At 42.7% G+C, this 531,944-nt stretch overlaps 4 protein-coding genes and 1 pseudogene across 8 annotated transcripts in view; 1 reads left to right on the top strand and 4 right to left on the bottom strand.

Moving 5' to 3' along the window:
• Positions 1-33,752: 33,752 nt before the first annotated feature.
• Positions 33,753-36,227, bottom strand: LOC129697177 (U5 small nuclear ribonucleoprotein 40 kDa protein-like; annotated as a pseudogene).
• A 165,478-nt stretch (positions 36,228-201,705) lies between these two features.
• Positions 201,706-226,501, bottom strand: hadhb (hydroxyacyl-CoA dehydrogenase trifunctional multienzyme complex subunit beta). Its single transcript, XM_055635486.1, has 16 exons — positions 226,290-226,501; positions 224,881-224,957; positions 222,522-222,563; positions 222,306-222,402; positions 221,200-221,244; positions 221,002-221,101; positions 218,927-219,014; positions 218,444-218,631; positions 216,093-216,273; positions 209,345-209,466; positions 207,770-207,849; positions 207,499-207,546; positions 207,331-207,418; positions 206,613-206,687; positions 203,495-203,659; positions 201,706-202,054 (listed from the first exon to the last, which is right to left on the bottom strand). Exons 2-16 carry the CDS (start codon positions 224,945-224,947, stop codon positions 202,016-202,018), a joined length of 1,425 nt encoding a protein of 474 aa, XP_055491461.1. The 5' UTR covers positions 224,948-224,957; positions 226,290-226,501; the 3' UTR covers positions 201,706-202,015.
• Positions 226,502-226,664: 163 nt separating this feature from the next.
• On the top strand, positions 226,665-287,092 carry LOC129697175 (trifunctional enzyme subunit alpha, mitochondrial-like). Of its 2 annotated transcripts, none has more exons than XM_055635485.1 (20): positions 226,665-226,883; positions 236,460-236,501; positions 243,225-243,295; positions 246,208-246,341; positions 246,823-246,961; positions 247,744-247,863; positions 252,750-252,852; positions 255,550-255,672; positions 262,712-262,830; positions 264,919-264,975; positions 265,658-265,767; positions 266,998-267,132; positions 267,406-267,577; positions 267,665-267,751; positions 269,615-269,755; positions 274,995-275,063; positions 280,375-280,570; positions 281,865-281,979; positions 285,688-285,833; positions 286,777-287,092. In XM_055635485.1, the coding sequence occupies exons 1-20, from the start codon at positions 226,814-226,816 to the stop codon at positions 286,920-286,922; spliced, it is 2,295 nt and encodes a 764-aa protein (XP_055491460.1). In that variant the 5' UTR covers positions 226,665-226,813; the 3' UTR covers positions 286,923-287,092. The 2 variants fall into 2 exon arrangements, with proteins under 2 accessions (XP_055491460.1, XP_055491459.1); XM_055635484.1 differs by having other exon boundaries at positions 226,665-226,955.
• An 11,873-nt stretch (positions 287,093-298,965) lies between these two features.
• On the bottom strand, positions 298,966-463,635 carry gareml (GRB2 associated, regulator of MAPK1-like). 4 transcript variants are annotated; one of them, XM_055635482.1, is made up of 6 exons: positions 453,525-454,820; positions 407,782-407,922; positions 338,125-338,255; positions 326,425-327,639; positions 304,778-304,947; positions 298,967-301,075 (listed from the first exon to the last, which is right to left on the bottom strand). In XM_055635482.1, exons 3-6 carry the CDS (start codon positions 338,149-338,151, stop codon positions 300,064-300,066), a joined length of 2,424 nt encoding a protein of 807 aa, XP_055491457.1. In that variant the 5' UTR covers positions 338,152-338,255; positions 407,782-407,922; positions 453,525-454,820; the 3' UTR covers positions 298,967-300,063. The 4 variants fall into 4 exon arrangements, with proteins under 4 accessions (XP_055491458.1, XP_055491457.1, XP_055491454.1 ...); XM_055635479.1 differs by lacking the exon at positions 453,525-454,820 and adding an exon at positions 463,363-463,635 and having other exon boundaries at positions 298,969-301,075; XM_055635480.1 differs by lacking the exon at positions 453,525-454,820 and adding an exon at positions 463,363-463,635 and having other exon boundaries at positions 298,969-301,075; positions 326,452-327,639.
• A 38,749-nt stretch (positions 463,636-502,384) lies between these two features.
• Positions 502,385-531,944, bottom strand: part of rab10 (RAB10, member RAS oncogene family) — a 44,612-nt gene continuing 15,052 nt past the window's right edge. The window contains exons 2-6 of the mRNA XM_055635478.1: positions 522,056-522,116; positions 515,030-515,168; positions 509,600-509,689; positions 505,631-505,732; positions 502,385-504,057 (exon numbers count right to left, since the gene is read on the bottom strand). Coding sequence (XP_055491453.1) covers positions 503,974-504,057; positions 505,631-505,732; positions 509,600-509,689; positions 515,030-515,168; positions 522,056-522,116 — 476 coding nt within the window. The 3' untranslated portion in view covers positions 502,385-503,973. The remainder of the gene's footprint in view (positions 504,058-505,630; positions 505,733-509,599; positions 509,690-515,029; positions 515,169-522,055; positions 522,117-531,944) is intronic.

Raw genomic sequence — 531,944 nt, 5'->3', positions numbered from 1 at the left:
TCCTGGTGATCTTGTGTTATGTCTTTTTCGTTTATTGTGCGGGCGAAAACCGTAATTCCCGCTGTTAGGACTTTCAGAACTTTCTGTAGTTTCAAGTCCCTGGCTCTGATTGAGGCTCCGACATGTTTTCAAATACACTGGTTGACACTGGGAACATTCAGTGATTTGCAGTTCCCTGGTGGTAAGTGTCTTGCTGTGGTGTCCAATAATGCCTGTCCTTATAGCTGGTTGAATGACAAGTAGTTGATACTTGCAGCTATTTTAGGTTCCAGGTTTTGGCCAGTTTGGTCGGGTTGAATAAACTGGGACACCATATCCAATAGGTTTTCTTGCACCCCATGCACACTAGGGGTATGTTCTGCACACCCCTCTTCAGGGTCAGCCCAGAATTGACCCCCTGTACTCCCCTCTGATGAGGGAGAAACACTGTGCAGCCCTACAAGAGGTACTGCTGTAGGACTTACTAGCTGCCCACTGTGACTAGTCTCCATCTCCCGGAGCCTGTCACTTTGGAGTATTTGCTCCAACAGCCGCTCCAACTGGCTCCAATGCTCTCGGGCACTGGCCACTCGTGGCTGCTCCTGTCCTCAAGCCGCTCCAACCGGCTCCAATGCTCTCGGGCACTGGCCACTTGCGGCTGCTCCTGAAGCCGCTCCAACCAGCCCCAATGCTCACGGGCACTGGCCGCTCGCGGCTGCTCCAGTTCCTGCAGCCGCTCCAACCGGCTCCAATGCTCACAGGCACTGGCCGCTCGCGGCTGTTCTTGTTCGCCGCTCCCAGCCGCTCCAACCGGCTCAAATGCTCTCGGGCACTGGCCACTTGCGGCTGCTCCTGAAGCCGCTCCAACCGGCCCCAATGCTCACGGGCACTGGCCGCTCGCGGCTATTCAGAGTCGGACTCATCGGAGTCAACGACTCTGTTAGTTTTTTGCTTCGCTCTACCGCCCGGCCATGGCAGGTGCGGGAGCGAAGTTGGGCACAGCTGTTCCCATTACGGGAGATTGGCGTGCCGTTGGCTGCTGCTGCTGGCTGCCCGCAACTCCGCGGTTCTCCCCCGCCAGCTTTTTCGCAGCCTTCGTGGATCTGGTCCATGTCTCCACCTGTAAGGTAAGTGGAAGGAACGCAGAGTCTCCTTACCTGCTGTTCCCGGCTTTCAAATTCTGCCACTAAGGGGAACGTCGCTCCCCCTGCTGTGACTCGTTGCAATGCATAAAGCGATATGACACGCATGCATCCTGGCGGGGTTCTTCACGTAGTCACTCACGTGACTCCGAAGTAAAATATGAGGTCAACCACTTTGGACCTAATAGGTATAAAACAAAATACTTTTTAATGGCAAATAGATTTAAAAAGTGGTGGGATGAGAGGCCTGTCCTATGATGTGAAAATGAGTGAATGAAGAAGTACTGTTCTATACATCTGAGTGTTTAAATGTGCATCTCATTGTGACATACAATATTCAGGAAGAATTTGAGAGGGCACATGTCAAGCGAGGATTGGCCATTTCACATTGAGGAAATGTTCTTTCTTCACGCAGAATGTAATAAATATTTGAATTTTTTTAATCTAAGAGAGCTATGGATGTACAATTGTTGAGTGTGTTTAAAGCCGAGTGATAGATTTTCGGGCACATAGGAAAGCAGAGGACATGGGGACTGCAAAACAGACTGGGACATAGAATGAGCCAGTGATTTATTAGCTAGCGGATCAGGCTTAAATGGCCATAGGCCTTCTGCAGCTCCTGTTCCTAGCGTTTTTAATGAAACAATGGAGATAGAAAAAGATTTAGGGATTCTTACGGATTACCCATGAATATAGCATGGGCAGGCACAGAAAATAATCAAAAGAGTAAAAAAGAATGTCAATCCTTATCAATGAATGACTATAATATGAGATTATAAATCATACGGCAATATACAGAGCTCTGGTTAGATCTCCATTGCTTAATCCTGACAACAGTTCCAGACACCACTTATGAAGCAATACATGTCTTTGATGATTTATTACAACAACAAATAAACTTCAAAAGTTAAGTTTGAACAAAAACTATAACACAAATGAGACATATTCCATGGAATTAAATTATAGATTTTTCTTCATCAAGATTCAGAAATTGGCCTTTGATATTTAGGTAATTGCAAACTCTAAAGGTCTGATGCTGCATTACCAGACAATTGGTTAAACTGTCAAGATTCAATTTGAGAAGTATTGATACCTTTCCTTAATAATGTTATCACATTCACAATATAATTTTACCAAGCAGAACCTGAGACACTGGATCGTCCAGAACACAGAAGAAGTGTTTTTAAAAAAGGAAGGTGACTAAGACCACCCTGGCTGATGTTTGGAGCTGAAATCCTGCATCAAGACTGGAATCAGAGAGTGGGACCTTGCCTGGCTATCCTGATGCAGAGTTTTGACCCAATTCATCAACCATTCCTTTCCCCTCACAGATGGTATTTTGCCCGCTAACGTCATCTAGCAGTTTGCTTTCTCCTCCAGTTTCTAGTATCTATAGTCTCTTGTGTCTCTAAGGCTACGCTGCGCTGGTACTGAGCTACAATTTCAGTCACATCAAAATGATAACTTTATTTGCTATTCTCCATATGTCAGATGTATCTGGCCATTTTCCTGTTAGTGCTCTCTCGCCTCCTGAATTCGAACCTGAGGAATTGCAGTATCACTGAGGGTAACACTGAGGACATTTCACCTGATATCCCTACAAAATGGTCATGAACCTTCTTCTTTAAATTTTTCAGACAAATTGGTTGAGGTTTTCCCCCATTATTGGTTATTTGGAAATTTGGAAATTGACCACTTCACCTTGACAATAATGTTCACCTTAACAAAAGGAATATTCTTGTCAGGAAGCTAGTCATGAACTAGTTTGGCCTTCAACATCATAATATTGAATCTCATCTTTAATGTTTTGGATCTTAACCTTCGGGCCTCCATCTGGATAGATGCATGGATAGGACAGGTTTGGAGGGATATAGACCAAGCGCGGGCAAGTGGGACTATTGTAGCTGGGACATTTTTGGCCAGTGTGAAGGAGTTGGGCCGAAGGGCCTGTTTCCACACTGTATCACTCTAGGACTCTATGACTCCGCAACAAGCTTCTGAAGCAGCAGAACTCAATTAGAATTGGTGATATAATTTCCTCCACCTTGACCCTCAAAACTGACCGGAACTTCCGGGAACTTCACGGAAACCTTGGGTGGGGCGCAAGGTCTCCAGAGGTTTCCGTTCTGGTTTCCAAAGTGGGAAAGGGGCATAAGTCTTCATGGTGGGGAAATTAATCATACCTTACATAGGGTTTTGACACATTCAGTGGAATTTGTTACCAAAACACAAGGAATAAAGCAGTAATGGCATTAGTATGAGCCAGATGTTAAAAAAATCGGGAAAAGTAAGTAGTTCATGCAAATGAAATTATGAAATAAAAAAGGACACTGTAAATATTGATGTTTGTGAATATAATGCCATGAAAAGTAGTTCCAAGTTTTATTTTAGTTCTGGGATTTTTAATATGATAAAATAATTTGTTGAATAATCCACAATAAGGGCTAATAAGAAGTTGCTCAAGTCTGCAACAGAAAGACCAAGTAGCGGTAATGCCACTGATTATTCCCCATAGCAATAAATAACTTCAATTTTGATGATCCAGTGAGAAGTGAAGACTGTTTTAAACACATCCCCCAAAACTTGGCAAGCTAATAATGTAATGTAAGTATTGTTTTTATTAATGTGATTTTTTTTTAAAGAGGCTTACATTCTTTTCTCTTGACCCCCTTGTTTGTAAATTAGTATACATATATATCTTAACTGTGAAATCTGTATTCATTACAAACTATATTAAAACATGCAATAAGTGGGATCTTAATATTTTAGTTTAGTTACAACCTTCATTTTATTTTTACCAAATTCCTTTTCTTATTTGCATTTGATGGTCCAATGTCCTGAATTCCTCTGATGTTCCATCATGAATCCAGCTGAGCCCCAAAGCAGACAGAGTGACTTTGGGTGACTACTGAAAGGTATTTTCTGATGGAAAGAAAACAATTATAGATGTTTTTTAAAGTTAATAACATTTTTTAAATATTTGTATTTAACAGTTAAAAATCCAATCTATATCCCTTCAATCATTTGGAACTGTTGCAAGAAATTCAAGAAATGTGAAATATTACATTGTGAAATGTGAAATATTGTTTGAGATATTTAAAAATGAATGTATTGACTCTTAATTGAAAAAATGAGAAAATAATGCAAAAATATTATCAGCAGTAGACAAGATTAATTCCAAATAACACATTAAATTCTAAAAGCTTTTTATAAGTATGCAAAAAAGGGAATGATTAGCAAACATAATTGAGATTTCCCTAAAAAGAACTTTTAATTGAAAATACAGAAATGACTAAGGAAATAATTTGTGGGAAAAGTCACAAGAAAATATCCAGAAATATTGAGAAAACCAAGGGTCAAGAGAGGTGGAACTTAAAGAAATTAGTGTTGGTAAAAAAACAATATTAGAGAATTTAAAGAGACTAAAATCCAACGTTCCCTGGACTTGAAACCATGCTTTAAGGGTTGCCAACAGAAAAAGGGATGCTAAGAGTTTGATCTTCCAAAATTGCCAATGTTCTAAAAGGTCTCCAGATATTGGAAAACAGAAAATGTTTAATAAAAGAGTGAGGCAGAGAGAAAAGAGAGCAATATTGTAGATCTGAAGCTGAAATCTATATTTAAATGATATGGTACCTACTGGTGGACAGAAAACATTCCTATAAGTTAAGACTTGGTGACTGTCGCTATAATTTCTATAGAAAACCACTGACGTTTAACCATGTAAACTGATGCCCCGAACTTACATGCCTCACCCATCATCAAGAGCTTGAAAAATGAAATCATTACAGACGTTTCCAACAACTATCTTTTTCCAGCAGGTGTGAATAAGTAGACTATTAACTTTATCACTTGTCAAGTACTGCTGTCCAATTTTAATGCAGTGCAATGAGAAATTGACAAGAGTATCACTTCAAAATGTAAAGCAATTTGACTTGCTGAATTTAAAAGGTTACAGATAAACATAACAAAGATTTTTTGAAACTACAACATCATGCCTTCTATATGCAGCTCATGTCCCCTTATGACAATAAGAGTTTCACATGACAATTTGCCACAGTTCCATCACAATTTATGTGGTAAATATCAAATGCAATTACAACACTATTTTAACTTAATTATCCACATGCAATTTACTTTTGATTTTAATAATGAGAATGATTGGACTTCCAAGTATAACGATTAGGCACAATCACAACTTTAGTTATATGCAATCTTCTGGTAGAAGATTACCAAAAGTCCAAAATCAGGAGCTAATCCAAATACTCCATGATTTTTCCCTCATTGATTTCCTCCATCATATTTGGGAGTGATGATTACATCTGCACTAGAACTGTGGTTACATACTTTTCTTTAGGATACATTTTGGCCTGGAAATTTCCAATATTCCAGACCAAAATGTACATTAAAGAAAAAAATATTTCTTATTATATAAAGTCTAAAAAATAATTACAATGTCTGTGCACATGCGGTGAAACCCAGAAAAGCAGAAATAGCTGCCTGTGATGGCCTGCCAGTTCCACAGTGGGCTGTTGGGTGGGGGTCCACTGATATCATTGTTAACAAAACAATAATGACTGCATCTTTGAATTGACACAAAGGTCCACTTTTTACACATTATTCTTGAAGCAAAAGTCACTAAAGGTGTTACATCCTACTGAATAAAATATAAAACTTTCTAAAGGCATAATAAGACAATGCCCAATAAATGTAATAACAAAGAATAACATTTGCAGAAGCAATGCAATAACATTTCAATCAAAACTGTGATTGTTGGGGAATATTGGTGATTCAATGAAAGGCTCAAAGTCTGAAAAATTTCCTTTGGTTTTTCCATGTATCTCATCTGCAAAAGTACAGAGGTGCCAAACATATTCAGTTGTGTTCAACTAGATGTCCAAATGCCACTTCAAAAATATATCCGATTTTTTTCCAAAGAAGAAAAAAAGACCAGTCACCCATTGATTCATTGTTGGGTAACCCATTCTGTCCCATTTCCATGTTCTTTTTTGGTAGCTTAAACATTATATTCCCTCATGTGCCTAACCAATTCATTTCTATTCTATTTACTTCTGCTTGTGACTGTATAATGATTTGTCGTGCTAAAAGCTGAAAATACTGTTGTTAATAATCCTTTTTACCTCACATTTGGATTCTCCTAGTGGCAGCATGCTGTAAAGGTTGTAACTTTGTTTGCTCCCTTAACTTTTAACTTCTTGCTTACCACTCTTTCAATGTTACTTGATTTCAAGGCATGGTCTAAGCTTTCTTAAAGTGTTGATAACACTTTTATACGTTTAAATTGTGTAAAGGATGGAGACAAGAGGGAAAAGAGCTTCTCCAAGGAGGAGCATGGGAAGGATGCAGCTTCTGATTGGTATCTTAGAAGCAACATCGAAAATGAACGATGAAATGAAAAATGAAATGAAAACAAGATTTTGCAGTTTGGAAGAAATGACGAAAGGAATTTCTCGCAAATTGAAGGAAGTTCAAGACAAGCTACAAGATGGGTCTCCATTTATAGATTATTTGAAGGGGTAGATTGGACCAGCGCAGAGGCCGGACTGAAGCCTGAACCCAGGACTAGATGATAGTTATGTTCTCTGACCTACGGACCTATCTCCTAAGTTGTATTATTGATAGTTTATCCTATTTTTCTAATTTATTTATTTCTTTATTTATTTTTCCTATCTATAAATATAAATAAATAATTAGAGGCAATGTTAATATGTAACCGATAAAGGAGGATCCCAGCTACTTTGGTAACTGGGTCCCTGGAAACCTGGATATTTAATATGTAACCATTAAACAAAGTCTGTACTGGTTTGGACTATGATATGCAGATGCCTCTAATAAAAATTGATTATATTAAAAAAAAGATGAATCTCATGAACAGAAGGAACAAATTGATAGCTTGCGAACCTTGGCCCAGGAAAGAGATTTGAAGATTGAAAAACTGGAATGGAAAATGAATGAAAATACTCGGGCACCCCAGCAACACAAGATTAAAAATATGGATCTGGAAAACAGAAGCCATCGACTGAATTTGCAAATTGTTGGTTTGCTTGAAGGTTAAGAAGGGGATAATGTTATAAAATATGATTCTACAATGATAAAGGAGACTTTCAACACCGAGCACTATGAAAATCTTCCAATTTTCGATAACGCACACAGGATCGGGAAGAAATCTGGTCTCCAAGATAAACCGAGACATTTGATCGTTCGGTTTCACTTCTTGCAGATGAAGGAGAATACCCTCCAAGCAGCAAAAAAGTTGGGCATGGTTGAATATGAAGGATACAAGTTTCAGTTTGTTCCTGATTACAGTCGTGAGCTTTTGGAATGGAGAAAGTCTTTCCATAATGTAATGTCTGAGTTGTTTAAGAAACAGTTGCACCCCACCTTGCTTTATCCAGCTAGACTGCATATACAACTCTTTAATGGTAACAAACGATTTTTTAACAATCCTCAAGACGCTTCCAGCTTTCTGGAGGCTTATGGGGGTGAAGCCACGTCGGGGAGCTACTGATAGTTGATTAAGTTACAATATGAGAATTATTGTTCCTATTTTGTCAATATATCGTTTTGGAAATGGTTAAGAATTCCTTCGATGGGCATTTTAAAAATAGAAAAGCTAACAAAGAAGATCTTAAAAGTTAATATATAATACCATTACATTAAATTAACAGTATCTTAGAGAAGGTAAAAGTTGTTGTTTGATACCATCATACTAAAATTCAAAAAAAGTAATTAAAGAACAACTCATCCATGATGGTATCAAACAACAACTTTTACCTTCTCTAAGATACTGTACGCAATACTCCAGGTGTGGTCTCACCAAGACCCTGTACAACTGCAGTAGAACCTCCCTGCTCCTATACTCAAATCCTTTTGTTATGAAAGCCAACATGCCATTCGCTTTCTTTACTGCCTGCTGCACCTGCATGCCTACCTTCAATAACTGGTGTACCATGACACCCAGGTCTCGCTGCATCTCCCCCTTTCCCAATCGGCCACCATTTAGATAATAGTCTGCTTCCCCGTTTTTGCCACCAAAATGGATAACCTCACATTTATCCACATTATACTGCATCTGCCAAACATTTGCCCACTCACCCAGCCTATCCAAGTCGCCTTGCAGTCTCCTAGCATCCTCCTCACAGCTAACACTGCCCCCCAGCTTAGTGTCATCTGCAAACTTGGAGATATTGCCTTCAATCCCCTCATCCAGATCATTAATATATATTGTAAATAGCTGGGGTCCCAGCACTGAGCCTTGCGGTACCCCACTAGTCACTGCCTGCCATTGTGAAAAGGACCTGTTTACTCCTACTCTTTGCTTCCTGTTTGCCAGCCAGTTCTCTATCCACATCAATACTGAACCCCCAATGCCGTGTGCTTTAAGTTTGTATACTAATCTCTTATGTGGGACTTGTCGAAAGCCTTCTGGAAGTCCAGATACACCACATCCACTGGTTCTCCCCTATCCACGCTACTAGTTACATCCTCGAAAAATTCAGTAAGATTCGTCAGACATCATTTACCTTTCATAAATCCATGCTGACTTTGTCCAATGAATTCACCACTTTCCAAATGTGCTGTTATCCCATCTTTAATAACTAACTCCAGAATTTTCCCCACCACCGCTGTTAGACTAACTGGTCTGTAATTCCCCGTTTTCTCTCTCCCTCCCTTTTTAAAAAGAGTGGTTACATTAGCTACCCTCCAGTCCTCGGGAACTACTCCAGAATCTAAAGAGTTTTGAAAAATTATCACTAATGCATCCATTATTTCTGCGGCTACTTCCTTAAATACTCTGGGATGCACCTTCTCTGGCCCTGGGGATTTATCGGCCTTTAATCCATTCAATTTACCTAACACCACTTCCCGGCTAACCTGGATTTCACTCAGTTCCTCCATCTCATTTAACCCCTGGTCCCCTGCTATTTCCGGCACATTATTTATGTCTTCCTTAGTGAAGACAGAACCAAAGTAGTTATTCAATTGGTCTGCCATGTCCTTGTTCCCCATGATCAATTCACCTGTTTCTGACTGCATGGGACCTACATTGGTTTTAACTAATCTTTTCCTCTTCACATATCTATAAAATCTTTTGCAGTCAGTTTTTATGTTCCCTGCCAGTTTTCTTTAATAATCTATTTTCCCTTTCCTAATTAAGCCTTTTGTTCTCCTCTGCTGGACTCTGAATTCCTCTCAGTCCTCTGGTAGGCTGCTTTTTCTGGCTAATTTGTACGCTTCATCTTTTGTTTTGATACTATCCCTGATTTCCCTTGTTATCCACGGATGCACTACCTTCCCTGATTTATTCTTTTGCCAAACTGGGATGAACAATTGTTGTAGTTCATCCATGCAGTTTTTAAATGCCTTCCATTGCATATCCACCGTCAACCCTTTAAGAATCAATTGCCAGTCTATCTTGGCCAATTCACGTCTCATAACATAAGCATCTCATAAGCATCTATTTCTTTAACTTAAAAAAGATCCTACTGAAGTGACATCATATAGACCTCTTAAATGTAGATTCCAAAATTATTTTCAAAATATTAGCTATGAGATTGGAAAATATTTTACCACAAATTATTTCTGAAAATCAGACAGGTTTTATTAAAAAGTGTTACTCATAATTTAATGTTAGGAGATTATTTAATATTGTATATACAGCGTCAAATAAAACTTCAGAATGTGTCATTTCACTTGATGCTGAGAAGGCGTTTGGTTGAATAGAATGGGAATACTTATTAAATACACTTGAAAAATTGGTCCAAAATGTATTTCTTGGATCAAGCTGATATAGCATAAACCTCAGGCTTCTGTACTTACCAATAATCGGAGATCCCCTTTTTTCAGGCTCTTTCGAGGTACTAGACAGGGCTGTCCTTTAAGTCCTTTACTGTTTGATATCGCTTTGGAACCTTTGGCCACCGCTATTAGGGAATCCCCTAATATTTTTGGTATTGTCCGTGGGAATAAGACACATAAGCTATCTCTTTATGCAGATGATCTGTTATTATTCATCTCTAACCCTGAGAAATCTATTCCGGCAATAGTAGCACTACCTAATCAATTGTAGTTTTTCTGGTTATAAACTAAATCTTAGTAAAAGTGAGCTTTATCCATTAAACAATCTAGTTTCGAATTATGGGCAGTTTCCATTTAGATTGACTACCGAATGTTTTACTTATTTAGGCATTAAGATTACCAAGAAACACAAGGATTTATTTAAAGTCAATTTTACACTTCTAATTGACCATATCAAACAACAGTTCATTAAATGGTCACCAATGTCCTTATCTTTAATAGGTCGAATCAAGAGTCAAGAGAGTCAAGAGTCAATTTAATTGTCATTTGGACCCCTGGAGGTCCAAACGAAATGCCGTTTCTGCAGCCATACATTACACACAAATAGACCCCAGACACAACATAATTACATTTAACATAAACATCCATCACATAGCTGTGATGGAAGGCCAAATAAACTTATCTCTCCACTGCACTCTCCCCCCCCCCCCCGATGTCAGAGTCAAAGTCATAGCCCCCGGCTGGCGATGGCGATTGTCCCGCGGCCATTAAAGCCACGCCGGGTGGTGCGAGGTCGCACACCGGGTTCTTGATGTTGGAGCCCCCGGCGTGCGCTCGCAGAGTCCGCGGCCATTCCAGCCGCGCGGGGCAGTGATGTCAGGCCCCGCTCCAGGAGCTCTTCGACCCCGCAACTCGGGCGGGAGAAGTCGCCGTTGCAGGAGCCCCGAAAAGCGGTCTCCCTCCAGGGAGCCGTGGGCTCCCGGTGCCGTCGTCCACAGACCTGCCGTTGGAGCCTCCGACTCTCTGGTAGCAGCAGCAGCAGCAGCAGCAGCAGCAGCGCTCCTCCACCGCTCCACCCGCTCCGGACTCGGCCAGCTCTGCGACGGCAACGGTGAGTCAACACCTGAGTCCCCGGCTTCTTCCTGTTGGAGGCCGCTCCTCGTTGCGGCCTCAACGACACCTGAGACCCGACGAGAAAAGGTCGGGTCTCCAGTGCAGGGAGAGATTCAAAAAGTTTCCCACCCCACCCCCGCCCCCCACCGCCCCCCCACACACACACCCCAACATAAAATAACAAAAACTACATAAAAACACAGACAAAAAATAATAAAAACGCGGACAGGCTGCAGAGGCCGCTGCTGGCCAGAGCCGCGCCGCCTACCGGATTGTCTCCTCACAACCCAGCTGTAAGTGGTGATTAAACATAAAAATGCTATTAAAATGTTTACCTTACCTAAATTTTTGTATTTATTTCAGCCAATACCAATTTTTATTGGATAGGTATATGGACGGGAAAGGAATGGAGGGTTCTTGGTTCTTGTTTTCTTGGTCCTCCAAAATATTCTAAATGGAATTTAAACTGGAAGTGGTGAAGGGAGGGCTTAAGCCAGAAAGGGTTATGGGAAGAAAGAGCTACTTTAAATTTAGTTGCATCTAGTTGGGTAACTATAGTAGGGTGGAGATTATTCCATGCTTTAATTGTGTGGGGGAAGAACGAATTGCTGTACACATCTGTCTTGGTAGCTGGGATCACATATTGGATTGAATGCCCTCGTCTGCTCCTAATTGGTTTGGGTTTGGTGTAGGTCTTGTAGTCTATGTCGAGCTGACCATTTAACCTTTTGTAAAAACAGGTCAAACGGTGAGCTTCACGTCTGTCTTGGAGAGGTTATGGTCTGAGCGCAGGTAGATGTGACTAGGTGAGAGTAAGTGTTCGGCATGGACTAGAAGGGACGAGATAGCCTGTTTCCGTGCTGTAATTGTTATATGGTTATATGGTTATAAATCTTTCGTTGATATTATTGACTCCAAAATGTCTTCATATATATGGCAGAATAAAAATTCCAGACTAAGTAAAAAATACTTAGAGAAATCAAAAAAAGACAGTGCTTTGGCACTGCCGAACCTTAGATTCTACTATTGGGCAGTTAATGCTTGATATCTAACGTTTTGGACAAAAGATTTAGAAGATACCCAATGCCCAGGATGGATAAATCTTGAACGTGATTCTATGCAAGGGCTATCAATTGGCTTCTATTCTAAGGGCCTTGTTACCTTTTACAATTACGAGATTGAATAAATATACGACTAACCCAATAATAAGACATACACTCCGAATATGTTTTCAATTTTGTAAGTTTTTTGGATTGAATGATTTTATCTTATCGAGTCCTATCATATCTAATTCTTTCTGCCAAACTTCTAGTATTGATCATGCCTTTTTGTTATGGAAGAGGAAGGGATTAGTAGCTTTTCGTGATTTATTTTTGGATGGTTGTTTTATGTCTTGTTTTATGTCTCTAATAAATATAATCTACCTAACTCACATTTCCTTAGATATTTACAAATTAGACATTTTTTGAGGGCTACTGTATCCTTTTTTCCGTTACTACATCAAACTGAAATCATGGAAAAAAAATCACATTTGAACCCTTATCAGAAGGGCTTAATAACGACTATTTATGAGTTGATTTTGAGATTAAAAAAAGATACATTTGATAAAATTAAGAATGACTGGGAAAGAGAACTCCAAATTTCTCTATCTATAGAGAAATGGGAGAGGATTCTTCAATTAGTTAATACTTCCTCAATGTGTGCAAGACACGCTCTGATACAATTCAAGGTGTTTCACAGAGCTCATATGTCAAAAGATAAGTTAGCTCGTTTTTATGGTCATATAAATCCTACCTGTGACAGATATAACTCTGAAGTGGCCTCACTGACCCATATGTTTTGGTCCTGCCCACTTTTGGAAAAATATTGGAAACAAGAACCTCATCCAATTACTGCATTTTTTGGGCTACCAATGTTAGATTCTATTCATCTGTCCCATTCCACCCATCGGCTGATTGCTTTTACCACATTAATTGCCAGAAGATCTATTTTATTTAAATGGAAAGACTCTAATCCTCCGACCACACTCCATTGGTACTCTGAAACGATATCATGTTTAAATTTAGAAAAAATTAGGAGTGACATTGTTGTACCCTTGGTTAAATTTGATGGGACTTGGGGAAGATTTATTCAACATTTTCATACGACATAAATTGCTCCCTCTCCAACTGTTATAATAATTCTTTTACCTTTATACGGTGGAACGAACTTGACGACAAACAGGGACTTAAATTGTTGAAATTCTTTGCAGCCCAGATTCTGTTTTGCTTTTCTTTTAGTTTCGGGGGGTTTTGTTTTTTTGTTTTTTCTCTTTTTGGTTTTATATATATAAGCTCTTTTAAAACACTTAACTATATTTACATAGAGACCGGGAGGTCTATATTCAATGTGTATTTTGACACTGGACTCATATTAGGTTATACCTGTTATTAATGTAACCCTGATCCCTATGTATCAATATCATTGTTTTGTTTATCATTATTTTTTTGTTGTCTTGTTTTTGCTTTTGAAAAAAAACGAATAAAAAGATTTTAAAAGAAAAAATATATATATATACTGTATATATATAAAATAATCCTTTTTTACCTCACATTCGGTTATTTTCAGTATACTTTCCCACTATGACCTACCTGCTTCCCTCTGCAGGCTCCCCAGTCACAACGAGCATGAAGGAAAGGCTTGTCATTGAACAAACTGTATGAAGCCAAATCCACAGTATAAAAGGCCTCTTATTAAACTGTTAAACTTAACATCAAATGACAATTGCCTTTTCAGTTTTGCCTCTGAGACTCTTGCAGAGGCTAAAAAAACCCAATCTCCTAGGCTTTTGTGTTGTTCTTTTACTATTTGAGTTCTTCCTGATACCTGATCACCCTTTTAAACAGCAAACACCTCGTTTGAACATGCGCACATCCCATTACGAACCTAATTTATATTGTTCAGTATATATGAGATTATTGAAATATTGGGAGGGTTTGTCCAGCTCAACTGTCAAGCCTGTCCCATGTTTATAATGGCTGAAGAATCATGTCTAGACACTCTCCTGCCCTATAACCAGGCAATATCTTGATTACGTTTCCAGGGTCATCTCTCCATGAGCTCAGTTGCAGCAATTTTATTTCATTCTTTCTTTGCAAGTCAATTGCTTGAGGCTAAGGATCGAATCATAGCTCACCATTTCTTTATATCTTTCTGAAGAAAACTAAATCCAGTATTTGAGGGACATGCTGACAAGTGCTTGGTACATTCTTACATTACATCTGTTTATTTTTATTCAGTAGACCTAAAATATAATGAAGCATTCTATTCACTTGGGCTTGGGGCTGTGGAATGATTTTACGACCTAAATGCTGAAATTACTAGTGTTACTAATCCTATTCTACCTCATATTTGGTTATTTTCAGAGTATACTTTTCACAACTTTGATTTCTCCAAATATGTAATTGATACATTAAAGATCACGCTGTGGAATTTTTTCTCATTGGTCCCTTCACCATAAGGTTCCTAAATCATTTAACATGTTGGCTAATTAAATAAATGACTGCATACAACTTATGATGCTGGTGCAAATTGTGTCCAGGTCACCCCTACCCCAGAAGAGATCCCAGTGGTCTATAAAGATAAATCCTTGCTCCCTGCACCAGCTCCCCAGCCACACATTCAGATCCCATATCTCCCTGTTCCTGCCCTCACTAGCACGAGATACTGGAAGCAATCCAGAGACCCTAGAAGTCCTGTTTTTCAGTGTTTATCCTAACTCTCTAAACCCACATTGCAGAACCTCTTTCCTCTTCACCCCAGAGTTGTTTGTGCCCACATGTACAACTGCTGCCGGCTGTTCACCTTCCCTCTCTAGGATGTTCTGAATTTGGTTTGTGATATGTTGAACCTTGGCACCAGGGAGGCAACAGACCATCCTCGAGTCTCACCTGCCGCCACAGAATCTCCGGTCTGCACCTCGGGCAATGGAGTCACCCACCACTATAGCTCTGCCCGAGGCATCTCACATCCTGGATTTGAAACGATTCCTGTATAAAAAAAACTTTACTTTCGCTTTCACTTTATCTATCTGGACAATTTATTGTGCAGTGGTTGAAATGCTCTGTACTCAAAATTCTACATTTTATTTATTTCCAGAAATTCTTCTTTCACCTCCCCAACACACCCCTATCATTACAGACTCTCCCTATTCGGATGAAATATCCTTTATTTGCTTTTATCTCTGTCTCACAAGGGTTCTATTTCAATCTCGCTGATAGCCATATCACTTTTTTTTCTATTGCCACTGCCTTATCTGGCCTAGATTTGCTGCCAGCACTTAGCATTAGAGTGCTGCGGGGTGCAATAGACCTAAATTATTAGAAAACGGAAATAAAATAAACTATAATTAGTGTGAGCTGAGTATTTGTTGCAAGGGATTACAATATCAGTTTGCAAGTCTGATGCAAACTGATAAGCTCAAGATAATCAGAAGGTATGTAAAACATAAGTACTGTATGCGTTTGATTTTAATCCGTAAAAACTTTTGAAATCGGTGAAGTACCATCTACTCAAATTGCTGTCAACCCTGGTATAACACGAGAATTAAAACCAACTGTAAATGTGTTATCCATAATACAACAAACATAAGCCAAGAGAAAATGCAATGGTTCCAAGGGAGCGACTGACATTTTGAGGTCATTCTCCAAAGCTACAATCTTAATGTGTCCCTATTGATAGAATATTCCATTAGAAGTCACTTCTGATTTCTGAAATCAAACTCTATTTGAATGAACACAGCCAACAACTCGTTGTATTTTTGATGACTATGAACAATAGATGAGGCTGAGGATAAATTAAGGACTGCATAAAACCACAGGGTTTTTTCCACAGGCACTTAACCTAATATTGTACTATTGTTTCGTGGTTGCATTGAAGAATATGTTCTTCTTTTCCAGGGTGGAAACATGCAGCCATGAAAGAATGGAAACATGAATAATAGTGTTTATTGCTGAGCTAAAAATGTTGAATGGAAATGTATTGGATAAGAATTACAGAATAGTTTCCAAATTAAAAGATCTTCATGGGTTTGATGAGACTCAGTGGGAGTTGCCTGAACAGACAGATACATAACAGGCCTGTTATATACTGTTGCCTGCATTTTATGTACCTAGTAACATGATAAAGAAAGACTCTATAAACTGCATGAATGATCTAGATTATACAAATCTAATTCTGTGTACCTCCCATTAACTAAACCAATGTTACTATGATCCAGGAATTGGCTATTGTGAAGTACACAATATCGCATCTCTAAAGTAAGAAATTCAAATATATTTTAGTACTAAATATTGAAGTTGATTAATACTGTGTTGAGTGTGGTACTGTTAGATGGATGTGATTAATTGTCAGGTAATCATTCATAGCCAGGATGTATTGAATGCAAAAGGCAGGCCAGAAGCTGACCATGTGGAGTGCTGCAAGGAATAAATGCAGAAATTGATGAGATGGAGAATGGATATTTTTCACTCTCAGCATTCGAATGGTAAACTGGCTGAGTATATTGCAAAACAGTTATAGAATCTGTTGAAGAATGCTGGAAAAATCGAAGATAGACAAAATGCTGGAGAAACTCAGCATCTATGGAGAGAAGGAATAGGCAACGTTTCGGTTTGAGACCCTTCTTCAGACTGATGTCGGGGGGCGGGAAAAAGAAAGGAAGAAACAGTGCGCTTGTGGGAGAGATCGGAAGGGGACGGGAAGGAGGGAGAAAGCAAGGACTACCTGAAATTGGAGAAGTCAATGTTCATACCGTTGGTGTGTAAACTACCCAAGCGAAATATGAGGTGCTGTTCCTCCAATTTATGCTGGGCCTCACTCTGGCAATGGCGGAGGCCCAGGACAGAAAGGTTGGATTCGGAATGGGAGGGGGAGTTGAAGTGCTGAGCAACCGGGAGATCAGGTTGGTTATTGCGAACTGAGTGGAGGTGTTGGGCGAAGCGACCACCAAGCCTAAGCTTGGTCTCACCGATGTAGAGAAGTTGACACCTGGAACATCGGATGCAGTAGATGAGGTTGGAGGAGATGCAGATGAACTTCTGCCCCACCTGAAAGACAGCTTGGGTCCTTGGATGGAGTCGAGGGGGGAGGTAAAACGACAAGTGTAGCATTTCCTGCATATGCAAGGAAATGTACCAGGGGAGGGGGTGGTTTGGGTGGGAAGTTGACCAGGGAGATACGGAGGGAGTGGTCTCTGCGGAAAGTAGAAAGGGGAGGAGATGTGGCCAGTGGTGGGATCCTGTTGGTGGCAAAAATGTCAGAGAATTATATGTTGTATGCGACAGCTGGTAGGGTGGAAGGTGAGAAATAGACAATAGACAATAGGTGCAGGAGCAGGCCATTTGGCCCTTCGAGCTAGCACCGCCATTCAATGTGATCATGGCTAATCATCCCCAATCAGTACCCCGTTCCTGCCTTCTCCCCATATCCCCTGACTCCGCTATTTTTAAGAGCCTTATCTAGCTCTCTCTTAAAAGCATCCAGAGAACCTGCCTCCACCGCCCTCTGAGGCAGAGAATTCCACAGACTCACCACTCTCTGTGAGAAAAAGTGTTTCCTCGTCTCCGTTTGAAATGGCTTACTCCTTGTTCTTAAACTGTGCCCCCTGGTTCTGGACTCCCCCAACATCGGGAACATGTTTCCAGCCTCTAGTGTGTCCAAGCCCTTAACAACCTTATATGTTTCAAAGAGATACCCTCTCATCCTTCTAAACTCCAGAGTGTACAAGCCCAGCTGCTCCATTCTCTCAGCATATGACAGTTCCATCATCCCGGGAATTAACCTTGTAAACCTATGCTGCCCTCCCTCAATAGCAAGAATGTCCTTCCTCAAATTAGGGGACCAAAACTGCACACGATACTCCAGGTGTTGTCTCATTAGGGCTCTGTACAACTGCAGAACTCCTTTTTTCGATTCCTCTTGTTATAAAGGCCAACATGCCATTCGCTTTCTTCACTGCCTGCTCTTCCTGCATGTTTACTTTCATAGGAAAAGGGGGACTGTCCTTGTTATGAGCAGGGGGATGGGGAGTGAGTGAGGAGCTGCGAGATATAAAGACCCTAGTGAGAGCCTCATCTATAATAAAAGAGGGGAACCCCGTTCCCTAAAGAATGAGGACATCTCCGATGCCCTGATCTGGAATACCTCATTCTGGGTGCAGATGTGGCGTACACGGAGGAATTGGGAATAGGGGATAGAGTCCTGACAGAAAGCAGGGTGGGAAAAAATGTAGTCCAGATAGCCATGGGAGTCAGTGGGTTTGTAGTAGATGTTGGTCAGTAGTCTGTTACTTGCGATGGAGATGGTCAGGTCTAGAAACAGTAGGGAGATGTCGGAAATGGTCCAGGTGAATTTGAGTGCCGGATGGATATTAGTGGTGAAATGGATGAAGCCAGTGTGTTCTGCATGGGTGCAGGAGGTGGCACCAATACAGTCGTCAATGTAGCGGAGGTAGAGTTCGGGGATAGGGCCACGGTACGCCTCGAACAAGGATTGTTCTACGTACCCTACAAAGAGGCAGGCATAGCTGGGGCCCATAGCTACACCTTGGATTTGAAGAAAATGGGAGTCAAAAATTGTGAATGACTGAATAACACAATCTGAAATCTAAGATCATCTTTAATCAGTATTCAAACTATAGCGGTACAGCAGGTTGTTAGTTGCTAGAACATCATGACCGCTTCCAAGACTGAGCAGTACAGGAAGTGGGTGTTAATACAAATCGTACAGTAGGGTGGGGTTAGTGATGCTATTCTACTATGATTGGTTATCATGCATAAACCAATCTACAAAAAATGTTTTTGAGGGTAAGGACCAGCTCCACTAGGCGGAGGAGAGTATTAGTAGATGGGGATTGGTTGGTTCTGTGGTCGTGGGAGAAACAGAGGGCTTTAAGACCCTCCTGGTGGAGGATGGAGGTGTAGAGTGACTGGACATCCATAGTGAAGAGGAGGGTGGGGGCCTGGAAAACAGTCCTAAAGGAGACGAAGGGCGTGAAGAGTGTCTTGGACATAGGTAGGGAGGGATTTGACCAGGGGGGATAGGATGGAGTCGAGGTATGTGGAAATAAGTTTGGTGGAACATGAACAGGCAGAAGCAATGTGTCTGCCAAGATATTTGTGGATTTTAGGGAGAAGATAAAATCGGGCTGTGCGGGACTGGGGAATGATGAGGTTGGAGGCCTGGGAGGACAGGGAGCCAGAAGTGATGAAGCCAGTGATGGTGCTTGAGATAATGGCCTGGTGCTCGTCATGGTCCAAGGATAAGTAGGAGGAGGTGTCTGAGAGTTGGCGCCTGGCCGGTAGAGGTCAGCGTGCCAGACTACCACGGCACCTCCCTTGTCGGCAGGTTTAATCACCCAGTCAGGGTCGGTGCAGAGTGAGTGGAGGGCTGTACGTTCAGTGGGGCAGAGGTTAGAGTGAGAAAGAGGAGTGGAAAAGTTGAGGCGGTTGATGGCCCGCCGGCAATTTAAAATGAACTGGTGTAAAGCAGGTAGATGGCCATGAGAGGGAGTCCTAGGGGAGGGGGTCCGTTGGAGACGGGAGAAGCGGTTATCACTAGTGGGTAATGACCTTCCCATGGAAAACAGCTTGGATGCGGAGGCGACGGAAGAAGAGCTCCACATCGTGGCAGACACGGAACTCATTGAGGTGGGGAACAAAAGTGAGGCCTCTGCTGAGGACAGACCATTCAGTATCAGAGAGGGGGACGTCAGGGGGGGATGGTGAGCACATGGCAAGGATGGGTTTTGAGGCTGGAGGAAGGCAGGTGAGTGGACGGAGGTTGAGGCGCTGTCTAGCAGGGGGGAGGGGGGTGGTCAGGGATTAGGGAGGTATGAAGACTATAGTGTGGGTGTGGGGGAGCTGGGGTCACATGGTACAAGGGGGAAGGGGAAGACCCAGTGGAACGCCCACCGAGGTTCCCCGAGTGGGGGGGGGGGGGGGGCACTAGGACCCAGCACAGTCAAACCATGTGGTGTGAGAGTCTGCAGCGTGGAGACTTGAGACCCGGTGCTGAGCCTGGGACTCAGCTAAGGCGACGGATGTGGCCTACTGGAGGGCGGTGGAGTGGCGAGGGTCGGGAGAGTCACTGGTGGAGGCCCGCGGGGAGTGGAGTCCGGGTCAACGGGCGAAGCGTCGGAAGTCCCGGTCAGCGGATGGCCGGGGAGGCAGCGAGGGTCGGTTGAGAATCTGGATCATCTTCCAATAATCCTTAACGTACTTGGTTCAAAATCCATGTACCTTCCACACCCAGGTGCACCATCCATGGTCATATTCTTCTTCTCTGTGCCTTCTCTCTGGAATTTCCTGTACTCGCAGGTAGCTTCCACACCTCCAATCTTCTTGACACCCGCATTCTCAACCAGGCTTTCAGACACCTTTCTTGGCTGTTGTGCCACTTGTGAGTCAAGTAGAATAAGTCAGCAAGGAATCAATTGTTCTTTATCAATATCATCTCTCTTATTCCCCCATTCTATCAGTACCAATGTCATCTCACTGCTTCTACCACAAATGGAAATCTCACTCTCCAATCATCTAGGTAGGATAAACATGGTCACTGTCTCACAAATCGTTTTCTTAATCACAAAACAAAATTAACAAGGTACACCATTCGTCATTTTGACAACTGCAGGAAGTGAAGAGCAGTCACAAGGCAGGTTATACTGAGTGCTGAGCAGTAACAGGATTAGCTGTAATGATAATGTGACACACTGTCGATCAGTCTACCGCATGAAATAGTCTGATAATCAACCATCTCATTGTATTTTTCTCTCGGAGCTGTGAATATTAACAACAAACTGTGTAGTGCCTGATAAGACACCTGGCTTCCACAAAGTCTCCATCCAGTGTTTTGTAGCAAAAGAGAATTCTCACGTTTTCAGTAGATTCAATTATTTCCTGTAATGGGTAATTCTGTACAGTCAGATAGCATGCAGTCAAAAATATTTTAAAAGTTTTAAATGCAGTGAAAAACTATAAAAGGAAAATAATTTCCCCACATCCTGCAACAATACCAGTAGATATAGCAATTGCTTCCACAGACAATTTCCACAGTGGAGATGAATCGTGAGAGCCACGGTGATAAAGGTCACAAACCGAAGCAATACTACCAATCCTTAAACCAGTAATAGTTGTTAAGCAGAAAAACGGGCAGATAAATTTTAATGTGTTGAAAGAAACCTTGGCATACTGAAGATGTTTAACTGCTTTAACAATTCTGAAGGTAGACACAAAATGCTGGAGTAACTTAGCGGGACAGGCAGCATCTCTGGAGAGAAGGAACGGGTGACATTTCAGGTCGAGACCCTTCTTCAGACCTTAACAATTCTGGAGATATACTACAATAAACTATGAAGATCTATTAAATCTTTACAGTATCCTGTGAATTGCTTAACTTACCCTGTCACATCACAGTTCTATTTGCCAATTCCTCACGAGCAGATGTTAGCGAGGTTCTTTCTTTTTCTGTTCCTCCTTTAATTCAGATAGATTTAAGACCAATCCTCACAATGTGTGAGAGGGAAGATAAGGGAATGATCAAATATGTAGTTGAGTGATCCTCCACCAATTTAGGATTGCAAAATAATGGAATAAGAGTCAAATGCCAAGAGTGTTTAATTTTCATATGTAGCGGCAATTTTTACTTCAACATAACAGGCCCATGAATGCAATAACACACAAATAAATATACAATCATCAAAAATACCATAAATTAATAATCAGTAATAACTAGGTAACCAGACCATAATAATGCAAAACCAAAGTCTGTAATGCAACCAAAACAAAGTAGACCACACTTGCTGTGGTAGTGGTTCATGTTCTGAAGTGTTCAAGAACCTGATGGTTTCTGGGAAGAAATTATTCATGAAGCTGGAAGTCAAATTTCTCAGTCTCCTTTATCTTCTTTACAATCATAGTAGTGAGATGGGAGTGTCGCCAAGGTAGTGTGAATCTTTGATTAAAGTCGCTGCATTTTTGGAGGCAGCACCTCCTGCACATCCCTTCGATAACGGGAAGGTCAGTACCTGTGATGGACCAGGCAATGTCTACCACTCTCCGCAGCCTCCTTCGTTCCTGGGTGTTCAATTTCTGACGCAACCAGTTAGTGGGCTCTCTACAGTACAAAAGTAGAATTTTGTTAGAGTATTCAGTGACGTACCAAATCTCCTCAATCTTTCAATGTAGAGACATTCTTTGTAATTGCACCAATGTGTTGGGCTCAGGACAAATCCTCAGAGATATGCTTGTTCAGGAACTGTCAGGAGCACTCCTGTGGTTGTTGACTCCCTCCACTGATGTCGATGAAGTCAGGTCCATGTATCCCTGACCTTCCCCTCCTGAAATCAGCAATCAGCTCTTCGGTCTTGTTAATGTTGAGAACAAGATTGTTGTTCTGGCACCATTTCATTAAATTGTCAATCTCCCTCCTACACTCTGCCTCAGCATTCCCATAATTCGTTCTGCAACGGTGGTTTTGCCAGCGAATGTAAAGATGGCGTTGGAGCCGTGTCCAGCTGCACAGTCATGAGTATAGAGTGCATAGAGCAAGGGACTGAGCACACAGCCTTGAGGTGCTACTGTGTTGATGGTTATTGAAGAAGAGGTGTTGTTGCCAATTCAGATTGATTGTGGTCTGCCAAAGAGGAAGCCGAGGATCCAATTGCATAGGGATAAGCAGAGACCCAGTTCTCTAATTTTTATGATAAGTTTAAACGGATGGCTTTGAACGCCGAGCTGTTGCCAATGAACAACAGCCTGATGTATATGTTTTTATTGTCCAAGTGGTCTACTAGAGAGTGGAGAGCCAGCGAGATCACATCCTCTGCTGATCTGTTGTGGTGTTAAGCAAATTGTAGGGGGTCAAAGTACTTACTGCAGCAGGAGTGAATATGTATCCAAACCAACCTCTCAAAGCACTTTGTCACTATGAACTTTGGTGCCTCTGGTCAGTAGTCATTGAGACGTGTCATCCTACTCTTCTCAGGCACTATTATTACATGTCCTTTTAAAGCAGGTGTGGACCTCAGACCTTAGTAACCTGAGGTTGAAATAAGCAAAGACTTCAGCCAATTGGTCCACACAGGTTTTAAGAAGCTGGTCAGTTACACCATTGGGGTTGGTTGCTTTCTGAGAGTTTACCCTTCTGAACAATCTCCTGACATTGGCCTGGGTAACAGATTAAAATATCATCAGGTCTGTGCGGGCCAAAGAAGGTAGATCGATATTCTCCTTTTGAAGTGAGTTTAGCAAGCATTCAGCTCAGCCTGGAGTGATGGATCACTGTCGCGAGCTACCACGTGGTTTCGCCTTACAGGAAGAGATGGTGTGCAAGCCCTGCCACAGCTGTTGAACTGATCCATCTGTTTAGATCAAAACTGCCTCTTCATTTTCCTGATGGCCTTATCGATGTTGTGCTTGGACTTCTCAGCTGACGCTTTATCACCAGACTTGGCAATAAAGTGCATTTCAAACATCTATAATTGATGTCAAATGATTCATTAAAAATAAACTATTTCAACCATTAGGATAATAGACAATAGACAATAGGTGCAGGAGTAGGCCATTCGGCCCTTCGAGCCAGCACCGCCATTCAATGTGATCATGGCTGATCATCCCCAATCAGTACCCCATTCCTGCCTTTTCCCCATATCCCCTGACTCCGCTATTTTTAAGAGCTCTATTTAGCTCTCTCTTGAAAGCATCCAGAGAACCTGCCTCCACCGCCCTCTGAGGCAGAGAATTCCACAGACTCACCACTCTCTGTGAGAAAAAGTGTTTCCTCATCTCCATTCTAAATGGCTTACTCCTTATTCTTAAATTGTGGCCCCTGGTTCTGGACTCCCCCAACATCGGGAACATGTTTCCTGCCTCTAACGTGTCCAAGCCCTTAACAATCTTATATATTTCAATGAGATTGCCTCTCATCCTTCTAAACTCCAGAGTGTACAAGCCCAGCTGTTCCATTCTCTCAGCATACGACAGTCCTGCCATCCCGGGAATTAACCTTGTAAACCTACGATGCACTCCCTCAATAGCAAGAATGTCCATCCTCAAATTAGGGGACCAAAACTGCGCACTATACTGCAGGTGTGGTCTCACTAGGGCTCTGTACAACTGCAGAAGGACCTCTTTGCTTCTATATTCGATTCCTCGTGTTATAAAGGCCAACATGCCATTCGCTTTCTTCACTGCCTGCTCTTCCTGCATGTTTACTTTCATAAAATAATGTACAAGGACCCACAGATCCCGTTGTATTTCGCCTTTTCCCAACTTGATGCCATTTAGATAGGATGAATAATGTTCCAAATTCTGATAAGTCTTGCATTATAAGAGCTTCAAAAAATTTCAAATAAATTAGGCAAAAATGAGGCTGTTCAACACTTAAGTTTTCCACACATAAAAGTAACTAAATGAAAATAAGATCTGGTGCCATTTCTAGAAGGACAATTTGATTTCCAATTTCATTCCTACTGCAACTGACTTTGTTCCAATGTCATATGCCAACTCTTGATTTTCAATTCTTACAAAGCAAATAAAATAAATTCCAATGTATAAATCCAAGAAACCAATTAAGATTATGAAATCCAATCTAATAAGAATATTAATTTATTCAGCCATCCTGATCCTTAATTATTGGTCTATATTGAAGGTTTTCTTTCAGTTACATGATGCCTTTGGACTGCCAATGTTTTTGCAGCTATTTGTCACTGTAGCGGCAGATTTTTATATCGATTACTCCCTCCAGCCGCTAAGTGGACTACATGGTTAAGGGGAATGTCTTTATAAGCATGCAAGCTCACCGTCAGAGACCTTCAGAGCTTCTTCACAGATAAATCTTCCAAAACACAGTCTTCTGATGAATAAATTTGTTATTGTTGATGAAAAACAATAAGATACATCCAAACTTCTTCCGACTCGTTACTATAATCTTCATCGAACTCCAGCTTATCGCTTTAAACGTTAGAAAACTCCCCGTGTCTCCATTACACTTCGTATGGTCAAAGGGTAAACCTTCTCCATGCTGGTCCGGAAACTAAACTAAAAACTAAGCTTCTGTGCAAGAAACTTAGCTCCAAACACGCCCTAAAATACGTCAAAAATCCCACCCACAATATAACGGGCAGTCTAAAATTTAAAGACACATGCCATCATTAAAGACACACAAAACAAGCCAAATGGCCACTACAGTCACCTTTTATGGCCGGAAGCATTTTATGAACAGACAAATTGGTTTAGATTTCTCTTTTTTAACATTTTTAACATTTCAATTAGTTTTTAGTTTAGTTTAGTTTAGTTTAGAGATACATCATGGAAACAGTCCCTTCGACCCACAAGGTCCGCGACTACCAGCGATCCCCACATATTAACACTATCCTACACACACGAGGGACAATTTTTACATTTATACAAAGCCAATCAACCTACAAACCTCTACGGCTTTGGAGAGTGGGAGGAAACCGAAGATCTCGAAGAAAACCCACGAGGTCACAAGGAAAGCAGACATACTCCGTACAGACAGCACCCATAGTTGGGATGGAAACCTCGTCTCTGGTGCTGAAAGTGCTGTAAGGTAGCAACTCTACCGCTGCGCCATCGTGCCGCCCTTTGTTAATAGTTTTTGAATGTCAAAAATATTCTAAATATTTGACAGGTAAAGACAAAGCTTTGTAAATCTGTTGCACAAGGTAACTGATTGCCATTTACTAATTTTAAATCAAAGCTTAATAGATTTATGTGTAGGAAAAAACTGTAGTTGCTGGTTTACACTGAAAATAGACACAACATGCTGGAGTAATTCAATGGGTCAGGAAGCATCTCTGGAGCAAAAGGAATAGGTGACGCTTTGAGTCTGAATAAGGGTTTCAAACCAAAATGCCACCTATTTCTTTTCTTCAATGATGCTGCCTGCCCCCACTGAGTTGCTCCAGCATTTTGGATCTATCTTAATGGATTTATGTTCACCAAAGCTGTTAAAGGTGATGAGGAAAAGGCTAGTATGCAGAGTTCAGTCATATATGACTGAAAAAGTTCAATCGTTTAAATATTCTTGATTTTTCTTAACAATCTATGTTCACACTTCTTTATTAGTGCATGTTTGTGTGGGTGTGGGAGGAGAAAAGCTGTTCTGCTTCAAAATGACTCCCGCTGCCAGAGAATCACAGAGCAGCTTTAACTGGAGTGATAAATTGCTAGCTAATGCTGTACTGCATTGACAGTGCAAAACCTGCTTTGCAGAATACACTAAAGATAAACACTATTAAAAAGTGATGGAAGAGCTAATGCGAAGGGTTAACATAATGTTGACCTTTTGTGATCATTATGCAGAAATGAAACAACTGATGTGGAAGGACTTTGACGACACCTTCTTCCACTTGCCTCTTGCAAGGATGCCATTCCTCACTCGCAATTTTTGAGGCTTTCGGATTTTGGCCTCCTCCGTAGCCAGAGTGTGGCCACACACACACTGGAAGAACATCACCTGGTATTTCATTTGGGTAGTTTACAATCCAACATTATTAACATTGAATTCACTCATTTCAAGTAATTCCGCTCCCCATCCCCCTCTTTCTCCTGATCCCCCCCATTCTGGTGAGAAAACATTTCTCCCACCATCTCCCACTCTGCTCCTTTCCCCTCCTCTGTACGCTCATTCTCTCACCCACCTTTTCCAACTTTCCCCCGCACTCTATCAGTCTGAAGAAAGATCCAACAGAAATGTTGTCCACTCCTTCAACAAATGCTGCTTCACCCACTGAGTTCCTCCAGTACTTTGTTTTGTGATGCATAAGAATGGCTGAATCCAATGCCTGCACATTGTGCAATGAGAGGTTTCATGAAATCATGAACTTGGGTAGAGAGTCATCCTTCATAAATATCCAGGCCAAGGAGATTATGCGAGTGGCTGTATCAAGAAACGGAAATAAAATTGTGAATAATAGCACCTTGCTGCATAGATTATGATAATTCGGTACAATGAGCCTCATCTAACTCTTTGTCAGAATATCTTGTGGATGAACTTGTTCTTTATAGGGAGTCATGTCACCTATGATGAATCCAAAGTACTGGAGTAACATAGCAGGTCAGGCAGCATCTCTGGAGGACACAGACAGGCAAAGTTTCGGGTTGGGACCCTTCTACAGTCTGAAGAAGGGGTCCCGACCCAAAATATCATCAATCCATGTGTTCCAGAGATACTGCCTGACCCACTAAATTAGTCCAGCAGTGAGTGTTCTACACAAGATTTCAACATCTGCAGTTCCTTTTGTTAATTTTGAATTAAAGGTGTTCTCATTCAATTAAAGGTGTTCTCATTCAAATTCAATTCAATTCAATTCAATTCAACTTTATTGTCATTGCACAAATACGAGTACAGGTACAACAAAATGCAGTTTAGCGTCTGGTCATAGTGCAAGATAGTAGAAATAAAAATACTGGTTAACAATGTGTGGACTGTGGATGAATTAAACTGGTACATAGGCAAATAAATGCAAATAAATGTATACAAATGGGAGAGTCTAAAGATAGCTAGCGACGGGACTCTGAGTTCAGCAGTGTAATGGTGTTATTGAAAAAGCTGTTCTTCAGCCTGCTTGTGCGAGACCTGAGGCTCCTGTACCGCCTCCCTGATGGGAGGAGGGCAAATAGTCCATGGTTAGGGTGAGAGGGGTCCTTGATGATTTTCTCAGCCCGTCTCAGACACCGTTTTCGGTGGAGGGCATCCATGGCAGGGAGCGGGGCACCGATGATGTGCTGAGCGGTTTTCACCACCCGTTGCAGTGCCTTCCTGTCAGCTGTGGTGCAACTGCTGTACCATACCGTGAAGCAGGTGGTCAGGATGCTTTCGATGGTACAACGGTAGAAGTTGGACAGGATCTGGGGGGACAGGTGAGCTTTCTTAAGCCTCATCAGAAAGTAAAGGCGCTGCTGCACCTTTTTGATCAGTTTGGTGGTATTGAGGGACCAGGACAGATGCTCTGAGATGTGTACCCAGAGGAATTTGTAGTTGGAGACGCGCTCCACCTCAGTCCCGTTTATGTGGATGGGGGTATGTCTGCCACCTCTGGTCTTCCTGAAGTCAACAATGATTTCCTTCGTCTTCTTAGAGTTGAGGACGAGGTTATTATTGGTACACCAGGCTGCCAGGTTCTGGACCTCCTCCCTATAGGCTGATTCATTGTTGTCGCTGATTAGTCCTACCACCGTGGTGTCATCGGCAAATTTTATGATGGCGTTGGAGCCATACTTAGGGACGCAGTCATGGGTGAGGAGGGAGTAGAGGAGAGGGCTGAGCACACAGCCCTGTGGCACGCCGGTGTTCAGTGTTAGAGTGGAGGAGGTGAGGTTGTTGATCCTAACAGACTGTGGTCTGTTGGTGAGGAAATCCAGTGTCCAATTGCAGAGGGAGGTGGTGATGCCAAGTCCGCTGAGTTTGGTGATCAAGCTGGCGGGAATGACAGTATTAAATGCGGAGCTGAAGTCGATGAACAACAACCTGATGTAGGAGTTGTTGTTGTCCAGGTGGGTCAGGGCAGAGTGTAGGGCCGCCGATATGTAGAGCTGTTGGGCCGGTAGGCAAACTGATGGGGGTCCAGTGTGGGGGGAGGCTGGCTTTGAGGTGAGCCAAGATCAGCCGCTCAAAGCACTTCGCACTAGAGATTAAGGATTGTAGCTCAGAAAAAATTTAACATAAGTACCACATTTCTGTCATCAAACTTATTTGGATGTCTTAGTCCCTCAACACCTCCAAGCTGATCAAAAAGGCGCAGCAGCGCCTTTACTTCCTGAGGAGGCTCAAGAAAGCTCACCTGTCCCCCCAGGAAGATTGTTCCCGATGTTGGGGAAGTCCAGGACAAGGGGTCACAGCTTAAGGATAAGGGGGAAATCCTTTAAAACCGAGATGAGGAGAACTTTTTTCACACAGAGAGTGGTGAATCTCTGGAACTCTCTGCCACAGAGGGTAGTTGAGGCCAGTTCATTGGCTATATTTAAGAGGGAGTTAGATGTGGCCCTTGTGGCCAAGGGGATCCGAGGGTATGGAGAGAAAGCAGGGACGGGATACTGAGTTGGATGATCAGCCATGATCATATTAAATGGCGGTGCAGGCTCGAAGGGCCGAATGGCCTACTCCTGCACCTAATTTCTATGTTTCTATGTTTCTATGTTTCTATCCTGACCAACTTTTACCGCTGTACCATCGAAAGCATCCTGACCACCTGCTTCACGGTATGGTACAGCAGTTGCACCGTAGCGGACAGGAAGGCACTACAACGGGTGGTGAAAACCGCGCAGTACATCATCGGTGCCCCGCTCCCTGCCATGGATGCCCTCCACCGAAAACGGTGTCTGAGACGGGCCAGGAAGATCATTAAAGACCCCTCCCACCCCAACCATGGACTGTTTGCCCTCCTCCCATCAGGGAGGCGGTACAGGAGCCTCAGGTCTCGTACCAGTAGGATGAGGAACAGCTTCTACAATAATACCATCACATTGCTGAACTCGGAGTCCCGCCGATAGATTTCTCCAGTCTCTCCGTCCACATTGTTCGATTATTGTTTGATTATTCTGTATTTTTATTTTTATTTCTATATTGCACTATACTACGGACTGACGCTAAACTGCATTTCGTTGTACCCATACTCGTATTTGTGCAATGACATTAAAGTTGAATTGAATTGAATTGAATTGTGACTAATCACTGTGATTTTTCAAATTGCACCACTATATATTACAGCTGTCACAGCACCTGGATTAACAAGATCTAGTTGACACAAACTGAAAGCACAAAACAATCTCCCACTTTAACTGCATCTGCCTTGTAAAGCTGATAAATACAGCAACTGCAAGCTATAATTAAGGTATTTATCTCCATTACTAATTATAATTTTTAAGTAATATTTATAACAAAGAGCAAATTAATCCCATTAAAAAATGAGCAATACTCCACATCAATCCAGACACATCCTCTGTGAAATATACTTCAGCTTCAGCTGCTGTCCTGCCAATGTCTATTTATATTTCCCCAGATTTCAATTGTACTTGCATAAAGTCAGAATTCATGCATCGAGCAGAGATTCCTCTCCAATACTCACCACTTGCTGCTGGCCTATTATTGCCCATCTGGTGACAGTCATCTGATTTATGTTTTGCTCATTACATTGTCAGGAATTTTTTTTTGGTGAGGAGTTAGGAATGGGAGCAGGGTGAGAAGCAGTTTCCTTAAGTGCTGTCTCATTTTATTACCTCCAGAATTTCATATTTCTTCTCCAAGCTGGTAATATGGATAAGTATGGTACATGCTTTTGTATTTATTTCAATGCCTGTAAATACGTTTTGTCTATGACATCTTATGTGCTTGACTTCATTTTCATTAAGAGTAGCACCTGAGGTGCGGCTCTCCAAGGCTGCACCTCTTATCATACATTTTAATATTTAAATCACCTTAATTGGCATGCCCTGACTGTTCTACAATTACAAAATCTAACCCATGACATATCATAGTTAAACTGCAATGAGTAACTTCTAATGGGAAGCTTTGACTGCATGGCAAATTAAATTCCTCGTATGTTGCAAAACATACTTGGCTAATAAAAAATGATTATGATTATGACTATGATTATAAGGGCTTTAAATAATCAAAATGACCCATTCTTAATGAACTGTCAAAAATAGGCTTAAATATATTTTGATACTCATTAAATTTAACGTTTTTGCTGAGGGGAAGAACCTAGTCCGGAATTATATGGTGCATGCTTCCAAGCTTCTGTACTTTTTGCCCGATGGGAGTCTGGAGCAGAAGGAATGGCCGAGATTGGAGAGCTCTCTGATTATGTTGGCTGCTTTCAAAGTAACAGGCAAAAGGCATGTTGGCCTTCTTAGCCAGAGGATCTGAGTATAGGAGCAAGGAGGTCCTACTGCAGCATTACAGAGCCCTGGTGAGACCACACCTGGAGTATTGTGTGCAGTTTTGGTCTCCGAATTTGAGGAAGGACATTCTTGCTGTTGAGAGAGTTCCGGGATGTTGGGACTAACTTATGATGCAAGAATGGATCGACTGGGCTTATATTCACTGGTGCAGTCTTTGTGGAGTTTCCATATTCTCTCTATGGCCATATGGACTTCCTCCATGTGCTCTGGTTTCCTCCCAAATACTAAAGGCATATGCATTGGTAGGATAAGGGGCAACTGTAAATTGACCTTGATGAATAGGTGAGTGGTAGAATCTGAGGAGAAATGATGAGAATATGAGTAGAATGAAAAAAAAGTAAATTTAATGTAGGATTAGTGCAAACAGCTGGTTCATGGTTGGCACAGATGAGGTGGCTCGAAGGGCCTATTTCCAATGTGTGTGCCTCTGCCTGACTCCTCGCAGAAGAGGAGGCATCAATACAGCCCATTTAGTCTAAAAAGGCACAACAGAGGATGTACTTCTTGCGGCAGCAGAGGAAGCACAATCTGCCACAGGCTATGATGGTCCAATTCTATACGGCCATCGTAGAGTCTGTCCTCACCTTCTCCATCATGGTCTGGTTTGGCCCAGCCACCAAGCACGACATCCGGAGACTGCAGCGAATCGTTCGATCAGCTGAGAAGGTTATTGGCTACAACCTTCCCTCCATTGACGAACTGTACACTGCATGGGCCAGGAAGCGAGCGGGTAAGAACATCTTTGACCTCTCTCACCCTGGCCACAAACTCCTTGAATCACTTGGAAGGTGATTCCTGGAAGGTGATTCCGGACTGTCAAAGCTGCCACAGCCAGACATAAAAACAGCTTTTTACCCCACGAGTAATAGGGGTAAATAACCAAAAATCGGTAGCCTCCTTTTGTTCTGGTAGTATATTTAATTCACATGTTTAATCGATAATGTTTTATTATTAATGTTTAATGTTTTATGTGTCATTCCTAACTGCCACTGTATGTCATGTTATCACTTGCGGGCAGAGCACCAAGGCAAATTCCTTGTATGTGAATATACTTGGTTAATAAACATATTCATTGGTTCATTCATCATTCATTCGGATCATTAAAATCAAAAGAAATTGCAAATTCTGAAAATCTGAAAGAAACACTTCCAGGCAGAGTCCCAAGTAAGAGAAGCCCAGTTAGTTTCAGGTAACGAACCCCTCCATTAGAAATTTTCTGATGACTCTTCTGATAAGTTAACTCCATTTCTCCTTCAATTATACCTCTTCTACTGAGTATTTCCAGCATTTCCTGCTTTATTTCATTTAGATCAATGTTGATCTCCATCTTTGCTTCATGTTTACAAAAAAAGCTGTCTATCTTAAACATTCCCAGCAATTTGGTGAAGGTATTTCAGATATATTCTACTTTTTGTGTGGAAAAAACTACTTCCTGGTTTTATTTCTGAGGTTAGCTTTGGAGTAAGATTATTTCTCATTGTTTTTGTTTCCCTACCAGAGAAACTAACTTCATTTGTTTGTATCCTACTGAATCTTACTTATTGTTCAAAGATCCCAATTTGATCATACCTGTTGCTGCTTTACTCAGGAAAATACATACCGAGTCTTCCCAATGTAATCTTCTAAGTCCCAATATCATCCATCCCATACTTATCCATGCACAACATATCCTCCTGCGCTATAGAATCAGAGCTTTACACAATTGAAATATTATTTCCTCATTTTAGGGCACCAGCCGTTTTTAAATAAAGATCAACACTACATTAGCCATTTTTTGCTTTTTGTACACGAATGCTAATGACTCGTGTACCTAGAATCAAAAATCTTAGCTCCTCTAAAATATCTGGCTCATAACTAATTTGCACTGTAAATTCCATGCAGTTTATGTTAAGAAAAAACAGCTATGTGTTCATTTATAATATAAGAGAGATAGGGAGAGGGAGCAACAGAGAATGAAATTGATACAAGATTAACAGAACACAAAGGGAGAACCTGAAACAAAGAGAGGGAGAAGGGAAAATAAGGAGTGTCGTAATGGTGAGAAAAAGAGAATGAGATCCTTAGTGTAGGTGAGACAATTAAATGTTCTGTCCATTAAGAGAGTAAAATATAAAGGTGCAGATCATTTGTTTTTTTGCAAAGAAATATACCGCATTGAGATCTTGATATTGACATTTCTGTATATTTGCTTTTTAATTTACTAGATTTTGAAGCAGTGTTAGGCTTTTTTTCAAATTCCAATTTTTCAAAGTGTAGTATGTATTCATATATTAAACACAGTGTTTGATTGATAGTTGTCGTGAAAGAGAATTTCATAATCCTTAAATGACGTTGCAACAATATTTCTGTACTGCAAATATAACTGGGTCTCTCCAAGATTATATAGAATTTTAGTTGATCTAAATTATATTTTTATTTCTATGTAGTTATCAACCGAGACAGAAGTTGTACATTCTTCCACAGTGCCTGTTCCAGTGTTGATTTAGATTTCTGCAAGATGCCTATTAAGCAGCAGTGTCCCTATTCACAGGATGTTTCTTTTCCTGGGATTTAAAATTTCTGGCAAAGCTTGAACGTCCTCTCATAATTCTTTCACAGCACAGTTTAATGTCCTTACTCAGAACATTTACAACATGGCCTTTGAGTGAGACATTTATTACTGGGAAATGACCTTCCATATTAAACATGCACTTCTCATTATTTTGATGAGGAACTCTCGACTTTACCTTTTTGATGACCGGTCCTCCTCTAACCAGTGTTCACGTTTGTATTTGATGGGAAATTGTTCAAACTAAGGGGAAGCATTTCCCAACCATTTCACTGATGCATCAATTAACTCAAGATGTCACATTTTACTTGGGCAATATTTCACTCTAAAGCTCTTTGTTGTGAAAATGACCAGAAGTACATGTTCTATAAGCTAGCACCAAGAGGGAATCATGCAAGACAAAGTAATCTTCCTGTTGTCGCGAGGAACATGTTTAGTTTTCTCAAAAGCTGCAATTCTATAATATCTTTCCAAATTCACATCAACAAACATTTGGGGATCTTTTATTGGAGCAGTATAACACAAGACGTCCCAACACAGTTACAGTAGTGTTAACAAGCTACATTTGTCACTGAGGCACTTTAGAAGAAATAAGGGCAGATTTAATCAAAGCATTGGTAAAAATGGTAACATTTAAAATAATTATTTGAAAAGAAAGGAGAGGCAGAGGGCAAAAGTACTTTGGTGCCAACATTTCAGTGGTTAGGCACTCAGCAGTTAAAACACACAACTTGCAATAAATGTAGCATTCCAAATTCAAAACCTGCATATTATCTAATGGTTTAATGATGCCATCCTTTTGAATGCATCACCATATAAGATTATTTTACGACTTAAAGGAAGAAATATGCCTTAGATGACAGCTATTAGTGTGGAAAGATATCAGTGGAAGCATGATTATTTTTTATAAGATGTCCACGAGATCCCCAGAGCCCTTTAAGAAAAGGGTTTACCAATAATTTATTAAACGGCATGGATCTGTGGGTATCTGGCATCTATTTCTGGTCTCAGCTGGTAATAACCAGACCCCAACCAGGCATAGCTGTTGTAGTACTTTATTAGGCTTAGTACACTACTGGGGGAAGGAGTAAAATGCACTGTGTTTTCCATTACTAACCACCATTCCGTCATCCAAATTAGTCCTTCAATGTTACAGTGATCATGGGAATTTTAATATTCAGACTGGGAAAATAAGGGATTTATAGAGTGCCTAGGCCATGTCGGAGGATGTTGATTACCTGGATTTTCAGAAGGCCTTCGATAAGGTGCCACATGTGAGGCTGCTAAAGAAGATGAATGGCAGAAGGCAAAGAGTGGGGATAAATGGGGCTTTTTCTAGTTGTCTGCCAATGACTGGTGCAGTTCCACTGGGGTCGTTGCTGGGGTTGCTACTCTTCACGTTGTATATCAATGATTGGATGAGGGGATTGAAAGCTTTGTGGCCCAGTGCTCTCAGCGTGGACTGGCGCATAAAGCAATACACAGCGCTACAGACTTGGTGCGCAAACCAATACACACAGTACTACCGGTTTGGTGCGCAAAGTTTTAAACCGAGAACTGCCGGCTTAACGCGTGGGGATTTAAACAAAGCGCTGTCGGCTGCAGCGCTATGGTTTCTAAATATAGCGCTACCGGCCACAGTCGTACGGGGTATAAATATAGCGCTTTGGGTTACAGACTGTTCGGGCAAAATTCTCGTGTAATATTCCACCCCTCGAACAGTCTGGTTACCGTCACATCCGGCCCGCAGGCGTTATCTCATAACATCCGGCCCACAGGCCACACGGTCGTGATGCCAATCTGCACATACGTCGTAATGTTATTGCCAATGGTCAGTCCCCAGTGCACCACTGTTGTCCACCAGCCTCCAAACATCCTGAAAGGCCACCATCCTCCCGGCTTCCTGGATGTGGTCAGCGAGGTTGGTGATGTTCTCTTTTATCCGACTCGGGGTCAAACCAGTCACCGAGTCTGTATGACCACGCATGATAAAAATTAACTTGTTTTGTCAGAGGTCCCAAACCTTATGTCGTCATCAATACCACCAGAGATAATCTGATCACTAGTGTCATTAAACGCTGTTGCCAGTACTTGGTATGTGTTTTGAAACGTATGAATTGAAGCCTTCTTCCAAATGTCCCATAGCTTCACTGTTTCATCGTTGCTTCCTGTACAGACCAACTGTGGCCCCGTCGGGCTGGATAACATGAATTCACAAAGCATGTGTCACCTTTTAGTCTCTTGATTCTTTCACCCGTTTCACTGTCCCACACTGCTGCAGTTTTGTCTGTTGATGCTGTAAAAAGCATGTTGCCATCTGTGTTATAATGCAATTCCATCACTGCTCCACTGTGACCTTCCAATGTAGCATAATTATCGCAGTCGCCAAATTCATTCCCAAACAATACGAGTCGATCAAATCCTGCAGATGCCAGTGTTGATCCATTCCAGTGAAGTTTACAACAATAAACATCCCTCTTGTGACCCATTAAAAGCATTAAAGGCACTTAAAGACTCAAGGTTCTTGGTCCCCACTCAGGGCTTGAAATTAATGGTTTCCCAGTTGCCAATGACCACCTAAAGTCACGCCGGGCAACCGAAAAGCCATGTCATTTTACCCGGCTTGGCCCCCCCTCTACATCTCTCTGTCTGTCACTCTCCGTCTCCGCCGCCATCCGTGTCCGCTCTCCGGCCGCTCCTCATCCGCCGGCACGGAGGGCCACCTTGCTCATGCACGCTGCCACGACCAGCACATCATCGGCTGCCCTGCACATGCGCACTGCCACAGCCTGCACATCCTCACCCTGCACATGCAGACGGCCACGGCCTGCACATCCTCCCCCTGCGCATGCGGACAGCCACAACCACTGGTCAGCGCCGGGCACTTTCTCCCTCCCTTGGCATTGTGGGAGATCTGGCCGCCATTGCTGTCCAGTCGCCGCCTCGCCACAACCGCTGAAACCCAGCACAGAATCACTCCCTGGAGCTGGAGTAACTCCCTCGAGTAACTCTTGCTTCTTGGTTTCCTGGTCCTCCAAAAATATTCCAAATGGAATTTAAATTGGAGGTGGTGGAGGTTGGACTTAAGCAAAAAACTATGGTGGGGTGAAGAATATTCCATGCTTTAATTGTGCGGGGGAACTCCATGTAGCAGCCAGCATCTCTGAATAGAAGAAACTGGGTGACGTTTCAGGTAGAGACCCTTCTTCAGATTCCCTGTGGTTTTAGTGTTTTTAGTTTAATTTAAAGATACAGCACGGAAACAGGCCCTTCGGCCCACCGATTCCATGCCAACCATGTGTGTGTGGAGGGTGTGCGTGTGGAGGGTGCATGTGTGTGTGTGTGTGTGTGTGTGTGTGTGTGTGTGTGTGTGTGTGTGTGTGTGTGTGTGTGTGTGTGTGTGTGTGTGTGTGTGTGACGTCGCAGGCCACCACCCCACCCCCCCCCGCAATCGAGCTTAGAGGGGACAGGACCCAACGGGTCCCACTTGGTCTAGTAATTTCTAAAAATAACTGAAAATATGTTCAGTCCAGTCCAACATGAGACATCAGAACAATGATTTAAAAAGAGCTGAAAGGTGACCGGGCAGATATTGGAAGCATTTCCAGACACTGAAGCAGGAAGGAACAGGTTACTGATAAACTGGGAAGAAGGTAAAATCTTTATCCCCTACCTCTCCAAGTGGAAGCATGGGACAACCATTATAAGAACCACCTACACAGGCCCATCAAATGGACAGAGGTGTGGGGAGGGAGAGGGGTTTAAGGTGGAATTTCAAGGCAGTTGAAGGCATTTACCAGCAACTACACAAAGCTGTGAATGGGCAGGGGGAGATCACTAACTTGATGGGCTTAGGGCTGGGGAGACTGAGGACTAATACTAGGAGGCGAAAAAAAGATCAATAGCCAGAGTATGTTACTGGAATAGCATTCCATTCCATGTTGCTGAAGCATTATGGCCAGAACTAACATTTAGACAAAGTAAATTAATCAGAGAGAGATAACCCAAGTTTGTAAAAGATATGCCAGATCAGATCAGTTAGGATAACTTTTATCAAAGGAGCTATATAAGGGAATGTATGCCGAGTCTGTTCACATGGAGTTCCAGACACAATTTCATAAAGTTTATGATAAGAGACAGTTAACAAAAACAAGAGCATCTTGTGCTGGAGGAAAACTATTTGTTTCCCCGAGGAATTGATTGGAAGATAGGAGGCAGAGAACAGGAAGAATTATGAAGAGTGACAGCTGTGGTTTAGTTGGCAGAATTCTCACCTCTGAGTCAGAGAGTTGTGAGTTCACATCCCATTCCGGAAATGTGAGCTCAGAGACATCAAAATGACTTCCCAGGGATTACTGTACCGTCAGGGGACTTGCAGATGGGATGGCAAACTAAAGTCCCAAGTGGACAAAAAGATTCCATCACATGATTTTGAAGTGTAACATAGGAGTCATAACCATTATATATTTCTCAATCAACATCGCCAAAACGGATTATTTGGCTGTTTCTACACTGTCATTTGTGCAAGTCTGCTGCATACATGGATTGTCATGTTTTCTAAATGACAGCAGTGACTAAACTTCGAAAGCAGTTCATATACAATAATGAGCTTTGAGACATGGAGAACATAAGAACACAAGAAAATCGGAGCAGGAATAGACCACACAGCCCTCTAAGTTTTCCCCTGCCTTTCACCATGATGATGGTTGATCTATACTGGCCTCAACTCCTCCTTTCTCTGACTGCCCCCATTAACTGGGTATCATTCTGAGGATGGGGCATATCACTATGAACAAGCCTGTACCATATGATATTAACCCTAACCCCAAACTTCATCCACCCTCTACTTCCTACCTTCCAACAAAATCCAAAAAGCCTAGTATGAATAATGAATAGATATCCGGCCCTTGTTACAACTCAGCAGTGATGGATTCATGCTAAAGAGATGTCATGTCATATTCTTTTTGCACAAATTGAAATATTTGCTTCATTTAGGGTTTCCTTCCTATGCACAGCCCATACTGTTTCTTAGTAGCATTTGTGCAGACCCAGCATGCATTTTGCTATCAATTTCATCCTCGCATATCCACCAGGCCTTGAACTATGCAAACAGAAGCCCATGTTCACAAGTTATAACATGCAAGTTTTGTGTGGTATGATTTTTAATTAATAAATTATATTTTATAATTCAACATAGTCGAGCTTTAGAAAGATGATCCCTTCATGACTGAATTTGGAGATGCAAGGATGATGCAAGAATACACTTTGTAATGCAAAAAAACAATGAAGGGCAGAGTATGGTGTCAGTGCCAGCATCATTTGTGTGAAGACTGATTCATTGTCCAAGATGACATTTGGATGAGGTAAAGGAGGTGGTCAAAAATAGATATTTGGGCAATCTAGAGATGTTGATACGGATTGAAGACTAAGTCATTGGCTGCAGTACTCCAGATGACGACAGCTAGAACATAAAACATAGAACAGCACTGCACAGAAACAGGCACTTTGGCCCACAATGTCGATGTTGACATGCTTGCAGTTCCACAGAGTGAGATAATGGAAGTGGAGAATAATGCATTTGGCCAAGTTAAAGTGCAGACCAGAAGGAGTTGCATTAATGGAAACATCCTTCACCAAATTAGAAAAGGCCAAAATGGCAGCATTGCACTTAAAGTGAAGGAACACTGATATTCAATTGCACATAGCAAGAACCTACATTAATGGCACAAGTGAATATTCTGATTTTATCAGGATTGGTTTGATACATAAATTATTTCCAGGACACCAAAATAACTTCCTTGATTTGGATCACATTCTTAGAAAATTAGTTATATTTATATTTTGTTATATTTTGTTTAGTTACATTTTGCAGTCGTGAATTAAGTAATTCAAATTGGTTGTTCTTTGATTATTTAGATTATTTTTCTGATCTGTATGCCATTTTGTTTCCTAAATTTTAAAGCTTCTTCCTAAAACCACAGACAACATTGAATATCTGCTTCAGTGTCATTACAATTTAAAAAAATCAGGTCTTTGCAAATCACATTCATTTATAATCTGAATTAAACTTCCAATCATGATGCCACAGCAGGGCTGAATATATCGTATGTTTGTTCTCAATCTGGATAAAAAGCAAAAACAAAACATGGAGTGTCAGTGTGAATTTGAGAAGACTTACTTCAGTTGCTTGATAGAATGTCACAGTATAAAACTCTCCACAATTAGCCATAAATTATCACTCTCATAAATATAACTATCATGGGACCTTGAAATGGCACGTTGATACAGAAGAGAATGATTCCCAGAGATTTAATCCAAAGCATGTTGATAAATCATCATGTTGTGCGCAGATTGCATTATAATTACCCTGGGAATGCTCTATGCTGACAAGAAAAAGATTGAAAAACATTTAAGTCACCAGTAGCAACGCGTCTTATCCTCATAACCAGATAAAGCTGCACGCCAACCTCCACCTCTTCCTCCCCCACTAAAGACAAGGAAAATAATTACTAAACAGCCATATTTTAAAATGTGAGAAACTGGGTTTTCTAGTGCTTGATTTAAGTGTAATGTTTCAAATGCATATTGTGCATTATTTCATGATGGAGAACTATTACACAAGTATAACAATTGTCCGTTAGTCATTCATCAGAATTCAGTTTGACCTTCTGCTGCTTTGTTGTTTACAGCAAGCAGATTGATGACACCGGACTAAAACTGTTCAGCAACATTTAAAAATCATGCAGAAAGCAACACTTCGAAACGTTCGCAAAATAATATCTGCAAATCGTCATCAAATCACCAGTTTTGTGTAATACCAATTACTAGTTTTGTGCAATAATATGTATATGCTGTGGCTTCAGGGATGATTCTAGGTATGGCAGTGACCACACCAACACTCACAGTAGGTGAACGTATGTGGTATGTTTTATTTACTGTGAAAAGAAAGCCCATGACTGCTTGTGAGCACTGTGCCTCATCGTTAGGGCACATGTCCAGTGGCTCTGGCGATTTTGTGCTTGTTCCGGCAGCTCAGACCTGGTCTTGAAGGTGAGGGTGAGGCAAGCTCAGGCTTCTCACTGCAGTTCACCCTTGCCTCGAGAGGAGGCGCTGACGGTTTCAGGGTTATCCCGGCTGCTCAGCTTTGGGGCTTGAAGATGCAGCCCTGACAGTTTCTGGTTTATCCTGGTGACTCAGTCTTTGCCAGTGTATGTGGGCACAGTCCCTCATTGTCTGTGGGCCGGAAGAGACATTGGCATCTCAGGCTTACCCCAGCCACTCAGTCTTAGCCTCAGTAGAGACACTGGTTATTTGGGGCTTCTTCTCAGTAGCCCAGTCTTGACAACATGGTGGTGCTTGTGGTCTCAAGTTTTTCCCATTGGCTCAATCGACCCATGGTTAATGATGGCATGGGGGGGGAGAACGATGGAGGACCTGGTGTGGGGGAACCCCTGGGGGAGGGGGGTGAGAGGGATGGGAGGGTGAAGGAACAAAGGAGGGGCCAGCGTACGTTATAACTTTGTCAGCGCCATAGGTGGCCGCTATTTGTATACCTTGGGTCTGCAAGCAAAGAATCTCACTCGGCCTCGTCACATGTGACAATAAAGTATTCCATTTCATTCCAATCTTTCTCAAACCTGTGACAGGGGAATACAGCTGGCAGGGAGGCGTCACACTTTCTCTCCCTTCCTCTCTTTCCCATCATTTTTATTTTCTCTTTCCTGCTTCTTTTCTCTCCTGCTTATTCTCACAACCACTTCCTTCCTCCCCACTGGCTGGAATGCCTGGGTTTAATGAAGAGTTGGCTGACGAGGTTCAGGTGGCCAATCCTATGTCTGCTAATTGGGCCCAGTTGCTACCAATGATGCTGAGAATTGGCCTATCTGCCTGTGATTGGGATCAGAGTGGCATCTGAGGCAGGGAGCGGTGTCACAAAGCCAACCGATAACATTGAGAGACAATCTATTTGCTAAGTATATTCTGAACTGATTGACCAATGGACTGCAGAAATTAAAAGCTGTCCAGCAGATGGACCTCTTGTTGATGAGAAACCCGAAAAGATGAAGCATTTATGATGTGCATTGGAATTATCTCGAACACGCATCCTCTGATGAAGGAGACAAATTTCACTATCATAAACATAACCATCACAGTGATGTAGTCTGTATAGTATATTAAAGGTTTTTTGTAAAATAATAACATAGAACATAGAAAGTACAGAAGAGGAACGAGTCCTTCGGCCCATAGTATTCATGTTGAATATGCCAAGCTAAACTAATCTCCTCTGCCTGCACATGATCCATATTCCTGCATTCCCTGTATATACGTGTGCCTATTTAAGTGCATCTTAAATGCCACTATCATATCGGCCTCCACAACCACCCTTGGAAATGCGTTCCAAGCACCCAGTACTGTTTGCGTTCCACAATTGCTCCACACATTTCCTTTAAATTTTGCCAATTTCACATAGCTATTTCCTCTACTCTTTGACATTTCCATCCTGAGAAAAAGTTCTGACTGTCTACCCTATCTATGCCTTTCATAATTTGAAAAATACTTCTACCAGGTCTCCCCCTAGATTCAGATGCTTCAGAGAAAACAATCCAAGTTTGTCCAACCTCTCTATTTTATCCTCTTGATGCCTGTCTGTTCATAATGCAATTATATTCCATGCATCTCTGCCTTTCTCTCCCTCAAAATCCCATCTCCCTGCTCGCTACTCCCGCTATGTAAACTCTTCGACTGCCAGTAAGTTCTCTGAGGCTCTCATAGCCGCCCCCGACATCTGCACCATCGAGGTGTCTCCCCTCCATCTCAGCACTGACAAACTAATTTCTTTATTCAATACCACTTGCTCTTCCATCCTGGATTCTGTTGCTGCTCTTAAAATGAAAAAGCCTAAAGGCTGGCCGTGGCTCAATGACACCACCAGAGCCCTAACAAGAGAATGCAGAAAATCAGAACGGAAGTACAAATCTGTTTTCAAATTTCCTTTGAACTTCTGAGAAACAATCTTCTCAAATACCAGGAAGCAGTAAAGTCTGCAAGAACACAATACTTTTCCGACCTTATTTCCAAAAACGCCCATAACTCCAAGGTTCTTTTTAGTACCATTACCTCTATCATATGTCCTGCCCCCAGCACCAGCTTAGCTGGGTCCCCTGCTAAGTGCGAGGAATTTAATACATTTTTCACCAGCAAAGTTAAGAACATCAGATCGAACATTTCCCCTCCCATCCGTGACCTAGCTGTCTCATTGGTCTGTTCTTCAAAATTAGACTGTTTCCAACCTGTTACTCTACCCTCCTTTGTAAAGCTGGTCACCACCATGAAACCTGCTACCTGCCCCCTCGACGTTGTCCCCTCTGCCCTTCTAAAGGATGTCATTACAATAGCCGATCCCACCATCCTCGCCATCATCAACAGTTCTCTGGTCACTGGCACTGTACCTACCTGCTTCAAGCACACGGTGGTTCAGCCCCTCCTGAAAAAACCTAACCTCGACCGCACCTTGCCAAGCAACTACAGACCCATTTCAAAACTGCCTTTCCTTTCAAAAGCCCTTGAAAAGGTAATTTTAAGTCAACTTATGCCTTACCTTCACCAAAATACTTTCTTTGAAACTTTCCAATCAGGTTTCAGGGCCCAAAACAGCACAGAGTCTGCCTTGTTGAAGGTACATAATGACCTACTGCTCACCGTTGACTCCGACGACTGTGCAATCCTGCTCCTTCTCGACCTCAGCATAGCATTTGATACAGTCGACCACACCATCCTAATTGACCATCTCCGGTATGGGGTTGGTATTGATGGCACTGCCCTGAGCTGGTTCGTCTCCTACCTCAAAGATAGGAGTTTCTCAACAAACATAGGCAGCTCTTTCTCCTCCCCAGCTAGCCTTTGCTGCGGGGTTCCACAAGGCTCCATCCTAGGCCCCATACTCTAGTCCCTGTATATGCTCCTCTTAGGCCGTCATTCAAAGGCATGGCATTTCCTTCCACAGCTATGCAGATGATACACAACTCTATCTCCCCCTGAAGCCCAACAAACGATCTAATCTACTCAGCCTTATCCACTGCCTCGAGGATATAAAGTGTTGGATGACCCAGAACTTCCTCCAACTAAACGATAGTAAGTCTGAGGTCATCCTACTCGGCCCCTCGGACTCAATCAAAACGATAGCAGGCAGCCTTGGAAGCCTTACCCCACTACTCAAACCTCACGTCAAAAACCTTGGCGTGATATTTGACTCCGCGTTGAAATTTGACAAACAAGTCAATGCAATGGTGCAAGCTAGCTTCTTCCTGCTTCGGACGATAGCTAAAATAAAACAATTCCTCCAATCTGACGATCGCAAAAAGATCATTCTGTGGCGGCTCCTAAGGGTCGTGCCATCATACTGCCGAACCCCTCGGCACAGGACTGGTGCAGTCCGGAGGCGGCCCTCAGCCGGAGGGTTTAAAAGGCAGGGGTTTGGGTGCCATCTTCCTCTGGTTTCGTCTTCCCTTCAACCGGTGCTTCTCAAATAATAAAGGTGCTTCTCAAAACACTGGACTTCGTGCCTCCTTTCGAGACCCACGTACCACAATCCACTCATTTATCCCCTCCTGCCTTGATTACTGCAACTCCCTTTACACTGGCATCAGCCAATCATCCCTGTCCCGCCGGCAATTGGTCCAAAACGCCGCAGCGAGACGCCTGACGGGCACCCGAAAAAGGGACCACATCACCCCGATTCTGACCTATCTCCACTGGCTCCACTATCTCCATAGAGGAGCAAAGAGGTCCTTCTGCAGTTGTACAGACCCCTAGTGAGACCACACCTGGAGAATTGTGTGCAGTTTTGGTCCCCTAATTTGAAGAAGGACATTCTTGCTATTGAGGGAGTGCAGCGTAGGTTTACAAGATTAATTCCCGGGATGGCGGGACTGTCATATGCTGAGAGAATGGAGCAGCTGGGCTTGTACACTCTGGAGTTTAGAAGGATGAGAGAGGATCTCTTTGAAACATATAAGATTGTTAAGGGCTTGGACATACTAGAGGCAGGAAACATGTTCCCGATGTTGGGGGAGTCCAGAACCAGGGGCCACAGTTTAAGAATAAGGAGTAAGCCATTTAGAACGGAGACGAGGAAACAATTTTTTTCACAGAGAGTGGTAAATCTGTGGAATTCTCTGCCTCAAGAGGGCGGTGGAGGCCGGTTCTCTGGATGTTTTCAAGAGAGAGCTAGATAGGGCTCTTAAAAATAGCGGAGTCAGGGGATATGGGGAGAAGGCAGGAATGGGGTACTGATTGGGGATGATCAGGCACGATCACATTGAATGGCGGTGCTGGCTCGAAGGGCCGAATGGCCTGCTCCGGCACCAATAGTCTATTGTCTATTGGCTCCCTGTGCGGTTCTGAATCAATTTCAAGCTCCTTCTTTATGCATACAAAGGCTAGCCCCCACCTACATCAAAAATCTGCTTCCCACCATACCACCTCCAGGTCCCTCAGATTGGCCAACTTGGGGTTACAGACCATCCTGCGGTCTAGGCATAAGCTCAGGGGCGACCGTGCTTTTGCGGTTGCAGCTCCTAGACTGTGGAACAGCATCCCTCCTCCCATCAGAACTGCCCCCTCCATCGACTATTTTAAGTCGAGACTTAAAGCTTATTTCTACTCTCAAGCCTTTCTTGAGGTCCTCTGAGGGAGTGCTGTATGTATGTATCCATGTATGTAATGTTGATCTATGTACCACTGTTTGTAGCACGTTAGTACCTGCACCAATGTAAAGCACTTTGGTCAACGAGAATTGTTTATAAATGTGCTATAGAAATAAAATTGACTTGACTTGACTTGACTGTAATCCAGGCAGCATTCTGGTAAACCTCATCTTCACACACTCCAATGCCTCTATGTCCTTCTGTAATGGAATGACCAGAAATGCACATGATATTCCAAGTACAGTCTAACTAAAGACTTATGGCTGTATCGTGACTTCCTGGCATTTAAAAAATATATTTATTTTTTATTTTTTATTAGAAGTAAGTACAGTAATGTGGCACCAAGGTGCCGGATATATATTGGCATGTTACATTTTATGTACAGCTTCATTTTTTTTAAATAATAAAAGAGAGAAAAAATATAATAAAAAATAGAAAAATGTGTGATGTTTGGTGTGTGAAAAGGAAGGAGGAAAGAGAGAAAGTGAGGAAAAAAAGAGAGAAAAAAAAGGAGAGAAAGAGAATGAGTAAAAAGTAGGAGATTGTAGGAGATAGATAGGTAAATCAACTAATGAGCGGATTCATTGTGGAGATAAGTATTCTCATTGGAGAAATCTATCTGTTTATTTTTGGTCACCACCTACTACATGTAAACATGCATTTATTATTGAAACTCTGTTTGATAGCCCAGAACAGTCTGGAATGTAATAAGACTGAACATGTACAGCTGACAGTAAATAGAGATCAGAATGCTTTAATTGCAGAATGCAGATTTGGAACTGTAATTTGTTTTACAAAGTACCACTACAATGTTTTGGCATGGCTACTGTCAATCAAAAGCGAAATATGAAGTAGTTCAGTTCAGCTGCAAGGCAGAAGCTTTGTGTATTTGGCCAGTTGTAAATTCAGGTTCTGGAACAATGAATTTAGTTGAAAGCTGAAGCAGAAATCTCTGTCCTAATCTGAATGTAAACAGGTCAGATTTGCTAAAGTTCAACATGAAGGCAAACACACATATTCTTGGAACTGCAGTTTCTTTGAGAACCCTGAAGATCAGACATGGATGACTCGAAGATAGAATTACAGTAAAGGAAAAGCTTCACAAAGTACCTTCTGAGATTACCTTGATACTTGAATGAATTCAACATATTGGCCAAATCTTTAATTCCTTGATAATGAATGGAAATATGCACTTCAAAACATCTGTAACACATCCAATTGCAAAAATATTCAGGGAACCAAATTACTACTGCGTAATGAGTATAAATCAACAGATAAAATGCAGCAATTACTTGCTGCTTGGTAAATCTAAACATATGAGGTCAATGGGCTACAGGAATTAAATCCATCCAAAAGACTGACTTCTTTCTGAAGAAATCTGAAAAAATGAAACAATTACTACTTGTGCACCTGGCAAAGGTCTAATCTCAGAAACTATAGTTTATTTTATTGCCCCTCCAGCAGTCATGTTCTAATGTTGAAATGTATAATATATCAAGTCTCTGCAGTAATCAAGTCGAAGATTTATTTATCAGGTGCAAAGATGTAAGATGATTTCTGATATGCACTAAACTAATGGGAGTGAATTTCTTTAGAATACAACAGTAACATTCTGATCAGGGAGGCGAATAAAATTCCATGTATAGAAATGTAAAAGGCTTCAAATCAGGCTTAAACGGTATGGGAAAGGATTCCTATTATTTAAACAAAAGTAATGTATATGATAATGAAAGAGGTCAGGGCCCTAACAATAAATTGGATTGGTTTCAAAAATCCCCTGTGACCTTCAGTAATCCAAGTCCAATGTTCAGATGCTTTAAAAAGTCAATATTGAAATTATAAAGCAATCTTGCAACTTTATAAGTCAATTTTGCACCACAAACTAAATGCTTTCCTTAGTTCTGGTCACAGTAACACAAAAGAGAAATAAAAATAATTTTAAAGATATATAGATAATGTCGTATTCATCCCAGGCTTTATTGGTATGCCTATATCCTGTTACCAACTGTGGGCGTGTTCTGTCCGCAATCAGAGTTTGATTTTTATCAAGCTAGCAAATTTGGGTGAACTATGTGTCAGTAAATGGCACACAAAATTAAAACAATATTTAAAATTAAACTCGCACAGATACGGAAGAGGGCTCAAACCAGATAAGATTCTGTAACTTTGTTCTAGAAAGTCCAAGCAAATGTTCTCAGCATATTGAACAGGATTTAGGCCTTAATCTACATAAGCAAAACAAGTTTATTTCATTCGCTGGACATTGTTGTACACAAATTGAATGGCAAAATATCTTATTATAAAACAGCAACAAATATATTTCACTGACATCCTCGTAGTTGTGAAAGGTATCATCTCATGCGACTCAAGGTTCAGAAAGCTGTTATAAATGGAAAATAGACCTGACAGATATGTGAAAGGATCTTCTATCACCACTTCTCTGCTAATGAGATATTTCCCATGTTTTCCTGGTTTCCTGTTGAAACATGATTGCTTATCATCAAGATTACAAGTCAATCCACCACGATAACCCTGGATTGTGCTTGAAATAATTCTATTGATCTCAGTCTGAACAATCAAAAGACAGAAATTGAAACTCTGTAAGCCATTGGTTGAGTATAAATTTCAATAAACTTGAGAGACATGGACATATAGAAATATACAGGCTAAATGTAAATTATAAAACCTAGGCTCCTGGACACAATTATCAGGAAACAAGTATAGCATGTTACCTGACAAGATGATTGGCACAAATAATGATACTCAGGTGTACACAGCTACCACTGAGAGCCACCCTCTTGACTGTGCTACAGAATAGGTACTCCAGATACTAATAACTAAATATGGAGAATAAAATATTTAAAAAATATATATATAATTATGCCTAAGGCATTAAATACACCACAGCTCTTGAATATCTCAACTACAGTGTATGTCCAGATTGCCCATGGCATATGATATCATTTGAACTATACTGATACTGTTGACAGATGATTTAAAAGGCCTGTCAAAGTAATGGCCAAAGTATTTCTGCCTTTTGCTTTGGTGTGATTTTCAGAGTGATGGTTATCCAGAGATGTTAATCTCTTTGTACAGAACTATCACTAGAATCTGCCTGGGGTTCCCATGTAATCAATCTCCTGCCTTTGACAATAGTAGCGGGTAGTTCAAAATTATTACAGTTTCTAAAATCCCTCAGCTGCAGCCAAGTCTAAGCATCAGCATGTGTTAATCGTTCCCAAGCTGCAACACTTAAATGGCAGTAAAAAAATGTGCCAATCTGTACTTACATTTATGACTTTTCATATTCTATGGTTTTACTTACACTTGTTCCCTAAGGCCCTTTTCTCAAAATAAGACTTAGTAAGTAATAAACTATATACTTTGGATCCACTTTGGTCCAATTTCTTTCAGTTTGCGCAGTAACTCTGTGGGATAATGGGGAGGGATGTGCCCTGATGGACCACTCCACCATTCTCTGCAGCTTCTTGCTTTCCTGTACATGGGAATTGCCGTACCAAGACATGATGCCAATGGATACTTTCTACCTCTGTAGAGTTTACCAAAACCAGATGCTCCTTTCTCACACATAGCAAATAGCGTGAAAAAAATAATAGGAATCAAATAATTTAATGACCTCTTTTTATTCGTTACTTTTTATCCCATCTAATTTCTCTACTGCATACTTCTTTCCTGCGATATTGCATTCAATATAAATGCAAAATACCTTATAGTAAATAATACATCGATCATACCACTTGCCAAAAATAGAAATTCACTCACATTTCCTCAAACTAACCTTTTAATATTTACTAGACCAAGTGCAGACTCGTTGGGTCTGTTCCCCCAACACGCGGTTGCGAGGGGAGGGGGCAGCCTGAGTCACACACACACATACTAACCACCCCTCACACACACACTAAGCACCCCCATTGATATTATATTAATATTATTAATTCACTCCTTTTAACCCATGCCCTGCCTTATCCACTCGCACATAGCCCCCAATTTGCAGGCACGGAGGGGGAGACGGAAGCACAGAGAGGGAGACGGAAGCACAAAGAGACACACGGAGGCACAAAGAGACACACGGAGGCACAAAGAGAGGCACAGAGAGGGACACGCAAGCACAGAGAGAGACACGGAGGCACAGACAGGGACACGGAGGCACACAGAGAGGGACACGGAGGCACAGAGAGGGACACGGAGGCACAGAGAGGGACACGGAGGCACAAAGAGGGACACGGAGGCACAAAGAGGGACACGGAGGCACAGAGAGGGACACGGAGGCACAGAGAGGGACACGGAGGCACAGAGAGGGGGACGGATGTACAGAGAGGGACACGGATGGACAGAGAGAGGGACACGGATGTACAGACAGGGGCACAGAGAGGGACATGGAGGCACACAGGTAGAGGCCACACAGAGAGGCATACACAGAGAGGGACACAGAGGCATAAGGAGAGAGGCATACACACACAGCATCTGGCATCCTGTGCTCACCTCTTGTGGGATGTTCACAGCAATACGAACTTTTTATAACTATGTGGCTCCCACTGTTCGGACGAATCATTGCAATGATCATTATGCAAGGTTGTAGGGTCCACAAGGGGCATCTAGGCTGCATGGGACCAAACCTGAGGCTCGCTGCACAAAACACCCTGTTGGTCTTTTGACATATGACACAATTTGTGTCAAAATTCTAAAAATATTTTTAATACATCTATATAATTAAAAGTCTAATCTTGACCACTTCCTGTCTGCTCTGTGTATTGATTTTTAAAAAAAAACGCTATCATATATTGCTATGATTTTTGGCCATCTTAGTCACAGTCCTCCGCTGAGCAGACCCCGTGGATTTTTCCCATCGATGAAAAAAAAAAAGTTGTTAGTGTTTAAAAACCTTGAGATCCTCTCGCCTGTCAATCACCGTGATTGAGGTAACGCCCCTTCTGGGAGGAGGAGGACAATAAAATCCCAGATGCCTGGGCATGACTCTCGAGGGAGAGGTCATGACTCATTCTAAGCTGCGAATCAACTGAACTGTGAGTCTGCAATGTACTTGTAATAAATGATTTGTTAGCCCTTAATGACAATGCCATGAGTTGTTTGGGCTGCTGCCCTGCCTGTGCTTGAGACTGCAATGCTTTATTAGATCCGACAGTGTTTGGAACGAATAAATACTGTATTAGGTCTGACTGTGTTTGGTTAAAAAGTCCCGCACATTTCATGACTTCCGCTTAGTGGACAGGTGATTGCGTAATTTTCGGTGAGTGCAGAGGTCGGACTGATTGCGTAATTTCTGGTAAGTGCAGAGGTCACGCTGATTGCCGAAGTGCCGCTGACTGCGGAAGCCCCAAAGTGGAGAGGTCGCACTCAGCTGTGTGAGTATTCAAGAAAGTTTACTGCCATATATTTGTGTGTGAGTGTGTGTGTGTATGTGTGTGTGTGAGTGAGTAAGTGTGTGAGTGTGTATGTATGTGTGTGTGTGTGTGTGTGTGTGTGTGTGTGTGTGTGTGTGTGTGTGTGTGTGTGTGTGTGTGTGTGTGTGTGTGTGTGTGTGTGTGTGTGTGTGTGGGTGTGTGTGTGTGTGTGTGTGTGTGTGTGTGTGTGTCCCACTGTGTGTGTGTGTGTGTGTGTGTGTCTGTCTGTGTGTGTGTGTGTGTGTGTGTGTGTGTGTGTGTGTGTGTGTGTGTGTGTGTGTGTGTGTGTGTGTGTGTGTGTGTGTGTGTGTGTGTGTGTGTGTGTGTGTGTGTGTGTGTGTGTGTGTGTGTGTGTGTGTGTGTGGTCTCAGTGACCGAGTTGCCAGCCCAGAAATCCATTCAGCTCACAATGTCCATACTAGCCCTTTGCAAACTAGTCCCTTCGGCCCATAACACAATGCTAGCGCTCCAGAAAGCTCCCCCACCCCCCACTGGCCAGCAATATTGGAATTGGTGGAGAGGTGGAATATTGCGTTGGGGGACCAGCCCTCCTGTGTGAAGCTGGGACCCAACGGGTCCCACTTAGTCTAGTTACATTTAAAACATTGAACTTAAGTTACATTTAAAACATTGAACTTAAAACATTAACATCACTTTTAAAAAGTTAAAAAGTTCACCTTCAGACCCCATTAATGTAAGTTCCATGACTCCATTTAAATGATGGGCTTGCTGCATCTATTGCATAATGTTGTGCAGTGTTAAGGGACTCGGTTAACAATGTTTCTGGCCTGTCACCTCAATGTCCTACTAAGAGTCCCTGGACTCAATGGTGAGGAGCGAGATACAGCAGGAAATTTGATACACTGGTATCTGATCTCCATCATATTCCAAACTTCTATGCTGTATTGTACAGACACAGAAATCTGGAAAAAGTTGACATATACCAGGGCTGCCAACATTGGGTGAGAGTTGGGAGTGAGAAATTTGCGAGGAACATTTGCACATTTTTCAGCTTGAAATTGTGCAATATGGTGCATACTGTAGCAAGTCTTATAACTTACATTTGAATGCAATATATATGCTTTAAATTGGATTGGAGCGTTTTTGAAAGGGGGGAGGCTGTGCGATCACTGATCACTGGCCTTGGGGGTACCCGGTGAGGGAGTAGAGCAACCAAATGGGGAGAGGGTGTGGAAGAAGGTTTTTTTTTAAATTTGATGTATTAAAATCATGTCTTAGTGCACTGTAGAAGTATGATTTCAATGTTTTTTGTATGAAGTATTTTTAAGAGGTAACTTTTTAAGGGGTAACTTTATCCACACAAAGGGTGATGGGTGTATGGAACAAGCTGCCAGAGGAGGTAGTTGAGGCAGGGACCATCCCAACATTTAAGAAAAAGTTAGACTGATACATGGATAGGACAGGTTTGGAGGTATGGACCAAAAGCAGATAGCGTAGCTGGGACATGTTGGCGGGTGTGGGCAAGTTGCGCCAAAGGGCCTGTTTTCACACTGTATCACTCTATGACTACATTATACCTCCACCATGCAGGAATGCTTCAAAATCAAGTGATCGAGTTTTATTGCCATATACTCAAGCATAGAAACATAGAAAATAGGTGCAGGAATAGGCCATTCGGCCCTTCGAACCAGCACTGCCATTCAATATGATCATGGCTATTCATCTAAAATCAGTACCTCTTTCCTGTTTTTTCCCCATATGCACCTATTTTCTATGTTTCTATGCTTGAGTATATGGCAAGGGATTTTTTCCCCATATCCCTTGATGTCGTTAGCCCCAAGAACTAAATGCAACTCTCTCTTGAAAACATCCAGTGAATTGGCCTGCACTGCCTTCTGTGGTAGAGAATTCCACAGATTCACAACTCTCTGCGTGAAGAAAGTTTGTCCTCATCTCAGTCCTAACTGGCCCCCCCTTTATTCTTAAACTGTGACCCATGGTTCTGAACGCCCCCAACATCGGGAACATTTTTCCTGCAGTTACAGTAAGTGAAAATCTAGCAGGCAAGCAGGATGCTTTCTCCAACCACACCCATTTGAAGTCCACTATCGTCCACCGTTTCTACCCAGTGCTTGGTACTTACTTCCAGCAGCCACTGGTTGTCCTCCAGGATGCACCGAGCCGCAGCCTGATCCATGCCTGTCACCTGGGCAAATTCGACACAAAGACTCTCTCTCTCTCTCTCTCTCTCCTCTCTCTTCCGCTCTCTCTCCTCTCAACCCCTCTCTCTCTCCCCCTCTCTCTCCCCTCCCCCTCTCTTTCCCCCCCCTTTCCTCTCTCTCTCTCTCTGTCTCTTCTCTCTCCCCCTCTCTCCCCCTCTCTCCCCCTCTCTCACTCTCTCCCCTCCCCTCCCTCCCCCCTCCCACTCTTCTCTCCCCCCCTCTCTTTGTCCCGTCTCTCCTTCTCTCCCCCTCCCCCCCCCCTTTCTCTTCCCCTCTCTCTTGCCTCTCTTCCCCTCTCCTCTCTCTCTCCCCTCTCCCTCTCTCTCCCCCTCTCTCTCCCGCCTCCCTCCCCCCTCCCCATCTCCCCCCTCTCTCTCTCTCTCTCTTTCTCGCTCTCTCTCTCCCTCTCCCCCCTCTCTCTCTCTCCCCCTCTTTCTCTCCCTCCCTCTCTTTCTCCCCTCTCTCTCTCCTCTCCACACACTCTCCCCTCTCTTCTTCCCCCCTCTCTCCTCCTCTCTTCCCATTTCTCCCTCCTACCTCACTCTTCCCCTTGCCCTCTCCCCCCTCTCTTTCTCCTCTCCCTATCTCTTTTTCTTTGCCCCCTATCTCTCTCTTTCCCCCGTTTCTCTCTTTCCCCCTCTCTTCCATTCTCTCCTACCCTTTCCTCCCTCTCCACCCCTCTCTCTCTTCGCTCTTTCTTCACTCTCACCCCTCTCTCACTTCCCCCCTCTCCCACCTGACTCTTCCCCTACCTCTATCTCCCCTCTCTCTCCCCCCTCCCTCTCCCTCTTCTCTCTCTCCATTCACTCCCCCTTGTCTCTCCCCTCTCTCTCTCCTCTCACCCCCCCTCTCTCCCCACCCTCCCCCCCTGTCTCCTTCCCCCCTCTCTCTCTCTCCACCTCCCTTTGAGAGTCTGTCCCTTCGACAGAGACTCTCGCGGCAGCAGCAGCGGCGCATCGCTTCCGACGCCTCTGCGGCCCGGGACCCTCGCACTGTCCGGAGCGCTCCATGGCCAGAGCTGCAGCGAGCGACACAGCGGCCCCGGCAAACACTCGTCCGTGCCGGCTCCCCGCATCTGTTCCGGCCGCTGGTTCTGCTCCCATCCCTCCCGCAGCCCCTGCTCTCCAACACCCGCGGACCATGCAGTTTATCCGAGTTTTGAAATTTTCGTTGATCACAAAATTTCTCACCACTGAGCGTGAGAAATTTCTGATGAGCGTGAGGGCATGAGAGTTGCATGAGGGCGCGAGTCTCACGCTCAAAGCGTGAGAGTTGGCAGCCCTGCATATACACTGCAATGAAAGGACTGCTGGCCATTCAAAAGTAAAATTCAGCTGTTTAAAACCACTATTTTCCAAATGCCCACACTGAACCGTACTCTTCTTGCTTTCATTTCATTACCCAGGTCCAGATTTAGTACCACCTTTTCCACCAATGGAGATGGAAGCATATAAATCTTAACAGTTCTTATGTGTATATTTCAGATTCATGCTGCATCCACTTCCGCTTGAACTGCCTCTTAACTCCAACCTTTCTGCAAAAATAATGATTGTTACAACATAGGCCAATATAATCTGTGCAGTTTTACATTATATCAAATGATAGGCAGTAGTTTGCGATCAATGTACTTCTAATCACCATAAAAAGACCTCAAACTGAGAACTCTAATCAGATTTACTCCGCAGTGATTGTGGATTTTGTACACCACAGATGTTAACTGCATGAGATAATGGAACTCAATCAACATCTCACTGGATTCTGATCATTTAACTCCTACATTTTATTAAAATTCATATGTTTACTAAAATGGCACTACTTATAGCAAGACTATAATATGCACACACGTAGAGACTACATTAAATGATTTTTGGCAAGAAATTTAAAGCAGACCACTTACAGCAACAAATTATCACACAGGAGCAGTGCAAAAAATTCCTCAGGGATCTATTCCAAGTAATTACCTATTGCAGCATGGGCTATTTAATAAGGTTGAAAATATCCATTTCCTTATCTTGGAATTGAAAGCAGCCTGACACTGCACTTAAACTATTAACATTGTTTTCTTTCCAGTTTTAGCAATGAGCTAATGAGATTCCCCACTGGGCTTTAAGTGTTTAATTTCCTTGAAATAGCCTATTGAGAAAGATTATGGTTGGCAGATGATGACCACATCTGGAACAGTGCTGCAATAAGGCGCTGTTGGTAGCTGCTGTTTGAATCAACTGTACATTTGTCTCCAGCCTCACTCTATAATTTTTAGACGCAGGAAGGAAATAACTTCAGTTAACGGTCACAGATTAATCCTGATGGATTATTTTGTAAGGTATTTTTCAGGTCCATTAACAGTGGCCTTTAGGTTCAACAGAGTTCAGTTCAAAGCACAAGTGTGTTGGCACATGTACCTGAACCACAGGCCTTCTCGGAGCATTTCCAGAGAACAAGTTAGTAAAGGGGGAGGAGGGGATCTGAGGTGCAAACTGGTTCCAGTGAGTCTCTGCCTCCTTTCCTTTCACTGTGAGATGTTGCAACAGGTTGATTGATTGCTGTTAGGAAAATGTTTCCTGTGAAATTAATTTATTTTTTTGTTTCTTTGTACAGAGGCCAGGCTTTGAGAGAAGGTCAAAACTAGGGCAGACTGGCAAATGGAAATCGCACTACATTACTCTTCCACAAGCTGAGTAGGCCCCAAGGAATGTTTGCACCTTGTGGACTTTAGGGGAATAAAGCAAATACTGATTTAAACTAAAATGAAAACTGAAAATGTTGGAAACTCGTACAGGTCAAGCAGAATCTGTGGAAAGTGATGCAGTTAATGTTTCAGATCTAATACCTTATATCAGAAGTGGAAAATGGTGAAAGCATGTTATTTTTTAATTTCATGGAGGGGACAGGATGGAAAGTTTTCATGGCACGATTTATTGTATCTGTATGTTTAGGTTTAGGGGAGCGGGGGGAGGGGGGGTGGCGCCGTGAGGGAGGGGTGTGAACAATGGACAATAGGGGGGGATAAAGGACAATGGGGACCCGGCGTGGGGGAACTGTGGGGTATTTTGCTCCGTAACTTTGTCAGTTAGGGGGCAGCTATTTGGGGCAAGGGGGGGGGCTAGTCACGGGGGTGTTCCTATCAAATGTGGAATTCAGAAGGATAACATATGGAAAGAAGCTGCTTCCGATCGAACTTTGTCAGTGTTTTCGTAGGTGGCAGCTATCTGTATACTTCGTTTGCATGGGCAGGGAGAAGGGGTCAGGGGTGGGGTCTTTTGAAATAGTTGGCAGACTCATGAAATTGTAGATGTGGAGGAGAAGTGGAAAATGGGACAATTTCTCTGATGGAACTGCCAATAACCCGGCCACAAAAATGCTGGAGAAAGTAAATAAGGCCAGGCTTCAGACCTTCAACAGTATGTTTTCTAAGGTGCTTCTGAGAAGTTTGTGAACTTGTGGTTCAGTGGAAGCTGTAAATTCTGTGGTTGCAAGAAGCTATTGAGTATACGGGTGTGCGTGCAATGCTGATTGGGGGCAGAATAGTCTCACCTGCTTCCTGAGTCAATCTACATGGGGAGCATAGACGGAGTAGAGATTAAGGACAATGTATCTGTGGGGGAACCATGAAGTATTTGTATACACATATGGGTGTGACAATGTATTCTATTCCTATCCTATTCCTTGTGGATGGACCATTCAGAAGTCTGATAACATATGGAAAGAAGCTGCTCCTGAGTCGGGTGGTGCGTGTTTTCAAGCTTCTGTACCTTCTGTTGCAATGGAGCAGGGAGAAGAATGAATGGTCAGGGTGGGACAAGTCTTTGATTATGTTGGCTGCTTTTCTGAGACATCATGAAATATAGATGGAGTCAGTGGAGGGTAATCTGGTCTGTATAATGGACTGGGCCACATCTACAACTCTCTGAAATTTCTTGTGGTCTTGGGCAGAGCTGTTTCCAAACCAAGCTGTGATATAACCTGACAGGTTACACAAAAATGCTGGAGAAACTCAGCGGGTGCAGCAGCATCTATGGAGCGAAGGAAATAGGCAACGTTTCAGGCCAAAATCCTTCTTCAGACCTGACAGTATGTTTTCTAAGGTGCTTCTGAAGAAGTTTGTAGGAGTAATTGCAGACATGCCAAATTACCTCGGTCTCCTCAGGAAGAAGAGGGATTGGTGTGTCTTCTTGGCTGTTGCATCAACATGGTTGGTCTACGACAGATCATTGGTAATATTAATGCTGGGGATCTTGAAGCTCTCAACCGTTTCCACTTTCGCCCCATTGATGCTGATTGGGGCATGTTCCCCACAATGCTTCTCCACCATGCTTCCTGAAGTCAATAACTAGTTCCTTTGTCTTGCTGACATTGAGGGAGAGTTATTATTCTTATACTATGTCGCTAGGTTCTCTACCTAATTCCTGTAATCATTGCTTGTGATTCAGCCGACCACAGTGGTGTCATCTGCAAACATTTTAGATGGAATTAGACCCGGATTTGGCAGTACAGTCGTGAGTGTATAGGGGTCTGAGAACCCATCCTTGTGGGTCACCAGTTTTAAGAATTATTGTGGAGAAGATATCCTCACTAAATGAGGTCTGTGAGTCAGAAACTCCAGGATGTAGTAGCAGAGGGCGGTGCTGATTATTAGATATAGGACTTTGGAGCTGAGTTTGGATGGGGTTATGGTGTTGAAGGCAGAGTTTTAGACGGAACATAGGAGTATAACATAAGAATCCTTGTTGTCTAGGTGTTGAAGAATCCTATCTTTTCAACAAACATAGTATATTACTTAGTTCACAAATCAAAAAGGAAAGTGCTGTGACATTATTATCCATTGAATAATCCTGTATATACAACACCGCTTAATAGAAACAGAAAAACATGTGCAGAGGTAGACCATTCAGCACTTCGAGCCAGCACCACCATTCAATATGATCATGGCTGATCAACCAAAATCAGTACCCTGTTCCTGCTTTCTCCCCATATCCCTTGATTCCATTAGCCCTAAGAGCTAAATTTAACTCTCTTGAAAATATCCATTGAATTGGCCTCCATTGCCTTCCGTGGCAGAGAATTCCAAAGACTTCACAACTCTCAGGGCAAAAAGGGTTTTCTTCATCTCAGTCCTAAATAGCCACCCCTTATTCTTAAACTGTGACCCCTGGTTCTGGGCTCCCCCAACCTCGGGAACATTTTTCCTGTATCTAGCCTGTCCAATACCTTAAGCAATCCATTAATGCACCCTAACCTGGCAGAACACGCCTGCAGGCTCACAGCACATGGCAAATCCATGCACTCCCACCCTGCCAGTCTCCCAAACATCCGGGGAATGCCTGTTCCCACCGACCAGAACACACCTGCAGTGCAGAATGCACTCCCACCCTGCCAGTCTCCCAAACATCCGGGGAATGCCTGATCCCACCGACCAGAACACACCTGCAGTGCAGAATGTGCCTCACAAGCAAACTTTGGAAACTTTTTTGATGTTATTACATGAAGAAAATAAAACTTCATTCAGAAATGTTGAAGTAAAGCGAACAAATATTTGAATAAGTTGCAATCATGCTCAAACCCAGTGGTCACAATTCACATAGCTACACTTATTTTTGCAAGCCAGTAGGACTGATCACACTGCAAGCCTCATTTCCATGGCAACCCATGGAGTAGAATGACCTGAGAATGGCAACTAGACATCAGGATTTGGATCCAGAGGACCTCATCCGACCGTTTAAAAAAAACTTAAAGCTCTAGGAATCAATTAAAAAAAGGATTAAGTGAAATTTAATAAAATTAAATTACAAACATCTTAATCAAGGTCAGTGATTCCATTCAAATGAGACTACATGCCATAAAGGTGTGAGGCTGGATAGGAAGACATTCAGCCCCTCAGCTTGGGTGTTTATGGTCTGCCTCTTGGACTGCTGAGTATGTAGTCAGCTACACCAACATCTGACATCCTGGGTGTCCACTACTTATGCATGGATTTCACTGTCAGCACTCAGGACCGAGAGGACCGATCCGCATGCAACAACAAGTCAGTGATTCTCTACAGAACTACGAGCTGAAAATTGGCATGTTCTAGTCCAGTGACTCCTCAAAGTCTTTCAGAATAAACATTCGGACTGGTCAAGACATAGCTTTTCAATTTTCACTCAGTCAAGTTGGCACATCATTGATCAAATTTTCTTTTTCTTGTGTTAGTTTTAATTTAGCATTGTCATCTCAGCAAGATTGACCTGGAGTTTCTCAATAGGTAAAGGTCAATGTCCTGCACACTACTATGAGCAAGATATGAAAAAAAAAATCAGACGCAACATAAGAAATAAAGTTCATATTTTCTCTTTTCATTATTTTTGTTGACTGAGAGCATGGTATTGTGCTTCAGATGGAAACTCCAAGGATCCTTAAACACAATTTCCAAACAGTTGAGTTATCACTGGAAGTACTGGTTAGGAAAGTAATGAAATGGCTATTCAGTCAATAAAATGCATGTTGCGCTGCCCCTGAGTATTGAGAAGAATTGCCACAGGACAATCATTAAACTTTTTTATGAAGCAGATGTTTTCAGCTTATTTTCTGCTCTATACAATAAACCCACCTCTTCCCAGTACACAGCAGTTGTGCTTTATTTCATCCGGAAGTGGCGGCGCTGGTGAACGGCTGCGGCTCGCCTGCAGTCCGTTTGTTTTTACTTTTTTGTGTTGTTTTTTTTCGTTTTGTCTAGTTAAGTTTTTGGTTTTTAGGTTGTGTTTATGTGGGGGGGATGGGGGGTTGAAACGGGGCTTGCTGTCTCTCCGGGGGGGGGAATGTGACTTTTTTGTCGTATCCCCCTTCTCTGCCTCCGTCTGCGCTGAGGCCTAATGGCGGAGCTGGCGACCTCGAGACTCCGGAGGCAGCCAGTCAGGACTTGCCCTGGGCTCGCTCCCGTGAGGGCGGCCCAGCTCGGGGCTGGAACGGCGCTCCCGTGAGGGGCTGTGACGCTCCCGTGAGGGCGGCCTGGCGAGGGGCTGAGACTCTCCCGTGAGGGGCTGTGGCGCTCCCGTCGGAGCATCCCAGCTCAAGGGAGGAACGGCACTCACGTGAGGGCGATCCGGCTAGGGGCTGGAACGGTGCTCCGGTGGCTGGGACGGCGTTCAGGCGGCTATGACCTGAGTCCGGGGTTCAGCCGCGGGCCGGTGGCTGCGTCCGCTGGACTGGAGGGCAGCAGCTTCGAACACCCCGGGCCGCGTTGTTTGAGCCGGCCTGTTTGCGGGGTTCGTTGAGCCGCGGGACTGTTTGTGCCATCGCCCGGTGGGGAATCGCCTCAGCACAGAGGGAGAAGAGGAGGGAAGAGACTGCAGCCCTAATATTTTTGCCTCCATCACAGTGAGGAGGTGCTTGGAGGATACACTGTGGTGGATGTTAATTTGTGTTTAGTGTTGTTTATTATTGTATTATTGCATGTATGACTGCAGGCACGAAATTTCGTTCAGACCATAAGGTCTGAATGACAATAAAGGAATTCAATTCAATTCAATTCAAAATGGATGAGACCCCGATTGCAGTCATCAGGACAATGGACAGAAGGGACAGAGGTTTAGGGGTAACATGAGGGGGAACTTCTTTACTCAGAGAGTGGTAGCGGTGTGGAATGAGCTTCCAGTGGAAGTGGTGGAGGCAGGTTCGATTTTATCATTTAAAAATAAATTGGATAGGTATATGGACGGGAAAGAAATGGAATGTTATGGTCTGAGTGCGGGTAGATGGGACTAGGGGAGAATAAGTGTTCGGCATGTACTAGAAGGGCCGAGATGGCCTGTTTCCGTGCTGTAATTGTTATATGGTTATATGGTTATATGGACAACCTTTTCAAAGTTGTTGTTGGGGTATAATCTGAATGTGTAATAGATTTGCCATATCATACACAGCACTCTAATCCACTCATATATTTTATCCTTCTGAAGACATTCTCAAAAGATAAATTAATAGCGTGGCTTTAATCTGTAGTAGGTACAAAATTAAGTGCAAATAAAATGTCAATCCTATTAATTGTGGAGCAATATAGAATATCCGATCTGTTTGGATAGCATGCAAAACAAAGCTATTCACTCTACCTTAGTACATGTGACAATAATAAACAGAACCCTAAGTCTATACCTAAATCTAATAGCAGGTCATCCTTATATTGGAAACCTCAGGGTTTATAACAAGGGGCGGAAGCCCTTCAATTAATATATCATGTAGATGGAATTGTTTTCTGGACAAAAATAAATATTGAAAAGGAGGGCAATAAGCCCCTGCCCAAACACATGAAAAGCAATCTTGTTAATAGAAATAGGAGCAGACAGTATATGTGCCTTGGAAAAACAAAGCACTGCAGTTGCTGTTTCAAAAATAGGACTCAAAGTGCAGTAACTCAGCTTGCTACTTCAGTCAGACTGAAGGGGGGGAGAGAAAGCTGGAAGATAAGGGGGGCAAAACAAAGTCATGTAGGACAATCAAACGTACCACTTAACAAGCTAATAAACATCTTACAACATCTTATCATCCTGGCCTATTAGAAATTGTTATTAGATTAAAAACTTAGAACCCGTAATTGGAGATAAGAACAATACAATACAATACAATTTATTTGTCATTTGGACCCCGTTGAGGTCCAAACGAAATGTCGTTTCTGCAGCCATACATTACAAAACGAAAAAGACCCAAGACACAACACAATTTACACATACATCCATCACATCGCTGTGATGGAAGGCAAAAAAAAAAACTTATCTCTCCACTGCACTCTCCCCTCCCCCCCGATGTCAGAGTCAAAGTCAAAGCCTCCGGCGGGCGATGGTGATTGTCCCTCGGCCATTAAAGCCACGCCGGGTGATGCAAGGTCGCGCACCGGGTCTTGGTGTTAGAGCCCCGGCGGGCGCTCGCAAAGTCCCGCGGCCATTCCAAGCCGCGCGGGGCGATGGTAAGTACCCACTCCAGGTGCTCTTCAACCCCGCAACTCGAGCGGGAGAAGCCGCCACTGCGGAAGCCCCGAAAAGCGGTCTCCCACTAGGGACCCGCGGGCTTCCGTTGTTGCCGTCCGCCAGACCCGCGGTTGTAGCCTCCAAATCTCCGGGGGTCGGGTCGCAGCAGCTCTCCACCACAGCTTCACCCGCTCCGGACTCGGCCAGCTCCGCGACGGTGAGTAGGACCGCAGCTCCGCAACTGGAGCCCCAGGTCGTCCCTGTTGGAGGCCGCTCCACGTTGCAGCCCCAACGACAACGGAGACCCGACAAGAAAAGGTCAGGTCTCCCGTGCAGGGGAAAGATTTTAAAGTTACCCCCCCCCACCCACACCCCCCCCCCCCCCCCCCCCACATACCCCGACAAAAAAAATAAAAAAAAACTACACAGAAACGAGACAAAAATAATAACAGAAGGCTAGTCCCAATATAATTGCTCTGTAAAACTTGCTGTGGCATAGCAACTTTGATACATTTCTGGTTATGCATTTCTTTGTGCAAAAAGGTCCCGAGTTAGCACATCCAATCGACGTTACATAAGACTTTTAACATTTAAACATACATACAAGACAGATTGGACCTCTGGAAATTTCATCTAAAAATAGAAATTATTTTCAGACAGTGCAGATCCAGAATAGTACTGCATATGGAGCAAAAGCAAACGCAAAGGGAGAAGCTCCAACGTCAAGTGTGCGTAACTGGAACAATAATATATTCAACAAAAAGCTCTACCATTGTTGCACTGGGGATCCTTCAGCACCAATTTGTCAGCCCAGAGGAACAAAGGTTAACTGTGTGCTGAGCTAAGCAACATGCTTACTCAGCACATAGTACAAAGCAAATGCATTCCTGAAAACGACTTCATTTTAGAAAATTTCATACAAAAAATAATTATATAAAGATGCTAATGTGTTTATTAACAAGGTTCAGCTTAACACTTTCTAACAGAGATAGGGAAAGAAAGCACCAAGACAGACTTTGTTAACATCATTTGTAATTATTTGTGGCATTAAGATGAAGCACAAGAAGCGCAGTTAAACTGAGGCCATGAGAACATAAGGACAAATTAAATGTTTAATCTTCTATGAAAATCAAAAATCTATAGATGCGCCAAATCGGGAATAAAACAGAAAATACAGGAATCACTCAGCAGGTCAGAAAGCATTTGTGGAAAGATAAACCGGACTAATGTTTCAGGTAATATTTTTGTGAGAACTGAGAAAGAGGAAAAACAAATAACTTGTAGAGAAGGGGGGAGGAATGAATGGTATAAATGGATTATCTCTGATACTGAGAGCAGAGTTTTTCCCAGGATATGCTGCAGAGGTCATCAGTTTTATTGATTAACTAGACCAAGTGCAGACCCGTTGGGTCTGCTCCCCCAACGCAGCCGTTCCCTACCCGTAGCCCCCACGGGAGACGTGGTCCTCCAACTCAAGCGGCTCAGGAATCAGCAGTGCGGCTGTTTTTAAATGGCGTCTTTGAGGCAAGATGTGGGTGCCAGCAGCCGTTATGGTCGCTGGCCAGCAGGAGGCGACAAAATGAGTGAGTGGGGGGGGGGGCAGAAGGATTTGATTAAAAATGTGTACACAAACACGACAAAAATTAATGAGGAGTGGATACTTGGAATGAAAAGTGAAATCTCTACCGAAATGGAAAAAATCAGGGCGTTTGTGGGTCGGGTGTTGTCGTGGCAACGAATCAAAGGCTAGCAGCCACAAGTCAGAAACACACACAGCCACACAGCCAGACACACACACAGTTTTATATATATAATAGATAGATAGAGAGATAGAGAGATAGATAGAGATAGAGATAGAGATAGAGATAGAGAGATAGATAGAGATAGAGATAGAGATAGAGATAGAGATAGAGATAGAGATAGAGATAGAGGCAGTTAGAGAGAAAGGTAATGAATAAAAGCAATGAAATGAGGGCATTTAGTGATGAGAACCAGGCAAAGGGATGTAACTACCACATGCACTACCATGGTCTGCTTCACTTAGAATAACGGATAATTTATAGTACAGGTCACCGACCGATTTTCCGGCACCCTTGGTTCCAGGATTCTATCCGGATAAAAGGAGATGCTGGACCACCAGTTGCCAGAAAATCGGTGATGGACCTGTATAGTTATTGTTGTTGTTGTTGAATTAGATATGTCCATAAAACCGCAGCAAGTAAGAATTTCACTGTTTCGTTCATATCTTGTACGTATGACAAATAAACATTCTTGCTATCTAGATTAATATTTGTCAAAGTTGGAAAGATGATGAAGAAATTAAACTATTGTTTGAGAGGAGTCAACGAATGGGGCTTGACATGGGAGTCAAGATGAGAAGGCATTGCTAAGCACAGAGCTGGATGGTGTTCAACAATGAGTGCTTGATTATTGGCAAACGTTTCTATGCTGTTTCTCTTTATAAATTTATGACTAATACCCAGTGAATCTACAACTTCAACACAAGTAACGGCAGCAACATTGCAGCTGTACACAGTCAATGCAGAAACCAGTGACTTGGAGAAACTTTTAAACATGTTTAATCGGTTTATTTGTATTGAAAAACAGATAAGCAGTTTAGTTCATTGAATACCAATTATGAACGGCAGTTGTTATGTTAAAGAAATCATCCCTTTAACTAATATCAAGTTGTAAATAGGGTCAAAATATAAAGCAAACCATGTATCAAGAAACGTGTATTGGGATGTGGTTTAAGTCCAGCGCAAAATGCTAAACAAAAAAATGACCACAACATGTCAAGGAATAGACATTTGACAGATGCCTCTTCTGAGGTGTAAGCTTATTGAGGTCAAGAGGCTCAGACCAGAGCTAATGAAGTATTACATATAAACAAGCTAATAATGTGCAGACATCAACATGAAACTATATCTGATAGAATAATCTACCTCAAGAGTTGTCAGAGAAGAGGAAATGCAATTATTGCTTGTGATGTAACAAACAGTGATTGAAGATAAACAGAGTGTGGTGTGGCACTCTCAGCTGTTGATTTCATGCTAGGATGTGATGTATAAAAGGACGTGATTGTTACTTGTGGCAAATGGCCTCTGGAGTACTTGAGTGATTGACTTCCCATCAGTATTAATTCAAGACCTCTTGAGATTTGACCAAAACACCTTGCATTGCATATGGGTGCAAAATACTTCAGAGCTCATTTGTCTCATCTGACTAGCTGCTCTCTGGGTTGAAAGAATATTTTGTTAAATGTTCCTGTGCCAGGAGAAGAAGAGTTTTTGAACTCTTTTGGGCAGCACAGCTGTGGAGCAGGTAAAACCACTGCTTCACAACACCAGTTGGGTACAATCCTGACCTTGGATGCTCTCTGTTTGAGTTTACATGTTCTCTCTCTCACGGCATGGGTTTCTTCCGGTTGCTCCAGTCACCTCTCACATCTAAAGACTTGAGGTTTGGTAGGTTAATTGGCTGCTGTAAATTACCTAAATGTGTAGGCAAGTGTTGAAATCTGCGGGAAATTGATGATAATGTAGGAGAAGTAAAATGGGATTGGTGCAGAATTGGTGTGAATGAGTGCTTGATGGCTGGCAAGGACTTGGGCTGCAGGGCTTATGGCGGTGCTGTACCATGTGTATGTGTAAACACATATACGTGTTACACGAGGAACTCACATATTTGTCTAAGCTTCATGTAACAAAGAACCCTTCGTAGACAGTTTAATGTAGCTGGAACAGGCATCTCTTGGAGTGGGCGGAGTCTTTCTGGATCAGGCTTGATTATATCATTTCCAACCCAATAACCAAGAATATTAATTGATGACACTGATGTTATTGACTGCCTCATTTAATGTTAGATTTTTAGAATGGACAACTTCTAAAAACAATTGTACATTTTTGTCATGTTCAGCTTGGTCTTTTCCTGCAATAGTTATATTATCAAGATAAGGGAAAGTATCTTTAAGGTTTTCCTGTTCAACAAGTATGGCCATTGATGGATACCGTTGTAGCTGCATGAGACAAGCTCTGAGGAAATGCAGCTGTAATTGCACATAAAGAAGGCATATATATGGCAGCAGTCACACTTTAAGTAGTTGCTTTGGACTTGTCCACTCTAGAATAATGTTCCTTCTTGCCACAACTATTACAAGTTGCCTCTCGAGCAGGACATATCTCTTTCATATACATGGCAGCAGTCACACTTTTAGTAGTTGCTTTGGACTTGCATACTCTAGAATAATATCCCTTCTTGCCACAACTATTACAAGTTGCCTCTCGAGCAGGATATATCTCTCTATTATGAATATTACCCCCACAAAAGTAACACTTCCTTTTTAAATAAGCATATGCTGCAGCAAGGGCACATTTATCAGTAGAAATTGTTTCAGCTTTCGCCAGCCCGAGACCCTGCACATGCGCACACTCTGGAAAGGCCCCACACATGCGCACACTTCACTGACTATCCATAATCAGCCCTTGCCCATCCAAATGCCTGTATATCCTATCCCTCTGAATACTCTCCAGTAACTTACCAACTACAGATTTTAAGTTCACCGGCCTATAGTTCCCAAGATTTTCCTTGCAGCCCTTCTTGAAGAGGTACAATATTTGTCTTCTGGCATCTCTCCTGTATTTAGGATGACTCATAAATTTCAAACAGGGCTCCCGCAATTTCCTCTCTAGTTTCCCCCAATGTCCCCGGCTATATCAGATCCGGCCCTGAAGATTGGTCTACCTTCAAACAAGACAGTAACTACAGTACTTCTTCAACAGTAACCCTGACTGCTCTCAAGACACTTCTAATGACTGTTCCAATGTCCTCCGTCCCACTGCCTTCCTCCTCGGTACCATGCTTTGCTTTGCCCTTCACTCTAACGGGGAAGTACACATCATGAGCTTTCTTCAGCACACTTTTAAAAATATACCACTTAGCCAATGTTCTTTTCCCCTCAAATAACCTCCTCCAGTCAACTTGAGCGAGACCCACACTACAATCTCCTCACCCACCCCCCCCCTTCCCCCCCCAGTCTGTATCCCAATCCCCCCCCTCACCCCCACCCCTCCTCCCCACCCACACACTCCCCTCCCCCACAAACCCCCCCTCCCACACCCCCTCCTGCTCCTCCCTTAACCAGGTTTCAGTCATGGCTACAACTTCCCAATCGCTTGTACCTATCCCTGCCCTAAGCTCATCTGCCTTACCCATCAAGCCCCTAACATTAAAATATGTGCAGTTTAAACCAACCCTTCTTCCTCGCTCTCCAGCTTTATTCGGTCCATTAACCTTTCCCACCACTCTCCATACCAACTTCTAGCCTCTGTCCTGCAAGGGATCCCACCCCCCTGCCAATCTGGTTTAAACCCAACTGTCATCCAACTGCTGCTCCAGTTCCCCAACACATTGTTCACTTGGACTCTTGAGCCAAAGACTCACACTTTACTCACCAAGGCACTTCACCTCAACACGGCCACTCCTCTACATCTGCACTTCTTTATCTGTTACCTAATCAACTACTTTAAGGCTAATTTGTAAATTACTAGTAACCTGGGCCTTTGGCGGTCTTTTTAAATCTTCTTTCTCTCTGACTCACCTACTTCCAGCCAATACTTGCTCTCACTGTTTCTGGCTGCTACTTCTCTCCGGCCTTCCCTGGCCAAGAATTTCAACACAAACAATAACAGCGTAGTTAAGGATACTTGTTAGAAACTGTAAATGTAAATTATAGTAGAAAAATATCATATTTACTATTGTTCTTATGACTGGCTCGCCTTGCTCCTTCCTGATTAATATACTTGACTTTTATGCAAAAAATTCCTTCACATTTATCAAGCCAACTATTATGTATATAAGTCCAACAAGACTAGTAGCTAGAGATGGTTGGTCAGTTGAGAATAAAATGGATTGAAGTAGAGGATCAGTTCCAGTCCGGCAAGGATTTAATGTCTGTGTTACAAACAATATCATTAACAGGCAAGGCTTAAATTGAAATATATTGCTTTTCCTTCTTTGTTGCTGAGTCAATATCCTGGTGCTTTCTATCCAATAGCACTGTGGAAGAACCTTTGCTGCACAGACTGTAGCACACGTGCAGCCTCACCACACCTTCCAGTCTAATTGTAGCAAACCAGCATAGAAAAGTTTGAATTCCTTTAAACCTGAAAAATATGAAAATGTCAGTGTAAATTCAAATTTAAAAGTACTTTTATTAAATTTTAAAATTCACAAGAATTGCATCTGATGCATAGTAGTCATGCCTCACAGTCAGCCCTCATTGGCTCAACTTCCAGGTCCTCACCTCAGAGAGTAATTAAATATCCTGTTGCAATTATCATTTGTGAGCTGGTACCGATTTATTCTTTTTACTATAATTTTCAATTAAATTTGCTCAATTTCTCCCAAGTGTAAATCATTTTAGCCTCTCTCATTTGTCTACATCCAGTTTAATTATTTTCTTTTTTATTGTGTCCGTTTTCTAGGTCTGCACAAAACTTGAGAGTCTTTAGTTTACAACAGAAGTCTTTAATATTTCAATATTTCACTCAATGCTGGCAGCAAGACTAGTCACAATGGCTGCACGCATACTGTCTGCCCACAGGTTAAACTATATACAAGATATCTCCCTTTGTCCTGTGCAGCACCGCTTGCTGGCTGCACGGGAGGAGCAACGGGTCCTCCCACCCCACACAGTCCACCAAACATCACACTCCCCCTTTTCAGTTTGAACGCCTCTATTCCTGAATGAGTCGCCTTGGGGGAATACCACGATTGCAACATGTCGATCGACGAAGGACCACAGGCAGATCGGCGGGGAGTTCGTCTGGCGGAACTTCGTCAAAGTCAGGCACTCCAGTGTCCACACGATTCGGCAATGGGGTATCCGACTGCTTGGTTCTGGTCAGTTTCTGAGCAGTCTTCGCTGAACGAACGCGGCTTCTTAATTGGTCATCATGCCGTTTGCATTGTCCTTCTTGTCCTTGGACAGTGTACATTTTGGTTCCAATGTGAGCCATGATCCTGCCAGCGCACCATTTGCTTTCCTTGGCCGTATAATTGAGGTAATATACGTAGTCGCTAAGTCGAATACTGAATTATTCGACCTTGGACATCTCTTGCAGCGGACATTTTTGAATGGCACGGTAAACACTACCTAGTCCTAGTCGACTCCTACTCCAACTGGTTCGAACTCGACTTATTGCCCACCATCACATCCGACATGGTTATACAAAAGCTTCAGAGACATTTTTCTATATTTGGCGCACCAGTTCGTCTGCAAACTGACAACGGAGACAATTCACCAGCCACTCATTTAAACACTTTGCCAGATGTTGGAACTTTCACAAGCAGCACTGAATACCCCCAATCCAACAACCTCGCTGTGCTCATATAGTTGGCGACTGTCCTTGCGGAGATGGGGAAATCGACGATGACCCGTGTGGTTAGCACGTTCATGTCCACCTCAATTTCCATAATTGCCTCCTCTTTATCGAACGTCAGGTCGGATCGAATCGGTAGATGAGACAGTGCATCGGCATTGGAATGCTCAGCAGACTGTCGGTAAATGATGTGGTAATCATATCCCATCATGATCAGAGCCCAACATTGTAGACGCAGAAACGTCATAACAGGCAAACTTTTCTCCGGACTGAAAATAGTCAGCTGCAGCTTGTGGTCGGTGATGAGCAGGAAATGTCGCCCACTCAAATATTGGTGGAACATCCGGACAGCAAACACGATCGCCAGTGCTTCTTTGTCCACTTGGCTGTAGATTTTCTCGCCGGTCGTCAGCGTTTTTTGGATGCGAACGCGATTGGTTTTTCCTTGCCGTTCGACGCTGTTTGTGAGATCACAGCTCCAAGACCATACGGCGATGCATTGGTGGCCAGCGAGATCGGCTTTGAAGGATCATAGTGGACCAAACGCGTCTTCTGGGCAACATCTCCTTCAACCTGGTGAATGCATGGTCACACTCTTTGGACCAATACCATTCGTCGTCCTGTTTTCGCAGGTTGTTCAATGGTGCGTACAAAGTCGAAAGTGCCGGTGTGAACTTGCCACAGTAGTTCACCTTGCCCATGAAGCTTTCAAGCTGCTTCACATTTTCGGGCGTCGGCAATTTCACAATGGCGTCCACTCTTTCTTCCGATGGCTTTAGACCACTTGCCGAGATCACATGTCCGAGATATGTGACCTGTTGTCGGAAAAATGTGCACTTGTCCATGCACAACTTCATGCCGTAGTTGTTCAGTGCCTCTGCCTCTGCCCGGCCGGTCACAATTATTGAATTGAATTGAATACCTTTATTGTCATTTCGTGCCTGCAGTCATACATACAATCATACAATAATAAACAACACTAAACACAAATTAACATCCACCACAGTGTATCCTCCAAGCACCTCCTTACTGTGGTGGAGGCAAAAATCTTAGGGCTGCAGTCTCTTCCCTCCTCTTCTCCCTCTGCTCAGAGGCGATTCCACACCGGGCGATGGCGTAACAGTCCCGCGGCTCACCGAACCCCGCAAACGGGCCGACTAAAACACCGCGGCCCGGGGTGGTCAAAGCTGCCGCCCTCCAGTCCAACGGACGCAGCCGCTGGCCCGCGGCTGAACCCAGGACTCAGGTCATAGCAGCCAGAACGCCGTCCCAGCCGCCGGAGCACTGTTCCAGCCCCACGTGAGTGCCGTTCCTCCCTCGAACTGTGCCGCTCCGACGGGAGCGCCATTCCACCTTGAGCTGGGCCGTTCTGTCGGGAGCGCCGTTCCAGCCCCGAGCTGGGCCGCCCTCACGGGAGCGAGCCCAGGGCGAGTCCTGACAGGCTGCCTCCGGAGTCTCGAGATCGCCAGCTCCGCCATTGGGCCTCAGCGCAGACGGAGGCAGAGAAGGGGGATACGACAATAAAGTTGCATTCCCCCGAAGGGAGAGACAGCAAGCCCTGTTTCAACCCCCCATCCCCCCACATAAACACAACCTAAAAACCAAAAACTTAACTGGACAAAATGAAAAAAAACAACACAAAAAAGTAAAAACAAACGGACTGCAGGCAAGCCGCAGCCGTTCACCAGCGCCGCCACTTCCGGAATCCAGGTATGCCATCCAGGTAGGCGGCTGTGTGCGGAATCCCAGCAACCAGATTGTCGACAAGTTTCTGGAAGATGGCCGGCGCTGGTGCCGGTCAAAAAGACAATCAGTTGTATCTGAACATTCCCTTAACAGCTTCCATCTCATAGCTGATAATTGACAGTAGACTGATTTGGCTCCAATTAGTTGAATGGATTTGTCCTGCTTTTTACGGACTGTGCAACTTTATAGATTGTCAGGTTAATGTCAAATTTGTGACTATTCTGGAACAACTGGTCTAATGGTGAGGCTATTTCCAGAGCAATAGCCTTTGGTGTTTAAACTAGAATGCTGTTTGAACATTTGTTTCATCCAAGGCCATGAGCTATGTCTTGATATTAATTGGAGTATATTAAATTGGGTGAATGCATTTGCTGTTTTAGAGGGGACCTCATAAGAAAGTTGAGATGGCACTGGGAGACAAACGTACTGGAGAAACTCAGCAGGTGCAGCAGCATCTATGGAGCGAAGGAAATAGGCAATGTTGAGATGGCACTTCTGACCGAACATCGTTGGGGATACTTCTGCTTTGCCTTTCTTAAATGCTCAATTGTTGCAAATGGGGATTCTTGTGGAGTCTCTTCCTCCTGTTATTAGTTTAATTGATTGCCACCATTTACAACAACCTGTGGCAGGTTTGCAGACATAAATTTGATTAATTGGTAATGGGATTGCCCAGCTCTGTCCATATTATACTGCATTTTTGATCATTCTCCTTTCCAAGCAGTCTGAGCACATCACACCAGCTCCTCCCTCATGTAATCTCACACCGTATATTCATTTTACACCTGATAAATGACTTGGGCAAGCAACTAGCAATCTTCCAGTTTGTCTCCCAGCAATGTGCAGTAAATAAATACTTGAACATTCTTAACAGTGGACAGTATCTCCGAGCACATTTGTAAAGACTTCACCACTTCAATAAAAATGTTGCATACAAGACTGTATTCATTAACAATATGATACAATTTATGTATTTTTTGGCTGAAATCATTTCTAAAATCATGCTTCATGATCCTCTATTTACATTTGCCAAAAATGATAATGTTGGCATGTGGCATAAGCCAACTTGCACTGACGTGGGTTATATTTGCCTTCAGGTTTAGAAAACTGGGTGGACGGCAATAATTAAAATTTTAACATGTTAGCAGAATTTAGTGTTCCAGTTAAACAGCAATTTTTTTGACTGAAGACTCCAGAGAGTTAAAATTAGAGGTGAACCATTCAGAAGTGAAACCAGGAATCTCTTTAGACAGAAAATATTCAAAAAAGTGTAGCGATCGTTCCAGAAAAGAGTTTGCGGGTTGGATCTGGTAATGAATCTTAACATATTTGCTATAAAGGGTCGCGCTTGAATCTCCCAAAGTTGGGGAAAGTTTTTCCTCCTGTCAGTACTTAGCATAAGCCAGCAGATGCCAACAACAGGGGGTTTAGGACCCTGCAGACACTGTCCAGTTAATCTCCCACTTCTACACCGGGACTTATGCTGTGAAACGGAATTATAGTGCGGAATTATAATTATGATTATATAATTATAGTATAATGCAATCTTTTTTCCTTTATGTTCCCCTGAACCTGTAGAAACAAGGAACTACAGAAGCTAGTAAATACACAAAGGGACAAAAGATGCTGCAGTAACACAGCGGGTCAGACAGCCTGACTGAAGAACATGGATAGGTGACATTTTGGTTCGAGACCCTTAATGCCACCATATTGCGTGACAGAAAAAATTGCGAACTTCTGTATTTACACAAAGAATGAAAAGCTCCCCATACTAAATGCTTTTACTACTTTAGCCGAAATGTGTCTTAAGGAATCTGAATAATAAATGCAGTTTAAACTTGTAAACTAAACTGAAGATCTACATCATTCTCATGCAAAAATCTAGCACATCTTTTGCATCTAGATAGTTCATGAATAATTGTGTTTTTCATTGTTCATCTTCCACAAGAGGACAATTAGCATTAAATTTGCCTAAAGCATTAAGTTAGTGCTCAGGACCTTGAAACCATGTTCCTCGCAAAACAATTCAGAGTTTGCTGGCCTTATCTTTATTTAAGGTTGTTCCTGTTTGAGAATAATCATCACAAAATATGCTATCTACTTGATGAGAAACAGCCATTGGAAGTTATTTTAACTGCAATAAAACAAGAGGCAATTGGTAAAGTTACAGATGAAAACAGTGGATTATGGTGAAAGGAACTATTTTGTGTATGGGGATAAGCACCCCATGTAATTATCCATGCTGCTTGGTTTCTGCATCAGACTCGATCTCCAAGGATAACTTCCTGTATACAAGTGTGCCCTACACTGAATAACCTTGGAAAACCACTTCCGAATATGAGAGATGAATATACCCAACAGAGGCAAGGGCATGTCATTGAGGGTGACAGGAAATAATGCATTAATGGGAGTGGGGGAGTGCAATAGGTGGCCACTCTCGCACAGCTTTTATTCATTTTCATTAAAAAAAATGTTTAACAGGATCTCATGACCTGTAGCAGTCTGCTGGTTTACATGTTGTCTGCGTGAGACCCACCGTGGATCCAAAATGCTGTGTTTAATGATCAGCAAAGGAGGTTTTGAAGATTTTATTGTGGAGGATCCCATGAATCATGGCAATGCTGCAATGAGGTCTAGCAATCTATTCTCTTGGGCTGGTGGTTTGATTATTGTGGTCGGAACTGTGTAATTATACTGGGACTGTGGTCATACACAAATCCTAGCAGTGCAGGAAACAAATATTTGTGACCATTCTTCACAGAGTTTCATGGCTGCTGTTCTCATTCCATTGCAGCAACCCTCTGTGATATTAATCCTGTTTGGATGATGAGGAACCTCTCTCCCCCATATAAATGACTGTAAAAAAAATCAATAAAATGTGTGCAAGTCCCTCCTTTGGGCAAGAACCTTGCAGCCCCCGCCCCCTGGAATTGTCCATCATTACCCGGAAAATCTAATAGTTAATCTGCATTATATAACCCTATGCATTAAATATATATTCAGCACTGCAAGAGAATTTCTAAAAAATAATCAAAATAAACTATTCAAAACATATTTTGCATGACAGTGTTTCATGAAGCACAGTTCCATTTGTGTTCCATTTGTGTCACATTCAATATTAGCTAATGAGGCCCCTTAAGCAAAACTAATAAAGGAATGAGACCTTCCTCTTTAAAAAAACTTCAACGACCTAGATGGAAATAGTAATTGTTAAATCTACAGAGAACGTGAGATGAAAGGAAACAGAACTTTGTCAGAAGTAATTATTTTGTTTTCAGCTGCTACTTACCAATATTAGAGGAGCCTCAAAGTCTGAGTTGTGTGACCTGCCACATCTGCTGTGAAACCAAATGTTGCAGTAATACTGGACGAGTGAGCTGGACTGACTTAGTCAAGAGAAACAAACACACATTGTACCACCGTCACCACTGCCCACACCTCACCCCGGCCCACAAACACGTCCCACAAATGAAACTATAGCCCTAGGGACTGAAATCATTTTTTGTGCTGATTAATAATTGAAACTGGAATGGTACAAATCCAAGAGGAGAAATTGTCATCCAAGTTCAGTTGTTTAACTGTGTGCCAAGAAATGTTGGTGCTGAAAGCTTGACTAATATCTCATGTAAGACATGCAAGGGTCCAAGTGATCCAGAGAACTAAACCATCTGTCTTATTTAATGACATCTACTTTTGGAAAACAGTCAGATTTAAGTCTGGAGATGAGTAATTAATGTTAGCTGTCAGTGCTGCCTGGTAAGGGTCACAGCTGATGGGAATTTTGACAGTCGCAGTCTGTTCCCCATAGAACAAGATCTCGTAGCACAAAATATTCCAAATTAACCAATCTTACCTTTCAGCAAACCTAAGATGGACATATGAAGAATAAATATCAATTCTTACTTAACAGAATTGGCTAAATTGAATTCATTCAAGCAGCGCTTGATGATAACTGTTTACTACTATCACCTATTGACCCTGAGCAGTAAAATTATTTTTTTATGTTACATAAATTATTGACTACATGTACACCAAATCCTGCCAATGCCCAAAACAAGCTGACAAAACAGTCATGAGGCTAATGGTGCTTGACTTATTAATGTACAAGATGTTCAGGCAGATACACATTTAAACACAGAAGTTGAGAAATTGCAGACAATGATATGCCATTCTACTGCTAGACAGGAAAATTACATCCCCTTGTAATTAAAATGCATTGAATTATGTTAAATTCCTGGACAGACTGTGCTGCCACATTATATTATATCAATTAATTTCAAGGCTAATTACAATTTGCACAATATAATAATATCTTCAGCTTTGAAACTTAACCCTTACAAACATGCAGTCTCACGCCTTCAGATTTTCAGTTCTTCAGTTTAGAGACAGTGCGGAAACCGGCCCTTCAGCCCACCGAGTCCTCATCGACCAGCGATCCCCGTACATCGACTCTATCCTACATACACTAGGGACAGTTTACAATTTAACCAAACCAATTAACCTCCAAACCTGTATGTCTATGGAGTGTGGGAGGATAAATTTTACTTGCTGGCAATTAAAAAATTTAAGATGATTTACTGATTTGTTCAAGAAGGATCTGCAAATTGAAGGTAGACAAAAATGCTGGAGAAACTCAGCGGGTGAGGCAGCATGTATGGAGCGAAGGATACAGGCAGCATTTCGGGTCGAGACCCTTCTTCAGACTGATGTGAGGGTGGGGGGGGGGGGGGGCGGAGGAAGAAAGGAAGAGGTGGAGCCAGAGGGCTGAGCACTTCAACTCCCCCTCCCATTTTGAATCTGACCTTTCTGTCCTGGGCCTCCTCCATGACCAGAGTGAGGACCACCGTAAAATGGAGGAGCAGGACCTCATATTTTGTTTGGGCAGTTTGAACTCCAACGGTATGAACATTGACCTCTCTAATTTCAGGTAGTCCTTACTTTCTCCTCCCTTTCTCAGCTCTCCCTCAGCCCTCTGGCTCCACCTCTTCCTTTCTTCCCCCCCCCCCCCCCCCCCCCCACCCCCACATAGTCTGAAGAAGGGTTTTGACCCCAAAACATTGCCTATTTCCATCGCTCCATAGATGCATCCCACACCCACTGAGTTTCTCCAGCATTTTTGTCTACCTACTAATTTTGTTCAGCCTCCTTTACCGCTCTATATCCAAACTCTCATCAGTATAATTCAACTCCTCAATCATGATATTGTCCATTTCACAATCCTTCAATCTGACTGATGAATTACTTCTTGTCCTGTATATTCAACTAATTTACTCTGGAGAAAATGCTGCACAATTCCATCGTCAAATTCTGGCAAATTTTTAGGGAAACTGCAATGCCAGTCATTTAAGATAACTCTTGAGCAAATAATATGGCCATGTATGTAAAATTGACAATGTATTTAATTTCAAATGGTTTAGTGAATGCTTCTAGTAAAATTCTCAATCCCTTCACTAATAGAATTTTCAGCCTATGTATATTTCAATATGTAATAACAGCACTCTAATGCAAACGGTGATTTTAAAATATCCAACTTATTATGCTTACAATTAAATTGATCTCATCATCTAGCACTACATATATTTCATTCCAATATTTTTCTAACATTATTGAATGTTCTGGAGTGTTCTTAGCTTTTATAATTGTTTTGATTTCTGACACTTACTGTAGTTTGCTTTATAAGTGAGAAAGGAAAAATCTGCGGAATTGATTGTAAAACCGTATTAGTCAACAATTCCTTTGAAGTGAGAAGCGTAAGGACTACCAGGCCTTCTTCCTATAAGAGCTCTGGAATATCTCCCTTTGGATATGTTTCCAGCCTCCAGACATTCCCTAAATGCTCAACAAAGTAACTCAAAGCTTTCCATTCAGATTCATGCTTCTGATCTTAAATCTTTTTTAAAGACAAGCCAATCCCCAAAAGAAACATTACACTTGCAAAGTCAACACCTTTTCACTCTTACAGGCCAGAATATTACCAGTTTTACTGATAAATCGAAGAACAAAATCAGCAGGTAAGCTTATGACTATCCTTAGTTAATTTTTAGTTATCTGAGGAAAAAATACAATTAAATCTGATAAATATATCTAATTTTGCAAATTTACAATGAAAAATTATATTTTGGTTTCTAACATAATCATTACAATTTGGTTTTCAAATGTAATCTAATTTGAGAAAATGTTGATCAATGTCAAAATATAATTTGGATGTTAATATTAAAACTAAAGCATCTGAAACATCTTTGGATATACATTCAATCTACATTCAGTACATTCTATACTGATTTATCAGAACATATCCAAGTCAATCAAATGCCATTACATTTAGCACTGATGGCCATATGTGATAAAACAAGATTCACACTTACAAAAATTCACAATTCTAACTCATACATGTGGTCAATTTCGGATGGATATTAATGTCTGCGGACGTTCAACACAGTATAAATTTGCACCACCAAGCAGGAAAAAGAAAGTAATTGTATTCATTAGGTTACAAAATTTATTCAAAACTGAAGATAGAAAGACTCAAAAGGAATGATTTGGAGGCAAAACAGCTTCTCTTGCTCAAGTTTTCCAGGTGCTGTTGATGTGTATGTTGCCAGTCACTGAAGGATTCCATTGACATTGCAACAAAACAAAGAGTACTATTGAGAGAGTAGAGTCAAGAGTCGATAACAGTTTTGAAAAATGGTCTCTTTCCAAAATATTATCCAGCCTTTCCTTTTCAAATGCATGTTAACATGTTGCACACATTAATAATGTTGTTGAAATATAAACCTTATCTTTAGCAGAACACTCTTTGTGGTCAACAATTTACAGGGTTTAACACAAGCATGTTCTATTCATGCCCTAACATATCCAAGTAATTCTGAGAAGAACACACAAAACAAATGGAAAGTTAAATAATCGAGGTCAATGAGTGGAATACAAACAATGATTGCCCAATTAAAACTATGTATGCATCAGATCCCATGGTGAAGCCAGTTTTTTGTTATTTAGTAAGTGTTGTGGTGGGAAGCAGTGCTTTTCAGCTCTTGTAAAGATGGATTAAAGGACCTCCCTGTTCCATGTCTATCCTGTGATTAGCTATTGTAGGTTAACCACCTTTTGTAAAAATTATCAAAACATCTTTAATAAGTGAAAATGGGTTTTTGATCTTCTCCCTTCCACACTGGACCCTGAACTCTTGAAACACACTGAATTTTTGAAGGGAAACTACACATTTTAAAGTTCACGTGTTTCCACCAGGGCTGCCAACTCCCACGCTTTGAGCGTGACACTCACGCATTTCAGCCAATTTTCACACCCTCACGCTGAAGACAGAAATCTCACGCTGAGAGGCTGTCTTCAGTCCCTGCACAGCAAAGATCTTTGCCGCACAGTTTGTCTCAGGTTTGCGCCACATGACAGCGATCTGCACGGATTGGGGAAGCGCGTCGGTCCCGGGCAGCGGGTGTCAGCGCTTTTGTGCTCTGTCTGCGAGCCCTGCGCTTCCGGCTGCCGCGGCAACCTCGCTCCCTCCCTCCCTCCTGCCCTTCAACTCACACGGCAGCGCCAGGGCCGCCAATCCACGCTGCACCGTGCCCGCCAGACTCCCCATTGGGCCACCGGGGAAAGAGAGGGAGGGGAGGGAGAGAGAGAGAAAGAGGGAGGAGGCAAGGAGAGACAGGGGAGGGGATGTAGTAGGGAATGGGATGGAGGAGAAAAAGAGGGAGAGGAAAGAGGGGAGGGAATGGGAGGATGGAGGGGGGGAAGGAAGGGTGTGTGTGTCTGTTTCCCTGGGTGTGTCTCCCTGAGGTCTGTGTCATCCCTGTGTGTGAGGGGTGTGTGTGACTCCCTGAGAGGGTGGTGTGTGTGGTGTGTGTGTGTGTGTGTCTGTTTGTGTGTGTGTGTGTCCCTGTGTGTGTGTGTGTGTGTGTGTGTGTGTGTGTGTGTGTGTGTGTGTGTGTGTCCCTGTGTGTGTGTGTGTGTGTGTGTGTGTGTGTGTGTCTGTCCCTGTGTGTGTGTGTGTGTGTGTGTGTGTGTGTGTGTGTGTCTGTGTGTGTGTGTGTGTGTGTCTCCCTGTGTGTGTGTGTGTGTGTGTGTGTGTGTGTGTGTGTGTGTGTGTGTGTGTGTGTGTGTGTGTGTGTGTGTGTGTGTGTGTGTGTGTGTGTGTGTGTGTGTGTGTGTGTGTTCCTTTGTGTATGTGTCTCCCTGTGCGTCTGTTGTCACATCCTGGCCTTAGACAGGGTTGCCAAGTCACGCATTTCAGCCAATTCTCACGCTGATGACAGAATTCTCACGCTGTCTTCAGTTCCTGCACAGTGTGTCTTTTTGCGCCATATCACAGCGATCTGTGCGGTCTGGGGAAGAGCGTCAGTTGGGGGCTGTGAGTGACGTCGCATCTCTTCTCTTCTCTTCATTCTTGGTTGGATGTGCAGCCGCCAACAACATGAAGCAGCCAGAGATAAAACTAACCAGGTGAATCGGTTGTAAAACATGGGGAGGACCACAATGAGGCCAAACATCTAGGACAGGGTTCGGCAACCTACGGCACACGGGCTGAATCCGGCCCGTAACCCGAAAAACCACGTTTATTTTCAATTTGTTTTCGCAGGGTTGGGGCAGGCGAGCCGACCTGAGAACTGCAGACAGTCCCTGGGACGCGAGCTGATCTGGGAACGGCAGCCAGTCCCTGGACACGCAGAATGCCAACTTGATCATTATGGACAAATTGGGCCAGCCACGTACATGTTGTATAACTCTGACTCTATGAAGATCTGAATGGGCTTAGAATGACCATTTAAGCAAAATTGCCCCCAATTTCCCCATTTTGATTCTTGAGATTAATATCCCTTTGCTCTGTTAACAGCGTTAAAGTACTTATGAGGTCGAGTCAGGAGAGGGAACATGTTATTTCTTTTTAGTTTACTTTAATTTGTTAGTTGATTGTTTGTTGAGTGCCATCATTTCTGAAATGGTCTTAAAGTAACTTAACTGTTATAAAGCAGTAATAAGTGATTTTTGTCCAAACAATTGGAACTTGCATAAAATGTTTGCATTATTAGCAGGACTGCCAACTCTCACGCATTGAGTGTGAGACTCACGCATTTCACAAAATTCTCATGCTCTCACGCTGATCACAAAATTTCTCACGCTCAAATATCTGCGGGTGCTGAAAGTTCAAAATAAAGCAAAAATTGTTTTAGAGGTGAGTAAAAACCATGAGGGGAATATCAGGTGAATGCATAGTCTTTTTCCCAGGATATGTGATTCAAGCACTAGTTACATTGGTTTAAAGCAGGGCTATCAAACTACCAGCACCAACCCCCTCCCCTTTCCTCCCTGAGGCACGGCACACACCTCCCACCCTCACCTCCGGCGGCTCTATGTCCGTCGACCGCTCTGTCCAAAATGGAGTTTTAACCCCAACCCGGAGCCAGGAGCGGACCGGGTGAGTGCCGCCTCCGGAGCCTACTATACGAGGGGGAACACCCCCTCCCACACCCTCCCCCCCTCGGTCGCTACGGTCCCTCGCAATTTCTCACTCTCAACCCTCACTCAATGTTGGCAGCCCTGTTCCACTTTTCAGAATATTATCTGCTTATTGCAAGAGTAATGTGGACAAGCCTTTCTTACTCTACGTCAGGATTGAGCAATTACACAAAGTTGTGCTCAGGAAATGAAATTTGCTCAAATCGGTGCAGCTGTTTTGAAAAATTCAAGGCCTTCTGTGGAGAACTTTCAAGTTACACAGTGCAGTTTGCCACTAGTGGTCGTGACGTCCCCTAGTGGCCTGCACTTGATAGTGTTCCTCTTCCAGCTTTGAATGAGGTAACTGCTAAACATGAAACCGCAGCTCCTAAATTACAGAACATATGCTCTTAATGCTTTTTTCCTTTCCTTCTGATGAATTCAGTAACAGATTAACCATTCTGAAAATGAAAGCCACACTGGTGAAATACAAGTTAATGAATGAATTGAAATAAATGGGAAACATGTCAATCAAATAGTACAAATGAATATTTTATCCAGCAGCAATTTTCTGCCCACACTTTTGTTTAACGGATTATTACAGAGTATCTGCCACTTCCGAAGCACTGAATAAATTATCACTATTAAAATAAATGGTTTTACCACCTAGTGAATGTTTATCGATGACGTTTCTGCTGTGATTTAAAATACTGCATCCTAATGCATGCTCCTCATCAAGTCCTGGTACTGAAGTGGTCAACAATATATATGAATATTATGCAGGCAAGCTAGCAGTGATTTTTATTTGAATGATGCACATCTGTACAAAAAAAAATGAAAATGTTACTGTGTTTGATTTAGATACTGGATAGTAGGATGTATTTTAGACCATTAATGCTTGGGTCATAGAGAAATACAGCACAAAAAACCCTTCGGCTCACCAAGTCTGCACCAACCATTGTAGGGGGCGCAGTCCTGTGCACGGCTGCCCAGCCAGCAGCTGTCTGTCTTTTCATCTTTTTATTTTTTATTTAAGTGTTTTGTTTGGAGGCCTAGACTTTTTTATGGGGGGCGGGGGGGGGGGGGGGGGGGGGGGGGGGGGGGGGGGGGGGGGGGGGGGGGGGAGGGGGGGGGGGGGGGGGGGGAAAGGGGAAACTACCTTTCAGGGTCCCTACCTGGTCGGAGAGGCAGCTTTTTTCCGGGCTGCAGCTATGACCCGTCGTCGCGGCCTACCAGCAGGCCTGGAGCGGCGTTTCCTGTCGGGGACCGCACAGAACCTCGGCTTCGGCGGCGGCACAGCGCTGGAGCGCTATCGCGGAGCGGGCGATGCCTTGCCCGGGTCGCCGCGCTGGAGCTCCGGTGAGCTGAAGATCGCTGAGAAAAACATCGCGGAGCTGCGGGACTGTGAAGCGACCAGCTGCGGGCAGCGGCGTTGAACTTTACACCGGGAGCCTGGGATCTCTAGATGGGATCGCCAGTTGTGGAGCTCCAACCGGCGCGGCCTTGTTGGCTTCGGAAGCCGCGGCCTCCAGTACGGAAGAGGCCGTTCCAGGGTTCCCAAGCCGCTGAGAGGATTCTCCCGACGCCGGAGCAACATCACCCGGCGAGAACGGCCAGGAACATCGGGCCTCCGTAGGGGCAACTGTGGAGGCCTCAATAGGCCCAACTATGGGTGAACTGGGGTTGGGGACTGGACTTTGTGCCTTCCCTCATAATGGGAACCATTGTGGGGGGATGTTCTTTATGTTTAAAACTCTTATTAATGTTATGTCTGTATTCCTTCTTTATGTGCTGCAAAATGGCAAGAAGCATTTCACTTCACTACACCTAGGTGTATGTGAATGTGACCAATACAATACTTTTGATACCTTTGAAGCACCAATTTACAGTTGTTTTATAATAATCCCATTTTATTCTCCTTAAATCACCATCAATTTCCCCCAGATTCTACTACTCAAAAAGGGCATCTATCATACCATTGCAAAAGAGGTGTGTGACGGGTATTCACTATCCAGGCCCAAATGGCTTTCAACATAGCAGCAGAAAATGACCTAGGTTCAAGAGACCTATTGTTAGCTAAGGTAAGCTTCTGTCTAAACTTTGCCCATCATCTTGACATTATCAAGGGAAACAATACTGACCATGATGACTCTAGATGTTGATGCTCCTGAGCTGAGAATTGATACAGAAAAAGAATCATAAAGTCCACAGTACCTTGTCAATATTGTAATGTTATTATAAGAAACACACGGCCCACAGTGATTTAATTAATTCATGCCATCCACTTGGCCTGGTCAATGCAGTTGCAAAACAACACATGCGGATGATATCAACCACTAAGAAAACTGCAAATGTTTGAAGACTGTGAGGGTGGTCAGGGATTACAGAGAAAATACACAAATTCCATTCTTCAGCCTCGACAGATGGCTTGTTTGTCTGCAACTCATTTGTATGGTTTTCTAGTTTTATAAGTACTGCACTTATGTTTTGGAAGTGCTTTGAAAATTATAACCTCTGTAGAATTTTCTCAGAAATAAATGTGCTTCATTTAAAAATAGAACTGTTTTTGATCTGCTTCCTGAGCTGGAAGTATCTTCTCCTTGGTTGGGTGGGGGGAACACACTATAAATAGTGTTTATTGACAGCTAAACCCATTCAGAAAAAAAATTAAATAGTTATGTAAATTAGTCTTTGAAATATAGATTGACACAGCATAATCTCTAGAAAGTGAGGGTACTAGTAGCTGCTTAAAACAGATAGATCTTAACATTTTGACCAGCTGAGTACTCAGGAAGGGGTACACTCAATAACTAACTGCACACGAGCATGGTGACCTACCTCAATGACTACCATACAGTAGCACTACACTAACCATTATGAAGTGCTTTGAGAGGTTGGTTCTAGCACCAATTAACTCCGGCCTCGGTAACGACATGGATGTGCTTCAATTCACCTATCACCACAACAAGCCAACAGCAAATGCTATCTCACTGTCTCTCCAATCTGCTCTGGACATAACAGAAACACTTACTAGAGGCTGCTATTCATTGACTACTGCTATCTGTAACACTATCATCCCGTCAAAACTCATCATCAAGTTCCAAGACCTGAGCCTCTATACCTCCCATTGAAACTGGTGAGATGTTGCACTTTGAGAGGTCAAATGTATAGGGAAACTGTACATTTAATGGGAGGATCTTTACAGCGCTGATATATAGTAAGATCTTGGAGTCCGAGTCCATAGCTCCCTGAAAGTAGCAACAGAGGTACATAGAGTGGAAAGGCGTATGATGTGCTTGCCTTCATCAGTTGGGGCATTGAGGATAAGGGTTAATGCCCCTGTCCACTTATGATAACTGAATGGAAACCTCTGGAGACTTTGCGCCCCACCCAAGGTTTCTGTGCGGTTCCTGGAGGTTTTTGTCAGTCTCCCTACCTGCTTCCACTGCCTGCAAACTCTGGCAACCACCTGCAACCTCCGGGAACCGCACGGAAACCTTGGGTGGGGCACAAAGTCTCCAGAGGTTTCCGTTCAGGTTTCCTAAGTGGGACAGGGGCATAAGAAATCATGTTAGCCGCATTTGCAGTTCTGGTTGCCCCCATTATAGGAAGAATATGGAGGCTTAGGAGAGGGTGAAGAAGAGGTTTATCAGAATGGCATCTGGATTAGAAGGTATCAGCTATCACAAGAGGTTAGATAAACATGGACATTTCCTCTGGAGCATTAGAGATTGAGAGGAGACCCAATAGAAGATTTAAAAAAAGATGATAGGCATAGATAGGATAGACAGTCAGAGTGGGCCATTTTTTTCAACACAAAGAGTGGTGAGTGCCTGGAACGTATTGCCAGGGTTGATGGTGGAAGGAGATACAATTGGGACATTTAAAAGGCTCCTAGAAACCATCTGAGAAATATACAGGGAATGGAAGGTTTGAGATTACATGCAAGCAGAAGGAATTAGTTCACATTGGTATTTGACATCACAGTCCACACAGACAATGTAGGCCAAAGGGCATGTTTCTGTGCCGTACAGTTCCATGTTCTATTCTCCTGAGTGGATGAATATAAAACTATGGAAAGTTAGGTTCAAGGTACAAAAAAGCAATTACTAAGCCAAATGTGTATAAGAAGAGCATAAGAACATATAACAAAAGGAGCAGGAGGAAGCCGCTTTGTCTCTCAAGCCTGTTCTGTCATTAATATGGCCTATCCATCCCAGGTTTCACCTCTTTTTCTATGCTAATTCCCATTGACCTGACTCCACCACTCTTTCCAAAATGTATTTACTTCCTGCTTAAGTGCCATAAATGATAAGTAATAAAGTTGTGCTGCAATTACAGAAAACTTGTGACTTAAGGCTGTAGTACCATGTAAAATGTTGGTCTTCTTTCTTAAAGAAAAGTGTACTTGCCTTGAATGCTGTGTTAAATGATTCACTTGATCAATTTCTGGGATGAGATAGTTGTTCTCTGAGAAGAGATTGAGTAGACAAGCCTATGTGCTCCTGAGTTTAGGAAAACGAGAAATGATTGATTGAAATGTCTAAGTTTGTAAAGTGCTGTACTGAGTGGATGCTTGTTTCCCCTGGCTAAAGAATCTATGACTGTTGCTCATTGCTTCAGGATAAAGAGGCAGTCATTTAGGAATGAGGTGAGTAAACATTTATTCAGGCGGGGGTTATAAATCCTTGAAATTGTCTACCCCAGAGGGCAGTGGATGCTCAGTCAAGGAGTATATTCAATACTAAGAATAATTAAGAAAACCCACTCTGTACCCGTGATTGTGTAGCTAGACACAGCTCCAATGCTATCTTTAAATGCTGCTGCACCCGCTGAGTTTCTCCAGCTTTTTTGTGTAACTTTAAATTCATCAATGTTGGACAAGGAACTAAATCGTCGGAGCACAGGAGGGAGATTAAACAATCTGTTTGGGATGTTAAAAATATACATTTCCTTTAAAATAGAATTCCTTCTCATTTTTTTTCAAATAAAACCATTGGACAGGTTGTATGAACATTCAAGGCTTGCTGTTAATTAAGTTTAAATAAAAATTAAGATCCTATTATTTCAACATTGGTAATCAGCAATACCTTTGTAGTCTTTTTCAGGGACATTATCAATTCTCATCCACTGAAAAGGACACACAAAACAAGATATACTTGTGTTTTAGAAATCAATGTAAAATCTTTGAGGGAGTATAATTGACATCAACATGGTTGTCTAATAGTTTCATCTGAAAACAAAACATAGAATTGGACAACAAAACCTTCTTATTGAAAATCTTGAAATAAGTAATCAATAACAAATAAATTATTCTGAAACTTGGCTTGTCAAAAGGAGAAAAGTAATAAAGGATGAATTTATTATGGGTGGAAATGGAAAAGGAAGGGGTAGGAATCTTACATATGCAGAAGAGGGAAAAGTGAACATTTTGATTTTGAGATGAAATTAGCCCTGGATTCCAACAGCAAAAGTAGAGTAAGAAAGTTCTATAGAGATGATTCATTTTTTATTGAGTCTGAGTTTAAGTCTGGATTACATGTGAATCAGATAAGAATAGTTCATTATTGTAAATTATATTTGTTTTGAAATATTTATGTGAAACTGTGTACTTCCAGTGTTCATCAATGCTGAAATAAACTGGATGATATGAACTAAAAGGAGTAATTCCTACTGCAGAATGTCAGTCCATTGACATATTCCTTCTGCAGAATGTCAGTCCCTTTCCTTCACAGATGCTGCCTGATCCGCTGAGTTCCTCTAGCACTTTGCTTTTTATTCAACATCTAGATCACTGTCGGGAATCATGTGAAATGCAGACCTATCTTTTCCAAGAATGTGACAGTAACAAGAAGCTGCAAATGTTGTCAGATTACATCTATAAAATAGTGGCCAATCATAACCATTGTCATAAACCCCAATAGTCATGAAGTTCTCTTACCAATGTTTACACAGAAAACTGGTTATTTCATGCAGTGGGAGCCCCCTACAAGAAACAGGACATTCAGTCAGTTCATAAGAACCTTATACCCAAGAATAACTCTTACATTCTAAATTGAAACACAAAGAACTAAATTTGCTGTCACTGAAAATGAAGAGGTTACATGATTTAAGTATTTGGACTGAAGGTACAGAATTGGATATTGTAAGTCGATAATTCACAAGATGCAAGATTGCAACAAACCCTATTGTCACAGATAAGCAGTGGAGGTAGGTGGAAAATGTTAGCTTTTAATGCTGCACCATGTAATTTATCTTAATCAAAAGTCCAAGGGACAATTAGTTAACTGGATAAGCATCTTGACGGAAAGAAAATTGACTGTTAAGTGCTGCTGAAACGCTCAAAATACCTTATGGAATTACCAAAACCAATGCTTGATCAATGTCTGAAACCAAGAGAACTGTAAAGATAATATAGATATTTGGAAACTTTCTCAATTTCTTTGATGATCACATTAGAGATTATGTTGGGTGGAGTCAGTGACAATATATTTACTAAAATGTATAATTTGAATGGAACAGTTAAAAATAAAACATTTTCTGCAAAATGTATACTGGCAGTGATCAGTAATGTCTGGAATGTGCGTTGAGTGAAATGGAAATCTCGATATATTCTGCTAAAACTTTTGCTCTAATTTTTGATTTATTATTTTGTGTTGAACATATTTTAATTTCTATTGAAAACATGATTTATGTACCCAAAATCAAATGTTGTTTTCCAACAACAAAGGTTCAAATAACCAACTTTGTGTATTTTATTTTAGCAAAGTCTTAATATAGATTCCTGAAACTAATATTTATATGGCTATAATGTCACAATGTTACATTTTTGTTCAACTTGCATACCTATACATTTTGATTATGGAAACATGACCTGAAGGCAAGTGTGCACGTCTGACTAATTTTACTTAATATTATTAAATAATTACTATAAATTCAAATTTCAAAAGGCATTAAAATCCTCAGGTCCATTAACATTGCAATTAAAATAATCGCTTGCACCTTTACTGCAGGTAAACATCACTAGTCTTTTTAAAGGTACACTGTCAAAATTAAGCTGAGAGATGACAGTCACTTAATTAGTAGAAGCAATTTTTTACTAATTAGTAAAAGCAATTTTAACAGACGGAAATGGGTGTCCTAAAGCATAGCAATTCATGGTGACTTGAGAAAATATCTATTTAAATATTGTTTCAAGCAAGCTAGTGTGTTTTCTTTAAGCCTACAACATCCTGAATTAACCTAGTAAATAAATTAAAGTAAATCTCAAATGAATGAAAATGCCAACAAAATAAAAAGTATAAAACAAGATTTCCTTTGTGAAGGTAGGCAGATGATATGTTGAGACTGTGATATCCTCAGTAACCACATCTGCAGTATATGTCTGCGCCTTATGAAAACATGGTTCTGTTTTATTGAGCTCAAAACATTTGAATGCAACAGGGAATGGAAGAGTTGCCGATATAGTCTGATGCAGAGCCAGTCACATCCCATTAGTTAGGTAGTAGACTGGAGTTCAGCACTTTTCAGGGTCAAAAGAGCATGATTGAGCCAAGTGATCCAAATATTGTGATTCAAAATGCAGTGATGCAGAAACCTCAGTCTTTGGCCTTGCCCGACATAAACTAGGTACTTCATTTCTATGCCAATATGAAAAGATAATTTTGGGAGGATAGGTAACTTGATCATGACACAATCAGTGATGGAAATAGGGGAGTATGCAGGGGTATGGCGTTCCCCTACTTATTAGTTTCCAGTTTATGTCCACTTTCTGTACAAGAAGGGAGTCAGAGACATTTATTAGCTGTCCTCATAGCTGCCAAGTAGTACGGATTGTTTCGGGCCAGGGTTCTTCTTCAATAGGATGAAACTGCATATCAAAGATACTAGAGATACTAGAGCTAATTTAATATCGTACCTATATAATATCATTTTAAACATAGAAATACCCACAACAGATGGAATTAGAAAAGATTGGGAACAAGAATTAGCTATAAAAATCTCAAAAGAGACCTGGGATAATCATTTACTACAGGTGCATAAATGTTCGATCAACGTACGACATACGCTCATCCAATTTAAAACATTACATAGATTATATTATTCAAAAACTAAATTAAATAAAATCTTCCCTAATGTTTCACCAATCTGTGATAAATGCCTATGTCAAGAAGCTACCATAGCGCACTCTTTTGTTTTTTGTACAAAAATCCAAAAATTCTGGTATGAAATATTTGATATTTTTTCAAAATTGATCAAAATAAAACTGGTACCAAAACCAGAATGGATTATCTTCGGAATATCGGAAGGTAACCCTGAATTAAACGTGTTTCAGAAGAATTTATTTAATTACGGGCTAATAATGGGAAAAAAGCTTATACTTAAATTCTGGAAAAATGTGCCGACACCAACAATAAAAATGTGGATATCAAATATGTTTGAAACATTACATCTGGAAGAGATGAGATTCCTCCTAGCAGGTAAAGCAGACCAATTCCAAAAGACGTGGTCTATGTTTCTGGACCTATTACAAGTATGAGGTGCAATAGTAATCTAAAAAAAAAAAATATATATAAATAAGCGGAATCAGGACCTGGTAACGGGAGGTAAAATAACAAAAACAGACTTGGTTGGTAGTCCCCTTTCTGCGGAGTTCAATGTTATAATAGAGCGATTGTTTCTATTTTCTCTTTCTTTCTTTTCTAGGGTCTATTTTCTCACTTTACTTCCTTCTCTAACTTCTTTCCTAAGGGACTTTCTTTTCCTTACACCCTTGCACTGCACGACTCTCTTGCACTTTCTTTACTTTCCTTACTTCTACCTTTTTCTTAAAGCTCAAAAAAAAAAAAAAATGAAGCGGTACAAAAAATGTATTAAGATATATGTGTTGTGTAGAATTGTAATTTACCGTACTTCTAATAAAAATAAAAAAAAAAAAAAAAAAAAAAAAAGATACTAGAGCAGATACTAGTATCTTTGCTGCAGATCAGGCACGATATTCTTCCGATTTAAATCGGAATTCTGATTTTATTGTTTTCCTATTTGTCAATTTTTTGTGCCCAATTATTTGGCGGCCAATCAACCGCTGTCTTGAAGGGGGTTGCATCCAATCACCGACCATCTTCCCTTACAATTCCCGTCCAATCAACAAATCCGTCTCCAAGGGCAATGTGTCCAATCACATAATGCGCTTGTCACTCGGCAGCCAATCAGACACAATCACTGATCTGCTTCCCTCACCGAAGCAAACAATTGCTGCAGCCAACAGAGAGAGGGAGAGAGAGAGAGATGCAAGAAAGCAGCTATGACATATAATACACATTAAACTGTAGTACAAATACACAATAAACAAGTTATGCATTCTTGTACTCTTACATGGGTATGACCGCACATATGACCGCACATTCAACCCCCTCCCTTCCCAACCTCAGCCTCACGGGCCTTAGTGAACCCCTAGTTCCTAAAACCCATTTCCATCACTGGACACAATGACACAGGGGATCAATTAGACAGTAGTAGGGGATAAAGAAATCAAATGTAGCAGTGATAGCAGACAATATAGTCATGGGCTAGAAACGTTGCCCTGAAGTCTAGACCCAGAGTCACAAAGATTGTGTTGCCAGGATTTAATAATATTGAAATTGGATTTGGGGGCAGATGCCCTGATAGTCGTGATCCAACTGGACACCAATTATGTAGATAAAAGCAGGAAGGAAGTTCTATTGGGGGACCCCAAAGAGTTACGGACCAAATTAAAATACAGAAATTTAAGAGGTACATTTTCAGGACTGTTATATGAGTCACGCACAAATTGTTGTAGGCTTGACCAAATCAAAGATTCTATGAATAGCATGGGCAACAGATGAGTCATTTCATAGGTTATTGGCATGAGTGCTTTGAGATGAAGAAATTATTTCATTAGGATGGAGATTGTTTAAACCAGGCTAGAACAGTGTTGAATATAGAATATAGTATAGCTGAGTATAGAAGTTGGGATGTAATGTTAAAATTGTACAAGGCATTGGTGAGGCCAATTCTGGAGTAAGGTGTACAATTTTGGTTGCCTAATTATAGGAAGGATGTCAACAAAATAGAGAGAGTACAGAGGAGATTTACTAGAATGTTGCCTGGGTTTCAGCAACTAAGTTACAGAGAAAGGTTGAACAAGTTAGGGCTTTATTCTTTGGAGCGCAGAAGGTTAAGGGGGGACTTGATAGAGGTTTTTAAAATGATGAGAGGGATAAACAGAGTTGACGTGGAAAAGCTTTTCCCACTGAGAGTAGGGAAGATTCAAACAAGGGGACATGACTTGAGAATTAAGGGACTGAAGTTTAGGGGTAACATGAGGGGGAACTTCTTTACTCAGAGAGTGGTGTAGCTGTGTGGAATGAGCTTCCAGTGAAGGTAGTGGAGGCAGGTTCGTTTTTATCATTTAAAAATAAATTGGATAGTTATATGGACGGGAAGGGAATGGAGGGTTATGGTCTGAGCGCAGGCATATGGGACTAGGGGAGATTATGTGTTCGGCACGGACTAGAAGGGTCGAGATGGCCTGTTTCCGTGCTGTAATTGTTATATGGTTATATGGTTAATAGTGTTGTGTACAGAGATAAATACCACTGATGAGGATGGAAGCGCAGGAATCAGATTCAGGTTAGTTTATTGTCATACTCCCAGATGTAATGAAATTCCTTGTTCACATGAATCTCACAGAGTAAATAGTACACATATAGTAATGATAAATACAATCATGAGTACAAAAAAGCAGAATGGTGTAAAAGTGTAGAGCAACCTAAATCTAGTGCAAATACTTAAAATATTTAAAGGAAAAGTTCAGCGGCATTGCACTAAGTATCCAGCAAAGTGAAACAGGAGAGGGTTTAATGGCAATAATGCATTTGTAAACACGGTAATAGCTTAGAAAGGAACCTATATCAGAATGGATAAAGGATTCATAATACAGAGGGTTTGCCTTCCTAGAAAAGCGTCTGTATTGTGATTTTATGTAATGCTTATTTGAGCACCTGAGATGCTCATTTAAAGAGGATGTTTCTCTCTCATATTATCTTATTGGCAATAATAAAGTGAACCACCAGCTTTGTTTGACAGATGAGGCCAATATTAGATTTGAATGATGGACTAAGCTTGTGCATTAGGAGAGAGTTTAGAAAGTTTGGATATCAGGGAAAGGAATGGGATTTGAACATTGGGTTTCCTGGGAGTAAGGTGGTGTAGAATGAAGAGCGTGATGATGCCACGCTCTGAGGCATGTGTTCACAGTCCTTGAGGCAGCTGTTCACAGTCCAACCCATTAACGTAGAGACGTTTTCTATAAATCTTATTCCCCCACAGTATTGACTAAAAATAAAAAAATGTTAAGATGTTTTGTTTCCATTGTGTTTTGTGTTTATTTTCCTCCCACATGAATTCCATAAGGTAAAATTTTATTCTGTATCTCAATTTTTTTAGTACTGTTGTATGAATATAAGGGCAATTTGTGTTACCCAAATTCCTGCAATAGAGGATCACTGTAGAGATGAACTAAAGGCACAAAGGAAAATGAAGGCATCCAAAGACCTTCAAAATAGACATTGTTGCATAATATCCAAGGTTGGAAATTAAATATTTCAGGAATGACAGACACTGCAAAGAAAGGAAATAGGCACTTCATCCTTTGTGTGGAGCTAGGAGACAACAAGGACAAAAAAACATGAGCTGGAATGGTTCACAACACTTGTCAGAATATCAACACCATTAAAAAATGAATGAACAAAATAGTAAGAAAAGGCTGCAGCAAAGATTTTACGCAATGGGCAAATTAAATTGGCAAAGTAGTTGCATTCACAAAATGCACATGGGGTGGTCAGGAACAGTACATGATGGAACCAACTAGGTTGTCTTAGACCTTTTCTTGTTCAATGTGACAGGTTTAATTAGAAAACTCGTGGTAAGAGACTCGATGAGGAAAAGTGATCACAACATAGTCAAATTTTATGTAAATTTCATGGGAATCACAGGTAAGTCAGAACTAGCGTTCTGAAATTAAATAAACCCATTAATGTGCCAATGAAGGAACAAGCAATTGGTTAAAAAAAATACATTTTTTAAAGAAATATTAATAACTATTTTAAACTTCTGCAACAAAGTGATGAAGATGCTAGCAGTAAAAATAAGTGTGGACCCCACAGAGACTATGACAGGTTACATTGCTATGGGAATGGCTGAGGCATAAAGCAATTATTTTGTTTTTAACTACAAAAGATAAATGTGACAGGAATAGAGGGCAATTGAGAGGGCAATTGAGAATTAAATAATGATGAGGAATTTGAAATCATTCTCTTGAAAGAGAAAGCACTGCAGAAATAAGGAGAAATAAACTGGAAAAATCCCTTGGACTTGAACCCTTCAGGCTGGGACATTAAAAGAGGTGGCTATAAACTGGCGGTACATTAGAGATGATTGAAGAACAGTTCAAGCTGATTGCAGAGTTGCAATGCCTTTTAAGAAAGGAGAAAAATAATAAATATTGAACTATAGACCAGCTTGCCTGAAACGTTGCTATAAACTGCTGAAAAACATCATTACGAATAAGGAAGGTAAGGTAGTTAGAAAATGATCATATGATTTGCCACAGTAAACATTATTTTATGAAGAGAACATTGGGTTTGATTATCAAAAAAGTATAAATTCTGGAAACCTGACATTTCAGCAGAGAATGATAGAAAGACAAAGCAAGTCAGGAACATCTGTGGAAAGAGAGGCAGAATTAACACTCCAAGTCAAAAATGAAGTATCCACAGATGCTGCCTAACTTGCCGAGAGGATCAGAAAATGCTGGAACATCTGACTTTTTTAAAGACTAACTAGTCGGCTGCTTAAGGGGGAAACGCGTGATCATATTTGTGCTTTCAAAAGATATTAGAAAGGATTTTCAACATAAGTAAGAGATTTCAGAGATGAATACTTAAATAACAGAAAACAAGGTAAGAATAAATGAGCCATTTTCAGGCTGACCGATGGTATTTGTGTGGCATCAAGGCACCAGCATTAGAAACATAGACATCGAAACATAGAAAATAGGTGCAGGTGTAGGTCATTCGACCCTTTGAGCCAGCACCACCATTCAATATGATCATGGCTGATAATCCAAAATCAGTACCCCTTTCCTGCTTTCTTCCCATATCCCTTGATGCCATTAGCCCTGAGCTACATCTAACTCTCTCTTGAAAACAACCAGTGAATTGGTCTCCACTGCCTTCTGTGGCAGACAATTCCACAGATTCACAACTCTCTGGGTGAAAAGGTTTTTCCTCATTTCACTCCTAAATGGCCCACCCCTAATTCTTAAACTGTGACCCCTGGTTCTGGACTCCCCCAACATTCTGCTCTCAGCTATTCAGAGTTTCCATTAAAGACAAATTAAAAGACAAAATATATTATATCCAAGTCTGCTATGAAAGCAAAGCGAGTTTACGAGGCGGAAGCAAAGATTCTGCAAAGAGTTTTTTGCCGATGCATTAGCTACAATGGGCCGAAACTCCTCACAAGCAAGCTCCATAATTAGTGTTCATTCTTCAGAATTAATCATCGCTGCAGAGGCTGTATATTCCCTGACAAGAAGAAGGTTCTTCAGCATTGTAAGGTTACACAGGAACAAGATATCAGATTTTCATTGTGTTCCTTGGCATAATTGGAAAGTAAAATTACTTTTTCAAGTTATTAAAGTCACAATCTTATTTCTCTTCTCCCTCTGTTTCCATACAACTTGATATATTGCAGATCCATGTAATCACATATTATTCACATATCTAGACATATTAAGTCAGTCTTCTTTATTTCTTCCTTCAGTAAAATCTGCAGAAAAGTAGGATCGCAGTTCACAAGGCAACTTATTGCATTATGGAGATCTGATCCTTCAAGATCCTCCAGAGAATATCCAGGAGCACAGAAATGCAATATAGCATATGTCATGAGCTTGGCGGTAGTAAATTAGGAATTTCTTTTCTTGGTTTTCATAGTGCAGACAGTAAACAAATTAACTTGTGGCTTGCCTGCTTAGCAAAACAGGAGTGCTGGCAAAAGTACTGCTTGTTATTGATGGTAAATGAATAAACTGTACTTCTGTGGCAATGATTTATTCAAAGCATGTGAGGAACAGAGGAAGTATTTTAGGAAGTCTGAAGTATCTGGAGATTTAATTTTAGGTATTTAAAACAAATGAAAGGGATAACATTTTCTGTTTCTAAATTAATTTAATGTATTTGTTCTCATTACTAAACTTGGAAGTTTAAGCTTTAAATTTAATTTCTCACAGCTCTTTTTTCCCCTTTCGGATAAAACCAATATGGTATGTATGCATGCTCTGCACATAAAATATGTCACACTCCATGTGCATAGGGGTTTCAAGGTCATGCAGGGTGTTCACACGAAATATATTCCATAAATGCCGCAAACATTTCTTTTGGGTGCAAACCAAGTAAATTATACATCCTTAAATATGCCCTTGGAGGCTTTCCCCTAAAATGTGAGAGCAGGATTTTATTAAAAACTAGACCAAGTGCAGACCCGTTGGGTCTGTTCCCCCAACGTGCGGTTGTGGGGGGGGGGCGGCATGCAGCGTCACACACACTAACTATCCCCCCCCCCCCCCGCACTCACGCTAATTACCCCCCTTGATAATATATTAATATTATTAATTTGCTCCTTTTACCCCATAACCACCCTATCTACTGCCGCATCGCCCCCAACTTGCAGTCACATTTAGAGGGGGGGGGGGTAGGGTACAGAGTGAGGGCAGAGAGAGAATGGGCAGAGACACAGAGAGAGGGGCAAGAGGGAGAGGCGGGAGGAGAGGAGGAGAAGAGGGAGGGTGGGTGAGTGGGGAAAGGCGGGGGAGGAATGGAGGAGAGAGAGAGAGGGTGAGAGTGAGGGGGAGAGGGGAGGGGGAGGAGAGGTGAGGAGCAGGGAGGGTGGAGGGAAGGGGGTAGGGGTGTGGGGAGGGGAGGGGAGGGGAGTTTAGGGGAGGGAGAGAGGTGGGGGAGGGGATGGATGGGGGAGGAGGAGGGGAGGAGAAAGAGAGGGGGGAAAGAGAGATGGAGAGGAGAGAGGAGAGGAGGGGGGGAGAGGAGAGGGGGGAGAGGGAGAGAGGGGGGAGAGGGGGGGAGGGGGAGGAGAGGAGGAGGAGGAGAGGGTGAAGGGGGGGGGGGGGGGGGAGGAGGGGGGGAGGGGGAGTGGGAGAGAGAGGGAGAGGGGGAGAGGAGAGAGGGGGAGAGAGGAGGGGGGAGAGAGGAGAGGGGGAGGGAGAGAGAGAGGGGGGGGGAGAGAGGGGGGGGGAGGGGGAGAGGGGGGAGGGGAGAGGGGGAGAGGGGAGAGAGGGGAGAGAGGAGAGGGGAGGGGAGAGGAGAGTGGGATAGAGAGAGGGGAGAGAGAGAGAGAGAGGAGGGGGGAGAGAAAGAGAGAGGGGAGAGTGAGAAGGGAGAGGAGGGGGGGGGAGAGAGAGGGGGGGGGAGGCAGGAGGCTGCTTTTTTACTTTAACCATATTTTCATTTTCAAACCACATTAAGGGTACTTACTCACAGTTGTGTGACATGTGTTGTGTTATTCACAGCTCAGAGAAACATGACCCTCTGCCTTCCTCCAGCTGGCAGATTAATTGAGGCACACCACTTCCTGGTTTTATAGTCCATCCCCCCTGCCACCAGCAGGGGCAGCAGAGAGAATGGGGAATTTTGTAAGATCATTAATATCTCTGTCATTTTTCATCGACTGGAAAAATCCTCGGCACACATACGGCGGAGGGGGCTCTGAGCGAGGTGGCCTAAAATGACGGCCGTAGGTGGCGGCGTTCTCTCGGAAATCGCAGCACAGATCGCCAAAACCGGTCAAGAACAGAGTTTTAGTAATATAGATAGATGTTATAGCTGATCCAGATTCTTCAAAACCAGCCATTGCTCATCCTGATCCTGAATGCCTTTTTTTACCTTGGTCTCCAGTGAAGCATTTGGCTTGTATCCAAGTTGGCTGAATTCATTCCTACCCTGTAACTGGCATGCTGATTGAAGGATCTTAGCTACTTGCAATTCCAGCCTAATGGTCACTGAGAAGTTGAAACTCCTGCTATTGGACTCATTAGGCACATTTAACATGCACTGCCATGGGATTGCAGTCCGATGAGTTCAGTGTTTTTGAAAGCAACATATTCACTTATTGTAATTGTCTAGACTTTGCATGGTTGAAAACCCAGGCAGAATATCTATTGCAGCTCCAATTCTGATTGCCCAACACGAATACTCTGATTCCCTCCACAATCTAACTTTAATAATGGAGAGAAACTTTCAAGGTTATTTGATTTTGTTTTCAAGAACTTTCCATGTGTGAGAAAAAGGGAATGAAAGTCAAAGGCAAGAACAAGAGTGCCATTGGGAATCCATTTCCAGCTGTGGAACTTAAGATTTAAAAAAGGGTAGAACCAAAGACTATCTTTAAAAGAGCAGGAGTGGATTTTGTATGGTAAACTGGGTCCCTCAGGGCTGCTGGAGAGTAATGGGAGTCTTGCAGAAGATATGTAATGTAGTGATGTTCTGTTTAAAAATAAACTGCCCTAATCTAAAAGGAGAGCATTGCAACCGCAGAAAGGGGCTTCCAGTGGAATTACTGTAAAACTAAGACATCTTGTATAACAGCTCAGTGATGCACAAAGTTTGATGATGCTATCAGATTTGCCTACACCAGTATACGTGGTCTCCTGCAAGCTGCTTGCAGTGTTGCCTCCCTCTCTCTGAAGCCATCTTAGAAACAAATGCTGCTGCAAACACATTTTTCATTGTACCTGTACCTTAATGTACATATGACAACAAATTGACGAATTGAAAAACTATATTTGAATTGATCACTATCTGTATCCTGGACTGTGACGTACATCCACGTTATTTTGAGAGGCAGCTATACTTGGGTATCTTCCCCAGCTGACATGCATTCCCCTCAATGAACACTTCTCCAGATTTTCAATTACTTATAACATGTTGATACCTGTATGTTACTGAATCTAAGACCAAACAAAGACTTTCTCACTGTTTAATTATCTTTTGAAAAGGGTATGATGGACTGAAACACGAGGCAGCAAGATTAGCTGCCAATGACAAATCCCCACAACACCCCACCATCACTGTTCACTAAAACAGTTTATAAAACCCTCCAAAACATCTCCAATAATGATCAATGTGATCTCCAGCCTCAACCGCCTATTCCATCCTTTCCTATACTTTAATATCTGAGAAACACATAAAACATGGAAGAGCTCACATTACAACTCAATGTTTCTATTTTACAGGAACATTCATAAATATGTCATTAGTCCAGAAGTAATGTGACGAGTTGGAGGATGTACAAGACGAACGTGCTATGGGGGAAGAAGAGTGGTAAATGTGGCTTAGTTGTGGAAAAGGTCAAAATGTTGTTCACTGGAGGACAAGGTTACAAGGTAGCTGATCAATCCCACCACATAATATCATCTGCTCCATGTGCATAAACTCTCAGCAGTATCCTTAACACGGATTGTGAAATACTTATTTACTATTCAGTATTTAAGAATATTTGTATTTTATTTTATATTATGGTGATGGGTTTGTTTGTATTGTTACGAATTGCACATAACATTTTTGTAAATAATTGATTACAATTATTGTTGGTTAATATTATTTACAAAAAAACCTCACAGCAGTCACATTTATTGCCCTTCAAAGCCACTTGGCAAATTATCTGTGGACACGTCAAATCAAATGCAGGCCTGTTTATTTTTGAACCTTCTATAGAGTGTGCATCATATCTTCATTCTTACAATCCAGCTCTTAGGATTAGTTTATAAAGCATATGTGTATGCACTTGAGAACTTGTCCAGCATAGTAGATGTGAGTTTAAATAGAATGAATGCAGTTCTCCAACAGATGTATTTACAACATTCTGACAACTCCAAAAATAAATCTGCAACACAAGCCTCGCAATGAACCTGTAAAGGCAAATTATGCTTTCTCCATTGATGTTCTAATTATTTCCAAAATGCCTGAATTAAGTCTGTAATGGGTCCCAAAATAGAATATTAAAAGTACCTTAGAGCTCTGACCCAATCACTTTGATATCATGACATCTAATGGCATCATAAATATGGTTTCAAGACACATTGGATCAAAACCACATTGTATCGAGTCCCTCAAACCAGACTTGTGAGTGAAAGAGCCCAAGTTATCTGTGCAATCTGTAGTATAACATAGCACAGGTCATTTTGGGATTTAAAACTACAAAATAAGGGCTGCTTCTGTCTCAAGAGACTTACTTTGGATCACAAACTGTAGCTAGTTCCCACAGAGCACCTGGGAGAATCTCCATATCAATTTTTAGAGAAATGTAAAAGTAAAATAATCTGAGTGTTGAAAATTAGGGAATAAAACAGAATTTCAAAATAGTATCTTTCTTTTTCTCTCCATGAGTGCTACCTAACCTGCTGGGGATTACCAGCAATTGCTGGTTTTCATTAAGTTTTAGAGGAAACCCATATACCATCCATCTCCATTAAAATTATACCTGTATTAAAGTTGCTGTGCTTGCAGAAATTAATTTTGACAAGGTTTACATGTGGCTTTAATGGAGGCAACAAGTAGGGACTGTGTAATTTGCTGAGCACAGAGAAGGCTCTATAGATGATGGCATTCTTGAGTGGGAGGAAGAAGATATAGGAAGGATTCATCCAGTGGCCAAGGAAAAATTTTCTTTAATCAGAACATCCACAAAATAGTGCCTGCAGCCAAACTGCCCAATTTATTCAATACAGACATCTACTCACCAATGTGGAAAATTACCCAGGTATGTCTTGTCCACAAAAAGGCACAAAAGTACATTCCACCCAATTACTGTCTAGTTTACTCTCGATCATCAGCAAAATGATAGAAGGTGCTGTCAACAGAGCCATCAAGTGTCACTGAACATGGTAATAAATGTCCAGGATGTGTAGGAAGGAACTGCAGATACTGATTTAAACCAAAGATAGACACAAAATGCTGGTGTAACTCAGCGGGACAGGCAGCATCTCTGGAGGGAAGAAATGGGTGACCTGAAACATCACCCATTCCTTCTCTTCAGAGATGCTGCCTGTCCCGCTGAGTTACTCCAGAATTGTATGTCTATCTTTGTAATAAATGTCCACTTGCATTTGTTACGAACATTCAGATCCAGTCTTCATCACAGCCCTTGGTTCAAGTTTGGACTAATGAACTGAATGCCAAAAGTGGAATCAAGGCAGCCTTTGGTTGAGTGCAGCATCAAAGAATCCCGGTAAAACTTGTTACTGGGCATCAGTGGGATGTCAGTCCAACATTGTCATACCTTGTAGAAAGGAAGATGGTTGTGGCTGTTGGGTTCAACCATCCCAACCCAGGAGAGTGTATCTACCCCATATTGTCTCTCAGGACAATGTTTTAGACCTGACCAACTTCAGATGCCTTATCAGTGACTTTCTTTGCAATACTGTGGGGATATTCAATTATGTTAAATCCATTCTGAACTCCTCAGTCCATACCTGCATGCAGCTTAATCTAACAACATTTGTGCATAGGCTTCTACTGTAAATGGTAAAAAATATTACTGTCACAAAAACAACGATCTCCACGAAAAGAGAGTCCAAACATCTGGTTTTGACATTTAAAGACACGGTTAGTGCTGTTTCCCTGTCACCAATATCCTGGGGGGTCACCACTGAGAAGAAACTCAACTGAAACAGAAACAATGTGTTTGTAAGGGCAGGCCCAAGGCAGAGTATTCTGCCACAACTGATACACCTCCATTTCAGGACCAATCAACCTACTACTCTAACACCCTGACCATCTCTCTAATCGGTCGCCTTCTCAGCAACCATAACCACAGAGTTGTACCACTCACAAAATGAACCAGTTACTCACCTGAAATATAGCAACAGTAACCGCAACATTTACCATGAAGAAAGATTACGACATCAGCCATATAAGGAAACCATCACCTGCAGGTCCCCTTCCAGGCCACACATCATCCTTAGTTGAAAATTAATTGCTGTACTTTCATTGTTGCTTTGTTTAAATCCTGAAACTCTCTACCCAACATCAAGATGGCACTTAAGTTAACAGGATGAAGAAGGATAACATCTTATGTGACAGTTTAGCAGCATCCACCATAACTGGAGAGTATAATGAAATGAGACACAAAATGCTGGTATCACTCAACGGGACAGTCAGCATCTCTGGAGAGGAGGAATGGTCACGTTTCGGGTCGAGACCCTTCTTTCAGTATAATGAAAGGTGGATTGCATAAGCCAGGGTGGCTTGATGGCTCTGTTGACAGCACCTTCTATCATTTTGCTGATGATCGAGAGTAAACTAGACAGTAATTGTTCCAAAAGATTATTAATTACATTATACGAAAGATTAAATGCACAATACAATACAATTTATTTGATGTCATTTGAACCTCGTTGAGGTTGGGGTTCAAACGAAATTTGGTTTCTGCAGTCATACACACAAGGAAAAGAACCAAGACACAACACAATTTACACAAACATCCATCACAGCGCATCTCCTCCTCGCTGTGATGGAAGGCAAAGACTTATCTCTCCCCTGCACTCCCCATTCTCCTCCCGATGTCAGAGTCAAAGCCCCCGGTGGGCGATGGTAAGTGTCCTGCGGTCATTAAAGCCTCGCCGGGCGATGCAAGGCCACGCTCCGGATCTTGGTATTGGAGCCCCCGGCGGGCGTTAACAAGTCCCGCAGCCATTCAAAGCCGCGCCGGGCGATGATGTAAGGCCCCGCTCCAGGTACTCTTCAACCCCGCAACTCGGGCGGGAGAAGTCGCCGTTGGAAGCCCCGAAAAGCGGTCTCCCAGCAGCGAACCGCGGGCTCCCGGTGTTACTGTTTCCCAGGTCGTTCCGGTTCCACGGAGCTCGGCCCCAACGACAACGGAGACCCGACAGAGAAAAGGTCGGGTTCTCCTTACAGGGAAAAGATTTTTAAAAGTTTCCCCACCCCACACACATAACCAGTTAAAAAATAAATAAAAACTACATTCAAACGAGACAAAAAATAATAAAACGACAGACGGATTGCAGAGGCCGCTGCGACGTGAGTCGCGCCGCCCACCCAATGGTATCCAGGAGGCAATACTCGAGTGATATCCAAAGTTGTTGAGAGTTCCAGTACTGTGATAATGTTGTAGTATTACAGAAGGATCCACTCATGGCATGGTACACACTGGAACACACTTGGCTGCTACTGAGGTCATTTAAAACAAGGGCCAGTTGGTGGAAGCTAACTACTTGTTCTGCCATCAAAAAAGGGTGCTTATTTGGTCGATGGGCACAAAAGCCTCCAATCAAATTGGATCACCAGACAAAGTAATTTGTGTGTATAATCAAATAATATTTCAAGTCATATTAATTGACATTTTAGGAATGGTTTTTGCCATGTTTGGTTAAGTAATGGATAGGTTCTTTACAGTTTTTGGCATATTCATAGTCTGCCTCTCTCCACGAACTTATCCACACCAACACCAAGATATTATTTACAGTTCTAATATTTTGACCAATACCCATGCTGCACAAGCACCAACCTTCCCAGAAATCAGCTAAACAAGCTAGGGCCCATTCACACCTCACACCAGCCTGAGATAGAAACATAGAAAATAGGTGCAGGAGTAGGCTATTCGGCCCTTCGAGCCTGCACCGCCATTCAATATGATCATGGCCGATCATCCAACTCAGTATCCCATACCTGCCTTCTCTCCATACCCCCTGATACCTTTAGCCACAAGGGCCACATCTAACTCCCTCTTAAATATAGCAAATGAACTGGCCTCAACTACCTTCTGTGACAGAGAATTCCACAGATTCACCACTCTGTGTAATAAATGATTCTCTCATCTCGGTCCTAAAAGATTTCCCCCTTAAGCTGTGACCCCTTGTTCTGGACTTCCCCAACATCGGGAACAATCTTCCTGCATCTAGCCTGTCCTACCCCTTTAGAATTTTGTAAGTTTCTATAAGATTGCCCCTCAATCTTCTAAATTCTAGCGAGTACAAGCCGAGTCCACACAGTCTTTCTTCATATGAAAGTCCTGCCATCCCAGGAATCAGTCTGGTGAACCTTCTCTGCACTCCCTCTGTGGCAAGAATTCAAAAGATGCTGGTAGCACTCAGACAGCACACAAGGAGGGAGAACCAAAGTTAATTTTTCAAGTTGATGATATATCATCTGTTCTGATGATAAGCAATTCTTCGACAGCCTTGTCATGCACTGTCTTTACAATTTATCCGGGATCTTACATTGCTCAATTCTTCTGAACCTCTTATTCTACCATTCTATTCCTTCTACCCCCTATTTGATCCTTTGAATGGCGGAACTCCCAGGCACTCCAGCCAAATTGCCTACATTGTCCATTTCCTCCTATATTTTGTTGAAATTTACATATTCAGTTAATCATCTCTCAACACTAAAAAGGTTTGGTATCCATTTCATCTTTCTGTGTCTCGGACTTTGTGTGGAATGAATTTCTAAGCTGACATTGCTCAATAAATATAAGCTTTGGAAAGAAATAGGGTTTGAGGCCACGAGATGCAATTGGGGATATACATGTTGAGTCAAATGAATCAGACATGTAGAGAACACAGCTCTCGTCAGCAGCGGCCTCTGCAGCCCGTCCGCGTTTTTATTATTTTTTTGTCTATGTTTATATGTAGTTTTTGTTATTTTTTTGTTGGGGTGTGTGTGTGGGGGGGTGGGAGGGAGGGGGCAACTTTTAAATCTCTCCCTGCTCGGGAGACCCGACCTTTTCTTGTCGGGTCTCCGTTGTCGTTGGGGCTGCAATGAGGTGCGGCCTCCAACAGAAGAAGACCGGGGACTCTGGTGCTGACTCACCTCACCGTCGTGGAGCTGGCTGAGTCCAGAGCGGGTGGAGCGGTGGCGGAGCGCTGCTGCTGCTGCTGTTGCCCGACCTCCAGAGATTCGAAGGCTGCAACTGCGGGTCTGCGGACGGCGGCACCGGGAGCCCGCGGGTCCCTGGAGGGAGACCGCTTTTCAGGGCTCCTGCAACGGCGACTTCTCCCGCCCGAGTTGCGGGGTCGAAGAGCTCCTGGAGCGGGGCCTAACATCGCCGCCCCGCGCGGCTTGGAATGGCCGTGGGACTCTGCGAGCGCACGCCGGGGGCTACAACATCATGACCCGGTGTGCGACCTCGCATCACCCGGCGTGGCTTTAATGGCCGCGGGACAATCGCCATCGACAGCTGGGGGCTTTGACTTTGACTCTGACATCGGGGGGAGGGGGGGGGGGGGGGGAGAGTGCAGTGGAGAGATAAGTTTTTTTTTGGCCTTCCATCACAGCTATGTGATGGATGTTTATGTAAAATGTAATTATGTTGTGTCTGGGGTCTATTTGTTTGTAATGTATGGCTGCAGAAACGGCATTTCGTTTGGACCTCAAGGGGTCCAAATGACAATTAAATTAACTCTTGACTCTTGACTCTCTCTTGTATAGAGGACTTTGTGAAAAACATCATGTGCTTAATCAAGTTTTAGGCAAGATTAAATTTATGAGATATAAAATAACAGTAATCACCAAGCCCAGTTTCAATTTCACCAAAGTTTTTGCATTTCACGTCCTCAACTCTCAGCATCAACTTAGACAAGACAAAAAATATATAAAACCACACCAAACAAACATTCCAAAATGGCATCATGGTCAAATTATGTTTGCGGGCAGCAACTCCAGATAGCTTTGTAGACGTGTCTGCAGAAGATACTTCTAATCTAGTCATTGAAATAATTCAGGGTTGCACGTCATTGGTCAGCCTTTGATGCAGCCTGTCTGGGAAGGGACGAGACAAGGTTAGTCTCCCTGAAGTGAATTGCGATTTCTTATTGCAAATAGTCTTCTTTTCTCCCTTTACATAAAAAAGTAAATAGCATCAAATTACATTACCTTGCGATAAAATACTTTGACTGAGTGCAACTTAAAATTATTAAAATAGAACTGAAGATGTCTGCAATTTTACTTTCATTCAGGGTTATTTTTTAATCCTATGTGCATTATAAATTTTAAAGGAACAATTAATCACCCTAGTATTTCATCGCTTTTAAAAAGACCACTGTATGAAAATGAAATATACTATCAAATCTCAGTAAGTAGTAAACCATATTGCGACTGATGCTCCGACAATTTTACTGCGGGTATGACACATTTGTTGAAATGAGTGATTCGGTTTCATGTTCAATTCCCTGGATGTTAATGCAATTGCATCACAACTGTCTTTTTTCCAACTTTTTGAGCTCAAACATAATATTACCATTCAGAAAATGTTGTCAGTTTTAGGGGAAAGAAAGATTGTGAAGAACTGTATCACCCCCCGACAGCCCCCGCCTCAAGTACAACTTCATCGGCGACTTGGTTGAGAACTCAGGTGGTTTACATCGAGAATTTGGGGAGGCGAGGAGGGAGAGTGGGGGATTGAGGGGGAGGAGCGGGTAAGGAGGGATATGAATGCAACAATACTCAAAATTACCACAAGTAAAGTAGTACTTTTAAAATAAGATTGCAATAAATTTCAATTACTCAGTTCAGAATTAGCAAGTGTTTCATGTTTTATACTCTCTGTAAAACTCTTTAGGATTTAAAGCTCTTGCACTAATAATAGCAAATGTTCATTGACATCTGACTAAGTGATATACGATGCTGTCAATCATTAGAGCAGAAAAAGTTCATTTATGATCATGCTGACAATCTGATAACATCCTAAATTATTTTATAATGAACTACAATGTTAAGGCATCTATGCTTCATTTTCTGAAGACATTTCCTGAATCACAAACATTATCTATTAATTTTTCAGTGCCATGGCCCTATGGTGTATGGCATTTCGTACTCACATCTGTCAAAAGGTCTTAAAAGATTTAATGCATCCTGAAGAAATGCCATTTTCTTTCTTGTTCTCATATTAAAAATGTAATTTTGAGAGGCCTTGTTAACTGCTTGGAGCCTCAGTAGATAGGACAGTGGGGCACAAGATCATTACAATCCTATCTATAACCTATGCTACCTTCAGTTTTAACAAAATCTTATTAAAAATTCAGAGTTTAATTGAAGAAATCTTAAGCTAGTTCAACTTTTTTTTTTAGCAACAAATAATTTGATAATAGAAATAACTGAATTCTCTCTTCAGTGTTAAACTCCCATCTCTGAGTTACTAACTTGTTCATGGGTTAAATGCAAAAACAGTACTTACTCATTCGCCATCTCAAATTTTCCCCAGAACCGAATGGAATGTTTAGTTTAGTTTATTATTGTCACATGCACTGAGATACAGTGAAATGCTTGTTTTGCATGCTATCCAATCAAATTACACTATACACAAGTACTATAGATCCTCTTCTGGAGCAGCACTCAAAGAGTTGCCACGCCTGGCACCGTCTTGCAACTTCGAAGTCTCTGAATAGTCCCATCTTGGTCACTCCACCGCTGGTCTGTGCAGCTGCCACAGGCTGCACCCGATCCACTTGTTCACCTGGCTGTTGTTAGGCCTCTCACAGTTGCTTCTGCCACCATCAGAACCATTGCAACTGTGCCTCCAGTAGCCACCGCTCACTGCTGTGCACAGGGGCCACCATGCCCCGCTCCCTGAATCGATCACAAAACGTTAGGGCGCTTTCTGAGAGTGTGAAAGATGAGTTTGTGGACCATTCATCGCCACCCACTTTCTCCTCACCTTCTATCATTGCCATCTTGGAGATGTTGTGCAATGCCATAACAATGAGCAGCCAACAGACAAAACACACTTATGGATCAGGAGTCAAATAGACCTAATTAAAGAAGGTTGACAAATCTCCTTCCCTGAAACCATCCAAATTCCAGTACTCCAAGAAAACGTTGCCACAGCTGACATATCAGTCCATTAATGATAAAGTGCTGCATTCCCAGAGATGCTGCGATTTGGTTGAGACTATTAAGATGAGGGTCAGATGTAAACAAAAACTCCCACACCTTGAGAAAGAGTTTTCAATACCTGGGCAACATTGCAACCTCAATCAATATAAGAAATGTACTTAAGCAAAACAAGGAACATACTGTAGACACATAGAAAATAGGTGCAGGAGTAGACCATTCGGCCCTTCGAGCCAGCACCATCATTCAATATGATCATGGTTGCTCATCCAAAATCAGTACCCCGTTCCTGCTTTCTCCCCATGTCCATTGATTCCGTTAGCCCCAAGAGCTATATCTAACTCTCTCTTGAAAACAGCCAGTGAATTGGCCTCCATTGTCTTCTGTGGCAGAGAACTCTACAGATTCACAACTCTCTGGATGAACTCAGCTGATCAGGCAGTATCTGTGGGGGGAAATGAACAATGTTTCAGTATGGGACCTCTCTTCAGATTGAATTGTGTCAGTCAGATAGGTTGTGTCTGAAGAAGAAACCCAACCCAACCCGAAACATCACCTGTCCATTTCCTCTACAGATGCTGCCTGGCCCTTTGACTTCCTCAAGCGGTATATTTTTTTGCTCAAGATTCCAGCATCTGCAGTCTCTACAGGGGGGGTATGGGGGGGGAGGGGGAGGTTGAGCGAGGTGTGGAGGTGGGGGGGGGGGATGGGTGTGTGGGCAGGGGGTGTGTGGGGGGAACGGGGGGTTGTGAGGGTAGGGGAGGGGATGTATATGGAAGGGGGGAGGGGTGTGTGTGTGTGGTAGCGGGAGGAGGGGAGTGTGGGGGGGGGGAGGCGGGTATGTGGGCTCAGCGGCTCCCGGCTCCGACCACACTCACTGGCGCCAGGACCCAGCTACAGACTCACTCAGCGGCTCTCGTCCTCGGCTCCTGTTGCACTCAGCGGCTCCCGGCAGAGGCTGCACTTAGCAGCTCCCAGCTCGTGGTGGTGGTCGCTGTCAACACCCGCAGACGCAGACCCGCCTGCCTGCGAACACAGCCCCCGCCCGCCCGTGAACATAGTCCCCGCCCTCCCCGCCTGCAAACACAGCCCCCCCACCCACACTCTGCTCACTCCACTCCATTAGCTTTATTCTCGCAGCCGGTGATTGACAGCGGGTGCCGGAAGGGGAACCCGCTGTCAGGAGAGAAGACCAATAACTTTTGTAATATTTCACCGATCTGAATAAAACTTGATGCACTTGCAGCACAGGGGAATGGCGAGCAAGGTGGTGAAAAATCGTAGCATTATCGGACACCGTTTTCACGCAAATTTAAAAACATCGCATACCGGAAGAGGACAAGATGAGAGTTTTATAACTATAATATAGATTACAAGCATTCTCTTGGTTTTCTTAACAAGAGAATTAATCATACAATGACAGTAAATTGATGAGTTTGAAAGATCATAGTGAATACTGTAGATGTTAAATTTATCAACTGTTCTACAAAATCCAAATTCTTGCTGCCTAGACAAATAAATGTTGTTTTATTTGTAATATTTCTTAGTAATTGTGCTGACTACTGCAGTAAAAATATTGGTTTGCTGTAAGGGTTGCTTCTCATATGGTCAGAAAGAGACGCAATTTAACTTTTCACTTCTATTTTTCTGTTCGTATCATCACAAGAAACAATGGCTCTGCTACTGTTCACTGTAAGTATCAGATATGTATGAATAAAACTTGAGTGTTAATTCTAAAACCATCCATTAATTCTAAGAATAAATTTAATGCACTTAATAAAGATGTACTTTGTTGATATCTTGAGTGACTTGGTTAATTAATTTTAATTGCTACATTGTTTCTGAAAAATCATAGTATGTGTATGAATGTTTTATAGGGGCATATATATATATATATATATATATATATATATATATATATATATATATACACCCATTATTTTCAAAAATATGAAATATGTATGAAATGCAAGGGTAGATGATAAATCGATACACAATACCTGTACTACTGATTTTTTATAACTTTCCAAAAAAACTATAGATTACTCAGAAAGATACTCCATCAGAAACCTCAGACTCAAATAGTATAACAACGTAGAGAGGACATTGTCGGGAGAAGGGTGTCAAATAAAGTTAAAGTGGATAGGATTGTGTAAAGGATGATTTGAATGAAATATTGACTGTGATCACACAGCTGCAGGAGCAGCCATCGAGGCCGATAAAGATGGCCAAGCCTTGGAATATCCACCGACTACCCAATTATGATGGTTCTTTACCTGCAGCAGACTTGGCTGCACAAACATGACAAAACAGGGTTTTTTCAAGTTCATGAAAGTGAAGAACAGGATTGGAACTGGGAAACCATTAGGAAGTTATTCGAATTGAGTGGATTGGAAGATAGGCCTATACCCATACATATTCTTAAACAAGCACTGCTGAATTGGGTTCTACTGTACATCCCACTTTTAAACACGTTTTCTCTTGCACACTCCAGAAAGTGTAATGCAAAAAATGGGAAATTTAAATAGGACAATATGAGGAAGTCCTAAAAGTTTATGTATATCTGCAGTTCTGGACTTCACATCAATGTTTAATTTTACATTATCAACATGAATAGAAAATAAATAAATGTAAATAATCCAATGAAAAGAAATAAACCTTCTCTTGAAATAATTAAGTTTAAATGCGGAAATTCAATGATTTGGTTATCTTGTAATAGATTGGATAAAGGTTAAGGGAAAATAAAGGCCAAAGATTCATGCATCATTGTTTTCTCTATTTATTCAGCAAAAATCAGAGCTACAAAATCAAATTAAGGTAGAAGCAACATATGATTTATATTACCACAAGACTGGATTTCCTATTAAAAAGAAAAAAGGTTTCAGTACGCAAGGATCATAAATAACCTGGAGTAAATTAGGTAAGAAACTTCACATCAGTCAGAACCAGGCCTACCCAGCATGCTTTGCTATGACCTGTAAAAGCTGCAAAGCAATTCACTCTTTTTTAAAGCAAAGATAAATCAACCTCCAAAGGTCTGCTGATGTCAACAATATATATTACTCATACCATGTGCTATTCAAGGAAAACTAATTTTCTATATCCTGGTAATAAACTACCTGGGGCTCTGGTCTTTCTGGCAGCCCGCCCATCACAGCCAGGGCAATGTGCCTCATTTATCTTAACAAACAGCTGATCTGGTCCTGGTTCTGGTTGATTACTGCGCAAACACCTCATCAGTGGTTATCCCGCGCAGGTCGGAGTGAGGACAACAGCACGGAGTGATCAAAGAGCATTAGCCACATTGAACCAGATGTTCCTGGGTCTGGTTGTAAGATTTGATTTTAGTGGAAGCCTGACAGCCTGCTCTACTGGTTCTCTCTAGGACCATGCCTGATCTGTCCCTAACTCCCCATAGCCTTCAATTCCCATATCTTTCAAAAATGATTATACTTTCTCAATAAATATCCCCTCAGGATCTGGCCTCCACAACCCATGTGGGTAGCGAATTCCAAAAATGCATTACCGTCTGCAAGTAGGTCAACACACCTTAGATTTTAGTAACTGCTCTCTAATCTTGCAACTTTTGCTATAGTTCAAGATTCTCACACGAGTGGAAACATCTCAACTTCTAACACTTTGTCTCCTAAGGATTTTATCTGCATAAATAAGATCACCCCTCATTCTTCTAAACTTCAAAGAATATAGAATCTAATATCCTTACCTGCTCATGATGTTTGAAAGGGTTCACCATATATTTGCAAGGTACATCTTTCCCTTCTTTGATTTACCTCCATCTCAGGAGACAGACTGCTGACTGCCGACTACAACAAACCTATCGATTCCCAGAATTATCTGGACGACACTTCTTCCCACCCTGTACTCTTGCATTGATGCTGTCCCTACTCTCAATTCCTCCGTCTCCGCCGCATCTACTCCCAAGATGAGGTTTTCCATAAAGTATAGACTGGGCAAGTGTGGTGGAGGGGGGGTGTGGGGGAGGGGGTTGTGGGCAGGGGGGGGTGGGGGAGGGGGAGGGGGGTGTGGGGGAGGGGGGGGCTGTGTGTGGAGGGGGGGGTGTGAGGGAGGGGGGGTGTGAGGGAGAGGGGGTGTGAGGGAGGGGGGTGTGAGGGAGGGGGGGGGTGTGAGGGAGAGGGGGGGTGTGAGGGGGGGGGGGTGTGTGGGGGAGGTGGGGGGTGGGGGTGTGGTGGTAGGGCAGGGTGTATATGCGGGAGGGGGGTGTATGGGGGGGGGTGTGGGTGTGGGGGGGGGTGGTGGGGGGGAGGGGTGTGTGGGGGTGGGGGAGTGTGTGAGCGAGGGGGGGGTGTATGCGCGGGAGGGGGGTGTGGGGGTAGGTGTGTGTGGGTGAGGGGGGTGGGGGAGGAGGGTGGGTGTGGGGGTAGGGGGAGGGTGTGTGTGGTGTGGGAGAGGGGAGGGATGTGTGTGGGGGGGGGGGAGGGTGTGTGGGAGTTTAGGGGAGGGGAGGGGTGGTGTGGGGGGGGGGGGTGGGTGGCTCAGCGGCTCCAACTGCACTCATCGGCTCCCGGCTCGTCGTGGTACCCGCCGCCCGCGGAACATAGCCCCCCCGCCCACACTCAGCTCCTTCAGCTCTATTCTTGCCGCTGGTGATTGACAGCGGGTGCCAGAAGGGGCGTCGCCGACCCGGCAAATGACAGACGAATAATATGTGTAATATATCACCGATCGGAATACAAACTTGATGCACTTGCAGCACAGGAGAATGGCGAGTAAGGTGGCGAAAAATTGTGGCGCTATCGGGTACCGTTTTTGCACAAATTTAAAAACAACGCAAAGAGGACAAAGATGAGAGTTTTATAAGTATATAGATATGGGAGAACAAAACAGGATTAATTAAAAGGGTTCAAGAAGGAACTGCAGATGCTGGAAAATCGAAAGTACACAAAAATGCTGGAGAAACTCAGTGGGTGCAGCAGCATCATTATTTAAAAGGGTGCTTGATGGTAGTGTATACTCAGCAGGATGCAGTGTCTGGTCTCTGAAGTTTCCTGGTCTATGATGCATAACTTAGCTTTTCAGACTCCACCTTAGGCAATGTGATAGACCACAAATGCATGCTCACAAGGAAAAGTTGGTAAAGGATTATAGCCCAAATAGTAAAATTGGAGATCAAAAATTTAAGAGGCTGTAATCTATATCCTCGCAAGAAAATCTTGAATCCAAGAAGTAAATTCCATATTAAGAATTTAAGTGAAAGTGGCAACTTTCAAAAGGAATCAAAAGTGTCATGATTGGGAATGCTTCAAAGATGTTTGGGTGCTTACAAGGTAAATGCTGGTGGTGGAGCTGGTGGATTAAGTTGAAACCAATGGAACAATTTTAACCTATTAATATAAAATGAGCAAGGATAGATGATACCCAAATGTTTGCATGGCAAGTTTCCTCATGTCTCTTGTAATGATGCGACGATAAAACACTTGATTTACAAGATTTTAATTCTAGTCACTTTATGGCGTTTTCATTTTCAGGAAATGTTGTAGACAAATTAATGGACAAAAAATTAGAAATAGATTAAAATGAATAAGTGCATTGCAATGTGCTTCCTAGAGGTTTAATAAATTTACGAATGAAGAACCAAGCAAAAGATTAGTGAAAAGTTTTGAAGAGAAGTAATTCAGGGAGGGAAATCCAGACCAGAACCTGGTGGCTAGAGGCATAGACAATGAAGGCAAGAAAATCAAGTTTGCAGCAAACTTGATGGGCGGAGGAACATTTCACAAGAGTTTTACTTTAGAGGAAGGAGATAAAATGAAATCAATGATTTACAGGAACACGGGAGGATTGAAACAAGAAGAAAATTTTTAATCTGAATCTTTGGGAAACAAAGAGGATTTTGATGCATTTGCCAAAGCAAAGGTGGCATGATGGCGCAGCTGGTAAAGCTACTGCCTCACAGCACCAGATGCAGGATCCTGATCTCTGTGGAGTTTGCACCTTCTCCCTGTGACCATGAGAGTTTCGTCCAGGTGCTCCAGTTTCCTCCCATGTTCCAAATGTGTGCAGGTTTGTAGGTCTCTAGTAAAAAAAAAATTCTGAGATTTTCGGTTTTCTCCCACACTCCAAAGACATACAGGTTTGAAGGTGAATTGGCTTGGTAAATGTAAAACTTGTCCCTAGTGGGTGTAGGAGAGGGTGTAGGGTAGTGTTAATAAAGGCGGAGATCACTTGTCGGTGCAGACTCAGTGGGCCGAAGGGCCTGTTTCCGCACTATCTCTAAACGAAACTAAATAGCCCTTAGTGTGTAGGAAGTGGATGAGAAGATGGGAAAACATGGAACTAGTGTGAGCCGAAGGGCCTGTTTTCATGCTATATCTCTATCCTAAACTACATTAGCCAAATTGCATCCTGTGCATGCTGGTAATTTTACCGACACTTACTGTAAACCATTTCATTGCTCATCTTGGATTTAGAGTCCCTGATAAATTTCCAATGGAGTTGAGCATACTGTGAGATCGATGATCTGAACGATGCTGGTGAGCACACCATACACTGAGGTCCACATGCCAAATGTATTGTCATACTATGATACAATGCTGATAAACCTAACCTCTTTGCTGTGTGTGCCTTATTTATTTTTATTGAATTCTTCATGCAGCCCAAGCTAAAAATAAACTCCATGACAATGACAAACATCTTACATCTGTTGATAAATGAGAAAGAATGAGATAGCTTTTAAATGTAATTTATCTCATCTCACAAAGGAAATTCTTGTACAAAATTAGACAGAATCTTCTGTAAACAATGCCACCTCGTTCAGCTTGGGGCCACAAGATCAGCTGCCTTTGAAAGTTTTCCTTAATGTGGAAAAAGTTACTCAAATCTATTTAAGAACCTATTGTTAGCCAGAATATAAATGATTTCCTTTAACCTTTTCTTGTAAAAGCTGCTCCAGTTTATCTGCTCTCCTACAGCATACTGGAGTAGAGGAAATATACGAAGCCACCCTACTGTAAGTTTTTATCATCCAACATTCATACTTCATAGATATATTCCTATATATTTATTATGAACAATTGATAACTAATAGATGTGATCTAACAAATAGATAATTTTAATTCTATTGTCAGAAACATCTGATAATATTTCTTAAACATTTGAAGGAGCAGGAGAAATCAATATCAAGTTGGCAAACTCTATTCAAATATATACAGATGGGTCCAGTGAGTGGTGGTCAGTGTTTCAGAGTCTGGGAAATTCTACAGAGGCTCTTGCTATGTTCAATATTCACACCTTAATTATCTAATCAGCAATGAAGGGACTTGGAAGAAAGCTAAAAATATGTTCTCAGTCTAAAGAAGATCCAAAACGTCACCTATACCTTTTCCCCAGATATGTTGCATGACCCGCTGAGTTTCTCCAGCATTTTGTGCCTATCTTCAATATGTTGCATGCCAGGCACTGGGAATATCGCTTATTCTGGCAAGATGTGGGGACTGGAGCCAACGCAGGTGTATTGAAAAATTCTCAGATACCAGACCAGGTTAGAAAACAATATTTATTCATGATTTTAAATCATTACAGAAAGTAAATGAAAATTGGACCATTCACTTGAAGGGAGCATTGAAATATTGTAAGATAAAAATTACAGGTTTGAAATATTATTCTGAAGGAACAGCAATCCACATAAATGTTTTGAGCACCAGATAGGTTGTAAAAAATGGTTACAATTTAGAACATTTAAAGTCATCTTAATCAACAGTGCTGAAATGTTTACAATGTCAAACAGCTGTTTGAGCTATTCAATAGGTCAGACTTTATTCGTGCAAGAAACAGTTTACACTTCAATGATCTTTCATTATTCTGCTCCCCGCCTCACATGTATTTCCTGACCAAATAAGTATCTCCAATATTTCTGCTTTCATCTGTGTGTAGTATTGATGTATTCAGTATGTATATTCTGCTCAACTGGGTATTTTCTTCCTTACAAGCCTCTTAAAAGTTGACGTAAAAGCAAAAGTTCCGTCTGATTGGGCAAAGATGGCAAAAGTATGTATTTTCCATGTTTAATCAGGCAAGAAAAAACATGAGCAATTCCTGTCAATTTGATATAGCAATGGGTGGCAGTACTCACACAAAATTTTAAGGAAAGGTCTCTAAAGGATACCAAGTTGTATCACCATTCACTCCGAGAAATAAAAAGTAAATAGACATTAAAACAGTTATCAATTTGCTGATCCTAAACTCCTCTATTAATCCAAATAAATGTGAGGTGATACAGGATCAATGATGGGTAGAGAACAATTGTAATCTGCTGAACAACCTGCTTAAACTGTAAGGTAGTCAAAAATGCTGGAGAAACTCAGCGGGTGAGGCAGCATCTATGGAAGGAATTTAAACTGTAAGGTCACCGAGATAACTATTATGACCTTATTGCCAATGACACTATTATTAAATTATACAATTTAAAACGTATACAAAGAGTATACTTTCCTTATAAAAAATATCCAAGTAGAAATTGTATTTTGAATTAGACTAAAAAACTGAAAAGAAGGAAGCAGTATTTATATAGTTTCCGATAAAAGGAATACTTGAGAAACCCTAAAGTGTTTGCATCTGATGAACTATTTCTAAAAAGCAGTAATTAATGCTTTGTATGCAATTTGGAAATAACTTTTCCAAAAATATGTTATAAACAAACATCAGATGATTTGTTGTAGGATCTATTTTGTGTTGTGGATTTGGGATGAAATATTAACCAGAATACCTGAAGAAATTTCTGACAGGAGCTCTTCAATGTCCATCTGAAAGGCAAATTAAAGATTTGGGTTACAACTTCACATAAAAGATAGTGGTTACAAAATTGATGTGCCATGCAATAGTATGATAGAAAATTGTGAAATCAAATGGCAACTTTGCATGTCACATTTCCAAATGGAAGTCCCTGGACAAGTCACAGCAATGTCACTTCCTGTGGAGAGCACAACAAACCTCACTGCTCCAATTCTGTGACGCACCTGTCCCACAGGCCTGGTGTGAAAGAGCAGGCCTTTATCAAGGAGTTGGAAAGGGCCTGTCATACCCAGTGCATGGCATGAAATTTGTTAATCTTGAACCACTACAGAGGATTCTAATATCTTCATCTGACAAGCAAGTCCTTTTTCCTTTGGTGTTGATTGACAGGCAGGGAAATGGGAATAAAAAGACTGCAGCAATCCTTGTGCCAAGTGCCCACTTTCAGCAGTATTAAAACCCACTGGATAGAGTTGCATTGACCCTGCTCTCATCACTTCCAAGGGCGAATCTGCTCCAAAGTGACCCGCCTGATTTAAAAGCTTCTATCAAGGCTGGAGTCATGCTTCTGAAATAGTTTGAAATAATGGTGTGGCTTCTGTGTATAATGGCTCAGAAAGGCAAGTTTCCAGGAATCTTGAGTGATTTTGATGTGGGGTGCATTAAATGTCCATTTTTAAATTAAATGTCTTGGGCGGATCATCCAAAAATATAGTACATTCCCAAAATTGCACTGAATTGTTAACCTAAATTATGTGCTCATATTTTCCAGATCATACAGAGGAGAACTTCATATGCCCTGTTGGTCTAGCCCTTGATGAGGAAACTAGTTGGTCCTATTCCCCATGACCCTGCACAGTGGTAGAGTTGCTGCCTTACACCACCTGAGACCCTGGTTTGATTCTGACTTCAGGTGCTGTCTATATGGAGTTTGTACATTCTCCCTGTGACCACGTGGATTTTCTCCAGGTGCTCCAATTTCCCCCACAATCCAAAGACATGCAGGTTTGTAGGTTAATTGACTTCTGTAAATTGTCCGTAGTGTGTAGGATAGAACTAGTGTACCGGTGATCACTGGGCGGCACTGACTTGGTAGGCCAAAGGGTTTATTTCCACGCTGTATCTCAAAATGAAACTTACACATTTTGAAAATCTTCAAATATTTTATAAATACAATTGAATTTGTCTCCACCACATTTTCAAAGTATTATATTCTTGGTCATAACTGCACACTGAAGTTTCTTGTCAAATCCATCTGGTCTTCTGTCAATTATCATAAATCGCAGTCCTCTGTTCCTAGATTCCTCGCTAATGTGAACAGTTTCCCTCTAACTAAACAGTCATGATTTTATATACTTCCACAAAAAATGTATCTTCACAAAATTCTACACTCCAACATAACACACATTGTCCTCATTGTACAAAAAGGACTTTCCATGAACATTAATATAATGCGAGCATTTTATAGACAAGGCTTCATTAATTAAGATTCCTTCTTTCTTGATTTGTTGAGACTCAATTATATCTCAAATCCTATCATTAGCTTTTAAAGGAAAAGGTGAAAACATTGAAGCAGGATGAGGTAAAGTTATTTTTCAGAACAAGGTTTAGTCTAACGCAAGTTGACAGCAAACATCTAATATCCTTGGAGATGAGAAAATAGCAGCTAAAGCAAGTTACTCAATGACAGACAATAAAGTTTTGTTGAATAAACATTTCAACACATTTTTAAGATTATTTTTGAAGGAGTAAGATAAAAAGAATGCAGGTAAGAGTTTTCCTACATTTTAAAGCATCTCCTTGGATTGTAAAAATAGCTGTTAACGGTGCTTCACAAATATTCAATGAAGTGTCTCACCAAAACGTCAGGCATGTTATACGAAAGCAGAGGAAAAGAGGATCTTTATGGGATTAAGGAGTTGGATCCATTTTCAATTCTTACATCAGATTCAAAGATACACCTATGATGCAAAAGCAGGGTCTTGGGAACAATTAAGAACATGCACACCACACATATCTCTTTGCTTCCCACCTAGTTACCAGATCCTGAGTCTAGCCAATCATACCATGTTTAAATAAACTACCGTAGGTGTGGAGTTACTCTTCAGATATAATCGGGAAACTGTTCGACCTATGACTATACTCCTGAGCCAAGGTCACCTGAACCTCAGGAGATGAGCTGCAGAATCTTTTTATTTATGTCCAATTGGAAGCAGAATTCCTAGACCTTGTCAATTCATTCATCCAAATCACAAGAGAGAATGGGGATTAAACAACACCCACCAGACCAGTGTCCTCTCTTAACTTCCCCCCACTGCATTACCATGCCCTCCAACAATAAATGTTCTCAACAAGACCCTAGAAAACAAAAACAATTTACCACATTTCAGGAGCCACTTATCTGCAAAGGAAAATGTATTTTCACATTTCCTTGCGACATACGGGGCCATTCAATTTCTCAGAACAATCCCATTGATCCCATTTGTTTCCCAGTAACTTTTTCCTCATTTGTGCCCATTAACACTGCCCTTATCCTTCCAGTGAATTTGAGTTTGGACAGTGTCTGTGGTATTTTTCCAGTGCCATAAGGTGCTGCTGTCAGGTCTTCAGCTCTAAGAAGCATTTCAGAAGGAATCACTTCTCCTCAGGAGCCCATATGTTTTCTGAAAGGTCCGAGATATTTATCCTTAAATAACCGCAATCAGCCAAAGGCTGTCCCGATGCATTGAAGGCGATCGTGAATGTCATTGTCAAGGAAAATCAGTGTACCTGTCTAAGACCTTCAGTAATCCAAGTTCAATACAAACCTCTTGTACTTTGTGCAGCATTTGCATATTCTTTCTGTGTCTGCATGATTTCCCTTACGTTCTCATTTCCTCCCACAAAAAAAGTTACGGAAGCAGTCATAAAGCATGGAAACATGCCCATGCCCAACTTTCCCATGCTGACCAAGGTGCTCCATCTACACTAGTCCTATCTGCCCACATCTGGCCCATATCCCTATACACCTTCCATGTATCTAGAATACTCTATACTCTCTAGAATTTAGGAGATTGAGAGGGGATCTTATAGAAACTTACAAAATTCTTAAGGGGTTGGACAGGCTAGCTGCAGGAAGATTGTTCCCGATGTTGGGGAAGTCCAGGACAAGGGGTCACAGATTAAGGATAAGGGGGAAATCCTTTAAAACCGAGATGAGAAGAACTTTTTTCACACAGAGAGTGGTGAATCTCTGGAACTCTCTGCCACAGAGGGTAGTTAAGGCCAGTTCATTGGCTATATTTAAGAGGGAGTTAGATGTGGCCCTTGTGGCTAAGGGGATCAGGGGGTATGGAGAGAAGGCAGGTACGGGATACTGAGTTGGATGATCAGCCATGATCATATTGAATGGCGGTGCAGGCCCGAAGGACCGAATGGCCTACTCCTGCACCTAATTTCTATGTTTCTATGTACCTGTCCAAATGTCTTTTAAATGTTGTGATAATACCTGTCTCTTCTCCGTGGATTGTCACCTTGTCGTGGTCGAGAAGCTTGTGTGGTCCTGAGATCCTGAGAGCGATGCCGTCTGGAGCTATGGTCCTAGTAGGGTCACCCATGGCAGTAAGGTCGAGGAGGAGGTCTCTGACAAAGAGCAATCCAACCAAGACCTCAACGGTGGAACAGACGGAGGCTGACTTTAGTGCAGCGTCACAACGGCTGGGAAGGCGGATGAAGGTTGCAGCAGAAAAGAGTCGCCGGTCGTCTTGGACTCCATGCCACTGGATCCTGACCCAGATCTGGCAAGGATCGTGTGGTGGCTGTCTGTACACCAGTCTCCCCCCGTTAAACAAAGTCACACACAGGCTTTCAAGTGACCGCTGATGATGAGTACCTGCCTCAACTACCTCCTCTGGCAGCTTGTTCCATAAACTCACGACCCCTTGTGAAAAAGTTGCCCCTTGGGTTCATTAAATCTTTCCCCTCTCATCTTAAACCCACGTCCCCTGGTTCTTGATTCCCCTACTCTGGGTAAATTTACCTTATCTTTTCCTCTCACGATCTTATGCATTTCAACAAGATCACCCCTCATCCTCTTGTGCTCCAGGAAAATAGTCTTGGCCTGCCCATCCTCTCCCTATAACTCAGATCCACAAGTCCTGGCAACATCCTTATGAATCTTCTCTGCATTCTTTCAGGCTTAACAATATCCTTCCTACAGCAGGGTGACCAAAACTGAACACAATACTCCAAATACAGCCTCACCATCATCTTGTACAACTGTAATGAAACATTCCAACTTATTTTCTCAATACCCTTGCGGAGCAATATACCAAAATACTTCCTGACCACCCTATCTACCTGTTACAGCATTTTCAAGGAACTATGTACCTCCACTCCTAGATCCCTGTGCTCTACCACACACCCCAGGGTTCTACCATTTACTGGGAGTGTTGTAGAGCAGAAGGATTTGGTCCTTAGGCTAATTAAATAGTACAAATTACCCCTATTGCATGTAGGTAGAAAATCAGGGGTGTTGTGAAGGGATCGATATATGTTGAAGGTAGGAGAGAACGGATTGTAGGGGAGAAGGAATTAATGAGATTGCTCTCCAAGCCAGTATACACATCAAAGACAAACTTGACAACATGTTTGGCGAAATGCATGAGGCAAGGAAATGTGCAATAAATGGGATGATTCCAAGTGGTGTGAAGGATCCTTCAAGATTGCAATATGTTTGATTAAAATTAAATATGATTAAATATTCAAGATGTTGTTTTCTTTATTAGCATTGGCATAAAATACAAGAGCAGTGATAAGGTGGAATAACCCATTCAGTTACCTCAGAGGAGGTGGTGGCAAGCTACTGCCTCGAGTCCCTTTATAATGCTGACACAAAGAACTGCAATTGCTGGAATCTCAAGCAAAACACAAAGTGCCAGAATAAACTGGATGAACAGCACCTCATTCTGTTTGAATGAATGAATGAATTAAGTTTATTGGCCAAGTATTCACATACAAGGGATTTGCCTTGGTGCTCCACCCGCAAGTAACAACATGACATAGTGACAGTTAGGAATGACACATAAAACATTAATAATAACATTATTGATTAAATGTGTGAATTAAATAAAATACCAGAGCAAAAGGAGGCTACAGATTTTTGGTTATCGAGTAGAGCTACTACTCGTGGAAAAAAGCTGTTCTAATGTCTGGCTGTGGCAGTGTCTGCCCCCCCCCCCCCCCCCCCCCCCCTCCGTCCGTCTTTCTGTGCGCATCCATTTCTCCTACTATTGCACCCATTTCCTCCTCTTCCCCATCCACCCCTTCCACCTATATCCCTCCTTTGGTTTTACATTTCATTCCTTTTCTCCATCCTTATCTGACACCCTGGGTCTCCTTATCATCTCTAGCCTTTGTCCTCTCGACTCCACCGATCTGCCAATCAACCCCCCCCCCCCTCCACCTTTCAATTTCCAGGCTTTGTCCTACCTACCGCTTCGAATTTTCTCCTCCATACTACAATCAGTGTGATAAAGGGTCCAGACCAAAAACGTCATTCCATTTCATCTGCAGATTAATCCATTTAATCCACAGATATTGCCTGACTCACTGAGTTATTCCAGCACTTTGTGTGTTTGCTCCATCGACAATGCTGTTTGGCAAGGCCTTGGAGAAGCTGGGAAGCCTGTGTGTGGGGTATCAGAAGCCAAGTCGCTCATCACGTATGACCTGCTCACATTGGTGCAGATTTTATTGATTGGTCCATGAGAATTTCTGATCAGTGGTGACCTTGGAACGTTAATTAGGTATAGTACAGGGTGTTGGGAAAGGGCAATGTTCAGGTCAGAGGTGCAGGTCGCACTCTCTCTCTTCTTGTGCTCAGCCATTGTCTGGTACTTTTGTGACAAATGCAACTTGGCACATTTGCTGAGGCATTGTGAACAGAATGGAATAACAGAAAATTAATGCAGCAACAGAAGATGGTTGGACCCTGCACTCTGCCCGAAGGAAATCCTGCAGTAATATGCTAGGGCTTGGGCGATTGACCTCTAATGTCGACAACCTCCAACATCCACTATCATTTTCTTCCTGTGAGGTCTGACTTGTTTTTCCTTGAAGGAGCACAAGATGCAGATGAAGGAGCACAAGATGCCAACCTGACAAGCTACAACACAACAGGCAGAATTTAATCTGCATTTATGAGTATAATTAAATTGATCTACAATCAGATCAGATTCACTCCACATGATAGCAAAGAGCAACTGAATTTCTGATCAGCTGAGATTAAGCAAAATGTCGTGATACCAGAATTAATAGCATATCCACGTAATCACCAAAGCTTTCTTGTTAAAAAACATGAGCGTTTTATCTTTATTTTACAATGGCTACAATTTCAAGGCAGGCTGCATATAATTGAAATAGCAGTAGTTTAGAACATATTCCTCAAAAAGAAATATAAAACATTCCAGTATTCAGAAACTATTTTCCACAGAACTGTATTAACATTGATAGAGTGCACAATTCCAAGCCATTCAAAAAGGTAAAATTGCTTTTTTTTTTTTTTAAAGTGATATAATTTATTGCAAGTAAATCCTGCTTGAGAATGAAAATGTATTAACAATTATTTCCAGTTATTAAGTGTCATTAAAACGAATATTCAAATTATACTTTTATCTTTACTAAAATAATTAAATGTCAAATTAAAATCACTGTACACACGGATAACGGCTCTTGATAGTCCCTTATATTTCCATGTAATTCACTGAAGTTTAGTATTTTAAAATAAATTATCTTTAACTTTAATTAGCTGCAAGTAAATTCCCAAATTTCGTTCTCAAATCAGAAGCTAGCATTCTTCATTAAAACTGATATTCTTCAAAAAATGTTCCAATTTAACATTCATACCTATTTTAATAAGACTAGGCAACAAACCCTTAAAGGCCTTATTGAAGAGGCAAGTGCTTATGATAGTACATTTAAGTCATTGGAGCTTATTTCGCACATGCCATCATTGATGATTTTTAGCAAAGCTCAAAAGCATTGCTAAAACGCAGAGAGCAATATTGTGCTACAAATGAGAAAATATCCAATTCATACAGTACAGTTATTAATTGAATAACTCAAAGTACAGCTTCATGAATGGCTACTATCATCTATATGCACTCCACGAGGTCAGATAGAAGATTTGCTTTTATTGCCACAACTGTGCACCAGATCAACAGATTTCCCAATAACTTCATTATATTATTTTATTGAAAGATGACATTTTTTAAAAAACATTATAAATTATATTTAACAAATCTGCACAAATGTGATTTGGGCCAAACGTGCCAAATTAGACTAGCTTAGATGGAGCATCTTGGTCGGTATGTACGAATTGGGCCCAAGGCTGTGTTTCGGTGCCGTATGACTCTATGTACTGTAGCAATCTATAGTTAAATGTGTCGCAATATATTCAGACAGATACCTGCTGCCAGTGCCATAACACTAATATGTGGAGAAACCTTATTCATACTTGGCTTTTGCAGATCTCATGGAGTCTAATTACTGATAAATACGGTCTGTCATGGATAATGAAACTCTGAACAATGGTAGGGAATTGCTTCACATAATGCAAAGAGTGGGCCCGAACAAACCCTGCCCTCGAAACAGTTGTCAAAACCTGACATTTGGCAAAAAAAGAAACCTTAGATTCTTTCAGTTGTAAGAGCTGTCACGGATTTTGAATGTTTCAGACCTGATATCCTGAACCATAAAAAATTACAAAAAACAGACCTTTGGGGGTTACCTGGGGAGAGATGTGGATGCTAACAGTGTTGATCTTTCCAAGAAAATTCTGGCCCAACACCACATTACTTCAAGTCACTAATGGATGCACATCCCCTTCTGTCAATGGTGATTTGAATGTACTGAGTATGAAATACCATCCATGCTGTAACTCTATATTCCAGTTACCTGGTCTACTTTGCATATCATTCACAGGCCATCATAAAAGTGTATCCACCCAGCTCTTTATATTCATCTAAAAAATTACATCCACTTTCAATGCCCCCAGACTCTCCCCCACCCCTGCATTCTAATTGCTTGAGAAAACAATTCATTGAAATTCTATTTTGCAGTGTTATTTTTACTCGCAAACACAGCCGCCTTTGTCAACCTGGGAAGAGGGAAATGACAGTCACAGCTAAACAGCACAGAAACAGGCCCTTCAGCCCAGCTTGTCCACGTCAACCAAGTTGTCAAACTGAGCTAGTCCCACTTGCCTGCACAGTCCCATACTCCTCCAAATCTTTCCCATCCATGTCAATGTCCAATTGTTATTTTTAAATGTCATAATTGTATCTCTCTCCATCATTTACTTTGGTGTATCCTCCTAACTGGCCTAATTATATACCCAGAGTATGGTGTTTGCAATTGTCATTTTCTTTATAGGACTGCCACTGTTGGGAGGGACACAAAATGCTGCAGTTGGTTTATTTTGCGATGTTGTTGAGCATTTAAAAAAGTAGAAGATAGGTGAAGATGGAAGGTAAGTAAAAGAATGATTCAAATGGCAACTCAAGTGAGTACCTTAAAGCCTCAACAAGAGTCTCCAAGATGCATTTTTGGACTGTGATGGGGCAGCAAAAATAGGACATCTAATAGTATTAAAATAGGTTACTGCAGCCATCAGCCTGACCTCTATATGCTCAGGAACCATCTCATGTTCTGGAACAGATATATTGTGCAAGGTCAAGTAATTAATTTAATGTACATGAAGATAGACACACAAAAATAACTCAGCGGGTCAGGCAGCATCTCTGGAGAAAAGGAATCAATGACGTTTCAGGTCGAGACCCTTCTTCAGACTGAAAGTTAGGGGAATGCCTTTCCCCCGACTCTCAGTCTGCAAAAGGGGCCTAACCCGAAACGTCATCTATTCCTCTGGGGGGGGGGGGGGGGGGGGGGGGGGGGGGGGGGGGGGAGGTACATCTCCATCTTCTCTCTTCTTATTTTTCTTTTCTTTTCTCTTGCACTTCTTTGGTAACAGGGGTCTTTTTCATGCTTTCTATTATTTTACTTCTCTTTCTTTATTCTTCTTTTTTCTCTTTTTTTTCCTTTTTTTTTAAATTTAGGTTTTAATGTTAAAAATGAAGCCGCACAATATTTGTATAACTGTTATGTCAATCACCTTATCCCTGTACAATTGTTTCTAATAAAATTAATTCAAAAAAAAAAATAACTATGGTGATGCAGCAGTATAATATTGCTAAAGAACATCAGGCAAATGAGATGATTAGCCAAATCAACTAATTTTGAAACAGTACTTTTACATTGAGGTTTATGCATCAGAGCTATAATATGCACTATCATTAAGGACATGGTGGATAGACACAAAATGCTGGAGTAACTCAGCTGGTCAGGCAGCATCTCTGAAGAAAAGGAATAGGTGATATTTTGGGCCGAGACCCTTCTTCAGATAGATTCAGGTGAGAGGGGAAACTAGATGTTAAGAAAAGATACAGAACAAATCAGAGCTGGTACTGATGACTCAGGAAAGATGGAGCCCACAATGATACATTGTTGACTGTGGAAGAGGTGCTAACAAAGGGATTAGGAACAGTGAAACTAGCAAGTCGACCAGGGTGGGGAAGGGTGGAGAGAGAGGATATGCCAGGATTACTTGACATTGGAGAATCAATATTCATACCGCTGGGTTGTAAGCTGCCCAAGCAAAATTGGTGCTGTTCCTTCAATTTGCATGTGGCCTCACTCTCACTGTGCAGGTGGCCCAGGGCAGAAAGGTCAATGTCGGAATGGGAAAGTGTTAAAATGTTTTGCAACGGGGAGATCACGTTGGCCAAGGTGGACTGAGCGTAGGTGTTCAGTGAAACGATCGCCCAGTCTGCACTTGATCTCGCTGATATATAGGAGTCCACACTGAGAGCAACAGATATAGTAGATGAAGTTGAAGGGAGTGTAACTGAACCTCTGCCTCACCCAAAAGGACTGTCAGAGTCCCTGGATGGTGTCGAGGGAGGAGGTATAGGGGCAGGTGTTGCATCTCCTGTGGTTGCAGGGGAAAGTACGTGGGGAGGGGTTGGGGGTGCGAAGGGATGAGTGAACCAGGGTGCTGCGGAGGGAACGGTCATTGCAGAAAGCGGAAAGTGGCACGGGAAAGCAGTGAAATGTGAATATCAATATGGACATTATGCCAAAGGAGTCCAAAGTTCAGGAGAATGTGTGTGTGTTTTCCTTCATGAGCCAAAAAAAAATTGAGAAATGCGATTTGTAAATTAATTTTCACTGGTTAAAACTAGTTACTAGTAAAACTAGTTACACCTCTTCAATGTGATTTTCATTGATCTTGCCATTAAACTGTAGGATATTTAATGAGGGAGAAATGAAAGCAATCAAGGGAATCTGAGCTGGGACCAGATTTCTGAGCATGAAGTGGCTTTCAAAAATGAATTAGTGAATGTATAAGAATTATACCTGTATAAGAAAATAAAATAATCTCGAAATTCTGTTTTAAAAGGATAGTGGCTTTTGATGAGGGTTTATATAATGGTTTATATCTCATGCTTAGACAATTCACACAATGTATGATCTAGATTTTCTCAATTTTGTTTTTGAATTTTTTCAGCCATTTTGATTTTTCACAGACAAATGGCAGTTCCTGATTAAATGCACCAGCCAGTAAAGATGCAATGCAGGTTTGAGATAGAAATTAATGACAATAATTCCTTACAGCAGAGAACTATTACTCTATATTACACAGTGCAGCATTGTGATTTTAAACAGTGAAGGCCAGATCCAAATTAGACGGGTGAAGAGATTCAGATATTTTTAAACAATCAGTGTTAATTATTGTACTCATAACAGATAACACATTCACAAAATGAAAGATTTTCATCTTTTTATTTAATAATAACCATTACCTACAATAATATGAACTCATATGTTGCATTATTACTATGGTTTAAAATGCAAGCCCTCCGAAGCTGCAGCACACTCAAAGTCCTCCTTCTGTCAGCTGTGATTAAATATCTCCCCCTGAGGTGCATTTCTTTTTGCTGCAAGTCAGCAGTTCTTTGATGCACATTGCACTATCATGGGAAATCAAGTGCCAAGTGTTTCTGAAACAAGTTATTAATCACCGTTTTTAATTCAATATCAGATTGCAATACCCACTTTAGATAGGGTTTAAGACAGCACTTACAGTAAGTGCTACACTTCCGGAAATTAGTTATGTTCGCAGTAGTAGAAAATCTTTGTGTGAACATATATCCAATATGTAAAGAACGCAAGAAAGATTAGCCCATCAATAAATCACAGCTAAATGCATCAATCTTAATTATCAAATTTAATGTTTGATAAATTATGAAAGACTAACTGGCAAAAATCTTTCATAACTAAAATTGTTTAAACCTAGTTGATAGCTGGGTGACACCGTACATATTGTAGTTAAAAAGTAGCTCTTTAAATTTGTTTAAATGCACCAGAGTGTTCCTATTTCTGCAACACCAAATACAAATCAGGTCTAAATCTCGGAAACTATTAGCTGTCCATCATAATTCCAATCAACCAGGCAAGCAGCCATTCCTCGCACGGGTAAAATGCAGGTCACGGCAGTATCTTCACATGTTATGAAAGAATATGCTCCCTCATAAAATGTGAGTTGTGTACTCAAAATAATCCATGCTTAAGTTCTGATCATATTGTACAAAAACATTATGTAGATGAATGACAGGAGATAGCGACTGAGAAACTCACTCACAGAAAACAATTACGATATTTATTTGACAATCTTTTCAATAGAACTCAAAGCCCATTTGGGGGGAACCAAAAAAACTTCCCCGAGTACTTTCATGGGGCAACCACATACATCGACAGGAATGTAGTGAGTTGCACAAGTCCATTTGTGCCATCTCCTCTAAACACATTCCTCTGATATTGTATATCTTCATTTCTTATGATCTAAACTCTTAGTCATCCCCAATTTTAATTGTTTCACTACTGGAAACCACACATTCACTTAGCAAGGTTTTAAATAATTTAACTCCCTCCCTGCGCCCTTGCTCTCTCCCTTTAAAATCTCCCTTTAAAATGTTCCTTATAACTCACCTTTTTGATAATTTAATGCACCTAAAACAAACAATTGTCACATGTTTGCCACTGAATTCAATTTGCAAAGCAGTGGTAAAAAATGTAATAACTTTCAAATCAGAACCGTGATACGCATTCTAAAAGTTTGTTAAAAACAAAAAAACTTATCATGGCTTTACTCAATCTGATAAAGGGAAATGGGAAATATTTTTCAGATGCATCAGTCAAAAATTATTGATACAATGCACTTTTTGAAATTTTCACATAACATAAAAACGGTCCAATAGTTCAGAAGCCCACAAGTAGTTTATTGATGCTGTTTTTGTTGTAGTGAGTATAGAAAGGTTAGCGGTGCTCAAAATTCTGACTTTGTTTCTACCTTCAAAGATTGTAAGACTTTCAACATCATCTCGAATTCGCAGTCCCAGTATTTTCTGAAGTAACGAATGACGGTGGCTCTCCTGGTCAATGCCCATTTGTTCCAACTTTCCAGCAGTGAGTCTCAATAAAACACGTCCTGTTGAGATATAAAAGCATTTACTTATAAGACCATAATAAGTAATTCAATAGATCATGGCTAAACTAATTTTCCTCACATTTTCCTGCCATCTCTCCAAAAATCTCTGTATTCATACTGATTAAAAATCTATTCATCCCAGCATGGAATATATTCCAGGATTCCAAACCATCACAGTACTTTAAGGAATCTTCCTCATCTCACTTTGAAATGGGTACCCTCTTATTCTGTAAAAACCTTGATTCTTAGAGGGGAAATATACTCTTAGCACTTATCCATCGCCCTCAGAATGTTCAATGTCTTGATAAGATTGCCTCTAATTGTTTAAATGCCAACGATGACTTCAGACCAAGAAGCATCTTAGAAGACCTTGGTTGAAATCTCCCCAATGATAATATCTTAAATATACATGAAACCAGATGTGATCTCAGTTATGCCCTTGACAGCAGCAGTAAAACCTTTCTACTTTTATACCACACCTCACCTCAAATGAAACCCAGCCATGTCGCACCAGGTTCCCATTCTCACCTAGCAAACAGCTAGCAATGGCCTGTTTCCTTTATCATTGCTTCTTTTCTGCATATCTTTCATTCATTTGTTCTATATCTCTCTACATCACTATCTATACCTCTCGTTTACCTTTCCCCTGACTTGTCTGGAGAAGGGTCCAGACCCGAAACGTCACTCATTCTTTCTCTCCGGTGATACTGCCTGTCCCGCTGAGTTACTCCAGCATTTTGTGTCAATATTCCATTAGCCATCCTGAATACCTACAACCTATTCCATCACATGCTCATGAACTTATTACTCCCCTACACTACGAGCAATTTACAGTGGCCTATTAAGCTACAGGTGCACAACCTTTTATCCGAAGATCCAAATAACGAAAACCTCCGAATAGCGACATTTTTTCGGTCCTTGAAGAAAGGCAGCAGTAGATTGTCGCTCCCTTCAGTTTCACCCCACCTACACCCCTCTGCTTCCCGGCCATGTGTGTGACCCCTTCCCTCCCCTCTCCAGCTCCCCGCTCATTGCACCGGCGCGGGGGCTTTGTACTGTCTTCACGTCGCGATGCTAGCAGCACAGTGCCAGTCACCGGAGACGTCAGGACCAACGGAACACTGACCCCCAGGCCCACTGCAAGCACGGAGATCCCAGATCAGCAACTCCAGCCCAGCCCCGTTCCAACTCCAGAGGAACACGCTCCCCGTATGGGCAGAAGCTGATGGTGTGCAAGGGGTACATCTTGTTCTTGGGGTGGCGCAGCTCGGGCTGTGGGCGAACTGCCACTTGTCGCCATAGAGGCCCATTGGCGAGCTGATTCCTCTGGAGTTGGAGGGGGAGGGGGGTATTGTGCTGTTTGATCGCCCCCTACTATTCCAGGGACAGGGAGACAGGACGTTCACCGAGGGCGGCCCGCAGAGGTGACAGCGGAACCTCTGGTCGGTCCTCGAAGAAAGGGGAACTAAATCCCCATCCATAAAAGAGAAGGTGAGAGTATATTGCGCGGGAGGGTTAATAATTGACAATATGCTGCTACCTGCCCGCTGAGTTAAAAAATTCCCACGGTAGACACGATACACAGTGTATCGTGAGTCTTGCGTGGGAACTTTTTAACTCAGCGTGCAGGCAGCAGCAGATTGTCGCTCCCTTCAGTTTCACCCCACCTACACCCCTCTGCTCCCCTGCCATGTGTGTGACCCCATCCCTCCCCTCTCCAGCTCCCCGCTCATTGCACCGGCACGGGGGCTTTGTACTGTTTTCATGTCGGCGATGGCAGCCAGCAGGCTAGTGCAGTCACCGGAGACGTCAGGACCAATTGGACGTCGACCACCAGGCCCACGGAGAACCCAGAGACCCACAGCCTGCAGCAGCCCAGCCCAGCTCCAACTACAGAGGAACCTGGGTTGCGGATGACGGGGTGCAGCTCGGGGCGTCTTAGGGGCCCATCAGGGAGCGGGTTCCTGTTGGTCCTGACGTCTCCGGCCACCTGCCATCCTCCGGGAACTGTACCGCCCTTGCAGGAGAGTGGGGTTGTTTGCAGTTGCAGAGTGAGGGGGCAAGGGCGGTACAGTTCCCAGTCTCAGCTCCAGTCCAGGGGGGTGGCCGGAGACGTCAGGACCAACGGGACAGCGACCCCCAGGCCCACTGCAAGCACGGAGATCCCAGAGACCCACAGCCAGCAGCAACTCCAGCCCAGCCCCACTCCAACTCCAGAGGAACACGTAGGGGCAGAAGCTGATGGTGTGCAAGGTGTTCTTGGGGTGGCGCAGCTCGGGCTGTGGGCAAACTGCCACTTGTCGCTGTAGCGGCCCATCGGGGAGCGGATTCCTCTGGAGTTGGAGGGGGAGGGGGGTATTGTGCTGTTTGATCGCCCCCTGCTATCCCAGGGACAGGGAGACACAGCGGCTTTTTAGACTGGTGGGCAATCACTTCCAAAGTTCTGCCCACACAGTCAGTACACCTCTCCTACACTGCATTTCATACAAACATTTATTCTGCAAGAAAAAACGACATTGAAGACTAAAACTCGCGACCGAGTAACTGCCGGGATCGAGGCGCAAACTCACGACCTTGCGGATATGAGCCGAACACTCTACCACTGAGCCAGCCATTAAAATCTACGCTGAAAAATTTCCATTCCGAAGACCGACAAATTCTGAATTACAAAAAGTGTCTGGTCCCAAGGCTTTCGGATAAAAGGTTGTGCACCTGTACTTGTAAGTCTTTGGAATGTGGGAAGAAATCTGAGCATGCAGTCACAGGAGATCATGCAAACTGCACACCAACAGCAGGATTAAAACTGGGTTGCTGGAAGAGTATGGTTGCAGTACTGTACTAACTGTGGCGAAATCATGCACCCATTTTAAATTAATCAATGTTAGAAATTTCTTAAGATTTCAACCTGACACCTCACGCCCCACCCCCCCCCCCCCCCCCCCCCCCCCCAGCCCCCCCCAGCCCCCCCCCATCAACTCCAGCCCCCACCTGATACTAATTGTAAATTATTTTTAAACGTGAATATCATTTAGATAATAATCACCAAATTCATGGTTTAATGTTGGAATTAACCAGGATTCTGAAATGTACTGGTCTTTCTTTTTTTATTTAATTGTCTATGAAAGAAACTCGAGTTTCAGTAACAAACAACAATAAACAAATAAAGTGCAAAACGCATTTTCCATTTGTGATTTAAAAAAAAAATCACACAATCTATGCTGAAGCATTTCAGAGAAAGATGATGCAATTTCAACAATGCAAGCATTGAACTTTAGACTTTAAAGAACTGAATTTTTTATAGATCATTCAGTTACAGACTGAAAGCTGAAAAACAAGTTAAATTCTGACGTGTCAACAAGACATATTATTCAGCCAAAATGCCATTTATGAGGGTCTATAATTGCTATTAGTGTCAGTTGTCAAACCCAGTTGTGATTCAGAACAGCAAAACGTATCGGGTTAAATTGCTTACCATCCTCATGGCCTTCATCTGAATGTAGTTCCTTCTTCTGAAATAGTTTATTGTCCACATAAAGCAGTACAGGTCAGACAGGGTGTTAATCAAAGATAAATATCCTTTAAGAGCTCTTCTTGCAGTGACCTTGCAAGAACCTTGTGAACATCATATGCCCTAAACACATTTGTTCTCTTCAATCAGAGCTGCACAAGTGCTTACAGAGACAGCATTCCACAGGTTTCGTCTGCACCCCTAAAGGTGCTCAAGCTAAAATGGATGATCTGCAATGTTATAAAAATCAAACGTAAACTGCAGAATGTATTATTTTAATGTGATGCACTGTGTCCCTTTAAGGCTACAATGTCAAGTTTAGTTGAGAAGATCTGACCCCCTAACTAGTTAGGGGACTCTATAGTTAGGGGGTCAGACAGGCAATTCTGTGGACGCAGTCGGGAGACCCGGATGGTAGTTTGCCTCCCTGGTGCCAGGGTCTGGGATGTGTCTGAACGTGTCCAAGATATCCTGAAATGGGAGGGAGAGGAGCCTGAGGTCGTGGTACATATAGGTACCAATGACATAGGTAGAAAAAGAGAAGAGGTCCTGAAAGGAGAATTTAGGAAGTTAGGAAGAGAGTTAAGGAAAAGGACCGCAAAGGTAACAATCTCAGGATTACTGCCTGTGCCATGCGACAGTGAGAGTAGGAATGGAGTGAGGTGGAGAATAAATGCGTGGCTGAAGGACTGGTGCAGTGGGCAGGGATTCAAGTTTCTGGATCATTGGGACCTCTTTTGGGGAAGGTGTGACCTGTGCAAAAAGGAGGGGTTGCACTTGAACCCGAGGGGGACCAATATCCTGGCGGAGAGATATGCAAACTAGAACGGTTGGGGGGAGGGACTCAAATAGAGAAAGCTAGTAGACAGTGTGTGAGGCAGGAGGCAGAGAAGGGAAGGACTCAGACCCAACATGTAGGGGGGAAAAGAAGAAAAAGATAATAAACAGAGAATAAGAGGTGGTGGGTTTCTTAAATGTGTGAGCAGATAGACAGAGGGGTGTAAAAAGAAGGTAGAAGCAATAGGTAGCAAGGTGAAAAGTAAAAGTGGCAGGCAGACAAATCCAGGGCAAAAATCAAAAAGGGCCACGTTTCAACATAATTGTATAAGGGGTAAGAGTGTTGTAAAAACAAGCCTGGAGGCGCTGTGTCTCAATGCAAGGAGCATTCATAATAACGTGGATGAAGTGAATGTGCAGAAAGCTATTAATGAATATGATATAGTTGGGACCACGGAGACATGGCTCCGGGGTGACCAAGGCTGGGAGCTGAACATCCAGGGATATTCAATATTCAGGAGGGATAGACAGAAAGGAAAAGGAGGTGGGGTAGCGTTGCTGGTTAGAGAGGAGATTAACGCAATGGAAAGGAAGGACATTAGCTTGGAGGATGTGGAATCAATATGGGTAGAGCTGCGAAACACCAAGGGGCAGAAAACACTAGTGGATGTTGTGTACAGGACACCTAACAGTAGTAGTGAAGTTGGGGACGACATCAAACAGGAAATTAGAAATGCGTGCGACAAAGGTAAAACAGTTATAATGGGTGATTTCAATCTACATATAGATTGGGTGAATCAAATTGGCAGGGGTGCTGAGGAAGAGGATTTCTTGGAATGTATGCAGGATAGTTTTATGAACCAACATGTAGAGGAACCAACGAGAAGGCTATTCTAGACTAGGTATTGAGTAATGAGGAAGGGTTAGTTAGCAGTCTTGTTGTGCGTGGCCCCTTGGGCTAGAGTGACCATAATATGGTTGGGTTCTTCATTAGGATGGATAGTGACATACTTAATTCAGAAACAAGGGTTCTAAACTTAAAGAAAGGTAACTTTGAGGGTATGAGATGTGAATTTGCCAAGATAGACTGGCAATTGATTCTTAAAGGGTTGATGGTGGATATGCAATGGAAGGCATTTAAAGACCGCATGGATGAACTACAACAATTGTTCATCCCAGTTTGGCAAAATAATAAATCAGGGTAGGTAGTGCATCCGTGGATAACAAGGGAAATCAGGGATAGTATCAAAACAAAAGATGAAGCATACAAATTAGCCAGAAAAAGCAGCCTACCAGAGGACTGGGAGAAATTCAGTCCAGCAGACGAGGACAAAGGGCTTAATTAGGAAAGGGAAAATAGATTATGAAAGAAAACTGGCAGGGAACACAAAAACTGACTGCAAAAGTTTTTATAGATGTATGACGAGAAAAAGTTTAGTTAAAACAAATGTAGGTCCCTTGCAGTCAGAAAGAGGTGAATTGATCATAGGGAACAAGGACATGGCAGACCAATTGAATAACTACTTTGCTTCTGTCTTCACTCAGGAAGACTTAAATAATCTGCCGGAAATAGCAGGGGACTGGGGTTTTACTTCGGAGTCACGTGAGTGATTCCGTGAAGAACCCAGCTCTACTGCGCATGCGGCATTACGCACAGCTGTGCAGAACGCGGCCAGCGGGAGTCGGGCAGCTCCCGCATCCAAGGACGAGAGGTAAGTACTTACCTTAATCGGGCCTTGTGGTTTTTGCTCCAGGGGGAGCAAAGTAGAGAGGCATGGTGAGCGGCCCCGTTTCGACTCCAGCGTGGAGCCGACAGTGGACGGGGAAAAGGCGCTACCCGGACCGCAAACGCTGCGGACCGCTGCAGGGAGCTGCGCTAATGCCGGTCCGCTGAACAGCTGTTTGGTAACAGCAGCGGACCGGCGGGAAGTTTTAAAAACCCGACCGGCAGCCCTGCAGACTCCTGACAAAGAGAATCGCCGCCCGGGAACCGCCACAATGCCGCCTGGAAAACGGCAGGCAGCCTCTACATACAGGTAAGAGAAAAATCTTCCCAATTCAACAGGTTCTACAGGAGCCAACTTCCTCCAAAACTGGAACAGGTTGGAGAAGGCAAAAATAAGTATGTCTGTCTCCCCAAGCCAGAGGAGGTCATGGAGTTCACCTCCAGGAATAAAGGGGCACTGGCTGAATGCCAAGGGAGCTGACACTCCTACCCCAGTGCTATTGCACTAGCCATCTCCCTTGTCGAGGGATTGATGCAACAGCGGAGTTTGAGCTATGCCTCCTCCAATTTATAGCACACCCTTTTGCTCCCTCTTTTGAGGCTAGCTAAGGAGGCCAGGGCTGGGCTGGCTTAAACGCTGGGCAGGCGGACGAGAACAGCAGTATGCCAGGGGAGCAGGATCAGGAAGAGCTACTGGGTGTCGTGGGCCACTACATGGCTCCTCCACGCGACCATCTTCCCAACAAAGCCCTGCAGGAGCAGGCCTTTCCAGAGGCAAATCCGCAGGCAGCTGGGTCAGCGGACTCGCAGACAAGCAGCGAATTCTACAGAAGGGTCAAGATGTTACCGCCTTTGCTCGTTTTTTCCACGGATTATACTCTCCCAGGATGAGACTATCCCATTGCACTACCAGGGTGCTGACGCCTAAGATGTTCCCAAATTTGGGATACTCGACTGAACAATGGTGCATATAGACCTGCCCGCAACCCCAAATATATGGGGCTATGCAAACCGCTGCTGCGGGACGAGAGGCAGCTAAACCTGTGCGCCTCATGAAGGCAGGCCATGGAACGAGCAGGACATCGCATCCAACACCCAGCTGGCAGCACCCCTCGGCATCCACCAGCGATATCAAACAAGGACTGGTGAAAGCCTGGCGACCGCTTCACATTACCCCCAAAAGTTCTTTTTAGACGGGGCCCAGAGCGGAGCCGTGGGAAGATGCGCCGCCCCACCGACAGCACCAGCATACCAGCAAACTACGCCTTCATGAAAAAACAACAAACATGGAGGTAGGTAGTCTGGTTCCTCCCAGTTTACACTAAACAAGGGTGTTCTACTAACTGCGGGGGGGGGGGGGGGGGGCATTTACACTTGTTAATAAAGCATGGGATGCTGTCACAAATAACTAAAATATACTCAACAGTATTAGAGGATAAAAACGAATTCAAATTGGGCATATTACCGCCAGTTCAGCAATGCGCCCAAAGGGCACTTTCTCCCTCTAAGAAAAGAGAAGTGAGAAGGTCAAGCTGAACTAGAAAGGCTCATTACTAAACGGATCATGGGAGTAAACATGAACCATTGGAAACTACAAAAGATGGTGAATGTAGCATCATCATTGATCTAATATCACTAAATAAATCTGTTGAGTATATATACACTTTAAGATGGAGATGGGTTTTTGTCACTGCCAGGCATCTGATCTCCCAAGGATACCTAAGGGGAGCATTGATATGGAAGATGCTAACTATCTTATACCCATACACTAGGATCATTATAGATACCTAAAAATTTTACCTGGATAATGGATATCCCGGTTAGGGCAACCATGGGAGCATAGAGCAGTCCCTATGGTCTAACTTCTGCCCTAAATCTATTATAAATATCAAACGGCCATGAAAATATTAAGAAAACAAGCATAATCATGGCATATATTGGATGATATCCTCATATTAGGGGAAACAAAGGAATTAGCTGTGGCAGCAGTTCTAGCTACGAAACAGCTCCCTAAGCTCTGAGGTTTATCCCACGCCCAGATAAACCAGTATTGAAGCGTTAACTACCAAGGATTATCTGGGCTTCAATAATAATTCCGTCCATATGACTGTTACTTTGCCTAGGTACTTGGGTCACTATAATCAAATCATGAATGAACCCACTGAAGCTATATCACAACTAAGGTGGTGGGTAGACATCTATTTGGCATAGTTTTCAGCCCTATTATCATCACCAATCCCAATTTGGTTATTAAAAAACCGATGCCAATACTTTAGGCTGGGGAGCAACTAAACTCCATATCCAGCACAGGTAACAGATGGACCAATTCACAAACATCGTTACTACACATACCGGGCATCAACTACTTGGGATTGGTGAGCGCCTATTGGGCTAAAAAACATATGCATTTCAAATGCAGCACGTACATATGTGGTTACGGATTGATAATACTATGGTGGTGGCTTATATCAACCATATGGGGAGCATAATAATCATTGTTGTGCATCAAATTGGTCAAACAAATCTGGCAATGGTGTGTCAAAAGACATTTTAACTATCAGCTGCCTATGTCCTAGGAAGCTAGAACACAGTGGGAGACACCAGGTCACGGGGTAAATTTATGATTACATTGAATAGATGTTAAACCCAAAATATCTGCTAAAGGTATTAAGCAGTTTGAAAGCCAGATATCAATTTGGTTGCACAAGAAGGAATCACCAGTAACCTATGTATGTGACTTGGGAACCAGATTAGAGGCAGCAGCGATAGATGCCTACACGCTGGAAGGGGGAATTTCTGCTTTGCCTTCCTCCCTTCTGCCTCATCAGACGGGCACTTCGGAATACAGATGGGAGTCTCCGAGATATTGAACGTGCCCGACCGGCCTACACAGCCATGGTTCCCAGTTCATCACAACACGGTGGGCGAGTCACCTATGGATTTCCCTAGTGGACCATGGTTGCTGACTCAACCCAGTATCAGGCACAAGCCACCCATGCCAGGGAAACATCAAACTCCTGGGTGCAGGGTTTGAATAGACCTTACCAGGGACTGGGATTATCCAAGGGACCACCATGTCGGCATCCCTGCGAACAGTCACTAAAAGCTAACATGGGTAAAATACTGCCACGACGCAGGGACAACATACCGAATTATTCAACCACTGACGTATTGGAGTTCCTGGAACATCTACACCATGACCAAAAGGTGAGTTACAATGCCGTAAATACAGCATGAAGCGCCTTATCTGCTTATCTAAAACAGCATGACAGCGGAGCATGGGATCCCATCCACTGAAGGTAAACTTATGAAGGGCAACTATAATATAAGCCCCAAACACCCAGGTATATACCCATGTATGGGATATTTGTGTGATATTGACATATCTCAGAGAATGGCACCAGCCAGATCCCTCAGCTTGCTTAATCTATGTTTAAAAAACGCTCATGCTTATGGCTCTCGTACACGCTCACAGAGTCCGGTCACTCCATAAACTAGACTAGATACATGGTGATTACCCCGGACGCATCACGTTCATATTTAGGTCTGGTAAAATCTAACTCGCAGGTATTTGGGACTAGGCGAGATTATGAGTTCGGCACGAACTAGTAGGGTCGAGATCGCCTGTGTTTTCCGTGCTGTAGTCGTTATATGGCTATATGGACCAGGAACGCCCAATTCACTGGTGGGGTTCCGGGCCTACCCACCAGAGTCTACGTTGAGTGTGGTGACCCATCTACTACTATATATAGACACAACACACAATCTTAGAGGGAGAGGAAAGCCTATGGGTCAACCACAGTAACCCAAGACGGGGTACGAGCCAAACCACTCCAAGGTGGCTCAAACAGGTACTGAAAGCTGCCGGAATAGATAATAATACATTTAATCCCATTCCACTAGGGCAGCATTGGTATCAGCGGCTGAACGAATGGACATCCCGGTTGACCACATTTTCAATACAGCAGGATGGTCAAGGGAACGACGTTCTGAACATTTTTTATTATAAACCGTTGATAAACCTGATTTAATTGCAGGAGAATATTACAAACTGCAATATTAATTTAAGCTCAGAGGAGCTCTTTATGTTGTTATTGTTAACAAATACCTTTCTGTTTCTTTTGAAAGCAGATCCACTGGTTGATTACGATAACACTTCCTCCCTCATAAACTTCGGCAGTGAGTGAAATAAAAACTGTTACACGGTTTGAAATCACAGACCTTTGAAGTCTTCACGGAATCACTCACGTGACTCCGAAGTAAAATAGTAGGATTAAACGAGTACTTACCAGTATGAAGTTTGATCTGTATTTTATGAGGAGTTACGGTGAGGTATTACGTGCCCGCCGCTCCCACCCTCATTATATAGATCAAACTAATAAACTGATGTCTCGTGATCTTTACTATCTTACTTCAAATATTGTGTCTATCCTGTGATTTCACACCGCTGCTTCGAAGTATGCCGCATGCGCAGTAGAGCTGGGTTCTTCACGTAATACCTCACCGTAACTCCTCATAAAATACAGATCAAACTTCATACTGGTAAGTACACGTTTAATCCTACTATTAAATGAGATGGAGGAACTGAGTGAAATCCAGGTTAGCCGGGAAGTGGGGTTAGGTAAATTGAATGGATTAAAGGCCGATAAATCCCCAGGGCCAGATAGGCTGCATCCCAGAGTACTTAAGGAAGTAGCCCTAGAAATAGCGGATGCATTAGTGATAATTTTTCAAAACTCTTTAGATTCTGGAGTAGTTCCTGAGGATTGGAGGGTAGCTAATGTAACCCCACATTTAAAAAGGGAGGAAGAGAGAAAACGGGGAATTACAGACCAGTTAGTCTAACATCGGTAGTGGGGAAACTGCTAGAGTCAGTTATTAAAGATGGGATAGCAGCACATTTGGAAAGTGGTGAAATCATTGGACAAAGTTAGCATGGATTTATGAAAGGTAAATCATGTCTGACAAATCTCATAGAATTTTTCAAGGAAGTAACTAGTAGAGTGGATAAGGGAGAACCAGTGGATGTGTTATATCTGGACTTTCAGAAGGCTTTCGACAAGGTCCCACATAAGAGATTAGTATAGAAAAACTTAAAGCACACGATATTGGGGATTCAGTATTGATGAGGATAGAGAACTGGCTGGCAAACAGGAAGCAAAGAGTAGGAGTAAACGGGTCCTTTTCAGAATGGCAGGCAGTGATTAGTGGGGTACCGCAAGGCTCAGTGGTGGGATCCCAGCTATTTACAATAGATATTAATGATTTGGACGAGGGAATAGAATGCAACATCTCCAAGTATGCGGATGACACGAAGCTGGGGGGCAGTGTTAGCTGTGAGGAGGATGCTAGGAGGCTGCAAGGTGACTTGGATAGGCTGGGTGAGTGTGCAAATGCATGGCAGATGCAGTATAATGTGGATAAATGTGAGGTTATCCACTTCGATGGCAAAAACAGGAAAGTAGACTATTATCTGAATGGTGGCCGATTAGGAAAAGGGGAGATGCAACGAGACCTGGGTGTCATGGTACACCAGTCATTGAAAGTAGGTATGCAGGTGCAGCAGGCAGTGAAGAAAACAAATGGTATGTTAGCATTCAAAGCAAAAGGATTTGAGTATAGGAGCACGGAGGTTCTACTGCAGTTGTACAGGGTCTTGGTGAGACTACACCTGCAGTATTGCATACAGTTTTGGTCTCCTAATCCGAGGAAGGACATTCTTGCCGTAGAGGAAGTACAGAGAAGGTTCACCATACTGATTCCTGGGATGTCAGGACTTTTATATGAAGAAAGACTGGATAGACTCAGCTTGTACTCGCTAGAATTTAGAGGATTGAGGAGGGAATCTTATAGAAATTTACAAAATTCTTAAGAGGTTGGACAGGCTAGATGCAGGAAGATTGTTCCCGATGTTGGGGAAGTCCAGAATAAGGGGTCGCAGTTTAAGGATAAAGGGGAAATCTTTTAGGACTGAGATGAGAAAAACATTTTTTACACAGTGGTGAATCTCTGGAATTATCTGCCACAAAATGTAGTTGAGGCCAGTTCATTGGCTATATTTAAGAGGGAGTTAGATGTGGCCAAAGGGATCAGGGGGTATGGAGAGAAGGCAGGGACAGGATATTGTGTTGGATGATCAGCCATGATCATATTGAATGGCGGTGCAGGCTCGAAGGGCCGAATGGCCTACTCCTGCACCTATTTTCTATGTTTCTATGATAAGAGGCCATTTAGCCACACTCTGTAGTTACCCCATGTTACACAAGATAATCTTTTGCAATCCCATCCTCCCCTGCCACAAATGGGTCAAGCTCTATGTCCCTGGATGTCTTACTTCCCCCAGCAGAACCTAGGCACTAATTTTCCACTCCAAAGGAAGTATTCCAGTTGGAATGAAGCGTGTGGACTGTCGTGAACTGGAGGAACAGCGCCTCGAATTCCGCTTGGGTATTTTATACCCAAACAGATTATGTCATCGAATTATACAAATTTAGATAACTAAATTACCCCCCCCCCCTCCCCCCTTCCCCCTTTCCCTATTATCCACCTTGACTCAACACCCATTTTTCCACTTCTACCGATATCCCTTCCCCTGGCTTCACAATTAATAACTCTTCTATCCTTATCTCACACCTTTGTCTTTTCATCTGTCCTTGGCCAACCATCTGCCTAAAAAAAGACCCCTCTCTCCATTATCCACCTATCAGCTGCATCAAGGTGCTCCAGATAGGGTGAGATGTCTTTACCATCACAGCAAAACTACCACACTAATACCACCTATTTTCTCCCCAAGAACAGATCCACATCCTACAATGTGGTTTCTACACAGTTGTTTGCTGCTCTAAATAGTCTGGAATTTTGTATATCCTTTATTATTAATAATTGCTCCAATGTCATAAATTTGTGCCTTAAATCTTTCTGCCTCCATACCTCCAAAATATTTCTTAAATTTCTCTCTTTGACCAAGGTTCTAATTGCAATGACATTTTTGATGAACAATGCTTACAAAATGCCCTATACTAAATAAGTGTAGGTTTATGGCGACTTACTATCTGGACAATTTGATTTCTGGCTCCTTCTTGAAAAATCATTCACTTCCCGTACTTAAAAACATCAGGTTTTTACCGATTTAAAAAAAACTTGGATTCTACTTAGTCCTCCTAATTTTCCTGCTACAAAAATATTGTTTATTTCACAGGATGTGTGGGTGTGTTTGGAGGTGGAGAGGGGGGGGGGAAAGATGGGGCATCATTAACAAAGGTGGCATTTATTACCGATTCCAAATTGCCATCAAGATGATGGCGTCATATTTAACTGGGACATTTGGAAATGAGGGATTACATTAAAATTAAGTTTAGTCTCATTTTGGAACAGAACCAGGAAATGTATTTAATTGACAAACGGTGACTTTCAATGAGCTGTAAAGGAATCTGGCCCAAGTGATACAGATTTTAGGGCAATACAGTACAAGGGTTCTGCAAAGAAGTAAAGCAGCATACGTTAAATATTCCAATTTAGTGCTTATGATGTGCTCCCTTTTAAATCAGCGAAATGAAATGCAAATTCTTGGCCAGTTTGCAGAACATATTCATTCAGTCCGAAAGGATGACCCAAAGCTTTTAGAACATAAAACAGAACAGTACAACACAAAAACAGGCTCTTCGGCCTGCAATGTCCATGCCGAACATTATGCCAATTTAAACTAACTTCCTCTGCCTGGACTTGATCCATATCCGCCCATTTATTGCATATCTGTGTACCTATCCAAAAGCCTCTTAAATAGCGTTATCACATCAGCCGCCACCACCACCCCTGTCAGATCATTCCAGCCGCCCACCACTATATGTAAAAAAACTTGTCCTGCAAATCTCCTTTAAACCCTGCTCCTCTCACCTTCAAGCCATTACTTCTAGTCCTTGACATTTCCACCCCGTGGAAAACATTCTGACTCTCTATCCTATCCATGTCTCTCATGATTTTAGATACATCCATCAGGTTTCCCCTTAGCCTCCGATGCTCCAGGGAAAAGTTTGTTCAACCCCTCCTTATATCTAATATCTTCTATTCCAGGCTGCATTCCAGTAAACTTTTTCTGCACCCGCCAACCGTCTGTCTGTCCTTTTCTTCTTTGTGTGTGTTTTGTATGTGTTAAATGTATGTTTTTTAGTGATCTTTAGCTTGTTTTATGTGGGGGATGGCGGGGGGTAACTTTTTCTAATCTCTTACCCCGATGGAGATGCGATTTTTTTCCGTATCGTATCTCCATCCGCACTGCGGCTTAACATCGTGGAGTTGGCGGCCTTTGCTGGAGATCGACCGGGAGCTCCAACGTGGGAGCCTGTGGACTTACCATCACGGAGTTCGCGATCCCTGTCAGGGGTCGTCTTTGGGGCTCCAACCATGGGAGCCCGCGGGACTTTAACAGCGCGGAGCCCGCGGTTTCTGATTAGAGGCCGACATCGGGGACTCCAAGCCGCAGGAGTTTTGACCGCTCCGACAGGGGAGTTTCGATCGCCCTGACGCGGGGGCTTCGACCGCCAGCTGCGGGGGCTTCGATCGTCCCGACATGTGACAATAAACTGACCGACCTTGAAATATCCATCCTATAATGAAGCCACCAGAATTGCATGCAATATCCAAATGCAGTCCAACCAAAACCCCAAATACACTGTGGGCCGAGGAGCTTTATCCCAGTGTTTCGTGACCCAAGTCACAGAACTACATGAAATTTTCACATATTGTGTAAAATAATTATATAAATCACCCCTGAAAATAGTCATGAACAAGACTTGCCCATTTTTTATTAAATTAGAGAAAAACCGTAAAAATTTCAGGTATTTTTAGTCCAATCAAAGCACGTTTAACAATGAGTTGTCTGCCAGTTGGCCAATCACGCGTTTTGCTCCAGGCTAGCACACAACATGGCTGAGGGGACTTCACTGATGCCTGTTTTACTGGAGATTCCGATGAAGGTTCTTTGTTGTGCAAACTTGCAGCAGGGTAATTAAATTTAGTGAGGAAAGCATTAAGAAGTCTGAAGAATGTGCAGCTAAGTGGATAGAAGTGGAAGAAAGTCTTGAAAGCAAAGTCCCTGCTGAGGTGCTGCAGTTAAACTTTGTGAATCAACTCAAACTGAAAGGTAAGATCTAAAGTCTGAATTTATGAAAATTAATCTGTATGGCCTTTAATTCATTTAATTGCATCCTGATAAATTATTATTATACCTAAATATAATATTATTATACCTATATTACTATCTGGAATATATATAGGTATAATAATATTATATTATTAGATATATATATTATATTACTAGACTGAGTGGGACCCGTTGGGTCCCAGCATCACAAAGGAGGGCTGGTCCCCCAACGCAATATTCCACTTCTCCACCAATTCCAAAATTGCTGGCCAGTGGGGGGGTTACTGGAGCGCTAGTATGTGTGTTGTGGGTCAAAGGGATTGGCTTCCAGAGGGCTAGTATGGACATTGTGGGCTGAATGGATTCTTGGGCTGGCAGCTCAGTCACTCTGGCCGGGCAGCTCAGTTACTCTGGCCGGGCAGCTCAGTCACAGGCTGTTGTGCACTGAAGGAACTGGTTTCCAGAGGGCTAGTATGGACATTGTGGACTGAATGGATTTTTGGACTTGCAGTTCACTAAGTCATGGGTGGTGGGCTGGCAGACCAGTCACTCACAGCTGGTGGTGGGAGTTCACAGTCACCCCTCTTCCCTTCTCCCCCCCCACTCTGCTCCATGCCATTCCCCTCCCCCACAAGCATTCAGTCCATCTCCCCTCAATCTCCCCCCATGCACTCTTAGTGGCTCTCCACACACACACACGCACTCACACAGACACAGATACTCAGACACTCATGCAGACACACACTCAGACACACATACAGACACTCATACACAGAGACACGGTCAAACACTCACACACATACACAGACACTCACACTCATCCACAGACACTTACATATACACAGCAACTCATACATACGCACGCAGAGACGACGCGCACACACACACTTTAGAAGCAATAGAGATACTATCTGCACGCATTTTAGAACCAATAGACATTTTTTGCAAGCTTTAGAACCAATAGACATTTTTTTGCAAGCTTTAGAACCAATAATCATTTTTTTTGCAAGCTTTAGAACCAATAGTCATTTTTTGGTAAGCTTTAGAAGCAATAGACATTTTTTTGCAAGCATTTTAGAACCAAAAAAGACACATTCTGCAAGCATTGTAGAACCAAAAGAGACACTTTTTGCAAACATTTTAGAACCAATACACACTTTTGCAAGCATTTAGAACCAATACACTTTTTGCAAACATTTAGAACCAACAGACACTTTTTGCAAGCATTTAGAACCAATAGACACTTTTTGCAAGCATTTAGAACCAATAGACACTTTTTGCAAGCTTTAGAACCAATAGACATTTTTTGCAAGCTTTAGAACCAATAGACACATTTTTTGCAGGCTTTAGAACCAATAGACATTTGTTTGCAAGCTTTAGAACCAATAGACATTTTTTTGCAAGCTTTAGAACAAATAGACATTTTTTGCAAGCTTTAGAACCAAAAGACATTTTTTGCAAGCTTTAGAACCAATAGACATTTTTTTTGCAAGCTTTAGAACCAATAGACATTTTTTGCAAGCATTAGAACCAATAGACATTTTTTGCAAGCTTTAGAACCAATAGACATTTTTTGCAAGCTTTAGAACCAATAGTCATTTTTTTGCAAGCTTTAGAACCAATAGACATTTTTTTTGTAAGCTTTAGAACCAATAGACATTTTTTGCAAGCATTTTAGAACCAAAAAAGACACATTCTGCAAGCATTGTAGAACCAAAAGAGACACTTTTTGCAAACATTTTAGAACCAATAGACACTTTTTGCAAACATTATAGAATCAATAGACACTTTTTGCAAACATTTTAGAACCAATAGACACTTTTTGCAAGCATTTAGAACCAATAGACACTTTTTGCAAGCATTTAGAACCAATAGACACTTTTTGCAAACATTTAGAACCAAAAATAGACACTTTTTGCAAGCATTTAGAACCAATAGACACTTTTTGCAAGCATTTAGAACCAATAGACACTTTTTGCAATCATTTAGAACCAATAGACACTTTTATTTGCAAGCTTTAGACCCAATAGACATTTTTTGCAAGCTTTAGAACCAATAGACTTTTTTTGCAAGCTTTAGAACCAATAGACACTTTTTTTGCAAGCTTTAGAACCAATAGACATTTTTTGCAAGCATTTTAGAACCAATAGACATTTTTTGCAAGCTTTAGAACCAATAGACATTTTTTGCAAGCATTTTAGAACCAAGTCATTTTTTGCAAGCTTTAGAACCAATAGACATTTTTGCAAGCATTTTAGAACCACTAAGAGCACTCACATTTGAGTAGACATGTGTTCAGTGTTATTCACAACTCAGAGAAACGTGACCCTCTGTTTTCCTCCATCTTGAAGAGTGAGTGAGGCACACCACTTCCTGGTTTTATAGTTCCTCCCCCCTGCAGCCAGCAGGGGCAGCAGAGGGAATGGGGAATTTTGTAAAAACATTAATATCTCTGTCATTTTTCATCAACGGGAAAAATCCTCGGCACACATGCGGCGGAGGGGGGCTCTAAGCAAGGTGGCCAAAAATGACGGCCGTAGGTGGCGGCGTTCTCTTGGAAATCGCAGCACAGACGGCCAAAAGCAGTCAAGAACAGGGATTTAGTAATATAGATTATACCTATATTACTATCTGGAACATATATAGGTATAATAATAACAATAATATATAGTTTAAATGGACTGCAACATGGAAATAGGCTGCCCATCGTGTTATATGGACATTGGCCACTAGATCTCATTCCCGATCTCATTTTCTAATTAGTTTAATTAATTAATGTGCAACTTTCGGCAATGACGAGTGATGACATCCTTCTCAATTATATTTCATCTAAATCTGTGGAAAATATCATGTAGTTTGGTGACTTGGGTCGCGAAAACCGATTTCTAGACACATTTTTGATGCTCGGCCCACAGCCTAAAATGTCCAAACTTCCTGACTCTTATACTTAATGCTCCAACCACAAACATAAGCATTCAATACGCCATCCTTACTACTCTATCTACTAGTATTGCCACTAATTACTTATTACTTTAATTCTCCATGGTAATGCATCAAACCTCCATCTTTAGCCACATCCACTGTTGCAATGAAGCTCAAAGCAAGCTTGGAGAAATTAATTAACATGTCATGGTGGTACTGGGTGAAATGGGGTGGTGAACGCGTTGTCTGGATAAAAGAAAAAGAGAGGATGAATTAAATCAGAAATACCAAAAGTGGGGAGATGGAATAATGCAAAAAAACTAAATCCATCTTTGACCGTCTTTTGAAAATGATGTTCGTTTCTACGTTGGTTTTGTGGATTCTGAGCTGGCTAGAGGCCAACATCGGGATTACAGACTTCCAGGGAAGGGGAAGGAAAGTGGGAGGGAATGTGTGGGTGGGGAAGTTTGAGAGATGCTACGTTCCTTCTACTATTTACACAGCGCTTGTGTGCTCCTGATGCAAGGCCTGCCACATTGCAACCTCAGTAGTCAATACTGAATTCAACAGGTAGCAGTTTATTCTAGTCTTGTATAACATGCCTCCAGTTTGTCATAGCCAAGCTGTAGTAAGCAGATGGTGCTTGCACAGAGTTCAAGCTCCAAGGCATCATCAATTAATTCAGTGAAACATTTGAAGGGATGGATCTTATACTCAACATCTGCAAGACAAAAGGTCATCTTTCAATCTGTCCCCAAATGCATCATACTACACTCTGAAAATAAAGATCGAGGACATGATCCTGGAAAACATCAGCCCTCAGTAATGGCAGACATCCATAATGAAATTCATCATCACCATTAGTGTCTCAGCACTGCATTTTGTCGACCTAGGAAAGAGCTTTTGAGGACCTCAGACTGGCATAAAACCTGACAGTATGAGCCCCGCATTGCTATTGGCCTCAGAGAGATGGACTCCCGAAACATACATTTTTTTCAAACCTGTAATGGGAATAGATTACCAAGCAGGCAGATGAATACATATAAAAGATATACCTCCATAAATATCCATCCCTTCATATGCCACATCGCCATGGTATTCGGGGAACCTCTGGCTCATAACCACTTAATGTAGAGAGAAGACTACTTTTGTCAAATGTACCAAAACAATGCAATTCTTACTTGCCGCAAATTGACAGATACATTAGATGCCACGACAACTACGACATATAGAAACATAGAAACATAGAAATTAGGTGCAGGAGTAGGCCATTCGGCCCTTCGAGCCTGCACCGCCATTCAATATGGTCATGGCTGATCATCCAACTCATTATCCCGTACCTGCCTTCTCTCCATACCCTCTGATCCCCTTGGCCACAAGGGCCACATCTAACTCCCTCTTAAATATAGCCAATGAACTGGCCTCAACTACCCTCTGTGGCAGAGAGTTCCAGAGATTCACCACTCTCTGTGTGAAAAAAAGTTCTCCTCATCTCGGTTTTAAAGGATTTCCCCCTTATGTGACCCCTTGTCCTGGACTTCCCCAACATCGGGAACAATCTTCCTGCATCTAGCCTGTCCAACCCCTTAAGAATTTTGTAAGTTTCTATAAGATCCCCTCTCAATCTCCTAAATTCTAGAGAGTATAAACCAAGTCTATCCAGTCTTTCTTCATATGACAGTCCTGACATCCCAGGAATGGGATATATATTCTATAAATTATTAGTTATTCTAAGTAAAATAGACCATGACAGTACTTAAACCAAAGTACAGAGTACAATCATTGTAGTGCAAAATCCATTATGGTATGGTGGTGAAGTAGGGTTGTACAAGTTGGTTCAAGAACCCAATGTTGCTGGTATTTTTTGAATTGGATGTAGCACTTCTTAGTCTCTTGAACCTTCTTCCCAGTAGTAGCAGCAACAACAGGAGAGCATAGCCAGGATGATGTGGGTCTGATAATGGGCGATCTTCTTGTGGCAGCCCTTCCCACAGATCCTTTTGATGGTGGGGAGGTCAGTACCAGTGATGGACCAGGCAAGTTTACAGACTCCTTCATCCTAAACCATTCAAATTTTCGAACCAAGGCATGATACAACCAGTCAGCATGCTCTCGACCATATATCTGTAGATGTGCAATGGAGTATTTAGCAACATTACGTATCTCCTCAAACTTCAGGCAGTGGAGGTATTAGTGAGTTTTCTTTGCAATTGCTGCATATAGGGCAGATCTGTGTACACCTAGGAACATGAAGCTGTTGACTCTCGTCACTGCTGTCCTGCCAATGCAGGCAGGTGCATGGTCCATCAGCTTCCCATTCCTGAAGTCAATAATCACCTCCTTGGTTTTGCTATTGTTGAGAACAAGATTGTTGTACTGGCACCACTCAATAAGATTATTGATTTCTTCCTGTACTCTGACTCTTTGTTACCAGTTATTCAGTGGCATCATAGCCAAACTTAAAAATGGCAGAGCTGTGCATAACTACAGAGTCGTGGGTAGAGAGAGACCAGAGAAGGGAACCAAGCAGCCAAGGCACTCCTATGCTAATGGTCAGCAAGGAGGAAGTTTTGTTGCCAATTCATATTGACTGAGGTTTGCCGATGAAATGAAGAATCCAATTACATAAGAGCATCGAAGGTGGTATTGACAACATCAAGACCATGCATTGAATGCACATATAAGCCCTGTGCAAGTGGCAGATAGGTGCAAAACTAGCCACTCCCCCACCCTTCCAGACACCTCCTGCCCTAGGTAAAAAAAAGTATGTGCTTCCCACATTCGCCTCATTCTCCACCTGTTTTTTTCTTCCTCCAGTTCTGGTATTTTAGATTTAATTTATTTTCTATTTACATGACCCAGCCATATATTTTACCAGCCTCTCTCACCCTGCATCACCAGGGTGTGCTTATTAATCTTCCCAACCTGTCGTAGATGTGCCCTTTAGCGTTCAAAATGAATAAAGAAATAAAATATAATGGTCATTCATAATTCACTAGTGACGCAAGTTGAATATGAAAAGTGTTGAAGGTGGAACCCACGGCTGTGCTACAAAATGGGCACTTAGCAAATTCCTTCATTGAAAAAAAATGTCATAATGTCCCTAGTATGTGTAGCATAGTGTTAGTGTGTGGGGATCGCTGGTTGGTACGGACTCAGTGGGCCAAAGGGCCTGTTTCCGTGCTGTATCTCTAAACTAAAAAGTAACCTAAAATGGCATTTGACAAATCATGGACTGGTAATTTAAAGCTGGCATGAATGTGTTAAAGGCAAGTTATGGTTTACTACCTGATTGAATTCATTAATAAACCAAGAGTGTTACTGTTGAAATTCTGTCCATTAAGGTTCTCAAAGGTACTTGTTGATGCTTCACATAACAGGCATTAGCAAAATTGAAACGAAAGAGGATGAAACAGGCACTCACCACAAGCAGCACTCACCACAAGCACAAATGAATAGAGAAAGGGGCAAAGAATGCAATGATAAATGTTGCATTTCCACTTGAAATAAAGTATGTAAGTGTCATACAGGAATCCACAATTCTTATATGTGATTAGCAGGATTGCATTTACACAGCCTCGAAGAGAAAGCAAGTGTAAGTGTCATACAGGAATCCACAATTCTTTCTTATACCATCCTGACTTAGCAATTATATCATGAAATGATGTAGCAATGTGATTAGCAGGATATATGTGATTAGCAGGGAAAACCGAACAAATTGGGTTTTGCAGGTACAGGTGCACACAGCCTCGAAGACCCGAAAGCAACCGGTGAGTTAGTTTGGAGGGCTCTACCAATTCTAGTCCCCTACGGTCGGAGAGACGGAGAGCGGGTCAATGCCCTGCAGTACGCCAACTCCCAGCTGGGGCTGCGGGCGGCGCCGGTTTTAGCTCCGACCCCGGCAACTCTACCCCTGTGCGAGCAACCGCCGCCCGCGGTATACCAAGCGGGCAATGCTTACCGGGTCGCTGTTTTACAGGGCGCTGAGGCCGCCTTCTCCCAACGTTCGCGGAGCTGGGACTGCGTGCGTCCGAGGTATAATGGAAAGAGCTTTTGTCGGAGCTACAACCGCGCCGCCCACAGCCGGACGGAGCCCCCAGCTCCGCGCGCCGAAACTAGGGACTAAGAATTAAAGTCTTTTTCACCCACCCACAACCACCACCACCACCACCACCACCACCACATAAAAAATCCCTCCAAACTAATGACTAACATTTATGCAATGATTTACAATGACTTTTCAAGCCGCCCGCGCTGCCTACCTAATCTACGCTAAAAATCTTCCATTCGGAAATCCGAAAATGTCCGAAATCCGACAAGTGTCTGGTCCCAAGGCTTTTGGATAAAAGGTTGTGCACCTGTACCATGAAACTGCAATAATGCAATAACTTAAAGCAAACTGTGAGGACAGAAGCAACATCTACAGGAGGGTAGGAAAAGATGGGTGAAAAGAACAAGGCAAAAATGTACAAAGTCATGTATCAATTTATATTCACAATTTGACAGGCAAAACAATAAATAAATGCCAATAACTTCTCCTCAAGAAGAAATGTGATGTGATCTACTTCAATAAAAATAATATAAAAGGCAAAATATAGTAAGTAGTACATTTAGGGTCAGAGATATCTGACGGGTGCATATATACAAATCTTTGAAGGCAAATGACAACTTGAACATACTTGCTTGCCTTTATAAATGGCAAACATTATAAATCGAGGTCTGTGTGAATAGAAACAGAGGACAATGGCAAAAAGGTATGTACATTTTTTACAAAGTGCCAGTTCAGCTCCAAATGGACAACATATTTCAGGAAGAATACAGAAAAATTCAGGCTGCAAAATCAACAGCAGCTTTTCTAAAGGAACTGAACAAATCCATCAACATAAAAAAAAAGTGTGCAACTGTGAGAGAACAACAGGAGGCTGAGACGAACTAAGTAGTTCTTTCAAATAAACCATGAAAGCAGAATATTTTATGACCTGCAGTCAAGAAACTGCAGATGCTGGAGTCTTTAACTAAACAGTGTTGAGGAACTGAACGGGTCAGGCAGAATCTGTGGAGGGAATAGACAGATTACATTTCAGGTTCGAGAACTTCTGATTGGATGACCTTCTCCTTTGCCATATACCATACCAATGCCATTTGCCATTGGATTTGATTTACTCTTAAAATCCAGTAGGCCATTCGGCCCTTCGAGCCAGCACCACCATTCAATATGATTGTTAATTTTGGTTCTTTGACCCTCTCTAGTCTGGGTCAGTAAAACACTGAATCGAATACTGGAGTCCAAATCCTACTTTATTATTCACCGTGGAGCCGGCTTTGGATCCACTCACTCGAGCCCGCAGCAGCCTCGTGCAAACAGAACAGAATGAAAGACAACCGACACGCCCCAACGAAACAATCCCCTATATATAGTGGTGGGAAACTAGCGGCAGGAAAGTACAGTGGGAGGCAACCCTTCAGCCCAATCACAGATACCGGCGGGAAAAATCACAGATACCGGCGGGAACAAGCAACCCTTTTGCCCAATCACAGATACAGAACAACCATCATTACATTGAAACAAAACAAAAACTTCTTCAAGGGTCCAGACTTGGTGGCGACAGGTGGGTCACATGATTTCCAGGAATCTCCAGCACCCGTGATGTCACCACCAGTGAAGTCAAATTTCACAGTCACTTTACATTCCCAAAGCACCCCCATTTCTGCATATTCACATGATCATGGCTGCTCATTTAAATCCTGCTTATCCCCCATATCCCCTGATTTCTTTAGCCCCAAGAGCTAAATCTAACTTTTTCCCCAATTTCTACTGTAGGCAAACATGCAACAACATACAGATGGTCCAGTGACTTTCCTGTATAGAAAGTTAGCACCTTGACATTGACCAAACTTAGTTTCCCAGAATGCCAGTGGATCGGCAGAACATCTGAAGGATCTTTTAAATCAGGTCATAGACTGAATAATCTGCAGGAAGTGTCATTCATAGAAAGACATTAAAAAAAAAGGAAATAAACATTAAAACAAAACTGAAATAAAAAATAAAGTAGTGGAGATATTCAGCAGCCCAAGCAAAATATGTACAAAGAGGAATGGAGATAATGTTTTATGGTGATAATTCCATGTCAGAATAATACAACAATGCAATTCTGTGAAAAATTACTTATCGGCTTTCTTCACAAGACTGCTGTGGTCTGGCTGACCACAGGCTTTACAAGTCAACAGGAAAGTGTTCATTACAATAAGAACCTTAGAATGTTGAGAAGCTCATGGTTCTTCCCCATCAAAACAACATGTCTATGATTTAAAGGATGAACTTAATCAAACCATTCTGAACTTTGGAGACAGATGTTACAATTGAAAGAGAGAAATTAAGTTGGCACAAATCAACTTGTCACAAGTTTGAATTTTGTATAATGAAATAAAAGGTTTTGGGGGCTAACACTGTAGCAATCGTCTCCAGATATGGGAATGAATTCTGAGACATAACCAGAGTAAGCTGCATTTGGAACCAACCATATGCGAGTGTAGTTAAACATTTGTCATTGACAACCATCTATACTAATCACATTTTCCAGCACTTGGTCTAGAACCTTCAACACAGTACAATTTCAAGTGTTCTTCGTAATAGTTCTTAAATGTTGTAATAGCACGTGCCTTCACCACTCAAGCAATCTTCCAGATTTCAATCAGCCTCAGGGAGAAAGTTTTCATCCTTAACAACTTTAAAAAAAAACATTTGGACAGGTACATGGATTCAGGTTTAGAGTGACACAAGTTTATGGGCCAAATACAGGCAGGTGGGACTAATATAGATGAGGCACATTGTTCGGTGTGGGCAAGTTGGGCCAACTGACCCATTTCCACGGTGTATGACTTTGCAACCCTGCGACTGCTTGGCATCAATAGGCTAGGCAGTGTTCAAAGACTCAGCAAAGGACCTGAATGCTTACTCCATGATTGTCATTGTCTCCATAATGAAATGTGTGGAGAAATGAGTTCCCACCAAGACTATCCGAGTGTCCAACATAACCAGAAGCCTTGGATGAACCTGGAAATCCGCAATTTAGTCTGGTGATGCAGGTCCATACACAAAGTCCTGGTACGGTGTTGCTCGGGCCATTGAGAATGCAAATAAATATGTTCAATCTAAACTGGAGGATCAGATGGACATTCAGCTTGGCAGATCATGCACTTCATCACTTCCTGGGCAAACCCAAGTAGTAGCTCATGTGACAACAAGAAATTGCCCCAGGATAAGCTCAATGCTTTCTATGCTCACTTGGAAAAGGAGACATCGCTGTCCTTTTTCAGGCCCCCACAGCTGACCGACAACAGCATAACCTCAGTCACCGAGCTGAAGGCTCCCCCCCCCCCCCTCTCCTCTCCATCCCGCACTGATCCCCATACCCGCCTCTATTCAGCCCTCACTGTGTGCTCCCCTCCTCATCTACGCCCCCCCCCCCCCCAATCTATTTATCCTACACTGATCTCCCTATCCACCTCGCATTCGGTTCTCCTGCCACTCCCCATCAATACTACACTGCTCCACCCCTTCATCCTGCACAGATCCCCCATTCAACCCTGCTGTCATCCCCCGCGCTCTCCCCTCACAATTTTACCTACTCCAACCAACACGCACTAATTCCCCTTCCACAATCCATCCATTCCGCGGCGATTGCCTTCTTAACCCCCCCCCCCCCCCCCCCCCCCCCCCCCCCAAACCTGTATATTTTGTTGTGGATAAATGATGTGGGAAGCGAGAGTGTTTCTGCACCAATAGCAATAACGACCCATGCTATGGCCATGTCATGGTAATTTCGGTCCTTCCCAGAAAACATGCTTGCAGCAATCTGTAGTGTGCATTGTTAAGCATATATGTTATCATGGTCCAGGATTTATTGACACAAGTTGATCATACGCTGAATAATCCAACCACATTTTTGTTTGGAAGTGGAAAGAAATAATAGAAATTGCAATGTGCAAAGAGTTGAGATACTGTATTATAACTTTGCTGCATGTCATTGTGGTGATTGGTGAATGTTTAGCTTGTGACTATATTTGAAGCAGAAATAATATGTGAATGCTTCATTGAGCATAATTCCGAATGGTAACTATGCACTTCATCCGAGCACATTATCGCACGCCGTCTTAAATGGCCACCTAAACTGTCATTTGGCAACCTAAAATGCTGCCACGGTTGCCCGGCTGGCAACAGGGGAAAAAATTTAAGCGAGAGCCCTGTTTAATTGTAATATTTTGCCATTTTTATACCAATTTTATACAATTTGCCCCAGGTACAAATCCAATGCTCTCAACGTGCAAAAAAATCTTGAAAAAGTTAAATATATAGCAAAGTATAATGCTTTGACTCTCTCGAACACAGAAAGACTGAACATTAGATTCCCTTTTTATTGCAAAACATCCCAGGATTTTAAAAAAATCAGTACATGGAGATCATTGCCAAAAAATTCAATTGCACAAGGCTAGCTGTATCCAAATTATGCAATTAGGGAAACAAAAATATTTCCCCCAGAGTGAAATTCCATTACTATCATTTCTATGTTGTTCAGTATCTCGCAGGAAATTTAACCCGGCATTCTCAGCATGAGTGTCAAATGTCTTTACAGGATTTAAGCACTGATGCTCACAGAATGGTATCTTTCCATTTTGGAGCATGCTGAGCAATTTGCCAAATTAGCACATCCAGACACGTATTACACAATCTGGCCTATCTAGTGCAAAAACCAAAACATTGCTCATAGGATATGCAAACAAATGATAACACTCAATTCACACCAAAGTTACAAGTAGCCCCAAAATCCTTCACCATAAGCACATACAGTGGCTTGCAAAAGTATTCATACCCCTTGAACTTTTCCACATTTTGCCACGTTACAACCGCAAACGTAAATGTATTTTATTGGGATTTTATGAGATAGACCAACACAAAGTGGTGCATAATTGTGAAGTGGAAGGAAAATGATACATTGTTTTCAAATTTTTTTACAAATATAAAACTGAAAAGTGTGGCATGCAAATGTATTCAGCCCCCCTAAGTCAATACTTTGTAGAACCACCTTTCATTGCAATTACAGTTGCAAGCCTTTTGGGGTATGTCTCTACCAGCTTTGCACATCTAGAGACTGAAATTTTTGCCCATTCTTCTTTGCAATATAGCTCAAGATGTCAGATTGGATGGAGAGCGTCTGTGAACAGCAATTTTCAAGTCTTGCCAGAGATTCTCAATTGGATTTAGGTCTGAACTTTGACTGGGCCATTCTAACACATGAATATGCTTTGATCTAAACCATTCCATTGTAGCTCTGGCTGTATGTTTAGAGTCGTTGTCTTGCTGGAAGGTGAACCTCTGCCCCAGTCTCAAGTCCTTTGCAGGCAGGTTTTCTTCCAAGATTGCCCTGTATTTGGTTCCATCCATCTTCCCATCAACTCTGACCAGCTTCCTTGTCCCTGCTGAAGAAAAGCATCCCCACAGCATGATGCTGCCACCACCATGTTTCACAGTGGGGATGGTGTGTTCAGGGTGATGTGCAGTGTTAGTTTTCCGCCACACATAGCACTTTGCATATAGGCCAAAAACTTCAATTTTGGTCTCATCTGACCAGAGCACCTTCCTCCACACGTTTGCTGTGTCCCCCACATGTCTTGTGGCAAACTGCAAACCGGACTTCTTATGGCTTTTTTTCCCAACAATGGCTTTCTTCTTGCCACACTTCCATAAAGGCCCGATTTGTGGAGTGCACGACTAATAGTTGTCCTGTGGACAGATTCTCCCACCTGAGCTGTGGATCTCTGCAGCTCCTCCAGAGTTACCATGGGCCATTTGGCTGCTTCTCTGATCAATGCTCTCCTTGCCCGGCCTGTCAGTTTAGGTGGACGGCCATGTCTTGGTAGGTTTGCAGTTGTGCCATACTCTTTCCATTTTCGGATGATGGATTGAACAGTGCTCGTGAGATGTTCAAAGCTTGGGATATGTTTTTATAACCTAACCCTGCTTTAAACTTCTCCACAACTTTATCCCTGACCTGTCTGGTGTGTTCCTTGGGCTTTGTGATGCTGTTTGTTCACTAATGTTCTCTAACAAACCTCTGAGGCCTTCACAGAACAGCTGTATTTATATTAGATTACACACAAGTGGACTCTATTTACTAATTAGGTGACTTCTGAAGGCAATTGGTTGCACTGGATTTTATTTAGGGGTATCAGAGTAAAGGGGGCTGAATACTTTTGCACGCCACACTTTTCAGTTTTTTATTTGTAAAAATTTTTAAAACGATGTATCATTTTCCTTCCACTTCACAATTATGCGCCACTTTGTGTTGGTCTATCACATAAAATCCCAATAAAATACATTTACGTTTGTGGTTGTAACGTGACAAAATGTGGAAAAGCTCAAGGGGTATAAATACTTTTGCAAGTCACTGTATCTGGTTCTTCTGCTTCATGCCAAAGCAGGGCAGATAAGCACATCATTTATATGTCTTTGATTAAAAAGGTATCTGCAGATAAGTGGAACTGAATTGCTTTACTTTATTTCCTTCTAATATTTTTTTAATTTCCAATAATTTTACTTATTTTGAATTCATACAAATTGAAGGCAATTAAGTGGAGCCATCGGGATGATCTGGGTGCGAGGTCTCGGAATGTCCGACATTTAACCATTCGTAGAAGTCTACACTGCTTCACAGGAAAAGTCTCAGGTTAAAAAAAAAATCAATTTTGCTGGTTCTTCATATCCAGAACTATGATTGCCAAGACTCAAGATAAGAGCAGACAACAAGCCAGATGCAGGATAAACCTTCTTTATAGCCAATTAATGTGCAAGTACATCAGCATCGTGAAATTCACTCTGGAGTTATGACATACTACTGCTTTCCCAAGATGAATAGCACAGAGACACATTATCCAGCCACATTCAGTGGCATATTATTTTCTATCTGCAATGTGAAGAGCAGTTTCACCTATATTATGGTAAATACAATGGAGTGTAACCTGGTAAAATGTCAGACTGCAGCATTCAAAATTGAATATTATTGCAGAGTAGAGAGGTCATTATGACCAATTCAACCAATCTGAATACTTGCTATGAAAGACGACATGTCTGAAGATGTTACGGGTTATATAAAAGCTTAAAGAAAACTGAACATATGTTTTTGCAAACTCTGCAATCTAGATGATATCCTGCAACAGAATTTACATTGACTTCTTAAATGGGTAATTTCGCACTCTCCTTTGTAATTTAGTAGAATTTAACCAACCTGCTCCTCCCAGCCAAACATCTACATCCATATTACAAAACACCACAGGATTTTGCATGGAGTCTAACAAAACTTGAACTCTTTAATATTTCTAGTCCTGTCTAACATTTTTTCAATTGAAAAAAGATCATGTTCAAACAATATATAGGTAAAACTAATCAGACACAGCATGTGTTATGGAAGAAATTTTGATTTAAAAAAAATCATGATTTTGTCATTATATGCTTAAGAGCTACTTACATGATCTCAGCAATTACAATCAATAATTATATTCTGATGAAGGGTCTCGACCTGAAACGTCATCTATTCCTTCGCTCCATAGATGCTGCCTCACCCGCTGAGTTTCTCCAGCATTTTTGTTCACCTTCGACTTTTCCAGCATTGGCAGCTCTTTCTTAAACATTATATTGCCTTGATCAGTATGGTAATTACTTAAGACTTGGAGTCTAAACTTAATTTGTGAACTCACTCTTATTAGGAAATCATTCAGAGATTTCTCCAAATTTAAGCAGTACTGTATTATCTAAATATATTGAACAAAAATTGAAACACGAACCCACAAACCTCCACAGACTCAAATTCCCACAGTTTAAACTCTGGTGCCATCTACTGTTGTAAAAGTAAAATTGCAATAGAAAGTTAAAATGCAAGAAATACAATTATTCATTTTAAAATGTCTTTGTACAGGAATGAAAATAGTTTGTTTAAATATTTACATTGCTATGATATTATTTTACTCAATTTAAAAAATCTTAAACAAAGATTCCCAATATTTCCTCTTAATTAACATAATTAAAATGAATTATCTACCAAGTAATAGATTGTTGCATGATGAACAACGCTGTGCATAATTTGGCTGTCCTTTTTCTACATAACAATGACGACAATTCAATAAACAAGTTAATGCACCGGAGATCAGTTATAGATGATACATTCTAGGTTTTAAATAGTTACAGGCTCTATTGAAGGTGGAGAAAGCAGTGAAAGGGTGGAACTATCTCTAACTCCACTATAAAATATCACCCCCACCCCCCATTCATAGTACCTCTTTTTCAGCTTGCATTACATGTACTATAATTAAATATGACCATTATGCACATGAAAATGTATTTAAAAACAAGTCCTAAGATGCTTCCCATGAGGAAGAAGAAACTGGAAGTTAAGAAAGGTAAATGTATTTGTGATTAATGGCCAGCTTTTGAGGCTAATCAAGAAGGACGTGGAAAAACATGAGAATAATACAGGCGTAAGTTACAGCACCAACAATAGAATGAAGGGATCATTCAATAGACCACGGACAGCAAGAAGACTACAGGATACATGCTCTCACTCACTGAAAGAAGTAGTTGTCTGATGGAGTGAATTTGAAATGTGGAGATTCTAAAATCAAGAAGAGTATAGCACAAACTGTGATGAAAAGGAAGTACAGCATTCATTTATACATCAAATTTTGGGTGTGATGGAAGTTCCCAAGGGTAGGAACCAAAGACCAGGGCAAGATACTCCACTCATTCAATCGGTTTTTATTCATCACATACACAATAAAGTGCAGTGAAATGAACTTGCCAGCAGCTGTACAATCAAAAAAGAATGCACAATACACAATAAAATAAAATTTAACACAAACATCCACCACAGCAGTCTTCACTCTGATGGGAGGCACAAAGTACAGTCAGTCCACCTCCATTGTTCCCCTGTGGTCGGGGCCCATAAACCTCCGCAGCTGCGAGTGGCTGGATGCACTGGCCCTCTCATCGGAAGTCCGAATCGGCGCTTCCCTAGCGGAGACCGCGGCTTCAGGATGATGTAGGCCACAGGCCGGCAGTCAGAGCTCTTCTCAGGGGATCCCCGATGAGGGATCCCGCTCCGGATGTTAATGCTTTGCCAGCTTTGTTCTCAACAAAGATCATAGAGCGGAGTTCTCAGAGCGCAGTGCCACACCGAAGGAGAACAAAATAATTGTGTTCAAATGTTGCTGTTTGACATCAATTTATGTATATACTCATCCAGAGAAGACTGCACGGGTACAATATTTCTTTGTTTTATGGGAAAATATGAGGCTAATTTCTCCTTATGATTCTGGAAAAAACATGTGCAGTCCACATCAACCTAATTATAGGTTACTAATATTAATTAGAAGCTAGTGGCAAATGTAAATGGTAATGTATATGCAATATTTATGAATGGAAATATAATTCATAAGCTGTTTACAGTCCTATTTATTTTTAATCCAACCTAAGAACAAATAAAGGTGGAAAAACAACTATCAGGTTGTTCTTGTAAGAGATGTCTCAAAATAATCAATAATCATACTTTTATTCGCCTAGTTACAATTAGTTATTGGATTTCAGTTTATAGCTGAATTGATGTAGGCATTTTTTGTCATTGTATGGATAGGATTATTATTTCTGATGAGGTAATAAGGGGGAGGGGGACTTATTGGCGTCTCTTAAGATGCTTTTTCTAATTTCCTGGTGACTAATTACATGCTTCATTTCAAGTTTGCATAACCATTTCAAATTCTACAGGGATATTAAGTTACATATAGTTTTATTTAGAGATACAGCATAGAAACAGGCCGACTGAATCCATGGAAACCACCAATCAGCCGTTCACACTAGTTCCAAGTTTTCCCACTTTCTCAATCACTCCCTTCACAGCAGGTGCTTTTTTTTTTTTTTTTTAATATATAAACAGGCCGTACAAAGCCAGACATCTTTGGAATATTTTGGATCAGAAAATTACAAGCATTAATAGACTATAAATGATTATCAAGCATTTTAATGGCCCTTTGAAAAAATTGGTTCAGAAGATTTACATATAAATAAAAATATTCTCCAATACCGTGCTAAAACAGAAGGAAACTGAATAGATTCATAGCAGAGATAGACACAAAATGCTGGAGTAACAGCGGTTCAGACAACGTCTCTGGAGAAAAGGATGTGGTAACATTTCAGGTCGAGGACTTCTCTCCAGAGATGAAGTTTGTCCTGCTGAGTTACTCCAGCTATTTGTGTCTATCTTCAGTTTAAACCAGCATCTGCAATTCCTTCCTTCACATAAGACCTGGGTTCGATCCTGACTAGGTTTGCTGTCTGTACGGAGTTTGTACCTTCTCTCTGTGGCCGCGTGGGTTTTCACCAGTTGCTTCTTTTTCCTCCCATATTTCAAATACGTGCTGAGTCCAGCACACTGATGCAATTACAAATAAAACACATCAACGCCTCTACTTCCTGAGAAGATTACGGAGATTCAAGAGAAGTTCCAGAGAGGATTCTCTTGAATTTCTACAGGTGTACAGTAAAGAGAATATTGACTGGTTGCGTCATGGCCTGGTTTAGCAACTTGAACGCCCAGGAGCGGAAAAGACTTCGAAAAGTTGTGAACACTGCCCAGTCCATCACTGGTTCTGGCTTCCCCACCATCAAAAGGATTTATCGGAGTTTGTGCCTCAAAAAGGCAGCCAGCATCATCAGAGACCCACACCATCCTGGTCACACACTCATTTTACCCCTGCCATCGGGAAGAAGGTGCAGGAGCCTGAAAACTGTAACATTCAGGTTCAGGAACAACTTCTTCCCTACAGCCATCAGGTTATTAAACACGATAACCTCAAATTATTATCATTATTATTATTAGGTCAACAGTAGACATGGTCTTCTCCCTTCGCCAGCTCCAGGAGAAGTGTAGAGAACAGCGGATGTCCCTAATGTTGCTTTCATTGACCTCACCAAGGCTTTCGACCTCGTCAGCAGAGATGACCTATTTAAGGCTCTGCCAAAGATCGGCTGCCCACCAAAATGGCAGAGCATGATAGAATCCTTCCACATCAACACAAAGGGGACAGTGCAGTTCAATGGCAGCTTCTCTGAGCCCTTCGACATCCGCAATGGCGTCAAACAAGGCTGCGTCCTCGCTCCCACACTCTTTGGGATTTTCTTCGCGCTGCTCCTGAAACATGCCTTCGGCACTGCAACAGAGGGCATCTACCTGCGTAATAGATCAGATGGCAGGCTCTTCAACCTCACCCACCTCAGAGCAAAGATAAATGTACATGACGCGCTCATCAGACATGTTGCTTGCCGATGACGCCGCAGTTGTGTCCCACACCCAGCAGGAACTACAGTCACTGATGGACCGGTTCTATCGGGCATGCAAGGACTTCGGGCTGACCATCAGCCTGAAGAAGACGAACGGCTTGGGGCAGGATACACAGGCAATGCCTATCATCACCATCGATAACTACGAACTTGATGCCGTCCATCAGTTCACGTACCTCGGCTCCACCATCACTGACAACCTCTCCTTGAACACAGAGATTTATAAGAGGATCGGGAAGGCAGCTACCACTCTCGCTTGCCTCACAACTTGAGTGTGGACCAACCCAAAGCTGACGGTGAAGACAAAGATAGCTGTCTACAACGCTTGTGTCATCAGCTTGCTGCTATACGGCAGTGAGACATGGACTACATATGCCAGGCAGGAGAGGTCTCAACACCTTCCACCTTCAAAGCATTCGCCGTATACTGGACATATCCTGGCAAGACAGTGTCCAACACTGAGATCCTGTCTCATGCTGGCCTTTTCCAGTATGTACACATTACTCAGGCAGCACAGGCTGCAGTGGCTGGGCCGAGAACCATCGGCCACCCCAGCTAACTTACAAGGATGTCTGCCTGAGAGTTATGAAGGCGCTGACATTGATGTGGAGTCCTGGGAGAGCCTTGCAGCTGACCACACGAGGTGGAGAGGTATCCTGAACCAACATCTCAAAACGGGGGAAGAGAAACTGTTGAACGCAGCAGCAGACAAGCGGCAAATTCAACAAACCAGAGATCACACACAAATGTGATCTTTGCCACAGAGACCGTCACTCCCGCATTGATCTCTTCAGCCACAAGCGACGCTGCTCCAGCTGAGGTTTGGAGCAAGCAGCCAACAACGAGGATGCATCGCCCATGATCAATCATGACCTACAACAACTATTATTATTGCAGTGTGTGTGTGTGTGTGTGTGTGTGTGTGTGTGTGTGTGTGTGTGTGTGTGTGTGTGTGTGTGTGTGTCTCTCTCTCTCTGAACGTTTTCTCTCTTTTATTATATAGTTTACAGTGTACTATGTTTACATATTCTGTTGTGCTGCAGCAAGTAAGAATTTAATTGTTCTATCTGGGACACATGACATTAAAACACTCTTGACCAAAGATCATAGAGCATAACATATATGTCACAATGACGTATATATGACGTCACAATGCACTCGCAAGGCAGGACGGGATACTCCAGGAGGGAGGGGCACTCCAGCACTCATACGGCGTTCGAGCTGGAGTGCGGAGCCCGGGGCTTGGGATGGGGCCATGACCTCCGACGCCGGACACCTAGTGACGAGGGTGGAGCCGCGGGCCCTCGCTGGAGCCGAGCCTGGTGCTCAAGCTGAAGTGAGGGCGGAGCCCGGGGCTTGGGAAGGGGTCGAGAAAGAAGCCGCCGCTAGAACCAAGGACGAGCCTGGGTCCGTGGTCAGGGATGAGACTGGAGATGAAGTCATAGCCTACACTATAGCTCAGGCAGCTGCCGAGCTGATGGCTGGAGTCTACAGCCAGGGCCAGGCCGAGTTCCAGGCCCTGCTCTACGACATGGATAGGTTCTGGGGCAGGGAATGGTAGGAGGATGAGGGAAATAAGGAGGAGGGAGATGGGGTGTGGAGTGGGGTGGTAGAGGGAGATGGGGAAGGTGTGGATGAGGGAGATGGGGAGGGGTGGTGTGGAGGAGGGAGATGGGGAGGGGTGGTGGAGGGAGATGCCCCATCCCTATCTACCCTCACTCCCACCATCTCCAAACCCCTCCCTCCACCCCCTCCATCACCCCTTCCTCTCCACCACCCCTTTAGTTTTTGTATATCTATCTAAAAGTCTGATCTTGACAGCTTCCTGTTGTTCTATATATTGATTTTAGAAAATACGCTGCAACTTGCGGCTTTAATTTTTGGCCACCTGACACACGCACGTATACACATACAAATACACGTACATGTATCGACGCGCGCACGCACACATGTACACGTAATTACGTCCTGGGTCTCTTTAGAGCAACGTTGAAGGCCTGAAGAAATCAACAAAGAATGCTTTTATAGTCATAGAGTCTTTGGAGATACAGCATGGAAACAGGCCTTTCGGCCCACTGAGTTTGCGCTGACCAGCGATTACCCCGTACACTGACTCTATCCTACACAGTAAAGTCAATTTATAATTTTACCAAAGCCAATTAACTTAAAAACTGGACGTCTTTGGAGTGTTGGAGGAAATTGGAGTACCTGAACGTAGAGACTTCGTACAGACAGCATCTGTAGTGACAATCGAACCTGGGACTCGGGTGCTGCAAAGTGCAGCTCAACCGCTATGCCACTCTGCCACAATCTCCTGGTCATTCTCAAACTAGTTTGATTTCTTTATTGTTGAGAGGGCAAGAATCCATTTCTTTATTGCAAAGATGGCAAGAATCCCTTCACATCTGAAGTGGGGTTAGGGATATGTTGAAACTGCTGGTGAAAGAAAAGTTACAAATAAAAGCACAAAGAAAGGTTACTCTGAGGGTGGTGGGTTTAAATTCACTCCAAGGGTAGGGTATATGGAATGAGCTGCCAGATGAGGAAGTTGAAGCAGGTACTATAGCAGCATTTAAGATGTTGGACAGGTACATGTATAGGAAAGGCAGGGCGGATTTACGTATAAGCTAGACAAGCTTAAGCTTAGGGTCTCGAGATCTAGGGGGGGCCTTGGCTTGCTCCACCAAGGTGTATAAAGCTTTTGACATAGTGGCATTGTTACAAACCCTACCATCGGTGGCACGGTGCTTGCGATTCCGGAGACTTTGGTGATGTGGTGGGGGGGGGGGGGGGGGGGGGGGGTTTAAAATGCAGGTGAAGTTTATGTTCATTGTGGAGAGGACCTCCTGCTCTTTGCCCACTGACTCGCACCACTCCACCGCCCTCCAGCAGCCGCTGCCTTACCTGCAGCCTGGACTCAGCACCGGGTCTGAAGTTTCCACGCTGCAGACTCCAACTCCCCTGGGTTTGACTGCACTGGGTCCTAGTGCCAGTCCCCCCAACCCTGGTAACCTCACTGGCTGTTCCACTGGATCTTTCCCCATTCCCATCAAACCCAAGTGACCCCAGCTCTTCCCCACCCACACTACAGTCCTCATGCCCCCCTACCCCGACCAGCCACCACCCCCCCACCAGACATCGCCTCAGCCTCAGACCACTCACCTGCCTTCCTCTGGCCCCAACTCCCATCCCTGCCGTGTGTTCACCATTCCCCCCGTCCTCCCCCTCTTAGATACCGAACGGTCTGTCCTCAGAAGAGGCCTCATCTTTGTCCCCCTCCGTCCCCACCTCAATGAGTTCCGCGCCCGCCACGATTTGGAGCTCTTTTTCCATCGCCTCTGCCTCACACCGTTCTTCCATGGGAAGGAGTCCTCGCCCCCATAGATGATCCCTTTTCCCATCTCCAACGGACCCCCTCCTCTTGGACCCCCCCATGGCCATTGGTACAATGAAATTTGGGGGTCACCATCCGACGTCGGAACGGGAGAACATTCCCAGCAGCTTGGACTTCTGAATCAGCCACTTCCTACCGGAGACAGTGGCTCCTGAAGTCCACAGGCTGAGCTTGGTGGAGATACACACTGGCGGCCCTCAGCATAGGGATCCCAGGGCTCCGCGATATTGAAAACAGCACGGCCCAAGGCTGGAAGCTCAGCAAACCACAGCTCCATGATGTTGTAGCAGCAGGCCCAACATTCCAGAGCTTCAAACGGCGATCCAGGTAAGGCATCGCCCGCTCCGCGGTGAATCCAATATGTATTTTAAAACCAACTGTTTAATGACAACATACAATAGGATCTAAAAGTGTCACACTGTCACTGTCGGGTAGTCATGGTCCTCTAGTCATAGGGGTGGGGGCTCACAAGTGAAATAGCTTAGGGCCTCTCTTCATCTAAATCTGGCCCTGGGGAAAGGTTTAGAGGAATATGGGCCAGGTACGGGCAAATTGGTCTAGTTTAGATGGGGCACCTTGTCGGGAGGAGTTGGACCATGGGCCTGTTTCAGCTGTATAATCTATGATTCTGAAAGCATTCTTTGTTGATTCCTTCAATATTACTCTTCTTGTGGCAACATTTCTGTTGTCAATGTCATCCTGGGGCCAGGTTGATGGACATAACAGACAGATAATGTGGAGATCAAGCTGGCAGTTATGGACACATGTTCAGGCAGAAGGGTCATGGACATTCGTATACTCAAAAGAATATACATTCCAGGAGGAGTCAGCACCTGGATTGGGAATGTTGCCACGAGGTCCTGTGCTTATCTCTCCGGTAAAAGAGAATGTGTGTATGACAAAACATTGCTCCAAGTATTTCATGAGGAGGAGCAGCTCATTTGGATTCCCTCTATGATTCTACCTCGCCAGATGGTTGCAGCTTTCCTGAATATAGCATTGAAGTTGCCCAGGACGATCAGTTTGTCACATTCTACAGACAGGATCAGATTTTTTCAGAACTCAGAGAAGTCCTTCTTGGTCCTATCCACAGGATCCAGGGTTGGGGAATGTGCACTGATACCTACAAGGAGCAGGCATAGCTAGGGCTCTTGTGCGTGCCCATAGCTACGCCTTGTATTTGGAGGAAATGGGAGGAGTCAAACTAAGTTATTGAGGGTAAGGACCAGCTCCACTAGGTGGAGGAGAGTATCAGTAGACGGGGATTGGTCAGTTCTCCGGTTGAGGAAGAAACAGAGGGCTTTGAGACCCTCCTGGTGGAGGATGGAGGTGTAGTGTGACTGGACGTCCATGGTGAAGATGAGGGAATGGGGTCCGAGAAAACGGAAGTCCTGGAGTCGATGAAGAGCGTGTGAGGTGTCTTGAACATAGGGAGGGATTTAACCAGGGGGGATAGGATGGAGTCGAGGTATATGGAAATAAGTTCGGTAGGGCACGAACAGGCAGAAACAGTTGGTCTTCTGGGACAGTCAGGTTTGTGGATTTTGGGGAGAAGGTAAAATCATGCGGGGCTGGGGAACAATGAGGTTGGAGGCTTGGGAGGGCAGGGAGCCAGAGTTGATGAAGTCAGTGATGGTGCTAGAGATAGTGGCCTGGTGTTTGTCTGTGGGGTTATGGTCCAAGGATAAGTAGGAGGAGGTGTCAGAGTTGGCGCGTGGCCTCAGCCTTGTAGAGATCAGCGTGCCAGACTACCACGGCACCTCCCTTGTTGGCGGGTTTGATCACCCAGTCTGGGTTGTTGCAGAGCGAGTGATGGGCTGTACGTTCAGGGGTGGAGAGGTTAGAGTGAGACGGGAGTAGAGAAGTTAAAAATTCTTAAAATGAATTGGCTCCATAAGTTGTCAGAAGAGCAGAATTAGGCCATTCGGCCCATTGAGTCTACTCTGCCATTCAATCATGGATGATCATGGCTTCCCTCTCAAACACCTGCCACTTTATCTCCACTCTCCCACCTATCCAAGTCCTTCTACAGATTCACCGCTTCCTCTGCACTTCCTGCCCCTCCGCCTTTCTTCGTAGCCTCTACAAAGTTAGCCATAAAGCCATCAATTCCATAATCCAAATCATCAACATAAAATGTGAAAGTACCAAACCGAACACCAATCCCTGCGGAACACCAAGTCACTGGCAAACAACCAGAGAAAATCCTGTTTATTTCCACTCTTTGCCTTCTGCCATTCAACCAATCAATCTTCTATCCATGTTAGTATGTTACCTCTAATACCATGGGCTTTCACCTTGTTTAGCAGCCTCACGTGAGACACTTTATCAAAGTCCTCGTTTTTGAGTGTTTTTTGGTGGGGGAAAACCATGAACATTATTTGGCCTTTATTGTAAAATTAACCTAAGTAGGTTTTGAAATGCATCCAACAATCCATTGTTAATGAAATACCTGAGAATATGAATGACTGCCATAATCACATGCCTAAAACAACAAGATATATGTAATTTGTACATTAGAAATTTAAGTAATCATTTATTTTTGTTTCTAACCACCTGATAACATTGTCTTTCGTGATTTGAGGTTGGTTATTTCATTTGGATCAAAGAAAAATTAAAATATTGAAATGTTCCTGATTGTGCAGTGATGCAATTAATGTTTTAGCATTTTAATTGGTACTTTGTTGCTTAATGCAGAGACGCGTTGAATGCAAATCATTTAATATATGATGGTATTGGAAGATAATTATAAAATACTTTTTTTTTGGTGTTGGAACGTTTCCATAAAATAGCTTGTATAATAATTTAAAGTAATTGAGTCACAAAAGGAGCTCATTGAAATTTTTTGTGGAGGGATATATTTTTAGCATCTGTTTTATTGCTTGTAAAACTGAACAAATGTTTTTTCAGTACTGGGATCTGAACAGAAAGTGAAGCATCATCCTGAGAGCCAACGGATGCTTGGTTTATGGTTCCAGTTAATCAGAGCGTTGGAAACATTGTAATTGCCAAAATCCATATATGTCTGTGGGTGGTAAATTTCTTGCTGGTACATTTAGCAAACTAACTGAAGCGCTAATCTGCCCCATCAAAAATTCACAGCTTTATATTAGAGCATTTCCAGTTTATCATGCACCTGGATGATCTGCATAAAAATATTTCTCGTGTGTTAAACAGTGGAAAATATATTTATGGAAAATTCTGACATGTCAGAAAAAATGGTGACGATGAATTGTGCCTTTTGGTGCCTCATTGTTGGGGAATATCACGGTCAGGGAGTTTCATGATTTTAACTCATTGATAATGGGGAAAAAATTCTGGACTTTGTAATTTCATTATTACAAGCTGCGGGTAGACTGGTCCTCTTGCAGCATCCAGTGCTGTTAGCCATTTCTGGATGTTGCATGGAATGAATCAAATTAGCTGGGAACTGTCTTTTGGTGATGGATAGGATGTGAGAAGGAAGCTGAGATCCACTGTACATCCAGCACTTATGGAATGTTTGTGGATGATTCACCATTTATTCCGTGTTTCCCAGCACTGCTGAAGTTGGATGTTCTTGGAGCCTCTACCCATCAACAGTTAACTTGCCATCATCCATTCTGGATTAGATGCCACCAAGAAACACGAAGTGCTGGAGGAACTCGACATGTTGGGCAGTGTCTGGAGGAAAAGGACAGACAATGTTTCTGTTGCGACCCTTTAGACCTGATCCCAATAGTCGTTTGTGCAGTCCCTGCACAGATGCTGCCTGACCGGCTAAGCTCCAGCACTCAGTTGTTCGACAGCAATCGACAGTCGATCCAACAATCTTTGTTCGAGACATACTGTGGCCCTATCTCCGAACTCTACTTCCGCTACATCGACGATTGCATTGGTGCTGCCTCCTGCACCCACACACAACTCACTGACTTCATCCATTTCACCACTAACTTCCATCCGGCACTCAAATACACCTGCACCATTTCCGATATTTCCCTACCATTTTCTAACTTCACTATCTCCATCGCAGGTGATAGATGATAGACAAAAGTGCTGGAGAAACTCAGCAGGTGCAGCAGCACCTATGGAGCGAAGGAAATAGGCAACGTTTCGGGCCGAAACCCTTCTTCAGACTGCAGGTGATAGACTACTGACCGACATCCATTATAAACCCACCGACTCCCATGGCTATCTGAACTACACTTTTTCCCACCCTGCTTCCTGCAAGGACTCCATCCCCTACTCCCAATTCCTCAGTCTACGCCGCATCTGGACCAAGGATAAGGTGTTCCACACCAGGGCATCAGAGATGTCCTCCTTCTTCAGGGAACGGAGGTTCCCCTCTTCTACCATAGATGAGGTTCTCACCAAGGTCTCTTCTATACCCCGCGACTACTCTCACTCCCCATCCCATCACTCATAACAATGGCAGAGTCCCCCTTGGCCTCACCTTCCACCCAACCAGCCATTGCATGCAACAAATAATCCTCCGACATTTTTGCCACCTCCAACGTGATCCCACCACTTGCCACATCTTCTCATCTCCTCCCCCAACTGCTTTCTGCAGAGACTGCACCCTCCGTAACTCCCTGGTCAATTCGTCCCTTCCCACCCGAACCACCCCCTCTCCGGGAACTTTCCCTTGCAACCGCAAGAAATGCTACACTTGTCGCTTTAGCTCCCCCCTTGACTCCATTCAAGGACCCAAGCAGTCTTTCCAGGTGCAGCAGAGGTTCACCTGCACCTCCTCCAACCTCATCTATTGCATCCACTGTTCTAGATGTCAGTTGCTCTACATCGGTGAGACCAAGCGTAGGCTTGGCGATCTCTTCGCCGAACACCTCTGCTCGGTTCGCAATAACCAAACTGATCTCCTGGTGGCTCAGCACTTCAACTCCCCCTCCCATTCCGAATCTGACCTTTCTGTCCTGGGTCTCTTCCATGGCCAGAGTGAGGACCACCGTAAATTGGAGGAGCAGCACCTCATATTTCCCTTGGGCAGTTCGCACCCCAGCGGCATAAACATTGAAGGTAGACAAAAGTGCTGGAGAAACTTTGGGCCGAAATGTTGCCTATTTCCTTCGCTCCATAGATGCTGCTGCACCCACTGAGTTTCTCCAGCACTTTTGTCTACCTTCGATTTTCCAGCATCTGCAGTTCCTTCTTGAACAGTATGAACATTGACTTCTCTAATTTCATGTAGTTCTTACTTTCTCCCCCCTTCTCAGCTCTCCCTCAGCCCTCTGGCTCCACTTCCTTTCTTCCTCCCGCCCTCTCCCCCCTCACATCAGTCTGAAGGGGGGTTTCGACCCGAAACATTGCCTATTTCCCTCGCACCATAGATGCTGCCTCACCCACTGAGTTTCTCCAGCATTTGTGCATCTTAAATATTTTTAAGAATCAACTGCCACCTTGCAAGCTTGATACACCATAACCATAGAAGAATGTGGGAATTTGGATACTGAAGGTTCGGCATGCAATGGGAAACATTTCTCAGGTCAACATCAGAAAGACAATAAAGTTTCTGAACAATGATAATGATTGTAACATAGCACATAGACCAGAATGATCGCAGTTTAACTTTTAAAGACGTAGAACTGTCATCTTAAGGGTTCAAGTTCAAGAGAGTTTATTACCACGTGTCCCTGTATAGGATAATGAAATTCTTGCTTTGCTTAAGCACACAGAAAATAGTAGGCATTTACTACAAAACAGATAATGTGTCCATATACCATAATATAAATATATACACACATGAATAAATAAACTGATAAAGTGCAAATAACAGAAAGTGGTTATAAATAATCAGTTTTGTCCAAGCCAGGTGATTGACATGTTCTAGTATCCAGGCAGGTTTTAACAAGGATTCTCATTACAACATTGCACAGAAAGATCTGCCAGAACTCCCTGCAGTTTTTGCAAAGTGGGGCATGTTTCTTCCTCTAAATAATGACCTCATCAGACAAAAGAAAACACTGGTTTGTCTCGTACAGTCCGCTCCTTAGTCAGAAACCTCGTTTTGACGGAGATTTTTATTATGTCTTGTGTGGAGTAATTTATCATGCAGGACAGGGAGTACAAATGGAATTGTAGCTGGGCTTCCACCAAAACACAAGATGTCTGGTGGTTTGGTGAACAAACAGGGTGTTCATTGGTGATTTTCGAGCAGGAACCATCTGACCTAGCGACTAGAAACAAGGAACTGCAGATGCTGGTTAATGCACAGAAGGAAACAAAGTGCTGGAGTAAATCTACAGGTCAGGCAGCATATCTGGAGAACATGGATAGTTGACCTCTTTGAGTCGGGACCCTTCTTCAGACTGAAGAAATATCTTGACCCGAAACATCACCTATCATAGGTTTAATAAGTGATAGGAGCAGAATTAGGCCAATCAGCCCATCGTCTACTCTGCCAGTTAATCATGGCTGATCCATCTCTCCCTCCTGACCCCATTCTCCTGCCTTCTCGCAATAATTCCTGACACCCGCATTAATTTTGTTCTGAGATGCTGTCCCACCTGCTGAGTCACTCTAGCACATTGTGTCCTCTTGTGTTACGTAGAGACCATTTCCCCCGCTTGGTTAGCTCTCCAACTATTCACTGAGGCCTAACTCTGCCAACAGGTCAAAGTTGGCAAATACACCACATGATATAGTCCCGAGGCTCTTGATCGGTTTAATCCTGCCCTCTGTGGTTTCAGGACATGGTTTTAATTCCCATTCTTACCACCAGTGGCCAAGATACATCCAGGTTCTCAGATTATCTCTCAAACTAGATCCCTGTCCAGCCACTTTGGTTGCAATAGGTGGGATACACTAGGTTTAGGCTTATTATTGCCATGTGTGCCGAGTTACAATGAAAAGCTTTGTTTTGCATGTTATCCAAACAGATCAGATATATTCTCAACAAGTACTATCAAGTCAAACTCAAGTACAATAGATAGAGCAAAGTGAAAAGATAATGCTCTTGTACCTACTGTTTAATGGTATGACAATAAGTCAAATACATTTCTTAAACATGCATTTACAAAACCCCTGTGGAAATTTGAAGGACCATCAAAAACCATTATATACATTTTTAACAGTGTCTGCATATAATTGAGAAATTATAGAAATGAGCACAAATACATAACAGAAAATAATCAGTTCAATTTAATTATGATGCCAAATAATGATAATTATTATGAAGTTAGAAGTAAAAATGCCTTAATTTGCATGTCTCCTTTGACTTTTATTAATTTCGACAGATGTACCATGGAAAGCATTCTATCAGGATGCATCACAGCTTGGTCTGGCAACTGCTCTGCCCAAGACTGCAAGAAAGTACAGAGAATTGTGGGCTGGATATCAAATAATGATGAGACAGAGTATAGGAAGGAGATCGAGAACCTCGTGTTCTGGTGTTGAGACACCAACCTTTCTCTCAATGTCAGCAAGATCCAGAAGATAGTGATGAACTACAGGCAGTGAAGAGGTACACATATCCCAGTTTGCATTGACGGTGCCGAAGTAGAGATGGTTGAAAACTTCAAATTCCTAGGAGTCAATATCACCAACAACTTCTCCTGGACCACCCATATTGAAGCAACAACTAAGAAAACGCACCAATGCCTCCACATCCGTGGAAGGCTTAGGAAGTTCGGCATGTCCCCTGCAACTCTCTCCAACTTCTACAGATACTCCGTAGAAAGCATTTAATCAGGATGCATTGCAGCTTGGTTTGGGAACAGCTCCATCCAAGACCACAAGAAATTGCAGCAAATTGTGGATGCAGCCCAGACCTTCCTTTTATTGATTCCAGTTATACCTCACGCTGGCTCGGCAAGGACAGCAGCATAATCGACAAGTCGCACCCAAGTCACTCCCTCTTCCATCAGGCAAAAAGGTCTAGAAATGTGTAAACGCACACCTCCAAAAACTTGGGCAATTTCCTCCCAGCTGTTATCAGGCAACTGAAACATCCTACCACAACCAGAAAGCAGTGCTGAACTACTATCTACTCTCTGGTGACCCTCGGAATATCCTTGATCAGACTTTGCCGACTTTACCTTGCACTAAACATTATTCCCTCATCATGTATCTCTACACTGTAAATAGCTTGATTGTAATCATGTTTTGTCTTTCTGCTGACTGGATAGCCTGCAACAAAAGCTCTTCACTGTACCTCGGCAGGGCTCGCAGTTAACTTTTTTTCTCTGTTGTCAGCTGGGCAACCTAGGTAGCTTTTTAGGTTGCCAAATCAAAGTGTAGGTGGTCATTTAAGATGGTTTGCATGACGCGTGCGATAATGTGCTCGGACGAAGTGCGTAGTTACCAGTCGGAATAATGTTCAATGAAGCATTCACATATTATTTCTGCTTCAAATAAAGTCACAAACTAAACATATTCACCAATCAAGACATGATATATACCACATTGACATGCAGCAAAATTATAATACAGTATCTCAACTCTTTTTACACGTTGCAATGAATGCAATTTCTATTATTTCTTTCCACTTCCAAACAAAAATGTGGTTGGATTATTCAGCGTATGATCACCCTGTGTCAATAAATCTTGGACAAGTTAGCATTTCAACTGGATTATCTCCTGACCAAATTTGTGATGTATATGACCGGCTGTAGAAGTAAATCCTGGAGAAATCCAACAAATAGTTGTGAATGTTGCTCATTAAATAACTACAGTACCTATACTCCATATTAAGAACATTGATTTGCCATTAAAATGAATTCTGTAATAACATGTCAATGGCAGCAGTGACAATCGAACACTGCGGTTTTAATGTTTCACGTGTTCACAATTTAATTAATCCATCTTTATGGATTGAAACAAATAATAACATTGGGAGTTAAAACACATTTGATAGGGATGGGGAGAGGGGGAGGCCAATGTGACAATAAACCAAACTATATTCTGTGTTGTTTCTTTTCTATTTTGCATTACCTGTTGTATGTATGGCATGATTGTACTCATGCATGATATGGTTTGCCTCGAAAGCATACAAGAGAGTTTTTCCACAGTATCTCTGTATGTTACTATAACAAATCAATATCAATTGAACATTGGCAAGGGAAGAGCAGAATCATCAAAAGAGCAATTTTGCCTCAGTAGACAGTATTCATTATAGAATTATGGACACTATAATAACATACCATTCAAGGAATGGCTCAATTTTTCAAACAGAACAAGACAAATAATTGAAACAAGGATTTTGAAAGATAACAGATATTAGTAATGAAGTTACAGCAATTTACTTCAAACTCTTACCTGAGATAGCATGCCCAATAACTGCTTCAACAAAACTGGAGCTGTGACTTGGATCATTTAGTTTAATCCACTCGCACACGTCATCCACAGTCCACAAAGAAACTGGTTTATTTGACATTTCTGCATTTTTCACTACTCGAATCTTACATTCTTCCAGTTCGAGCTGAGTCCCAGAATAATTAAGAGGCAAACACTATTGGATTAAAAAAAAAAAAAACTAAACATATCACAGTAATTAAATGAATAAATTGCTGAAATAATCAAATTACTACATTACTTCAATATCTTCCAAAAATGTTTATGGAATGTTTTGGCCACTGAATACAAGTATTTACAACAATGCAACCACAAAGTTAAAATATCACAAAAAAGTTTATTACAGTTTATTTAACCAAAGATGAAACAAATATTTTATTTCATTAGTTCACATGCAAATCTATAATGCTCATGCTTAAAATCTATAATGCCATCTTATATTTGCTATCAGTTTACTTAAAGCAAACCAACACCATTTTTAATTGATTACAATATTCAGAAAATGTTTTTTGTTTTTTAAATCAAGAATTCATGCTGTTCAAATATACGTTTGCTGTGAAAACTGAATATAATGAATGAGTGACATTTTTCAAATTATGAACATAGGGGATTAAAACTAATCATTCACCCTCCTGTCATGACCACAGCAATGTTTTTTTTTTTAGTTAATATAATAGTATACAGGCTGCTTACTCAAGCTTAGGCTACTGCATTAATCGTTTTAGAGTTTTCGAGATACAGCATAGAAACAGGCCCTCCGGCCCACCGGATCTGTGCCAAACAGCGTTCCCCGCACATTTACACTGTCCTATGCACATTAGGGACAATTTTTTTTACATTTGGCAAGCCAATTAACCTACAAAACCTGTACGTCTATGGAGTGTGGGAGGAAACTGAAGAACTCAGAGAAACACCAAACAGGTCACGGGGAGAACATACAAACACCGTACAGACAGCTTTTTTGTGTAACCTTCGATTCTCCAGCATCTGCAGTTCCCTCTTAAATACATTTAAGTCCAAGTCATTTATATATATCACAAGCAAAAGACATCCCAGCAAAGATTCCAGTAGAACTCCACTGGTCACAGACCTCCAGCCTGAATATTGTTCTTCTGCCACAACCCTCCACCTTCTGCAAGTAAGACAGTTATGAAACCATAAAACCAAAATCACTGTTAATCCTGTGCATCTTGATCTTCTGGATCAGCCGAACATGGGCGACTTTCATCACACGCCTTACTAAAATCCACATAGACCATCGAATCCTCATCGAGCACCTTCGTCACGTACTCAAAAAACTCTATCAAGTTACTAAGACAGGACCTGCCACATACAAATGGGAGTAAATCCTCTCCCTCTCCAAAGCTTCCCTACCACTGATAACAGAAGATTGAGGCGATTCAGTCTGTTGATGATAATATTGGCCAAATAAGTATGTCACAAAATGGAGGATCTCTGCATTTGCAAAGCCTTGCTTCTGTGAAAAGCTGCAAATCCATGAGGCTCATGGCTCCAGGGTGTCTGGACCCTGGGAGGAAGTCAAGCACAGGGTGATGTCCAGATGTCCCCTCAATTGTTAATATGTATGAGGGTTTTGCAGAAAGAGCTGAGCTGGGTTGCAAATGCATGATTAGGATTGGTTATAGAATGGGGTGTTGCAAAGCATTGTTAAATATGTTTGCAGAGTATTTGCGCTGTTATCTTGTGATTTGTCAAAGTATTGAGCCTTGTTCAAATTGTTTATATTACCTGGGGAAATGTTTCTTTACTTTGGTGAACAGTCTTCCAACTAGAACCTCTTATGAAAACAATGTAATGGGGTACTTTGTGATTGGGTTAAGGAACTGTCATTAAATGTATTACATGATCTTTATTTGTGATTGGCTTGTAGGGGTTTACCTCCCCCCCCCACCCCACCCCAATTAATTTGCACCACGGGTCCGCTACAGTATAAAAGAGGAGATACCACATGGATCGAGGTCGATCTTCTGGAGGTGCACTTGGGACTGTGTTGACCATCTGGAGGCGTCTATTCGCACAAAGCTGAAGGGCTTGGACGAGTAGAGACAAGATCGGACCCACGGTGTTGGTTAGGTATCGTATCGGAAATTCATTTGTGAGTGAGAATAAAGAGTTTAGTTGATCCAGTGCTTGACAGTGTTTTACTGAACTGGACTAACGGGGTAAGCTTTTGGAGCATAATTACGTTGACAAATACTCTCTTGCACTTCTAGAGGTGTACAGTAGACAGCAATTGTTGGTTGCATCACGATGTGGATCAGCAACTCGAATGCCCAGGAACAAAGGATATTATAAAAAATGGCGCATATTGCCCGGTCCATCACAAGTGCTGACCTCCCCACTGGAAGGATTTATAGGAGGTGCTGCCTCAAATGGCAGCCAGCATCACCACCATCCTGGCCATGCTCTCATTTCGCACCTGCCATCAGGAAAAAGGGATAGGAGTCTGAAATCCTTGACCTCTGGGTTCAGGAACAGCTTCTCCCCAACATCCATCATGCTATATTGAACACAACTAAATTTCAAACCGTCTTGGTTGCAATATAGAATTTGGGTTTTTGTTTTGTTGTGCACTAATATTTTTGTATTTATTGAACTTGTTTTAGAGCTTGTTTTATTATATTATCTACTGAGTACTATGTCTGCAGCCTGCAATGCTGCTGGTAAGAATTTAATTGTTCTGTTTCAGTACATACGAAACTTAAACACTCTTGACTAACCAGCCTATAATCCCTTGGATTCTCTCTACATCCCACCTGAGCCCTTCTCCAATAATGCTGAAATTTGCCTTACTCCAATTTACCACCTTCCCACAAGGTCCAGACTTACCCTTTTCAAAACAATCTTAATTTATGGTACTGTGATCACTATCCCCAAATTGATCTTCCACTGAAAACAGAATATACTCAAATACCTTGAATACCAATTGGTGGCTACTGACCTGTAATTGGTGATCATAAAGGTTCTCGGTCTTTGCCCGACATGATTTAAGAGTGTTGGTCTGGGACATCTTCACAGTCCATTACTCAGTGGTGGATGTGTAGTTCTTTAAATAAAGCAGCCAAATTCTTCAAGGATAATAGGCTGGGTAACCTATTTGCAACAATAAGCATGAATCCATTAACATCCATTATAATTTCTTAACTTTAACTTTATTTTAAATTTTCTTGGAAAAAGTTTATGTTTAGGTTTATTATTATCACACGTACTGAGATAGCTAGAAAAACATGAAAAGCTTTTCACTATCCAAACAGATCAGAGATACCATATATAAATACAATCGTCAAATTCAAGTACAATAGATAAAGTAAAGGGGAAGATACAGAATGCAGAATATAGTTCTCAGCATTGTTTTACATTATAGAGCATCAGTTCCATAAAGTCAAATGTACTGAATGAGGTTGAGGTGAATTGGACAATACCCTACCTCATATCAGAGGGGAAGCAGCCGATTCTGGCTAGTGGTGCGTGCTTGAAAGCTTCTGTACATTCTGCCGGACAGGAGCAGGGAGAAGAAGGAATGTGCAAGATGGGACAAGTCTTTGATTATGTTGGCTAAGCTCTGAGGCAGCGTGAAGCGTAGATGGAGACAATGGTGGGAAGTCTGGTCTGTGTGATGAACTGAGCTACATTTACAAATCACTACAATTTCTTGCAATCTTGGGTGGAATTGTTCTCAACCCGTAATGCAAACCGATAGTATGCCTAATATGGTACATCTGCAGAAGGCTGCAAGAGTCATTGAAGATGTGTCGAATTTTCTCAGTCACCTCAGTAAGTAGACGTTGGTGTAACTTCTTGGCTGCCACGTCATTCTAGCTGGTCCATGAGAGATCATTGGTAATATTTAACACCAAGCAACTTGAAGCTCTCAACTATTCACTTGAAGCTCTCAAGTTTGGAAAAGGATGACGTTCTCTTTGATTTTGTCATTCACATTATTTCTTCATATTTGGAAATGGATGACCAAATGCTAGGATTCTAAATCATCTTTTAAAAAAAATAATAAACTGCCTACTTAGTTGTGTCTTTTAATATACTAACCAATAAAAGGTCAGTATTACAAGAGAGAACAAGAATTGCAGTTGATTTTGATAAATTAATTTCAAATCACTTTGGATTATCTTTCCAGACATTAGTTTACTCAGTGAACGAATGTCATATTGCAATACGACACTTATCCATCCCAGAGTAACAGTGCAATTTGCACGTAGAGTTAATTCACGAGGCATTCAGCATTTATTACCTGTCAAAATTTCTTAATCTAATTGTATTCATTTCAGTCAATATCTCTGCAAATTAACAACATGCTCGGCCACAAAGTTGCTGCCATTTCCTTCTAGAACAATGTAATTATACATTCACATTATGTGCCTCAAGCACCCATTATGGTAATCAGAAGATTAAACCAGTTGTGCTTTCAACACTGTCAGTTTCAATAACAAACAATAGGCCATTTATCCCCTCAAGCCATTACAACTGCAACATACCTAATCTCCAATCTCAACTCCATTCCTTCACAAGCAACAGATCTCTGGTGTTATCCAAATCGTCAGCCAAGAATTTGTTTAAGGTACTAAAATACGTTACCTGCGCTTCTACACCAAGATAAACTTCTACACGTGTACTTTTCTTCATGATCCAAAAATGATGTAAATATGCCCACCACAAACCATCAGCTCCCCATTCCTTTCACAACAAAAGTGGCAAATCTTATGGCTAAGATTTCCCATTACGTTGCTGCAACTGTTGGGAAATGATAATCTGGGAAATGGGTAACCAGCTTTTACAGCATTATGTGTTTATTTGACAAGGCATTATATGTTTATTTGACAAGGTAAATGCAGTATCAACATCACTCTGCAGTAAGTGGTCTCATAACTTTGATCAAAATTGTGACAAATGTATTGATTCTCTCAGATTATGTGATACAAAACAAATGAGGGCACGTCTCACTTTTTTTGTTATTTCTCTTTTCATACAAACCAACACTAATTAACCATCACTTATTTATACACTCTTGTGTTGGCAATCTTACCTTTTAAATTTCCTACTTCAGGTCCATTTGACTTCAGTAGAAATAAATACCATTTAGGAGGCTTTCAGAAACCCACTGTTAAATATTCCCAATAATAAGCTTTTCCATGCATCAGTGAGATGTTTAACATCCAGCCTTTTAAAGCTTAATTGACATTTGAATATTGAAGGAAATCACAGTTCTGAAATGCAGTATTTTCACTAGAAAGCGAGTACACTGACTCGCATCTCTAATATTTCACCTTGAGAAATTACTGACAGGACACAATTTTAAACATGAATATTTTAGCACGATACATTTCAGTCACAATATTGGTGAATGAACTAAACAACAATGCAATATCAAAGTACAGAATTTTCAGCAAAGACTCTGGCCAAATGAGACAATTACAAAATGCCTCTCAGGAGTTGTAAAACATTTCATGGCACATCTCAAAGTAGAGCAAGGATTTTGTTAGTAGGTTGTGAAATGTTGTTCAACCAACACAACCTCACCCATTCCACTTGATCTCATCATTTATCATTAATAGTCATAGTCACACAGCATGGAAACAGGTTCTTCAGCCCAACTTGCCTATGCCGACTAAGAAGGCCCATCTACGCTAATCCCACCTGCCCATGTTTGGCATATATCCCTCTAAATCTTTCCTACCCGTGCATTTGTCCCAATGAATTTGAAATGCTGTTATTCAACCTGCCTCAACTTATCTCCTCTGGCAGCTCATTCCATAAGCCTAACTCCCTTTGTTTGAAAAAACAGCTCCTCAGGTTTCCATGAGAAATTTCACCTTAAACCTACGCCCTCTGGTTCTTGATTCCTCTACTCTGTGTTAAAGATTGTGCAGTCACCGTGTATATTTCCCTTCAGTATTGTTAAGTTTATTGTCACTTGGTACAGTGAAAAGCTTTTGTTACGTGCTAACCAGTTAGCAGAAAAGCCAATCCATGATTACAATCAATCCATTCAGTGTATAGATATATAAAAGAATAATGTTTAGTGCAAGGTAAAGACAGCACAGTCCAATTATGGATAGTCCGAGGGTCATGAATGAGGTAGACAGTGGTTCAACACTGCTCTCTGGTTGTGGTAGACCGATTCAGTTGCCAGATAACAGCTGGGAAGAAACTATCCCCGAATCTGGTGGTGTGCGTTTCCACACTTCTATACCTTGTGCCGAATGAGAGAGTGGCCAGGGTGCGACCTGTCCTTTGATTAGCTGCTGGCCTTGCCGAGACTGCGCGAGGTACATGGAGTCAATAGAATATGTTTGTTTGTGCAATGGTCTGGGCTTATCATCTGCAACATCTGATTATGTAACTTCATGTTTATGAAGATACACAACTCATTTCTCCAGGTCATAAAGTAATCAGACTCCATTTAGGAACAAACCCCCCCACTAGGTATTTTACTCATGTGCTGGCCCAATTATAAACAGTTCCATCCCCTCCACCCATGTTTTTATATATTATTTTTTAAGTGTGAAATTAAATATTCCTAACCTAATTCGTAGATTTGTGTTCCAACATTTATCCAAATGTTATTGAATCGCTGGCTGACGTTCCATAGCCTTGGGAAATAGTCTAGCTGAATTAAAGATGCACGAATATTTCCACAGATCCACCAATCATTCGAATATATTTTGTTACTTTACTTCGAAATTTAAAGTGAAGAAATGAAAAAATCTAAAGCTGGATAATTTTTGGATACGCGTCACGGAGCTCCAACATTTGACTTTTGAAAAGTGAAACAGGGTGCAGTGTTGCACCCCCGTCAGCGTTTGTGAAGAGTTGCCGTGAATAAATAAAAACGTTTTTGGATGGTTTATTTTCTATAGTCTGACTACTTAATGTTATGTTGCAAGCACTCTACGGTCTAGGGGGAAATGAGCTGTGTACATATAAATTTAAAAAACTGCCGTGACGGAAATTACGCTGCAAATATTAACAGAACTGCAAACATTATGCATTTGTACTTTAAACATACATCCGGGGACACACAGTCTGCATATCAAACGCTGCACCGGAACTCCGAATGATCTCCACCAACACGTACCTGGTTCTCAAGCAAACAACGATCGCCTGACGAACTCGACGAGTCGGGCAGCATCTGAGGGGTAGCAATGGACCGACGACGTTTCGGCCCGAGACTCTTCCTCGGGACTCCAGAGGGAGAGCCTCGACTCGAATCGCCGTCTGCCCATTGCCCTCTACAGGGTGCGCCTGACCCGCCGAGTTCCTCAGTACTTTGCTCAACGTCCCGGTACGTACCGTCTCCTGGGCCCCCGGGACTCGCGCTGTTACCTGTACACAGACCACACTAGGTACAGGCAACTTGTGCTGTGACCTGTACTCAGGCCACGCCAGACCGGGTACAGGCAACTTGTGCTGTGACCTGTACACAGACCACACTAGGTACAGGCAACTTGTGCTGTGACCTGTACACAGACCACACCAGGTACAGGCAACTTGTGCTGTGACCTGGATTCAGGTCACACCAGGAACAAGTAACTCAAGTAACAAGTAAATCAGGCTGTACTCGAGATTTCCAATTCTACCTATCGACTCACCTGGCCGCTTTGATCATAACTGCGTGCGCAACTCTTATATCACCAGCCTCACTTGCATCACGTTGCTCGCACGGAGCCAATCGATTTGGCTTAAAAGTATGTAAGAAGGAACTGCAGATGTTGGTTTAAACCGAAGGTATAGACAGAAAACCGGAGTAACTCAGCGGGACAGGCAGCATCTCTGGAGAGAAGGAATGGGTGACGTTTCGGGTCGAGACCCTTCTTCAGACTGGTTAGGGATAAGGGAAACGAGAGATATCGACGGTGATGTGGAGCGATAAAGAACAATGAATGAAAGACGTGCAAAAAAAAAGTAACGATGATAAAGGAACAGGCTGTTTGCAAGGCGAAAATGAGAAGCTAGTGCGACGTGTGGGGGAGGGATAGAGAGGGAATGCCGGGGCTACCTGAAGTGAGATAAGTCAATATTGATACCGCTGGGCTGTCAGCTGCCCAAGCGAAATACGAGATGCTGTTCCGTTGGACACATTGTGTGGCGCTCCTGCCGATTACGTTGGCTGAATCAGTTTGCTGTACATTTTTTTTTCTTGAAGTTTGTACGAGTGACATTTAGTAAATTTGATTTTTGTTTCACAAGGAAATGATTGGCAGAATGTTTGTTTTAATTATACAAGGATTTAAGGAAAACATATTTTAAGACATTTCTGTCGTAATTCACAGTTTCAAGAATCAAGTGCTTAATTGTCATATGACAACCAAAGAATGAGATTCTTACTTGCTGCAGCTTAACATGCCCGTAAACACACACGCACCCACACACACCCCAGCACAGCCATTCAATATGATCGTGGCTGTTCTGGCTTTTCCCCCCACATCCCTTGATTCCCTTAGCCCTAAGAGCTAAATCTAACTGTCTCTTGAAAACATCCAGCGAATTGGCCTCCACTGCCTTCTCTGGCAGAGAATTCCACAGATTTACAACTCTGGGTGAAAAGGTTTTTCCTCATCTCATTCCTAAATGGCCAACCCGTTATTCTTAAACTGTGACCCCTGGTTCTGGACTGCCCCAACATCGGGACCATTTTTCCTGCATCTACCCGGTCCAATCCTCTAGGAATTTAAAAGTTTCTATAAGATACCCTCTAATCCTTCTAAATTCCAGTGAATACAAGTCCAGTCGACCCATTCTTTCATCATACGTCAGTCCCCGCCACCCTGGGATTTACCCTGGTGAACCTATGCTGCACTCCCTCAATAGCAATAATGACCTTCCTAAAATTAGGAGACCAAACTTGCACACAATACAGGTGTGGTCTCACCAGGGCCCTGTACTGCAGTGGGACCTCCTTGCTCCAAAACTTAAATCCTCTCGTAATGAATTGGATCTCTTCACTGCCTCCTGTACCTGCTTGCTTACTTTCAATGACTGATGTACAAGCACTCCCAGGTCTCGTCGCACCTCCCCTTCTCCTAATCTGACACAATTCAGATAACAATCTCAGCAGGTGTGGCAGCATCTATGGAGCGAAGGAAATAGGCAACGTTTCGGCCCGACCCCCTTCCTCAGGTCGGTCTGAGGAAGGGTTTCAGCCCGAAACATTGCCTATTTCCTTCGCTCCATAGATGCTTCCGCACCCGCTGAGTTTCTCCAGCACTTTTGTGTACCTTCAATTTTCCAACATCTGCAGTTCCTTCTTGAGCATCAGATAACAATCTGCCTTCCTGTTCTTGCCACCAAAGTGGATAGCCTCACATTTATCCACATTATACTGCCTGCCATGCTTCTGCCCACTCACCTAACCTATCCAAGTCATTCTGCAGCCTCATGCCATCCTTCTCACAGCTCACACTGCCACCCAGCATTGTGTCATCCACAAACTTAAAGATGTTACATTTAGTTCACTCGTCTGAATCATTAATATTGTAATCAACTGGGGTCCCAGCACTGAGCCTTGCGGCACCCCACTAGTCGCTGCCTGCCATTCTGAAAAGGACCTGTTAATTCATACTCTTTGCTTCCTGGCTGCCAACCAGTTCTCTATCCATGTCAATGCCCTACCCCCAATACCATGTGCTCTAATTTTGTACACTAATCTCTTGTGTGGGACCTTGTCAAAGTCTTTTTAAAAGTACAGATACCCCACATCCACAGGCTATCCCTTGTCCATTCTACTTGTTACATCCTTAAAAAAAATTCCAAAGGATTAGTCAAGCATGATTTTCCCTTCATAAATCCTTGCTGACTTTGACCGATCCTGTCACTGCTTTCCAAATGCCCTGCTATAACTAAAGACACAGATCATAGTTGCTGAGGCCGTGAATTGTGTTCTTGTGGCCGAGCCAGATGGTTGGTGAGAAGAAGCTGTTCTTGAACCTGATGGTGATGATTTTCAGGCTTCTGTACCTTCTTCCTGATGATAGGAGTGAAATAAGTGTATGGCAAGGGTGGTGTGGGTCTTTAATGATATTAATTGTGTTTTTTTGAGGCAGTGTCTCTTATAGACCCCTTTGAATAATCTATTGAACCTCTACATATGGACAGTACAGAGCAGTTGACATGTTGATGTAGCCCGGCCTGGCCTCGAATGCCCAGGTATAACAGACTACAAGGTGGAGTGGGCAGGACCTGTGATGGACTAAGCATTGTCTACCACTGTCTGTAGTCTCCTTTATTCCTGGGCATTTGAGTTATGAACCAGGCCCTGATGCAGCCAATCAATATGCTCTCTACTTGTAAAAGTTTAATAGCGTGTACAACAACATTAAAAAAAACTCCTTAATCTTCTGAAAAAGCAGATGCATTAATGAGCTTTCATTGTGATTGTATCAATGTGCTGGACCCAGTCAGATTTTTAGAGATATGGGCACCCAGAAACTTGAAGTTGTTGACTCTCTACCATCGTCCCATCGATGAACACAGGTTTGTGGATCCCCTCCTGAAGTAAACAATCAGCTCCTTGGTTTTGCTATCGTTGAGAGCAACATTGTTGTTATGGCAACATTCAATCAGATTTTCAATCTCCCTTATTATTGTTACCCGTTATTTGTCCAACAAAGGTAGTGTGGTTGGCAAATTTAAAGATGGCGTTGAAGCTGTGCCTGGCTACATAAACATGACAGAGTACACAGACTTATGGTGCTCCTTTGTTGATGGTCAGTCAAGAGGAAGGGTTGATGCAAATTAATACTGATTGTGATCTGCTGATGAGGAAATCAATTACATTACATTATTACATTTGTTCCGGTGACCGACGTCGTAGCGGCCCCTGCAGTCCGACTGACTTTTTAAAAAAAAATTTGTCCCGTTGAGGGTATAGTTTGTAGTGGGTTTTTAAATGTGTATGTGTGGGGGCGGGTGGGGGAAACTTTTAAATCTCTTCCCTGTACGGGGACCCGACCTTTCCCTGTCGGATCTCCGTTGCCATTGGGGCCTAGCACCGTGCAGCGGCCTCCATCCGGAACGACCTGGGGGCTCAAGTCATGGAGCCGGCGGAGCTGCGGACCTACCATCGTGGAGCTGGGCAGCTTCGAAGCACGGAGAGCTGTGATGGCGCGCTGCTGCGACCCCACTCCGGTGGATGGTGACACCGGGAGCTCGCGGGTCCCCGGTGGGAGATTGCTTTATGGAGCACCACCAATGGCAACTTCTCCTGCCCGAATTGCGGGGTTGAAAGTGACCCGGAGCAGGGCCTTACACCACCCGGCACGGCTTTAAATGGCCGTGGGACTTGCTAGCGTCCGTCAGCGGCTTTGACTTTGACATCGGGAGAAGAATGAAGAGCAAGGGAGAGACAAGACTTTGCCTTCCATCACAGTGAGGAGGAGATTCACTGTGATGGATGTTTGTGTAAATTGTGTTGGTGTGTGTTGGTTCTTTTCTTGTATGACTGCAGAAACCAAATTTCGTTTGAACCTCATGTGAGGTTCAAATGACAAATAAATGGTATTGTATTGTATATTGTATTGTACATAGGGATGAATAGACACCTAGTTTTCTGAGTTTGAGAATATTTGGAGGGGCTATTGATGCTGAACAATGTGCTGTAGTTGATAAACAACAGCATGGTGTATGTGTTCTTGTTGTCCAAGTGGTCCAATGTAGGGTGGAGAGTGAGCGAGATTGCGTTCTTTGTTGATCTGATATGGCAGTAGGTGAATTATAGTGGGTGCAGGTCATTATGAAGATAGGAATTGATGTGCACCATAACCAATCTCTCAAACTACTTCATCATCATAAATATTAGTCATTGTATCCTCTCACCTTATTCTTCTTTGGCACCGGTATTATTGATGTCCAGTAAAATGGAATGCAAAACAAATACCATTGATTGACCACAAGTAATTTCTACTGATATTTGTCATAACATTTTCTGTGTGAAACTCTCCAAATTACAAACCTGATATGGCAAACAAATTACCGGCTTCCGACTAAATTTCCTGCTTCCTACTAAAAGCCAGTTTAAGATGAAGACTAGAAACAAATGAGCAGCTTTGTATTGAGAGACAATCTATTGGAGAATATGGTACTGTTTTGATACCAAGCTGGAAAGGAACGTACTGTATTATTGTTTCTCTTACTAATCCCTGCATCTATTTGTTTGACTTGTGGGCTGAACCAGAATTCTCCGAGGACAAACACCACCCAATTATCTAAAAAAAAATGTCATTTCATTCGGTCATTACCTTCACAGACAGCCGACCAAATCCAAGAAAGAAAACATTACTAACTCTTGTGATTTTAGAGTTTACAGCAAACCCTTGTTTTAATGGACCCCTTTATTACAAATTTCAGTTATAGCGGATGTTGCGGATGCTACCCCTGGTTCACAAGGTGTACCTGCGAATGTTTCACCTCCAGCTGCCGTGTGGTCCGGTTGACACAGCAATTGTTGTGACTCACGTTGTAGCCCCTGGCCAGCAGTACTTTCTTCAGGCCACTGCCAATGACAAGACGTGCTTGGTCACCGTGGGATTCTCTCCCCTCTCACCAGCTGGCACATTGTCATGTCACCTGTTACGTTGTTCATTCAGACTTTCCCCCCCCAACCCCCCCCACATCCACCGCTGCCTCCTCCTCCTACTCTACCTTGGAAGATGTCAGCGACTGTGGGGGAGAAGGAGGAGGTGGTAGCAGTGGAGGGAGGAGCGGCAGTATGACCAAAGCAACAGGAGAAGGAGGCATCTACAGAGCGGTGAGTCACAGAGTGGACAAGGTGACCAGAGGAGGATGCGGTGGATGATGGAGCGGGGTGCAGGAAGAAGTTGGAGGTAGTGCGAACTGGGCCCCAACTTCAATTTTAAACATCATTTAAGCTCCAAAGGAATGCACATGCAAAACGTCATTGAGCCTTTCGTCTTCCTCTTTACAGATGTTAATCAGTTTGGTATTTCAATCATCCTTCATGTTGCAAAACCCATTGTAGATATACATGGCAGCACTTGCATCGAATAAGAAGATTCCTTGCCAGAAAACTGTACATTGTACAATATGTCAAGTCCAACAAACGTGCCTGGTATAGCATCTCAAGAGAATACAAATTAATTTTGTAAAAGTACTAGACTAAGTGGGACCCGTTGGGCCCCAGTCACAAGGGAGGCCTGGTCCCCCAACTTAACCCATCCCCAATGCAATATTCCACCACTCACCCATTCCCCCAACGCAATATTCCACCACTCGCGCATAGCCCCTCACTGCGCAGGCACGGCTCATTTCCCCTCATCCCCGAGCACGCTCTCTCCCTCCTCTCCATGTGTGGGAGGGAAGTGGGGTGTGTGGCGGCGGGATGTGGAGGGGAGGAGGGGGTGTGTGGACAGGGAGGTGTAGGAGAGGGGGAGATGGTGGTGTTGGTGGAGGGGGGTGTGTGATGGGGATGGCGTGGCGGGGGGGGGGGAGGAATGTGGGGGGGTGTATGTTGGTGTATGTTGGCGTTGTGGGGGAAGGGGTGTGTGGGCGGGGGTGGGGGAGGGTTGTGGGGGGCGGAGGGGATGTGGGGGCGGAGGGGATGTGGGGGCGGAGGGGTTGTGGGGGTGGGCGGGCTTGGGGGGGTGTGGGAGGGGGTGTGGGCGGGGGCAGTGAGGTTGGAGAAAAGACGGGGGAAGAGCAATGGGCGAGAGGGGGGTATCGCGGGGGAGGGGGGAGGAGCCAGCGAGGGGGACCAGAGGGGTAGTGGCTGGAATTGGCAGTGCGATGGGGACTCACTGCGGGCGCTGGTCGTTCTCCGCCGGGATCAGAGTCTCCACTTTCTGTTTGGCGACATCTCCGACGCTAGGCTGGGCTGGGTCGGGTCTCGGACGCTGGGCTGTTTCGGGTCCCTCCGAAAATTGTGTCCGGTTGGAAATCCCTGCCGGCCATCCTCAGCTCCAGTAAAGACGCAATGGCGCAGGAAGGGGCGGACTGTCCCGGTGAGTGACAGGGGAAGAGACTAATTCGCGCGGTGCTGAACAGCAGGAGAAGAGATTGATCTGCGCATGTGCGGTTTTTAAGATTTTTTAAACCTCGCTAACTATTACGACACTCAACCGATTGGAGCGAAACTTGGTGCAATCGCAGCATAGGAGAACAGTGAGTGAACTGGCGAAAAACCCTAGCGCTATCGTGAACCATTTTTGAGCAAATAGAAAGACCGCACAATCCAGAATATAACAAGATCAGTTTTAGTTATGTATAGATCCTAGGAGAACAATATGATTTACAAACTTGTTCAAAAAACATTTTTCATGCAGTCACTTAGGCCTTTCCACCACGTCTTGCTTGGGAGATTGCTTTGCATGCCAGATAGTATGGGGAATTGGGGATGGGGGGGGTGCAATATGTTTTTGTGTTTGCAGTTAAGAGGGTCTACCTATTTTAAAGGCCATGTACCAGATTATCCATTGCTGGCTCTGCTGGTGGATGGTACCATAACAGGGAAGCAATGAACGGCACCATTGGAGCCCCATTGAAGAATGTTGTTGGATGCATTGAACATCTTTACAGTTAATAAATAAATTCCTAATCAAAGGTGAACACAAATCAACCTTCCTTTCATTGACTCCATTTATACCTCACACTGTCTCGACAAGGCCAGCGGTATAATCAAGGACGAGTTGCATGCTTACCATATCCTCTTCTGCCCTCTCCCATCGAGCAAAAGGTAGTGTAGTGTGAAAACGCACTCCTCCAGATTTAGGGGCAGTTTCTTCCAAGCTGTTTTCAGGCAACTGAACCATCATACCACAACTAGAAGGCAGTCCTGAATTACTATCTACCTCATTGGAGACTCGGACTATCTTTGATGCGACTTTACTGGCTTTCTGTTGAAATCTGTTGCACTAAACGTCAATCCCTTATCATGTGCCTGTGCACTGTGAATGGCTCTATTGTAATCATTGTGTTTCTGCTGACTGGTTAGCACACAACAAAAGCTTTTCACTGTACCTCAGTACACGCGACAATAAACTAAACTAAACTAAAATCAACTTCCTTCAGCAGTTTCTGCTCTTGGAACTTGAGTCCATGCATGGTTACCATGCGCAGGATCCTCATTGACCACCCAATGTTCGGCGCAATGCCAGTTTTAAAAAAAGTTAATTCTCTTAGATTTTTTTCATCTGCAGTTACTGAGAGTCCATACTTAAGTCTCTGAGCTTAAGTAACTTTCATCATTTTTTAGAGGCTACAGATTAATTGTTTCCGGGAACGATGATGCAACCAGCTCTCGTGAACTCCGGTTTGTGTTACTCCCGCCCTCTGCTTTTCTTCTTCCTGTTCATATTTCTTTAATCCCCCCTTTGTTAAACCGGGCATTAGCATATTTTCCAAGGATATGGCAATCTGTTGTCTAATCGTAGATGGTAATAAGAAAGCTTCTTCTGGAAAGAAACAATCGTGTTTGCTGATCTGAAATTTTGTAGAACTACCGGTGGGGATAGAATTAGCATGAAGAAACAGGTCTGCCAATTTACAGCGAAATGAGTGACAGATTCGACCACCTTGGGAGCTGAAATATAATAATAATAATAATAATAATATCTTTTATTGTCATTGCACATAGGTGCAACGAGATTTAGTATGCAGCTTCCATCCGATAGTCATAACTTAAACACCTAATAAAACCCCGAGAAACATGATTTATTAAAAAAAAGAACAGTAAAACAGTCTAAAGTGCAAATATGTCTGTGCTGGGTCGATGTGCATGAATACAGTTCATGTGGGGTGGGGGGAGGGCACTCAGCAGGGCCGGTTCAGAGCAGCGATAGCTCTGGGGATGAAGCTGTTCCTGAGTCTGGAGGTTCGGGCGTAGAAGGCCTTGTAACATCTGCCGGTAGGTAGGAGTTCGAACAGAATATTACATGGGTGTGAGGAGTCTTTATGGATGCTGACGGCCTTCCTGAGGCACCGTGTGTGGTAGATGCCCTCCAAGGCTGGTAGCTGTGACCCAATAATCCTCTGCGCTCTGTGGACGAAGGGCTGAAGAGCTCTCCACTCCGCCTCCGTGCAGCTGAGATACCACACAGAGATGCCATACATTAATATGCTCTCTGTGGTGCAGCGGCAGAACGTTGTCAGCAGCTGTTGGGGCAGACCAGTCTTTTTCAATGTTCTCAGGAAGAACAGTCATTGCTGTGCCTTCTTGACCAGCGCAGCGGTGTTGGTGGACCATGTGAGGTCCTCTGAAATGTGAGTGCCCAGAAACCTAAAGCTGGACACTCTCTCCACATTGTCTCCGTTGATGGAGATTGGGGCGTGTTCCCCATTATGTGACCTCCTCAAGTCGATAATCAGCTCCTTGGTCTTGGAGGTGTTTAGGGACAAGTTGTTACGTGCGCACCAGTCCGCCAGGTTGTGCACCTCAGCTCTGTATTTTGTTTCATCACCATTGGTGATCAGCCCAATCACTGTTGTGTCGTCTGCAAACTTGACGATGGTGTTGGTGTCAAATGCCGGAACACAGTTGTGTGTGAAGAGGGAGTAGAGCATGGGGCTCAGTACACAGCCCTGTGGTGTGCCGGTGCTCAGGGTGATAGTGGAGGACAGGTGCGGGCCCAGTCTCACTGCCTGCAGTCTCTCCGTCAGAAAAGTCAGGATCCAGTCGCATATCGACGAGCTGAGGCCTAGCTGGTGGAGTTTGGTGGTGAGCTTGGTGGGGATGACCATGCTGATGGCAGAGCTGTAGTCTATGAAGAGCATCCTCACGTATGTGCCCTGTCTTTCCAGGTGAGTCCGGACAGTGTGAAGAGCCAGAGAGATGGCATCCTTTGTGGTTCGATTTGCCCTGTATGCAAATTGATGTGAGTCCAGTGAGGCAGGGATGCTGGAATTGATGTGAGATAGGACCAGCCTTTCAAACCACTTCATGGGTATTGGAGTTAAGGCAACCGGACGGTAGTCATTCAGGTAGGTGACTTTGGACATTACTGGCACCGGCACTATGGTAGCCGTCTTCAGACACTTGGGGACCTTTGCCAGAGATAGAGACAGGTTAAAGAATCTCGTGAATACCTCTGCCAGCTGTACAGCACAGTCATTTAGTACCCTTCCTTGGACTCCGTCCGGGCCTGCAGCCTTGCGTGGATTGATCCTACACAGAGTACACTGTACCTCCTGAGTGCTCAGTGTTAAGACCTGTCCTTCCGCCACGGCCGGGGATGTTCCACTCCTGGTGGTATATGAGCTACCGTGAGATATAATGCGATAGTTGCGTTGCCAAGAAACCCTGTTGTGGAAAAACATGTTATAAAAACAATTGTCAGTGGGGAAAATTGGGTTAGTAATGAGTCCGTAATGAGTCGTAATGAGTCCGTATATCGCAGCAGCTCACTATGCTAGCCTTAGGTACTTGTGGCATCAGGTAAGTCGGACGTTTTTTCCAGCCCGATAAAAAATGTCCACGAGTAAAAAAAATGGTCGGGATGAAAGAAATTACAACTTTTTACTCGTAAGGAGGGCATCAAAATATTTGTGGGAATTCGTAGACATAATCGTAGGTGTTCGTGAACATAGTTGTGGAAGGTCGTAGGAGTTCGTAGATTACCACGATCTTGATTTTTTTTTTAGGTCCTTTAAACTCGGCAGAGGATTTTAATTAAAGTGGGACAGGCCCTTTAGATTTCGCTCTTAGGGCTAAAGGAATCAAGTGATATGGGGAAAAAGCAGGAACGGGGTGCTCATTTTAGATGATCAGTCATGTTCATATTGAATGGTGGTACTTGCTCGAAGGGCCGAATGGCCTACTCCTGCACCTATTTTTCTATGTTTCTATGCTTCTTTTCGCCTTGGCCACACGTAAAAACAATAAACCAATAACAAACTGAGTGACAGAAATCACGTTCCAACCAATCTGGCCTGTGTAATACGTGAAATGTTCATTCATCAATCGCATAACTGTCAATTTTGTGTGGCAGCAGAGCCATACAGGTAAAACAGGCATCTTTCATCTGTCAGGAAAGACAGGAAGGAGGAAAATAGCTTCAAGGGCATACCCATGCCGATTGAGGTGTACGGGGATAGTTTTGCTGAGCTGTATGCAAAAAATGTATTTCACTGTACCTGATAGGTACATGTGAAAATAAAGAAACCATTGACGTCCCGATTAGTTCAGAGAATGCAAGAATTTAAATAAAAGCCCAACATCTCTGATCGGTTTCAATTTCAGAGTGACGGTGGGGTTGTGGGATAGTTACAGAGTATTGTGGCTCTAGAAACCATGCCGCCAACAAACAAATGGCGATAAACAGGATTGCCAGCAGAAACAATCACGAGAGTAATTGCATATTCATGAAAACTCTCATCCAAAGCAGAGGGGTAGGGAAATCTCATTCCAAGGGTGGGCAGGGAAATTGAGATCTAGGCATATAATTATCGGACTAATTGAGGCATGAAGCCGATGGCAGAACTGCTTGTTAAAGACTACATGACAGCATTTTCAAGACCAGGAGAGCATAGAAACATAGAAACATAGAAATTAGGTGCAGGAGTAGGCCATTCGGCCCTTCGAGCCTGCACCGCCATTCAATATGATCATGGCTGATCACCCAACTCAGTATCCCGTACCTGCCTTCTCTCCATACCCCCTGATCCCCTTAGCCACAAGGGCCACATCTAACTCCCTCTTAAATATAGCCAATGAACTGGCCTCAACTACCCTCTGTGGTAGAGCGCCGATAAAAGCTCATTGACTTGAAACACCGTCAATATTTCTTCCTCTACACGTGCTGCTTGACCTGCTGAGTATTTTCATTCTTTATTTCCAAGTACTCTCAGTGCTCTAGCCATTTTAAATTCCATGAATTATTTTCTCCTTATTTTGATGTTTTTTGTCCGAATCGATTACTACATCACCCCAAATACATTACTGGTATGATTGGAATAATTGTCTGTAAAACCATTGAAACGTCCTAAGGTTTTGAAAGGCGTAATGTGGATATCGGTTTTTGCATTTGTCTACTGTTGAGGCTGTGTAAATTATGCAAATGCATAATGATGTTAATTTCTCCAAATATATAAGCTTACAAATCTTGATTGTTCATTAAGCAGATTGCTCATCCTCTTGTTGAATTTGCATGAATGAATCTGTTCTGAAAATGATCCGGAATAGAGTATAGTACAATAATGGACACATGGAATAGTTTAACAAAGAGTTGCTCAATAAATTTGGAAATAATTTATTTGTTGCTTAATAACATTTAAATGCATTATTACATATTTTAAAATCATTTCTTTGGTGCTTAATAACATTTAAATGCAGTATTACATTTTTAACAAACTGCAATTCAGTTGTATGTTCTTGTGAGTTATTTCATGTGACAATTGTTAAGTATATCTATGCAAATTAAAATGTTTAATTTAGCAGATAGTAGTGCAAGCCTGCATAATGAATGATCTTTTGTTATAAATACATTGAAACGCTATTCCACTGATTTATTCTGCCATCCTGACATTGTCCTGAAATGTGCAAAGGCAAATTCTGCACCATTTCATCAGCACATAACTATTTTTCAGAGACACAAGACTACAGATAATAGAATCTTGAGTAAAACACAGTTCTGAAGGTCCCGACACAAAATGTCACCTGTCCATTCCCCCCAAAGATGCTGCCTGACTGGTAGACTTGCTCCAGCATCTTGAGCGTTGCTCATAACCAATTTTCATGCTGGGCCTTAAATTCCAGAACCCCTGCTAACGAGTATAATTAATCAAATAGGAACTTCAAATAATTTAAATAGGATCTTCAAACACGATTTATTACTAAATTCACAGAAAGCAGAAAGTATTTAATAATGTAACTTGTAGATGAAGAAAACATCTGTGCATATGTAATGATTTATCCAACAAATTGTGGACACCATTGCTAATGGAGCCAGGTATTAAAAATGCTGAATGACAGAACAGGGTGAAGTATAACAAAGTAGATTCATTTCACTATTTGGAGAATTGAGAACAAGGATTAAAGAGATGCATTAAATGTATAAGTATCTAAACTGTGAACAGAGAATATAGAGTGTGATCGTTTGGAATAGTTCTATTTCCACTAACAAGCTTGTAGCTGAGGTAAAAACTATTACAACATTCTGGATTAGTTTAAGAGATGCATTAAATGTATAAGTATCTAAACTGTGAACAGAGAATATAGAGTGTGATCGTTTGGAATAGTTCTATTTCCACTAACAAGCTTGTAGCTGAGGTAAAAACTATTACAACATTCTGGAGTAGTTTAGAGATACTCCATGGAACAGGCCCTTTATACCGAACAACAATCATCCGTACCCTAGATGGGCTGAGGAATGGTTGATTGAATTTAATGCAGAGGAGTGTGATGTGTTGCATTTTGGGAAGTTTAACAAGGACAGGACCTACACAGTGAATGGGTTTGGTCAATTTTGGTCAACATGCTATGGGAAAGGTGTTGTCAAGTTGGAAAGGGTGCAGTGGAGATTAACGAGAATGTTGCCAAGACTCAAGGGCCTGAGCTGTAGGGAGAGGTTGCGAAGGATAAGACTTTGTTCCTTGGAGAGCAGGAGGATGAGGGGTGATCTTATAGGAGTGTACAAGACGATGAGAGGAATCGATCAGGTAAATGCTTTTGCCCAGAGTTGGGGAATCAAGAAAAAGAGGACAGGTTTAAAGTGAAAGGGGAAACATTTAATAGGAACATGAGGGTGAGGGGTAATTTTTTAATACAAAGGGTGATAGATTTATGAATGAGGAGCCGGAGAAGGTAGTTGAGACAGGTACTATTGTAACATTTAAGAAATATTTGAACAGGTACATTTTTCGGTTAGATTTGGAGAGTTATGGGCCAATCGCAGGCGTGAGACGGGTAATGTTTAGATGGGTAATGTTGGTCGGTGGGGGCTAGTTGGACCCAAGAGCCTATTTACACGCTGTATGACTCTATAAATTGCATCGAGTTGTCACTGAAGAGTTACCCATTCAATGAACAAAACAAATCATTTTATTCTATTTAAGATGAAAGACTATATTGCCCGGTGAAATTTATTTCCAATTACTGTTGAAAGTTACATTAATAATTTCCTTGGCAGAGATGTCCAAAGTCCAATAAAGCAAGTGTAGAGACACTGCGCTCGCCTCATGATCGCCACATGTTCGCTGGAGGTCTCTGGTGAGTCTCCTTCATGGTCGAGAGGAGTTCCCGCATTCTGGGAACTAGTCGCAGCCTCAGTATGGTCGCAGCAAATTTTTCACCATGTTAAATTTTCTGCGGCCAAAACTTGGTTGTCATGGAGAAAATTGATGCTTTTGTAGTCGTAGGTGCAGTGGTAGTGGGGTCGCTATGTCGTTACAGGTAGTCGAAGTAGCCGTAGGTAGTTTTAGTTAATCTCCTTTGCTGACCAGGCTTTTCCATTGGCACATTGGGGAAAAAAAAAACGTACCACGAGTTTTCATAACCAAGGAAAACCGACCGGTAATATTAAATGCCCGCCAAACTTCACAGCTGTGTATCTCTGGCTTATTAAAAGTTGTCTGGCTTCTTAAAAGTGTCTCCACTCCTTCTCTCTCCCCCCCCCCCCCCCCCCCCCCAACCCCCCCCCCCCCTGAGTCTCACGTTGCCACAAGAGGTACCCCAAGTTAAAACTCGTGATAATAACGTACGATTAACGTACGGAACTCGTGAACGCAACTTAGACTCGTGCTGTTAACGGCAGGTACTCGTGAAACCTGTCAACTCTTGCAAAAAATCAAACATGTTTAAAATTTTCCACGAGTCAATTTTACTTTTGTGGTTAAGAATTGAAACATTTTAACTCGTTGTAAGAACGGAGTGGCCCGTGCGTTTACCTTAGTGTATCGTGAGTCTACCGTGGGAACTCTTTAACTCAGCGGGCAGGCAGCAGCAGATTGTCACTCCCTTCAGTTTCCCAGCAACAATCACCTGCCATAACGTGAGAGAGATCATGCACTGTTGCAGGTCTCCTTTGCACGTCGGTGTTCCTGTCTTTCTCCACTCATTGTTGGCCCTATCTGTCACCACCCCCACCTACACCCCTCTGCTTCCCGGCCATGGGTGTGACCCCTTCCCTCCCCTCTCCAGCTCCCCGCCCATTGCACCGGCGCGGGGGCTTTGCACTGTCTTCACGTCGGCGATGCCAGCAGGTCAGTACCAGTCACCCCGGGGCAACTGCTCCCTTCAGTTTCCCAGGGGGTCTGGACGGGACTGGCGTTGGGAGGGAAAGGTGGGAGGGGGGGGATGGGTGGGTTAGGTGAGCAGGAGAGTGGGGTTGTTTGCAGTTGCAGAGGGAGGGGCAAGGGCGGTACAGTTCCCAGTCTTAGCTCCTGTCCAGGGGGGTGGCCGGAGACGTCAGGACCAACGGGACACTGATCCCCATGCCCACTGCAAGCACGGAGAACCCAGAGACCCACAGCCAACAGCAACTCCAGCCCAGCCCCGCTCCAACTCCAGAGGAACCCGCTCCCCGATGGGCCGCTACGGCGACAAGTGGCAGTTCGCCCACAGCCCGAGCTGGTGGGCCTGGGGGTCGGTGTCCGTTGGTCCTGACATCTCCGGCCACCCCCCTGGACAGGAGCTGAGACTGGGAACTGTACCGCCCTTGCCCCCTCCCTCTGCAACTGCAAACAACCCCACTCTCCTGCTCACCTAACCCACCCATCTCCCCCCCACCCACTTTCCCTCCCAACTCCAGTTCAACTTCTGTTATGATTGGATATGTTATTGCTAAAGCAAGTGAAAATTTGACTTGAGTACAATCAAATTGAGTAAAATTGAACACTGAAATCCAATAGAAGGATTCTGACTTTTCCTGTCACTCACTCACACCCCTGTTCAACTGTTAATGTAGTTGTATGGCAAGACACAGCCTATTAAGCAGGTGACACCAGCTATCACAGAAGTTCGGATATTTTCTAATGTTTTAAGCTGTATTGGTCCATTATTGTTCAGCTGATGGGAGAGAGGCTGATATTTTACATGATATAGTCAGTTATAGATATCATGCAATCACTTGGTGCAAGGCGCTCTGTGAGGCTTGCATTAAGTCTGGTTTGTGCCTCTCTAATTCTGGGTTTTCAATGAAACCTGTACCACCGATGGCCATCCTGCCAAACCAGCTGATTTTTCTGGATTTTGGAATGAAGTTTGATCAACAAATCACAACAGCCTGACAGAAATGACAGCTGTCATCTGTCATATAATAAGCACATTGCCTCAAGGCACTTTTTGATATGAAAATGTGGTGTAAAAATAGCACATGCTGAACACAATAGATATTGTCTCCAGTACTATTGGTGTGACTAGAAAAACTTCAAGTTCCCAATGTACACTCCTGGCTGAAATAGTTTGCTGCATTTGCTAAACCCATAAACACTAAAAGGTTTATTTGACAATTCGATGTGCCAGAGTAGATTTAAATAGATACGTTTTAATAGGTTTCCCAGTTCCATTACAAATAGTTAAAACAATGCACCTATGAACTACAGGCTGACAATGTCCTTGCTACATACTACATTTCACTTCCATCTACAGTTCTTTGCTCCATTCCTAGGCCATTTTTTGGGGAAAACTGACCATCTAGCTGTGCCTACAAGCAAAAACTGAAGCTGGAAGATCCAGTACAGAAACCTGTTCGGTGCTTGGCTGGGGTCATGGATGACATCCTACGTGTCTGCTTTGGGTCAGTGAACAGGTCCATATTCAGGGAATCTGCCAAATGTAATTCCAAACTATTTACAAATTCGCAGATGACACCACCGTAATGTGCCGGATATTAAATAAAGACGAGACAGAGCACAGGACAGAGATTGAGTACTTCGTAACCTGGTGCCAAGACAACAACCTTTCCCTTAACATAGACACAAAAAACTGGTTAGGTGAGGTTTCGGGTCAAGACCCCTCTTCAAACTGTGAGTCAAGGGAAAGGGAAATGATTGACATCCTGTAGATTGTGATGCAGAGAGATATAGAACAAATATAGAGATATAGAACAAATAAATGAAAGATATGCAAAAAAGTAACAATGATAAAGGAAGGCGGCCATTGTTAGCTGTGCCCTATGTGAGAACAAGTAGAAAACACACATTGCTGCGGTAGCAAGTCTGGGTTAAAATCTGGTCATAGAATCGGAGAGCAGAAGGAATCACAAAGAACGTGAGTGGCGCCACTGAGTGGCGAGAACGGATGTTGCAGAACTCTCGTCGGAGAGAGAACTTCTTCAAAGTAGGTAAACCTTGAGCAGACTGCAGTGGAGCAGATGAAATGTGTAGGAAGGAACTACTGTACATATGCTAGTTTAAACCGAAGATAGACACAAAATGCTGGAGTAACTCAGCGGGTCAGACAGCATCTCCAGAGAGAGGGAATAGGTGACATTTTGGGTCGGGACCTTCAAATTGAGTCATGGTAAAGGGAAACGAGAGATATGCAGAGAGAAAAAAACAAATGAATGAAACATATGCAAAAAAGTAATGATGATAAAGGAAAAAGGCCATTGTTAGCTGTGGTCAATGTGAGAATGACATGGCTGTGGTAGCAAGTCTGGGTTAAAAAATTGGTTGTTTAATTATGCCACCAACATAATCAAGGACCAGCCTCACCCTGGTCATTCCCTCTTCTGTCCTAATAAGTTAGCTCACAATTCTTAAAATTATAAAATGGTTAGGGCATGCGGGTGATTCATCTACTCATGTACATTTTAGCTCTCTACCGGAATAACTAATTCTCCCTATCAACACTTTCTTCATAACCTTGAAAGACAGTGAAACCTACTTCCAGAACCAAGTTCCAAACAAGCAGTGTAAATGTTTTTCTTCCAAATCACTTAAGTTCCCCCCCCTCCCTTTATTCTACAACTTTGTCCTTTCACCTTCAACCTCTCCACCCAAGGATAGCCTCCTGCCATCCATTGTGACCAGACACATTATTTTATATATTTCGATCAAACCTTCCGTCAGACTTCTCCAAAAATCATCACTGCATCTCCAATTTATTCTTGTAACTGAACGATCACATTCTATATCATTCTTAATATTTTCTAGACCTTCTCTCACACCTGCACATCATTTTTCGATGCTGCCAGAATTGAAAATCATACCCCAGTTGATGCCAGATGAGTGTTTTGTACAGGTTTAGTGACAGCAGTGTACCACCCGAGAATCATTCTTGACCACAAAACCTTTGCTTGTCCCCCTAATGATTAAATCCCATAACACTTTTGTTCACTCAGTTACCTTCTCCTTTCCTATGCAACCGAGTCAATTACAGTGCTGCACTACCTGTGGAATCAACACGAATGCCAGTCACCAAAATTAAATGAGACACAAAGTGCTGGAGTAACTCAGCGAGACAGGCCACATCTCTGAATAGAAGGAATGGGTGACATTTCGGGTCGAGACCCTTTTTCAGAATTTAATTGACCTGTTGTCAGGTGATTGGTCCTATTTTGCTTCTAGATTAAATACAGACTAGTTCACCGTTGGATTTATATAACCAGTCTAAATTGGAAGCTTTAGAAAGATATTGTTATTTTGCAAATTGAGGGATTCTGATAATGGAAGAATTAATAGTATAAGATCACCCCTCTTCCTCCTGTGCTTCAGGGAATAAAGTCCTAGCCTGCTCAACCTCTCCCTAGAGCTCCGACCCTCGAGTCCAGGCAACATCCTTGTAAATCTTCTCTGCCTCCTTTCCAACGCAACATCTTTCCTATAACATGGTGTTCAGAGCTAAACACCATATTCTAAATCCGGCCTCACTAACGTCTTATATACGGTAACTGCAACATGACCTCCCAACTTCTATACCCAATACTCTGACTGATGAAGGCCAATGTGCCAAAATGTTTTGACCACCCTATCTACTTGTGACACCAGTCTGGGAACGCTGTACCAGCACTCCTAGACCCCTCTGCTCTCCAACACCTCCCAGAGCCCCGCCATTCACTGTGCAGGTCCTGCCCATGTTAGACACCTCACATTTCTCTGTATTGAAATCCACCAACCATTCCTCAGCCCACCTGCCCAACCAATCAAGATACTGCTGCAATTTTTGACAACCATCTTCACTATCTGTGTTGGATGGAGTTCACAAAAGTTAAATCCAAGAAATATCAAGAGATATTTTCAAACTAAACTTAGTTTATCTGAACAGATGAACCAGAAAAAAAAAACACTAGTTTAGAACAAATGATGCCGCCCATAACTGGATAGACTCAGCTTATACTTGCTAGAATTTAGTAGTTGAGGGGGGATCTTATAGAAACTTACAAAATTCTTAAGGGGTTGGACAGGCTAGATGCAGGAAGATTGTTCCCGATGTTGGGGAAGTCCAGGACAAGGGGTCACAGCTTAAGGATAAGGGGGAAATCCTTTAAGACCAAGATGAGAAAAACATTTTTCACACAAAGAGTGGTGAATCTGTGGAACTCTCTGCCACAGAGGGTAGTTGAGGCCAGTTCATTGGCTATATTTAAGAGGGAGTTAGATGTGGCCCTTGTGGCTTAGGGGATCAGGGGGTATGGAGAGAAGGCAGGTACGGGATACCGAGTTGGATGATCAGCCATGATCATATTGAATGGCGGTGCAGGCTCGAAGGGCCGAATTACCTACTTCTGCACCTATTTTCCATGTATCTATTTACCTAATCATGCTATTTAGCAATTATGCTGAACTAATCAAATTGTCCATCTCACTATTTGGCACTTTCAGTTATTGAAACATTTATTTCCCCCCTATATCTGCAAACTATGAATCAATATCCGAGGAAAAAAAAAACAATTTTTTTCTTCCCCATAACTAGATGTGTTTTTAAATAAAAGAGCTTCCTTAACAATGCTTTCAAATTTTATTTTGTCATTCAAGTTTATTTTATTACATACAGGCAGCCTAGTTAAATATATTCCACCACTAATTTATAAGTGATCAACAGTGATTAATATCAAAAATTAAACCAAATATGCAATGTAGTAATGAAACCTAATGGAGCAATGGTGGGTTAGAGCAAACATCAATTTCATGTTTGCACTAAGTAGCTCTCACCCATTAAATAGAAGCTGAACAGAAGACCTTAATTTCAATAGCTTTATTGATGTGAATGTGATCAATAAGATGCCTTCTGTTGTGATGTCATTAAATTTAAGCACAGATCAATGTAGATAGTGTTGGTGTTGCGTCATAGTATATTATATAGCATAGTACCTTAGCATATTTACAACCTATGGCAAATTATTCAAGATTTACTTCACTGAAGCAATATTTGCATTGGAATGGCAGGTTTAAAAAAAAAAAGCTATCCACATCCACCTAACTATTGATAAATAAATTTATGACAATTCCTAAATTGTAAGCTGTTATTACTGCAACAATGGCAAAAACATGGTGTAAATTTTAATCCGTCTTACACATTAACACTGAAGGCCATTTAGGCCATTGGGTCTATACTGGCTCACAGCGGGGCAATCCAATTAGGTCCAATTCCTATCTATTTTCCTGTAGCCCGGCAACATATTTCCCTCATGTCCATTAATCCCTTTGATATACTGACTACAAGACCACATGTATGATGAGTTTGAGTAATTTTAAATTCAGGTATGAAGGAAATGTAATTCCATCAAAAGAAGCACCGATAATTCAACATTCAAACAGCAATCAATATTTTTGACTTCTTCCAATGCCAAATTTCCTGCTGAGTGACAAGTGTGTGATTTTGTTGCACAAGCCATGTTTGTGCAGTAGTCATAACATATTTAAAAGTATGAATTCTATTTACCCCCACAATGTCTGAATAAGAATTCAGGTTATTCATATTTACGTTAAGTGCTTACAAGAAAATCATAAATAGTCCACACACATAACAAGTTCATGGTTTATTAATGAGTAAGGCACCATTTGATATTAATGCAACTCTGTCCCTCTGCAATATCCACAAATCAACAGTAATAATCTATATTCTTAGCTGGAAGATGGACTAGCCTTGTAATGTACAGAAAGAAAGTCAAATATTAAAAGCTCTCCAAATTTCCTTATTTGAGATACAGATTCAATGGTTTAATTTTTTTTTATTGACAAATGTGGATGGTATTTTCAAAAGGAATCTGCTCAGATTAGCAGGATATTTTGGCTCTTCATTTAATTTTCTATTGCACTGATCAGAAAAGCAGATTTCATTTCTGGGGATAGGTTTCAACAATCATTCCATGACCCTGAGAAGAGAAAATGCAAGTTATCGACACTGTGAATAATTAATCCTTGTAATTAACATATTTACCAAGGAAAAATAAATTGATGATTAATCTTTCCCAGGATAATTAATCATAATCATGAAGTAATTATCAAGGCATGCAAAACAATACTCAGTTGGTCACGTAGCATTTATAAACAGTACACTAAAGACTTGCCATCAGATGTCAACTAACCCAAGGATTCCCAGACATTGATTCTACTACAAATTTCAATTGTTATTCACTGAAAATGAAGCACGATAAATATTTAAATCTGCTCTTAAATATTCTGTTTCTATCTATAAAATATTACTAGAAAGATTTAGCATATACTATTTAATGAATTTTGTAATATTTGAAGGGTCCCACCCTTTTACATCACCCATCCAAGCCCTCCAGAGATTTTCCCTGACCCGCTGATAAATGTGAGGTTATATAGATAAATGTGAGGTTATATAGATAAATGTGAGGTTATCCACTTTGGCGGCAAAAACAAGGGGGCAGATTATTATCTCAATGGGGTTAGGTTAGGTAAGGGGGAGGTACAGCGAGACCTGGGTGTCCTTGTGAAAGTTGGCGTGCAGGTACAGCAGGCAATGAAGAAAGCTAATGGAATGTAGGCCTTCATAACAAGAGGATTTCAGTATGGGAGTAAAGAGGTTCTTCTGCAGTTGTATAGGGCTCTGGTGAGACCACATCTGGAGTATTGTGTACAATTCTCTAATTTGAGGAAGGACATCCTTGTGATTGAGGCAGTGCAGCGTACGTTCACGAGATTGATCCCTGGGATGGCGAGACTGTCATATGAGGAAAGATTGAAAAGACTAGGCTTGTATTCACTGGAGTTTAGAAAGATGAGGGGACCCCTTATAGAAACATAAAATTATAAAAGGACTGGACAAGCTAGATGCAGGAAAAATGTTCCCAATGTTGGGCGAGTCCAGAACCAGGGGCCACAGTCTTAGAATAAAGGGGAGGTCATTTAAGACTGAGGTGAGAAAAAACCTTTTTCACCCAGAGAGTTGTGAATTTATGGAATTCCCTGCCACAGAGGGCAGTGGAGGCCAAATCACTGCATGGATTTAAGAGAGAGTTAGATAGAGCTCTAGGGGCTAGTGGAGTCAAGGGATATGGGGAGAAGGCAGACACGGGTTATTGATAGGGGACGATCAGCCATGATCACAATGAATGGCGGTGCTGGCTTGAAGGGCCCAATTACCTCCTCCTGCACCTAGTTTCTATGTTACTCCAGCACTTTGTGTTCTGCACTGCATTTGCAATATAGATGTTCAACAATAAAATTGTAGGAATTGTTTCCTCAGAACGTGATTTGGACTTCACAAGTTGTAGCAATAGATAAATTTTCACAAAGCTTTATAAAAAAAAAAACTTTAATTCAAATGAAAAAGATAAAAGCCAAACCTGTCCTCCAGCAGCACAAGCTGCGATCAGTGCATACTGTCCACCTCCTGCGATCAGTCTGTGAGCAGCCGTTGTAACAAGGCGACAACCGGTGGCACCAAAAGGATGTCCCAGGGATAATGAACCACCCCAACAGTTAAACTTGTCCATTTTAGGAACACCAACCTAGTTAGAGTACAGAAAGTCTCAATGTTTTATAGATTGGATACTACAAAAAATATGGTTTATTGGTTGTGTTATAACATGTGATCCACAATTGTAAGTTTCCACACTAAAAATCTAAAGAAATCTGAAGGAGTAAGACTATTGATTTCCACTAGATTTTTGTTCATAATTCAGTTTCAGTGTCCTACTCTTCCAAACATTATACTGAACATTTATCAGAGTACTAATCATGGTAAACCCTCGTTTTAACAGACCCCTTTATAATGGATTTCAATTATTGCGGATGGACTTGCCCGACATCATCCCTGCTCGCATGGCCTCCCCAGCCTCGGCTTCCGACCCCACCCCGACTTGCAAGGAGCAGTGGCAAGCCCTACTTCACCCATCGCGTGATCCTGTTAGCGTGACTGTTCTTGTGGCTCACGTTGTAGCCCCCAGGATAAAGCGCCTAGTTTTAAGGGGAAACAACACAGAGTGCTGGAATAACTCAGCAGACCGAATCAGTCTGAAGAAGGGTCTTGATGTCACCGATCCATTTTCTCCAGAGATGCTGCTCAAACCATTGAGCTACTCCAGCACTTTGTGTCCTTTTGTGTATTAACCATCATCTGCAGTTCTTTGCTTCAAGTACACTCAATAATAATCCCCAACTCAGTTAAAACGGACGATCGTCAATAACAGACACCACTCCCCTCTCCCCCTTCCCCTTATGGTCGGTCATAAAAAGAGTATAATACAGTGCCCTGCATAATGTTTGGGACAAAGACCCTTCATTTATTTATTTGCCTCTGTACATTTTGGTTTCACCATGTAGAAATTACAGCAGTGTATATACATAGTCCCCCCATTTTGGGGCACCATAATGTTTGGAACACAGCAATGTCATGCAACTAAAAGTAGTCATGTTTAGTATTTTGTAGCATATCCTTTGCATGCAATGACTGCTTGAAGACTGGGATTCATGGACATCACCAATTGCTGGGTGTCTTCTCTGGTGATGCTCTGCCAGGCCTATATTGCAGCCATCTTTAGTTTATGCTTGTTTTGTGAGCTAGTCCCCTTCAGTTTTCTCTTCACCATATAAAAAGCATGCTCAATTGGGTTCAGATCGGGTGATTGACTTGGCCACCCAATAATTGACCATTTTTTAAGCTTTGAAAAACTCCTTTGTTACTTTAGCAGTATGTTTGGGATCATTGTTTTGCTGTAGAATGAACCGCCGACCTATGTATTTGTGAGGCATTTGTTTGAACTAGAGCAGATAGAATGTGTCCATACACTTCAGAATTCATTATGCTACAACCATCAGTAGTTGTATCATCAATGAAGGTAAGTGAGCCAGTACCTTCAGGAGCCATACATGCCCAGGCCATAACACCCCCGCCACCATGTTTCACAGATGAGGTGGTATGCTTTGGATCTTGGGCAGTTCCTTCTCTCCTCCATACTTTGCTCTTGTCATCACTCCGATATAAGTTAATCTTCGTTTCGTCTGTCCACAAGACCTTATTCCAGAACTGTGGTTGCTATTTTAAGTACTTCTTGGCAAATTGTAACTTGACCATCCTATTTTTGCAGCTAACCAGTGGTTTGCACCTTGCAGTGTAGCCTCTGTATTTCTGTTTGTGATGTCTTCTGTGGACAGTGGTCATTGACAAAACCACACCTGACTCTTGAAGAGTGTTTCTGATTTGTCGGACAGGTGTTTGGGATTCTTCTTTTTTATAGAGAAAATGCTTCTGTCATCAGCTGTGGAGGTCTTCCTCGGTCTGCCAGTCCCTTTGCAACTAGTAAGCTCACGAGTTCTCTCTTTCTTCTCAACGGTGTTCAAACAGTTGATTTTGGTAAGCCTAAGGTTTGGCTGATGTATCTAACAGTTTTATTCTTGTTTCTCAGCCTCATTCTTTGACTTTCACTGGCACAACTTTGATCATCATGTTAATAAACAGGAATAAATGCTTCCAAAGGTGATGGAAAGACTGGAGGAAAGACTAGGTGTTGAGAGCTCTCTTACACCTGCATTAAGGAGGCAATTAAACACAACTGAGCAATTACAAACACCTGTGAAGCCATGTGTCCCAAACATTAGGGTACCCTGAAATGGGGGGGGGGGGGGGGGGAAACTATGTATAAACACAGCTATAATTTTTACATGGTGAAACCAAAACGTATAAAAATGACCTGTAATAAAATCTGACTGTGCACTTTAACTCCATGTGATTTTTAAAAATTACAAAACTGAAATTGTGGGGTACAGAGCCAAATATATAAATGATGGGTCTTTGGCCCAAACATTATGGACGGCACTGTATACTAATATTTATTGAACGTGGAGATATCCACTTGCAAGTAAAACAATTAGTGAAACCTCAGACATTCTTAAAGTAACATAAACCATGCCGATTTCAACATTTGAATAAGCATTTAGCTATGAAATCAAACAAATATTGATTAAAGTAATATATTAAAACAGTAATATATTGTGTAAAGTGTCTTATTCCAAAATGAATAAATATCTTGCCAATCTGTAACTACAAAGATGCCCCTTATTGTGAGCTTTTATTAAAATCTGCCCAACAATTGGTCATACGGGCAAGTCCAAAGATTAAAGTTTCAAGTCCACTTTGAGATTTGTATATACATGACATTCTTGTGCAGAACTGAGGGAGCATGGCAGCATCAGAGGATGAGATATTAAACAAATCTCCGTCAGTCCTGAAAGATACACAAAACAAATTCCTGTGGCAATATTTAAAAATAGAGGTGGCCATCCCTAATTGGTTAAAAGTTAGCCAATGCAGTAATGAGGTTTAATCTCAACTGCATTCTGAAATAGCCTAGCAAGTCACTCAGTTCATGATCAGAGTTTTGCAATTTCTGAGAATGATTAATGATTTAAAAAAAATGAAACTGTGCTAATTTGAAGAACTAAATATGTTCAATTTAAACATACCTTTGCATTTCTGCCCATATATGTTTTTGCGAACCACTCAGAATCCATAGCTTTCAAATTAGACAGGATTTGGGCCTATTATGGGCAGAAAAATAAGTTACTATACATATACTTTCATCAAATATTTATAATCAATCTGCATACTACATAGGTAGTGCACGGGTGTTATGACAATAACTTGTCTGAGAAATTTTGCAGCAAAATAACAATTATCACCCATTGTTTGTTTTCTCAAACAAGTGATTAAAAAAACTATAAAATTATGTTGAAATGCCAACACCGACGTCATAATTCAAGTGAATGTCTAAGAATTGTGACAGAATTGGATATATCTACTACAGTAAAATTACAATAAGACCAAAGCATTGGCAAATGAAAATTGGCACTTATTTCTGCACAGTCCATGCACATTTAAAACATGCTATTTTACAGGATGTTGGTTGTATGAAAGGATAGTTGAGAAATCAGTCTTCAGGGAATCAAGTTTCTTCAATTCACATTTGTATCAATTTATATAAATTCACACCCCATTTATTGAAAAAAAAAATGTTTTTAAAGTACCTGTACCAGCAGTTGCTGATAAGCATTCTGCCTATGGGTGTACATTGAAAATTAACTAGCTGTGTGTCGAAACTGTTGAATTGGTAATAACCAAAACTGGAATGGATTTTGCCACATGACTTTTCTGCAGCTTTTCATCAATAACATATAAACTTACAGCAAATGCTTCATGGAACTCAAAGACATCAATATCATCAAGGCTCAATCCAGCTTTCTCCAAAACCTTCGGAGTGGCATATGTTGGCCTAGCATTTAAAAAAAAGGCATTATGGAAAGAAATCAGCTGGAGATTAAGAAATGAAATAACTGGGAGTATTATACTTACCCAAGCAGCAACTGATCTTTTGGATCCTGGGAGACGTATACAAAGTCCCTGAAAGAAATCAAATAGTGCTATATGCTTATCAATCAATTGCACCACCGTCTTTGCAGAATTCAGTTGTTTTACACTCTTTGTTACAATTATCATTCTTTACTCTATGAGCTTCATCTGAACAAGGAATTTCATTACACTCACGTATATGACAATAAACTAATCTGACTGCGCATATTTTTGTTTTAATTCCTCACAGGTAGAAAATGAATAGCATTATTACCTTAGATAAGCCAGTGGTTTGTAGCCCATAGCCAGTGCTTTTTCTTCAGACATTAATAACACAGCTGAAGCACCATCAGTCTGAAATGAAGACCAATAAAAAATATTTATCGAATACAATCAAAGAAGTGTTTGCTGGCTCCAAGTTGATCAATCCCATCAGTCCCACAATTCCATTATTTTCTTATGGCCTTGAAAATCCATCCAATTCCCCATTGAAGACACACATTGATTCTGCCATATTTAAAGACCATAAATATTGAATAAAAATAGTATTCCCTCACTTCCTCTTGAATCTCCTGCTAAACTTTTAAATCTGTGCCCTCTGATCCTTGAATCATTTGCTAAGGGAAACTGATTATTTTTTAAACCTGAATAAACCATTTGTGATCTTGAATGCCCTTCTCAATCTTCTTTCCTCCAAGGAACAGCCCCAATTTCTTCAGTACAACCTTGCAGTTGAAATTTCTAATTCCTGGAATAATTGATTACTGGTGATATTATTTACATGACTTAACTGTAAACTAATCCCCAAGGACGTCCAAATCTTGAAACGGGAAGTATTTTGTCTCAATTTCCCAAACACATTAATTAACATAATTAAACAGTAAGAACCAAGGTTTAAATGCTGGGATGCAGACAAAAAGTACAGGCACCCCCACCCTATGTGTTTGGGTAACAGAAATTTGCCCTTGAAGAATTTACAAATCACTACACTGAAATTTGAGAGATGAAATAAAATTAGCTCTGATAGATCATGTGAAAAACAATAAAAAGCAAAATTAATTTAATTTCAACTCGCATTTCTTGATGCACATGCAGATATGCTTTGTGTTATGGAAAATCACAAGACAAACTATTTTCTAGGAATGCATTTTCCCTCTCCTACTTCCCTACCGTAAAGCAGGCGTCACCTATATTCAAAACTAATCAATACAAACATGAAGTCCAATGTTTATTGGGGGTGGAGAAGTAGAAAATCGTGCAAGGTTCAGTGGTTCTCCTGCTTAATCTAATGCAGGGGTTTCCAACCTTTTTTGTCCCGTTTACCCCCTGGCAATTTTTCTAAAGTAAATTCACCCCACCCTGTTTTGTTCAGTAATTTGAATTTACACTTCTACCATAATAAAGCAACCGACAAAGGGGAAATTTTAAAATACTGTTTTTAACAAATCCAATCAGCAAATTTACCCCCTGGGTAGGCGAAATTTACCCCCTGGTTGGAAATCCTTGATCTAATGCTAGGACCTAGCATCAGAGCAGCATAATGGCACAGGTCTGGTTGCTGTCTTACAGCACCAGAGATCGGGGTTCGACCCTAACCACGGGTGGTGTCTGTTCAGAGTTTGTAAGTTCTCTCCTTGGGTTTCCTCTGGGTGTACCAGTTTCCTCCCACATTTCAAAGACACACATTTTTTTAGGTTAATTGACTTCTGCAATTTGTCCTTAGTACGTAGGATAGAACTAGTATATAGGTAATCGCTTGTCAGTGCGGACTCTGTGGGTCAAAGAGGTTGGATCCACGCTGTACCTCTAAATTAAACTTTAGAGCCAAGTTAATAACGTAAGCAATTACCAGGAAAGAAGCATTGGCAGCAGTAATTGTTCCATGTGGTTTTATAAAGGCTGGCTTCAATTTAGACAGCTGTTCCATAGAGGATGGTCTAATTCCATTGTCTTTGGTGACAGTGTGACGGCCTGATTTGAAACAGAATACATAAATAAATAATTCTGATCTACTACAGATTGCTTATCCCTACAAAAATTATATATTTTTAATATTTCACTCTCCACAGCTGAGTATTTTCTGCACATTTTTGTTTTATATAAGATTTCCAGAGAATGCGTTATTTTACTTGAGAAAAATATTTGGTTGGAATTAAGTAGTTTATTTGGTCGATATAAATCTTTTGTGTCACATTTGTGAAACAAACAGACAAATATACTGCAAGCAAAAAAAAACAGATTACTGAGAAAACACTTGCTCTTATTTGTGACCCCTGGTAAGAAAACAAATTGTGGTTTGATTAGCTTATTGGGGCAACTTATAGTTCCTTTGAGATTACATCAAAAAGGAAGTTGGTGGTCCATGGTAGTTTCAGTCTTTTGTACAGGTCAACTTGTATTATCCGTCCTTGTTGCTTTAAAACCCGAGCATTGCAATCAAACAAACTTTGTAGCACAGCTCCAAAGTATGCACTGTGAGCAGAAAATAGGCAAGGTCGATAAATCCATGCAGTGCAAAAAGTTAAAAATGTTAAATAGATATTGGTTGTAGAAACATTATCTGAGATAGGTTTAAGTGCTATCAAATTAACTTAAAGGGTTACAATGCACAATTGAAGATCAATAGTAGGCAATACATTCTGCCATTCAGGATGATCCTTGGACTCAAATCAACATTCCTGTGCAATTCCCATTATTCATTCAATTCTACTGATTTCGGCTTTGAATAAGTCAGCATTCACAATACGCTCAAGAAGGAAGTATTACCTTAACTCAATCCTTAATGGCTGACCGTTTCCCTGCGATTATGTTTCCTAGTTCAAGACTCACCAACCAAGATCCCAGAATCTTGTGTGAAAATCTTATAAATTCCAATGAAGATTGACCATCCTACTGAACCTCTTATTACAGTAATAATTCTGCTCGGTTGTAACACCAAAGCGGAAAACTATCCTTTCTTGGGAATAGAGACTAAAGTACTTCAAGTGTGGCTTCACTAAAGTTCAGCCTAATTACAATTGTATACGCCTCGACCACTTCCTCCGATTCCAAATACTCACTGTCCTGTCACCTTTAAAGCCAAGGCTCTTAGGTTTTCTGGAAATCTTGGAAAAAATACTATCTATACCCCTCATGATGTTATGAACTTCTGCAACTGGAAATATTAAAGACTAGAGGGTATAGCTTTAAGATGAGAGGGGCAAAGTTTAAAGGAGTTTTGGTTTTACACAGAGATGGTGGGTGCCTGGAACATGCTCATAGGGGTGATTAGGGTGGTGATAGAGGCAGATACAATAGCAATATTTAAGAGGCTTTTAGATAGGCACATAGATATGCACATAATAGAGAAAAGAGGGCAAAGTATAGGACAAAGATGGATGCTGCAAATCACTATTATTATTATTAAACTTTATTTCAGACTCAAGGTCCAGACAAGGGACAATATTACATAAAATACATTGCATATAAAAACACCATAATACATATAAAATCTTAGTATATCACACAAAAGCATCATAAATTATATACAAAAAACACAATACATGATTTAAAATCCAGAATAAAAAAGAAAGATCAGTGTCCTACAACGAGACAGCGATACCAGTGTCTCCACAATTGGGATTCGTAACGTGTAGTGCTGAACCTTATGTTTGACAAGGCCACGATTACATTTTTAGAGTCATTTATCCTGCAAATGAATTTATACATATGATTTCTTAGGATAACTTCTAAAGTACGGACTCCTGCAGACACAAACATGTTACTAGCACAACACCATCTAGGTTTCCTTAGCAGTTTTCTCATGGCATCATTATAGGCCATCTTTTCTGCAAACTTGTCTTTCTGTAGTTTGACCACAGGTGCGCGGTATAGAGTGGTGTGCAATATACTCTAAACAGAGACATCTTCACCACATCTGTACACGCACCAAACTTACACAAGAGAATATTCGCCTGTACATACAGCATAAGTCGTGGTCTATAAATATCCTTATCATCTGTCATTTGTTCTGTTATAAAATGCCCAAGATATTTTACCTTATTACAGACACTAAGATTATTGTCAGTCAATTTAAAATCAGGACATTTTAGACATTTATCCCCTTTGGTTCTACAGATCATTACAGCACTCTTACAAGCATTATATTGTATTAATTATTATTATATTATATTATATTAATTATATTGTATTAATGATATATTAATATCATGTTCCACATCATACACAGAACATATAGTAAGGAGCTGCTGGAGACCAGCGCTAGATGGACTAAAGACCACAAGATCATCTGCAAACATAATATGGTTCACTAAAATATTACCAATCATGCACCCAGTATTCTAGGCTTTCAATTGTTTGGACAGATCATCAATATAAAGATTAAAAAGGACCTGGGACAAAATTCCCCCTTGTCTAACACCATTGCCAACCCAAAATGGGTCTGAGACCCTATTGCCCCATTTCATTTGCATAGTCTGGTGGGCATACCAGTAAGCCAGAATTCTCACACTGTATTTAGGCACCCCTCTTTGACTCATTTTAACAAACAGCTTCCTATGATTAACAGGATCAAAAGCTTTCGAAGCATCAATAAAGCACATAAGAATTGGATAGTTTTTGGCTCTATATTTGTATATAATCACCTTTAGGACATATATGCACAAGTCAGTGCCATGTTTAGCTTTAAAACCAAATTGTTATCTGTGGAGTTAACAAACTCATTTACTCTATCCAGCAGAATTCTTTCTTTTGACAATATGCTGGTTAAAGCTATGGGCCTGTAATTATTTAGGCTGCCTACTTTACCAGCTTTGTCCTTAATGACTGGCATTAACAGGACAGACAATATTGAGGCTGGTAACAAGCCATGAATCATAAAGCCAGTAAAACAAATAGCAAGGAGAGGAGCTATCCTCATACTCGCATACTTAAGATGTTCAGCAGAAATATGATCCAAGCCACTTGCTTTGTTGTTGGACAGCTTGTTCATGGCATGATACACCTCATGTGACAAAATCGCCATTGAGTCATTACTCTCAATATTGTCCACCCTATACAAATCACCTTGAATAAAGTACTATAATGTTATCGCCATAACTCCACAATATTAGCTGTTCTGGAGATTCCATCTACAGTGCATGGTAGAGATTTTTTGCAACTGTTAAGAGCCCTTGCGTCTTTCCAAAAATCAGCTTCTTGTACTCAAATGTGGATTCGTATCGCATTTATGGCAGGTAGACCCTGTCTGGGTCTACCTGCCATAGCCCATGATTTAGTTGCTTCACGGGCTTCAGCATGATACTCAGCTACATACTTATTCCAGCCAGCCCTGATGATATGAGTCTTATTTTTATGCTTGCAGTAGCGATTACTATATCATTATACATGGAGTGGTGGCGCCATCGAGTGTGCCCTCCGCCGCAGCCCTCACCCCGACAAGCAAGCCAGAGGCTCCTGCCGGTGCAGCTTCCAACGCTGTGCCTTCCATGCCAATGTCTCCATCCTTTGCCGCCAACGCATCCGGACCACCGCCCCAAGTCAGTTTATTTTTATTTAGCGAATGCAAAGTCCTTTAGCCAAGCAGTTGCCTCTTGATTTGCTGTATGAAGGGTGACAAGTCCTCCTTTGAATCTTTGTTGAGGGCATGCTTCAATGATGTGTTGCATTGTTTGCTGCTCTCCACAAGCACACTGTGGGGTTGGACTGCTGCCCCATTTGTGAAGGCTGGCCAAGCAGGGGCCATGTCCAGTCCTGAATCTATTCAGCGTCGTCCACTGCTTCCTTGGGAGATTGGTGCCAGGGACCGGTAGGGTGGGGTCTGACACCAGATGTTTATTTGGGACGTCCTTGGACTCCCATTCCTTTTTCCAAGCTGATTGGATGGTGAAATCAGCTGGTGGTGGATTCTTCCAAATTGGTTGTCTAGATGGAAGTCGAGCAGTGGGTGGGTTGTAGATATCCATGTGAATTGGCAGGCGAGGTGAGTTTTTGGTCTTTTGGAGCATCCATTGAGTGAGGACTACTTGCCGGATGTGTGGAGGGGCTATGTTGAATAGGACAGGGAGCCAGGGGAGTGGTGTTGAGCAGATTGTTCCTGTGATGATCCTCATTGTTGAGTTCAATTGGGTGTCCACATGGTGTGTGTGGGATGACCTGGATCAAACAGGGGCACAACATTCGGCTGAAGAAAATGCAAGGGCTAGTGCTGAAATGCGCAGTGTGGGGGCTGCTGCCAAGTCAGTGGTGCGCTCCAATGCACACACTGGAGTAGTGATCAAGGTGTGCTCCAATGCACCCACTCAGCGATCAATTTCCACTGTGATGGCACGGAAATCTTTGCTTACATCAGCCTGTAGCTGCATGACATGCTTCATAAAACAGACCTCAGCTTACAGCTGCTCCATTCTCCCAAGTAGGCTCGAAGCATCTATGTTAGTAAAAGTCACCGGCAGCAGTTCATCCAAGTAATGAGAGACAAATCTGGGAGTATTCTCCCCATACTTATTCATTACTCCAAGGCAACTTGTTAATGTTGTTGACATCTTTCTGTGTCCATTTATGGGAAACGTTCTGCTGTGTAGTGGGGCAGAGTTCAAACGGAACTTTCTTCGAGGACTCTATCCACTCAGAATCAAAAGTGTTTGCAGCCAAAAGGACGATCCCATCCTGGCTTAATGACTTAATGTTTACAGCAAGAAAGTCAAGTAGCTCATCCTCAACAATAACCTTCCCATCAAGAGTCTTGTAGATCCCAGTTACTCTAGTCCGGCTAAGAACAGGAGCAATCCCGCCATCTTCGCCTGCCGGCTGCCGACGCACTGGCTCCCTTGCCGTCTGTTGCCCGACCCCAAGCTCCACCGCCCGCTACCTGCTGCCCGGCTCCAAGCTCCGGGCCTCCGCTGCCCCCAGCTCCGGGCTCCGCTGCCCCCTGGCCCAGGTCAGGCCAGTCTCAGACCCCGGCTCATCGCCGTGCACCAGACTCGGCGTCCCCTCCGCCAGGCCTGGGCTGCGACTCTCTCCCTGCACCGGGCTGCCGTTAAGCACCAGGGTTCTCTTCCTGCAGCAGCTCCCAGATGACATTCACCCGCTCCTCGCAGGGGTAAGTTTTGAAACTCCACGGGCTCTAGCGGAGCGTCACCACCAATCTCACATCTTAGGGCTTGTTCACTATAAATAAGCCACGATTTTTCTTAACACTACAAAGATCAGCAAAGGACTGGCACAATACGCTGATTAACACCAGTAAGATGATGCTGACTTACTGAATGCAATAGTAAAGTTAGCAGCGCAGCAGCCTAATCAGGCAACTGGAATGGGAAGAACATGGAAATTAGGAATGAAGGCGAAGGATGTTGGGGAGCTTTCAGAAGAGATAGTTTAATTACTTAAAATATAGCCATGCTGGGTAAAGATCATCAACAGGAAAGTTAAATATTAACACTATAGATGTTGGCTGGCTTGTTAAAAATGTCAGGGTTCACTTGATTATCTTTGGGACAGCAAAATTGATATTCATGCAAGCATAAACATTAAAGGTCTAAAAAAAATGAGAACAGGGCTAAAGAAAAGTTATTCCCATTGAAAAGGGAATTATTTCTAATCCAATTATATTTCCTGTGTATTTGATTCTCAACACCAGAGACTAGAAACAGGACATTTTATCCAATGGTCTATGAAATAAATTAATCTAAAGCACAGTATCATAATGTTCAAATTCATCATCAGTCAGCACACTTGTTCTGACATGGGTGATCACTGGTCTGGGCAACATTATTCTTACCATCAAAAGCTAATGCATCATCAATGTGTTATCTCATTGCCCCACTGCTTGGAGAACTCGATACAAATCAGTTCTTGGACGTCCCTCCAGTGAAACAATTCAGAAATACATTACAGAAAGCACTTTGGAATTTCTGATGATTATAAAAGGAAACACATCAAATATACTTCTTTGCTGTGTTCTTTTATTTTTAGGTGTTAAATTATTATATTTTAGCATATACACAGAGTTACTTCAATAATAAATGCAATGCAAAGGGATTTTCACTTGATTCATTGTTTATCATAATTGGATATAAGGAGATTTTTTTTTATTTTTTTTTTAAGTGCTGTTCCCTGAATATGAAAACATCAAGATGACAGCCTTCATTACCACATCTAGATGTCCAAAGTACTGGTAGATAATTCTTGAACCTCTGGAATGATGGTAATGCTGCTACTTGCAAAATAAAACAGAACTGTCAGAGGTTCTGTACATACACAGGTTTCTCTTCTAAACTAGCCTCTAAACTGAGGCCAGTTCATTGGCTATATTTAAGAGGGAGTTGGATCTGGCCCTTGTGGTGAAAGGGATCAGGGGGTATGGAGAGAAGGCAGGTACAGGATACAGAGTTGAATAATCAGCCATGATCATATTGAATGGCGGTGCAGGCTCGAAGGGCCGAATGGCCTCCTCCTGCACCTATTTTCTATGTTTCTAAACCTTGGGCTCTTGAAAATAATGCTAACATAAGTATCTGCAAGAAATTTACTTACAATTAACAGTATATTGCCAGAGCATTATTTTCAGTTAAATGATTCACTACAGCACTGTCTACCTGGCACTTTGAACGGAATGACATCTTTAAGAAGCTTCTCAGTTTCCGCTTTCTTGGCCAAAGAATGGGAACGCAAAGCAAATTCATCTTGTTCTCTCCGGGATACGCCAAAAGCTGCTGCAAGTCTATCTGCGGAATGCCCCATTGATTCGCTGGTGGAGAATTCAGCTACTGCTGGAAGCTAGAGAAAGATATTAAAGTTACATTTCATACTGTCTGCCTGGTTCATAATTTGCATACGACTGTCCAATATCAACTCATAATCAATAGTTTTTACAAGAGCATGAACAATTCCAAGCATATTTTGCATGAACAATTTTCCATGACACAATATTATTGGTTGCTTTCCCAACAAATGCCTGCAGCTTCATACAGAACCATTTTCCTTAATGACAGCATTGGGTTTTTTTTGTTTATTAATATTAATTAATTATTAATAATATTGAAGTCACAAACTTCCTCACAAGTGCCTTCTAATATTTTCTCATCTGCACACCAGTGTGGGGTCCTTCAAGCAATTGAGCTAAAAACCGCCAGTTTCCTGCAATTTCACAACTGTTACCGTAAGAAAGTTGCTTATTGCACCTGCGCGTACATGTCAAGGAGTGAAGGGGTGAAGGAGATTATCAATGTGATCAATTTAAATTGAATGTCACAGTTATCCACAAGCATTCACACACTCAGTTGGTTAAACTTGGGCACGTGGCACATCTACCTGCCTGAATAATTCTGAGGACAGCCCTCGTTTATGGCTACTTATGGCTGGACCACATTAAAACAGTTTAATTCAGGAAGTTGGGGGATAGTGGATATGCTCTAGATAAGTGCTGATCCATAAGAGAAAGAACAAGGACATTGCAAGCCCAAAATATTTCTGAACAAATTTATTTAGCCAAAAATCAAAGAAAATAACTTTAAAAATTTCAACTTGGACATTCAACTTCACTATAACTAAAAACCAATGCCAAGAAATTTTAAAGCTGGTAAAACACACAGGTAATACGGCCTAATATTTCTGGAACAAATTAAGAATGCATACATAATGCTCTAAGGGCTAGCGGAATCAAGGGATATGGGGAGAAGAAGGGATTGTGGATGATCAGCCATGATCACAATGAATGGCGGTGCAAGCTCGAAGGGCCAAATGGCCTCCTCCTGCATCTACTTTCTATGTCTATGTCTATCAAAAGATCATATTATACATCAATACTTGCAGCTTTTAGTACCAATACATCTTTAGAAGTAAATGTAACTTTATATAGGTCTGTCAGCATTTTTAATAATCTCAAGGGCTGAGTCAGCAAGATTATCTTGCAACATTTATTTAAAAAATGCAGCAACAGAGTAAGTAGTTATAATACACGATACATAACATGTGATCTTATGAATTGCTGCAACAGAAATCTGTTCTTTTTCTACCATGGAATGGATTTTACTCATTGCAAATAAAGGATAACAGCACACACACAACAGTTTAAAGGCTTTTAATAACTTTCTTTCTTGACCAGGCAGAGTCACCCAAAACATGGTTCACAAATCAAAGTGTGTATTGACCAAAATGGTGTACAGGACTGCAGCACTTCAATGAGGCTCTGGTATTCTACTGCACACAAACTCCAAGACATCATCTTGCGTATAGAACAGGCCTGTTCTCCACAAGATGGTTGGGGGTAAGCTGACAAGTTTGTTAGTGAGGGGGATGGTGGAGACAATCAATTATGATGGGAAATTAAAAGGCGGTGCCTATCTATAGGGAGTTGGTATTCCAGCACTTTTTCCAATTAGAGTTGGATCCTGTAACTAACCCAAAAGCAAATCTTAATCCACTGTTTTCATTAATCTCATAGGCCCTGTATAAATTTGCAAAACTGATGTCAATTTAAACTAATTTCACTGCCCTTGATCAGAGACTTTCCCTACTCCCATGCACCAAGTGCCGACAGTCTTCTCTTCCAATTCCAAAACTTGCTCAAGCCAATCGATGGGAAAGATATATTTTGTAGTTCAGTTTGAAAATTATATGCGCAGGCTGCAGGGTGTACCAGATAAAATGACAAGTATCACTGCGATTTTACACATAAACAGCAGAACTTAAGCATTGGAGCATCATCCCATTAAGACTTGCACATCACGGCTGCACTGAGAGATGAAAGGGGGATTTAAAAAACTTTATGTACTACTATTTGTGGACATTTTAATTCTCCTATAAGGAGTAACATTGTTTCAAGGTAATTTTTTTGTCAGAAACTTGACAACAACTTAAAAGGCCAATTTACATCAATACAGATGCACTCTGAAACTTGCAATTATATTTTTGCCCACTTTACTGTCAGAAGGCATCAAATTAATACCTCAGGAGCGAAATAGTCTGGGCGGATTTTTCCAATGAGAGACAATCTTTGTCCCATTGTTTTAGCTCTCGTAAGCGAAAGCAAGGTCTTCCTCATTTTTCTGCTGTGACGAATGGGAACATCAGACATGAATTCCACACCACCTGCTATCACTGTATCACACTGGCCGGAAGCAATTTGGCCAAACCCTGCAATACAAATGGTGCATCAAAAATAAACATTGTTAAAAAGAAAGCAAAAAAAGTTTAAAAAGCTGGCCCTGAGCAGACCATGAGCTGGCCTATCTAGGCACTAAAAAGAAATCACAAGATTTATAAGAATTAAATTCAATGCTGAAGAGAGACATACAAACTCCAAACTTTTTCACTTTGTTGAGTTTATGAATAACATTAACACACAGACAACTGTCCGAAACCAAATGGTATGGCAGGTTAAAAAAACACAAAAAAACATTTATAGTTGGATTCAATAATCTTGATTTACCTGTAGTCATTGCTTGATTTGAAGAAATACAAGCCATAGTAACTGTGTGGGATGGAGTTTTCTCTGAAAATCCAGCTCCAAGTGCAGCCTGTTGAAATAACAGCAGCCATGGATAATAAACCACTCAAATAAAAAAAATTAAAAAAGTAGTATTTTGGGATTTTATGGAATATATAGGTTTGTATAGTTTACCAAAGCATAATACATATTCCTTTTTGAATCAAGATTTATTTATTTATTTGACCCACTCAACATTGTTTCTCTAAGCTGAAATGGGTTTTGACAAAATTGCACCATTTCTAATTTCACTATCCCGAACTCTGCTAGTTATCTGTCCTTACTATCTCTCGTTCACTGTTTTTCTCTCCCTTGATCACAGACCATGTTGGCAGCTAGTCCTTTGTGCAGAAAACATCTATATAAACAGCAGAATCAGTCAGATTTCAGAGCACACCATCACTGGTATCTCATCAAAACTATGATGGCTGAGTCATGGAGTTACACTGCATGGAAACAGGCCCTACAGCCCACTTTGCCATGCTGACTAGGTTGTTATTTTGGGCTAGACCCAATTACCTGCATCCTGTAATCCCTTCCTGCTCAAACGACTTTGGAAGTTGTAATTATATCTGTTTCTTTAGCATCTTCTGGCAGTTCATTCCAGTTACAGAGTACCCTCCATGTGAAAAAGTTGGCCTGAGGTCCCTCTCATATCTCTTCCTCGTAAAACTATGCCCTGCAGTTTCATATTTCTCTACCCTTGGAAAAAAAGACAGTTTTGCATTCACTTTATACATGCCCTTCAAGACCTTGTGCACCTCAATAATGTCATATCTCAGTCTCCTATACTTCCAAGAAAAACTCCCCAGCCCAAGCAGTCTTTCTCAAACTTAAGCTCACAAATCCAGGTAACATAGTAATGAATCTGCACCCATTCCAACTTAATGACATCCTTCCTATAGCTGGAAGGCTAGAACTGCACGAAATATTCCAAGCGTGTCTTCACCAATCTCTTGTAGAGCTGGATCACGATGTGTTAATTTTGTACTTTTGTAATTTTGTACTTAATCCCCCCTCCCAAAAGAGGTAAATGCCTTATTAATCTCCCCGTCCATCTATCCACGAGCAGTTGAACAGTTTAAGAAAATAAAATACTTTATAAATACTTCATAGCAGTCAATTTTTATCTAACAAGCTCCCAAAAGTGGTCACATAATATCTTAACGACATTGATCAGTAAATCTTGATAAAAGATTAGTAGGAACTAGTAGGAAAAAAATAGTGCAACAGGATTACTTGCAGTGCTCAGACATGATTTGTTATTTTATTTGAACAACTGTACTCCTGATAAGACAGCAAACTGTTAGTACTGCTCTGACGCAGCCATTTAAATTCTGGAGTGGAAATAACTCCACATTGGATTACAGGAGAATATAGTTCATTTGCAGGAATAATCTTAATAAGTCCATAAGACATAGGAGCTGAATTAGGCTAGAAACAGGAAAAAAATATTTCCGATGTTGGGGTAGTTCAGAACCAGGGGCCATAGTTTAAAAATATGGGGTGGGCCATTTAGGACTGAGATGAGGAAAAACATCTTCACCCAGAGAGTTGTGAATCTGTGAAATTCTCTGCCACAGAAGGCCGTGGAGGCCAATTAACTGGATGCATTCAAGAGAGAGTTGGATATAGCTGTTAGGGCTAACGGAATCAAGGTATATGGGGAGAAAGTAGGAACGGGGTGCTGATTCTGGATGATCAGCCATGATCATATTGAATGGTGGTGCTGGCTACAAGGGCTGAATGGCCTTCTCCTGCACGTATTTTCTATGTTTCTACAGGCTGCCTGCTTCCTCTACACTACCTCCACCTCCACCTATCTTCGTACCATCCACAAACTTGCCCACAAAATAATCTGACACAATGAATCAAAGAAAATGCACAAGGTACAAAACTTAAAAAATTGACCGCAAAGCTTTAAAAAACAACGTCCAAAGCAAAACAAAAGTGAGATGGGTCATACCAAGAACAGAGTATTAAATACAAAAATCTTAATCTATAAAACTCCCACATACCTCTCGAGCAACATTACTTGTTTTGACCTCCTGAATAACAGTACCAAATACAATGTAGTCAACATCTGTTTTTGGAATGTTGGTCCTTGTAAGTAGCCCACTATATAAAAAATAAAATGGTGTCAGTTTCTATAAGCAATCTTAAATGAAATGTATGAAGCATGTGCAGGAATTTGAAAGCTCTGTTTTCTTACTTACTGTAGTGCTGCTCTGGCCAAATCATGAGGCATCAGATCTGCATATCTATAATAACAGACATTTTTTTTTTTTTGTAAAACAAGAACTAGCATTCTACTGAAACATTCAAAACTTGAAAAATTAGTTGGCAAATATATGATTCTATTAATATTTCTGGCGAATCAGAAAATATACCATGTAAAAAATTTGTACATTTCACTATCCCTTTTTAATAAAAGCAATATATTAACATGCAATAAGATTTACTGTTAAACAAAGTATGTTCCATTTATAAGCCAATAGCAGGTGTGACTTAAAATCATCTGCTTCCATTTATTCAAGCAATAAAAAATGGAAAAATATTAATAAAGCAGTATCTGGATCTGTTCTTAACATTTCAATAAAACAATGACTTGCTAAATTGCCTGCTACCACTGTGACATTTTGTTAGTTTGACATGGTATGAAAGACATTTTGCATTAGCAGCAATTCTTTGGAAGGGACTGTAAAATGCACTGAACTCCTGATCAAAAAGCTATTTTTTGGCCCATCATGCAATGGTCATATCATCACATGTATGAGTAAAGAAAATAAATTTGAATTATTCTCTTGTTATTAATACATTCCAGCCAATATTCTATAGCAGGATATTAAAATATTGCACATAATGCTGCTTCGGTTGCCATGGCTAATCATACATTGAATAAGTACAATAAGTTAAAAAAAGCTGGTTTTGGAGCTCCACAAATCAGGCAGCATTGAAGGGAAATGGACAGACGATGTTTCGGGTCAGGACCCTTCTTTGGACTGATCATCAGTCTGAAGAAGGACCCTGATCCCAAATGTCACCTGTCCATTTCCCTCCACTTATGCTGCCTGACCCACTGAGTCTTCTACTTAGGATTGTAGCATCAGCAGTCTCTTATGTCTCCAAATACAATAAGTGCACAAACAAGGAACATTAACGCCACTTATGCTGGCGGTGTATATCTCAGAATAAATGACCAGGAGTGAAAAAGCAAAGAGGAAAAAAAGGAAATATACAAAAGATAAATTTCTTTCTTTGAAAAATATGTGAATCTGCAAATATAGTGTGTAAATTCAAATATCGCAAGTTTAATACTTACGTGGTACCAGATTGCAAAAATGGAATTCGGACACCTTCAACCAACACAACATTTTTCAACCCTGGTTTTGCGAGAGTTTTCTTACTGCTTGATTTTACTATAGGAAAGGCAAATGTAAACTTTAGTACCTCTACTTGTTGAAGGGTTGAAGTTAAGCATTGAGTCGTTAGTAAAAAATCCATGCCAAATATTAGAAAATTGATAAAGACATTGTACCTTGGGTTTGAGTATGAGAAACAGAGGTCAAAAATCGTAAATCTGGTAATATAAAAATGAAGCAGTAAGTATCTCATTTGTCATTGCAGATATCAAAAAATAAATTAATTGTATGAAATACATTTAGTACTTTAAGCAATTGAAGATTTCACAAGCACTTTAACCTAGCATCTAATTTTATAAGAATAGATCAATGTCTGTGGCTTCAGCTTCTTCAACTTCTTGGAATAAAAAACTAATCGTAATACCCAAGAGGTAATAACAGTATTGGTCTGACTAATTTTACAATGATTTCCTTAAAGTGTATACGAGTAGTATTTTTTAGAAAGAGTTTGTTTTAAAGTGAAAATGTTAAATGATAAACCAAATGCGATCTTTCTCCATCCTGCTTAAGAAAGAACTGCAGATGCTGGAAAAATCGACAGTAGACCAAAATGCTGGAGAAACTCAGCGGGTGAGGCGAAGGAATAGGCGACGTTTCGGTTCGAGAACGTTGGAAATTGCAATAACTAACCTGATCTCCCGGTAGCTCAGCACCAACTCCCCCTCCCATTCTAAATCCGACCTTTCTGTCCTGGGCCTCCTCCATGGCCAGAGTGAGTCCCACTGCAAATTGGAGGAGCAGCACCTCATATTTTGCTTGGGTAGTTTAAACCCAGCGGTATGAACATTGACTTCTCATATTTCAGGTAGTCCTTGCTTTCTCCCTCCTTCCCCATCCCAGCTTTCCACAGCCTACTGTCTCCTCCACTTCCTTTCTTTTTCCAGCCCTCCCCCCACATCAGTCTGAAGAAGGGTCTCGACCTGAAACTATGCCTATTCCTTCGCTCCATAAATGCTGCCTCACCCGCTGAGTTTCACCAGCATTTTTTGTCTAACTTGATACTTTAATGTCACGTGTACTTGGAACAGTGAAATTCGTTGTTTTGCATACAACACACAAGCATGCAAAGAGGCACCGACAACATCGCAAAAGTATCCAAAATCCCTCTCACTCTGGCCATGGAGGAGGCCCATGACAGAAAAGTCAGATTCGGAATGGGAGGGGGAGTTGAAGTGCTGAGCCACAGGGAGATCAGGTTAGTTATTGCGAACCAAGCAGAGGTATTGGGCAAAGCGATCACCAAGCATATGCTTGGTCTCACCGACGTGGAGCAGCTGACACCTAGAGCAGCGGATGCAATAGATGAGGTTGGAGGAGGTGCACGTGAACCTCTGCCACACGTGGAAAGATGGCTTGGGTCCTTGAATGGAGTCAAGGGGGGAGGTAAAGTGGCAAGTGTAGCATTTCCTGCGGATGCATGGGAAAGTGCCCGGAGAGGGGGTAGTTTGGGTGGGAAGGGACGAAATGACCAGGGAGTTACGGAAGGAGCGGTCTCTGCGGAAAGCCGACAGGGGAGGAGATGGGAAGATGTGGCCAGTGGTGGGATCCCATTGGTAGACAAAGCTGGAGTAAATCAGAGGGTGCGGCAGCATCTATGGAGCAAAGGAATAGACGACGTTTCGGGTCGAAACCCTTCTTCAGACTGATGTCGGGGTGGGGGTTGGGAAAAAGAAAGGAAGAGGCGGAGACAGTAGACTATGGGAGAGCTGGGGATGGGAGGGGAAGGAGGGAGAAAGCAAGGACTACCTGAAATTGAGAAGCCAACATTCATACCGCTGGGGTGTAACCAAGCAAAATATTAGGTGCTGTTCCTCCAATTTGCGGTGGGCCTCACTCTGGCCATGGAGGAGGCCAAGGACAGAAAGGTCGGATTCAGAATGGGAGGGGGAGTTGAAGTGCTGAGCCACCGGGAGATCAGGTTGGTTATTGCAAACTGAGTGGAGGTGTTGTGCGAAGTGATCACCAAGCCTGCACTTGGTCTCACCGAGGTTGATCATACGTTGAACAATCCAACCAGAATTTTGTTTGGAAGTGGAAAGAAATAATAGAAATTGCATTCATTGCACGTATAAAAGGAGATGAGATACTGTATTATAATTTTGCTGCATGTGATTGTGGTATATATCATGTCTTGATTGGTGAATACGTTTAGTTTGTGACTTTATTTGAAGCAGAAATAATACGTGAATGCTTCATTGACCATAATTCCGACTGGTAACTACGCACTTCGTCCGAGCACATTATCGCTCGTGTCATGCAAGCCGTCTTAAATGACCACCTAAACTGTCATTGGGCAACCTAAAAAGCTGCCTAGGTTGCCCGGCTGGCAACAGGGAAAAAAAGTTAAGCACTGCAAATGAATGCCTCAAATGTAATAAAATGATCTCAATACTCCTCAAAAACTGAGTGGCACAAAATAATAATATCCATTGCATCAAAACAAATACTTTCAATTGATATAAGATAAATACTTACTTAATTTTGCAGCCCATATACCGCCGGTGGGTGTGTTTCTAAACGTGTGCATCAACATGGAAGCCATGACTTAATTTCTATAGAAATAAAGTTTAATTAAGTAACAACTGATCACTATAGTCGACTCTACACAACGCCAATTCCCCACCACCATTCTTGTAGCAACATTTTCAACATCATGTCTACAAAACGCTCAAAGATTTATCGAGCATCGTATGAATAGCAGGATCACCACTTTGTCACTATTAATTATAATACCCTCTATAGTAAGCTAAAATTATGCGATGTTGCATTCACATCATGTAAACCATAGCCAAAAACTGATTCAGCTTTTGTTGAGTATTTTTAGAATATCTAGATTACTCTCCTAAACAATGATACTTAGCGTGATGAACAAAAAATATACAATGAAGAAGCTGACAACCTCCACATTCAAAATCCAAAGACAAAATAATTTAAAAAACTACAAAAGACGACTGAGTTGCCTGACCAATTGGCTCAAGGCTGAAATCCCCAGTGACATCACTGTAACAAATTAAACCATGGAACAATGTAATTTACATGAAGAGGTTTGCACCTTTCTTAATTAAAATTAACGCAAAAGAAAAATGACTAAAAGTGTCACCGAGAAGGTCTTGCAAGACGAGTTGAACACCAAATTTGACAGAGTTGTCAACGTACAGATTTAACTCGCACGGAACAAGGCGCAGAGAAACCCGGAGCCTACTACCATGGTTGGCAGCGAATTAATTTCACTCTGCCACCCATCATATCAATCGATGAAGACTGCAGCAAGAGGCAGGGTCGAGACCCCGGTCACTCGGCAACTCACTGCCCATTTCTATATGTGCCCCCAAACCAAATTAGTCCCGTAGTTCGAAGGTAGACAAAAATGTTGGAGAAACTCAGTGGGTGAGGCGGCATCTATGGAGCGAAGGAAATAGGCAAACGTTTCGGGTCGAGACCCTTCTTCACTCTCTCCCCTTAGGATAACTTTATTCGGGTAAAGTTTACTGGAGCGAAATTCCGACAAGACGAAGTGAAACAACATCACTCTCTATTTTTCATGATACATTTCCAGCAAGTATCTCTCCACATACATTGACAGATCTGGCCTTTTACTGTAATGTCGGATTTCCAGCATCTACACTTTTTTGCCTGTGAACTTGGCACTTCACATTCGGTGTGTCCCCCCCCCCACCACCACCCCACCACTCCACTCCACCCTGACCACCATCAACGAACTCCGCTTCCCCACCCGCCGCTTAAATTCACCGTCCCCGCAACAAGGTTTCCCCTCCCAGCAACAACACTCGCTCCATAGATGCTGCTGCACCCGCTGAGTTTCTCCAGCTTTTTTGTGTAACCTTCGATTCTCCAGCATCTGCAGTTCCCTCTTAAACACTTACCAGTGATCTCCTTATCAGCTCGGGCCTCTCGCTGTCCGGGCCCTAGTCCCCGCTCCGGCCCCTCGCTGCTGTGGTCCCCGGTGGCCGGTTCCAGCCTCTCGGTGCCGCAATCCTTCACTGCGACTCCAACCTTGGATTCGCCGCCTCCCGGGTGCTACGATCCGCAACTACGGCTCCGGCCTGAGACCTGCCGCCACTCCGGTGCCGCCTTACAATCCCCGCCTTACACCCGCTGTGGCTCCGCCTCTCTGCTGCTTCAACCCGGCGACTTTCACCCTAACAACCAAAGACAGAAGTCCTCTCCCGGCCTAACCTAAAACCCGCCCACCCTTGCATCTCGCGCACTCCCCACGCACAAAACCGCCTCGAGAGGTGGAGACAGTTGATGGTGAAATATTCCGGATTGCAAGATATCGTCATCTATCGCGTACGGTTGCCCGCAGCGGGTATTTTTGTACAGGCGGCGACTGAGATTTCCCTCCCGGTTGTCGCACAGGGCGGGGCGGGGCCCGGTCGTGCACAAGATGGCGGCGGCAGTGCGAGCGGCGATGGTGCCCCTGCGGCTCTCGGTCAACAGGCATCACCGCCTTTCAGGTACACACGGCTTCACATGTCCCTTCCCTTTGCCGCTGCGGCTCTCGGTCAACAGGCATCACCGCCTTTCAGGTACACACGGCTTCACATGTCCCTTCCCTTCGCCCCTGCAACGTTCAAGTCATCCCTCAAGCTTCGAGTGTCAGGGGCTGGAGACTCCTAAATCGTTGTTGGTGTTGATGCAGCCCGTCCACAGTCAATAAATGTCACCACAGTTTAAAAACTTTACAGGACTGAATTACTCAGTCTCTAATTAAATAACAGATCTGCTCCTCTGTCTTAATAGTCGAAAGGGAAAAAATATAAACAAATACCGGTAGTTCCTTACCTCTTTCCGAGGTATGTTTGGTGTCGAGGAGACCTAACAGTAGAGGAACAATTGTGTAGGAAGAAATTACAGATGCCGTTTTAAACCGAAGATGTATACAAACTTTTTGTGTCTATCTTAATTCTTTAGTAGAAGAAAAATTGTTACTGGGACTGTTGGCAAAGTTAAACTTGAACTGAAAATCTCTTTAACTGACATTCTGATCCAGAAAGGAACAAATAGAATGGGATACTTTAATATGATATGTTCAGGCAGAGAAGTGTTGGTCTTGGCATCATGTTCAACACAGACACTGCGGGCTGAAGGGCTGTATTGTTCTATGCAATACAATATGTTAATTCCCTATAATTCAAGTGGATGATGACAATCTGCAATTTGTAAATAAATGAACATTTAAAAACAATTGCAACTGCTGGAAACTGAAATAAAAACAGAATGCAGTTCAGTCAACGTAAGTAAGAAGGAAACAGTTTGTTTCGGAACAAATACTCAATTTTAGTTGGTGAGTTTGGAAATCTTGTTTTTAAATGGAAATATATATATTTTGCTAAAATATGTGTTAGTCTAACCTGTTTTATTCACAAACACCTAGGTTTAGCCAAACAAAATTGGATTCGATCATTCATAATTTAACAGATCTATTAAAAAAAATTAAATCATTTTTGGAAAAGTTATTTTGAGGATCTCATTTCATAGAGATTAAAGTAAATTGGTACGATAATCAGTGCAGACTTGGTAGACTGAAGGGCAATTTTTTGATCTAAGGTGTTTAAAAATCTGTTGTAAATACTGCAAGGTGTCACTATATTAATTGTGCAATCTGAGAATTTGACAGTTTTAAGTCTTAAGCATGCAACTCTTACTGTCAGGTTTCTTTTAATCATAAAGCTGACAACATTTATGTTCATGATCTGCTTCACTTTATTTACAGTTGTTATAAAATATGCATCATTAATGCTTTTGAAGGGAGCAAAGTCCTGAAATATGTGAACGATTTACTTAAGTGAAGCCATCTAAAATTATGACTAGTTTTGCAATAAATTGTCAATAAAAAGTAGTCAATGGGACATGCATACTCAATACAAAATCTTAAATATCATCAGAAGCCAATGGGGTTGATGATAAGTGTTAGGAGGTCACTTATTGTGACAGATGTGATCCATGCTCCTTCTAATCAATTCATGCTATTGAGGGAGTGCAGCGTAGGCAGGACTGACAGATGATGAAAGAATCCTGCACCTATTTTCTATGTTTCCAAACCTATATATTGCATTTCATAAGCATTTGACTATTTTATCCTCTCTAATACAGTGTCGGCAAGCTAGATCATACAACACATCTATCCAATTGTAGCGAGAGCCAACACTGAATCTTCTCCCACGACCACACCACTGTTCCAATGCTAGACACACAATGCTGGTGTAACTCAGTGGGACAGGCGGCATCTCTGGAGAGAAGGAATGGGTGACATTTTGGGTCGAGACCCTTCTTCAGACGAGTCAGGGGAAAGGGAAATGAGAGATACAGACAGTGATGTAGAGAATAGAACAAATGAATGAAAGATATGCAAAAAATTAACGATGATAAAGGAAATAAGCCATTGTTAGCCATTTGCTGGGTGAGAATGAGAACTTGGTGCGACGGGTGGGGGAGGGATGGAGAGGGAGTGTGTGCAGGGGTTACTTGCAGTTAGATAAATCAATATTCATACTACTAGGTTGTAAGCTGCCCAAGCAAAATATAAGATGCTGTTCTTCCAATTTGTGATTAGCCTCACTCTTACAATGGAGGAGGCCTCGGACAGAAAGGTCAGTTTGGGAATGGGGAATTAAAGTGTTTGGCAACCGGGAGATCAGGTAGGTTCAGGCCCAGTCTACGTTGGGTCTCGCCAATGTATAAGAGTCCACCGGATACAGTAGCTGAGGTTGGAGCAGGTGCAAGTAAACCTTTGCCTAATTGGAAAGGGCAGCGAGGGTGCCTGGACAGAGTCGAGGGAGAAGGTATAGGGACAGGTGTTGACTTTATTAACTTCACCACCAATTTCCATCCTGCACTCAAATTAACTTAGACCATTACTGACACCTCCCTCCCTTTTCTTGGTCTCACCGTCTCCAACACAAGAGATAGACTGTCGACTGATGTCTATTACAAACCCATTGAGGATAAATGGGGATACTGTGGATAGGGTGAGCTGTTTTAAATACCTGGGAGTCCACATCTCTGAGGATATGACATGGATATCACACGCTGCAGCACTCGTGAGCAAGGCAAGGCAGCGCCTTTACCACCTCAGGCAATTGAGGAAATTCAGAGTGTCTCAGAGGATCCTCCTGAGCTTCTACTCAGCGGCTGTGGAAAGCATCTTGTCCGGAAATATCACAATCTGGTTTGGGAATTGCCGAACGCACTATGGGAACTTCACTCGCCCCTCTGCAGGAACTATACATCAGGAGGTGCAACTCCAGAGCCAATAAGATCATGGGAGACCCCTTCCACCCGTGCAGCGGACTGTTCCAGTTGCTATGGTCAGGCAAATGCCTCCGTTACCATGCTGTGAGAACGGAAAGGTTGAGAAGGAGTTTCTTCCCATAGGCCATTAGGACTGTAAACTCCTATCTCACCAGGGACTAACTTTACTGTACCATTCTACAGTTTATTTTTAAATTGCTGGTTTTTTTTCCCCCCATTTTCTTTCCGCCCACAATATTTATTATGTAAAAATATATGTGATTCTGTTCCATTCTGTTTGTAGTTTGCTTGTTTGTCTGTTTTTTTGCACGTCCGCGAGCATTGCCACTTTTCATTTCACTGCGCATCTCGTATGTGTATGTGACGAATAGACTTGACTTGACTGACTTCCACAACTAGCTTCCTGCAAAGACTCTGTTCCCCTATTCCCAATTTTTCTGTCTACGCCCAAGATGAGGTGTTCCATACCAGGACATCCGAGATGTCCTCATTCTGTAGGGATCCATCATAGATGAGGCTCCGGCCTTGCCATGGGTACCTCAGAACTGAGTAGGGATTAAAGATGAATACTCCTACTAGCCAGTCCACACAGCTTCTAAGGATGGCTGGGAATCTTGTCTGGGCCAGTTGCTTTCTGTGGGTTCACACTCAGGAAGGCTGATCTAGTTTCAGCAATGGTGACCCTGGGAAGAGGCACACGAGTTTGAAAAGACAGATGTCATTGCCCCTTTGGCCTTCTGCAGAAAGCTAGCATAGAAAGTATTAAGTTTATCAGGTAGGGCCACACTATCACCAGTGATGTTGCAACCATTTAGAGTATTCAGACAGTGCCACATTCTGAATGTCTGAATTATTATACTCAAGTTTGTCCAGGTATTGTCATTTGGCATCCTTGATGCCATTTAATCAGATGGTTCCAAATTTGAGATGTGTCCAATTTGTAAATGACATATCTTGATAACATTGCATTTCTCATAACAGCTATTTAGCATTTAAATAATGTGTCCTATTAATTTAGGCATCTTGGTGAAATTCAATTGGAAAACAATTCAAGGATAATCATGCATGTAGAACTTTATCTTTCCTCAAGAAATTAAAAGCAGAGTTAATGAATTAATTTTTATTTCGCCTCCCTCACTGTTTGGGACCAGACAACTTTGACAAAATGTAGTGGTAGTTTAAATGCAGTCTTGAAAGCACAATTTGTATTGTGCTTTGTTATTCTTCCCATTCTCATTCTGAACATTAAATTCTCCTGGCTACTATTTGTTATAATTGCAAAATGTAGTGCTACTGAACAGTGCAAGTATTTTTGGTTGGTTGATGACCTAATCTGCAAACGCATTCTTGTTGGAAGTGGGACAAAGGTTATCCCTGCCCTTTTTAAGCAGAGTATGGGAAATGTTTAAAGAATCTGTGTCAAAGTTCATCGATTAAATGCAGGCGGCATCAAGCATATTTGCATTAGTCAGAGGGCAGACAATTTCAGTATTTCCAGTTGTCTACACATGCTATGTGGACCAAAGTTATCTTGTATGCTAGGACTATCATCAGAATGTGGTTATATAAAAATATTTAGAGCTGAATTCTAAACTTAAATTATGATTCATTTTGTTAAAAAAATCTGATCATGATAATTGAGCGTAGAAATAAGTTTTTAAAAAATTGTGACTTTAGGGCTACAAGATATGTCCTTGGAAATCGCTTACCATTGAAAGCTTACTTCACACTATGCTCCTCAATGCCAAGATGACTAAGAAATAACAAATGTTTTCTCTACTACTTTTATTTCACTGAACTCAGTTATTCATCTCCCTTAGTACACATGGCCTTCAGGTAAAAGGCCAAAGGGTGTTTAACTTTTTAACTTTTTATGTTGCTTTGTATTGGTTCAAGATAATGTTCTTGCACAATACAACCATTTATTTGATTCAATTTGCTTTGTAAACTGAACTTAGGACGATTATTCAGTAAAGTCATTAAATGGGGTAAAGGTCAGTCAAACCTTTAGTCGTGGCAGCACATGTTCTTCTCAAATTCACATATAACTTTCCCTTTAGTAGTCAACACACATTTCTTACAATAACATTAAATGGCTTTCTTTGTAAAATTAGCAATATTGGAACTGTTCTATCAGTTGTACCCAGGTTACGAACGCCTGATTTCTGGATACCCTTGCACATGAATAAGCTCCCATAATATTAGTAAATTCAAAGACCAATGACATTTACATGTATTAGTTCCTATGATTCTCATCATTGTCTCGGCAAAATTTTCCAAGCCCACTGGCAGGATAACTAAGCAAACTTTAGAGTGGTGTCCTCGCTGACATCTCCAGCACTGAATTGGGTACACAATATTATTCACATGCTCAACACCAGGTTCCTGAAATAGACTATCTATTCTCAGTGCTGTCGCAGGGGTCAAGGAAAGAGCGTTCACGTCATGGCCCTGTTTCCACCAATCTTTCCACCACCACGCACAAGAAGCGACAAGACAGACACCATTTTATGTCGATGCCGAGAAGTGTGTTCAGCTCTGGCTGAACAACTTCTAATCTTGTGCGTGGACTCGATAAGAAGAAGTTCTGTCGCAAGAAGGGATTATACATGGACTTGATAGCATACGTGGGAAGAAAGAAAGGATAGATTGCATCTATTTTAAAGGCCAGATAACACTTGGAAAATTGATGTTATCGGAGAGACTTGGTTGAAAGGACGATGTTTTGGGGCGGCCATTGTGAGAGTGCCCGTTGTTGAGGATGGAGTGCTGTGTTTCAGCTGTATGTACTGAGATTTTGTGTGAGGGTCTTCGGCATGGAGGCTAAGTGGTGCTTAGCTTAGTTGTACTTGGTTCTCAGTGGTTTAAAATCAAGTTCACGTGCGTTTATTGTCATGTGTCCCTGATAGGACAATGAAATTCTTGCTTTGCAGTTATCAGCAGTTATTGCAGTGATATGCTCATGCAGAATGAGACAATTGGGGAAACTTGTTTTGAAAAAGCTACGTATCTTAACTACTAAACCTGGTTCGCTTCTTAATAAACAGACACCACACAACCTGTTTGGTAGACCAGTTCAAAACTTTACTTAACATCGGCCGATGGAAGGGAGGGAGAACTCCAGTCAAGTGACCAACACAGACACTTGACTGTGCTCAGTCACCTTCCCTTAACAACAGAATTACATTGACTTAAATAGGGTTTTCTTGTCCCCTTATCACATTCCACAGACATTAGTCATGGTCAGAGGTACTGGAAAAGGTTTCCACAGAATGCATCACATCAAACCTTTTTTTTTACATGGTACAAGATATACTAAAAACATTGGCTATTTGCTTTATCTCCAAATAGACCACCCCTAGCTCTTTTCGCTGCTTCCTCTGTCATTTGGTCCCTCATAAACATAGGTCATTTGATTTCCACTTTCCTGTTTTTTTTCTCTTTGTCACTTGGTCCCTCCTAAACCATCTGTTTACAAAGATGTGACCACCTATGTCTCTCTTCCTCTATCACCTCCTCCCCCATAAACATTTGTCATTTGGTTTATGGCATCTCCCTGTGAAGATTTAACCAGCTATCTCTATAGCTTCTCCTCTGCCTGTCACTTGGGAGACAATGTTATAGGATTTATTATCTCACACACCCACAACCTAAGGCAAGCCTAACTTGACACTAAATATAAGCTGTAAGCTAGCCCAGAAACCAATTTAATATCTTCTTATATTTTTAACTAAAATTCGGCTTCATCAGTGTAATGCAAAATGATTTGCAAGTTTATCTGAAAGCCTTGGGACCAGACACTTGTCGGATTTCGGACATTTTCGGATTTCCGAATGGAAGATTTTTAGCGTAGATTAGGTAGGTAGCGCGGGCGGCTTGAAAAGTCTGGAGCGGCTGCCTCCTCCGGGGAATCATTGCATAAATGTTAGTCAGTTAGTTTGGAAGGATTTTTATGTGGTGGTGGTGGGGTGTGAGGGGGGGGGGGGTGGTGGGTGGGGTGGGGGTGAAGGGGGAAACTTTAATTCTTAGTCCCCTACCTGGTCGCCGACTCCCAAACATCGCGGAGCTGGGGGCTCCGTCCGGCGGCGGGTAGTGCCGGTTGGAGCTCCGACCCCGGCAACTCTAATGTGGCTGCGAGGCGCTCCAAATCCAGCACCACCCACGGGCGGACGCCCCAGCCCCCCAGCTCCGCGAATGTTGGGAGTCGGCGGCCACAGCGCTCCGGAGCTTACCGCACGGTGACCCGGTAAGGCATTGCCCGCTCCCCGCTGGTATCCCAGCGCTGCGATGCCACCGACTCCGAACATTCGCGGAGCTGGGGCTGCGGGCGTCTGGCCGCGGGCGGCGGTGGATTTGGAACGCCTCGCAGCCAGGGGTACAGTTGCCGGGGTCGGAGCTGCAACCGGCGCCGGACGCCCGCAGCCCCAGCTGGGAGTTGGCGGCCACAGCGCTGCGGAGCTTACTGCACGGCGACCCGGTAAGGCATTGACCGCTCCCCGCCTCTCCGACCAGGTAGGGGACTAAGAATTAAATTTTCCCCCCTTCACCCCCCCCTCCCTTCACATAAAAGCCCTCCAAACTAACTGACTAACATTTAAGCAATGATTTACAGATGTTTAAGTGTCTCCCCCGTCTCCGGGGAGGAGGCGGCCGCTACAGTAGTACAGACCTGGGTTGACCGTGGGTCGTTTCGGGTCAAGTTTGGCGCCAAACGCGAGCTTTGGTGTGCAGACGACATCCTGGAAAAAATGGCCTGTTTTCGGAGTTTTTCGGTTTCCGGAACTCCGGATAAAAGGTTGTGCACCTGTATGTTGCTGACTTGAGATGGGGTCAAGAGTGATACAGTGTGGAAACAGGCCCTTCAGCCAAACTACACTAGTCCCGCCTGCCTGCGCTTGTTCCATATCCCTCCAAACCTGTCCTATCCATCTACCTGTCTAACTATTTCTTAAATATTGGGATAGTCCCAGCCTCAACTACCTCCTCTGGCAGGTTGTTCTCTCCACCCACCACCCTTTGTGTAAAAACGTTACCCCTCAGATTCCTATTAAATCTTTTCCTCTTCACCTTGAGCCTATGTCCTCTGGTCCTCGGTTCCCCTACTCTGGGCAAGTGATTCTGTGCATCCACCCGATCTATTCCTCTCATGATTATTGTAAAGGGCCAGTCCCACTTGCTGATTTTTTTCCGGCGACTGCCGGCATCATTGACTAATGTATCAGGTCACCGAAAAATACGCGGCATGATGACGTATGACGCGGCATGATGACGTATGACATGGTGGTGATGTGGTGTGTTGGCGTATGACGCGCAGTGTTTTTTCAAGTGTCGCACCATTTTCTTTGTTGCTGCTGGATTTTGAAATGTTCAAAATCTTTTGGCAACATTGATATGACGCCGACAAAATCGCTAAGTGGTACAGGACCTTAAAGAGAGACAGGATAGGCTGAATGTTAGAGCTCTAGGGGCTAGTGGAGTCAAGGGATATGGGGAGAAGGCAGGCAGGTTATTGATAGGGGATGAATGGCGGTGTTGGCTCGAAGGGCCGAATGGCCTCCTCTTGCACCTATTTTCTATGTTTCTTTCCCTCAAACGTAGGAAGCTGAGGGGTGATTTGAGGGAAGCTGCGAAAGAGTGTTCGAGGAGGGCACTATTTCAATGTTTAAAAGACATTTAGACAGATGGATAGAAAAGGTTTAGAGGGATATGAACTAAATATTCTCACTCAAGAATCTAACCCTTCAGTCTAATTAACGGTCCTGACCCAAAACGTTGTCCTTTTATTTCATGTTGTAGGTGCCACCTGATTTGCTGAGTTCCTCCAGGAGTTTGTTTTGTGTTTTTTTTTTAAATCTTTGCTGTAAAATTAACCAAAAAGAATGAAAATTCAAAACAACTTTGGATATTGCAAGTTCCTTACCCTCCCCAAGTATTGCACTCATTTGAAATATTTAGGTATTGCAGAAGTTTGCTGGTCAAGAAGTGATTATGAAAGGACTTGTAAACAAGGATGAATGCTTTAAACTGATGTAATTACCTTATTGCCCGGGAGTGTAATCTGTCAAGCACAGGACTGATGGGTAACAGGAATATGTTGTGAACCCAAACCTGGGCAACCAAGTTTTGGACAATCCAAAGATTTCAGAGAGGAGAACAAAGAAGATCAACAAGAAAGGTTGTAATACTCGAGTCCAATGGCTACAAATGAGGATGAAGGTTATATTAGCTGCAGCAAGGCTGGAATCAGGTAATGATGTCGAGATGAGTAAACTTGGCTTATAAGTAGCTTGGATATGCTTGAAACATTATGAATATAGGCTTAAAACAAATAGGGGTCAAAAATAATATCCAGGCGACAAAGTCTAGTTGTGTTTCAAACTGTGAAGGTTGTACGTACACAAAAATGCTGGAGAAACTCAGCTGGTGCAGCAGCATCTATGGAGCAAAGGAAATAGGCAACGTTTCGGGCCAAAACCCTTCTTGGTTGTAGCTTGGGAAGGGTGATGGGAATCAAAGACCGACTTTCCTATTCCAGAAAAATAATTGAAGGAAATTTCAGCTTTTCTTAATTGAATTTTAGTCACTCCAATTATTTATTTTTAGTAGAGAGCCTGCTGTTGGAATAAAAAAGAATGGAGCTAACAAGTGGCAATTTCAAAACTTAGTTTGTTTCTAAGCAACTATATTTTGATGTATTTAATTCAAAGCAAGCCTAATTCTACCTTTCAGTTGGCTTGCCTTCAATCATCAAATTTCAATTTTCTATCTTTCTATTTTAGGTTACATCTGTCGCCGTTTCACAGTTTCTTCAATTATGATGGGCAAGTATTTTTAACAAGAATCACAGCAGCAAGCTGTATATAATCTTTGTTTTAAAGTTAATATTGAGCACATTGATTGGACACTGATATTTATGGTTAAAATATAACATGCTATAAATAAATTATTCCAAGTCAGTTTTTCCGTCTTGTGTTGTTTGGACCCTCCAGCCTATTTTTCAATGTAAAATAGCAATGATTAAGAGGAAAACATCACAATGCTTAAGCGTGCAATTAAAAAAAAAAATTGTTTTGTTTTAATAGTTTTAAATTAGATGATGAAAATTATGGAAACCGTATCTAACTTTCAACACTAATTGTTCTGGAGAAAAAAAGTATCGAAGGGTGAATTATGAATATCTGAAATTAATAATTTGGACATTTAATCTTTTAATTGGCTTTTTATTAAACGGGCCACAAATCAGATTAGCACTTCTACAGGTGTGCATTTTGGGTTGTATTGCCAAGAGCTAAAAATTGCATGCTTTACCAGTGGCATTCTTTCATGAATAGTAAGATAATAATTCATAGCATCCATTAGAGAAATTTTGCACAGACATTTAGGTGATCAACAGGTTTAAAAGATTGGGCAATTATTATGGCAAAGAATTATAGAAAACCTACAAACACTCAATCCATTACGAGTTTCATCACTTTCAAGCTTCAGTTTTTCTTTGGGTAAAGTCCAGCAAACTTGTGCTTCTTTCCCTTTCATGGAAAATAAAACTTTTTTTTGGGGTAGAAAAACTATTATTTTGCTTTAAAAAAACACATTGCAGTCTTCTTAAGAATGTTGCAGATAAAAGGTGGAACAAATGGAAAATAAATCAAGAATCTGTACACCTTAACACAAGGTTTCTGCATTTTAATATATGAGAAATTAATTTTAGTTAATTGTTACTAAGTAGTTTTACAACTTTAGTATCTTATAGATTTATTATTAATGATCTTTGTTCTCGTAGTCATACGGCGTGGGAACAGGCCCTTCGGTCCAACTTGCCACACCGATCAACATATCCCTCTACATTAGTTACACCTGCCTATGTTTGGCCCATATCACTCTAAACCTTTCTTATCCATGTACCTGTCTTTTTTTTTCTTAAACATTGCAACAATCCTAACCTCAACCACCTTCTTCTCTGGCAGCTCGGTCCATACATCCACCACCCTTTGTGTGAAAAGGTTACCCCCTCTGATTCCTATCATATCTTTTCCCCTTCACCTTAAACCCATGTCCTCTGGTCCTTGATTCCCTACTCTTGGCAAGAGATTGTGTGTCAACCAGATCTATTCCTTTCATGATTTTATACACCTCCATAAGATTATCCCTCATACTCCTGAGCTCCAAGGAATTGAGTCCCAGCCTCCTCAAACTCTCCCTGTTGTTCAGTCCCTCTAGTCCTGGCAACATCCTCGTAAGCCTTCCAACCCTTTCCAACCTGACAGCACCTTTCCTGTGACATGGTGCCCAGAACTGAACCATGTTCACCAACATCTTGCATAACTGCAACGTGACCCAACGTCTATTCTGAATACTCTAATGCCCTTTCTGACCACCCTATCTACCTGTGATGCCACCTTCAAGAAATTATGCACCTGTACTCCTAGATCTCTCTGTTCTACAACACTCTCCCAACACTCTACCATTCAATGTGTAGCTCCTGTCCATGATTGACTTTCCAAAATGCACCACCTCACAATTCTCTGTATTAAATTCCATCAACCATTCCTCAGCCCACCTGGGCAAACGATCAAGATCCTGCTGCAATTTTTGACATCCATCTTCACTATCTATAATACCACCCACTTTTGTATCATCTGCAAACTTGCTAATCTTGCCATGTACGTTCCCATTACAAATTATTAATATAGATGTCAAACAGTAATGGGGCCCAGCACCGAACTCTGAGATGCACCACTAGTCAAAGTACTCCAGTCCGAGAATAAACACAAAAAGCTGGAGTAACTCAGCGGGACAGGTAGCATCTCTGGAGAGAAGGAATTGGTGATGTTTCGGGTCGAGACCCTTCTTCAGACACAGTCTGAGAATCAACCTTGCACCGTTACCCTCTGCTTTCTTCCTTGAAGCCAAAATTCTATCCATTAAGCTATCTCTCCTTGGATCCCATGCAATCTAATCTTCCAGAGCAGCCTACCATGCAGAAGGAACCCTGTCGAATGCTTTGCTGAAGTCCATATAAACAACATCTACAACTCTGCCGTCAACGACCTTTTTGGTCACATCTTCAATAAAACTCAATCAGATTCATGAGACATGAGACACAGAGAGTGGTGAAACTCTGAATTCTCTGCCACAGAAGGTAGTTGAGGCCAGTTCATTGGCTATATTTAAGAGGGAGTTAGATGTGGCCCTTGTGGCTAAAGGGATCGGGGGTATGGAAAGAAGGCAGGTACAAGATACCGAGTTGGATGATCAGCCATGATCATATTGAATGGCGGTGCAGGCTCGAAGGGCCGAATGGCCTACTCCTGCACCTATTTTCTATGTTTCTATGACCTCCCACTTTCAAAACCATGCTGACTCTCCCTAATTATTCCTTGTCCATCTAAATGTGTATATATCCTATCCCTCAGAATACTCTGGTAACTTTCCAACTACAGATAGGCTCACTGGCCTATAGTTCCCAGCATTTTCCCTGCAGCCCTTCTTGAATAGAGGCACAACATTTGTCACCCTCCAGCCTTGCGGCACCTCTCCTGTATTTAATGACGACTTGTAAATTTCAGCCAGGGCTTCTGCAATTTCCTCTCTCGTTTCCCACAGTGTCCTTGGATATATCTTTCCATCAAAACTGATCACCAAACTCGGTAACCTGGGCATCGACCCCTCCCTCTGCAACTGGATACTGGACTTTCTAACCAACAGACCCCAGTCTGTGAGGTTAGACAAGCACACCTCTTCAACCCTCACCCTGAACACCGGCGTTCCTCAGGGCTGTGTGCTGAGCCCCCTCCTCTACTCCCTCTTCACCTATGACTGCACACCTGTACATGGTACTAACACCATCATCAAGTATGCAGATGATACAACGGTGATTGGCCTCATCAGCAACAACGATGAGCTGGCCTACAGGGAGGAGGTCCAGCACTTAGCAGCATGGTGCGCTGACAACAACCTGGCCCTTAACTCCAAGAAGACCAAGGAGCTCATTGTAGACTTCAGGAAGTCCAGAGGCGGCACGCACACCCCCATCCACATTAACGGGACGGAGGTGGAACGTGTTTCTAGCTTCAGGTTCCTGGGAGTCAACATCTCCGATGACCTCTCTTGGACCCACAATACCTCTACTCTGATCAAGAAGGCTCATCAGCGTCTCTTCTTCCTGAGGAGACTGAAGAAGGTCCATCTGTCTCCTCAGATCCTGGTGAACTTCTACCGCTGCACCATCGAGAGCATCCTTACCAACTGCATCACAGTATGGTATGGCAACTGCTCTGTCTCCGACCGGAAGGCATTGCAGAGGGTGGTGAAAATTGCCCAACGCATCACCGGTTCCACGCTCCCCTCCATTGAGTCTGTCCAAAGCAAGCGCTGTCTGCGGAGGGCGCTCAGCATCGCCAAGGACTGCTCTCACCCCAACCATGGACTGTTTACCCTCCTACCATCCGGGAGGCGCTACAGGTCTCTCCGTTGCCGAACCAGCAGGTCGAGGAACAGCTTCTTTCCGGCCGCTGTCACTCTACTAAACAACGTACCTCGGTGACTGCCAATCACCACCCCCCCCCCGGACACTTATTATTTTTTTTTTTTTATTCAAAATCGTTTGCTATGTCGCTCTTCAAGGGAGATGCTAAATGCATTTCGTTGTCTCTGTACTGTACACTGACAATGACAATTAAAATTGAATCTGAATCTGAATCTGATCCGGCCCAGGAGATTTGTCTACCTTCAGATAATTGTCAGGACGTTCAGCACCACTTCGACTGTTAGTTCGACGGTTCACTATTACATCTATAAAGAAAGACTTCGAATCTACAACTTGGAACTGAGAAATGCAAGGCAATCCTTCTTCTCTGACATCATTGCCAAAAACAATAATAATGCACGGGCCTTGTTTACTACTATCGACAGGCTAACAAACCCTCCTGTGTTAGTAGCCCCTGAACTGCTTTCCACAAGGGCCTGTAATGAATTTGCCTCCTTCTTCACCGACAAAATTCAGAAAATGAGGCAAGCAGTCAGTGCCTCCACATCAGGTGCAGGACATGTGTTGTCCATGTGTCCACTTATAATCAATTCAAATACCATGACACAATTTTATGTTATTAACCATGAAACCTTGGAGGACATTATCCAACATTTGAAATCCTCCTCCTGCTGCCTTGATATTCTACCAACAGGCCTTTTCAAAGGTGTATCAAACTGCATGACCTCAGACCTTCTACAGATTGTAAACACGTCCCTTCTCTCAGGTGTCTTCCCACAGGCCCTGCAAACTGCAGTTATCAAGCCTCTTAAAAAAGAACTTAGACACTTCACTACTGAACAATTACAGACCAATATCGAACCTCCCATTTCTCAGTAAAATCATTGAAGAAGCTGTTTTTAAGCAGCTGAGCAATTTTATGTTAATGAACAGCTGTTTTGATGTCTTCCAGTCAGGATTTAGACCACACCACAGCACTGAGACGGCTCTTGTTAAGGTCTTCAATGACATTCACTTAAACACAGACAATGGCAAAATTTCAGTCTTAGTATTACTAGATCTCAGTGCTGCATTCGACACAGTCGATCGCAGCATATTACTAGACCGTTTGGAAAACTGGGTGGGACTTTCGGGCACAGCATTAAAATGGTTTGAATCCTACTTGAAGGACAGGGACTACTTTGTGTCTATAGGTAATTACACATCTGAGCGTGCAAAAATTACATGTGGAGTTTCTCAGGCCTCCATTCTGGGGCCTCTTCTGTTTAACATCTACATGCTTCCACTGGCTCAGATCATGAAAAACATCAAAATATGTTACCATAGTTACACAGATGACACACAAATCTACATAACTATATCACCAGGAGACTATAGTCCAATACAAGCACTGAGTAGATGCATTGAGCAAATCAACGATTGGATGAACCAGAATTTTCTCCAATTGAACAAAGAAAAAACTGAAATAATTGTTTTTGGAGCCAAGGAAGAACGATTAAAAGTTAGTACCCAGCTTCAAATGGTAATGCTAAAAACAACAAACCAAGCAAGAAACGTAGGAGTAATCATGGACTCAGACCTGAACAACAGCCACATAAAAGCAGTCACAAAGTCAGCCTACTGTCACCTAAAGAATATATCAAGGATTAAAGGACTTGTGTCTCAGCAGGATTTGGAAAAACTTGTCCATGCATTTATCTTCAGCAGGCTCGACTACTGTAACAGTGTCTTTACAGGTCTCCCTAAAAAGTCGATCAGGCAGCTGCAGTTAATTCAGAACGCTGCTGCTCGAGTCCTCACTAAGACCAAAAAATTAGATCACATTACTCCAGTACTGAGGTCTTTACACTGGCTTCCTGTCTGTCAAAGAATTGATTTCAAAATACTACTGTTGGTTTACAAAGCACTGAATGGTTTAGGGCCAAAATACATTTCTGATCTTCTGCTTAGCTACGAACCACCCAGACCTCTCAGATCGTCTGGGACAGGTCTGCTCTGTATCCCCAGAGTCAGAACTAAACATGGAGAGGCAGCATTTAGTTTTTATGCACCACATATCTGGAACAAACTCCCAGAAAACTGCAGGTCTGCTGCAACTCTCAGCTCTTTTAAATCTAGACAGAAGACTTTTCTGTTTGCCGCTGCTTTTCAGTAAACAATACAATTTATTAATTACCTATACTGCACTGTAACTTCTAATCCTGCTTTAATTCTATTTTAAATATTTTATTTGATTGCTTTTAATTTTGTAATTATTTTATCTGAATAATCTAATAATCGTTTTACATCTAAATGTCATTTTATATGTGTTTCTTTCCAATGCTTTTAATGTTTTATGTAAAGCACTTTGAATTACCTTGTTGTTGAAAGGTGCTATACAAATAAAATTGCCTTGCCTTGCCTTGTTATACTGACTGCTCTCAAGACACTTCCATTGACTGCCCCAAGTTTCGCAGTCCTGCCTTTTTGCACTGCAAAAACAGAGAAGAAATACTCATTGAGGACCTTGCCCATCTCATGTGGCTCCACACATTATTGACTGCTATGTTTCCTGAGGGGTCCCACTCTCTCTAGTAACCCTTTTCCCCTTTATGTACTTATAAAATCTCTCGCGACTATCCTTACTACTATCTGCAGTAGCTATCTCTTGTTCCCTTTTTGCCCTTCTGTTCTCTCCAGTTTTACTTTTAATATATAAATACATTTTTATGATAATAATAATTAGAAATTGTATTTTGATCTCCTTTGCTAAAAGCGTAAGCCAGTCTCTTGGACTGTTGATAGGAAAGTTAACGCATTACATAGAATTTAAGTATTTACACACTCATTAAAGTGTTAGTTCATGATAATTATGGAAATCCATTGCAAGAACAGGAAATGCTGGAAATTGTTGGAGTTGTGAGGCAGTGGCTCTACGAACTGCACCACTATACTATATTACAATTAGCGGTCATTCTCCTGCGGATTTCCATGCAATTTTGAAAACTTAGGAGAGCATTGAGAATTGCTTTTTAAACTAAAAAGTTCCTGCATTTCATAATCTTTGCCCTTTTTATAGAGAGGACCCATGTCAACTGTGAAGTCAAAAGTGATGTTGCAGTTGTACGATTTAACACGCCAAACTCTAAGGTAATAATGTATTTGAGCATTCAATAATGATTTGGCTCTCTTTACGTTTATCATAAACTAGACTAAGTGGGACCAGTTGGGTCCCAGCATCACACGGGAGGGCTGGTCTCCCAACGCAATATTCCACCTCTCCACCATTTCCAATATTGCTGGCCAGTGGGGAGGTTTCTGGAGCGCTAGTATGTGTGTTGTGGGTCAAAGGGACTGGCTTCCAGAGGGCTAGTATGGACATTGTGGGCTGAATGGATTCTTGGGCTGGCAGCTCAGTCACTCTGGCCGGGCAGCTCAGTCACTCTGGCCGGGCAGCTCAGTCACTCTGGCCGGGCAGCTCAGTCACTCTGGCCGGGCAGCTGACACAGGCTGTTGTGCACTGAAGGAACTGGTTTCCAGAGGGCTAGTATGGACATTGTGGACTGAATGGATTTTTGGACTTGCAGTTCACTAAGTCATGGGTGGTGGGCTGGCACTTCAGTCACTTACAGCTGGTGGGCTGGCACTTCACTTACTCATGGCTGGTGGGCTGGCAGCCCAGTCACTCACAGCTGGTGGTGGCAGTTCACTCAATCACCCCTCTTCCCTTCTCCCCCCCACTCTGCTCCATGCCATTCCCCTCCCCACTCGCATTCAGTCAATCTCCCCTCATGCACTCTTAGTGGCTCTCCACAGACACACACACACACAGATCCTCAGACACGCAGACACACACTCAGACACACATACAGACACTCATACACAGAGACACAGTCAAACACTCACACAGACACTTACACATACACACACTCATACACAGACACTCACATACTCATCCACAGACACTTACACAGCAACTCATACATACGCACGCACAGACAGACGACGCGCACACACGCTTTAGAAGCAATAGAGATACTATCTGCAAGCATTTTAGAACCAATAGACTTTTTGCAAGCTTTAGAACCAATAGACATTTTTTTGCAAGCTTTAGAACCAATAGACATTTTTTTGCAAGCATTGTAGAACCAAAAGAGACACTTTTTGCAAACATTGTAGAACCAAAAAAAGACACATTCTGCAAACATTGTAGAACCAATACACTTTTTGCAAATATTTTAGAACGAATAGACACTTTTTGCAAGCATTTAGAACCAATAGACACTTTTTGCAAGCTTTAGTACCAATAGACACTTTTTGCAAGCTTTAGAACCAAAAAACACACATTCTGCAAGCTTTAGAACCAAAAAAGACACATTCTGCAAGCTTTAGAACCAAAAGAATAGAGACGCTTTTTGCAAGCTTTAGAACCAATAGACACTTTTTGCAAACTTTAGAACCGATAGACATTTTTTGCAAGCTTTAGAACCAATGGACATTTTTTGCAAGCTTTAGAACCAATGGACATTTTTTTGCAAGCATTAGAACCAATAGACATTTTGTGCAAGCTTTAGAACCAATAGACATTTTTTGCAAGCTTTAGAACCAATAGACATTTTCTTGCAAGCTTTAGAACCAATAGACATTTTTTTTGCAAGCTTTAGAACCAATAGACATTTTTTTTTTTTAGAACCAATAGACATTTTTTGCAAGCTTTAAAACCAATAGACATTTTTTGCAAGCTTTAGAACCAATAGACATTTTTTTGCAAGCTTTAGAACCAATAGACATTTTTGCAAGCTTTAGAACCAATAGACACTTTTTTGCAAGCTTTAGAACCAATAGACATTTTTTGCAAGATTTAGAACCAATAGACACTTTTTGCAATAGACAACATTTTAGAACCAATATACACTTTTTGCAAGCATTTTAGAACCACTAAGGGCACTCACATTTGAGTAGACGTGTTCAGTGTTATTCACAGCTCAGAGAAGCGTGACCCTCTGCCTTCCTCCATCTTGAAGAGTAAGTGAGGCACACCACTTCCTGGTTTTATAGTCCCTCCCCCCTGCCGCCAGCGGGGGCAGCAGAGAGAATGGGGAATTTTGCAAAAACATTAATCTCTGTCATTTTTCATCGACGGGAAAAATCCTCGGCACACATGCGGCGGAGGGGGGGCTCTGAGCAAGGTGGCCAAAAATGACGGCCGTAGGTGGAAGCGTTCTCTCGGAAATCGCAGCACAGACGGCCAAAAGCGGTCAAGAACAGAGATTTAGTAATATAGATGGGAGATTTTATTGAAACATACAATATCCTAAGGGTATATGACAGGATGATATTTCCACTAATGGGAGAATCTCTGATGAAGTTATGTAGTTACAAGATAAAGGGGCAGTTATGCTAATTTGGGATCTTTAGTTGCAGAGGTGAGATTACTGGAGGATTTGACAGGTTAATTTCTGAAAGATGAGGGTTATAGAGATCTGGCCCAGAAAGGAGTTGAGGCCTGGAGTGGTTGAGCAATAATCAAATTGAATAGTGGGCCATGCTTTAGGGGTCAGATGGCCTACATCTGCTCGTATTTTCTTATTTATTTCTTATTCTCAGTATCTTTGACCTGTTATTGGCAGCTTCAGTTATTTCACTCCCTTTAAAATTACTCTCTATAGCTGTATACCTCAAGCTCATTTAAGAATCCATTGCTTTGGCTAAACTCTAGGATATCGCTCCTATTATTTTTTTGTTAAATTTTTCCAACTACATTTTGAAGTAATTAGAAATTAATATATGGTAAAAGTGCATAATCATGCATTATATTAATTTTCACCTCGAGTTTTATATAGTTTTAGAGAGTGAAATTATAAGAATTTTAACCTGCTAGAATATTTTCAAAAACATAAACAAAGGGTGATAGTACACAATAGTTCAGTATTAAACTGCTGAACTTCAGTATGGAATCACCCAAAATGAAAAGTTAATAAGTGATGTTCATTGAGGTTTTATGAATAACAACATAAAGAAATGTAATGCTTTAAAATGTGTTTCCTTTTGCTTCTGTCTAGGTTAACACCCTATCTCAAAAGCTACAGTCAGAGTTTACTGAAGTGATGGATGAAGTCTGGGCAAATGATGCAGTTAGAAGTGTTGTCCTCATCTCATCAAAACCAGGATGTTTTATCGCTGGGGCTGACATTAAGTAGGTTGCAATTTTTTAATATAATTCCAGCCATTACTCAAGGAATTACTTGCAGGACTGCAGAAGAACAGTAGGGTGAGACTAATTCTTCCAAAGAGGAAGCATAGTCACAATTGGCAGTGAACTCTCCCGCATGATGTCAACTTCATTAGTTCACAGAAAGAGGTGTTGCAAGTAGACAGGGTGATGAAGAAGACTTTTGGAATACAAGCCTTTATCAGTAAGGGCTTTGAGAATAAAAGTTGGGATGTTACATCATAGATGTACAAGTATGATGCCATACTTGCAATATTATGTTCAATTTTGGTCATTCAGATTCAGATTCAATTTTAATTGTCATTGTCAGTGTACAGTACAGAGTCAACGAAATGCATCATCCAAACATTGACATTGAATCCCATGAACACCAATAAAGTTGTGTTATAGGGGGGTTACATTAACATTAAATAAAGTCATGTAAAATCTTTTTTTTTGTTTGCAGTATGATACAGGACTGTAAAACTGTTGAAGAGGCAGTTCATTTATCTCGAGAAGGGCAAAAAATGTTTGAGAAGATTGAAGAATCCACCAAACCAGTTGTAGCTGCTATCCATGGCTCTTGTCTTGGAGGTGGTCTTGAGGTATGGAATGTGTTCCGATTTTATAAACCTCCATTATTTGATAAGAATTTGTTAACGGCAATGTTGACCGAAAAACACATCTTGCAAGAACATCCCCACATCTTGTGTCTTCAGTTATCAATTATATATGCAACAGGAAAGTTCTGGAGATGAAACCTCGCCCCTATTGCCCCCCCACAATGAAAATCCCCAAGGGGGGGGGGGGGGGGGGGCGACGTCGGCGCTGACATCCCCCGCCCCCCATCCCACTCCCCCACAAGGAAAGTTCTGGAGATGGGACCTCTTCCGTATTGCACCCCCCTCCCACAATGAAATTCTCAAAGTTTTAAATGTCAATAACTTATGAAATATAAGATCAATCTGCACAAACTTTTATAAGAATGACCACGAGACAAAGGTGAGTACGGTTGTGCAAACATTTTAGCGCTATCATGTACTGTTTCGGCGTAGGTCCCGGATCACATTAAAATAGATGGATTGATAGATGATGACAGTTGTAGTAACATAGATAGATCACACACACACACACACACACACACACACACACACACACACACACACACACACACACACACACACACACACACACACACACACACACACACACACACACACACACACACACACACACACACACACACACACACACACACACACACACACACACACAATTTGTTATTAGGGCCAAATGATGGGGTGCACTATTTTTGGCCTAGTAAGCCAAAAAAACGTGAATGATTTTTAATTTGTCATTGAAACTAAATTATTGAATGTGTTTACAGGTCGCCCTTGCCTGCCATTACAGGATAGCAACAAAGGACAGAAGGACAATCCTGGGCACTCCAGAGGTCATGCTTGGTTTACTGCCAGGGGCTGGGGGCACTCAGCGATTACCAAAGATGGTAATTAATTCCAACATGTAAATTTGATTGCAGTATAAACTGAAATGACAATTCAGAGGCGCTGTCCTTTTTTGTTAAAATTCATGATGGAACAGTCAGGTATAGCTGAAGTAACTTGGAGAAAGGTTTTGATGTCGACTTGATGGGTCTATGCAGCATTATATTATAATGCATTCATTCATACTTTAGAAGATATATTGAACTCCAGAAGAAGTAATTTAAAGTTAAAGTCTAATCAGCTTTCCGAAAAAAAAGTCACACAGAACAAGTAGATTTATTTGGATTTTAAGATCTTTAAAAAACGTTTTTGCAATCTTGCAATCCATATACATTAATAAAAAATGTTGATTGTAGAAGCACTTTAATATCTATACATTAACAATATATTAGAAAAGGAAGCAAAAGACAGTTGTGGAGGAATAGCAGATCAGGTAGCATCTGTGGAGAGAATGGATAGGTGATGTTTTGGATTGGACTCTTCTTCAGACGGATTGTAGTTGGGTGGTGGGGGGGGGAGGTTGGTTCAGGCCAAAACCTGGTAAATGATAGGTGGATACAGATGGGGGGGGGGGGGGGGGGGGTTGATTGGCTGATGGGTGGACAAAGGTTGGAGTTGAAAAGGAGACAAAAAGATGTCAAATAAGGAGAGAAGAGGAGTGAAATGGAAAACCAGGAGATGTGATCTAGGTGGAAGGGGATGGGGAGGAGGCAGGAAGAGTGATAGAAATGGGTGGGTGAGGGCAGAGGAAGAAAAAGGGGGAAGGCGAGTTAATCAAAATTAGAGAAAGGTTGATATGGGAGGGGGTTAAAATGGTTAGCAACCAGGTGATTCGGAGGGTCTTGGTGAGCCGAGCGCAAAAGTTAGGCGAAACAGTAATCTAGTGGTGTGGATCAGCTTTTTCCTTTGAGAATAGGGAAGATTCAAACAAGAGGACATGACTTCAGAATTAAGGGACAGAAGTTTAGGGGGAACTTCTTTACTCAGAGGGTGGTATCGGTGTGGAATGAGCTTCCAATGGAAGTGGTGGAGGCAGGTTCGTTGGTATCATTTAAAAATAAATTGGATAGGCATATGGATGAGAAGGGAATGGAGGGTTATGGTATGAGTGCAGGCAGGTGGGTCTAAGGGAAAAAAGTTGTTCGTCACGGACCTGTAGGGCCGAGATGGCCTGTTTCCGTGCTGTAATTGTTATATGGTTATATGGTTATAGTGTATGCTTGGTTTTGCCAATGTAAAGGAGGCCAGATGTTATGTATACTGCGGTTGTTGGGGAAAGTAGTTGCGAAGGGAGTGCTATCTGCGGAAAGCATATGGGGATTGGAAGATGTGACTGTTCGTGGGATCACATTGAAGATGGTGGAAATGTCGGAAAATTATGTGTTTGATGCGGAGGCTGTGGGGTGGTGAAAGGTGAGGACCAGGGGAACGTTATCCTTGTTCTGCCTGGAGGGAGGAACCTCAGCAACCCTTCCAGCTGAGACGGAGGTTTGCATTGCACCTCTTCTAACCTTGTCTACTGCATCTGGTGTTCCTGTTGTTGTCTCCTGTACACTGGCGAGACCAAGCGTAGGCTAGCCGAACATTTGCGAAACACTTGCACTCTGTCTGCTGAGGCCTGTTGTATCTCCTCGTTGCTAACAATTTAAACTCCCATTCCCATTCTGACTTTCCTGTCCTGGGATGACAATTCCATTGCCAGCGTGCTGCCCGACCCGCTGAGTTACCTCAGCACTATGGATTTTGCTGGATTCCAACATTTGCAGTTCCTTGTATCTCCATTAGTAAAGTCATCAGGGAACAAAGGAAAACTAGTTCCTATATTTAAAAAGTACATACAAATCCAGGACTGTACATACATATTTACTTGAAGCAGAATGGATTTTTTACACAAATACATACTAGATAAAAAATTTAAAGAGGGAAAATAAGGAAAAGCTGCAAATACATTTCAGAGCGAGGTTATTGAGTTATTTGGACAAACAAATGGCTTAAATCTTTTATGACAAATACAACGTGTGCTGAAATATCTTGGGGAAATGCCAACAGTTCAGTGCCAAACATGACATTGCTTCATGTATTTATTACTAGTTCAGGATTCTTAAGGTAATGCACAAATCTGCAACTTCAGGACAATTTCTATTCTGTGATCTGACATGACATTTTATGTTGCCCGTTGGTTCAATGCACACTTGAGTAAATTCCCCACCAGAATGGTAAAACAGTAAAGTAAAATCAGCAAGGTTAAGAAAAAGAACTATCATCATCTTCCCCTCCAGAATGATTGGAAAGCAGAGACATTTTATTGAACACAGCTAACTATGATGAGACAAGACAGAATATCATGCAGTGTTCATGCTGGAGAAACTCAGCGGGTGCAGCAGCATCTATGGAGCGAAGGAAATAGGCGACGTACCATCTCTGTGATCCTTTTTGCCTTGGCGATGAACATGATCGTCAAGTCTGCTGAGCCAGAGTGCTGGGGCCCTCGGACCAAGTCAGGAATGCGCCAACCACCAATCAGAGCCTTCATGGACAACCTGACTGTCACCACTGAGTCAGTGCCAGGAAGCAGGTGGATCCTGCAGGGGTTGGAGAAGCTGATTGGATGGGCAAGGATAAGGTTTAAGCCAGGAAAATTAAGGTCACTGGTGCTGAAGAAGGGCAAAGTCATGGACGGGTTCTGCTTCAGCATCGAAGGGACACCAATCCCAGCTGTCTCCGAAAGGCCAGTGAAGAGTTTTGGCTAGGTGTTTAACAGCAGCCTGAAGGATACAGCATCTGTCCAGGTAACCTGTCAGGAGCTGGAGAGTTGGTTGAGAGCAGTGGACCGGTCGGGGCTTCCCGGCAAGTTCAAGGCATGGATTTACCAGCATGGTATCCTGCCAAGGATACTCTGGCCACTGCTTGTCTACGAAGTCCCAATATCCATCGTAGAGAGATTGCAGAGGAAAGTCAGCAGCTTTCTCAGAAGGTGGCTGGGACTGCCCAGGAGCCTTAGCAGCATCGCCCTTTACGGAAATAACACCAAGCTCCAGCTGCCCCTGAAGTCCCTGGAGGAGGAGTTTAAGGTGACTCGGGCCAGGGAGGTGATGCTGTACAGGGACTCCAGCGACCCCAAGGTGGCTCAAGCAGGGGTGGAGGTGAAAACTGGGAGGATGTAGAGAGCCGGCGAAGCCGTGCTGCAAGCAGAGTCTCGGATACGCCACAGAGTCCTGGTGGGAGCAGTGACTTGGGGAAGAGCTGGCCTGGGAATCTTCCCATCTCCCCAGTTTGACAAGGCCAAGGGGAAGGAGAGGCGCAGGCTGGTCCAGGAGGAAGTGAGGGCAGTGGTGGAGGAGGAGAGGTCTACCAGAGAAGTTGGATTGAGGCAGCAGGGGGCCTGGACAAGGTGGGAGCAGGTCATGGACCGAAAAATCACATGTACTGAGCTCTGGCAGGCTGAACCACAGCGCATCAAGTTCCTGGTCCAGGCAGTGTATGATGTCCTGCCCAGCCCATCGAACCTCTTCATCTGGGGCAAAGCGGAATCTCCAGATTGCCCGCAATGCTCAGGCAAGGGGACGTTGGAGCACATCCTGAGCTGCTGCCCAAAGGCTCTTGGACAGGGCCGGTACACATGGCGTCACGACCAGGTTCTTAAACCCATTGCAGTAGCCATCAGCATGGGAATCAGCAGCTGTCGACAAGAACGCCCCACCACCCAGATGATCACCTTCGTGAAGGCCGGAGTGCAGCTGCCAAAAACCACAGCAGCCAGGAATCTGTCAGGAATCCTGGCGACTGCGCAGAACAGGCAACTTTCCGTAGACCTGCGACTGCGCAGAACAGGCAACTTTCCGTAGACCTGGTGAAACAGCTGAAGTTCCCACAGCACATTGCCACGACCACCCTGAGGCCAGATATCCTCCTGGTCTCAGAGGCAACCAAAAACATCGTCTTGTTGGAACTGACAGTGCCGTGGGAGGACCGTATGGAGGAGGCGCACGAGAGGAAGATGGCCAAGTATGATGAGCTGGTCATAGACTGCCGTAAGCAGGGCTGGAAGTCAAGGTGTGGGAGGGGGATGCCCATCGAGGTTGGCTGCAGAGGTTTTGCAGGGCAATCGCTCTACAAAGCCTTGAGTGATCTGGGCATAAACGGAGTGGCGAGGAGAAAGGCCATCAAGAACACCGCAGAGGCAGCAGAGAAGGCCTCGAGATGGCTCTGGATCAGGAGAGGAGGTCCTTGGGGAGGAGCGAATGCCACCTGAACACAAGTCGTGGTCTGATCAACCACGGTTAGGTCGCCTGGGTGAGGGTGTCTGATGTTGAAAGACCCGAAACACCCAATGACCCCAGGTTACATCACTGATGATGTGTTCAGGAGCATCTATCGATGTATTTGTATCAATCACTCTGCGCATGACAGTGAAGTATTGGTAAAGTTTTGTTTGTTAATGAAATTGTGGATGCATGTGCATTATTATTACCAATTTGTGCTCACTTGTAGACTCGGGTTTTGTTTAATATAGACAACAACACCTAATTTTGCTGAGCATTAATGCCAAATCAAGCAAAACCAAACTGAATCAAAAATAAGAAAATAAAATGCAAGCCTTCAATGTAGGACAATCTCTAATAAATTTAACAAGGAATTCTGGAATGATTTTTAGGCCAAAAGAGGATAAGACTACAAAATATGCTCCCAGAGTGGTAAATGAAATGTATGCACTCAAGACAAAACTGAATGAACAATGAAGGACAATTGAAGTTTTTGAATGAAGGAATTACATGGCAAATGCTTGACTGGAACAAAAACTGACATAAACCATTTGGCCATATGGTTTTCTGTATTGCTTGGTGAACGTAACTGAATGTCCTAATTCCCTGCATTGGTGTATCCTCAGATTGGTGTTCCTAATGCTCTTGACACCATGTTGACTGGGAAAAATATTCGTGCTGAAAAAGCCAAGAAATTGGGTTTGGTGGACCTGTTAGTTTCTCCCCTTGGTAAGTAATTTCTAATATTTCCGAGCCATATATAGTCATATCTACCATCAAAAAATGTTTTTGTTTACCAACAACCTAAACCTTGAAACAGATCATGCTTGAATCACTTGCAATTCTCAATGATTTAGACGGCCTGTAATGGATCTACAGGCCTTTTTTCATAAGCAATTGCACAGGTGATGTCCCCAATTGGCAATTAGGTATCAAGTGATCAACACCTGAGCCCTATTCCTGCCCTATTCCTGTTGGAGCTCCGACCCCGGCAACTCTACCCCTGGCTGCGAGGCGCACCAAATCCAGCGCCGCCCGCGGCCGGATGCCCGCAGCCCCAGCTCCGCGAATGTTGGGAGTCGGCGGCCACAGCGCTCCGGAGCTTACCGCACGGCGACCCGGTAAGGCATTGCCAGCTCCCCGCTGGTATCCCAGCGCTGCGACGCCACCGACTCCCAACATTCACGGAGCTGGGGCTGCGGGCGGCCGCGGGCGGCGGTGGATTTGGAGCACCTCGCAACCAGGGGTAGAGTTGCCGGGGTCGGAGCTACAACCGGCGCCGCCCGCGGCCGGATGCCCACAGCCCCAGCGCTGCGGAGCTTACTGCACGGCGACCCGGTAAGGCATTGACCGCTACCCGCCTCTCCGACCAGGTAGGGGACTAAGAATTAAAGTTTACCCCTTCACCCCCCCTTCACATAAAAGCCCTCCAAACTAACTGACTAACATTTAAGCAATGATTTACAGACGTTTAAGTGTCTCCCCGGTCTCCGGGGAGGAGGCAGCCGCTACAGTAGTACAGACCTGCTGGGTTGACCGTGGGTCGTTTCGGGTCAAGTTTGGCGCCAAACGCGAGCTTTGGTGTGCAGACGACATCCTGGAAAAAATGGCCGGTTTTCGGAGTTTTTCGGTTTCCGCAACTCCGGATAAAAGGTTGTGCACCTGTACTACTAAAACTCTCATCTTGTCTGTGAGTGAGCATATTTGTTTGTATGCCAGCTTTTAGTGATCTGAACTACGCCAAAACTAAATACGATAGCGCTAAAAATGTTTGCACCACCTCACTCATAATTGTCTTTAGTAGTGCATCAAGTTTCGTTCAGATTGATGGTATAGTTTAAGTTATTAACATTTTTTAATTTACAAAACCCCAATTTGAGAAAAATTTCTTCCCTGTTCCTACACAGGCATGAGATTTCTCCGCGGATTTTGAAATTCGTTAAAAAAATCTAAATTTCTATAAATCTATAAATGGTTTTCTGTGAGAGCTCCGATTGGGTGAGAGGGACATCGGTCAGCAAGCAGTGGGGGGGGGGGACATGATTCAGCGCAATGATTGGTGGAGGGAGGCGTCAGTCAGAGGCGGAAGTGGGTGGGGGGGCGGGAAGCAGCCCCTGCGCAGTTGGGGGCTATGGGTGAGTGGTGAAATATTACATTGGGGGTACGGGTGAGTGGTGGAATATTGCCTTGGGGAATGGATTGAGTTGGTTGAATTGGCCTTGTGTTGAGGGAACGGGTGAGTGGTGGAATATTGCGTTGGGGGAACGGTTGCATTGGGGGACCAGGGCCTCCACTGAATCCCACCCACCCCCCCCCCCCCCCCCCCCTGCTCCTGCGGCGGCCGCCGCCGGGTGGTGGGGGAGACGATAGACAAGTTACTGTGAGGAGGAGGGAGAGAGGAGTTTGTGAGTGAGGCAGGACAGGCCGCCGCCGGTGGGGCAGGAAGGGGCGTCGCCATCCCGGCCGTGGCATTGACTGACAGGAGAAGAGATCAATCTGCGTGGCGCTGACTGAAGGAATCAGTCTTTAAGAATTTTAAACCTTGATAACTTTTACAATATACCACCAATCATAATGAAACTTGTTGTACTCGCAGCACAGGAGAAAGGTGAGTAACCTGCCGTAAAATCGTAGCGCTATCGAGTACCGTTTTTGTGCAAATAGAAAAACCCCGCAAACCGGAAGAGCACAAGATCAGAGTTTTAGTTATGTACAGATAGATAGATGTCCCGAAATGATACAGTAAAATTCTTGCTTGCTGCAGCACAACAGATATGTAAGTATGGTACTTCGTACTTCAAACCTTGTATTTCCCAATCTGTCATCCAGCGTATCCAACCCTAAGCTCAAAATATGAATGCTATGCGCCAGGACTGGGTGCCAAGTCTGGTGGTGGAGAGGTCAGTAACTCACCAAGAAGACCCTGCTGGTAGAATCTACTGATTAATTTTTACTAATTTGAATTTATGTCATTAACTGATGAGGCATTATTGCTCTAAAGACTAGCCGAATTGTGCTGAATGCCAAGATACTGATCCGCAAAGTCGGCTTAGGAAATCAGCTATGGGAACGGATCTGCCCCCTCTGGCCAGGCCAGAGTTCCAGAGCTCCGTTCCAGTTGCCGAAAAAGTGGTGACGGATCTGTACTTTCATTACTGGATAGGGAAGAAGACTGGCATAAATTTACCCGATCAAGAATCAAGAGTCTTTAATTATCACATGTACCAGCAACACAGCAATGAAAATGTTACTTGCTGTAGCTTAACAGGCCGGTAAAACACAATAAACACAGATGAAATATAATAATCAAAAATGCAATAAATGAATAACTTTAATGGACGGAGCTTTAGCCATATTCCAGTGCTGAAACATGATCATTAAAACTTAGTCTATAGTTAAATTCGCAATAAATTTTAATTTTCATAGGTCCTGGGTTGAAAAGTCCAGAAGAGAGGACAGTGGAATACTTGGAAGAAGTGGCAATTGATTGTGCCAGAGGAATAGCAAATAAACAGATCTCCCTCAAGAAGGACAAGAAAATGATGGACAGTAAGTTAGGAATCAACATATAATTTCCTGTGTAACAGTAGAATTTTGTTAATGTATTTTATGTTGCAGTAAATGATTTATGTGCAAATTCCATGCTATGTTTAACAAGTTTCGATACATTTTATCCTACACAACAAAAGATAATATATATTAGACTAAGTCGGACCTTTTGGGCCCCATCCCCCAACGGGGGACGGTGGGGGGGGGGAGAAACCGCGAATGGGCATCTTGGCCAGGCACAGGAGCAAACCGACAGAGAGATTTCCCCCCCTCCCCTGATCTGTCCGTCTCTGTCTGTCTGTCTCTCTCTGGTTTGAAGTAGAGCATGAAATCTGAAGTGAACCTGATGAGGTAGTGATGGGGAAAATGTGTAAGAAAATGTAAAAATTTAAGCATAGTGCGTAGTGTTTTGAGGAAGATACATTGAAGACCACACACACACACACACACACACACACACACACACACACACACACACACACTTGTATAGAGATGGTATTTATTTATGATGTCATGGTTATGACATTATTTATCCATAGCTGTTCACGAAGGATTAGTTGTCAAATTCAAACCATTGCAAACACTTCTATGTTGACATTAAAGTATGCTGTTTTGTGGAAGAAAACTCTTCTGGAAAGTGGCTCAGTAGTAAGTAGCTGAGCTAAATTTTATTTTTTGTTGTTAATTTAATATTTGAGTCATAATAATGGGACTACAGATTGGTATTTTTATACTATTAGATTGGAATCTAATACTACTATTAGATTATGTGAGACGAATTTAGCCAAGATCATTGTTCCTGATTATTGCTCAATGATCCCCGTTGAAAATGGTCACATGCATTTCTCAGGTTTTTACTTCATCTAAGCACCAGCTAGGACATAGTAAAATTTACAGTTATACTTTACTGCTGTTGTTAGATGTGCTGTTAATAGGCAATATATTAGATTGAGAACTGCTGTGGTATTCTTTCCCAGGATCTGAGTATTGCTGACCCATACATCATTCCTAAGTGCACTTGGGAGGCTGTCTTCTTTAACCTCTGTAGTTTATGCAAGCATAACCGCAACTCCACAATGCTGATGGGGAGGATGTTCACGTTTTTGACGATGAAGGACAGACAATATGTCCAAGATAGTATAGTCTATGACAGATTGGAAGTGATTCTGTTTCCCAGGTACTTATGACCTGTTAGGGATATTTTATATTTGAATTCAAAATAAGCTTGGAACAACATTATTATGTACTGTCAAAGATCGTTTATTTCATTTTACCCTTATTACACTACTCAACTCCATTTCTCCCTCAGCACATTTCTGGCTGAAACTGTGCCTTTGTCAGCTGTAGACATAATATTTAAAGCAATTTTGGATGGTTCTATTTGTTCCATACTCCAAATTTGAGGTAGTCAAAATCTCTGGTCTATCCCTTGCTCGAGCTGACCTACATGACTTCTTAGCTGACAGAACTTAAAAGCTTATTCCTGATTATGACCTAAAACATTATCTATCCATGATCTCCAGAGATGCTACCTAACCCTTAACTTAAGTTAACTTTTCACTTTTGAAATTGTAGAAACTGGTTAAAAATAGTGGTCTCGTGTTGAGAGAGACAATTGTCCCTATTACTTTCATAATGTATCAAGTGACATGCCGATCAAAAGACTCGAAGCCAAGGTTTAATACTAAGATAGACACAAAATGCTGGAGGAACTCAGCGGGACAGGCAGCACCTCTGGAGAGAAGGAATGAGGGACGTTTCGGGTCGAGACCCTTTTTCAGACTGAATGTTTAAGAAGAAACTGCAGATGCTGGAAAATCGAAGATAGACAAAAGTGCTGGAGAAACTCATCCGGTGAGGCAGCATCTATGGAGCGAAGGAAATAGGCAACGTTTCGTGTTGAGAACCTTCTTCAGACTGGTATCAGGGGAGAGGGCGGTACATAGATAAGGAATTGTAAGGTGTGAAAACAGGACAAATGGAATGGGGATCAAGGAAAATGTAGAATAGATCATTGTTAGTTGGGAGAGGGCAAACAGAGATAAAATGTAGTTGGAGACAATAAGACTGGTCGGTGAACTGGGAAGGGGATGGATGGAGAGAGAGGGAAAGCAAGGGTTATTTGAAGTTAGAGAAGTCATTGTTCTTACCGCTGGGGTGTAAGCTGCCCATGCAAAATATTAGGTGCTGCGGTGCTACTACTTAATCTTTACTAGCATTCAAGTTACTTAAACATCCATGCAAACCACTAACCTAATAATTTCTCAGTTGCTTCACTATTCCAGCTTATCACTTCCTGCACTAAATCATAAAACTCATGACTTGGAGTCATATAATACGTATAATGAATTGGCCAGATTCACTCTATTGAACTCCTATCTGAGCTTCGGACACGGGTCCCTCCTTCTACCAATGCTTGTTCCTGGTTTGTTACTGCTGATGTCTTTGACTGCTCTTTGTTTATCCTGTTTTTTCCTTCAACCTTCTTAAGGAAGCCTTTGTTCTAATCAAAGGCTCTCACAACCCTGGTCAATTATTTCGCTGTCACTCATCCAAAGACTGGATAAAGAAAACACCATCTTCCTTCCTTATCAGGCTAGAGAATTCTTAATTATGTTGCTTGTTCATATTTTAATTCTCACCATAGTCCCTTTGCAAAATGGCTGTTCCCAGACACCTTATCTTCTCAAGGCCACACAGCCTTGCCATGAAGTTACCTTCAGTTTTGCTCTCACCAGATGTCAATCACATGACCGTTTTCACAGTGCTCCATTGTTTTCGTGGGTCGAGGATTTCTCTCTCTCTCTAGCTAACAGCATCCTCCCAAAGCCTATCGGGATACTTGATACTCTTGCTTTTCATTTCATCTGTCCTTTTTTTTAACTTGGATGTATAATTGTGATCAAGATGAAATCTTCCCCACCGTTATTCCCCTCCCCAAACGTTTGACTCGATTTCAGTTTAGTTTATTGTCACGTGTACCACAATTATTTTTGCATCAGTGAAGCTCTGCCATAGTTGGTGTACTTTGCAAATGCAATTCCTTTCAAAACATTTGCATATTGTTGGCACAACAAGGAAAATGTGTTTTTGCCGTTATCATGGGATGTTGAAGCCACTTGTAAGGGTTGTTTTTATTGCCTGTTACCTTGTTCTCAAGAGGGTAATAAGCTGTCGCCTTGAACTACTATATATGATAAAGGTGAATTTTGACTCGACAATGATAAAAGACAGTAAGGTGTTTCCAAATGTGAGATTTGGAGGGGAACTGCTCCCTGTTCTAGATAATCGTTGTGGTTTGGAAGGGGTTCCTGGGTTATTGGACACATTGCATCCACAGAATGCTGGTGAAGGACGTAAATATGTAACAAGATTGTCTTAACTACACAATTTTTCCAGGATGATGTGGAGAGTCTCAAGCGTTTCTTGAGCTGTATCTAGCCAGGAAGTTAGCAAGTAAGTTAAGACGCTGCAGATGTGCCTTAAAGATCACGGGAAGTCTTTGAGGAATCTGTCTAGCCTTTGTAGGTTCTTTCATGTGTTCTTGAATATTGCTCAGTTATTAGCATCGGAGTTTTACCTCGCCAAATCTTTCAAACTTTAAAAAAATTATCTTCTCGTTTAATCTCTTCCCAAAGCTTATTTTTTTCAGCCATGCTTTCCATTCATTCTTTTGAGGTGCTTTATGTAGTAATGTTACAAAGTGTTGAGATTTAAAAAATCAAGTCTGCAATTTATCCCATCAGATAAAGCATAAAAAGAAGTTTAATTTGATACCTAATTCACTTTCATGTCTTCAGTATTTAAAAAAGTTATGGCCATTTTCATATTCGGAAATTAGCATCTTGTTCCCTATTGCTTTTCCATTGACTTGACTCAAAAGCTGTGATCGAGGACAGTCAAAAACCCATAACTTTCTTAAAAATTAAGAGAACTGAATTAAAATTTTAATTATTATAGATAAAGCAAAGCAAATAGTAAATACCCAACAAGAAATTCATATTCATCAGTTTCATCAAATCAATTTAATCAATTAAATTCAATTACTAGATCTAAACATCTATCTATTTCTTAAGAAATGGTTAACATTTTCAAATAGCCTAAGTGTCCAAATAACATTCACACAAGAATCCATAATATAACATGATTTTTAAAATCTCACTGTCATTAACATAGGCCAAATGGAAGGAATTTAATGTTTAATTCCCATAAATTAATCCAGAAACATCCACTCAAAATATAATCAAAATTATTGTTTTTTGCACAATACATGTGACTCAAACTGTTGTGAATATTTAGTTTAAAAATAATGATCATGGAGAGAGAATAACACAAAATATAGACAATTTAGACGGCTTATGACATGATTGTAAAAAAAAAAAAGAACATTTTAACCATCTTGCGAGTGGGTGATTCTGGAACGCGATCGATTGGAACGTTGTTCTCGCGGTGAATTTAAAGTAAACTAAAGTATCCTTTATTGTCATTCAGACTTTTCAGTCTGAATGAAATTTCATGCCTTGCAGTCATAACATAGAATAAAATAACAAAACACACAATAAACACAGATTTATCATCCACCACAGTAAGTCTACCAGGCCCTCCTCACAGTGATGGAAGGCAAAAGTCTTAAAGTCCTTGTCTCTTCCCTCCTTGTTCTCCCTCTGCGTTGAGGCGATCCAGGCTTCCGATGTTGTGCCCCGCGGGGTGATGGTAAGTACCGTGGCTGAATCTGAGCTCCGCGAATGGGCCGGTTCAAACTCTGAGCGGCCCGGGGCGGACGAAGCTGCCACCCTCCAGTCCAGCGGACGAAGCTGTTGTTACTGGAGCTCCGGGGACTCGGCACCAACCTGGGGCCTGCGAGCTCCCGACGTTGTCGTCCACTGGGCCCGCGGCCAAGTCCACTGGGCCCCGCAGCCGAGCATCCGAGGCTCCGAAGTCGGGTCGCAGCTGCCGCAACGCCACCACAGCCCCAAAGTCAGCCAGCCTCGCGTTGGTAAGTCCTGGCTCTGCCTCCGGAGCCTCAAGATTGGTCCCTGTTGGAGGTCGCCAGCTCCGCCATTAGGCCACATCGCAGACGGAGACAGAGACGGGGGATATGACATGAAAAGGTCGCGTCCCCCACAAAGGAAGAGACTAAAAACAAGTTTCTCCCACCCCCCCCCCCCACTCCCACATATACACAACTAAAATAAACTTCTGGAACCCCATGTAGGCAGGAAAGATAGTGGCGGCGCTGTTAACAGCTGCGGCTCGCCTGCAGTCCATCTGTCTTTACTTTCTTTTGTTGTTTTAAAAAAAAAAAAAAATTTAATCTTGTTTTGGCTAAGTTTTATTTTATTAGGTTGTGTTATGGGGGGGGGGGGGTGAAACATCTTTTTTTGTCTCTCCCTTCGGGGGAATGCGACTTTTGGTTGTCGTATCCCCCTTCTCTACCTCCGTCTGCGCTGAGGCCTAATGGCGGAGCTGGTGGTCTCCAACCTGCGACCGACCTCGAGGCTCCGGAGGCAGAGCCAGCCAGGACTTACCAACGCGAGGCTGGCCGTCTTCGAGCTGTGGCGGCGGTGGCCCGACTCGCTGATGCGGCGTTCCAGCTTTCGGCAGCGGCCCGGAGCTGAGACTGCGGGACTCGGAGCTGATGCAGCGGCCCAGGGCTGGGGCTGCGGGACTCGGCAGCTGTTGCAGCGGCCCGGAGCTGAGGCAGCGGGACTCGGAGCTGTTGTAGCAGCCCGGAGCTGAGGCAGCGGGACTCGGAGCTGTTGTAGCAGCTCAGAGCTGTTGCAGCGGGGCTCGGGGCTGTTGTAGCGGGGCTCGGGGCTGTTGTAGCGGGGCTCGGAGCTGTTGTAGCGGGGCTCGGAGCTGTTTCAAACGGTAGCGGGGCTCGGAGCTGTTGCAGCGGGGCTCGGGGCTGTTGCAGCGGGGCTCGGAGCTGTGGCAGCGGGGCTCGGAGCTGTGGCAGCGGGGCTCGGAGCTGTTGTAGCGGGGCTCGGAGCTGTGGCAGCGGGGCTCGGAGCTGTGGCAGCGGGGCTCGGAGCCGCTGTGGCAGCGGGGCTCGGAGCTGTGGCAGCGGGGCTCGGGGCTGTGGCAGCGGGGCTCGGGGCTGTTGTAGCGGGGCTCGGAGCTGTTGTAGCGGGGCTCGGAGCTGTGGCAGCGGGGCTCGGGGCTGTTGCAGCGGGGCTCGGGGCTGTTGCAGCGGGGCTCGGAGCTGTGGCAGCGGGGCTCGGAGCTGTGGCAGCGGGGCTCGGAGCTGTGGCAGCGGGGCTCGGAGCTGTGGCAAAGCGGGGCTCGGAGCTGTGGCAGCGGGGCTCGGAGCTGTGGCAGCGGGGCTCGGAGCTGTGGCAGCGGGGCTCGGAGATGTGGCAGCGGGGCTCGGAGCTGTGGCAGCGGGGCTCGGAGCTGTGGCAGCGGGGCTCGGAGCTGTGGCAGCGGGGCTCGGAGCTGTGGCAGCGGGGCTCGGAGCTGTGGCAGCGGGGCTCGGAGCTGTGGCAGCGGGACTCGGGCCGAAAGGTCTGAATGACAATAAAGGAATCAAATCAAATCAAAAAAAAGACACTGCCGGTTCGTAAGGGGCCCAAATAACATTTTCGCAACGTAAAATTAGATTAAAGCCATCGCAAGAAGCAAGATTATATGTAAAATAAACGACTTACTCTTTGTTTTGTCCTGTTCTTGCGACCCGTCACATTGTAGGCGTTGAGGGCGTTAGAAGTCTCATTTTATTTTAATCCAATTATTAAATTGTCCAGCGAATTTTTTAAATTAAAAAAAAAATCAGGAACGGAAGTCCAATCGATTTTTCTTCATCAGCTAGCAGCCCGAGGAAATCCGCCTCAGACTGGTGCAAAACTGCATTTTAATCCCCCCCCCCCCCCAAAGGCGCCAAAGTCGCACATACGGCCAGTGGAAGAACTGCAGCGCCGCAGAAGGTAGTTTTTGTAACATCGCTAATTTATGCTATTATCAATGTTAAATTTGTTGAGCAAATGCAGTTTCCTGAATGTCACGACATTTGTATATATTATGCAATTGTTTTTTGCAGAGATTCAGTCTTGGGCTATGAAATTCCATTTCGTCAGGGAACAGATTTACAAAATGGTAGAAAAAAAAGTGATGGCTCAGACCAAGGGCCTTTATCCTGCTCCACTGAAGATCATTGAGGTAATTATCGGACCTGTTGAGTTTACCTAAGTCATTAGTTTTTAGTTTTAGTGTTTAGAGATCCAGTGCGGAAACAGGCCCTTCGGATTCAGATTCAATTTTAATTGTCATTGTCAGTGTACAGTACAGAGACAACGAAATGCATTTAGCATCTCCCTGGAAGAGCGACATAGCAAATGATTTGAATAAATAATAATAAGTGTCCGGGGGGGGGGTGGTGATTGGCAGTCACCGAGGTACGTTGTTCAGTAGAGTGACAGCCGCCGGGAAGAAGCTGTTCCTCGACCTGCTGGTTCGGCAACGGAGAGACCTGTAGCGCCTCCCAGATGGTAGGAGGGTAAACAGTCCATGGTTGGGGTGAGAGCAGTCCTTGGCGATGCTGAGCGCCCTCCGCAGACAACGCTTGCTTTGGACAGACTCAATGGAGGGGAGCGAGGAACCGGTGATGCGTTGGGCAATTTTCACCACCCTCTGCAATGCCTTCCGGTCGGCGACAGAGCAGTTGCCATACCATACTGTGATGCAGTTGGTAAGGATGCTCTCGATGGTGCAGCGGTAGAAGTTCACCAGGATCTGAGGAGACAGATGGACCTTCTTCAGTCTCCTCAGGAAGAAGAGACGCTGGTGAGCCTTCTTGATCAGAGTTGAGGTATTGTGGGTCCAAGAGAGGTCATCGGAGATGTTGACTCCCAGGAACCTGAAGCTAGAAACACGTTCCACCTCCGTCCCGTTAATGTGGATGGGGGTGTGCGTGCCGCCTCTGGACTTCCTGAAGTCTACAATGAGTTCCTTGGTCTTCTTGGAGTTAAGGGCCAGGTTGTTGTCAGCGCACCATGCTGCTAAGTGCTGGGCCTCCTCCCTGTAGGCCAACTCATCGTTGTTGCTGATGAGGCCAATCACCGTTGTATCATCTGCATACTTGATGATGGTGTTAGTACCATGCACAGGTGTGCAGTCATAGGTGAAGAGGGAGTAGAGGAGGGGGCTCAGCACACAGCCCTGTGGAACACCGGTGTTCAGGGTGAGGGTTGAAGAGATGTGCTTGTCTAACCTAACAGACTGGGGTCTGTTGGTTAGAAAGTCCAGTATCCAGTTGCAGAGGGAGGGGTCGATGCCCAGGTTACCGAGTTTGGTGATCAGTTTTGATGATATAATGGTGTTGAATGCTGAGCTGTAATCGATGAACAGCATTCTTACGTAAGTGTCTCTGTTGTCGAGGTGGGAGAGGGCGGAGTGAAGTGCCGTTGAGATGGCATCCTCCGTACTCCTGTTCTTGCGGTAGGCAAACTGATAGGGATCCAGTGTGGGGGGTAGGCAGCTTTTGAGGTGTGCCAGGACCAGCCTCTCGAAGCACTTGGTGATGATGGGGGTAAGTGAAACTGGGCGGAAGTCGTTGAGGCTTGCCGCAGTGGAGTGTTTTGGCACTGGCACAATGGAGGTGGTTTTAAGGCAAGTGGGGACAACTGCTTGGGCAAGTGACAGGTTGAAGATGTCAGTCCAGACGTCTGTCAGCTGCGCAGCACAGGCCCTGAGCACACGCCTGGGGATGCCGTCAGGGCCAGCAGCTTTACGTGCATTCGTCCTACTCAGTGCCACGTATACGTCGTAGGGGGTGAGTGTGAGGGGTTGGTGATCGGCAGGTAGCACAGCCTTGATGGCTGTTTCTAGATTGTCCCTGTCGAAGCGGGCATAGAAGTGATTAAGCTCCTCAAGGAAGGAGGTGTCGCTGGATGTGGGGGTGGTGTTGGAGGGTCTGTAGTCCGTGATGGCCTGGATGCCTTGCCACGTGCGTCGGGGGTCGGAGTTGTTGTTGAAGTCTGTGCCGACCAGTGATCCAGGCACATTAACCCTATCCTACACACATTAGGGACAAATTACAATTACACCAAGCCAATTAACCTCCAACCTGTACATCTTTGGAGTATGGGAGGAAACAGAAGATCCCATAGAAAACCCACACAGGTCAAGGGGAGAATGTACAAACTCCATACAGACAAGCGCCCATAGTGTGGATCGAATGTAAGACAGCTAGTTACTGCTGTCCCACCTTTATTATGTGTAATTTCAAATGTTATCTTTCATATAAAGGTTGTGAGGACTGGATCAGAGCAAGGATCGGATGCTGGTTATTTGATGGAATCACAGGTGAGACATATTTTGTTTTTATGTAAAATTAGGAGATTCTGAGAAAGTAATGGTATAATGTAGCTGTCACCTCTAATTTCTATTTGAAAGATGCTGCTAATTTTGAGTATTTATAAAATTAAAACCATTGTCTAGTTTTGAAAGAAAATGATGCGTTTTCCAAACCTAATTACTACTGTATCCTGTGAAAATCCTGGTTTCAGTCTTCAGCCTAGAATGCTTTGCAAAAAATCAGTGAAAATTTGCTTCTACCCACATTATCTTTTTTTGTCATCCTTCATTACTTTTTGTCTTGTGGCACTTATTGGCTCTTTCTCTAAGTAATGTCAAATATTACTGTTGCAGCCTCAGGTTTTTCTATTATCCATATTTAAAAGTTTAAAATAGAAGTTTAAATTTAACAGTTTGAATTCTCTCATAGAGTAAACACAAGAGGTAGCTCAGTGACAGCAGCAAATGTGTTGTATGTAAACTAATGTAAATTAGGTCATGCAAGTTGCAATGTATAACTTTTTGGCCTGTCCTCACCTTATAATGCTGCAGAAGCTTGATCGACACATTCACTTTTTATTCCCGTCTATGCTTTCTTCATTTGAAGCATTTAAAAGTTTGCAATCATCCTCTTGGCAGTCAGTAAGAATTGATATTCTGTACTCAAGAAATATTCTAATTTTGTTGCCAGAAATTTGGAGAATTGGCAATGACAAACGAATCGAAAGCTCTGATTGGACTTTATCATGGTCAAGTAGAATGCAAGAAGAACAAGTTTGGAAAGCCACAGAAAGAAAGCAAGTAAGTATATTTCTTGAATAAAATTGTTTTCTGTTTGCCTTTTATTCTGGTCATACAGATTAAAAAGATTCCATAAATATGCAGTCTCTGACATATACATTTAAAGTGATGCAAGATTAATCAAGTGAGATTTTTAAAAATTGATTATGGCATTTTTCAATTAAAGACCAATGGCATGATCAAAATATTGGCAAAGAGCAAAGCTGTATTTAAAAATAGTTAATGTCATGTGTTTGGTCAGCTTCTATATTATTCACTATCAAAAAGTCTGGTTGTTTCTCTAATGTCTTCTGATAAGTTTAAAAGCTAACCTATGAACCCTCCACACTGCAAATTATCTCTCCATCCACAATCATCCTTCCCTTGACCAAGTCTTGAACATGTAGTGCCTTAATTTAACATCCCTTGTTCCCTGTTCTTTATTTGAATTACTCTTATCAGATTTCTGCCTTGCCACAATGTCAACAAAAATTAATAAGAGTCACTATGAAGTACAATGAAATTGTGATTATGATAAACCTAACCTTCTGAGATCTGTCCTCCAAAGCTGATGCAGCTCCCTCCAGCTGGGTTGTACCATTATGAATCCAATCGGAGCTAATGAATCTCTTGCAATAATTTCTTGAACAGCTCTTGGGACTTTACCTCTGTTTTCCACGCTGGTCTATCCATAGTCCCTTCCTACACCAACCACTTGATTAATTTCTTTATTATGCTGAGTTTCACTGCCTATTCACTGCCGAAACGTTGCCTATTTCCTTCGCTCCATAGATGCTGCTGCACCCGCTGAGTTTCTCCAGTACTTTTGTCTACCTTCGATTTTCCGGCATCTGCAACTCAAACCTTTCCCATCCATGCACCTGTCCAAATGTCTTTTAAATGTTATTGTATCTGCTTCGACTACTTCCTGTGGTGAAGTGTCAGTGACTTTTTAACTGGTGTTGTAATGGCATAAAGGCATTGGGCATCATCAGCAGCATATTTCCAAGTCCAGAACTAAGCAGACATGTTTTAAGTAGTCATTATTTTTGATCAACAGATTTGTATAGCATGAATTTGATGCACTTCAATGTCAATAAATAATTTGCATTACTTTTTTTCACATTGGCTAAAATACATTCTAGTGCTGCGCTCTATTTCCCAATTCCCTCGGGTAGGCTAGAGAAATATAAGATTTACACGTCTTAATAGTTTGTGATTTAATGTACTGCGATTTTTACTTTTTGACAGGAGAATTGCTGTTTTAGGTGCCGGACTAATGGGTGCTGGAATTGCACAAGTCACAATAGATAAAGACATTTCAACCATCTTAAAAGATACTACGTTGGAAGGACTTGAAAGGGGTCAACAACAAATCTACAAAGGGTACAAAGCAGTTGAACAATGTTCTTTTCTATGGAGATTTTGCATGCTCCATTCATTTAATTAATGTAGCTCTTCAAAATTTAGTATATATGCCCACTTAAATTTAAATCTGCTTTATATTGGAATGGCACATTATTAGAATATTTTAAGTTTACTTTGAGTAAAACCAGGGGATTTATACATGGGTGATATGTAGTTCACAAAATTTAATGTCTCATTGCAAACACTATGCTTGTATGTTTACAATAATTGTGACCTCTGGAATCCCAACAGACTGAATGACAAGGTAAAGAAGAAGTCTTTAACATCATTTGAGCGTGACAGAATCCAGTCAAACTTGACTAGTCAGTTAGACTATTGTCAATTTGATAAAGCAGACATGGTAATTGAAGCAGTATTCGAAGATATGAAACTCAAACACAGTGTCCTGAAGGAAGTAGAAGCTGTAAGTTTCCAAATAAAACCAATGCAAATTAATTCAAAGTATGCATATTGCTCAGTAAAATATATTGTACTGTGTTTCTTCTGACAGGTTATTTCCCCTCATTGTATCTTTGCGAGTAACACTTCTGCTCTTCCGATTTCTGAAATTGCTGCTGTCAGTAAAAGACCAGAAAAGGTAGGTTATCATTATTTGGTTGGTATATTCACTCCAAATATTAGCAAAGGCACAGGCATTTAAAAATGAAATGTTTTAAATAAAAACTAAATTGCAAACATAAGTTCATGAGGTTTACTGATATTGAAACTATTTGAATCATAACTTTTTTTAAATATCTAACTTTAAGGTTGTAAAAAGTTGCATGTATGTCATTTGGCCTTCATCAATACTTAATATTATACTTGTTGCCTTTGGTATTTTCCCAGCTAAAATGTTTAATTGCCTGAGCCTTGCCCAAGGCCAGCACAACTCCACTGACTTTAAAGTGGTAACTTCAGAACCAACCCCTCCAATCCCACAAGTTTACTGTCTCGAAGAGGACAGTAGTTCCTCTCCAAGTCTCACACTTGGAAATACCTTTTTGCCCTTTAATTGTTACCCTGTCAAAATTCATCTTCATGACATGGAGTGCAGCAGTTCAAGGCAACCGTTTCTTATTCTTCCTTGAGAACAATATAACAGTCGGTATATACCACTCAGCCATCACATCCCACTCAGCTAGTGAGTTCAAAGCACACTTTTTTTTGTCCCTTCAACTCATTAACCTTCATTCTCTGTCCAATCAACCTAGAAATTGTGCCTTCCACCACAGTGAAGAATGCTGTGGTGGATGTTTGTGTTTAATTTTATTGTGCATTGTATGTTCTTTTTTGATTGTACCGCTGCTGGCAAATTCATTGCACTGCACTTATATGTGTATGTAATGAATACAACATTGATTGATTGATTGAGAAGTGAAGTCCAAAAGTGCAACTTGCCAAGAAAGTTTTCAATTGTTTTCATTCAATACCTCCAATATCTCGGCCCCTCTGCTACTTATGTTTACCTGAATTTTATACACCAATTACATCTCTCCATGATCTGTTTTCTACTTTTAAAACAGTGATCAAATTGTACAGCATTTCCCCTATGTTATATTTATAACTACTGGATTATTTTATGTCCTTCTCTGAAACCATAATCTCAAGGCTTTTCTTAACCTGTGAAGTCCATGTGCCTATTAATGCTATATGCACTAATCTAATTGATTTTGATTAACCACTGCCTCTTATATGTGGTAAGATGTGTTTTTTTTACATCAACTTTATCAATCTAAGTTTCCCCTTTGGTCTTTTCTGAATTCAACTTTAAGATTACTCCTGTTCAGAATAATTACTGTAGTTACTTGGGTATTCAATTTTAGCAACTGATTTGGCTAAAAGGTTCTTGTTGACTGCATCCAAAATATTTCCAAGTAATAATCTACCTCCATGATATCACTGTTATGATTTACCCACCTTTCATCGAAGACCATGTTTCCAATTTGTCAAGTCTCTCTGAAAGTCTTAGCTGTTTTCTGCAGTTATATTTTGCAAATGCTCCTCAAACAGTTTATTGCATAAGCAATACAACTGTATTCAATCAACAAGTAAATTTTCAGTCAAAGAATGTGCGTGTTAACCCACATATATAAAGAGCCAAGATTACCTGACACAAAGAGCTTTGTCAAATGTTTTCTTGAAATCCAGGTAAACACATAATTTATTTTTCTATTAGGTTGGTTCATAAGAGAACTTGCATAATATGAATGTATTAAATAAATAGTCCTGCTTCCCAATAGCAGTATAGTGTCAATCATTTGTTATTACCGAACCATTCTTACACCGTGATATGAGGTTAATTGTCCATTATTGAAAAGAATTGTACACTACTTCGTTTTTTGAATGCTGTCACTATATTTCAAAAACTCTGGTTAAATGTTAAAATATAAAACGGGTGCCATCCTTTTGGGTTTACTAGTAAGAGTTTCTAAATATTTCCCCTTCATATTCTCATGCACAGGTAATTGGAATGCACTATTTCTCACCTGTGGATAAGATGCAGTTACTGGAAATCATCACCACGGATAAAACCTCAAAAGATACAACTGCAGCAGCTGTAACAGTTGGCCTTAAACAGGGAAAAGTAATCATTGTAGTTAAGGTAATTCTTGTTTCATCTGCAGCGTAAGGTTCGGTATCATCAGCTGTTTAAAATCTTAAACTATGGGGTAAGCTTATGCTCTGATATGTGGCAAATTTTTCCTTCTATGAGAATTTTTGATTTTTTAAAGGTTTTCAGTTTATGTCAGAACACGTGACAATAATAAACCAATATAATGCCAATAAAATGACGATAATTGTTATTTGGTTTGCACCCCAGATTGGTGCTTTTCTTTTTATAAAATAGGAAATAAAATACATCATTTTCAGGTGTGTCATTTATGCTTGTTAATCATTGGAAAGTGAATTCCAACCAACAAAGTGGTTTTGAAATGTAAGAAATGGTGACCAATTTGTGTTCATTGCCATAAGCAGCATTGTCTAAAAGAAGTGGTAATTTACATTTTGTTAAGTGAGGGCCAGATATTGATCATGACACCAGGGTGATCTATGAGTGCGATGTCACTCATCCACTTGGCAAGTTAAATACCCAAAAGATGACGCACAGGTTGCTCTCTTTCAGTACTGCATTGGTACGCCAGCTTGAATTTATGCTCCGAGGTGGAACCTGAACCCAATAACTTTCTCAATCGGAGGCATGGTTAACACAAATATTTTCCTGGTTTAAAAAAAAAATTGAAATATTGCAGCTTGTGTTTTGAAAACCAAACATGTTGTAAATACCCATTTGTTCAGACAGTATCGTTTTGGATCGTTGACCTTACTTATGAATTTTAAATTGAATTGAATAAATTTGATTAGCCAAATTGCAGGGATGTGCAGCAAGAAGTCAAATTTGGCAGATCAAGTAGGAAATTATATTCCATGTACTGTTTGGCTCCTGTGGTGCATGTGAGTTTAACTTATCCCTAAACTTGTTCTTTTATCATCACTATTCAATTTCATTCTAAATTATCTACATGCCAGGAAAAAAAAGACAAAATGGCACAATCTCAATGTCCATAGTTGTGATCCTTGCTGCACGTTGAAATAACTTGGGGTAATTTTGAATCTGTAAAATTAATGCCAGTTTTCCACATCAGTATTTTCTTTGTGTAAGATATTGCACTGTTTTATTTTTATTGGTCATTTTGTAAACTGGTTAGATCATAATTTTTAATGACATGACATTTATAGTAATTTAATGTAAATGTGCTTCGATTTGGGGGGGGGGATACTTTTTCAACTCGTTGTAGCAATGAATAGTTACAAGATTTATTCTTATCTCCTGAAAGGAAGAATAATTTATCGTTTAACCAATTTTACACTGAGGTTTGGACTATTAATCTATTAGGTTTGTGTCAAGTGGTTCCTGTCAACAAATGATTAATTGACAACTTTATTAAGAGAACGGAGTCAGAGAGATTTGTAATATAAGATAAATGGCCGATACTTTCAGACTGTCAGTGGAAGTGGATGTGCTAAAGTGAACATATTGTGCATTTCAAACTGATTCCTTTCACTTTGGGGAAAGTAGTTTGGACTGAATAGACATGATTGGGTCATAAATGGTGCACGTAAATCTTGCAAAAACCACCATTAGCTGTTGCGGCTTTTTATTTGTTTATCGGTTTGCATGTCTGAAGCTACTTGTTGATAATGGTTCAGCCCAGGGAAAGCTGCTTTTTGGACCTGATTGGCATGGGGCACAGGATTTCTCCCATGCCAGATGTGATTAACAATATGATGAAATTATCAATGTAACAAATAAGAAAGACGTGTAAATTACCATGTGTTCATTGTCAAAATACAATGAATTGGTTCTCTATGAATTGGCAAGTGTGACATTTTAAGTGTTTCTTTTTCCTTAAACCACTAAAGAAGGACATGCTGAATTGATTGATGATTCATGAAATCATAGTCTGTGCATGTTGCAATGGTCAAAGTGGCAGGTTTGCTAGTGCTACACGTGTGAGTTTAAACTAAATAGTGGGGTGGAGGGATTGAAAAATTGGGATTATAAAGATGCAGTTGAAGGGGAAATGAGTACAGGAAAAGTTACAAAAGACTCCCGAATTAATGGGAAGGAAAGTTCGACAAGGGATAAGAGAGTAAGGTCAGGGCAAATTGTGAGCGGGGAGGTGGATACCCAGGTCAAAGTGTTGTATATGAATGCGTGAAGTATAAGAAATAAAGTGGACGGCTCAGTTAGAAATTGGCAAGTATGATGTTGTGGGAATTACAGAGACATGGCTGCAAGAGGGCCAGGGCTGGGAACTGAATATTCAAGCACAGACAGGTGGGCATAGGGGGGTGGAGTAGCCCTGTTGGTGAGGAATGAAATTCAGTCCCTTGCAAGGGATGATATTGAAACAGGAGATGTGGAGTCAGTATGGGCAGAACTAAGGAATTGTAAGGGTAAAAAGTCCCTAATGGGACTTTTCTACAGGCTCCCAAATAGTAGTCTGGATATAGGGTGCAAGTTGAATCAGGAGTTAAAATTGGTTTGTAGTAAAGGTAATGCTGTGGTTGTTATGGGACAATTCAACATGCAGGTAGACTGGGAAAATCAGGTTGGTACTGGACCCCAAGAAAGGGAGATTGTGGATTGCCGCCGTGATGGATTCTTAGAGCAGCCTGTATTGGAGCCTACCAGGGAGAAGGCAATTCTGGATTTAGTGTTATGTAATGAACTGGATTTGATAAATGAACTTGAGGTTAAGGAGCCATTAGGAGGTAGTGACCATAATATGATCAAGTTTACAATTGGAGAGGGAAAACGGGTAATTGGAGAGGGAGAAGGGTAAATCGGAGGTGTTGTTGTTACAGTTGAATAAAGGGGACTAAGGAGCCACGAGGGAGGAGCTAGAAAGTTGACTGGAAAGATACCCCAGCAGGGATGACAGTGGAACAACAATGGTAGGTATTTCTGGGAATAATACAGAAGGTGCAGGATCAGCTCATTCCAAAGAGGACGAAAGATTCCAAGGGGAGCAATGGGCGACCGTGGCTGACAAGGGACGTCAGGGACAGTATAAAAATAAAAGAAGTACAACGTAGCAAAGATGAGCGGGAAGCAAGAGGATTGGGTAATGTTTAAAGAGCAACAGAAGATAACCAAAAAGGCAATACGGGGAGAAAAGATGAGGTACGAAGGTAAGCTAGCCAAGAATATAAAGGAGGATAGTAAAAGCTTCTTTAGGTATGTGAAGGTGAAAAAATAGTTAAGAAAAAAAGTTGGACCCTTGAAGACTGAAAAAGGTGGATTTATTATGGGGAACAAGGAAATGGCAGAGGAGTTGTACAGGTACTTTGGATCCGTCTTCACTAAGGACACAAACAATCTTCCTGATCTACTAGTGGCCAGAGGATCTGGGGTGCAGAGGAACTGAAGGAAATCCACATTAGGCAGGAAATGGTGTTGGGTATACTGATGGGACTGAAGGCTGATAAATCCCCAGGGCCTGATGGTCTGCATCCCAGGGTACTTAAGGAAGTGGCTCTAGAAATCGTGGACGCATTGGTGATAATATTCCTATTTTCTATAAATTCAGGATCAGTTCCTGTGGATTGGAGGGTAGCTAATGTTATCCCACTTTTTAAGAAATGCGTGAGAAAACAGGGAATTACAGACCAGTTAGCCTGACACCGCTGGAGTCAATTATAAAAGATAAAATAGCAGAACATATGGACAGCAGTAGCAGGATCGGACCGAGTCAGCATGGATTTGCGAAGGGGAAATCATGCTTGACTAATTTTCTGGAATGTTTTGAGGATGTAACTAGGAAAATGGACAAGGGAGGACCAGTGGATGTAGTGTACCTGGACTTTCAGAAAACATTTGATAAGGTCCCACATGGAAGATTAGTGGGCAAAATGAGGGCACATGGTATTGGGGCAGAGGTCGGACATGGATAGAAAATTGGTTTGCAAACAGGAAACAAAGAGTAGGGATTAACGTGTCCCTTTCAGAATGGTAGGCAGTGACTAGTGGGATACTGCAAGGCTCGGTGCTGGGACCGCAGCTATTTCCAATATACATCAATGATTTAGATGAAGGGATTCAAAGTAACATTAGCAAATTTGCAGATGACACAAAGCTGGGTGGCAGTGTGAACTGAGGAGGATGCAATGAGAATGCAGGGTGACTTGGACAGGTTGGCTGAGTGGGCAGATGCATGGCAGATGCAGTTTAATGTGGATAAATGTGAGGTTATCCACTTTGGTTGCAAAAACAGGAAGGCAGATTACTATCTAAATGGTTGGGTAAAGAGGAAGTACAACGGGATCTGAGGGGTCCTTGTTCATCAGTCAATGCAGGTACAGCAGGCAGTGAAGAAAGCAAATGGCATGTTGGCCTTCATAACAAGAGGAGTTGAGTATAGGAGCAAAGAGGTCCTTCTGCTGTTGTATGGGATGCTAGTGAGACCACACCTGGAGTATTGTGTGCAGTTTTGGTCCCCTAATTTGAGGAAGGACATTCTTGCTATTGAGGGAGTGCAGCGTAGGTTTGCAAGGTTAATTCCCGGGATGGCGGGACTGTCATATGCTGAGAAAATGGAGCGGTTGGGCTTGTATACTCTGGAGTTCAGAAGGATGAGAGGGGGTCTTATTGAAACATAAGATTATTAAGGGTTTGGATACGCTAGAGGCAGGAAACATGTTCCCGATGTTGGGGGAGTCCAGAACCAGGGGCCACTGTTTAAGAATAAGGGGTAAGCCATTTAAAACTGAGATGAGGAAACACTTTTTCACACAGAGTTGTGAGTCTGGAATTCTCTGCCTCAGAGCGGTGGAGACCGCTTCTCTGGATACTTTCAAGAGAGAGCTAGATAGGGCTCTTAAAGGTAGCAGAGTCAGGAACGAGGTACTGATTGTGGATGATCAGCCATGATCACATTGAATGGCGGTGCTGGCTCGGAGGGCCTACGGCCTACTCCTGCGCCTATTGTCTAGAAGTGAAACAATCTATTACCTTTTACAAGATATCACCTAGCTCCATTTTGTAATGCATAGTTTAGATTTTTTTTGTGACCTGTAAGATTGTTGAAGAACAACAAGATCAATGATCAATTATTCTGTTAATTTGAACAATGTTTTTTTATTCTTGTGCTAACCCCGACATGGGAGCTTTTCTTTTTATAAAACAGTTGAATGTTCAAAAAATAATGTGGCAAGTTTATTTTTGTTCTGAAGGAGGTTGATTACTCAAGAATATACTTTGTGTACCATTTTGTTCGAAGGGGTAGTTTTTATAAAAACATTCTTCTATAATTGAAAATTAACTTTATTTTCTTTAGGATGGCCCTGGATTTTATACAACAAGATGTCTTGCACCTACATTGGCTGAAGCACTCAGAGTCTTGCAGGTTTGTTTAGATTGTGTTGGATTCATTTAAAACTGGTGCTCTCCATAAGAGATTTTTTCGCAATTTAATATTAGTGTATTGTTAAGTTTATGACTGTACAAAAATTGTGGAGAAGACTTTTAATTAATTATTAATAATAAATGGAACTTTGTTTTAAACGTGAAATTATTCAGTTTTAACTTTCAAACTATGCACTGCCTAAGAAACACAGTACAGTTCGATTGTGGAGCAGTTAGATGAATTTATCACCATAAAAATTCTTTTGGATATAACTTACAAAGTAATGATTGTGCCAGTGGATATTTAAGACTGACAGGCAATTGATTTAAGACCAATGCAAAAATGGTTCAGTTAAGATTTTATTCTTTTTGGGTCCCCTTAAGGGTGGTATGGTGGCACAGCGGTAGAGTTGATGCCTTACAGAGCCCGAGGCCCGGGTTCGATCCCGACTAGTGGTGCTGTCTTTACGTGTTTGCACATTCTCCCCCCGAACGCATGCGTTCTCCGATTTCCTCTCACATTCCAAAGACGTACAGGTTTATAGGTAATGGGCCTGTCCCACTTGGTGATTTTTTTCGGTGACTGCCGGCGTCATATATGTGTTGCCAAAAGATTTTGAACATTTCAAAATCCAGCAGCGACAAAAAAAAATGTTTCGACACTTGAAAAAACACCGCACGTCAATACATCATCACGTCACGCCGTAAATTTTTCGGTGACATGATACGTCAGTCAATGATGTCGGCAGTCGTCGAAAAAATCGTCGTGAGACAGGCCCTTTTATTGGTTTTGGTAAAAATTGTATTTAGTGTACAGGATAGTGTGGGGATCGGTGATTGTTGCGGACTTAGCGGGCCGAAGGTCCTGTTTCTGTGCTGTATCTCTAAACTAAACTATTTGTCAGAACAGATTAGTGTCTATTAGATAAACTGCACTGATCTTGCTCATGAGCAAAGTCTAGTAGCCAGTCTGCATTTTATGGTTAATAATCAACAGCATCCAAAGCAGACCAAGGACAGCATAGTATGTATGCTGCCCACATCTGTATGTTCTGGTGATCTGAGTTCAATCCTGACCTCCAGTGCCATCTGTGAGGAATTTACACACTTTTCCTCCAACTCCACGGATTTCTATCAGATTCCTCCCACATCTCAAAGATACAAAAGTTATATGGTCACTGTTAATTTTGCCTAGTATGTAGGTGAATGATAGAATCTTATGAAAGTTGATGGTAATGTGGAGAGAAAATAATTGAATTAGGATAGGGTTAATGTAAAATGAGTACTTTATGGTCAGCAGGGACAGTAGGTGAAGGGCCTTTTTTTCATGATGTATGACTGTCTATGTGTGTCCATGTGTGGAGTGGTAATCTGGCACATTATTCGAGGGTCATTTGCACTTTGGCCTATACTCTCTAGCATGATTGTTCGACTTTCAGCAAAATGGGGATGAAAATTTGAGATGGACCATTTGCTGTCATTGAGAGCGAGTACATTGTTATAAATGGTTATATTTTTATATATTTGTATTTATTTTTTTATATTTATTTTTATATATAATGATGTTGCCAGGACTCAAAGCCTTGAGCTATAGGAATAGATTGAGCAGGCTAGGACTCTATTTCTTGGATCGCAGGAGGATAAGAGATGATCTTATAGAAGTGTGCAAAATCATGAAAGGAATAGATCGGGTAGATGTAGAAAGCCTTTCCCATAGGGTAATTGAGAACCAGGGGTCATAGGCCATAACAAGATTCTAAGGGGAGTAGGAGGCAACTGTGGCTGACAAGAGAAGTTAGGGATAGAATAAAACTAAAAGGAAAGATGTATAACACAGCAAAGAGTAGCCGGAAGCCAGAGGATTGGGAAACTTTCATAGGACAACAGAAGGAAACAAAATGGGCAATACGGGCTGAAAAGATTAAGTACGAGGGGAAGCTGGCCAGGAATATTAAGAAGGACAGTAAAAGCTTTGTTTGATATGTTAAGGATGGGTCCCTTGAAGGCAGACATGGGTGAAATTATTATAGGCAACAAGGAAATGGCAGAAGAGTTGTACAGGTACTTCGGATCTGTCTTCACTAAGGAAGACACAAACAATCTCCCAGAAGCACTGGAGAACAGAGGATCTAAGGGGGTAGAGGAACTGAAAGAAATTTTCATTAGGCGAGAAATAGTATTAATGTAGGTTAATGGGGCTGAAGGATGATAAATCCCCTGGGCCTGATGGTCTGCATCCCAGGGTCCTCAGGGAGGTGGCTCTAGAAATAGTGGACGCATTGGTGATCATTTTCCAATGTTCAATAGATTCAGGATCAGTTCCTGTGGATTGCAGGATAGCTAATGTTATCCCATTTTTCAAGAAAACGAGAGAGAAAATGGTGAATTACAGACCAGTTAGCCTGACTTTGGTGGTGGGAAAGATGCTGGAGTCAATTATTAAAGTGGTAATAATCTCTTCTTCTTCTTATCGAGTCCACACACAAGATTAGAAGTTGTTCAGCCAGAGCTGAACACACTTCTCGGCATCTGCACAATGGTGTCTGTCTTGCGCCTCTTGTGCATCTTGTGCGTGGTGGTGGAAAGATTGGTTGAAACAGGGCCGCGACGTGAACGCTCTTTCCTTCACCCCAGTGGTAATAAGGGGCATTTGGATAGCAGTAAAAGGATTGGTCCAAGTCAACATGGATTTATGAAAGGAAAATCATGCTTGACTAATCTTCTGGATTTTTTTGAGGATGTGACAAGTAAAATGGATGAAGGGGATCCAGTGGATGTAGTGTATCTAGACTTTCAGAAAGCCTTTGATATGGTCCTGCATGGGAGCCCTGTGACTAAAATTAGAGCACATGGTATTGGTGGTAGGGTGTTGACGTAGATAGACAGGAAGCAAAGAGTAGGAGTGAACGGGTCCTTTTCAGAATGGTAGGCAGTGGCGAGTGGAGTGCCGCAAGGCTCGGTGTTTGGGCCGCAACTGTTTACCATATATATTAATGATTTGGAAGAGGGAATTATGAGTAACACTAGCAAGTTTTCAGATGACACAAAGCTGGGTGGCAGTGTGAACTGTGAAGAGGATGTTATGAGGTTGCAGGGTACCCTGGACAGGTTGAGTGAGTGGGCAGGTGCAGTATAATATAGATAAATGTGAGATTATCCACTTTGGCGGCAAAAACAAGGGGGGCAGATTATTATCTCAATGGGGTTAGGTTAGGTAAGGGGGAGGTACAGCGAGACCTGGGTGTCCTTGTACACCAGTTACTGAAAGTTGGTGCAGGTACAGCAGGCAGTGAAGAAAGCTAATGGAATGTTGGCCTTCATAACAAGAGGATTTCAGCATAGGAGTAAAGAGGTTTTTCTGCAGTTGTATAGGGCTTTGGTAAGACCACATCCGGAGTATTGTGTACAGGTTTGGTCTCCTAATTTGAGGAAGGACCTCCTTGTGATTGAGGCAGTGCAGTGTAGGTTCACGAGATTGATACCTGGGATGGCGGGACTGTCATATGAGGAAAGATTGAAAAGACTAGGCTTGTATTCACTGGAGTTTGGAAGGTTGAGAGGTGATCTTGTATATCATATATATCTCACTGATATCCCCATATCTCACTGACCTCCTCTCCCCCTACCAACCCTCACGGTCCCTCAGATCCACATCAGCCGGTCTCCTCTCCATCCACAAATCCAACCTCTGCAGTTTTGGGGACAGAGCCTTCTCCAGGGCAGCTCCCAGGCTCGGAACTCCCTCCCCCAACTGATCCGCAATTCCGTGTCCCTCACCATCTTCCAGTCCCGCCTCAAGATCCATCTCTTCACCTCTGCCTATACTTAGCCCCACGTCCCCCTCCCTTTTCATCTGTGCTTGAATTGCCTCATATTGTGTTTTGAATTGAGTTCTGTCTTTAATTTGTGTACTAGTCATGTCTCTACTATTTATTTCATTCTGCTTACATGTTTTTCCTCTACTTGCTAAATTTTTGTAAGGTGTCCTTGAGACTCTTGAAAGGTGCCCATAAATAAAATGTATTATTATTATTATTATTATTATTATTATCTTATAGAAACATATAAAATTATAAAAGGACTGGACAAGCTAGATGCAGGAAAAATGTTCCCAATGTTGGGCGAGTCCAGAACCAGGGGCCACAGTCTTAGAATAAAGGGGAGGCCATTTAAGACTGAGGTGAGAAATAACTTTTTTCACCCAGAGTGTTGTGAATTTGTGGAATTCCCTGCCACAGGGGGCAGTGGAGGCCAAGTCACTAGATGGATTTAAGAGAGAGTTAAATACAGCTCTAGGGGCTAGTGGAATCAAGGGATATGGGGAGAAGGCAGGCACGGGTTATTGATTGGGGCCGATCAGCCATGATCACAATGAATGGCGGTGCTGACTCGAAGGGCCGAATGGCCTCCTCCTGCACCTATTTTCTATGTTTTTATATTTAAGGAGAGGGTGGAAAGATTTAATAGGAATCTGAGGGATAACTTCACACAAAGGGTGATGGGTGTATGGAACAAACTGCCAGAGGAAATAGTTGAGGCAGGTACTATCGCAGCATGTAAGCAACATTTACACAGAGACATGGATGTGACAGGTAGGTGAGACATGTTGGTCGATGTGGGCACGTTGAGCAGAAGGTGCTATTTCAAAGCTCTGACTCCATGACACTATATCAAGGTTAATTCAGGTAGTTTTATTACTTTTATAACATAACATATAAACAATTGAAAATATATGCTATATATTATATACTATATACCCTGCTGTAACAGTGTTCCTTGCTCTAAATGTTTACATGCATTTATTCTTAAATTAAAATATTTCTATTTAACATTTTTTATCCAAAGCCATAATTAATATTACCAAACATTAAATGTTCACAGAAAAATTAAATCCTGTGACTTTTGTTCTGTGCTGGGTGTTTCCGCTTAGGGATTGTATCAAAAAATAGGATATGTACTTGATGATGATTACATGTGACTAAATATTTAAAAAAACTGTAGCAACTAATGTCATATACAATATAATCTTATTTTAGTATTCCTAGTAACATATTTGTTCCAGCAAATAATGGAAAATTATTCAATTTAAGGTGACAAAAATTGGGGGATTTTGACGATACATTTTTCTTGAAGGCTGTTTATGGTATTTCTCTATATTAGTTGAACCAAAACTGTGTGGAACTGAATAGATGTGCCTAATATTTCCATCTGGTAAAATAATGTTATGATGCAATACAACAAATATATAGTGTGCATTAACCGTGACATTCTCTGGAATGTGCACCTGATATGCAAACCATGTACATTTCTAGGAAACTGGTGATCCAGAGAAACTGGATAGACTCACAACTGCCTTCGGGTTTCCTGTAGGCACTGCCACACTGATTGATGAGGTTGGTGTTGATGTAGCAGCGCATGTTGCAGAGGATTTGGGGAGAGTCTTTGGCTCTCGAATGGCAGGTGGAAATGTTGAAATACTAAAAACTATGGTCGAGAAGGGATTTTTAGGTAAGTGAAATCAGCTATAATACAGTGCCCTCCATAATTTGTTGGATCTTTATTCCACAGTCTGGAACAAAGACCCATCATTTATTTATTTGCCTCTGTACTCCACAATTTGAGATTTGTAATTTTAAAAAAAATCACGTGGTTAAAGTGCACATTGTCATTTTACATTTTGGTTTCACCATGTGGAAATTACAGCAGTGTTTATACATATGAGGCATTTGTTTGAATTCGAGCAGATAGGATGTGTCTGTACACTTCAGAATTCATTATGCTACTACAATCAGCAGTTGTATCATCAATGAAGATAAGTGAGCCAGTACCTTCAGCAGACATACATGCCCAGGCCATAACACCCCCACCACCGTGTTTCACATAAGAGGTGGTATGCTTTGGATAGTGGGTAGTTCCTTCTCTCCTGCTTGGTGTCTATTTAACAATTGTTTGATTCCCCTTGCACCTAACTGTGTCACAATATACAGTCAAGTTTTGGAGTTAAGGTTCTGTTTTGTATCCAGAATAAATCTGGACCTTAATATCAGCCGATTCTTTCATAATTGACCAACTGGTTTATTTTCCAGTTTTCTTTGCTGTTGCTTTTATAACAATTTTTTGCATCTATTGTTTTTGGAAGAATCTGTTAACTATATATTCATCCTTAAATATGTCACTGTCATTCCAAAGAAAATCATACTGTTCCTGACATCCTAAATTGATTCCCGTGTCCTTGCATTGATATCAATGCTCGGTTTACACTAATACTTTACTGCAAGCTATCAAATAAAGTTTTTTGCACTTTCCTTTGTTATCATTTTGCAATGTTGATCCTCTACCTTTATCGCAGCAGCTTATGATGTACTCAAATGATCAAATCATTTATTTCTATTTAAAACCTTTTGTTCATACAACAAAAATAAGTGAATTCTATCCTTTTTCTTTCCTAACAACACAATCTTTCACTGCTTATTCATGAAAAAGACTGACTACGACTCTCTTTGTACTTCTACTAGCTCTGAGAAACTCTGTTGTCAGAGCTACATCATTCCATGGTTTTCCTCTCTGTTGCCTCTTCCATTTCATGTAATCTTCTCCTTTCACACAGAAAATTATTAGATGACTTTATGAATTTATAATTAGGTTTATTATGAAGAGGAATTATTCATGTTAGATGAGTGGTATACGAAGATGCCCAATTTAAAAATTAAAAATATAAATAAAGTAGTACCATTTATGTTCATGGTTCATATATTTATTGGAAACAATGGATTCAAATCCACTTTTAATTTTGCTTTTTCAGGCCGTAAGGCTGGCAAAGGTTGCTATCTTTACCAGCCAGGTGTAAGGGCCAAAAATTTGAATCCAGGTGCTAAGGAAATAATGGAACGTTTCAAAATCCCTTCAAACCCTGAAACGTAAGTAAAATGCAAAATATTTTATGAATCCTTCAAATATATCAAAGACACCTCAATAACCTTCAATTCCATCGCCTTCTCTTTACCATGGATGTCCAGTCCCTTTACACCTCCGTCCCCCACCAGGACTCAATACCCTTGAGTTCTTCCTTGAACAGAGATCCAATCAGTTTCCCTCTGCTAACACTCTCCTCCAACTGGCGGAACTTGTCCTCGCACTTTTGACTCCTCTCTTTAATATAGGCAGTACCTCCTCTTCGGTATAGTCATGGGCACTCACATGAGCCCCAACTATACCTCCCTTTTTGTTTGTTACATCAAACAGTTTAGTATTTATTATTCTCCTTGTTCCAAATGTATATTGACACCATCCCCATCTCTCTTTCCGCTATATTAATCACTGCATCGGGGTTGCCTCCTGCACCCGTGCAGACTCGTTGATTAATTAATTTTACCACTGACTTCTACCCTGCCCTCACATTCACTTATTCTATCTCGGACATCATTTCTTGATCTCTCTGTCTCCATCATGTGGACAGAGTATTGACTGAAGATAGACACACAATGCTGGAGTAACTCAGTGGGACAGGTAGCATCTCTGGAAAGAAGGAATGGTTGACGTTTTGGGTCGAGACCCTTCTTCAAACTGAGAGTCGGGGAGAGGAACACACTTAGATAAGAAAGGGTAAGGTGTGAAAATGAGACATCAAATTGGGAGTAGGGGATAGAGTCCTTGCAGGGGGCAGGGTGGGAAGAAGTGTAGGCTAGATAGCTGTTGTAGTCAGTAGGTTTATAATAGATGTCAGTCGATAGTCTATCTCTTGTGATGGAGACGGTGAGATCAAGAAATGGGTGGGAGATGATCCAAGTGAATTTAAGTGCAGGATGGAAATTAGTAGTGAGGTTTACTACAAATCCACCGAGTTCCAGTTATCTGGACTACACTTCTTCCTACCCTGCCTCTTACAAAAATGTTTTCCTGTACTTTCTCCATCCCCATCACATCTGCTCCGAAGATGAGGCTTTCCATTCGAGAACATCCCCTTTCTTCAGTAAACATGGTTTTCCCACGCTGCCACAGATGGATCCCGCACCCAAGTCTCCTCTAGTTCTGCTCTCAGTTCCATCAGGAGACAGAACAAGGATAGAGTTCTTCTGGTCCTTATCCATCACCCCACCTGCCTTTGCATCCAATGCATAATTCTCTGACATTTCCGCCATCATCAACATGATGCCACCACAGGTAACATCTTCCCAACCCCAAACTGTTCTGCCTTCTGTAGAACCTGCTCCCTCTGCAACTCCTTGGTTCGCTCATTCCTTCCCACCAAAAACATCCCCTCTGCAAGTACTTTCCCCAATAATCGTAGGAGGTGTAATTTGTCCCTCTACCTTCTCCCTCAGCCATCCAGGGACCCCATTACACCAGATTAAATACTTCACTGGTTTTCATTTCTTCACCCCTCCCCATGACAATAGACAATAGATGCAGGAGTGTAGGCCATTTGGCCCTTCGAGCCAGCACCGCCATTCAATGTGATCATGGCTGATCATCTCCAATCAGCACCCCGTTCCTGCCTTCTCTGCTATTTTAAGAGCCCTATCTAGCTCTCTCTTGAAAACATCCAGAGAACCTGCCTCCACCGCCCTCTGAGGCAGAGAATTCCACAGACTCACCACTCTCTGAGAAAAAGTGTTTCCTCGTCTCTGTTCTAAATGGCTTACTCCTTATTCTTAAACTGCAGCCCTTGGTTCTGGGCTCCCCCAACATTGGGAACATGTTTCCTGCCTAGCGTGTCCAAGCCCTTAATAATATATATTTCAATGAGATACCCTCTCATCCTTCTAAACTCCAGAGCGTACAAGCCCAGCTGCTCCATTCTCTCAGCATATGACAGTCCCGCCATCCCAGGAATTAACCTTGTAAACCTACGCTGCACTCCCTCAATAGCAAGAATGTCCTTCCTCAAATTAGAGGACCAAAACTGCACACAATACTCCAGGTGTGGTCTCACTAGGGCTCTGTACAACTGCAAAAGGACCTCTTTGCTCCTATATTCGATTCCTCTTGTTATAAAGGCCAACATGCCATTCGCTTTCTTCACTGCCTGCTGTACCTCCATGCTTACTTTCATAGACTGATATACAAGGACCCTCAGATCCCATTGTACCACCCCTTTCCCCAACTTGACGCAAAACTGCATTTTGTTGTACTGATACTTGTATTTGTGCGATGACATTAAAGTTGAATTGAATTGAATTGAATGTAGATAGTAATCTGCCTTCCTGTTTTTGCTACCAAAGTGGATAACCTCACATTTATCCGTATTAAACTTCATATGCCTTCTCCCCCAACCTGTCCAAGTCACCCTGCATTCTGATAGCATCCTGCTCACAGCTCACACTGCCACCCAGCTTTGTGTCATCTGCAAATTTGCTAATGGCCATGTCTTGAGCTGCTGAGCCTTTTGCTCCGGAATTATCTCACAAATTTCTCAACCCCTCCACATTAAGATGCAAATTCCTCCACCCCTGCATTAAGATGCTTCTTACTCTGCTATTGTTCCCTAGTTCCAATATATTTGTCAATGCCCTGTGAAGTGCCTTAAAATAATTATGTGAATGTAAATTGTCAATAAGTGGAAGTTTAATTTGTTTAAATACAACTGGCTCTAAATACAGTTTTCATCTGTTAATTATTAGATGTAGAAACCTGCAGGTAGCCACCATGTTTTTCCTATCGCAGTAAGTTTGTCCAAGGAACAAATTGAACAGTTTCATACAATATTTGAAGTCCTAGAGCTATCCAGCACAGAAACGGGTCTTTCAGCCCACCTTGTCCAAGCAGACCAAGTGTCGTACTGGGCTAGTCCATGTGCTTGCATTGGGCTAATAGAACGCTAAGCCCTTTCCATATATCGGTTCAAATGTCTTATAGAAGTTGCAACTGTATCTGCTTCTATAGCTTCCTCCAACTGTTCATTCCAGATACGAACAACACTGTGAAAAAGTCGGTCCCTCTTAAATCTCTCACCTTAAGACTATGTTCTCTAGTTTTGAAATCATCTACCCTGGGGTAAAATACTGTTGGTGTTCAGTTTATCCATGCCCCTCATGATTCTGTGTATACCACAATAAGGTAATTCCTCCACCATCTATGGTGAAAGGTGATGCAGTATTTTTGCAAGGGCCTCCTTAATTTCCTTCCTAGTTTCTTGCAAGGTGTGGGGATTTATACACTTTAATAGTGGCAGTACTTCCTCTTTAGTAAATTGTATCTGATGTCAGACATCACAACTCCTATGCCTCAATTCCGGAGCTTACATGACGTTCTCCTCAGTAGCAACAGATGGGAAATATTCATATAAACACCTCCCCCAACTCTGACAGAAAAAAACCCCATACTGATCTTCAAGGAGACGTATTCTTTCAGTCACTTACCCCACATCAGTCCCAAATAGGAGGTTCCAGTGTTGCACCCTCTCTAATAAGGCTCTCAATTTTAATTTTCCCCTCACTATATTTCAATCCTATTTTATGGGTATCTAAATTTTTCCCCATCTTGGCGTCTGCCTCTAATTCTGGAAATATTATATATTTTCTCTCAATTTGGTATTGTCCTTAATTTCATCAGTTGGCGTCAGAGGAATCATCCTTATAGGGTCTTTATTTTGTAAAGAAGCTTACTAATTTTGTTTTTCACCGTAGTTCCACAGATGAAGATATTCAAATGCGTTTGGTGTCGAGATTTGTGAATGAGGCAGTATTGTGTCTGCAAGAAGAAATATTAAGTAATCCAATTGAAGGAGATATTGGAGCTGTTTTTGGCCTGGGGTTCCCACCGCGCCTTGGAGGTAAAGTTATTTTTTTTTCTTACATCAGACTTTTCTGGGGTAGTGTAATTTTGAAAAAAAGAATGCTGGCAATACGTGAGCTCTGGCCAACGTTGTTTTCAACTGCTCGTCAAATATTCAATTTGATATTTCAAAACATTTATTGATGACATTTTAGATTCAGCAAATGGATTTTGGTTGATATGCAAACTGTTTGATCTTTGTATTGACCATTTCCAATTTGAATAGATGATGCCATAGAGGTGTCTATAATTCTATTGGAGTGGAAGAAACAATGTGACAGCTATGGGGGAAAAAATCAGCTACTGCAAAAGACAAATAATAGGACTCATCTAAATGCAATTTTTACAACATATTAATCACATCTGAAATTAACGTTTTGTTTTAAAGAAAAAAATGAATGTTGGTTTTAACAAGCCAATTTTAACCTGACAAGTTTCCCTGGGGGATCTTTCCCACAACTCATAATTACCTGCCCTGCCAAACTACATAATTTAAGGTAAGGGGTCTGCCGGTCAATCTGAACCAGTGAGAAAGACACCATGGTACCTTCGATTTTCCAGCACCTGCAGTTCCTTCTTAAACAGAAAGACACCATCCCTCTCCTCTTCCATCCTCTCAACTGGCTACTTGGTCTTCTTCTGTAAAAAAAATATCCAATTCAGTTAAAATCATTATAGCGTAAACTTGGTTGTGTGTAAAACAAAACTCTTTAATGATGGACAAAAGGAAATCGGGGATCCACAAGATGAGGAATGCTAGATTTGAGGGTTATAAACTTGGTAAGAGTTTTAATCTATTTTTGTAAGTAAAATTAATTTCATTGTAAGTTCATGACTGATATCAGCATTTATTCTATTGAACAATAATAGCATAAAATTAAGTATCAGCCCTGATATTATTTGTATTACAACTAATTGTTATGGGATTTCATTCTCTTTAGGACCTTTCAAATTTGTAGATTCCTATGGAGCAAGCAAAATGGTTGACAAGCTGTTAAAATATGAAAATGTTTTTGGTGCTGAGTTCACACCTTGCCAGATGCTGCTGGACTATGCCAAGGATGAAAGCAAGAAATTCCGTCACTAAAAGAAGTTTCTACTTTTATTTACATAACAAAATTAAATCATTAGACATGTACATAATTGCTGAATGTGACAGCTCTAAAAAGGTTGCAATTAGGCTTCTCTTGTATACATGATCTAGTTTTATCTGAACTATTGATTTCTTTCATATTAAATGACGTGCAGTCTAAACTCGTGGATGTTTCAGTCAGTTTTGATTAGTGCCTTCAATCACAGTTTATTAGATATTACTTCTACATATTAAACACTGCTGTTCAATTTTGTACTTCATTTTAAATGTTTTTCTGTGGAGCTAGGTACATTCATAACAGATTTTGTCTATTTTTTAAAGGTAGCAATAAAGTCATTCCAATGCTATGTTTTAATAATCTAAAAAAGCACTATTGTTTTCCCCTTGGTAGCTAAATTGACAGTCATGTTTAGAAGTAACATTTTGAGATGGTAATCTCAGTTGAAGATAATTCTCTTCTCTTACTAACCAGTAATAACAGTAATATTCCAATTTGGCAAATACCATTTGAATTTAAATAAGAATGTTTAATTTATATTGAGCAGACAAGCTGCAAAAAGCTTATCCATTGTTTATTTTGAGGTGAAGTAGATATGGCAAGATCTGATCCTATCATTGAATTATAAACATTCCAAACCCAAAACGGTGGTTTAGCCTAATCATAAACCCCAGTTTTACCATGATTACAACTTTAAGAGAAAATAGCATTAATTAACATTCCCACCTTTCCTGGAAAATGTGTACTGTTATTAGTTATTGTCACGAATGCTGAGGTTTACTGATTTTTTTATTTGTTTTGTTTACATGCTACCTAATTAAATTAGATCATACTATCACACTGTACACCAGTTCAATGGGGAGTGCAAAGAGGAAAATACCAGAGTGCAGAATATAGTTTTACAGCTTTGTAGCTTTTCAGAGAAAAAGCCCAGTATCTGCAATGAAGACAAGTTTGAAGATCAGTTTAACCACTAACTTATGGGAAGACTGTTCAGTTGTCTAATAAGAGGGGAAGAAAGTCTTGCTGGCAGAAATCTGCTGGCAGAATGTACTCTCATGTTGCATTGGGACTTCTCTAAGACCAATGTGGATACCTCCCGTTGTCTCTTCTCAACCATCGATTTCAAGATTAAAGGCCGATAAATCCCCAGGGCCAGATAGGCTGCATCCCAGGGTAGTTAAGGAAGTAGCCCCAGAAATAGTGGATGCATTAGTGATAATTTTTCAAAACTCTTTAGATTCTGGAGTAGTTCCTGAGGATTGGAGGGTAGCTAATGTAACCCCACTTATTAAAAAGGGAGGGGGAGAGAAAATGGGGAATTACAGACCAGTTAGTCTAACATCGGTAGTGGAGAAATTGCTAGAGTCAGTTATTAAAGATGGGATAGCAGCACATTTGGAAAGTGGTGAAATCATAGAGCAAAGTCAGCATGGATTTATGAAAGGTAAATCATGTCTGACGAATCTTATAGAATTTTTCGAGGATGTAACTAGTAGGGTGGATAAGGGAGAACCAGTGGATGTGTTATATCTGGACTTTCAGAAGGCTTTCGACAAGGTCCCACATAAGAGATAAGTATACAAACTTAAAGCACACGGTATTGGGGGTTCAGTATTGATGTGGATAGAGAACTGGCTGGCAGACAGGATGCAAAGAGTAGGAGTAAACAGGTCCTTTTCAGGATGGCAGGCAGTGACTAGTGGGGCACCGCAAGGCTCAGTGCTGGAACCCCAGCTATTTACAATATATATTAATGATTTGGAAGAGGGAATTGAATGCAAGTTTGCAGATGACACGAAGCTGGGGGGCTGTGTTAGCTGTGAGGAGGATGCTAGGAGGCTGCAAGGTGACTTGAATAGGCTGGGTGAGTGGGCAAATGCATGGCAGATGCAGTATAATGTGGATAAATGTGAGGTTATCCACTTCGGTGGCAAAAACAGGAAAGTAGACTATTATCTGAATGGTGGCCAATTAGGAAAAGGGGAGATGCAACAAGACCTGGGTGTCATGGTACACCAGTCATTGAAAGTAGGCATGCAGGTGCAGCAGGCAGTGAAGAAAGCGAATGGTATGTAAGCATTCATAGCAAAATGATTTGAGTATAGGAGCAGGGAGGTTCTACTGCAGTTGTACAGGGTCTTGGTGAGACCACACCTGGAGTATTGCATACAGTTTTGATCTCCTAATCTGAGAAAATACATTCTTGCCATAGAGGGAGTACAGAGAAGGTTCACCTGACTGATTCCTGGGATGTCAGGACTTTCATATGAAGAAAAGCTGGATAGACTCGGCTTGTACTCGCTAGAATTTAGAAGATTGAGGGGGGATCTTATAGAAACTTACAAAATTCTTAACGGGTTGGACAGGCTAGATGCAGGAAGATTGTTCCCTATGTTGGGGAAGTCCAGAACAAGGGGTCACAGTTTAAGGATAAGGGGGAAATCTTTTGGGACCGAGATGAGAAAAACATTTTTCACACAGAGTGGTGAATCTGTGGAATTCTCTGCCACAGAAGGTAGCTGAGGCCAGTTCATTGGCTATATTTAAGAGGGAGTTAGATGTGGCCCTTGTGGCTAAAGGTATCAGGGGGTATGGAGAGAAGGCAGGGACAGAATACTGAGTTGGATGATCAGCCATGATCATATTGAATGGTGGTGCAGGCTCGAAGGGCCGAATGGCCTACTCGTGCACCTATATTCTATGTATGCAAGTCAGACTGCTTTGTTACAAAGTCTGAGAAATCCTTTTTTTGCTCAAGGCCTGCTCATTTCTGATTTTGAATTTGTCATGGACTTTCATCTTGCCTTTGATCTCCCAATGTCACACAACATCCTTCCCCATCTTGTATGAAATTTTCTCCTGAACTGCTAAAGTTACTTTCAAAACTGCTATCCTTGACTCTCCACGAAAAACCTAACATCTGAATTGGCAAATTACCATCACACCTTGAATATATTGTCATTTCCCAAATCTACACTCATCTGTCTCCAGAATACTCTCCAGCTGTGAGAGGGATTGATTTGTTTCTACTCTCATGACCATTATCTATGTCACTATCCATTTTTCTGACTGATACACCTTTGCCCCTCTATGATCTATTATGAGACCCCTACTTATTCACTTGCTATCCTTCAGCATGGAATATAGAAGAGAAAGGGCCCTTCTGTCCACGATGTTTGTGCCAAGTCAAACTAATCTCCTCTGCCTGCACGTGATCCATATCACTTTATTCCCTGCATATCCATCAGCCTATCTAAAAGCCTCTTAAATACTACTCTCATATCTGCCTTCCAGGCACCCCCACTCTGTTTAAAAAAAATAAAAACTTGCCCCATGCATATTCTTTAAACTTACCCTCTCCGACGTTAAAGCAATGCCCTCAAGTCTTCAACCTATACACCCTGGGAAAAATATGTTGTATACCCTATCCACGCCTTTCATAATTTTATAAAATGTTATCAGGTCTCCCCTCCGTCTCTGATATGCAAGAGAAAACAATCCAAATTAGTGCAATCTCTCCTTATAGCGAATACCCTCTAATTCATGCATAATAAACCTCTTCTGCACCCTCTCCAAAGCCTGCACATCCTTTCTGTAATGAGATGACCTGAACTGCGCACAATACTCCTAATCAATGTACTATAAAGCTGCAACGTGACTTACTGACTGACCCCTGTGGCCCAATTGATGAAGGTAAGCATACCATGCATCTTTACCACTCCACTTTCAGGGAATGACGGACTTGGACCCCAATATCCTGCTGTACATCATTGCTGTTCAGGATGTCGTATTAGCTGGAGACTATTCCGCTTACATTCAACATCCAAAAGTGCAACATCTCATACTTCCTCAAATTAAACTCCATCTGCCATTTCTACAGCTGAATACTTTGACAACCTTTCTCACAGTTTACAACTCCACCAATTTAGGCAGTCTAAAGAGGAAGCCTACTGCAGCTGGGATGCAGACCTCTACAGATTGGCCAAGTACAAGCTGAGAAGTGGAATCAGAGCTGCCAAAGAAAGGTACTCTGAGAAGTTGAGCAAGTTCTCAGCTAGTGATTCTTCTTCAATTTGGAAGGGCTTGCAAAAAATCACCAGCTACAAGAGGAAAGCCTCCCCTGCTCTTTGGACAATTGTCAGCTGACCAATGACCTGAATGAGTTCTACTGCAGTTTTGACAAGCAGAAACATAACTCTGGCACCCCCTCCCCAACCAACACAGCCAGACCCCAGTCTGCAAAGACTGGACCCTTCTACACCCACTCCTCCTCAATCACCATTTCACACCTACTTAAAGCACCTACTGAAAAGACTGGACCCTTTCCCACCAACCCCTCTCCAATCACCACTTAACATCCAATTACAGTCTGACTACAAAAGATTGCGGTTATGTTCACTACCGACCCCCTCCGTGCTGCACAACACCACTTCTCCATCACCTAAACGTAACTAAAACACTAATCGTGTTATCTTCTAGTTTGGCGGTCTTTCTATTGGCGCTAGTTTTCACCAGTTCACTCGCTGTTCTCCTGTGCTGCGAGTCTACAAAGTTTTGTTCCGATCGGTTGAATGTTGTAAAAGTTAGCAAGGTATAAAAACCTTAAAAACCACGCATGCGCAGATCGATCTCTTCTCCTGCCAGTCAGCGCCGCGCGGATTAGTATCTTCCCCTGTCACTCCCCGGGATGGTCCGCCCCTTCCTGCGCCATCGCGTCTTTATTGGAGCTGAGGATGGCTAGCGGAGGTTTCCAACCGGACTTTTGGAGGGACCAGGAGCAGCCCAGCCCCAAGCAGCAGCCTGGCGTCAGAGACAACGGCCCAGTGTGGGAGACCCAGCCCAGCCCAGCCCAGAGTCGGACATGTCGCCAAACAGAAAGCGGAGACCCTGATCCCGGCAGAGGAGAACAATCAGCACCCGCTGTGAGTCCCCATCACACCGCCAATTCCAGCCACTACCCCTCTGGCTTCTCCGCCGTGATGCCCCCCTCTCCCCCATGGCTCTTCCCCGTCTTTTCTCTGAGCTCACTCACCCCCACGCCCACACACCCCTCTCCCCCCCACAACTCTCCTCTGCCCCCACAACCCCCCTTCCCCCTTCCCCCAAACACCCCCTCTCCCCCAACACAACCCCCCCATGCCCCCACACACCCCTCCCCCCCCGCACACACCTCCGCCCACACACATGCACACACCCCCCTCTCCCACATTCCTCCTCCCTCTCACACCCCTCCAGCCCACATACACACCTCCCCCCACTGCACACAATCCCCCATCACACACCCCATACCCCATACCCACCCCACAACCACCCTTCCCCCCCACACCACCCTCCTCCACCCCCCCCCCCCCATCCACACACAACCCTGCTCCCCGCCCCCCGCCACACACCCCGTTTCCTTCCCCTCCCACACATGAAGAGGAGGGGGAGGGAGTGCTCAGGGATGAGGGGAAATGAGCTGCGCCTGCGCAGTAAGAGGCTATAGATGTGTGGTGGAATATTGCGTTGGGAGAATCGGTGAGTGGTGGAATATTGTGTTGGGGAACCAGGCCTCCCGTGTGACTGGGACCCAACGGGTCCCACTTAGACCAGTCAACAATAAAAATAGAGGAGGTGGAGAGGCTGTTCCGAAGCCGGACTGGACAATGTTTCCTTCTCTACTCTCAAGCTCTGTGCTGAACAACTGGCACCGGTCTACACAGACATTTACAACCAGTCCCTGCAAACCTGTACTGTCCCTGCCTGCCTCAAAGTCTCCACTATTGTCCCTGTACCCAAAAAGGCAAGGATTACTGGTATTAATGACTACAGGCCTGTCGCACTGACCTCTGAGGTCATGAAGACCCTTGAAAGACTTGTGCTGGCCAAGCTGAAAAATATCACAAACCCACTGCAGTTTGCATATCGGGCCAATAGATCTGTGGATGGCGCAGTCAACCTGGGCCTGCATTTCATCCTCCAGCACCTAGACTGCCAGTGGACCTATGCGAGGATTTTGTTTGTTGATTTTAGCTCTACATTCACACCATTGTGCCAGAGCTACTACACTCCAAACTTTCCAAGTTGACTGTGCCTGAACCCCTCTGTTGGTGGATCACAGCTTCCTGACAGACAGGAAGCAGCATGTGAGGCTGGGAAAGCACATCTCGGACCCGCAAACCTCAGCATAAGAGCACCGCAAGGCTGCGTATTCTCCCCTCTCCTCTACCAAAGACTGCACGTCCACTGACTCTTCTGTCAAGCTTCTCAAGTTTGTGGCTGACACAACCTTGATTGGACTGATCCAGGATGGGGAGGAATCTGCCAACAGACAGGAAGTGACACAGCTGACGTCCTGGTGCCATTGCAACAACCCGGAGCTCAATGTTCTTAAGACAGTGGAATTGATTGTAGCCTTTAGGAGTGCTCCCCCTCCCTACACCCCACTCATCATCAACAACACCACAGTCACATCTGTGGAGTCTTTTAAGTTCCTGGGAACCGTCATCTCCAAGGACCTTAAATGGGGGGGCCACCACAATCAAAAAGGCACAACAGAGGAAGCACAATCTGCCACAGGCAATGATGGTCCAATTCTATACGGCCATTATAGAGTCTGTTCTCACCTTCTCCATCATGGTCTGGTTTTGCTCAGCCACCAAGCACGAAATCCGGAGGATGCAACGAATCGTCCGATCAGCTGAGAAGGTTATTGGCTACAACCTTCCCTCCAATGACGAACTGTACACTGCAAGGGCCAGGAAGCGAGCGAGCAAGATCATCTCTGACCCCTCTCACCCTGGCCACAAACTCTTTGAATCACTTCCCTCTGGAAGGCGACTCTGGATCATCAAAGCTGCCACAGCCAGACATAAAAACAGCTTTTTTTCCACGAATAGTTGCTCTACTCAATAACAAAAATCTGTAGCCTCCTTTTGCTCTGGAATTTTATTTAATTAATAAGTTTAATCAATAATGTTTTATTATTAGTGTTCAATGTTATATGTTTCATTCCTAACTATCACTGTATGTCATGTCACTTGCGGGCGGAGCACCAAGGCAAATTCCTTGTATGTGAATACTTGACCAATAAACTTATTCATTCATTCATTCATCTGCAAATTTATTAACCAATCTATATACATATACATCCAACTCATTTATGTTTATCAGAAACAACAAAGGTCCTATCACAGATCTGTGGAACTCCACAGGTTACAGACTATCAGTGAGAATAACACCCACCACTATGCTGTGTCTTCTTGTAGTAGCCCAGTTGTGAATCCAAATGACATGGATATGACATCTTAATCTGAATCAGCCTACGAGGAGGGACTTTATCGAATGCCTTACTAAAATCCATGTAAAAACATCCACTGCCATAGTTTCATGAATCACCTTTGCCACCACCTCAAACCAAAACCTCACTGAAGTTCATTAGATATTACTTGCCATGTACAAGTCACGCGGCTCCCTAATTAGACCATTCTCATCTAAATGAGAGCAAATCCTATTCTGAAGAATTCTCTCCAATAGCTTCCCAACCACTGACATGAGGTTCACCGACCTATAATTTCCTCAAGTATAGCTACTTCCCTTCATAAACAAAGGAACAACATGGGCTACTCTGCAATCCTCCATCATCTCGCATGCGAATAGAGAAGATACAAAGATCTTCAAGACTTCTGCAAACTTCTCACTTGCCTTTCAATAACTGGGATAGGTCCCATCAGGCACGAGGGATTTATCCAATTTAATGCTCTTCAGGAGTTCTAACACCACCTCCTTTTTGATCTCAAACTGTCCCAGCATATATAATATTCTCTACACTGATCTCACTGTAGTCCATGCCCTTCTTCATGATGAATATAGATGCAATGTACTCATCTGCAACCTCTGACTCCATGCACATATTCCCCCTTTATTTTTGAGCAGTTCTACATTCCCTGTGGTTAGCCATTGCCGTGGATTTTTTAAACAATTATATTCCATGGCCTCTTATGATCACTTTAGTTATTTCATGCCTGCTTTATGTTCCTTAAAGACTCCATATGATTTTATCTTTCTTAACCTTATACACTTCCTTTTTGTTTATGACCACATTTACAACCTCAGATCATCCAAGGTTCCCTTACCTTGCATCCTTATCCTTCCTTCTTAATAGAACATGCTGATCCTGAACTCTGATCAGCTGGCCTTTAAATAACTCCCACATATCAGATGTGGACTTACCAAATAACATCTGCTCCAAATTTACTCTCCACAACTCCTGCCTAATAATGCTGCAATCTGCCTTACCCCCAATTTAGTACCTTCCGCCAAGGTCAAGACTTATCCTTATTCATAATTATCTATAGTGTTTATGGAGTTCTAATCACTGTTCCCTTAATACTCTTCCATTGAAACACCAGTCACCTGGCTTGTTTCTCAACACAAGGTCCAGTATTGTCCCTTCTCAAGTTGGACTATCCACATGCCATTTCAGGATACCCCCTTGGATATGCCTAACAAATTCTGCTCCATCTAATGCACTATGCATTCTACATATCTACATATCTGTTCCTCTGTTTCCCTCTAGCTATTAGGAGATTTATAGTATAATCTCATTTGAGTGCTTGCACCTATCTTATTTTTAAACCCGCCTATGCCTCAGCAGATGAATCCTCCAGTGCGTACTCTAAGTGTTAAGACGACATTCACCCCAATCAGTAGAGCAACTTCTTTTACCTCCCTCTCTATGAAGTCTGAAACATCAAAACCCTGGAAACATGCAATCACATCCCCAGATACGAGTTCAGCTTTACTCACGTGTATGCTGCAAACTTCCAGCTAATTACCTAATTTGACGAGAAACCACTTTCCACTTTATTCTTTCCTGAGTTTCATATGATCTGTAAACTTTGGAAATTTCCAACACAAATTGCACAATTGAAGTTAATTAGCATGCATAAAAAATTATACTTGAAATTTAAAATAATCTGCATCAAATTATAAATTCAAATTCAGCCAATTATTAACATATTTACCAAAATATAACAATACTGTTACAAATAGTCTAATAATATGATGTTGCCTCAAAAAAAACCTGTTGAATAGAAGAAACCTGAAGTTGCATGTGAGGAGCCAGAGGATGGTGCTGTTTCATGCTGTATTCACAAATTCATCCATTGCAATGTATACATCTGGTGCTTTGAAACGTTTGCACCATATTAGGTGCTAATTATTTAACCAGAAATATTAAAGTAAATGGTAACAAATTTAAGAAAGAGAACAGCAGGCACTGTTATATCACATTTATTGTTACCCCACTCTGCTGGCATTTTATATAGTTTAGAAACTGTTCACCATATCTTTGGTTGATTTTGTAGGTATTGCAATATTTCTTGAGTATCACGGTTTGCTAATGTAAATTTTATAAATGATCACTACACCAGATTAGTTTAGTTTAGAGATACCGCATGGAAACAGGCCCTTTGGCCCACTAAGACTGTGCCAATCAGCAATTCCCAAGCCCAGACATTTTCCAACACTCAATCTTTACCACAGTCAATTACAAACTTGTACGTCTTTGGAATGCGTGAGGAAACCGAAGACAGGGAAAACCCATGTGGAAAACATACAAACTCTGTGCAGACAGCACCTGTCGTCTGGATCGAACCCGGGTCTCTGGCGCTAAGGCAGTAACTTTACCGCTGCGCTTTCATGCCACTGCTGATGTGAATATTTAAATGTTTGACAGATCAAAGGTTGGATGTGCGCATGCAAGAGAGAGTGATAGCCTTTTAATACTCCATTTATTAACCAGGCAAAAAGATTAGTAGAAGCATTCAAAACTCAAACTCAAAAGACAAACGTTTACAAATTCTCTCTCCACTAATATAGCCCTGGCCAGCTGAATACATCCAGCATTTCCTTTGTATAAGGAATCTTATAAAGTAACTGGTAGGGCATGTCATTCGAGATGACTAACTCTAACCATGTGTACTTAATGCGGCACAGCTAGAGCCTGATATTGAGTATTCATCTCTTTGACCATCTATATACTTATAAAACTCTCATCTTGCCCTCTTGCGGTTTGCGTTGTTTTTAAATTTGCGCAAAAACAGTACCCGATAGCGCTACGATTTTGCGCCACCTTACTTGCCATTCTCCTGTGTTGCAAGTGCATCTAGTTTTGTTCCGATCGGCGAAATATTACAAAAGTTATTGATCTTCTCTTCTGTTATTCGCCGGGAAGGCGCTGCCCCTTCTGTCAATCACCGGCGGCGAGAATAAAGCTGAAGGAGCGGAGTGAGCAGAGTGGGCGGGCGGGGGCTGTGTTCGCGGGCGGGGGCTGTACTAGCGGACGGGGGGGGGGGGGGGGGGCTCTGTTCGTGGGCGGGGGGGCTATGTTTGCGGGGGGGGGGTGTGCTCTCGGGCGGTGGGGGCTGTGCTGGCGGGCATGGGGGGGGGGCTGTATTCACGGGCTGGGAGGCTATGTTTGCTGGGGAGGCTGTGCTCGTGGGCAGGCGGGGGCTGTGTCCGCGAATGGGGGCGACCACCACGACAAGCCGGGAGCTGCTGAATGAGTCCGGAGCCGGGTCCTGGTGCCGGTGAATGTGGTCTGAGCCGCTGAGCCCACACCCAAACACACCCTCCATCCTACATACACCCCCCTGCCACATACACACCCCTCCCTTCCCCCCCGCCCACAAACCCCCCTCCCCTCCACATGCCTCCCGCCCACACACCCATCCCCTCTCCTGCCCACACCGCTCCCCCAGACCCCCTCCCCACAACCCCGTCAGCTGTGCCTGCATAGTAATATCTGCATGTTCACAATGGGAACCCAATGGGCGGGAATGGCTGCGCTGCCGGAGAGCCGTGAAGAGTGGATGGGGGGGGGGGGGGGGGGGGTGTGGGGGGGATGGAGTGAGTGCATGCGGGGGGGAAGGGCAATGGGGGAGTGGGGGTGTCACAATGGGAACCCGTCAACCGCACCTGTACAGTTGGGGGCTATGCGTGAGTGGTGGAATATTGGGTTGGGAGATTCTAGTCTCATTCCACTTATTCTAGTCTCTTCTAAAATCCTTTACACAGGTCATACAGCAGGTTTCTTGTTCAGCTGTGCACAAGAAAACAAGAATCCTCTCTGTTCTCCATGGAAACTGCCAGTAGTCTGCAAATTATTTTTTCTCCCATTCTGTGCCATGTCTTCTACTAACATAGTGATCTCTAAAATGACTCTTAACTCTCACTTCTGTGGTTTCACCAAGGTGCAGTTGAAGCCCACTTCTATTGATATGTACCATATTCCTCTACCATCATGTACAGTTCAGAGGGATTCTAACCCTTAATATGGATTGACAAGACTTTTAACATAACTTCTTTTGCTAATGAGGGAAACAGCACAATGAATTTGGGCCTCTGGAGGATCCTCACCCAGTTATTCCACTCCTACATTTCAAATGTACCATTAACAGTACAGGGATGATGGCTCTACCTTATCCATTTGACTTCTTGCCTTGGGAGGATCCCGGGTGCATATCCCAGAAAATGTTGATCTATTTCTGTTCTGCAAACTCTGCTGCAAGTAAACGCAGATGGGAATAAATGGTATTCTCAGCTATTTCAGGAACAAAATCCCCTCTATTTCTTAAGGGTTTACTGTACTACTGGTTGCTCCAAAAGGTTCGGACTGGCTTTAAGCAGTGCAAAATTAGACCCTCTGCTGACAAACCAAAGCTTCAAGTGTGCATTGTTGGATGCTGGAATCAACATAATGAACATAACTGATGTTCCACAGGCAGATTACAACTCATTGAGCTCATTTGAACTACAGTCCTCATGCCTGCTTACTGCTCCTATCTAAATTAGTCCTCTGTGACTCAAACCAACGCAACTTTATCTCCAGCCACTGACAATAATTCAGTACGAAAAATAAATTGAAGGCTATAAGATATTCATCGTGATTCGTGGGAGATAAATCAGATATTAAGTATTCTCAGAAGCAAAAAAAAAGCTTATTGTGGAAATAGAAAGCATCAGACAGTAAAACAGCAACATTATGCATAGTTTGTTTTTTTGTCATGTATTATCTGTATTGGTTTGTATAGATTAAATTATGCATAAATGGGCATTTCCGTACAGTTATAGTATTATCAACCTTCATTGTTAAAAAAGAAAATTATATCAAGATGAACATCTACAAGGAGAAAATTTGCTTGTCCATAAATATACAGAAATTTCCCAAAAAATTAGTTGAAAGAACCAAAGCCATTAAACGTATAATTAATTGTCTTCCACAAATAACAGACTATACAGATTTAAGACAGTAGTGATTAGAACGATACATTTTTAGATCAAATTACTGGCTTAAACAATGTACTAAATTATAGGCGTTTGTAGTGCACTACACAGCAAAGGGCAACTGCACTTTGCCTCACAGATATGTGCCTTATTTTTTCCTCCTAACTTTCAGTAATATCTACATGCTGCACAAGATCCACTTTACCAGCTATGAACATTTTCCTGTGCTTTCTATTTTTGTTTGGTTAGGGGGTGGGTGGGGGGGGGGGGGATTATGGAATCCACACGTGCAAAAAAATAAAGGTAGGTAACACAAAAATATTTATTTAATAGAATCCCACAGTTTTATTAGTATGTTCTATAAATATTAGAAATAATTTATCCACCATTAATCTAATTCATCCTTAGTAACACAAACAGTAGTAATTAAGTGATTAAAAAATTTTAAAAACTGGAAATTGTGTTTCAACATTCCATCGTTGAAGCACTTTAAACATTTATGGAAACAGGCTGCGTTTGGATAAACTGAAGATTCCAAACTTGAAGACTATTCTAGTCCCAACAAGGCAGCATTAACTGCAGTTCTACAATAATTTAACTCTTTAACTCATATTTGCACCTAGTAAATTATGCAGTTAATACTTTTGATAATTTGAAGGGAAAGGGTAGCAAAAAGTCCAACAACGGATACTACAGTTTGATAACACATTCTTCACAGTACATAACATAAACGGCCAACAAATATATTGGATCATTTTAAACATCCGGAGGTGCTGTTCACCATGTCTTTCAAATTATTAGAAGTTTCTTCTACAAGTTAAAGAGTTAAACCTTTACCCACTTAAAAAACAAGGAATTGCCGGTAGGTTAAATCTTAGGTCTCCAGCCTTTGATAAACTGCATGATCTTTTTCATTTGAAGTTTTGTGAGTTTAAAATCATCAGACAGAATCTCCTCAGTCAGCTGAACGAAAATATTCCCATCAATGCGCTCACGAACGAAAAATGTCACCACATCCTCTGAAAGGCCAATGAATCTTAGGCATCTGGAGACTTCTTCCATAGAAAGAGTAGATAGGTCAGATGGTGGGTGCCAATACAAGTCACTACCATTTAATCTGGGCATACCCGATGTATTAGATGAAGGGAGGGAGACAGCTATCTCTGCATTACTCCGAGACGATGCTGGAGGAACTTCAATAACACCCTGGGTGAGATAGACCCTTGTTACACCACCCTCAGCACCTCTTGCAACAGTGGGAGAAAGAGACGCTGTACTTTGGATGATGATATTGTCTGAATCACAAACCTTTGGAGGCCGCGGTGGTGGGACAGGGCAAGATATGCTCTCAGACGGTTTGTACAATGAATCCTGCACGCAGTGTCGGTACTCCTGATTGTACCTCATATCTCCGGAGACTGGATCTGGAGAAGAGCTACGGCTGACAGAAAGACCAATTGAATCAAAGTGCTCTGGCGTAGCAGATGGGGACTTGTAATGATCAGAAGATTCTAACCAATCTGTTGCTGATGGACTGGGTGTGTAGGTAGAGTTGGCAAATGGGTTTAATGCTCCAAAGGGTGCAAACCGCTTCTGAGAGCTCGGTGGCTTCAATCGAGGACAACTGTAATAACTTCTGAAGGAAGTGTCTCCAGATAGTTTTGGTGTGGATCGCCCACTAATCACACTTTGAACACTATTTGAATATCCCCATGGATCCGACCAGGAAGTCTGTACATTCTGGATATTCGACGAAATATTCCCTGACAACGGACGATTGGAAGAATCTGTAGCCTTGCAGTCTCCCCAGGTGCACGGATAACAGTAAAGGGAGTACGTGTCTGGGGATGGTGAACAGCTGCCACTGCGGGTTCCAGAGCTGAAAATAGAAAGAAAGAAATGAAGCCGTGGGTGGTAATACATATTAATCTTATAAAATAACAGCAAACACTACAACTTCTCCTGTAGAGAAGGTGGATGATATTTTTAAAAAGCAATCAAAAATACCATGTTGTTGATAAGTTATCAACACAGTTGATTTTTTAAAATTTATTATTATTTTTTTAATTTATTAGAAGTACGATAGGTTATAGTAGAACAAGTCACATATATCTTATCACATTTGTTGTACCCCTTCATTTTTTGAGCTTTGAGAAAAATAGGAATAAAGAATGTAAAGAAAGTGAGAGACAGTCGTGATAGTGCGAGAAAGTGTTGGGGGAAAAAAACCGCCATTTAAGAAAGAGTTAGAGAAGAAAGTTAAGAAATAGACCCTAGAAAAGAAAGAAAAAAAAGAGAAACAATTGCTCCATTATAAAAAACCACGCAAAAAGGGATATACCAACTTCATATTTTTCATCCCCATTACCAGATCCTGGCACCATTTATTTTTTAAATTACTGTTGCACCTTATACTTGTAGTAAGTCAATAAATGCAGATCACGTCTTTTGGAAGTGAAGGTACACAAAAATGCTGGAGAAACTCAGCGGGTGCAGCAGCATCTATAGACGGGGGAAATAGGCGACGTTTTGGGCCAAAACCCTTCTTCAGACTGAAGGCGGGTGGGGGGGAGAAGGAAGGAAAAAGGGAGGAGCCCGAGGGCGGGAGGATGGGAGGAGACAGCTCGAGGGTTAAGGAAGGGGAGGAGACAGCAAGGGCTAGCAAAACTGGGAAATTCAACGTTCATGCCATCCGGACCCAAGGTCCCCAGGCGGAATATGAGGTGCTGTTCCTCCAATTTCCGGTGTTGCTCACTCTGGCAATGGAGGAGACCCAGGACAGAGAGGTCGGATCGGGAATGGGAGGGGGAGTTGAAGTGCTGAGCCACCGGGAGTTCAGGTAGGTTATTGCGGACTGAGCGGAGGTGTTCGGCGAAACGATCGCCCAACCTCCGCTTAGTCTCCCCGATGTAAATCAGCTGACATCTAGAGTAGCGGATGCAGTAGATGAGGTTGGAGGAGATACAGGTGAACCTTTGTCGCACCTGGAACGAGTGCTTGGGTCCTTGAATGGAGTCGAGGGGGGAGGTGAAGGGACAGGTGTTGCATTTCTTGCGGTTGCAACGGAAAGTGCCCGGGGAGGGGGTGGTACGGGAGGGAAGGGAAGAATTGACAAGGGAGTTGCGGAGGGAGCAGTCTTTGTGGAAGGCAGACATGGGGGGAGATGGGAAGATGTGGCGAGTGGTGGGGTCACATTGGAGGTGGCGGAAATGGCGGAGGATTATTTGTTGTATTTGCCGGCTGGTGGGGTGAAAGGTGAGGACCAGGGGGACTCTGCCCTTCTTGCGAGTGCGGGGATGGGGAGAGAGAGCAGTGTTGCGGGGTATGGATGAGACCCTGGTGCGAGCCTCATCTATAGTGGCGGAGGGGAATCCACGTTCCCTGAAGAACGAGGACATTTCCAATTGGGCTTTATCTCCAGATATCTCAACAAATCTTCACCATACCATTGATATGTTAAGGAGACTTTAAACATTTGTACCAATTGTTTGTTTATTGATGGAGAGAATTATTACAGATGCTTTAAGGTCAGCTGCTACATTTTTTCACACTAGTTAACCATAACAGTCTTTACCACATTGAAGATAGACTGCCATTTCTTGGGAAAGACTTTCCATTTATTAGCATCAGGTGGTAAATATCCCACAGTGAAAACTATGACAGTAATTGCCAAAGATTCAAAGGTCTATACGCAGCCAGAGAAATTGCTCGTCATAATAAAGCACTTATAGGAAATAATTAATGTATGTAGCAGGAAGCGCAACTGCAGAAAATACTGGTCTTAAGCATTTTAAAATTGAATTTGAATGTTAAGGAAAGCCCATTTGTCATTAAATTGGCCATCTGACCCAAATGCACTTTGCATTGTGCTAAGTGACTGTAACTTAGTACAGTGTAATAGTGTTTTATCATGAGGCATTTTCTGATTTACTACTACAATCATTTATATTGTACATAACTGAATACAAAATGTTCTTCAACAGGATAGGATTTGACATTCCAATAACTAATTCCTTCATAGATTTAAAGATGCGAATAAGATAGCCTGAGATGTTGGAATACCTTTAACTTGTGGTACATATACCAATGCTGAGATGACAGTGTCAAGGACAAAGTGCTAATAAGGCAATAATCTCACATCTGCATTGATGTTATACAGAAAAACAGCACATCCCTACTTCTAAATATGACGATTTGTTGATGGAATCTTGCTTCAACTGATAATATTATTGGACAACTGATTTATCATATGTGTGTCAGCCATTTGCCTGAACCTTTTGCTGAGTTCATGCTCATTCTCGGGGACCGTTGCTGGTTAATCATCTGTGGCAAATCCACCTTCCGTGGTTGACACAGCAGCTTCTCTGCCTGCGAGAATCCAGTACACTGGGGTCCAACTTTTCTACGTATTCTAACAGCTTTTAATCAATTCCATTTAGATTGTGCCTGACCCTAATAGCAATAAATGTCAAATAAAACAGTAAATTTAGAACAGACCCAGCATGTCCTTGTTATTACAGCTGTTTTTGGATGATTAAATGAAACTTCCCCAACAGTTCAGTACATTGGAAAATTCAACTGATCCATGAATATGAATAAACAGTGAAAATGCTAAATTATCAAATCACAAAATTATTATCCAGTAACCTACATCTTTATGTGAATCGAAACATTAAGTTATTGGAAAATACATTTCAAATATGTGGACAATAGCAAAGATAGGCTGGAAAGTAACTTAAAAAGGTTAATATACTGCCATGATAGTCTATTCATACCTGAATTATCTGCTCAACATAAATGTTCATATCTCTGCTAAGTAGTTGGAATGTCATATAACCACACCCAAGATATGTTGAGAGAGATATTTCCCAGACTGATGGGGCTTATTGTACACATGTTCTTTATGCACAAATTGTGCAGGAACCTCAGACTAGGGACGGACGATTGCTGAAATGTCAATACCTAGAAAAACCTGGACTTCAAAAGGAAATTACCAGTTTAAATAACCCTTTAATTACCGACAGTTAACCTTTCTGGCACTAAAAATAAACTATCAAAGTGTGGAGTCCCAAGTGAAAGGTTTAAAATACTGCATTTAACATTATTGTTATCCTCTCTGCAGCGGAAGTCAATTGATTAAATAGAGAAATGCCACTATAATTTATTTATTTTTACGGTTGATAGAATAGCTGCACCAAAGATGGTGACAAGCGGAAGTAAAAATTGGTGGGCAGGAAATGCATATATATGCAAGAATTGTAATAACATATGGATTGGAGATAGACTTTTATGTTAACATGTGTAGAAAGGAACTGCAGATGCTGGTTTAAACCAAAGATAGAGACAAAATGCTGGAGTAACTCAGCAAGACAGAGCATCTCTGGAGAGAAGGAATAGGTGACTTTTCGGGTCGAGACCCTTCTTACATTAACATATTTTTAAAGATGTCAGAAAAGGAAGGTTATTTGCACCTGAACAGTGATGGACTATATTACATCTTAAAAAATTAGGATTGGTCAAAGATACATAGAATCACACAACGTTTGCATTTATTATTGTTAGTGAATTGAAAGCCACTTACATGTCATGAAGGCCAGACGAGTAATAAGACAGGCTAGGGCTTGGTGAATGGGCCTGCTGGAGCTGTGCTTTTGCAAACCGAGGCGGAACGGGTGGGCTGGATGTCAGAGCACCCTTAGTACCACGTGGAGGAATAGGGGGAGCATTTAGAAGTCGACATTCCTCTTTCACCTATCAAAAGCAAAAGATGACATATTTGAGCAGCACTTTCCTACTAATGAAAATGAAAAGCCTTAGTGTGTTACTATATTTGGAACGTGCTAGGTGACACCAGATATAATGTACATCAACTGAAAGAGTACTTATGCTGCGGGTCAGTTCCTCATTCAAATATGGTAAAAGAACCCATGGATTCCATATGATATATTAAACTCATACCATTATAATTCAAACATTTTTAAAACCAAGTCGTGGATGTTGTCTATTCACGTTTCAAAATATAATTCAAATAGAGATTCCCAAACCTTTACAATATTAGTCTGAAGTGGAAATAAATGCCGCATAATGGATCATTAACATGGCTGGGAAGAGTAATAAATTCTGGCCTCAATCCATCAATGTATTCATAGGTCAGCAGTTACTGCTACTGATCTAATGTCATTTTATTAGTATTACCATCAAAGAATTAATTGTGGCTATCGAGAAGTTCATAGAACAGACAGTGTAGTCTCAATGAAACATATATTGTGTATAAAGAAACATCAGTTTCATCGTCTTAATCATGTTGGGATTATTAACTGGTGCAGGTGTTACTATATGAGATACCATTGACTAAGTATTGCTCTGTACTCATTGAATCGTTCTAAGAAAAAGCTGAGTAAGTACACAAGGGAGAAAGAAATGAAAGGATTTGTTAATAAACTGAGATTAAGATAGGAGGAGACTTAATCTCATGCATAGCATAATTACGTGCTATTTTATTCGACAATATGGCCTGTCTCCATTCTGTAAAATTCTATGCAGTAGGTGTCAGCATGGCCTAGTGCTGAGACCCAAAATACAAAATGGCATAACTGACGGTAACAACTACATTTTTCATAATAAAATCACTGTCTACATAATATTCCATTCTAAACTAGTATTGGTACCGACATGCCACATTTGTTGCACGTAATTGAATATGTGTGAAGAGTATTTATCTAGTAACTTGGACAATCATTGTTGATTTTGAATTAGAACGTAAAGATTAAGATGGACCAAAGATGGAGCCATGCCCAACAGGATGGCATGGTGGTGCAGTGGTAGAGTTGCTGCCTTACAGCGCAAGAGACCTGGGTTCGATCCTGACTAGGGGTATTGTCTTTATGGAGTTTGTACGTTCTCCCTGGGACCGCATGGGTTTTCTCCGATATCTTCGGTTTCCTCCCACACTCCAAAGACGCACAGGTTTGTAGGTTAATTGGCTTTGTATAATTGTAAATTGTTCCTGGTGTGTGTAGGATAGTGTAAGTGTGTGGTCATTGCTGGTTGGTGCGGACTCGGTGGGCCGAAGGAACTGTTCCCACGCTGTATCTCTAAACTAAACTAAATATTGCATGTTTCAATTAGATTGTCCTCATGCTTCTAATCCTTACAGAGTATGGATCAGCCTGTTTAATGTCTCCTCAAAGAATGTCATCCCAAGAATCAATCTGGTAACCATGGATTGCATTTGCTTCTGTATGGAGGTCAGACCTACATGCAATATTCCAGGTGCAGTTTCACCAATGTTGTACACAACAGCAATAAGATCTCTTTGCTCTTGAATCATCTTCTAACAAAATACAACATGATATTTGGAGACACAGCAGACTGCAATTGTTGGAATTTTGTGCAAAAAAAACTAACTGCTGGAAAACTCAGTGGATGGAAATGCACAGACAGCAGCATCAGTGGATGGAAATGGATATTTCCCTCCTTCGCCTCTCTGTTCCCTCCTCAGATGTGGAGTTCCTCCAGCAGATTGTTTTTTGCACAACAAATTACTTGCCTTCCCAACTGTTTGCAGTGCCTGCAGGTTATCTTGTACTGAGCAGTGTACCCAGGACTCTCTGAAGACCAATATTTAAAAATACACTTTCTTGCCTCAGATGGTTCAGTGTATAGTATCCCAGAGTGCAGCATTGGGCTGACAGGAATTTCTTATTTATGCAAATTTGTCAATTATGTCAACTTTGCTGAAAATAACAAATATAGCAAAGTAACATTGAAGAAAACAACTTTGAAAGGGCAAGCTGAATTGAATTAAACAAATGACAGGCAGTTGAAATTTGTGGTGGAAAAGTTCAAGACTTGAGGATGGACATCCTTGTGATTGAAGCAGTGCAGTGTAGGTTCACGAGATTGATCCCTGGGATGGCGGGACTGTCATATGAGGAAAGATTGAAAAGACTAGACTTGTATTCACTGGAGTTTAGAAGGATAAGGGGGATCTTATAGAGACATATAACATTATAAAAAGACTGGACAAGCTAGATGCAGGAAAACTGTTCCCAATGTTGGGCGAGTCCAGAACCAGGGGCTTTTGAGAAGGACATTTAAGACTGGTGAGAAAAAACGTTTTCACCCAGAGAGTTGTGAATTTATGGAATTCCCTGCCACAGAGGGCAGAGGAGGCCAAATCACTGGATGGATTTAAGAGAGAGTTAGATAGAGCTCTAGGGGATAGTGGAATCAAGGAATATGGGGAGAAGGCAGGCACGGGTTATTGATTGGGGACGATCAGCCACGATCACAGTGAATGACGGTGCTGGCTTGAAGGGCCGAATGGCCTCCTCCTGCACCTATTTTCTATGTTTCTATGTTTCCATGTTTCTAAGACACATGTGCATCTTTTATTAAAGTAAATCACTTTAGACCCCACATCCATTTCTTTGGCCAGGAATTTCCATCCTATATAACAGATACTTGCTCTCATCTTCAATGTTCTCTTTTCTCTCCTGTTGGTTTCTAACCATCTTAAATTATTTTCACCGCATATTACCAGTGCCTTCTCACTGAGTTTGACCAACTCGCTCTAAATTTGCAAGCACTCCATTTTCCCACATGCAACCTGAACATTGCTACAAATTCGCCAACAAGGGTGGTTGGCGAGCTAATCTCTATCTGGGGAAACAGATCTCTAGTTCTCAGTCACCTCCTCTGGTCTATGAACCCATGCCTAAGCTTCAAGGCAACAACTTCCAGGCATTCACAGCTTCCATTTCCAACCTCAAGCAGGCACAGACTATGTATGCTTCATTCCAAATAAAACAGCTGTGTCCTTGTTGATGCAACACTCAGACTACAGCAAAAAAAAACTGTTAGGAGAACTCAGCAGGGCGATCAGCATCTGTGTAGGCAAAATATCGGTGCACGTTTCAGGCTGACCCTGTTCCAAGACTGAGAGTGTAGTCGGGAGATGGCCAGTATATATAAGTGAGTGGGGAGGAGAAGGGGGTGAGACAGGGACTGGTAGGTGATGGGTGGAACCAGAGGAGAGGGAGGTAATGATTGGTGGTTGGAGCCGCGTAGGAGTGCTAACACTGAGGCTTGCAGGCAACAGGGGAAATAGATAAGGGTGAGATTGGGCAGAAGGAATTGGGTGGGAGAAGCAATTTAAAAAAAGTGAACAAAGGGACAGAAATACAGGGTGGACCATGTGAATTGGAACGGAACACACTGGATGGGTGCGAGTTACCTGGAATTGGAAAATTAAATATTTATACCACTGGCCACCCCTGGCAGATTACAAAGTGTGACCACTAGTTTACATTTGGTCTCACCATGGCAGCAGAGAATGGTGAGGCCAGACAGCTCAGTGTGGGATTGGGAAGGGAAATTAAAGTGATAAGCAATCAAAAGCTCAAGATGGTCATCGCAGACAGAGCACAAGAACTCCGCAAAATGCTTGTCTAGCTACACTCAGTGTCATCGATGCAGAGATGTCCACAACATGAACACCAACGGCAATAGACAAGGTTGCAGAGGTTCATGTTGATCTCTGTGTCACATGGAAGAGCTGTTTAGATCCTTGGATGGTAGTGACGAAGAAAGTGAAGGAACAAAATGAGGGAGCTGGCGAGAGAGGAGATGAAGTGACCCTCCTTCCTTGTTACAAACAAATTAACTTCTGACATCTGGTTCCCTATCCCCCTATATACCTATCCGCATGGGTTTCTGCTTTGCTTCACCTTCCCTCTCTTGTCTCCCTCACACACAGGGTCTATCTGATCCACCCATTATCTCTATCTCAACATTCTTCTCCCCTCCTTGTCCACTTGGCTCCATCTTCCTTTGTGTGGTTCCACCCATCACCTACCAGCCTCTATCTTCCCTCTCCCCCTCATTTCAAGATTCTGGTCATCTTCCTTCCACTGTCTTGACCCAAGGCATCAACCATCCCTTTGACTCCACAGATGTAGCATGATCCTCTGTGTTCTTCCAGCAGTTTATTATTTGCTCTAGATTCCAGTCTTTTATACATCTAACATTAAACCCATCCTTGATTCAAATAACAGATTTCCAGTCATTGACCATCCACAGGCTTTGTTTCCTTCCCATATATATTAAAAAATCAATTTTCCTGGCCTGCTTTCAAACAGACAAAAGGCAGTTTTAGAACTGGGTGATAAATAGGAAATATTAGAAAGAATTTACAGGTTTAGTAAGCAACCTCCAACACAGTTTCAATAAGTTGTGACACATATACAGAAAAGGTTGCAGCAACCAAGTGCCGGATCCCAATAGCAGAACATGGGTATTGAGAGAAATGGGTTAAACTGCAGTTTTCATTTGCTTTGAGGTTCTGACGGTACTAAGACTCGCAGACCTGTCAATAATACACTGCTTTCTGTTTGCAATCTGCTTTTCTTGTGTACATATTTGCCCAATCAGCTCGTGGATATGAATTACGGCCACTGACACTCTCCTCCGACCCAAACAACGTAGCTATGGGCACACGCATGTCAATAATACACTGCTTTCTGTTTGCAATCTGCTTTTCTTGTGTACATATTTGCCCAATCAGCTCGTGGATATGAATTACAGCTACGATACAGGCTGAATCAAATTTTGTTTGTAATTTGTAGGATGTAGACACAAAATGCTGGAGTAACTCAGCGGGACAGGCAGCATCTCTGGAGAGAAGGAATGGGTGACGTTTCGGGTCCAGACCCTTCTTCAGACTGATGTCACGGGAGTGGGCAGTACAGAGATAAAATGTAGTCGGAGACAGAAAGACTGGTGGGAGAACTGGGAAGGGATGGAGAAAGAGGGAATATAAGGGCTACTTGAACTTAGAGAAGTCAATGTTCATACCACTGGGGTGTAACATACCCAAGCAAAATATGAGGTGCTGTTCCTCCAATTTGAGCTGTTTGGAGGAGGCCCAGGACAGAAAAGTCAGATTGGGAATGGGAGGGGAAGTTAAAGTGCTGAGTGTAGATCAAACAGTATTGCTGATTTTGCTGCAGATGACCTGATCCATAATCCATGTCAGGATTCCCACACCACGCCACCTCGTGCATGCGGGCCGCCATGTTGTGTTTCGGTTTTAACTTACGATTCAGAGCCTACAGTACTCATCTCGATGGTCTCTGTATGCATACAAATTAAAGTGCGTTATGATATATAATGACTCTGTATCATAAGTACTTTGCACACTGAGCAACTGGGAGATCAGGTAGGTTTTGGCAGACTGAGCGGAGGTGTTCAGCGAAACGATCGCTGAGCCTGTGCTTGGTATTGCCGATATACACTGAATATACACCTGAAACAGCGGACACAGCAGATGAGGTTGGAGGAGATGCAAGTGAACCGCTGGCTCACCTGAAAAGGCTGTCAGGTTCCTTGGATGGAGTTGAGGGCGAGGTAAAGGGACAGGTGTTGCATCTCCTGTGGTTGCAGGGGAAAGTACCTGGGGAAGGGGTGGTTTGGGTGGGAAGGGATGAGTTGACCAGGGAGTTACAGAGGGAACGGTCTCTGCGTAAAGCAGAAAGGAGTGGAGATGGGAAGATGTGGCCAGTAGTGGGATCCCGTTGGAGGTGGCGAAAATGTAGGAGGATTATACGCTGTATGCGACGGCTGATGGGTGGAAGGTGAGGACAAGGGGGACTCTGTCCTTGTTACCAATGGGGGGAGTGGGAGCAAGAGAAACACTGCAGGATATCGAGGAGACTCTAGTGAGAGCCTCATCTATAATGGAAGAGGGGAACCCCCGTTCCCTAAAGAATGAGGACATCTCCAATGACCTGGTATGGTAAAACCTCATCCTAGACGCAGATGCAGTGTAGACGGAGGAATTGGGAGTAGGGGATAGAGTCTTTTATTCGTAGACGGATCATGTGCTCTGTTCACTGTGCCATCAGACACATCCCTTAGTAGGGATACACTGGCATTGAAGGGACTACAGTGCAAGCTTATTTGAATAATATTTGGGCTCAAACATGTTAAAAGGTGAGATTTAACTATACATTGATTCAATCAATTTCAAAGTTATTAGGAGGATCCAGGGTGGAGAAATAAATTGTTTCTGCAGCCTGGTTGTATGGATCTGGGGACATGAAGTAAAAAAGTCAGGTCTTTCAATGTTAGAAAGTACTTCCAGATGCCAAGTATTGGGAAATTTATAAACTCTTTCTTCAAGTGGCAGTTCATGATAAGGCAGCCATATCTTATATTACAAAAAGTCTGATCTTGACCACTTCCTGATGTTCTATATATTGATTTTAGAAATTGATTTTTGGCCATCTTACTCAGAGTCTCCCTCTGCTGTGCAGGACAAGAGGATATTTCCCATCGATGAAAAATAAAAGAGTTATTAGTGTTTAAAATGTTTTGAGATTCTCTCTCCTGAAGGCCACGCCTATTCCGGAGGGATGATAAAACCTGGAAGTGTTGAGTGCCTCAGGCAGTCTGTGCAAGATGGGGGAGCGAGGGGGTCATGTCTCTCAGTCTGAGCTATGAATAACACTGACAACATGTCTTCTAAACTGTGAGTTTTACTGACCTTGAGTGCCCTTAATGTGGTTTGAAAATGAAAATGTGGTTGTTTTGAAATAAAGCGCAGCAAATGGTTGGTGGTGGTTGGTTTGAAATAAAGCCTAGCAAATGGTTGGTGGTGGTTGGTTTGAAATATAACCCAGCAAATGGTTGGTGGTGGTTGGTTTGAAATGATTAAATGTCAAAACTTGACAATTTCCTGTTTGCACTATATATTGATTTTAGATAAAACTGTACCACTTACGGCTGTGATTTTTGGCCATCTTACTCAGTCCCCCTCCGCTCATCAGGTGCAGAGGATTCTTCCCATCAATGAAAAATAAAAGTGTTATCAGTGTTTAAAAAATGGTGAGAATCTCTCTCCTGTCAATCGTGCCATGAAGGCCACGGCCTTGCAGGTGAGAGGGGGAGGGATTATAAAACCCAGAAATGTGGGTATGGCTCAGTCTCTGCAAGATGGGGTAGGGAGACAACAGAACACACTGAATGTCTACTGAATTGTGAGTGTGGTGTTTATGTGGTGTTTTGTGTGGTTTTATGGTGGTTTCATGGTGGATTCATGGTGGCTTCACCCTGCTTGAAATCGTATGAAACTGCATTTGAATGTGGTGGCCTTGCACCCTGCTGAAATGGTATGAAACTGCATTTGAATTTGGTGGCCTTGCACCCTGCTTGAAGTGGTATGAAACTGCACTTGAATTTGGTGGCCTTGCACCCTGCTTGAAATGGAATTTCAAGAATAGCCATGAGTCAACTGTAAGCCCACCAGCCAGAGTGAGCTGCCAGCACATCATGCTTGAGTGACTGAGCTGCCACCCCAAGAATCCATTTGGCCCACAATGTCCATACTAGCCCTCTGGAAACCAGTCCATTCAGCCCACAACACCCATACAAACGCTCCAGAAAGCCCCCCCACTGGCCACCAATATTGGAATTGGTGGAGAGGTGGAATATTGCATTGGGGGACCAGCCCTCCCGTGTGAACATGGGACCCAACGGGTCCCACTTAGTCTAGCATTTTATAGAGATTGATTCACTTTATTGACTACAGGTATTAAACATGTGAAGAAAAGGCAGGCTTATGGAGGTTGGCCAGTAATTAGTCAGGACTTCCTCAAATCAGATCAGACCAAGGGGCTAAACTAACTTTCTTGTTTCCATGTTTTTCAGCCACTAAATCTCATATAATGCTTAAATTAATGTTATCTTATGCATTGCTGACGATTTCCGTAATTTGTTCCCCCCAAAAGCATCACACAAATGTTATCATTTTGAGTAAAATTTAAAAAGGTGCATTCTCTGCAATGTGCATATGTCTTGCAAGATCCTGCACATTTGTATTTAAATAACCTGCTAAAATGCCCTTTAAAATGCCATAAATCTACTGCAGGCAACTGCCAGAAAATAGTTCACGATATCAATAGGTACAATTGTACCAAATAAATGTAATGAGCAGGCTTTCAATGCTTCCGACACACTATTTTGAAGAATGATAACTTGACATTTGAGCAGAACACGAAGTTTAGTTTTTTTTTGCAGAAAAGGATTCGCAATTTGCAACATATTTTCTTTCTGACTCAGAGAGGTCATCAAAGAAATCACAATTCCAATGTCTGGACACTATTTGTACTCAATAAATTATGTTTCTTCATAATGTCCTAACATTTGGAGAGATTAAGAAATGTAGGAAAGCTTAAAAGATTATGGACACGTGGCCTTCTTCAGGGAGGTTGGAATTGCATTTCCGTTTTGTTACTGACATTAAAAACTTGCAAGAGAGACATAAATTATTTAACATGGCTAGGAAGAGAAAGCAATTTGTCAATGGCAGTGATGGTCCCACCTAACAGGAAAAAAAACAGCTGCAAGCTAAGCACTTGCCAGAAGAATGCACCCTCCATCCAGAAAATATTAACCAGTGGTCCCAAATGTACATTTTGCTAAAACTCCTAACTCTTGCATAATTCAAACAGAATTGAGTTGCATTACTGCCTGCAGGCCCTTTGATGAAAGTCTTTCTCCTAAGAAGGGATATGACTGTTTCCCTTCAAACATTTGAGGCAGAACTTCAATTACACCAAATGCTTCACGATTCCACATTTAATTTTAGAACAAGTCTATCCCCTCCAGTTAGTTGAAAAGTCATGGACAAACACATGGAAGGCATCGTACTTTGTTCCCAGATATATTCGTAACTGAACCCTGACTACTCCATCCACCTGTGGTGTGCTGACAGCGGTAATGGCCCTGTACCATGGTACGAGTTAATTCCAAAAGATCTCCCGAGTTTACAAAAAATCAAACTCATGGTAAGCACGGAGAATGAACATAGCGGGTACGTCGGAGCTCGAGGACGTCTCTTAGCGGCTCATAACGCTAACGGCAGGTACTCGGGAAGACTCACTAACGGCAGGTAAGCTCGGGAAGACTCATGAAGATTTTTCAACATGTTGAAAAATGTCCACGAGAGCCCCGAGTACCGACGAGCGGCCATTACCGTAAATCTCCGTGTTCGAATCAGGGCAAACTCGGGAGAACTCTTGGAATGAACTCGTACTGTGGGACAGGGTCATTAGTGTTATATTTCTACAGAACTTGGACAAACAGTCTTAGAATAAATGCTCACATCTTCTGAAACAATTCAGTCTTGTTTTCTGTAATCAAACTATCATTTTGGGGATATAAATAGAATAAACAGATCACTGAACTATTCTCTTAAGATTTCATTGCCAATTTGCAGACATATAGTTAAAACATAATTGAGCTGTTTGTTCCAAATAGCCAAGCTCTGGAATGGCTTCTTCAAAGTTCCCTGAAAGAGTAATGGGCTTGTCCCACTTAGGCTAATTTTAGGCGACTGTCATAGTCGTAGCAGGACGCCAAAAATCCAGCGACTGGACCCCCTTTCGACATAAAATTTGAAATAGAATCATACTTTAACAACAAAAAAATACCAGAAAAACACTACGATTCTTTGGGCGACTGAGGAGACTACTTTCGACCATGTGGCGACAGCCTAGTCGCCTGCAGTCGCCTAAAAAAACACCTAAGTGGGACAGGGGCATTAAGAAGCCGCAGGCTTGTTCCTCAAGCAATTAACCTCTGCAGGAAAGCAGAGAGGTGTAACAGTCTGTGAACACAGATGATCACCAGAGGAAATGTGGCTTCCAATAACCGGCCTGTTGAGTACAAATGACCTTTGTAGGGACAGATTAATTGATTGATTGGCTATCAATTGATTCCCTCAGAATGAAAGGGATGATTTGTTCTGATCTATGTTTCTATGTCTATATTTTCCTTTATTGGTTAAGAACATGCTCATCTATGATATGTAACCCTAGAATTGGATAATAAAAGTCACTGGTAATTATGCTTAAAGTACAATACTGTATGAATTGTGTTGAAGTCATTCTGTGGATTTGTTGTATATGTTCAATAAGCAAATAGGCAAATGAACCCGTCTCATTGGTTCACTGTAGGATGTTAAGAGTGACTGAACACCCATAACAGTAGTCTAATTACATGGCATTTGACTAGCTACAGTCTCACTTCATTGCCTGACTTTGTCAAAACTTTGTCTCACGCAAGCTGTACAGCCATCAATTAGTTTGGTAAATAAAAGAACAGACCAACATTTTCCATGCATGAGATCCTTCAATGTTGAACTAACTGCTATTTACTCTGAACTATTTAAAGTGACAGAGAAATTGCAAAGGAAAAACACCAAAACTATTATCTATCTTTACCAAGATGGTGAGTAAAAATCTAAAAACAGGCAATTTTTCCCAGTGTACTGAACTCTTTGCAGGGTGGTGTTTGAATAATAATCTGGATTCCCCTAAAAACTGCTGAAACTATAACAGGTTTCTCCATTTAACAAACCGAATGTCTCTGGAGACTCCCTGTGAAGAGCCCCTGCAACATGGTAGAAGGTGAACCATTAGTATATTTCTCCACATTACAAAGAATATACCACATGGTGGTCTTGCTAACATGTTGGTCAAGAAAAGACATCTTTTCACTTCTCCTTCATCACACTTCAGCCTTTGTTCTTTCTCACATCAATGAGCTGTATGTGTCCAGGCAGTGAAGGCAGTGCTCAACAGGTAGGGAGGGTATCAGTTACTCAGTATATGTGTAAGAAGGAACTGCAGATGCTGGTTTAAACCAAAGATAGACACAAAAAGCTGGAGTAACTCAGCGGGACAGGCAGCATCTCTGGAGACTTTTCGGGTCAAGACAGTGCCATGAATCAGTTGTAATGTCAATATTGCACATAAGTAAGAGAATACTCGAGGTGGGTTGTGCACTTGGTGACATTTTGGACTTAACTGCATGAGAGCCAGAGTTGGGCAAAGGATTATACTGGGCTTGATTCAAGTACAGAAAGGCTAATGGAAATCAGCCTGGATAACCAGGGAAATGGAGGCTCCAGTCAGAAATAACTAGGCATGGCTTAGGTATAGGCAACTAGGATCAAGTGGAGATATATAGTGGGTGGAGGAGTAAAGGGGATTGAGGAGCATCATTAAGAAGGAAATTAGGAGAACAAATGGAGAGCATAATGAGATAACTCTGGCTGATAAGATTAAGGAAAATCCAAACAGATTTTGTGAGTAAATGTGACCAAAAAATGTATCTGAACAGAGAATATGGCTCATCTGAAATCAGTGGCCATAAGATCACTCTTCAACCTCCAATCTCTCCCTTTAGCTCAGGCCCTCGAGTCTTGGCAATATCCTCATAAACCTTCTCTGCATCCTATCCAGTTTAATGAGTGTGGGGTGCAGAATCAAGCAACTGCAACATGACCTCCCAACTTCTATACTCTATACTGACTGATGAAGGCCAATGTGCCAAAAGCCTTTTTGACCACCTTATCTACCTGCGACTCGACCTTGAAGAAACCATGCACTCTGCTCTACAACATTCCCCTACCATTCATTGTGTAGGTCCTGCCCTTGTTAAACATCCCAAAATGCAACACCTCACATTTCTCTGCCTTATTCCCAGTTTGTGCAGCTTGAAAACAGCAATTTAGCACATAGAACAATACTGCGCAGGAACTGGCCCTTCGGCCCACTAAGCTAGTGCTGAACATGGTGTCAGGCTTGACTAATTTCCTCTGCATGCAATTTGATCAATATCCCTTTATTCCCTGCAGATACATGTCCATATCCAAAAGCCTCTTAAATGGCTACATCGTATCTGCAATTCACTGAACTATTTGGTGTATTTTTTTTAAGTTATGTTTTAAAACAAACCCTTACAGATTAGAATACTTGAAAGACTCAGTCAGTAGATATTCTTGGAAATCTAGGTCAGACTTTGGTCATTTAAAGTTTGTCTTCCCTTGATTGCAAAACAACATAAATTACCTTAAATGAATGAGCGCATTTCAAGAGAAGTCTCTCTATTGATGTTGCATTGAACGTAGACTAGATCTAATCCTTAGGGGATGCTTTGAAACAGCTTCCTTTATTCACACAGTGTATTCAGAACGATCAGTAGGAAAAGAAAAACAAATGAGTTTCACATTATAAGATGTGGGGGAGTTCTGCAATTCAAGCTGGGACGGCTCCAAATTCTGACACTGATAAATTATATAGTTTGTTCAAGGCTCTGTGAACAAGTCAGTGAAGGATATAATTTTCGCTGTTGGATCCATCGACAATCATGTCAAACAAAATGCTATTCGTTTAGGTTTCACAGCCTTGATAATCCAGTGGCCAATCAGATAAATATTTGCACTTAATTATGCAAAAATAGCAAAGAACTTGTCCTCTCTTTTCAAGCAGGGCTGGTTGCAGAAGAGCTCTTTGCGATTTTCTCCATCGAACCACCCCCCCTGTCCTCTCCCAGTGCTTTTGACAAATTTTCGCACCTCATAGAGCTTAGTAAGTGAGCCCTGCCAAACAGACGTGACTGGAAGCTCAAGCAAAATTATGCAAAAGCAATGTTTTTTCACAATGTGGCCTTGGGCTTGTTCATTGTAAGGCTAAACTTACTGTGGCATTCACCAGCCTCAACAATATGGTCTGTTTATCAAAAAATGCAGATTAAGTGGGTCACAAGGGCAAGGCTGAAGCTTTTTTTTGTCCAGGGTAACATGAATATGTACTTTAAAAAAAATACATTTGGAATAAAGCTATAGCAGATGAAGACTATTAAAAGTAAATGTTGGGATCTGGTGCTCTCAGTGAAAAACTAGAGATTTCACCCTATAATCTCCTTACCCCAACAAGCTGCATTTACGAAGAGTTATTAATGTGGTAAAATATCCCATTTTACTTCGGAGTCACGTGAGTGACTACGTGAAGAGCCCGCTCAGCACGCATGCGCGGCATTGCGTTCAGCAGTGCAACAGCGGCCGCATCGAGAGTCAGGCGCTCCCGCTACAGGGTAAAAGAACGGACCGTCAGGTAAGTACCCTGAGGTCGGTTTTCTTTCACAGGAGAGCCTTCTGCTTTGTTTCACAGGCAGAGAACAAAGGCTCTTGACCAAACCTGTCCCCCGCTCGACTGCAATGGAGGGGCGTTCCATCTGGGGGGGGGGGGGGGCAGCAACAGGCAGTAGGACCGCTTACCGGGCGCTCCGCCATCCCCGACACCATGCCGAGCCCAGTCCCGCTAGCGCCTGAGCAGCGGGCTGGATGTAAAACTACCGAAGAAGCGTCCAGCCAGTGGCTTCCGACTTGTCGGACGGAGACGTCTATCCACCCGCACGGGGGAGGGACAGCCGCCTGAGCCGCATAGAGCGGCTCCTGGAGCAGGAGCTCCAGCGTAACTCGCTGCGTGAGGGGCGCTCTCGCAGGGGGAGTTCAGGCACTCCCTCCACAGTGCCTTGTGCACTGGCCATCGCTTCCACCTTACCCGAGGGTAGCTTTGGTGACCAGGACTGGGCTGGTCAGGAAGAGGGGACGCTGGCTGAAGAAGTCGGGAGTATGCAAGGGGTGCAGGACCAGGAAGAGCTGCTGGGTGTGGTGGACCGTTACGTGGCAGCCCCACGTGCAGGAAGGCCATTAGAGCCTAAACTAGCGGCCAGCATCAACCACCTCTCCAACAGGCCCCTACAGGAGCAGGTGGTTAATGAGGCCTTAAAAATGTACACAGCTCCAGAAAATTGTGAGTCCCTCAAAGTGCCGGCTGTCAACAGCCAAATCTGGGGGCACGTCGGGACAAATATTCAGAACCAGGAGCTGATACTGCAGCGGATCCTCAGGCTCCTAACATCAGCCATCACATCATTGCTCGTTCTGTGGACAATACGGAGATGACCACAAACCAACAAGACACTCTCGCACTGTTATACAAACACGCAGTTCTAGATAAATAACCTCCGTAAATAAATCATAAGACCTGCCCTAAATCCAAAATTCACGGGGTTGTGCAAAACCCCAGCCACTGAGCCAGACACACTGCTCTTTGGCAAAAACCACACGAAAAAAGTAAAAGAGTATGGTGTACAATTTTGGATGCCAAAGTATAGGAAAGATGTCAACAAAATAGAGAAAGTACAGAGGAGATTTACGAGAATGTTGCCTGGGTTTCAGCACCTATGTTACATAGAAAGGTTGAACAAGATAGGTCTTTATTCTTTGGAGCGCAGAAGGTTAAGGGGGAACTTGATCGAGGTCTTTAAAATTATGAGAGGGTTAGACAGAGTTGACGTGGATAAGCTTTTTCCATTGAGAGTAGGGAAGATTCAAACAAGAGGACATGATTTGAGAATTAAGGGACAAAAGTTTAGGGGTAACATGAGGGGGAACTTCTTTACTCAGAGAGTGGTAGCTGTGTGGAAAGAATTCCAGTGGAAGTGGTGGAGGCAGGTTCGATTTTATCATTTAAAAATAAATTGGATAGGTATATGGACGGGAAAGTAATGGAGGGTTATGGTCTGAGTGCAGGTAGATGGGACTAGGTGAGATTAAGTGTTCGGTACGGACTAGAAGGGCCGAGATGGCCTGTTTCCGTGCTGTAATTGTTATATGGTTATAAAATTTGGAGACTAATGAGCCTGTCCCACAGGCGATTTTTCAGGTGATTGCCGGCGACTGTCAAGTCGTAGCAGGTCACTGAAAAACCGGCAACTGGAACAGCGACTGTCAGAGTGGAACACACCCACACACATCGCTTCCTTCACCAGCCAGTTATGCTGGCGGGGGACAGGGCAAGCAGAGGGAGCGCTGTCTGAGTGAAATTCACATGGTGCAAAGCCAATGTGATACAGACACACACCACGATGAACAGGAAGGTTGGCGCTGTAATTAAGACGGTGAAAGCACAGTGTACGGGTAGGGTCACTTAAGTCCTTTAAAAGAGGAGGGGAGAGAGGCGAGAGAGGGGGGTAGAAGGGGGAGACGAGATGGGGAGAAGGAGTGGAGACAACTTTTAAGAAGCCAGAGATACACGGCTGTGAAGCTCGGCGGACATTAACATTACCAGTCGGTTATCCTTGGTTTTGAAAACTACTGTTTACATTTTTTTTCTCCAATGAGTCAATGAAATCTACCGGTCATCACCGGCGACAACCTTCGACAACCTACAACCTCGTGGCGACCCATTACCAATGCACCTACGTCGCTAGAATTCTCGCTACTCTCCATGGCGTCAAAATTCTGGTTGGCGCTAATTTTTCAACATGGAAAAATTGAGAAGCTGAGAAGTTGCCTGAAAAATTGCCTAAGTGGGACAGGTCCATTACAAAGCTCTTTTAGCGACTACTATTCTTAAAGAAGAATAAAAAATGTAAAATCACAAGTGCTGCTGAAACAGGATAAGACTTAATTAGGCAAGTGCAGGTGATCAAGTATGCTCGACTTTGTGGGATGGGCTGATTTGTCGAGAATTCAATGTATTTACAATCAAGTTCAAGTTCAAGTGAGTTTATTGTCATGTGTCCCTGTATAGGACAATGAAATTCTTGCTTTGCTTAAGCACACACAAAATAGTAGGCATTTACTACAAAACAGATAAATGTGTCCATATACCATGATATAAATATATACACACATGAATAAATCAGGGTATTCATTCATGAAATATGACAACCAGGAATAATATGTGACTTACAATTTGTGTTATAATTCTATAACTGAGGTGAAAGGAAATAATTTAAATTAGAATAATTAAAATATTTAAAATATATGTTGAGAGTAAATGATCAAAGCTGAACTGACATTATACTTGTTCTTATAAAAATATTCTCTGAACGTGATTTGAAAATACAGTACGTTGGTCACCAGATCAGTGTTTACAAGATGCAGACCTGCTCCTGTGTTTATGCCATTCTGTGCAGCCTTTCTGTGTAGTTTGGCGCCAGAATCAGGAACCCACTTAATTGTGACATGGACAGCAGTAATTTTAAGAGAGGTTGGACATTGATTTGTGAAGAAAATCAATGGAAAGAGGTTGTAAACAGGAAAAGGTTGCCATCCTCCAGTAATAGTGCACTGATTGAAGTTTCACTGAAGCATTACTGGGTTTTTGTTAATGGCATATTCAGCAGCCACAAACTTCACTGAATTAATGTCTCAATCAGATGAAGTAAAGCAAGTTACTGCAGGTAAACACAGATTCAAATTTCTTTTTGGTAAGCTATTTACAGTGGCCACCAGCAATCAGGGACTGATTCAAAGTGTACGTGGCAAAGGGCATTCAAACAGCTAGCAGTAACAAATCAGATTTGATGTTAACGCCATGGACAGGCTTAATGACTGACATAGTCTTTCCTGGTCTTGTCAATTCGTCTCAATGATAACAAATTTAACTTTGGAACTGCTTGAGTTAGCGACAGTAATATAATGCAGAAGCCAGCCGTGAAGAAATGATAATGTAAAAGGAAGAGAAACCAAGCAAGGTGCTGGGTCTCCTGAAACAATGTATGTGCAAGATGGTGCCATCTTATGGTTTGTCAAGTCTGAATCAGATATCACGTAAGCCTGCCTCAGAATCTCTGAGATCAGTAGCACAGCTGCCAAAGGACTGGACCTCTGCTGCTGACCTTGTCAAAGTGCAGAGATATTAGATGTCATTTGGCCTTTGCCAGGTCAGTGGAACAACAGGAGGCCCATACCCCTTCTGCCTCCGCCCATTGAAGAATCTCCAGGGTGAGGTTACCAGGCTGCATATATAATCCCTGTGAGTCGGCTCCTAATGCCCCCTAACGTATACTTAACGAGTACACGGTTTTAATTTAAAGAAATAAAAATAGCAGGTTATTCAGGGTTCAAGCCTCAGTCCTGAGTCGAATAACTGAGGGAGGAAGGTCTAAAATGGGTCATACTTTCTGTCCAGATAAAGGCCTTGGGCTGCACTGTCAGTTCTTCTTCAGATAACAGAATGGTTCCTTAATTGGTGTAAACTGCCATTTACAACGTGCAGCAGCAGAGGGCACTGAGCTCAGGGGCAGAGCTGAACTTAATGTGTCAATGGGTGAGAATGTGTTCTTCAGTGACAAACTGTTTCATTCTACCACATCCAAGTGATGGGGCACTGTCATGAGATATTACTGCAGCTGAGTTAGTATACAGCCTCGGTGAGCAAGGCCCAAGGTGGCCAAGAGTCCTATTGCTGTGGAGATAGTTTTCTAATGGGGCTTCTGGCTTCTGACAATTCGAATTTGAGTTTAAGTTTATTGTCATTTAACCAACTAAGCTACAGTGAAATTTGAGTTCCCATACAGCCACACTAAGTGAAAACAACACAATAAACACATAAAATACATTTAACATAGACATTCACCACAGTGGAATCAATATTCCTCACTGTGATGGAAGGCAATAAAGTTCAGTCATCTTCCTCATTGTTCACCCGTGGTCGGGGCCTTGAACCCTCCGCACTTGCCGTTGCCGATGGTCCGATGTCCAAGCCCTCTCATCGGGATGGTCGAAACTCCGACGTCGTGACGGATCAGAACACTCCGCAGCATGGAGCTCCCGTCGGCCATTTCTTACCAGAGACCGCGGACTCCACGGTATTAAAGTTCACAGGCCCCGCGGTCAGAGCTCTTCTTCTGGCGATCCTCAGCAAAGGATCCCAAGCTCCACGATGGTAAGTCGGTGCCACATCCGTGGCTTGAAGCTCCGAGCCGGTCTTCAGGAAAGGCCGCACCACTCCACTTGTTAGGCCGCAAAGGGGGGGCGGAGATGCGACATGGAGAAAATCTCCATCGAGGTGTGACTGAACATTTTTTCCCCTATTTCCCCCCACACACATAAGCTAACCAAGAAACATTGAAAACATACTTAAAATAATAAGAACAGTAGAAAGGACACAGAGACTGTTGGCGAGACTGCTACAACGGTGGTGCCACCTGGTGGAACTGGTATAGTATGTACAGTTCTATGTACAGTAAATGGTTGCAGCCCTATGGGACATGAGTAATTAAATTTGGCCAATAAGAATACGCACCCTTAAATCCTGCACTATGTTTTCTAGTGCTTTCTCATGTGTGAAATGGGTGAAGGACCAAAAGCAATAGCAATAGATTATGAGTGATCAAAGATAATAGTAATTTGGAAAATCAGCACCCATATTTGCACCAAAACTGTGGTCCCACTGACTTGCCTGCCCATTCTGCCTCAATGCTTCCAATATTTGCACTCTCCTCAATACAATAATTGTTCACAAAGCAGGTGCAGCTTTGTCCATGCGTGAACACGCAACTCATGGAACAAATAAAATTACTGATTTTTTTTAAATCCAAATTAAACAATTACGACAATTAAAACTCATTGCCTGTGCAGGGCAATTATGTTTCCTTTAACTTTATTAAGTATCAAAATTAATTTTATTTATTGGCAAGACTTGTTTGAGAGAGAGGGCAGTTTTACAAAATAGAAGTGAAATGCGCTATGAAAAGGCAAACAACTGGAGGCCGAATGCAAACAGTGCTCAGCTGCATGAATTAGGGTGTAATCTGGGAGCTCAGGGAATCTCACCAGAGGTGATCTGGGCACCATTCATGGCAGCGGGTGGAACGCAGGCACAGTGGTGGACAAACTCGCAATGTCCAGGGACCAGGTTGGGATGGAAAGAATTGCAACAACAACAAAAAATATTTGCTATATCTTTTGGATAGCTCAAACTTTGCTCACTGCGAGGTTTGCCTCACTTTTGCCATACTTATTGCAAACCCCAATTAAAAAACATATCTTCCTGCAGAAATATCACGTATAAGTGGCTCTGAATCAGGCACATTCAAACTGGATGGACTGGTGTTTGGGCCATCACAAAATAACTTTAGAAAGGCTTCTTTGCAGAAAGTAAGGACACTTACTCACACTCTGGATTGTGCAGCTCCATATGTGCTCCTTCAACTTCCAGAGAAGATTTAAGAGGGTGTTGCTAGGACTTGAGGGCCTGAGCTATAAGGAAATATTGGCCAGGATAAGACTTTATTCCATTTGTACTTGGGTGCAGTGAAAAACATTGTTTTGCATGCTATCCAAACAGATCAGATATAAATGCAAACAAGTCAAACTCAAGAACAATAGAGAGAGGACAGGGGAAGATACAGTGCAGCACATAGTTCTCAGTATTAGTTCCATACACAAAGTTCAATGTCCACAATGGTGTAGACGTGAATTGGCTAGTAGTCTAGCTGTTGGGAAGACCATTCATAAGCCTGATAGCAGGAAGGACAAAGCTGTTCCCGACTCAGGTGGTGCGTGCTTCTGTACCCTCTGCAGGACGGGAGCAGAGAGGAGGAGGAACAACTGAGGTGGGACAAGTTTTAGATTATGTTGGCTCCTTTTCTAGGTAGAGTGAAGTGTAAATCGAGTCAATAGTGGGAAGTCTGATCTGTGTGATGGAATTGGCTCTGCAATTTGTTGTGGTCTTGGGCAGAGCTGTTCCCACACTAGGTGTGATGCAACCCCACAGTATGCTTTGTGAGGTGCATCTGTGGACGTTTCTAAGAGTCATTGAGGATATGCTGAATTTCCTCAGGTAAGAATGACAAGTACTCAGGGCTTGCTGCAGAAACATTCCTACAGTAAAGCTTTGAAATGAAGCTTGGCAGTGAGGCTGGGGAGAATGAGGACTTCAGAAAGAGAGCGGATACTCACGTAATTGTTTCTAAGTCTTAAATGAAAAGGATTTATTTCTCTGTGAGTTGTGTATCTTTGGGAATTTTTATCCAAAAGCAGTTGCGAAGCTGAGAAGTATTTTTAAGGCTGAGATAGAGTGAATTTTGGACAAAGGAAAATAATTATCTGGAAGAAAGTGGACTCAAGGCAAAAGATTAGATCAGTCACAATCTTCCCCTTTTGGGCTCGAGGATCACCAGGGTCTACTCCTTCTATTGCATCTATTGTCCTTCTAGGCCTGTTGGGTCGGCAGTGGGTGAAATGTATAATTCAGGATTGAACAGAGCATGAAAGAAATGCACAACAAGGATTTAAATAAAAAACTTAAAGCAGAAGCACCTAAGTGCAGGCATGAAGTCAGAAATGTAACACTGACAATATTGTGGTGCAGGAAACTTGAGCTTGTTGAGGACTGGCCTCCTTGCCAGTAGTATTTCACATTGGTCACATCGATCATCCACTCACTTGTTCAGGCTGAATTAGTTTAAAATATTGATTGTCTTTGATCAAAATCTGAGCTTCAAATCCCACATCCCATCTGTTATCAGAGAAGACAACTTCTATCTCCATTCTAATTTTGAGACCAAAACTCTAAAATTAGTCTTCGAATATATTGTGAAACCTTGTGTTTACAATATAGTGTTTACAATTCAGTTCCAAGTCAGCAACCATGCACAGCAACAAGTTCAACAACTCTCATTTGTTTGACCTTGATAGTTTATGTATTAAATATACTTAAACGTGAGCCAGAGTATGGAGTATGGACTCTGGGTTTAGACAATGTTGATGTTAAAAATTATAATTCCAAAATGGATGAAAGGCATGTAGGGAAAAAAGATACATTATTATTTCTGAAAAAGTATTTAAGTTTACATTCTCAAATGTCAAGGATGCGTGATGTCTAAACGCATGTCCTACAATGAATAATGACAAATAATAGCTATTTAGCGAGCTGTTAATGTGCAGGTTACTCTGCTTTTTCATGAGATTACTTTTGGAGATATTTGCACATGAGTTACTTAGAACAATTAACCGATCATAGCCACAAGGTTTACCAAATAACACCAGCTAGAATATATAAAGATGGCAGTCATTACAGATTTGTACACTGAACAAATTAGTACATTGACTAATTATGAAATTTTCCCAATTTCAAAGTCAGAAATCGAAATAACTGACATCAGTCGCAAAATAAACCTGCTAATCAATTAATTATTTGCTGATATTCTATGATTTACAGGCAGCCTGTGAACCCAACAGCCACACAGAACTTCACGTGTTAGATGCATGTACTTGGAGACAGACCTCTATCACATTTATAATCCATTCATTTTAATAGTAATAATATCCCTTATGGTTCCCCGAGTTCTAAGCCTGAAATCTGGATGTCCATTCTCAGCAGATAAAACTGCTTGGCAAATGAGAGAATCTGTAATATCTACAGCATCATGTTCACCTGATGATTCCAGGACAGGGAATTTACTGCTTGACAACTATTGGCGTGAGCCCCTTTTATTAATTGTGTGGTTACTTTTTTAATGCACCATCCCAAGTTTGCCCCTTGCTATTAAAAACATTTATTTAAAAAAAAAACTTACACTTGATCCAGTTGCTATGATACTCACAGCTTCTGATTTCGGAGGCACTGGAGGTGGACTTGGCACGCTGGAGTCTCCTCTTTGTAAAATAGCCAAATGCGATGAGAAAACAGGATCCTCGTACGAGGAGGAGGAGCAATGAGAGTAGAAAGCAATGGAGCCTTGTTGAGTTTTATTCTCAGTCTCCATCAACCTGCCATAGGAATCCTTGGAATTATCGGTGCTTTGATTGCTCCACAGCTCCTCATAGGGAATCTCTGGTTGGTCCCGAGTCCGAAAATAACTTTCTGCCCAGTCAGGAGTCATGTATTCTCCATCCACGTCAACCATGTCTGGCGGAGTCAGTAACTCATGCGGCATTATATGCTGCTCCCCGATAGAATCGCGGCAACCCTGAAAGGTCACCTCGCCATTGCTATGTAACAGGGCGCCGGTGAAAGCGCACATGGAGAGCCTCTGAAACGACTGGGTTAGTTCCTCCCGGGCATAATTCATTGAATTGGCCGAATATCCCTGCAAACAAACCCTGATTCTCCTTGGACTGGTGCAATCATCCGTAAAGTCCGTCTTGACCTCCCGGACTGCCTTGGAGTACTCGTCAGCATTGAAATGCTCCTGGCTAAATAAAGTTATTTCCTGAACCAACTTCTCGTACATGGGGTTGCCTCTTAACAGTCCTTCGGGTAGCACAAACCTGGGCATATCTGAAAGCAGCAGAAAGTGCAAGGGGATAATGTCATCCTTGCGGATGATGCAGCACAAGACCACAGTCCTCGATATGATGCTGACAAGCTTATAGCGATGCCCTTCACGGATGCAATGAAGATCATAAGAATTGCGGGGCGAACGAGAGGGAACAGTGACGTTGACTGGTAGCCGAACCTTTTCAATGATACTGCGGATTGTGTGCTCCCCTTCCTGCATTTGGATCTCAAGGGGGCTGCGAGTGCTGAACTTTCCTCGGCACTGGAAGGGAAGGCTAAGGCTCTCGTTAGTTCTGTGGTTCATGCAGATGAGGCACGGCATCTTGCCTTTCACCTGTTTGCTCAATGTGGTGCTCTTGCCCAACTTTCGCAATATCGTGTTGAAGCGGGACTTTTCTTTCACAGTCTTGGCACAGAGGATCTCAGCCTGGCCCATCAGTGTCAGCTCATCGCCAGCATGCAGCATGAAGTTATACACTTCACTGTCTTCACTGAATTCACCAGAGACCACCTGCAACAAACAATCAATATAGGCTGAATTAAACATGGAAATACCATACATCACAGTGTAATATCTGTCACACTAACAATTTATATCAATGACCTTTCAATGAAATTTAAATTATAATTATTATAATAAGGAATAAACTAGTATTGAATTTTACAATGCCCCAGCAATGGGCTTCAACCTCTGTTGTTCCACTTGGAGACCACCCTAACCTCTACTTTACAAAGAGGCTCTTGTTTCACCAGTCCACCATGCTTCTGAATATGTGAGCACACAGCTTGTTGCCTTTTGGCATCAGTCGTCTGTCTGGTTTCTCAACCAAATGAAAAGTAGATCAATGAGTTATGAGCTCAATCCATATTGCCTCAATGAATGATCCCTCAGAGTGCCGCTGTGACATTCTCCCTGCTTAGTAATGCAATGCCCTCGGCTGTGGTCTGTCTACAGTAAACGGACTGTATAACGGACCACAGCAGAGGGAGTGGTGTCCGTTATTGCAGATGACGGCTAATAGACAAATGGACACAAAATGCTGGAGTAATTCAATGGGTCAGGATCTCTGGAAAACCCTTCCTCAGATAGATTCAGCCCGCTGAGTTGCTCCAGCACTTTGTGTTGTTTCACTCCAGGAGCCGACTTTGTATTGTCAGACGAGGAGCCGATGCCGCTGGTCTGCAACAACGAGTCCTTCATAACCGGTCCATATGCTGTTGTTGTGGCTCACGTTGTAGCCCCCCGCAGGACGCACTTTGTACAGGCCGTTCACAACGACAGGACGCGCTCGGTCATCATGGAGCTCCCTCCCCTCTCGCCTGCTGTCGCTTACAAGGTGGAGTCTGTCGGCGACTCTATGGGGGAAGGAGGAGACAGCGGCAGTGGGGGGAGAAGGAGGGGGGGAGAAGGAGGGGGGGTAGAGGAGGGGGATGACTGACAGAGCGATGGGAGAAGCAGGCAGCGGTGGTCTAGTGGTGATCGAGCTGACGGCATGAAACAGTAGCACGTAAGAGGGGCTCGCTGGTGCACCTTGCGAGTTGGGAGTGGGGTCCGAAGATGGGGCTCTAAATGGCCGGAGAGATGTTGGGAGTAAAGAATGGGTCGGCAGGTCATTCCATTCACATTCAATTTACATTTTATATTTGTGTTTTTTTTAAGTTTCTGGCACTCCATGGTGCTTTACAGACACAGGAAAGGATGTAATTAGCGGGCCAGAGGTGTATTTCCGTTTCATTATCACGCGACCTCTGTTGGTCAGGACAAACGGATAATCCAGAAAGGCTCTGGAACCGAGGGTGCCGAAAAATCGGTGCTCAATCTGTACTTCAAATGGATTCGAAAAGGTTTCAATGAACTTGTCAATTCAGTGATACACAAGATTTTGAATCTGGTTCAGAAGGGTTTGGGATAACCTTAATTATACAGATTCAACATAATTTGAAACAAAAATCTACATTAATACAAATCAGTAAATAAGTAAAGTTATCAGTAAAGGTGGCAGTAATTCATTCAATTAGAGCATTTTGCATGTAGCTTGCCAGTTTATTGTGCTTCACGACATAGCATTCCATATGTTTCTCTCTACCAATTTACAGAGATTAGGCATTAAGATATACAGTACAACATAAACAGATAGTTAAGGCCAAACACATTCATCGCAAATGTAAAGGGCCCAAAGTTTAAGACACGCTTTGTGATTCATTTACTTTGTCGTCCTTATATATCTTTGGTTTTTCCAGAATTTTCTGAGGAATAATAGCAAAAAATGAATAAAATGAAATGGTCGTGACTTTTGTCTGAACAACCTCTGAAGGTGGCAAGATGGCAAGACGCGTTTTGAGTGATAATGTCATTTGAGGACAATACTTCTCAGTATATACCCCTGCTTGCTCTGTCCCACAAACTAAGATTATATGATTGCTTGTGCATTAAAGCATATATATCCCAAATCTATAACACAAGTAAAAGCTGAACGACAACTTTAATAATGCTGATAACTAAAACAAAAAAAAAGTAACTGAAAACCAGTAACCATAATTGTCTGAAAATGACAGAATAAAATAAATTGCTTTCCATTTCAAAGAACTTCAGGATACATATGTGTGTTGGGATCACATTCCATAATTTAATTGTTTTTCAACAAAATTCAGTAACTTGACAGACTCTAACAAGAAATGTTTGCAACAAGATCCAAAAGGAAACACTAACTTGATCTGATGGGTTATACTGGGTATCATTGGGGTTGGAGCCTTCAACAATGTTGCAGGACAGCATACACCATGGGTCACTCATGCAGAGCGGGGGGAAATATTATTTTCATTCACCCAGTGAAGTGAGATATGATACAAGTGGCGTGCCCAGGTAGAAAAAACAAATTATCCATGGGATAGTTGGCAAATACAGTCTCTCAATATTAATCGTTTGGGAATATAATTGGATTTAATAAAATTCTCCATCAATCTTTCCGAAGCTCCTGGCAGTGCACATTTGCAAGGCTGCAGAGGGCAGATGTACGGTAGGTACACTAGTGTTCATGTCCCTTTGTCGAGCTATCGTAATTACCCTATGCAGCTTTGAAATAAAATAAAGTGGGCAAGGCATTTTTAAAATATAGAATAGAAGATATGCAAGGAAGTATTATTCACAATGTATAAGAGGAAATATTCGGGATTTTGAACAGCTTCTTGACTAATACAATACGGTTATTAAATCGAAGCTGTCTGCTTAAAGGAGACTGAAAAGATGTTCAGTGCTCAGTCCACACATGTACACCTTTGCACCCACATACAGTGTGGCACTCTCACAAAAAACACTTACAGCTTTTTCAGCAAACAGTAACAAAGAGGTCCCCACACAGAATGGAATCTTAATGAGAAAGTGCTGTGAAGCTCTGCTGCTGTGGCTTCGCATTCAGTTGCCAGCAATCAAAAGATTCTTGTGTTGGGACGAAGGGGTGGGATGTATTCTCAAAATGGGAACCCAAAACACACCATTCTTAAATTATTCCAACAGCAAGGAAAACAATTGAAATGCTTCCAAATGTTATCTTGTCAATCTTAAAACGTTTCCATCTTCGAAACAAATGGGGAAAACTGATTCTCATCTTTTGCAAGCTTATTTCAAATGACAATAACTGTCAACAAGTAAATTTGATCAACATATGCTTGGAAATGCCTTTATTTTTTCTTAGCATTTAATTTACTTTAAAGGAAACCTTGGATATTCTGCTGCATAAAAGCAATGAAACTAAAAGTAGCCACTAGTGGTGGTAGGGATAATATTTTCACTTGCCACTCTTTAACAAAGTAATTGAATGCTCTGTGTTCTGTTTCACAGAGACATGGCTCACCCCCAGCGCCCCAGTCTCAGCGGTCCAGCCTGAAGGGTTCTCCGTCCACTGTATGGACCGCACACAGGCATCTGGGAAAGGGAGAGGAGGGGGCGTCTGCCTCATGGTCAACTCTTCGTGGTGCTCAGACGTGGCAGTCCTATCCAACTCCTGCTCTCCGCACCTCGAACACCTGGCGGTGAAGTGCCGCCCCTTCTACCTACCGAGGGAATTCTCCTCCATCATCCTGACCACGGTCTACATCCCACCCCAGGCAAACGTCCGTCTGGCACTGGAGGAGCTGCACGCCGTGGTTAACAAGCACCAGAGAGCTTACCCCGAGGCGTTTACCACCATAGCCGGGGACTTCAATAAAGCCAACCTGAAGAAATTCCTCCCTAACTTCCATCAACATGTCTCCTGCAGCACCAGAGGATCAAACACCCTTTGACCACTGCTACACGACCATCAAAGACGCCTATCGCTCTATCCCTCGCCCTCACTTTGGAAAATCCGACCATTCAGTGGTGCTGCTACTTCCTGCATACAGGCAGCAACTGAAGAGCGCACCCCCAGAGGTGAGGACTGTGCAGAGCTGGTTGGTCGGGGGGAGGCAGAGGAACAACTCCAGGACTGTTTGGAATCTGGGGACTGGGCAATGTTCAGGGATTCGGCAACAGACCTGAACGAATATACCACAGTCATCACAGACTTCATAAGAAAATGTGTGGAGGACAGCGTTCCAACAAAAACCTTCCGAGTGTTTCCTAACCAGAAGCCTTGGATGAACCATGAGATCTGCATTCTTCTGAAGACCAGATCCCAGGCATTCAGGTCTGGCGATGCAGAGGTCAATAAGAAGTCCAGATACGACCTTGGTAAGGCCATCAAAAAGGCCAAAAGGGACATCTGCTCTAAGCTGGAGGAGGAAACGGATGTTTGGAAACTGTGGCACGGCTTGAATGCCATCACCTCCTACAAGGTGAAATCAGGAGGCGGCTCAAACGACAGCGAAGCATCACTCCCTGACGAACTCAATGCGTTTTACGCACGGTTCGATAGGGAGAACACTGATGTGCCTTCCCGAGCCCCTATTCACCGTGACAGTGTCACAGTCACAGAGGCCGACGTCAGAAGATCCTTCAGGGGGGTGAATCCTCGGAAAAAGCCTGAACCTGATGGTATAACCAGTCGAGTTCTCAAGACCTGTGCAGACCAACTGGCTGGAGTTTTTACGGCCATTTTCAACCTCTCTCTTCTGAGGTCTGAGGTTCCCACCTGCTTTAAGAGGGCATCAATAATACCGGTGCCCAAGAAGAACAAGGTGACGTGCCTAAGTGACTATCGACCAGTGACACTGACCTCTGTGGTGATGAAGTGCTTTGAGAGGTTGGTTATGGTGCACATCAACTCCTACCTCGACAAGAACCTCGACCAACTACAGTTTGCATTCCGCCACAACAGGTCAACGGAAGATGCAATCTCACTAGCTCTCCACTCTGCACTGGACCACTTGGACAATAAAAACATTTACATCAGGCTGTTGTTTATAGACTACAGCTCGGTGTTTAATACCATCATCCCTTCCAAGCTGGTTACCAATCCGGGCTTACGTCCGTGCCCGGGTGGGATTAGAAAGGGAATACGCCCTGTCTGTGGGCACCCTGAGGGAGTTCCGGGACCGCTGGGCTCCGCAGGGTGTTGAATGTATCCTCAATAAGGATTGTATCATAGTTGTATAGTAGTTTAATATGGATACATGTTTGTATTGTATTTATGGTGGTGGGTTCTGGCTTGTTTTATTGTAGTGTAAATATTATTTTTTAATAATTGAATAAATTTTTTGGAAAAAAAAAAAAAAGCTGGTTACCAATCCGGCCTTACGTCCGTGCCCGGGTGGGATTAGAAAGGGAATACGCCCTGTCTGTGGGCACCCTGAGGGAGTTCCGGGACCGCTGGGCTCCGCAGGGTGTTGAATGTATCCTCAATAAGGATTGTATCATAGTTGTATAGTAGTTTATTATGGATACATGTTTGTATTGTATTATGGTGGTGGGTTCTGGCTTGTTTTATTGTAATGTAAATATTATTTTTAATAATTGAATACATTTTGTTGTAAAAAAAATAAAAAATAAAAAATAAATAAATAAAAAGCTGGTTACCAAGCTCATGGAACTGGGCCTCTGTGCATCCCTCTGCAATTGGATCCTAGACATCCTCATCCACAGACCACAGTCTGTTTGAATTGGAGGAACCACCTCATCCTCAGTAATAATTAGTACGGGAGCACCTCAAGGCTGCGTGCTCAGCCCTCTGCTTTACTCACTCTATACCGATGACTGCGTAGCCGGTCATAGTGCAAACTCCATCATCAAGTTCGCCGACGACACCACTGTGGTTGGACAAATCACAGATGGGGACGAGTCAGAGTATAGAAGTGAGATCGACTGACTGACCAAATGGTGCCAGCACAACAACCTGGCTCTCAACATCATTAAGTCCAAGGAACTGATTGTGGACTTTGGTAGAGGAAGGATGAGGACCCACAATCCTGTTTATATCAACGGGACGATGGTGGAGAGGGTCAATAACTTCAAATTCCTGGGCGTGCATATATCAGAAGATCTTTCCTGGACCCAGCACACCGATGCAATTGTAAAGAAGGCACTTCAGCGACTCTACTTCCTGAGAAGATTACGGAGATTCGGCATGTCGAAGAGGATTCTCCTAAACATCTACAGGTGCACGGTAGAGAGCATTCTGACGGGTTGCATCGTGGCCTGGTTTGGCAACTTGAACATCCAGGAAGGAAAAAGACTACAAAAAGTTGTGACCACTGCCCAGTCCATCACCGGCTTTGACCTCCCCACCGTCGAAGGGATCTATCGTAGTCGCTGCCTCAAAAAGGCAGCCAAAATCATGAAGGACCCACACCATCCTGGCCACACACTAATTTCACCACTGCCATCAGGAAGAAGGTAAAGGAGCCTGAAAACTGTAGCATCCAGGTTCAGGAACAGCTTCTTCCCCACAGCCATCAGGCTATTAAACACAACGAATAAGCTATGAGCTCTGATCTACAAAAGACTATATTATTATTTGTTATTTGCACTATATTTGTTATTTATTGAACTTTTTTGTTTTTTTCACGTTATGTACTATGTTTACATATTCTGTTGTGCCGCAGCAAGTAAGAATTTTATTGTCCCATCCGGGACATTTGACAATAATACACTCCTGACTCTTGATTATGAGGGGTAGATATATACATGTAGTAAAAATATATAAAATATATAAACAAGTAGGCAGGAACCAACCTGGAATGAGGAGAATGATTTGATTCTGAACAACCTCAGTGACCTTTTTGAAGAAAATAAAGCTCAGCAACCGGATAACAAATAAACCTGTTGTGGATAATGTGCACTTCATTCAACAAAACATCTGAATGTGCTTCACATGATGGGGGAAATGTAGCAAAGCATGTATCCTTACTGATATTTTCCATGCGTTTTGAAGGAAAAATTATCATGCAAAAATATTATGTTATTGTCAAGTGGAAGCATCTTACCAAGTGGAATATCTGTCGTTGGTACTGATTAGTGATAGACTGTGTGGGTCCTACTTGTTTTCCAGGTACAATCAATAAGCCAACGTCAGATTTTTCTTCAATCATTTCTAGTTAATTGTAATTATTTCAGTGGAGGAGAAGGAATTGTCTGGCAGTGGAGGGGACACATTAACTAGTAGGGGAAGGGAGGGGGCAGGCATGCGGTGGAGGATTGGTTATTTTTGTGCAGAGAAAGCAATAGAAAGATGTGCTGGAATGATTACGTGAAGTAGATTGGGAGGTGGCTAGTGTGGTTGCATAATGGATGCTAATACATAATGTGTATGTGGCTGAATGAATGGTGTGTCACTGTGCTGTAAATTCAATGATTTACGTGTAATCTTCAACTACTCTGCAATTTGCAAGTGTGATTTTCATCAATGATGAAAATTCAATCATTTCAATTCATGTTGACAAATGTTGCTCTCGTATTCTGGATGTGCTCCACAGAATCGTTATGGTTAATAAATGATAAGACTTCAACAGATTACAGCAGTTCACAGGTGATCTATGCTGAAACTCCAGGTCTAGTTGATGGCAGTTTCATTGCACAGAATTGATAATGAATTTGCAATGCAGAACATACCTTAGTCCTGATACAGTTGCAAATATTTTATTCAGATAAATGGGCCATGTTCTCCAATCGGCTACATCAGAACACTGCATTAATTTACAGTTGAAAAATACAGGCAAGATTGACCTATGTCCCGCAAATCCATGCTAAAACTGCCGAGCATTGGAAGAGCATATTATTTTCCCCCTTATGTTCCAAAGGTGCAAGAATGCCCCAGTCATTCCAAGGAAAAGCAGATGTTGTTAATACGCAACTAGTCAACCCGCATGTGATTGAAGCAATAGCCAAGAAGGTACGCCAATGCTATTTTCTCAGGAGACTAATTATGTTCGCATATCTCCAATGACCCTTACCAACTTCTACAGTTACACCATGGAAAGCATCCCATCTGGATGTGTCACAGCTTGCTGTGGCAATAACTTTACCCAAGAAAATACATATATTTGTGGATGTAGCTCAGTCCATCAAGCAGACAAGCCTCCCCCCTCCCCCCCATTCCTCCCATCGACTCCATCTACACTTCACACTGCTTCAGGAAAGCAATCAACATAATTGAGGACTATTTCACCACAGTCTTTCCCTCTTCTCACCTCTCCCATCAGGCAGAAGATAAAATAGCTTGAAAGCACGTACCATCAGATTCAGGAACAGCTTCTTCCCCACTATTATCAGACAACTGAATAGTCCTCCCATAAAACACAATGTAGTCCTAATCTTCCAACCTACCTTATTACTGACCTTGGACGTTTTCTCTGTAGCTCTAACACTACAAGGCTATAATACTATATACATTACTATGGTACTTTTCTCTTTGCCCTACCTGTTGTATTTGTGTATGGCTTGATGGTACTCCATTATAGCATGATTTGACTGGATAGCATGCAAACAAAGTTTTCACTGTATCTCAATACACATGACAATTAAAAAAATACAACAATAGAATTGACATGGAATTCCATCTTAAGCATTTGTAGGTGAACAGAGGGATCTGGGAATAACTGTGCACTGTTCCCTGAAAGTGGAATCTCATGTAGATAGGGTGGTAAAGAAAGCTTTTGGTGTGCTGGCCTTTATAAATCAGAGCATTGAGTATAGAAGTTGGGATGTAATGTTAAAATTGTACAAGGCATTGGTGAGGCCAATTCTGGAGTATGGTGTACAATTTTGGTCGCCTAATGATAGGATGGGTGTCAACAAAATAGAGAGAGTACAGAGGAGATTTACCAGAATGTTGCCTGGGTTTCAGCAACTAAGTTACAGAGAAAGGTTGAACAAGTTAGGGCTTTATTCTTTGGAGCGCAGAAGGTTAAGGGGGGACTTGATAGAGGTTTTTAAATTGATGAGAGGGATAGACAGAGTTGACGTGGAAAAGCTTTTCCCACTGAGAGTAGGGAAGATTCAAACAAGGGGACATGACTTGAGGAATTAAGGGACTGAAGTTTAGGGGTAACATGAGGGGGGACTTCTTTACTCAGAGAGTGGTAGCTGTGTGGAATGAGCTTCCAGTGAAGGTGGTGGAGGCAGGTTCGTTTTTATCATTTAAAAATAAATTGGATAGTTATATGGACGGGAAGGGAATGGAGGGTTATGGTCTGAGCACATGTATATGGGACTAGGGGAGATTATGTGTTCGGCACGGACTAGAAGGGTCGAGATGGCCTGTTTCAGTGCTGTAATTGTTATATGGTTATATGGTTATTTCTCCAACTTTTGTTGGGCCAGTGTGACTTTTCAGTAGAAATGTCTGATTTCCAAAAATCATAGGATATCGCTCCATCTTCCCAAATGATTTACTCTCTCTTTAGCTTAAGTGTACCTTATGGTCAGTAACCCACACCGACCAATCCATCAGAATATCTGTGACCACACTCCTCTCTGTCTCACAAATCATTGCAAGGTTTCAAGATGCCTTTTCCAGTCCCATTGGCCATGCCTTGCCAATATCAACAGTAATGACAACTAGATTAAAAGTCTGGACCAAAGGGAGAGTGCAAAAGAAAGAAGGAACTCAGTTCAACATCTTGAAGGACATGGATGCCTTTAAACTGGATCTGAAAAGGATATAAATGATGTGATCTTTAAATGTATGAGTGGCAAATCAATCCCTGTTCTGCCCGTGAGTGCAGTCACGTCATCAAAATCTATCCTCTATACAAATTCAAGGCAGATATCTTTGAAATAAATACATTCCAAAACCGAGGAGGGGATGATGGTGAATGTGGATGAGAAGGAATCTCTAAGAGCCGTGACACTGCTGTGGCAGCAAGTAACTTAAATAATCCCAGCCAAGATATCTGCATTAGGGTTCAGTGCAGGAGATGGGTGTAACCCATGGAGGACTGGTTTAAAACAGGTGAGAATTATCTTTTATTACACCACTTCTCCAGGGTGGAATTTCAACACCGACAACCATAAGCACACATTCAGAATTTTAAATCAAAGCATTGATGCTTCAAGCGAATTAGTTCTACAACTGTACGTTTTGCTCTCCACCTGTTGACCAAGTGCAGCAGTTCTATTAGTGCCTCAGAAATCAATGCCAAAACTAGGAAAGCAGCAAACTCTCAGTAAAGCACTTATGTTCCAGCCCACTTTCCTCCCTGCCTCTCCCAACACCCCCAGAAGTCACACATCTGCTCTCAGCTAATGGATGGCTTCCAGCTGTGAGTAGATGACTGTTAGCCTGGCTCTGCTACCAAGCTTCACCTTTTATGGAGTGAGAAGAAAAGGCACCTTGATTTTAAAAAATCCAGTTTCATAATGCAAAACAATTACTGGTAACACCAGTGTATTTCCAGCTTGTAATCACAACAAATGATCAGCCAGTGAAGTTGACACATTAAATCTGTGCTTTTATCATTTGCAAGGTAAAGAGCTCTCCAGTGGAAGGGCAATTCAAATCTGTCATATTCATGAGGAAACAAACACAGAATATAAACTAATAATTCTTTCTGAAAAGATAAATCTGACTGTTGCAGAACTGACCTTCACGCTGAACGTTATTGCCTCCATAACGAAAACACGATCTGGAAAAACACTCGCCACTTCCTCAACACTGTTAAAATACTGCACAGGCTCCCTGACATCTCGATCCTGCTCCAGCAATTTAAACTTCCCTAGGAATAGAACCACAAAGTTTGAGTGAAATCATGAAATCACTTTGATGAAAAATCTCACCAATAAGTTTCAATATGACAAACAAAATTGGAACAAAACTGATTTAGTAATGCAATGATAAGCAAGTCAGTTAGTTAAAATGGATTCACTCTCTTGTTTATGGATGCATTTATGTAGCCATACATGGAGGATAAATGATAGATTCTGATCCAGAACTACACTTCCCAGAAACATCATTTAAAGTGGTTGCGATTCATGCAAAACAATTCTCACCTCAAAAACACTGATCCCAAACATATACAACAAGAAGTGTTATGATAATAAAGGCCATGAAGGCAGAAGTTTCCACATGTTCAGTGGGTGATGATCTCAAATGTGAAAGGGTGGTGGATTTCCGCTTCCTGGGAATCCATATTGAGGAGGACCTGACGTGGAGCGTGAACACCTCTGCGCTGCTGAAAAAGGTCCAGCAGAGACTGCACTTCATGAGGGTGCTCAGGAAGAATAACATCAATCAGAGACTGCTGCTGTCCTTTTATCGGTGCTCCATTGAGAGCATCCTAACATACTGTGTATGCGTATGGTACACCAGCTGCACAGCGGCTCAGAGGAAAGCGCTCCAGAGGGCCATTGACAACGCCCAGAGGATTGTCGGCTGCCCTCTCCTTACCTACCTTGGAGGACTTACACAGTTCCCGCTGCATCAAAAAATCCCAGAGTATTATAAAGGACATTTCCCACCCCGGACACTCCCTGTTTGAACTGTTGCCGTCAGGCAGATGGTACAGATCTACAAGGACAAGGACAAACAGACTTAAAAACAGTTTTTACCCCACTGCTATAAAGGCACTAAATGTAGCCGCCAAGGAACGCAGGGGTGATACATACTAAGGGACTGTGGTACACTGTGAAATCGACAGAAGGATGGAGGGTTGGGTGTTTATGCGTGCTATTTTCATGATATTTATTTTAGTTGTTTATTTTTTTTAATATTTTACCTTGTATGTATCGTTAGCTTTTAGAAATGTTTGAATGGTGCACTGACTGGCTGACATTTTTAAATTTTGTTGTACATGGTTCATGTTACAATGACAATAAAGAAACTATTCTATTCTATTCAAGCAGTAACCGAAGATGAATCTTTCCCCCTTGGTTACAGATGTAAGGACTGAGATTTGTGAACATATCTTGCAAGCAAAACACTAACCCCCTCTGGATGCTAGGTCCACAACAAGAACAAAGAATCACTTTTGAAACTTGAGCTCCTGAAAGAAACAGGAGCTTCTTTTCACGACAAATTCATAGCAACGTTTTGGACCACATTTGAAATTAAGTGATTATCAAAAAGCTGTAGATGCTGAAAATCTGAAATTAAAAAAAATACAATGTGTCTTCAACCTGAAACAGCAAACTCTGTTTCCCTTTCCACAGATGCTGCCTGAGCTACCAAATCATCCACTTTCATACGACACAAACTGCTGGACAACTATCCCCAGTCCTCGCCGACATTTTCAATCTCTCACTGGCCCAGGGTGTTGTCCCCACTTGCCTCAAGACATCAACCATCGTGCCAGTGCCCAAACAGTCAGCTACAGGGAGTCTCAACGATTTCCGCCCAGTGGCACTCACCCCTGTCATTGCAAAGTGCTTTGAGCGGCTGATCTTGGCTCACCTCAAAGCCTGCCTCCCCCCCACACTGGACCCCCATCAGTTTGCCTACCGGACCAACAGGTCTACAGAGGACGCCATATCGGCGGCCCTACACTCTGCCCTGACCCACCTGGACTACAACAACTCCTACATCAGGCTGCTGTTCATTGATTTCAGCTCTGCCTTTAACATTGTCATCCCAGCCAGCTTGATCACCAAACTCAGTGGACTTGGCATCTGCACCTCCCTCTGCAACTGGACATTGGACTTCCTCACTAACAGACCATAGTCTGTTAGGGTCAATAACCTCACCTCCTCCACTATAACACTAAACACCGGAGTGCCACAGGGCTGTGTGCTCAGCCCTCTCCTCTACTCCCTCTTCACCCACGACTGCATCCCAAAGTACGGATCCAACGCCATTATTAAGTTTGCTGACGATACCACGGTAGTAGGACTGATCAGCGACAACGATGAGTCAGCCTACAGGGATGAGATCCAGCACCTGACCACCTGGTGTGCCGACAATAACCTCATCCTCAACTCCAAAAAGATGAAGGAGATTATTGTCGACTTCAGGCAGACCAGAGGAGGCAGTCATACCGCCATCCATATCAACGGGACTGAGGTGGAGCGCGTCTCCAGCTATAAATTCCTCGGAGTGCATATCTCGGAGGACTTGTCCTGGTCCCTCAACACCTCCAAGCTGATCAAAAAGGCACAGCAGCGCCTTTACTTCCTTAGGAGGCTCAAGAAAGCCCACCTGTCCCCCCAGATCCTGACCAACTTTTACCGCTGTACCATAGAGAGTATCCTGACCACCTGCTTCACGGTATGGTACAGCAGCTGCACTGCTGCGGACAGGAAAGCACTACAACGGGTGGTGAAAACCACGCAGCACATCATTGGTGCCCCGCTCCCTGCCATGGATGCCCTCCACCGAAAACGGTGTCTGAGACGGGCTGGGAAGATCATCAAAGACCCCTCACACCCCAACCATGGACTGTTTGCCCTCCTCCCATCAGGGAGGCGGTACAGGAGCCTCAGGTCACGTACCAGCAGGATGAGGAAAAGCTTCTATAACAACACAATCACACTGCTGAACTCGGAGTCCCGACGATAGATTTCTCTGGTCCCTCCGTCCCCCTTTGTTTAATCATTCTGTATTTCCTGATTATTCTGTATCTTCTCTCTTTCTATTTTTTTCTTGTTTTTTTTTCTGTTTATGTACAACTACTACGGACTGACGCAAAACTGCATTTCGTTGTACTGATACTTGTATTTGTGCGATGACATTAAAGTTGAATTGAATTGAATTGAATTGAAGTAACTGAGCGGATCTGTCAGCATCTCTGGAGAACATTGATAGGTGACGTTCGGGTCGGGACACTTCTTCAGACACCTGACCTGCTGAATTGTTCCAGCACTTTATGGTTTTTAGTAAACCACCAGTTCCTTGTATCCACATTAACTATTTTTATTTGGAATTAATTATCTTTCTCCCCATTTCCAAACCACTACCTCTACTCTCTCATCATGATTTCTCACGGTTTTTCAGGTCTCTCTATTCCCTATCCCGCCATCAGCCATGGTCATTAGGCGCTGATTCCCCCCCCCCCCAGCCAACCAAACAGATGGTAATTTGCCTTCGAGAAGACAGAAGAATTGGGTTGAGAGGGAAAGATAGATCAGTTATGATTGGATGGCGGAAAAGACTCCATGGGCCGAATGGCATTATTCTGTTCCTACAACATGAAATTACCTGGGTGGGAAACAGAACAGAAATATTAATGAGGGCTCCTCATTCTGTTTGACATGACCTCCATGTCTCGAGTTCCCCAGCTGTTTATGGCCTTCTCCACAGCCCTGCCATGAAAGACCCGCTAACGCCAGGTATACAAAATGATGTATTACAAAACTGCTTTTTTACAAAGTAATCACAGCAAGATACAGATGCCAAAATTCCTGAAACATGTGCACAGCAAGAAGGTCCCAAAGGGCATGATTTCATAAATGCAGCTGGATAGGCCAGATTTTATAACACCATAGAGGTGGGAAAGTGCAAATTCAAGTTATGGGCTAAATTATATTGCACTGCCTTTGTAAACTTGGCATTGTGCAGTGGGTACACAGTCACAATGGTAGAATATGACAAGCACTGGTATGAACCATTGCTGTGTAAGAAAGCTGCAGATTCTGGTTTAAATCGAAGGTAGACACAAAATGCTAGAGTAACTCAGCAGGTGAGGCAGCATCTCTGGAAAGAAGGAATGGGCGACGTTTCGGGTCAAGACTCTTCTTCAGACTGATGTCAGAGGAGGGGGCAGGGCAAAGATAGAATGTAGGCGGAGACAGTAAGAAGACGTGGTCGTAGTCAGAGGGAAGGAGCAATCACAGAGGGGGAGCAGTGAGGTGCCTTAAATGAACACATTGACTTTTAGCAAATTGGTTTCCTTTTAGAATAGCATTCACTGAGTTGGTCAACATGGCTGAGGATAATATGAAAACTGCAAGGGCAATGTCCTTAGCATGAGTCCCAGTAACACAGCAGAGGGATGCAGCAAAACAAATGGTTGATAGAGAGACCTCCATCCAGAAAACACCAACGAGACATAGAAGAACAAAAAAATGTGGAAATTATTTCAGATTTCCAACATCAATAACGTTTTACTTTGATTTTTGTTATAAAAATCTCCTATTGAGGTGAATGGTGAATTACACACAATTCACGGAAATATCAGGTGAAGGTATTTTTCTCCTGTATGGTCACCTTGTATTTAGATCTTTTAAGTATTAAGGTGTGTTTGGGCCGCAGAAATTCACATTAAGTTGCTGCTCGCAAGAAGTCACCAAGAAACTCTTTAATTTCTACAACAATGTGCATTTTTGTTTCAAATTTTTCATCAGTGTTTTGCAAAACTGCAGACCTGGTGTTAGTCCCAAGGCCACTCGTAGCATTTCACTGAATCACAAATTTATACTGGTCATGAGGTGTTCATTCAGTCAAAGCTCGGCAATGAGTCCCATTCCCCTGCTCGTCCCCCACATGCATGGGCACAATGAAATGATTTGGAAAAATTGCATTTTATGGGCACCTTTTGTGTCACTGTCAAGAATATTTATTCTTATAATACAGAGAAAATAAATTAAGCTCTCATCGGCCAGGGACCAGTGACATAAAGTTGCATTTGGCTATTGTGTTTAACTTCAGTGTAGAGTCAAAGAGATTAGCTCATATTTCCCCCAAGTAAGATGATCTATAAAAGACAGACTGATACAGCTGAAATGAGAGGTATGTGTTTTATCTTTTTTTTTTAACTTGTTAAAGAGTCTGTACATTTAAACTTTGTGACAGTGTAAGAAATATACTTCCATTTTAAATCTATTCTCAAGGATATTAGTGATATTATTATTTGCCTGTATTAAACATGGAAGAAAAATGAATGCTTCATTGCTTTGTATTTTTCATGTTTCTTTTACATAAAACTATTTGTTTGCTCTAAGCCTGACACTTAGTCTGATGGGATGGCTGATTTAGTCTAGTGTTCAACTAATGATTTCCTGTGATGATGTATGGGTAATCTATCATGTTACTGTCAACAATAGAAACCCTCTGAATCAGTGGAGCATTCGATCTATTAACAAGAATTGTTGGTGACGTTGAAACCAAAACATGTAGTGCCTCATACTGCCATAAACCTTCAGTCAGCCCAAAACGTAGACTAGGAATTCTTTATCAACTGCTGCACTGAGCTTTACTTACCATTACCCAGAGGAAACATGAGCTATTTTTTTAGATGTTATACTGAATCAAAAGCCAGTGGGCGAATTTAACGTTTATAATAAGAACATCCAGCACATTATTAACTTACTCTACCTAATGTGAATGGAAAAAAAGAAAATAAGTTAACATTTTCTTCACTGTTTTGTGGAAATTACTGCGAATACTGAGATCACAGTCAGTCAGAGTAGTGATAAGATCAGCAAGAAGGATATCAGTTAAACAAAGGAGAGGATGCAATGAGGCTTGCTTCTTAATCGCAGACTCAGACCTTCTAAGATTCATACATTAGGTTTAGGCTCATTATTGTCACATATACCAAGGTACAGAGAAAAGCTTTGTTTTGCATGCTATACAAAGAGATCAGATATACCATTCATGAATGCAATCAAGTCAAACTCAAGTACAATAGATAGAGTAAATGGGAAGATACAAAGTGCAGAGCTCTCAGCATTGTAGCCCATAGATAAAGTTTAATGTTCACATTAGTGTAGAGGTAAATTCAGCAGTATCCTGGTTTATGCAAAGGCATGCGATTCAGCCTGGCATTGCTGGTTAGTTTCAAAGAACCAGAGAGCAGTGCTGAACTACTATCTCTCTCTTTGGTGACCCTCAGACGATCCTTGATCGGACTTTGCTGGCTTTACCTTGCACTTAACGTTATTCCCTTATCATGTATCTATGCACTGTAAATGGCTCGATCGCAAACATGTATTGCCTTTCTGCTGACTGGATAGCGCACATCAAAAGCTTTTCACTGTACCTTGGTACAAGTGATAATAAATTAAACTAAAGACGAAAGATAGAAAGAGCTGCATGGCATGAGATGGTGCTGCTGCCCCACAGCTCCAGCGATCCAGGTTCGAATCTGACTTTTGGTCCTGTTTGTGTGGACATTGCACACTCTATCTGTGTAACAAAGAACTGCAGGTGCTGGTTTTAATCAAAGGTAGACACAAAATGCTGGAGTAACTCAGCGGGACAGGCAGCATCTCTGGAGAGAAGGAATGGGTGACGTTTACCTCTTTACCTCCCTTTACCTCCCCCCTCAACTCCATCCAAGGACCCAAACAGTCATTCCAGGTGCGACAGAGGTTCACTTGATCCTCCTCCAACCTCATTTACTGTATCCGCTGTTCCAGGTGTCAACTTCTCTACATCGGCGAGACCAAGCGCAGGCTCGGCGATCGTTTCGCTGAACACCTCCGCTCAGTCCGTCTTAACTTACCTGATCTCCCGGTTGCTCAGCACTTCAACTCCCCCTCCCATTCCCAATCTGACCTTTCTATCCTGGGCCTCCTCCATTGCCAGAGTGAGGCCCAGCGCAAATTGGAGGAACAGCACCTCATATTTCGCTTGGGTAGTTTACACCCCAGAGGTATGAACATTAACTTCTCTAACTTCAATTAGCCCTTGCTTTCCCTCTCTATCCCCTCCCCCTTCCCAATTCTCCCACCAGTCTTACTGTCTCCGACTACATTCTATCTTTGTCCCGCCCACTCCCCTGACATCTGTCTGAAGGTCTCGACCCAAAGCTTCACCCATCCCTTCTCTTTAGAGATGCTACCTATCCCACTGAGTTACTCCAGCATTTTGTGTCTACCTTGCACACTCTATCCATGACTGTGAGTTTCCCCCAGGTGCTCCAGTTCCCTCCCACTCCCCCCAAAACATGCCATTAGGTAAACTGGGAACTGTAAATTATTCTCAGTACAATGGGTAGCAGGATGATTGAGTGGAGTTGATGGGCAAGTGAGAAGGAATAGGATAGGAACAGGGAAATAACTGAGGGAATGGGAATGAGGTTGCGGCAAGCCTAAACTCGATGGGCTGAATGGCACTATGTCTAAGCCCTGTCACTTCTTATTTAACAATGCTGTGAGAGTATATTCATAGATAGCTCACAAACATTTGGAAAATTAGTGATATATTGTAATTGCTGCCCTTGCCAGAAATGCCTCATCCACAAAATAAACAGAGATAAAGCCCATCAGACCTCAATGCAGCATGCCATCAGGCAAGAGGCAAGGCCAATCATAAGTGCTTGGTTTCAAATCCAGATCCTCTGAAACTGTCCCACCTACTCCCCTTGTCTCCACCCAAAATGTCACCCATTCCTTCTCTACAGAGATACTGCCTGTCCCGCTGAGACTCCAACTTTTTGTGTCTATATTCGGATTAAACTAGCATCTGCATTTCCTCCCTACACCCCTTACACCCAAGGTAGAAACTGCAAATTCAACAGAAAATTCAAATTGATGTAGGCAAATTAAAATTGACATTATTGATTAGTTTGTATTTGTCTGTGTGTTTTGTGTTAATGGACTTCTAAAGCTGTGACAACTAAGAATTTAATTGCTCAGTTGCCAGTACATATTAAACACTCTTGAATCTTGAACTGACAAACTTTGCAGAATTCCCTTCCCACCCCAAAATGAAACGGAATCAGAAGTGAGATTTATTGCTGAAAATTAATGAACTAAGAAATAATTACCAATGTTGACATACAGCTCCTAATTGGAGACGCAAAAGGCAATGACACAAACTGCTTTAAAAAAAATATATATATTTTTACTCTTCTTAGTTCCCCTACTCTTGTAACCAAAGGTGACAAACTAATATCATTCTGTTTTGCAGTTCCCCTTTGTGTTGTTGTTTTGACAACCAAACAACATTCAAATTACAGGGGAATTGTAGTAACAAACTGAATGCAACATCATTTGAACTAATGTTGAGGTTTGAAAAATATTTTTTTTTTCAACTGATTATGAATATAAAAACTGAAAAAAAAATAGAGAAACCGCCTCACATATTTTAAAATATTATTCAGTAACTTTTGCAAGAGTTTTGCAGTCACTGGATCATAGTTTGGAGAAATGGATGCAAGGGTCATTGTGACCCATTGATGGCCTTCTGAATTTCATATTGAAAGTTTAGAAATTAGGAGCACCATTAAACAGGAGTACTGTAAGTGTCACGCCAGAGTATCGTAAACAACACCCCTCATTTAAACTCGGAAAAGATGGTTTTACAGCAGTCGATGTGAATCTTGAGCTTTGAAAATCTATCTCCTTGATGTGGTCTCACGCTGCTTGCCAGAACTCAAGATGCTGTCAGATTGGCCATTCAACTCCCAAGTACACTACACTTCTCAGAGTTCAACTAAAAACATGCCGCAGCATCAATATACAAATGCAGTATTACAAACCACTAGGGTCCATCAATATAATGGGCCACGAACAGTTAATCTTTTCAGTTGTCAAATTTAGCTTTATGTATTTAAAATACTTTCCACTGGAATCATCAAAATTAAAGGCGTTGCTCCATCCACTTTCAACAGATCAATGTCATTTTTTGCATTTGCTGAGACATTTAGGTGGTTCGCATTTTGGCATTTTAAAGATACGTTATTTATGCCGCTGGCAATCATCCTCAGCCCAGAGTTTGGTGAACACGTTGCCAGTGACTCGAATGGTTGCGAGGTACGTTTGTTGGCAGGAAAATGCTTCCTCTTAAATACTAATCAGGCAACATAGTCTTCAGACTTTGGGCATGTCGATATGAAATGTCTTCATGTGGATGTAATGAAGCACACACAACCACTCAGACATGAAAAAATGTCTTGAATAATTACCTTTGCATTGTGACAATGATTTTATATTTAGACTTCAGTGAATGGAACTGAACTATTACAGCCTCTGTTGATCTAGCACACAATGAACACTTGTGTTTGCTCAGACTTCCACTGTTTTTTTCATTAAAGCCGAAAAATTGAATTTGTTCTTATTGCAGCACCTCACGGTCTGGTCTCCTTTCTCTGCCACTCAGCACCCCCTGGCTTTTGTATCTCCATGGAAACCAATAGCTCGGAAAGAAAGCTTAGACCTATTGAATAGTTTGTTATTCTCACACATTCCCTCTGTCCACATGCACACAGACAAACCAATCAGAATGCCCAGAATCAGACCCCAAGCTCATTGCTGTGCAAAGCTGCTGAAAGTTCAGGCGGAAAAGGATTTAATCACATCCATGAGACTACTGACTGCGCATTTATTGTTCCAAGCTTCCATTCACTCCACTGCTGTTCCAATCTTTTTTATGTTAATACTTTAATTCACAGTGGTTTCCCTCTGTATCGTAATTCTTGGCCCACAAAGGTCTTTGATACAAGATGCTATTTAATCCAAACTCAGATTAGATTCTTGTTTTGTCGGCAATTTGGCAACAAATTGGAAAACTTTCAGCAACCAGCACTGGTTGTAACATTTCCACCATGTCTTTTACTGATTTATTATTTGGAAAATGTGCCTTTCCCAAGTTCTGCTCAAACTGCGTCAAGTTGTGACTGGCATAGCAACTTCACAGAAACCTGCAACTTACACCATGGTTCAAACAAATAATTCTATTCAGCAAATTGATTGCAGCACTTCTAAACATTCATTCAAATCACTCACTTGGTGATGTTGTCTCAACAGCCAATATTACTTGCAAAAAAATGCTCAAGATACACTTTAAAACAGTTGTACAGTTTCACCATCAACTAAAGACTCGTTTCACTCTTTCACAACTAATTCCGACCGCAAGTAATTTCCACCGTGAGCTACTGAGCAACAGAGCAAAGTAATGATTTCACTCTCCTTATAAGGAGGATTCATTTTGTTTTTCATTTCCCATTGCAACCTGTTATCATTCTGAATGAGTGGAAACTCATTTACACTCATTTTTTAAATAGTGATGTCAGAAATCTGGAAAATACATGAAAGTCTGAGCAATATGTTTGTCGATTAACTTGTTGAAATAGCTATACAGCAGGATCTTAACCATCAGAGAACGGTTGTGTATGCTGTTGACAATGACATTTAGACTAAGTGGGACCCATTGGATCCCAGTCACACGGGAGGCCTGGTCCCCCAATGCTACCCGTTCCCCAACGCAATATTCCACCACTCACCCGTTCCCCCAACGCAACCCGTTCCCCCAACACAATATTCCACCACTCACCCATAGCCCCTAACTGCGCAGTTGTGGCTCATTTCCCCTCATCCCCCAGCACTCCCTGGGAGGGGAGGAGGGGGAGGGGAATGGGGGAGGGTAGGGGAAGGGGGGTGGGGGTGGGGAGGAGGTGTGTGGGAGGGGGAGGGGGGTGGGGGGGGAGGTGTGGGGACGGGGTGTGGGCGGGGGAGGGGGTGTGTGGGCGGGGGAGGGGGGTGTGGGGGGAGAGAGCTTGGAGAAAAGACAGGGGAAGAGCCATGGGGGAGAGGGGGTATCACAGGGGAGGAGCCAGCGAGGGGGTCCATAGGGGAAGGGGCTGGAGCTGGGGGGCAGTGCGCCCGGCCCCACCAGCGCCCAACCCAACCAGCGCCCGGCCCTGACCCTGGCCCCACCAGCGCCCGGCCCCATTAGCACCCGGCCCCACCAGCGCCCGGCCCCGGCCAGAACAGTGCCCGGCTCCACTAGCGTTCGGCTCCATCAATTCCCCCCCCTACTCTCCCTCCTCACTTCCCAGGATCTCAAGGTTGCAGCAGTTGGCCAGGCTCTTCAGCTTAATTTGACGGAGGAGCCGGCCAATCAGTGCGGCGAAGTTTTAAAGATTTTTAAACCACGCTAACTTTTACAATATACCACCGATCGGAACAAAACTTGTTTTCACGCAAATAGAAAAAACATGCAAACCCGAAGAGCACAAGATCAGAGTTTTAGTTATAGATAGATAGATAGATAGATAGATAGACAGACAGACAGACAGACAGACAGACAGACAGACAGACAGACAGACAGACAGACAGACAGACAGACAGACAGATAGATAGATAGACAGATAGATAGATAGACAGATAGACAGATAGACAGATTTAATTTTATTCTTGATTATTTCAGCTCTTAATTATTAAATAACTCATCTGTGAGTTCCATCACACCTCATTTTTCGAAAATGCCTAGTTTTACATCTTGAGATCCAGGGAAAAGTACTGGTAACACTTTTTTGTGGCCTTACCAATGCCTCTAAAAGAACTGCCTCCTCAAGAGCAACAGACTAGATTTGTTTACACTTTAAAGTATACAGAACAGTTATTTTATAATATATTAACAATAAAAGTGATGTAACATGGTACTATGCTTCAAGCGGGCCACAATATTTGTGAACTTGCTAAGCAACAAGATGGTCGTAAAATCCAAACCCGAGTTGCGTTTACTTGATTTGTAGATTTTTCTGCAAATAAATGGATGTTTTGTTCTGTCTGAATCAGAGAAATGAAGTTAACAATATAAACACAAGAGACTAAAGGAGTTTCTAATTAAAATGTTCCTAATCCTACCTATAACCGTAACTCATTTCCATCTTACTGTAAATGGTGGTGCCAAAACACAGTGTAAAAACAGAATGTTTCACCCATATAGCCTGAATTAAGCAAACATGTCATAAATAGTCAGTTTCAGTTTCCAATGAAAGAAGCTCACTCACAGAATTTACTTTTAAGAGCCAGCAGCCTGATCAGTGGACACAGAGTAGTCTTATAATCTATGATCATTTTTCATCTACGCTTTGTCTCTCATAAGTTCTGATTTGCCATTGACAAATTACTGCAAAAGATTTGTCGATTTTCAGCTGCATGCTTGCATGTATTTAATCTATACACATTAATTCAATATTCAGTTTTCATGGCCCATTATCAAACTATTCACATGTTGTCAAACAAGGTTTCTAAAGTAGGGTCAACATTACGGACTGGCATTATTGCAATTTCTAAAGTGGTGGAGTTTACTGAATACAGAGCATTCTTGTAGGTGGTAGATTACTTTCAACCATGTGACTGCATCACGGTCGGTACTGTTATATCAAAAGAAGTAAGATTTTATTTTACAAAAGGGTGGCACAATGGTGCAGCAGTAGAGTTGCTGTCTAGCAGTGCCAGAGACCTGGGCTCAATCCTGACCATGGATGATGTCTGTACGGAGTTTGTACGTTGTCCCTGTGTACGAATGGCTTTTCTCCCACACTCCAAAGACGTACCGGTTTGTAGGTTAATTAGCTACTGTAAAATTGTAAATTGCCCGTAGTGTGCAGGAAAATGCTAGTATATGGGGTGATCATTGGTTGGTGTGGACTTGGTGGGCCAAAGCACTTGTGTCCACACTGCATCTCTAAAGTAAAGTTATGAGATATACCGTATGCTAAAAAATAGGATGCTGAGATTGGAAGGTGTTTAAACCTAAATGTATTGCAAAGTCACCAGTGGGTATTATTAGATACAGGCTATGGAGGAAAACACGTCCATGAGACTACTTTTGAAATTTGTGTTCACCGAGCATTTCATCAGGCTGCTGCTCTCAGTAAAATAAAAACCATGACTCTACTCCTATCACTGGGAAGTTAAACTGACCCTATCATTATCAATGTACTTAATGGTCTGTGGATGAAACCATACTGTTTTCGCACTGTTTCAACATCATTATTTACAGTTGGATGGACACAAGTTAAACTAATATATTGGATTAAGAAAATAACAGTTAAATAAAGGCACGGAGTCGTACAGCATGGAAACAGGCCTTTCAACAGGCTCAACTATGCCGATCATCGTACCTACCTAAACTAATCTAATTTGTCTGTGCCAGGCCCATATCCTTCTCTGCCTTTCCAATCCTTGTATCTGTCCTAGATAGACAAAAGTGCTGGAGAAACTCAGCGGGTGTGGCAGCATCTATGGAGCGAAGGAAATATGTAACGTTTCGGGCCGAAACCCTTCTTCAGACTGATCCCGTATCTGTCCAAATGTGCTTTAAGCATTGTAATTGTGCCCACTTCCACTGGCAGCTTATCCATATACACACATATATATTACCCATATATATCCATATACACACATATAGAAACATAGAAACATAGAAAATAGGTGCAGGAGTAGGCCATTCGGCCCTTCGAGCCTGCACCGCCATTCAATATGATCATGACTGATCATCCAACTCAGTATCCTGTACCTGCCCTCTCACCATACCCCCTGATCCCTTTAGCCACAAGCTAAAGGGCTAAAGCCCTTATATATATATATATATAGTACAAATGACAAATAACAAGGGATGCCAACATCAATCTCTACGATACACTACTGCCTCGCGTTTCCAATCTGAAAACTAACTGCCCATCGACTCCTTCCACAGAGCCAATTTTGTGTCCAATTTGCTCGCTGACCCTGGATGGTATGTGATCGAACCTTCTGGACCAACCCACCATGTGGGACCTTGGCAAAAGTCTTGCTAAAGTTCATGTAAAAAACATCAACAACCCTGCCCTCATCAATCCTCTGAGTCACCTTCAAATAACTTAATCAAATCTGTGAGACATTATTTTTCCATGCAGGAAGTTTTGCTGTCCTCGCCTTTCTAAATGCAGACAGATCCTGTCAGCGCCAAAATGCCTCATGTAACTTTCCCACCATGTTGTTATGTAATGTGATGTTAGGTTTACCAGTCTGGCTTGTCCTTGCAGCCCTTCTCAAATAAAGATGCAACATTAGCCACCCTCCAGTCTTCCTACCTCATCCTTGGCTTATGTACACACAACAATTACTGCCAGAGCCCCAGCAATTTCTTCCCACGCTCCGACAACGTCCTCAGTTTAGGCCCACAGCATTCATCTGTCTATGCTCCTCAAGACCACCAATACTTCTTCTTTCGGGTCATCATTGTTCTCTTCCCTGAGCTCAATATCTTTGATGACATTCTCCATGGTAAATATAGTCTCGCCAATCTCCGATGGTTCCACATATAAACAACCACATTGATCTTTGAGGGGACCAATTCCCAGCCTTTTGTACTTAATATCTATATATAACTAAAATTCTGATCTTGTTATCTTCCTGTTTGCATAGTTTTCTATTTGCGCAAAAACGGCACAAGGTAGTGCTACGATTTTTTGCCATCTTACTCACCATTCTCCGCGTCCGCTGTCACTCACCCAGCATTGAGCCTGGTTCTGAGGCTGACGGCTGTAACCTCGAGATCATGGGGATATGAGGAGGGAGATGGAGGGGGGGATTTGAGGGAGAGGAGGGGGTAGGGAGGGAGGGGAGGGAGGGAGTGGTGGAGGTGAGGAGGGAGAGTGGAGGAGGGGGAATAGAGGGCAAGGGGGGTAGTGGGGAGGTCTGGAGGGATAGTGGGTGGGATAGAGGGAGGTGAGGAGTGGGGGAGGTGTGGGATAGACAGATAGAAGGAGGGTAGGGAGGGGAGCTGATTTATGGAGGGAGGGAGAGAGGGAGTGAGTGAGTGAGTGAGTGAGTGAGTGAGTGAGTGAGTGAGTGAGTGAGGAGTGAGGAGGGAGGGAGGGAGGGAGGGAGGGAGGGAGGGAGGGAGGGAGGGGGGGAGGGTAAGGGAAAGGTGAGGGAGGGAGTGGTGATGGAGGGATTGGGGAGGGGAGGAAGAGAGGGGAAAGAAGAGGGATGAAGAGGAGGGGGAGGGAGTGCGGGAGGATAAGGCTAAATGAGCTGCACCAATGCAGTTGTGGGCTATGGGTGCGTGGTGAAATATTGCGTTGGGGGAACGGGTTGCGTTGGGGGAACAGATTGCATTGGGGGAAGGGGTGAGTGATGGAATATTACGTTGGGGAATGGGTTGCATTGGGGGAACGGATTGCATTGGGGGAATGGGTGAGCGGTGCAATATTGCGTTGGGGAACGATTGCGTTGAGGCTCCAGGCCTCCCGTGTGACAGGGATCCAACAGGTCCCACTTAGTCTAGTACAGGGGTCGGCAACCTTGTTCTGCATTGGGGCCAGGATGCATGTCTGTGAGCGGATTGCGGGCCACACATATCGCGTGTACACATGGATCCCGCCCCCATCCCGTCCCAGATGGCAGGCATCAAATCACGTGTTCACAGAAAGTAGACAAAAATGCTGGCGAAACTCAGCGGGTGAGGCAACCTCATGCAATCTTTGCATGTCTCACCCGCTGAGTTTCTCCAGCATTTTTGTCTACCTTCGATTTCTCCAGCATCTGCAGTTCTTTCTTAAACGTGTTCACAGAAGGTGCGCAGCTGTGCCGGCGGCTTTGCGCAGGTTGCGGTACAGCCAGAGCTCGGCGCTCGGCTGCAGTTGGCAGGCTGGATGATTACGGGGGAAAAAATACATGATTTTGGGTTACAGGCCACATTCGGCCCAGGGGCCGTAGGCTGCCGACCCCTGGTCTAGTACTTAATAATCTTTTCGGATTCGTCTTTATCTTATTGTCAAGGATATCTCTTATCCCCTTGAGCCTAAGTTTAGTTTATTTTTATCATGTGTATCGAGGTACAGTGAAAAGCTTTTGTCGCATGCTAATGAGTCAAACACTGTACATGATTACAATCAAGCCATCCTCAGCGTAAAGATACAGGGGAAAGGGCACAACATTTAGTGCAAAATAAAAGTCCAGTAAAGTCTGATTAAAGATAGTCCAATTGTCTCTAATGAGGTAGATGGGAGGTCAGGACCGCACTCTAACTGACGAGAGGATAGTTCTGTTGCCTGATAACAGCAGGGAAAAAACTGTCCCTGAATCTGGAGGTGTGCGTTTTCAAACTACTGTATCTCTTGCCTGATAGGAGAGGGGAGAAGAGGGTGACCGGGGTAACACTCATCCTTGATTATGCTGCTGGCCTTGCCGAGGCAGCGGGAGGTATAAATGGAGTCAATGGAAGGGCGGTTGGTTTGGGTAATGGTCTGGGCTACATCCACAATTCTCTGCTATTTCTTGCGGTCTTGGATGGAGCTGTTCCCAGACCATGCATCCCGTTGTGATGCATCCCGATGAAATGCTTGCTATGGCGCATCTGTAGAGATTTTTGAGGGTTCAGTTCAGTTGTTGGGGATATGCCAAACTCCCTAAGCCTTCTAAGGAAGTATAGGCATCGGTGTGCTTTCCTGTCCATAGCTTCAATGTGGCAGTGTACTCCATCATCACATATACGTTTCGTGGGAATCGTTGAATCACTTGATCACAGCTGCCTATAGCTGACATATCTCTCCTTTTTCAAGAATAAAACCTCAATATCCCTCATCAACAAAGATTCCCTATCAGCTTGTTCTTCACTCTAACAGGAACATGTTGGATATGAACTCCCTTTATCACTTTAAAAGCCTCCCACTTGCCAGATGTACCTTTACCTCCAACAGCCTCTCACAATCAATCTTTGCCAGTTCACGTCCAATGGCATCAAAATTAGGTCTGCACCAATGTAACACTTTGACTTGTGGACCAGTCCTATCGATTTTCATAACTTTAAAAAACCAAAAGAATTATTGTCACTCGACCCAAACTGCTCCCCCTCTGACACTACACTCATTTCCCAAAGGATTGTCAAGTGTTGTCTCATATCTGGAAGGGCCACTTAAATATTGCTTGAGAAATCTTTCCTGAACATTTAAAAAAAATCTACCCCATGTAATCCCTTGACACTCCAACAGTCCTAGTCAAGATTAGGAAAATTAAAATCACCTACTACCCCAACCCAATTTATCCCTACACCTATCTATGGCCAGCCTAGTATCTATTCCTCTAAAATACTTATTTAAAATACGTTTTGTACTTTTACCACCATTATATTTCTCAGCATCTTTGTTGGTGACATGCATCTGTTCAAATATGTGCTGAAAACAATTCTGAATGTTCATTATGATTTACTAATAATACTTGAAAATATTCCAAACATATATTATATGATGACATCGTTATATTTTTCACTTACACTTCCTCTTTCTTTAATTTAACTTGACAAAATCATTTGTGAAAGGACAAAATTAATGGCAAGAACTAATATAATCCAAAAGCATGTCATCTCCACTTTGTGGAATCTTACAAAGCTGAAATGAAGATATTAATTAAGTGTCATCTATTTTATTTAGAAATCTGCCACATTAAAGCAAGAGTAGGCCATCATGATATTTCTGTACCAACTCACTCTTCATAGAGGGACTGACGTGATATAATTATCACTGGGATTGCTTGTGTCACAGAAAACATGTAAATGTAGGATTATGTGATTAAGGCACATAATCATAACCTTAACCTTAATCAATTGAATTCTTATCTATGAAAATATACCTTGTTGACCATTAACATTGGATTCTAATATAATTAAATAATTCACAATCATTAAAAAATAAACAATTATTTGGTATTTTGTTGGTCCACATGCTTGATCAATGGTGTTTTCTCATTAATGTTTTATTATTATGAATGTTTAGTGTTTTCTGAGTCATTCGTAACTGTCACTGTATGTCATGTTGTTACTTGTGGGCAGAGCACCAAGGTAAATTCCTTGTATGTGAATACTTGGCCAATAAGCTTACTTACTTACTTACGAAAATTGACGCAGCAGTGGCGATTCGCTGAAGGAGTCTGGATCCCAAAGGAGGAAGATCGATCAGTTCAGAATCATCTCCTTGCTAAGCGTTGAAGGCAAGATTTTCTTCAGCATGGTGGCGAGGCGGCTGACCAACTTCCTCTCCAGCAATTGTTACATCGACAGCTCAGTGCTAAAGGGAAGCTTATCTAGAGTGCCGGGGTGTCTAGAGCACACGGGAGTGGTGACCCAGCTCTTCAGAGAAGCCAGGGAGAACAAGGGAGACCTGACAGTGCTCTAGCTTGACCTGGCCAACGCCTACAGCTCCATCCCGCACAAGCTGATCCAGACAGTCATGGCCAAGCATCATGTGCCGGGCCAAGTGGCAGATCTCATCCTGGACTATTACAACCAGTTCAGCATGAGAGTCTCATCAGGGTCAGTAACATCAGAGTGGCACAGACTGGAGGTTGGGATCATCACAGGCTGTACCATCTCTGTGATCCTTTTTGCCTTGGCGATGAACATGATCGTCAGGTCTGCTGAGCCAGAGTGCCGGGGCCCTCGGACCAAGTCAGGAATGCGCCAACCACCAATCAGAGCCTTCATGGACGACCTGACTGTCACCACTGAGTCAGTGCCAGGAAGCAGGTGGATCCTGCAGGGGTTGGAGAAACTGATTGGATGGGCAAGGATGAGGTTTAAGCCAGGAAAATCAAGGTCACTGGTGCTGAAGAAGGGCAAAGTCATGGACAGGTTCCGCTTCAGCATCGAAGGGACACCAATCCCAACTGTCTCCGAAAGGCCAGTGAAGAGTCTTGGCAAGGTGTTTAACAGCAGCCTGAAGGATACAGCATCTGTCCAGGCAACCTGTCAGGAGCTGGAGAGTTGGTTGAGAGCAGTGGACCGGTCGGGGCTTCCCGGCAAGTTCAAGGCATGGATTTACCAGCATGGTATCCTGCCAAGGATACTCTGGCCACTGCTTGTCTACGAAGTCCCAATATCCATCGTAGAGAGATTGGAGAGGAAAGTCAGCAGCTTTCTCAGAAGGTGGCTGGGACTGCCCAGGAGCCTTAGCAGCATCGCCCTTTACGGAAATAACACCAAGCTCCAGCTGCCCCTGAAGTCCCTGGAGGAGGAGTTTAAGGTGACTCGGGCCAGAGAGGTGATGCTGTACAGGGACTCCAGCGACCCCAAGGTGGCTCAAGCAGGGGTGGAGGTGAAAACTGGGAGGAAGTGGAGAGCCGGCGAAGCCGTGCTGCAAGCAGAGTCTCGGATACGCCACAGAGTCCTGGTGGGAGCAGTGACTCGGGGAAGAGCTGGCCTGGGAATCTTCCCATCTCCCCAGTTTGACAAGGCCAAGGGGAAGGAGAGGCGCAGGCTGGTCCAGGAGGAAGTGAGGGCAGTGGTGGAGGAGGAGAGGTCTACCAGAGCAGTTGGATTGAGGCAGCAGGGAGCCTGGACAAGGTGGGAGCAGGCCATGGACCGAAAAGTCACATGGACTGAGCTCTGGCAGGCTGAACCACAGCGCATCAAGTTCCTGGTCCAGGCAGTGTATGATGTCCTGCCCAGCCCATCGAACCTCTTCATCTGGGGCAAAGCGGAATCTCCAGATTGCCCGCAATGCTCAGGCAAGGGGACGTTGGAGCACATCCTGAGCTGCTGCCCAAAGGCTCTTGGGCAGGGCCGGTACACATGGCGTCACGACCAGGTTCTTAAACCCATTGCAGAAGCCATCAGCATGGGAATCAGCAGCTGTCGACGAGAACGCCCCACCACCCAGATGATCACATTCGTGAAGGCCGGAGTGCAGCTGCCAAAAACCACAGCAGCCAGGAATCTGTCAGGAATCCTGGCGACTGCGCAGGACTGGCAGCTTTCCATAGACCTGGTGAAACAGCTGAAGTTCCCACAGCACATTGCCACGACCGCCGTGAGGCCAGATATCCTCCTGGTCTCAGAGGCAACCAAAAACATCGTCTTGTTGGAACTGACAGTGCCGTGGGAGGACCGTCTGGAGGAGGCCCACGAGAGGAAGATGGCCAAGTATGATGAGCTGGTCATAGACTGCCGTAAGCAGTCAAGGTGTATGCCCATCGAGGTTGGCTACAGAGGTTTTGCAGGGCAATCGCTCTACAAAGACTTGAGTGCACTGAGCATCAACGGAGTGGCAAGGAGAAGGGCCATCAAGAACACCGCAGAGGCAGCGGAGAAGGCGTCGAGATGGCTCTGGATCAGGAGAGGAGGTCCATGGGGAGGAGCGAATGCCACCTGAACACAAGTCGTGGTCTGATCAACCACGGTTGGGTCGCCTGGGTGAGGGTGTCTGATGTTGAAAGACCCGAGACACCCAATGACCCCAGGTTACATCACTGATGATGTGTTCAGGAGCATCTATCGATGTATTTGTATCAACTTATTTCACAGCAGATACCTGTACACATATCAAATCAACAATTGGTGCGATTCCTTAAATAGGCTCTCTTTGTTCTAATTCTTGAGGAAGAAATTATCCTTTCAGTTTCAGACGGGTAGGATGACCCAATTTTTTGAGTATACTATTGGAAATAATTGTTCCACCAGCATGGAGGGTCAAGATGTAAAGGCTTTTTAAATCAAGATAACATATTTGCAACTTGTTTGTGTTCAACACACTCAATCCTAAAGTTTGAGAACCAACGGCAAACCCACATCAAAGCTCCTTTTTTGAGATGTTGTTGGTGTGAGTTTTCTTCTATTTGGACCCATGTTTTGCCATTCACTTGATTTCCGTAACGCCAGTTGCTTCGGCCAGTAACAATTTGTGAACTGCTTGTTCATTACTTAATGTTGACCAAATCCAAACAAAACATAACAGCAACATTTTGGAAATCATTCAAAACAACACAATTCCAACATGAGAAGTAGAATAGATGACAAAACCAGACTGGACAAGGCAGAAACCTCTTGGTTTAGAAACAGGTAAATGGCAACAAATCACTGCTCCAAAAACGACACTTTTCTATACAACATTGGTCCCATCACATTATCTACACTTGGCTTCAGTACCTGACAAGAGAAAGTGTGCTTTTAACAAGGACTATGGCTGTCAATTGGGAACATGTATGTTCTAGAAAGTAATGTTGGAGCATGGTGTGAAGACAATGAGAAGAGTTGGGAGAGATCTAGTAAGTAAGTAAGTCAACTCGCATTGACACCAAAGTGCTTTACATAAATTAGATAATAAGTTTCCATGCAAACCAGAGAAAAAGGTTAAAAAATAAAGAAAATGGACACAACACATTATAGAGGTCAACACAAACGTCCCCCCACAGCAGAATCAAAAATGTCCACTGTGAGGAAAGGCACCAGAAAGTTAAGTCCTCGTACTCTGAAACACCCGAGGTCGGGGCCCATTTGTGGCCTTGCAGCCAGTCCGATGATTTTCAGGGCCCTCTTGCCATGAAGATGGATGTCGGGTGAAACATGTCGGGTGAAACAATTCCTCAAGCGGCTAGGAAAGTCTGGAGCGGCTGCCTCCTCCCCGGAGACTGGAGACGGGAGACCGGGGCACTCGTAGCCCTCAGGCCGCGCCGGTTAGAGCTCCGACCCTGGCGAACCCGCTCCCTGGCTCCGCGGCACTCCAAATCCAGCGCCGCCCGCGGCCGGATGCCCGCAGCCCCAGCTCCGCGATGTTAGGAGTCAGCGGCCACAGCACTCCGGAGCTTACCGCACGGCGACCCGGTAAGGCATCGCCCGCTCCCTGTTGGTATCCCAGCGCTGTGCCGCCGCCGAAGCTGTAGTCCCGGCCAGTCCCGACAGGAAACGCCGCTCCATTCTCGATGGTAGGCCGCGAGGACGAGGCGCAGAAGCAGCTTGGAGGGATGCTGCCTCTCCGACCAGGTAGGTGACTAAGAATTAAAGTTTCCCCCTTCCCCACCCCCACCCACCACATAAAAGACCTCCAACTAACTAACTAACATTTTTTAACAGGACTTAAAATTAAAAAAAGGTGAAGAGACGGCGCCCACTCCTGCACAACCGCCATCTTTTCTGGAACACTCGCCTCATTTTCAGTGTGGCATGTCCTGCTTCACGGCTGTGGACTAACATTTCTCAATCATCGCTAAATATGTGTTTTCTTGTAGGATTAATGCAGTTGTAAAACATGACCTGGACTGAAAATAGGTGTCTCTAGCCAGAACACAGGGAGCAGCAGAAGACCAGAACACTGCTTTCGGACTTTGGGAACTGTGCAGCCAATGGGTTGATATGGAGGATAAGAGTATATTTACAAAATCCTCATATTCTGAGAGTTATAGCAGAAAGAGAGAGGGGAGAGGGGGAGAGAGAGGGGAGGGGAAGGGTGAGGGAGAAAGGAAGAGGTGGAGGAGGAGGGGAAGAGGAAAACGGGGAGATGGGAAGGGGTAATGGGGAAGAGAGAGAGGGAGATAGAGGGGAGAGAGAGAGGGAGAGAGAGAGAGAGAGAGAGAGGTAGCCTTCTCTCCATAGGGGAGTGAGAGGGGGAGATAGAGAGAGGAGAGAGAGAGAGAGAGGGGAGTGGGGGGGAGAGAGGGGGGAGAGGGGGGGGGGAGGGGGGGAGAGGCAGAGGGAGAGGGAGAGAGAGGGAGGTCAAACTGGTAGACTGAAGGATTGACCAATCTTTGGGAGATTTTTAGTTATGTAGCTGTACAGCAAGGAAACAGACGCTTTGGCACACCTTGTCCATGCCAAACAAGTTGCCATTTTGGGCTAGTCCCATTTACATGCACCTGCCCCATATTCCGCTAAGTCTTTTCCTATCCAGATATCTGTCCAAATGTCTTTCAAACATGGACAAAGCGCATAGGATGTCAACATCCATTAAGCACCCTTTCCAGCTTAATGGCATCTGACCGCCAACAGGCTGAACAAAACTGAACACTCTAAGCGCAGACATACCAATGTCGTGTACAACTGCAACATAACTCGATTTATGGTCATAAGTAATAGGAGCATAATTAGGCCATTCGGCCCACAAAACAGGTCTACTCCGCCATTTAATCATGGCTTGTCTATCATTCCCACCTAACCCCATTCTCTCCATAACCCTCTTCACCCATAGTAATCAAGAATTTATCTCTGCTTTAAAAATATCCAATATTTCTTGACTGATGAAAGCCAGCATACCAAAAGCTTTCTTCACTAGCCTATCTATGGTGCCATCACTTTCAGGAAACTATGTACTTGTACGGAGAGTGCATGCAGGCTGGGAAAAGGAGCAGGAAGAGGGAAGGGGGAAGAGAGCTATCAGCTGAAGGTCATCAGGATGTTGACTGAGCAGTTTTCCTCTCTGAACTTCAGCATTTCACACTGTGTGGCACCATACGTGCTTCAGTAAAGATATCCTCATTTAATGTCAGCATAAGAGCTAGGCAAGAAATGTATTCTCATGGCCGTCTTTTGTCTATCTGGCTCCTTCCAGACTGGAGCTGTAGACATTTGTAGTGCGCTGTCTACTGCCTCTGAAGTTCACTATTCAGTGTGAAGATTGCAACCTAAGGAGGCCACTTGCCCACTCGTGCCTGTTCCTTCATCTGGTGAGATCACAGTTGGTCACTGATTAAATCCACCCACCAGCCTTTGTCCCACATCTCTTTGGCGAAATGGAATCGATCTGGTCTCAACCCAAAACTTCACCTATTACTTTTCTTCAGAGATACTGCCTGAACCGCTGAGTTACTCCAGCGTTTTGTGTCTATCTTACGAACTTATCAATCTTGGATTTAAAATAAACGTGTAGCCTATCGTCAATTGGCATTTGGAGAAGAGTTCCAAACTCCCCACACTGTATATGGTCGGACTATTTCCTGACTTCAGTTGGGCCTGGCTCAAATTTTTAGACTGAGTTTCCACTTCCTGGACTCGCCAACAGTAAAAAATAGTTGCACTTTCACTGCCACACCCTGTCAAATCCCATCAATATATTGCACAAGCCAGTCAACTTGTTGCTTAACCTACAGAAGAAGTGGCTTTCTATCATCTCTCCTTGTATTTCACCCTTAGTGTCCAGGTCTACGCTGCACTCTTTCCAAAGATTGTACAGATCCACCGCCCTTAGTTCCAGAGCCTTGCTGGATTATTACCGAACCAATAGAGGTCATGTAATAATAATTTATAATCATAACGCGGGTTGTTGACCCCGCTCAAACTATTGATTTATCCAGAGAACAGGAAAGGGAAAGGCAGGAGACGCGAGAACAAGAGTCACCAGCACACAACTTAAAGTACTGCTCACTGCTGTTCAGGGACTGCTTTGCTGCACTCTCCACCTGTCACCCCCCCACCGGACCCACTCACCTCATCCAGAATTGGGCAAATCGCAGCCCCCAGGCTCATACACGCTCTCTATCAAATTCAAACGAGAAAGATGATTCCACGGACATCTTAATGACGGGGGAAGCCGGGGCAACCGCGTGTAGTGCAGCTGCGAAGAATCGTTTCCATATCGTAATATTGTACGGATTAAAGGAGGTGCCGGACCATCAGTCACCGCCGGAAAATCCGTGCTGTACCTGTATATTGTTCCTAAGATATGATGCCCAGAACTGTACTTTGTCCTTAATGTTGGTATTAACCAGTGCCTGGTACAGCTGAAAATAACTTGTTTCCCAGTCTTCAGCTTTGCTGATTATTTTTAGCACCTGTGCATGACTCCACAAGTCTCTTTGGACCTCTACACCAATTAAGTGCTCCATTCTGTGGCTTGGATATCGATGATGTTGCATTAACTGGCTCTGAAACTGCAGAGCATAAAAACCTAGTATCCCCATGCTAACTTCATTTCAATTCCTTGCCAAGAGTGGGGACCACACCTGGCTTTGCTTTGTTTGCTAAGATTTGCATTAAATCTGTGGACTTAGTTCTCAAAACTACACGTAGCAATTGTTCACAGCAGGATGAATGTCTGCTGACCACATAGATCAAATGGTTAGCATTTTCCCGTCACAGTTAATGTAGTATTTTTTAAACACTGAGGAGTGTCCTAGGGAGCAGTGCGGGCCGGATCCACCCACCGAACAACCGTGGTGCCAATGAGCAGAACGACGGCCGAAGACCACAGTCCCCGGTAGGCCCGACTCGCCCCACAGGCCTCCATGGGGACTGCAGTGAAGCCGTGCAGCGAGGCCTATCTGGGCCGATGGAGCCTCAGCGGTGGTGGCGATGGGAGCTTCAGGAGCGGTAACAGAAGACTCTGTAACATCAACGGGAGACTCGGTGGTGGTGGCGGCAGTGGGTGCCCTGGCGTTAGTGGGGGTCTCGGCAAAAAGGAGTGCCTCGTGGTGGTGGGGCCTCGTGAGGGGGGAGGGGAAGACAATGGGGACCCGGCATGGGGGGCCGTCGTGAAGAACAATGGGAAGCCGGTGTGGGGGAGGGGGACCTCCGTGAAGGATGATGGGAGAACAAAGGGGGACCCGCTGTGGGGGAGGGGGGCTCAAGATTAGAATCCTCTGCCCAGGGGATAAGTCTGTGTTTGTTTGTTTGTTCCGGTGAAGGCACTGTGCACATGGCAGCCAGCCAACAGTCGCTTGTCTTTTTCTTTTTCTTTTCAGTTTTAATTTCAAGCTTTTGTGTAACTTGTGTGTTGTGACTGTCGGCAGACCAATTTCCCTCCGGTGATGAATAAAGTTTTATTGTATTGTATCGTATCGTAAATATTTGTGATCCATTAATATGAAACCATTCTAAAAGTCCAGAGAACGTTACCACAAACTTAAGTTAAACTCTAATATATCTTGTTTATCTTCATCAGGTAGCGGCCAAAAAACCCACTTAGCAGCAGATACTAAATAATAAAAGGCAATTCCTCAGATTATGCACTGAAGCTATCATGATTATTTAATGTAATGCTTTCAAAACAAAATTAAAAAGAACTGCACCACAGAAATTGCCACAAAGTTTATTAGCAGATTTAAAGAGTTGCCTAACTATACCTATTTCAGTCTATACCGGTATATATACCAAAATATATATTTTTTAGACTCTAATATTACTAATTATATTTGGGACTATAGATCACATAGAATCACAAAAAAACACTTATGTAAACCAAAAGAGGTCGGGGGACTTTCACTTCCGAATTTTATGTATTATTACTGGGCAGTGCATATTAAAAATGTAATTTATTGGTTGGACAGTTCTACCCAACAGACAGAATGGATAAAAATGGAGAAGGAGGATTGCCATCCTTGTAATATAGGAACGATCCTCTTCTCCCCCAAAAAACTGAATAACACAATATACAAGAAGAACCCAATTATATATGGTACAATAAGAATTTGGAAACAAATAAAATTATCTTTAAAATTAAGAAATCTATCACTGTTAATGCCAATAGCGAATAACCCTTTATTTAAACCATCTCTTATTGATATGACATATAACCAATGAGAATGTCTCGGAATTAGAAGGATCGGGGATATGTACGAAACAGGAAACCTACTATCATTCCAACAATTACAACTAAAATTTAAATTGAAAAACAACCAATATTTTAAATATCTTCAGATTTGCGATTTCATGAAAAAATATATACAAGGATATCAAAAAGTAACTCCTGACGTATTGGAAGAAGCAATGAATTTTGAAGCTGACTCACAAAAATTAATATCATATTTATATGATAGTATTCTAAATATTGACCTACCATCGACAGAGGTACTTAGAGAAGAGTGGGAACGGGAACTAATGATAAAAATTACGAAGGTTAAATGGGAAAAATATTTGATATATATTCACAAATGTTCAATTAATGTAAGACATAATCTAATTCAATTTAAAATTGTACATAGATTATATTATTCAAAAACAAGATTGAACAAATTTTATCCAAATCTATCCGCCACTTGTGATAAATGTCTAGCCCAAAAGGCAACTATAAGACACTCCTTCGTTTCCTGCATAAAACTTTATAGATTTTGGAATTATATTTTTGAAATATTTACAAAATTATTCAAGACAAGAATGGAACCTAATACTGAAATTATTATATTTGGCTTAATGGAAGATGGGAATAAATTGAACACATCTCAAAATCTATTCCTTAACTATGGTTTAATAATAGCAAAAAAATGAATACTTAAATTTTGGAAGGGTACATCAATACCAACGCTTAAAATGTGGATTGCAAGTATGTTGGACACCGCTCATCTTGAGGAAATGCGAATCCTCCTAATGGCTAAATCAGACCAATTCATAACGAGTTGGTCTCCATTCGTCGTTTTTTTTGGAATCATATGGTGTAACACAATTGTAAAAAATAACTGTTTCAGGACTGGACGAGGGTTGGTCAAGATTATAAATAATGATCTCCTTTTCTTTTTTATTTTGTTTTCTTTTCTCTATTTTCTCTCTCAACTTTCTTCATTTACTCGTTTTCTTTCTTCACACACTATATATTTCACATCTTTCTATCCTTTACTATCTAACTTCTTTTTCTTATTCTAATCTTTTTTCAATGTAACAAAAAAAAAAGAAGTTGTACATAAAATGTATTATGAAAATATATATTAGGCACTTTGGTACCATATGGCTGTACTTACTTCTAATAAAATAAAAAATAAAAAAAAATAAAGAGTTGCCTAGAAAATGGGCCCAATTACACACATCATGCTGCACAAGTCATGCATAAGATTGGTTTAACGTTGCTTAGTTAGCACTGGAGATCATTTGTTGGTCACCAAACTCCCATTGGGAAGTTAGTGTGGGGACTCCTGTGCTACTTCCATTGACATGGCTGAAGTTTGTCCAGTGACAGCCACAATGTATGCAATCTTTAATCTTTCAACGTAGAACAGGGGCAAAGTCAACAAAGAGAGGAGAATTAAAGGGTCCTTAATGTGACTTCAACATTCTATCCACAGCCCTATTGTTTCATTGTTCACAATGATCATTCATCACATAGCTCAGGAATGCATTGGCAGTCAGATGTTGCAATGTCTGCCAGCCTGTACCTTGCAGTGCAATGAGCCACTTGCAGCTTGGGATCCGGCTAGATATCCAGGAGTGTGCTGTACAATGTGGGAGAGTGCATGCTCCTCATTCTCACCCACCCATTGTCCCTCCTCTCCATGTTCAGTGACAGGGTGGCTGGAAAGCCGGCACACTGCTCCCAGCGGTAACCACACAATCCCGCTTTATTCCATAAACATTGGTACAGATCATTGCGTTTGTGAAATTTCACGAATTTGTTGCGAAGATTTCAAAAGAGGTTTACCAAAATGCATAGAACATAGAACAGCATAGCACAGGAACAGACTCTTCTGCCCACAATGTCTGTTCCAAACATATTTATCTGCACATATTCCACATCATTCCATTCCCTGCATATCCATGTGCCTTTCTAAAGGTGTCTTAAATGCCAATATCTTAACTGTCACCATCTACCAAAAAGCATACCAGGCACTCACCACCCTCTGTGTAAAAAACGTCCCACACATCTCCTTTAAACTTTGCCCATCTCACCGAAATCCTATGCCCTCTAGTATTTGATATTTCCATCTTGGGGAAAAGGTTCTGACTGTCTACCCCATCTATACCCCTCATAATTATTTATCGCAATACATCGCATATAGTACTGTGCTAAAAAAATGCACTTAAAACGGACGATGATCTGCAGTTTTGAGACAACGATCCCTTCCCACTGCCATTAAACATCAAGCTATTCGCTTTTAATGATTTTAAATATTACCTGTGGGGAAACCATTATTCAATTATCAGGGCAACAAAGAGGGGATAGGAATGGACTCTTTAATCGATCAAGCAATACATTTCCCGAAAGTCCGTACATTGTGTCAGCTACTCTGATTATATTAACAGTATTAAAATAGAGCATGGAGTTAACTGGTGAAAGATAGCCCATGTGGCTCCATCCCATTCATTAGCAGTGGACAGTGACAGGGTGATTTTTGTTTTACTTTGAGAGATGAGATCATTTAACCACCGTGGCACTGTTAATGGTCTGAGTGCTGCTTACTCTGGCGGTGATGCTTCCTAATAAATAAATAATATGAAATGTGGAGATGTGTCTCTTCATCTTTGTGCCTGAAATAGACAAGTGTGGGGGGATGGGCAAGACGTCTGGTGAGCAACACTGAGGTTCGGAAGAGTCCTTTTTGCTCATTTATGAAAGGTGATGCTGAGTAATTTAATTTTCTCCATGATACATTTTCCTTTCTAACTAAATCAGCAATCTACCAAAATGGATTAACTCCTCCAAGAATGAATTTGCAAAGGTAACCAGGGAAATGGTAAGGCAATTCTGTATTTCATTGATCTGCTTTCCAGCTCATTGTCTGCTTGTCAGTCATTTGCATGCCACTGGCTGACGTGGTGCATTGTACATTGTACATTACTTTAAGTTGCTGCTCTGTCCTGCTTTGTATCAGAGCTTAAGTCTAAAGTACCTATTGAGGAAGTGATGAATGTCAGGGGAAATATGAAGAAAGCATTGACTTCCACAGCAAAGTGCACCCGGAAGCAACACCTTTCATTTATGCAACGCTTTTATTGTTATAAAACGCCCAAGAAAATGAAAAGGAGCACTAGCAAATAAAAATCGTCAACAAGCTAATTACGTTTAGGGTGCCGGAGATGACCACAAGTTTGCTTCAGGTGTTTCTTGTTAGGAATCACAGGAAAAGAGCAAAATTAGGGTGGCAAAGGTCTTCAGGAACGGAAACCGGAGCAACAAACTGCAATCCTGAAAACCGGACAACGAAACAGAATAGTCCAGGCGGTATCCATGGAGACCGAAACAAAATTGACGTTTCAGGGCACCACCTGAACCATTGAATCCATTTCCTTCTGACCTGGTATTTTCAGATTTTGGGATAGTTTGACTTCATTGCCAGCATGAAGTACAGACATTAATGAAGAAACAACAAAAGTTGTGAAGTGCAAGAAGGTAGAAACAAAAAAGTGCATAAAGCTAATGAGAGCACAAGGAAATGGAGCGGGAGCAGGCCATTCTGCCCATCGAACCTGCTCTGCCATTTGATAAGGATACAGCTGGTGTGATCATTCCCCCTTCCTCTTGATTCCTTCAACCTTCGATTTGCCTGTTGTCCAAAATTGCTCTGCAATCTAATAAATATAGTACTGGCAGATCCACAGACATAAATTCAAATCCCTGTTTTGGAATTAAAATAATTGGTCATCAGTCCATGTTTTAGAGTTACAGCATGGTACAGAGCCTTCAGCCCATCAAGTCTATGCAGACATCGATCACCAATTCACACTAGTTGTATATTATCCCACTTTACCGCTCCCTACAGAGGCCAATTAATTGATGACTACTGGATGGTTATAACATTTTAACTGGTTCATTACCATCCATAAGGTAGAAAATATACTACCGCGAAGTAAATCCAGACCCATAAATGGGGTTGCCTTTTCAATTCTCTCTCAATGTCCCCAGCAAGCCATTGATTTCAAGAGCAATTAGGGGTGGGCAATATACGCACACCTTGAACATAGGGCATGGAACAATACATGCCAAACATGATACCAGGTCAAACTAAACTCCTCTGCATGTACATGATCCATATCCCTACTTGCAAAATAAACCTGCCTCAGGCATCTTGTTTAAACTTTGCCCCTCTGACCTTCAAACTATGCCTTCTAGCCTTTGACATTTCAACCTTGGGGAAAAAGGGTCTGACGGTCTATTCTCCTCTCCAGTTCGTCAGTTCACCTCCACTCCACAGAACTACTTTCCCAGGGCTCTTTGATCTTAAGTATTAATTCTGGTTTCCTTTTCATTTCCATGCTGCATGTTTTCAGCATTGTTTTTGTCACTTCCAGCAGAAACTCAGATGATTCTCAGCTCAGTCTTAAACTTAGTAATTCCTCTCTTATTTATAATCTATATTCTGCTCCTGTTCCTATTCTTTTTTATGTTCAAGAAGGAACTGCAGATACTGGAAAATCGAAGGTAGACAAAAGTGCTGGAGAAACTCAGCGGGTGAGGCAGCATCTATGGAACGACAAGTGTAGCATCTCCTGCGGTTGCAAGGGAAAGTGCCCAGGGAAGGGGTGGTGCGGGTGGGAAGGGAGGAATTGACCAGGGATTTATGGAGGGAGCGGTCTTTGCGGAAAGCAGACATGGGGGGAGATGGGAAGATGTGGTGAGTGGAGGGGTCACGTTGGAGGTGGCGAAAATGACATAGGATTATTTGTTGTATGTGACGGCTAGTGGGGTGAAAGGTGAGGATTAGGGGGACTCTGCCCTTGTTCCAAGTGGGGGATGGGGAGAGAGAGCAGTGTTGCGGGGTATTGAAGAGACCTTAGTGAGAACCTCATCTATAGTAGGGGAGGGGAACCCCCGTTCCCTGAAGAATGAGGACATTTCCGATGCCCTGGTGTGGAACACATCATATTGGGAGCAGATGGGGCAGAGATGGAGGAATTAGGAGTAGGGGATGGAGTAATTACTGGAAGCAGGGTGGGAAGAAGTGTAGTCTAGATTACCATGGGAGTCGGTGGCTTTTAAAAACTTTATAATTGCTCACATTTATCAAGATTTACCATCTTTTGCCCCAGTCTAATTTGTGCAAAATCTCCTAATTCACTTATAATGTTTGTGCTCATTAGTTTTAGTTTTCAGTTTCAGACATTCGGCATGGAAACTATGCCCTTCAGCCCACCGAGTCCTTGCCGACCTTTGATCACATGCACACTAGTTCTGTTACCCCTTGACTTTCATCTTTCGCGATGTTATCCCACACCAACACGTCTGGGATGTGGGAGGAAACCGGAGCAAGTGGAAGAAACCTGCATGGTCACAGGGGGAACATGCAAACTCCACATAGACAGCACCTGAGGTCAGAATCGAACCTGGGTCCCTGGCGCTCTGAGACAAAAGCTCCATCAGCTATTCCACAGTTCAGCCCTGAGGCACATAAAATGTGTACCATCTGCATCCTGTGTTTATAATATACACAGATGCAACACTGGCTCCAAGGACGACTGTTGATGCCTTTGCAACGTTTCAGTGGCAGAACGAAGAGGTCACATATAATAAGGGTTTTTTTTTTACTGGAATGGAGAAATTTCACATCCCAACATGCTCAGAGAGGATGCACGCAGCAGGGAATTGAAAATAGGGAAAATACATCACACAGACCAACAGCAAACTTTGACAAATTATCTTTGCTTAGGTCATGACAAAAAAGTAGGATTCAAATGTATTTTTATGTAAGTCAGAAAGTGAATGAAATTAACCAATCTTTAAATGCTTCATTGCATTCTTTGTCTAACTAATAAGGCAAACTGATATTATTTTCATCTCAGGATAAAGCTATCCGTCAGAGCCGCACATTTTACGGCTTTCACTTGGGGATTTAGTTCGACTCTCTGTCTAAGCCTCTGTGCTGGGCTCAATCGATCTTGCATTACACTCCAGTGAGGAATGCCATGGTTACATTGATTGTTGTTTGTGCTTTGGCTACCAGACATTAGGGGGAAAATAGGTCATAGATAAATTTTAGCAGTTGGATGTAAATACAAAGAAACACCATTCCAAAATCCCTCTGAAAATCTGACCTTATTTGCTTCCTTTGCATGTTTAAAATATTTGCCAAGGAAGTTCAGTTTGCATCCTTCAATAGTATTTTACGTTAAATTACTTCAAACCCCCTTGTGTGGTGAACAAGTGTGAGTGGATGTCATAGCCAGGAGTCTATCGTAGTCATGGAAAGTAAAGGAAGTGCGTTAAGAGATGAGGGGGTCAAACGATGGAAGGTTATAGCAGGGAATGTAACAGTTCCTGCTTCTCCTGACCCACAGAGAACCATGAAAGTAATTCTTAAACATACCTTCCTGGGTATTTAATTCAGAACCTTGCAGATGTCCTATTTGTTAATGTTGCGCAACGGGGGGGAAAGTAATTGTGTTTTTTACCATCCCTACCACCCAGTTTCTGCTGGCTAGGAAAATTCAAATTGCCTAGCAAAAGCTTGTTTAGCAACCAAGTGACACAGTTCAGCTTACCACAGTTCCCATGACAATAAGAAAGGTATGACAAATATTTTTGTTAACATATTGAATAAAATATTGTGTCCTTCTGAGAAGATCGAAAGAAGCACCTTGACTAAATAGAGAAACAAGGAACTGCAGATGCTGGCTTAACAAACAAAACAAAAAATGCTGGTTACTCAAGAGGGTTAAGCAGCATCCCCAGAGAACAAGGATAGGTGTCATTTCGTGTTGGGATCCTTCTTCAGGCTGGAAGGGTCCCGACCTGAAATATCACCTATCGCATGATCTCCAGGGATGCTGCCTGACCGGCTGAGTTACTCCAGCATTTTGTGTCTTTCCTTGACTAAATAGGCATGTGGAGTATTTATAGTGATATATTTTTTTGCTTGCTAAAAGCAAGCAGCCATCAAACCAACCATTCTCATGACATCTGTAATGCGTGTGCAGGATGAGTATGTTCATCTGACCTCCAGTCCCTCTTCCACCGTGCGGTTGATTGTCAGCTGTTGCCACATTCTCCACATCCTGGCTACTGTTACCGTCTTCCTCATTGACCATCGCCTCAGACTAAAAAAGATTGTGCAACCTTGACATCTATGTTGACTCCGGGCTAAGCTCCTAACCTCAGTCCTCAACATCACCAAGATCACTTCAGTCCACACCCACCACATGTTCTGTGGGAACTCCTCTCAGCTGAGCAGCTTCCAAAGTCCTCATCCTTGTACCATGCAAAGTTTTTCACATAGATTGTCACTTCTATTATCTCGTTTACATTTTGAAGTCCGGTCTTCACCAAAAATTAGCTTTAGACTAGAGATACAGTGTGGAAACAGGCTCTCCAGCTCACTAAATCCGCGCCGACCACCAATCACCCCATACACACCAACACTATCCAACACACTAGGGACCATTTACAATGTTTTCCAAAGCCAATTAATCTACAAACCTATATGTCTTTGGAGTAAGGATGGAAACCGGAGCAAACGGAGAAAACCCACGTGGTCACAGAGAGGTCGTACAAACTCCGTGCATACAGCACTTGTAGTCAGGATCAAACCCGGTTCTCTGGTGCAGTAAAACAGCAACTATTGCGCTGTGCCACTGTGCCGACTTTAAGAATTCCCTCAAGTACTCCCAGATTAGGTTTTGTTCTTGCATCGGTTGTCACTGGCATGGCCAACTTTCTAATACCCACACATAAATGCTCCCCGAGAAGGCTTCACGATGTGTAGGAAGGAACTGCAGATGCTGGTTTACACCGAAGATGGACACAAAATGCTGGAGTAATTCAGCGGGACAGGCAGCAACTCTGGAGAGAAGGAATGGGTGACGTTTCGGGTCGAGACCCTTCTTCAGACCCGAGAGCAGCTGGAGGCACTTAGTATAACAAGTTAATTTTGTTGGAGTGATAACAAGGGCCTTCAAAACTTGGCCTGAAGAATTCTATTTACAAAAATTGGCTTCAAACTTTTTTATGCCCAATTGAGATTATTCTATCAGTTATATGTCTAGTTTGCTTCACAGGAAACAGAAAATGCTTGTTAGGTTGGTACACTTTGATAGTTTTTCTCATTAATTGCCGAGAGCTTTTGAGGATGAAGGAGTGTGCTCCCCATGATTAGGAATTAGGCAGAAAAATCAAGCGTATTTGTTTGGAGCAATTCCAAATTGAATATAAATTAGTTCAATTAGAAGCTTGTGGTGATAATGAAACATTCTTCACACAGAGGGTGGCGGGTACATGGAAAGAGCTGCCAGAGGAAGTGGTTGCGGCGAGAACAATGCCAATGTTTAAAAGACATTTAAACAAGTGAATAGTAAGATTTTGAGGGATATGGGCCAATTGCAAATAAATGTGACTAGCTCAGATAGACACCAATATGGGCAAGTTGAACATAAGAGCATGTATCTGTACGGCACCACTCTGTGACTCAATACGGAGGCAGAATCCCAAAAAACAAAATTGTTATGGAAGGAGACGCCACACACTTTGTTTCATGTCTATTTCATCTTTTAGGTTTGGTGTTGGACGTTTTAGATGCCAAAAGAAGTTTTGAAAATGTACATCTACAGACTGTAAACATATTTGCCATTCTAGAATTGGAGATATCACATGTTTTTAAATACACAATGGGTTTGCATTGTGAGTGACAGAATTAGGTTTAGGTTTATTACTGTCATGTGTACCATGGTAAGGTTTTGTACAAAAAAGCTTTGTTATGCATGCCATCCAAACAGATTAGATATACTATACATCAGTACAATCAAGTCACGGTGTCATAGTGGCGCAGCGGTAGAGTTGCTGCCACAGCGAATGTAGCGCCAGAGACCCGGGTTCGATCCTGACTACGGGTGCTGTCTGTTTGGAATTTGTACGTTATCTCCGTGACCTGCATGGGTTTTCTCCGGGATCTTCGGTTTCCTCCCACACACCAAAGACGCACAGGTTTGTAGGTTCATCGGCTTGGTAAAAGTTTAAAAAGATGTCCCTAGTGGGTTAATGTGCTAATGTGCGGGGATCGCTGGTCGGCGCGGACCCGGTGGGTCGAAAGAGCTTGTTTCCGTGCTGTATCTTTAAACTAAACTAAAGTCAGATTCAAGTATAATAGATAGAGCAAAGGGGAAGATACAGAGCGTAGAATATAATTCTCAGCATTGGTGCACTTCCATTCCATAGACACAGGCCAATGTCCACACTGAGATTGAGGTGAATCAATACCACAGCTTATGGAAGGACCATTCAGCAGCCTGGTAACAGAGGGGCGGAAGCTGTTCCTGAGACTGGTTGGCCACGCTTTCAAGCTTCTGTATCTTCTGCTGAACGGGAGCAGGGGGAAGGAGGAATTACCAGGGTTGAACAAGTCTTTGATTACGTTGGCAGCTTTTTTGAGGCTGCGTGTAGTGTAGATGGTGTCAAAGGTGAGATATCTAGTTTGTGTAATGGACTGTGTTACACCTGCAACTCACAGGCTAGAATACCTTTTTTTTAACAATCTATAGTAGACTGGTATTGAGTAGAGAGGAGGAGCAGTTGATTTATGGCTTCTTTAATTGTCTCATCTAAAACATTAATATGTGGAAGCAATTTAGGAAGTTATCAGAGTTGGCAGGCATCTAGTTGCTTTCACCAGCTGCCATGCTGCACTCTGAACCATCTGTTGACTTCCAACATGTCATTGCTGTCAGCTGATGAGACAGCTAACATTTGAAGAGCTGCTCGGTGAAGCAGAGTGTGCATTCCATCCATCTAGAGCCAGTGAACCACCTCAAGAAATATGCAGGGAGCATAATCTCTTCCTCCACAATGCCTTTTCAGAACTCACAAGCTTATGATTTGGTTGCCCACAGAAATCCCTCTCTATGGTGACATGAAAGATACAAATATAACCAATGGTATATGAAAGAAACAATCTCAGTGTCAAATAAAACTGCAACAATGTCCTGCCACTTCTCACAACTTGTTCTTGCTACAGTGCTGTACCTCACTACCAACACACTTTCTGTGGAAGTGAACCTAATCATCAGAACTAATGGGAATGTTTTCATTCAGAACCAAGGTCACCCAAGTCGCAATAGTGCAGCTGCAGCATATGGACCATACTTACATTCATAGACACAATCGTATTTATCTTTGGTTTAAACCAGCATCTGCAGTTCCTTCGTTCATACTCGCATTTGTGCCCACTCAACAGCGGAGGTCCAAAGTATTGTTGATCAGAAGCATACAAGAGATTGGTTCCCACATTCAACATTTGCAATACACAGGTTCTCTCCCAACCTTAATCACACCACACTTCCACTTACATGTTTATTATGAGACCCCGGTAAAAACATGGATAACTTTGCTTATCCATCAGTATCTCTCAGCAAGCACCAAAGATCATTTTCATCGCCGTTTTCAATGCACCACTACAGACTTTGAAGAAAAGGGTATTTGCAGATCAAGACTCAAATCTGAGACAAAACCAGTGGTATGCGGGGCAGCAGTGTTGGCTGTCCTGCAGTGAGCAGAATTAGGCCAATCAGCCTATTAAGTCTACTCTGCCATTCAATCATGGATGATCTATCTTTCCCTCGACCCCATTCTCCTTCCTTCAACCCAGTCTCCTGCTTCTAAGACCTGTACTACAGCACCCACTTCAAAGCCCTGGAAAAATATCACCAACGTAGTCTCCACAAATCCTCCAAATTCACCCATGACCACCCCAATAGGCTTGATAAGGCAGGCCCATATTAACACGTAATGTGCACAAACTAATGTCGATAGAAATAAGTGTTCTACAGAAGATTATAGTTTCTGAATTTGAGAGATAATTTGAAAATCTTTTTTAAATGTATGTAACAAACTATAGACAAATTTTGGTTTGGATTTGGAGGTTATTTTTGAAGCAGGGATATCCATGCGATGGGCACTCTTGCTTTGGGCAAGAGGTTGGTTGACCCCAGCATTGCACTGTGCTTGAGGCTAAAGGTGGATAGAGTAGGGTGGTGAGTTGGGCGAGGTTTGCTCTTTATGGTGGAGGGGTGGTGGGATGGTGAAACTTCCAAGAAGAGATTGCATGAAGGAGGGTCAAAGTCAGGCCCATGCAGGGGATGGTCATAGAGAGATGAGCATTGCAAGGGAGGAGAAGGGAGATGGTGGAGAAGTGGAGCTAGTGGTTGGGTTGGGTGGGATGTGGCTGGGACAGGCAAATGATTCATTCGGGAAGGGGACATCAGTAGTGGGGGATGAGGTGTGGGGAATTCAGTAACAATGGAGAGTTGGGGTTGGCAGTTAATTAAACAAAATTAGACATTACAATTTCTGCAGGTGGCCAGGATAGAGGGAGCCCTTGAATGCCAATCATTGCAGTGTTCTATGGTGTTCTCCCTGGTCTTGTACACACCTCCACACAGGGATCACTTAATATGTACACAAAAACAAATTACATTCTACACACATCTGGCAACGTGCGCAGACCATGTGCAATGGCTTGTGGCCTGAGGACAAAAATCTTTCTCTGATTTCTTTGTGTTCTTTATGTGTTCTTTGCCCGACTTCAGCCACCAAACTGAGACGCGGCAGTGCCAGCAAAGGGTACATCAGTTGCAGACTACACTCACAGTTTTTTAAAATCAGTATGTCTGTAATGGTGATACTTGGAATTAATTCATCCTTGGCACAAAGACATGGAAGGGAAAAAGTACTTATGGTTTGCATCCTGCACCAGCAATATTTACACTTGCTCTAAAGCCTCAAAACCAGTAACAATATTGCTGGTGCAAGGTACAGCATGTACATGAGGAAATATAAAGGAAATCATTCAGACAGCGGTGTTCATTTTTCGAATTACATACGAAAGCTGGCATTTATGACATTTTGGCTATACCATTGCATTTGACTGTCAACTCTTAAAATAAACTGGTGAAATATGACAATCTGTTATTTCTCCTCTTAGTTTGAGTCAGAAAGCATTTGATAAGGTCCCACATAGGAGATTAGTGGGCAAAATTAGGGCACATGGTATTGAGGGTAGAGTGCTGACATGGATAGAGAAGTGTTTGGCAGACAGGAAACAAAGAGTAGGGATTAGCGGGTCCCTTTCAGAATGGCAGGCAGTGACTAGTGGGGTACCGCAAGGCTCGATGCTGGGACCGCAGCTATTTAGAATATACATCAATGATTTGGATGAAGGGATTCAAAGTAATATTAGCAAATTTGCAGATGACACAAAGCTGGGTGGCAGTGTGAACTGTGAGGAGGATGCTATGAGAATGCAGGGTGACTTGGACAGGTTGGTGGAGTGAGCAGATGCATGGCAGATGAAGTTTAATGTGGATAAATGTGAGGTTATCCACTTTGATAGCAAAAACAGGAAGGCAGATTACTATCTAAATGGCATCAAGTTGGGAAAAGGTGAAGAACAGCGGGATCTGGGGGTTCTTGTACATCAGTCTATGAAAGTAAGCATGCAGGTACAGCAGGCAGTGAAGAAAGCGAATGGCATGTTGGCCTTTATAACGTCTTCCAGTCAGTGTTTCCAAAACACTGCTGAAGTGTGGAGTCCACTTCCTCTGACCAGACTTTAACTGTCCTCACAGTGGGTTTAACCCGTCTGATGAGTGGGGAGTACTTAGGGAGCAGGAACAATGAGAGGAGATCAGACTGTCCAAGGTGGGGGAATCGAATATAGGAGCAAAGAGGTCCTTCTGCAGTTGTATAGAGCCCTAGTGAGACCACACCTGGAGTATTGTGTGCAGTTTTGGTCCCCTAATTTGAGGAAGGACATTCTTGCTATTGAGGGGGTGCAGCGTAGGCTTACAAGGTTAATTCCTGGGATGGCGGGACTGTCATATGCTGAGAGAATGGAGCAGCTGGGCTTGTACACTCTGGAATTTAGAAGGATGAGAGGGCCTCTCATTGAAGAGTCACTGCTCAGCTAACCTTGAGTTCCTCTTGGTTAGATGCAGACCGTTCTATCTGCCCAGAGAATTTACCTCCACTGTTGTGACTGCAGCCTATATTCTTCCTGATGTTAATGCCAAGCTTGCAATGAAAGAGCTGCATACTGCCATTAGCAAACAACAGACTCACAACCCCGAGGCAGCCTTCATTGTTGCGGGTGACTTCAATCACTCCAACCTGAAGACTGTACTCCCCAAATTCCACCAAGATGTCCCCTTCGCCACTAGAGTAGACAAGACACTGGACAAAGTTTACACTAACATGGCTGAAGCTTACAAAGCCGTCCCCCTCCCCCACCTTGGACAGTCTGATCTCCTCTCATTGTTCCTGCTCCCTAAGTACTCCCCACTCATCAGACGGGTTAAACCCACTGTGAGGACAGTTAAAGTCTGGTCAGAGGAAGTGGACTCCACACTTCAGCAGTGTTTTGGAAACACTGACTGGAAGACGTTTGCAGCCCAGGCCACCCTTGACTCCCACACGGACATTGATTCCTACACATCCTCTGTTCTGGACTTTATAAACTCCACCATCAATAGTGTCACCTCCCTCAAACGGGTGACCATATTCCCGAATCAGAAGCCATGGATGAACAGCGAGGTCAGGCTACTGCTGAAAGCACGGGACACCGCTTTCAGGTCAGGCGATGCTCGAGCCTACAGTTCATCCAGGGCTAACCTGAAGAGGGGCATCAAGAAGGCCAAGCACTGCCATAAGCTCAGGACTGAGGAGCACTTCAACAACAACTCCGACCCCCGACGCATGTGGCAAGGCATCCAGGCCATCACGGACTATAGACCCACCAACACCACCCCCACATCCAGCGACACCTCCTTCCTTGAGGAGCTTAACCACTTCTATGGCCGCTTCGACAGGGACAATCTAGAGACAGCCATCAAGGCTGTGCCACCCTGCTGATCACCAACCCCTCACACTCACCCCCTACGACGTGTACGTGGCACTGAGTAGGACTAATGCACGTAAGGCTGCTGGCCCTGACGGCATCCTCGGGCGTGTCCTCAGGGCCTGTGCTGCGCAGCTGACAGACGTCTGGACTGACATCTTCAACCCGTCACTTGCCCAAGCAGTTGTCCCCACGTACCTTAAAACCACCTCCATCGTGCCAGTGCCAAAACACTCCACTGCGGCATGCCTCAACGACTTCCGCCCAGTTGCACTTACTCCCATCATCACCAAGTGCTTCGAGAGGCTGGTCCTGGCACACCTCAAAAGCTGCCTACCCCCCACACTGGATCCCTATCAGTTTGCCTACCGCAAGAACAGGAGTACGGAGGATGCCATCTCAACGGCACTTCACTCCGCCCTCTCCCACCTCGACAACAGAGACACTTACGTAAGAATGCTGTTCATCGATCACAGCTCAGCATTCAACACCATTATACCATCAAAACTGATCACCAAACTCGGTAACCTGGGCATCGACCCCTCCCTCTGCAACTGGATACTGGACTTTCTAACCAACAGACCCCAGTTAGGTTACACAAGCACATCTCTTCAACCCTCACCCTGAACACCGGCGTTCCACAGCGCTGTGTGCTGAGCCCCCTCCTCTACTCCCTCTTCACCTATGACTGCACACCTGTACATGGTACTAACACCATCATCAAGTATGCAGATGATACAACGGTGATTGGCCTCATCAGCAACAACGATGAGTCGGCCTATAGGGAGGAGGTCCGGCTCCTAGCAGCATGGTGCGCTGACACCAACCTGGCCCTTAACTCCAAGAAGACCAAGGAGCTCATTGTAGACTTCAGGAAGTCCAGGGGCGGCACACGCACACCCCCATCCACATTAACGGGACGGAGGTGGAACGTGTTTCCAGCTTCAGGTTCCTGGGGGTCAACATCTCCGATGACCTCTCTTGGACCCACAATACCTCAACTCTGGTTAAGAAGGCTCACCAGTGTCTCTTCTTCCTGAGGAGACTGAAGAAGGTCCATCTGTCTCCTCAAATTCTGGTGAACTTCTACCGCTGCAACATCGAGAGCATCCTTACCAACTGCATCACAGTATGGTATGGCAACTGCTCTGTCTCCAACTGGAAAGCACTGCAGAGGGTGGTGAAAATTGCCCAATGCATCACCGGTTCCTCGCTCCCCTCCATTGAGTCTGTCCAAAGCAAGCGTTGTCTGCGAAGGGCGCTCAGCATCGCCAAGGACTGCTCTCACCTCAACCATGGACTGTTTACCCTCCTACCATCCGGGAGGTGCTACAGGTCTCTCCATTGCCGGACCAGCAGGTCCAGGAACAGCTTCTTCCCTGCGGCTGTCACACTACTCAACAATGTACCTCGGTGACTGCCAATCACCCCCCCCCCCCCCCCGACACTCCTCCCACAGGAAAAACACTATGACTGTATGCATGTAAATAGATTTATTTATTGAAATCATATTTTATGTCGCTCTTCCAGGGAGATGCTAACTGCATTTTGTTGTATCTGTACTGTACACTGACAATGACAATTAAAGTTGAATCTGAATCTGAATCTGAATCTATGAATCTGAAACATATAAGATTGTTACGGGCTCAGACACGCTAGAGGCAGGAAACATGTTCCCGGTGTTGGGGGAGTCCAGAACATGGGGCCACAGTTTAAGAATAAGGAGTAAGCCATTTAGAACGGAGACGAGGAAACACTTTTTCTCACAGAGTGTGGTGAGTCTGTGGAATTCTTCATCTCAGATAGTGGTGGTGGCAGGTTCTCTGGATGCTTTTCAGAGAGAGAGCTAAATAGGGCTCTTAAAAATAGCAGAGTCAGGGGATATGGGGAGAAGGCAGGAATGGGGTACTGATTGGGGATGATCTGCCATGATCACATTGAATGGCGGTGCTGGCTCGAAGAGTCGAATGGCCTACACTCCTGCACCTATTGTCTATTGAGAGCACTGCCTTAAATAAATTGGCCGTATGGTCAATCTTCTAAACGTGTATCATATTTACTACGGTTAAGTGCACACCATTGTCGTGGCAGGTGTTTGATTCTCAATTCAGACTAATTTTTGTTTTTGAATGGGCTAATGCCATGCCTCCATTGAGGATTTCTGTCAAAAAAAGTATTGTTCATACTTTTCCCAGATGTTCTACTACTGCACCTGCATCCAGTCTGTGGTGGCATTTTGATGAATTTGTGCCAGGGTGGTGGGGAAAAAGAAGTGTTGGCAGAATTTGATTGCACAGCTTGAAATAATTTGAGTTTAGTTTGAGCTTGAGTTTAGTTTATTGCCACCGAGGTACAGTGAAAAGCTTTTATTGCGTGCTAACCAGTCAGCAGAAAGACAATACATGATTACAATCGAGCCATCCACAGTGTACAGATACACGATAAAGGGAATCACATGAATAATCTTTATTGCAGGATACAGTCCTTGAGAGCAATGACTATTGATTGGGCTTCATTACCTCAGCTTCCAGTTATGTTTAACCATAACCTCACAATGTTGTGTAGTGGGTGCCTTATAATCATTAAAACTTCCATTAATTATCAGCAACTGAAAAAAAAACCCTTGGTTTTAAAACATATGGATGTTGAAATCAGTCCTTCACCAAAACTGGTTCATGGTGGATTAGAGTGTTCAACCTTCTTCCCAGTCATCTTTTCCAAAAGACAAAGCAGTCTTGGTTTAAAGTAGGCCATCAGTGAGGCACAGTGGCACAAAGGTAGACTTGACTTTGCCAGACACCCGGGTTCTATCCTGACCTCAGGTGTTATCTGTGTGGAATTTGCACTTTCTTCCTCGGACTGTGTTGGTTTCCACTGGGTGCTCTGATTTGCTCCCACATCCCAAAGACTGCGGGTTTGTAGGTTAATTGACCCCTGCAAATTGTCCCAGCGTGTAGGGAGTGGATGAGAAAGTGGGGTAATAATGGTCAGCATAGACTCGGTGGGCCAAAGTGCCTGTTTTCATGCTGTACCTTTCAATTCAATTAGTTATATGCATACTTTCTGCTCTGGTAAAGACCAATTCCTCCCACCTCCCAATCACAATATCCTCCATACACCTACTCCCAGATTCCTATCAAAGAGTTTCAAGGTACATTTTCTAGTTCCTCCTTGATGAAATTCCTCTTTTCCCATTTTCTAGTTCCTCCTGATGAAGTTCCTCCTTTCCCATTCTTTGAATCGGATTATTGTTGGCTCTTGGTCCCAGTGCTGCAAAACTTAAGAGTAATTCACTGTCTGAACGCTTTGAGATGTTAAGGCTATTCTTCAGAAATATGACTTTGTGCTTTTTGCAATTCCATTCACCAGTGTGATGTGGACTATTTAATGGTCTTGCACTCAATGATTTCACACTTAGTATTGAGTCCTCAACCACAGTGTTTAGACTGGAATTATATTGCTCATTTAACCTTGTGGTGCTGCCAAAGCTAATTTTCATCAGCACATACTGCTGAAAGAGTGTTCTAGTTATACAAATTGAACACATCCTGTTTACAGAAGATCGGTTGTGTTCCTACTGGAAAAATTACTTGATTTGAGATCTTAAAAGTTTGGGAAGTTGTTTCAGTTGACTGAAATTGTGGTGTACTTAAGTCTGGGGTTTGAAGGAACAGAGGAGCATTCACTTTAACTTCACAAGACAATGGCCCTTTCTCAAAAACTCTTATCTTCAGAGATGTTCCCTGCCAGGGAAGGATTACAGGTGTGAGGGGTTATGGAGTGAAGGCAGGAGAATGGGGTTAGGAGGAAGAGATAGATCAGCCATGATTGAATGGCGGAGTAGACTTGATGGGCCGAATGGCCTAATTCTGCTCCTAGCACTTATGAACATGATTAACATGTTACTACTTCCTTGTATGGATGATGACATGCTATCACTTCCAAAGTAAAAGCAGAAGAAGTTAATGAAAAAAACATACAAAGATTCCATTAAGCCAAAAAGAGTGCAGAGAAAATGTACGAGGTAGCGGCCAGGACTTGAGGACCTAAGCTATTGGGAGAACTTGGCAAAGCTTGGACTTTCATCCTTGGAACACAGGAGGCAAGGGGGTGATCTTATAGAGGTGTATAAACAAGGGAAAGAGATAGGGTGAATCTCAAAGGCTTTGTCCCTGGATAAGGGAATCAAGAAATATAGGGCATGGTTATATGGTGAGGGGGGAAAAAATTAGTAGGAAAATGAGTGGCAACGTTTTACGCATAGAGGTGGCGGGTATATGGGAGAGGAAGTAGTTAAGGCAGATACAACAATAGCATTCAAAATGTTGAGGATTGTAGACAACTGCAGGCAAATAGGACTTGCTTACATACGGCTCTTGGTCAGTATGGACGAGTTGAACCAATGGACCTGTTCCATTGAATTCCTATTCGCTCCACATACTTCTCAATGTCTTTTGTGTTTAGAAATGTACCCATCTCTTTTTTAAGTATATTCAGTAACTTAGCTATGACAGCCTTCCATGGTAGTAAATTCCACAGGTTCACCATCCTCTGATCAAACAATTTTCTTCTCATTTTAGTCATAAATGTCTCGGCCAGTATCATGAGACTCTGACCCCTTAAGGTAAAGTTAGTTTAAGTTGGATAAATCCCTCTGGCACCCTTCCAATTGAGTGTGATCTCAGCGATGTGCAGTTATGGCAGTATTGGGTACACATGCTGATGGTGGTTATCTCCAAACCACACCCATTATGTCTAAACCATGTTAGATACCGATCCCAATATCAATTTCAACGGGCCAGATCGTAGAAATGGCTGGAAGCGATTTCACGGATAAAAACTGGTTCAGTTCAGGCGAGCTTGATGGTGGATTCCTGATCCCATGTCAGCACACTGCCATGTAAAGACATGAAACATGCGGGAGCCAGTATATCTGACCTCCTACTGCACAACCCTGAGGCTAGGGGTGCTCCACATTGTACAGCACTGAGGACTGAAGGCTCATCAAGCACAGCTTGGATAGAATGGATGTGGAGAGGATGTTTCCACTAGCGGGAGAGTCTAGGACCAGAGACCACAGCCTCAGAATAAAAGGACGTACCTTTAGAAAGGACATGAGGAAGAATTTATTTAGTCAGAGGGTGGTGAATCGGTGGAATACATTACCACAGAAGGCTCTGGAGGCCATCAATGGATATTTTTAAGGCAGAGATTAGTACAAGTGTCAGGGGCTATGGGGAGAAAGCAGGAGAATGGGGTAGAGAGGGGAAAGATAGATCAGCCGTGATTGGATGGCAGAGTAGATGTGATGGGCCGAATGGCCTCATTCTGCTCCTATAACTTATGAACATAACTTATGAACCCGGCTGAAGTAAATGGAGTTCACTTCAGTTGGGTAATCAGCTCATATGGAAGAGGAAGTGAAGACCAGTGACAGATTATATTTTACCTTTAATTTCAATGAACTTGCTCAAGTTAAACAAGTTTTTTGAAATGAAAGTGTTTCAAGGACTTAACGTATTTCAATGCTTCCTGAGTCTCTCTGACCCGACAGAAGCAATTTGTGATGCCTGAGATCTAGTGGCGGTTCTTGGAACAACTGCAGCAGCAGGAACCTGGGGACACTGGGGACTTCCAAGAGCCAAATGCAACCCCAGGGATCCCTCCCACACAAGCCCGATGCGAGGCACCACCCTGGGTGGGAATGGTCCACAGCACAATGTTTCACAGCAACATTTTACACAAAATATTTATTTGTGAACTAGACTAAGTGGGACCAATTCAAATACACACACACACACACACACACTCCATCTCACACACACACTCACACACAGACTGACACACACACAAACTCACACACACTGACTCACACACAGACAGACAGACACACACACCCACTCACACTCACTCACATTCAGACTCACACACACATTCACACACACTCACACACACTCACACACACACACATACACTCACACACACAGACACACACCCACACTCACATACACACTCACACTCTCACACACCATATATATGACAGTAAACTTTCTTGAATCTACTCACATGGCTGAGCATGGGGTTTCCGCAGTCAGCGGCACTTCCGCAATCAGCATGACCTCTGCACTTACTGGAAATCACACAATCAGCGCTACCTCTGCACTCACCGGAAATTACGCAATCAGCACGACCGCTCCACAAAGTGTAAGTCACGAAATGAGCGGGACTATTGGACTAAACACAGTCCTAATAAAGCATTTATTCCTTCCAAACACAGTCGGACCTAATAAAGCATTTATTCCTTCCAAACACAGTCGGACCTAATAAAGCATTGCAGTTTCAAGCACAGGCAGGGCAGCAGGCCAAACAACTCATGGTATTATCATTAAGGGCTAACAAATCATTTATTGCAAGTACATTGCAGACTCACAGTTCAGTTGATTCACAGTTTAGAATGACAGTAGTGTCCTCTCTCTTGCGATCTTGTAGAGTGACTGACTCGCATCTAGGCATCCGGGGTTTTATAGCCCTGCCCCCCCCCGGAAGCGGTGTTACTTTCATCGCAGTGATTGACTGGTGAGAGGATCAATCAGCTGATCTCAAGGTTTTTTAAACACTAATAACTTTTTTATTTTCATTGATGATAAAAATCCTCAGGGCTGGCTCAGCGGAGGGGGACTGAGATGGCCAAAAATTACAGCGAACCGGGATAGCATTTTTTCTAAAATTAATATACAGCGCAGACAGGAAGTGGTCAAGATGAGACTTTTAATTATATAGATGATGTAGAGGTCCACGCGTTGTATAAACACTCTGTTTAATAATTATCCGATACAGCCCCGTCTCTCACGCGCGCATCAAGTTAATATTTCACTACTATTACTACTGCGCTGTCGCTCATGAGCACCCGAGTTCCACTCTAACTGCCAATCCTTCGAATTCCAACTGCCGCCTTTGAATTCCAGCCGCCTAACCGCCCGCCCCACTGACTGCGTGATTGGTCACGCGAATGTTCGAGCCCGACCAATGATGGTTCGATACCAAAATGGCCCAGGCCGCCACAATGAATTCAATTACACCAACCATGGCTGCATTGCGTTAATATTTTGCGCAAGAAAACACACTTTGAGGAAAATCAAAATGAAATAATACGCTGGACTTGTTTGTTTTAAACCCATAATAATAATAATATAATAATATATTTTATTGTCATTGCACATATGTGCAAAGAGATTTGGTATGCAGCCTCCATCCAATGTCATAACTTAAACAACTAATAACATTTAGATTTAGATACCCCGAGAAACATGGTTTATAAAAAGAACAGTAAAACAGTCAAAACAGTCTAAAGTGCAAATGTGTCTGTGTCGGGTCGATGTGCGACGTGACCATCCGAGGGAGACAGTTCATGGGGGGGGGAGGGGACTCAGCAGGGCCGGTTCTGAGCAGCGATAGCTCTGGGGATGAAGCTGTTCCTGAGTCTGGAGGTTCGGGCGTAGAAGGCCTTGTAACGTCTGCCGGAAGGTAGGAGTTCGAACAGACTATTACATGGGTGTGAGAAGTCTTTGTGGATGCTGACGGCCTTCCTGAGGCACCGTGTGTAGTAGATGTCCTCCAAGGCTGGTAGCTGTGTCCCAATAATGCTCTGCGCTCTGTGGACGATGCGCTGAAGAGCTCTCCTCTCCGCCTCCGTGCAGCTGAGATACCACACAGAGATGTCATACGTTAATATGCTCTCTGTGGTGCAGAGGTAGAAGGTTGTCAGCAGCTGTTGGGGCAGACCAGTCTTTTTCAATGTTCTCAGGAAGAACAGTCGTTGCTGTGCCTTCTTGACCAGCGCAGCGGTGTTGGTGGACCATGTGAGGTCCTCTGAAATGTGAGTGCCCATAAACTTAAAGCTGGACACTCTCCACACTGTCCCGGTAGATGGAGATTGGGGCGTGTTCCCCATTATGTGACCTCCTGAAGTCGATAATCAGCTCCTTGGTCTTGGAGGTGTTTAGTGACAAGTTGTTACGTGAGCACCAGTCCGCCAGGTTCTGCACCTCCGCTCTGTATTTTGTTTCATCACCGTTGGTGATCAGCCCAATCACTGTTGAAGAGGGAGTAGAGCATGGGGCTCAGTACACAGCCCTGTGGTGTGCCAGTGCTCAGTGTGATAATGGAGGACAGGTGCGGGCCCAGTCTCACTGCCTGTGGTCTCTCCGTCAAAAAATTCAGGATCCAGTCACATATCGGCGAGCTGAGGCCTAGCTGGTGGGGTTTGGTGGTGAGTTTGGTGGGGATGACTGTGTTGAAGAGCATCCTCACGTACTGGCCTTGTCTTTCCAGGTGAGTCAAGACAGTGTGAAGAGCCAGAGAAATGGCATCCTCTGTGGATCTATTTGCCCTTTATGCAAATTGATGAGAGTCCAGTGAGGCAGGGATGCTGGATTTGATGTGGATTTCAAAGCACTTCACGGGTATTGAAGTCAGGGCAATAGTCATTCAGTTTGGTGACTTTTGACTTTTTCGGCACCGGCACTATGGTAGCCGTCTTCAGGCACTTGGGGACCTTTGCCAGAGATAGAGACAGGTTAAAGATCCTCGTGAATACCTCCGCAAGCTGTACAGCACAGTCCTTTAGTACCCTTCCTTGGGCTAGCAGCCTTGCGTGGATTGATCCTACGCAGAGGACACTGTACCTCCTGAGTGCTCAGTGTTAAGGCCTGTCCCTCCGCCATGGCCGGTGTTGTTCCACTCCTGGTGGCGTTGCCAGTTTCGAAGCGGGTAAAGAAGGTGTTTAACTCGTTGGCCAGTGTGATATCACCGTGGGGGCAGGAGGGGCTGCTCTTGTAGTCAGTGATGTCCCTGACACCCTGCCAGATGCTTCTGGTGTCCGCGGTATTGAAGTGGTCTTCCACCCTTTGCCTGTGGATGTCTTTGGCCTTTTTTATACCTTTGTTCAGGTTTGATCTGGCAGCACTGTATGCAGAAGTGTCACTGGATTTAAAGGCAATGTTGCATGCCCTTAGCACATTCTGAACCTCCTTGTTCATCCACGGTTTCTGGTTTGGGAACATCTTTAACACCGAATAATCAACCATTTAATTCCCACTGGACTAGATTATTTCAAACAATATAAAATAAATCTTATTCAAAAACAAGATGAAAAGTAATTTAATGTGAATAAGTATTCGAATTGCTTTTTGAGGTCCTCTTTCCCGCTGCTCAATGAATGACGAAATCTATACAATGTACAGATCATTCAGAAACTTGGATTACATACAAGTGGTTCATTTGCAGAATGTTTTCGTGTGTGAATCCAAACTAATACAGCTTGTCAAGCTATACACATTTGGCATCAAATCAGAACTGACCTCATTTACAAATTTCAATTTGTAAATTTTAATCCTTGTCATTTTTAACTTTAACTCTTAATCCTTGTCAATTGGATAATACATGCTTCATGAGATGTATTTCTCACTACAAAAACACCACACAGCAGAGGAGAGTGTAATCGGTGGACATCAATAGACAATACAATAGACAATAGGTGCAGGAGTAGGCCATTCGGCCCTTCGAGCCAGCACCGCCATTCAATGTGATCATGGCTGATCGTCCCCAATTAGTACCCTGTTCCTGCCTTCTCCCCATATACTCTGACTCTGCTATTTTTAAGAGCCCTTTCTAGCTCTCTCCTGATAGCATCCAGAGAACCTGCCTCCACCACTCTCTGAGGCAGAGAATTCCACAGACTCACCACTGTGAGAAAAAGCGTTTCCTCACCAAGTGGAAACCTAGATTCAGGAATATACGTTTTATTAATGTATGATCGCAAGGGCTGTTTTAAATATTAAATGCCAAGAGCAGGAACTACTGATGCATTTACCATTTTAAAAACAACAGCAAAAATGCCACAGGCATTGCGATACCTGCTCACTGCAGCATTGATTCGCTTACTGCAGCGTTGATGGAGCCTCCCACAATAATTCTGAAAGCAACTTACAACGACAAGAGTCCAATCGCATGTGTTGCTCAATGAAATATCGGTGTGATTGAGACAAGAGTGTTTAATTGTCCTAAGTACTGAAACAGAACAATTACATTCTCACTTACAGCAGCATAACATGTTTGTAAATACAGTACTGAATAGACATAATATATAGACCAAAAACAGTTATTAAATTAATTAAAAATGTAAAACAAAACAAAGCCTAAAGTCCCTAAAGTCCCTAAAGTTCCCGCTGCACCAAAAAAACCCAGAATATCATAAAGGACATCTCCCACCCCGGACACTCCCTGTTTGAACTGTTGCCGTCAGGCAGACGGTACAGATCCACAAGGACAAGGACAAATAGACTAAAAAACAGTTTTTACCCCACTGCTATAAAAGCACTAAATGTAGCCGCCAAGGAACGCAGGGGCGATACAGACTAAGGGACTGTGATAACGGTGAAATCGACAGAAGGATGGAGGGTTGGGTGTGTATGCGTGCTTTGTCTGTGATATTTATTTATTTGCTTATCTTCATTATTTTACCGTGGATGTTTCGTTAGCTTTAGAAATGTTTGAATGCTGCACTGACTGGCTGACATTTTAAATTTCGTTGTACATGGCCCATGTTACAATGACAATAAAGAAACTATTCTATATTCTATTCTATTCTATTCTATTCTAATGTAACCAAGAAAGTTTGTAGTTTGGACTTTAGTTGGAGTTTGTAGTGTTCAATAGCCTGATGGTTGTTGAGAGGTACTTGAACCTGGACGTGACAACTTCCAGACTTCCACACCTTCTTCCTGAAGGCAGGATTGAAATGAGAGCATGGCCAGGGAGATGCAGATGCTTGATGATGCTGGCTGCCTTTTTAAGGCAGTGCCTCCATTAGATCCCTCCGATGGTAGAGAGTTCAGTACCCGTGATGGACTGGGCAGTGTTCATCCCCTATGCTCCTGGACATGCAAGTTGGCGAACCAGTCAATATGTTCTACACCATGGAAGTTCAAGAGATTATTCATCAACATACTGAATCTCCTCAATCTTCTAGAAGGTGTCTCAATGAGCTGGGCCCAGGACAGATCTTCAGTGATAGGCATGTTCAGGAACTTGAAGTTAACTCTCTCCACCACTGATCCATTGATGAAGACAGGTTTGTGAATCTATGACCTTCCTCTCCTCAACTCAACAATCAACTCCTTGGTTTTACTGACGTTGAGAGCAAAGTTGTTGTTCTGGCACCATTCAATCTGACGGACGATCTCCGTCCCTCCTAACTCATCGTTACCCTTAATTTGTCCAACAAAGGTGGCATTGTCAGGGTTAAAGATGGTGTTGGAACCATATCCTGCTTCTCAGTTCTGGGTATAGAGTAAACTATCTTTGATCAGTCTGAAGAAGGGTTTCAGCCCGAAACGTTGCCTATTTCCTTCGCTCCATAGATGCTGCTGCAGCCGCTGAGTTTCTCCAGCACTTTTCTCTATCTTTGATCGGACTTCACTGGTTTTACCTTGGATTAAGCGTTATGCCCATATCAGGTATCTGTGCACTGTAAATGGCTCAATTGTAATATGTATTGTCTTTCCACTGACTGGTTAGCACACAGCAAAAGCTTTTCACTGTACCTCCATATATGTGACAATAAACTAAACTGAACTGAGTAGAGTAAGGGACTGAGCACACAGCCTTGAGGTGACCCTGTGCTGATGGTTATCAAGGAAGAAATGCTGTTGCCAAGTCATACCGACTATGTTTTGTTAATGAGGAAGTTGAGGATCCAGTTACAAAGAAATATGCAGAGACCTAGTACCCTGAGCTTGAAAACGAATTTGAGTGGATGATGGTGTTGAATGCCGAGCTGTACCTATGAACAATAGCCTATCGCATGTGTTTGTACTGTCCAAGTGGTGCAGTGAGAGCCAGGCATCATCCCCGTTGATCTATTATGGTGGTCGGCAAATTGCAGTGAATCTGGTGAAATTGATTAAACAAATCAGGGAAATAAAAGGAATCGCTAAAATGATGCCGTAGAATGGTTACATGGTGGGAAATAATATCTTGCCGCAAAGAATCTGTTGGAGGTAATCTGCAGTACGAGCAGCATCTGTAAGTGGAAAGGAATAGTCACCATTTCAGGAAACCAGGATTCGTAGGTGATCTCTTGTTGGGACAGAGGGAGAATGGTGAGGGGCAGGGGACACTCCGGGAATGGCATAAATCAAAGAGATACATCATATAATTTTCATTGCATCTTTTCATAAACTGGCTTAAAGTAATGCAGCAGGGTGTAACATTGTATCCATCATTATCTATTACATTAGACCATCCCATCTTGCATATTTACACCATGATTTCCAAATATGGTGCCCATTCTACACAACTCCCACATTTTTCTTCATTATTAGAATGGTTAAGGATAATTTTCCACTTCTACTCCAAAAATATGAGACTAAAGGAGGCTCCCAAACCGAAACATCGCCTATCCATATCCTCTAGAGATGCTGCTGACATGCTGAGTTATTCAAGAACTTTGTGTGTTTTCATGAGACTAAAGATTATACAAAATATACAAAATGGTAGGGAATTGAAGAATACAGTTGAACAGAGGGATCTGGGAATAACCGTGCATAGTTCCTTGAAGGTGGAATCTCATATAGATAGGGTGGTAAAGAAAGCTTTTGGTATACTAGCCTTTATAAATCAGAGCATTGAGTATAGAAGCTGGGATGTAATGTTAAAATTGCACAAGGCATTGGTGAGACCAAATCTGGAGTATGGGGTACAATTTTGGTCACCCAATTAGAGGAAGGATGTCAACAAAATAGATAGAGTACAGAGGAGATTTACTAGAATGTTGCCTGGGTTTCAACAACTAAGTTACAGAGATAGGTTGAATAAGTTAGGTCTTTATTCTCTGGAGCGCAGAAGGTTAAGGGGGGACTTGATAGAGGTCTTTAAAATGATGAGAGGGATAGACAGAGTTGATGTGGACAAGCTTTTCCCTTTGAGAATAGGGAAGATTCAAACAAGAGGACATGACTTCAGAATTAAGGGACAGAAGTTTAGGGTTAACATGAGGGGGAACTTCTTTACTCAGAGAGTGGTAGCGGTGTGGAATGAGCTTCTAGTGGAAGTGGTGGCGGCAGGTTCGTTGGTATCATTTAAAAATAAATTGGATAGGCATATGGATGAGAAGGGAATGGAGGATTATGGTATGAGTGCAGGCAGGTGGGACTAAGGGAAAAAAGTTGTTCGGCACGGACTTGTAGGGCCGAGATGGCCTGTTTCCGTGCTGTAATTGTTATATGGTTATATGTTTAAAATCATGTCAAACTTGGCATGAAAAACAAAACTGACTTGGGCCTGTCTCAACCTAAGATACTGACCACAACGCTATCCAGACTGCTATCTGGTTTGCTGTTGGCAGCCAAATGCAACAAAAGCAACACATGCATAGAATAGACATGACCTCAGAATTAACGGACAGAAGTTTAGGGGTAACATGAGGGGGAACTTCTTTACTCAGAGAGTGGTAGCGGTGTGGAATGAGCTTCCAGTGGAAGTGGTGGAGGCAGGTTCGTTGGTATCATTTAAAAATAAATTGGATAGGCATATGGATGAGAAGGGAATGGAGGGTTATGGTATGAGTGCAGGCAGGTGGGACTAAGGGGAAAAAAAAGTTGTTCGGCACGGACTTGTAGGGTCGAGATAGCCTGTTTCCGTGGTGTAATTGTTATATGGTTATATGGTTATAGAAGTACATTCAAACCAATGCATGAACATTTATTTTCAGGGAGGCAGCAATGGATTTCAAAGCATTCTCAAAATGTGAAACAACCAGCATTATTAAAGTCCCAGATTTCAGCTTCATGAGCTTCAACAAATCGAGATCTCAATCTCTCAGAAGGTTTTGCTTCTCAAAACTCTTCAAAGCTGCTGCTACCTCAGGAGGTCCCAAAGACATCCCAAACACCGCTCCGCTGAGGGGTTCTATCCATTGGTGGGCTGCTACTTGCATCTGCTGCATGCCTACGTTTTTCACATGGTCTGAGGGAGAACAAGGTCAGCAGGCATTCAATCCACTGGAAGACTGGTTAACACTTCTCCATACCCATTAGAAGCTTTATTTTAAACCCTCTTCACACCCACAATATTTCCAGCTTTTTAGTCACAAATTCATAATCAAAGAGCGCACAGTCTTCACGGAGTCTCAAAGCTTGAGAAAGGAATGATACAAGACTGGGGTCACCATGATTGACGGATCCCGCAAGCGAATATAAAAACAAACTGAGTAACAATGATCCTGATTCAAATATTGAAATCCTTTGAAAACTGAATCTACTGGAGACACCATTCTGGATAAGTAACCAAACAGCATGCAGAACCACTCCAGCTGAGCCAGTGACAGCAAACATTCAGTTGATTAATCTACACTCGGACACAAAATAAAATCCACATTCATCGCCATTATTCTTTGAATGACATAGTTATTACCTTCTACTGCTGCATCAAATCAATTCAACGATTCAGACATAATAAGTAGCTTTAAATTAAAGTTCTCTGACAGTAATTCAAAGCAAAATCATTTATTGAGCCTGGAATGGCTCCTCTTGCCTGATCTGTTATATATATGAAGAATCCCAAAGGGCCTAACTAACAAACAGAGCCTGTGCCAAGACACAGAAATGTGGGCATCATTATGTCAACAGCAATGAACGGCGTTAAATGTTCTGCTGTTTCTCAGGACTGAGGCTAGTTTTCTTTACAAATGCGATCATCGCTGCTGCTAACCTTGGTTCCCGTTATTATGCCACAGTTCGGTACCAGCACAAGTTATTTTATTTCTCATTTGCTTCAGTAAAAGTATCATGGTTTTAAGGCACCAAAAGTGGTGGTGGGTAGCGACCAGCTTTACGTATTGATCAGCACTAGCAGGCTTACACAACAACTTCCCAACTTCAACCTATCTCACCCTGGCAACAAGGCAATTCAACTCCAGTTCTAAAGACAAACTGCATCAATAACTGTTTCTCTTTCTTGATGCTGCCTGACTTGCTCACTGCTTCTAACATTTTTAATTTCTATTTAACTCTGAGGCCAGTTTCACAGTCCAAATTACTGCACTCTCAATTAAATCTAATGCAAGACTGTGTGGTGTGCAAGATGGAGAATGTTCCCCTGCTACCCGACTTGGAGAGATTAGGGTGATTTTCAAGGGATCACAGAATATGGAGAGTACCGCCCACGGTTGGTAAAATTACCTGAAGATTCCACTGTGGGACAAAGATACGCAGGATTAGAGAAGGCAAACAGCAAATGATTCCAGCAAGATTGCTTTGCTTTCAGGGAACAGGCACACTATCCTTAAGGTTTAAAAATGTGCTCTTATTTCTTCAGTCTGGCACTCGGGCAGCAAGTTGTTTCTCGGCAGCATGTTTCCCTTTGGCACTTCTAAATCTGCCACATGCATTGATGCCTATCCTGAGTGTTTAAGTGGCTTACTCCCAGCCATTTGGTCTGTAGATGCAGAGATGTTCTGGAAAAGATATGCAGAAGCTACAGTACAGGTGGTGGAGCAGCAACCAGCAACCAAGAGGGCAGATTGAAAGAAGCACAGTTTTCTGTTTTTAAGTAGTTTTGAGGCTGTGGGGAGATTGCAGCGCTAAGGAGAGTCAAGAACACTGTAGGATAGATTAATAGGATGAGAATTTCTATGTTAATACATTATTGAACTGGGACCCAGAACATGTCAGGGTGTGCAGAAGAAATAACTGTGGAAACAGAGGCTGAGCCTGTCAAGCCAGTGGCAATGCTCCTGTTGTTATTACTGGCACCGCTGGTTAAACATTGGGTAAATGGTTTATAGAATCCAAGCTTTCATGAGGCTTCTAAAACAGCAGCTAGAGGGCATTTTCATGAATGGGGCATTGGCAGGCTAAACTGAACTTATCCAATTGATCCATTTTCAAATCCATTCAGGAACAATGACAGAACAGACAGAATGGCAACAAAATGCAAGACTTGTCCTGCACTAAACTTTAAGCAAAGCTTTAAAAAACTGCTTTGTCTGGGGATGAATACCACAAAGAAGCATTTTTCTGAGCTATGATACTTCACACGCAGTAGTAGCAGGGCTGCCAACATTGGATGAGAGTTGGGAGTGAGAAATTTGCGAGAGACCAAGCCCGAGGGAGCATCGCGGGGGAGGGGGGTGGTGGCGGGGGCAGGAGGAGGGTGCCCCCTCCCATTGGTATGGAACATTTGCATTTTTCAGCTTGAAATTGTGCAATATGGTGCATACTGTAGCGAGTCTTATAACTTACACTTGAATGCAATATATATGCTTTAAATTGGATTGGAGCGTTTTTGAAAGGGGGGAGGCTGTGCGATCACTGATCACTGGCCTTGGGGGTACCCGGTGAGGGAGTGAAGCAACCGAATAGGGAGAAGGTGTGGAAGAAGGGTAGGAACTTTTTGAAATTTGATGTATTAAAATCATGTTTTAGTGCACTGTAGAAGTATGATTTCAATGTTTTTTTGTATGTATTTTTAAGAGATAACTTTTTAAGAGGTAACTTTATCCACACAAAGGGTGTATGGAACAAGCTGCCAGAGGAGGTAGTTGAGGCAGGGACCATCCCAACATTTAAGAAATAGTTAGACTGATACATGGATAGGACAGGTTTGGAGGTATGGACCAAAAGCAGGTAGCGTAGCTGGGACATGTTGGCGGGTATGGGCAAGTTGCGCCGAAGGGCCTGTTTTCACACTGTATCACTCTATGACTACATTATACCTCCACCATGCCTGAATGCTTCATAATCAAGTGATCGAGTTTTATTGCCATATACTCAAGCATAGAAACATAGAAAATAGGTGCAGGAATAGGCCATTCGGCCCTTCGAGCCAGCACTGCCATTCAATATGATCATGGCTATTCATCTAAAATCAGTACCTCTTTCCTGTTTTTTTTTTCCCCATATCCCTTGATGTCGTTAGCCCCAAGAACTAAATGCAACTCTCTCTTGAAAACATCCAGTGAATTGGCCTGCACTGCCTTCTGTGGCAGAGAATTCCACAGATTCACAACTCTCTACGTGAAGAAAGTTTGTCCTCATCTCAGTCCTAACTGCCCCCCCCCCTTTATTCTTAAACTGTGACCCATGGTTCTGAACGCCCCCAACATCGGGAACATTTTTCCTGCAGTTACAGTAAGTGAAAATCTAGCAGGCAAGCAGGATGCTTTCTCCAACCACCCCCATTTGAAGTCCACTACCTTCCACCGTTTCTACCCAGTGCTTGGTACTTACTTCCAGCAGCCACTGGTTGTCCACCAGGATGCACCGAGCCGCAGCCTGATCCATGCCGGTCACCTGGGCAAATTCGACACAAAGACTCTCTCTCTCTCTCTCCCCCCTCTCTCTCTCTCTCTCAACCCCCCTCTCTCTCCCCCTCTATCTCTCCCCTCCCCCTCTCTTTCCCTCTCTCTCTCTCTCCCCCTCTGTCTCTCCTCTCACCCCCTCTCTCTCCCCTGTCTCCCCCTCTCACTCTCTCCCCTTCCCTCTCTTCTCTCTCCCCCCCCTCTCTTTCCCCCTCTCTCCCCTCTCTTTCCCTCCCACCTTACTCTTGCCCCTCTCTCTTGTCCCCTCTCTCTCTCTCTCTCTCTCCCCTCTCTTTCCCTCGCTCTCTCTCCCCCCTCTCTTTCCCCTAACTCTCTATCTCCCCCTCTCTCTCCCTCTCTACTCACTCTACCCTCTCTCTTTCCCCTCTCTCCCCATCTCACTCTCTCCCCCTCTCCCCCTCTCCCTCCTCTCTCTGCCCCATTTCTCCCTCCTACCTCCTCACTCTTCCCCCTTGCCCTCTCTCCCCTCTCTCCTCCTCTCTATCTCTTTTTCTTTTGCCCCCCTATCTCTCTCTTTCCCCCGTTTCCCTCTTTCCCCCCCTCCCCCCTCTCTCCCCCTCTCCTTTACCACCCCTCTCTCTCTCCCCTTCTCCGTCTCTCTCTCTGAGTTTATCTGTCTGTCACGGTATCTCTCTGTAGCTTTCACCACTCTCTCTGTCTCTCTCTCTCTATCTCTCTCTCTCTCTCTCTCTCCATTCACTCCCCCCTGTCTCTCCCCTCTCTCTCTCCTCTCACCTTCCCCCCTCTCTCTCTCCCCCCATTGTCTCCCTGTCTCCTTCCCCTCTCTCTCTCTCCACCTCCCTTTGAGAGTCTGTCCCTTCGACACAGAGACTCTCACGGCAGCAGCCGCACAACGCTTCCAAACGCTCCGCGGCCCGGGACACTCGCACGGTCCGGAGCGCTCCATGGCCAGAGCTGCAGCGAGCAACACGCCGGCCCCGGCAAACACTCGTCCGTCCCGGCTTCCCGCATCTGTTCCGGCCGCTGGTTCTGCTCCCATCCCTCCCGCAGCCCCTGCTCTCCAACACCCGCGGACCATGCAGTTTATCCGAGTTTTGAAATTTTCGTTGATCACAACATTTCTCACCACTGAGCGTGAGAAATTTCTGATGAGCGTGAGGGCGTGAGAGTTTGCTTGAGGGCGTGAGTCTCACGCTCAAAGCGTGAGAGTTGGCAGCCCTGGTAGTAGTGAGGGAAATACTTCCATGATACTTTATTTAGATACAATAGTGGCATCTAAGAGGCTTTGAGATAGACACATGGATATGCAGAAAATGGAAATGCATAAGTACGAGCGGACAATATTGTTTATCCTGGCATCAGACATTGTGGGCTGAAGGGCCTGTTCCTGTGCTGTATTGTTCCATGTTCTATGTTTGATTTAGTCAAATCAAGTTTATACCACTAACATTTATCCTGATAAAACTAATCAAGCTTCATTTGAATTCACTTCAAATAACACATTTTCCTTGTGGATTTTTCACGTTTGCTTTCATGGCACTGAAATGTATAGAAAGATTTAAGCAAAAAATATCATTACAATCATGAAAATTTCATGACACAGAAGGAAACCATTCAAACCATCATCTCTGTGAAAGTTGAAAGGATCTCCTCAGCCCAATTCCCTCAGCAGAGGTCCATTGTCATAGCTCTTGAGGCACATGTCCAGGTGCTGTTTAAATACGACCATAACTGCCTCAGGCAATGAGTTCCAGACCCTGACTACACCTCAGATGAAAAAAATGACTCCTCTCCCATTGAACCTTTCTACTGCTATGTTTAATCCCCACTACCTAATTTTGACTCTTCACAAAGAAAGAATGAACCTTCCAACTTTCTCGATTTAAGTCCCTCATAATTTTAAACAGTTCAAATCAGTCTCACCTCAGTCTCTCCTCAGCCTCTGCTGTTCCCATGGAAACAACAACAAGTCTTTTTAATCTTTCCTTGGAACTACTATTTTCCAGGCCTAGTAGCATCCTCATCAATCTCCTCTCCAGTGCAGTCTCGTGAAACAATGATCAAAACTGTACACAGCGCTCAAACTGTGGTCTAATTAGTGCTGTTAACAATTAGGGCAAGGATGCAGTGCTTGTATTTTTTTTAATTTGGCTAAGAGTGTACCATATGCCTTTTAAACTACCTTATGCATCTGCTCTGCTATCTAAAAGTACTTTTCCTGGACAACTTGTTACTTTACATGCCTCAATATCTTACTACTTCTTAAGTAAACAAAAAGTGTTGGAGTAACTCTGCAGGTTAGGCAGCATCGGTGGAAGGAATGAATAGATGATGTTTCAGGTCAGGGCCTTTCTTCAGACTGAAGACTTACAACTTATTGTCTGGTTCTTTGTCTTGTTGCACATCCCCGGGAACATGCTCTCTAATTCCTTGGTTCAAATTCCATCTGCCATTTTCTTCCCAGCTGGGCAGACAACCTACACCTTCCTGCAGTCTGACATTTTCATCCGAATAGTCAACTACACCGCCCTTTATGTATCACCTGCCAACTCATGTAACAAGCCGCCAACAAAGAGGAAGCAGTTTGAACTTCATTGCCTTCCATCACAGTGAGGAATGTAGAATCCACTGTGGTGGATGTTTATGTTAATTTTTATGTGGCTGTTTGTCTTGTTACTTTTCACTTAGTATGGCTGTATGGTAACTCCAATTTCAATGTGCCTTAACTGGTACATGTGACAATAAACTGATCTTGAAACCTTCAACACTTCAGTTCCAATCTTTAATAAAAACTAAGTTGCGGAGAACTGAGCTGTATAGAACCCCACTGACAACAGCTTTTCAGTCATTAAAGATCCATCAACCATTACACCTTGCTTCCTGCCATTCAGCCAATGTTGAATGCAGTTTGCCACTCTCCCTTAGATTTTTACACTTGTGACCAGCCAACCATGCTGCTCTTGTCAAAAGCCTTGCTAGAAATCTATGTGGACCACAACCAAATGCTCCGTTTTCTTCAATTTTCTTGGTTCCTCTCAAATAATTTTAATCAAGCTAGTCAGACACGACCGTCCCTTAAAGATCCCTGCTCAGTGTTCTTGACAAATTTGTGCCTTTTCACAAGAACATTTACCTTGCCCCTAAGAACTGACTTCACTAAATTGCTCATCCCTACACGTAGTCTAACTGGCGTATCTTGATGCGGTAATAGCACTTCTACTTTTTAAAAAATAATGGTATCATTTTAGCTGTCCTCTAATCATCTGGTGACCAGTATGCATTGAAAATCAAAGCTCACTGCCTCTGCAATTTTCTCCCTTCTAACACAAGGCTATTAAAGATAGACAGTGTATTTCAACTGGTGCTCGCAATCTATCACACCCACTCAAACTTCTTATTGTGCAATGTTTATCCCATCTAATATTGCACACCATTACAATATCAGCACCATCACACTTTTTATGAGGACATCTGCAGATTATGCAAATGAAAGTAAGCATGCAGGGACAACAGGCAGTGAAGAAAGCAAATGGCATGTTGGCCTTCATAACAAGAGGAGGAATATAGGAGCAAAGAGGTCCTTCTGCAGTTGTACAGGGTCCTAGTGAGACCACACCTAGAGTATTGTGTGCAGTTTTGGTCCCCTAATTCCCGGGATGGCGGGACTGTCATATGCTGAGAGAATGGAGCGGCTGGGCTTGTATACTCTGGAGTTGAGAAGGATGGGAGGGGATCTTATTGAAACATGTAAGAGGATCTTATTGAAACATGTAAGATTATTAAGGGTTTGGACCAGCTAGAGGCAGGAAACACGTTCCCGATGTTGGGGGAGTCCAGCACCAGGGGCCACAGTTTAAGAATAAGGGGTAAGCCATTTAGAACAGAGATGAGGAAACACTTTTTCACACCGAGAGTTGTGAGTCTGGAATTTTCTGCCTCAGAGGGCGGTGGAGGCCGGTTCTCTGGATACTTTCAAGAGAGAGCGAGATAGGGCTCTTAAAGATAGCGGAGGCAGGGGATATGGGGAGAAGGCAAGAACGGGGCACTGATTGGGGATGATCAGCCATGATCACATTGAATGGCGGTGCTGGCTCAAAGGGCCGAATGGCCTACTCCTGCACCTATTGTCTATTATTCATTAGGAATCTTACCACATCTCTCACCTCCACACAAGCCTTGGTCTTTTAGATGTTTAGTTATAAACTGACATTTAATGTGCTTAAATATATCTTTGGAATTCCTTACTTTTCTTCTCAATAATTTTTTTCCAGGCTCTTTCTTTGTTTTGGGTGTACACCAATCCCTTTTCTAAAAAAAATCCCTCTCTTTGTTCTCTTATGACATTGTTAGGGTTTCCTTTTATCTTGCTGCTCTTTTTTATGATTGCGTTTTTCTTTGCCGCCCATCTCTTCTACGTTCACATTTGCTTCCAAGACTTTGTGTTGACTGTCATTTACTCGCTGAGCCCCATCTGAGTCAGGATGTAAAAGTGCCCATTGATAATGGGAACCTCTGTGAATAAGAAATTAAATGATCCAAAACTAAATTGGCCTGGTTATTATTTAACAGAACAAATTATCCAAGAGGGTATTAGTTACACAAGGAAGTTTCCTGGATTAGAGGGTATTAGTCACAAGGAGACGTTGGACAAACTGGGATTGTTTTTTCTAGATCAAAAGTGAATGAGGGCTGACCAGATGGAAGTATGTAAGATTGAGGTAAAATTAGGAAATCAATGCCGTTTTCCCAGGGTGAAATGTCAAATGGCATTGGTTAAAGGTGAAAGGGGAAGGGTAGTTTAAAGGAGATTTGCAAGGTAAGTTTAATTTTTAGGCAGTCTTAAATGCCTGGAAAGTGCTGCCAGGGAGGGTGGTAGAATCAGTTACAATAGCAATGTTTAGGAGACATTTAGACAGACATGAAAAGGCAGGAAATAGAGGGATATGGACCATGTGCAGCAGAGGGGATTAGTTTAGATTAGCGTGATTATCTGTGTTGAAGATCCTATTTCTGGGCTGCACAAATCTATGTTCTGTTGTTCTAGTAAGGAGCTCAACACTGAACATGTACTGCCTCTGTAGCATTCACATCTACTTGCTCAGAAAGCCACAGGATCTTGGATAGATAATATATAGAACGTCTTTTTCCTATTTTCTTCAGAAATTTCTAAGAGATAATTTCTGTTAGACTGCAACGATTCTGGCTTTTCGAAATGTTAATCTCAAAACAAAGGATTACTACTCATAGTACACTCACCATTACTTGGGAAAGTGAAATTGGACATTTATTTGTCAAAGCCTAAATCTGGGGGAAAAAAAGTCATGGAAATTCACAGTAGGAAAGGAATGCCCAATTTCCTTACAAAACATTGAAAAGAGAAAATTACTTTGTAAAGTTCTTAGTCAAGGCAGCAGTATAAATCTGTTTAAATAGATAATTTGTTCTGCATGCTTGTGGCTCCTTTTCATAGCCAGTGGTTGTTATAGATGCTACACAGAATAACTGAGCCACATCACAGTGGTTTGACAGAAATGACATTTTTGCTATTGGCAGAAGTATGCGTTGGGGAACAGTTCGGGACCAGTGATCACAATACCATTAGTTTCAATATAATTATGGAGAAGGTCAGAACTGGACCTAGGGTTGAGATTTTTGATTGGAAAAAGGCTAACTTTGATGAGATGTGAAAGGATTTAAAAGGAGTAAATTGGGACAGTTTGTTTTATGAGAAACATGTGGAAGAGAAATGGAGTACATTTAAAGGTGAAATTTTAAGAGTACAGAATCTTTATGTCCCTGTTCGGTTGAAAGGAAATAGTAAAAATTGGAAAGAGCCATGGTTTTCAAGGGAAATTGGACACGGTTTGGAAAAAGAGAGAGATTTACAATCATTATAGGCAGCATGGAGTAAATGAGGTGCTTGAGGAGTATAAAGAATGTAAAAAGAATCTTAAGAAAGAAATTAGAAAAGCTAAAAGAAGATATGAGGTTGCTTTGGCAAGTAAGGTGAAAGTAAAACCAAAGGGTTTCTACAGCCATATTAATAGCAAAAGGATAACGAGGGATAGAATTGGTCCATTAGAGAGTCAGAGTGGACAGCTATCTGCAGAGCCAAAAGAGATGGGGGAGATATTGAACAATTTATTTTCTTCGGTGTTCACCAAGGAGAAGGATATTGAATTATGTGAGGTAAGGGAAACAAGTAGAGTAGCTATGGAAACTATGAGATTCAAAGAAGAGGAAGTACTGACACTTTTGAGAAATATAAAAGTGGATAAGTCTCCAGGTCCGGACAGGATATTCCCTAGGACATTGAGGGAAGTTAGTGTAGAAATAGCCGGGGCTATGACAGAAATATTTCAAATGTCATTAGAAACCGGAATAGTACCAGAGAATTGGCGTAATGCGCATGTTGTTCCATTGTTTAAAAAGTGGTCTAAGAGTAAACCTAGCAATTATAGACCTGTTAGTTTGACGTCACTGGTGGGCAAATTAATGGAAAGGATACTTAGAGATAATATATATAAGCATCTGGATAAACACAGTCTGATTAGGAACAGTCAACATAGATTTGTGCCTGGAAGGTCATGTTTGACTAATCTTCTTGAATTTTTTGAAGAGGTTACTCGGGAAATTGATGAGGGTAAAGTAGTGGATGTTGTATATATGGACTTCAGTAAGGCCTTTGACAAGGTTCCTCATGGAAGGTTGGTTAAGAAGGTTCAATAGTTGGGTATTAATGGTAGAGTAGCAAGATGGATTCAACAGTGGCTGAATGGGAGATGACAGAGAGTAATGGTGGATGGCTGTTTGCCAGGTTGGAGGCCAGTGACGAGTGGGGTGCCACAGGGATCTGTGTTGGGTCCACTGTTGTTTGTTATGTACATCAATGATCTGGATGATGGTGTGGTAAATTGGATTAGTAAGTATGCAGATGATACTAAGATAGGTGGGGTTGTGGATAATGAAGTAGATTTTCAAAGTCTACAGAGAGATTTATGCCAGTTGGAAGAGTGGGCTAAAAGATGGCAGATGGAGTTTAATGCTGATAAGTGTGAGGTGCTACATCTTGGCAGGACAAATCAAAATAGGACGTACATGGTAAATGGTAGGGAATTGAAGAATGCAGGTGAACAGAGGGATCTGGGACTAACTGTGCACAGTTCCCTGAAAGTGGAATCTCATGTAGATAGGGTGGCAAAGAAAGCTTTTGGTGTGCTGGCCTTTATAAATCAGAGCATTGAGTATAGAAGTTGGGATGTAATGTTGAAATTGTACAAGGCATTGGTGAGGCCAATTCTGGAGTATGGTGTACAATTTTGGTCGCCTAATTATAGGAAGGATGTCAACAAAATAGAGAGAGTACAGAGGTGATTTACTAGAATGTTGCCTGGGTTTCAGCAACTAAGTTACAGAGAAAGGTTGAACAAGTTAGGGCTTTATTCTTTGGAGCGCAGAAGGTTAAGGGGGGACTTGATAGAGGTATTTAAAATGATGAGAGGGATAGACAGAGTTGAAGTGGATAAGCTTTTCCCACTGAGAGTAGGGAAGATTCAAACAAGGGGACATGACTTGAGAATTAAGGGACTTTAGGGGTAACACGAGGGGGAACTTCTTTACTCAGAGAGTGGTGGCTGTGTGGAATGAGTTTCCAGCGAAGGTGGTGGAGGCAGGTTTGTTTTTATCATTTAAAAATAAATTGGATAGTTATATGGACGAGAAAGGAATGGAGGGTTATGGTCTGAGTGCAGGTAGATGGGACTAGGGGAGAATACGTGTTCGGCACGGACTAGAAGGGTCGAGATGGCCTGTTTCCGTGCTGTAATTGTTATATGGTTATATGGCATTAGTATTGGAACAAGTTTATTGTCAAGTGTTCTGAGATACTGGGAAAATGTTTGTTTTGCGTGCTCTCCAGGCAAATCATACATATAATACTATATCATGTAGTGCATGAGAAATTAAACAAAGTGCAGAATATATAGAAACATAGAAAATAGGTGCAGGAGCAGGCCCTTCGAGCCAATCTGATCATGGCTGGTCATTCAAAATCAGTACCTCGTTCCTGCTTTTTCCCCCATATCCCTTGCTTCCGTTAGCCCCAAGATCCATATCTGACTCTCTCTTAAACATCCAGTGAATTGGCATCCACTGCCTTCTGTGGCAGAGAATTCCCCAGATTCACAACTCTCTGTGTGAAAAGATGTTTTCCTCATCTCAGTCCTAAATGGCCTATCCCTTATTCTTAAACTGCGACCCCTGGTTCTGGAGTCCCCCAACATCGGGGACCTTTTTCCTGCATCTCACCCGTCCAATCCCTTAAGAATTTTATATGCTGTCCAAACCCTTAAGAATTTTATAGTGTCACTGCTACATACAAAATGCAGCCACAAAAAGTCCAAGAACGGCAGGAGTTAGATTGGAAGATTGGGAATTGTTGCCAAACATCTGAGATGTCCATGAAACTACAGATACTGAAACCTTGAGCAAAAAGCAAAATGCTGGATGAACTTAGTGGGCTTCAACAGCATCTTTGGGACGCATGGTTAGACGACGTTTCTGGTCGAGACCCTTCTTCAGATTGATGGAGAAAAGCCGAAAAAGAAAACTGGGGGTGGGGTAAAGCCTGGCATTTGTGATCGTTAGATAAAGGTGAGGGGATGTGATTGGCTGATGGGTGGAGTAGGTGACAACGACTAAAGATGAAATGGAGACAGAAGGGTGTCATATAAAGAACAAAGCTGGTGTGGCGTAAAGCCAACGGGAGGGATTTGGATGGACTCTTTTGTTTAGCTAAGAGATAGAATATGGAAAAAGGCTCTTCCACCCACCGAGTCCGCACCAACCAGCGATCACCTCTTGCACACTGGCACTATCCTACACACTAGGGACAATTTATATTTTTGACCAAAGCCAATTAACCTACAAACCTGTACATCTTTGGAGTGTGGGGGGAAACCAGAGTACCTGGGGAAAACCCACGCAGTCACAGAGAGAACGTATAAACTGTACAGACAACACTCATAGTCAGGATCGAACCTGGGTCTCTGGCGCTTTCGGGCAGCAACCAACCGCTGCGCCACAGACTATCCCCCTCCCATGTTCGTTCCATACCCATATCACTCTCTCTGTATTTGCACATAACACATCCTCTTCTCTCCTTATTTGACATCCTTTTGTCTCCTTTTCAACTCTCATCTTTGTCATTTTCTCCACACATTGGCCAATCAATCTCATCTCTCCTATATCCACCTATCCCATGCCATGGTTTGTCCCACAACATCTCTCCTTCCTAGTATCCTCCTTCCGACCACAGCAGTCTTAGAGACCCAACCCGAAACATCATTGGTCCACCTCCACCGCCCCCCACAGATACTGCCTGGCCTGCTGAGTTCCTCCATCGCTTTCCTTTTTGTATATGGGAGGCCCATTCAAGAGTTTGATAACAGCGGGGAATAAACTATTCCTGAATCCGTTGGTATGTGCTTTTAGGCTTTTGTATCTTCTGCTCTACAGGAGAGGGGAGAAGGGAGAACAACAGGGGTGCGTGGCCTTTGATAATGTTGGCTGATTTTCCGTGGCAATGTGAAGTACAGATGTAGACAATGGGGGGGGCTACATCCACAACTCTCTGCAGTTTCTGGAGTTCTTGGGCAGAGGGGTTGCCATGCTAAACTGTGATGAATCCATAAAGACACATTTATAGAAACTGGTAGGTGTCACTGGAGACATGCTAAATTTCCTTCACCTTTCTGGGGCGGCAGAGGTGTGGGAGTGCTTCCTTGATCATTGATCAGTCATTTGGCTGGGACAAGCCGTTGATGATACTTACAGCTAGGAACTTGAAGCTCTCAACCGTCTCCTCTTCAGCACCATTGAAAGGAAATTTCACTCTTTAGGATGACATTTTTTTCAGGGACTATCACTATCTCGACCAATTGCCATTGGACTCAGAGCAACATGCTGGAATTACAATGCAATTTTTGGCAAGCAAGCTTTTCAGCTGTGGATAACATTGATTCTTATGGTCAAAGCAAAATGCAAAGAATCAAATATCTTTGACATTTCTTCACTTGTTACTTTCTTCTTGATTGTGCACCAGTGACCTTATTTTGCAAGAACCAAACATCCACTATAAACACAACACTCCCACAACTGTTTGGTGTAAAACACACTAACATTCCATGCAGGCTTCTCAATTATGTAACTCCATACAGTATGAAGCAGGACACGAAGATGCTTTATTGCACATATCAATGTCCATGTTTTTTCAAGCTATTACAGTATTTGTTAATAATTAGAATTTTGTTTGGTATAATGTTCTGAAAAATAAAGAACCTGCAGACTCATAAAATCGGAAATAAAATAGATAATGTTCAGCAGTTGTGGGAGCATCTGCAGAGAGAGTAACAGAGTTGGTGTTTCATTACACCTCAATGATTGAAATGTTAATTCTGCTCTCTCCACATTTACTTCCTGAAATATTGGTTTTCCACCATTTTGTGCTTCTAACTGCACTTTTTTCTAAAACCTTACATATGTGCACAATAGGCTTCAGAGCTGTAATAGCAGTTTCTCTGAGCCACTTTCCACCCAAAAAATGTCACTAATTTATTGAAGAATAACAACAAGTGCTTCTTGCTTCCAAAATGACACCCAACACAGGCAACTATTTGTGTGCCAGCCACAGAAGCAGATCTACAAACTCATATTACAATCGCACCGCACCCTTAAATCTCTATTCCTACAGCAACATTTCTTACTTTAACTATGATCTTTTTAAATTCCGTACTTCGACGCCCGGCACCTGCAGACATAGAAACATAGAAAATAGGTGCAGGAGTAGGCCATTCGGCCCTTCGAGCCTGCACCGCCATTCAATGTGATCATGGCTGATCATCCAACTCAGTATCCTGTACCTGCCTTCTCTCCATACCCCCTGATCCCTTTTCACAGTTTAAGGATAAGGGGGAAATCTTTTAGGACCAAGATGAGAAAAACATTTTTCACACAGAGAGTGGTGAATCTCTGGAATTCTCTGCCACAGAAGGTAGTTGAGGCCATTTCATTGGCTATATTTAAGAGGGAGTTAGATGTGGCCCTTGTGGCTAAACGGATCAGGGGGTATGGAGAGAAAGCAGGTACAGGATACTGAGTTGGATGATCAGCCATGATCATATTGAATGGCGGTGGGTACAGGCTCGATGGGCCGAATGGCCTACTCCTGCACCTGATTTCTATGTTTCTATGTTTAGCCACAAGGGCCACATCTAACTCCCTCTTAAATATAGCCAATGAACTGGCCTCAACTACCTTCTGTGGCAGAGAATTCCAGAGATTCACCACTCTCTGTGTGAAAAAGACCAACCGCTTCAACTCCTGGCGCTGCGAGAACTCGAGCAGCGAGGCCCACTGCGAATTTACCTCTTTGATGACCCTTGGACTATCCTTGATCGGACTCTGCTGGTTTACCTTGCACTAAATGTTATTCCCTTATCATGGATCTTCTACGCTGTAAATGGATCGATAGTAATGTATTGCCTTTCTGTTGACAAGTTAGCACGCAACAAAAGCTTTTCACTGTACCTCCTCACAGGCGACAATAAGCTAAACTGAAACTAACTGAGTATGCTTGTGAAATATTGTCAGGAATTTGCAAATATCATAATTTGCTTAGATCAAATATTGCATTGTCCAGCCTTAGCTTGGAGCAGAGCATTCCAAAGGTCGATATTATCCACTCGGGCGAACCAAGAATGTTTTTATGATGCAATTCATCTGCACATCACTGTTTTACTTATAATATTTGTTCATTCTTTGATAGAAAAGGCTTCAACATTATACCTGTTCCAATCAAATGCCATTGTACTACATGACACCTGGTGATGAATTCAGCAAATGAAGATTGAGTGGCTAGTGATAGAGACAGAAAGGGATGTGCCACACTTTCTTTATTTCCTGAATCACAACAAACAAAAAAAAACATTACATTTGCTGAGTAGGAAATTAATCTAAGCTCCAACAACATGATGTAAACATATTCACACACAAAAGTAGAAAGCAGCGATGTTCAAGTTGTTCACCCAATTTACCTAGGTATTGTAAAGGGATGTCGATTTTTGGTCCAATAACATAGTGGCCTTCCTCCAAGCTGTGAGCTGTCACTGTGGTCCACTGCCGACATGAGTGGATTAGGAGTAGATCGTGTTCAGTCAATCCTTCTACGTATTCTCCTGTAAAACAGAACAAGGAAAGCGTTGAGTTAAGTCATGATACAACAATTTGGATTCAATAATTAAATAGGTAGACATTTAGCAAAACTATTTAGTATCACAGACTCAGAACGAAAGGAAAAGGGAGAGAAAGGGAAACATAGGTAAGGACAGATGTCCAGGCATCCATCACAATGCTGATATAAACTGAATACAGTTTGGAATATGCCACAAACCATGGGAATACCATTAATCCATGGAATCCATTACCTCAATCCACCACCATCTCTACAAACCTCCTTCAGCCCCCATGTCTCTGCTCTTCTGAACCTGGTCTTTCTCTCTGCTCCATTTTAATGCAATACTCTCTTAAACTCAAGGATCCTCTCCTTTTCCCCTTGATACAAATTTAACCATGCTCACCACCCTCCCTAAAACCCAGCGTTTCAGTCACCACTTTCCGATCTTTCTCTACTTAATCTAGTTTATTTTTTATTGTCACATATACCTAGATACAGTGAAAAGCTTTTTGATGCATGCTGTCCAGTCAACGAAAGGACAATGCATGCTCAGTGCCCGATTTCTCCCTCCTGTCATTCAAACATGCTTTAACAAAATACATCGGTAATACATTGATCAAAGTACAAAATGCACAAATCCAATGCACAATGTGAGGAACATTCAAGCTGCTGATAAAAGCATTTTGCATAATGATTATTATTTTAATCTCTACCCTCCACCATCATGGTTCAAAATTGTGTTCGTTTCTGAAGTATTCCTGCTGAATCTTTACTGCAGTTCATGAGTTTTCTAATTCAATCCTTGGAAGGACACACGAGTCACATGCATAAGGATTATTAAACTCTGTCATCTAATCTGCCATGTCCTGGAGGAATAGATGTCGAATGCAAAAAATCTATCCTTGAATTTACTTAAATAAGAAATTCACCTTTTCTCTTCCTTTCCCCACTGGTTTCCATCTGCCCTATCGAGTTCCGCCCATCACAAATCAGACTCTATCCCAACACACTGCTATATTTACTTTTGTGGTTTCTTCTCAGTGCTGATACAGTGTCCTGACCTGAAATGTCGACAGAGCTTTTGTTTCCACAGATGCTGGTTTTTCGGTCTCAACCTGAAATGCCAACACAGAGCTTTTGCTGTCTCTGCCTACATTCCTTGTCCAGCCCCCTCTCCTGACAACAGTCTGAAGAAGGGTCTCTACCCGAAACGTTGCCAATTCCTTCTCTCCATAGATGCTGCCTCTACCATTGAGTTACTCCAGCATTTTGTCTATCTTCCAGCATTCTGTTCTTTTGGCCGCAGACTTTTGTTTCCCTCGGTGATTGAGATGCAAGGTATAGCGCTAGCCATGTGTGCAGGTGTGGTACATTCTGTAGATGGAACAAGCTGCTTAGCTGATCTTCTGTTTAAAATCACAGTGAGCCATTGTTTCAATGCTTGAAAGAGCCAAAGCTATTTGAAATGACAGAATGCAGGAATCTGTAATTTTACTGCATGATAGCTGACCTCAGGAAGCTTCAAATCAGAGATTAGGCGGCCAAGCTATGCAGGCACTGCTGAAGAACTTTACAGAAAGGAGAATAATCTCGGCCCCCAGAAATAATGACAGCATTCACATCAGGCTCCATGAGTCCTACCTCTGCAGACTCAACATATCAGCCTTGTGCCATACTTTCAATGTTATCTGATATGTCCAAAATGCTTATATTTGCCCCAATTAGAAATAATGATCAAGGTTAAAAATCCAGAAAGTGAAAAACAGGATAAAATAATACAATGTGTATTTAGATTTATTTCCCAAATTTAATCCACAATTTTACTCATGGCTCACAGGAGTCTGAAGTTTAAATCTCAATGCAAATTCTTCCCTGGTACCTCATCATACATAGTCACAAAGTGCTGGTGTAACTCAGCGGGTCAGGCAGCATCTCTGGAGAAAAGGAATAGGTGGCGTTTCGGGTCGAGACAATTCATCAGACTACATCTTCAGTGTAAATCAACATTTGCAGTACCTTCTTACATACAGCTCAACTTACTCCCAGTTCAACAATTCTCTGTACCTTTGCCATAATCAGTTATAGTAATCTACTGCAGATGTACAATGCTGCAAGAACCTTTAGTTGGTCCAACTAAGATCCTTGTTAGTGTTCTTTCAACTTCACTCACTTGGGCCAGCCCTATATTTACTTTTCTGGATCACTAGCACTCTAAGCCTCTTTATCTCTCTCCCCTACTTAAAGAAGACCATCAGAAGCACGTCCACCAAAATTATACTGAACCTGCTGAGAGCAGTCGGGCTGGCATATTTTCTACAAGTCAACAGTACTGCATTAGCCGTGGGTGGCCTTTGGGACTTGGAGCTTGTGAAAGGTGTGACACAAGCTCTAATTATTTCAGATTTCAATGAATTTAATCATTTTTAACCACAAGAAACTGCAGATGCTGAATCTTGAACAAAACACAAAGTGCAGGAGTAACCCAGCAGGTCAGGCCGAATCTGTGGAAGGAACGGACAGACAGCATTGTAGGTTGGCACTCTCCTTCAGATTCACAAATGAATTGACCAATTTCAGAGAAATAGGTATTTCAATCTTGGATCCCATGTTTCTTGCAGTTTCTTTTCTCTCCCCTCTTCTGAGTTTCAGTTCCTTTTGTTGTCTCCTCCACAGCTCCACCTGACATACCTTACATCAGTCACTGGACTTCACTACCTTCTCCAGCAGCCTGACCACCAATCACATCATTCACTCACGACTCATCTCCACAATTACAAATCTGAAGAGTAATATAGATAAAGGCGAGGAATAGCATGAATTGTGACTGAAGGCAGTTTGGATGCACAAAGGGATCTTGAAATACAAGTGCAGCAAACAGTGAAGGTTGAATAGTAATGCCATAAGAAAAGCAATCGAAGCATTTGAGGATTACTTTTGGAAAGATAGAATTGAAAAGTAAGAATTAAAAAAAAAAGTGCTGGAAACACTCAGCAGCTCAGGCAGCGGCTGCAGAAACAGAAACAGTTAACATTTCGAAGTGCCGATGGAAGGTCATCAACTCGATGAAAGATGCTCTTTGGTCGGCCCGAACCTTATTGGTCTCCCAGCAGAGTGAGATGTTCTTCAGGCAATGTTGCCGACTGGCCCACTCCAGACTGCAGGAGTACGTGCTGAGGGGCACACTGAAGCTCGGTGCAGCGAACGACAAGGCTGTGTGGGGGAGAACAACAGTCTAGAGTACTTCCACTGCTGGACATTGGGGGACGAGGTGTGGTGGAAACGCCCCTCAAATGAGGGAAGCAATATTACCCCAGGGGGCCACATGAGTGGCAAGGATTCCAGATATAAGTATGGTTTTTGGGAACACTACCAAATATAACATTACCGATTGGATGAATAGCCATGGAGAATGTCAGAGGAATTTTGCACAGTTCTTGTTGTCATGGTCAGAGTGAGGACCACCGTAAATTGGAGGAGCAGCACCTCATATTTCGCTTGGGCAGTTTACACCCCAGTGGTATGAACATTGACTTCCCTAATTTCAGGTAGTCCCTACTTTCTCCTCCCCTTCTCAGCTCTCCCTCAGCCCACCGGCTCCTCCTCTGCCTTTCTTCTTCCCGCCCCCCCCCCCCCCCCCCCCCCCCCCCCCCACCCTCATATCAGTCTGAAGAAGGGTTTCGACCCGAAACATTGCCTTTTTCCTTCGCTCCATAGCTGCTGCCTAATCCGCTTAGTTTCTCCAGCATTGTTGTCTACCTTCAATTTTCCAGCATCTGCAGTTTCTTTTTAAACATCTTGTTGCGCACAGTTTTTCATCCTGAATAAAGTTTATATTGATTTTTTTTCAAATTTCTAATCCAAGACTTTGATAGAACTTGGTTCAGTGCCCTAGAGAGTCAACAGATTTGTTGTTCCGTACCATACTGCTGTTGGGAAGAACTCACTGAATTGGCCAGGTTCCTACACAACTGTGACTGTGCTTCTGTAAAAAGCAGTGTAGTGAGAGATGTGACACTTGCAAATTATTTCCTTTTCCCACCACGATAAAGGCCTTTGTAAGACAGTGAAGGGAGAATTAACTATGCGTTCATAATTGACGTAAATCTCATTTTCCATGAAGCGGTTGACAATCATTTGGCAACAGAGGCAGAAATAAAGGGTGTGCACTTTGGGGAAACAGTCTGTCAGTCTGTCAGGAGCAGGTAAATCCTGGATTTTATCTTTGGACAAAATCCCAATCAGACTTTATAATGGACACGATTTTCCTCAAACTGAAACAACATCTTTTGAGATGCAGTAACCAGTCATTTGCTGCACATGTCCAACACCCACACTAGCTTAAGAGGCTGGTTGTCCAGCGAAACAAATGTGTAGCAGTAAAGTGAATAAACATGTTACTATCTGCCAGAAGACACAGCCAGAAATTCTCAGATGTAGCTGATAGACTATTCCAGAAGGCAAGAATGCAGAAGTGATGCGTCCCTTTTCCCACCTTATGTCCTTTTCTTTCAAAAATATACTTTTCTACAATCAGAAAATTTACAACGAAACAATGCAGAGCATTTGCTTATCTCCTTTCTTTAAGTCAGCATATATTCATTTTTTTCCCCTCAAACACACCATGGTGGAAGGACCCTGGATTCTGGCCTTTCCCTGCAGAATCTTTGCAGCAGTTATACCGTGTATCACCGTGTCCCTCAGCAAAGAGGATGGGCCAGTCTGTAATGTCCGGCTGTGGTCAATTACTTGCGCTGGAAAAATCACCACATTTTGAGGAGACCAAAGGGCGTCTTTCACTTGGTTGGTCATCTTCCAGCAGTTGGTGATGTTGACCCTGAGAACAGCCCATAGGAGACAATGTCCTTTGTAAATCAGCTCCTCAGGATGAATCTCAACCAGGACCTTGGCATCTCTTTCCAGACATTCCTGGCAAACATAACTTTTACAGGACAGGTGTCAGATTCACCTTCACCGGAGCCAGTTGGCCAGATTCACCTTCACCGGGGTTGGAACGACCCGGAGCGGGGCCGTACATCGCCCGACACGGCTTTAATGTCCGCGGGACATTCCAGCGCCCGCCGGGGGCACCAACATTGTAACATTTAGACCTGGAGCGGGGTCGTACATCGGCCCGGCGCGGCCTAAAATGGTTGTGGGACTTACCATCGCCCACCTGGGGCTTCAACATCGGGAGAAAAATGGAGAGCAGGGGAGAGAAAAGACTTTGCCTTCCATCACAGTGAGGAGAAGGTTCACTGTGATGGATGTTTGTGTGAATTAAATTGGTTGCATGCCTAGAAGGAATCGTTTTTGTTTGTATGGCTGTGTAAACAGAGTTCCGTTTGAGCCTCACTGAGGTTCAAATGACAATAAATATTGTATTGTATTGTATTGTATCTCAAAGGAAACATGCCCCAACTGTGCATGAAGAATTTGATGGGAAGGCTCCTCTCAGCTGCAGCCACGCAATTGTTGAAGAGCGGCACAAATTTGTCCATGGGCGGTACAGTGGCTCGGCGGTAGACTTGCTGCCTTGTAGCACCATAGACCTGGGTTTGATCCTGACTAAAGGTACTGTCTGTATAGAGTTTGTACATTCTCCCCGTGACTGCGTGGGTTTTAGTTTAGTTTAGTTCAGAGACACAGTGTGGATGCAGCCCTTCGGCTCACCGAGTCAGCACCGACCAAGTTCACCTGGGCACTAATTCTATCCTACATACAAGGGACAATTTTCAGAATCCTAAATATCTTCACCACGTGATGACGCTTGGTGTGTGTGTGTGTACCGACCGGGGTTTATACACATTGCCTGAAACAGCAGGGAAACAACAGATGAAAAGATTGCCCAAGCAGTGTAACACAGTCCAATGAGCATCACAGGCAGGATAGCGGGAACCAGCAGCAGCCTCTCAAGCGCACATCGCCTGACATCTGTGATGACATGACTCTTGTGCTGCGTTCAAGGACTTGAATTCCTTTCAACAGTCCTCAACAAGTAACAATGGTCATTCATACTCCTGTTGTTCATCTGCATAATGTTGCTTTACTCATGCCCTTCTGGTCATAGAGCATGCAAGTGCAGATGAATGTCTTCAAATCATTTGCAGACCACAAGCAGCCACCTGGATTTTACTGCATGGCACAATAACCAGAAGTGACACTCGATGTTTACAGTCTGATTGCGAGTTAGAATACAAACATAGAAAATAGATGCAGGAGTAGGCCATTCGGCCCTTCGAGCCTGCACCGCCATTCAATATGATCATGGCTGATCATCCAACTCAGTATCCTGTACCTGCCTTCTCTCCATACCCCCTAATCCCTTTCGCCACGAGGGCCACATCCAACTCCCTCTTAAATATAGCCAATGAACTGGCCTCAACTACCTTCTGTGGCAGAGAATTCCACAGATTCAACACGCTCTGTGTGAAAAATGTTTTTCTCATCTCGGTCCTAAAAGACTTCCCCCTTATCCTTAAACTGTGACCCGTTGTTCTGGACTTCCCCAACATCAGGAACAATCTTCCTGCATCTAGCCTTCCAACCCCTTAAGAATTTTGTAAGTTTCTATAAGATCCCCCCTCAATCTTCTAAATGACACAGGAGTGACAGCTTTTCACTGTATCTCAAGACATATGGCGATAATAACTCAATATCAATGCCAGCTGGGAGATGCAAGGGCTGAAGTGCTCTGAATGGGGCTGGAGCTCCTGAGACCCAAGTGTACAAGTGCAAAGACAGAAACCTGACTTTAACCATCTCACAAGAATATTTGAATATCCTCAGATTACACTTGACACTGAAATCACATCAAATTTTGGTTTAGAATATATTCAAACTTTACACTGTTAATGCTTACAGTTTTAAGCTGTAAATTGGACACCCTTTCAGAATTTGCATTCTGTTCAATGCAAACACAGGGACAGATAGAGCAAACTAATGCATTGCATTGCCGAATGTACTTAGTCTCAACACTCCAAGTCAAAAAGACCTTGAAGCACTGATCATTATCAACGCCTTATTATCAAGCAGAAGAGAAGAGCTTTAATAATACGACAGGCATTTAACATGCGTGAAATTGCAAACATATGTATAGCCCGCTATGCCAAGCAACTGCAGAAATCTGCAGAAATCACACAGGTAGAGTTTCTGTTTCCATGATAAGAACAACAACATTAACGCCCATCGTGATGCACACTATTTAGCCAAACTGGAGTTTTATAGATCCAAACGTTTATGCAGAAGCACTTCTAGAGTTTGACAAGCTGCAATTGGTAAACACAAAGCACTTATAAGCTTTCCGTTGCTGGAGCATCCACACTACGGCATTTCGTTTGGACCTCAAGGGGTCCAAATGACAATTAAATTGACTGTTGACTGTTGACACACTACATCTCAGCATCAGGGAAAAGAACGGACAGGTGACATTTCAGGTCAGGACCCCTCTTCAGACTGATGGAGTGGGGGGGATAAAGCTGGAAAAGAGAGGTGGGGCTGGGCAAACCCTGGGAAATGATTGGTGGACACAGGGGAGGGGGGTTTGATTGGCAAATGGATGGAGTAACTGATAAAGGACACAAAGTAATGTCAGAAAAGGAAAGAAGAGGAATTAAATGTAAAAGCCAGAGAGGGATATAGGTGGAACACTTCTGGAATTCACTGGAGAAAATGATAATGGCTATTGTCTGGGGAAAGGGGTAATCAGACCATCACCTCCTCTCTCATTGTGTAGGAAGGAATTGCAGATGCAAGTCTGAAGAAGGGTCTCGACCCAAAATGTCACCTACTCCTTCTCACCAGAGATGCTGCTTGTCCCGCTGAGTTACTTCCTGCTTATCATTGCTGTTCTGAAGTAAAGAGTTTTCCACCTACCTTCACAAGCACACTATTAAAGAACCAACACTGATGTAACTGACAGATGTCTACTGCGGGTTCTGGCAAAACAACGCGTTCTGAAATAATTCTATTTGTCAGAATGTGTAGAATATTATACTGTATTCCAGAAAACTAAGTTGCTTTTTCTTGGATATACATTTCTCATTTAAGTCCAGAGGAGAAAACATCTCCTTAGTAACAGTGAATTCTGTGTATGACGGAGGCAATTCAAGCAGGACACCCAATTGGGGATTAATACCCATATACCTCGACTCCATCCTATCCCCCCTGGTTAAATCCCCTCCCTACCTATGTTCAAGACACCTCAGACACTCTCCGTCGTCTCCGGCAATTCCGTTCTCTAGGCCCCCATCCCCTCATCTTCACCATGGACGTCCAGTCACTCTACACCTCCATCCCCCACCAGGAGGGTCTGAAAGCCCTCTGTTTCCTCCTCAACCGGAGAACCAACCAATCCCCGTCTACAGATACTCTCCTCCGCCTAGCGGAGCTGGTCCTTACCCTTAATAACTTTTCGTTTGACTCCTCCCATTTCCTCCAAATACAAGGCTAGCTATGGGCAGGCGCATGGGCCCCAGTTTTGCCTGCCTCTTTGTAGGGTACGTTGAACAATCCTTGTTCGAGACGTACCAGGGCCCCATCCCCGACCTCTACCTCCGCTACATCGACGATTGCATTAGTGCTACCTCCTGCACCCACACACAACTCACGGACTTCATCCACTTCACCACTAACTTCCATCCGGCACTCAAATACACCTGGACCATTTCCGACACTTCCCTACCATTTCTTGACCTCACTATCTCCATCACAGGGGATAGACTTCTGACCGACATCCACTGTAAACCCACTGACTTCCATGGCTATTTAGACTACACTTCCTCCCACCCTGCTTCCTGTAAGGACTCCATCCCCTACTCCCAATTCCTCCGTCTACGCCGCATCTTTTCCCAGGATAAGGTGTTCCGCACCAAGGCATTAGAAATCTCATTTTTCAGGGAATGGGGGTTCCCCTCCTCCACTATAGATGAGGCTCGCACCAGGGTCTCTTCCATACCCCGTAACACGGCTCTCTCTCCCCATCCCCCACTCGTAACAAGGGCAGAGTCCTAGTCCTCACCTTCTGCCCGTCACATACAACAAATAGTCCTCCATCATTTTCGCCACCTCCAACGTGACCCCACCACTCGCCACATCTTCCCATCTCCCCCCCGTCAGCTTTCCGCAAAGACCACTCCCGCCATAACCTCCTGGTCAATTCTTCCGTTCCCACCCGTATCACCCCCTCCCCGGGCACTTTCCCTTGCAACCGCAAGAGATGCTACACTTGCCGCTTCACGGACCCAAGCAGTCGTTCCAGGTGAGACAGAGGTTCACCTGCATCTCCTCCAACCTCATCTATTGCATCCGCTGCTCTAGATGTCAGCTGACCTACATCGGTGAGACCAAGCGTAGGCTTGGCAATCGTTTCGCCGGACACCTCCGCTCGGTCCGCATTAACCAACCTGATTCCTTGTGGCATAGTACTTCAACTCCCCCTCCCATTCCGAATCCGACCTTTCTGTCCTGGGCCTCCTCCATGGTCAGAGTGAGCACCACCGGAAATTGGAGGAGCAGCACCTCATATTCCGCTTGGGCAGTTTATACCCCAACGGCATGAACATTGACTTCTCTCATTTCCGGTAGCCCTTATTGTCTACAAGGAGAAGGAAATAGGCAACGTTTGAGGCCGAAACCTGAAGAAACGTTTCGGCCCGAAACATTGCCTATCTCCTTCGCTCCATAGATGCTGCCGCACCCGCTGAGTTTCTCCAGCACATTTGTGTACCTGGGGATTAATAATAAGCAGCTGTTTCTAAGCTGTGGTACAGAACACAGGACATTCTTCTGTGGCTCTGCAATGTCTACAAATCAGCTGAGAGACCAGATCATTGCAGGCTCACTGTTCAGGTGGATCCGAAAGGAGGAGGAGAAGTGTGAACTCAGCTGGCTGGGAAGAAGGCCCAGGGAAAGGAGAGGCTTGAAAAAATGTAGCACCTTCTCTGCTCACTGCCTTCATCCACAGCTGTCCGCCACAATACAATGTGGGAAGTGATGGGTGCATATATACAAGGGGGGGGTTATTGGAAGATGGGTCGAGTAAGTGAAAGAAAACAAAATGGTGTCAGATAAGGAGAGAAGAGGTGTGAAACGTGAACCCACAATACAATCCTGAGCCACACCAAGCGACATTCAACTCAGAACTCGCCAGCAAGCAGCAAACTGTTGTCCTGTGGGTCAGAAAGCTAACACTTAAATCCCATTCTCCACTCCACACAGCATTTGTGAAAATGCATTTCTATACATTGTATCATGAGGCACACTAGTCTCTCAATGCCTTCAATGGAGATATATCAATATCACTGTCCGTACAGTGGAGTAACTTAACGGGGCAAGCAGCATCTCTGGAAAGAGTGAAATGTGCGACATTTTGGGTCGAGACCCTTCTTCTCGACCGAAAACATCACCCATTTCTTCTCTCCAGAGATGCTGCCTGTTCCGCTGAGTTACTCCAGCATTTAATGTCCATATTCGGTATAAACCAGCATCTGCAGTTCCTTCCTACACATATCGCTGTTCTACTGTTGGGTGGAGGGCAAGTGTTGACCTCTCCCCAATTGCCCCCACTGGGTTTATTTACATCTCGATGTGGTATAAATATGATTGCCTTATGGGTACATTACCAGACTAGGAACTAGAGAGAATTAAACCCAAGTCAAGAGTTCAAAACCAACCACAGCAAATGGGAAATATAAATAAATCCTGAATAAACAGTATCATTAACATCAACTTCAAAGTCAGTGAAATGCTGCAAAAACCCATTTGGAATCACAGGCTCAGGAAGGCAGGACTCAGAGCCGCCCACCCCTCATTCAGTGATATTATAGAGTGGTCATTCTGCCAGTCGTGACCATTCAGACCAGAAGAAAGCCACCCAGCCTAGATGTTGAGGATGGTGACGGCAGTCAGGGGCGGACCACATGGGTGCCGGACGGACGCACCGTCAGGGGCGGACCACATGGGGGGGGGGGGGGGGGAGAACCCGGCCTCGCTCCCCTCCGTTGAGTCTGCCCAAAGAAAGCGCTGTCTGCGGAGGGACGCCAAGGACGTCTCACCCCAACCATGGACTGTTTACCCTCCTACCATCCGGGAGGCGCTAATCTCCGTTGCCGAACCAGCAGGTCGAGGGACAGCTTCTTTCGGGGCTACTCTTCCTTGCCGCCGCCCGCCCCTCCGGTCACTCTACTCAACAACGTACCTCGGTGACTGCCAATCACCACCCGCCCCCCGGACACTTATTATTATTTATTCAAATCGTTTGCTATGTCGCTCTTCAAGGGAGATGCTAAATGCATTTCGTTGTCTCTGTACTGTACACTGACAATGACAATTAAAATTGAATCTGAATCTGAATCTGAACAAAGGAGGACCCAGCATTAGATACTTTGTAGCTTTGATGGCGCCCATTATGTGGCAACTAGTTGCATACCTTTGGTGTGCAAAACAAAGAATATCACAGTAAAGTATCATTCATTCATTCACTCATTCATAGTCCCATTTTCCAGCACTAGATCCTTAGATCGCTGCTCTCAACTTCACATCCAGGTACTTGTTAAATGCGATGAGCGTTTCATGGTCCACCCTCCTTTCAGGCAGTGCTTCTGACCATAACCACACTCTGTGTCACCTCCTTCCAGTCTGCTGGCTATTAGTTTAAATCTATGCCCCTTGCCATGCCTCTGAAGGAAATAGGTTAGTTGGATTTAGTCTATTCAGGCCCCTCATTATTTTACACACCTTAATTAGATCTCTCCTCGGTCATCTATTTTCCAAAGAAAACAAGGCTTGATCATATAATCTTTTTCAAATTGCCTGAATTTGCCAGTGCTGGGTTACAGTCAATAACCCTGTAAATCTCTTCTGTCCTCTCTGGGGCAATCACTCCTGACCGGAATTGTGCGCAGTATTCAAGCTGTTGGATAATTAGCATTTAAAATTTGTTCCATCTTAACCTTGCTGTTCATATATTCCTTGCCTTGGCTAATGAAATAAATGCATTTTTAACCACTTTATTGACCTGCCTTGCTGCTTTTCATGGTTAGTGGATATACCCTCCACAATCACTGTTTCTGCACACTTCTCAATGTCTTTCCTCTCACTGTTTATTTCCCAGCGTTGTTGTATTTCCCCAAAGACCTCACGCCACACGTCCCCACATTGACCCACCACCTAGATTTTCCTGCATTCAAATGCTTACTTCTTCACTTCTATTTTGCAAACTCTTTAACACGTCCCCCAAATCTGTCACATTCACTAATATAAACTTCAAAAAGGTAGTGATCAAGCACCGCGCTCTGTCGAATCCCCATGCAAGCAGCTTTCTCGTCACAAAATCATCCGTCAGTAATAGAAACATAGATACATAGAAAAATAGGTGCAGGAGTGGGCCATTTGGCCCTTCGAGCCAACACCGCCATTCAATATGATCATGGCTGATCATCTAACATCAGTACCCCGTTCCTGTTTTTTCCCCATATCCCTTGAGTCCCTTAGCCCTAAGAGCTAAATCTAACTCTCTTGAAAACATCCAGTGAATTGGCCTCCACTGCCTTCTGTGGTAGAGAATTCCACAGATTCACAACTCTCTGGGTGAAAAGGTTTTTCCTCATCTTAGTCCTAAATGGCCCACCCCTTATTCTTAAACTGTGACCCCTGGTTCTGGACTCCCCCAACACCGGGAACATTTTTTCTGCATCGAGCCTGTCCAATCCTTAAAAAATGTTAAATGTTTCTATAAGATCTCCTCTCATTCTAAATTCCAGTGAATAAAGCCCAGTTGACCCATTCTTTCATCATACGTCAGTCCCGCCATCCCGGGAATTAACCTGGTGAATCTACGCTGCACTCCCTCAATAGCAATAATGTCCTTCCTCAATTTAGGAGACCAAAATTGCACACAATACTCCAGGTGCGGACTCACCAGGGCCCTGTACAACTGCAGTAGGACCTCCTTGCTCCTATACTCAAATCACACTTCAGTGGACCTGATCCTGGGCATCAGCTACACAATCCTTCCCACTCCCCATTGGCACGCAATTCAACTCCAATAAATCTAACACAACCACGAGCTCTTTGGGTTACAAACCGACAAAGATTCACATGATGCAATGTTTATGCGGAATACATTTTTCCTCAGCGAACTTGTGTCTCAGGAATGAATAGAAAATACACATGACACACCTGAGCTATCACTTAATTGCTCTCACTGGTGATATTCATCCTCAAATTGCAACACTTTCAAAATTTTGCACAACCGTTTATTTTATGCAGGCTACTTGCCCTCAGAACTCCACAATGACAACCGGAGCATGCATGTACCATTACAGGGTGTGAAAACTAATCCAGTAGTCAAAAATATCTAGGCCCAGCTCTACTCCCTTGCCTAAAACCCATAACCCTTTGCTCTCCATTTCCATTTCATATTTTTCTGCAGATCACAGCAATGAAGGAGGAAAGTCTATCCTGGCCTGGATCTCATAGGGAGCCAATGAAGGGAGGGAGAAAAATACTGGGGTGACATTTTATTTCCATTAATTATTTCCATGAATTAAATGTTTAAAAGTGTTAATACTTTTGCTATGCCTAATTGGCCCTTACCTCTGCGAAAGTAGTCTGATATTCGTAGGTGAAATGTCACCAACAATAATTGATTCTATTATTAATTGACTAATAATTGGCTCTATTAGCGGAAAGATGCAATTCTGATCGAATATTATAAGTGCCTCTGTCTTTGGAAGCAACACCGGCAATTTATTAAATCTGACTACATGCGGCACAGTGGTTGAGTTGTTGCCTCACAGCCCCAGAGACCGGGGTTCGATCCTGACCATGGGTGCACCGGTTTCCTCTCACACTCCAGAGATTACAGGTTTGTAAGTTAATCGGCTTCGGTAACATTGTAAAATTGTCCCTGTAGTGTATAAGAATAGATGGTTGGCGCGGACTCGGTGGGCCGAAGGGCCTGTTTCCGCGCTATATCTCTAAAATCTGAAGTTAGGTAATGTCTAAAGGAACTGCAGATACTGGTTAATACGCACAAAAGGACACAAAATTTTGGTGTAACTCAGCAGGTAAGTCAGATCTGGGAAGAAAAACATAAAAAGCTGGAGTAAGTCAGCGGATCAGGCAGCATCTCTGGAGAAAAAGAATAGGTGGCGATTCGAATCGGAACCCTTCTTCAGACATCCTAATCGGAATTGAGTCTGAAGATGTGTCTCGTCCCGAAACATCACCTATTTTTCTCCAGAGATACTGCTTGACTCGCTGAGTTACTCCAGCTTTTTGTGTCTGTCTTCGTTTTAAACCAGCATGTGCAGTTCACTCCTTTCCACGGGTATCTGGAGAACATTGATTGGTAGTGTTCCGGACCCTGCTTCGGAAAGGCATCGATCGCTGGTCGGCGAGGACTCCGAGCTGTATCTCTCAAAGAAGTACATGTGAAAAATTTCTCACGGACCATAAAAATGCGGGACCTTTCAGTAAAGTCCCTTTTAAAGATTATAGTTATTTTCTTGAATCTCATTAACATAACTCATGAATAAGTTGATGTCCATATGCGGATGCAAATCTTGATTTTTTTTAAATTCAATCCCACAGAAGACAATTTTTACTCACCTTCTGTCCCCTCTGTCCAGCTTCCGGGTTCACCGTTCGCAGGAGTTCCCACGGTACACGCAAGAGTCAGTACGGATATCGCATTGGCCACTACGTGCATATAATGTTGCAATATTCAACCACAAGTGTACAAGTCACTCTTGGAGAAATTCAAGCTTGTTTGAATTTTCTCCCGAGTCACCAAGTTACACGAGTACCTGCCGTTAGCGCCACGGTGCCACGGTGGTCCACGAATGCCGTACGGTTATCGCAAGAGGTTCCCACGATGTTCAACTCTGGTTAACTCTTGCGTCAAGTCGCCCCGTGAGAAAGGGGTTTAAGGATATTATATGTGAGAATAGGGTCACATCTTATTCTTCCAAACTCCAAAGACTACAGATCCAAACTGTCTTACCCCTCTTGATAGCACAATCCCAGGAATTAGCTTGGTGAATCTTCTATGGACTACCTCCAATGTTACTATACCTGTTTTTGGTTTAGGGGACCAAAACTATGCACAGTATTCCTGATGTGACCTAACCATCACCCTGTGCAATTACAAAAAAAACTCCCAACATTTAAATTCCAACCCATTTGCAAAGAAGGCTGAATTGCCGTTTCCTTTCTTTCCCACTTGTTGCACCTACTTGCTAGCCTTTTTCGGATTCATAAACAAAATACTTGGATCCTCTGTATTCAATTGATTTGCCTCTCACTATTAATATAATACTTTCCATATTAATTTATTTGACAAATGCATGGCCTCACACTTCCCCACCTTAAACTCCAATTGCCAGTCTCACTCACTCTATCTATCTATCTATCTATCTATCTATCTATCTTTCTACCTACTGTATCTGTATCCAATGGCAGCATCGCAGTATTCTTATCACAACATGCCCTTCCACCTAGTTTTGCATCTTCATTACATTTGGACACCTTACACAGTTCCTTCCTTGAGGTAATGAATGTAAATACAACTGCAGGCCAAGAACTAATCCCTGTGGTATTCCACGAGCTACCTCATTCCAGTCTGAAAAGGACCCTTTTATTCCCACTCTTTCCCAGAGGCAGCCTGTTTTCAATCGATGCTAACACACTTCCTCAAATATCTCTTGCATGCTCTCTCATCTTTATATTAGGCAGGCTAAAATACATTGCAACATGACAAGCCTTCATTGCAAACCAGATGGTTTAGTTTGCAAATATTTTAATGAACAGAATATAGTTTATCAGCTTGGTCAGATTTTCCCACATTTCAAATTCCATGGAAATAACAATAAAATAAGTGCAATAGCAGACGCAGATCTTCCTCCATGGCAGATATTCCAAGCCAACTGGCCATCTTTTCCTGATATGTGTTACAGGCATTGCTCTAGTACAAGAGAAAGTGAGAGCATAAGAGGAAGATCACCATCTGATTCTTCATCTGTGCTGTCAATTACATGTAGATGAGGGTGGGGCTGGGGTTAACACATTTATATTTAACACCATATCCCTCGTAACTTCCAGAACAAGTTTCAACTATCTTGCTCCAAACTTACTATGAATTGCCTTTGGAATTTTACTTATTACTCCCTCTTTCCCAGAGGATAACAAAGACAGAAGAGAGTCAGATGTGTCTCGATGAAGAATCCTGTATCGGAACAGTTGGATTGGTCAGACGATCCGAACCATTAATTTTCACATGTTTAAAATGAAGTCACATCCAACCCTTAGATATTCCACACTTCCACCCAAAATAAAAAGTCGTAAAGATTACATTATGTATTAGTTACATGTAATCTGCCAACTGTATCTGTGGTAATATTTGTGCCTCACAAATACACCAACCAGTTAATAATAAAAATATTAGATAACAGTGTGGAATAAAGTACATGATAGCATAAATTATTTCAACATATTGGAACATTAACTATATAGTAATGCTGGTTAAGCTTGATTATAAATCTAGCAGCCCCTGGTTATAGCATTAAAAGTCAAAGAAGCATATGGTGCATTACCCCCGGGAGTTATATTGTATATTGGGAGGCCGGAGGAACTCCCACTCAATTTCAGGGCCAATAATCTGCAGCATTTTCTGCATCTGTTTTCTCGTGGGCCCTAAAATTGCCATTCGAGACAAGTCTTGAATCCAACACAATTACAAACAATTATGTGGACTACTCATCAATGATTGCCATTAGGTTTGTTTGAATGAAACAGCTGAAAAGTTTCAGAAGCTGAATGACATGCAATTAATTTCCCTACCAGATGCACACTTTAAGTGTTAACTTTCAGACTCCACCCTTCGATAAGTGCAAGAACAACACCAACCAAGTGAAAGAGTCCCAAGTGTTAAATGGATTCTCCTTTGCTGCAGTCAAAACAATGACAGGCCAGAGATCAAATACAGCCTTTTGTTGCATCAACACCCACGGTCCAGTGTACACCTGTCAATTCCCTGTAACTAATCCTACTGTTTTTCTATTTACTCATTCCTCCTTTTTCCTACATGTCCTCTTTCACTTTTTTCCATTCGGCTTTGCTTCAGGTTCACGGTTACCTTCTTTAAGATTTCCAGTTCCGCTCTGACCCAACAGCTCAATGTGGCTCTGTCCCCTTTCTCAACAGTATCTCACTTTTCTTTCTCAAGGCTGCTCTGGTTCTAAGTACCCTACTGCTGCCAGCTCATGGAGTCACGAGAAAGACTCTGATTGATTAATTAATTATCTGGGAAAGGCTCGATGAAGGTGCAGAAAGTATAGCCTCATTTGGGTACTACAACCACAAATGGGACCCAACCAGCTTGAAAGCACAGGAAGCCCCTGTCTTGAAACTGGCCAGATCACAGTTGTTTTTTATAGATCGTGACCCATTTGGAAGTGGAAGGTAATCTTAAATTAGCCTTCACAATGAAAGAGATTTGTAGCCACACAACGATCAACAAAGTTGGACTTATTCAAGTCCATGTTATTCCAATGTAATCTATAGAGATTGTGTTGTATAAACGAGCAATTCCTCATTGAGAACATTATTTCATTCAGAACCAGGCACATGGAACTAGACTTAGCAGCATTCACAAATTATAAAACTGTAACTTGATGAGAGGGTAAAACAACATAAGGTTAACTTTATCATCAGAACTTTACCCAAGGTGGACTTAGCATCCCCCTGACCTAGAGAGCACTTATACCGCATGAGTTTTAAGTATAGGTAAATAGCGGCACAGTGGCATAGTGGCAGAATTGCTGGTAACCTCCCTAGTCTCAATCTCTAACTCCTCCAACTAAATGATTGTCCACTATATCCGCACTTTCACAATTCAAGTTGGAACACTAGGCACCAACAGACACCCCTCACTGAGAAAGTCAGTTTGCAGCAGACCCAGTGGAGTTTCTTGTCATTGATGATCCCAAATAAACTGATGGCATGAGAGTGCATGAAGAGGTGGTTCTCTTATTCTGGAGTTGGTGATTTTTCTCTGACAAGAACCAAGCAATGTTACTTGCGATCATTTCCACCCCTGCCTCTCCCCTCAAACAATGCTAATTCCCAAAGAAACCACTGATGATCCCACAATCCTTTTACAAGCAGAGTAAGTCAACAGACAATATACAATAGTTGCAGGAGTAGGCCATTTGGCCCTTCGAGCCAGCTGGTGTCATTCAATGTGATCATGGCTGATCATCCACAATCAGTATTCCGTTCCTGCCTTCTCCCCATATCCCTTGACTCCGTTATCTTTAAGAGCTCTATCTAACTCTCTCTTGAAAGCATCCAGAGAACCGGCCTCCACTGCCCTCTGAGGCAGAGAATTCCACAGACTCACAACTCTCTGTGAGAAAAAATATTTCCTCATCTCCGTTCTAAATGGCCTACTCCTTAAATTGTGGCCCCTGGTTCTAGACTCCCTCAACATCGGGAACATGTTTCCTGTCTCTAGTGTGTCCAAACCCTTAATAATCTCATATGTTTCAATAAGATTGCCTCTCATCCTTCTAAATTCCAGAGTATACAAGCCCAGCCGCTCCATTCTATCAACATATGAATCAACCTTGTGAACCTACGCTGCATTCCCTCAATAGCAAGAATGTCCTTCCTCAAATTTGGAAACTCCAGGTGTGGTCTCACTAGGGCCCTGTACAACTGCAGAAGGACCTCCTTGCTCCTAAACTCAACTCCTCTTGTTATGAAGGCCAACATGCCATTCGCTTTTTTTGCTGCCTGCCGTACCTGCAACACCGGAAATTGGAGGAACAGCACCTCATATTCCGTTTGGGGAGTCTGCACCCCGGGGGCATGAACATCGAATTCTCCCAATTTTGTTAGTCCTTGCTGTCTCCTCCCCTTCCTTAGCCCCCCTGCTGTCTCCTCCCATCCCCCAGCCTTCTGGCTACTCCTCCTTTTCCCTTTCTTGTCCCCACCCACCCCCGCCCCCGATCAGTCTGAAGAAGGGTTTCGGCCCGAAACATTGCCTATCTCCTTCACTCCATAGATGCTGCTGCACCCGCTGAGTTTCTCCAGCTTTTTTGTGTAACCTGCTTACTTTCAATGACTGATGAACAAGGACCTCCAGATCCCGTTGTACTTCCCCTTTTCCCAACATGACACCATTTAGATAATAATCTGCCTTCCTGTTTTTGCCACCAAATTGGATAACCTCACATTTATCCACTTTAAACTGCGCCTGCCATTTGAAACAAATGTAGCTGTCATGCTTTGCCATGGTCAGTTACTGAGAAAGATCCTCAGCCATGTCTGATCTTAAGTGCTCTGCATCAAAGCACAGGACACATGACAAACCTGATTGAGAGAAACATGACCCAACAACCAACAAGACAAACACATGTGTCCACACAATCAGTCAGCAGAAATGCCAATGCTGATCAATCTGTGGAAATCAGCATTTTATTTCAAACAAGAAATATAACACAAATTTAAAGCAGCAGCCATCAAAAGTCAACCAATTATTTTAAATTTACCATCATACAAAGTAAGCATTTGCTTTTTAATAAAGAAAATATATTCTAGATTGTTTTTTGCAGATAGCTATCAACCAAGGGAGCACTTGAGTGGCCATGACTTCGATATCTGGTGATATATTTTATCCATCTAGCACACTCTTACTTTTGGATATTAATTTGTCATTAGCTAACACAATCCTAGTTTATGCAATGAAAGGTCTCGACCCGAAATGTCACCTATTCCATTTCCCCAGAGATGGTGCCTGAGCTGCTGGGTTACTCAAGCATTTTGTGTCAATCTTAGTTTATTCCATCTGAGATTGTAGGCTCAAAACAGTTACTGATGATGTTACTGGTAACCAAATTTAACTCTGAAGAATCAGTATGTGAAATCTGAGCTGTGTGCATAATCTTGTTAAATGTACATTTGCCTTGAAGTACTTTCAAGCACAGTTCATTTGGAGGAGAATTTTGGCGTGGAGAACAGCGAGTGGAAGGAGAAATTTGAAAAAGCAAAACAAAGAAAAATGACCTGCGAGTGAATCCTCCCGCTCTCCCAACTCCACTCCCCTACACCCAACACGAGAAACAATGTACAAAATTACGGAGAACACTCATCTGCTCAACACACATCCTCTATGCTGAGTATAGTCAAAATACATTTTACTTTTTATTTGTTTGAATCCTATTAGATATATAAAAGTGCAGACATCTGGCTCTCTGGCCAAGGGTTCGTGAAGTCTCTGGTGTAAAGACTCTATACCTTTAATTTCGAGTTTGATCATAAATTTTGTTAACAGTCTGTCAAAGCAGTTGTTACAAGGTTTGATTCATGTTTTGAAGCACGTTTAGTCATTTAACAAGGACGTGTGAAAAGCTCAAATTTCCCATGCCTGATTCTTCAGAGTTTAAATTCAATTACCAATAAGCACATCTGCAACTATTTTGTGTCTCCACAAGCAGTTTTCAGAAGCTATTATTGTGCTAAATCTGGTCTAATTGGCTGGAAGTGAGGGGGGAGGAAGCGAGTGCAAGCTATTGCAAGTTATCCTTTGTCCAGTTACCTCCAGTGCAAAGCTCAGTTTCCCAAGGGCAGCATTTTAACAGCTGTTTAATACATGTGCAGATGTGCTTTTGTGTAATCTAAGGGGACTCCTGTATTCTGGATAATCGATCTCACAAGTTCTTGATTGAGTGCAAAGCTTTAAATTACCCAGATTTGAGTGCACTTTTAATAAATACAATGCCAAAAAAAAGATTTAAACTCCATTTAACAGCAATCAAACACAATGTGCATTTTCACTTTAAAGATAATTTAAAATGCATGGCCTTACAACATGAAATATCTTAGAAGTAGGAAGACAAAAATACTGGAGAAACTCAGCGGGTGAGGTAGCATCTATGGAGCGAAGGAAATAGGCAATGTTTCGGGCCGAAACGTTTCTTCAGGTTTCGGCCTCAAACGTTGCCTATTTCCTTCTCTCCATAGATGCTGCCTCACCCGCTGAGTTTCTCCAGCATTTGTGTGTACCATGGAAGTAATTCATCGCATAAAGAGATAAATGCAGGTTTGACTGAAAGTTCAATTGAAATGTCAAAAGTTTGATTGACAAGAAACCAAAAAGGAAAATTAGGAGGTAACAGGATTAGGGAGAATATCCTATGGTATGGACATAGATATAGGCTTCCAGTGACGTTCCTCTTTCAACTTTCCAGCAACTGCAGGATTTTGTTTCTCAATACCTGATTGGTCTTAACGTGATTCCTATTTTCTTTTTCTGTGGATACTGACTGTTCTGCTCAACTTTCCCATAATGCCCCACTCTTGTCCAATGTATTCTTTATCCCTCTCTTCCAGCATAGAGTCAAAGGTATACAGCGCAGAAACAGGCCCTTCAACTTAACTCACCCAGGCTAGCTAAGCTATCTATCTGAATTAAGATAGCCACAAAAAGCTGGAGTAACTCAGCGGGTCAGACTGCATTTCGGGAGAAAGGAAATAGGTGACGTTTCAGGTCAAGACTCTTCTTCGGACGTCTACATGTCCTCCTGACTTAGTTCCATTTACCAGAGTTTGGTCGATATCACCTTAATCATATACCCGTCTAATTATCTTTTAAATATTGTAAATATTCCCAGTTCTGCAGCAAAATTCATTAATCTCCACCATTAACGTTTTCTCTCTCCATTGAGACTACCTGATCTGTTGAGTACCTCCAGCATTTCTGTCAAATTTTCAGCAAGTGCAGTATTATTAAAAAATTTTCTTCATTGATATTTTTACATTGAGTTGCATGTTTTCCACTTAAACCCATCATTACGAGCAAGGTTAATCAAAATAGACCATGGGCCGAGGTGCTTTCTCGTTTCATTTTGTGACCCAAATCACGTATCTACCTGTATTTATAACATACTGTGTAAAAATACTATAGAAATCATACCTGAAACTCATCAAGAACAAAACCTGCACATATTTTTAAAATATGAGAAAAACCCTCAGTTTTCTGAGCAGTAATTGTCCAATCAAAGCACGTTTGATATTGAGTTGGACGCCAATTGACCAATCACGCGCTTTGTTCCATGCTAGCGTGGCAACGAGCACACTGGGATCATGGCTGCCTCAATAGACAATAGACAATAGGTGCATGAGTAGGCCATTCGGCCCTTCGAGCCAGCACCGCCATACAATGTGATCATGGCTAATCATCCACAATCAGTACCCCTTTCCTGCCTTCTCCCCATATCCCCTGACTCTGCTATCTTTACTGGGCCCAATCTAGCTCTCTCTATGAAAGTATCCATATGATCGGCCTCCACCACCCTCTGAGGCAGAGAATTCCAGAGACTCACAATTCTCTGTGTGAAAAAGTGTTTCCTCATCTCCATTCTCAATGGCTTACCCCTTATTCTTAAACTGTGGCCCCTAGTTCTGGACTCCCCGAACATCAGGAACATGTTTCCTGCCTCTAGCATGTCCAAACCCTTAACAATCTTATATGTTTCAATAAGATCCCCCTCATCCTTCTAAATTCCAGAGTACACAAGCCCAGCCGCTCCATTCTCTCAGCATATGACAGTCCCGCCATCCCAGGAATTAACCTTGTAAACCTACGCTGCACTCCCTCAATAGCAGGACTCTCAAATTAGGGGTCCAAAATGGCACACAATACTCCAGGTGTGGTCTCACTAGGGCCCTGTACAACTGCAGAAGGACCTCTTTGCTCCGATACTTAACTCCTCTTGTTATGACGGCCAACATGCCATTCGCTTTCTCACTGCCTGCTGTCCCTGCATGCTTACTTTCATTGACTGATGAACAAGGACCCCCAGATCCCGTTGTACTTCCCCTTTTCCCAACTTGATACCATTTAGATAATAATCTGCCTTCCTGTTTTTGCTACCAAAGTGGATAACCTCACATTTATCCACATTAAACTGCATCTGCCATGCATCCGCCCTCTCGCCCAACCTGTGCAAGTCACCCTGCATTCTCATAGCATCCTCCTCACAGTTCACACTGCCACCCAGCTTTGTGTCATCTGCAAATTTGCTAATGTTACTTTGAATCCCTTCATCTAAATCATTGACGTATGTTGTAAATTGCTGCGGTCCTAGCACCGAGCCTTGCGTTACCCCACTAGTCACTGCCTGCCATTCTGAAAGGGACCTGGTAATCCCTATTCTTTGTTTCCTGTCTGCCAACCAATTTTCTATCCATGTCAGCACTCTACCCCCAATACCAAGTGCCCTAATTTTGCCCACTAATCTCCTGTGTGGGACCTTATCAAATTTCCTCTCGCTGATGAAGAAAAATCGTTCGGGCTTCCGTTAGCGGTTAAAAAAAAATTTTGCTGGATGATTGCGTCTCTGGATTAAACTTAAACGTGACTAAAAATGCCTTCAACGCCTTCAACATCACGGATCGCAATATCAGGGCAAAACAAAAGGTATGTTGTTTATTTAACATATTTTGCTTTTTGGTGTGGCTTCATTTTAATCTTATGATGTGAAAAATGTTATTTAGGCCCTCATACAAATCGGTCGTCTCTTGCCTGCCGATATGGGCTTAAATTTATGGCAATGGCAACATTGCAATCGATCACATTCCAGAAACATCCACTCTCAAGATAATCAAATTCATTATTTTTTTGCACAATCATGTCATGAGAACATCTAAATCATCTATATTTTGTGTTATTGTCTATGCATGATCAATATTTTCATACTAAATATCTAGAGTACAGTTTTAGTCAGGTATATTGTGCAAAAATAATTTTGATTATCTTGAGAGCGCATGTTTCTGGATTAATTTATGGGAATTAAACATTTTCCTTCCATTTTGCATATAAATTCATGACAGTGAGATTTAAAAATCATGTTATATTGTGAATTCTTGTGTGAATGGGATCAGTTTGTTATTTCTTATTTGGATACTTAGGCTATTTAAATTTTTTGCCTTTTCTTAAGAAATGGATAGATGTTTGGATCTAGTAATTAAATTTAGATTAATTTAATTGATTAGATGAATTGAATTGATTTGATGAAACTGATGAATTTGGCAGTCTGGGCAGTCAGTGGGGTTCAGTAAACTGGGGAACGCACAGGATCTGCCCTCACCCATTAGTTCAGGAGCCGGTGAAACCCGGAACCTCTGCGGCAGTCCTGTATTCAATATTCCCATATACAGCTATATATTATTGAGCACAAGAGGGCGCATTTACGTTTTCTAATTAGCTTAATTAATTAGTGTGCAACTTTTTGTACTGTATTTGTTATGAATTCCTTATCAATAATGTTTTATCTCAATCCGTGCCAAATTTCAAGTTGGATACCAGACATGGGTTACGAAAGTTAAAGTCTAGAGCCCTTTTGGCACCTCGGCCCACGGCCAAAAACTGATATTTCCTGGTGTAACTTTCATCTTTCATTTAAAGTAAGATTTTATATTAATCTGAAAAAAATTGGGCTTGGAATTCTGTTTGTACAATGGGTTAGGTCCCAAATAGGCCACAAAAGGAAGATGGAAGTAGGAGTGATGGGACAGGAGAGAATGGAATGATTTGTGGAATCACTGTGACTTGGGTGAAGTCGGCTGTTCTGCCCTTTTTGGTTAATGGGAGGAATTCATTACTGTAGGCAGCTGAAAGGACCATGATAGAAGGCGATATACACTGTGAAGGAAGAAACCCACAGCAGCAAGTTCCACCTCCATGGAATCCAAGGACTCACTTGCAGGGGGATGGTTGAGCAGCTCCCCGTCTGTTCCCTTAACCCAGTGGGTTTCCACTTTACATGTGTGCCATCCCTTCACTTAACATCTGCACAGCAGGCGAGGAGCCAAACAAGAGGAACTTTGTAGGTCAGCCTGTTCTCAAACAACTTTCAGGAAAAAAGACAAAATCTGCTGGAATTCCTAGAATGTTCTCCAGTTGAGAGCAATTAAACAGAGCTCCTACCTCATGAAAAGGTAGGTAAGTTGACACACACAAAATAGAGAGAGAATGCACATGTATAATTTCTTACTTTTTAAAAGTCAAATTATTATCCAGGTTCTTTGGGAGATGCTCAATTAAAACTTGGAAGATATTAAGAGATAAGTTAATCAGGCTGTCAGGTTCTTCTTAGCTGTTCAAATTATATGTGAACCATTATTGTATGTAAACAATGGAAAATTCACCTCCTGAAAGGATGAAAGATATAATGTTTTTCTAAATATATTCAATTGCTTTGCAAATATTGCGACAAGCAGCTTTCAGAGTACGTCAAAAGCCCAAATAAAGCAAATTGAAAGATTGGATGAGCAAATACGGTAACATGTTCTGGAAATGTGAATGTGTTGATTGGTCGGTGGGAGCGCTGCGAGTCGGCTGCCCTGCCAGAAGCATGTCCGTTATTTTGCCTTTTATTTTTGTTTTTTTTTAGTCTGTCCAAATGTCTGTTATAGTGTCTCTCGGTATGTCTTGTGTGGGGGGGAGGGAAGGGAAAGGGGGGAACTGCTTTCGGTCGCCACCTCGAAGGAGAGGCGACTTTTTCCATGTCACCTCCCTCGCGGCCTAACACCATGGATTGGAGTGGCCTTTCCCGAAGTCGAGGCAGAGCTTCAACAGCGGGCGCAGCGCGGACTTTCCATCGCGGAGCCGGGCGGTCCCTTGTCGGGAGTCGCCAGAGAGGAGTGCTCCGATCGCTGGCCCGTGGACTGTTACATCCTGAAGCCGCGGTCTCTGGAGCTTCTAGCCACGGGCGTGGCGTGGACTTTCCATCTGGAGCCTGGGTTCCCTCGCCGGGGAACGCCAGAGAAGAGCTCCGATCGCTGACTGGCTGAACTTTGTCCCTTCCACCACAGTGAAGAATGCTGTGGTGGATGTTAGTGTTACATTTTATTGTGTATATGTTAATGTATCGCTGCTGGCAAATTCATTTCACTGCACCTTCGGGTGCATGTGCGAATAAAATTGACTTTGACTTTGATTCAATCTCAGTTTGAACTGATTCTCACAGAGGATGATTGATTCCTGGAATTCTCTACCAAGAGAGATGTGGAGGCTCAAAAACAGGTGGCGGCTACATTTTTGAAAGATTTAGGAACTGAGCACGATATACATCCAACACAGACCAATTTGAATGGTCTGGCAGGCTTGAGATTGCTTAATCATGCCCCAATTTTCTTGCATTGCACAACAGTGCAGGTGGCAAACACAAAATGCTGCAAAGGCCATCAGTGGTGCAGTTGGCCATCACTGGTCGCAGATATCATGTTTGTAAGGTTGTAGGCAAGGTTGCTGCAACCTTGTAAATATGATATTTGCGACCAATTTTGGTCAACTGTACTGCTGCTGCCTTTTGCATACTTCCATGGGACTTCATTTCTTAAGTGCGAACACCACAAATCCAGTCAAAAACACTTCCCAGAAATGGTGCTACAGATGCCAGGGGAAGGAAAGAAAAAGGGTTAACATTGGACTGAATGGTGGGGGAAGCTAACTTGATGAACTTTTCCTGTTCAACGCTAGAGTGGAAACTGCACTGATAGTTATCAATGTACTGGGAAAGAGAGCAGCGGGAAGGGCATGAGAAGGACCTCGTTTTGCTTGGTGGGAGATATTCGCACGACAAAACGTAACATTGTCAAACAGACATACAAACAAAAACACACAAAAAAAGCACCGGAAGGGAGAGCTTCGAGCCGCTGCGACTGTGCGCGCCGCCATCTTCCTTCTTCAAAACAGTTGACGATTTATTTTATCTACTCAAAATCTGCAGCATAGTAGAATACAGCAGAGAGCCATGTACCCCACCTAATCAAAATTTCCACAGTGGAATTCCAGCATCGATGAATGCCTTGCACAAATCACTCAAAAACTCAGATTTGTGACTGGAACCAGTAGTAAATGTAGTGAGGAGACAAGCTTGAGTATTTCGCTTGGGTAGTCTACACCCCAGCGGTATCAACATTGACTTCCCTAATTTTAGATAGCCCTTGTCTTCTCCCTCCTCCCCTCCCCCACTCTCCTTCTAGTCCTACTGTCTCCGCCTCTTCCTTTGTTCTACCACCCCCTCCACATCAGGCTGAAGAAGGGTCTTGACCTAAAACGTCACCTATTCCTTCTCTCCATAGATGCTGCCCTAACCCTAACCCTTTACTAGACTAATATTTGGAGTGAATGAGTTGTTCCCATAAGAAAAGGTTGAACATACCAGCCATGTATGGATTGGAGTTTAGAAGAAACTAGACTAAGTGGGACCCATTGGGTCCCAGTCACACGGGAGGCCTGGTCCCCCAACACAACCCATTCCCCAACGCAATATTCCACCACTCACTCATAGTCCCTAACTGCGCAGGTGCGGCTCCTTTCCCCTCATCCCCCAGCTCCTTTCCCGTCATCCCTCCTTTCCCTCCCCCCCTCCTCTTCATGTGTGGGAGGAGAGGAGAGGATGGGGGGGGATGTGAAGTGGGGGTATGTGGCGGGGGGGAGTTATGGGGGAGAGGGGCGTGCGGGGGGGGGGGGGGGGGAGAGAGCTCAGAGAAAATATTGGGAAGAGCCATGGGGGAGAAGGGGGTATCAAGGGGAGGGGGGGAAACAAAGGGGAGGGGGGCAGGAGCCAGCGAGGGGGACCAGGGGGGGAAGGGACTGGAGCTGGCAGTGCGAAGGGGACTCACAGCGGCCGCTGGACGCTGGTCGTTCTCCTCCGCCGGGATCAGTCTCCACTTTCCATTTGACGACATCCGCGACATCTCCGACTCCTCGCCAGGCTGGGCCAGTTCCGTTCCCTCCGTAAATTGTGTCCGGTTGGAGACTTCCGCTGACCACCCACAGCGTCCCTCTGCTCCAGTAAAGACGCGACGGCGCAGGAAGGGGCGGTCCGTCCCGGGGAGTGACAGAAGAGATTAATCCGCGCGGCGCTAACTGGCACGAGAGGAGATCGATCAGCACACGCGCAATTAGGAAAAACGCGCAAACCGGAAGATAACAAGATCAGAGTTTTTGTTATATACTAGACCAAGTGCAGACCCGCTGGGTCTGTTCCCCCAGCGCACGGTTGGGGAGGTTGCGGAGGCACACACACTAACTACCCCCCACACACACACTAACCACCCCCCCCCCCCCACACACACACACACACTAACTACCCCCCCCCCACACACACACACACACACACACACACATAACCACCACCCCCCCAAACACACACACTATAACCACCACCCCCCCCCACACTAACCACCCCCCCCAACACACACACTAACCCGCCCCCCCAACACACACACACTAACCACCCCCCTTGATATTATATTAATATTATTCATTGGCTCCTTTTACCCCATCCCCACCCTATCTCGAGGGACAAAGAGAGAGTGGGGCAGAGAAAGAGCAAGAGGGGGAGGGAGATGGGAGGGGAGGGGAGGGAGTTGGTGCGGAGGGAGATGGGATGGAGAAGGGGTGAGAGGCAGGAAGAGGATGGGGGAAAGGGGGAGATGGAGGGGAGATGGAGAGGGGGGATGGGGTGAGAGAGTGATGGGTGAGAGGGGGATGAGGTGAGAGGGGATGGGGAGGAGAGAGAGTGGGGGGGGGAAGGGGGAAAAGGAGAGAGGGGGATGGGGGAGGGGGGCGAAAGAGGGGGGAGGAGGAGGAGAGGGGCAATGGAAAGGTGGGGGAGAGGGGAATGAGTGGGGAGGGGAAGGATGAGGGGAGAGAGTGGGGAGGGGGATGGGGAGATGGTGAGTGGCGAGGGGGGGAGAGGAGAAGAAGGAAGTGGAGGGAGGAAGGGAGAGAGAGGGGGATGAGGATGGGGGCGGGAAGGAGAGTGAGGAGGGTGGAGGGGTAGGGGAACGGGGTGGTAGAGGGGGAAGGGTGGGTGAGGGGGGGGGAAGAGAGGGGTGGGGGAAGGGAAGGGGAGAGAGGGGAAGAGGGGAGAGAGAGAGAGGGGGGAGAGAAAGGAGACAGGGAGAGAAGAGAAGGAGAGAGAGAGAGAGAAATTGGAGAGAGAGAAGGGAGAGAGAGAGAAGGAAACAGAGAGAGAGAGAGAGGGGAGAGAGAGAATGGAGAGAGAGAGAGAAGGGGAGAGAGAGAGAGAAGGGGGAGAGGTGGGAGAAGGCGCAGGGTGGAAGGGAGGGGGGGAGTGGGAAGAGATCTCCCACCCGTCCCATTGTAATGTCGTATGTAAATGAGGTCCATTGTGATTGGACACCTGAGGTGGCACTGTGACATGCAACAGTTTGATTTTTTTTTAAATTGTTTTGTGAACAATTATATTCAAAATCTGGGGAAATAATTGAGGAAATCTAGAGAGGAGTGGATTTCTGAAATCACAAGTTAAATCCCTACCGGAATATGTAAACATCTCTGTGTTTTTGCATCTGGTTTTCGAGGAAATACGTTTCAAAGCCGCACGCACACACACACCCACACACACGCACGCACACACACACACACACACACAGTTTTAACTTGAGTAAACATCTCAGGAAATAATTGAACAAATGTATAGAGGATTGGATGTTTGAAAACATAAGCAAAATTTCTATCAGAAGATGTAGAAATGTAACTTATTGTAACGTCAGTAGCTGGGCAGCGGTGGCATGAGATAGTACTGTGACTCATGCAGTAGTTTGATTTTTGTGGGACCACGTGAAGGTTCCAATCTCCCACCCTGTCCCATTGTGATGTGATATAATATGTAAATGAGATCCATTGTGGTTGGGCAACTGTGAGGTGGCACTGTGACTCATGCAGCAGTTTGATTTTACATTTTTTTGATGTTTTGTGAACAATTTTATTCAAAATCTGGGGAAATAATTGACCAAATTTAGAGAGGAGTAGATTTCTGAAATCATATGTTAAATTCCTACCGAAATATGTAAACATGTTTTTGCGTCTGGTTTTCGAGGAAATACGTTTCAAAGGCAAAATGACACACACCCACACACACAGTTTTAAAAGTATACTAGACTAAGTGCATTACTTGGGTCCGTTGGGTCTGTTCCCCCAATGTGTGATTGTGGGGGGGGGGGGGGGGGGGGGGCATGCGCCCTCAAACACAATAAATAACCCCCCCCCCCCCCCCGCACACACACGCTAATTACCCCGCTTGGAAGAGGGGGTAGAGAGTGAGAGCAGAGAGAGAATGTGGAGAGACAAAGAGAAAGGGGCAGAGACAGAGGGAGAGGGGGTGGAGGGGGAAGGAGAGGGAGGGTGGGTAAGGGGGGTAGGGTGGGGGAGCAGGGGTGAGAGAGATGGGATGAGAGAGGGGAGGAGAGAGAGCGGGAGAGAGGGGAGCTGAGAGGGGGGAAGGGAACGGGGGGAGGGGGGAAGGGGGGAAGGGAGGGGGATAGGTGGGGGAAGGGAGGGGGAGCATGAGGAGGGCATGGGGTGGAGGGAAGGGGGTAGGGGAGGGGCGGAGGGGAGGAGGGAGGGTAGGAGGGAGAGAGGGTAGCGGAGAGAGTGGGGAGAGAGTGTGGAGGGAGAGGTAGAGGGGTACAGGGGAGAGAGGCGGAAGAGTGGAGAGGGAGAAGGAGAGGGGGAGGGAGAGGTGTGGGGGCAGTCCATCTATTCCCCACTCCCTATCACCCCCATTCCCCCCTCTCCCTCGAGTGAGCCTGCGGGCCAGGCGTACTCCATCAAGACGCTGCATACGTCGTCGAGACACTGCGTACGCCCGTCGAGACGCTGCGTAAGCCCTCAATGCGCCTGCAGGCCGCTGCTTTTCCGAGCACGGCGAAAAGCAGCGGGGGAAGAGCCAATCTTTGGCTGGAGCAAGCATGACAGAGCCGGGCCGGGGGAGTGGCGATAGATAGATAGATAGATAGATAGATAGATAGATAGATAGATAGATGATAAATGGAACTTAATTGAAGCATACAAGATTCACTTTTTTTTTGTCAGATGGATATAGAGCGGAATAGATAGGATATAGAGATGGATATAGACTAGGGCGGCACAATGGCACAGCGGTAGAGTTGCTGCCTTACAGCGCCAGATACCCGGGTTTGATCCTGACTATGGGTGCTGTCTGTACAGAGTTTGTACATTCTCCATGTGACCCTGTGGGTTTTCTCATGGTGCTCCCGTTTCCTCCCACATTCCAAAGATGTGCCAGTTTGTAGGTTAATTGGCTTTTGTGAAATTGTCCCTAGTGTGTAGTATAGACCGAGCGTGTGGTATGGAACTAGTGTACGGGGAGCGCTGGACAGAACAGATGCGGCGGGCCGAAGGGCCTGTTTCCACAGTGTATCTCTGAACCTAAAAGGAAGTTTCCTATTGTGGAAGAACTTTGAAGTAGGAGGGGGAGTTTTCAGTTTCAAAATGAATCATGTACACCTCCACATGTCTATTAAATATTATTATTGTACCTGCCTTAACTACTTCATCTGGAAGCTTGTTCCACATAGCTACCAGCCTCTGCGTGAAAATGTTGCCCCTCTGGTACCTATTAAATCTTTCCCCTCTCACAAACCTATGTCCTCTGGTTCTTGATTTCCGTATCCTGGGGGAAAGACTGTGCATTCATCCTATGTATTCCCCTTTTATACACTTCCAAGAGGTGTCCCCTCAGTCTCTTGCACACCAAGAAATTAAATCTTAGTCTGTCCAATCTCTTTCTGTAGCTCAGGGCCACAAGTCCTGGCAACATTCCCACAAATCATCTCTGTAATCTGTCCAGCTTAATGGCATTTTGTTATATTTTTTTCATTTAGTTTTTCTACATTTACTTTGGAACTAACAGGATGTCAGTGTGCAACATGCTTTGGTCGCATTAAAGGAGGACACATGACATAATTCATCATTAAAGATGAGCAAACTACGTCAAAACCCACGCTTTACACAGGCATCATCAATGTAATTGGTGATGTGCAGACGTGGTTGACCAACATTTCCCCCAATATGTGGTAACAAATTTGGTCGACACTTATTGCCTCCCCATAATGCCTCAGGTGACGGCAAGTGGGAAATTATAACTGTAAATTCCATGCTGCAGCTTATTTGATAAGCACCAGATTGCCATTAAATACCTACAGGTGATATTAATTTAAAAAATATCAAGGAACTTATACTATAGAAACATATATGACGGCTATTACAAACCCACTGACTTCCACAACTATCACGACTACATTTCTTCCCACCCTGCTTCCTATAAAGACCCTACCTCCTACTCTCAATTCCTCCGTCTACGTCGTGTCTGCGCCCAAGATGAGGTGTTCCATACCAGTATATATGAGATGTCCTTATTCTTTAGTGAATGGGGGTTCCCCTCTTCCATCATAGATGAGGCCCTCACATGTGTCTCCTCTGTACCCCGTAGCTCCGCTCCTGCTCCACATCCCCCTAGTCGCAATAGAGACAGTCCCCCTAGTCCTTACCTTTCACCCCTTCAGCTGTCGCATACAAAACATAATCCTCTGACATTTTCGTCATCTCCAACGGTTTCCCACCTCCAGTCACATCTTACCATCTCCACCCCTTTCCGCCTTCTGCAGAGACTGTTCGCTCCACAACTCCCTGGTTAATATCCCTTCCCACCCAAACCATCTCCTGCAAGATACCTACACCTGTCCCTAGACCTCCAACCTCGACTGTCCATTGACCTCGACAGTTCTTTCAGGATATACAGAGGTTCATTTGCACTTTCTCGAACCTCATCTACTGTAGCCGTTGTTCAAGATGTGGACTCTTATACATCGGCGAGACCAAACGTAGACTTGGCGATCGTTTAGTTGAACACCTTCGCTCAGTCCGCCTGGACCTACCTGATCTCCTGGTAGGTCCAGGAGAACACCTTAATTCTCCTTCCCATTCCCACACCGACCTTTCTGTCCAAGGCCTCCTCCATTGTCAGAGTGAGGCTAAACACAAAGTGGAGAAACAGCATCTCATATTTCGCCAGGACATGTACATGAATATTGATTTCTCTAACTTCAAGTAACCCCTGCATTGCCTAACTCTCCATCCCTCCCCCATCCAAGTCGCACCAACTTCTCGTTCTCATTCAACAAACAGATAACAATGGTCTTTCCTTTATCATCATTATTTTTTTGCATATCTTTCATTCATTGTTCTATATCTCTCTACAACATCGTCTATATCTCTTATTTCCCTTTCCCGTGACTTTCAGTCTGAAGAAGGGCCCCAACCCAAAATGTCACCCATTCCTTCTCTCCAGAGATGGTGGTCTATCCCGCTGAATTACTCCAGCTTTTTGTGTCTATCTATAGAAACAGAGTTCAGTATACCCAAAACATCAGGCAGCACAAGACACTGATGACGCTGGAATCTGAAACAAAAAATGTTATCTAAATACTTGGAAAAAAATGCAGCAAGTGACCTTTTCAAACTTAAATGAAGAATGGATTTAAGTTGCATGAATTGATTTCCTGACTCTCTATTCTCTTCTCGTTTCCTTTACTTCCTTGGCGTTTTCTATAGTTAACTTTAGTATACTTTGTTCACAGTGTCTCTCGGATACTGAAGTCACAGCTGGTCGAAACTTGCTTCCAGTTCTTCGTAGAATAATCAGTAGCCTTGATAATATTTATTGGAACACAAGTTACAAGGAAAAAGATTGGTAGAATGGGATTGCACCATGGACTAAATGGCTTTATTCAGTGTTTAAGAAGGAACTGCAGATGCTGGAAAATCGAAGGTACACAAAAAAGCTGGAGAAACTCAGCAGGTGCAGCAGCATCTATGGAGCGAAGGAAATAGGCAACGTTTCGGGGCCCTTCTTCAGACTGAACAACGGTTTCGGCCCGAAACGTTGCCTATTCAGTGCTGCTGCACCCGAGTTTCTCCAGCTTTTTTGTGTACCTTTGGCTTTATTCAGTGTTGTGAGGAAATATATGAAAATCTGAGATGGAGCACCGCCATTCATTGTGATCATGGCTGATCGTCCCCAATCAATAACCCGTACCTGCCTTCTCTCCATATCCCTTGATTCCACTAGCCCCTAGAGCTCTAACTAACTCTCCCTTAAATCCATCCAGTGACTTGATCTCCACTGCCCTCTGTGGCAGGGAATTCCACACATTTATAACTCTCCAGATGAAAACGTTTTTTTCACCTCAGTCTTAAATGGCCTCCCCTTTATTCTAAGACTGTGGCCCCTGGTTCTGGACTCACCCAACATTGGGAACATTTTTCCTGCATCTAGCTTGTCCAGTCCTTTTATAATTTTATATGTTTCTATCAGATATCCCCTCATCTTTCTAAACTCCAGTAAATACAAGCCTAGACTTTTCAATCTTTCCTCATATGACAGCCCTGCCATCCCAGGGATCAAACTCGTGAATCAATGTTGTGACTAACATTTTAATAGCTCGAATGTTGGGCGTACAACAAGCAGCTCCAATGAAATTAAACACAGTCGGTTTTGCACGTTCAAGGGACTGTGTCGACAGCAGCAAGTTGAGGCCAAAACTCAACCATTAGGAGGTACTGATATCTGGAACACAAAGTGAGCTTTACTTAGCTTCTGTGTGGGGATTTAAATCATAATCTGGCTGAGGGAGAATTAAAAAATATACTATATAGTCTTGTATGTCATATTTTCATATGGTCCTGTATCTCATATTTTTCATATCATATTTCCTCACCAAATTAAGCCAATCAGTCCAGCAAAGCCACAGTGGCCCACAAAGCAATCCTATCAATCCCATTCTCCCACTTGTTTCCCTGTAACTTGTGTACCAAAAAATATTATTAAGACTACTAACTATTCCACAAAGAAATTGAAGCAAGTTTCGGCCAGCTGTGATTTCAGTATCCAACAGCCACCATGTTAACAAAGTTTGCTAAAGTTATCTGTAGAGCACACAGAAGCAAGTAAAGGAAATGTAAAGATGAGGGAGTCAGGAAATCAAATCGTTCAACTTAAATCCTTCTTCGTTTAAGTTTGAAAAGCTCACTTGCATTTTTTTCCAAGTATTCTGATAACATTTATGTGCTAAAAGATTTATAATTTATTGAACATAAATGGATATCAACATATACGACAGGAGAATTTAATTATCTATGTCTGCAAATAAGATAGTTCCAAGTTCTGACTTCGACACGGAATTTCAGATAACTGCAGCATTCATAGATTATTACATGATCAGTAATAAATAGTCTTTGGAGTACCAGTTTGTATTTTATACTTCCTCCACCATAGATTACTAATCCAGCATCTCTGGAGAAAGTTGCTGAGGTGATGCTCAAGCGGTTGTGAATATTTAAGTATTATTGACTTCCAACTCTACTATTTCAAGTCTGGCCAATATGTCATGGATTTTTCCATTCAATACTTTCTGAAATGATTCCAAATGGCAGAGCTGCAAACCATCATCATTCAGATTGGGTCCTGAACATCAGCTTACTGCTTTCCTCACTAAATGTTGCTTGCCAACATCATTTCTTGGCAAATAATGCACATGCAACTTGTGCATTAACAGGTTTAATGTAGTGACTGCTGGCAGTGCCTCTTTTGATTGCATTTAACTTGTTGAGATACAAATTGGAATCTTTTTTTCCCGATTACTAACATGAATCCAACGAAGCTTTCTGGCATTGTTCCATCTGCCTTGATTAATCCCCGTCTCCAAACATTTGTCTAAGCTTCACTGAAATATTCCACGAGGGATCAAAGACTACCAAACAAAATGGAAAATCAAATGAAAAGAGAGATGCCATCAGATTAAACATATATATTTATCTGTAATCTACAAGTGTACTTGAGAGGTTTTAGACATTTAGCTAACATAACTATTTCTTATTCTTAGACTCTCCCCACAAGCTTTCTTACACGTAATTACTAAAGATTCACTCCTGGCATTTTCAAAACAATGACTTGTTTCTCATCACAGTATCCAGTGTATTTAATTGGGCTGGATTTTTTCTAATGTGCTTGTGATGCTGACATATTTTAAAGGCAATCCATGAATGGAAGTTGATGTCATCATTATACTGATGCTTGTGGGGTGTGTTTATTGCACACAGAGTACCTCCTACATCCTCCACTTCAATTGCTATTTCTGTACTACAACCTACATGTATGATGCTGACTCACATAGGAGCGTCAGGCTTAAAGCTTCTTTTCGAATTGGTAGAAAGGTAGCAGTGGAGGTCAAACAAAACCTTGAGGACAATATACATAAAATATCATGAATTGGTACAGAATAATTAAATAATGATAGTGAATGTTGCCTCCTGATGTTAAAGAAAAATTGAACAAGGCAAGGTAGACACAAAAAGCTGGAGTAACTCAGCTGGTCAAGCAGCACATCTGGAAAAAAGGAATACGTGAAGTTTCAGGTTGAGACACTTCTTCAGACTTGAACAAGGCAATATGGGATCCCAGTGACAGATCTGCTAAGGAATAGTGGAATAAACTCAAGGGGATAAATGGCTGACTTCTGATCCCACATTATCCCAAGATGTGTTCAACTAACTAGGTTTCTTCAAATGCTTCAGTTTCAGAAAAAAAACAAATAGTTAATTTATGAAAACTTCCACTGATTGTCGTGATTTTACAATTGTGTATCACATTTGTCAGTGTATATATGTCCTTCATCTGAACCATAAAGTGACAGTTCTACACAGGGCTCGAAATTAACGGTTGCCCGGGTGCCAATGGCAACCTAAAGTCCTGCCGGACAACCTAAAAGCCGTGCCATTTTGCCCGGTTTGGCCAGCACCCGGGACACCTGCCGTTCAACTCTGGGTAGGCCCCCCTCTCTATCTCTCTCTCTATGTCTCTCTGTAACTCTCCGTCTCCGCCCGCCATCCGTGTCCGTGCCGCCGGGCTCCGATCTATGATCTTTGGCCGGGTATCAGGTCTCCGCTCTCTGCCGCTCCTCATCCGCTGGCACGGCCAGCCACCTTCCAAAAGCACGCTGCCACAGCCTGCACATCCACCACCTGCACATGTGCACTGCCGCGGCCAGCACATCCTCCCCCTGCACATGCGCACAACCACGGCGAGCACATCATCAGCCGCTCTGCACATGCGCACTGCCACGGCTACTGGTCAGCGCCGGGCACTTTCTCCCTCCCTTTGCATTATGGGAGATCTGGCCACCATTGCTGTCCGGCCGCCGCCTCGCCACGACCGCTGAAAACCAACGCAGAATCATTCCCTGGAGCTGGAGTAACTCCATGGAGTAACTCTTGCTTCAGGGAGAAAGAGTTTAACTCCAAAAATATTCCAAATGGAATTTAAACTGGAGGTGAAGGGCCAACCACCAAACTCCAAACTCTGAACAATACCAGCCTATTGCACTTTATCTGTTTATTTATTGTGTGTATATCTGCAGGGCTCGAAATTAGCAGTTGCCTGGTTGCCAATGGCAACCCATAGTCCCGGCAGGCAACCTAAAAGCCAAGCCATTTCGCTTGGCTTGACAAGCACCCGGGACACCAATCGTTTAATTCTGAGATGGCCCCCTCTCTATCTTTCTCTCTCTCTCTCTGTCATTCTCCGTCTCCGCCCGCTATCCGTGTCTCGAGTCTCCGCCCGCTGTCCATATCTCGGGTCTCCACCCGCTCCTCGTCTGCCGGCACGGCCGGCCGCCTTACACATGCGCACAACCACGGCCAGCACCAAAGATCCTATAGCGAGGATCTTTGGCCAGCACATCATCGGCCGTGGTTGTGCGCATGTGCCGCCCTGCACATGCGCAATGCCACTGCAACTGGTCGGCGTCGGCCACTTTCTCCCTCCCCTTTGCATGGTGGGAGATCTGGCTGCCATTGCTGTCCACTCGCTGCGACCGCTGAAAACCAACACAGAATCACTTGCTGGAGCTGGAGTAACTCCCTGGAGTAACTCTTGCTTCTTGGTTTCCTGGTCCTCCAAAAATATTCGAAATGGAATTTAAATAGAATTTAAACACCACCACCAAACTCTGAAAAATAACAGCCTATTGCATTTTATCTGTTTATTTATTGTGTATATATATATATATATATATTTATATATATGGTCTATGGTATATAGACACAGTGAACTTTTATCTCCTGTTCTGTATTACGTTTACATATTCGGTTGTGCTGCAGCAAGTAAGGATTTCATTGTTCTAACTGGGACGTGAGAGAATAAAACACTCTTGACTTATGTCGCTCATGTGTGGGATAGAACTAGTGGATGGGTGATCGGTGGTCGTCGTGGACTCGTTTCCACGATGTATCTTTAAATTAAACTAAAAACACTTTGTCCGAGCACATTATTGCACGCGTCACGCATGCCGTCTTAGATGACCACCTAAACTGTCATTTGGCAACCAAAAAAGCTGCCTAGGTCGCCCGGCTAGCAGCAGCGAAAAAAAGATAAGTGAGAGCGCTGCGACACCCTTCCCCTGAGGCAGGGCTGGCCTTAATCCGATTGGACCGATTTCTCCCAATTGGGCCCCGCGTTAATTTTCCGTATTTCGTACAAATTTGCTTTGTGAAATACAGATTTTTTTTTAAATTGCCATACAGATTTCTTTTTACAAAACGAACATAGATAACAACCGCTGTACGGCCATCAGACACAAACGATTTGTTAACAACCACTGTAACACTTTTTAACAGCCAGTAGTCAACAAGTAGTTATACAATGTGTCATCAATGCATCGATCCACATTCCTCAGTAAATGTAATTGTGTTTTGAACAAGTATTAATGACGCTGCATTCCTTTGAATACAATTCACGGAACGTCATTAATACTTGTTCAAAACACAATTACATTTACTGAGAAATGTAGATCGATGCATTGATGACACATTGAGAATTTTTTAAAACGCACCATCATGATTGAGGGTTTCGTCTTGGTGAGCTTCTTGGTGTGCAGTAGGTTAGTCATTCAATTTGCCTAGCAACCCACGTTGTGTCTCTCTGTCTTTCGCCCTCTCCCTCCCTCTCTCTCTCGCTCTCTCTCTCTCTCTCTCTCGCGCTCCCCATCTTGTCTCTCTCTCTCTAGCTCTCTCGGCATTCCCAGAATCATTGATGTTTTGCGGTAGACACAGACATGGAGCGATCGCCGGCCCCTTTTTTTTGTTAAACATCTATTTCCTTCGGGTGTTTTTAAAAAAAAATTTCCCCCTTACCATTTCCGTACGTTTTCGATAGCTACCATGACCCGTTTGATGTCATCCTTCTCGCTGCTCCTGGTCTTGACCCACACGGTGTGTGTATGTGTGTGTGTGTGTGTGTGTGTGTGTGTGTGTGTGTGTAGGAGTCTGAGGGGAGAAGCGCCGGCACTAAGAGCGAGCGAACGTGTGGACAAAAACAACGTTCATAGAGCAGAATAGGTGACATTTCGGGTCAAGACTGACAGTCAAGGGAAAGGGAGATGGGAGATATAGGCATATCTTCCATTCATTTGTCCTTAATATCCGTCTATATCTCTTGTTCCTCTTTCGCCCGAGTCAGTCTGAAGATGGGTCTCGGTCTCAAACTGAAATGTCAGCTATTCTGCTCTAACAACGTTGCTTTCGTTCGTCTGTCCTCTCGTTCGCTCGCCCTTGGATTAAGCAGCGCAGGATAAAGCTGCAAATTCATGCACAGGATGGAAACTGAAAACAAAGGGAACGCCGTCCCGCTGCGTACCCCCCCATTTCCAACACACACCACGCACAGACCACACACACACACACACACACACCCACAGACCACACACACCACGCACATCACAAGTTAGGATGGGGTAGAAGCCCAAAGGGTAGGATGGGGATGAAGCCCAAAATTGAATGCCTGGACTTGTTTTTCGCCAATTGTTATTGGTTTCCAGGATCTAGTTAATTATCATTTTTTTCATTTCACTAAAACAAATGGTATTGTAACTATGTACTTTTTCAAAGGTGATCTACACATTTTGTTTGTTACTTGTAGGTACATGTGTGCAATTTTATATTAAAATGTAGCATAGATCTGTTTGGTCCATTAACTCGTAGGCACTTTTTAAACGCACATTTTGATTACCTTCCATTCTACCATAGAGATTATGAAGTCTATAATAGGCTTTATTTGTATTTCTATGATTCTACAGACCTTGGCTGGGAACATGGGGCTCACCAAAATTGTTCCCAATTAAACCCCGCACCTCCTAAGGCCGGCCCTGCCCCGAGGTATAGAATGCAACATTATTCTCCCTAACCGAATGTTATGCCTTTTATGCCTCTTTATTATGCTTATTGGAACTGTTGCAATCCTTCCTACGTTTCAGATTGTCTAATGTTTTGTATGTTTTTCCTGCAGTGCTAGATACTAAAGAGTATTTTTTTGATTTTATTGACATTTTTCTTGATAACAAAATCACCATGCTTTTTAATTTCACTGTCAGACCAAATCACCCTCTTTATTATCATAAAGAAGGCTATTACTTTAATTTTTTGCTCTATCCATAGTGTAACAGAAATCACAAACATCAATTAGTCACAATGCAACTTTATAAACTTTGGTGAGGCCACAGTTCTGGTCACCCAGTCACACAAAGGATGTGGAGGTTTTGGAGACGATGCACAAAAGGCAATTTGTGTCTTTCTTCGGGTAAACCAGTGTCTGCAGTTCCTTCCTACACTTACCAAAATGCTGCCAGGGGTAGATTCTTCGAGCTACAAGGTGAGGTTGGACGGACGTGGATTGTTTTCTCTGGAGCATCAGAGATTAGTGGAGACCAGATAAAAAGATACCAAATCATGAGAGGCATCGATAGCTTGGACAGTCAGAAACATTTCCCCAATATGGAAATGTCAAAGACCAAAAGGCATATTTTAAATTTAAAGAAAAAGGCAAATTTAAAGAAAATATGCAGAGTAAGTTTTGTTTTTTTAAACAAAGAGTACCTTGAAATGTGGTGCCCGGACTGGTGGTGGAAGCCGGGGCTGCCAACATTGGGTGATAGTTGAGAGTGAGAAAGTGCGAGGGAGTGTAGCGACGGTAGGGAGGGAGCTTTTGCATTTTTCAGCTTGAAATTGTGCAATCTGGTGCATACTGTAGCGAGTTTTTTAACTTACACTTGAATGCAACGTTTATGCTTTAAACTGGATTAGGTATGAATAAGGTCAGGCTAAATTACATTCCTAATTACATTCCACAGTAGAGCCAGACTCTGATCAACAGGTGCAGCACATAAGTGACCTTAGTATATTCATGTATGGAAATCAGATTATAATTTATGCTGTTATGCATATATCAAGTCAAGTCAAGTTTATTCGTCACATACACATACGAGATGTGCAGTGAAATGAAAGTGGCAATGCTTGCAAACTTTGTGCAAAAAGACAAACAAACAACCAAACAAAATATAAACACAATCATAAACACACACATACTCTTTTACATATTAAATATTGGAAGCAAAAACGTTCAGTAAAGTTAGTCCCTGGTGAGTTAGGAGTTTACAGTCCGAATGGCCTCTGGGAAGAAACTCCTTCTCAACCTCTCCGTTCTCACAGCATGGCAACTGAGACGTTTGCCTGACCGTAGCAGCTGGAACAGTCCGTTGCATGGGTGGAAGGGGTCTTCCATGATTTTATTGGCTCTGGAGTTGCACCTCCTGATGTATAGTTCCTGCAGGGGGGGGCAAGTGAAGTTCCCATAGTGCGTTCGGCCGAACGCACTACTCTGTGCAGAGCCTTCTTGTCCTGGGCAGAGCAATTCCCAAACCAGATGGTAATATTTCTGGACAAGATGCTTTCCATAGCCGCTGAGTAGAAGTACTGGAGGATCCTCAGAGACACTCTGAATTTCCTCAATTGCCTGAGGTGGTAAAGGCGCTGCCTTGCCTTACTCAAGAGTGCTGCGGCGTGTGATGTCCATGTCATATCCTCAGAGATGTGGACTCCCAGATATTTAAAACAGTTCACCCTATCCACAGTATCCCCATTTATCCTCAATGGAGTGTACGTCCTCGGATGTTGTGCCCTCCTAAAGTCCATGATCAGCTCCTTTGTTTTTTTGATGTTTAAGAGGAGGCTATTGTCCTGGCATCAGAGTGCTAGATCAGCCACCTCCTCCCGGTAGGCCTTCTCATCGTTGTCTGAGATTAGGCCCACCACCACAGTGTCATCAGCAAACTTAATTATTGAGTTGGAGCTGAACCTAGCCACACAGTCATGTGTGTACAGGGAGTACAATAGGGGGCTGAGGACGCAACCCTGGGGCGATCCTGTGCTCAGGGTGAGGGACTTCGATGTATTCCCTCCCATCTTGACTATCTGGGGCCTGGCGGTGAGAAAGTCCAGGGCCCAGGCACACAGAGTGGTGTTGAGCCCTAATTCCAGTAGCTTCCCGGCCAGTCTGGTGGGGACTATCGTGTTGAAGGCTGAACTGTAGTCTATGAACAGCATCCTCACGTAGCTCCCCTTCTGGCTGTCAAGATGAGAGAGAGTGGTGTGCAAAACCTGGGAGACCGCATCGTCCGTGGATCTGTTCGGACGGTATGCGAATTGCAACGGGTCCATGTTCCGAGGGAGGAAGGTGCAGATGTGATTCTTCACCAGCCTCTCAAAGCATTTCATGACTACTCAGGTAAGGGCCACCGGACGGTAGTCATTCAGACAGGCTGGGGAGGCATTTTTTGGCACCAGTACAATGATGGATTTTTTGAAGCAAGCAGGGACCACGGACTTGGCCAGGGATAGGTTGAATATTGTAGTGAGCACCGGAGCTAGCTGCGTAGCACAGGACTTGAGTACTCGCCCCGAGATGCCATCGGGGCCTGCAGCTTTCCTTGTGTTCACCCGTGTCAGAGCCCTCCTCACGTCATGCTCGGACAGCGAGAATATGTGCACATTCATCGCTGTCCCTTCAGCTTCGGTAGCCAGCCTGCTGGCGGTATTGTCGATAGTCGGCAGACCTGGGGTGGTGTATATATATATATATATATGTATGGAAATCAGATTATAATTCATGCTGTTATGCATATATATATATATGGAGAAAAACAAAACATAGAAACAAGGCAAGAGGAGTCAAACTCCCTTCACTATTCTGCACAAATAAATTAATCAACCTTACCCTTTGACTATAGAAACAAGACACAAATAACGCCACATATTCAACGAAGTATATGGTTCAATGAAATTAAGATATATATGTAAAACATATATATGGAAACAGACCCTTCAGCCCACCAAGTCCACACCCACCAGCAATCTACCATACACCAGTTCTATCCTACACGCCATGCACAATTTACAGAAGCCAATTAACCTACAAACCTGCACTTCTTTCGGATGTGGGAGAAACCAGAATATCTGGAGAAAACCCATGTGGTCATAGGGAGAATGTACAAATTCTGTACAGACAGTACCCGTAATCAGGATCAAATCTGGGTCTGTGGTGCTGTAAGGCAGCAACTCCAACGCTGCGCCACCGTGCCACCCCATTAAATTATTTTTTCTGTAATATATTTATTATGGTGTCACGTCAATAAAGATGAACACATGATTCTGATTTCTGCCCTTAGTTGGATAACACACATCTCCAGTCATTGTGTTTTACATCTATGTGGCTGGTTTTCAACCTCTTCAGTCTGAAGGTCTCGACCCGAAACATCACCCATTCTTTCTCTCCAGAGATGCTGCCTGTCCCGCTGAGTTATTCCAGCGTTTTGTGTCTATCTTCAGTTTAAACCAGCATCTGCAGTTCCTTCCTACACTCTTTGTTAAGTGAAACAGGTCCTATTCTCATAATATTATTCACCTCAACTGTCTTTTCTTCACATCCGTCGCTGCAGAGAATACAATCCCAGTTATCGAATCTTTCTTCAAAGTGAAAAAAAAATTCCAGCCCTGCCAACATCTCCATAAATCGCCAGAGATCCTCTCCAGAGCAATTACACCCTTTCTACAATATGTCATAATCTTACAGCATGGAAACAGGCCCATCCTAATTCGTCCATGCAGATCAAGATGGCCCATCTAAACTAGTCCCATATATCTGCATTTGGTCCATATCCCTTTAAACCTTGAGTGTGCCAGTGTGTGTGTGTGTGTGTGTGTGTGTGTGTGTGTGTGTGTGTGTGTGTGTGTGTGTGTGTGTGTGTGTGTGTGTGTGGTGTGTGTGTTGTGTGTGTGTGTGTGTGTGTGTGTGTGTGTGTGTGTGTGTGTGTGTGTGTGTCAGTGTGTGTGTGTGTGTGTCAGTGTGTGTTAGGTTGTGTGTGAGAGTGTGCATCAGTGAAGCGGTGACAATACCCGGAGTGAGCGGAAATTCTGAGACTTGGGACGTCCGGCAAGCGTTTCCCTTTCGCCCCCCTTCCCGGGAATGCGGGCCTGCCCAGGTGCTCTGTGTCCAGCTGGGGTCCGGGGGAGGTGAGGGTCAGTGACCTGCAGGTTCTGGGGGACGTGAGGGTCAGTGACCTGGGGGTCGGGCATCGGAGCGAAGCCTTGGCCTGAGATTCATCCTCGTGGCTCCAGAGGCGGCACCGACACCCCCACTCACCCGGTCCGTTCCTCCGGACCGGGGTTAAAACTCCATGTGGTGTGGACAGAACGGCCGACGGACACACCGGAGGCGAGGGTGCGAGCCGTGCCTCAGGGGTCGGTGCTGGGACCGCTGCATTTCACCTATCACACCATCTGCACGGGAATGTGTAGTTTAGTTTAGAGTCTAATCATCCCGCGGACCGGATTGGACCCCTTCGCGGGCGGGTAGTTTGACATCCCTGCTTTAAACCAATGCCCTCTCGTTCTTGATTCACATATCCCGGGAAAAAGACTATGCATTCACCTTATATATTCCCCTCATGGTTTTCACTCACCTCTAAAACAATTTTTGCTTCATTTTGAATTTGCAGCACCTGCAGATTTTGGTTCCATGAATGTCAAATGGAATCATTAGTACTACAGTTACATTGCCATTTTAAATAGCGTGCGATAGGCTTAAGACAATGAAATTGCTCGCTCTTTACGGGAAACCCGCCGACAGGAAACTATTCTCATTGGTGAGTGTGGAGGAGATCTTGAAGCCTCAGGCGAATTGAATTGTTCGTGAATTTCTTTATATTTAAAAAATATATATATTTTTTGAGCGTGAGAAACTCTGTGATCAGCGTGAGAATTGTGTGAAATACGTGATTCTCACACTCAATGCGTGAGAGTTGGCAGCCCTGTGGAAGCAGAGTCGATAATGACATTTAAGATGCTTCAGATAGGCAAAGAATGGTCATATGCAGTCCGAGGAAATTAACTGGGCATAATGTTTTGCACAGACAATGCGCGCAGAATGGCCTGTTTCTGTTCTGTACTGTTCTATGCTCTAACTTAATTTCACTTCAGGCTGAGAAGAGTCAAACATCATTGCAGGGTTGAGAGTAAAACCAATTGGCCTTTCTTTAATTCTGCTTCATACTCTCTTGTGCTCTGTATTACAAATGTTTCACTTGGGCCAAGACATGTTTCAGTTCAGCACTTAACAGACATCAACTTCAAAATATTGATTGCATTTGAAGACTATCATTTAAACAAATAGCTAACATAAAGTCTAGTTATTTTTTAATGTAAATCTAACATGGTCAATCAATTGCGAGTATAATATGAACAAAAAATGATTTTGAATTGTACAGAGCTCAACATTTGTGGCTGGCTGGGTAATAAATGGACATGGTACTTACTGATTGGCTGCTTATTGTGGTTTCAGCTGTCTGATTAGCATTTTAAATTCTCCTGATTGATATTCAATAATTACTGCTTAAAAGGCTGTTCATTGGTGTTAACAGAAGACGAATGAACAGAAATTCAACTAAAATGACTGCGGTGGTTTCAGCTGCCATTGTTCTTCTCTCCCATTGCTGGCTTCCTTTAACGATATAATGGGAGGGGAGTACAGAGGGTAAATAGTTGCTTAGCACCAGTGGCCGAAATGAAATCTCTTCCACTCCACCATTATCTGCTGCAGGTGTGCACTGCTTGCATTCACCCATGAAGAATAGCAACTCAAAATAAAGGAGCTGCAGGTGGCTGTAGAACTGCAAACATTCTGAAAACTCTTTTTCAACCAAACTTGCAAAAACCTTTCTACATTGGTTGCTGTTTGATCCTGGGTTTTTTTTTGCCTTCTCCAAATTCTCTTTTGGCATTGTAAGAAGTGCAGAACAAGTGCTAAGTCAGTATTCAGACAGCCATTGATGAGCCTGACTGCGCAAGTTTAGGAAGGAAAACTTGCAATGGTATACAATGAGGAGAATTACTTGTCCTCTTAGGCCAAGTGTTTATTCAACTTTGCTGATTCCCTCAGCAAATCTTCCCTGTAATATGGTTTGATCACAATGGATGTAAACCATCTTCAATGCTGTATTGCTTTAATATACCAGAGTGCATATAATGCTAATAATAGTTCTTTTTTATCCAAACGTACCCATTTTCTGAAATGCCCGTGTTCGGAACAGCTCACTTCATAGTCAATTGTAAAACCACAAAATGCTGGAGTAACAGCAGGAAAGGCAGCATCTCTGGACATGAATGTGTGATGTTTTTGGGTTGAGATCTTTCTTCAGACTGTTTGTATTAGGAGAGAGAAAGCAGGACAAAGCTTGGCATGTGACAGGTGGACACATCTGCTCCATCACTTAAGTGTTTTTTTGTAAACCAATTTTGCCAGTTCCTATTGTCTCCATATTCAATTCTGCTTGGTTTATGTTAAGATTTTATACTACATATATGTTACCAAAAAAAGTCTTTGTTTAGGGCTTTTGTGGATCTCAGGTCATCCCAAAAGACTGAACAACCAATCAAATACTTCAGAGTGTGGTCATTGTTGTAATTTAGGCAATGCAGCAGCCAATTTGTGTGTCCAAAACTAGACTAGTTGAATCAAAATCCCATTTTTCACTGATAGTTTTAATCCACTTTGGGGCTTGTAGACAAATTACACTCCAGATATCAATTAATCAGTTTGTGGGAAATATACATATAATAAATAGTCCGTTGAAAGAAAAAAAGAACATAATGAACAAAATTTTGATAACATATCAGTCATAGTCAATTAATTTCAAATTTATTATCACTACAAATAGATATATAAATCACAATAAACTAATGATTATACTTTCAAATACTGAAAGAAAATTAAAACTACTGAATGGTTTAAAGCATCAGCAATATAAGGTCTATCAAATAAATATTTAATGATGTGAGCAGTCAGCTCAGGCTTTTCCCTAAAATAATCAATATTAAACACTTTATAATAGGTTTAGAAATTACCTCTTGCCACATTTATAAATCAGCAAGGTCTCTCTTTCCTCAATGGGCACATCTTGTGTGTTTGTAGAACGGCATTAACATTGTTAATGTTTGCCCACAAACTGTTTAAAGTTAAATGAAAATGTGTCCGGCGACAGACTCTAAATGAACTATAACCCTAAACCACAGAGGATCGCAGTACTGGACTACTTTAGGTGAATAAATAAATCACAAATGGCTGTAATTGAGCTTCCACTGCTGAAGTTAATGTATTAAAAAGAACACAATGGAGGACATTCATAATGTATTACATTCTAAATATATAGTCTGTACTGCTGACTCGACCATAGCAATTGTCCGAGTTTAACACATGCCGAGGGAGATGCATTTTGAGTGAGGTTTATGCCTATAGTTGGTCAAAAATCAGCACTGAAACAAGCCATGCATTTGGACAAGAGACAAGAGAAACTTTGGTGCTTCAACCATATTTGGGTTGCTGAAACGCTCTGTGGCAAGGAGTCGACTGCTTAAGGGATAGTGAAATCACAGTGGGGATCAAAATATTATTATTAAGAATGAGAGCCTGGAGAAGAGCCAAAAACTATTTTGCCCCTGCCTTCCCACCACCCACTTCTCATTTATCAAGAGTATCACTAGTATAATCTGAAGTAAATTCCCAGCAAATCTAAAAATGTCAGCTTGTTAAAGTTTAGTTGATATGCAAATCATTCTCATCCCATAACCAAATAGCTTTCAGCCAACTTGGTCTCATCCACAGTAAATGTAAACTGCCAAGAAAATGTCAGTGATCACAGAAAAGCTGCACTAATTTAGCCAACAGAGACTATTTAAAGCATTGCCCAACGTATCAAAAAGAATGCATGAAATTTGTTTTGTTTTTTTTATTCAATAAAACAAAGAATGTTGCAAGTGCAGCTACTGCTTTTTCAGAAAAATTTGAACCCCTGATTTTACAACATCTCTTTATCCAGCATCTAGTCTTTTGGGAGGCAAATACATGCATTTAGAGGGACAATGGCTGATTAGAGATAGTCAGCATGGTTTAGTGCATGGAAGGTCGTGTCTCACAAATCTGAGTTTTTTGAAGATGTGACCAAAAATGTTGATGAGAGCAGAGCTGGAGATGTTATATATGTGGATTTCTGCATAGCATTCACCAAGATCCACATATTAGGCTGCCCTGGAAAGTTGGATCGCATGGGATCCAAGGAGAGAGCTGAACGGATAGCAAATTGGCTTCAAGCAAGCAGAGCGTGATGGGGGAAGGTTGCTTCTTGGACTGGAGGCCTGTGACAAGTGGTGTGCCACAGGGTTTGGTGCTGGGCCCGTTACTGCTTGTCATCTATATCAATGATTTGGATGAGAACAGAGTACATGGCAAGATTAGCAAGTTTGGAGATGATACAAAAGTGGGTGATATTGCAGAGAGTGAAGATGATTGCGAAAAATCGCAACAGGATCTTGATCGGTTGGCCAGGTGGGCAGAGGAATGGTTGATGGAATTTAATTCAGTGAAATGTGAAGTGTTGCATTTAGGAAAGTCCAACATGGGCAGGACCCATACAGTGAATGGTAGGGCTCGGGGGAGTGTTGTAGAGCAGAGGGATCTAGGAGTGCAGGGACATCGTTCCTTGAAGGTGGAGTCGCAGGTAGATAGAGGCAGGTCAAAAAGGCTTTTGGCACATTGGCCTTCATCAATCAGAGTATTGAGTATGGAAGTTGGGAGGTCATATTGCAGTTATACAAGACATTGGTGAGGCCGCATTTGGAGTATTGTGTTCAGTTATGGGCACCATGTTATAGGAAATATGTTATCAAGCTCAAACGGGTACAGAGAAGATTTACAGGGATGTTGCCAGGATCTGAGGGTCTGAGCTATAGGGAGAGGTTGAGTAGGCTTGGAGCACAGGAGGATGAGGGGTGATCTTATAGAGGTGCATAAAATCATGAGAGAAATAGTTCAGTAGATGCACAGAGTCTCGGCCAGAGTAGAGGAGTCAAGGATCAGAGGACATAGATTTAAGGTGAAAGGGAAAAGGGATGGGAAAAGGGAAAAGGATTTAATAGGAATCTGATGGGTAACTTTTTCACACAATTGGTGATGGGTCTATGAAACGAGCTGCCAGACGAGGTAGTTGAGGCAGGGACTATTGCAATGTTTAAGAAACAATTAGACAGATACATGGATTGGATATGTTTGGAGGGATATGGACCAAACGAGGGCAGGTGGGACCAGTGCAGCTGGAATATGTTGGCCAGTGTGGGCAAGTTGGGCCAAAGGGCCTGTTCCCATGTTGTACAACACGATGACTATAAAAACAGAAAATACAGGAAACATGCAGCAGGTGGGCAGTATCTGTGGAAAGAGAAAATGTGTCTGGTTTTTCTTTTTTTATTTCTGATTTCCAGCATCTACAAAGTTATGATTTTCAGCCTTTGAACTATGTCCTGTCATCTCAGCCACTATTGACTAATATGAGGAATCCACACAATGGAAAGAGAAGACAAATAAACCTAGTGCATAAAAGACAATTATAATTAACTTGAAGACCATATAAATTATTCCACCTATAGAGCTGAATTTTGGATGTACGCAAATTGTAGACACCACACACAAACCACATGTACCGGAAAACCTCAGACAGTGGTGTTGGATAGACTGATGGGACTGAAGGCTGATAAATCCCCAGGGACTGATGGTCTGCATACCAGGGTACTTAAGGAAGTGGCTCTGGAAATCGTGGATGCATTGCTGATAATTTTCCAATGTTCTATAGACTCAGGATCAGTTCCTGTGGCTTGGAGGGTAGCTAATGTTATCCCACTTTTTAAGAAAGGCGGGAGAGAGGAAACAGGGAATTATAGACTAGTTAGCCTGACGTCGGTGGTGGGGAAGATATAAGATTGTTAAGGGCTTGGACACGTTAGAGGCAGGAAACATGTTCCTGATGTTGGGGGAGTCCAGAACCAGGGGCCACAGTTTAAGAATAAGGACTAAGCCATTTAGAACGGAGACGAGGAAACACATTTTTCTCAAAGAGTGGTGAGTCTGTGGAATTCTCTGCCTCTGAGGGTGATGGAGGCAGGTTCTTTGGATGCTTTCAAGAGAGAGCTAGATAGGGTTCTTAAAAATAGCGGAGTCAGGGGATATGGGGAGAAGGCAGGAACGGGGTACTGATTGGGGATGATCAGCCATGATCACATTGAATAGCGGTGCTGGATCGATGGGCCGAATGGCCTACTCCTGCATCTATTGTCTATTGTCTATAGTACATTCACAATCTGCAGGATTAATAGGTAAAATAAACAGCCTTCTGGAGGCATTCTAGAAATTCTGAAATTGAGATCTATGTTGCTTTGCCTGCATTGAAATTAATTAAACAAAGCATTTTCAGCTGCTGTCATTTTATAAAAATATCAAAAAATGTCTTTTGGGCTGTCAAAGTATCAAGGACTAACATGCCTATCAATGAAGGTGCTAATGTGCAAACCATTGTTGCTTGTTTTTAAATCTGCATAATTTACGGTTTAAGTGATGATTAATATTTTGCAATAAATTGAAAGACTGACCAAGGTGCAACAAGTTCAGAAAGGCACAAATCTTACCATGTCGCCTCTAGCTTTGGACTAACAAAATGCATAAACGAATGGACAAACATGGAGATAAAGTGGATTATAACGAATGAAAATGAGAAATCGGTAGAATGAATAAACAGATTGGTTAAATAGCAAGAAATCAACAACTGCTGGTATACTGGAATCTGGCTGAATGGTATATAAAAACCTATGCATGCAATTTCACCAAGGAATTTGGAAAGCAATTTGCACATTTCAAGATGGCTACAGTAAAAAAAAAGAAGTCTTGCTGTGTTGTAGAGAACATTAGTGAATAATACAATAAACATTGAATAATACAATCTTCTTCTTATCGAGTCCACGCACAAGATTAGAAGGTGGTAGAAAGATTAGTGAAAACAGGGCCGCGACGTGAACGATTTTTCCTTGACCTCAATAATCCAATAACATTGAATAATGCAAGCAATTTTGGTCTCCATACCTTATCTGCCCAGTGGAGGGGACAGCATAGTTTCACTGATTGATTCCAGGGATAAGGGGGTTCTCCTATGAGTACAGAGTGAGTGTGATTGGTTTTCACTTGCTGAAGTTTAGAAGAATGAGGGGTGATCATTACACGTACAAAATCCTGAAAGGGATTGGCAGGATGTATCTGATTGCAAAGTCGAGAAGACTTTGGTGTGAAGTCAGTGAGTACAATTGAAACTGAGATCAAGAGGTATTTGGATGCAATGAAAATGTGAGAGATCAGAGATCAGACAGCAAATGCAATGAGGTATAGACTGGCCATGATCATACACATTGGTGCAGCAGCTAGAAGATCTAAATCTACTTCGATTCACTATGTTCTTAAATTATAAGGGAAATTAAGAAATACTATTTCCAGTGATCAATAAATCAGTAAAACGAGAGCAAAAACTTTAAGGTCATCACCAAAGGAATCAAGGAACTGTTGATTGTTGGGTTTTAAGAAGCTCTACTAGTGCACCAGTGGTGGACTCAAAATCATGACTTCACCCAGAAGTAAAAAATATAAATATTTAAGCAAGGAAAACATTAAAAAAGTGTCTTAATATTTTTGTTTTTTCTCTTTCTTGTGAATGCTCAGATGAGTAGATATGAAAGGGGGAAATGGCTTCATTGCAAGGTTCTCTATTTGAAATGTTATCAGTGACACAGACTTGACAAGGCAAAAGGACTACTAATTGTGCTGTAATTCCTGTTATTCCCCGATAAAGAAATCCTGGACTTTGGCCAGTCAGACAGAGCACTGAACCGTTAAGCCCTGGTGAATGACAATGAGTAGAGTGCGTTGTTGACAAATGAATCTTTTTTAAAGTTTGGTTCATTTGTAATTTAGACATGACTGAAACCCTTTAAAACCCACACTTTTATAATTCTGAATGGGAAACGGTTGGGCAGACAACCACAGAATACATCTTGTTCAACATAATACATATGGAGTTATATTTCTGTATAAGCTAATATAAAGTTCTGGAAGCACCCACAAGAATAGAGGCCAAATAATATTAAATGATTAATTATCATCAAATGACTACTTGAACCATGTATTAGGTTTTATCCTCATTAAAAGCTGATAAACCATATTTTAGAGTATTAAGTGTTGAATTACTAAGCAGAATTTTCAGTGATATTTAAATTTTTACAACCAATAATATTATTCTTGTAAATCAACATTTAGTATGGGGATTATGTGGCTGCTGAAAGATACATAAGAAATTGACTACAATAGTAGCTCAGAAATTAAATGGGAGTTAATAAACCTTGGACAGCTTCACAGCCCCTCTTGCCAGAAAATAATCCACCCTCAGCAACATGCTTGGCTATATTGCAATTAAATAAGACTCGAAAACAAGGTAAACTCCGTCACCACCCCTCACCGCATCCCCCAACATCAGATCAAATACTGTCCACATTGGGAAGTAGACATTTGAAATTTCAATGTAGTAATACTTGCTTTACGGTCAGTGCATGTAAAAAAGGTGCATTGGGTCCATAAATTTTGTATCAGCTCTAGGTAGAGAAGGCCCCTCATTCCTAATCCCAATCCATCCCCATAATCCTGCAAATTATTCCTTCAAATTTCCTTCCAATTCTATGTTAAGCCAATGTTTGATTCTTTTCTATCTTTTTTCATATTCTTTACAAGATTATGCCATAAGAAAAACTTTTTTTCTTTACATCTTCTTTGACCTTTGCCGGTTTTAAAAATCTGCTCACTTCTATTTACCCAGAACAAAACCTGCCATGGTCTTTTTCACTTCTGCTAAATTTCTTATGCACCAACTTTCCTGCAGAGAACAAGTTCAGTTACTTCACTCAAACCTTATCTCTGAAATTCCTCGCTCCTAAATATGATTTAATGGCCATCTACAACAGGAGATATTGCTGAATGACTCCTCCATTGCAAATCTGTGCCCTCAAAAGCAAACGGCTATGTTAACACAAATTACAACCAATTCAAGCCGATTTCAACAACTAGCAGGTGATATCATCCGCGTCAAAACTAAAGGCAACTGGAAGCCATTCAGCATTCTCCCCGGATGCTTAACCTTGAACGAACTGCTGGAAACTAAGAGAACAAATTGAAGGGTCAGGCCTTATCTGTAAACCATGGATAATCATAAACTATCCCAGAACCTGGTGGATGCTACACTTTCTCTTCAAATAGAGGTTTACAGCATCCGTGTTGATTGAGTGCAAACCACTGAATCAGCCCCTGCAGTATAATCAGAGGCCCAGAAGAGAAATCTGTAGGCGGATTTGAAGGATATTCAAGCTCTTGCATCAGAAGTTCTGGTCTGGATATCTAACCCAGACATTCATGTGGTAGTCATAAAATTAATCAATGATCAAACCAGAATACTGGTTATTTGTCTCAATGAATACAGCAGGTGATTAATGACCAGACAACATTCTGTGGAGCCAACTGTTGACCCGGGACTCCTTGCTCATCTTCAAACCGCTTCAAATTTTTGACATCCTCTGAAGGCACAGACAGGGCACTCGAATCAAGAGATAGCACATCCATTATTGCAAGAGTAAATCACAGATCCCAGCCTGGATTATGTGGATGTGGGGCTCAAATATGCCTCCCAGCGTTAAAATCAGACTGAGGAATTAAATTTAATAAACCTGTTCTAACTGTAGTGTTCATCCCAACTACAAATTCCTTAAGATATAACTTAAATTACTCTGCTGCACCGACACCAAACACGACACGTTTTCCATTATAAGCTGCATATCATGAATTCCTTTTCTACCGCGATGCCGCCTGACCCGCTGAGTTACTCCAGCATTTTGTGTCTATCTTCGGTGTAAACCAGCATCTGCAGTTCCTTCCTATACATATCATGAAATGACTTTGGATCTTACAAGTGTACCGAGTCTGCCGCACCCCCATCGTTAATAGCCCATAACAACGATGTTCCTCACTAAAAGGACACAATGTGCTGGAGTAATTCAGCGGGCCAGGCAATATCTCGGAAGAATACGGGGTAGGCCATTTAGGACTGAGATGACGAAATAACTTTTTCATCCAGAAAGTTGTGAATCTGTAGAATTATCTGCCACAAAAGGCAGTGGAGGCCAATTCACTGGACATCTTCAAGTGAGGGTCAGATTTAGCTCTTAGGGCTAACGGAATGAAGGGATATGGGGAAAAGCAGAAACGGGGTACTGATTTTGGATGATCAGCCATGATCATATTGAATAGCGATGCTGGCTCGAAGGACCGAATGTCCTACTCGAGCACCTATTTTCTATGAACATGATTTGTGGCCGAGACGCTCATTCAGACCCCCCTCCCTTCTATCTCTCTAACTTTGAACATGACTCCACTATATGCTGAGGCCAGTTGTCGAATGTGTGAAATAAGGTGGTCACTCTCCCGGGAAGTCGGGGATTTAAGGTCAACGTTTCCAATACGCAAACACTAGTAAGTTCCAATGCTATGAATATCGACTTTAGTTGCATCCTCTCCGCTATGAATGGCAACAGGAAAGATTGCAAACTTCCAAAGTCGCTGACCCGTTAACATCACTGCACTGAGGTTTATTCGTATCTGGTTAGCCATAGTTTAAATTACGTTTTAAATCAAACCCCCAAGTAATCTGGATAAAAGGTCTGCCAAAACTCTAATTATACTCTTCTCCGGATGACATACAATATTTCAGCAGTAAAGTAATTCCCACCGATCAAGCACACTGTTGCCGTTATAATTCAACTCTCCACCCCTCCCCGAGACCCCTCCACCCACAGTGGCAATCCGGCGGCCTCTTGGTCCGCGTTGAGCGATAAACTGCACGGTTTGCGACGCCTGAGTCTGTGCTTCGGGAGGCGAGAGGCTTGAGAGGGGCGCGCAAAGCTGCCGCTGGAGCAGAGGGGAGAGAGAGCATCTTTCCCCACAGCCCGCTCGCAGCGAGGGGACACGGAACAGTGAACTCACGACCAAGTCCCCATCTGGAGAGAGACACCTGGAATTAAAAGGAAGCCCCGGAGACACCTGGAATTAACAGGACGCTCCACAAACACCCAACTTCAAAGGTGAACCCGCGCCGTGGGTGCGCGACTTGGCTGCAACTCTCTTCAGTCCCCGGGAATAAGTGCGGGGACTTCACCCGCTACAACACCTCGCCAGCCCCGTCCCCCTACCTTGACTCAGCCGTGCCAGGGTCGGTAGCCGGAATTTGCCGACGACCATGTCCAGCGGTAGAGACACCGAGCTCCATTTGATATCAGACGTGCCCGAAGACTTGTCCATTTTCCGGCATCATATCGTGTGCCGCGGGTTGGCAACGTGCGAGAGGCGCGGAGCTCCTGCAGACCCGGCCAGGCTTGCACCGCACGCCATGTTGCAGGCGGCCAGCGCCTTCCCCCCGCACCGCTGCACTGCACTGCACTGCGCCCCTCTCGCCCGAGTCAGAGTACACCCCCTCCCCACCCCACCAAGCCCCGCCACTGCCCGCCCACCCACCCTCTCCGCACCGGCTCTGCCCAGCACCGCCTACACTCCCCACACCCCTACACCCCTACACACGCGGCATTCCCCACTCTACCCAGACTCTCTCCCCACACTCAATCTCCATAGGAACATCCATCACAGCCCCCGGACTCTACCCACACACACCCTTCCCCTTGCACAGCACCAGATTCTCCCCCACCTAGACCCTTCCAAACCCAATCCTCTCCATAGAGACCCTCCCTACCCCAGTCTCCCCACAGACACCCATCCTACCCCCCTCCCAAAACTCTCCCACTGACACCGCTTCCCACTGCACCTAGCTATCTGCACCCTAACACCACCAGCACGTTTGAGCCCCTCTTTACACCCAGACTATGCTCAGCCTCCTGCTACCCAATACTTTCCCCCAACATGGCTACACAAACCACTGTCTTAATTAAGCTCACACCCAGCATCACCTCCTCTCCCCTACAATGCCCCTTCACACAACTGCAAATGGCTCCCCCAAGACACAATGTTTCTAACCTCACCCCAATAACGTTCTGCTGCTCGCCCTGACCCTCCTCACACAATTCTCTCACTCTTGGTTGTTCCCTCCACAGACACGCTGCCCCTTCTCACACTCTAATGCACCTCACAGCCCACTCTGCCACCCTCCTCACAGATGACTGCCCTCCCCTCACCTGTCCCTTCTTCAGGCAACCCCGCCCCCTCACACTCAAATGCTTCCGTCTCACACATGACATTTGCCCCTCTCTACCCTTGCTGTTCCTCTGCTCGCACTCAGATGCCTCCCTCCCCATACCCGAATACCCCCTCCTCAACCAGAATGCCCCAGTCTTCACACTCACAACTCTCACACCTTGCTCCTGTCACAGATCTGCACTTTGCAATCAGCATGAAACCACAATGCGTTTGAAGAAGCCAAAGATCTATCAATTTCTTTGTGGTAAACCTTATCTTTTCATCGTCATTTCCTACCAAGCAGCTTGAGGGAGAGATCTCTGATGCCCAACAGTTGTCAGTTTAAATTGGTTGAGCTGTCAATCACGTTGAACAATTTGTACAGACTGCAAACAAGAACCATATGTTCAACAAGTTTGTTAACATTAAACACAAAGCTAAATCAATTGTGGATCCTACAAATGAGCTTGAGGTGGAAGTTAAAATAAAAGTGGTTAAGAATGTTTAAATTTTTATTTGTTTGTCTACATGAACAACAAACTATAAAGTTTTTTTCAGGCCAAGGAGGTTGCTAAGCAGAGATCAGTGCACTATATAGAATTCACTTACAACAAATGAAAGCATAATATTGTCAGGATAATTTGGTAAAACGGTTTGTATGCATTAAGCTGTTTGAGCTTTTTTTTAAATTGTGGTGGAGACGACTGCAAACTGGTCCACCCAGTGGAGGAACATGGTTACTGCAAGCACAATTTTACTCTAATTACAATAGCAAAACCTAAGGCACAATCTATACAAGATACAAGATAGATTTATTCATCACATGTGCCAGATAGCACAGTGAAATGAAATTCCCATACAGCCATACAATAAAAAAAAGGGACACATCACACTATAGGGTTTGACATAAAACATCCCCACACAGCAGAATCAAAGTTCCCCACTGTGTGGGAAGGCACCAAAGTCAGTCTCTTCCTCCATTGTTCCCCGTGGTCAGGGCCTCCCTGTGCCCTCCGCAGTTGCCGCTACGGGCGGCCCGATGTTCAGGACCGCTCGCTGGGGTGTAGTAAGTCCGACGTCGGGGCTGCGGGATGTCCTCAGCGGCGTGGACACCAGAGTTGGCCCCCTCCTACCGGAGTCGGTGGCTTCCAAAGTCCGCAGGCCGCGCCGGGTGGAGACTGCTGCTGGAGACCCTCTGCAAAGCGCCCCAGGACTCCGCGATGACGATCAGCGCTGCCCGCGTTGGAAGCTCTCCGCACCAGAGCTGCACGATGTTGGAGCAGCGGCTCAACACTTCGGAGCTCCAAACGGCGACCCAGGTAGGCATCGCCCACTCCGCGGTGACTCCAGCGCTGCGCCGCCGCTGTAGCAGCCCAGGTCCGGTCCCCGGTCCCCGGCAGGAAAGGCCGCTCCGATCCAGCTGGTAGGCTGCGAGGTGGGGGGCGAGGACGCGACTCAGAGAAATAGTCCCGTCCCCGCCCGGAAGAGACTGGGAAACGGTTTCCCCCTTACCCTGCCCCCCTCCCCCACATAGAAAAGTTAAAGTTTCCTCCAAAAACAGACATTGGACTAACTTAAAATAAAAAAAAGATAGAAATAACAGACAGGCTGGAGGTAGAGGCTGCTGCCAGTGCAGCACCCCTAGTGGATCATATATATATATATATATATATGCTTCTCCAGTATTGGACATGAATTCTGGGGATCACCTACAGTAGATCTCATTCTGGTTAGTGACATTAGTCCTGAGAACATTGACAGGTTGCGTTCCTTATCTGTAGATACAAGGAACTGCAGATGCTGATTTACCAAAAAAGTCAAATTGCTGGAGTAACTCAACAGTTCAGGCAGCATCTGTGGAGAATATAGATAGGTGACATTTTGGTTCGGCACCCTTCTTCAGACTCTCGCTGGTGACCAACAAATGTGTTCATTTCACTGGGTTAAAAGATACCTAATGTGAGACATATGGGAAATATATGGCCAATGGTAGTAATTTAAAAAATATTTAATGAGAAAACTTCAAAGTAAATACATTCTTTCCAGATATAAACTGGGCAATTGCAAGTTAGGATCTGATGGACAAGTAAAAGTGATAAAATAGCAGATCTCCCAAAAATTAATAGTAGAAAAATGTGAGGCACCTCAAAAGTATTTAATGTTTGCTTTTACAGAGGGACGTATAAATAGTTTATTGGAAATTACTTGCAAAACTGTGGGACAATCATTCATGCAAATAAATATTGAGGGGGAGTTATAAATATGTTAATGGGACAAGAAATTAGATGACCACATGATCAGTTGGCTCGCTTCCCAGAACATTAAATGAAGAAGACTTAGTCCCAATGTACCAGACAGACACCCGTCAATAGTGACATGCCTTGCTTGCGATAATGACTACAAAGTGGTCAGACAGAATCGCTGGCAAAAACGCATCTCTCCCTGACAGTTCAATTTATTTATGTTCATCTTGAAAAGAAGGTCAGTGGAATTACCTCACCTACCCCGGCAGCCTCAGATGCACTGGTACCCACAGTCATCATCACAGTTGTCAAATGGAAAGCGGGAAGGTGGAAAGCGACTGGCCTGGATGTAGTCCTTGGCCACATCCTGAGGTCTCGCAAGGACCAGCTAGCAGGAATGTTGATGGACATCTTTAACCTCCCACTACTCCAATCTGAGGTTCCGTAAAGAAGACCACTATTGTGCCAGTGCCAAAAGAACACAAAGTAGCATGACTTAATGTCTACTATCCAATGCTCTGACATCTACCATTGTGAAGTGCTTCGAGGGGCTGGTCATGGTGCACATCAGCTCCAGCCTCCCAGTCAGCCTTCACCCATTGCGATTAACGTACCATCACAATGGGTCCCAGCAGATGCAATCTCCCCGAGCCTACATATCCCTGGAACATCTGAATAACAGGACACCCATGTCAGGCTCCATTTTATTGATTATAACTCCGCCTTCAACACTGTAATTCCAACCAAACTCATCTTCAAACCTCTGGACCTTGGGGTCAGCACCCCATTCTTCTCGTAGATCCTTAACCCAAAGACCACAATCAAAAAGGATAGGTGACAGAACATCCTCTATGATAATTCTCTGCAACAATGCCCTGGAATACTGCATTCTCAGCCCCTTATTATATTCCACGTACACTCAAAGGGTACAGGGAGTCAATAGAAGTAGAGATTTTGCTCTAACTCCATTTAGTATGGGTAGGATTAGTACGGCTGTCATAGGTTATGGGGAGAAGGCAGGAGAATGGGGTTAGGAAGGAGAGATAGATCAGCCATGATTGAATGGCAGACTGGATGGGCCGAATAGCCTAATTCTACTCCTATCACATGATCTTATGATTTATAATTTTCCAGATGTCACAATCATAGTGGGTGGATCTCAAACAATGAAACAAAGAACAGAAATGAGACAGAGAGCTTAAAATAGCATGGTGATGAGATTACAACCTCCATTTCAATGTCAGCAAAATGAAGGAGCTGGTCATCGACTTTGAGATGGTCGAGAAATACAAGTTCGTAGGTGTAAATATCACCAATAATTTGTCCTGGTCCAAACGCATTGATGCCACAGCCAAGAAAGCACACAAATCAATGCCTCTCCTTCTTCAGAAGACTAAGGAAATTCGGTAAATCTCCAATGATTCTTCGTAATTTCTACAGCTGCACCACAGCTTGGCATTGCAACTGCTCTGCTTAAGACCACACAAACTGATGTTAAAGCAACATAATTTATTTAAATCATTGCATCAAGGGCATATGAAGATTTGAAATTTGTTGATAATACCTTATTTTGGGGCATGGAAAAATTGCACAGAGAAGGTTAAGCAAGATGTAAAGTGGTTAATATAATGGACATAGTTGGCAGCCACTGTTTGATGCAAAAGTGAAGTATGCTTGAAATTGGAAGTATTATAACGGGCTGATGGGCCAGAGAGACGAGGAGTTGCAACACACTGCAAATGAGGGATTCGAGCAAGAAACATGACAAGAAGTTCCAACTCATTTTTTGGTTTTACCCAAAATAACATTGAATGAATGAATGAATGATACTCGATTATCACATGTGGCATGTCACAGTGAGATTCTTTGTTTTGCATACCCAAGGTATGAATGGGAGATTTATCAAAAATTAGATTCCTTTTTGTCAGAAAGTTATGTGATTGCAGTAGCAACTTTTAGGAAAAGTAAATTGGCTGTGATATACTCGGAGGTGAAAGTGTAGGAGTTTGATTATGAGCATCAAGTTCAGCTGCAACAGGACCACCAGTCCTGCTCCAAAATTCAAAACAGGTAACAAAAATCATAAATCTGTCATTGTTTATTGTATGCATAAAATCCCCCAGTGAAAGATGTAGTAAATGTTACAATGGAGACACAAGTTCATTAAATCTGGCTGTCCGCTAAATAGATTGCTCAATCTCTGATGTGGACATAGTTGTTCATTGAGGTGGCATTTCACAGAGAGGAAATAAAGGAATCGGTCCAGACCCAAGCATTCTCAGGGAATACAGCACTGCTGGAGATGCAGCCAACGAGATGTTGGCTCAAACCAAGGTTCTACCTGACTTCTCAAGATTCCAATTTTAAAAGGCTCTTGGGAAATTTCCCTGGGATCTTGGGAAATACTTAACCATCCACAAATATCAATCATGTTGTTGGCTGTGAACAAACTAGTTGCCATGTTACCTACATTGCAATTTTGAGCTTAATTTGCTGGTCATGAAAGGTACTTGAAATATACAACCCCAAAAACTGCAAATGCTGGAAATCTGAAATGAAAACAGAAAGGTCGTAAGTGATAGGAGCAGAATTAGGCCATTTGGCCCATCAAGTCTACTCCACCATTGAATCATGGCTGATCTCTCCCTCCTAACGACATTCTCCTGCCTTCTCCCCATGACCCCTGACACATGTAGTAATCAAGAATCTATCTATCTCTGCCTTAAAGTGCTGGAAAAACTCAGCAGTTCAGGCAGATACTGCTGTAAGTTTCCAACATTTTCTGTGTTTATTTATAAATGCAATGTCTCCTTTCTGGAAAACAATAAGAAATGAGCCTAACATGCAAGGCCTCAGGAAACCATAAATCCACTTCAAAACTATTTTTATGTACAAAAGCTAATGTTTGAAGTTATCAAACCATTACTTCTGCATGCTAAGCACGGAATTAAAAAAAAAAAGTCTAACATTATATATATTTAACACTAATTGTGAAAGTGTACTACAGAAAGATGCAATTTAACATTTCAAGTGTTCAATGAGTCATCTCTAAGTAATCTATGGATTCAATTTTAGCAACTTTTCCAAATTCCAACCAAACTCAGTTTTTTCTCTGCTCTTTTAACCTTCTGAAGCGTTCCTCTCTCAAGAGTTTTTTCCTCTCTGAAGAGTTTTTCCAATCATCTAGTTTAATAGATTACTCAGAGAGTGATAGCGGTGTGGAATGAGCTTCCAGTGGAAGTGGTGGAGGCAGGTTCATTGGTATCATTTAAAAATAAATTGGATAGGCATATGGATGAGAAGGGAATGGAGGGTTATGGTATGAGTGCAGGCAGGTGGGACTAAGAGGAAAAAAAATTTGTTCGGCACGGACTTGTAGGGCCGAGATGGCCTGTTTCCGTGCTGTAATTGTTATATGGTTATATGGTTAATATTGGTTGAAATCTTGCAGAAATAGTAATAATAAACATTGACAATGTTTCTCCAATGTTTGGAAGAAAATGATGTTGGGTAAATACAAGATTCTCAAGTGGAATGTGCCCATCAGACTCTGAACAAAAATGTTTAAAAACTATATATTTAGATCATTGGACTAGTTCTGTCATCTTAGCAACTGTTTCATTCTGTCATCTTAGCAACTGTTTCATATACACAATGTATCTTCCTCCTTCTATTTGGAATTAGTTACATGTTGGCTTTACCACATCAGAAGGCAGCTGAGGAAACAAACCTCTGTATGTTCACAAATACCTAAAGTTCAAATTTCTAGCGTAGTTTTATCCCTGATTTTTCTTCTTGCTGCAAAAATTGGTATTTACACTTTTACCTTCCTCAAAATGTAGGGCATTTAACATCAGAGCCTCCATTATTTCTCCCTTGGGATTTTCAAATGGTAATGCGATGTCCCAAAGATTTGTCCAGCTTATATTTGTGTCATTTATTTTGTACATTTCATTCTGAAAAAAATCCTCGTCCAACTGATCACTTTAGAAAATTAGAGCAGGTCTAAACTGCACCAGGTTAAAAACTCCCTTGAGGATTCCTCAAATTCCTCATCTTTTGATGGTATTCCATTTATCTTAATTAGTTAGCTTCTTAATGTGGTGACTATTAAGGTTAAAATCCTTTGTTTTTATATTGTTTTCTAATTTAAAGCCACCCGCAGACTATTAATTACATTTTTGCCTTGCAATTTATAATAATTAGAGAATTGTTTTGTATGCTACCCGCTACAGGAGATCTGAGACGTGTAAAAAGTGACAATAACCATCTTAAACACATCAGATAGAAGAATCCTCACTGAGTTGCACAGTGTACACTGGAAATATATGTTGAAATATTTAATTCAATAGAAAATCAAATTATGCAAAATAGAGGGCAGAAATAAAGCATTGAATGAAAGCATTGAACAGGTAACATTGGCGGGAAAGAGGTAGCACATATACTGAAGCAGATTTGTATTTTTCAGCAATAAGTAAAATATTTTAAAAATTGATCCATGTCCTTTTCTGGCATTTGTGGTGGTTTTCTATTGAGTAAATACAGCAACCACACCTTCCATATGTTTGAACCAAATGGTACTAAGTTCTACCAAGTAAGGACCAGAATAAAGGGAATGATGATTACGATACAATACGATAGAACTTTATTGTAATTTCCCAGGAGGGAAATTGATCTGCCAACGGTCATAAAACACAAAATACATGAAACGTGAAATTAAAGTGACAAGTGAAAGGGCTGGGAATGTGCAAAGATTGGGTAAGGGGGGGTGGGGGGTGGAGGGTGGAGGGATAGTCAGTCTACCCCACAACAGAAGGGGTGGAGTTATACAGTTTGATAGCAACAGGGAAGAAAGATCTCCTGTGTCATTCTGTGCTGCATGGTGGTGGAACCAGTCCGTTGCTTAAGGTTCTCCTCAGGTTGACCAGTGTGTCATGGAGGGGGTGAACTGTATTGTCCAAGATACTCTGCAGTTTGAAGAAATCCTCCCCTCCAAGACCACCTCCAATGCATCCAATTCCGCTCCCAGGACGGAGCCAGCCTTCTTGATTAGTTTGTTAATCCTATTGGGGTCCGCGGCCTTTGCCCTGCTGCCCCAGTACATGACAGCGAAGAAGATGGCACTGGCTACTACCGATTGGTAGAACATCTGTGGGTAATAGATTGCATTGATAAATGCATTGAAAGTGAACATAAGTACTATGGGACTTCCATAATCTTTGTAAATGTAACAGTTCCTTGAATCACATCTCTTTATTTTCTATATGTATACGATCTACTTGTTCTTTCAAGATCTCACAGGGAAAGACCAGGTGATGTTGGGGGTTCCGATTTGTGAAATTTCTGTTTTATGGTCATTTTATGCCGTATTATCATGAATTTTGTGATCTTACTGATAAAACAATTCAATACAACATTGACGAAATGAAATTGCATTAACCCATTATCTGAGCCATTGAGGGAAATAAAGCTTTTTTCCATTGACCTTCCGTGTAGGGTGACTACATGTATTTATTTTTATGTCATAGTCCCAAACTAGAAAAATATCTGACCGAATCCTGTGCTGCATGACTGCAAGACTGATTCTCAAATAACTGTAAATTTCATAAAGCAGCTCATTTTTATGGTAACAGAAAATGGGATGAATCACGAGTTTACCTTTTATGGTGATGTATTTGGAAAGAAAGATAACAAAATACTGGAAGGCAATTTGATGCTCTCCCAAAAATAAATTGTAGTTTTCTACCTCCACCTCACAGGGAGGCATTATACAGGGAGGTTGAATTATGTTTTTGATAACTAGTAGCATCCCAAGTGAGACTGTAATATTCATTGCACTCACAAATTATTTAGGCAATACGATGGAAAACCACTGTTCTTGTTATCTGATGACAGAAGGATGGGAGTAATGCAAACAGTATAAAATACAAGTATTAAAATGCAAAGATGATAAAAGATTTGTCAAAAGGTCAGAAGTTTTATAATTGGATTTCAGTGCAGACAAGTGTAAAGTCATTCATTTTAGATCGAGAAGCAGATAGAATAAATTGGATAGCTGGTCTTTTTCTTTCAAGGTTAGGTGGACAAAGAGGAAAAGTTAAGCTTCCGCAAAGTAAATGGCTTGACGGTTTAAGTTATAAGGAATAATTATACAAATGTGGATTGTATAATTATTTCCTGGGTTTTGCAAAGGGATGTTTAAAACTAAAATGAGAACAACATTTTCTGCTATCAATCTCCCATCCAATTCTTAATTGTTTTTCAGGAAAGAGAAGCTAACATTTGTGCATAGAAGGCAGAGAAATGAAATTAATTATCAGCCTCACGAATTAAAAAAAAAGATATATAATCACCATCAGAAATCATGTTGAATCTCCAAGTTGAATTCCTAATATGGGGTTGGCGGGGGGGTTTAAAAATAAAGGGAAGAGACACACGCGCGCGCACACACACACACACACACACACACACACACACACACACACACACACACACACACACACACACACACACACACACACACACACACACACCCACACACAACACACACACACACACACACACACACACACACACACACACACACACACACACACACACACACACACACACACACACACACACACACACACACTAGGTAGGAGAGCACTTTACGCCACAATGACCCAAAGGTTTTACTTTGCTGAGGGGTAGATAGGATGGAGGAAACATCTCTGATAGGATGAGGTTTGGATTGCCCATGTGATTCTGCTGTTTACCGAGTCATCTGTTTGAGAGATTGATGAGAATTCTTTAGAGAGAAACTTGAAATATTTAGCCATTCCTTGTTTATAATTAGATTAGCATTCCACAACTCACACACTGATAGTGATGTGGGAATACCAGGGGCGCCAGCGAGATAGCAGCCGTGCCGGCAGTCTGTTAGACTTTTCACTCTTTTTGTTATTATTTAGTTTGTTAAAAGTTTTTGTTTTAATGTTCTTCGGTTTGTTTTATGTGGGGGGTGGAGGGAGGGGATCGGGGGGAACTTTTTTTCAGGTTTTTACCTTCCCGGAGATGCGATTGATTTTCGGATCACATTCTCCGGGCTCTGCGGCCTACCATCGATGGAGCTTGAGGCCTCCTCGGGCTGTCGTGAGCCCCACCGCGGGGCGTGGACTTAACATTGGAGCTGATCCCTTGCCTGGGATCGCTCGCACCGTGACCACCGTGGAATTAACATCAAGGGCTCGCAGTCTCGGGTGAGCTCGAGTCGGAAGCTCCAACTTCACAGAAAGTTCGACCAGCCCCGACGTGAGGTTCGGTCGCCCGGCGCGGGGGAGCTGACATTCCCCCTCCCCCCTGCGATGCGGGAGCTTGATCGCCTCAACACGGAGGGCCTGAACGCCGACGGCTACGGGAATCAAGACCATTCCGTCAACGGGGGCTCGAGGCCCATGACCGAGGAAGAACTAAGGGAAGGGACTCGAACTTTATTTCGCCTTCCATCACAGTGAGGAATGTGTCGGAGTCACTGTGGTGGATGTTCATGTTAAAATGTGTCCTTGAGTGATCTGTTACTTTTAATTGTATGACTGACCTGGCCAATGAAATTCCTCGTATGTTGCAAAACATACTTGACGAATAAAATGTGATTCTGATTCTGATACCTTCGTAAGGACTGCACCTGTTCAAGAAGTAGTTCACCACGAGCAATTAGGCATTAAAATCAATGCTTCCAGCAATGCCCTCATCCTGTGCAACAGGAATACGTACTAACATCTGAGTTGATGGAAAGGGGAGGTAGTTATTGTTATGTGATTCCTAGATAGTCACCTTCCTGGAACTACTCTTCTCCATTGATATGAAGTTTAATATTGCAATGTCTGTGCTGAACATGACGACAAATTAAACTAATCCCTTTTGTGGGCACATAATCTATATCTCTTCATTTCTGACATATTCCTGTGCCTATCTATAAGTCTCTTAAACGCCACTATTGTATCTACTTTCAACCACTCTGGCACCGTGCTTCCGTATTTCCTCTTCAAACAACCCTCCACTTCAAACACACAGAGTAATCATTTGTACTTCTGGGAAGAATGACTGTAATTGGACAGGTCAACTTTTAAAATTTGAACTTAACTGGGGAACTTGAGATTTTTGTGGGGAGAGTAGGTAGTTTGAGCCATCGCCATGTGAAAGAGCCCAGCCTCTGAATTCCCGGTGACTGCATGTTTGTTGAATGGCATGGGACCTACTGCATGCTGCAGCTGAGCAGTAGACCAGGGAAGTGACATATCAGATGATGCAGTCCCGTGCCATGTTGAAAGACACTGGGATTCTGGGGCTCAGGTGAACAGAAAAAACAATTGTGCATTTTCATAAGCCATGTATCGGGTTGTGAAATGAACAGCCCAAGAACTGATAAGAAAATGTAAAGTGTAAATACAATGCTGGGACTGCAACAAATTATAGGAAAATATATATTGGATTATGAATAAACAAGAGAATGTTTCTTTGTTGTAGATTATAAGAACAATGAAAATATGAAGGCCCAAGAGTCCATAGTTGTAAAGGTTATTTTATTTTTGGAGACAATACAAAAATATAGAATAAAAGGCTCAAGGTCAAACCTTTTGTGCTCTTTTAATGTAATTTCAAGCCTGACCTCAAATGATATACCAAACAGTGAGGTGCATTTTTGAAAAGCTAATGATAGAACAGAGCACTGAACCTTCACTTCAGTTGGCATGTTGCTTGAAATAACTATTGAAATCATGAAGACCAAAAGTCTCACCTTCCTCTGGCGAGCAAAACCAAGCCTAAAATATTCCTCCTAGCATTCTCTTCCAAGCTTAAATTATAGGTACAAGAAATTGCTTTCCTCTCTGTGAAAAATGCACAAAAAACTTCAGATGTTGGAACCACACAGCAAGTCAAGCAGTATCTGTGGAAAGAGAATCAAGTTTTGGATCTAAAGGGTTTTCAACCTGAAATGTTAATTTTCCCCATATGCTTCCAAACATAAGGAATATTTTCTGCTTTCTGTGAAACAACCCCGGAACTACATAATGGCATGATTTCTGGTTCACAATAAAAACAAGTTGAGATGGAAAAATTAATCAGCATCAGGGGAAATTATATACCTTTGCTTCGATATGCATGCATGCATGAGGACTGTAGAAAAGCAGCATTGCGGCAGAACCCACCTGTGGTTGTTCCAATTTATTTATACAATAGAGCATGGTTTTCTGATAAGTAGAAATGCAAATGTCAGAAAGAGTTTCCTGTTCACCAACAAATGGCAAAAATTTGCATGTTGGTCTGCACTTTGCCATGCAAGTACATTAGTGACATACAGTGGCAACTGACTAGTACTGCACAGTTCAACTCAGGAAGAAAGAGATCTCAAAGAAGCATAAGTTTTGGAATGTCTTTAAATCTGTTAATATCACAAGAAAATCTTTCACGAGTCTGACATGGGCTGTCATTATCTGGAGAACACGAGTACATATCCCTTGATTCTGTTAGCCCTAAGACCTATATCTAACTCTCTCATGAATACATCTTCTGCAGGTCAGAAGCATTTTCAATGCGGCATCATAAAACAATCCACTCTTTTGGCTTTTTGGTTGCTGTGCTTTTGAGTTTATTTAGTATGGTTTTCATTATGTATTTACAATCAAAGACATCTTTCCATTAACCAGATCAGCAGAGTGAGCAGTGTAATTGAAGTACCATTCTTAACATTCTAGCCAGAGCTACAAAGTTTTTTTTGGCCTTCCATCACAGCTATGTGATGGATGTTTATGTAAAATGTAATTATGTTGTGTCTGGGTCTATTTGTGTGTAATGTATGGCTGCAGAAACGGCATTTCGTTTGGACCTCTAGGGGTCCAAATGACAATTAAATTGACTCTTGACTCTTGACTCTTGACTCTCTTGACTTCTTAGAAAATTCAGAGAAGCAATGTTATGATTAGCTCCATTCATGAAAGCAAAGCATTCAAAATAAGGGTCTTGAAAGCAAAACATTCAAAATAAGAGGGTCAAGAACTATCGTGGTACATAATAGGATTCCAGCTGCATTGCATGTGACAGAAAGGGTGACAGCAGAGCAGGTCAAATTTGGATATCTTAGAGACGGAACCAAGAATCGAATTATGTGGTTTAAAAAAAAACACATTTTTTCTAACAGACATTCTTCAAGACAGTTTGCTGATACTGTGATCAAAGAAAATAAAGTACAAATTTACAATATGTTTACAACTATTTGCAAAATACACATTTACAAACATGAGATAGGAGTGGGTCACTAAGGCCCAAAAGACAGTTCTGCCATTTGATAAGGTCTTATGTGATCTGACATTGAACCGAATTCCACATGGTGACATTTCACCACTTTGCTTATCAAAAATCGATCAATGTCTGCTTAAAGTGGATGAGTTGGATGATCAGCCATGATCATATTGAATGGCGGTACAGGCTCGAAGGGCCGAATGGCCTACTCCTGCACCTATTTTCTATATTTCTATGTTTCTAAAAGCAAACAAGCCTTTCAGAAAGAAAGTTTCAAAGACCTCTATCGCCTGTCTTAAATGGGTGATCTTTCAGCTTTAAATAATGATATAGATTTACATTCTCCCATAAATGATGCATTCTATCCTGCTAACATTCCTCAGCGTCGTATACACTTCAAACAAGACCTCCCGTGACATTCATGCCTGCAAGCTGAGCCAATCTTGCCCCAGAATAACCCAGTCCAGACATCCAGTAAACCTGCTCCAAACTGCTTCCAATTCACTAATATTTGCCTTCAATAACGCAATACCATTGTGTTCCAGATTTTCTCACTGAAGCCTTGAAGGCTGATGAAGGCTTGAAGACTGTCCCAAATCTATTGTCTATTGCCCATGAATGTATACATATCCCAATTATTGATTTTTTAAACTTTTCTTTGAATGATTCTGGGGTGGGAGAGAGAGCGAGAGATTGATTTGAGTGATGAAACAGACTAGTTTCACAACTCTCTGCTGTTTCTTGTGGTCTTGGGCAGAGCTATCCCAAATCAAGCAGTGATGCATCCAGATGCTATCAGATTGCAGAAGTTGGCAAGATTTTCTCAGTCTATTGAGGAAGTGGAAGCATTGGAGCATTTTCTTGGCTGTAACTTTAATGTTGTTAGTCCAGGACAAATTGTTGGTGATATTTACACCTAGTAAGTAATTCTCAACCATCTCCACTGTTCAAACTCATCTGAATGAATTTCAGGTGGAACACAAGATGCTGATGTAACTATGACACCGATTACAATTCTAGGCACTCGTGTTCCAACTGTAATAAGTTGATAAAATGCTAAACTTGTGAAAATGAAAGCAAACAGTCTACTGTATTATTTTCTAAATCTCTATCAACTATATCCATACCCTGGAGACAGGAAACTGCAGATGTTGGAATCTTATACAAAGATAAGACTCTTTTGCCCCAACCCGAAATGTCATCTGTCTATATCTCCAGATATCCAGATGTCTAATACTTGAAATATTACCTCAAAACTGAATTATTTTTCAAGTGTTCAGTCATTGCTCCACAACAGACCATCCTTAATTAAAAATATCAACATTACATAACTAAGTCTTGAAACAATCATTTTGCATGAATACTCCTACATATTTTAATAATTTATTCACCTAATGCATTTAAAATCCTGGGGTTGAAACAATTGGGTTCTGATAATTGATAAGTCTTTGAATCCATGACATTTCATAATAGTTATTTTGCTTATCAAAATGTTGGCACCTAAAATAATGGTTCCACTGTACTGTTTTGTACTGTATTAACTTCTAATAAAATGGTTAAACAAAACATTAAAAACAAAATGTTGGCGAGTTGGATTAATCAGTGGAAAGTCAAATTCATCACCACCATATAACCATATAACAATTACAGCACAGAAACAGGCCATCTCGGTCCTTCTAGTCCATGCCGAATACTTATTCTCCCCTAGTCCCATCTACCTGCACTCAGACCATAACCCTCCATTCCTTTCCCGTCCATATACCTATCCAATTTATTTTTAAATGATAAAATCGAACCTGCCTCCACCACTTCCACTGGAAGCTCATTCCACACAGCTACCACTCTCTGAGTAAAGAAGTTCCCCCTCATGTTACCCCTAAACTTCAGTCCCTTAATTCTCAAATCATGTCCTCTTGTTTGAATCATCCCTACTCTCAATGGAAAAAGCTTATCCACGTCAACTATGTCTATCCCTCTCATCATTTTAAAGACCTCTATCAAGCCCCCCCTTAACCTTCTGCGCTCCAAAGAATAAAGACATAACTTGTTCAACCTTTCTCTGTAACTTAGTTGCTGAAACCCAGGCAACATTCTAGTAAATCTCCTCTGTACTCTCTCTATTTTGTTGACATCTATATTACTAAAACTCCGTTCTTGAACGGTTTCGGCTTACTGTGCTGCAGTTTCCGAGAGTACGGCGCCACCTACGGCCGTCATTTTTGGCCACCTCGCTCAGAGCCCCCCTCCACCGCGTGTGTGCCGAGGATTTTTCCCGTCGATTACAATTGACAGAGATATTAATGTTTTTACAACATTCCCCATTCTCTCTGCTGCCCCTACTGGAGGGAGGGTGAGCGACTATAAAACCAGGAAGTGGTGTGCCTCAATCAGTCTCTGCAAGTGGTGTGCCTCAATCAGAGCTTTGAATGACACTGACAAATGTCTACAGCACTGTGAGTACACTTAATTTGGTTTGAAAATGAAAATATGGTTAGAGGTAAAAAAGCACTGCCTGCAAATAGTTCTTTGGGTTTGGGTTGAAGTAAAAAGGCACTCTCTCTCTCCCCCCCCCCCCCCCTCCCTCCCCTCCCCCCCCCCCCTCCCCCCCTCCCCCCCTCCCTCTCCCTCCCCTCCCCCCCCCCCTCTCCTCTCCCCCTCTACCCTCCTATCCTCTCCCCTTCCTCTCCTCCCCCCCTCCCCCTCCTCCTCTCTCCTCTCCTCCCCCTCTCCTCCTCCCTCTCCTCCCCCTCACCCCCTCTCCCCCCCTCTCCTATCCCCCTCTCCCTTCCCCCCCTCTCACCCCCCCTCCTCCCTCTCTCTCCTCTCCCCCCTCCTCTCCTCTCCCCCCCTCCTCTCCTCCTCTCCCCCCCCCTCCTCTCCCCCCCCTCTCTCCCCCCTCTCCTCTACTCCCCCCTCTCCTCTACTCCCCCCTCTCCTCTACTCCTCCCTCTCACTCTCTCCGCTCTTCTTTCTCCCCTCCATCCCCTCCCCCACCGACCCTCCCCAAACCCCCTCCCCCTCCACACACCCCTACCCCCTTCCCTCCACCCCCCTCCCCCTCCCTGCTCCCCACCTCTCCCCCTCCCCCCCTCCTCCCTCCCCCATTCTCTCCCTCTCCCCTTCCCTCCACCCCTCCCCTTCCCTGCTCCCCTCCTCTCCCCCTCCCCCATTCTCTCCTCTCCCCCCACTCCTCTCCCCCCCCACTCCTCTCCCCCCCTCTATCTTTCTCCCCTCTTTTTTCTTCCCTCCATCCCCTCCCCCTCCGTCCCTCCCCTAAACCCCCCTTCCCTCCACCCTCCCTGCTCCCCACCTATCCCCCTCCCCTCACCTCTCCCTCTCCCCCCACTCTCTCCCCCTCACTCTCTCCTCCCCTCCACCCCCACCTTTCCCTTCTCACCCCACCCTCCCTCTTCTCCTCCTCGCCACCCCCCCCCCTCTCCCTCTTGCCCCTCTCTCTGTGTCTCTGCCCCTTCTCTCTCTGCCTTCACTCCTTCACTCTCTACCACCACCCCCCCCCCCCCCCCCCCCCCTTCCCCCCTCTCTCTAGGTGCGACTGCAAGTTGGGGGCTCTGCGTCAGTAGATAGGGTGGTTATGGGATAAAAGGAGCAAATTAATAATATTAATATAATATCAAGGGGGGTAATTAGCGTGAGTGCAGGGAAGGAATAGTTAGTGTGTGTGATGCTGCATGCCGCCTCCCCCCCCCTCCACAACTGCATGTTGGGGGAACAGACCCAACGGGTCTGCACTTGGTCTAGTCTTTCCTATAATTTGGCAACCAAAATTGTACACCATACTCCAGAATTGGCCTCACAAATGCCTTGTACAATTTTAACATTACATCCCAACTTCTATACTCAATGCTCTGATTTATAAAGGCCAGCACACCAAAAGCTTTCTTTACCACCTTATCTACATGAGATTCCACCTTCAGGGAACTATGCACAGTTATTCCTAGATCCCTCTGTTCGACTGCATTCCTCAATTCGCTACCATTTACCATGTACGTCCTATTTTGATTTGTCCTGCCAAGATGTAGCACCTCACACTTATCAGCATTAAACTCCGCCATCTTTCAGCCCACTCTTCCAGACAGTCTAAATCTCTCTGTAGACTTTGAAAATCTACTTAATTATCCACAACACCACCTATCTTAGTATCATCTGCATACTTACTAATCCAATTTACCACACCATCATCCAGATCATTGATGTACATGACAAACAACAGTGGACCCAACACAGATCCCTGTGGCACCCCACTAGTGACTGGCCTCCAACCTGACAAACAGCCATCCACCCTGGCATCTCCCATTCAGCCACTGTTGAATCCATCTTGCTACTCCACCATTAATACCCAACAATTGTACCTTCTTAACCAACCTTCCATGAGGAACCTTGTCAAAGGCCTTACTGAAGTCCATATAGGCAACATCCACTGCTTTACCCTCATCAATTTCCCTAGTAACCTCTTCAAAAAATTCAAGAAGATTAGTTAAACATGACCTTCCAGGCACAAATCCATGTTGACTGTTTCTAATCAGACCCCGTTTATCCAGATGCTTATATATATATTATCTCTAAGTATCTTTTCCATTAATTTGCCCACCACTGACGTCAAACTAACAGGTCTATAATTGCCAGGTTTACTCTTAGAACCCTTTTTAAACAATGGAACAACATGCGCAGTACGCCAATCCTCCAGCACCATCCCCGTTTCTAATGACATTTGAAATATTTCTGTCATAGCCCCTGCTATTTCTACACTAACTTCCCTCAATGTCCTAGGGAATATCCTCTCAGGACCTGGAAACGTATCCACTTTTATATTTTTCAAAAGTGTCAGTACGTCCTCTTAGAAACATAGAAATTAGGTGCAGGAGTAGGCCATTCGGCTCTTCGAGCCTGCACCGCGATATGATGCCAGTGCCCAAACAATCAGCTACAGGGAGTCTCAACGATTTCCGCCCGGTGGCACTCACCCCTGTCATTGCAAAGTGCTTTGAGCGGCTGATCTTGGCTCACCTCAAAGCCAGCCTCCCCCCCACACTGGACCCCCATCAGTTTGCCTACCGGACCAACAGGTCTACAGAGGACGCCATATCGGCGGCCCTACACTCTGCCCTGACCCACCTGGACAACAACAACTCCTACATCAGGATGCTGTTCATTGACTTCAGCTCTGCCTTTAACACCGTCATCCCCGCCAGCTTGATCACCAAACTCAGCGGACTTGGCATCTCCACCTCCCTCTGCAACTGGACACTGGACTTCCTCACCAACAGACCACAGTCTGTTAGGATCAACAACCTCACCTCCTCCACTCTAACACTGAACACCGGCGTGCCACAGGGCTGTGTGCTCAGCCCTCTCCTCTACTCCGTCTTCACCCATGACTGCATCCCTAAGAATGGCTCCAACGCCATTATTAAATTTGCCAACAACACCACGGTGGTAGGGCTGATGAGTGACAGTGACGAGTCAGCCTACAGGGAGGAGGTCCAGCACCTGGCAGCCTGGTGTGCCAATAATAACCTCGTCCTCAACTCCAAGAAGACGAAGGAAATTATTGTCGACTTCAGGAAGATCAGAAGGGGGCAGACATACCCCCATCCATATAAACGGGACTGAGGTGGAGCGCGTCTCCAATTACAAATTCCTCGGGGTACACATCTCGGAGGATCTGTCCTGGTCCCTCAATACCACCAAACTGATCAAAAAGGCGCAGCAGCGCCTTTACTTTCTGAGGAGGCTCAAGAAAGCTCACCTGTCCCCCCAGATCCTGACCAACTTTTACCGCTGTACCATCAAAAGCATCCTGACCACCTGCTTCACGGTTTGGTACAGCAGTTGCACTGTAGCGGACAGGAAGGCACTACAACGGGTGGTGAAAACCGCGCAGTACATCATCGGTGCCCCGCTCCCAGCCATGGATGCCCTACACCGAAAACAGTGTCTGAGACGGGCCGGGAAGTTCATTAAAGACCCCTCCCACCCCAACCATGGACTGTTTGCCCTCCTCCCATCAGGGAGGCGGTACAGGAGCCTCAGGTCTCGTACTAGTAGGATGAGGAACAGCTTCTACAATAATACCATCACATTGCTGAACTCGGAGTCCCGCCGATAGATTTCTCCAGTCCCTCCGTCCACATTGTTTGATTATTCTGTATTTTTATTTCTACATTGCACTATTACTACGGACTGACGCTAAACTGCATTTCGTTGTACCCATATTTGTATTTGTGCAATGACATTAAAGTTGAATTGAATTGAATCATGGCTGATCATCCAGCTCAGTATCCCGTACCTGCCTTCTCTCCATACCCCCTGATCCCTTTAGCCACAAGGGCCACATCTAACTCCCTCTTAAATATAGCCAATGAACTGGCCTCAACTACCCTCTGTGGCAGAGAATTCCACGGATTCACCACTCTCTGTGTGAAAAATGTTTTTCTCATCTCAGTCCTAAAAGATTTCCCCCTTATCCTTAAACTGTGACCCCCTTGTTCTGGACTTCCCCAACATCGGGAACAATCTTCCTGCATCTAGCCTGTCCAACCCCTTAAGTATTTTGTAAGTTTCTTTAAGATCCCCCCTCAATCCTTCTAAATTCTAGCGAGTACAAGCCGAGTCTATCCAGTCTTTCTTCATATGAAAGTCCTGACATCCCAGGAATCAGTCTGGTGAACCTTCTCTGCACTCCCTCAATGCAAGAATGTCTTTTCTCAGATTAGGAGACCACAATACTCAATACTCCAATACGCAATACTCCAGGTGTGGTCTCACCAAGACCCTGTACAACTGCGGTAGAACCTCCCTGCTCCTTTACACAAATCCTTTTGCTATGAATGCTAACATACCATTCGCTTTCTTCACTGCTTGCTGCACCTGCATGCCTACTTTCAATGACTGGTGTACCATGACACCCAGGTTGCATCTCCCCTTTTCCTAAGCGGCCACCATTCAGATAATAGTCTACTTTCCTGTTTTTGCCACCAAACTGGATAACCTCACATTTATGCACATTATACTGCATCTGCCATGCGTTTGCCCACTCACCCAGCCTATCCAAGTCACCTTGCAGCCTCCTAGCATCCTCCTCACAGCTACGCTGCCCCCCAGCTTTGTGTCATCCGCAAACTTGGAGATGTTGCATTCAATTCCCTCGTCCAAATCATTAATATATATTGTAAATAGCTGAGGTCCCAGCACTGAGCCTTGCGGTACTCCACTAGTCACTGCCTGCCATTGTGAAAAGGACCCGTTTACTCCTACCGCAAACTTGGAGATGTTGCATTCAATTCCCTCGTCCAAATCATTAATATATATTGTAAATAGCTGAGGTCCCAGTACTGAGCCTTGCGGTACTCCACTAGTCACTGCCTGCCATTGTGAAAAGGTCCCGTTTACTCCTACTCTTTGCTTCCTGTTTGCCAGCCAGTTCTCTATCCGCATCAATACTGAACCCCCAATACCTTATGCTTTAAGTTTGTATACTAATCTTTTATGTGGAACCTTGTCGAAAGCCTTCTGAAAGTCCAGATACAACACATCCACTGGTTCTCCCTTATCCACTCTACTAGTTACATCCTCGAAAAATTGTATAAGATTCGTCAGACATGATTTACCTTTCGTAAATCCATGCTGACTTTGCCCAATGATTTCACCACTTTCCAAATGTGCTGCCATCCCATCTTTAATAACTGACTAGCAGTTTCCCCACTACCGATGTTAGACTAACTGATCTGTAATTCCCCGTTTTCTCTCTTCCTCCCTTTTTAAACGTGGGGTTACATTAGCTACCCTCCAATCCTCAGGAACTACTCCAGATTCTAAAGAGTTTTGAAAAATTATCACTAATGCATCCACTATTTCTGCGGCTACTTCCTTAAGTACTCTGGGATGCAGCCTATCTGGCCCTGGGGATTTATCGGCCTTTAATCCATTCAATTTACCTAACACCACTTCCCGGCTAACCTGGATTTCATTCAGTTCCTCCATCTCATTTAACCCCCGGTCCCCTGCTATTTCTGGCAGATTATTTAGGTCTTCCTTAATGAAGACAGAACCAAAGTAGTTATTCAATTGGTCTGCCATGTCTTTGTTCCCCATGATCAATTCACCTGTTTCTGACTGCAAGGGACCTACATTTGTTTTAACTAATCTCCTTCTCTTCACATATGTATAAAAACTTTTGCAGTTAGTTTTTATGTACCCTGCCAGTTTTCTTTCATAATCTATTTTCCCTTTCCTAATTAAGCCCTTTGTCCTCCTCTGCTGGACTCTGAATTTATCCCAGTCCTCTGGTGGGCTACTTTTTCTGGCTAATTTCTATGCTTCATCTTTTGTTTTGATAATATTCCTGATTTCCCTTGTTATCCACGAATGCACTACCTTCCCCGATTTATTCTTTTGCCAAACTGGGATAAACAATTGTTGTAGTCCATCCATGCAGCCTTTAAATGCCTTCCATTGCATATCCACCGTCAACCCTTTAAGAATCAATTGCCAGTCTATCTTGGCCAATTCACGTCTCATACCCTCAAAGATACCTTTCTTTAAGTTCAGGACCCTTGTTTCTGAATTAACAATGTCACTCACCATCCTAATGAAGAACTCAACCATATTATGGTCACTCTTGCCCAAGGGGGCACACACAACAAGATTGCTAACTAACCCTTCCTCATTACTCAATACCCAGTCTAAAATAGCCTGCTCTCTCGTTCGTTCCTCTACATGTTGGTTTAGAAAACCATCCCGCTACATTCCAAGAAATCCTCTTCCTCAGCACCCTTGCCAATTTGATTCACCCAATCTATATGTAGATTGAAGTCACCCATTATAACTGTTTTACCTTTGTTGCACGCATTTCTAATTTCCTGTTTGATGCCATCCCCAGCTCCACTACTACTGTTAGGTGGCCTGTACACAACTCGCACTAGCGTTTTCTGCCACTTAGTGTTTCGCAGCTCTACCCATATTGATTCCATATCCTCCAAGCTAATGTCCTTCCTTTCTATTGCATTAATCTCCTCTCTAACCAGCAACGCTACCCCACCTCCTTTCTGTCTATTCCTCCTGAATATTGAATATCCCTGGATGTTCAGCTCCCAGCCTTGGTCACCCTGGAGCCATGTCTCTGTGATCCCAACTACAGTATATCATAGTCATTAATAGCTATCTGCACATTCAACTCATCCATCTTATTACGAATGCTCCTTGCATTGAGCAACAACGCCTTCAGGCTTGTTTTTACAACACTCTTACCCCTTATACAATTATGTTGAAAAGTGGCCCTTTTTGATTTTTGCCCTGGATTTGTCTGCCTGCCACTTTTACTTTTCACCTTGCTACCTATTGCTTCTACCCTCATTTTACACACCCCCTGTCACCCCGCTCACACATTTAAGAAACCCTTTCCTTTTAACTCCATCCTCGACTATCCCATTTGACACCCCACCCCCCTTATTCAGTTTAAAACCACCCGTGTAGCAGTGGTAAACCTACCTGCCAGAATGCTGGTCCTCCACCTGTTAAGATGCAATCTGTCCCTTTTGTACAGTTCCCCCTTACTCCAAAACAGATCCCAGTGATCTAAGAATCTAAATCCTGCCCCGTGCACCAGTTCCTCAGCCACACATTCAGGTCCCATATCTCCCCGTTCCTGCTCTCGCCAGCACGAGGAACTGGAAGCAAACCGGAGATAACAACCCTGGAGGTCCTGCTTTTCAGCATTTTTCCGAGCTCTCTAAAGTCACGCTGCAGAATATTCATCCCCTTCTTTCCGACATTGTTTGTGCCGACATGCACTACCACATCCGACTGTTCACCTTCGCCCTTCAGGATTTTCTGCACTCTGTCCGTGACATCCTGGATCCTGGTACCAGGAAGGCAGCACACCAGCCTCGCGTCCCGTCTGTTTCCGCAGAAACCCCTGTCCGTACCTCTCACAATGGAGTCTCCCACTACAATGGCATTGCCTGACGTTGGCCTCTTTGGTTTTGGCTCAACAGCCCTTTTTTCATCGCAAGCCAGTCCGCCGCTCAGTGTAAAAACATCTTCTGTCCCGACAGCTTCTAAGCAGGTGAACCTGTTCACAAGAGGTACAACACCCGGGGACGTTTGCATTCCAAGTTTCCCTCCCTTTCTCACCGTCACCCACCTTCTCTCTTCCAGTACCTCAGGTGTAACAATCTTACTGTAGGACTTGTCGAGGAACGACTCCGTTTCTCGGACGAACCTGAGGTCATCCACTTGCTTCTCCAGTTCCCCAACACGGTCCTTTAGGACCTGTACCTGGATGCACTTCTCACATTTGTAGCAGCCAGAGGCACCTGCAGTGTCCTTGACCTCCCACATACTGCAAGCATCACACTGAATCAGCTTGCCTGACATCTCCTTCTTTCGTCTCTCCCTCTCCAGCATTTTGAGTAACCTCCTCTCCTCAGCCTCCTCGCCGGTGCACACGTTTCTCACAAGGCACTTCCCTCACTAGGCCGCTCACTCACTGCCACTCCCTAAGTGCCGTCTTGCTTATATTGACTGATAAATTGCCTATGTAATCTACCAATTTACAAACCAAATTCCTCAGTTTTCAACTGTTTTCCCCCTATGACTCACTTCTAACTCTCCTCCCACTTGGGCTAGAGCCAATCAGTGTTTTCTCTTGCTTATCTTTCTTGCTGTTGCTTCGAAATCAACAGGAGCTCTGAGCTTTTAATCTCATAGTTTCCATAGCTACTCTACTTGTTTCCCTTACGTCACATAATTCAATATCCTTCTACTTGGTGAATACCGAAGAAAATAAATTGTTCAATATCTCCCCTATCTCTTTTGGCTCTGCAGATAGATGTCCACTCTAACTCTCTAATGGACCAATTTTATCCCTCGTTATCCTTTTGCTATTAATATAGCTGTAGAAACCCTTTGGATTTACTTTCACCTTGCCAAAGCAACCAAATATCTTCTTTTAGCTGTTCAAGAAGGAACTGCAGATGCTGGAAGATCGAAGGTACACAAAATTGCTGGAGAAACTCAGCGGGTGCAGCAGCATCTATGGAGCGAAGGAAATAGGCGACGTTTCGGGCCGAAACGTCGCCTATTTCCTTCGCTCCATAGATGCTGCTGCACCCGCTGAGTTTCTCCAGCAATTTTGTGTATCTTCTTTTAGCTTTTCTAATTTCTCTCTTAAGATTCTTTTTACATTCTTTATACTTCTCAAGCACCTCCTTTACTCCATGCTGCCTATAATTATTGTAGATCTCTCTCTTTTTCCAAACCAAATGTCCAATTTCCCTTGAAAACCATGGCTATTTCCAATTATTAATATTTCCTTTCAACCAAACAGGGACATAAAGATTCTGTACTCTTAAAATTTCACCTTTAAATGTTCTCCATTTCTCTTCTACATCCTTCCCATAAAACAAAATGTCCCAATTCACTCCTTTTAAATCCTTTCGCATCTCCTCAAAGTTAGCATTTCTCCAATCAAAAATCTCAACCCTTGGTCCAGTTCTGACCTTCTCCATAATTATATTGAAACTAATGGTATTGTGATCACTGGACCCGAAGTTCTCCCCAACACATACCTCCAGAACCTGACCCATCTCATTTCCTAACAGGAGGTCCAGCACTGCCCCATTCTCTAGTAGGTACCTCTATGTATTGCTGCAAAAAATTATCCTGCACACATTTTACAAACTCCAAACCATCCAGCCCTTTTACAGAATGTGTTTCCCATTCTATGTGTGGAGAATTGAAATCTCCCACAATCACTACCTTGTGCTTACTACTAATATCTGCTATCTCCTTACATATTTGCTCTTCCAATTCTCGCTCCCCATTAGACAGTCTATAATACACCCCTATAAGTGTTGCTACACCTTTCCCATTTCGCAGTTCCACCCCTATGTAGACACAACATAATTTTTCAACAAGTCTGTCATTTCCTTGTTTTCATTTGCAATATTGCCTACTCCTGTTTTCACAGGGCGTGTAACAGCTGTTATATTGAAACCAAAGTCATGATGACTTTGTACTGGAAATTTGATAGTGTCTGTGCACAAATGATTTGAAGAATTAAAATGGCAAAAACGGATGGAAACATTGTAGAAACACAGAACTGCAGATGTAATTTTACAAAAAAAAAAGACATAGTAGTGGAGTAACTGCAGGTCAGGCAACATCCCTGCAGAAAGTGGATAGGTGACATTTCAGGTCCAAACACTTCTCCAGACCAATAATGGGGGGAGGGGGTGTTGGAAGGAGAAAGTTAGAAGAAAAGAAATGCAAGACATAGCATGTCAGGTAATAGGTGAACACATTTGGGAGGGGGGGGGGGGGGGGGGGGGGGGTGCGGTGTGCGGGGTTGATCGGCTGATGGTTGAACAAAGGTCCGATGCAAATAAAATGGAGACCAAAAGATTGAAGAGTTGCAAATGGTGTTCACAGGAAGGAATGAATGAAAGTGGAGGAGGAGGAGGAGGAGGAATAGGTGTGAGTCCAGGTGGGGGGGATTGTTGGAGGGTAACTTGGAGGGTAATTCTCCAATTTAACTGAATTAAATTGGAGAAATCCATGTTCAGATCAAATGATTGCAACTTTAAAGGGTGGTAGCCAGCAACTCAATAAAACTTCCTCCCCAACCTGAGAAATCATGGGCATGTGGGTTCTCAACACTGGTAAAGTAAATTATAAATCACATATCTTACCCTCTTGGAAAAATAACACCTATCAGATGTGTCTTCATCTTCCATGGCAAAGAATTGAACAAGGATTGTTGACTTTCCCCAGAGACAAGTGGTAAGAAATAAATCGAAGGTAGACAAAAATTCTGGAGAAATGCAGCTGGTGAGGCAACATCTATGGAGCGAAGGAAATGGGCAACGTTTCGGGCCATAGTGAAACCCTTCTCCAGACTCGTGTCTGAGGAAGGGTTTCGGCCTGAAACGTTGCCCATTTCCTTCGCTCCATAGATGTTGCCTCACCCGCTGCGTTTCGCCAGGATTTTTGTCTACCTTCGATTTTCCAGCATCTGCAGTTCCTTCGTAAAAAGAAAGAAATCCAGATCTTTTTACCCCTTCGCTTTTGTGTTGATGCATTAAAAACTGAACTAAGAAATTCAACATGCCGTGCCCTTTTGTACTTGCAGTTAAGAATCATACCACATGCATTAGTCTTCACAGTGGAAGACATCAGTAATGTGCCTGAAATTCAATAGAGTCACGTGTGGAAGTTAGTGGAGTGACTATTACTAGGGAGAAGATGCTTGGGAAGCTGAAAGGGCTGAAGGTGAATAAGTCACCTGGATTGGATGGACTGCACCTATGGGTTCTGAAAGAGGTGGCTTTAGAGATTGTGGAGGCATTGATAATGATATTTCAAGAATCACTCGAGTCAGGAGTGGTTCCATATGATTGGAAATTTGCCAATATTATCCCGCTGCACAAGAAGGGAGAAAACAGAATAGGCCAGTTAAGAAGAAGGGTTTTGGCCCGAAACATTACCTATTTCCTTCACCCCATAGATGCTGCTGCACCCGCTGAGTTTCTCTAGCATTTTTGTGTACCTTCGATTTTCCAGCATCTGCAGTTCCTTCTTGAACACAGGCCAGTTAATCTGATTGGTGGTTGGTAAGATTTTAGAGCCCATTATAAAGGATGAGTTTACGGAGAACTTAGAAGTTCACGATAAAATAGGCTCAGTCAGCATGGCATTGTGAAGGGAAGGTCTTGGTTGACAAATTTGTTGGAATTCATTGAAGAAGTAAATAGCAGGACAGACAAAGGAGAGTTAGTAGATGTTGTTTACCTACATTTTCAGAAATACTTTGATAAGGTGCAAATGGGAGGCTGCTAAGGAAAATGAGAGTCCATGGTATCAGAGGGCAGATATCAGCATGGATAGCAAGTAGGCTGGATGGCAGAAGGCATACTGGCAATAAAGGGGGCTTTTTCTGGTTAGCTACCAGTGATCAGCAGAGTTCTACAGGGCTCGGTGCTAGGGATGCTGCTCTTCATGTTGTATCTTAATGATTTGGATAAGGGAATTGAAGGCTTTGTGGCCAAGTTTTCAGATGATACTAAATAGATGGAGGGGTAGATAGTATAGAGATAGCAGGGACTCTACAGAAGGACTTGGACACGTAGGGAGAGAAGTGGCAGATGGAATATATTGTAGCAAAGTGTGGAGTCGTGCAATTTGGTAGGAGGAATAAAGGCGTGGACTATTTTCTAAATGCGGTGAGACCCAGAAATCGGAGCGGCAAAGGAACTTGGGAGTGCTGGTGCAGGTTCCCAAAAAGTTAATCTGCAAGTTGAATCGGTAATAAAGGAAGCAAACGCAATGCTAGCATTTATTTCGAGAGGGCTTGTATACAAAAACAGGGATGCAATGCTGAGACTTTAAGGCACTGGTCAGGCTGCATTTGGAATATTTTGGCAATTTTGGGTACCATATTTGAGGAAGGATGTGCTGACTCTGGAGAGGGTCCAGAGGAGGTTTACAAGAATAATCCCAGGAAGAGTGGGATAACATAAGGTGAGCGTTTGACGGCACTGGGCCTGTACCCGCTGGAGTTTAGAAGACTGAGGGGGGACCTCATTGAAACGTACATAATAGTGAAAGGCTTGGATAGAATGGATGTGGAGAGGATGTTTCCACTGGTGGAAGCGTCTTGGACTACAGGTCATAGCTTCAGAATTAAAGGACGTTCTTTTAGAAAGGAGACGAGGATGAATTTCTTTAGTCAGAGGTTGGTGAATCTGTGGAATTCTTTGCCACGGAAGGATGTGGAGGCCGTCAGTGGATATTTTTAAGGCAGAGATTAGTACAGGTATTAATACAGCATTAATACAGGTGTCAAGGTGGGAAGGCAGGAGAATGGGTTTAGGAGGGATAGATCAGCCATGATTGAATGGCGGAGTAGACTTGATGGACCAAATGGCCAAATTCTTCTCCTATCACATGATACATATTTCACTTTAGAACTGTTTCTATATGCTTTTGCTCGAATGCACACTTCAATAGCTGCCGTTAACCCGGTTACAAGTGCAGATGGCTGTGAAGGATAGCTGGACCATTATGGCCTGAGTTCCGACTTCTCTCTTCATGTGGAGTAGCTTTCGTACTTGGCTGGCGCTGGAGTCCAACAATACCCCTATCAAGAACACGTTTAAACCATCCAAACGCTCATGGAAGTATGTAATATGCAGAGATTGGGTATAATCACATCATGCTCATGTATTTCGGGTCAATTACTAGCTGATATCTGCAAAGGTGTTGTACTGTACTGTACAACCCATGGTGCGACAACCCATTAAGATAGCAAGTACTTACCAGATTTTTTGCTGTATGAGGTTCAGTCATTGAATATTACTGTGGGTATCAATCCCACTGATGTATCTGCATACTGCATTTCTATGCTCAGTAGTTTCCTGAGCCTTGATCTCCCTGCAAACATTCATCTCTTCCACTGAGATTACCTGGACATGTAACAAAAAGCCGCTCTCAAAAGAGAAACTCCTTCCAGTATCTACCGCAGAGACCAATAGTGCTCCTTATCTTCTTCAATTGACACAGGAAGCCACTGAATGTAAACTATTGATGAATGACAGAAGAAACAAGCTATTAAGTAACTTCCTCACAACCTTTTATTAGAAGGGATCTGAGTTTTATGCATTTATTTCCACATGAATAAGCCTCACAAAGCAGTTAATAAAGCAAAGAAAAATCTCAAAGTTCAGGTAGCAAATTATGGAGACGAACTGAAGCTGACGCCATCCTGAGAGCAGAAAATGCCTAAAGAGGAGCATGTGAAGCCTTTAAAGAAAATTAAGACAAAATGTCAAATGATTGACGAGTTCAATTGAGAAGAGATTGAGAGCGAGTTACAAAAGAATCGGAAACAAAAACCTTTATGCAATAACGACAAAGACATAGTCTGTCATAAGCAATTGGATGTATTTGGTAAGCAAGATGCACGAACTGGGTTCTATTTGTCATAATTGTCAATGCACATGTGGACCATATGCTCAGATCAACTTTTGTCATTTGTTGACACCTATACTTCAACAGTTTGAAACAATTTAAAAAGGACAATTGAATGAAAATAAATAACCCAATCAGAAACAAGGTTTCTGGCAGGCAGTTGGTGCAACCTTGAAACCTAATGGAATATTGTAATTCACTTCTTGATGTTTGTGAATGATGGACCGACCACAATTTGCAGCATATATGTACTTCTCCCCAAACCCATCTAAAATTAGTGAAGAATGCTTCAATGGAGACACTACATAATGAGTTAGTATCTTTATGCTTTTAAGTGATGTAATGACAAAGAAAATATGTAACTCAGCAAGCCATCAGCTTGATTAAAATAACCCAAAGCAAACACATTGTTATTCATGTATCTATCTATACATAACTTAAACTCTGATCTTGTGCTCTTCCGGTTTGCGTGGATTTCTAGTTGCGCAAAAATGCTACGATTTTTCGCCACCTTACTCACCATTCTCCTGTGCTCAAGTGCAATAAGTTTTGTTCGATGGTATAGTTTAAAAGTTATTAAGGTTTAAAAATCTTTAAAAACGCACATGCGTAGATTGGTCTCCTCTCCTGTCAGTCAATGCCAGGCAGATTGGTCTCCTCTCCTGTCAGTCACCCGGGACGGCGACGCCCAGGCCGGGATGGCGACGACCCTTCTGGCGCACCATCGCCGCACTGATTCTCCGGTTCTTGTCACTCACCGGCAGGGAAAATTGAAGGAGCGGAGTGAGCAGAGTTAGTACATCACCGCTGGCTGGATGACTCCGAGGCCAACTCCTGCAACCTTGAGATCCTGGGGAGGTGAGGAGGAAGAATGGGGGAAATAGAGGGATAGGAGGGTGGTAGGGAGGGGAGATGAGGTATGGAGGGAGTGAGTGACTGAGGGTAAGGAAAAAGAGAGGTAAGGGATTGGGGAGGGGAAGAGAGGGGAAAGAAGAAGGAGGATGAAGAGGGGCGAGGGAGTGCTGAGGCATGAAGGGAAATGAGCAGCACCTGCATAGTTAAGGGCTTTGGGTGAGTGGTGGAATATCGCATTGGGGAATGGGTTGCGTTGGGGGAACGGGTGAGTGGTGGAATATTGGGTTGGGGAATGGATTGCTTTGGGGGACCAGGCCTCCCATGGGGGCTATGGACGAGTGGTGGAATAGTCCATTGGGGGAACGGGTGAGTGGTGGAATATTGCGATGGGGAACGGGTTGTGTTGGGGGACCAGGCCTCACATGTGACAATGGGACCCAACGAGTCCCACTTAGTCTAGTCATATATATTATTCAATTTTGTCTGCAATATTGCAATCACACATTTCCAATTAGTTTATCTGTATCTTATTGGAGACATTTGAACTCTCTTTAATCAGACTTTATTGGACTTCAATGTTACATCTTGCACTAAATGTTGAACCCTTTCTGAGCACTGTGGACGGCCTGATTGAATTCATGTGTAGTCTTTGCGTTTCACTGTACCTCGGTACGCTTTCATAATATTTCATAAGCACTCCAATGCCTATTCTGGGAATCAGACTTTCTAAAAACGGTCTTCAAAATAATGATAAGTGCACAAGTAGAGGCACAAAGATTTAACGAATGATAACATATGAATAAAACACCAGCTAAATTTAGGGAATCCTTCCCTTAAAATAATTTAGAACAGCTTGTTTTATTACAGTGTTTTAGGTTATGGACAAATTGTAACAAATAAATCAATTTCTATAGATTTACAAAACAAAATGAAATAATGTTTTCTAATATAGCTTAAATACACCCTCTTAAATAGCCAATGAGGCCAACAACCTGGGATGTTTCATGTTATTGATTAGGAAGCTTCAAACGGAACAGAATCTAGGAAATCAACCTATCATGTTAACTATTTGTTATTTGTTTTTTTTCACGCTGTACATTAGCAGCATTTGTTGTTTGTCCTCAAACAGAAGTTTTAGATTAAGACTGTGCAAGTATTGAGAAATAAACCTTAACCTTTTGTCTATTGATTGACAGGAAAAATTATTGAATCAAGACAAACAGTAAACCAATTCATAGAATGTAATGCCCAGTGTTTAATGCTCACACAGTTAAGGGGCTGTCCCACTGCGGCGACCTAATCCGCGAGTTAAGAAGAGTGTCTTCGACCTTCAAGCTCGAGGGCACTCGCCTGGAAAACCTCGAGCTGGATCGACTGTCCGCATTGAAACCGCGAGCTGGATCGGCTGATCGCGCGCACACACACACACAAACACATCGTAAAGGCGGGGGCCAGGGTAAGTGGAGAACGCTGTCTAAAATTCACACCCACGATGAAGAGGAAGGTAAAAGACGGCTGCACAGTGTACGTTAAGTCCTTTAGAGAGCATGGAGGGAGAAGGAGAGAGAAGGGGAAAGGGGGGAGACACTTTTAAGAAGTATAATAAAGTTTAGCGGGCATTTTACCTACTGGTCGGTTTTCCTTGGTCCTGAAAACTCCAATGAGCCAATCAAAGTGCCTGGTCAGCTAAGGTGATTGCCTATGGCTGCCCTTGACTGCCTGTAACTAAATAGCGACCCCACTCCACTGTGAGTTAAAAAGAACCATGCCGACCAAATTTTACCCGTGGAAAACTTTTCCACATGCTAAAAAAATTTCCGTGACCTAGCTGAGGCCGCAAGTATGCGGGAATTTCTCTCGAATTCCAGTGACCTCATAGGACCTCCCAGGACCATGTGTTGACCTTGAGTTTGAGTCAAGGACAAACGCTTCTGAACTCACGGATTAGGTCACCACAGTGGGACAGACCCTTCACTTGTGCAAACTGAGCACTTCCATGTAGATTGGCAGAGTTTTTGAAGCAAGTGCATGCAGAAACATTGGTGGCAATTTGTTGAGTTCAATTCTGTTTCTCTATTCTATAACTCTCCCCTGGCCCTAACTCTCCCTTACTTGCAATCCCAACATCATTTGCCATTTAAAAACTGAAAATATGAACAAGGTTATCAGCAAGAGCTGTGTTTAGTCTTTGAAACAACACAATTAATTACTGCACAACACATACTGTACAAACTCAATGTCAAATCTTGTTTCTATCTTTAATTTTATATGCAAAAATAACAAACTGATTAGTTGAAAGGTTTAAATACAAATACCTCCGTGCAATGGTATTTCTTCAAAATTCATATTATCTTTAGTAACGTGTAAAATTAATCTTAAATCTTATCTTAAACATGCACTAAAGGTTCCCAAAGATAATTTCTGCAACAAACCTGCCGAAGTCTGCGAATGAAGATTAATTCAGTCATTGTAACAAAACACTCAGATGCATCTGCATGGTTAGACAAAGGCATGTAAAAATTTACAATTGGTTATGCAGTGTTTTTGCTGGTTATGTTTTGAAATCATCGAAAGGTAATTTTCAGGTACAGAACTCAGGCAAGTTCACTTTGGACAAGTTACATGTTTTACCAGAGCTAACTTCAGTTCTTGAAAAGCTACAATACCTGCACTTGAAATGCACGTCTGCTCTATTCTCAAACTACTGACATAATTGGTCGTGGACACAAATCTGCAGAAAGTATTTTGTAATTGAAATGTATAGATGTTCTGATTCCAATTGCAGAGGTGGTGTGCAAAAAGAGGCCAAATATTGACAGGCAATATACTTGCATAACTTCAACTCGTTCAAGCAAGCCAAATTCCAGCACCTGGAGGGAATAGTTGGGACTAGGCGATAGAATAAAGGGGATTTCTTTTCAGATCTTGAACAAATGGAAGCACTCAGAATTGTTTGGTACTATTTTAAATTTATTTGTCAATCAATCCAAGTTTCTTCATAAACAAAATAAATTTAAAAAGGCCATTCAAATGTTAAGTTGCAACCAGCAAAATGTTATATTTAGTTGGGTCTTTAATTCAAAGGATTACTACTTCATATCTCTTTAATTTTCAATATTACCACAGGGTTAAAGAATTCAAACATATTGAGTAGGGTCTTTTCAGCTCTTCTAAAGGCACCAGATTTCAGTTTGGGAATAGTTATCAACAGCAATCCCCATGGTACTGGGCTCAACTATTCTGTCCTTAAATTAACTGTTCTAGGGAAGATTTATAGAGAAACCATATATATATTATCACCTGGTGTTTTTTTTGATTTTTTGATTTTGTGTCTTTGGAGCGATTTCTATCTTTAATTTGTGTATTGATGATGTCCTTATTATTTATTTTTCTCCGACTATATGTTTTTTTTCTCTTCTGTTTAATCTTTGTAAGGTGACCTTGAGATTTGAAAGGCGCCCGAAAATAAAATTTATTATTATTATTATTACCTGGTGCCTGCATAGTCAGTAGAAAATGAATGAGATGATTGTAAGGAGGCAGATTATTATCCAGGCTGTGAACATCGAACAGTACAGCATTAGTACAGGTCCTTTGGCACACAATGTCTGTGCCGAACATGATGCAAAGGGCGGCACAGTAATGCAGATTTGCTGCCTCACAGCGCCAGAGACCCGGGTTCGATCCCGCCTACAGGCGCTGTCTACGGAGTTAATACGTTCTCGTCGTGTACTGCGTGGGTTTTCTCAGAGATCTTTGGTTTCCGCCCACACTCCAAAGACATTAGATTAGATTAGATTCCTTTATTGTCATTCAGACCTTTCCGTCTGAACGAAATTTTGTGCCTGCAGTCATACATATAATAACAAAACACACAATAAACACAAATTAACATCCACCACAGTGAGTTCACCAGGCACCTCCTCATTGTGATGGAGGCAAAAGTCTTTAAGTCTCTGTCTCTTCCCTCCTTGTTCTCCCTCTGCGCTGAGGCGATCCAGGCTTCCGTTGTTGTGACCCCATCGGATGGTAAGTCCCGCGGCTCAACCGTGCTCTGCAAACGGGCCGGTTCAAGCTCCGTGGCGGTCGAAGCTGCCACCCTCCAGTCCAGCGGACGCAGCTGTAGTTGCGGGAGCTCCTGAAAAGCAGGTCACCAACCTGTGACCTGCGAGCTCCCGATAATGTCGTCCATTGGGCCCGCGGCCGAGCCCCGAATTCAGGTCGCCGCCGCCAGAACGCCGGCACAGCTCCGAAGCTGGGCCACCACCACCGGAATGCCGCCACAGCCCGAAGTTGGCCAGCCTCGCGTTGGTAAGTCCTGGCTGGCTCTGCCGCCGGAGCCTCGAGGTCGGTCGCAGTTGGAGGCCGCCAGCATCAGACAGAGGCAGAGAAGGGAGATCCAAGAAAAAGTCGCATTTCCCCCGACATACAGGTAAGTAGGTTAATAGGCTTGGGTTTATATGCTTGATATGTGTAAATTGTCCCTAGTGGGTGTAGGCGTTGCGTTAAATGCATAGGCATGTGCGTTAGGGATTGCTGGTCAGTGCGGACTCGGTGGGCGTTGCCGCGCCCCATCTCCAAAACTATAAAAATGAGCTCATCTGCCTGCACATGATCCATGTGCCTTTCTAAAAGCCTTTTAAATACCACTATTGTATCTACCTCTAACACCCTGGCAGTGCATTCCAATAAAAAATGCCTGCATTATCTCCTTCAAAATTAGTCTCAACTTAAAGCAATGCCTACTAGTCTGACATTTTTCACCCTGGGGAAATGGTTGTCTGCTCTTTCAATTCCACACAATTCTATATACTTCTATCACGTCTCCACTCAACCTCCACATGCCAGAGAAAACTGTCCAAGTTTTCCCAACCTCAACTTGTAGCCAATATTCAAGGCAGTATTCTGGTAAACTCTCCAACGCCTTTCCATCCTTCCTTCAATGGGGGTGATTAGCATTGCATACCATTTTACCTGAATTTCATTTCAGCAAGGTACAGACAAACCCATTACAATAGTTCAGGCAGTGGAAAATCACGAAAAAAATGCCGTCGCAAATAAAAATCTACTCATGGAATGTGTCCATTTTTATTTTCAGCTTGCATTTCTTGGATCATATAAAATTTAACAAACAGGTTGTCTTGGTGGTTTTAAAGCATATTAAGGCGGATAAACTCCCAAAGCACTACTGTGCATCCTCAGAAAATGTTGAAAGCTCAGAGAAAAAAAACAAAACAGCGAAGAACGTTGCAGTAATACTGGTTTCACTTTTGTAAAGATAACCAAATGGACCGACGAGGGCAGGGCTCTCTGGCCATTATGGATGGACTTTAGCAAGATCCTCGACAAGATCTGGAAGGTTAAATCGCATGGGATCCAGGGAGAGCTAGCTAATTGGATACATAATAGGCTTGATGGTTGGAAGCAGAGGGGGTGGAAGGTTGTTTTTCCAGACTGGAGGCTTCTAACCCTGTGCATCAGGGATCAGTACTGACCCAAGCTGTTTGTTTTCTATACATCTGTATTAACAATTTGAATGAGAATGTACAAGGCAAGTAAGTTTGCACACACAAAATGGGAGAATAGATAATGAAGATGGTTAGCAAAAAATGTAGTACAATTTTGATGAGCTGGAGGGGTGAGGAAAGGCAATTGTTCAATTCAGATAAGTGTTGTTGCTGAATTTTGGCAAGTCAAATAGGGTAGGATTTTCAGTGAACTGAAGCCCCAGGGGAGTGTGTTTTCCAGGGACCCTCTGTTCCACAATGACATCGCTTCTTAAAAGTGGTGTCACTGGTAAATGGGGTTTGCCTGGGAATTGAATTGTTACTTTATTTTGCAGTTGCACCGTTGGTGAGGCTGCTCTTGAGATTATTGTGGATAGTTTTGATTACCCTGATATAGGGAAGATAAAACTGGAAAAAATGCAAAGATGGATTGATAATGCTGCCAGGATTCAAAGGAGTGGAGGTTGTGCCAGCTAGGCCATTTTTCCTTGGAAGGCCAAAGACTGGGAGATGATCTTTGAGTGGTACAACCATGAGCGGCATGGGTAAGATGAATGCACACATCACGCAGGGTTGTGGAAATCAAGAACTAGATTATAGATGAGGGGAAGATTTAAAAAGGGAGCAGATGGGAAACATCATCAGTATACTGCCTATATGCTGAATTACTCTGAACATTCACGACACAAAATCATGATGCGAACTGGTTTCTAGAAAGGCAAGAGTCATATAACAAGAGTCATATAACGAGGGGTTTCCTTGTACCCCAAGCACTTTTTTTTAAATGAAAGGGCAGGGCAATTCCCTGCCCACAGACTACAGGTAGTCCTGCTATAGATGCTTCTGCAATCTTTGGATATAACACAAACCATGAATTAGAAACATAGAAAAATAGGTGCACGAGTAGGCCATTCCTACCCCCCACCCACCCACATATCTCTTGATTCCTTTAGCCCCAAGAGCTAAATCTAACTCTTTCTTGAAAACATCCAGTCAATTGGCCTCCACTGCCTTCTGTGGCAGAGAATTCCACAGATTCACAACTCTGGGAGAAGAAGTTCTTCCTCATCTTAGTCCTAAATTTCCACAACTTATTCTTAAACTGCGACTCCTGGTTCTGGACTTTCCTGTATCGAGCCTGTCTAATCCTTTAAGAATTGTATGTTTCTATAAGATTCCAACTCATCCTAAATTTTAGTGAATACAAGCCCAGTCGACCCATTCTTTCATGTCAGTCCCGCCATCCCGGAAATTAACCTGGTGAACCTGCACTACACTCCCTCACTAACAATAATATCCTTCCTCAAATTAGACCAAAATTGCGCACAATACGACCTCCTTGCTCCTAAACTCAAATCCTCTCGCAATGAAGGCCAACATGCCATTAGCTTTCTTCACTGCCTGTTATACCGGCATGCTTACCTTTAGTGATGTACAAGCACACCCAGGTCTCGTGGCACCTCCCCTTTTCCTCATCTCATCTGCCTGCCTTCTTGCCACCAAAGTGGACAACCTCACATTTATCCACATTATATTGCATCTGCTCACTCACCCAACCTATCCAAATCACCCTGCAGCCTCAAAGCATCCTCCTCGCTACTCACACTGCCACCCAGCTTTGTGTCATCCACAAACTTGGAGATGTCACAATTCCCTCGTCTAAATCATTAATATATATTGTAAATAACTGGGGTCCCAGCACAGAGCCTTGCAGTACCCCACTAGTCATTGGTTGCCATTCAGAAAAGGATCAGTTAATTTCTACTCTTTGCTTCCTGTCTACCAACCAGTTCTCTATCCATGTCAATACTCTACACCCAATACCATGTGCTCTAATTTTGTATGCGCATCTCTTGTGTGGAACTTTGTCAAAGGCTTTTTGAATGTCCAGATACACCACATCCACTGGCTCTCCCTTATCCATTCTACTTGTTATATCATCAAAAAATTCCAGAGAATTCCTAAATTAGGGAACTAGAAAATCATTAGTTACTTTGGAAATAAACAAGCAAAAAGTCAGTCATGGGGTTAAGCAGAAAAGTGTAAAAACCCATAACTTCCTTTCAGTACAGATACCGTGGAAATTACAGAGCACAGCTGCTACTTTAACTGCAGATGGCCATTGCATTGATAGGCAATCGGTTCTACTAAAACTGGTACTCTTAAATATAACATGCTGCCTTTATTTTTTGTTTGCAGCAACAAAAATAATTTGATATTTTATGAAGTTTTTTTGAAAATCCTGTCATGTTGCAAGGCTCTAGCCCCTAACCCCCTTCCCACCGACAGTTGCCTTTATTGTAGGTCTCGACCCGAAACGTCACCCAAGTCACAGCGAGAGTTGTTTTTAAATATGCCATAGAAATAAAATAAAATTGACGACTTAGACTTCTCTCCAGAGATGCTGCCTGTCCCGGAGTTACTCCTGCTTTTTGTGTGTATCTTTGGTTTAAATCGGCATCTGCAGTTCCTTCTTACACATTTCGACAATAGGTGCCTCCTTGGGAACACAGCTATCAATGTTATAGAAGAACTACCCGTACTTTGAAAGTAAACTTGATTATATTACTATTTCCTTTATTAGGGAGACCAACCCAATCCACGATTCCTTTTATGATACATAATTCAATTTTCAACTGGTGCAACTGGCAGTTCCATATACCTAAGTCTCATAAGAGTGTTAGATTTTATTGAAAAAATGTTAAAAATGAAGCCCCACATAAATTTTAGTCAATCCTGTGCTGTGTGACTATCCTAATCTCTCTCAGAACCCTTTGCACTACATTTCATAAATTTGAGTAAATTTCCCTTGAAAGTGCTTTAGCCCTACATTAAAAGCTAAAGTGACCTGCAACCTGCATTAGTAATAACTGTAAACTGTATGGCCTGTTGACTTCACAAGATCCCCACTTATTTTTCAAAACATATCTGTGCATTCACCACCTATGAATCAACTTGGCAGATGGACATAGCAAATGGAGGATCTCCAATTTTACAGCCTACACATGCCCATTGAAAGTGAAAACTGATTGTTTTTGAAATTTCATTCACAAGTTGAAGTCAAGTGCAAAACTGGAAAAAAAAGGCATGTAAATTATATATATCAAACACCAAGCTAAAATGTGTTCTGGTGGATACATTTTCATTTCACTTGATTTTAATTCAAAGCCTTTAATTTTTTGACTTACCAGCATAATATAGGTAAATACGCAAGCTCACAATACTCTACTTTCCCAAGATTCAATAATGTAACAGTAAACATCAAAAAAATGACAGTTTTAGCTATATTATGTATTAAACTACAATCTCCAGTGCTGGATTGGACTGCTAATGAGATTTATTCAATTGTGTTGTTTGTTACAAGGCTTACAAATGATCGCAAAGAACTGTACATAAAGGCTAAGCACCACTATATTAGGCAAGAGCCCATCAGTGTAAACAAAAACTGATTACATTGGTTACTTTGTATATTCCCTTATGTTCAGTGCAGGATAAAAAGGGTGAAAGCATTTGCACAACTAAAGGGGTGTGCTAAATGTAAGGAACATAACCATTTCAGTATAATCACCCCCCCCCCCCCCCCCCCCCCCGTTGAAATGCATTGGCCAGTCCAGTAAGCCTGAAGTATTATTTCACTCATTTTTAAAAATCATAATCCCAAGACACATACTTGCTCATCCATTTTAATAGGAAGCAGACTTTAGACTTTAAAAGTATTAGAGTATACTGAAATATATTACACTTATTTCAATATTCCCAAGTCTCTTCAGAACCCACCACCAAATGAGAAATTGAAAGGGACATCTGGGAGAACATAGAATGACTTTAAAGTGACAGGAAAACAACCTGTTTCGCAACTTGAAAGCTGCTTGTCATTAAACTGAACAAAACAATTTGTTGAGAAAGCAATGATTCCAAAAGACCAATCACAAGACACCTGGATTGCTTAGTAAATGTAGAGTCCTGATATTGGCAAGAACATGTTTCAGGCAGCAGAACTGCTAGCTCATGAACATGTTGTCTGATGCCTTATTATCAGAAAGCAAATATCCTAAAGCTTTCTTTGGTGGCCCATTACAGAAAACTACACGATTACAGAAGAAACACGTCACAAAGAATGGAGCATGACGTGCATTAATTTCCCCCCTCGATAGATTAGGGTAAAAACCAAGTATCTGCATAAACAGGAAATATTGTTCAAGAAATACTGTAGTTCAACACCAAAAAAAGTTTGGAATTGGCAGCTATAATGGGTTTGTACTGAAATATATAGCAAAACAGCCAAGTGAGAACCGGTCTTCTGCCTCAGCAGTCGTTCTCTTTACGCCAGTTTTCAAATAAGGCACAAGACAAAATCAAATCCCATCTATAAGGAAAGCAGTCTACAAGTATCTTGAATTTCAGTTTTTTGCACAAATGTACAAATTAAAAAGTACATTATACATAAGAGAAAATCCCACTGTTGTACAAAAATTGTTAATTCTAACTTTTATTCTTATACAATTTGATGAGTTGAAACCATTGTTATTTTGAAAATGAATTTAACTATAATACAACCAAATGTAGTGAGTTGAGCACACACATTTAAAATGAGACAATGAGTCACAGACATGATTCTATACAGGTTTTCAAAGTCGTGTTTTTGAAGCAGGCAAGATGCAAGAACTAAGGTTAATGAGAATTTTGTTTTAATGGGAAAGGACATTTCAGACAGAATGCAGAAGTAAATTTCCACAGGGATCGCTCAGCTACAGCATTTCTTCAATCCTGTTCCACCACCTGTAGTGCTGATATCTACATTTTCCCTGTCAGGTTCCTTTACAGGAGTCTGAAAGTTAAAAATAAAACAATTAAAAAATGCTCAAGTACAAGATAATTTAAACATGGAAGCTCTGAAGAAATTCACACCACTCACACAGAAATTTGTACACTTACATTTAAAGGATGTAATTTCACACAATTGATCCATCCATAGATCAGATAGTTCGTTCAGAGCAACATATCTTAGAATAATTAAGTCTTGGATTCAATTAATTCAACAGAACAATTGGCGACTTAAGAATTACTTCCAGACATCAATAAAAATCATTAACTGTAATCAGTAAATTTCAGTAACAGAAATCCTTAAATATTAGTATTGTACAGCAATGTTCTAATTTACCATACCCGTTACCCAAATCTACAGATGCCCTGGTAAAAATTCCCTTCTAGGGGGAAAATTTGAAATCTCTTTCAAACTTTCCTGAGCTCACTTCAGTGGGCTGCATAGCTCTTCTGCGTGCTGCTACAATACAGTCATACTCGACTACAGTTCTGCTTATGTTTTGGTTCAAATGAGTAGATTTGGCAGCTTTGGAAAGCCCATGAAATTCATATAGTGCAAATTGTTGTTTCTGTTTGAACAATTTACATGCATGTCATTAGGCAACATAATAAAAGACTCACTTCCTTAGCATTTAGAAATTCCCCAGAGAAACTGGGTTAATGAATTAAAAAAAGAGTAATCAAACATTACCACTCCACAAACTGCAAAGATGTATCCCTGAAAATGTGTTCAACCACACACAGCTTAGCTTATTTTTAAGGCCGGCATGGTGGCGCAGCGGTAGAGATGCTGCCCTACAGCTCGTGCAGCGTCAGAGACCCGGGTTCGATCCCTACTACAGTGCAGCCTGTACGGAGTTTATACATTCTCCCTGTGATCGCATAGGTTTTTTCCGAGAACTTCCGTTTCCTCCCACATTCCAAAGATGTACAGGTTTGTAGGTTAAATTGGCTTGGTATAAAAAATGTAAAATTGCCCCAAGTTGGATAGTGTTAATGTGCGGGGATCGCTAGTCAGTGCGGACTCGGTGGGCCGAAGGGCCTGTTTTCGTGCTGTATCTCTAAACTAAACTATTTCACAAGCATACATCATAAGTTTTACAGATTTGACAAACTTAAACATACACTCCCAACAAGCTTACTTTTTGAGTTTGAGTGATCACAAAGCTACATGTCAGAGGTTTGCCACATCATGTTCCATTTTGAAGGGCTGCTTTGCAGATCAATATTTTAACACAGCATAAAGGTGGCAAAAACTTGATATTATGTTTATTGAATTCAACGCGTCAATATTTTTTTAGGTGAGCCAATTTTGTCCCCAATGCATTCACTTGAATCACAAGCTAGTAGAAATTCCTGTTCAGTGTTTTGAAAGCCAAAATATGATTCCAGAAAAAAGATTTCAATTTCTGATAAACAAACTAAAATTAACTGAGGTATAAACAATGTAGTCCGTACTTTGACTAATTCAGCAGTTTTGTTCCTACTGTAAGAAGTTAACCTATCCTTCAAAATGACTAGATTCCAAATTAGCTTTGAACTGAAACAAATGACAGATGGTCTTTTCTGAACATTACCTTTTGAAGTATGTCTTCTGCTAATGTGAGGAATGCTTTCTCAATGTTGATATTCGCTTTTGCACTGGTCTCAAAAAACCTAATTGCATGTTCTCTGGCAATCTAAAACAGAACAAATAGCCAAGTTATTTACAGATGATCAGAAAGTGAGTTACAATCATGACATTACTTTTGTTAATAGTCTAATATTTCATCATGCATATTTACACTTCGTAAATCTAGAAAGTGTGACTGCAAATATTACTGTTGCAGTTTACCCAAACTACACAAGTAGCAAAGATTACCCAAACCACACAAAGCCGCGATTAATTTTAAACGCTCAATTTTGTCCCAAGCATCACATTGTTGACGCATCATTATCTTGCCATGCGAGCAATTTCTGAAATTTCAGTGAAGTATCAGGAAAGGCTGCACAGTCAGTTTGCATTTCACAGAACAAATAGTAATGCCCAGTAATCAGTAATAGTAATCAGGAGACAAGAAACAGCAGATGCAGAAATGTTGAGTAAAAACAAAGTGCTGGAGAAACTCAGCGGATCTAGCAGCATCTGTGGAGGGAATCGACAGGCAATGCTTCGGGTCAGGACATTTCTTCTGAAGGGTCCCAATCGAGAAGTCATTTATCCATACCCTCCACAGAGGATGCCCGACCTGCTGAGTTGCTGCATCACTTTAGACGCAGTGAACGACAGATGTTTATTGAGTCAATTCTCCTTGCAGTTCAACATAAAAAGATAGAAAAAACAGTTACTTATGCACTGGTGCCTGATTTCACACTTAACCATTCCAATGAACAGAACCAGGAGCGACGTTGGTGCTACAAAGGTTTGTAGTGTACATGTGTTACTGACAGAAATTTGACACAAACTCCTGTCCTCTGGCATGTCAGAAAATTGGATTTGATCAGTTCAGTAACCAGCACAGAGCTCGATGCCACAAAAGTCAGAATTGAGAAAAACGCAGCCAGCGGATAGGATAGGATACAGCTGGTTGCATTTCAAAGGATGAAATCACGGGAACCATCTACCGTGCATTCAGAAAGTATTCAGACCCCTTAAATTTTTCCACATTTTGTTACGTTACAGCCTTATGATTAAGGATTAAATTCTTTTTTTTATCATCAATGTACACAATACCCCATAATAAAAAAGCAAAAACAGGTGTTTAGAAATTTTTGCAGAGTAATTAAGAGAGAAATAACTGAAATATCACATTTACTTAAGTATTCTGACCACTTATTCAGTACTTTGTTGAGGCACCTTTGGCAGCCTCAAGTCTTCTTGGGTCTGACGCTACAAGTTTGGCACACCTGTATTTGGATAATTTCTCCCATTCTTCTCTGCAGATCCTCTCAAGCTCTGTCAGGTTGGATGGGGAGTGTCGAGACACAGCTATTTTCAGATCCCTCCAGAGATGTTTCACCGGGTTCAAGTCCAGGCTCTGGCTGGGCCTCGCAAGGACATTCACAGACTTGTCAAGAAGCCACTCCTGCGTTGTCCTGGCTGTGTGCTTAGGGTCTTTGCCTGTTGGAGGGTGAACCACCGCCCCAGTCTCAGGTTCAGAACACTCTGGAGCAGGTCTTCATCAAGGATCTCTGTACTTTGCTCCATTCATCTTTCCCTCGATCCCGACTAGTCTCTCAGTTCCTGCTGCTGAAAAACATCCCCACAGCATGATGCTGCCACCAGCTGTGATGAATGGTGCCTGGTTTCCTCCAGACGTGATGTTTGGCATTCAGGCCAAAGAGTTTAATCTTGGTTTCATCAGACCAGAGAATCTTGTTTCTCATGGTCGGTGAGTCCTTTAGGTGCCTTTTGGCTCCAAGCGGGCTGTCATGTGCCTTTTACTGAGGAGTGGCTTCCGTCTGGCCACTCTACCATAAAGGCCTGATTGGTGGAGTGCTGCAGATATAGTTGTCCTTCTGGAAGTTTCTCCCATCTCCACAGAGGAACTCTGGAGCTCTGTCAGAGTGACCATTGAGTTCTTGGTCACCTCCCTGACCAAGGCCCTTCTCCCTGCAGTTGTACAGGGTCTTGGTGAGACCACACATGGGAGTATTGCGTACAGTTTTGGTCTCCTAATCTGAGGAAAGACATTCTTGCCATAGAGGGAGTACAGAGAAGGTTCACCAGACTGATTCCTGGGATGTCAGGACTTTCATATGAAGAAAGATTGGATACTCGGCTTGTACTCGCTAGAATTTAGAAGATTGAGGGGGGGATCTTATAGAAAACGTACAAAGTTCTTAAGGGGTTGGACAGTTCTGTGCAGGAAGATTGTTCCCGATGTTGGGGAAGTGCAGAACAAGGGGTCACAGTTTAAGGATAAAGGGGAAGTCTTTTAGGACCAAGATGAGATTTTCTTTTCCCACTCAGAGAGTGGTGAATCTGTGGAATTCTCTGCCACAGAATGTAGTTGAGGCCAGTTCATTGGCTATATTTAAGAGGGAGTTAGATGTGGTCCTTGTGGCTAAAGGGATAGGGGGTATGGAGAGAAGGCAGGTACAGGATACTGAGTTGGATGATCAGCCATGATCATATTGAATGGCGGTGCAGGCTCGAAGGGCCGAATGGCCTACTCCGGCACCTATTTTCTACGTTTCTATGTTTCCCCCGATGGCTCAGTTTGGCTGGGCAAACAGCTCTAAGAAGAGTCCTGGTGGTTCCAATGTTCTTCCATTTAAGAATGACAGAGTCCACTGTGCTCTTCGGGACCTGCAATGCTGCAGAAATTGTTTCATATCCTTCTCCAGATATGTGTCTCGACACAATCCTGTCTCGGAGGTTTACGGACAATTCATTAGTCTTCATGGCTTGGTTTTTGCTCTGACATGCACTGTCAACTGTGGTACCTTACATCGACAGATGTGTGCCTTTCGAAATCATGTCCAATCAATTTAATTTAGCACTGGTGGATTCCAATCGAGTTGTAGAAACATCTCAAGGATAATCAATGGAAACAGGATGAACCAAAGCTCAATTTTGTGTGTCATAGCAAAGGGTCTGAATAATTATATAAATGTGATATTTCAGTTATTTCTTTGTAATTACTTTCTAAAAAATTTCTAAACACCTGTTTTCGCTTCTTCACTCTGGGGCATTGTGTGTAGATTTATGATTAAAAAAAAAAGAATTTAATCCATTTTAAAATAAGGCTGTAACCTAACAAAATGTGGAAAAAGTGAAGGGGTCTGAATATTTTCTGAATACACTGTAAATACAATACATGGACCAATCATCGCTGGACCCCAAAAGATCCACACTTGTCCTGGCCAAGGTGTACCGAACCCTGCACTCACCACTCAATCTGCAAGAATGCTCACAGGGAGCCTTGACAAATTGCCTTGGTTCACTCCTTGCAAGTCAGGCAGCAATGAAATGAACGTTTTAAAAGTTTAAACTGGATTCCAAGCACATCAGAATGCATCTAAAGTGGATATCTTTCCAAAACTCATGCTGCACATACTAGCCACTGTTCAGACTTTGAGATTAATTGCATCGTAAAGATGCAGTGTTCTTTGCGGGGTAGTATTAAGCAGGGTACTAGTTTTAATTTACAGTAGTCAATTTAAGCACAAGGAAGAAATTCAGAGCAAACTATGCCATGTTTACCGATTTGTGTAGTGTCCTGGAATTTGAATACATGATTGAACCCAATGCACAACTCAAAGGATAAAGATGGCACTTCCAATAATGTGGCATTCTTTTGTGCTTGAACAAGTACAAACACAAATTATATACACAGGTCACAAAAAGGGGACTGCAATCCCCCGCATCCTCCCAAAATTGAGCAAATTCTATCCGGGATAAAGCAGACTGGAACAAGCAACGAGACTGACTGAAGACAATAGATCACATCACCTTAAGTATAATTGTGTCAATGAAATTGCCTGATGTGAATCTCCCCCATCACCCAGTTAAGACACAGAATAGAATGAACTTTAAAATACAAATGAAACTTTACATTTACCTGTTCTCCTTTAGTTTTCGGCACCACTCGTTTGTCTTCCATGTCACATTTGTTGCCTAGTAACATCCTCTCTACATCTTCATTTGCATGCTTAAAAAGATTATATTCATGTTAATGTTTAGTGAGCTTTGAGGATAACCTGATTTAAATCTTGATTCAACACATCTACAGGTTGCTATCATACAACAGAAAGCAATGACAAAATTTTAGTCTATCAAAACATTGCCACTTGGCAAGCAACAAAAGCCTTTGGCAATTTCCCCGTTCTGAAGGCAGTAGCTCCACAGAAAAGTACATTTGCTTCATGTAACAGCTTTCAGCTGTTATTGCTCTTTGAATCTAGTCAGGACAGAGATGAAAATTTAAATCTGAATAAAATAAAAATAATCCCATGCAATATACCATGATTCTATTCCTCAAACAGCAAATTTCACTTAAAAGCTCAAACTTTGGTAATTGCTCCTTCCAACAAAACGGTGCATCACAGAGGCTGATTTAACACCAAAGAATAAGCATCAATTTCACGAATAGTCTGCCGGATTGTCAATCCAAGGAATAAAGCAAGCAACATTCTTTGTTTCAGAAATTAAAAAAAATAAAAATCGTTGTTTGGGATGGATGAAAATAAAGCAAAAAGTGTAATCAACATCATATAACCTGCACATTTATAACTTAAAATACCTGAAATACGAGTCAACTTGAAAGTAGGAGTGCGGAATTGACCATACCATTTGCACCTTGCCATAGTGTTTGTTGCCCACAACGACCAAGGAATGTCTGAAGTGGATTGTATGGCTCAGAAAACATTCTACAGTAAATGGTTTTGTTGACAGTGCAATATTTCAACGTCATTTGGGATTTCTTAGATGGAATATTAAGTGGATCTGGCAAATGTGTAAGGAAAGCGCTACTGTTGGTTATACCCAAGGATACTTCACTTTCACAATTGAATCGTCTGAGATACCTGCTCTGTTAACGGATATGGAGAGATGAGTTGATAAATTTGTGACTGGGGTTTTTCTGCCAAGTTTTGGAATATGAAAAGACAGACGCTTTGCTTGCAAAGAGGTCATCTGGTGATATGCTTTGCCTTGCCATTTACTCCAATAGGAACACAACACATATGGCTTAAACTCGTCATCACATTTTTAAAACCATCCCTAAATCGCACAAACCTATCCACACCCCGAGTTAATCTGCCTCACCAGTCAGGCAGCTGACATTCAGTCCCATCCTCCCTGCCAATCTATTTTAAACCCATCAGAGTTGCACCAGCAAACCTGAAGAAGGGTCTCAACCTGAAAAGTAACCCATTCCTTCTCTCCAGAGATGTTGCCTGACCCACTGAGTTATCCAGCATTTTATGTCTGCCTGCCAGGATATTGGTTCCCTTCCAGTCATGTCCAACCCGTCCCTCATATACAGGTCACCTCTGGCCCAGAAGAGATCGCAATGGTCCAAACAGCAGAATCCTTGCACCCTGCACAAACTCCCCAGCTGTGCATTTATCTGTCCCATCTTTTTGTTCCTTTGCTCATGCAAAATGCAGAGGGCACTGCAAGGCAGAGGCGACTGATGGGGGAGCCTTTTAGGACCTGCAACCACAGGCTTTAAAATAGCTTTAAAATAGTTATGGATAAAGACAGGACAGGCTCAAGTTAAATGTCTGTATTGGGGCAAGTCCAACTTTGATGGCATAAGACAGAAACAAGCTAAAGTTGATTGGAGTAGGTTGTTTGAGGGCAAAGAAAAGTCCAGAAAGTGGGATGCTTTTAAAAGTGTGGTGACAAGAGTTTTGGGCATGCATGTTCCTGTTGGAGGTTAAGGACGCCTGGATGACAAGAGAAATTGAGGCTCTGGCCAGGAAAAAAAGCATGGGACAGATATAGGCAGTTGAGATCAAGAGTAACCCTACAGGAGTTTCAAGATCAGAGGGGCATTTAAAGATATTGAGAAAGAAAAAAGGGGGTAGGAGATAGCTCTGGCAGATCATATTAACAAAACTACAAGGAGATTTTTACATTAAGGGAAAGATGGTAACTATCAAGAGAACCCCATATAAATAAAAATAGTAATCTCTGCTTGGAGCCACAGGAGGTGGGCAAGGTCCTTAATGAGCCTTTCTCCTGTAACTTAGCATGGAGAAACACACAGAGGAAGTTGGGAAATTATATCCAGAGGACAGTCCACATTACGGACATGGTGGTGCTGAAAGACCCAAGACATATGAAGGTAGATAAATTCACCGGGTCTGATCAGAAAGATCCAATTACACTATAGGAAGCCAGCAAAGAATTTGCAGGAGCCCAGGATGAGATGGAATCATTAGACCTGAGTGCAGTGTCAGAAGACTGGGGGGGGGGGTCAAGGAAAACCCAGGAAACTATTAACCACAGAATTCAAAATTGTGGTAGGCAAGATACTAGAAAGTTCTGAGATACAAGAAATGCAGGCATTTGTTTTGACAGGGGCTAATTAGAGATAGTCAGCATGGTATTGCACGCGGGAGATCGTGTCTTACGAAACAGAGTTTAAGTAACCAAAATGGGCAACGAGGGCAAAAACCTAATTGGCTTCTGCAAGGCATTTGATAAGGTTCGCATGGGATCCAGGGAGCTGGGCAAGCTATCGATAACCGGCGACCCATTATGATGTCCACCTACAACCACACAGGCGACAACCTACGTCCACCCGCAACAAGCTACAACCATGTCTGCGACAACTGAAGACAATTCAGTCGACGGTACCCGTCGCCAGTTGACGTAGGTGGTCGCCAATAGAATTTGCCACACCGGTGACAACCTACGTCATCTGGCAACAACCTATGATAGCACCTACGTCAGAAGAAGTCAAGCTATGCTCATTGGCGTCAACCCACTGTCGCCAAAATTGTTTGAACATGTTGAAAATCTAGCGGCAACCAGAAAGACGCTACAACTCTTTGGGCGACTGAGACTACTCACAACCATGTACCTTGGCGACCATGTGGCGACAGCCTAGTCGCCTAAAAAATAGCCTAAGTGGGACAGGACCTTGAAGCAACCAAGCCATTAATTTGCTTTAAAAGTGAAACTAACAATGAACCAAGATAAAGACATGTTCCCTTCCAATTAAAAAAAAAACAAAAAAAAAACACCCTGCCGTTCACCTTTTTTTGTTCGTCCCCGCTCACTCTTTCCATGTTGCCACTACCGACTTTATTCTATGGACATCAATTTTGATTAGCTAACTACACTTCATTCCTATCCATTCTGTAAATTAGTAAAAAGAACCACCATTTGTCTTTAAATTCTTGCTAGCTCTCCATTACCAATTCGTAAGATTATTTTTGACCATATTATAGTTTTAAAACCGGTTCCCCACCTGATGTTAACTAAGTTAATTGATAGATCGATCATTCATCTTTTTGAACAAAGGTACATAATTTGCCATTATCTGGGCCTCTGGCACTAGTCCCAAATCCATTATGCCAGCTTCACAAGCATGCCACAATCCTATTTATGTAATGCATTGATTCCCTCAATACTTTTCCCTTTCAAGGTAGTTATGTTCATAATTCCATATCAACAATCTCAATATTAAAGCCTCCATTTTGCATCAACCTATTTCTCACCATATAACAGACAACAACTACGAGCCATTGGTTAACATTATAGCTCCATGTGCAAAGTGACCCTGGCATTACTGAAGACGGTTGTTTTCAATTAAATGTTCCAGTGCTCAATGGTCACTATATTTTGCGTGAGGCTGTCTGAAGCAGATCTGAATACAGATCTCAGACCATTAGCTGGACTTCAATTTCACTGTTAATGTCATAACTTAAATCGTGATCATTTGGTATTCAACCCAATGGTTTGGTATCCAAAGATTGGTTTTGGATCCCTGGTCTCAACCAAAAGCTTTGAAACAAGTATAAATATCATGAGGAGGAATGAACTGCAAATGCTCGTTTAAATCAAAGGTGGATACAAAATGCTGGAGCAACTCAGCGGGTCAGGCAGCATCACTGGAGAGAAGGAATGGGTGATGTTTCGGGTTGAGATCCTTCTTCAGATTGATGTTAGGGGAGGGAGTGGGACAAATATAGAATGTAGTCGGAGACAGTAAGACTAGTGGGAGAACTTGGAAGGGGGAGGGAACAGAGAGAGAAACCAAGGGGTACCTGAAGTTAGAAATGCGTTAGAATAACATGTGATTTTACTGTCCCTTCCTGATTAGATAAATTGATTGGGAATATGTTGATGAAGCTTGCAACACCTCTTGGTTGTGTATCTGGTGAAGAGTTTAAGTAGCATGCCGATAAAATCTCAATGCACCTATGCTGTCAGGTTACTTTTAAGTACGAAAACCTCAAGATCTAATATGCAAGGACGCCAGATTAAGTAAATTTATGGTTGTATGGCCCTTCGCTAAAGACACCTGGGAGTGCGGGACTTATCTTTACGTACAGTTTGTTTAACCTTGCCAATCAACTTGGAACAGAAATTATATGTACTATTTCTCATCTATTCCTTCTGGAAGATGAAGGACCATCAGGAAATAATCAGAAATATTTGTATTAATAATATTTTTAAGGTAATCAAATAACAAAGATAACACATTAAACTCCTGAACACCCCCCAACGAAAACATAATTACAAGATGCATTCTGCCTGTAAAATTAAATAAAAATGTTTGAAACAAGGCAATTTAATCAGTTGAGTTTCAAAGACGAAGGTCGACATTTGCATTAAGGGAACCAACCAAAAGCCATGACAAAATGAAGATTTAGCTTTCATATTTCTAAGCTAGCGAAGTTGCCAAAGTGTTCCAAATGCACTCAAATTAACCTCTCTTTCTCTCTATTGATCAAATGAAATCTCATTCCTTTCAATGACACAGCTGTCCTTGCAGAACAGGGTGTTGAGAATGCCCGATTATCAACGAATAAAGTGCACTAAATTTTAAGACTGCACATTCAAATACGGCTGATTTATATACATACCTTTCCATGCATAATTAATATTGCAGCATACTTAAGTATATAGTCTGAAGAACAAATACAAACCGTAAATTCACAAAAATTGATAAATATTGGTTCTAATCTTTAAATACTGCAATGCAGCTGTTCTGCATCACACTGCCTCACTATCCAAACACAAATAACATTTACTGACCACAAGAATACAATTAGGGACAAGAGCAAGCCAGATGGCCTCTTGAACCAGCCCCACTGCAAATTAATGGCAAACTTAAGCTTGGCCTCAGCTCCACTTTCTGGCTTGTTGCACTTAATGCCTTCAGATACAATAAATTTTGCTGATATGCCTTGAATACATTCAATGATTCAGTCTGGTTCCTGGATTTGAGAATTTCAGAATTGATCAACTGGATGAAGAGAGATTTTTTCAAACAAATTATTAAATTATCAACTTGTAACTTAATTCTTACTTCATCTATGTTCCTTAGCCATTTGCTGATGTTTTCAAAGCTTTTGGCATTTGTGATGTCGTAGACGAGCATGATTCCCATTGCTCCTCTGTAATAGGAGGTGGTGATGGTGTGAAACCGTTCCTGTCCTGCTGTATCCCTTCAAAACAAAAAATCATATTAAGACTCAATTCTCGAAGCTACCATTTCAGTTATTATAAAATCTATGTAATTTGCCCTTGCGTTTATGGAAATTTAAAGCATCAACAGAAGTAATTAAGATTTAATTTCAAACATTCAGAATCTAAAATTATCTTGGCATAAAATCATTCTGACTGGCACAAGTCTCCAGCAAAGTCCCAGTCCTTTTCCCCTGCTTCTTCCTCTTAACCTTGCAAATTAATTGTCATTTCCACCGATTAATTGTCATTTCCACCGACCTTTAATTGGTAAAGAAATAGAAGATTGAAAGATAGAACATTTCCCCTCAAACACAGTGAAAGCAAATAGTAATAACATTTCCTAAAATAACAGATTTTTCTTACATATCAAGTCACATGGCTATGGCTACGTACACTAAAATTGGCCATGCCGAAATGGGAAACAGAATTTAAGTTTGGCATTTGATGTCTATGCTGGCAAAATGCAGGTGACTGGAATCATGATAAACACAAGTGAAATCAAGATGTAAAATTATGAATGAGGCTGGCTGAGCTAATGGGAATGACCAGGACTTGAACAAATTGCAGAATAGCGAGCAACTAAAATCAATAAATCTCTCTACCTACACACACACTTTTAAAAGTCTCATCTTGTATGTGGGCGTGTGTGTTTTTGTATCTTCGCCAAAACGCTACGCAGCAGTGCTGACATATTTACAGAACCCTGCTCACATTTTTCCAGTCGTCGCGATAATCAGGGTCCCTTCAGATTTGATGCTATATTTCAGCAGTTATTGATGATTAAAGTTTTTAAAAAAGCCAAATCAGCTTCTGAGAGTCTTCCAGTAGCTTCCAGTTATGATGTCACAATGCCATCTCAGTCCACCAATCACAATGGGGTCTCATTTACACAAGCTGCCGAGCGCGACAATGACATCACAATGGGACGTTGCCAATGTTAACGACAGCAACAGCTTGAAGGAGAGGTTGCCAACGGTAATGGCAGCCGAAGCTTGGAAGAAAATGTAGCAATGTTACAAAATTTTGAGATTTAAAAAAATCAAGTCTGTAATTTATCCCATCAGATAAAGCATAAAAAGAAGTTTAATTTGACACCAAATTCACTTTCATATCTCAAGTATTTAAAAAGTTATGGCCATTTTCATACTCGGAAATTAGCATCTTGTTCCCTATTGGTTTTCTATGGACATAACAAAAAAGTTGTGATCGCGTGCTGTCAAAAGGCCATAAACATCTTAAAAATTAAGAGAACTGAATGAAATTTTCAGTTATCATAGATTGAACCATTCTGAAACAAACATAAAATAATCTAACTTGGATGACCTGAAATTAAAGCATATAATTAGTTAGTTACCCAAGTGTAGCAAATTTCAAACTTCAATTACTAGATCTAAACATCTATCCATTTCATAATAAATGATTAACGTTTTTAAATAGCCCAAGTGTCCAAATAATATTCATAAATAATTCACAATAAAACATGATTTTAAAATCTCATTTACATTAATTTATAGGCCAAATGGAAGGAATTTAGTGTTTAATTGCTGTAAATTAAAGTCCATTTTAAATCAGCTTTCCAGTGGGTTCCTGTGGAACGCGCTGGTTTAGAACGATCACATTGCAGTGGATTTGTGCCCTCAAATGCCCAGAAAAATACTGCGGGATATAAAGAGCCCAAAATGAGCTACTCGCTATAGAAAACTTTATATACAGGGTTCTTAAGAAGCCCCTTTTAATGTAAAAATAAGGTACATACCTTTAATTGTTTGCTTTATAAAACCCTGGGGCTGCGAGAGGTCGCGGGTTTAGAGAGTGATTTTTAAACTACTATAACTATTATACAAGGCCATAAAAACTAATAATACCTTTTGCGACCGGGTCTTTCAGCGATTTTTCGTTAATGATTTACTAGGCTGAACATTTTCGATTGCAACAGCCTAGTAAAAATCGCGTTTTAAACCCGCCCCCTCTAAACAGCGCCAAAATCACGCACACGGGCTGGGGCAGATTCTCAACGACGATTCAGGTAGGCTTTGCAACATACCTAGAGAATGGTGCGCGCCGCCATCGAGGGAGAGAGTGTGGTGGAAACAGGTTGTGTTGGGGGAACTGGTGAGCGGTGGAATATTGCGTTGAGGGTTGCCAGCAATAAAGGCAACAGCAGCTTGAAAGAGAATCCTGCCCGCCACCATCTTCAGTCCGACGGGGCCGCAGAAGGGGGGGGGGGGGGGGGGGGGGGGGGAAAGAGAAAGTGTATGACGGGACGTGGAGGGGGGGGGGGGGGGAGAGATAGTGTGACGAGGGGTGGGGGGAGTGTATGACAAGGGGAGGGGTCGAGTCAAGTCAAATCTATTGATTGTCTCAAAGATTGATTGCATTTTTGTCACACCTTACTCACCATTGTCCTGTGATGTAAACGAAACAACTTTTGTTCAGATTGATGGTATATTTTACGTGACTGACATTTTAAATCTTACAAAAAATACTTTTCAAACCACTTTTCCACTTGCCCTGCCCGTCAGCCGCGTTACAATGACGTCACAATGGGATCCAGAATCTCATTTACACAAATTTTTTAAATCGCGATTTTTCAAAACAACATTTTAATCAAATTCTTCCGTTTTCATTAACAGCTAATTGTGTTTTTAGTTTATTTTAAAGAAAAATCACGATTTTCATTGTGTGGGATGGGATGGGGGGGGTTTCATTTTTTCTTAAATCGTGATTTTCATTGTGGGGGGGGTGAGGATTAGAGGGGGGTAGGGAGGAGAAAGTGGGGGAGGTGAGGAGGGAGAGTGGGGAGGTGAGGGGGAGGTGAGGAGGGAGAGTAGGGGAGGGAGAGTAGGGGAGGGCGTGTAGGGGAGGGAGGGGGGGGGGGGGGGGGGGGGGGGGGGTAGAGGGAGAGGAGGGCAGTGGGGGATTGCCCTGGCCGTCACAATGGGATCCTGAATCTCATTTACATTTTTTTTTTAAATCGCGATTTTAAAAAAAACTCAGTTTGAATCAAATTCTTCCGTTTTCATTAACAGCTAACATTGTGTTTAGGTTATTTTAAAGGGAAAAAAAATCTTGATTTTCATTATGGGGGTGGGATAGGCTTCATTTAAAAAAAACATTGTGATTTTCACTATGGGGGGTGGGATAGGGGGAGGTGAGGAGTGGGGGAAGAGGGGAGGAGGGAGTGGGGGAGCAGGGGAGGCAGGGAATGTGGGATAGAGGAAGAGGAGGGGTTGGGAGGGTAGAGGGGCTATGGAAGGAGGGAGCGACTGAGGCTAGGGGAAAGGAGAGGGAAAGAGTGGGGGAGGGGAAAGAAGAGGGAGGGTGAAAGGAGGGAGGGAGTGCTGGGGGATGAGGGGGAATGGAGGAGGATGAGGGTAGGAAGAGGGACGGCAAGGTGCAGTTGGGGGAGGGTTGCCGTGACTCGCGTGACAACGGGGATCTCTGGCGTCACAACGGGAACCCCTCAGCCACACGTGCGCAGTTGGGGGCTATGGGTAAGTGGTATAATATTGCGTTGGGGGTCGGGGCCCAATGGGTCCGCACCTGGTCTAGTATCTTCTATCTATCTATATCCAGAAATATCACGATTTGGTTTGGGAACTGCTCTGCCCAGTACAAGAAGGCTCTGCAGAGAGTAGTGCATTCGGCTGAACGCACTATGGGAACTTCACTCGCCCCTCTGCAGGAACTATGCATCAGAAGGTGCAACTCCAGAACCAACAAGATCATGGGAGACCCATTCCACCCCAGCAACGGACTGTTCCAGCTGCTATGGTCAGGCAAACGCCTCCGTTGCCATGCTGTGAGAACGGAAAGGATGAGAAGGAGTTTCTTCCCAGAGGCCATTAGGACTGTAAACTCCTATCTCACCAGGGACTAACTTTACTGTACCATTTTTACTAGGTTTTTTTAAATTGCTCTTTTTTTCCTTTTTCTTTCCTCCCACGAATATGTAATATGTGATTCTATTCCATTCTGTTTGTTTGTTTGTTTTTTTTTTTGCACAATCCGCGAGCATTGCCACTTTTCATTTCACTGCACGGGAGTGGGACAGGAGAGAAGGAATGGATGACATTTTTGGTCGAGACTCTTCTTCAGACTGAACTGAACATATTTAAAATCCGTATTTAACAACACAAAATCGTACTTCGATAGCGGTACACGATAGCGCTACAATCTTTGGCCCACCTTACTCACCATTGTCCTGGGGAGTCCGTTGGCCAAATTCGTTTCAGATTGATGTTATATTTTACAATTTATTGACATTTAAAACTTTACAACAAACACTTATAAAGCACTTTTCCACATGCTCTGCCCGTCATTGTGTCATAATAACATCACAATGGTTCCCGAAACTCTGGTGGGGGGCGCTTTCATTTAAAAACATCGCAATTTTCATTTTGAGGGGAGGGGGGGTTAGGATAAGGGGGAGGCGAGGAGTGGGGGAGCAGGAAGTGAGGGGGGTTATGGAGGGAATGACTGATGGTATGTGAAAAGGAGAGGGAGGGAGTGGGAGAGGGGAAAGAAGAGGGAGGATGAAGAGGCCTGGCGTGGGACGAGCCTCTTGGGCTGTAGCCGGGCACGGGCTTTGGGGAGCGGACACAGACACGGACTGGGCCCTGAGCATGATTCCGGGTCCTAGGCTGGGTTAGAGCCGCTGCGGTGTCCGGGGGGGGGAGGACTGAGCCGCACCCTAGGCCTCTCCTTCCCCTCCTGCGGCTCCAGACCGCTCGGGGAGGACGCCCCGTGGGACGCCCCCCCCCCCCCCCCCCCCCCCTCAGCTACACAACTGGGGTTAGAGCCCGTCGACGTGGTGGAGCAAACGGTGGTGGTTTACATCGAAATCCTGGGGAGGTGAGGAAGAGACGGGGATTGAGGTAGAGGAGGGGGGTGGGGAGGGGAGAGGGAGGGAAAGATGACAGAGGGGGGAGGGGAGGAGGATGAAAAGGAGTGCTGAGGATGGGGGGGGGAAGGGAGGAGGTTAAAGGTAGGTAGAGGGATGGTGAGGCGCAGTGGGGGAGGGTTGCCTTGACTTGCGTCACAATGGTGATCTCTGGCGTCACAACTAGAACTCGTCAGCTGCGCCTGCGCAGTTGAGGGCTGTGCGTGAGTGGTGGAATATTGCGTTGGGTGAACGGGGCCCAACAGGTCCCACTTGGTCTAGTATCTATCTATTTATATTTCTATCCATATAATATTAAAAGTCTTGTCTTGTTTCTGTGTGTGTGAATGTGTGTATTTTTGCGAAAACAGTACATGGTAGCGCTAACATTTTTGCGGAACCCTTCTCGGTTTTTTCCCGTCGTCGATCTAATCAAGTTTCCTTCAGATTAGATGTTATATTTCATGTTATTGATATTAAAGGTTTAAAAAAGCCAACTGAGAGGGAGATGTTTCTGGCAGCTTCCAGTGATGATGTCACAATGGCATCTCAGTCCTCCAATCACAATGCGATCTCATTTACACAAGCTGCCGCAAACATGCCGACAAATGAAAATGACATCACAATGTGATCTCTGCTGCCAATACACAAGCTATGAGAGTGTTTTTACAGACGTAATGGGGGAGATTTAAAAGTTTTAAAGTAAGATTTAAAAGTTGGATTTCTTCAAATCTGCACTGGCAGTTCGGCAATTATGATGTTACAATGCCCTACCGGCTACAATGTTGCTATCCCAGAACACTGAGTCCTTCACAGCAAATGTTCTTCAGGGAAAGAATCTGCCAGCCGAACCCAGCACAACAAAGTTTAATGAATGGATTTAGATAACAAAGGGGAAGAATCTGCCAGCCTAACACAGCACAGCAAAGTTTAATGATTACATTTGGATAACAAAAGATGACCTCGTCGGTGGCATCAGATTCAATCTTAGTGCAATTACATTTTATTTAAAGTTTAAAATGAGGGAGGGTGAAAAAATGAGCCGTCCTGCAAAGTTGGAGGCTATCGGTGAGTGGTGGAATATTACATTGGGGGGAACCTTACGTTGGGGGACAGGTTGCGTTGGGGGACCAGGCCTCCCGTGAGGGTTATGGGTGAGTGTTGTGCTGGGGGAACAGGATGGGGAACAGGGGACCAGGCCTCCCGTGTGACAAGGACCCAGTGGTGGAATCTTACATTGGGAATGATTGTGTTGGGATACCAGGCCTCCCGTGGGGGCTATAGGCGAGTGGTGAAATATTGCATTTGGGGAATGGGTTGCGTTGGGGGACCAGGCGTCCCGCCTGACAGGGACCCAACGGGTCACACTTGGTCTAGTATACATTACTAAAACTCTCATCTTGTTTGTTTCTACATGTGTGTGTGCGCGTGTCGATTGTATGTGTGTATATGCGGTCTAGGAGAGCATAGGAGAGATAGATCAGCCATGATTGAATGGCGGAGTAAACTTGATGGGCCAAATGGCCTCATTCTACGGCTATTCCTTATGACCTTAAGCAGATGGGTCATTTTACAGGGTTATTTATTTTATACAATTTGACCTGATATGGGGTTTTTTTTTAACATGTCATGGTGAATCAAATTTGCACACTACACCAACATTGTGAAAAGAATGCAGTGAGTGGCAGGTATTTTGAAGTCATCGATGGACTGAGAAACAGGATGTCTTGCAATTCTATTTGCTGGTTGGAGATGCAAAGCAACTTAATTGTCTGCAATATAATCTCACTTCCAATTGCAACAACTTTAAGTATATTTAAAAAGGAGAAGATTTACAGTCATCTTTACTTGCAATTATTGGTTCTCAAATATACCGGATTTCCAGAAAAGCAGGACGAATAATTAAAACTGCTGCCACAAGAAAAATCTGTTCTATTTTAATTGTGCACTTAGGTCCTTCAATTCATAACTATGTTGACTTACCATATCTGCAATTTGATCTTTTTTCCATGTAGTTCCACTGTTTTGATTTTAAAATCAATTCCTGAAATGGAGAGAAGTATTTTAAAATGTGATATATAGTTTCATCGGCCATGAACTAGATCAAATCAACATGTCATTATATGACCTTCGTACCCCAGTATAACTATGGTAAAGATAAAGTCTACAAACTGTCTTTGGAACTATATAAATAAGGAATGCAAACTTCATGGAAGTTACTTCAATAATTAGGAAAAGATTGTTGCTTGAAATAAAAGCAACACGACTAGCAAATGAGACAAGGGAGAAGGGGGGCAATCTTACTCAAATCAATAACCATTAATAACCAGAGGCAAAGTTACCTACAAATTAATGGCAGCAGAAAATTCCTGTTGCTATTTTTAATGCCATTCATGGAAAAGTAGTTACATACTATGAATTCAAGTATATTTTAGGCAATATTAATTCAAATAAATCCACATTAATTAATAAAATCAAACATGATTAGCTGAATGCCAAACATGCACATTGTGTTATGTGAATCATGATTTTAATTTCAGTAAAAAACAAATTTCAACAGTTTGAAGTTTAAATTTTGAAACAACTTATGAAAGTTAAATTGGGCCTGCTTATTCATGAACCACAGGCTCAAAATAGACCATATTTAAAAATATACATTAAGATTGGTCACATGCAAAGGCAAACCAAATCTTTAGTTATTACTTGCATCAATATAAACTAAAGTGACAATTTACACTGATACTTATATCAAACCTAATCATTCACAAATAATTCTCCAAAACTTCTATGTCAATGTCCTCCGAGGAAGACTGTTTTGCTTATACTGGGCTCCTGAAATAGCACTGAACACAACCTATTTTGTACCAGTCATCATAATATAAATCCATGCCTTATGCAATATGAATCCAAGCCGCATGAGCAAAACACATTTGCAAATACTCAGCTCAAGGTTTATGTAGAGAATTGCAGAACACGTTGCATCACATTACATACAACATTATAACCACATTAGCAGGTAAATATTAAAATATTGCAGTTTACATTATGATGACAGACCAACTTTAGTATTATTTAACAATGAATTGAGATTGATTTAGTTATGTACAAGACAGACTGTATCAGAACTTGAACAAAATTGTCACCATAATGCAAAAGCCTTATTTCACATAATGTAGATGCAAGGAATTGCAGAAACTGTTTAAAAATACAGTGCTGGAGTACTCGGGTCAGACAGTATCTCCACAGATTTTGCAGTTCCTTTGTCTACATTTTACTGCTCCATTGCAAAATCTCCTCGCGGTATTTGAACTGATTTTTTTCCTACTGAAGAAGTTCTCTAGCCTGGAGTATTGACCCAAAACAATCCCCAGAGATGCTTTGTGACCCGCCGAGTTACTCCAGCACTTTATGACTTTTCTTGTTTTGGATAGGTGTTTGTTTTTGAGGAATAACCACGTATAAGCAACTTAATATGCCCAGTTACATTTGTTATAATTAAAACAAATGACAAATAGCCATAAATGTGTCCACATTTTTTTTTCAAGTTCTGAGATTACATTACAATTTCTGTTCTAACCTTTGACAGAAATAAAAGTTGGAGCAAATTAATACACAGTTTACCAAGACACAACACTACACTTCCCAGGTAGACACAAAAAACTGATTTAACTCAGACTCTGAAGAAGGGTCTTGACCCAAATGTCATAGCATACAAATTAGCCAGAAAAAGCAGTCTACCAGAGGACTGGGAGAAATTCAGAGTCCAGCAGAGGACGACAAAGGGCTTAATTAGGAAAGGGAAAATAGATTATGAAAGAAAACTGGCAGGGAACATAAAAACTGACTGCAAAGATTTTATAGATATGGGAGGAAAAAAAATTAGTTAAAACAAATGTAGGTCCCTTGCAGTCAGAAACAGGTGAATTGATCATGGGGAACAAGGACATGGCAGACCAATTGAATAACTACTTTGGTTCTGTCTTCACTAAGGAAGACATAAATAATCTGCCGGAAATAGCAGGGGACCGGGGGTCAAATGAGATGGAGGAACCGAGGGAAATCCATGTTAGCCGGGAAGTGGTGTTAGGTAAATTGAATGTATTAAAGGCCGATAAATCCCCAGGGCCAGATAGGCTGCATCCCAGAGTAGCCCCAGAAATAAGGAAGTAGCCCCAGAAATAGTGGATGCATTAGTAATAATTTTTCAAACCCCTTTAGATTATGGAGTAGTTCCTGTGGATTGGAGGGTAGCTAATGAAACCCCACTTTTTAAAAAGGGAGGGAGAGAGAAAATGGAGAATTACAGACCAGTTAGTGGTAGTGATAACATGGTAGTGGGGAATAACATGGTAGTGGGGAAAATGCTAGAGTCAGTTATTAAAGATGGGATAACAGCACATTTGGAAAGTGGTGAAATCATTGGACAAAGTCAGCATGCATTTATGAAAGGTAAATCATGTCTGACGAATCTTATAGAATTTTTCGAGGATGTAACTAGTAGGGTGGATAAGGGAGAACCAGTGGATGTGTTATATCTGGACTTTCAAAAGGCTTTCGACAAGGTCCCACATAAGAGATTAGTATGCAATCTTAAATCACACGGTATTGGGGGTTCAGTATTGATGTGGCTAGAGAACTGGCTGGCAGACAGGAAGCAAAGAGTAGGAGTAAACGGGTCCTTTTCACAATGGCAGGCAGTGACTAGTGGGGTACCGCAAGGCTCAGTGCTGGGACCCCAGCTATTTACAATATATATTAATGATCTGGATGAGGGAATTGAATGCAACATCTCCAAGTTTGCGGATGACAAGTTTACACGAAGCTGGGGGGAAGTGTTAGCTGTCAGGAGGATGCTAGGAGGCTGCAAGGTGACTTGGATAGGTTGGGTGAGTGGGCAAACGCATGGCAGATGCAGTATAATGTGGATAAATGTGAGGTTAGCCACTTTGGTGGCAAAAACAGGAAAGTAGACTATTATCTGAATGGTGGCCGATTAGGAAAAGGGGTGATGTAACGAGACCTGGGTGTCATGGTACACCAGTCATTGAAAGTAGGCATGCAAGTGCAGCAGGCAGTGAAGAAAGCGAATGGTATGTTAGCATTCATAGCAAAAGGATTTGAGTATAGGAGCAGGGAGGTTCTACTGCAGTTGTACAGGGTCTTGGTGAGACCACACCTGGAGTATTGCGTACAGTGTTGGTCTCCTAATCTGAGGAAAGACATTCTTGCCATAGAGGGAGTACAGAGAAGGTTCACCAGACTGAATCCTGGGATGGCAGGACTTTCATATGAAGAAAGGCTGGATAGACTCGGCTTGTACTCGCTAGAATTTAGAAGATTGAGGGGGGATCTTATAGAAACTTACAAAATTCTTAAGGGGTTGGACAGGCTAGATGCAGGAAGATTGTTCCCGTTGTTGTGGAAGTCCAGAACAAGGGGTCACAGTTTATGGATAAGGGGGAAGTCTTTTAGGACCGAGATGAGGAAAACATTTTTCACACAGAGAGTCGTGAATCCGTGGAATTCTCTGCCACAGAATGTAGTTGAGGCCAGTTCATTGGCTATATTTAAGAGGGAGTTAGATGAGGCCCATGTGGCTAAAGGGATCAGGGGATGTGGAGAGAAGGCAGGTACAGGATACCGAGTTGGATGATCAGCCATGATCATATTGATTGGTGGTGCAGGCTCGAATGGCCTACTCCTGCGCCTATTTTCTATGTTTCTATTCCTTCTCTCCAGAGATGCTGCCTGTCCCACTGAGTTACTTCAGCATTTTGTGTCTATCTTCAATTTAAACCAGCATCTGCAGTTCTTTCCTACGCATTACTGCCCCAAAATGACAACTTCAGTATTTCTAGGTCAAAGCAACAACAAGCCTGTGACCACTTCACTGAACGTTTGAGTTCTAGCTGGCCCCAGTGGACCAAGCACAGTTGCAAGGAATTTTTATTCCCCTTCAATCCCATATGACCCCATCTGTCCTCAGACTCCACCACTGCCAGGGTGAGGTCACCTGCAAACAGCACCTTATTATCCTTAAAACAGCCTGCAACCCAACGGCAAGAATGGCAAAACTTCAAATTACAGGAAACTCCTCACACTACTCATTATCAAAACATACACCCCTCCCCAACATCTGACTTTCCACGTCTCCCATCCCATTGTTCCTTTCGCATTCACCTCAATCTGCTCATATTCCATCTCTCCGTACGTAATGCCGATTTTTCTTGCCCCTCTCCCCTTATTCCCATCTACTCACCATATTTCTCTGTTTCTCCATTTCACTCCCCATCTTCCTTTCCACCATTTACAGTCTTTTGTCTTTTTCCACTTAGCACTGCAAGCCATCTATCCACCCGACTCATTCACTAATCAATTCTTCCTTACCGGATCAATTTATCACTTTCCTATTCATGTTGCACCCTTGCCCCTCTCCATATCTGTTAGTGGTCTCCCCGTCTCTCCATCAGTCTGAAGGGTCTCAACCCAAAATGTTAATATCTATTTCCTTCCACAAGGTGGAATCTCATGTAGATAGGGTGGTAAAGAAAGTTTTTGGTGTGCTGGCCTTTATAAATCAGAGCATTGAGTATAGAAGTTGGGATGTAATGTTAAAATTGTACAAGGCATTGGTGAGGCCAATTCTAGAGTATGGTGTACAATTTTGGTCGCCAAATTTTAGGAAAGATGCCAACAAAATAGAGAGAGTACAGAGGAGATTTACTAGAATGTTGCCTGGGTTTCAGCACCTAAGTTACAGAGAAAGGTTGAACACGATAAGTCTATATTCTTTGGAGCGCAGAAGATTAAGGGGGGACTTGATAGATGTCTTTAAAATTATGAGAGGGATAGATAGAGTTGACGTGGATAAGCTTTTTCCATTGAGAGTAGGGAAGATTCAAACAAGAGGACATGATTTGAGAATTAAGGGACAAAAGTTTAGGGGTAACATGAGGGGGAACTTCTTTACTCAGAGATTGGTAGCTGTGTGGAATGAGCTTCCAGTGGAAGTGTTGGAGGCAGGTTCGATTTTATCATTTAAAAATAAATTGGATAGGTATATGAACGGGAAAGGAATGGAGGGTTATGGTCTGAGTGGGACTGGGACTAAGGGAGAATAAGTGTTCGGCACGGACTAGAAGGGCCGAGATGGCCTGTTTTCGTGCTGTAATTGTTATATGGTTATATGTGGTGCTCGACCTGCTGAGTACTTTCAGTGGATCAGACTGAATCTGTGGTGGAAAACATTAAAAAAAATCTTCACAATTTAAGCTGAATTTTGTATAAATATAGGTCAGATTAAGTTGCCAAAACTATAAGTAATAAAAAAAAAATAAACTTTTGTTTTTCTCCCATGATTCCAATATCTGCAGTCTCAGGTCTTGAAGGTGAAATATTCATCAAATAAGACAGACAAGTAGGTATGAACACTGCATTGAGCCAAAGAAAATTGCAGGACTTCCATCCATTAAAGTATTTGACCAATTTCTTGAAATTGCACTATTTCTTGGACTCAAACAGTAGTCATACCACCATGGCTACTAGCTAATAAATGAATCAGATAAATATTGCATGAGCTGCCACCAAGCACATCAGGCATTGAAAAAAACTAAACAACTAATTTTGTGTAAGGTTAGATTACAAGTTGCCAAATTACAAGTAATGGAAAAATAAACTATGGCTTGGAGATAGGCACTGCCTTATTAGCAATTCAGTAATTACACGGCCTCCTGAGTTTATGACAGGGTTCCGTTCTTGAGAACTGTCTGTTACCCGAACAGACCACATTTTGGTGTATATTTAAATAAAAACATTGCTCAACCAATGTGGTTAAACCAGATGTTTAACTCAACCAGATATAGTCATGGTTCCACATGGCAGAATATGTCTGCAGCAGCCAGGAAATCCATCCTGCTTATCTCCTAAAGTTTGTTCTGTGTACAGGTCATGACCAAGTCAAAGGATCGTATATTTGGATGGACTTGCATATAACACCTAATTTGCTCTCGTACCTTTTCGACAGGATATTGTCAACATCAATTATTTCAGTATGAATTTATGCATTGACCATGCACATTCTGATTTGGGTCAATGACAAGGATCCAGCAGTAAATCTAATTCAAAACATCAGCAACTGGAATGCGTCATGTGCAACCACATGATCAACTCAGAGCCTGCAAAGTAAGTGCTGTAAAAGTCAAAGATCTGAACAAGACAGATTGACAAACATTCCCAATCATATTACTAAAAAAAAAGCAGGTTTCACTTTTTAATTTACAAGACTTGAAAACAGATTTACTCCTTGCTTCACAAAAGCCATAACCACAATTTCTACTGGTTGTTCACAAAAAATAGATATTTGGCAGCTAACTGCAATTTTGAAAACTCTTGCTGCAGTCGACCAAGCAGCAAACATCTAAAGGGCCTGTCCCACAAGCATGCGGCAAGCGCGACCAAACCGGAAGCAGGTTCAAGACGCTGCGTATTCTCGTTGAGGCGGGGCGTACGGCCTCAATGCGGCTGCGGGCTGGAGCCCCGTGCGATGTCGGGACCAGCTCCGCATAACTCCATACGGCTCCGGCGATCGAAGTAGGACCGGCCCCGCAACGCGTACGGCTCAAGTGACCACATTAGATTGCGCTTGCCGCATGCAGTCACATGCTCATGGGACAGGCCCTTAACTCTGTTTTAAAAAGGCGAAAATAAATTCTCACAGGGTAAGCTCATCACCAATTCTTTAACATGCAGGTCATCTCTAAACAATCCAAAGTAGCTTCAGTTATAACGTCCAACCTGTCCCTCATGCACCCACCCCCCCCCCCCCCCCCCCCCCCCCCCCCCCTCACAGCAGATTGCACATTTCCCAACCACCACCCCAGTCACTCTGCTCCTTTCACCTCTGCCAGATGTTCAAAGCCCATCTAAGCCCCATGTTTCTCTTCAACCTCCCCCCCCACACTCCATTCCCATCTACCTATACCCCTCACTTCAGATTCACATTTCATTTTTCCTTCCTTACCCGACATCCTGGTCTCCTTTTCATTCTTGCCTTCTCAATCCACCCATCTGGCAGCTACTCCCCTCACCTGTAATCACATATTATTACCAGGCTTGGCCTCTCCCCACTTTCCAGCATTCTTCCTGAATGCCATCTGTCTGTTCCCTCCACAGATTCTGCCAGACCCATTGAGTTCCCCCAGCACTTTGTATTTTGCTCATGATTCCAGCATTTGCAATTCAGGTTGCTGGCAAATATTTCCAGTAAAACAGATAACACTAAATAGCAACATCCATCTGCTTCTGCACTAGCAACATCTACATAAACACAACTAATAATTCTAAACTGTCTAATGAACTGGACTTCTAAACCAATATACTAACCGTAACGTATGACAAGCAATTGGTAAACATATTATTATCTCTGCATTGGCGTGAAGCGCCTAAGGTCGCACTGTTCAAGAAACGTGGGTGTTCAAGTCGTCTACAGTTTGGCTCAGATTTTCAGATTCTTGTCCAAAGAATTCCATCTTCACAGTACTAAACCTTTTCTCAACCAAAACCATTCTGCCAATTTCATAACCCTCAAATCATTTGGCAATCCTTTGCAGCCATTTGCAATTATTGACCAAGGTTCAGTGATGGTCATACTATTCTTCTCATATGTTCCTTTAGCCTAATCTTTCTCTGATGTAAACCATTGCAAGCCATGGTCATAACAATGCTAATCCAAGCTTATTCCATTGCCTTTCAATGGTGTTTAATTTTCTGCCTTCTGTTTCTAATTTTGATTTTTTTCCTCTGCTTCTGTCTCCATAAAGATCTACTTCCTTTGAAAATTGGGAACATTCAATTTGGCAGTGAATATTCCCAAGTGTCCACAGTAGAGACAATATCGACAAGTTGCATCACATCCTGGTTCAGCAAATCGCGCTTGAGAATTAAGGAGATTACAAAAAGTGGACACCACCTGGTCCACCATAGATCCTCTCCACCAAAGAGATTTTTACAGGGGACGCTGCCTCAAAAAGGCCTGGGACAATTATCTAATCTGAGTGGATAACATGCAAAGCAAAGCTTTCCACTAATACAGTATATGAGGTAATTATAAACTTAAACCTTGCAATTGGGTGTTGGTCACTTGCATCTTCATGTTTGATTACACAGTGTTTGCAACAACAACTTTGGGCCTTTTTTGCACTCAAATCAGATTTTTAATTTATCAAATTGTTCATTATGTTATCCATGAGCTTTGTGGTTACAGGTCTGTATGCCACTGCAAGAAAGAATGTAATTGTTGTGTCAGTACATTTGACAATTAAACATTCAACGGTGATACAAATGTCCAAAGTTCTGCAAGGGTTCAAATTCAAACTTGAAGGAAACAAGGAACATAATACAAGTCACATGGCTCCAAGGAAAATTCGGCTAAACTGGTCTAACATTTCTCCAGAACTAGCGTTTTTGAATCCAGGCAGCAAGCAGGTGAATCTCCCCTTACAGGGTTCTCACTTAATCTTTTTTCTCTGTTTCCAGCTGGGCAACCTAGGCAGCTTGTTAGGTTGCCAAATGACAGTTTAGGTGGTCATTTAAGACGGCTTGCATGACGCGTGCAAGAATGTGCTCAGCCGAAGTGCGTAGTTACCAGTCGGAATTATGCTCAATGAAGCATTCACATATTATTTCTGCTTCAAATAAAGGCAAAACTAAACATATTCACCAATCAAGACATGATATATACCACAATGACATGAAGCAAAATTATAATACAGTATATACAGTATCAACCCTTTTTACACGTTGCAATGAATGCAATTTCCATTATTTCTTTCCACTTCCAAACAAAAATGTGGTTGGATTATTCAGCATATGGTCAACCTCGGTGAGACCAAGAGCAGGCTTGGCGACCGCTTCGCACAACACCTCCACTCAGTTCGCAATAACCAACCTGATCTCCCGGTGGCTCAGCACTTCAACTCGCCCTCCCATTCCAATCTTTCTGTCCAGGGCCTCCTCAATGGCCAGAGTGAGGCCCACTGCAAATTGGAGGAACAGCGCCTCATATTTCACTTGGGTAGTTTACACCCCAGCGGTATGGACATTGGCTTCTCCAATTTCAGGTTGCCCTTGCTTTCTCCCTCATTCCCCTCCCGTTCACAGCTCTCCCACAGCCTACTATCTCCGCCTCTTCCTTTCTTTTTTCCAGCCCCCCCCCCCCCCCCCCTGACAGAAGTCTGAAGAAGGGGCTCGACCCGAAACGTTGCCTATTCCTTCCTCCATAGATGCTGCCTCACCCACTGATTTTCTCTAACTTTGTCATCTACCAACGGGATCCCACCACTGGACACATATTCTGATCTCCTGCCCTGTTGGCTTTCCGCAGACCGCTCCCTCCGTAACTCTCTGGTCAATTCGTCCCTTCCCACCGAAACCACCCCCTCTTCTGGCTCTTTTCCTTGCAATCGCAGGAAATGCTACACTTGTCGCTTTACCTCCCCCCTTGACTCCATTCAAGGACCCAAGCAGTCTTTCCAGGTGCGGCAGAGGTTCAGCTGCACCTCCTCCAACCTCATCTATTGCATCTGCTGCTCTTGGTGTCAGCTGCTCTACATCGGTGAGATCAAGCGTAGGCTTGGCGATCCCTTCGCCCAACACCTCCACTTGGTTCACAATAATCAACCTGATCTCTCCGTGGCTCAGCACTTCCCCAGCAGTATGAACATTGACCTACAATTTCAGGCAGTCCCTGCTTTCTCCTCCCCTTTCCAGCTCTCCCTCAGCCCACTGTCTCCGCCTCTTCCTTTCTTCTTCCAGCGCTCCCCCCACCCTAACATCAGTCTGAAGAAGGGTCTCGACCCGAAACGTTGCCTATTTC

This window comes from Leucoraja erinacea, chromosome 5, assembly GCF_028641065.1.
Source record: "Leucoraja erinacea ecotype New England chromosome 5, Leri_hhj_1, whole genome shotgun sequence".
In the NCBI taxonomy this organism is placed as follows: Eukaryota; Metazoa; Chordata; class Chondrichthyes; order Rajiformes; family Rajidae; genus Leucoraja; species Leucoraja erinaceus.
The sequence above is the reverse complement of the archived record's forward strand: the minus strand, read 5'-3'. Positions and strand labels throughout refer to the sequence as shown.

Excerpts from the sequence above, each read along its gene's own strand:
- hadhb (XM_055635486.1), bottom strand. The coding sequence starts at position 224,947 with ATGGCTTCCATGTTGATGCACACGTTTAGAAACACACCCACCGGCGGT. Across the intron at positions 218,632-218,926 it reads AAATCAAGCAATGACTACAG|GGTTTGGCCAAATTGCTTCC; the intron begins GTAAATCAAGAT and ends TTTGTATTGCAG. Across the intron at positions 207,547-207,769 it reads AAACCACTGGCTTATCTAAG|GGACTTTGTATACGTCTCCC; the intron begins GTAATAATGCTA and ends GATTTCTTTCAG.
- LOC129697175 (XM_055635484.1), top strand. The coding sequence starts at position 226,814 with ATGGCGGCGGCAGTGCGAGCGGCGATGGTGCCCCTGCGGCTCTCGGTC. Across the intron at positions 246,962-247,743 it reads GTCTTGGAGGTGGTCTTGAG|GTCGCCCTTGCCTGCCATTA; the intron begins GTATGGAATGTG and ends ATGTGTTTACAG. Across the intron at positions 265,768-266,997 it reads AAGCCACAGAAAGAAAGCAA|GAGAATTGCTGTTTTAGGTG; the intron begins GTAAGTATATTT and ends ACTTTTTGACAG.
- gareml (XM_055635479.1), bottom strand. The coding sequence starts at position 463,471 with ATGGACAAGTCTTCGGGCACGTCTGATATCAAATGGAGCTCGGTGTCT. Across the intron at positions 338,256-407,781 it reads CATCCCTTTACAATACCTAG|GGAAGTTTAAATTGCTGGAG; the intron begins GTAAATTGGGTG and ends TTCTATTCCTAG. Across the intron at positions 304,948-326,424 it reads TCATAGCAACTGGATCAAGT|GTGAAAGAGGAATGTCGACT; the intron begins GTAAGTTTTTTT and ends TGCTTTTGATAG.